This window comes from Papio anubis, chromosome 10 (genome assembly GCF_008728515.1).
Source record: "Papio anubis isolate 15944 chromosome 10, Panubis1.0, whole genome shotgun sequence".
Taxonomy (NCBI): Eukaryota; Metazoa; Chordata; class Mammalia; order Primates; family Cercopithecidae; genus Papio; species Papio anubis.
The window spans coordinates 68,190,388-68,767,103 of NC_044985.1; the positions used below are offsets into that span (position 1 = coordinate 68,190,388).

Here is a 576,716-nt window from a genome sequence, read left to right on the forward strand (position 1 = left end):
TAGTACATAGCTTCTCTGGATGATGTCCAGGAAATATATGTCAATCATGAGAAGAAAAAGTACTTCTAGGTTATTCAAACTTGAAATTAGAGACTTCAAAATAAATTACTAGATGTCCCAAGTTGTCATCTGAGGTGCAGATATCTAAGACTCCTGAGACTTTTATGGCATTAGGAACCAGTTTTGTTTCCGATGTCTTCTGTTTTTTAAAAAAGTGCTATTTTAAGATTAGTACTAGAATTTGCAATGCTATACTGTATCTACAATAAAATAAGTATAATAATATAAATCAATATAAAAATTCAAACTGATTTAAAAATGTTTGAGGACATTAGATTTTTATGGTATTTTCAAGGGTATCATAAATCAGTTAGAACTGGAAAATTATGAATCAATGCAGTCATATTTCAACTGGATTTTATATATGCTTCTTTTTTACTCTGGAGGTAGTGAATAAATGCTTCAAAATACATGTATTCAAATGTGATTAACCTATATACAGGAAATAAAAATAGTAAAAAAAGCATGTTCACATTTTGTGATTACACAGTTTCTAATAGATTTTTTCATTTTGAAGTAAGATTAACAAACTAAAGACTTTTCTAAATTCAAGGCAATCTACTGAGAAGCAGAATAAATCAGTAAAACAAAAGAACCTAGATATTAAAAAATGAAAGAAATTATAAATAAGTTCCTAAAGTGCATTCTCATCTAACATGATATTTAAATATGTCACATATTTCCAGAACATAGGTTGTGTTTGATAGTGTCAAAGCAGTCAAGGGGAATAGTTCAAAGAAATAAAAATCAGAATTCTGCTTAGTAATACAATCAGTTGACTGCATTTTACACAACTCCTCTCTTTGCCTTATTTCTTGTAAGTAAATGTACGATGTCTTTTTATCAAATTTGTAACCAACTGTAATTGATAAATGCACATAAAATGTATGGATACGTCATAGGATACTTTAGGTGTCACTTCACTAGCCAAAAACCTCTGCGGCCAGCAGCACCTTCTAGCTGAGTATTTTTCACACCTGCTGGGTTCATTCCACCTACTTGGCCTGGCAGGCTGCTCTCAGCTCGTGCTACCGACCTAGATCCCACACTTACCAAGGGCAGGTCAGGCACGGAGTGGCAAGGAGTGTGTGGGTGAACGAGTACAGGCTCTGGCCACTGCGCACAACCAGACCCACTGGCTGCTGCAGCAGAGTAGACAGCTCCAGACACTGGCACAGGTACCAGCTCTATGTAAGGTGGAGGTTGGACCAGACGTATGACATGAGGCTTCCACTGTGGGCACTTCCATCTGGACAAGGGGAACGTGTTGCCCCCCAACAAGCTTGGAGACACCAGGATCCACAGAACCCTAAAGAGGGTGTCAGAGCCCTGCCTCGGGGAGCCCCCAAGTCCGGGCTCCCCAGAGGGCTGCTCTTCTCTCCTTCTCGTCGCCTGTAATATGGCGAGTGGGGGAAGTGTGTTTCAGCTCTGTTTGTATTACAGATCTTTTAGTCCTACCATTCAATAGGTACTCAGTTCTTGTCCTGCATCCAGGAAGAATGAGGTATGTGGACAACTGGAGGGTGAGCAAAGCAGACAGGAGCTTCATTCAGTGGCAGGAGAGTTCTCTGGAGATCCCAGATGGGTAGCTCCTATGCACGGACAGGTTATCCTAATGTCTACAGCCCTCAGCAGAGAGGAGACCTGAAGTGGGTAGCTCCTATCCACAGGCAGAATGTCCCTATGAGTTTATTTAGCTCTCAGGTGATAGGAGACCAACAGTGGGTAGCTCCTCTCTGCAGGCAAGTCATACTGACATCTGCACAAGTCTGGCTGAGTCCATAGATTTTTATGGGCTTCAGAAGGGAGGAAATGTGTGCAGATTAGTCCATGGGCAGCCATGGGTGGGCCCAGAAAAGGCACCGTAAGTTCTCATTTGGATTCACGAAACTGACAGCCTGGCCCCCAGGCCTCAGGCTCTCCCTGGCCTAGAGATGGGGTTTCACCGGGGACCTACTCCTTTTTGCCTGCCTCCTGCCACCATCCACAGCTCCCAGGCTGTTTGTGCCAAGGGGCACCTGAAGGCCCTTGCTGAACCATTCTGAGTTCCCCGTAGGCCTCCCTTACGTGCACATTGGTGCCCAAAGTCCAGAGGGGGTCAACATGGCAGGGATCTGGCATGTCAACACTACCCAGAAAATGTACACACCCAGTTGGGTTGTGACAGCACCAGGCTTGGCCTCAAGTTTGCTCTGAAACTTGAGTAGGTGCCAGTGGGAGAGGCTAGTCAGTGGGAGCAAGCACTTTTGAGCCTGTGGGAAAAGGGGGACTTCCTGGACCCTTCTGAGTGCAGAGATGCCCAGGACCACAGCTACAGCTGGGTGGATGTAACTGTTCTTGGGAAGGTGAGGCTACCACCCCTCCAACTTAGGAGGCAGGGCTCCTAAGCATATGAAGTTAACCACACCCCTAATTATGCTGGAAAGAGTCAGACCTCATCTGCACGTTGGCATAATTAAAATAACTTTCCAGATTTTACACCAGAATTAAAAATTGGTAAGAGCTACCATTTTAACGTGTTGTCGAGACTACTAGAAATAGATTTACATGCAAGGTGTATGTAACTTAGGAGGTCCAACTTAGGAGGCAGGGCTCCCACCTGTTCCTAGCTCCAACCAGCTCTGTGGAGCACATAGCAGCAGCTTTACCTCCCCAAATGCAGTCAGCATCATAGCAGCAGCAACTCCAGATGGGCTGTTACTGCCCATCAATTCACACTCTGAAGAGGTACATCTAACTGCTGTTAGGATAGGGAGGATGACTGTTCTTTTTTTTTTTATTATTATTATACTTTAAGTTCTAGGGTACATGTGGATAACGTGCAGGTTTGTTACATATGTATACCTGTGCCATGTTGGCGTGCTGCACCCATCAACTCATCAGCACCCATCAATTCATCATTTACATCAGCTATAACTCCCAATGCAATCCCTCCCCCCTCCCCCCTCCCCGTGATAGGCCCCGGTGTGTGATGTTCCCCTTCCCGAGTCCAAGTGATCTCATTGTTCAGTTCCCACCTATGAGTGAGAACATGCGGTGTTTGGTTTTCTGTTCTTGCGATAGTTTGCTGAGAATGATGGTTTCCAGCTGCATCCATGTCCCTACAAAGGACACAAACTCAGGGAGGATGACTGTTCTTAACTGCTTCATGCTGACAGGGGACATTGTTTTGGGGAAAATGGCAGTCAGATCTTCTGTGAAAGGCCCATCTAAGGGTCCCCAGTAAAAGAGAGCCATTGTCCAAGGTTCCATTTGCATGACCATTTGGAGTTTGGTGACCTGAAGATGAAAAGAGACAAACCGTGATATTAGAAGACAGGAATCAAATCAAAATAAGGGGTAAGGACAGCTCAAAAATCTTGAGGCTGCTGACACACACAGAATTAGAGTATTGATTCAGATTTTTACATTACCTCTCCCTTTTGTCTCTTCTGAACTTCAGTCAGTGATCAGTGGTTAGTTCACAAGAATAAGCAAGGTTAGTCTAAAATGCAGACCAAATATTGACAAAAAAATTAGTTTTTTCTTTGCTTTATGGTAACTTAACATAGTAACCCTAATTATGATTGATAGCATGTACTCAGACATTTGACTTTTAGAACTCCCACACAATTTTTGAACATATATTAATATTATTCACTAAAATATAACCTGAAGAAGATTAAAACTCATTTTAATTTTGGCACTCTCATGTAACTAAACATGTGAAATATTCCTGTTTTTGGATGCTCCAGTGGCCCTCCATCACATCCTAAACTTAAGGGTTAGAGAAGCCAATTTCAAAGCTGAAATTTGATTTTGGGAAGCCTAGAAAATAAGTTATAGCTTTAAAATACTTGATTTTAGGAAATAGAATTCCAGGTTCCTGTAAGACATTTATTTAGTTAAAATGATCACTTAAAAAACAAGGCAAAAAACCTTACTAATTGAGAGGAAAGACTTAGCTTTCTGAACAATCTTTCTCCAGTCTTTCTTTTCTTTGTTCAGTAGTTTATTCATGAGGCAAATAAAAATCTTTCATTATCCTTTAACATTACATGAAGTTCTTGTTCAAGAGAAAGAAAGCCAAATTTCACCCTTGCATTGGTCTATTATTAATATCAACCCCAATTTTTCAATGAAATCCTATAGACAAATTTGTCAAATCTTAATCAGTTTGACCATGAGGTGATATTCTTAAAAGTCTTACACTTAACAGATTTTTGCTAAAGAGAATATTAGTGCCTTAAGAAACTTTTTGTGCTTTTATTGAAAAGGTTCAAATTACAGAAAAACCAAATAACATCCATTTAAATTTAGTCAATATGTTCACACACAGAATTGCTCTTATACAATTAATATTTGTGAACCTTCTGCAACTTGATTAAACCTTTTACTTTATCTTACATAATTTAAAACAATCCTTTAACCCTATACAATAGGAGAAAATTGACATTCCTATGCCTTCTTACAATCTTTTACAAAAGACACATTTTATTTTCCTTACACACCTTGCATGTAAATCTATTTCTAGTAGTCTCAACAACACGTTAAAATGGTAGCTCTTACCAATTTTTAATTCTGGTGTAAAATCTGGAAAGTTATTTTAATTATGCCAATGTGCAGATGAGGTCTGACTCTTTCCAGCATAATTAGGGGTGTGGTTAACTTCATATGCCCCCAGGTCTTACCAAACTGTAAAGCAGGCAACCCAAACAGTTTTCAAAAGCCAAAGAAGTAATTTATGACCTTAAAGCATTTAGCAAACCTAGTTTCTTACCTGCATCATTTAGACTACATGTCTATATTTCTAAGACATTTTTATTTTACCAATAATTTTTAAAGCTGTTTGAATTTTTCAAAAGTTAAACTCACATTAATTAAAAGGCATTGCAGCTTTATTTTCTTTAAACATATTTGATTTAAGCACGCATTTTTTCTTAAGCCAATTAATAAGAGGTCATTTTCATACAAACATCACACATATATAATTACACAGAGAGACAGAAAAATATCCAGTAGTTGTAAGATTTTTCATTTGCCGAACTCTTAATTGTATTACTGGCCTCAAGTTGAAGCCCTTCAAGAAACAGGGCTAGGAAAACCTGCAGCTTACAGGTGCCTAATAAGCAGGCATGGTGGAAAGACTAAAACAGGGTTTGAGAGGGATCCATCCACCTCTAATTCCTGCGGTCCAATGAGGAAAACAGAGGATTTTTTTTCCCCAAAACGGGGTCAGTGGCACCTCCTCTGTTTGTCCCAAGGAGTCCCAGGCCATCAGAATGTATCTTAGGGCCTCTCATGTGTGCATTAAGAGTGGCAAAACAAAATGGAGAGAAATAATTCAGTCAACTGAGAAGAAACAAACCTTTGTTCGGAAAAACAAGGTCCATGAAGAGAAACGGTATAAAGTCCTTTTGAATAGACATATAACATTGATATCCACATTAAGTTAAGCTGACTTTTATCCACATCACTTCGTTTTTAAGAATTCCTTTTAACTCGACCTTAGCCATGCCAAATGGCTGATACTTCTGGCTTTGAATTCATAGAGGAGCAGAGAATACAGTTATTTTTACCATTCCTACAACCAGTTTGCACAGAGAGAACCCAGACTCTAACTGCTAAGAACTTTTACCCTTTTGCTGGCATGTTAGGCTTCTGGCTTCCCTTTTCCCTAGCAATGGATGGCCTCTTCAACAGATTGCCAAGCAACTTAACGTTTGGGGAAATTAAATGTTTCCCAGTTTGGGAGATGCATCTGAGGAGTGTCCTGTGGTACAGATATGTGATCCCATACAGAGAGGACAGAAGAGGATAACAGAAAAAAGTTTCTTTTTTCTTTCTCCAGAGTCTGAGGGTCAAGAAAGTTCCAATGATTAAGGATGCACTCAAGAGGAGTGCATGTTGAAGATGATTGGTTACCCCTCTGGAAAGAGAGGAAAGAGGTGCCCCTTTGTTCCTTTCTGTTTCCAGCAAATACCAAAGATACATGAGGGAAAAAAATAAAGGTATCCCCTTCTTTCTTATAACTTTATATTCCCAAATCCTGGTGACCTTTGCAAGTGTCAACCATGGGTGCAAGTGTGACTTTCACTCGTGAAGTGGGGAGGCCTAGTGGGTAGGAATATTCACACTTACTTATGTACTGCCCTATCCTCCCACTGTTGGGAACCTCTGGATTCCCTAGACCTTATGTATGCCATGGAGTCTAGCATGACCTCAATCCACAAAGTGAGAGGGCTTAATTGGCAGGAGTTAGTCATGTTCACCTGTACTGTGCCCCTTGACTTCTGCCGTCATCTCTCTCTGGGTCCCTCAGGTCTAGCTTTGCATTTCAGGGCTTCAGCATGAAGCTTGCATTGCCTCAGGAAAGTGGATGGACTCATTAAATTAAGTTTCAGGTGGCCCTTACCAAATTACTGTCAGCAACTGGTGAGGCAGAGCCTCCATTGCTTCCCTGTCATAAGCAGATGAAGTGATGGGACCAGGTCCTCCTCAAACAAGAGAATGAAAGGGAGTCCTTGGAACTGGTGACCTGACCTAATAAGGTACTTTCCAAAAGTAAACAAACAAACAAACAAAAACTGACCCCTCACATAGACAAATTCCCTGTATTTGCAGGACTATGCTGACTCCTAACATGGTGTAGGGAAAAAAACAAACAAACAAACAACAAAACAAAACAAAATCTGAAGTTCAGCGGAGGGGCTGCAGAGTGGCTTGCTTTTCAGCAGTAGTCAAGGTTTGGTTCAAATGTAATATGACATAATTCCAGGAGAATTCAAATACTTGGGTTAAGTCCTGGAAAGCCTTTACATACCTGTGAAGTTCATCTGAAAACTTGCAAAGATTCCCCCTTACTTTGCCTTAAGTCCTGTTGAGAAAAGGGTACCTGGATCTTCACTGGGCTATATTCACCAGGCATCTGTTTCAGGGGCAGGAGTGAGATTGACCTGACTAAAATGAGGATTTCTAGGTTGGGGCAAGCTTTAGAGACAACCTGGATAAGAAAGAGCAGAGGGAGTTGACTCCCCCACTGGAGGTACTTCTTGGGTTTTCTTCCCTAGTGTCCTGGGATTGCCCCTTGCAGCATTTCCTATTATGGCCACTGGAAGGCTGAATCAATATTACAACATTGAAAAAGGTCCGTATTACACTGCAAGGCAAAGATGGTCTGCACACATGGGACCTTAGAACATTTGCCCTTGTGTTTATGGAAAAGGTCCATTTGCAGGATGATATTGAAATTAATGCTTCCTTCCTGAGGCCATGCTTCTTTCTTGCGCCTCAAGGTGCTTGGCACTAAGTTGGCAACCAAGGAAATGACAATAACATTTTTGCTACAAATTTATGTAACGATACCAAGGCACATTTTGCTTTGTTGGTGCTACTCTTAACGTCTGATTTTACACTCCTAATGACCAAGTCGACTGCCCATTCTACCCAGTAATTTCTTCTCTGTGATTTGCAAGAACACCCCTAACATTGTATGCAAAGAAAAGGATAACAACCATGGAAGTCTTGAAAGAAAGATAAAAAGAAAGAAATTACAATAAGAAAGACTGAAGGTCCTAGTGCTGACACCCTAATGAGCCCCTGTCAGGGACTGGAGCAGGTCTAGGGGCCTTCAGGCAACACTGAGGTGTGACCTCAGGCAGATGCCTTTATTTGCCCCAGGAGCTTATTCTGATCTCATATGATGGCTAGACCTCCATGAAAGGAAAGTGTATTGAAACAAAATCAACATGCCCAATCCCCGAGGGTAATGGGGAATTGACCACGCTCTCCTCCCCAGCAAGCCTGTCCTCTGTGTCTTAAGTCTGGCAGCTGTGCTAGTCACTTTTAACTGGCTGACAGAGGCCCAGTATTTTTCTTTCATTTTAGCTTTTGCGGAATTTAGAGACTTTGAAAAAAAATAGGATAGAAAGCAGCAAGTTTGCTTTTATCCACACTTTTGCAGATCCCAGATGTGCTCACAAAAATGTCAAGGGATCCTTGGGGTGTAATTTCTCTGGCCAGAAATCTTCGTGGCTGGCAGCACCTTCTGCCTGAGTATTGCTTTCCGTTGCTGGGTTCATTCTGCCCACTTGGCCCATCAGGCTGCGCTCAACTTGCGCTACCGACCTGGATCCCACACCTGCTAAAGGCAAGCCCCAGGTGTGGAATGATGAGGGGTGTGTGATCATCAAGCACAGGGTCCGTCCTGTGCACAGAGAAGCACTCTGGCTGCTGCGGTGGGGCCGGCAGCTCCAGGCGCTGGCTCTGTGCGAGACTGCTGCTGGACCACATATACTGCACATGGCTTCCACTGCAGGCACCTGCATCTGGACAAGGGGAACTTGGTGGTTCTGGAAGCTTGGAGATGCCAGGTACCACAGAACCCCAAAGAGGATGATGTCACAGCCTTGGCTCAGGGATCCCTGAGGTTTGGGCTCCCCAAAGGGCTGCAACTCTTCTCCTTCTTGTTGCCTGCAAGGTGCTGAGTGGAGGGGCTTGTTTCAGCCCTGCTCGTGTTACAGCTCTTTCAGTCCTGACATTTGGCAGGTCCAAATTCTTGTCTGGTGTCCAGGAAGAATAAGATACATGGACAACCGGAGGGTGAGCAAGGTAGAAAGGGACTTTATTGAGCAGCAGAACAGGTTTCAGGAGACCCAAATTGAGTACCTCCTCTCCACAGGCACGTCATCCCAACATCTGCCCGTGTCTGGCTGAGTCCGGGATTTTTATGGCTTCAGAAGGGAGGAAGTGGGTCCTGATTGGTCCATGGGCGGCCATGGGTGGGCCTGGAAAAAACACCATAAATTCTTATTTGGGACTGTGGAATTGGTAGCCCAGCTCCCAGACCTCACACTGTCCCTGACCTGAATGTATGGTTTCACTGGGGACTCACCCTATTTTGCCTGGGAGCCAGCATGCCTCCTGCTGCCATCCATGATACCCAGGCTATTCATGCCAAGGGTCACCTGCAGGCTCACACGGAGCCATCCTCAGTTTTCCCTCTGCCTCCCTCCCAGGCTCACTGGTGCCCAAAGTCTGGAGAGAGCCAAGGCATCAGGGGTGTGGCATTTCCATGCTACCCCAAGTGCGCACACATCCTGCTGAATTGTGACAGCGCCTGAATTTGGCCCCAACTATGCTCCAAAATCAAAGCCGTTGCTGAGAGCGAGAAAAGGCCAGGCAGCGGGAGCAGACAGTTCCAAGCCTGTTGGGAGCGGGCTTCCTGGACCCCCGAGAACGCAGAGATTCTCGAGTCCACGGCCACAGCTCTTTTAATTATTCAAACCGGCCACCACTGCCATCACCAATGCCATATACATATAAATTATTGGGTACTTATGAAAATCAAAGGAAGTACTGCACTTATGTGTGTCAAACCAGAATCAGAGAAACAAAATTCAAAATGAAAAAAAAAATCAAAATGTGCATGTAGTTTATGAAATCATATGTCTTTATTTTTAAATGAAATAAAAAGAGTTTTTTAAACGTTTGAAGTCATGGTGTAAGGTCTTACTATACCATTCATGAAGGTAAATCTTCACTGAAGTGCGACCTAACATGATGTTAATGTTTTCTATCTTTTGATAATTACTACTGATATTTTATAATGTATATTTAGGTCTAATCTTAGTTCTATTGTTAACTAGGTGTGTAACTTGAGTATATTACCTCATGGGACTTATGTGTGAAAGGAGGATAATTTTTACCCTATTCTTTTTTGCTAAAATTGTGAGATATTTGTAAACCACCTCAAACAGAATATGGTTTAATTACAATATATGTAATATAGAAAGACACTTTATTACTTGGATATGACTCACTCAAAATTGAATAAGATCAATTCCATAATTGACAAAGATTTTCTAGTTCAATAATGAAGATTGTTTTTATCTAGGTTAAGGATCTTAAAACAAAAACACTTTATATATGTTTTCATTTCAAGAAGAAGAAAGCTGAGTAGAACTGGAGTGAAATTTACCTATATGTATATATGAATATATATATATATATATATGTACACTAGCCATAAAAGTTTAAAGTTGATTTTTTGTATTCTTCTGGGTAAATACACAATGAACCACTGCTTTTGTTGATGTATAGATTTTTTTAGGGAAAAATAAAATACTTAGATTTTCCAACTCTAACAGCCATAACAAATATTTCAATAGAAAACAGTCTTCCTTTTAAAGTAAAATAAAATAATAATATGCTCTCTGTATTACTAGAGCAATAAACTTTACTCAGGTGCCCTTGGCCTAAACTCATTTTGAGAATTACTACATTGTTCAACACTAACATTTTGCTTTTTAGCTGTCATGGTTACAAAGGTTTTTGTTGGCCGGGCGCGGTGGCTCAAGCCTGTAATCCCAGCACTTTGGGAGGCCGAGACGGGCGGATCACGAGGTCAGGTGATCGAGACCATCCTGGCTAACACGGTGAAACCCCGTCTCTACTAAAAAATACAAAAAACTAGCCGGGCGAGATGGCGAGCGCCTGCAGTCCCAGCTACTCGGGAGGCTGAGGCCGGAGAATGGCGTAAACCCAGGAGGCGGAGCTTGCAGTGAGCTGAGATCCGGCCACTGCACTCCAGCCTGGGCGACAGAGCGAGACTCTGTCTCAAAAAAAAAAAAAAAAAACAAAGGTTTTTGTTATTCAGATATGAAATTCTTTTTTTTAAATATAAGAGCTTTGGCAGCTGATTCATAATTTCACATTGTTTCTTGCCAATTCATTTTATTATGTGAAAATTGTTACTGCTATCTGTAGTTCCCTTGGGATTTTAGAGTAAACTTGCTGTATCATATCACAGTCCATTTTTAGAATATATTACTCCTTTTCAGTTTATGGTTCATTTTAGTTCAGACAGAAATAAAATAATATTAGAGTTTCAGGCAACACAAAGTAAAAAGATTAGCTATAGTTTTTGTTTTCCTTATCGCCTACGTTATTCTGTCATGCATAAGTTTCAAATAACCAAGGTTTTATTAGCTAGTAGTGCCTAGGAATAGTTTGAGAGCAGTTTAATGAGTATTTACAGTACTGTAGATGTGTTCTTTTTATTTGTATTAATTCCATATATGCAGGTTGTCTATACATCCCGGAAAGAGGTAAACGTACCTAATCATTATGTAGGGGTATATGTGCATATATATTTATGTTTTTATGGTGCCCTTAATTTCATACATTAAGAATGGTATGATTTCTAAGAGGAAAAAGAATACATTTAAATCGTTGATGATGGCCGTATCAGTCTACTAGGGCTATCATAAAATACCACAGTCTCAGTGACTAAATAGTGAAAACGTATTTTCTCACAGTTCTGGAGGCTAGATGCTTAATATCAAGGTCAGTGTTGGTTTCTGGTGATGCTGCTCTTCCTGGCTACCTTCTCATTCTGTCCTCATGTGACCTCTTCTCTGTGTGCTCACTGATATAGTTAATATAAGCAATTGTTCAAAAGAAGTAGGTTCACTTGAATAAAATTTTGACTTAGCATAATTAAGTTACTTGCCAAAGATAAGTGATAGTGTAATGATTTAAATCTTGAATGATTAATTAAAATTTTAGTTGTATATTTGTTACATCATGCTGATTCTCTTAGTTTGATTTGTTTCAGGAAGCTGATGAAAAAATGTTAATTTTGATAATTTATAAGTATATTACTTGCATTTTCTTCTGTAAAATTATTGCACAATTTATCATTTTGATTGAATTTCATAGGGTAAACAAATATGTAAATACATAAATGTATAAAGAAGTTAATATGAACTTAACACTAAAACTAATTTCTTAACAGGGAAGTAATTTCATTATAGCCTATTTGTTATTTCAAGGACAACTGATTATATAATTCCATTCTCATTATATAATAAGACACTCAAAATGACTTATAGGCACAAGTAATTACTGCTTTGTTACTGAGGGAAACTTACAACTAGTAGAAAATTCAGTTAAACTATTTGAAAAAGCTATGATAAATGAAGTGTATGAACCTAAATTGATACATAACAGAATTACTTTCTATGTTCCTATCTTATATTTACACAATGTAATCCTATGCCAGCCATAAAAATAAACAAAAACATGTTCTTTGGAGCAACATGGATGCACCTGGAGGTCACAATTCTAAGGGAATTAACACAGGGACAGAAAGCCAAATACCACATGTTTTCATAAGTAGGAGCTAAATATGGAGCATACATGGACATAAACATGGGAAAAGTAGATACTGCAGACTAGTGGGTGGGGGAGGGAGGAAAGGGGGCGTGGTCTAAAAAACTGCCTATTAGGTACTATGTTCACTATCTGGATGATAGGATACATTCTCAAAACCTCTGCATCACGCAATATAACCATGTAACAAACCTGTGCGTATACCTGCTGTATCTAAAATAAAATTTAAGGTTTAAAAAAGAAAGTAAAGAAAAATTAAAGTTTACCTCAGGAAATAGGAAGTTAAGAATACAATCCATTTGCAAAGACCCAGGGATATGAGAAAGCAAAACTACTAAGAGATTAAACCGTAATAAGTGTTATATGACTTCACAATAAATGGTAAGGTAGGAATGGGCAGAGTTGGCACAAGGGAGATGACAGTCGCTAATATTTCTTGAGTACTAAGAAAGTACTAAGCCGCAGACCTTTCTTCTAAACCTTTTATATTAATTATATCAGTCATTTCTCAGAACAACCCTGGGAATTGTGTTGACATATTATAGTTAGGAAGATCACTGCATTGGGGCCAGATTGCCATACTTATTATCAAGGTAACCATGGTTACTCTCTGAATGCCTTCGTTTCCTTCTCTGTAAAATGGGAATAATGCTAGCACATCTCTTTACCATTTGATTGTGAGAATTACACGAATTAACAGATACGAAGCACTTAGAGTAGTGCCTGGAAAATAATATACATTTTATATGGTAATCACATGTTTTAGTTATTTATAATATTTTTTCTGCCCTTTATGTTTGCAGAAACAGCCAGTGGTATTTTAAAAAGACAAGTCAGAGCATGCCAATACTATACTCAAAAGCCCAGATGGCATTCTTAGCACATATAGAGGAAGAGTCAAATTCTGGGCCTTTAAAACATACCTCAGTGGTTACCTTCCTCCCCTTTCTCCATCCACAAGGGCCTCATTGGTCACCTAGCGGTTTGTTAAACATTCCACTTTACACACTTAACCCTCACTATTTCCTCTAACCAAAAACTTCCTACAAGTATAATCTCAACTTGCATCTTCATTACTTTCAGTTTTTTTATGAAAGAGTATTTTTCTGACCACTTTAAACAAAACAACAAAGCCTTTCCAGATGGGGGGTGGGGGTGGGGAATTTCAATTAGATATTAATACAACTTTATGATAGATCAGTGATTTTTTATTTAAAGCTTTAGGTCTTCTTTCACCCTTAGGAACTGGAAAAGAGCACAACATACATGAAATAACAGTTTTCAGACGTTGGAAAACAGGCAGCACATTATTGTGATTCCTAAAGAAGGAAAATAATTAACATGAGAAGTAAGATTAACATTGGTGACTGCCCAGAGTTAATTTCCAAACTGAGGGCCAGGGAAGGAGAACTCAGTCAGAATTTAGCAGACTTTTTAAGTTGAGAAGACAGAGGCCAGAGTCTGGGAAGGCCAAAGTGGTTGGAAATTGAGAGGAAGAGTAACAAAGAGGAGGGAACCATGTGGAGAAAAAAAATCCAGAGATTTGCACAGGGTTATCCTTAAGTTGTTTCCAATAAATGACTAGCGGGTGAAACGCTATTCATTTGTGTAAAAAAATCACTGAATTATAAGTTTAACAATTCCAGAAATTCATACAGGATAGAAGATGTTTGAGTCCCAACCAGCCAGTGATCTCAACCCTACAGACAGCCAATAGCATTACCAGTAAGGACATGCCTTATTAATAGGATGGAACTATTCACTAAATGTAGGATACTTTAAACCATCTTATTGCAGCTTTAGTAGGCCTATGAGACTAACCCACATGCAACTTAACTGCCTGCCATGAAAGAAAATATCACTAATTAAATGAAGACAAGATTCAAACCAAAAACAACATAATATAAAATCTGTACTTTTTATTGGACTGCCATAACAAAATGCCAAAGACTGGTTGGTTTAAACAACAATTATTTCCTCAAAAGTTGTTGAGGCTAGAAGTGAATGAGCAAGATAACAGCAAATTATGTTTCAGACAAGGGCTTTCTTCCTGGCTTGTAGTGTTGCCGGAAATTAAGGAACTGGCGAGATTGAACGGAGTGCAGGTAAGTGTTTTTTTAAAGGGTACATCGGCTTAGTGGACACATGTTTTTAAAGTTTGAGCTTAGAATAAAGAAAACGAGTGTTTTAAAAAGTATTTTGAGGCAGGCATTATGTGAAGTAGGAAGCAGGTTTGTAGAAGTGAGAGTAAAGGCTGCTGTGAAAATTTGGCAATATGTCTTATATTTCTGGGAAAATTTGGTTTGCTACTTGTGCTTATTTGTTTTGTGAGCTTGGAGCTGTGTAGGGAAGAAAGAAATAGGAGTGTACAATATGTGTGGAGGGTAGATATGGTTAATGTTTTTTGGGAGAGACGGTTAATTTTTTTTAACTTTAATTTTAAGGGGGCTATTTAAATTTTTTTAGCCTTGGTTAATATAGCAATTTATTTTATGAGCTATTGTTATTTCTTTTACTATAATTATAATTATTATTATGCTATTATCGATTTTTTTAAATTTTTTACTTCAGTAGATAGCTGTCTTCTTGCTGTATCCTCACATGGACTTTCTTTGACGCATCATGCAAGGGGAGCAAGGGAACTCTCTGGTGTCTTTTTGTCTTCCTGTGATGATACCAATCCTGTCAGATTAGGGACTCACCCTTGTGGCTTCATTTAATCTTAATAATCTTCCAAAAGGCTTTATCTGAAAATAATATAGTATCAAGGGTTAGGTATTCAACATATGAATTCTGGGGAGATAAAATTTAGTCCAGTCCATAGCAATACCCAATATCCAATAAACTGTGTCAAGACATGCCAAGATGGAGGAATATGTGACTTATTAAGAGGCAAATATTGGTAAATAACACAGACTCCAAAATGTCAGACACAATGTGTCTTTGTCAGACACAAGACAAAAATGTTTAAAGGGCTACTTACATGAATTTAAAGGAAAATATAAACAAAAATGAAGGATTAAAACTAAATGGAACTCCTAGAAATGAATATAACATATTAAATACTGTCTGAAATAACAATTTTATTTGGTGAGAGTAACAGAAGATTATACACTTCTGATAAAACATTGAATATAGCAATATAAATCATCCAAAGGGGAAGTATAGAGGGAAGACAATTGTCACAGAGAGAGAAAGAGGGAGAAAGGAAGGAAGGAAGGAAGGGAGGGAGGGAGTAGGGACAATAACATTTGGTCTAACATACATGTATTAATAATTAGAATCCTAATAAAAAACAAAAGGGAGCGCAGGCAGAAAAAAATATTTCAAGATAGAAATAACAATGTTTTCTAAAATGGATAAAAATTATGAATTAATACTTCCAAGAAGCTGAATCATCTCAAGGATGAAAAACAAAGAAATAAACTCCAAAAAAGCTAATGATTTTTAAATAGCTAAAAAATACTGCTAAAGAAACAATATTAAAAGCAGGAAAAACAAAAAGATAAATTATATACAATGGAATGAAGATAAGCATCACTGTATACATTTCTTCAAATCCTACACAAGCATGAAAAGAACAATATAAATAAAGTGCTCAAAAAAAGGGAAAAAAGTCAAGTAAGAATTTCAAATTCATTAAAACTCTTCAAAAATGAAGGCAAAATAAAAACTTATTTTTGGACAAATAAAAAGTATAGAATATGTTAATAGTAGGATTGTATTATAAATATTGCTAAAGAATATTTCTCAAGCATATAAGTAATAAGATAGATGGAAACATACACCTATGCAAGTAAAAATGATAACATAAAAGTGACAATAATGTTAAAATTATAAACTTTCTATTATATGTAAACTCCTTAAATTTAATGATATTCTTCCTTAAGAAGCTATACAAACAAGAGCAAATTAAACCCACGATTAGTATAAGAAATAAAACATAAATAAAAATAACTGTGAAAATCAATAAAAAAGAAAATGGACAAGCAATAGAGAAAAATTAATAAAAGCAAACACCCCTTTTCTGAAAAATCAATAAAACTGATAAATGTTAGCTGTGCCAATTAAAACAAAGTAAAAAGAATGAGGGAATTCACAAATATCAGAATTGGAACAGGAAGCATAACTACAAACTTCATAATGATAGTAAATGAATAATAAGTAACTGTCATGAAAAACTTTATGCCAACAAATTTGACAGCATAGATAAAGTAGAAACTAATCTTGAAAGACACATGTTACCATAATCAATTCTGGAAAACATAGAAAATCTTATTCACCTTCTATTTTAAGTGATTTTACTATGTAATTAAAAATCTTCTCACATAGAAAAGTCAGTTTAGTTCCATCAAAAAATTAAAGAGTAATTATAAAATAGTAAAATTTCACAAAATAAGAGGGAGATAACACATCTCAACATAATGTATGAGGCTATATTTACACTGATATTCAAATTAAACAGAAACATCATAGAAAAACTAGAATGTAGAAGCAAAATTCCTTAAAAAATATTAGTAAGTTATATCCAATAATGTTTAAAAGGGCTAATGTACCACATAGACGCTATCATAAGAAGGTAAAGTTGGTTTAACACTTTAACTTACTTGAAACATTTAAACAAAGTTTAAAGTTCAGTATTTATTAATTTAAAAACTTTTAGTAAATAAAACGGTATCAACCTCAGTCTGATAAAGGGCATTTCTAATCATATAACTTACATCATACTTTATGATGAAGAACTGAATATTTTCTGTGATTGATTGGTAAAAAAGGCAACCATATCAGCTCTTACCACTTCTGTTCAACACTGTATTGGAGGTCCTAATCAGAAATGAAAGTCACATATTAATATTTCAGCATTAAAAAATTAAAACTGTCTTTACTCTCAGATAACCTGATCACATACATAGGAAATCCTTAAAAAAATGCAAAGATGACTCTAAAACTAATAAATGAATTAGTTAAGGTCACAAAATATGGATTATTTAGTACATTTATATGTTAACAATTAATAGTTTTATACTGAAATGTAAAAATTGCTATTTTCAATAGCATCTGATAACATGACATATTTGGAATAAACGTTTAAAATATTTATGCAAAACCTAGACACATAAAACTATATAGCATGGATGACTACAATTACATACCAAGTATAGAAATTGGAAAACAACAGTACTAAGATGTCAATTCTCCAAATATTGATTTATTTATTCAAATCGAAGTCTCAGCAGTTGTTTTTATAGAAACTGACAGGGAAACACTAAATGTATGGGGAAATGCCCAAGAGAGAGATCAGAATTGGGTAACTTCTATTACCCAATTGCAAAGCTTAATATAACACAGTAATCCAGACATCATAGTATTCACATAAGAGCAAATATACAGATTAATGAAACAGAATGAGTGAATAGATAGATATTTACATAGCAAAATCTATAGGTATATAGTTTGTGTGTGTATTCAATTTGTTGTTGACAACGGTGCCGAGGCAGCCTCTAAAATGACCCACAATAATCCCTGACTCTTAGTATTCACAGCTTTATGTAATCTCTTGAGTTTGTGTAATTTCTTTCTAACCAACAGAAACTGGCAACATTAGCCAGGCATGGTGGCTCACACCTGTAATCTCAACAGTTTGGGATGCTGAGGTGGGAGGATTGATTGAGCCCAAGAGTTTAAGAGCAGCCTGGGTAACAAGGGAGGCCCCAGTCTCTACAAAAATAAAGATTAAAAAAAAAAAATAGCTGGGCATGGTAGTTCACACCTGTGGTCCCAGCCATTTGGAAGGTTGAAGTGGGAGGATTACTTGGGAAGTGGAGTTTGAGGCTACAGTGAGCTGTGATGGCATTACTGCACTCTTGCTGGAGTGACAGAGCAACACCTTGTCTCAGAAAGAAAGGGAAGGGAAGGGAAGCAGAGGGTAGGGACGGGGAAGGAGAAGGAGAGAAGGGAAAGAAGAAGGGAGGGGGGAGGGAAGGAGGAAGAGAGAGAAGGAGGAAGGAAAGAAGGAAGGAAGGAAGGAAGGAAGGAAGGGAAGGAAGGCAAAACGGAGGGAGGGATGGAAGGAGGCATAGTAAAAAAGAAAAAGAAAGAAAAAGAAAGAAGAAAGAAAGAAAGAAAGAGAAAGAAAGAAAAAGAAAGAAAGAAAGAAAGAAAGAAAGAAAGAAAGAAAGAGAAATTGGCAATGTTGAGGGAACATCACTTTCATGTTTTTGTTAGATTATGACTCTCATCTTGCTAGTACTCTCTCTCTTGCTGATTTTGATTCAGCATGCTGTTGTGTAGGAGAGGCTCCCATTGTACGAAACTCAGGTGAGCCTCTGACGAACAGCCAGCAAGGAATTTGAGTTCTCAGTTCAGTAGCATGCAAGGAACTGAATCCCGCCAACAACCACATGTGTGAGCTTAGAATTGAATCTTTTCACAGTTGAGCATTGAGGTGACAACATCCCTAGAAAACCCCCTTATTTCAGTCTTGTGAGAAACACTGAATCAGCACACCCAGCTAAGTTATTCCCAGTTTCCGACCTACAGAAATTGCAAGAAATTAAATGCGTGCTGCCTTAAGGAATTGCATTTTGGAAAACTATGAGAAAGAATGACAAGAAATTACAAGTAAAGCCCTCTTCCCTTGTGCTCCCTTGTAGTCACTCCCATGAAAGAATAACCACTCTCACAATTTCTAATTTCATAAACAAATTTCACATTTTTTTACTACTGTATTTCATATTAACAGATTATAAATTGTGTAAATTTATTTTTACCTGACTTATTGCATTCAAAATTATGTCTAGGAAATATGCTGTTAATAATTTATAATAAAAGTCATTCATTTTCATTGTATATAATGATCTATTGTGTACACAGGACATACATTGTTGATGAATTTGAATCATAATGGGACTTTAAATAGCTTACAGTTTTTTTAAATTTTTAACTTTGAAAACAGTGATTCTATGAATATGTTTAGTCCATATCATTTGATGAACAAGTATACTCATTTCTTTTTAGGTGTATTCTTTGGATGGCAATTGCTGGGATACAGAATATGCATTTACATTTAGTAAATATGGCCACTTACAGTTCACTGATATAGGAATTGTTTTGTACTTTAAGAAGATAATGTTATTGAAAAGAAAACATTTTTTGCCTGTAAATATTCAAATTTTATTTAGTAAATATTTCAACGAATAAGATGCCTAGGTTTTGTTTTGTTTAAATATACATGAGGTACCATGCTACTGAATAGTTGTACTTTTGGGCTCTTATACAACAAAAATGACCACACATGTTCACATAAATATGACCAAATATTTAGTCATTAAATATGAAAATATAACTCATTTTAGTCAGAGTACTATAATTTAATCCATTGGAATATATATATTCCAATATATATAATCACAAGTACAGCTAACCATAGTGTATTTACTCCTTAGCCCATAGGCTATATATAAATGCAATATTTTACAAAAAAAAATAACAGGGAACTGTAATTAAACACATAAAAATGTGTTTAGTTGAACTTCATTTTTGTTGTTAAGCATAACTTCTAAGCTCCATTTGCTTTTTTATTTCTTTTAACATGATAGTATTTCTGTGGAAAGCATTAGAAGCTTACTCATACTAAAAGATTCACTGCAGATAGCAGAGGATACCAGGAGTAAAAAAATTGAATTCAGAGATTATTCAGTAACATATTTTTAACCATTTGCAGGTTTCTAAGCATCAACTATATTTCTCCCGTTTATACTAATTTTGTCCCAGCCTTTCAAAGTACTAAACTAGGGATCCTAGATACATAGCAATGATAATTTTATAAGTATCATTATATTCTATCACCAATCCAGGTTTTCTCAAACTTGAAATGTGACAATAAATGGAATATAACATGGTTATTTTTAGCTTTAAATTCAACTGCACATTCTTAAAAAATAAAATTATTCAATTTATAAAGCTTAACTTAAAGTGCAAAATTCACAGATAAAGAAAACAACTATTTGAAACTATAGTAGTCTTCACTTATCTGTAGTTCTGTGTCTGGAATTGGTGGGTTCTTGGTCTCACTGATTTCAAGAATGAAGCTGCAGACCCTCACCGTGAGTGTTACAGTTGTTAAAGATGGTGTGTCTGGAGTTTGTTCCTTCAGATGTTCAGATGTGTCCCGAGTTTCTTTCTTCCGGTGGGTTCGTGGTCTCGCTGACTTCAGGAGTGAAGCTGCAGACCTTTGCAGTGAGTGCTACAGCTCTTACAGGTGGCACGTCTGGAGTTGTTGGTTCCTTCTGGTGGGTTCGTGGCCTCGCTGGCTTCAGGAGTGAAGCTTCAGACCTTCATAGTGAGTGTTACAGCTCATTAAGGCAGCGTGCACCCAAAGTGTGAGCAGCAGCAAGATTTATTGTGAAGAGCCAAAGAACAAAGCTACTACAGCGTAAAAGTGGACCTGAGCAGCTGGGTTGCCCCTGCTGACTGGGATGGCCTGCTTTTATTCCCTTATCGGCCCCACCCACATCCTGCTGATTGGTCCATTTTACAGACAGCTGATTGGTCCGTGCTGACAGAGTGCTGATTGGTGCGTTTACAACCCTTTAGCTAGACACAGAGAACTGATTGTTTCATTTACAATCCTTTAGCTAGACAGAAAAGTTATCTAAGTCCCCACCCAACCCAGAAGCCCAGCCGGCTTCACCTCTCACTAGCACTCACTGTGGGACTTTGCGGCACCTAGCCTGGGCACTCCAGCAGCCCAGAGTGAGCTTGTCCCCCCATTAAGCCCAGCAGGTGCCAGGGGCCATGCTGAGTGCAGGGCCCACTGAGCCCACACCCACCCGGAACACCTGCCTGCCTGTGAGTGCCGCATGCAGCCCTGTCTCCCACCCACACCTCCCACTCCACACCTCCCTGTGAGCAGAGGGAGCCAGCTCTGGCCTCAGCCAGCCCCAGAAAGGGGCACCCACAGCATAGCAGCAGGCTGAAGGGCTCCTCGAGTGTGACCAGAGTGGACACCGAGGCCGAGGAGGCACCCAGAGCAAGCAAGGGCTACTAGCACGTTGTCACCTGTCAATCCTCCCTCTTAACAGGACATCCCAAATGCTGTTGGGAATTTGGCCAATGACCGCTCTAGCTACTTCCTGCTGGATAGAGGTGAAGAAGGGGCCCTACAGTTGTAGTGTCCTCCAGAGGGAAACTCTTTAGGCTAGTGGAAGGGTCAGCAGGTTGGTCCAGGGGTTCTCAGTAGAAGTTGTTTGTTGAACTCATTTGGGGTTCCATTTGTAAGACCATCTGTAGCTTGATGACCTTGATTCTAGAGGAAACAAATTTGAGAAAGAGGTTAAAAATACAGGGCCCAAAGACTAGTAATAGCAAGATGGCTGCCATGGGACCTAAAAAGGGGAGAAGCCATGTTGCCCAACTCCAGAGGTTGGTATAAGAGTTGTGAAAGGCATTGTCTGATTTCAGAAGCCTTTTCCTGTAAATGCTGGGCGGCATCTTGTACTATCCCTGATTGGTTAGTGTAAAAACAACACTCTTCCCCTAAGAAGGTGCAGAGTCCTCCTTTCTCAGCAGTAAGGAAGTCTAGGCCTCAGTGGTTTTGGAGAGTCATTGCTGCCAAAGAGTCTATTTCGGATTGTAGAATAAGATAGATTTCATTGTTTCTTGCAAACTGTCTGAGAAAGAATTTGAGAGTGTGTGGTAATAGGATAATGCATGTTACACTGGTAACTTTAGCAAACTTTACTTTAGTAGAAAACCTAGTAAGTTTGGGATTTTAACTTTTCTTTGCTATTAATAAAACCTCGTTCAGTCCATGTCAGCTTAGAATTGGTATAGATGTCTCCTTTCTGATTCTGTAAGTACTTTAAGATTTGGCTGAGTGCAAATAACTCGCACTTTTGAGCAGAACAATTATTAGGCAGTTTTCTTAACTCTGCTTCTGTAAGAGTTTCCTTATCACTTACTGAATACCCATTGTGTCTTTTCCCTTAATTGCCCAGGAGGAACCATCTATCTCGTCCTGTTCTGCAGGGAGTTCCTCCTTGGTCTGGTCGGACCTTTATATGATAATTAAGATTTAGATCCCCTGTTAAAAAACCTGCTGGGTTAAGATTTTTGATAGGAAGGCTACAGGTTGTCAGTGGCCTCAGTGCTTTCAGTCTACGCCCTTGTTTACCCTCATAACAAGGTGGTATTGGAGTGTTATAAGGTTACAGAGACCTTCAGTTATCAATTATAGGTACCACTTCTATCTCTCTTTCTCTTTGGCTGCTTCTTTGTCTGTCTCTTCCTCTCTCTGACTTTCTGTGTCTATCTCTCTTTCTCTCTGACTCCATGTTTGTCTCTTCCTCTCTTTCCTTCTTTGACTGTCTCTCTGTCTCTTCCTCTCTCTCTCTTTCTCTGACTTTCTGTCTCTTTCTCTCTTTCCTTCTTTGACTTTGTCTCTCTCTTTCTCTCTGCTGGTCTTTCCATGCCTCTGCCAGCCACTTATGCTGCTGTTCTCCCCTCTCCTTCCCTTTTTCGATGGCTTTGACAGTGCAAGACTGCCACCTCCTTGGCTTTTTGCACTACATGCAATAACTCCATGATTTCCTTGTGGTATTCAATGGGGGTTCCCCCAGAAGTTAGGAAATCCCTTTCTTTCCATATTGCAGCATGGGCATGTAGGATTAGATAAGCATAATTGCTGTCTGTATACACATTTATTCTTTTTCCATTTCCCAGTTCTAAGGCTCAGGTAAGTGCCACTAGTTTTGCTAACTGGACACTGGTCCCTGGGGAAAGAGGTTTACTTTCAAGTACAGTTACATAACTAACTATGGCATAACCTGCCCTTTGTATCCTATTCTCCACAAGTGAACTTCCATCGGTATATAGATTAAGGTCAGGATTAGCTAAGGGGACTTCTAAGAGATCATCTCAGGTGGCATAAGTCTGGACTATAATTTGTTGGCAGTCATGCTCGATTGGTTCCCCATCCTCTGGGAGAAAAATGGTAGGGTTGAGGGCCGCACACGTGCGTATTTGAAGCACCAGTCCCTCAAGGAGTAGCACCTGGTATCTAAGTAGGAAATTGTCTGACAGCCATAAACTTCCTTTGGCACCTAATCTGCAATTTACATCATGAGTAGTTCAGACAGTGAGATCGTTTTCTTATATTATTTTGATAGCCTCTGACACTAAGACAGCCACAACTACCTGTAAACAGTGAGGCCAGCCATTTGCTACTACATCAATTTCCTTACTTAGGTATGCCACTGGTTGTGGGGTTGTCCCAGGAGTCTGAGTAAGGACTCCAAGAGCTATTTCTGCTCTCTCTGTTACATATAAAGAGAAGTTTTGTCCTGTGGGCAGGCTTAAAGCTGGAGCTTGTACTAGGGCCTGTTTTAAGGTTTTGAAGGCTGTTTCTGCCCCTGGTTCCCATTCTACTAGATGAGTATTTGCCCTCTGGGTCTTCTTGATTAGTGTATAGAGGGACCTGGCTATCTCACTGTATCCAGGCATCCATAGTCGGCAAAAGTCAGTGATTCCAAGGAACCCCTGGAACTGTTTTAATGTCTTAGGGGAAGGATAAGTCAGTATAGGCTGCATTCATTCCTTGCTAAGGGCCCTGGTCCTTCTTGCTAAGATTAGGCCTAGATATTTGGCCTGTTGTAGGCAAAGCTGGGCTTTCAACCTAGACACCTTGTACTCTTGATTAGCTAGAAAGTTCAAGAGATCTAGAGCAGCCTGCTGGCATGAGGCTTCCAAACTGGTAGCCAAAAGTAAATCGTCTGGATACTGAAGGACCAGAGTGCCTGGACTTGAGAAGTGACCTAGATCTTGGGCCAGTGACTGACCAAACAGATGAGGGCTATCCCTAAACCCTTGGGGCAAGACCTTCCATGTAAATTGGGATGTGTGGTCTGTGGGATCCTCGAAGGCAAAGAGAAACTGGGAGTCATGGTGCAGGAGAATACAGAAGAAGGCATCCTTGAGGTCCAGAACAGTGAGCCATTCCGCTTCCTCTGGTATTTGAGAGTAGGGTATAGGGGTTGGGTACAACTGGATATAGAGGAATTACTGACTCATTGATGAGTCTAAGATCTTGCACTAGTCTCCACTGACCGTTCTGTTTTTGTACTCCTAGAATTAGGGTGTTGCAGGTACTGCTGCATTTCCTTACTAAGCCTTGAGCTTTTAAATGTTTAACAATATCCTGTAAACATTTATGAGCTTCAGGTCTTAAGGGATATTGCCTTTGATAAGGAAAAGTGGTGGGATCTTTTAGCTTGATCTGCATTGGGTGGGCATTTTTTGCCCTTTCAAATTGTCCTTCTAATGCCCAGACTTCCGGGTTGATTCCCTCCTCAAGTAGGGGACAACAAATGGGTAACTTGTTCCCCATATTCATGTAGATAATAGCTCCAGCCTTGGCTAATATATCCCTCCCTAATAAAGGTGTGGGACTTTCAGGCATAACAAGAGAGGCATGTGAAAAGAGCAAAGTCTCCCAGTTACAACTGAGGAGATGGGAGAAATACCTGGTTACAGGATGTCCCAGGATTCCTCAGATGGTAACAGACCTTGAGGACAGTCATCCAGAAGATTAACACTGAGAAGGCCATGCCAGTGTCCAGGAGGAAGTCAATTTCCTGGCCATCAATGGTTAAATGTACCCGGGGCTCAGTGAGGGTGATGACATGAGCTGGCACTTGCCCTAGGCACCCTCAATCCTGTTGTTGGATCATCTGGTTGGGGGCTTCTGACCCAGAGAACCTTTGTCCTCATTGGACAATCTTTTTTAAAGTGTCCTTATAAGCCACACTGATAACAAGCCCTCCTGGGTGATTGGCGTGCTCCATTTTCTGTCCTCTCTGAACCACCAAAGAGGTGATTGTCTGAGGGCCATGACTAAGGCTGCAGCCTTTATTTGATCTCGCTTTTCCTTTTGGGCCTGTTCCTCTTGGTCCCTATTATAGAACACTGAGGTTTCTAGGTTTAATAATGCCTCCAAATTTTATTCAGGGCCCAGGGCTTGCTTTTGGAGTTTTCTCCTGATATCTGCGGCTGATTAGGTAATAAACTTATCTTTTAGAATCAATTGACCCTCGAGTGTTTCAGGTAACTGAAGTATATTTTCTTAAGGCCTCCCATAGCTGCTCAAGGAAGGCAGAAGGATTTTCTTACTTTTTCTGAGTTATGGTGGACATCATTGAATAATTTACGGGCTTTTTCCTAATTCTTCTTAGTCCTTCTAGAACACGGGTCAATAGATGTTTATGATTCCAGTACCCATGATCTGAGTCAAGGTCCCAGTAGGGATCCATACTGGAGACGGCTTGCTGACTGGTGGTGAATTTGTCCCTTTCTTCAGCTGTCATTCTATCATTTACTTGACTAAGATACCAGGTATCTCCAAACTCTCCGACTGCAGCTAAAGCCGTATTCTTTTCATTAAATGCCAGGGTTTGATCTAACAATAGCATGACATCTCTCTAAGCGAGATCGAAGGTTTGCCCTAGACCCTGTAGGACATCTATGTACCTATCAGGATCATCTGAAAACTTCCCCAGGTCTGCCTTGATCTGCTTTAAATCAGAGAGGGAGAAGGGGACATGCACCCGAGTTGGGCCAAATTCCCCTCTGCCTACAGTTTGAAGGGGACATAACCAATAGCCTGGGGTTTTTTGTGGTCCTTTGGAGATTTCTTTGCTTATTTCCTTCTGGGTGGGGGAGATTAGAAGAGGCTTATCATTAATAGGAAGGGGAGCTATAGGGAGGCTAGCATATGGGGGTAAGCTGAGAGGTCCTCCTGTGGGATGTAAATTGCAAGCTTTGCATAGTTGTGGATTCTCCTTCAATGAAAAGAAAGCTTGGACATAAGGTATTTCACTCCATTTGCCTTCCCTCTTATAGAAAAGGTCAAGCTGCAGAATAGTATTGTAATTTGTACTTCCCTCCAGTGGCCGTTTTTCCCCATCAGAAAGAGAATATTGGGGCCAGGCCATAGTGCAGAAAAAAATGAGCTGCCTCTTTTCCAGGGTTTGTGGGTAAAATTGGTCCTAATGGCTTAGGATGCATTTCAAGGGTAAGCTTGTTGATGCCTGAGTGTTTCCCATCTGAAAGACAAAACTGCCCGTGGTTTTGGTTTGTTTTGATTCTCCCCCTGCCCAAGAACCCACAACAGTTCCTGGACCCTGCTGATCAGCAGAGTTATGCTCACCAACACAGCAGTAGAAACACTAGTTTTCCTCCCAGACCACAAGAAGGACTGAGGAAGGTCATATTTAGTGGCCCTTACTGACACGTTCTTGAAAACCTGCACCCTTGCCTGTCCTCTTAGACCACAAAGAGTACCGAGAAAAATCGGGTTTATTGACCCTTACTGACACATTCTCGAAAACCTATTAGAGTCCATAGCATTCTCCTGTTAGTACTGGGACTTTACCATTCTCCTATAAAGATGTTATGCCCCCAAAATGAAGTGGAGGGCCATACCCTGAGGGAGGGAAGGGATCTCCAGAGTTGGAAGAGTGATACCTTGTGTCCACATTTATATGAATAGTAAGGATACAATTCCTGAGACTCCCCATATCCTAGCTTCAGGAATAGTTTTTGTTAGGTCTGCTAGTCTGAGGAGGGATCCTAAAATTTCAGATAGTCCCCACTATGATGGGGCTTTGGGCAAAAATTATGTGTTTCAGATTGGTGAGTCTGGGTGCCTAAAGAAGGGAATAGAGTCCTGGAGTTTATACTAGAAGTCATTCTTACAGGAGAAACTAGAAAAGCACCAGAGACAGGGAGTGGTTTTTAGAAGCGGGGCTAGCCTTGGAGAAGAGAGGCGAGATGAAGTTTGTCTGGCAGGCATTAGGACCCAGGAGGCAAGGGTGTGGGCAGGAGCCCCGGCTGCCCACTGTACTCGCGGGTCAGCACAGCTTCCAGGTGGGCGTGGGCTTGGCGGCCTGCACTTGGTGCCCACGGCCAGCACCTGCTGGGCTTGATCTGGGGACAAGCTCCCTCTGGGCTGCTCCAGTGCCTGGGCTAGGTGCCTCAAAGTCCTGTAGCAAGTGCTATCGAGAAGTGAAGCTGGCTGGGCTTCTGGGTCTGGTGGAGACTTGGAGAACTTTTCTGTCTAGCTAAAGGATTGTAAATGCACCAATCAGCACTCTGTGTATAGCTAAAGGTTTGTAAACGCACCAATCAGCACTCTGTCAAAACAGACCAATCAGCTCTCTGTAAAACAGGACAATAAGATCTCTGTAAAATGGACCAATCAGCAGGATGTGGGTGGGGTCAGATAAGGGAATAAAAGCAGACCACCCCAGCTAGCAGTGGCAACCAGGTCAGGTCCCCTTCCATGCTGTGGAAGCTTTGATCTTTGGCTCTTCACAATAAATCTTGCTGCTGCTCACTTTTTGTGTCCATACTGCCTTTATGAACTGTAATACTCACCACGAAGGTCTGCAGCCTCACTCCTGAAGCCAGGGAGACCGCAAACCCATCAGAGGGAATGAACGACTCCAGATGTACCACCTTTAAGAGCTGTAACACTCACTGCAAAGGTCTGCAGCTTCATTCCTGAAGTCAATGAGACCATGAACCCACCAGAAGGATGAAACTATGAACACATCTGAACATTTGAAGGAACAAACTCCAGAAACACCATCTTTAAGAACTGTAACACTCACCACAAGAGTCCACAGCTTCATTCTTGAAATCAGCAAGACCAAGAACCCACCAATTCCAGACACATTTTGGTGATCCAGTTGGGACTATCACCTATCGCTAAGCAGTGAGACCATCAGCTATCGCCAAGCGGTGAGACTATCACCTATTGTCAAGTGGTGAGACTATCACCAAGCAGTGAGTACCATCAGACCCCTTTCACTTGCTATCCTGTCCTATTTTTCCTTAGAATTATTGGGCTAAATACTGGGCACCTGTCGGCCAGTTAAAAGCGACTACCATGGCCTCCAGACTAAGGACACAGGTGTCAAACTTTCTGGGAAAGGGCTGTCTAACAATCTCCAAATTTCCTTCTGTTATTCATTTCAATTTCATTTCATTGAGATCCAAGAATATACTTTATATGACAAGAAACTTTTGAAATTTATTTTGGCTTGTTTTATGGTCTAGCATATGGACTATCCAGGAGAATGTTCCATGTGTACTTGTAAAGTGTATGTGTTTTGCCATTGTTAAATGGAGTGTTCAATAGATTTCTGTTAGGCCCTATATTACTTCCCAAGGGCTTCCATTAAAAACTACTACAAACTTGGTGGCATAAAGCAACAGAAATTTATTTTTTCATAGTTACAGAGGCTACGAGTCTGAAATAAAGCTGTCAGCAGGGCCATGCTTTCTTGAAGTTTCTAGGAAGATTCTGTTTTATGTTCTTCTCAGCTTCTGGTGTTGCTGGCAATTCTTAGTGTTTCTTGGCTTGCAGCTGTGTAACTCCAACCTCCTTCTCCATTGTCACATGGCATTCTCAGTGTACATACCTGTCTGTGTACAAATTTCTCTCTTCCTATATGACCATACATCATATTGGATTCAGGCCCACCCTAATGACCTCATGTCTACTTAATTACCTCTGCAAAGACCTTATTTCCAAAAATTTTTATATTCGTAATATTGGGAGTTAGGTCTTAAACATATAAATTTTGGGGATCCACCATTCAAGCAATAACACTTACTATTGTATTTTACTTATTTATTTTGCATATTTTCTTTTTCCTACTAGAAATAAGTGCTTTGAATGTAAGACATTGGTCTTGTTTCATTAATTACTTAAATCTCTGTTCTTAAATCAACAACTGGAAAAAATTGGTGTTCAGATAATATATTTAGTGGAAGAATGAATAAATGGCTGCCTTCTCTTTTATGCCAACCTCCATCTCAACCTAAATATTTGTGCTCAAAAGCTTATACAATGATGCTTTGCCCAGACTACAGCTGTGCCTTAATTAGTGCTAGTTTCTTCATTGATATTAAAATTATCTCATCTTTTTTCTATGTAAATGTTGATTATTTAGTAATAATATGAGTTCTATCGTTTTTTAGGATATTTTTCAAACTCAAAACCTGACAGTTTAAAATAGAACAACCAAATTTACCTTCTATTTTTATTAATTATACTGTTAGCTAATTTTTAAAATTTACTATGTTGACCGAAATTTAGTTTAGCCTAAGTTCTGCATATGCATAACTTTAATAACTGAGATTATTATAACAGTGGAATATATATCATATGGTGCCAAATGTATTGAAATAAATTTTGGCTGCATGCCTCACATTGTTATTTTCAAGTTAAAATTATAATTCTGGCAAATGTACCTAAGATTATATACAGTTTCCTACTTGAAACATGGATTAATATAAGCCAGAATTGTTACTATCTAATACAATTTTTGAAATTCAATTGTCATAAACAACCAATCCTGGCTACTCTAATATCCTCTAAAATATTTTATTTGTTTAGGTGTTTTGTAAATTCTCATTCTGATAGGCTAGACAAGTTGAATTTGAAACAGGTTTAATTGCTGCATTGAACTGATATTTATGAAGAAATTGACCCTCCTGGTCTTTAAACTTAAGAAATAGCTACATTTGTCTTATCTGAGTTCCTTTCTCAGGAAACTAACCATCAGGCCTCCCAGATAACATCACGAGTTGAAATTTGCCAGATCACCACATCTGGACAATGAGACACCACACCCGTCACCTGTCATTGTTGCCACACCAATCACCTGATTCCTGTTGTCCAACTCCTCTTCTTTATCCTCCCTTAATTCCTGTTTACCCATGTATAGTTACATTCCTTCCCGACTATAGAAACCCTCAGTTTTAGTCAGTCAGGGAGATGGATTTGAGACTGATCTCCCATCTCCTTGGTTGCAGCACTTGATTAAATCATTCTTCCCTGACAGTACCCATTGTCTCAGTGATTGGCTTTTTGTGTGGTGTGCAGTAGAACCTAGACCAAACACCTGGTGTTATGGTTACAAAGTTACTAATAAATTATTATTATTAAATGAAAATATTATTAGACTCCCCAATGTTCAAAAATATGCAAAAAGTGATTATTTCGGTTTTAAAACATAATATTAAATTATGTTATAATAGTAATGACACAAATTTCCTAAGGTAATAAATTTTTGGGGTGCAATGGTTCATGCATGTAATCCCATAAATTTGGGAGGCCAAGGTGGTTGGATCACTTGAGCCTAGGACTTCAAGATCAGCCTGGACAACATGGTGAAACGTCATCTCTATAAAAAAAAAATTCAAAAATTAGCCAGGTGTGGTGGCATGCACCAATAGTCCCAGCTTTTTGGGAGACTGAGGTTGGAGTATCCCTTGATCTCAGGAGGCCAAGCCTACAGTGAACCATGATCACACTGCTGCACTTCAGCCTGGGCAATAGAGCGAGATTTTGGTTTTTTTAAAAAAAAGAACAAATAGAGAGAGAAAGAATGAATTTTGGCTATATGTTTTTATATTATATAACTTAATACAGTGTCTTATATTTATAAAATATAGATATAAGTACATATATGTGATTTTAAATGTGGAGGAATGTAGTTTACTTTTGTAACATTTTGTATAATGTTTGGTGAATACTTAATGTAATTATTTTAGTAAATGATCAGGAGAAAATTAGCTGTAATGGCTTCAAAATGTTTAATATACTGCATTGCTGGCATACGTGTATTTGATTTCTTATTTCAATTTAGTACCAATCATTAAAATTTGGATATTATTTATAAGGTTGCTTCATCTATTTGTTTTGTCTGTTGGCTGTCTTGTTTTCTTTTACGAGGTGCATTATATATTGTATATGATAATTTACATTAAATTGGGCAGTGCATGCTATGTTGATGTATTTGAACCTTACTGTTGAACCTAATAAAGTAGATTAATGCTGTAGTGAAAATTCATTTTAAGCACAATGAGAAGAAGTGGCCTGTACAATGCATAAAACATTTTATCATGAATTACCTTTAAAGAAAAAAAGTTTTGTATCACTATACATGTGTATCTTCTTTAACATCTAACAGTTTCAAAACTCATTTGTTGTTTGATACACATAAGGGGATGATGGACAACAATAATTTAAGAATCAGCATGTCTTGACAAGGTATGTTTGAAATTGTTTACAGATTTATGCATCAGTGAAGACACCATTTAAAAGCACATTGTTTTCTAAGATATTTCTGAGTTTGCCAGTAAAAACAATACCACTCCCTTACAGAATCATATCATCTATATGATCCTATTCACTTATGCTCTTAAACCTTAGATTATGGGCTTCCTCCTACATACTGGAGTTGTTGGAGGAAAGTATCAGTGTCTATATTGTCTTTATTGCAAAAATATTAAATATTACTATTATAGTAAGCTTTAAATTATTAAATGCTAAATTTTGTTTATGAATACAAATTTTGACCAATTTTAAATGTAGAAAAGAATGTACATAAAGAGGGGCATTACATAATAACAAAAGACTAAATTACCTAAGGAAACGTGAAAAAAGAAAAAGAAAAACTTAACTATGTGTGTATCCGACAATACAGAGTCAAATACGTTAGGCACGACTGACAAAAAATGGATTTATAGACAACTCTACTATTATAGCTGAAAGCTTCAACATTTCTGTCAGTAAGGAAATGATCAAGAAGTCAGAAAATCAATAAAGATATAGTTGACCACAATAGCATTCAACTTGATCTAATTGACATTTATTGAATACTCCATGTAGCAACAGAATGCACATTTTTCGTAAGCTTACACGGAATATTCACTAACATAGACTACATTCTGCTCCAAAGCACACCTTAATAAATTTAAAAGAATAGAAATAATACAGTATGCATTCTCAGATTACAGGAATTAAACTGATATCAAAACTAGAAAGATAGCTAGAAAATCCCTAAATATTTGCATATTAAGAATGTCTTCTAAATAATCCATAGACCAAGTGAAAAAATTTAAAATAAGTTTTAGAATATTTTGAACTAAATATAAGTGAAAGTTTGGCTTATCAAAATTTATGAAATACAGTGAAAGGAATGGTAAGAAAGCAATTTATAACATCGAATGCATCCATTAGCGTAAAAGAATAGTGTTAGTGTTCTAAATGTCCTTCTCTAAATATTCTTCTCAGAAAACAAGAGAAAGGAGAGCAGAATAGGCATAAAGAAAGCAAAATAGAATAAATAATAAAAATTACAGCAAAAATAAATGCATCACAAATCAAAAAAGAAAAAATGGAGAATTTCAGTGAAACTAAAATCTGGGGTTTTGAAAAGATTAATAAAATGGACAGATATCTAGCCAGGCTAACAAAAAATAAAATAAAATAAAATAAAGAGAGAAGATAACGCATTCCCAATATCTGAAATGAAAGATGGGCATCACTATTGATCCCATGAAATTTAGAAATATAACAGAGGAATATTATTAAAACTACATGAGGCCACAAATTTGACCACTAAGGTAAAATGGTCCAATTCCTTAAAAGACATGAAATACCAAAACTCACTCAAGGATAATAGATAATATGAGTAGCTAATTTATATTATAGCATTTTTATTAACAATAACATCCAAAACAAAACATACAACTCAATGGCTGCACTAGTTTAGTCTGCCAAACCTTTAAGAAATTATACCAATTATTCACAATTTCTTCCAGAAAGTAGAGGAAGAGATACATATTTGGAAATAACATGTTATATACCATCAAAAAATTTCAAAAAAAGTACTACTACCAATAAAAGAGGAGCAGAAGAACATTTTCTAAATCCTTTAATAACACCAGAGTTATCTTAATATTAAAACTGGCAAAATACATTACAACAAAGGATGACTAGAGACCAATATCTTTTCTTACCACCAATGAAATATCCTTAACAAAATATTTGTCAATGAAATCCAACAACGTATAATTATACACCACAATAAAGGAGGATTAATTAATACTAGATGTGCAATGTTGATTTAACATTCAAAATTGTTCAATGTAAATTACATCAAAAGAATAAAAACCAAAATGAATTTTTAATTTAAATACATATATATTTTTAAAACATGATATACATTGTATTGTTGTACAACACAGGGCTTCAAAATATGTATTTCTGCTTCTATTTTCATGAGGGTCATAGATAATTGGTATCAGTTCTTTCTTGAATATTTGGTGGATCTCACCCGTGAAACTATTGGGTTGTGTGCTGATTTCTAGAAGGTTATTAATTATTGAAACAAATTTTCTAATAGATATTAGCTACTCAGATTATTTATTACTCCATGAGTGACTTTTGGTAATTTGTACATTGCACGAAATTGTTCCATTTCATCTAAGTGATCAAAATTACACACACACGCACACGCACACCCACTATATATATATATATGTACACACACACACATATATGTATATAAAATAAATTCAGTGAAAGCAAGGGTCTATACTATATATACACACACATATATAGTTGGAATAAATATATGTAAATATATATAAAATATAAAAACATATATAAATAAATGTATATACATATAATATGTATCACTAGCACCAAAATAGAACAACTTTATGTAATCTAGTAGAATGTGTACTGGATCTAAATGCATAAAACTACAACACTCTAATGAATAAAATCAAATACATTTTTAAATGAAGAGATTTCATATTCATGAACTGGCAGCCTCAATATTGTTAAGATGGTCTTGCTCATTTGAACTACAGATTCAACGCAATTCACAATCTCAATCAAAATCTTGGCAAATTATTTTGTAGATACTATAAAACTAATTATAAAAATTAGATAGGATGTCCAAAGACCCACTTTTCTACTTGCATTAGAGAAAGATCTATCAGCTGAAGGAGATGGGGAGAATGGAAATCAAGTGGTTGTTAAACAAATACTTGGGCCTAGGACTACATAGAATGCAGCGTGCATTCAAAATGGGATTGTGCACTGACAGAGCCCATTTCCCCATTCCTCAGGTTAAATGCAATCAATGTTGTGATATGATAAAAAGAAATTGACACATGAAGTGAATAGGCAGGTGAGGTACTTATAAAATCTTTTCTGTACTTGAACATGGAGGAGGAAACATAAAAGTCACAGTTTCCCAAGAGTAGGGGAAAAAAGAATTTTAAAAATTGTGCATAGAAATAACTATAAGTGAGAAGCAATTTACAGAACCCATCAACAAAATGATGAAAATCTCTGAAACTGTCTTCATGGTCATGTGAAATTGAAAAAACAGTGGTAATAAACCACTCCTATCATGTACTTCTTTTCACTAGAGAAGTCCCACAGATCTCAATTTAATGATGTTTATAGCATTCAAGCCATACTTCAAGTAAATCAAGTTATAAAATATAAAGACAATGGTATTTCTATGCTGTGCTTTGGACTCAGATACATGCCCTCCCAATGTATTAGTAAAAGCTAATGTTTCAACTTCAGCCCTGCCATTTACTAAGAGAAAATGAGTCTTTAGTAAGAATTTTAGTCGAAAAAACAGAAATACTAGCCTCCATCTTGCCTATTTTCCTGGGTCCTCGACAAGTAAATTGAGGTAATATATGTGTAACACAAAAACTCTACAAGTAAGAAAGTAGCATTAATGTTTTCTAAGTCTATAAATTGTACTCTCTTTTTTCAATTACTTGAAAAACTATTTATAGGATGATATAAAAATTAATTATGTGACTTCTGCCCTTAAGAAGCTTTCAATCCACAAAGAGACAAGACATACTCCTGATAACATTTATTTGACAGAGCAAGTTATTATAAGGCTGATTTGCAAGATACTTTTAACTTTAAGGGATGATAAATTAATTTCAGTGGATAAGGTAGGATAAAAGCTGGCTATGCAGCATAAGAAGAACTTGAATATTCAAATTATCTAAGGTGGAACAAGAAGGGAATTGAGATAATTGAAACTGCATAAGCAAAAACATCAAAGTTGGAGGTAAGCATGGTTTATTTCTAGAACAGTGGGGGAACCTGGTAGACTTAGCTGGAATACATGAAAAAAGTCATGTAAAAAAATTATATATTATTCACATATAAACCAAAAAGTAAGTCTAAGGAGTAAAGAAACAATCAGCCATACAAAGGCATGAAGTACTCATACATACTACAATGTGGATAAATCTAGAAAACATTATGCTAAGTGAAAAAAAAAAACCCACAAATAGTCACATATATTTTTCCATTCATTTGAAATAAAATATGCGGAGCAGATACATTCATAGAGCTATAAACAAAGGCTAAGAGAGGGAGGAATGGCAGGGGGTAATTGCTTGTTGGCTATGATGTTATATTTTGGGATGAAGAAAATATTTCAGAACAAGATAGAGTTGGTGATTGTACAACATTGGGAATATACTAAATGTAGCCAAATTGTTCACTTTAAATGATTTATTTTATGTTATGTGAATTTCACCTCAATGAAAAGAAAATTTAAGAGGTAAGGAAATGATTTCCGAAGTGAGATAGTGAGCACACTCATAGCAGGGTATACATAGGCACTAGATCTGCCCGCCACAAATCCCTTCTCATAAATGAGAAAATTTTCCAAAATTGATGTGTCATAGTCAGTGAGACCTAGCATTACAATTGTAAACATTAAATGGCTTCACTTGTCATCACATAATTTTTTCAATTTCAATATCTTCTCGAAAGTTCTTTACCCCCAAAAAATGTACATCCTCAAAAGCCCTATTATTGCAACCATTCCTCTAGAAAAGCAGTATAATAAATGTGCCCCCCTTTTTCCAAATTCAGTATATTATTTTGTATTGTTGATTATTTCTTCATGACGCTCATGCAGTTAGCACATCTTTCTCCTAGAACATCCTTATTTTACTACTTGGTCATTGAAAAATTCATTTACTCCTTCTTCATGCTTCTTCTGTCATAGAATATCTATTCACTGATTCTAGATTAATTTTAGTAATAGTAATATGAGTTTGCTTCTCAGGTAAAATAATTACAAAAGTAGATTGACAGATTCTCATAAAATGCCTCCAGAGTCATCAGAGACTCAGTTTCCTTGAATCTTTCTGATACCCATTTCTGGCTCATGGTTCCCGTCCTAAGGATTACTTCATAATCCAAGGTAGCTTGAGATATCATGTCCAAATTTTAAGTAACTCTTAATAAAAAGGATGTGGAAGATGATAGCAAAATAAGAACACTACCAAGTTGAGTCAGCTCTCTAAGAAACTTTCTAAGAAACCTCAGACAACACTTCTGCTCATATCTCGTTGGTCACAATCGACTGCAAGGGAGTCAAAAGAATAAAATATTTTAAGGAGATAATCACTAGTTTTAAGAAAATTAGGGATTTGGTCATGAAATTGCATCACAAAATATACATCAGATAGGAAATAAGCAATCTCTTCCTTTCCTATATTAAATATTACATACATACTAAAGAATCAAATGAAATTATTAAGGTTTTTGCATTATATATTTTGTGTTATGCATTATGTGTATAAACTGAACCAGTCACTATATTAGAAACTATAATTTTATTCATTAAACAAATATTTGTTGACTACCTACTGTGTTTTTGACATTAGACCTAACACTGAAGAGTAAAATTATACTTGGCTCCTATTCTCAAGGGGATTGTAGTCTGGTGAGAAAAGCATTCTTTAACTCCATAAACATGTAAATTGATATTTAAGTATAAATTAGGAAACAGCCTTTCATGAAAGTCTATAAAAAATCTGACTTCTTCTGGGAAATCTGCTGAATACATCCTTTGATGCAGCACAGGTAGAATCTTCTTCATAAAGTCTTCTTCATGACATCAGGCTCAACCACATACTTCAAGTCATGACTGGGAAAATACTTTATCATAAAGTGTACATACTTCTATTTTCATTCTTTCCTCATTTGTTTACATTTTGTTTTTATATCTGCCTCCTCCAATAGACTCTGCACCTCTTGAAGACAGGAATATTACTCACACTTGTTTATTTCCCCAGTCCCAAGCCACAGGCTTGGCACAGACACTGTTGCTTATTAACACTGACTCGAGAAATAGTTGCTGAGTCAATAAATGAATGAATGTTATTTACATTGATTTAATCTATAAATCTACTTCTAAGACTCACATTACATTATTATACAAATTTGTTCTGAACTACAGAATATTTAAGGAGAAAAATGATGTAAAATTACATCTCTGAACCTTTAAATGTAGTATTCTGACTTAAGCACACCATTGGGATAGTTTAATTAAACTGTTCTGACATTAATACTGCATCTCTTCAACACTATTAAAAGCAAATTGTTTTTATCATAGCAGCAGAATTGTTAGGAATTTCTGCTGAAGATGTTTTCAATTGTTTAATAACCGCTTTGTTTATTACTCTTTTTACTAAAAACTTTTGTATACTCAGACTATCTAAACTGGAGGAAATTTTCCTATCTGCACTCATGTCTCTCTGTGTGTGTGTGTGTGTGTGTGTTTGCATGTAAGCTGTAAAACCATATTTATTGAGGATTGAGATGATGGCAAACAAAGCATAACATTATTTACGGTTGTGGTCAGTATGCTCACTTGGAAGAAATTCAAATATATGCATTTTACTGTAATTTCTATCTGTTTAGCAATATTATTGAAGTCTCTCCCTGTAGAGGATTCACCTAAAGAGTGAAGAATGGGTGTATTTGAGGGGAGTGGCGTTGCTGTATATTTTTGCTCCTTTTGCTTTTGCAAGTTAGAGAAGCTCCGTATCTTTCCTCTTCTCCTGGAGTGTTCAAACTATTCTTTCCTTCAATTATTTCACTTCTTCTCATATTCCTAGCATGCTTTGCAAAAATTGCAAAACTGTGCTACTAAGATGCCTCAGTCCTGTGTTTCTCTCTGAAGAGTAACATTTCAGAGGTTAAGCGCATAAATGTACATGTCAACCAATTCATGAATATAACAAGTGTTTTAAAGCTGAGAAGAGGACCAGGAGGAGGAAAAAATAATAATAACTTTTGTTATGTTTTATATCTTGGTCCTGAAAAGACATTTTTATTTTCATAAACTTAATTTATTTTCTCTGCAATGCCAATGGATAGGAGAGGGAAGTATTATTATCTCCTGTTTACTTATCTAGAAAATGGGAATTTAAGAATGCTAATCTCAAATAGTTGTTGTGTCTATAAATGACACAATGCATGTAAATTGCTTAGAACATTGTCTAAAAGACATTAAATACCTAATAAAATTAAATATTATTATTGCCCCAATTTCAAGGAAATATCTTAAGGCTAAGAGGTGTTTACTTATTTGCCCAGAGTTATAGGGGTTAAATTCTGGATTTAAATTATATCCTTCTGGCTCCAAATATATTGTCATTCCCATTGTGTTTCTCAGGAAAGATTGCCTTTTCTCGAAAGGCTTTTGGAGGCACCTGTCTTTATATTCAAATTTACTAATGATTTTAAGGGCAGAATTGCCCAATATTTGGAGATAACAGCTAGCAACATTTAATTTGATCAGGACAATGTGGAAGAGATTGTATCTAAGAGGAATATATTTAACAATCATGGTTAATTGGAACAGAAATAACTTAGTTTGGACTGCATTTCAATGTTTAAACCTCAAAATCTGACTTTAATTAAAGCATCAATTCAACTATAAACTACGATATTATGTTTCCCAAAAAGAGACAGCCTATTTGAAAAAATATAGATCATGTGATTCATTAAATTCCAGTGATTAGAAGTTAGGATAAAATACGGTTATCTACCTTAGAGAAGCAGGAGTGAACTATGATTTAAAAGGATGTAATAAAAAGCAGATAAAAAAAATACAGGTCTGTTTTCATGAGAACTTATTTTGGCTCATAAACCATGACTTCATTGTTACAAAAAAATTTGTGTGCTTCTTAAAATTTTTTAAATGATTTCAATATACCCTTAATTTGTAAATATGCCTGGTGGGAAAGCACCCAGTTGGAAGCAAACGGGTAATTCTAGCATTTTGACAGCACACATATTAATGGGAGAAACTGAGTTTTGGCAATAGCTAAGTGGAAAATTGTTCAGTCAGCTGTTATTATGATGCCCTAAACATTAAATATCAGAAAAGATGCAGTTCTTAGACAGGAGATGACAGAGGATACATGATTGAATGCCTACAGTTCAGGTGAGGAATATATTAGACAGAGCTGCTACAGGGTATGAAGTATCTCTCAGTGCAACATTTAAAAATGTGCTGTAGACAAACAGACACATGAAAAAGTGCTCTTCATCACTGGCCATCAGAGAAATGCAAATCAAAACCACAATGAGATACCATCTCACACCAGTTAGAATGGCGATCATTAAAAAGTCAGGAAACAACAGGTGCTGGAGAGGATGTGGAGAAATAGGAACACTTTTACACTGTTGGTGGGATTGTAAACTAGTTCAACCATTATGGAAAACAGTATGGCGATTCCTCAAGGATCTAGAACTAGATGTACCATATGACCCAGCCATCCCATTACTGGGTATATACCCAATGGATTATAAATCATGCTGCTATAAAGACACATGCACACGTATGTTTATTGCGGCACTATTCACAATAGCAAAGACTTGGAATCAACCCAAATGTCCATCAGTGACAGACTGGATTAAGAAAATGTGGCACATATACACCATGGAATACTATGCAGCCATCAAAAAGGATGAGTTTGTGTCCTTTGTAGGGACATGGATGCAGCTGGAAACCATCATTCTTAGCAAACTATCACAAGAACAGAAAAGCAAACACCGCATGTTCTCACTCATAGGTGGGAACTGAACAATGAGATCACTTGGACTCGGGAAGGGGAACATCACACACTGGGGCCTATCATGGGGAGGGGGGAGCCGGGAGGGATTGCATTGGGAGTTATACCTGATGTAAATGACGAGTTGATGGGTGCTGACGAGTTGATGGGTGCAGCACAGCAACATGGCACAAGTATACATATGTAACAAACCTGCATGTTATGCACATGTACCCAAGAGCTTAAAGTATAATAATAATAAAAAAGAAAAAAAAATGTGCTGTAGAAAAAAATGTTGTACTACAATATTAGTATTATGATAATCAATTGATATGCAAATTAACTGTTAGTAATGGGAATGTCATATATATATAAAACTTACAAAGATGTTTAAGATAATGTTTTTGTTCATCTGTTTAATTAATAAACCTAAAAGAAGTTATACACTTTGAGAAAATCACTTATAAGTATATTTTTAATGCATTCTAATGTATAAATTATTAGCTATATATGTATAAATATAAAACATCAAATTTTAAAAGTTATTTTTTACCAAAATACACTTTGACTAAACACTTAAGTTCTTAAGCCATTTGTAATGCAATTCATTATTACATATGACTGATTTTTTTAAACATCTAATACCTTAAACAGAAGACAAAATAGGCTGAAATGCAACTTTTACATAGTATATTATTACACTTATACTTCGAGTTACTATAAAATATCAGCACTACCTATTTAAGTTACTTGCAATATATCTAAAACCTCATTTATTCCTACATAGGTTTATAAAGATATTTATTTTGATATCTTCCTTGGTTTGCTATAATATTCTAGGAACAATAAGAAAATGCTGGCTGCTCTGAAATGCAGATCCTCAGATGCTCTGAGTAGCCAACATTAGAGGACATGGATTATCAAACCATTGATTCTTTATCAGGGCCTGGGACCTCATTGCTTCTTTCAAGGGGATGTCCAGTTTTGTAAAAAGGCATTTATAATTAGTCTGAGGCTTTGCTTAATTTTTCAAAGCTACATTTTACTTGCTAAGGAAGAGAGATTTTTTAAACTTATCCATGACTTTCACATAAGTCTTATTACCTAGAAACATTTTGTTTCCTCCTGAAATTATGAATTATTTTAGACCAGTAATATTATACAACCCACAGTGCTATCATAATGATCCTTTCACCTTGTTTTGTTAACATTATTAAATATTGTTTATGTCTGATTTGTATTTTATTAAAATTAGAAGAGCCATATAGAGAACCATTTGCCAGATGATAAACATTTTATACCTTGTGGTCAGGCCTTCATTTTAGGGTATTTGCATAAGTTACCATTTAAAATGCACCCTTGAATACTCCTTCTAGCTGTAGTTTTACAACATTGTTAATTAGCTGTTTGACTCCCTACTAGGTTATAAAGTGTGACTACTGATGCTGGTTGGTTCTTTCTATTCTTGGTAGTGATTTCTACTTTTTTTGTTTTGTTTTGTGAGGCTATTAGGCTAATTCTCAATTCTCTGTGCTTGTTGTTTTTCCTGCCTTAAAATGTGGCTCATTTGAGTGAAGAACAATACATATTGTGACGGTTAATATTAAGTGTCAACTTGACTGGATTGAAGGATGCAAAGTTGACAGAGGAAGAGAAGACTAGGGCCTGGTTTACAGATGGTTCTCCATGATATGCTTGCACACCCCAAAAATGGACAGCTGCCACACTATAGCCCATTTCTAGGATATCCTGGAAGGACAGGGGCAAAGGAAATCTTCCCAGTGGGCAGTACTTCCAGCAGCGCGCCTGATCGTGTGTTTTGCTTGAAGGAGAAATGACCAGATGTGTGATTATATATTGATTCATGAGCTGTAGCCAATGGTTTGGCTGGGTGGTCAGGGACTTAAAAGAAGCATGATTGGAAAACTGGTGACAAAGAGATTTGGGGGAGAGATATGGGATGGACATCCCTGAGTCATCAAAAACTAAAAATATTTGTATCCCACATGAATGCTCACCAAAGGGTGACCTCAGAAGAGGAAGATTTTAATTATCAAGTGGATAGGATGACTCATTCTGTGGATACCACATGGCCTCTTTCCTCTGCCAGCCCTGTCAACACCCAACGGACCCATGAACAAACTGGCCATGGTTGCAGGAATGGAGGTTACACATGGACTCAATGATATGTACTTCTACTCACAAGGCTGACCTGGCTACGGTCACTGCTGAGTGCCCAATTTGCCAGCAGCAGAAACCAACACTGAGCTCTCCGTATGGCACTCTTCCTCAGGGTGATCAGCCAGCTACTTGGTGGCAGGTTGATGATATTGGACATCTTCCATCATGGAAAGGATAGTGGTTGGTCCTCACTGGAATAGACACTTACTCCAGATATGGGCTTGCCTATCCTGCATGCAATGCTTCTGCCAAGACTACTATCTGTGGACTCACGGAATGCCTTATCCACTGTCATGGTATTCAACACAGCAATGTCTCTGACCAAGGCACTCACTTTACAGCTACAGAAGTGCAATAGTGGGCTCATGCTTATGGAATTCACTGTTCTTACCACATTCCCCTGAACGTGTACATGCTGAAGCAGCTGGGTTGATAAAAAGGTGGAATGGCCTTTTGAAGGCACAATTACACCACCAACTAGATAACAACATTAAGGGATCTTTGGGGTGTCCCTTTTCTGGCAGGAAACTTCTGTGACCAGTGGTGCCTTTGCACAAGTTCTTGTCCTGTGTCCAGAAAGAATGAGGTATGCAGACAAGTGGAGGGTGAGCAAGACAAAGAGGAGCTTTATTGAGTGTTAGAACAGCTCTGAGGAGACCCACAGTGGATAGCTCCTTTGTAGACAGGTGGTCCCATGGAGTATTGGGCTCTCAACAGGGAGGAGGCCCTGGAGTGGATGACTTTTCTCTGCCAGTAGGTCTTCCCATCCTCTCTGCAGCTCTCAGCAGCAGGTAGCCCTCTCCTCTCTGCAGCTCATAGTCCTGATGTCTCTGTAGGTCTCTGAATCTCTCAGCGGAGAGGAATGCTCCTCTCTGCAGCTGGTCACCTTCTCCTGCTATCAGCAGAGAGGGTAGCTACCCTCTGCAGCTAGTCATCGCATCGTCTCTGCATCATTTGGCTGCTCTGGGTAAGCCCGGGGCTTTAATGGACCTCACAGGGGAGGAGGTGCATGCCAATTGGTACATGGGCGGCCATGGGTGGGCCAAGAAAAGGCACCACCAGTCCCCACTCCTGTCTATGGGACTGGCAGCCTGACTCCCAGTCTTCTAGCGCTCGCTGGCTTGAAGGTGGGGCCTTACCAGCTAGCTGCCTGCTTCTGCCCAGGAGCCTGTCTCCCGTTGCAGTCCATGGTGCTTAGGTTGCTGGTACCAAGGGGCACCTGCAGGCCAGTGCTGAGTTATCTGCAGCACCCCTTTGGCTTCCCCTCTTAGGTTCGTCACTGCCCAAATTCCGGAGGGGGCCGAAGTGGCAGAGATCTGGCGTGTCAGCCCCCATGAACACACGGAGGCTAGGATCTGTAGCCACAACTTTGGTGGCTGTAGCCCCGCCCAGAAGGGCGGGGTTCCCACTGGCTCCGTGGAGCATGCAGCCCTCTCTGCAGCAGCCAGCCTGATGGCAGTGGCAGGCCATCTGGAGCGGCAGCTGCCATCAACAATACTTTGCAGGACTGGGGCGAAGTTCTCCAGAAGACTGTGTATACCCTGATTCAGTGTCCAATATATGGTACCATTTCTCTCATAACCAAGATTCATGGGTCCAGGAATCAAGCGGTGGAAGTGGAAGCGGCACCACTCACCATCACCCCTTGTGACCTGCTAGCAACATTTTTCCTACCTGTTCCTGTGACATTATGTTCTGCTGCTCTAGAGGTCTTAGTTCCAGAGGGAAGAATCCTGCCACCAGGAGACACAACAAATGACTCCATTAAACTGAAAGTTAAGATTGCTACCTGGCCACTTTGGGCTCCTCCTACCTCTATGTTAACAGGCTAGGAAGGGAGTTACATTGCTGGATGGGGTGATTGACCTGGAATATCAAGATGAAATCAGTCTACTACTCCACATTGGAGGTAAGGAAGAGTATGTATGGAATACAGGAGATCCCATAGGGGATCTCTTAGCATTACCATACCCTGTAATTAATGTCAATAGGAAACTACAACAACCCAATCTAGGCAGATCTACAAATGGCCCAGACCCTTCAGGAATGAAGGTTTGTGTCACACCCGAGGTAAAAACTACAACCCGCTGAGGTGCTTGCAGAAGGCAAAGGGAATGGGTAGTAAAAGAAGGTAGTCATCAATACCAGCTACACCCGTGTTACCAGTTGCAGAAACGAGGAATATAATTGTCATGAGTCTTTCCTCTTTATTTTGTTTTTGTTTTTCATTTTTTTTATTTTTTGAGGCAGAGTCTCACTCTGTTGCCCAGGCTGGAGTGCAGTGGTGCGATCTCAGCTCACTGTAACCTCTGCCTCCTGGGTTCAAGCGATTCTGCCTCAGCCTCCCGAGTACCTGGGACTACAGGCGTGCACAACCACACCTGGCTAATTTTTGTATTTTTAGTAGAGACAGGGTTTCACCATATTGGCCAGGCTAGTCTCGAACTCCTGATCTCGTGACCTGCCCACCTCGGTCTCCCAAAGTGCTGGGATTATAGGCGTGATCCACCGTGCCCGGCCTATTTTGTTAAGAATATGTTTGTGCATGTATACACTTGTACTAAGAAAATATCTTCATTTTACTTCCTTTCTTTTTCATTTATCATGTGACATAAGATTTATTGACTTCATTTCATCATTTAAGTGTTGTTAACATTTTGTAATAACATTTAGGCTAAGGATTCATGCCCTCCTGGTTGTACTAGGGATCGTTTGCATTATGTTAAGTATAATTATGACTTTATTATTGTCTTTATTTGGAAATTATGTATGATTTCAGGAGAATGTGTATGAGTCTAAGTTGACAAGGGGTACACTTATGGTTAATATTAAGTGGCAACTTGATTGGATTGAAGTATGCAAAGTATTGTTCCTGGGTGTGTCCGTGAGGGTGTTGCCAAAGGAGATTAACATATGAGTCAGTGGACTGGGAGAGGCAGACCCACCCTCAATCTGGGTGAGCACCATCTAATCAGCTGCCAGCATGGCTAGAATAAAACAGGCAGAAGAAGGTGGGAGAAGCTGACTTACCGAGTCTTCCAGCCTTTATCTCCTCCCATACTGGATGCTTCCTGCCCTAAACATCATACTCCCAGTTCTTCAGCCTTTGGACACTTGAACTTACACCAGTGATTTGCCAGGGGTTCTTGGACCTTCAGCCACAGACTGAAGTCTGCACTGTCAGCTTCCCTACTTTTGAGGTTTTGGGACTCAGACTGGCTTCCTTACTCCTCAGCTTGCAAATGGCCTATTGTGCAACTTCAACTTGTGACTGTGTGAGTCAATTCTCCTTGATAAACTCCCCTTCATATATACATCTATCCTATTAGTTCTGTCCCTCTAGAGGACCCTGACTAACACACATGTATTTTCAGTGTATTTAAGATTTGTGATGGTTGTCGATGTAATGTTCATAGTTTTCAGGACATAGATTTTATGGTAGAAATTTAAGTTCAGGGGTTCACTGTGGATTGATCTCAATATCAACACATAAAAAGAGGTTACAAATAAAATTGGGCAAAGAGAGAAGTTTGAGTGGAAAGTATTCACAACAAAGCCTGCCACCAATTTCAGGAGAGTTTTGAAACTTTGATGGCCCTTCAGAGTTGTCCCAAACTTAAAACAATAGGACCATACATACAGTAGCCATTGAAAGCTAACTGCCCCTGAGAAGTGGACTTGAGCATAGGTAAAGTGGTTTTCTTCAGCAAAAGTCAATGAAAAGAAAAAAAACTTAGCTGAGTGCTGCTAGTAGACAGCACTCCAGGGGATGAAGGAAGATATGTTTTTAATTCTGAAATGTTGCTATATGTTTAATAATCTAACATGAGACATTCAGTAGTTGTGAAATAAATGGATTTAATTTGGCTGTGTTTTGTGTAGTGGCAATTTTAATTTATTTAAAAAATTATCAACATGGTTGGGGATTTCATTCAAGATGATGACTTGAATATATCTCACTGAGACCTCTCAACTTTGAGCTAAAACAATTTAGCTTCTACAGTGAAAATGATTGGTTGTCTTGGAAGAAGACTGGGGAGTTCAGAAATGTAAATGATACCTTTTTTCTTGTAGATGTGAATACAGATATCAGAGTTTTTTGATGGAGAAAGAAGAAGGTAATAGGGATCTGAGAATTTAAAGGAGTCTCACGTCTTCAGTGACATTTGGAGACAGACTCTAGTGGCACTGATGCCTAGATTCATCTTGGAGTGGAAGTGTGGTAACCTGGTTAGTAAGAGTTCTACATGCACAGGGAGGTGGATTGCTCTGTCCTGCATCTGTCTATATCTATGAGAGCCTGGGAGAATGCTTTGTTAAAAAACAGGATTGTTTTGATAGACAAAAAGTTAAAATCAATAATATATTAACAAATTCAATATGGTGATAAAGATAAAACAATTTAATGAAAAATTGTATTAAAATATAGAAAGGACATTCACAGAGGAGAGAATACAATTAAGCTTCTGAAAGCAAATCTCAAAAACAGTAGAAATTAAGAAACTCGTTTCCTTGTCTAAAATCTAGAAAAATTGGAAAATAAAGCTCTAATGATGTGTTATATATTTCCATAGCAGATTAGAGAGAAAAATAAAAACCCTCTACTGTGGATGGGGCATAGTCATTAGAAATATTTAGCTACCATTTCTGCTTATGATAGCATAAAATTTCTTCCCTAATAGTGTTTAAAATATTGGTTCATAAACCCTATGATTTTATGAATTCGCTAATATTAAGAAACCATGTACATAACCTAAGACAGTATCTGACACAATATGACATATATTGGTTGTCTTATAATACTAGTTACTGAGAGTTATTGAATTTATCCTGCAACATCATATATTACGTTATTGGTAAGCATATTGTGATGTCCTTGTTTGACAAAAGAGGCTTAATTTGCTATTATTTCAGATATTTAATGACTGAAAACTTAGGATAAAACCTTCTGTCAAGCGTTTTATTTACTCTGTTACTAAAATGTATATATGAAATCTATTGTGAAATTGACCTAACAATGGTCTCATATGAAAGTCAACCTTATGTTTTATAAAATATTTTAGTCAATACCTATCAGTAAATTATTTGATAAAAGTATAGATTATTTAGCAATATTTCTCACATTTATACACTGAACCAAGTAACACAAGAATTTTTTTCAGATATTTTGACAAAGTTCTATTTTTATTAATACTGATGTTGTCAAGGTTGTTCATTTTCCAAAAATGGGTAAATTTAAGCACTAGTTAGAATTGGAAATATAAGTCAAGAACACTAGGTTTTTAAAATCACATTTAGAATATTTAATTTCCCTTCCATCTGATAATAATTTTGCATGTAAAAAATAACACAAAACTATGTCAATTTGAAATAACCACCCACACACCTTATGGAATTAAAATATTGTGTGGGCTTGAAATCATGAGCATGTTCTGTAAGCATGATCTCCAAAAGCATATTTTTTTCTTAAAAAATTATAATAATGACAGTTGTTGAACCAAATGATTTGATATTTTAACGTCAGGAACTTGCTCAATAGTCTCTGGATCTTGGTTTCTAGTGTTAACTAGAACATTTGGATTTCAAGGACATAAAGTCTCATGATAGTAAAATATAGTAACACAAAATTTTAGAATGAAGAGGGAACAGAAAGTCCGTTAAAAGCTATCATCTTCTAGCATTGCCTGGAGTGTTTATTTTTAAGTGCATATTTTTGTTGTAGAGGGAAAGGTTATGATTTCTCCCAATTTAAACAGTACTTTCCTAGCATATGGACGTCATATAAGATAAAGGGTACACATTTTCAGGGAGTCTTTAAGAACTATGTTTAATTCTTGAGGAGACTTGGCACTGTACAAGTGGAATGTAAGACATGATTTACAATTTCACACAACGGATTGATACTTAAAACGTGATAAGATAAATATGGGGATTTCGTTTCCTTTTGGTATCCACTAAATGAGTAAAATTGTTTACTGCATATACATGGACCACTTGGAGCAATTTTCAGGATAATTTTTCTATTCAAATGCTCTTGAGTGTTTACTGTTCCTTTTATATCTGGTTTAAAATTAAAGGCTAGAGAGTAGTATTCTTATAAATATGTCCCATATTTTTCTCATTAGGATAATTATACTACGTAAAGCAATATTATAAAAAATAGAAAAATGAAAAGATTTCATTAACTGAATATGAAATGTGTAAAACTAAAAAAAAAACGGTGTAAGAATAGTCATGTAAACTTATTCAGCAGCATTTTCCTTCTGGCGTCTTACTGAAATTTAATTCACCAGGTTTACACTTAAAAACTAAGGAGAGATTTATAGGTTTTAAATATATTTATAACTATGTTTAGTCATTCTCAAAATATGTGATTTAAGTCATTATTTTGGGGAAACTGTATTCTCTTTTTGTTTTATAAACATTAAATTGATTAAAACTGAAATCGATTTTTTTATTTTAATATTCCCAAATTCCAGTTAGTAGACATACCTCAGTTTATTCCTCAGTCAACAACCACTGTTTCATCTATTTACAAATTTTGAACATTTAGATGTCTTCTGAAAACAAGTGTTGAACTAATACAGACATTATATGTAGTTGGTATTTTCTAGGTCCCTAATAACATCATTAGGTCCCCATTAGGGACCTAGAAAATACCAAATAAATATATATGGCATCACCCACATTCCGATATGCAGACATGTCACTGGATGGATAAATGACATAAACATGAGGAATACAAAACTAACCAAAAGAAAAAAAAATGATTTCATAGTAATTAAAATGAATGAATGTTAAAGGACACTAAAGAAGTAAATATCTGTATTCCAGTTATTAAGAATTACTTGAATATAATTTTAAAAAAAATCTTCACTATCTATATCCAGGGTTAGCAAACCTCAAGAACTCATGTTTAGACTCAATGTTGTAAATTATTGCTATCTTAAACAAACAAACAAACAAGTATTTTTGTTTATTTGTTTTAACTATGAAGCTGGTGTTCTACTTTATACTTGTACTATTTAAATGTCATTACATTGACTTGATTTCTTTGTATTATCAAGGCTTAATTCTTGAGTGGAAGAAAATTACTTAATTGTACCATCTGTAAAATACTATCACCAAATTGGCCTGTTAACATGGCAAAAATGTAACTGTATATTTATCCAATTGCTTGTCGCTGTTGTGAAGTCATTTTGTAATGTCAGAGGAAAAGAGCAGATATCTGATAAACGTCTCTGCCTTGTAAGAATAGGTATAGATGTTCAGATGCTGGATTGGGCCTGTTTTTGGGCCACAAATCAAATTCAATTCTGCTGACATTCATTAAGCGATTATTATATGATAGGCATTATGTACAAATTATATAAAATATATGAGAAATATGTAGATGTTGCTTTTTTATTGTTCACAAATCTTCTAGTCTCCAAAGATATGTAAACAATTAATTAAAATACTAAAGTATTTTTCTGTAAGTGCAGTCTATATGAGAGGCTCTACATAGTGTGGTTAAGAGCCCAGTAACCCAGAGCACAAATCGAAGCTCTACCACTTGCTGGTTGTGTGACACTGTGAAAGTAACTTAAACTCTTAGTTTCAGTCCTCTCATATGTAAAATGGTATAATAACAATTTTTCACAGATGCGTTATAAGAACTAAATTAAACACCTACATGTAAAGTCAGAAGTTCAATGACTGTCATATGGCAGATGTTGAATAGCCATTACCTGTTATTCTTTTGCTATTGTTAAAATCATTTTATTAAAAAGGTAATGTTATGGAAGAACAAATGTGTAATTCTAGCACATAATAATTGTTTATATTATTTTATATATTGTGCTAATTACTTTAGATATCATAGTAAATTAAATCCTACACAACTCTAAAAAATAAACATTACTATTTTCCCCATTTTATAGTTGAGGAAAATGAAGCTTAATGAGGTTAAACTGGCACTCGAAACCAGGTTCATTTGCAAAACTGCTGCCACTGAAATATTCAGTGCATAAGGGACAGGGAGGGGCATGCTAGGTGGAGAGAATACAATGTGTAGAGACACGGGCTTCATTGAGTCACTGAACATTTTGTCTCAGCCTGTTTTTTTCTGTGTAATACTTCCTATAATGGCCAACCCCCAGAGTTTCCTGTCTTCAGTCACTTCTCAAATAAGGTGTATTTACACTAATTCATGTATTTATCACCCATGATTTAACTGTAACTAACTCCTACTGGAATTCCATTTTCCAGTCAATTCTCAGAGTGATAGGTGATGCTTCTCAGTTCTTCAAAACCAAATGAAGCCCTGTAAGCTTGGATTTCAGTGCTGTTGCATCTGACTTGACCTTCATTGTGCAAATTTCTGCCTATTATTCTGTAAATGATTGTTTTGCTTTAGTGAAGCTAGACTTTTTTCTGTTTTTTGTGAATATAACTTTTCTTATTCCTTCTTCTGTGCCATTGATACAAGTCCTACTGCCTTCTAGAAAACTTTCCCCATTCTGTTCCAATCATTTAAATACTTCCAATTCTCCAATATCTAGATTGCATTTCTTCCACCCCAACTCTACGAGACTTTCATCAATCCTAATGACCTCATACCTGAGGCAAAATTTATCAGGAAACATTCTATCTTCAAAGCTTCAAGATATTCTGTAATGCCAAAGTATAAAGTGTAGGTAGAAGACAGCCTCCTGAGAGATGATTCTCTGTCCTTTGGCTTTTAAAATAGAATAAACCAAAAACCATGATAGTAGGCCTATTAATGGTGACTTTTTTTTTTTTTGAGACTGAGTCTCGTCATCACCTCTACGATCTCGCTCACTGCAAGTTCCCTCCCCGGTTCACTCTTTCCTGCCTCTAGCCTCCCGAGTAGCTGGGACTACGGGCTGCCACCACCACGCCCCAGCTAACTTTTTTTTTTTTTTCAGTAGAGACAGGGTTTCCCTCACCATGTTACATGATGGTCTCTATCTCCTGATCTCGTTATTCTGCTCCGCTCTCGGCCTCCCAAAGTGCTGGGACACAGGGAGGAACCACCTCGGCCCATTTTGTTTGTTTGTTTGTTTGTTTGTTTGTTTGTTTTTTATTACAATGGCAAGCACTTTCAGATTCAGAAGTTCTTGGTGGAATAAGTTGTGTTGCAAAATATATAAAATCATCTCAAAATAATTTAATCAAGGAAGTTTGTTGGCCCAAATAATACAAATAACAAAAATACTGTTGGTCCAGTATTACCAAGTACTTCAGTCAAGGCTTGACCCAGAGACTTAATGATTTCAACAAATATCTGACTTCATTTTTTTTTTTCTGCAATTCTTTCATTGCAGAATGTAGCTTTCATCCTAAAACTGCCCACTGCCTGCAGTCACAAACCAATGTAATCAAAATATGGCTGCCAGAAGATCATGGAAGGGACATTATTTTAATTTCTATCCAGCTAGAAAAGGTGTCACTTTTATCTGGTAATTTTTTGACATCCAGTATTCTGAGATTCACTCTGATTGGATTGACCAAGTCAGATAGCACCACTAAATCTATTGATGGAGCCAAGAAATGGAACAATTTTTTATTCAGTTTAGGTTATGTGCTTTACATATTCAATATGGAGTTAGATTCCACAGAACCAAGAGAAAATTAGGGGAGGATGAGAATCTTAACAATATTGAATCATCCAATGAATGGTCTTTAAATAGTTCTTCAGTTGTTTTGGTTGATACTATTTTTCTCTCAGAAATGATTTATTTTGTTTCCAATTTAGAAGTCTTGAACATCTTTTATTAAATTTATTCCTAGGTATTCTACATCTTTGACATTATTGTAAATGATATTGCTTTTTAATCTCAACTCTGTTTTTTGTTGTTAAAAGCTAAAATTGTATTCATTTTATATACTGACCTCTTATCCAGAAGCATTGTTAATTAAATTATAGCTTTGAATAATTTTATTTAATAACATATATTTCATTAATAATATTTATATAAATTCTTTTGGATTTTTTAATGTACACAATAAGTCATTTTCAAATAATGACAGTTTTACTGGTGTTTTTTATGCTTTATAACTTTTTTCCTTTCCTGCTATTTTCTCCTGGATAGGAAAGCCAATATAAGATTGAGTAAAAATTATAAGAATGAATATTTTGTGTCCTTTGAATTAAGATGAAAAGTGTTGAATACTGTACCTTTAAGTATGATGTTGACACTTTTTTGTTGTAAATGAATTTTAACAGATTATGTAAGTTCTCTTTACTGAGAGATTGTATTTTAAAGAAATATTGAATTTTAACAAGTGCCATCATATTTGTTGAAAAGAATGAAAAAAATTATTTAAAACACAACTATTAAAACATATTTCTTAGAATTTGTCAATTTTATATTAATTGGTATACAGACAAATGGTTTCTTAAACATCTTATTGTCTAGAAATGTCTTTAATACCTGCAGTAATATCCCTTATTTATTTTGAATAAAAAGGGACACACATTTTTTTTATTCACACAATCTCTTTTGTCTTGAATGAAAGAAAAAAAGGAAACAAAATGTTGATGTGGGTCTGTATTGTACATCTGCTTTCTATTTCATTACGTTCTACTCTGACTTTTATTATTGGGTTTCTTCCATATTCTTTAAGTTTTTCAAACTTTTATTTCTTCAGTTGGAAGATTACATTATTAATTTTTCAATCTTCTTGTAAATATATATGTATGTACCTATAATATGTGCAAATATATATGTATGCAAATATATATTCAGAGATAACTTTTCCTGTAAACACTGGGTCGGCCTCATAAGTCCTGATATGTTGCATTTCATTGTTTTTTTTGTTTAATATTTTTAAAATTTCCATTGTGATTTACTTGACGTATTATTATGAGTACTCCTTAATTTCCAAACATTTCAGAATCTCTATCCTTCTATAATTGATTTCTACTTTTCTCTTATTAATTACCAGTTTAAATTCACTGAAGTAATCAAGTCTATTTTATGTAAATTCTTTGAAATGAAAATGACATGTACACACACACCCGTACACACACACCCACACACACAAATACACATACCACTTGCACTCACAGGCATGCATATATATACATTTAATTAATTCAAGTGGGTGAACTGTGTTGTTCAAGGCAGACATGATGTTCACTGTTTTATTCTCAATGCTTGCCATGGTACAAGACATGGAATAAAATGTGTTTGTCTGACACTACGTAGCTTTTGGGAGAAATTTAACACTGTATCCAAAGGAAAATGAGTTTCAAGTTTTCATAAAAAGATTTCAAAATGGGCATTTAAATTACAAGAAATGAAAAAAGTTAGGAAAAAATTCATAATTAAAACCATAAGGGTTTTGATTAAAAGGAATTCAAATATTACCTGATGAACACTATTAGCTATCTAGAAAATGTATTTTTAATTGTCTATGCATATTCAAGAGTTATTTTAAAAATAGAAATTGAAACATGGCTTTTCAACTTATAATAATTTTCAGTTTCAAATTTATTATACACAGAAACTACAATCTACATAATTAATTTTCAAATCTTACATGAGCAATACTTTTAACGGCACTGAGATATATTAGTAGAGTAGGTCCACTAGGTCATTTGCATCTACCCTCCTTAACACATGATAATGTGTCTGGGAGCTTCTATTATTCCTGCCTTAAATTCTCTCCTTGAGTTCTACCTTGAAAATAATGTATCTGAAGCTACTGGCAAACAATTTTTGTCAGAGGGATATCGGAAATAAAATTCCAGAAGGATGAAAATCATCGGATGAGAATTAATTGCTCTTTCAAAATGTTTTCCTTTCTTTGGGTCCTATATAATTTGAAGGCCATACCAGAATTGCTTTAGACAATGCAATTTTCTATATAGATAAAATAGATAATTACCTCTATTCCCTCTAGCCAGACCTCTGTGCTTAATTTGTCTACTTCAAAATTTGGTGCAAAAAAATATTTTAAGGTTTCTACTAAGTTTTTCATTCCCTGGGAAGTCTAGAAAACAAATGATCTCCAAATAGTTGTATACATGCATCTGTAGATTAAGAAATCTGTGAACCAACACAGGATTCAGAGATTTAAATGTTGATCTCAGTTCGAAAAATTTTTAACAGCACCCTAAAACGAGATTTTCTAATGTTTCTAGAAATGTAATAGCATTTTTAAGGTTCTACAGAATTTAATACTTTTTTCTTATTGACAGGTGCTTTGAATTCACAGTTGTTATTACTCATAAAATACATTATAAAGTATTATAAAATTTAGAGCTATTTAAAGAACTATAGAATTTATCTAATCCAAAGTTCCTTGACAGATAAGAAAACTGAGATCCAGCAGGTTTTCAGGACTTGGCAAATGTTATTTGACGGGGCCAAGGATGAAACTATGGTTTCTTGATTTTAGAAATCTTGTTTGGATTTTTCAGAAACCAATTTAAAGCTCTCATTCCATGTGAGTGATTTCTAATTCCCATGTAACTTGTGGAATTAGATATCATTTCCTAATTCCACAAATTATGCTCAACTGTGTGAGCCTCATGTGCCTTAAGCATCCACTACTCCCAAAGTTATTGTTTAGCCATCTTTACCACAACTTGTAGAGTAATGACTACCTTACACATCATTACATCCCCAGTACTATTAACCTACTCACAAAACAGGAGTCCTGTGAATATTTTATAAATAAATGAATACATTCAAGAGACAATGAAAAAAAGCAAGTAGGCTTACTTACAGGGACCCAACTGTAATCATCAAAATATGAAAAAACACAAATTTCTTTTTAACTGAAGAATGTCTAAACACACTGTGGTACATTCATCCAAAGGAACACTACATTAAAATGGAAAGAACTAATGTGCACAACAATATGAATAAACCACAAATGCATTACTCTAAGTCAAATAATACAGATATAAAAGGTTATATATAGTATCACTTATATGATATTTCTGGAAAACAACCAACTATAGGAACAGAACATAGACAAATGTTTTTCAATTGCTGGTAGTGGGAGAGGGTGGTTAACTGAAAAAAAAGGCAAGGGGAAATTTCTTAATTTGACGAACAACTTTAATGATGATTATAGTGGTGATTACACTACTTTATGCATTTGCCAAAAGTTGGAGAGCCATATGGGAAAAAATGGGATGAATTTACTCTATGAAAATTGTTCTTCAATGTAATGTGTAAAATATATTTTATTTATAAAATAAAATTGGTTATTTTACAAAGCTGCTTTACGATTTTTTCTTAGATGTCAGTAAAAAGATTATTTAACAATAATCCTGATTATTAACTCAATTTTAAATTAAATGAATATTTACTTCCGTGTCAAAATTTATGTTTCTTTGTTTTGCTAGTATATCAGTAGGGCTCATCAAGAAAAAGAAAGTTGTAAGGAGATATGGTGAGAGATTTATTACATGAAATTGGCTTAAACAGTTACAAGGCTGGCTACACAAGTCCAAATCCACAGGCCCAGCCAAGCTGGAACTCTCAGGCATGGGCTGAAGTTGCTGTCCACAGGCAGAATTTATACTTCATCAGGGACACCTCAGCTCTGCTTTTGAGGTCTTTGAACTGACTGAATCAGGCCTACTCAGATTATCTGAGATACTTTATTTTGTTAAACCAAATTTGATAGTTATGCCCTTGATATTCACAGGCAAAATTTAACAGTTCAGTTTGTTATGAAACAATAACAATTCTTATGACTTTTAAACAAATGTGGTGAGCCTTAATCTTTTAGCTACAAGGATTTTTGCTAGAAAGTTTGCATCTTCTAAAACTCTTTTTTAGAGATTCTCTTCCAATTGTAGAACTGCCAGGCCAGTAACCTATGAAAAGTTGAAACCTCTCCTAAATACACATAAAATAATAAAGAAAACTAATCAGTCTTCAAGGGAAATTTATCTTGTACACAAGTAGTTCTATGAATTTTTAATATCATGCCTATAAGCAGTCTAGTATGTTTAAGAAGACGCCTTTCAAACTTAAAATGATTTTATTATATTTTTTAAAGTTTAACATGAAAGTTAAAACAGGAAAATATAGGTTTATAAAAGCCAATATAATTCTTAATTTATTTAAAGGCTTGGATATAAGGATACCGATAAAGAGTTCTCTGTCCTAAGAGTCTGTCAATAACAGGGAACCAGAAATAACTGAAATAAAAATGAATCTTATATCTCCTTTAATCAAATATAAAAGATTCAAGGACTGGATCTATTTCAAAAACATCCAAATAGCAGGAAAAAAGAGTTCTATTCTTGTTTCTGTCATTAAGTTTGCTTGCTTTCTCCAGTAGATATAGTTAAAGTTTTCACTACATTTTTTGTAGAAATAAAAGTTCTAAAGGACTCTACTAAAGATACTAAATAGTATAGAAAGATGTTTTATTGTAAAGGCAAGTAAGGAGTTGATTCCAGATTATCTCATTTGGAAAATGATTGGCTATAGCATGTTATACTTCTGTTGCAATGTGTTTTATTGGGGAAAGGAAATAAACTGAAAATTGAAAAGTCAAAAATATAAAATAAGTAAAATAAATTACTATTTACATACCTAAGATTCTGTAATGAATGGTTAAACAAAATATCTTATCAAAAAGATTTTTAAGAGGAATAACTGTCAAAAACCAAAGGATAATGTGAATGTGTATTTTTGCTTCTTAAAAATGTGGTTCTGATGAGAACACCTGGACACAGGGAGGGGAACATCACATATCGGGGCCTGTTGGAGGTGGGGTAGAAGGGGAGGGACAGCATTAAGACAAACACCTAATGCATGTGGAGCTTAAAACCTAGACGGAGTGATGGGTGCAGCAAATCACCATGGCACATGTATACCTATGTAACAAACCTGCACATTCTGCACATGTATCCCAGAATTAAAATATAGTAGTAATAATAAGTGGTTCTAAAATAATTTTATAAATTCCACTCTCTTTCAGAGAAAAATTAAAATATTGTAATGCAGATTGTCACAGAGAAAGGGAAGAGTGAGTTCAATATATTTAAGAGACTATCTAAGAAATAATCTCCTCTCAACAACTTTTCCATTTGTATTGTATGGACTGATTCCTCACTAAACTTCTATCAAAATTCCCTTAAAAACAAAATTGACTAATGTGTGCAAAATTGAGTAAAGGGTTCCCTAGAGGGTCAGAACTAATAGGATATATGTATATATGAAGGGGAGTTTAAAAGAGAATTGACTCACACTATCACAAGGTGATTTCCTACATTAGGCAGTCTGCAAGCTGAGGAGGAAGGAAACCAGTCAAAGTTCCAAAACCTCAAAATAGGAAAGCTGACAGTGCAGCCTTCGGTCTGTAGCTGAAGGCCCATGAACCCTGGCAAATCACTGGTGTAAGTCCAAGAATCCAGGCCTGAAGAACTTGGGATCTGATGTTCAAGGGCAGGAAGAATCCAGCAGGGGAGAAAGTTGAAGGCTGGAAGACTCAGCAAGTCTGTTCTTTCCACCTTCTTCTGCCTGCTTTATTCTAGCCACTCTGGGTCTGCTTCTTCCAGATCACTAACTCAAATGTTAATCTCCTTTGGCAATATCCTCACAAACACACCCGGGAACAATACTTTGCATCATTCAATTCAATCAAGTTGGCACTCACTTCTGTTATATACCTTACCACCATACCAACAGTGAGGGCTCCAGCATAATAACAATGGGTTATAGCTAAAAGAAGTGCAAGATACAGACTATCTCTGAGCAACAGTACTTAGGGAACCCTAAAATGCAGAGGGGAAATAAAACCAAGGAAACTGGAGAAATTTGTGTTCACTAGCACTCATAGCTACAGCAAACATTAAACACAGTTCAACTCCTAGCCATATTAACGTGAATACTAAAGGCCAATTTACCTCAGTTTTCATTACCTGACATTACTTATAACTGAACGTTACAACATGCCTTCATTTTAACAACAACGGAATTACAAGTCATGTCAAAAATCAAGAAAAAACACACTCTGAGGAAACCAAGCAATCATCAGAAACAGACTCGGGTACGGCACACTGCTGTAAAGAATTACCTGAGACCAGGTAATTTACGAAGGAAACAGGTTTAATTGACTCACAGTTTCACAGGCTTAATAGGAAGCATGACTGGAAGGCCTCAGGAAACTTACAATCACGGCAGAAGGCAAAGAGGAAGCAAACACCTTCTTTACAAGGCAGCAGGAGAGAAAGAGAGAAGGGGGAAGTGACACATACATTTATACCATCACAACTCACTATCATAAGAACATTAAGGGAAAAATCCACCCCCATGATCACAGCACTTCCCACGAGGCCCCTCCTCCAATTCGACATGAGATTTTAGTAGGGACACAAATCCAAACCATATCACACAAATATTGGAATGATCAGAAAGGGAAGTTAAAATAACAATGATAAATACGTGAAGGGCTCAAGTGGAAAATAGACAACATATGAAATAAGTGGTTTAAGAAGAGATGGAAATCCTAGGAAAGAATGGAAACACTATAAATGAAAAAGACTAAGAGAAATGAAGAATGCCTTTGATGTGGTCATCAGTAGACTAGACATAGCTTATAAAATAATCAATGAACTTGAAGGAAGGTCAATGAAAACTTCCCAAACTAAAATATATAAAGAAAAAATAATAAAACAATATATAACAAAACATTCAAGAACTGTAGCACAATATAACATTTATAACATAACTGTAATTGGAATACCAGAAAGAGTAATGAGAACATAGAGCATAATAAATATTTGAAGCAGTAATGGCTGAGAACATTCTAAAATTAATAACAGACACTGTATTAGTCCGTTCTCATGCTACTAATAAACACATACCCAAGACTGGGTAATTTATAAAGGAAAGAGGCTTAATTGACTCACAGTTCAGCATGGCTGGGGAGGCCTCAGGAAACTTACAGTCATGGGGGAAGGGTAGCAAACATGTCCTTCTTATATGTGGCAGGAAGGAGAATGAGAGTGAAGAGTGGGAGAAGTTCCTTACAAAACCATCAGATCTCATCAGAACTCACTATCACAAGAATAGCATGAATGTAACTGCCCCCATGACTCAATTACCTCCCACTGGGTCCCTCCCATAACACGTGGGGATTATGGGAGCTATAATTGAAGATGAGTGGATGGGGACACAGCCAAACCGTATTAGACACCAAACCAAAACCCAGGTCCATGAAGCTCAAATAACGTGACCAAACAGAATAAATAAAATAAACCAAACCAACAAGCCCACTTAGACGTATATTCAGACTGCAATAAAGCAATAACAAAAAAATCTGGCTGGGTGCGGAGGCTCACGCCTATAATCCCAGCACTTTGGGAGACCAAGGTGGGCGGATCGTGAGGTCAGGAGATCGAGACCATCTTGGACAACATGGTGAAACCCTGTCTCTACTAAAAATAAAAAAAAAAAAGTAGCTGGGCGTGGCAGCGCATGCCTGTAATCCCAGCTACGGAGGAGAATCACTTGAACCCGGGGGGCAGAGGTTGCAGTGAGCCAAGATCACGCCAGTGCACTTCAGCCTGGCGACAGAGCTAGACTCCATCTCAAAAAAAAAAAAAAAAAAAAAAAAACTTGAAATAAGGTGGGGAGGGTGCTTACTTAACAGTGGTATAAGACTTTTGGACTTACAGTGGACTTTTCATGAGAAATTGTACAAGCAATAAGAAAATGAAGTGGAAGACCAAGTGCAGTGGCTTATGCCTGTAATCCCAACACTTTGGGAGGCTAAGGGTAGCAGATAGTTTGAGCTCAGGAGTTCACAACCACCTTGGGCAACCTGGTAAAACTTTGTCTCTACAAAAACAAAAAACAAAACAAAACACAAAAATTAGCACACTTGCAGTCCCAGATACTCAGGAGGCTTAGATGGGAGGATTGTTTGAGTCCATTCCATTAGAATGTCAAAATACATAAGGCAAAATGATTGAATTGAAAAGAGAAAACAAATCCACTCTTACAGTTGTAGACTTCAAAATCCCTATTCCAGTAATTGATAGATCAAGCAGACAGAAAATCAGTAAAGATATAGTAGACTAGAACAGTACTATCCATCAACTTGAATTAATTGACATTTATAGAATAATACTAGGTATTTACCCAGTTGAGTTGAAATCTTATGTCCACACAAAGACCGGCATAAGAATTTTATAAACAACTTTATTCATAATTGCCAAAAATTGGAAACAATCAAGATGTCCTTGCATAGTTAAATGGATAATTTTGATATGTCCATACAATGAAATACTATTCAGTGATAACAAATAATGAACTATTAAGCAATGTAAAGACATAAATTAATCTTAAATACATATTGAAAGATGAAGTAAGTCAGTCTAAAAAGACTATGCACTCTATCATTCCATTTATCTGACATTCAGGACAAGACAAAACTACAGAGACTGTAAGCAAATCAGTGTTTTTCAGGGGCTTGGGTAGGATGAGATTGGAATAGATGAAGCACAGTGGATTCGTTAACATGATGAAACTGTGCTGTATGTTACTATTATGTTGGTTACATAGCAACACAAAATGTTAACCTAATGTACGGACTTCATAGCACAAAGTGTTAACCTAACGTATGAAATCTAAAAAATCATTTAGAAGTTTTGAGATCCAAGGAAGGAATGCAGAACGTAACAAAGGAATATATTTGTATTATAAATATATTAAAAATCCTTCCTAAATCATGTGGGTAAACAGATGCTTACCTTAGTAACTTTGGAAATAAATTGATTCCATAAGACTAAGGACAATATTAACTACAAGTGACTATAAGTGAACACTATTCTAGGTAATAAAGTTATTTTCTATTTGGGTAAATATTAACCTGAAAAAAATGATTGTCTTAATCTATTAGTGTAGAATAAGTGTTACTATAAATGAATATCTGAGACTGAGTAATTTATAAAGAAAAGAGGTTTATTTAGCTTGTAGCTTTTCATATTGTACAGAAGGAAAAGGGGAGCCAGTATGTGCAGAAATCACATGGTGAGAAAGGAAGCAAAACAGAGAGAAGAGGGACGTGGCAGGCTCTTTTTTAACAACCAGCTGTCAGGGAAACTAATAGAATGAGAAGTCACTCACCCACAAGAGAGGCCATTTATGAGGAATGTGCCCCTGTGACACAGACACCTCCCATTAGGCCCCACCTCCAACAATAGGATCAAATCTTAACATGAGGTTTGAGTAACAAACATCCAAACCATAGCATAATGGAATTAAAGAAGCATGTAAGTAAATAGGTTTCTCATTGTTGGAGTGAGAGATTACATATAAGCAAGGGGGTCCATATGGCAATGGATTAGAATTGGAGTCATCAGTATATACTCAAATTTAATTTAAATATAGACAGCTAAATATAGATACTGATGGTTTTATATAGAAATAATCATATACATGTATGTAAAGGTGAGTTAGTATGCAGACATATATTTCCTTGTTCTGTCAGCTGAGAGAACCTATAAGCCATGACATCCCAGTAACAATGAGAATGCCTAGTGTCCTGAACTTGCATTCTAATACCATCTTCCAATAAAAGCATCCAGAGTTCTTGGAGTAATGGCTTGATTCTTGGGTTGCTGATCCTAGAACATTTGAAGTGTCACAAAGAAAGGAAGTGTTCCAAAAAATCTCCTCAAAACTCAGAATGATGGACATTGTCAAAGAGACAGAGGAACCAACTAAAAGAGCTCTTAGGGGCATTTGCTCAAATAATATGCCTACTGCATATAATGTAGTATTGGGTTGTAGCCAAAGTATAAAATGAATATTCTTACTTATATCAATATATGATTGAATAACTAAGTAAATAGGAAAGAATGGATAAATATCCCATGCCAGAGAATTCCAAATAATTTGTGTAGATAATCCTTACTCAAGAAAATAGAGCACAATGCCCATTGCCTGAATGCTGGCTGCTCATAGTGACATCCTTCTGAAGAGTACAGTATGGAAAGGGGCAAGAAAAGAGTATCTTAGAGTGGAGAAGCTTGAAAAACACTACCTTAACCAGGTGACCAAGATCAACATTAATAGTAATAGTTCATGTTGATAGCATGTTCTCTGAATAAAATGTGATTAAAATGTCACCTATCATTGTGATCTGCCTCCCCAAAACCCATATTCCAAGTCTAATAATCACAAATGTGTCAAACAAATCTTGACTGAGAACATTCTACCAAAAGCTGATCAGAATGAGAAACTGGTAGAGCCCAAAGGAGGATAAGGAAATATAAAAACTACATGAGGCCGGGCGCGGTGGCTCAAGCCTGTAATCCCAGCACTTTGGGAGGCTGAGACGGGCGGATCTCGAGGTCAGGAGATCGAGACCATCCTGGCTAACCCGGTGAAACCCCGCCTCTACTAAAAAAAATATTAAAAAACTAGCTGGGCGAAGTGGCGGGCGCCTGTAGTCCCAGCTACTCGGGAGGCTGAGGCAGGAGAATGGCGTAAACCTGGGAGGCGGAGCTTGCAGTGAGCTGAGATCCGGCCACTGCACTCCAGCCTGGGCGACAGAGCGAGACTCCGTCTCAAAAAAAAAAAAAAAAAAAACTACATGTAATATGGTATCATGGGTAGAATCCTGGAAAAATAAAAAAGTTAAGTAAAAAACTAATGAAATCTGAATAAGTGTGAACTTTAATAATAATGTATTAATATTTGTTAATTAACTGAGAACTATGTAATCTAAAATGCTAACATAAAATAAGCTAGATATGCTGTATATGGGAACTCTGGAGTATCTTCAAGATTTTTCTGTAAATTAAAATCTGTTCTAAAATTTGAAAGTTTACTTAAAAGTATGAAGTTTCCTGTCTGCCTATGAAGGCATTTAGTTTTGTTCTCCTTAAATAACAGGTCACCACGTTTGAGGAGAATGGAAGTAATATAAACATACTCATTTTGAATTGACAGTAGACTCAAGAGAAAAGCATAGGAGAAAGAATAGTTATACTTATTATCAAATATACATTTTTCATGCGTCATCCAAATTGTTTGTATCTTATAATGCAGCTCTTAGTTAGGTCCTGAACAAACAGTTCTAAGTTATCATTGTAATAGAGCATAGTAATTGATTTTCATAATGACAATTTTACATTTATTAGCATACCAGATTTTATTAAAATACCCTGTTTATTAAGTCAGCGAAGTATGTAATATATTTAAAATTAATGAGTTTTTAAAATTTTAAGAGTATTGAAAATTCACTTAACTAGAACACTTAAATCCCTAATGATGGCAGGCAAGTTATTTTGTAACTATATGGTAAATTATATGTCCTGAATTCCATAACAGCAATTAGACTATATATAAATGATGTTTCCATTAGCAAATCTCCTAGGGATAAATTTACATTATATAAAAAGTAAATTCTCATTTGACCTTTTGATGCAATATATTATTTGATTTCTAATATTAAACTGTCTTGTATTTCTGGGTTAATAAATGGCCTATTTTGCCCTTGCATCAATAAAATTGTTTTCTTTTACCATTTTGTATGAATACTTTGTCTTGGTATGGAAATATTACATAAAAAGCCTTTCTCCTTTAAGAAAACAATAACTTCCGAGGGGTTTATGTAGCATTGCAAAATAATTTGAGGACCGCACTTCACCTTTTTTGTAGAGTGGTATTAATTGTAGGATACTTCAAGTTGTATCATTGTAGAGGATACTTGTAGATACTTTCTTTTTTTCATTCTGGAAATTTCAAAACGGTCATTCACCATTGTTAATCGTGGTTATTAATTTAGACTGTATCATAGGCAATGTAACTACAACTTTTTAACCCAAATCAAGGATGCAAAATTGATTTTATATACTTCAGTGCAGCCCTGTGTTTCAGTTTTTGGTAACAGTGTGATTCAATTTCTTCTTTATTCTTCTTGATTGTGTGTGTTTTAATGAGAAGTTGAGGGGGAATATTCAAGTACTTCTGCATGCTTATAAGCATTAATTTTGTGCCATCTTGAGTATTGAGGTTCATCTACTACTTGTTACTCTAGAATAGAATGTTGTAAGAAATTGGCTGACTCTTCAAAGCACTTCTGTGGAGGCTGTGTTCTAGACCCTTACAGGACCTAGAAGCCATAATACTGACATGGATCTTCATGCTAATGCATAATTTTTCTCCACAGCTGTTGCATCTATTATAGTCGCATGGCAAATGCAGTTTGGATTGCAGCTACCCGCTCTGTCCCAGCTTGAACCTTCCTCCTGTTCTTTATTCTGCCTACTCCTGTTCTTTTTATTTGTATGTGTATATATGTATGTGTGTGTTATCTGATAGTGCAGTATTATTTTACTTTAAAATTTTAATTTACATTCTCTTAGTTGACATCCTATAATACTTCTAGGTGTTTTTAAATCTTTTCAATGAATGGCTCTGCCAAGTTAGATATGTACTATTATAACATTCTTCCTCACTAGCAACAGCACTCCTGTACTCTTTAATGGCAAACTGAATGTCGCTAGTTTATCATTACAGGTGATTATTTTCATACTTATTTATAATGAAAAGTTGAATTTATCAAAGTATCTTAATATTTGGTACTAGAGCTGATCATTTAGGTTCTTTTCTCAGTCCTTTAGGAATATTTTTCTTCTAACTTTAAAAATGTTCCAAGGTAAAACATCTCTTTTTAAAAAATCTGGTTATGATTTCAGTATATTGCCGCCTCAGTTCAGAAAAAGTCTGGCTACCAATTCAAAAATTGAGTGGTACAGGCCACCTCCTGCTTGTTAGCTAACAGTCCAATATTTTGCAGATTTCACAATTCTACCAATTTCTAAGAATCCATAGATATCTTTACATATTTTTATAAATAACGATTCTAGTTCAATTGCTACTGCTTAATGTAGCATGAGTATCTCCAATTCACCCTTTCAGACTAAACTACAACTACTGATAAATAGACAGTACTTCCCTTTTGTCTCAATTGCCTTTCTGTTGCTTGTTTATCTCAATAGCCACCGATACCCCTGCTGTTGCCTGATAGAGCTGAAGGAGCTGGATGATGCACAAAATATCCTGCTAAGAATTGAGGAAAGAAGCAGTTTCAAAGAATCCTCTATTCTCCCTAGCCTGTTCCCTTGCAGGCCACCACTTTTTTTTTTTTTTTTTTTTTTTTTTACTTTAAGTTCTTGGGTACATGTCCACAATGTGCAGGTTTGTTACATAAGTATACATGTGTCATGTTGGTGTGCTGCACCCATTAACTCGTAATTTACACGAGGTATATCTCCTAATGCTATCCCTTCCCCCTTCCCCACCCCACGACAGGGCCTGGTGTGTGATGTTCCCTTTCCTGTGTCCAAGTGTTCTCATTGTTCAATTCCTACCTATGAGTGAGAACATGTGGTGTTTGGTTTTTTGTCCCTGGGATAGTTGCTGAGAATGATGGTTTCCAGCTTCAAAGAGCTTCTGCACAGCAAAATAAACTACCATCAGAGTGAATAGGCAACCTACAGGAATGTATATACTGGCAATCACTGTGAAAAGGCCACGTCCAAATCTGCAAAACAAACCTGCTCAAACTATAAAAACAAACAAACCACGCGTATGGATATGAACATTACTCTCTGCAAAGAAGACATTTATGCAGCCAATAGACACATGAAAAAAATGCTCATCATCACTGGCCATCAGAGGAAATGCAAATCAAAACCACAATGAGATACCATCTCACACCCAGTTAGAATGGTGATCATTAAAGTCAGGAAACAGGCCGGGCGCCGTGGCTCAAGCCTGTAATCCCAGCACTTTGGGAGGCCGAGACGGGCGGATCACGAGGTCAGGAGATCGAGACCATCCTGGCTAACACGTGAAACCCCGTCAGCTACTAAAAATTCATAAAACTAGCCGGGCGAGGTGGTGGTGCCCGTAGTCCCAGCTACTTGGGGGAGGCTGGCTGAGGCAGGAGAATGGCATGAACTCCGAGGCGGAGCTTGCAGTGAGCCGAGATCTGGCCACTGCACTCCAGCCCGGGTGATAGAGCAAGACTCACACAAAAAAAAAAAAAAAAAAAAAAAAAAAAAAATGTCAGGAAAACAACAGGTGCTGGAGGATGTGGAGAAATAGTGAACACTTACACCGTTGGTGGATTTGTAAATCTGTTCAACCCATTGTGGAAGAGCAGTATGGTGGGATTCACTGGGCGATCTAGGAACTCGGAAATACTATTTTGACCTTGGAAGCCATCCCATTACTGGGTATATACCCAAAGATTATAAATCATGCTGCTATAAAGACATGAACATATATTTATTGGCAGCATCTATTCATACTAGCAAAAACTTGGAACCAACCCAAATACTGATCAATGATAGACTGGATTAAGAAAATGTGGCACATATACACCATGGAATACTATGCAGCCATAAAAACGGATGAGTTCATGTCCTTTGTAAGGACATGGATGAAGCTGGAAATCATCATTCTCAGCAAACTATCACATCTGATCTTTGACAAACCTTACAAAAACAAGAAATGGGGAAATAATTCCCTATTTAATACATGGTGCTGGGAAAACTGGCTAGCCATATGTAGAAAGCTGAAACTGGATCCCTTCCTTAAACCTTATACAAAAATTAATTCAAGATGGATTAAAGACTTAAATGTTAGAGCTAAAATCATAAAAACCCTAGAAGAAAACCTAAGCAATACCATTCAGGACATAGTCATGGGCAAGGACTTCATGTCTAAAACACCAAAAGCAATGACAACAAAAGCCAAAATTGACAAATGGCCACCACTTTTATCTCTCGCAGCTGCCTGCCGGTATGGATGTATCTTCTTCTGGTTGGCCATGATTCCTCTCTGTGTCACAAACATGAAGAGTAAAGCACAGCAATATTGTGTAGGTCCATATTTATACAAATCCTTGCATTTATATTCATAATCTTATTTACTTAAAGTACATCTATGACTCCCAAGTTATTAAATTGGATCCTGGAACTAGTATCACTGTGCTTGATGTATATTAAATCTGACTTTCTGGTCGAAACTCTAAGATAGTGAGTTACACGGAGACTTAAGGTATTATTATTATTTCAATCTGACTATTCAAAAGGGTTATTAGTTAACTATATATGTTTCTTATATTTTAACTTTAATACAGGGTGGAGGAATAGTGACAGTTTTCCAGTACCCCTTTTACAAGATGCCTGGACAGCAACTATGCAAATATATAGGTATAAATGCATATGAAAGATGTTAGCCAAGTCCATTATGTGGCATCATATTCAATCAGGGAAGAATGTTGTTTTGTAACATCGCCAAATCTCTCTGCATCCAAATGACATTTACCCCCCAAAATTTTTATAATAAAATACAGACGATAAACAGTTCATAGAATTTCCATGATTTCAGTATAATCTAATCATGTTTATTGATGAAGCAAATATTAAAATGATAACTCTCTTCAATATCTTCAAGTATTACATAGGAATAAATTATTGACAGAAACTTGGAAGGTAAAATATCCACAGCTGGTTACCTGGTGTGTAAAACACAAAGTGTTCTACAGTGAATAAAATTCTTAATAATTAAAAAAAAATTTAAACTTGCCTCTCAACCATTTTTTTCAATTAAGTTTAATTGTATTAGCAAAATAAATGTCAGTAGTAGCCATATGTGCAACAGTTAAAATGATACAATTTAATTAAATATGTTTCAATTAAGGGATAACTGAATTAGCCATAGGATTGAGATAAATTATTTAATTTTTTATATATAATTATGTAATTATATACAGGACAATTTATATAAATATGTTTATCTCTACATGTAGTTTATGTACCTACAATACAAGTAAAAATATCCTTGTTAGATCCTGAGGGATGATTATACTATTGAAAATGTATCTCTTAACATACTTTATTTCAGATTTGGCAGGATATTTTCAGAAATTCAAGGAAAAAAGTTGATTGTTACACAGTAGTTTTGAAAGTGATGAATTATCTTTTCTTCAGCTTGGATTTTAGGAAGACAATTTTATAACTGTTTTTATTTGATATTTACTTATGCTGAAAAATCTCATGAAATAGATGCAAGAACAGACAGAATTTGAGAGCTTCTATTGAGATCAAGTAAAAAGAAAATGAAAACTTTAAGATCGGAAACTGAATTTTATGAGGTCTATCTACACTATTTGTATATTGAACTAGAAGCCCAAATAATTGTATCTTAACAGTTCCTCAAAGAAGATATGTAGTTGGTAAATAAACACATGAAAAGATGCTCAAAACAATATGTCATTAGGGAACTTCAAATTAGCATGGTGCGATACCATTATACACCAATTAGAACGTCTACTATCTGAAAAATTAACAGTAACAAATGATGACAAGGATGTGGAGCAGAAGGAATTCATTCACTGATGGTGGAAATGTAAAATGGTACAGCCACGTTGGAAGACAGTTTGGCAGTTTCTTACAACATAAGCATAGTCTTATCCTATAATCTAGCAATTGATTTCTTAGGTATTTACCCAAAAGAGTTGAAAAGTATGTCCACACAGAAACATGCCCATAAATGTTTATAGTGGTCTTATTGATAATTCCCTAAAGTTGGAAGCCAGTAGTAAGTCTTTCAATAGATAGATGAATAAAAACAGTGCAATACATTGGTGTAACAGAATATTACTTAATAAAAAGAAATACGCCATCAAGCATGAAAAGCTGAAATACATATTGTTAAGTGAAAGAACTATTGAGACAACAAAAAGATAGTGGTTGCCGGGGGTCTGGGGTAAGGAGAGAGGGATGAATAGATTGATCACAGTGAATATTAAGCACAGTGAAATCACCCTGCATGATACTATAATGGTGGACACATGCCATTATACATGTATCAAAACCTGTAGAACTCTACAACACATAGTGAATCCTAATATAAACCACATACTATAATTAATAATGATGTATAAATACTGGTCCAGTAATTGTAACAAATGTGTCATATTAATGCACGATAATAATAATAATAGGGAAAATTGTATGACAGAAAGGTAAGGGGGTTATGAGAACTCTGTACCTTTTGCTCATTATTTTTGTAAACCTAAATCTACTCTAAAAATAAAATAAATCAATTAAAAATAAAGCAATTAAAATAGTCACTCATTTAGATTCAGATTCTTACATAGTGAGTGACACACTATTGTCCTATTATTACTATGGAGGTTGCTACTCCCAACTTAAATTAAACACTGTTTTAGATTTACATATAAGATTTAAAATGAAACATAAAATACCTCAAAATAAAAGTAAGACATATAAAACAACTTTTAATCATTTGAAAACATAATCGCTTTCTTTCGTCGTGTAAGCTGTGTTTTCTCACAACTAGCCAGAGAAAATGAATGCTGCAAAATGTGGCTTAATGATATTTGTAACTATACCTCTTTCCACTAAAAATGGACACAATAAAGACACTGAAAAACAAAATGAATATCTAAAATATCTCATTTTCTTTCATGCTTTTCAATCTATTTTATTTATTTGTTACTGGAAGTCTTCACAAAAAAATTTATCTGTTTTGTTTGTACTTGTTCAGTTTACCACTCAAATGCTTCCTACAAATATTCTAAATTTGGCCTCAGTATTTATTTACAGTCTACCTGTCAAGTTGTTACTGTTATCCATATTATTATATTTTAGTAAAATAAATCTTTTGTATAATTGTACCTCTGTGTCAGATATTTTACTATTGAATTTTAAACAGCATTTATATTATAGTATTTTGATTTGATGCTATACTATTTAGCAATACGCTTCTCATTATAATTATCTACTTAAGAAGCTGTATTTTGTGAGCTAATTTCGAATAATTTAAAACAACATTTTAAAAAAAGTGTTTGAATTTTGTAATGATAATCATTATTTGACCAAAAGGTCAGACCATAAGCTTGAATGATGAAAGCATAACTACACCATATGTGCTTAACAGTGTAGTGGCATCAAGGAAAATCTTTTTCAGCTCTTGAAGAGAAGGCTGTGGTTATCATTCCAATTACAGAGATCTTAGACACTGTAGCTCTGTTCAGAGAAAGAACTTGCAGCAATCAAAACGCTGGCTGTGCACACAGAGGGTTCTCAAAATGTAGTCCACAGACTAGAGATTAGCAGCCTCAGCATTACCTGGGAACTTGTTAGAAATGCAAATTATGTATTCTTACCTGGTACAAACTGAATGAGAAACTCTGGGGTTGGAGTCCAAAACTTTCCGTGATTTTTTTTTTTTAATCTTTATTTTACATTCAGGAGCACATATACATATTTGTTATACATTTAAACTCGTGTCATGGGTTTTTTTGTACAAATTATTTAATCACCCAGGTATTAAGTCTAGTAGCCAATAATTATTTTTTCTGTTTCTCTACCTTTTCCCAACCTCAGTCCTGCAGTAGACCACAGTGTTTGCTGTTTCCTTCTTCATGTTCATGAGTTCTCATTATTTAGCTCCCACTTATAAGTGAGAACATGTAGTATTTGGTTTTCTGTTCCTTCATTAGTTTGCTAAGGATAATGATTTCCAGCTTAATCCATGTTCCAACAAAAGACATGATATTATTCTTTTTTATGGCTGAATAATATTCCATGGTGTATATGTACCACAGTTTCTTTATCCAATCTGTCACTGATGGGCATTTAGGTTGATTCAATGTCTTTGCTATCGCAAATAGTTTAGCAATGAACATTCGCATGCATGTGTCTTTATGATAGAATAACCTATATTCTTCTGGGTATATACCCAGTGATGGGATTTCTAGGTCAAATTGTAGTTCTGATTTTTAGTTCTTTGAGAAATTGCCATACCGTGTTCCACAATGGTTGAAATAATTTACTCCCCCATCAACAGTGTATATGTTCCCTTTTCTCCATAAGCTTGCCAGCATCTGTTACTTTTTTACTTTTTAATGATAGCCATCGTGACTGGTGTGGGATGATATCTCACTGTGGTTTTTATGTGCATTTCTCTAATGATCAGTAATGTTGAGCTTTTTTTATAAGTTTGCTGGCTGTATGCATGTTCCCTTTTGAAAAGTGTCTGTTCGTTTCCTTTGCCCACTTTTATTGGGGTTGTTGGTTTTTCTCTGGTAAATGTATTTAAGTTCATTATAGATGCCGGATATTAAACCTTGGTCAGATGCATAGTTTGCAAATATTTCCTCCCATTCTGTTAGGTTGTCTCAAAAGTGTGTGTTTTGAAAGTTATCTAGGTGATTTGGTGCAGACTGAAGTTTGAAAACCTGTACTTTACCGCTTTGAGTACAGCTTATAGTCTTAGCAATGAGGCTATGATTCAAAGATTAAAACAAATTAATGCGAAGACTACTGAGCCTTAGTTAATGCTAAACATTGATCATTAAAATCAAGGCAAAAGTTTCATACAGAATAGAATATTTCAGCTGTACATACTAGATTTGTGTGTCTTTTTTGTTGTTGTTTTTGACTTACAATTAAGGTTGGGCTATGAGAATGAGAACTCTTCATAATGGGGCTTGCAATCAAAGGTAAACAGAGTTAATACATATGTCTGTCACAAAATAAATCCCAGTCAAAATGGTATCTCTAAAATCAAATAAGTGATATTAGAATATGGGCTGGCTCCAGTGGCTCACTCCTGTAATTCAAACACTTTGGGTGGCCACGGATGCAGAATCACTTGAGCCCAGGAGTTCAAGGCCAGCCTGAAAAGCATAGCAAGATCAGTCTCTACAAATAATAATAATAATAATAATAATAATAATAATAAATAGCTGGGCATGATGGCATGTACCTCGGTTCTCAGCTACTCAGGAGGCTGAGGTAGGAGGGTCCCTTAAGCCCAGGTAGTCAGAACTGTCATGTTCACACCATTGCACTCCAGCCTGAGCAGCTGAGTGAGCCCCTGTCTCTCTCTCTCTGTCTCTCTCTCTCGATATATTTTTATATATATATATACACACACACATATACACACACACAGATGTATATATTTATATATGTACATATATTTAGAATAAAAGTTTTCAAGACTTGAAGTCCATTGCTGCATGTTAGTTACTATAATCAGAGGGAAGATGAATGAGGGCATTGTTTTCTATTAGTCAGTCATGATACCCACACATTAGTATGAATAGTCACAATGATGCTGCTGCTTTTCTTTCTTTTCTTTTCCAAATAAGACAAAGAATCTTCCTTGAGAAAAATGTTTTTTAAAGTGTACTTTTAATATCATCACCTTGAAGCAAGTTAGTTTGTTGGAAGGAGGTAAGCTAATTTTTGTATATGGTACTAGAAGTTTAAACTCAGAGTTGTAATGTATTAAATGCAGGCTAATTACAGAAATGCTAAGTTTATGTGGAATAATTAAGTTATGAGGGTAAAATATAGTTGAATATCAATGTGCGACAGTTTACATTGGGGTTTTCTGGCCTCATTTTCCTGACATTCAACAACATTTGAGGGTCAAACTTTATGGATTTATAAGATTTGTAAGAGTTATGTTGAAAGTAATTACTCATATGGGCCAGGCATGGTGGCTCACGCCTGTTATCCCAGCACTTTGGGAGGCCCAGGTGGGCGGATCACGAGGTCAGGAGATTGAGACCATCCTGGCTAACACGGTGAAACCTCGTCTCTATTAAAAATACAAAAAATTAGTCAGGCATGGGGGTGGGCGCCTGTAGTCGCAGCTACTCGGGAGGCTGAGGCAAGAGAATGGCATGAACCCAGGAGGCGGAGCTTGCAGTGAGCTAAGATCACACCACTGCACTCCAGCCTGGGTGACACAGCAAGACTCCATCTCAAAAAAAAAAAAAAAAAAATTAAATTAAAAAAAAGAAAAGAAAGTAATTACTCATATAAATGGAATATATTTCCCTGTCCTCTCCTAATTTCTTTTAAAATTTCTTTTAGTCAAATATTACATTCTGATTTTTGTGTTTCTAGTGTATGTAACATCACTGAAATGTTGTCAACAGCATGTAAGACATATGGACAAAAGAATGAAAAAAAAATTCAGTCCCTCACAGATATATATCCCTAAAATAAAATGTCCCATCAATTTAGAAACTTTATTAATGCTGCCCAAGAATATTAGTTCTCTTTTATTTCTTAAAAGGCATCTGTTGAATTTCAGGTGGATACATAGCCAAACACTACACACCGAATTCTCCTGTTGCAGCTTTGAGTGGCTATATGTCAAGGTTATAGCTAATTAAAATATGGTCAGAGAACTATCCCTTGTAATCTCATAGCTTTTCTTTACAAGAGACTTTCTCTTGAAGAGCAATGCCCTCTACTTTGTCTTATCACCATTGTATTAGCTACAACATGTATGCAATGATGGAGGCAAGAACAACCACCCTAGATTACAAGATGGAAGCCACATACTGAGCTTGGCAGAACGCCAAGATCCTGGGTCACTGACACCATTTGGACTCCATATCATGTACCTTGACTGGCATGCATAAGTAAAATAAGCTATTTTCCTTAAGCTTTTGTTTTCTGGAAGCATTTTTAGAGAATCTGATATTGATTTTCAGTGATGTACTAAGGGAGCCTAATTTCCTTCATATTCTATTGTTTATGAATACAGAGGCAGCATATTTGTTGAACTGGGATTAAAATAAAAAGGTAAATCATGGGGGAAAGTAATGTTATAATGTGTTTGCTTTTTCAAACATTTGCTCCAATTTCTTGAAACTCAGCCAGTCAACAATAATTACTGAGCACATTCTAAAGACTAAGTACACTTCAAGGCCTCGGGAATGCAATGATGGGCAAACCAGCCAAGGCAATTGCCTTTAAAATGCCTTCATTTTTTGGGGGGTGCCAAAATAAATAAACAGATAAAATTAAAAATGATTGTATTTATTAAATTCATTGAATGCGTTCTAAATAAGTCAATTTAAATAGGCATAAAGATTTCTGAATTTATTTGAAAATACTAGTATTATTATAGTCTCCACTTAAAATTATTAAGAAATATTCTCATTTGAGATTTTATGACACCCTTCACTCAATCTCCTTCATCCTCCCCTCAAAATTATCCAAGTTAATGTTGACAGTGTTAGCCACTGTTAAGTGTTTGTTGTATACCCAGTCTTTCTTTGTTCTATGATTTTCAATATCCATCTGCTTATCTGTTGAAAAATACATATCTTTATTTATTTATACCAAAAGAATGAGATGATACCATAGTAATTAGTCTTGATATCCTTAGATGAAAATCCTTATTATTTATTTATTATTTTTTGAGATGGGGGTATTGCTATGTTGCCCAGGATGGTCTTAAACTCCTGAGCTTCAGTAATCCTCCTATCTCAGCTTCTCAAAGTCCTGGGATTGTAGATGTGAGCCACAGGCAGCCAAAATCCTTCTTAATGGAGACATATGTATGCTTTAACAATTTATCTCTGGTATACCATTGCATAAATGTACAGTAATTTCTATTATTTTTCACAGTATACATTGGTATTTGTCAGATTTTAGATATTACAAACATTCTGCAGTGAGCATGTCTCTGCTAATATTTTTATCTTTTCATGATATTATTTCTGTGTTATGGTTTGTAAGAAGTAAAATTGCTGAGTCATGGGATATGTGCTTTTTAAAAATGTTTCATAAATAAAATCAAGTTACTTTTCAAACATTATTATCAATTTATGCCATCACTAATCTTAAAAATCCAACACATAATATTTTTGTTTGGAAGATGTAATAGAAAAAATAAGGGATCGATAGCAACTCATGTTTATTGTCTATTCATATTACTTTTTAAAATTTTTCTTTATAGATTTCTGTTTGTTTTCCCCAAACATTTTGCTTTATGCATTTTTTTCTTATGTTGTTTGTTGCGGAAATACTTTTGACTGTTATGTTTTCATCATTGATTGTACTCTTCAGTATTTTTAGTCTTAAATATTACTTGATATTGGTAGAAATGTAAATATTAGAGTTTTCTTTGTGTTTGTATTTAATTCTGCTATCTTTCCCATTTGTTTACTTTTAACTTTTCTGTCATCATAGTTTTAGTAATATCTTTTGTTAGATTTCCTAAACTGAATATCTCCTTTTATGAAATAATTAAATTATTTCCATTCATTTTGATAACACATATGCTTGTCATATACCTTTTTTTTCAATTTTTACTAGTTTATATATTTTTACTATTTCTCATATTTGCATCAATTTTTGCTAGATCAAATCAATTTATTATTTTTCTAGATTTTTATAATTAGTTTTTTTATATAAAGAAAAATGATCACATACAATATGAACATATGCCGAAAATATTTCAGAAAAATAATTAACCTTAATTTTACTCTTGAGAGGTTTATCTATAAATATTTTGTTACAATACTTTTTTATATAATTTTATTTTTATTGATTTATTTTAGATTCGGGGGTATGTGGGCAGGTTTGTTACATGGGTATATTACATAATACTGATGTCTAGGGTACAAATGATCCCATTACTCAGGTACTGAGCATGGAACCTCAAAGCCCGTTTTTCAACCATTCCTTTTTCCCTCCCTTAGCTCTTTAGTAGTCCTCAATGTCTATTATTGCCATCTTTATTTTCATGAGTACTAAATGCTTAGTATCTACTAAAAAGTGAGAATATACAGTATTTGGTTTTCTGTGTCTACATTAATTCGCTTAGGATAATGGCCTCCAGTTGCATCCATGTTGCTACCAAGGACATGGTTTTGTTCTTTTTTATGGTCGTGTAGTATGCCACGATGTATATGTATAACATTTCCTTATCCAATCCACTGTGGATGGGCACCTAGGTTGATTTCATGTCTTTGATATTATAAAAATAGTGCTGTGATGAACTACGAGTGCATGGGTATGTTTGGTGGAATGATTTGTTTTCTTTTGGTTATATACACACTAATGGTATTGCTGGCTTGAATGCTGGTTTTGTTTTAATTTCTCAGAGAAGTCTCCAACTTCTTTCCATAGTGGCTAAACTAATTTACATTTCCACCAACAGTGTATAAGTATTCTATTTTCTCTGCAGCCTTGCCAGAATTTGTTGTTAAAATATTTTAATGTCAATTTTTTATTTGTGTGTATTATTTGTGTACATACCTGTACGTGTGAGGGGGTGTTTTTGTGCATATACAATGCAATCTTATATCCTGTCACTTCTGTAACATTTTCTTCATGATGATTTTCTCATGCCACTAAAATAGCATAAATGTTATATGTCATATATTTTTATTTAATATGTTTATGATTTTATATCAGATATAATTTTTAATATATTACTTGCAATAATGTATCTTGTGTATTGTTTGAATTGTTTAAAATTTTTCATTGTTTAAATATTGTCACTCATGCTGTTCATCTATCATACATAATAAACAAATATCTTTTTTCTTCCTCAATATTTATAACTAGAATTTAGAATCCTCATGAAAAAGTTAAAGATTGTATATTATAGATGAAATTAGTTACATTAATCCAATTCATACTAAATTTATATGAGGAATTTTATTATAAAGATTCAAAGGTGTCATATATAAATAAAATATTAAACCGAGTAGATCTTAAGAATATATCTTCAGGGACATTCTCAATTTTTGACCTCTCTAGAGTAATACATTATAGAAATAATGCCTGTCAGTTCTTCCTTAGCTTCTTAGAGTTCAGGTACACAAAACATTATTGGTTGACCCTAAAACTTAGCATGAGCCTCTTGGGCTTGTTTAGTTTAGATGTATTCCATGGATAAATCAATTTTGGTAAGCAATTGGGTGATCTAACAGACAAAGTTACATCGATGGTGGAATGGAAGTGGAATTTATGACACATAGATACATATTTCCACATTTATTTTTAGGAATATTATGCAACTAAATATTGCCATCTGAATTTTGCAAGGTACCCATTTCATATTACCAAATAAACATATAAAAGTATTTATGAAAATTGCTATGAGGTTACAGCAAGATGGCATCCATCTGCAAACCAGGAAGAGGACTCTCATCAGTATCTGAATGAGCTGGCAGCTTGATCTTGGACTTTCCAGCCCTCAGAACCATAGGAATAAATTTCTATTGCTTAAGCCATTCAGTAATGGTATAGTTATTACAGTAGCTTAAAATGTCTAAGACAAATATAGTTTATGTTAATGAAATCTATATAGTTTTAATTTATATTTATCTTGTTCCTAGTGAACATGACCATACATAAATTTGAAACCTCAGTGGAAATTCCCACATCTTCTTATCAGAAAGGAGTATGGTAGACAAGAGGAGAGTTTGAGTATATATAAAAGTTGTGTTATGGGCCAGTATTGTGTCCTAACCTCCTATGCTTTTCTTAAATCTAGCCACATCTGTACTACATAGAGAACTATTTCTACAAAATTTCTCTCATATGAATAGCACAGATGCCTGAGTACTCAACTGTGCTGCAGAATTTAATTTTTGCAAATTCTATGCAGTCTTTGTGGCATATTCTAGAGACTACTTTGCTAAAGTCACCAATGACCTTCAAGATGGCCAAATTGAGATCATTTAGTCATCTCATTTTACTTAACAGCTACCAGTAGCATTCCTCACAGTTGATTACTATTTCCTTAAAACTAACGTTTTGCATTGGAAGGAAGGATTTATGAGGTATCTCATTTTCTTGGCTTTACAATTTTCTGCCAGGAGCTTGTTTGCTATCTCCTTTTTTAGCTGTTGCTTCTCAGGTCAACTCTGATCTGTCCTGGGACTCTTTATCTATCTGTATAAGCTCTCACATGATCTCTTGTAGCTCTTGCTTATAAATGGCATTGATATGCCAATGCCTCCCAAATGGGTTGTGATCCTGACTCCACATTTTATACCTGCACATCTCACTATCACTATTTGTATATGTAAAACTAATCCAAATTTTATAAACAATTTCCCCAATCTGTCCCTCCTCCCCAACTTTACTTAACATCTTAGACCAATTACTTTCATTTCAGTATCTTCTTAATATTTTCCCTAATTTTACATATCTCCTAGAATCAATTTTTTACATCCTAACTAGAGCGGTATTTGTGTCTTCCTCCCTCCCACCAACGCTTCCTTTTTTCCTTTGTTTTTAACCCAGAAACAATGTGTCTGTAGGTGCCTGCATGTCACCTTTATCTTCCCCCGCACTAGCTTTCTCCTCCTCTTCTAGTTCTTTCTTCTCCCACTTACCTGACACTAAGAAACTCATGATAGCAAAATACATGCACCCTTGACTTATTGATATCTGTTTATTCTTTCACAAAAATACACACTTGTTCTTGTTTTAATACAAAACCAAATCCTATATAATAGTTTTTATATAATAAAACAACTAGAAAATCCTACCTAATCAATGTGTATGAAATGTATTATTTTAATAGGTATATGAAAGTCTATGAAATATATCATGATATATCATAATTATGATATACACCATAATTTATGCAACTATTTTGTTATTGAAAATCACTTTCTTTGTTTCTAGCTTTTTTATAATTATAATGTTAAGCTAAGAATGTTACCTTAATGTTACATTAAGTGTTCTTGTAAATATCAGTTTATGCTGGTAATTTTACTCTACATAACAAGTCCCAGGAATGCAATGGCTAGATATAAGATTACATGTAATTTTAATTTTAATAGATATTACATAATTTCATTCAAAAAATGGAATAAAACACAGGAATGTAGTTATTGTTCATCTTTTTTTCTTTACTCATAATAATATATCTTAATTTTATTCCTTTTGGTAAATTAATTACATGTCATCCAATTGCATTAATTTATTTGGCAACATATTAGAAATGTAGCTTTGGCTCTCCTATTTGCATTGTTTTGGCATTTATCCCAAGGCTACTTATTAGAATTGAAAAATAAGGGGTAAAAATGCTTGAAAAATATCAATATCACCTAAATATTTTTTATAGCCTAACAAATGCTCTATCATTCTTTTAAGATGTAAAAAGTTGCATAATTAAATTATTTTATCTACTTATTAAGGTTGAACCCAGAAAAATTATGAAATTTCTCTCTAATCCTTTTTACATTTGTATCAGTTTCCACATTTCCACAATTTCTACAGTTATACCAGCTATTCAAGACACACATCTTCAAGTGGGGAGCTAAGTTGGTATTCTGTTCTGCCAGGCATAATCAACATCAGCTCTAGGCAAGTTGCCAGAGAATCAGATAATTAAGCTTGAAAAAACATAAGATAATATCTTGCTTATTCCCTTTCTTTCAAAGGTTAAATAAGTGAAGTTAAGGGAGTCTGAATAATTATTTGTCCAATATTCCAAAGTTCTTTTAGTTGAAGGTGCCTTACAGTGGTTTGGAATAAGGTGTTAATTGTGATAGAATCCACACAAATATAGGCTTCACACTTCATTGACTAGAAGACGCCCTTCTGTTTGTAACATCCTTACATATGTCTTATAATCAGTGATAATTTATTGATCCTTGTTTTTAACAGGACCATATTTCAACTCAGCTGAATTTGAATACAGAAACAGGGTTATGATCACGGAGCTACTTTTAGGAAATTATTACCTAATAATTACCTTAAAATTTTACCATCACACATAAAATAATATAATTACATTATCAGCTTCAGGTAATATCAGTTTTGATATTCAATATATATCCCATGACTAGTATAGATCAGCGTTTCTCATAGTAAATATCATATAGACCTTCTCTTAAATATTCTCTTGAATATACTAAGTTTACTTGAGGCATAATTTTACTTAAATATGTTAACATCAAACTAATTATACAACCCCATATGCTTATAGCTCTTATGTAAACACAAACCAAAAAAAAAAAGAAAGAAATCAAATGAAAATACAACAGGCAAAATATCCAAATTTCCCCATCTTGATTTAATACAACAGATGATGTTGCTTTGCTGAAATCAAATCCTATCTGAAACATGAATTTGTTTATGAGTGTTTGTGTGTCAACACTGATCTCCACATGCCTGAAGTTTACAATGACTATGAGTGCACTATGGTGATGCTGTTCTTCTACCACTTTTTCCAATTTAACTATGTAGCACCTTCATTCATCCAGCATGCCATTATATCACTTGGCATTAACTGAGAGTGAACAAGCGCGTGTTAAATTTTTATTATTCAAAAATAATAAAAGCAGTAGTGCTGGGCACCAATATGATAATAAACATGAATGTAAACCAAAGTGATAAATAGTGGCAACACTAAGTTACAAATTACCCAGTTATATGGTGATACAGATGATAAAAATATGCTTAAGATTATTACAGTAAAAAGGAAAATTTTGAATCCCAAAATATACTCAGTGATGACTATGAATACATCCCAGACACATATGAAAAGTAGTGGAATACGTATTTGGTTTGTTTGTTATTTCAGGATGACGTAAGACTAAAAACTTGATTCACAAAAGCTCAGGTGAGGCTGAGTTGCTGGAACCCAGAAGTCAATCTAATTTGTGGGCATTTTTCAATCGAGTGATTGGAAGTTATTCAGACATAGTAAAAGCATCCAAAGATTTTTATGACAGGAAGTAGGGAGTCCAGTGGAAAGACATGTGGAGGTAGTAACATACAGTAGGTAAACTCAGGAAAGATTTACCTACTCCTGGAAGAACTGGACTGAATGAATCAGGAAAGGGATTTAGAACCCAGAGGTCTAGCCGCTGGTCTAGGAGAGGAGCAAGACCTTGGTTTCACATGTCAAGGTGACAACACTGTCCTGAAATTTTGTGTGAGCCAGAAGCAGATGAGGAACAATGCTGAGCAGAAACCTATTATCCAAATTTGAGTTAAGCAAAGCAAGACAAGTGGGATAAATCAGTATAAGAGGAAAACTTAAAGAATCTTGATTTGAATTGCAGTTGTAAAGGGCGAATTGAAGGGGCAATTGAAGTTGTAGAAAGGGCAAAATTGAAATTGTAGCAAAATGAACTGCAATTTTTTAGACTAATGACACTTCTTTATTTACATTTTTAATTATAAATTGTTTGGCTAGAAAGTTGCCAACTGAACACAAATAATCTATAATTATTCCATAAAATATTTGAAATATTTTCTAAACAAGAAATGATTCTGCACATTTATAATAAGCAGGTATATATTTAACCTCATACATTAAACCTATTGTACAAATTATTGAGAGAAAAAAATATTTTTTAAATTAGGGTGACTTGGTTCCACAGAAACAATTCATTCCAAAATCGTTACCGGTAGTCTTGCAAAATAAAAATTGATTTAAATAATAGGAATAATAGCATGGATACAACAAGTGCTTGCAACACAATGGCAAAGTTAAAGATACACTGATACATACATATATTCAAACTTTGCCACTAGAAGCACAGTGTGACAGTCCACGTAGATGATATTCTGTTCCATGGGACAAGTCATATATCTGTGTTTCCTGTTTCCTGAACTGGATATTGAGCTTTATCCTGTAGACGAAAATTTAAGAATTTCATTAGAAGTATTTTGATAGAAAAATATTGCAAAAAACCTCCTAAATTACTTTATTATAAATTAAAAAAAACCCTACATCATCTGGTCTTTTCACATATGGTGCTTCCTCTACTTCCCTACAAGCTTTCTCAGTATAGATTATTAATACAAAAAACGTTATCTCCTTTGTAATAACTAACTGCAAGTTTACAAACCTTCAAAAGACGTACTAGAAATCATACAGGTTACTAGTTCTTTCCGAAGCTGACACATGCAGAGAATGCCTGCATTTTCAAAATATAAACACAAAACAATATTTTTACAGTAGTTGGAAATTGATTTAATTTCCATGCAATGTTTAGTGTAGATCAATTAAATGTTTTTCCTCTGATAGAATTGTGTCCATACTGAATTCTAACAAATTATTGGGTGATATGCTCCACAGAGTATAGTTTTGTAAATTCTCGCTTTCTCCCGAGACTTGCAGACTCCCCCAAGTGGATATCTGAGAAATTTAGCCAAGTGCCTCTAAATAACTCTGACACTTCATAATGAGCTTTGAGCAAACCATACCAACTTTTTTTTCCCCTTTGTTTGAACTGAAGCATAATACAGGAAGAATGACTATGTGAATGTGGTATTTCCCCTTTCTACCATCTATAAGTTATAATTTACTCACACTACTATTGACTCTCTTCTCTTTTTTCCCTCTTTCAAAAAGTGAAATAAAACTGTCAGATTTATTTAAGGAGCTTATTATGGATTGCAGGGCCACTGCTACATAAAATCCTACATATGAGACACACAAAATGGAATGTATTGCAATCTCGATTCCCAAATAAACAAGATAAACACAGTTTATATCAAAGTGCAGTTTGTTCTGACATAGGGGCATCAGAATGTCTGGAATCTGCTTTAACCAATTAAGCCTTTCAAGGCAAAGGAAAAATAAAGCCTTCAGTAAATCCATTGAAGGCACCATCTCCCAGCCTCCCACTGCCTGTTATCGATCTTTTTAAGTGCCGACTAATGAGTCGTATATATACCTGATGGGATGCTCTCACTCCACCACCTCAGAGGGGCTAAACTTACACAAAGAGAGAATCAACTGGGTGGGAGGCAGGGTGGGAGGGCACAGCCGGGCTGACGGCTGCCTTGGACCCTTGAAAACCAACCAGAAAGTCTGTCTCCAGGGAACGCAGCAGACCCGGTTCCCTACTTTCCGTGACAAACCCATTCGTTCGTGTGCAGGAGATTTTTCCATTCAGGTCGCTTCTAGGGCGAACGCTTTTGTTCGCTACCACTCTGTAGTGGGAGAGGAACTAGAGAGACATGCAAAGCAAGCTCGAGGCAGCAGAGTCTTTGCCGCAAAGCATCCCTTTCCCCTCAGCTTTAGCAATTTAGGAAGAACTGAGGTTCTCAGGGGAGGTGGGGTGAGGGGAATGCCAGGAGGAGGGACACATAAATCAGGAGTCCCTGCTTTTACCCTCTACCCACTTGCACTCGCATCGCCACAACTACCCTCCCCCGAAACTATCATCAACACAAGCACTTACGGTATCTACAAATGTGTGGGAGCAGGGGTGGGTGGGGGGCACATTTTCTTTCCTTGCCTTTCCCTAAGACTGAACAAGGTACCAGCCTCCATACCAAAAACACATTAAATAACAAAATCAAATAAACCAAACCCAGTGGATAGCAATTATCTCGAGAAAGAAGCCGCTGCTGGCACCGGCCTGGATTCGCTGCAGTCGGAAGCTGGTGGCTTTCGGTATTGAATTATTAATTTATTTATCCCCCTCGCCCCCACCCCCACGCCGACTGCCAGGCAAGAAATCGCGGCCTCTTCGCTTCCTCTCCGCCCCCACCTTCCAGGAGTCTCCCACTTGGCGGTGGCCGTCGCGTCCCCGGCCCTCTGCGGCAGTGGCGCCGCGCGGGGCGCTCCCACTCGCGCTCGGGCTGGCGCGGCCGCGGGTCCCGGCGGCGGGGTGGGCGGGGGAGGCAGCGGGTGACAGATGTACTCCTCTGACAGCTCTCAGTATCAGCCCAGTGGCTCCCTGCCATTGGCTCAGTGCAATGGACCGGCAACGCCGCTCACTATAATAACACTCATGCCTGCCAGCAGCAGCAACTCCGAGTGCAGGCGCCGAGCGCGGGGGATGCTGCCTCCGCCGCCGCTCCTGCTGCCGCGCAGGCGGCTCCCGCAGCCCCGCTCCGCCCGGCCGCCGCGCGGGCACTGACTCCCGCTCGGCTCCGTTTCGCCGGCCCGGCCCCCTCCTAGCCTGGAATCCTCCCGCGGGGCTCGTCGTCCCGACGCGAATTAGAAGAGAAACAGAGGAGCGAGAGACTGAGGGAGAGCGCGGCGAGCATGCGGAGGCGGGGGAGCCTCGGCGCGCACCACAGAGGGGTGCAGTGAGCCGGTCTCCAGAGGACGTGCCGGGGGCGGCTGCGTGCCCTCGTGGCGGGTCCCCAGCCCACCCTCGCCAGCCCCGGCGCGCTGCGGCTGTGGGCGCGGGGTGCGTGGAAGCGGCGGCTGCGGCGGAGGAGGCGGTGGCTGCCCCATGGAGTGTTACTACATTGTCATCAGCTCCACGCATCTCAGCAACGGACACTTTCGCAACATCAAGGGAGTTTTCCGGGGCCCTCTCAGCAAGAACGGGAACAAAACTCTGGTAATCGCTTCTGTTTTCCTCTCTCTCTCTCATTTTTAAGAGGGCATTTGGAAGATTGAGTTTTTGGAGGTGTTGAGATTCAATTTGGTTTATAATTTACTCGTTTATTTATCTGGTGGGCGTGGGGTGAGAATTGTGTGTAGAAAAAGGAAGGGGTCTTAGGGAAGCTGTGATCCATGGCTTTCGTTGACACTTCCACAATGCTCTGGACTCTCTCACCTCACTCCATTACGCTGAAGATTACCACAGTCTCTCCTTATTTGAAGCAAATATGTCAACAGGACCTGTTTTAAAAGAAAAGAAAAGAACTCTAACCCCAAGTTACCCCATAACCCCTTTTGTTTGGCTTAGGAGCCTGAAGGTGAATGAGGATGTGGCTGTCTCTGATGGAGGCAGGGAACCATGTGGCTGGTCACAAGGAGGAAGTGGCGGGATTGAGTGATGGTCTGAGAAAGAGTTTGTATTCCAGCTCTTTTCTGAAGGACTGATAGCAAACTTCTCTAGTGAGAAGTTGTCAGTGCTAAGCTTAAGAGTGACTCCAGAACCTTATGCAGTCCACTTTCAGCGATTCTCTGTAAAGTGGTGGTGGATATGTGTGAAGCACTATCACTATGTCACCATTAGAGCCACTAGGGAAAACGCGAGGCAAATAGAACCCATGCAGTTGCTGGAAGGTTCTCACTGGATCACAGAGCTTCGTTTTTCAGGATCCTAGTCGGAAGAGCACTCCTGATTGGTGGGAGAAGATGTGCTGAGCATTGAGATAGTACAGGATGATAGCTCCTACCTCTCATCCAAATCCCCCTTTAGCTATAAAACCTCCCTGCAAAACTGACTTTCCTGTATTGGTATGTTTGGAGAAGTATACACCTCCATAAAGTAAAAAAGGAAGTAGAATAAAGGCTCATTAGGCTTAGTACTTCAAAGAGTAAAGACAAAGTGAGGTGGCAGTATGCAAATGTATGATTCACTGAAGTCTGTGTTTATTAGGAAGCAGGCTCTCTTCTCCTTTCTTACACAGTGGTAACTTAGCCTGAATGAGGAGAGTAGAAGTTTAAGGACAGACTCAGATAGTCCAAAAGTAAATATAGCATTCTTGATCGAATTTTCTTGTTGTATTTTAAAATATGTTTCTTTATGAATACAGAAAATACGCTGTGATGTGTTTTCCAATAATGAAAAGTTCTCGTCTAAAGTTTTACGTAAATTCTTGATGCATTTAATTTTATTATTTTTACCTTGAATCTCTTGGCTACTTGCTTTCAGTCTACTTAAGACTCTCAAAAGCAGGACTAGTTTATTGCCTTTATTGTTGTTGTGGATGTGGTTGTTGGTTGTTGTTGACCAAAAGAAAGTGAAAATACTCTTCTGCAGTCTTCTTTAGTAGAGTACCACAAAGAGCAGTAGCCAAAGTCTAAAGGAATTGTTGAAATTGTTCTGGCCCCACTTAGAGAAGTCAATTATGTAGGAACGTAAAATTTTGGGGAAAAAACTTTCAGTTTGAAGGAAGTACACACTGTTTTTTCAATTAAATTTCACTTACGGTAAAAGGCAAACTTAATGCACAAGTTTTCATTTCCATACTTACAACCATGGTGTAGGTGATAAAGCTCACAGTGGGGTTTATAGAAAAAAAAAGTTATTTGCCATACCTCAACTTGTTAAAATTCTATAGGTCTTGATTCGCAAGTTAATCTTAGGTTCTAACAATGGTTGAATTTGCTTATGCTGATGTGTTTGTTGTGTGTTTGGAGTTGGTTCATTCTTTATGACTTATATTTACAAAAGGTAGGTTAAAGTCTAGATTTGCCATTGTAATCTTGTGAGTAAATTGGGTTCTAAAAAACAGCTATCTAAATGAGATGGATAAACCTAAATATAGGCAAACATCAGAAAGAACAAACAAAGATAAAAAGGCTTTGAAATAACTCCATAATTATCTTAGTTATCATGAAAGAGACTTCAGGCACTTCTGAGCTAGTCCTTCCAGATGATGTTAAAACTGCCCAAGTTTGTATTTCCTGTGTATGAGAGTTGCACTGACTGAAAAGAAGTAAATTTTCATATATGATGTGAATATATTTGAAACTACTTCTTTACAATATAATACATTAATGTATTATATGTGCTTTCTAGATGTCTTCTCATGAGTATAATTATGGAAAATGATGAGATTTATGCCTGTCTTTAAGTATAACAGAAAAGATTCTAGATCTGTTCATAAATTAATGATTTTAATTTTAAAAAGAACTGTCTATACTTAGCCCAAAATGATTCTTTATAGCACAGAGGATGCTGTGAGCACTTACATATATACTAAAACATACTGTCACTTAAAAATAGGAAACTGGATCTGAAACTTCTAAGAATTAGCAACTTCAATGAGAAATACAAACATCATCTTAAAAGGTATATATGGCACATTTATAAATTTTCAAGTAAGAATTTATGCTTATCATGGTTCTACAGCTTAATTTTTTATTTTTTAAATTGACAGATAAACTTATCTGTGTTTATCGTGTACAATGATTTTAATCCCAGTTTTATGGAGTAATAATTATGATATCTTTCCTACTTTATTTTATATTTTATTTTAATATATTTGAATTTTGCCATTAGAAATCATCACATTTTTGTATTTTGAATTGCGTACCAAGTTCTAAGGATTTTGATAGCATGGCAAATGTTTTTTTCTTACTTCGGGGAAGTGCAACCCTTAAACATAAAATTACTCAGCGAAAAGGTACTTTGATTTCTCCAAGACCTTTTAGTTACTTTCTATCAATAGAACTTAATGGCTATTTGAGAAATTTTTAAATTCAAATTTAAAAAATAATTTTATAATCTCTGAAAAATTACAGGATTAATTTAAGATAGCCTGTAACTGTTAATACAGTCTTCTTTTATGAATTAGATGTTACTTACAAAATAACCAGGGTACTTCATATTTTATTGCCAGTGATTAATTGCTTTAATCCTAAATCCAGAATGTAATCCTGCCATTCATATTGAGAAGATAGTCAAAATATATAGTCCCTTCTCTAGGTCATATCGTGTCACGCAAACATAGAGTTTTGGAAAATAACAACGTTCTTGAAGACTAAGCCTCTTGTTAATGTTGACCCTATTTATGAGCTTTTAAATATATTTCTTTTGCCAATTCTAATGAAAAATATGTAAATTTTCTTTTTGCAATGTCTTACAAGTAAAAAGAAAAGTCAATCTGTTTATCATGATTTCTGTTAAAAACTGTAACATATCTGTGATATAGCTTTAATTTCATGGAACAAGAAGTAAGTGAATATTTCATAGTTCTCCAGAATATTTCTGGATAAGTTATAGAGCTTAACAGAAATGAATAAAGTTTATCTTCCATCTAATCTCATTCTTTTTATTTAGATTTTCCCAATTAACCATTGTGTAAGCAATTGCTTACTGAATAAAGACATTTAGGTACATCTTTTTTTGCAATTGATTTACAAAGTTTATTTGTCTTAATTATATAGTTAAATAAATACAGAATATTTCTGTATATTACATATTTAACATGGAATTTAAATATTCCTTTAATCACTTTAATATGTAATTTGGGATTTGTCTTGGGAAACTTGGAAATCATTACTAATTTGTTCATTACATTTTGTTAGTTAGTCAGCATTTTAGTATCTTATAATAACATTATATCTATTTCACTGACTATGGAATTCAAAAGAATCAGTGATGGTTTTGAGGTCATACAGGGAGTCAATATTATCAAGCAGATTTCCTGACTCCAGACATATTTCCTTTATAATTTATATGCCAAATTATGGAATCTCTAGGGATCATTATGATAATATGACTAAGAGATGGTATTGTGCTATCTGTTTGGTTGAAGGCACTTTATTTTTCCAATTATCTCCAGATATGGATAAATAGTGCCAGAGACATAGAATAATTTGTATAAATTTGTTTTACTACTCATCCTCCATATGCAAATATCACTCATTTCTGTCGGGCCTAAAGGCCTTCTTTCTGTAGGCTGCCCTCCATTTCTAATATATGAAATACTACATTCGGCAAGAAAAGAAATGTTAATTTACTAATCGGTTCACAAAATATTTGTTATTTAGTTTTTTCAAATTTATTGAGGTGCCTCAATTGCAAAGCACAGTTCTAGGCACCATAGGCTCTGTGTTACGCACCAAATAATACATGCTAAGAAGCATTTTGGGCTGCTCTTCTTTACTTTGAATCTGTTGAAAAAATATTCACATCTTTTGACATGTTTGTAGGTTTCTTGTCACTCAGGACGTTGTGATGTGTGTTAATTTTGAAAAACCTGAAAAAATTCTGTTATTTCCCTTGTGTATGTAGGAACTCACTAAAATTAGGCAGGCTTTTGAAACACTATTTGGCCTTTTGTTTTAGTTTTCATTATTGAATATAACTTACTTTTCATATAATTCCCTTGAACATTTTCTAAATCTCTTGGGAAATGTAATTTAAAAGACTTCTCATCGAAACCCATTTAGGTGACGCTTTAAGAGTATGCATGTAAGACTGAAGAGATCAACTGGTGAATAGGTGCTGTTGGAAAAGTTATTATTTTTTAGGTTAATGTCCTCAAGAGAGCTCAGGGGTGAGGGTGGATTAGGGTGAGATACTAATATATCTTCAGACTTTCCCACTTTATAAACTTCTTCACACAAGCAGTCCAATTATATATTCTTCCAAATTTCATTTAAACTCTTATGTATTCAATATTGAAGACCATCTTGTGTCTCAATTTTCTGAACTTAAGGTGTCATATATTCTTGCTCTGTTGGTTTTGAATTCTAGTGAAACTTTTACTACATGTCCTTTTTCAGAACACATTATTCTAGTAAGGAAAATAACTGATATTTGAATTATTGTTATAACACAAACATGCAAGCACTATTTTAAGGCAAATGTCAAATAATATTCATGATTACCACACACTTTTGTTAATTCATTAAATATTGAGTTATTTTAGATAACTGAAATTTGAATAGCGACGTAATGTCTTGACTTCTCACTTCTGCACCAATAGTTTCAGGTTATCGATGACTGCAATTACATTTTTAATGAAAATACAGATCAGCGAGAATTTCAGGGATGGCCTAGTCCAGAGGTTTAATGGAGTTATATTCAGGGCCAAATTCAGGCTGCCAAATTAGTTTGTTCAGTATGCACAGTGTTTTAAAATACTTGGATTGAAATGCAGTTGGAAGAAGACGCTTCTCCGTTTTCCACTGTCTACACTACATTCTGTTGCTAGGTAGGCTATTCAGTTACTTATGTAACTTTCCTGACCATTGAAGGCACTTCAGTTTTCCATACCTTGCTTAGTTCAAGGACCGAAGTTTACCTATGTGAAGATAGAAGTATTTCTGTCGTTATATTTTCTTCTGTAGTAACTGTTTGGCATATATTGGTTGAAGTGAATTAACAGTATTCTCCAGGTCAAATATCTAGGATCTCTATCATAATAAGAAATATACAGGGATTTCAGAGTGATCAATTTTTGCATTTTAAAATTGCAAACTTTTACTTAGGCTACTGGTATTTTTGGTATTTTGCTGTTGTTTTTGACCTCAAAACATTAATTTAGAATTTAATTTTATGCTTTAATATATACTTAAATAAACATGTTACATTTATTTATTTATTTATTTATTATTATTTTTTTTTGAGACGGAGTCTCGCTCTGTCGCCCAGGCTGGAGTGCAGTGGCCGGATCTCAGCTCACTGCAAGCTCCGCCTCCCAGGTTTACGCCATTCTCCTGCCTCAGCCTCCCGAGTAGCTGGGACTACAGGCGCCCGCCACCTCGCCCGGCTAAGTTTTTTGTATTTTTTAGTAGAGACGGGGTTTCACCCTGTCAGCCAGGATGGTCTCGATCTCCTGACCTCGTGATCCGCCCGTCTCGGCCTCCCAAAGTGCTGGGATTATAGGCTTGAGCCACCGCGCCCAGCCACATGTTACATTTATATACCATATTTGGGAAATGGTTTGTTAAAAGTATTATACATAGTGTAAATCATATGTAAATAATTGTGCTAATGATGCAGCGTTGAAATAATTTCCTATCGTGCCCGTTTAACTGAGATAGTACTGTTGAAGGGACTTGCTGTTAGGAGTTTGAGTAATCCTTTTGAAAAAAGATAACAGTTATAATCTATGGTGTACTGCAACAAATATTTATGAAGAAATTACTTATATTTGTTTATCACATTTTTATATTGCTAACCACAATAATAAATATAATTGTGTTAGTTTCTCTTTCTGAAAATTTTAACCTAAGCCATTTGATCTGTTTTGTCTCATTCTAAATTATCCACTGTATCTGAGAAAATGTTACAATACATAGTAGGCCCTTCATATCCGTGGATTCTCATTCATGGATTCAACCACTGTGGATACTTTGAGTATCTCAAATACTCAAAAAAGAAAAAAAGCACATTGTATTTGTACTTAACATGTACAAACATTTTTTTTCTTGCCATTATTCCCTAAATAATACAATATAACAACAGTTTACATAGCATTTACATTTTACTGGGCATTAGAAATAATCTAATCTCCAGATAATTTAAAGAATAAGGGACGATGTGCATAGACTATATGTAAATACTATACCATTTATGTAAGGGACCTGAGAATCTGTGAATTTTGATATATATCCTAGGGGGATCTTAGACCCACTTCCCCATGGATATGCAGAGATAACTGTATACTGTATTATGATAGTGTCCTCAAGTAGCCATGATTCATTAATTTTATAAATGTATTACAGTACACGTTCTATTACAATATAAGATTAAGAGGAGTAATACATAATTAAAATTCAGTCGTGGTTGTCAAAGTAAACAAAGTCCATTACCTAAGGTGTTACTCTGAATTCTTTCATAATGGTTTGGCACCACTGGAAGAAAGTTACATACTTTTCTACCTGTAAGTACATTTAATATACTGATTGTTTATGATGTCAATGCTGTGTTCAAATTATAAGAAAACATTTTTTATTAAATAGTATTTGAAAAATTACGTGTATTAAACATGATGGCTAGTTTTATGTGTCACCTGGAATAGTAGCGTATTGGTCCATTCTCACACTGCTATAAAGATAGTACCCGAGACCAGGTAATTTATAAAGAAAAGAGGTTTCATTGACTCACATTTCCACATGGCTGGGGAGGCCTCAGAAAACTTACAATCGTGTTGGATGGTGAGGGAGAAGCAAGGACCTTCTTCCCTTGGTGGTAGGAGAGAGACGTGCAAACAGGGGAAATGCCAAACGCTTATAAAATTATCAGTTCTAGTGAGAGCTCACTTACTATCACAAGAACAGCACAGGGGAAACTGCCCCTATGATCCAATCACTTCCCTCCCTCAACACCTGAGGATTACAATTCAAGATGAGATTTGGGTGGGGACACAGAGCCAAGTTATATCATGTAGCCAGTTATTTAATCAAATTCTAATGTAGGTATTGCTGTGAAGGTATTTTGTAGATACACTTAATGTCTACAACCAGTTGATTTTAAGTAAAGGAGATTACTCTTGAGGATGTGGTTTAGCCTGATAACCAGTTGAAAAAGTCTAAGAGCAAAAACTGAGGTTTTCTGGAGAAGAAATTCTACCTGAAAACTTCTGTAGCAACTCCTACTTGAGTTTCCAGCCTGCAGGCACTGCCTTCACATTTAAGATTTACCAGCTCCTACAATCACTGAGTCAGTTTGTTAAAATAAATCATATGTGCATCTACACACACACACACACACACACACACACATCATATTGTTCTTATGTGTCTGGAGAACCTTAACCCTTAACTGATACAGTGAAAATCAGTTTATAATGTTTCTTTTATAATGAGTTAACTAAATGTTTGAAATGTAAATTCCATTTGGATTTAATAGGAAATAGATGCATTAATGTTGATAACTATATAGGTTTAAAATTGATAGACCTGATTGTGGAATTTTTCTGCTATTTTATATACAGGTTTACAGTAACTTTATCTGAAGTGTTTGCCTGGATTACAATTTCTCTCTCTCAATCAACACACCTCAAGCATCTAAAACAACCTCTATGTAAAATGGAGTTATTCTTATCTGTTCAACCCCAACAGCTTACCACAAATGTTTATTGTACTTGAAGAAAGTCAAGCTCTTTCTAAATTAGATAAAATATTGTATTAGTCTGTTCTCATGCTGCTATAAGGACGTAACTGAGACTAGGCAATTACAAAGGAAAAAGGTTTAATTGACTCACAATTCTGCATGTCTGCGGAGGCCTCAGGAAACTTACAATCACGGCAGGAGGGGAAGCAAACACACCCTTCTTCACATGGTGGTAGGAAGGAGAAGTGCCTAGCGAAGGGAGAGAAAAGCCACTTATAAAACCATCAGATCTCATGAGAACTCACTATTATGAGAACAGCATGAGAGTAACTGCCCCCATGATTCAGTTTCCTCCCACCAGGTCCCCTCCCGTTCCACCTCCATGACATGTGGTGATTATGGGAACTACAATTCAAGATGAGATTTGGATGGGGATACAGCCAAACAATATCAAATATATCTTTTAAAGTTAATTTCAAAAGTTTATACTTTGTTAGCCTGAATTTAAGCAAATGAGCTTTAAATTGAGGTTATGTAAAATGAAGGACGTTCATTTTACAAAACAAAAATTTCTTCATGAAATGTACAAAATATGTACAGAGTTATATCAATGTCCACCAGCCAGAGATACCAGGACATAACTCTAGTTGAATCACGTTAGGAACATTGGTATTTGTTGAAATGAGGTTAAATGCACACCATGGAGAACCTTGATGCATCTCTTGAAGAGAGTATAAGGGGTAGTTCTTTAGGATTTGGGATTGTGCAAGGTGTATTTTCTGGAGAGTTTACTAAAACATTTTTAAATTCTGGATTGGATACTGTGATAAATAAAAGACAATTCTATATTGGGTATCTTAGGACTTTCTATCTAGGAGCAAAGAGAAACAAAGTGGGGTAGGGCTGTAATTGGTGGAAAAGAAGCTTTCCTCATAATGACTGGCAGAGGGAGATGCTGGGTAACAAAAACAGTGTTTTTGGTAATGTATATGCTCAAATGTGATTGTGGAGGGGACTTGTTATTGTTAAGCTTCATCACAGTCATAGGGTGACCTTGTTTGATATTTGTGTATCATGAAACTCCTTATATTTGACAAGAGAATATCATGCCTCACTCTTAGATCCAGACAAGCTCCTACCCATCAGTTCTTGAGAGCTGCTTTTTCCTTTCTCAGATATGACCATGAGATAGATGGTTGCAAAAGGGAGGGAAGGAGGACAAGCTGATAAGAGAGAATATTTCAGGGACATGAGATCCAAAGCTGAGAACTTTTAGGAATGAGTTAGGTGTCAAGATGGAGCAAAGAGGGCTTGTGCCACTTATTACCACACTAGTATAAGGAGTTTAGAGATAAAACATCCACCTCTGGAGACAGATATAGGGTAAATAGTGTTTTCGGGAGAAACAGGCTTCACTTAAAACAAACAAACAAACAAAAAAATAGTTTAACTTCAGTGAAAAGTTTGAATCTACAGAATTTTTTTGATAACAGACACTTATGAATTCAAGTAAAACATAGTCCAAGAGTTTTAGGATACGTAGAAATATAGACATTTGTGTCAGAAAAGAGGATGTAACCTAGCCATATGGAGAATAAAGTTCAGGTAATGAGGAAGAGTTTGGGAGTTCTTGAACAATGTCACTGGAGACACAGAGTAGGATAAAATTGGTTCTGACAATCATACTATTGGTAGTAGCAGCAGTGGAGTGGTGGAGGGAAACAGAGGTAGGACTGAATGGGCAGCACTCAGAATTTTGAGACTCACCATTGACTACTGCTGTGACTCTGAATAATGCATGACCCTTTCTCTGAGCTTCAGAGTTCTCTCCTGACTCCTGCTGAAGTGTTCTGACAGAGGGGCGTGGTTACTCCTAGTGCACAGACTTTCTCCCAGATTTGACCACAACGAGTTAAAATTATTAACAACAATTCAAAAATTAACTCTTTGCCTTTGATTGGGCTTCCATAACAAATTAATATAGACTGGGTGGCTTAAACAACAAATACTTATTTCTCATAATTCTGGAGTCTGGGAAGTCCTAGATCAAGTTCCTAGCTGATTCCATGTCTGGCGAGGACCTTCCTCCTGGTTTGCATGTGGCTGTCTTCTCATAGCATTCTCACATGATGGAGGACAGAGCGGGAGATTAGTTATTGTGTCTCTTCTTATGAGGGAAGTAATCGCACACACGAAGGTTCCACCCTCATGACCCAATGATCTCCCAAAGGCTTCATCTTCTAATACCATCACATTGGAAGTTAGGATTTCAGCATATGCATTTTGGGGGATGCAGAAGTCCCATTCATAGCACCCATCTATATTGTCTTGTTTGTGCCCCTCAGACAGGAAACACCTAAAGAATGAAAAGCAGAGGGTTATTGTTTGAATATGTCCCCCAGAAGCTCATGTTTTGAAAAAACTTCGTCCCCACTGCAGCAGTGTTGATAGGTGGGACATTTGGGAAATGATTGGGTCATAAGAGCTCTGCCCTCATGAATGAAGTAATTCGTTCATAGGTTGATAGATTAATGGTCTGTCTGGGGGGGTGTTTATTATTTTAAAAAATGGATCTGTTATAAAAATCAATTTGGCTGTTACTCCTAAGTCCACTTGCAATGTGATGCCCTGTGCTGCCTCTGGACTCTGCAGAGAGTCCCCACCAGTAAGAAGCTTGTCACCAGATGCAGTCCAAACCCTTTACCTTTGATGTTCCAGCCTTGACAACTGTAAAAAACAACTTTTTAAATGTATTGTCCAGTCTCAAGTATTCTTTTATAGCAACAGAAAACAGACTAAGACATCAGAGTGAGTAAGTTTTGTTGCGAAGACTTTAGAAAAAGCCTGAAACTCTGGGAGTTGCCAAAGACTTTTAGATTGGTTATGGAAAGCAGGATATTTGTAGTCAGTAAGTTAATAGGAAGGAAGTGAGACTAGTTGCAGAAAAGGAATGGATTTAATGAGAAGTGTGTAGTGATTTTTTTTTACAACTGGTCAAGAACAAAAAGATGGAATTATATGTAGATTCTGTCTTTGTTTAGTAAAAATGTCTCAAGTGGCATAATCTAGTCACCCCCAAGAAAGCATCAATGGAAACACTGTAAAATTACATTTGTGTTACCTCCTTCAAAAGGTTATATTAGCAAAATACCACTCCTTGGTGAAGACACTCAATGTCTGTACATTTATAGTTGAGAAGAAAATGACTGCTTTTACTTCAGAATTGTGTTCTTGCACCCAGTTTAGCAAGAAAGTCTACTACAACCGGTCACTTGTGTTATGACCTGGGTAAAGTTCATGTCAGTTATGTTATCTTTAGATAAAGGATATGATAATAAAATTAACTATGTATGGATTTACATAATTTGGACACTATTACTATTGAACCATGTCCACATTTTCTTATTTTCTCAGTGTCTTAGTCTGTTTGAGCTGTTATAAGAAAGTACCACTGATTGACTGGCTTACATACAACAGAAATGCATTTCTCACAGTTCTAGAGGCTGGGAATTCCAAGATTAAGGTACCAATTTTGTGTCTGGTGAGAGCTTACTTCATCATAGTCAGACTTCTTCCTATATTGGGGAAATAGGCAAAGGAATTCTCTAGGCCTCTTTTATAAGGGCACTAATCTGTTGTGAGGGTGGGGTTCTCATGACCTAATTACCTTCCAAAGTCCTCATCTCTGATACCATCATAATGGGGCTTAGAATTTCAACATATACTTTTTTTGGGGGTGGTGACAAACATTTAGAACATTGCTCTTAGCTTACTTGTGGCATTTCTTACATATTTACGCATATCCCGAGAATGCATAAAATCTTAAATATATGCTGAGCCCTAAATATTTTAGATTATGAAGACATGAAAATCATAAGAAAACCCTCAGATATCAGTCATTGCCATGACTCATAAAGTTCATGGAACAATGGGAAACTTGTTTTTTTGGGGAAGCTTAGAAATTCTTTTAATTCTCTTCAATAATAATTTTAATAGCTATGATTCCCTTGCAGTGTCTTCTAAGATTATTGAAGTTCTGATGCTACAAAATTAATATTTACACTAGGGGGCGACATAACATTTCCTCTTCTTTTCGAAAAGACAGGCATAGTAATCAACCATAGATTAATAACATTGTCAAATATACTTATCACAATTTTATTAGGAAAGAGTCACTTTAAATGTTATTAGCCAGAAAGTCAATAAGAAGGCAACATGGGGGTGATGTGTTTGCTGTGTACTTTATTTGTATACTTCACCTAGTGATTATTTTTGGCCATTATCTATTTCAGTCACATGTGATACGTGGAGAAGATATTACTGACATAGGGTTGATGACCAATTGTATCTTTCTTAGATGTCACTCTTGACTGTAAAAGTATCAGTCTTCCTATTGAAGGGGATGTTTTTAGGGTTTCTTTTAGTTTCTTAAACCTTTTATGATTCTTAATACCTAATTTGCTTTAATGTCATAGCTAATTAATCATTAAATTTGATTGAAATGTTCATGGAGTACATTATTAACCAAAATAAAGGTCGACTGTGATGATAGTTACTTGTGGAAAGAATATCTAAAATATGAAATAATATGTGAACCTTTGAAAACTATTTCTTATTTTCATGATTGCCATAAGTGATATCATATAAATAGAAAAAAAAGTTGAAAAATACCTGAGATCCAAATTTTCAAACTTTATTAAAATTTAATGGAATTTTCTTCAGAAAAATTGGTATTATATTTCTAGGGAAAGAGTACAGATTGTATAAAATTATACAAACTTTTCTGTTTGTATTACCAATCACTGAGAAATTATTGGTTCAACATGAAAGATGTATTTTTTTTTTTTTTTTTTTTTGAGACGAAGTCTTGCTCTTGTCACCTAGGCTGGTGTGCAATGGTGTGATCTTGGCTCACTGCAACCTCTGCCTCCCGGGTTCGAGCAGTTCTCCTGCCTCAGCTGAGTAGCTGGGATTACAGACTCCCACCACCAAGCCCGACTAAGTTTTGTATTTTTAGTAGAAACAGGGTTTCTCCATGTTGGTTAGGCTGGTCTTGAACTCCTGACCTCAGGAGATCTGCCCACCTCAGCCTCCCAAAGGATGTAATTTTTATGGATGAAGACTGAAAGGAGTTGATGTTATGATACATACTGCTACTCAAAAACACACAAAGCTATTTCACAGGTAGACTGATAGTAATAGAATTTCAGATGGAGTTTATTACTTATTGCTGTGCTGAAGAGCCACATTGAAGACAATCTGTTTCCATATTATTCCACAGTAAAGGGTTAAGTAAATAATAATAAATCAAAACAAATGGATCTTCGTGCAGCCACTAGCATTATATAAGCTCAATTTGATTAAATAAGAAACATTTGGAGACTGAGGATATTGTTGTTTCCTTATAATGTTAAATTGCCTTAATTAAAATACTATACCACAATTTAACTCACATATGATATTGTATGAACAAGTATTTGCCTTTCAGGCATCAAACACTCCAACTATTTTGACTCATTAGCAAGGTGCTGATATAATTCTATGAAGTATAGAAACTGTGTAGAGAATGAGACATTCTCCTCTTTTCTCTTAGAACCCTTCATAAAATAAGTCTCTAAATGTTTCTTACTTAATCAATCACCATAGAATACTATGCAGCCCTAAAAAAGGATGAGTTCATGTCCTTTGCAGGGATATGGATGAAGCTGGAAACCATCTAACGTAGGTGATGGGTTGATGGGTGCAGCAAACCACCATGTCACATGCATACCTATGTAACACAACTGCACATTCTGCACATGTATCCCGGAACTTAAATTATAATAATAAAAAAAGAATAATTGGGTGATGGTACATCCAGGTTTGCCAAAGATAGTCCCAGTTTATGCTGTTGTCCTGGCATTATTAATAATGGCACTGCCTTTAACTCTCACAATTAACTTGAATGATAACTTATATGGTCACCCTGCTAAAAAAAAAAAAAAAATTACCACAGTAACAGAAATCTACTTGAAGTGATTCCTCTTTTTCTATTCTGGCTTGAATTCTGCATTCTTTGAGGATATGTAGACTCATGACAGAATCCTATCTACAGATGATGTATTTCATATTATTTTTGGCCTTTTTTTTTTTTTTAAACAATCTCAAGCCCAGTCATAGGCAGTGATATAAGGAATGTAGTTACTTTCTCCCCACTTTCTGGCAAGTTAAGTTTAGCCACCTGATACAAGAAGGGACATTCAGAGGTAGGATGGCACAAGACACAGGGTCCACTGGAGATCACTGGAAGCAGCTGCAGCAGAGTTAAGAGAAGAGAGTCCCAGCGAGTGTTCAGTCACCACACACTAACACCATCAGTGAAATGTTCCTGGGCCTGAAGAACCAGCTGTGTTGTTCCTAGCTGACTATTTAAGTGACAGAACTTGGCTCAAGCATTGACAGTTTTGGTTCCTCAATAAGCCTGATTCAACAGGGTCACCTTTGAATCTGTCCTCCACCTTTCCAATAAACCTATTTTATGCATCATTCAAAGAGTTAATTTTTTTTTTTTTCTGAGAAACATGACTAAATTTGGGGAAAATACAGAATTTTATTTTATTTTATTTCAATATTTTCTGGGTTTTCCAGAGTTTTCATGTGTTTCACACCTTCCTTTGCTTCCCACCATTCCCCTTTCTATGTGGAACTAGAGAGACCTGAGTTTGAATTCTAGCTGTGTAACCTGAGCCAGTTATTTAACCTCTTTTTTGTTTCTGTTTTTTTTGTCTGTAAATAGCAAAAACTACAGTTAATTTTAGTCCCTGCTGTACACCAAATGTTATCTTGAATATATTATACATATTATATGTAATTACTACTGAAATACTCTAAGATGCATATGTGTGAATGGCATTGTTGTAAAGATTAAACAATATAAGGGAAGTGTCATTTTCAGTGTCTGGCATATAATAAAAGCTATTATTTTTACAATTATTGCCATCTTATAGAAGAGTTATGGTTCTTCCCTTCCAAAGCTAGTAAATGGATGTGTGCTTTTCAGACAGAGCATAAGAGCTGCCAAATAAATAGGGAATAGGTGCTTTAGGGAGTCCAGGGAAATAAAGGTCAGGGAATTGTTCATAAAATTTAGTGTCTATATATAGCCTATAAGTAGATTCCGTAGTTTATTCTATGCAGGAAAATAAAGTTCTATGGGGCACAGATTCCAAAAATAATTGGTCATAAATATCACCTGAAAGTTTAGAAAATGGAACATTTTGGACCTCATTTCATAGGTACTAAATCTTAGTATCTGTGGGTATGGTGCAGGAATCTAGCTTTCCTAAGTGCCCCCAGATGACTCTTGGTGTTATAGGATAAAATACATGTGGTTTGACTTCAATAAACTTGTTCCTGAAGAATGTTTGGATGTCACACATTCATATTTGGTATGAGAGATGAGGCCCTCCCCTCATCATTTTCTTAGGTTCTCTTTTCTCCACTCCTTACCCTCTCACCACCTACAATAAATCTTTCAGAAAATTAGCTATACATTTGTTTCATTATAAAAAACAGAGAAGATAAATTTTAAAAACTTGAAAAAAATTGTAGTTATAATATAGTTAAAGGACATAACTTTAAAATTTAATAGAATCTAACATCTACAGAATGGGTGGAAATGTAAGACTGTACTTTGTAAGCAGAATAAATCTAGTTCCAGGTTAAGCTTCACGAGAAAATTTAGTTAACTTGGCCAATTTCCTTTTCAACAGTGCTTTAATGTCTTAGTTTATGCAGAAATTAGGGTATAATAATGCATTCATAGTATTCAGTAATTTTCAGTGTATGCTGTTTTTTAAAACCGTTATGTTGAATAACAAAGCAAATGATTGAGACAATAAATTTGTTTAAACATCATGTAATTTGAAAAATGAAAAGATATAAAAGTAAATAGCTTTATGAACAGCAGAATAAATCCATGGTGTTTTTACAGAAAGTATATCTAAGATTTAAAAATTGAGAGCCTGAATTTATAAATTAAATAAAATAGCTTATACCAATTATTTTATTTTAAAATGCGGTATAAGTACTCTTAAGTCATTTTTGGATATATGGAACTTTCATCATTGTTTAGAATTTTTACTTATATTGTGAATATGATCTCTTAGGAATCAATTCTACTTTAATAATTGTGTGGTTAAGTCAATTATTTAATATAGTTTTATAAATATTCTAAATGCCTTTTATTAATCTTCTCTAAATCATATTTTCAAATCATTAAAACAAATCCACAGACTTTAAATTAATTTCTCACATATTGAGCACTTATTCTTTGTTAGGTCCATTGATAAAAATTTACATAAAATATGTCAAACATTGCAGCAACTATTTAATTTGATATTATTATAATTGCCATTTTACAAATGAGAAAACTTAGTGTTTAGAGGTTACATCTTATCCAATGTCATCTATTGTGTCTTTAATTTATACATGTGTTGTGGACACTACAGAATGGACAAGAATACTAAGACTTTAACATATGTGTGTTTATATTTAGTCCATTGTGTTTAGTTTATCTTACAAGTAATGAATAATATGCATTCTCATATCCTAGAAAATATGGCTATGCCCAGTTATTGAGATTAGAATTCGGAAACACATTTATAAATCATTCAATATTGCCTCCAAATATCATGGTTTAATTTGCAAAAATAATTTGCTCTTTCATTTATTTTTCTATTTTTGGTATAAACATCTGGATACTTAATTTAAATTGGCATTATTGCCTATTTATTAACTTACCAAAAAAGTTTTTAAGAAGGACATTTTCTGGTTTGTTTTTCTCTTTATTACAGGTAATTCAGCAGAAGCCAATCAATTAGATTATATAAGCACGAAGTAGCGTGTTTCGTGTACATTATATATTGCACCAAGATAGGAAAAAAGATTATTTAGTAACAGATATGATTTCAGTAAAATTCAGGTGTTAAAATATTTTTCTAGTACAGTTAGGTCTCCATATCCACAAGTTTCACAGGGCCTACCATGGAACGTTAGCATCCTCGGATTTTGGTATCGCTGGGATTCCTGGAACCAAACCCCCTGTAAACCTAGGGACGACTGTATCAATTCATGTTGCAGTTTTCCCTCAGCTTTTAAAAATTCCTAGTTCTGAAACCTTCTATTTACTATTAAGATTAATAAAAGTTCTCACATTAAATAAAGAATTATTTGCAAGCTGTTTATACCTGGAAGTGCACCACCATTTTCTGGAATATATTATTGGTTCTTCCATTTAAAGGAATAAGATAAGCAAAGCTGCCCATTTCCTAATCACTGGGCTTTGCAGCACACATTTATAGAGATTGGCTTTCAGCTAAGACAGTTCATAATGTGTAGGTTATGCTTCCATCTTTTTCAGAAGCTATTTTGAGGGAGAGTATAAGAAGATAAAAAGATCGGGGGGCTTTTAATATATTTTTTGGTAAGATGCTGATGCATCTAAACTTATTTTCTACTAATTGCTGGCTTTGCTGTAGGCAATGGGAGCAGGGAGGAGAAAAACACCTTGTGAAGTGTGAATAAAAAGTAATCAGGAAGGAGCCTTTGAGCAGACATTTGGTGTGATTTGTAAAGAGGTTTCTTATTCTTTCTGTTTTCATTAATTTGTTCCAACACCAAATTTATGTATAAAAATATATAGTGATAAACATAGATTTATTCATGTATATATGCATATATAATCTGATCAAAATAACAACTTTAATGTAGTTAGAAGCTTTTATTTAAAAATAGAACACATACATATTGTTTGTGTGTTTTTTTAAGGTTATTGTATAGTCTAGAGTGCTTCAAGCTGTATGAATAGAATTGCATCATTTTAAGGGTCTTTATGTTGAGAAAATATTGTAGTAACTTTGGAAGTGGAGAAGAAAGGAAGTCAACATTATTAATGGCAATAAAGGAAGCTAGAAACAATTACTGTATGGCTAAGAATAAAATTAACGATAAATATCCTTCAAATAGAAGTTCGCAAGTTAATATCATGCCTCTATATCACATTTCTTCTAAGTTAGTATTTTTATGTAAATATGTTTATAATAAAAAACATGATTTTAAAGCAGGTAGGTACCGTTATCACCTCCGTTTTATGAATGAACAACTCTAAGTATCTAGCCAGAGGTTATACATACTTATGAGTGATTCAGACTAATTTTAACTTAGGTTGTGATCTCATCACAACCACAATAAATGATAATTATTTATAACAATTCTTATAATAATGATAGACTATAAACATATTTTACAAAGAATAAATATAGCAGAGAAGTCAGTTAATTATGTGATGCAAACTTAATAAATTATTTGCAAAAAATGTGTTTCACATTATACCCTTAAAAACAATTTATGATTAAATCTATAGGTAAAAAATACATCCAATTATAAATCAAATATACATTTCTCAAAATAAGTGTGTGAACATCCCTAGGGAAGTATATTTTCTAGCTTCTTAAGTCTTTATTTTATATCACAAAATTACATATGAATATCAGATTATGAATAATATGATAAACACTTATTTCACTGGTTTAAAATATAAACTATTAAAGAAAGTTTGTATGGAAACATTTGAAAAATGTAAAGTAATCACATTTAATGATAGGTTATTGAGCTCTAGCTTATAAATCTCTCTGATCTGTTTTGTGTACCAAATACTGCATTATAATTTTCTAACATTCCTTCATGCAAATCAAAAGAAACAGATAGTGTGACAAAGATTCCTGCAAATAAGACTTAAAATACATTGCTTAATTTTCTGCTAAAAAAATTGCTAGTTCTGCAAATTGGTTCATAAAAGGAAGAAGTGTCTAAGCAATAATTTTCACCAAGAGGCAGACTATCTGTGAAAATAAGGTTGTGTTTTTGACATTAGATTGGAATCTAAGTGATTTGATTTTTATTTTAGCAACTATGCCTCATTAAAAATTGGCAAAATGAACTCATCTATTTATTCATCAGAATGAATTAAACAGGGTAATAACAGAATATGATGAGTCTCCCTTTCTGAAACCTCTGGTAATTTCTTAGTCATCAGGGTATGGAATCACACATATTATTTTTGCTTGAGCCTGTAGAAAGTCATTTTCAAGGAGAGTATAATATTACAATAAGTGGAAAAACACAGGAAGAGAGAATTTCATATGGGAGACAAAAAATTGTAAATGAAATAGATGTAGTAAATATTTGGTAGAGAAGTGTCACAATTATTGGTAGATAAAATGTGTAGTAATTATTTGATTGATTTCATTAGTTGTAAATGTAAACATCCTATCGATATTTTTATAATTTTAGTATATAAGGACTGGGATCATCAATTGTAGTAAATGTTTAATAAGAAGATAGCTGCAATTTATTTCACAATTGTTTGGATTTTTAATAGCATTTATTTTTCTGTATCTTTAATTTCCTATAACAAGAATACTTAATAGATGATAGCTAGATAATGACAGAAGCAGACAGAAATAACAGAAAAACATAAACAGACATTTAAGTCTGTCAGTTTTGGAATTTCAGAAAGCTAGAAAAAAATGTATGTACATACATAAAATACTCAAAATTTTCACATATTATCTCATACATTTTTAGTTCTATTTTCAAAATATAGAATCATTTAGAAAAATAACTTTCCAGATGAAATATATTTCTTCTGACTTTTCACAACACTGGTAGATAATTTTTAAATCATGTTTAGATATTTGGGATAAAACTTAGAAACCATGACAAATATCAAGTAAAATACACTATACATTTGCTTGTTGATCCCAATAACAAATTACTTTCCATTATCAACACTTGTATTAATAATTATATATGTGCATGTATTTGTATATAGTTACATATCCATGTATCCATATTTCTAGATGGACAGTCCGACATAAATGCCTTTAGAATTTTTAGGTTTAATTTCTGTCATATTGTTCCTGGATAATTACACTATGCTACTAGAGAAAGTATATGTCTGCATTGGTGTGTACATATTCATTTATTTCTATATTTCTGTAACAAATGTCTATTGATGGCCTCTATGTAGCTGATACTCTACTAGGAGTACTAATACAATGTTCTTTTCTTATAGATTGTACTGTTTAGTGCAGTGGTCTCCAAAGTAAGATGCATGTACCCCAAACAAGTGTGTAGTATAATTTACTGGCAGCAAGTAGAAGTATTAAAAAAAATTATCCAGATATTTGTGATTATCTTACTTAAAAATATTTCTATAACATTTTATAATGTATAGAAATGCTTGTACCTATTCTTTTAATTTGAAAGCCTTCTTAATAGCATTATGCTGTCAAACAAATGAAGAGATTTGATTGGCATATGAGAAAAGAATTGACTGCAATCTGCAATGAAAACATTTTATGGCCAAAGACCATTTTGAAATATGGCCCGAATTTGGTTTTTCATGTGAAATTTTGAAACATCTCAATTAGTCATTAATTTGCCTGTTCTGTACACATTTCCAGGCATTTTATTTGTATTTTATCCTAACAGAACCTTATTTGGAAAGTACTCTGATTATATCTTACTGGTGTCATTCAAATTCAGGCAATCTGTCTTCAGAGCCAGAGCTTATATCCACTATGCTAGTCTATCTCTCACATGTCAAGTTCATTGAAAGGGTGCAGTGATAACTGTAGGTCAGGAAATAAGTATGATATTAATAGCTGTAATCCATTTTTCATTATTTGCATCTTTACATTCTGTCACGAAATAGGAAGTATTTCAATTCCTGTAAAGTATACCTTTCTCCACAGTGTGAATTTATGGTTTTTTGATTGCATTATTTTAAAATAATGTTTGAATTGTAATCAAAGATTGATTCAAATTTGAACTTACAATATTCTGATCACCCAAGACCTGGGAAAATGGAGCTTATTGAGATAAATTCCCTGCACCAAAAGGAAAGTTGATTTTGCATTAGATATTAATAAAATATTTTAAATTATATGTACTGCTGAGTGAAAAAAGTGCCTACCACCTTCAATAGACTTTCATTCTATTGAAATCAATTTATGCCATATAGACTTTGGGGTATATATATCAGCTTTTTTGTTGATTTCAATAATACTGACATCTTATTAGTTTTGTTTGTTTGTTTGTTTGTTTTTTTGTTTTTTTTTTTTGAGACGGAGTCTTGCTCTGTCACCCAGGCCAGAGTGCAGTGGCCGGATCTCAGCTCACTGCAAGCTCCTCCTCTCGGGTTCACGCCATTCTCCTGCCTCAGCCTCCCGAGTAGCTGGGACTACAGGCACCCGCCACTTCGCCCGGCTAGTTTTTTGTATTTTTTAGTAGAGACGGGGTTTCACCGTGTTAGCCAGGATGGTGTCGATCTCCTGACCTCGTGATCCGCCCGTCTCGGCCTCCCAAAGTGCTGGGATTACAGGCTTGAGCCACCGCGCCCGGCCTATCTTATTAGTTTTTAAGTTGCTTTCAGAAAACACTATGATGTTAAGTGTATAAGAACAATACAACAACATTGAAAAAGACTTCATTGATTTGTATCAGATGTGTGTATGCATGAGTAAATTATTCTCTAGGAGAATAATTTAAGTAAATTAGCCTGAAAACAAACTGAGGAAAGGAAAGAACCTAGAACTGGAATACATATTCTGCAGAAAATTTTCAGTGAAGGGAATGCCATTTGATTATTGCCTGTAAGTGAACTTGAAAATAGCATGTGAAGAAGAGGTGCCCACACAACAAAGACATGATATTGCTCTGAAAAATCAGAACCATCTATGCCTTGTATTAACATCAGTACTACACGGATGAGTAGCTATATGCTATTAGGTGGACAAGAAAGGCATTCCCTTTATTTGCTGGAAAAATGAGCAGTGGGTATTTGAGCAACAATTACTTTGTAGACTATTCTTTATTGTAGTCATAGAAGAGGTAACTAAAAATGTCTGAATATTATCAGCCATTCCTTAATTGAAATCTACAATAATAGTAAGTATGACGTGTTTTATCCTCAAAATTCATAAGAAAATAATAAAGTTAATATGAGTAAAATACTACGAAATAAAATATTGGGAAGTAATGGGATATTAGAAATAAATTTACTAAAAAATAAAATCCTGACATGAAATTTAAAAATTCATTTTAATGCTTGCATGAAGTAAAAAAGTAAACTCTTAAATATAAAAAAGCACAAGTATTCTCTATCTTTTTATATTTGGAATGATAATAAGACTTGTAAAATACCTAGAAATTATTGAAGACTTTTCAAGTATTTTTGTGCCACTCTACTAAATGTATGTAAATTAAGGATGGGTCACATTTTTCATGTTTTTTTACTGTGTTAATGGTTTCAAGAAACATTTGTTTTGTTGACTTTTGTGTACTGCTTAAGATCAAATTAGTGGTGTTCAAAACCATGCCTAGTTTTAATAAGTGACACATGTTGAACATTACAAAAGCACACATTTGCTGAAGATGACATCCAAACACAGCACTTGACCCAGATAATGTTACTATATTGAAGCATGATTGTCATTGCACTGTCCACAATCTTTAAAAAAGAGCCACGTTAACAAACACACACTCAGGTGTGCACACACATACACAACTTCCCCACATGCGTTATATGGCAAATGTCACAGCAAAATTATTAATGAAGTTGTTTGATTGCTAGATTAAGTGCAAATCATCCTTATTCAGATTATAGCATTCCACCAGGCCTCAAAACTTAAATAAATTATCTGATTTTAAGAGGAAAGCATAATTCAAGATACTTCTGGAATAATATCGAGAAATCAATATGCTTATTTAAACAATTAATCAAGGGACTGAAAATTCTTAGGTATATCTGACTTTTCCAAAAGTCTCACGAGCATGTCAGAATTCCTTATAATTGATAGACAAGGGTAGTTAAAATAATGCTGTCATTTTATAATAATTAAATATAATTAAATAATACCATTAATACATTCGCAGTTACCAGTAGATTAAAGGAGTGTTGGCTCCATTTTTATTCAGATATTCTTTCATGTAATGTTGATTAAAAATACTATGAGAATGGTGGTACAACTATGTGAATGTACTTAATGCCAATGAGTTGTACACTTAAAATGGTAAAAATGGTAAATTTTATGCTATATTTTACTACAATAAAAAAGTCTAAAAATACTATAAGAAATCTACAAGCTGGCTGTAAATATAATGCTTGGAGATTTCTATGAAAGTCTTTCATCTCACTTTGATACAAATATAATTTTAAGTATCTAAATTGCAATACTCCCATGTTTATGCACATGCATGTCTGCATGTAAGTGATGTGGTAAGTTCTATATTACATTTTTCAGAGCCCTAGCAATGATTCTATAAAAGACTGAGCATATGTGCCAAGTTGGATCACTTACAAATTGGAGAAGACACACATTTTTATAAATTTTTGAATTGTTCATAACATAGGTTCCAGGTTGTAACTAAAAATTGGGGCTCCATTTGTAGTATTCTAAATTCTACACTACTGTAGTAGATATCCCTCCTTCTATGAGAGTCAACTATACCTTTTTCTGATTAAACTGAACCCTTATTTCCAATTTGTTTTGATTATGCAACATTCTTGGTGAAAAGCTGGTTATCATTCAGAATTGATTTCTGTATAGTTTTGAATTTATAATCATGAAGAATAGCAGCTGATTAAATTAATAAGTAACACTGCATTACAAAGTAAATTTGAAAATATATCACTTTGTTGAATGGGAGTGGGTGAGTGGCATGCATACTGCTTCTGCGTATTGAGTTCCAGCATTACATTACTTACAGCAGTAAGTGGTTGTTCCGTTTGTGAGGGGAATGTTCTATTGCTTCTGATCATTAAAATAAGCAGGATATTTTGATTATACCTAAAAGGCACTCTTGGTATCATCAAAAACAATGTAATCTTTCAGAATTATGTCTGAATTTTTTAATTCAAGAGCACCCAAATGAAAATGTCAAGAATCGGGTTGGCAGAAATGGGAGGACAAAAATAATAATAATAAATGTGGGTTTTTCCCTCTAGTAGATAGATATCAATTTCAGTAATGCAGCATGCGAGGGATATTATTTTAAAAGTTATGTCAAAAATTATAAATATGACAAAAATTATAAAATAGCCATCAGTTTATACACTATCATTAAGCATTTTATTATTGCTTTCTTATTTTTTCTCACAAAGTCATAAATTAGATTCCTTGGAAAATTAGTTAACCTGAATGTTTAACATTATTATATGAAGTATTATTTTACATCCAGACAGATAAAAAGTAGGTAGGATCTGGATCTATGTTTACAGTGTAATCTAGGTAAGTGACTTAGTATGTTTCATTACATAAAGATGAATATGGTATAAATAAAATTGCTATTTATAATGAACAACAGAATATATGTGGACAGATGGAGAAATTGATAAATAACTAGATAAAAGGCACGATTTAAGATGAATATATTTTCATAAATCTTGTTTGAGGCTATTTTACCTTTTATAGTATAAAGCACAGTGGAATGAATTATTTTATATTAACAGTTTATAAATTAATACTACTCTTTCATTAACTTATTTTGATTAATATTATTAGTGTTTTACTATTTAAATTCTTCCTAGAGATTAATTTAAATAAATGTTGTGAACACAATTTACTTGAAATTTTATACAGCTAAACACCAACAGATAACCTCACTTTGAGGATTTCTTAATACATAATACTTCTAGGACAGGGCAATTTTCCAATTTTTCTTTATAATCTCTAGTCCCGGTTGTTTTGTTTAATTAGTATTTTGAGAGCAGCTTGAGTGGTACATTTTCAGCATTGTGGATGGAGTAAAAATGTTCCTTTAATATGTTTCTACATTCTTCTGTTTGAAGATCTGTTAAAGACTGCACAAAAATTATTAAAAGAATTTATGCTTTTGAAATTTTAAAGCTATTTTGTATACTTACTACTTGATATAAATTAAAATCCACATTTTTTAATAAACAATGAATTTGGAAAAGAATTTTTTCTTATCCATATAGATATGTCCATTATATTATAAATTATTATGACTACATCTGAATTACATAGACATATACCTCAGTGCTCAACAAGTAAATTATTATGTTTATCTATTCATGTTATCCTCTTGGTAATTTTTTTGTAATGTTCACAAATTTAGAAATGATATATCTTTATGACTGAAGAGAATAGCCCTACACTCTGTCTTATTACTGGAATGTTGTGTTTTAAATAAGTACACAATTGTAAAATTAAATGACTAGTGCATGTTGAAATATTTTGTTAGAATCAAATTATAATACCAAGTTAATTTTTTCTTCAAAATTTTCATTTATAGAAATGAATTGTTCAATATTATAACAATTAGGATGGGTATGAGCAGAGAAGACATTCAAACCATGTGGACTGTCATATATATAGACTTTCATGTAACAGCAGAAATGGAGAATTAATGCCCATTAAAATTAATTGCATACTTCTTTACTCATAGATAAAATTATAGCATCTCGGGTGGGTCTCTAAATGAAATTTCTTGCAGTGTCTAATTTAGGCCCAACTACAATGAATAAATACACAGTTCTACAGTGAAACAAAATACATGTATTAAGATACTGCTTAATGCTAGCAAACTAGTCTGGAATAATGCCAGTACCAGAGAAGGCTAAATAGGAAATTCATTAATTATGGTCTGTTTGCCATTTTGTCAACTCTGACCATTAGGATTATCTATCTTGACTTATTTTATTAGTACATAAAAGGAATCATAATACAATTGAATTTAACCTGTATATCACAATTTCATGTTTGTGTCTTTTCCAGAAAAAAAACGACTTATTGCTGTCTAGAAAGATGAATTTATATTTCATATTAATTATACAAATATCTAATTAATTTGTGCCTGTAAAGTTCTATAGTTATACAGAAACATTTTGTTACTTAAACATACGGCATTTTTAACTGAAAACTTTCTGACCTATCTTCCATTTTTCCCTGATCAAATTGTATTATTTATCAGAGATCTTGCCTTGAATTGTATCTACAATGTATCTACACTGAACAAGTCTCATAATTATTATTAGCTTGACATCTGTTGGATATTGAGTATATGTGCAAATGTATTGTATAAATCTTACATGTGTATGGTAAGCAGAAAAGATGCTATTTAAATAATTTATCTTGAGCATTGTGATTTCAAAATTTGCACTGATTATTAATCATCCTTTAGATTGCATAGGTAGCTAAGAGACATTAGAAATGGATTTATTCTAAGAAGCTCTTCAAGTTAATATCGCAGCTAGGTCAAGAATCCAAGTCTTGAGAACTGCCAATCTAGGAATTCTGAACTCATTAAGTCAATATGGGTGCGTTGAATTTCAACTTGCTAGGAAAATTTAGAAGGAATTAAAACAGAGGAAGAACTGGTTTACTCAATATTTTTCAACATGGAGTTTCTCATGTATAACTGTCACAGGCAAAGGGGCCAAAATAACAAAATTTAATAAGTTTATAAAAGTTGTAAAGAATACGACTGGGTTCAGTGGCTCATCACTGTAATCCCACCACTTTGGGAGGCCAAGGCGGGCTGATCACCTCAGGTTGGGAGTTCAAGACCAGCCTGACCAACATGGAGAAACCCTGTCTCTACTAAAAATAAAAAATTAACCGGGCATGGTGGCGCATGCCTGTAATCTCAGCTACTCGGGAGTCTGGAGGCAGGAGAATCGCTTGAACCGGGCAGGCGGAAGTTGCGGTTAGCCAATATCATGCCATGGCACTCCAGCCTGGGCAACAGGAGCGAAACTTCATCTCTGAAAAAAAAAAAAGAAAAAAAAAAGATGTAAAGAACAAAATTTTAACGCTGATCTGGTAAAATTGAGCAGAAATATTTATTCTTTAAAAGCAGATATGGAAAATTACAAATATTAATAATTATAAAAATTAACTGAAGAAATCTTAAAATTTTAAAATACATACCAAAAGTCATATTTTCAAATTTGGAAAACAGACATTTGTATCCAGATAAAAATAAATAAATTTTAACAGATTTGTTTTAAATTCTTACTCAAAATTAAATATTTTTCAGTGAGAACATTATTGTTATCATTTGTATTTTAATTCACAATATGTTCTTTGGTAATCCTTTTTTCTTTTTTCAAAAATACTTGTGGTAGAGTTCATCTCATCTAGAATGGATGACATGTGGTACACGCCCATGAATTTTTTTTTTGTTGGTATACACCTAGAAATAGAATTGCCGGGTTGTAGTGTATGTGCACATTCAGATTTATCAGCTAATAAATGTTTTTCAAAGAGACTGTATTGTTCATTCTCTGACAGCAGTGGGCTGGAGTTTTCTGTGGTATTCACATACCAAATAATACATTTATTTACACACTTCTATTTTTTGCTTAATTGGTGCATGAGAATTGGAGTCTTGTTAAGATTATAATTTTTCCTTATACCTTTTTTAATTCTCTCATTTTTTGACATTCACTTTTATTGAATATTTTAGTTTTCCTAATTTGTGAAAAGTGTTAGAAATGTCTTTTGCCTGTTGACATTGTTCACTTGTTTATTTCTATGCTGAATTACATGTCTTGTTCTTATTGATTCACAGGCATTCTTGATATATTCATAGTATATTCCTTTGTTGATTTTATGTGTTGAAAACCTCTTTTAAACCAATTTATCATTCACTTCATTGTGTCTCTTGTCAGAGAGTAGTTTTAAACATAATGTACTTTCTTTGGCCAATAGCTTTCTTGTATTCCTTAGGGGGTGCAGCAAAAGCACTCCTAAGAGGGAAACCTATAGCCATAAATGCCTACATCAAAAAAGAAGAAAGATCTCAAATAAACAGTGAGTTCAGGCTCATTGATAAAATCAAGTTTTCTAAATTGAAAAAGTAGGGAGAGTTTCTTACGTTTTCAAAGTTATGTGTTAAAACATTCTAATAAACTAGATAGATGACCAAAATGAATGAATTCAGGATGAGAGTTGTTAGATGAGCAAATAATAGAAAATAGTTAATACAAATATACAATAAACACTTCAAAGTAAAATACAACTTCAGTTGTATGTAACATTAAAATAGAAAGCCTTTTGAGGTTAATCATTATTACTATATTCTAAAATAATATTAGTCAAACTGCAATGTTAAAATTAATCAGTTTAGAACAGTTTTTTGTAATCTAGCTATTGAAAATAACTGTACTGAATATTCTGAAGTTACTTGTTGGACTAAATAGAAAATGCCTTTACTAAATGTGCATGTTCTAGTGGGCAGAGAAAGAAGACTGTGATAGGGTATGTAATGTAATTGTGATATCTCTGGCATTAGGCTGAATGCTGGGGATAAAAGTATGAATCAGCCCTTAGAGGCTTGCAAGTTGAAAACAGAATCATACAATCACCATAAACTATACATTTCATTTGAAACCAACATAATAAAAAATAGGTTTTCAAGCCATCTCTGGTTAAAATAATGACTTAAAAGCAGCATTGATCCTCCAGGGCTCTATTTAGTTTTTTTTCCATGAGTTCTTTACCGCTTCGTGATAATTTCAGTCTCTCACTTTTAGCTACCAGGTCTCTGGTACTGTCGCAGTTTTCAGTGAACTTCTGCTATAATCTAAGTGAATGGCTTGTTACATTCCTAAGTAATATTTTATTTTCTTTTATATTTACAGTCTTTTACACCTAGATAAGATCCAAAAGATAATTCATTCAACAACTATTCAGAAATTTGGATACGGAAGTCCAGAGAGAGACTATGACCTGTCCAAGGTCATTAGCTATTAAGTCATAGAGATAGGATGTCTCCTGGCTCTTCTCAGGTTCCTTTCAACAGTGGGTAGGAAATTTAAACTAAATGATTCCTCGGATTTTTTTTACAAGAACACCTCAATGCCAAACACTTTCTTCTAACCTCTTATTTTCTCAGAAGAAATATTGTATAGAAATATAAGAAGGTGTAATGCAATGCTGTATGTGTTTTGTGGTTCTTGATTCGAAAGCAAAAAGAGTGTTCCACTTCTAAATGTAATCCTGAACAAAAGTAATATTTGAAATAAAATTCTAAGGGTAAAAAATTCAAGGTTTAATCTACTGATCTATCACTTATAATGGAAGCTACGCACTAATGATCCATTCATCATTTTGAAATTCTACTTCCAGTGTATCAGGCTGCCAAATGCCTGGAGATTCAAAGGACTGGAGTGAGATACTTCTATTAAAATAAAGTTGGAAGTGATAAAAATAAACTCTTTACGCCAAGAGCTGTTGAGGCGCTTGGAAATTCATTTTTAAACAGATATAAATAAATTCTGTCATTTTAAACAAAAATACATTAAAAATATTTCATTGCTAAAATTGATTAAAACTTGAAAGAGAACTATTTTATAGTATTCTTCAGAGATTGGATTTAATAAATATGTAACACAAAGTAAAGAAAATATGTTTTTGGTCTGTGAAAATATTCTAGTAACTATGTTGCTGTTGAACTAAAGCGTATTGAAATTTGGTGTAACTTTGGATAATTCCTTAAATAGTTCTGGATTATATGTTGATATATTTCTTATTTATTTTGTGAAATATAAGCAGCCATTCAAGCATTCCAAATCAACTAGCAAACTTTATACATTTCTAGGTTTCTTTGAATTAAGTGTATCTCCAGAGAGTGAAAGCAAATTTTACCATATACCTAAGCAAAGCATGGATAGGAAATCTGCTGTCCCCCAGCAAAAATAAAAGCAATAGTAGAAAACAAATATCAGGAAGTCAGTTCTAAAGCTTAACACAGGTGCTTTGCAGTTACCATTATTGCACTAATTTTTATATTTTAAGAGTTCTAAAGTGCAAAATGTTATGCTGGCTTCATTAATGTATTATTCTAGGTAATAATGCTAAAAGTCACTGGCATATCATGTTTAGCTATGATTGATTCTGCATATTTAATTAGGTTTATTTAATACTAAATTTGGGAGATTTTTCAATATATTGAACAACCCGGACAACACTGGCACTGACCAAATAAAATCAATACAAGCAGCTAATAACTTACAGTTGGTATACAGTTAATATCAGGGTTTATAGTAGAAATATGTCCACTTTTTCAAAGATTAATGAAATGAAATTTGGAAAATAATCTCTTTGTTAAGTTGATGTCTAGTTTTAACATGTAGATTTCTCTTTTTCCTTCTAACTCAATTGATAACTTTGATTTATGAAACAAAAAGCACCCCAGAAAGCTTATTGTCTGCATTGAAATAAAGGAAGATAGTGTATTAAACTAGAAGTAACTTAACTTTTATGAACCTTTGATGTAGGACACTTGGATTTGGAGAATGTGAATAGAAAGTTAGAGATCAAACAGAAATATTCCTATAAAAGGGAGCAAAGTGTATGAAGAATAAACAGAGAAGCTGGCCTACAAAGTAAAGTAAAATGTAAACATACAAAAACTCACTATTTGACTTAGAAACAATATTAAATAATAATGGAATATCAGACTTGATAAAAAATACATTTTCATACTGGTGTTGGGAACTGGGTACCTTTGCAAGTGGTCAGTAGAAGTATATAATGATAACAGCTTTTTTTTTTTTTCTCCCAAGCAAATAAGAAGTGTCTTTCAAAAATTCTTAAATATTCATACACTTCAACTCAGTAATTTTATTTTTAAGAAAGTTTGAGTAGTCTTCTCCATCAAGATATAAATATTATATTGTTTTATGTTTTCAATCAGTGAGTTTAACTATTAATGCTAAATTATCTTTCACTCACCTTTAATGCCTACTTTGGCAAATTACACTGTATTTGGTAACTTTTAGTTATTTTACTAAGTACCATTTAGTGTTGATTGTTTGTTCGTTTGTTTGTTTTTTGAGATGGAGTCTCATTCTGTCACCCAGGCTGGAGGCAATCTCAGCTCACTGCAACCTCCATCTCCTGGGTTCAAGCGATTCTCCCACCTCAGCCTCCTGAGTATCTGGGGTAACAGGGGCGCACCACTGGCTAATTTTTGTGTATTTTAGTAGAGACAAAGTTTCGCCATGTTGGCAAAGCTGTTCTCAGACTCCTAACCTCAAGTGATCTGCCTGCCTCTGCCTCCCCAAATACTGAGATTACAGGCATGAGCCGCCTCGCCCGGCCCCATTTAGTTTTAAGTGTCAGGCTCATATTAAAATGAAATGGCTAAACTATCTTACATTCCCTTTCTAAACCTGTAGAATTTCTAATTTTGTTGGGGTGGAAGAAGAAAAATGGAAAAACAAAGAAATGTGTTCCTTCCCTGTCTGGCCAGAGTTTAGCAAACATTACTAGTCATATATAGAAGGTATCAGTCTAACATTGACTACTTATGAATGCCTCCGTGTAGCAAACATATTGGTCTGGAGACTGAATTCTTAGTAATGCTTAGTAGTTTTCATGTGTGATTCTCTCATTTCCAGAAGAAGGTTTACCTTTTCTACCCAGCTTCGGCTTTGCTTACCAAAACGTCTTGCTTCTAATAGCCCCCACCCTGCCCTTTCTTTTTTATAAACAGCTCTCTAGGGTGTCAGAAAGATGGCCTCAAATCTTAATTTATTCTATGGTGTTTGCCTGACCAACAGGAAGCTCACTCTGCATTGCCATTCCCAACAGTTAGCTTGCAAGCTATCAATTCTATCCTCTCTCTGCCCTGCTATAATCTCTTAATTCTACTTTCTGTAGTCAGAGCAGACACATGTATCTATTTCTTAAACAGAACTCTTACCTGGGAATAGAATGTCAGTTCTTCTATCTTGCAAACATTACTAGTCTCTGTAACAGATTCTTTTGGGATGTTTTTCAATAAAAAGTAGGTGGCCAAAGAACTGCTACTTAAAATTGCTCTATTTCCCACCAGGCACATTAAACCATAGCACTACACTTACCCAGTTTTCTACTTAAATAAACTGGACTTAGTTTTCTACTTAAATAAACTGGACAAGGGAAAGCTGTAGAGGTCAGTCTGGGTAATAAAAGTAGTTAATGACTTAGAGACTTGAATGGAGGTAAGTAGCTCCAAATGTTGATTAGTCTTCAAATTATAAGGTTTTTGTGTTACCTGTTTTAAGGACAAAAAGTTCCACTTAACATCCTGATACAATATTCAAAATCCAGCTTAAATATATAATCACAAATATCCATAAAGAAATGGAATCAAATCTATACATTTTAGCATTTTTGTAAACATAAAATATGTAATATAAAGCAAAGACAACCTGAATGTCTAATGTAAAAAAAGAGAATTATTCTAAAACTGAACTTAAGAATTCGCCCAACCTCCACTGATATAATACTTTTCTAAGGTCTAAGATCACCCCTGGCAGTATGTTCATATGACCATATGTTTTGTAAAAATCTGCAAAAGTGAGATATTTTAACAGCAGTTGGTTAAGACTTTTTTCTTTCCAACTTCCCCAAAAATATAGTGTCTTAGTATAAATGGCCCTGCTTGTGCTATATGAAGCCTGATGATTTCAAGCAAACCGAGATGGTGGGTGATAGTTAAATGGACTAAAGAAAAAAGTATTGAAGTTATAAGACTGATATTCCCAGGTTCACAAATTACTCAATATATCAGTTGCTAGATCCTAAGAATTAATTGCTTACAGAATCACATAGATCAATGTAATGTAACAATATGTAAAAACTTTTCTTCATTATTCTTTTACATACCTTAATTTCTGATTAATTTTGTATATTTTAAAGAAGTATCAAGCATACCCAAATTTGGTTGTTACAGAAAAGGTATATCCTAGTGAAAACAAACACTTGACCTGTGTAGTAGGCAATTGCCCCTCTCAGATGTCCACATATTAATCCCTGAAACCTGTGAATGTATTGCTTTCAAAAGCGACTTTGCAGGTGCGATTAAGGATTTTTAGATGGGGAGATTATTCTGGAATACCTGAGTGGGTCCAATGTAATCACAAGGATCCTTACAGGAAAAGAGGGAGGCAGTAGAGTCATGGGCAGAGAAGGAGATAGGATGACAGAAGCAGAGGGGTGAGGGAGGGAGGGAGGGAGTCAGGAAGAAAAGGAAAGGGAGAGAGAGAGATTTGACGATGCTGTACTGTTGGCTCTAACGATGAAGAAAAACATTGCAGTTGGCCTCTAGAAGCAGAAAAAGACAAAGAAATAGATTCCTACTTAGGGCCTTTAACAGGAGCATAGCCTTGCCATCACATTCATTTAAGTTAATAAAACCTGTTTCCAACCTTTGACCTCCAGAACTGTGATGTAATCCATTTGTGTTGTTTTGAGCCACTAAGTTTGTGGTCATTTGTTACAACAATAGGAAACTAATACAAACCAAAAGAAAACGTGTGTGGTATTTGTCAGGCTTAAATTATTAGTTGTTTATATTGGTCATTGAAAATCAATATCCATTTGTTTGAAATTTTGCATTGCCAATTTTGTATTCTTTTTTTAAAAAAATAAAAGCTGTATAAACACATGACTCACAGAGATTGTATCTTTCCTTGCATAAAAGAGTGGTTAAATCTTTCAGAATTTTTCCTTTTGAAATAATTATAGTAGTCTACTTATGAAATGGATATTATTCTTTTGGAAAGTACTTTCACAAAGACCTAAGCTGTTATGTAATTCATACTCTTATTTAATTGTGTACCTGTCGAGCAAATAATATATATACATTCAACAAGACAGCTATTCTTTCACAGTACAAGCATTTTTCCGTATGAACCAACTACATATTATTTTTCTAATATGGAAGTTTAGCAATAAGTCAAACTGGATGCTCCACTTCAAGAATAAAGAGTAGCTTGGCACTAGTATTATAAAGTTGTCTACTTGCTTTTATTTAGAAGTCATTAAGCACTACAGCAAAGTAGCTACTGCTGTTCAAGATACTATTATCACCTTGCATAGACAGTCAGTATGGGAGATAACACAATATTAATGAATCTTATATTTATATGGCAAAAGTATTATTAAAGAAAGTAAATATAATATGTTCTCCAGAATTTGACTGCTTATATTTTAGTATATATAAACTAGTTAATAAGTTAAGCTCAATGGGGATTGATCAACTTAATGATTCAGAATCATATTAGTTTTTGAAATATAACTCAATTTAATACTTTGTATATCCTATTCTTATTAAAACGTCTTTAGTAAAAGCATGCAAGAGCTTTTTTCTTGGGAACTATCTTACACATCTTGATTAGGGTGTCAGAAAGATTGAATGATTATTTGCTTGTTTTTTTAAAGATAGCAAGATCTATAGTAAGTTACTTAAGGTCATAGACTTACTATACACTCATTAACTAGTTGATAGATAATGATATGTTAAGGAAATACCAAGAAAGATTGTTAATTTGCATCTATTGTGCCTGATGGGAAATTAAAACAAATAACACTTTGATTCTTAAATTCCACTACTATTTGAAAACACTGGAACTCTTAGGTTTGTATTTTAAGCTATTTTATCTTTCTCATCCATTTTTATAATTCTAACATGGATTATGAAATAAAGTTGAAGTAAGTGAAAATTATTTTTATTATTTTCCAATATCTCTTAACTTTTTATATATGCATGTACACATATACCCACTGCATAAATTGTATATAGATGAAAAATTACTTTGCTGATTATAGAAAAGACTGAAAAATTTTAATCAAATGTTCTTCGACTCAATGACTTTTTTTTTTTAATGTTTCTCCCATTAAAACAGAACTAATACTATGCCAGTGAAATGCTGATTTTTATTTTCTTGTTTTCTTCTGTGTGTGTGTGAGAGAGAGAGAGAGAGAGAGAGAGAGAGAAGTATTTGTGTTTTTTCTATCTCTCAACTAGGTGCTTGGGCTAGGACAAAGCATTGTGAGATTGGCTCTAGGGCTGTGTGTGTGTGTGTGTTTGTGTGTTCTCCCAGTCATCATGAAAAATTGTTCCAAAGCTATGTGTGCACTTCATTGTTTTTTTCTTCATTATTTGTCCTAGATCCTTTTTTTTTTTTTGTCTTCAAATCATTTAATGCTTCTAATTATGAAGGCGATTGATGAACCTACATTGACAATCATTATCACCCAGAGATTACCGTTTACATTATGGTTCACTAGTGGTATTGTATGTTCTAAGGATTTGGATCAATGTATAATTAAATGTCTCCATCATTATATTATTGTAGTCTTTTTACCGCTTACAAATCCTCTCTTCTCTACCTACTCATTCCAGGTATTACTTTTTAAAATAAATTATGTTATTTCAGCTCAGAATAACTTTATCTCTGACATATACTCTTGCTATTTGAAATCAAAGTCATTTTTAAATGATGTGTAGAATATTTTTAAATTGCTTTCATAGTGATGATCTATGTGGTTTCAATCATTTCTGAAATAATATCAATTTTTTAATCCACACATTATTCAAATATGTCTTATTTTATTTTTAATTGCGGCGGATTGAGTTTAAAATTAAAAACCTCTTTTTAGAACTAGGGGCATTTTCATTTAAGAGACCAATTTTTATCTGCTGTAGGTGGTTCCTTTAGAACGCATGATAATTAAATAGTAAACGAGGAGCAGATGAGATGTGAATTATTTCATGAAGTCTTTTCCCCAACTTTGGCACATTTTTTTTTAGGCAGAAGGAAACTGAGCATTATTTTAAAAATGCACAGTGTTTACTTTGAAAACTTTTCCGTATTTGCTGCAAAAGATGTTTTCTGTTTAATGATAATTTAACATTTTATTGCTGTATTCCAAATATAAAAATATAATATTGTAGTGTTTTCATCTGAAATTAGTTATGGCCAGGTTCCTAATCTGTTAATAATTCTGTTCAAAACAGGAAAAGAGTGCAGTATCTTAAAGCAGATTTATCTTGTATGCATTTCTACTCAGAGTTAATATGTTATAAAATACTCTGCAGGCATAATAGATTCTTCTCTCTATTTTTAGAAAATAGCGTTTTAAGGTATTTTATAATTATTGCACTTCACAACAATTAAGCTATTTATTTTGAACTAGCTATTTAAATACAACATAATAAAAGTTGTAACTAATGTTTTTCTGGGCCACTGTAGCTTGAGGGTGTAACTAAATCATAAAAGCAGGAATCAAACAAATTTTCTAATCTAGTCCTCACACACACACAATTAAGAAACTCCTGCTCCTTCATGTAACTTCATACCATTGCATTCTGAACTCCGGGGAAACTGGAGAATGGTGTTTTCCTTCTTATGACCTCCAGTAGTGGTCAGGTATATTCTCAGTCAGTTAAGCTTGTCAGTGTTGTAAAGAACCTTCTCCTTGTCTGAACTTGGCTATATAGATGTCCTGCGTCACAGAGAACTTGCCATTGAACCCTGTTGTGTGCCAGTTAATATCCCCCTGCTGTAAAATGTTCTGTGATCCTCCTCCTTGTGCAGCAATATAGAGCTGTTAGGTTTGCTCAGGTTTCACAGAGATTTTTCAACCTATAACTCTTCCATTTAACTTATTATTTATTCCGTCCTCTCCAACCATAGATAACAATCCATTGAGGTATGATTAGGGAACAATCTGGATGACAGACTTGTCACTTGACATTTTTACCAAAGAAAACAAAGAAGTAGGAGGAGGAGCATGGGAAAAGAAGAATGAGGAAGAAGAAGCAGGAGGAGCAAGAGGAGGAGGAGAAAAAGAAGAAGAAAGAAGAAAGGAGGAGTAAGAGGAGGAGGAGGAGGAGAAAGAGAAATGGTAATCTTTACTTCATAGGACATTATTAAATGTTAATACTTTTACATGAAATACTTTGACTCAGAGTTTCCTTTTTTCAAATTTTAAAGTCATTAATTATATGACTTCATTGATGAATTCTATAAACATTTTACTAATAAATAGTACCAATCAATACCATATAATTTCTTTTAGAATATGAAGAAACAGAAAAACACTTCTTCACATATTTTATGAAGTCAATGCTTCCTTAGTAACAAACACCAGACAAAAATCATTACAGAAAACTACAGACCAATATTCATTATTAACATAGATGCTAACATTATTAACAAACTATGAATAATTGAATAATAAATGAAGATGATAAATAATATCAAGTGATGAGTTGTGAAGTTTATCTCGTGAATGCAAGATTTGTTTAATATTCCAAAACATTTTATTCGTTACATTAGAATAAAGGATAAAAGACAAGTGATTAACACAATATACTTAGAAATAAGTTTATACAAAGTTTATGATAATGGCTTTAAGCAAACGAAATAGATGGTGCATTTCCCGTCCTGAAAATGAACATCCGTGAAAAATCCACAATTTACATCGTAGTTTAAGATGAAAAGACTAACCTGTGTCTTTCTAAGTTTTAGAATAAGGCAACAATGCCCAGTCTTTCCAGTTTTCTTTTTTTAAATTTTTTATTTTTTTTACCCTGCTATGGAGTCTTGCTCTGTCACCCAGGCTGGAGTGCGGCGGCACAATCTTGGCTCACTGCAACCTCCGCCTCCTGTGTTCAAGCAATTCTCCTGCCTCAGCCTCCTGAGTAGCTGGGATTACAGCAGCCGGCCACGATGCCCGGCTAATACTTGTATTTTTGGTAGAGATGGGGTTTCACTATGTTGACCAGGCTGCTCAAACTCATGACCTCATGATCTGCCCACCTTGGCTTCCCAAAGTGCTGTGATTACGGGCGTGAGCAATCATGCCCAGCCAACACTTTTAATATTGTACAAATTGCTAATATAAAGCTAAACAACTGATATATGGAGCAGCAGGCATGGATCCCAAAACATTATGCTGAACCAAAGCATTTAGAAACAAAGTATAATCTATAATGACAGAAAGCAGATAAGCAGTTGCTTGGGGCCAGGGATGTAATTGACTAGGAAGAGAAACAAGGAGCTTTATGGAGTAATGGAAATGTTTTATCTGTTGATTGTGGTGGTGGTTGAGCAGGTGTACAAATTTGTCAACTCAAAAATGTATGCTTAAAATGATTACATTTTATCATATTTAAATCATACCTTGAAATACTCATTTAAACAAGAAATTACATTGTTTCATTATAGTCCAGAAATATGTACACATGCATATCACTGCAAGAAATAGCAAATTATGTATAAAAGAGCACATTCAATTGTTTCTTAAATATTAAAGTTTTGTAACTTTGCCAGGAAAGTTTCCAACATATGTCCAATCTTTTTATAGTACTTTGAGTAAGATTTTCTAGAATTTAATTGCAACATATGCAGTAAGTGAGAATGTTTTCTTCAACACAAAGATAAGCTATTTACAATAGGTTTCCTACCTTTGTTGACTATCTAGAATTAGAAATAAAGTATTTTTGTATTAATGTAAAATAGGTCTTTTGTCCTAACAGCTTTATTAGAATATTGACAGAAGAAATGAATGTCACTGATCTGATTGATTTTATAATCTGATATATTATCTCCTTTAACTTTTAATGTTTGTCTTCTCATCAAGCACACACACACACATGCACACATTCATGCACATGAACATGCACTCTTGATATGTTTCTCATTCACATGGCTAAGGATTTTCTTGCAGTGCAGAAAGGCCCCAAAGTATATTGAAATGTTTGTAGGGCACTATTTTTTTCCTGAGAGTAAATTTAATTGTATAATTTCATATGTGTTACTGATGTATTCAAGGTATTAAATTGTTTAATGAATTCCCTAACTTTATGACCTATTAAGAGTAACACTGTTTTCTTTTGTTAATATTTGTGCCCAAACTGTCCACAAGCAGCCATTACTCACCATTTCTACTCTCCATTCATATCCTTTCCCTTCCATTTTCTTTGCTTTCCTTTCCATGGATATTATCTTATTTATTGAATCAGACATACTAGCTGAGGACATATTATTATCCAAAACAGAAAGGATGGTTTAAAGTTCAGAGCTTACTTAAGGCTCTTTGTATCAACATCTTCATAACCTATAATTGTTTTAAAAATTTATTAGTCAAGATATAATAGGAAAAAGAACTATAGAAGTAAGATAGTATACTCCTTTCCCCTTTCATTTTGTTTTCTTTATTCTCTCTTTCAACATTATCTTTTGTGGGTGTATGGCAACCAGTTGCTGGCCAAGCCAAATTTCATTAGTGACTGGCAGCATCCCCAAGTCATTCCTCCTACTACCCACGTTTTATACCCACATTTTGAGGATAACAATTATAGAAGCTCTTGTGTGCCAAGGATGGAAGAAGTCTAAAGAGCACATTCTTAAGACCATATTCTCAACTATTACTCCTGTATTCTAATAAAGCTAGATTCTTTGCATGTTGAAAACAAAATCTTTCAGAATGACAACTGCCAAATTTTCTTGATATGGTAATGGATAATGGAGTCATATATATTGAAGAGAATAGACGTTAATTGATATGAAATTTTCATAAACATAAAAAAACTATAGTTCTCTTTTATTTATCTACAGCTTCTCTAATAAATACTCTATCTAGAATGGTAAAAATCTAGATGAAAAGTTGTAGACACAGAATCTCACATTAAAAAGCACATCTACTAGTGGCATGGCATAAAAGATGAGATCCTGATTGAAAATATTATGTAAGGCCCTACATTTTTTATTTTCCTTCACGCATTTAATAAATATTTATTATTTTTCTTTTTATTTATTTTCTTTGTGTGATGAAGGACAGCAAGTTAGAATGCAAAATGTAGTATAGTAAAAGGTTCTTATTTTTGTTTGTCATTTATTTGTCATATGGCCTTGGTCAAGTCACGTAAACATTTTGAACCTTGAATTTCTTTTCCCATAAATGGGAATAAAAATACTGTCTAGCTGCCAAGAATGTACAATATATCGATAAATTTACCTTGAAAAATTAAAGAGATATACTCTTTATAGTTACTATTAATTTCTCAAATTTGTGTTATTCTTACAGTATACTTATAACTCAGGTGTAATAAATCTATTTTAATATACAATTCAAATAAATTTTTTTTAATTTATTTTTTATTATTATTATACTTTAAGTTCTAGGGTACATGTGCATAACGTGCAGGTTTGTTATATATGTATACTTGTGCCATGTTGCTGTGCTGCACCCATCAACTCGTCAGCACCCATCAACTCGTCATTTACATCAGGTATAACTCCCAATGCAATCCCTCCCGGCTCCCCCCTCCCCATAATAGGTGTGTGATGTTCCCCTTCCCGAGTCCAAGTGATCTCATTGTTCAGTTCCCACCTATGAGTGAGAACATGCGGTGTTTGGTTTTCTGTTCTTGCGATAGTTTGCTAAGAATGATGGTTTCCAGCTGCATCCGTGTCCCTATAAAGGACACAAACTCATCCTTTTTTATGGCTGCATAGTATTCCATGGTGTATATGTGCCACATTTTCTTAATCCAGTCTGTCACTGATGGACATTTGGGTTGATTCCAAGTCTTTGCTATTGTGAATAGTGCCGCAATAAACATACGTGTGCATGTGTCTTTATAGCAGCATGATTTATAATCCTTTGGGTATATACCCAGTAATGGGATGGCTGGGTCATATGGTACATCTAGTTCTAGATCCTTGAGGAATCGCCATACTGTTTTCCATAATGGTTGAACTAGTTTACAATCCCACCAACAGTGTAAAAGCGTTCCTATTTCTCCACATCCTCTCCAGCACCTGTTGTTTCCTGACTTTTTAATGATCGCCATTCTAACTGGTGTGAGATGGTATCTCATTGTGGTTTTGATTTGCATTTCTCTGATGGCCAGTGATGATGAGCATTTTTTCATGTGTCTGTTGGCTGTATGAATGTCTTCTTTTGAGAAATGTCTGTTCATATCCTTTGCCCACTTTTTGATGGGGTTGTTTGTTTTTTTCTTGTAAATTTGTTTGAGTCCTTTGTAGGTTGTGGATATTAGCCCTTTGTCAGATGAGTAGATTGCAAAAATTTTCTCCCATTCTGTAGGTTGCCTGTTCACTCTGATGGTAGTTTCTTTTGCTGTGCAGAAGCTTTTTAGTTTAATGAGATCCCATTTGTCACATTTGGCTTTTGCTGCCGTTACTTTTGGTGTTTTAGACATGAAGTCTTTGCCCATGCCTATGTCCTGAATGGTACTACCTAGGTTTTCCTCTAGGGTTTTCATGGTATTAGGTCTAACATTTAAGTCTCTAATCCATCTTGAATTAATTTTCGTATAAGGAGTAAGGAAAGGATCCAGTTTCAGCTTTCTACTTATGGCTAGCCAATTTTCCCAGCACTATTTATTAAATAGGGAATCCTTTCCCCATTTCTTGTTTCTCTCAGGTTTGTCAAAGATCAGATGGCTGTAGATGTGTGGTATTATTTCTGAGGACTCGGTTCTGTTCCATTGATCTATATCTCTGTTTTGGTACCAGTACCATGCTGTTTTGGTTACTGTAGCCTTGTAGTATAGTTTGAAGTCAGGTAGCGTGATGCCTCCAGCTTTGTTCTTTTGACTTAGGATTGTCTTGGAGATGCGGGCTCTTTTTTGGTTCCATATGAACTTTAAAGCAGTTTTTTCCAATTCTGTGAAGAAACTCATTGGTAGCTTGATGGGGATAGCATTGAATCTATAAATAACCTTGGGTAGTATGGCCATTTTCACGATATTGATTCTTCCTATCCATGAGCATGGAATGTTGTTCCATTTGTTTGTGTCCTCTTTTATTTCACTGAGCAGTGGTTTGTAGTTCTCCTTGAAGAGGTCCTTTACATCCCTTGTCAGTTGGATTCCTAGGTATTTTATTCTCTTTGAAGCAATTGTGAATGGAAGTTCATTCATGATTTGGCTCTCTGTTTGTCTGTTACTGGTGTATAAGAATGCTTGTGATTTTTGCACATTAATTTTGTATCCTGAGACTTTACTGAAGTTGCTTATCAGCTTAAGGAGATTTTGGGCTGAGACAATGGGGTTTTCTAAATATACAATCATGTCATCTGCAAACAGTGACAATTTGACTTCTTTTCTTAACTGAATACCCTTGATTTCTTTCTCTTGCCTGATTGCCCTAGCCAGAACTTCCAACACTATGTTGAATAGGAGTGGTGAGAGAGGGCATCCCTGTCTTGTGCCAGTTTTCAAAGGGAATTTTTCCAGTTTTTGCCCATTCAGTATGATATTGGCTGTGGGTTTGTCATAAGTAGCTCTTATTATTTTGAGGTACGTTCCATCAATACCGAATTTATTGAGCATTTTTAGCATGAAGAGCTGTTGAATTTTGTCAAAAGCCTTTTCTGCATCTATTGAGATAATCATGTGGTTCTTGTCTTTGGTTCTGTTTATATGCTGGATTATGTTTATTGATTTGTGAATGTTGAACCAGCCTTGCATCCCAGGGATGAAGCCCACTTGATCATGGTGGATAAGCTTTTTGATGTGCTGCTGGATTCGGTTTGCCAGTATTTTATTGAGGATTTTTGCATCGATGTTCATCAGGGATATTGGTCTAAAATTCTCTTTTTTTGTTGTGTCTCTGCCAGGCTTTGGTATCAGGATGATGTTGGCCTCATAAAATGAGTTAGGGAGGATTCCCTCTTTTTCTATTGATTGGAATAGTTTCAGAAGGAATGGTACCAGCTCCTCCTTGTACCTCTGGTAGAATTCAGCTGTGAATCCGTCTGGTCCTGGACTTTTTTTGGTTGGTAGGCTATTAATTATTGCCTCAATTTCAGAGCCTGCTATTGGTCTATTCAGGGATTCAACTTCTTCCTGGTTTAGTCTTGGAAGAGTGTAAGTGTCCAGGAAATTATCCATTTCTTCTAGATTTTCTAGTTTATTTGCGTAGAGGTGTTTATAGTATTCTCTGATGGTAGTTTGTATTTCTGTGGGGTCGGTGGTGATATCCCCTTTATAATTTTTAATTGCGTCGATTTGATTCTTCTCTCTTTTCTTCTTTATTAGTCTTGCTAGCGGTCTGTCAATTTTGTTGATCTTTTCAAAAAACCAACTCCTGGATTCATTGATTTTTTGGAGGGTTTTTTATATCTCTATCTCCGTCAGTTCTGCTCTGATCTTAGTTATTTCTTGCCTTCTGCTAGCTTTTGAATGTGTTTGCTCTTGCTTCTCTAGTTCTTTTAATTGTGATGTTAGGGTGTCAATTTTAGATCTTTCCTGCTTTCTCTTGTGGGCATTTAGTGCTATAAATTTCCCTCTACACACTGCTTTAAATGTGTCCCAGAGATTCTGGTATGTTGTATCTTTGTTCTCATTGGTTTCAAAGAACATCTTTATTTCTGCCTTCATTTCGTTATGTACCCAATAGTCATTCAGGAGCAGGCTGTTCAGTTTCCATGTAGTTGAGCAGTTTTGATTGGGTTTCTTAGTCCTGAGTTCTAGTTTGATTGCACTGTGGTCTGAGAGACAGTTTGTTATAATTTCTGTTCTTGTACATTTGCTGAGGAGTGCTTTACTTCCAATTATGTGGTCAATTTTGGAGTAAGTGCGATGTGGTGCTGAGAAGAATGTATATTCTGTTGATTTGGGGTGGAGAGTTCTATAGATGTCTATTAGGTCTGCTTGCTACAGAGATGAGTTCAATTCCTGGATATCCTTGTTAACTTTCTGTCTCGTTGATCTGTCTAATGTTGACAGTGGAGTGTTGAAGTCTCCCATTATTATTGTATGGGAGTCTAAGTCTCTTTGTAAGCCTCTAAGGACTTGCTTTATGAATCTGGGTGCTCCTGTATTGGGTGCATATATATTTAGGATATTTAGCTCTTCCTGTTGAATTGATCCCTTTACCAATATGTAATGGCCTTCTTTGTCTCTTTTGATCTTTGATGGTTTAAAGTCTGTTTTATCAGAGACTAGGATTGCAACCCCTGCTTTTTTTTGTTCTCCATTTGCTTGGTAAATCTTCCTCCATCCCTTTATTTTGAGCCTATGTATGTCTCTGTGTGTGAGATGGGTCTCCTGAATACAGCAGACTGATGGGTCTTGACTCTTTATCCAGTTTGCCAGTCTGTGTCTTTTAATTGGAGCATTTAGTCCATTTACATTTAAGGTTAAGATTGTTATGTGTGAACTTGATCCTGCCATTATGATATTAACTGGTTATTTTGCTCATTAGTTGATGCAGTTTCTTCCTAGCCTCGATGATCTTTACATTTTGGCATGTTTTTGCAATGGCTGGTACAGGTTGTTCCTTTCCATGTTGAGTGCTTCCTTCAGGGTCTCTTGTAAGGCAGGCCTAGTGGTGACAAAATCTCTAAGCATTTGCTTATCTGTAAAGGACTTTATTTCTCTTTCACTTATGAAACTTAGTTTGGCTGGATATGAAATTCTGGGTTTAAAATTCTTTTCTTTAAGAATGTTGAATATTGGCCCCCACTCTCTTCTGGCTTGTAGAGTTTCTGCCGAGAGATCTGCTGTTAGTCTGATGGGCTTCCCTTTGTGGGTAACGCGATCTTTCTCTCTGGCTGCCCTTAAGATTTTTTCCTTCATTTCAACTTTGGTGAATCTGGCAATTATGTGTCTTGGAGTTGCTCTTCTCAAGGAGTATCTTTGTGGCGTTCTCTGTATTTCCTGGATTTGAATGTTGGCCTGCCCTACTAGGTTGGGGAAGTTCTCTTGGATGATATCCTGAAGAGTGTTTTCCAACTTGGTTCCATTTTCCCCCTCACTTTCCGGCACCCCAATCAGACGTAGATTTGGTCTTTTTACATAATCCCATATTTCTTGCAGGCTTTGTTCATTTCTTTTTCTTCTTTTATCTTTTGGTTTCTCTTCTCGCTTCATTTCGTTCATTTGATCCTCAATCGCTGATACTCTTTCTTCCAGTTGATCGAATCGGTTACTGAAGCTTGTGCATTTGTCACGTATTTCTCGTGTCATGGTTTTCATCTCTGTCAGTTCGTTTATGACCTTCCCTGCATTAATTACTCTAGGCATCAATGCTTCCACTTTTTTTTCAAGATTTTTAGTTTCTTTGCGCTGAGTACGTAATTCCTCCTTTAGCTCTGAGAAGTTTGATGGACTGAAGCCTTCTCTCATCTCGTCAAAGTCATTCTCTGTCAAGCTTTGATCCATTGCTGGCGATGAGCTGCGCTCCTTTGCCGGGGGAGATGCGCTCTTATTTTTTGAATTTCCAGCTTTTCTGCCCTGCTTTTTCCCCATCTTTGTGGTTTTATCTGTCTCTGGTCTTTGATGATGATGGTGACGTACTGATTGGGTTTTGGTGTAGGTGTCCTTCCTGTTTGATAGTTTTCCTTCTAACAGTCAGGACCCTCAGCTGTAGGTCTGTTGGAGATTGCTTGAGGTCCACTCCAGACCCTGTTTGCCTGGGTGTCAGCAGCAGAGGCTGCAGAAGATAGAATATTGCTGAACAGCGAGTGTACCTCTCTGATTCTTGCTTTGGAGGCTTCCTCTCAGGGGTGTACTCCACCCTGTGAGGTGTGGGGTGTCAGACTGCCCCTAGTGGGGGATGTCTCCCAGTTAGGCTACTCAGGGGTCAGGGACCCACTTGAGCAGGCAGTCTGTCCCTTCTCAGATCTCAACCTCCACGTTGGGAGATCCACTGCTCTCTTCAAAGCTGTCAGACAGAGTCGTTTGCGTCTGCAGAGGTTTCTGCTGCTTTTGTTGTTGTTTATCTGTGCCCTGTCCCCAGAGGTGGAGTCTACAGAGACAGGCAGGTTTCTTTGAGGGGCTGTGAGCTCCACCCAGTTCGAGCTTCCCAGCGGCTTTGTTTACCTACTTAAGCCTCAGCAATGGTGGGCGCCCCTCCCCCAGCCTCACTGCTACCTTGCGGTTAGATCACAGACTGCTGTGCTAGCAATGAGGGAGGCTCCGTGGGCGTGGGACCCTCCCAGCCAGGTGTGGGATATAATCTCCTGGTGTGCCTGTTTGCTTAAAGTGCAGTATTAGGGTAGGAGTTACCCAATTTTCCAGGTGTTGTGTGTCTCAGTTCCCCTGGCTAGGAAAAGGGATTCCCTTTCCCCTTGCGCTTCCCAGGTGAGACGATGCCTCGCCCTGCTTCAGCTCTTGCTGGTCTGGCTGCAGCAGCTGACCAGCACTGATTGTCTGGCACTCCCTAGTGAGATGAACCCAGTACCTCAGTTGAAAATGCAGAAATCACCGGTCTTCTGTGTCACTCGCCCTGGGAGTTGGAGACTGGAGCTGTTCCTATTCGGCCATCTTGCTCCGCCCCTCAAATAAAATTTTACAAAATGTTTTCTGGCTTTTCCCAGAGTTAAGAATGCAGAATCAAGAAACACTGTATTGTGGATTCTTCTAATCATAATATTACATATTGAGAAAATTACTTATCTTATAGAAAGTAAATGCTCTTGTAATTTTTGTACATGTAAATTATATATAAACATGCATGCATATAAATTTATATATACATGTATAAATATATATATATCAATATATAAAATGTGGATATGTGTATATGTTTTATATAAAGTATAAAATAAACAATAATTTAAAAAAAATTGGAAAACCAAGCAGAACCTAACTGACAATATGGGTTCCAGGTGTATATATGCATTCATATATCCCATAAATATATACACCTACTATGTACCAATAATAATGTTTTAAAAAGAATAACCCATGCAAATAACTTCAATTACTAGCATGATTCTAAAGATATTTCAGCATAAAATTCTCAACCTACCTTAAAATGCCTTTCAGGTCAATCATGTTAATTCAATTATTTGTTTTTATTGAAGAGTGTAGGATGTGGAATTAGGAATTCTGTCTACTGCCTTCTGAAAAAAAATACTGATGTAAATATGCAAAATTTTAACTGTCAGGTTAGCAGTACAAAAACAAGAACCTAGGAGGGATATGGAGATTGCAATACAACTATATATCATATGTGTGTGTGTGTGTGTGTGTATATATATATATGTAAAATATTTGATCTGTTACATGACATTGAAGTGCAATTGAAAGGAAGCAATTGAATAGATTTTGAAAATAGTATTTATAACCCGTACCAATGCAGAAGCAACAATATTCGTGTGCATATTATTTTATTTTTTAATATTTTTGTGTTTTAGCAATTTTTAAAACCAGTTTTCTAAGTATAAGGTAAGTTATTATAAAATAAAATGTTAAAAGGCATAAAAAGTCATCCTGGTGATTTATAAAATTAAAAAATCTATAATTATTTGCTTGACAATTAACTTCAAATTTTATGTTTCTCAATATAAAAAAAAAAAAAACACCTGTGTAGGCATTTTATGTTCTGTAATGATGTCGTCATTAAATCTTATTCTAATGTTTAGTATTTGCATCTGAGGTAGAACTTCTTCGTTCCCTTCTTTAGCCTACCATGTAAATGAAAATAAGACACTCCTTCAAGTTATATGAAAGCATTACAAGGTGTGAAGAGATAAACAAGATCCCAATTACTCAAAGAGGTTTAAAACTCTGTTTCATACCTTGCTTTTCATTTTAAGAATTATCAAAAGAGACCATGTTAGGGAAACATTTTAGATAAATATTTTTTTCTTTTTTTTTTTTAAGTTCCGATGTTTAATATTGTGCCACACTGGGGCAGCAGTCAGCAAGATTAGTTTTCTTAAATAAAAATCTGTCACAATTACCTGGTGTTTGGCTTTTATTTAAAAGGCTAATAGTAAGTTTACATTTCCTTTCTTCATGTATTTGGCTTCATAATTATCACCTGTTTGTAGTGTAATTGTGAAAGGCTAATTCCTAGACACTGCTGTTTCATCAGAGTTATTTGTGTACCAGATCAGCTTCTACAATACTGTAAATGACATAAGCCCATTAATGTAAGATATCTCTTACATATTTATTTTAAAATTAATGATGAGAAGCACCACAATTATTTCTATAGTTTCATTTGTATTATTTTCTGCATTTTTATCTTGGTAAAAAAAATTCGTATTTTTCTAAGATATATTAAGTTTCCTTTCCATTTTAAATAAGATGTTAATTATATTTTCCGTGTGTGTTCTGTCAACAATTTGAGAGTCAAAGAAGTCCTAAAGCCACAATTATTACATTAACCTTAAGGTTTTTTTTCAGTCTCTCATTTCAACATTTTGTCCTCACATGTTATTATGGTAATAATATCCACATAGAAAGGAAATTAGTTTCAAATATACTTTCCTCTTATACTAGTGTTACTTACTGCCATAGTTTTCTATTTTACATTGATGATATATTGAAAATGTCTACAGCACACATATTAAAAGGGCAAAAGGTTTTCTCTGGTGTATTGCTAAAGGTGTGATGACCAAAATAGGTCAATTTATGAGCAAAATAAAGTGACTTTCTGTTTTTCACAGTGAGAGGTGATGAACGTTTTTAAGTATTCATTTCTTAGATATGGCTGTTTATTATTTTTTAAAGTTCCAGAAGGAAAGTAGTTGATTAAAAAAAAGTATAACACTGAATTCAAAAAGAAAAGCTGATAACATTATTGGAATATAATAGGTAGAGAATATATAAGCTATGACAGCAAGATACATCAAGTAATAAAACATTTTAAGGTTTTTAAATTTTCCCCAAGATGGTGGATTAGAGGCTTTCAGCATGCCTTAGCCACTTGGAAATAGCAAGATAGTACATAAAGATCACCTCTGGGAGCTCTAATTCAAGAAGGAAAATGGGAACCCACAGAATTGTGAAGGACACCCCAGGACCCAGGGAGGAGAACACTGAAAAATAGTTCCCATAATGATGTGTGACTGATAAAAATAAGTGAAGCCCCAGTACATGAGAGAGGCAGAGAGCCTCCCTCTGGAATCACCTTTCCACTGGGCTTTTGCGTAAGTCAGGCTGAGGGAGAGTACTTTGTTTTTCTCAAGTCCTGGAGCGAACTTGTGAGAGGCTTGGAGATACTGTAAGGGAAACACACCTGGAAAAGCTTCAGATATTTTCCCAGACCCAAGGCAGAGGCCATTTTCAGCCAAGCACATACATACAAAGTCACCCATTTTTTGGTAACTCAGCAGCATGACCACACAGGCGTTTAAATCTTGGACCAGAGATTGGAGTGCCATATCTGGAGTGGGGTAAGGGCTTCCACAGCCAGAACTATGTAAAGTGCCTATCAGTCAGCAGTGGAACTGTGCTCTCCCCTGTTGCAAGCCTGGGGCAGGAAGACAGCTACTATAGCTGTAATTTCTCTTTGGCAGTGAGACTTGAAGCCAGGTCCAGCTTGGTGACCTGGAACTGGTCTGCATGTGCCATTGCTAGGTGCTCCAGCCTGCTCCCTTGAGATGTTGATGCATCAGGGCCCCCTGTGGTTTATGCCCAGGCAGAACTCCAAGCATTCAGAGCACCTGCTCAACTGGATCAGCAACTTGACCCGTCCCACCCTTCCTGTGCAGAGATCCTGGTGCAAGGGGGCCCTGTCTGCTACATACCCAGGCAGATCTCCAGGCATTCAGAGCACCTGCTCACTTAGATCAGCAGCCTGGGCTGCCCCACAACTCCTGTGCAGAGATTAGGTGCAGGGGGCTCTCTGTGTTCCATGCTCAGACAGATGTCCAAGTATCTGGAGAATGTACTCTCCTGGATTAGAAGTTTAGACTACCCCCCATCCCCATACAGATTACTTGAGGCCAAGGAGATTTCTCACCTCCATGTCTAGGGAAACATCTGAGCGCTTGGTGGCCAGACACTATATTCTCCCTTGGCACTGGTGTTTCCACCTGCCATCAGAGGACCTGTCAGCAGATTTGCCTGATCCAGCTCCACTCATCTTAGCCTCTGCCACCTGGGGAGTGAGCAGGGAGCTCAGACCACTGTGCATTCCAAACATCAGCCCCTTTCCTGAGGCAACATAGACAATTGCTGGTAAATAAGGATCAATTGTATACCCAGCCATGTTTGCCGCAGCTAGCTCTTACTTATAAAAACTGTCAACTGGCTTGTAGATCAAACTACACAGGCCAATATAAACCTGTCTAAAGAAATACATAGGTCTATGGAAGTTAAACCAAAATACCCTACCCAGTATTCACTATAGTTGCACCCCTAGGAAGGAGGAGATAGGAAAAGGGAAAGAAATAACAACAATGATAATATGGGTTCAGGGGGAGCAGAGAAAAACCCTACCGTCACTAAAATGATTACAAAACTTGTAGTTGCCAGAATCTCCAGATGAAAAGAACCAGTACAAGAACTCTGACATCATAAAAACTCTGAATGTAGTAACGCCAACAAAGGATCACATTAGGTCTCTTACAGTGAAAATAGAAATCATTACCAAGATGATCTCTCAAAACCATGAAATTACATAGGAATTTGACAACTGGATTGTAAATGATATTTGAATAAATAATAAATTAAGGCAGAAATTTTTAAAAAAATCTTTGAATATATGAAAATAATAACAAAACATACCAAACTCTGTGGGATGCAGCAAAAGCTATGTTAAGAGGAAGGTTTATAGCACTTAATGCCCACCTCAAAAAGTGAGAAAGACTGATAATTAATAATCTAACATTACACTCAGAGGAACTAGAAAAATAAGGAGAAACTAACCCCAAAGCTACCAGATGAAAAGAAATAACTAATATCAAAGCAGAACTGAATGAAATTCAGAATGCATACAAATAATTAACAAAACCCAAACTTGGTTATTTGAAAGAATAAACAAGATTGATAGACTGACAGCTAGATTAAGAAAGAAACAGAGAAGATTCAAATGAACACAATAAAAAACGACAAAGGTGACATTACAACTAATCCCCCAGAAATACAAAAGATCCTCAGAGACTATTATAAATACCCCTATACACACAAACTAGAAAACAGAGAAAATGGATAAATTCTTCTAGAATTTCCTCTGGAAGAACACAGTCTCCCAAGACAGGAGGTAATTAAAAGTCTCCTCAATCAGGAAGTAATTAAAGCTCTGAACAGACCAATACACAGTTGTGAAATTGAATCAATTATTAAAAAAATCTACAAATCAACCAAAAAAAAAAAAAGAAAAAAGAAAATAAAAGCCCAGGACCAGATGGATTCACAGCTATATTTCAGCAGAAGTACAAAGACAAATTAATATCAATTCTATTACAAAAAATTTGAGGAGGGACTCCTTTCTAACTAATTCCATAAATCCAGCATCACCCTAATACCCAAACCAGGCAAACACACAACATAAAAAAGAAAACTATAGACCAATATCCCTGATGAACATAAAGGAAAAATCTTCGAGGAAATACTAGCACCAAAATCCAACAGTACATCAAAAAGTTAATTCACTATGATCAAGTAGGCATCATTCCTGGGATGCAATGTTTGGTCAATATACACAAATCAATAAATGTGATTCATTATATAAACAGAATTAAAACCAAAAGGCATAGGATCATCTCAGTAGGTAAGGAAAAAGCTTTTGACAAAATCCGAAATCCCTTCATGATAAAAACTCTTCAGAATCTAAGAATTAAAGTAACATACCTCAAAAATAATAAGAGCCATCTATGACAAACCTGTAGTGAACATCCCTCTGAAAGGACAAAAACTGGAAGCAGTCTCCTGGAGATCTACAGGACAAGGATGCCCACTTTCACTGCTCATATTCAGCATGATAGTGCTAGCCAGAGCAATCAGGCAAGAGAATGAAGTGAAAGGCAACCAAATAAGATAAAAAGTAGCCAAGCTATCTCTCTTTACAGATGATACAATTTTATACCCAAAAAGCCCTAAAGACTCCACCAAAAAACTCCTGGAAGTGATAAATAACTTCAGTAAAGCTTCAAAATACAAAATCAGCAGCATTTCTTAACATCTGAGAGCCAAACCAAGAACACTATCCCATTTACAATAGCTAAAGCCAAAACAAAACAAAGAACCAAACAAAACCTAGGAATACATGTAACCAAAGAGTTGAAAGGTCTCTGCAGAGAAAATTATAAAATATTGTTGAAAGAAGTCATAGATGACACAAATGGAAAAACATTTTATGATCATGGATTGGAAGAATCAGTATTGTTAAAAACACTGCCCAATTAAACTACATATTCAATGCTTTTCTTATCAAACTACTAATGTCATTTTTCACAAAACTAGAAAAATGTATTCTAAAATGTATATGGTACCAAAAAGAGCCTGAGGAGCCAAAGCAATCCTAGGCAAAAAGAAAAAAGACAGATATATCATATTACCCAATTTCAAATTATACTATAAGACCATTATAGCTAAAACAGCATGGTACTGGTATGAATTCAGATACATAGACCAATGGAATACAATAGAGAACACAGAAAAAAAGCCACACACCTGCAGCCATGTGATCCTTGAAAAGGTAACAAAAACAAGCAATGGGGAATGGACTCCCTATTCAGTAAATGGTGTTGGGATAAATGGCTAGCCATATACAGAAGGTAGAAACTAGAGCCTTGCCTTTCACCACATACAAAATTAACTCAAAATGGATTAAAGATTTAAATGTAAGACCTCAAACTTTAAGAAGCCTGATTAAAATCTAGGAAACAGCATCCTGAACATTGGCCTTGGAAAAAAGTTTATGGTTAAGTCCTCAAAAACAATTGCAACAAAAACAAAAATTGGCAAATGAGAACTAGTTAAACTAAACAGCTTCTGAACAGAAAAAAAAAAAAAAGACAAAAAAAAAAACTATCAACAGAATAAATAGACAACCTACAGAATGGGAGAAAATATGCACAAACTACACATCTGACAAACATATATCTATCTGGAATCTATAAGGAAACTAAACATTTGAATAAGCAAGAAACAAAGAACTTTATTTAAAAGTAGGAAACAAACAGGAACAGAGAATACTCAAAAGAAGATATACAAGTGGCCAACAAACATGAAAAAAATGTTCCATATCACTAATCGTCAGAGAAATGCGAATCCAAACCACAATGAGATACCGTCTCACACTACTCAGAATAGGTATTATCAATAATTCAAAAAATAGTAGGTGCTGGCAATGCTATGGAGAAAAGGGAATGCTTATACACTGTTGGTGGGAATACAAATTATTTCAGCTTCTGTGGAAAGCAGTTTGAAGGTTTCTCACAAAAGTTATAACAGAGCTACAGTTCAACTCAGCAATCTCATTACTGGATATATATCCAAAAGAAAAGTTGTTCTGAAAAAAAGATGCATGCACTCATATTTTCACTGTAGAACATTCACAATAGCAAAGATATGCAATCAACATTGGTACCCATCCATGGTGGTCTGTATAAACAAAATTGTGGTAAATATGCGCTATCGACTATGATGCAGCAAGAAAAAAACAAAATCAAGTTTTTTTTTTTGTTTTTTGTTTTTTTTTTGCAGCAACATGGATGGAGCTGGAGACTATTATCCTAAGTGATTTAGTGAAGGAACAGAAAACCAAATACTGTATGTTCTCACTTATAAATAGGAGCTAAATATTGGTACTCATGAACATAAAGATGGCAACAATAGAAACCAGGAACCATTAGAGGGGAAGAGAGGAAGGGAATGAGGGTTGACAAACTACCTATTGGGTACTATGTTCAGTACCTGCATGGTGGTATCATTTGTACTCCAAACCTCAGCAATGTACCTAGGTAACACATCTTCTCATGTATCCCCTGAATCTGAAATAACAGGTGAAATAAATAAAAATAAGGTAAAATTATATTTAAATATTTTAAAATGAAAAATATGTTTAAAACTTTTAAATTAATTCATTGGATTTTGAGAATGGGAGTTTTTGATGAAATCCTGTTCTTGGCTAATTCCTAGGGCAGTTAAAATAAAAACCTATGAAAGAGGCTCTTCGTTTTTCTCTGTTAAATTGCTTGCCTCTCCAGTATCTTTCCAAGCACATTTCCTCCTGTCTTCATTTGATGTAAATCTACCTTTAGATCATCTTCTATATGGTTTCGCTGCGTCCCTACCCAAATTTCATCTTGAATTGTAGTTCCCATAATCCCTATATGTTGTGGGAGGGACCTCATGGGAGGTGATTAGATTATGGGAGCAGTTCACTCATGCTGTTCTCCTGATGGTAAGTTCTTATGAGATCTGACGGTTTTATAAGGGGCTTCCCTCTTCGCTAGGTTCTCATTATTCTCTCCCCTGCCACCCTATGAAAAGGTGCTTTCTACTATGATTGTAGGTTTCCTGAGGTCTACTCAGCCCTTCGGAACTGTGAGTCAATTAAATCTCTTTCCTTTATAAATTACCCGGTGTTGGGTGTTTCTTCATAGCAGCCTGAGAATGGACAAATACACCACCTCTGATTCTTTCTATTTTGCTCGTTCATGTTTCCTCATTATGGTATGAATCAATACTATTGCAATTGAAATCATGTTGCATGATTGGAAATTCAAACAACAACCAGGAGTTATTTAATGGGCTTTTTAAGAAATAAAAACTTAAATGTTTATATATATATATATGAATTTCCTCAACACTTAAATGTCTACATTTTACTTCCATAATATAAAACCATTTTGGATATCCACAAAGACTGTTAGGTGTGGTGAATGTCAGAGTTACCAACGGCGAATCTGTATGGGTCTGCAGCAACTTCAGTTCTCGCCTCCGCAGAAGGAAGTATTTTACTCACGGACATAAGGCAGAAAAAGAGACCAAGGCAAGTTTCAGAGCAGGTTGGAAGTTCATTAAAAAGCTTTAGAGCAGGAAAGAAAGGAAAGGAAACTTGGGAGACCCAAGTGGGCATTTGGAGATCGCGTGCAATTTGACCTGGATTTTATATACTGGCATACTTCTGGAGACATGCATCCTTTTCCCCCTGGTTCTTCCAATGGGGTGACCTGCCCATATGCATGGTGGCCTGTGAGTGCTTGAGAGGTGAGCATGCACAGTGCGTTTACAGGAGTTGTATGCATGTTCACCTGAGGCATTCTTCCCTTTTCTGGTGGAATGCCCCCAGAAAGTTATACTCCAGCCGTTTGGCTTTTAATGTCCACGTCCATTGGCCCCAATCCTGAGATATTATTGAAAGCTTCCGATTACCAATTTCAAGTGTTTTCTTTTATTGGAAAATTGCCTCTCCCTGGTGCTGGCTGCGACCAATTATCATTTTAGAGAGCCAGTGTGGTAATTCCCGTACCATCAAGAAATGGCCTTTCCCTGGCATCAACTGTGACCAGTTATCACTTTAGAGAGACAGTGTGATAACTGCCAGACCATCACCTGATGGTCATCTGACATTCCTGGTGGGTCGGGGAGCCCACTCCTGCCCTGCTTATGCCTGACTAGCTACCTACTCTAACAAGACTACAGAGATAAAAACATTCAGCCTATAACTTCAGCTTTTGCTATAGCCATTGGTTCTGATGCCATCATTTGTGTTTGACAGAGACACAAAGACAGGCAAATAAAGAAATGGGGAAGGCCTTAGGTATTTTCTGCTTGGAGGTTGTTGGCATGGGGTAGCTGGAGGCAGATTAACTAGAGACAGTACATCATATGTGATCTGTTTGAGGAATATGCTTCCTTTTTCTGGTTGATTCTGAGTTAGAAATAAGGGCAAAAAAAATTGGGAAGTTAGCTGTCATTGAATACATTCTGACCATATTGCTGATTGCTGCAGAGGTTATGGTTTGTTTTCCCAGGCTCCTTACTGCAGAGGTTATGGTTAGAATTCTATTGTCATACATTGTTTGGCTATTGTTTGTGTATTCAATGTCTCAATGCCCCCTTTTAGTAATTCTCTCACTTGTGATAGGTAGACCAATTTAATGAAATCTAGAGATGCAGATCTTTGCTGCTAAGTGTTCAGCTGTCTCCATAGTCAAATGTTTCACAAGACTTTATTGACCAGTTTATTGTATCCTCATGAAAAACATTTGACAAGATAGAAGCTGTGAAAAAGCATATAGGATTCTGGATGTAATGTATTGGAACAGCATCATGGTCATCATGTTAAGAAAAAGAATGCTTATCCCTGTAAGATGCTTTAGAATCAGGAACCCCAAACACCCAACCTAGGCCAAGAGAGATAATTCCATTGGCTGTAAGGATCTATCATAAAGTACCAAGTGAGTTTTTCCTTATGGTGATGTACCTTGCCTATTTCATTTATGTATATACAACAAGACTTAGCAATGGCACAAATGCCACCATTACTAGCTAACAGGAAATGTGGAGCAATGTGATTGTACATATCTACTCATTACAATGAGTTGAGAGTGAATTATATTCTATCTAGAGAAAAGATGGTTTGTTAATAATTACGCAAGAGTTAGTGATGCATTTCTTACAGGCTTTTCTATTTATATGATTCCCACCATTGGAAATACTGCCCAGATTGTTTGCATTCTTTTTCTGAGTAGAGCATAAACAAGTGTGGTCACGTTTTGGATATCATTCCCCTTTCATAAATTCCAGTCTTGCTGATTTGTAAAATTAGTGCCTCTGTGTGCAGTCAAGTCACAGAATGCTGTTGCTGAAGTGCAGAAGGTATTGGTCTGAGACAAACACAATCAAGTTGCAAAGGATGGAGGATAGAGTAGGGAAACACGAAGATCTACAAAGAAAGGGAGCTGTTTACAGCACAAGATTACAACCAAATTCTTGTATTAGCTGAGTTGTATATTCAAATCTCTAGTGTCCCACATGGATTGCATTTGGTCAACGACCTAGGAAGTTTGTTGGATTTAAATTTAGAATTAACTTGGGTCTGTTTAATAGATTATAAAATTGGTCCTTTTTGGACAAAAGTGTCCTAGCAAAGTCAGATTTTGATTTTATTCAATATAATATGTAGATATAGGTTCAAGGAAATATAATTCCATACAGTTTTATTTGATAGAATGGAATTCTCTAGAGGTTTTGTTTTTTTTTTTCATCGAGGTCAAGTGATAGATGGCATATAAGCAGTCAGCATTATTGAGGGACGACTCTACTATTTGTGACAGCCTGTAAAGGGTATTAGAATGAGTATTTTCTGCCTTAACAATTACCGTAAAAAAGAAAGAAAATAGAAAACAGGCCATTAGGGGTGAATGGCAACTATTGTTCTATAGAGTATTTGAAGAAAATATTTTTGGACGTGAAAAGTGATGAAACTCAAAGTAGGAGTTAAATAATTAGATATGTTAATTGATAACTAATAATTATTAATCAATTATTTAGATATCTGAATGTTAGTGTGTTCTGTCATTATTTTTCCTTTGTCAGTAGAATTTTTAACCCACAGAGTGACATTTATGGTGTCAAGATGTGTATCTGTGGTGTACATCAGATATAATAGAGAAAATAAAGATATAAGCAAATTACACAGAGTTACGCCTACATGTTTTCTCTGGAACATCAAGAAATAGTCTCGACAGTATGCATGCAGTATTGTTATTTCATTTACAAAGTAATACTTTCCCTACTACATTTATAGGAGTGTTATTTCAGTGCACGGAAGGTGTTTTATTAGTGGTCTATGAATTACAGTTAAGGTGGGAAATAAGGAAAATCTGAGGAGTATTTCAAATACCTACCATCTGTGTGGCATAGTTATTTCTATGAAGAAATTAAGCAAAGGTGGCTGGTTTTAGGGTAGAAAAAGTAGTGCTCACATATACAGTAATGGATTGAGGTTGATCGTCTACAATTTATAGTTAATTAACCTTAAGTGATTAAAGTTAAGGCAGAATGTTGCATATATTTCCCTTCCTCAGAACATACTGATCTGAATTAAGGCATTTTACTTTATCTTGTTTATATATATAGTTTATTATATATACATGTATATATATAAAATACAGGACAATCATTTTCCAGTGTCCCTTCTGTTTATATTGTGTACAGTTGTCCAGGTGGTCTGTTGGGAGCAGGACCATTAAGTTTATTTGAGGTCTTGTCCTGTTTTTGTTCTACAGCTCTTTCAAAATGTTCTGCCAGGTGATGTATCTGAGGTAAAGGGACACTTTTTCATTCTAATTTATGTTTTCCAATTAGGTCTCTGTTTTCAAGTTTGAGTTTATTAACTGCTAAATATAACAGAAAAACATTTTTGTCTATCCTGAAAATATCTAGCAGTTTCCTATTTTCTTTCTTTGTGCATTTGTGAGATAGAATTCTTTTTGGTTTGTTTGTCATGCTCTGTCTTCCACGGGCTCAATGGATTGATTCTCCCACTTCAGACTTCCTAGTAGCTGGAACCACAGGCATACACCCCAATGTCTGGCTAATTTGTGTATTTTTGGTAAAGATAGGGTTTTGCCATGTTGCCCAGGTTTGTCTCGAACTCCTGGACTCAAGTGATCCATTCTACTTGGCCACCAGTAGTGCCAGGATTACAGACTTGAGCCACAGTGCCTGATGTTGCCTGTGAGATAGAATTCTAATCACTTGCTTTTAATTGTCAATGTTTCAGGAATTGCTCTTAGCAGACTTTGCCCTACAATGGGGCAAAGCCCTACATTAGGCTTTTTGTTTTTTGATGCTCAGGCTTATTAAAAGGGATTCTGTACAGCCCTTTTCCAATAACTCTATTTAGCTTTTTACAGAACAGGATTTATCATCTGAGATTTCTTACAATGTGTACAATTTGGTGTATGTCAAGAAACCTGAGTATATGAACCCAAATTAATTATTATTTTTCTGTGAATAATCACTGGTCTTCTCTGGGTTTAGGAAAATTCTTAATTATGGTTCTTTGTCCAGCTTGGGCTGAAAGTTTAAATTCTACAGTTGTCTGAATACTCATCTAATGGGAGGGATGGATTTTCATAAGCAACTGGATTATTTGGAGTCATTGTGAAAAGGTAGTTGGTCAAGAAAGGAGAAGAGGAGAAAGGAATTAACACGCTGTGGAAGGAGAGAGATCAGATGGATAATTGGAATATGGAGAACTGTATATAGGAAAGCAATGGGACAACAAGGAGCGGGGAGTAGTCACTAGAAATATTACTTTGCTCCTGCTCAATACAATTGTCAAATTGTTCATTAGTGTTGGATAAAGAACCTTTTAATGAAATAATGTTTTCAAAATTAGAATTTCATGGAGGTCTTCACATACCACTAATGTTTCTAATTTGGTGTGATAATTTTTTACCTCTTTGGTGAATTTATGATATTTAGACAAATGGGGCACAGATTAGGACTATAATAAGAATAATGAAAATACACATAACCCTGAGAAGTTTTTTTCTTTTTTCCCAGGCCAGGTGCAGTGGCTCACGCCTGTCATCCCTGCACTTTGGGAGGCCGAGGCTGGTGGGTTACTTGAGGTCAAGAGTTCAAGGCCAGCCTATCAAACATTTTTAGCTTACTAAAAATACGAAAATTAGCCGGGCATGGTGGCAGGCACCTGTAGTCCCAGCTACCCAGGTTGAGCCAGGAGAATTGCTTTAAACTAGGAGGCGGAGGTTGCAGTGAGCCAAGATCATGCCACTGCACTCCAGCCTGAGCAGCAGAGCCAGACTCTGTCTCGAGGAAAAACAAAAAACAGAAAACAAAACAAAAAAGATACCGAGAAGTTTTTTTCTGGGAAAGAGTATTTAGATTATGGAGGAGAAGAGGATTTAGATTTAGACTATGAGAACTGGGATGGCTGGTTGAAATTTATGCTTGTATACTTGGTGTCTTGGCCAACTAACCTGACGTTTAGCTGCTTCCAAGTGCACACCCAACAATCAGTGCTCCCTAGCATTTGGAAAATGAGAGTTAATGCTCTTCAAGTATCATAACATAGGTTTCAGGACAAAGAAGAATGAGCCAAAGGAGAATCTTATCAGGTTGTGGGAAACACGAAACAAATTTACCAGAATGTACACTGGTCCAGTCAAGAATCTCTCACTTACTAGTCTGCAAACCCAGCACAGAGAGGAACTATATATGACCTTTTATTGTATTCTACCTCAGAATTTTCCTATGATAAACAGCAATTTTAGATAGCACAACAAAATACCCAGAAAGAATGCAAAAGGAAAAAAAGGAATGGCTTGATTTCACCAATGATGCCAAACAAATAAGAACCAATGAAAATCCCAATATCAAACTAAGAATAAATAGCCTAGGAACTGTGATTTGTTTAGGGAGAATATATGGCCTTTTCTGGTTGGTCTTGAGTTTGAAATGGGTAAAAATTAGGGAAATTGACAGTACTGACCAAGTCCTGACCATTCTGGGCTTATTACTACAGAGTTTAAGACATGGTTTGCTGGACTGGTTGCTGGAGCAATTGTGGTCAGAACTGTATTGTCATATATAGTCTGGCCACTTTTCATTTGTATATTTAATTTCCTAGTCCTCATCTCAGTAATAGTAACATTTGGCATTTATCAAGCATCTATTACATGTTAGGCGCTTAGTTAGATACTTTATATGCACATTTTTAATTAAAAAAAATTACCAAAACAGTTCTAGTGTTTTATATATACCTATACATAAAACAAATATATATACATATATAGAAAAAATATGTATATACACATAAATATTTGAAACCTTATAAAAACATTATGATATAGATATTATTCTCAGTTTATAAAAATTGTGAAAACCCACAAAGTCTCATATATACATAAATTGTTCAAAGTAAAACTATATTAATAAGTGATGGGACTAGGAGCAAAACTCAGGAATGGCTGACTCCAAAAGCCATGTTCTTAAGTACATCATCATATGAATGAATATTTCCTGTATATACATAACTACAATGTAAAGTATTAACTCCTTTTGGAGTTTATTATTATTTTCTGTGTAAATATGATTAGGCATAAAAAATGTATAAATAGAAAAGTGTAAGTAGGAAACACCTTGCAGTTGAAGTATATGGTAGTCAGATGATCTGCAGTTCTATATCCAGCCAAGAGGCAGACCTGAACAGGGGGAAATGCGTCAATTTCAGAATCTTAAAAATTAGGAGGTAAAATTATCCGGGTGTGGTTTTGTGTACCCGTAGTTCCACCTATTCCAAAGGCTGAAGCAGGAGGATCTCGAGCCCAGGAGTTCAAGGCTGCAGTGAGCTATGATCTTGCCACTGCACTACAGCCAAAGTGACACTGAGACCCTGTCTAGCAAACGAACACAAAAGATTAGTAAACACTTTTGCTCATTAGTAGTTTTAATGTAATTAAGAAGTTCTTGATTCAATCCACAAAACACATAACATTTTGAAAGTTGTATGAAAGCACAGTCTAAATTCTTCCATTTAAAAAAATCAGATTCAACTAGAATAGGATATGTTTTTATTTTGCTTAATCTGTTTTACATTATTCCTGCCAGCTATTTTTAAAGAGACTATGAAATACTTTATAAAAAAATCTCTCTACTTGTTCATCTGTCCTTAATCAACTGAAAGTTTCTCTTAGACTCTCTAAAATAAAACAGAAAGCTTGTCTATAAATTATTTCAGAAACTGATATTTAAAATATTTGAAGAAAACTTTGCATGCGCCCTACCACTGCCTGTCTCCTCTCCTCTTGTCTTCCCTTCTCTTGTCTTCCGTGTCCATACTCACTAAAGTTAATGAAAGGACTGAGTCCGAACACAATTCTTCAATTAAACGAATCATTTATTAATCTCTCATAGTGTGTCAAATGACTTACTAAGCACTGTGAAGATTCAAAGATAGAGCCATTTGTGCTTGCCTTCTAGAAACATAGTCTACTGTGAGAAAACACACACACACACAATCTGTAATATGAAGGAGGAATTGCTACACTTGGGATATCTAGAGAAAACTGTGTGAGACAATCTGAACACCTGCCAATAAGATAATTATTGAATAAAGTCGCAAAGCATGGTGCATTGCACCCAGTGAGTTCTCAGTAGAAATTAATTTATTTTAAAACCACTATCTTACTTGGTATGGTTTTCAGAACTATTGCTTTGATAACTCTATTCTCACTAATAATGAGTATGTTAACAGCCCTTCCAGAAGTAGTTTGAACAGTGGCTTGTGCAATGAACTAATATGTTTTTCTAAAAAACAGGTTTCATTCAAATTTGTAATAAATCAGTTGACAATAAAACAATAATTTTATTTTTAAATGAATGTTAACATAGAACATTGCTATTCTTTATATATGAAATTGACATATAGAAATGTATGGTATTTCTGGTTCAGCAGGTGCGAGGGAATGGCGTCCAGTGACTTTTTCTCTTCCATTTATCGAGTGAAAAGGAGAGTTACAGTCCTTTTTATCCTGCCACCCACAGGTCAGCATGCCAGCCAGGAGCATCACAGCTCTTTTGCTGCTATAGTTCAACGAGTAGGAGGGAGGGTTACAGCTCTTTCACTTGCACCAACCGCAGCTCAGCGAGTGTTACCACTCTTTTGCTCCTGCTACCGATAGCTGGGTGAGTTTCGGGTTCTTGTACCGTTACCAAAAGGAATAAGCTATGCAGATACTAGAGAGTGAGTAAGGCAGAGGCAAATTTTATTGAGCGACAGAAGAAAAACTCTCAGTTGTGAGACCCTAAAAGTGGGGTAGCCATCCATGAGGCTGAGTCAGAGGTTTGTATGGGGTTAGAATGCTGATTGGTCCAGCAGTAGGCTTGGAAAAAGTGTCATTCAATTGGTTAAAAAGCATAATCTAGAAGGAACCAATCGAGAAGAGAGAGAGTAAGATGGGGATAGTCATTGGCTCTACTGGAACCAGCAGCTTGGTTTTCAGGCTGAATTCAACTGTCTTTGGCATGATGATTGAGTTTCACCAGGGACCAGTACCTGTCTGTCTAGGAATTAGTCTGTCTTATCACTCTTAAGATGATATAAGTTATTATTAAATTTCAACATGTTATTTGAAACTGTTGTTCCACCAGCATCTTTAAACTCCAGTTTCTCCTTTCCAGAATATAATTTGGAATTAATTTTAACATTTTGCATGCTTGAAAAATAAGCCTGCTGGATTTTCATTTAAAACAAATATTAAAGTTTTTGAAGAGAATAAATTCAATAACTGATTCTTGGGGCACAACCCTGGAGAACCTGCAGTTTAATGACAACTTTTTAATAAACACTTTTTAGTCTCAAGTATTTTAATGACTACATTTGCTCTTTTATTAAGTACTCCTTTTAAATGACTTACCAAAAATCCAGGGAATGTATCTACTTGGGTTGAAGGTTTTGTTCTGCTGGTATTATACATACTGAAATAACAACATTACCTGTTGTGTCATTAATATGGAGCTTTTGACTACGTTCGTTTTGTATTTTCCCCACAGACTGAGGTTTTGAGGTGCTTTGATCAGAAATCAGGTTTATGAATGATGTAATAATAGACTATATACTTCATTCCTTGGAATTGTCAGGAAGTTTCAGATTTTTCTTACACTGAAGGACTCATAATAAAGTTCCCTCTTTGTGTGACTACCCAAATTATCTAAAGGAAATATAAGTGTCCATTGAGATAATTCATTAGTCTACTTGGCTATTTGAGAAATGTATCATCAATTGGATAATACTTTTAAATATTTGAATGGTGTCAAAGTGAGGATTTACTTATTACTAATCTTACTATCTTTTTAATTAAGGAAAATATTAGAAATTTCTACCAGTACTCTACTGGTGCTGAGGTTTACTTTCCTGTGCTTGAAATTCATACCAAAATAATTTTAATGGTTATGTGAAAATACATAGTAAAATAATAATTGCACCTTTAAAAATTATTCTAAAACTGTATCATAACTTAGGATCAGAATATATACATACCCAGGAAAAATTAAATAAGAGCTTTATGATATAAAGTGATGTTGAAGATATTATGCCATCTAAACTTGAGACTACCATTTATTTAATACACCGAGTATTTCTGAACAATGCATTATCTTTTTCCTTTCAATTCATTGTGAATCATATAGTATCTGGAAACTTCATAAGTATTTAGAATGCTTTTTGTAGAAAATTTACCTAATATGCATTTTATCAGGTTACCATACAAGATATTTATCATTTATATAGTATTAGTGATGGTAGCAGTGGCCCCTCTGGAGTAGCCTCTGTAAAGACACTGGATACAGAGTGGGAGGCATGGTCAAGGCTGCATGGTCAACAGACCTGGCAGGAGTCAGGAACAGGTAGGGGGCCCACTGTCCTGGCCACAGCTGCAGCCACCCAGCCATGGTTGTGGACCTGGAATCCCTGTGCTCTCTGGTGCCTGGGAAGCCCCCATACCCCGACAGACTTGGAACGACTTGCTCCCACTTTCTGGCCTCTCCCTGCTCACTGCAGCCACTTTGATTTCAGAGCAGAATTGTGTCTGAACCTGGGCACTGTCACTGCTTGGTTGGGTATGCATGTGCCAGGTGGTGCTGATATGCCAGTCCCCTGCCACCTCTACCTCCTCTAGACTTTGGGCACTGAGGATGGGAGGGAGTTGGGGGTGTTGAGAAGGGTGGTAGGGATGGGGGAGGGTGCCTCGTTGTGGGCCTGCAGGTGTCCCTTGGCACAAACAACCTGGGAGCCATGGATGATATGTAGATGACAGCAGGAGACAGACAGACTCTTGGGTGGAAAGAGGTGGGTTCCTGGTGAAGCCCCACCTTCAAGCCAGGGATGGCCTAAAGCACGGAGGCTGGACTGTCAGTTCTGGGTTTAGTTCATAGCCCAGGTTGGGAACTTAGGGTGCTAATTCTTGGGCCCACCGATGGCGACCTGTGTACCAATCAGCACATACTTCCTCCCTTCTGAAGCCCATAAAAAGCCAGGACTCAGCCAGACTGATAAAGATACCCTGCCTGTGGATAGGAGCTACAAACTCTGGCTCTCCTTTCCACTGAGGGCTGCACACTCCTTGTGATGACCCGCCTGCGGATAGGAGCTACCTATTCCGAGTCTGCTCTCCACTGAGAGCTGCACTCTCAATGGGACAACCTGCCTATGGATAGGAACTACCCACTCCAGGTCTCCACTCCACTGAGGGCTGCACACTCAATAGGACAACCTATCTGTGGACAGGAGCCATCCACTTCACGTATTCTGAGAGCTGTACTATCACTCAGTAAAGCACCTCTTCGCCTTGCTTACCCTCCAGTTTTCTGCATACCTCGTTCTTCTTGGACGTGGGACAAGAACTCAGGACACACCAAATGGTGGGACTGAAAGAACTGTAACACGGAATGGGCTGAAACATGCCCCCCTGCTCACCACATTATGGGCAAGAGATGGAGAGAAGAGCTGTGGCCCTTCCAAGAGCCCAGACCTAGGGGTTCCCTGAGCCAGGACTGTGACAGCCTCTTTGTGGCTCTGGTTTTTGGCATCTCCAAGCTCCCAGGTACCACTGCATTCCCCTCATCCAAATGGGGATGTCCATAGTGGAAACCACTTGCAGTGCATCAGATCCAGTCATGCACTGCATGACTTGCACAGAGCTGATGCCTGTGCCGGCACCTGGAGCTGCCTGTCCTGCCACAGTAGCTGATGTGCCTGGCTGTGTGCAGGGGCTGAACCCTGTGTGCTCTTTCTCATTCACCCCTCACTGCTCTGTACCTGGCTTGCCCTTGGCAAGGGTGGGATCTTGGCTTGTAGCATGAGCGGAGCTCAGTTTGCCAGGATGAGTGGGTGGAAAAAACCCAGCAGACCTGAGCAAAATCCCGGCAAAGGCACCACCAGTTACAGAGGCTTCTAGCTGAAAAAGTGACACCCCATGGATTCAGTGACGTTAGTTCTAATAAATACTGCATATACATATTTTTTTTCCCAAATAGTCCCAATGTGTTTTGAATGGGCATTTTTATTTTACTTTGTTGTGCTTCTCCCTTTGTTTTGAAGCAGATTCCAATCCCAGATTACACATTACTTTGAATTGTCATGTAGTAAACATTTAGAAAACATTTTTAGATCCTTAATAACGTGAATATTTTTAGATTTAGTGTATCTCCTTTTCTTCTTTTGATGTCAACACTTGATAATATGTACATCATGAGAGTCTCAAAATTCACCTGTGGGAGGCTTCTCTTAAACAAGATGAAGTGTTACTGTAATTGATTAAAATATTTAAATACTTTACTAGATATGTGTGTATTAACACAAACATTGAGGGATAGTGCCCTGATAAAATGAAATTTAAAACAAACATATTTGGAAGGAAAAAAGACTTTAAATCAAGCTCTTTTCATGAAGATGTACATGAACACTGAGTCTTTAGGGAGAGACCCTATCTTCATAAGGTTGCCTCTACTTAATTTTTACTTGTTTCTCCATATTCATCTATGTGCTCCCTCCACATCTCTGTAGCTCTGTACCTGCTATTTTCTCATGAAAATGTTGAATAAAATTTCATTTTTAACAAGCCACTTTCATCTTTCCAATTAAATATGAATTATTCTTATTACACTCTAGTTGCTGTCTATATACATTTTTCAGTTGTGGGGAGGAAGGAGAAATGAATCCCTGTTCAATTTCATGGTGCTTTGTGATGCTACAATCTAGTTGGGATCACTTGTAATATCAGGTAAAAATCTGGATTTGCTGTCTGCCTTATGTCCTTCCATATTCTGCTATGGTGACTTCTATAATGTGGTAGTTAGATACTGCACAGTAGTGGTGTCCGTATTCATTTTATATCATAATTAAACTAGTAGAATATAAAGTACTGGAATGGCATTTTTGAAAAAAAATTATGAATGAAACTCAGAGTCACTAAAGGAACATTGCTGTTTACCTTCCTGCTTGATTTTGTTTTCTGAACAATTCCCAATGCCCAAACTTTTCTGTGTATCCCTTTCAGATCTTAGTAGAATAAAAAGTTATCTATACAAACATACCCTTCTATATAAAATGGTATTATATGAAATACCACACATATATTTGTGTATATAAATCTTATTTGGACACCGGAAAAATAGTTAATTTGGATAAAGAGCAATAACTTATAAACAACTCTAAGGGTAATTTGATGTATGTATTGCTTGGGACAGGGATGGAAAATGCATTCCCTAGGCAGACATCACAAATAGATTATAGCCCTAGTGTGAAAGAATGCTTGTTATGGGAACCCAGTATTAATCTGTCTCCTTCATAGCACATAGCTTAATTCAACAGTTTTCAAAAAGCAGAGTAAATGATTATAGGAAAGAAGGTGACAGAAGATGCTGACAATTAAACTTCCCAGAAGAATTTAGAAGAATATGGAAGACAACAGGGAATAATTTTAGAAGTCATAAAGTTCCAGTTTCATGAAATTGACTTGAATATATACTTTGTTGCTTTTGTGTATACAAAAAACTATTTTTTATGTTTTATTATTGTTGCCTACCTCGTTTGTGAAGAAAATTAAGTTTTCAAGAATGGTAGTGAAACAAGCTGGAGCTAAATGACACAATTTGTATCAATATGAGTATTTTGTTTTTAGAAGTGTTCATATGTTATAAAGCTTAAGTAAATCAATGGAAATAAATAAGCACTGGAACAAAATTATGCATGTCAGAAATTTTTATGGAAATATGAAGGAATGAATTAGATATTCATCATGTATGTTGAAGAGTATAAATTATAAACTACACAATATTAAACAAGTGGCTTAATAATCTACACAAGTAAAATGGACATAATTCAATATAAATTAAGTGTTATTTATAATTCTAACTGTAACCTTAAATATGAAGAACACATATTTCCTCCATTCTGATCCTAAACTGTTTGGAAGATTGATAAACCTATTCCCAATTATTTACTCAAATTTTTCATCTTCTAATAATCTCATAACATTATTGATTATTTTAAGGGGAAATTTTTTTCTTTATTGTTTTGCAGCTACAACATCGATTTCTCAGTTCATCTTCATGTTCTTTAGCTGCATCAGGCAGAGAAGAATAACTTGATACAGTCACTTGTGTCAGTTTCAATGCTATCATGTTTACATTATTCTTGTTCAGAAAGTATTTGGGACAGAGGGAGGCTTGTTATGGCAGTGGCTGTTTTATAATACAACAATATTTTGTCTTTACCACAGCTCTTGTAGGCATCACTTTTATATTTTATAGATTGTAATTATGTGTTTTTATATTAATTAACTAATACAATAATTTATGTAAATATTTCTGAATGGAAATACTTTAGAACTAAAAACCAGCATAGTATACCAGAATCCTGGAATATCTCTAAAATCTAATTATAATGATAATTTTTTAAGAGGCACAGCCTGGTATTCAACGAGTTTAACTTTCTTTAAGTCACAAATATAGAGAATTTGATGCTGTATCATATATATTTCAGAGATCTACATTAATATTTACACAAAGACAAACACAAACTAATAGTATTAAAGCAATCATTTAAATTACTGCAGACAACACATTTCAGAGTTCTTAAAGATGATAATTCAAAGTTTTTAAAAGGGAGTTAGTACTAGATAAGCAATATCAGATGACGATATGGAACTAGCATTAAAGATTCAATATTGCTGGTTTTATGTGATATTTTATGACCATGAAGATGCCCATGGGGATGCTATAATATACAGGACACCTTCCCTTATGGAATTATGATACTTCTGTGCCTGTATCTCAGATTTTTCTGAGAAAAATATCAGTTCTTCACCTAAGAAGCTCATCTACAGAAAGAACTCATAAATGTGAGGATTCCAATTTGGAGATAGTAATTGAGTTATCATATTAGTTTTCTCTTGCTGTATAACAAAAATACTATACATTTAACAGGTTAAAACACCATACATTTATTATCTCACAGTTCTGTAGGTCAGAAATCTGGCACAGCATAAGTGGATTCTCTCTGTTCAGCGTCTCACAAAGCCAGAGGCAAGATATCAGAATGGGTCAGCTGTTATCTGGAAGATCTGTGGAATAAGCCTCTTTTAATCTCATTTAGTTTGTTGGCTGAATGCAGTTCCTTGAGGTTGTAGGACTGAGATCCCTATTTTCTTGTTGACAGGTCCCTGGGGGCTATTATCTGCTCCTGGAAGTTGCCTGCATTTTTTTTTTTTTCTCCTGAGGCCAGTCTCTATCATCAAACCAGAAAAGGGACATTGCATGAGTCCCTCTTGCACTTTGAATTTCATTGACGCCTCCTCTATCACATCCCTCTGGCTTCCTTTTCTGCCTCCTCCTTCCACATTTAAGGACTCAGGTAATTATACTGGACCCACTTTGATAATCCAGGATAATCTCTCTATTTTAATTTCAACTAATTAAATATAGTTTCATCTGCAAAATCCTTTTTACTGTGCTACTAACTGTGGCTATAACACCAAAAATTGAAAATCATGGGAGCCAAAATTCTGAGTACCACAGTTACTTTCCAAAGGATATTTGTACATTTGATACAACTGCTTTTTATTCAAACATTTCCTTTACCCAATAGCAAATACATATAGAGCAATTTCAGCATATAAGAAAATATAATTGAATGCAGTGTACATTTTATTGCAGATTTTAATATCATATATCATATTCGATTGTCTCAAAATAGTCTTATTAATTAGTATCATAATATATTCTTTATTCAGAAGCTAGAAAAACAGATTCATTCCAAAGCCTATGCAAAAATACAAAAGTATGTTACATCTACACATACAGTATGATAATCTATTATACTGGATTCAAAATACATGTACTCTAAATTTTTAGCTAATCAAATACAATAGGAATAACGTGTAAATAGAAAAATATACAATATCTATTATAAGAATTTATATCCATACACTTCATATTTTAATTATAAGCTGTAACAGTATTACATCTATGTTAAAATGATTTTGTGGTCACTTTGTCCTGCACAAGTTGTGTGAATGTTTTCTTATGATCAGCAGAAATTCTGAATTTCCAAATTGTGTGCTATCATCTCAGGCAAATTAGCATAAAATATAATTTCTGCTAATTAGCTAGAGGCAAGGGAGACAAATTAACTTGACACATTAATATTGCATTTATGGTATTTTTATCATAATGTGCATGTGCATGGGAAATTTATTAGTTATTCTCTTTGCATCAATATCAGAATTCACTACTTACAGTATCTTAACTGAGGGAAATATACGTGTGTAAAATACATTGCTACAAAAATTGAATTGCAGAAAACTGGTCATTTAGAAAATAGTCCCACAAGATAATTTCATGGAACATAGTTTTTGTTAATTACATCTAAATTTTGGTTTTGGTTATAATGAAGATGCATTTAACTTTCAAGTGTTTATAATGTTGAAGGTATAGAAAGGCAAATAATCCAAATTAGCCGATAATTGAAATTTATTTTGTGGAATGTATTGACCTTAAAATGCATTGTATTGAGGTAAGAAACTTAAAAGAGTTTGACTATAATTTGAATTTTAGTACTTTATACTATATTTTAAATAAATGTTGCCTTTAAGACAGTCATACTGTTTTTGCTAAAATTATTTATTGACTAAAATTGTATTTGTATTTAGTTGTTAAAATATACTCTAATGTTTTCTTGGTCTTTTAAGATTCAGATCTCATGTACAGACTTTCATTGACTTTCAGTAACTTTATTTCTTCTCATAAACATTTTGCATTTGTGAAACATCAGTAAGTAATTAATGGTTTTTAAAAGGCCTTATTATTCATTTGACCTAGTTAGCCGGAATGTTAGATACTATGTTAGGGAAAGATTGTCACACACATATTGACATATACTGATATATTTCATCTGAAATTGTGGGCCAAGGATCTACTATGTCAAATACATTATCCTACAAGCAATATGAATATAATTACGACATAGATAGAAAATTGCCCTCTAGGAAGATTACATGATAAAAAGGGCCTTTTACTTTTCATAAACATATTAGGAAATTTAGAAAATGTCATTAAAGAGTTAAAAATGTGTATGAATTGTTTCTTTTTTCCTAAGTTTTATTTGTAACTTGATCCAGTTCCAGATACATTTAAATCTCAGCTTATTATTGCTAGTGTGGAGAATATATATGTTAATTCACATATAAGAGAATTCTTGTGAGAATTAAATAAATCTTTTTGTGTGAAAATTATTTAAAATTTCTGAATAGCTATCATATAATGTATCTAACCAAAATAAAAATATCCATGTTTTCAAAATGTCTTCAAATTATTATTAAGTCTATTTCAAAATATTGAAAGATCAAGCATTCTTAATACTCATTGCTTTGAGGCAATGTGATCTCTTGGATTGAAAACTAATTTTCAGTATATTCTAGTTCAAGTTTTTTTTTTTTAAAAAAAGGCAACAGAATTAACTTTACAAAAAAAAGGGCTCTAGTTATCTTAGATGTAAATTTAAAAAGATTAATTAGGACAGCTATAACAACTCAAAGGACATATTGCTTTCTATGTGTTAATGTTTATTTTTAAAAATGTTTGATACATTATAATTGTATATATTTGTAGCATACAATGTGATGCTTTGATACATGTGTTCCATGTGGCATGATTAAATAAAACAAATTAACATATTCATCACCTCACTTACCTATCATTTCTATGGTGAGACATTTGAAATGTACTCCAGAGGATATGTTGCTAAGTGAAATAAGCCTGACACTGAAAGATATATACTGTTTGTGTTCACTTTTATAATAAATTACAAATAAAATGTAATAACCTGCTTATTTTTTGACAATTGCATTTAAACAGAACAGTACCATAGTTGATTATATAGTTGAAATAATGTTATTACTTCTCTCCACCAACAAATTATCAGAAGAAAATCTATGATTTTCTTTTTCTTCACAATAAAATTTGGTAGGAAATTTAGTTGCTAGAAACAACAGGAGCCACTCAGAAGGTTCAAAAACTCTTGAGATATGCTACAATGGGTCCTTGAAGAAAAGAAAAACATTTACTTCAAGAGATGTTTGGAATGTTACACTACTTGACTGCAATGATCAAGATTGTAGAAGATTAACCAAAGGACAAAGAACTTTCCTTAGTGAAGTGGCTTATTATAATATTATAAATAGCTAGAGAGAATAATGTATCTACAAAGTCAAAGAGGAAATATTATGTCAATGGAAATAATAAGTATAATTTATGAATTTAATGCATTAATGTTGTAAGCAGTATTGTCTGAGAATTGGTGGGCCTAGAGACTACATTATGAGATCTGCCATTTAAGTTTCTTTCTTGGTCAGCGGAACACCTAAGTGACACCATTTTTGTATTTAGTGCCAGTTCTTCTGAGGAAATACTGAGCCTCATACCTGCTATTTCACATATTTCATACCCTCTTCCCTCAGATTTGTGAGGGAGCATCCCCTTTGGTTGCTGAAAACGAATGTAACAACCCTGCTACCCTTCCTTTATTGTGTGAAAAATGGTATTATGAGACAGAAAATATATATAGTGCTGTTTATATAGTAAAAACATGGCAGCGTCTCCAAAGGATACAATAACAACTCCTATATTCTTGTGGATACACTGAGAATATATATTTTTTTCTGGAAGTACAGCCCATGAGATGTTGAGTCTTTAGTAATTAGGTGACATATAAAGTACTTCATACAAGTGAGATCCTTCATAGTGTATAATTATTTATTGTTTATGGTTCTAATTGTAGGTTCTAAAAGAACAGACACAGTTTCAAATCATATCTTATAAGCCATGTTTCCTTAGAAAAATTATTGAATTATTCTCTGAGGTTCATTTTTCTCTTCATTTAATGACACATAGTTCTTAATTTAAAACATGAAAGTCACGACTGGTAAAAAGTAATTTCTAAAAGTTATTAATCTTCTTTGCCACCCTGATTCTTTATACATCCACTATCCACATGAAACATTGAAAATGGCTCATGAGTAGTTGCAAAATAATTGAATAGATCCACAAATCACATAAATAAGGACACTCTTTTCAAATGTTTTATGGTCGAAGATTTTAAAATTACATCAAATATTGTTAAACCATGTGTCAGTGATCCTCCTGGTTGACTTGGTTGCCACATCTCTCTCTCACACACATACACACACACATATATACACACACTCAGAATATTTTTTTCTCTAGTTTCAGCTTTTTAAGGACAAATAATAATGTGTTATTTTTATACTTGAGTTAATTACATTCATCTGACAAATATGAAGACTTTGTGAGCCAGCAATATTTTTCTTCTATTTTCTTACTAAGTTGTATTCTTTGTTAATTATTTCAGTGATTGTTTGTGACTTTTAAACTATAGTAATGTTTATTCATATGAAAATTCATTTATTTTTCAGTAAGTTTTTAAAGATAGTTTAGCAGTGTTAAAATTCTAGCTTAACACTTATTTTCGTGAAGTGTTTTGAAGATTTTTCTGCATAATTTTCTGGAAGTGTTAGTATTGCATGAGAAGTCTTTTGTCAGCCTAATTGCTATTCCTTTCTGTATAAATATGCTTTCTCTGTCTGATAGCTCTATTTTTTTTCTGTTTATTCTGAATGCTATATACTATCAGCCCAATGTATTTAATTGTTGGTTTGATTTAATTAACCTTTCCAGTACATGGTATGCATCTTTAATCAGAGTACTCCAGTTATTATATTTCTAGAAAATTCTTTTTTTTCCCCTAAAAAATAGAGCTTCCCTATTACACCCTTTATTTTATTTTTTTCTGGAACTTTATTAAGACACAAGTTAGAGCATGTCAATTTCAGACACAAGTTAGAGCCTATTGATGGTTCTAACATGGTTTTATTCCTTTTTTTCTCTATATTCTGGGAGATGTACCATATTTTCGGTCTTGGATTCCGTATTTGACTGTGATGTTCTTAGATATTACAGTGTCTAGTAAGTTATTTAAATGACTACATATATTTTCATTTACAAATATTTAACATTTTCACTTACTAGTCTATGCCTTTTTAATATAACTCAATATTTTCTTATTTGTTTGGATGCTATATTTTTCTTTATTTCTTTGTAGCCTCTAAATTTATTTATTTTAAACCATTCAATATTGCACTCATATGTCCTTTAGAGTAAAGACATCTTCTATTGTTTGTTTATTGAGTGTCTTTCTTTAATTTTGATTATTCTTGTTGGATTTTAGTGTGTTGGTTATAGATTTGTCTTGAATGGATGGGTGTCTGTGTGTGCATTTTTCCTCTCTCTTCCCAGCTCTCTTCCTCTTTGCCTAGTGGACTTGCTTTCTTCTTACCCACTATGGTTCTCAATCTAACCAGGTTATACCATCTACCTGGGGCTTCTTTTCTGCAGTAATATTAGATATATTACAGATTTAATATCCAACCAATAATTAATTTGTTCAAGTAGTAATTACGGATGTAGAACTGGTTTGCCTGCGTCCCTAAAGTTATCACGTTCATACAATAAGTTAGGGCCCCAAGCAGTGATCAGTTCAGGCTTTTGAGCTTTTTTCTTGGACAGGGTGTGCCACCTAAAGTTTTGTTTTGAATCAATGAACCTGGATGCTTTTACTCACCATCTGTGCAGACATTATGTTTGCCTCTCTCTATCCACTTTCATCATGTCTGCTCTTATTCAAGGAAACTAATCTGTTTAGAACCTTTCAATAGTTTTATTTACCTTCTGACTACTGCTGGGCTGAATCATAGAGAACTCTAGCCAGGGACCAGTGGGAAGAAGTAGAGAGAGGCTGAATTATCTATTGCTGTGGATTCTTTCTGGAGTAGTTACAAAAGACTGGGGAGTCCCTGCAGATAGATTGGCTTTGTATCTCCACTGAAGTGACCTCCTTTGTATTATATGAACCTATCTTTTTAGGTTTTGGTATTTATGGTTCTCCTGCATACCCTAGAGTCTAGGGTGACTGGCAGCATTCCTCTGGGGTACAGCAGAAGCCCTAGTGCTTTCTCAATATTCAGGAACACTTTGGTAATCAGTCCCTTTATTAAACTTGATATTGATTGAATAAAGTTGAACTATTTTGATATCCATATTCTGGCACTGTTTTGTCAATTGATTGATAAACCATCTTTGCAGGGCCACATTGGTCTCCCTTGCTGAATTGTGAACCAGTGGACCCACTTGTCTGTATCTTCAGATTCACATATCTCTTTGCTGTTTTCTCCCATTTCTGCCCAATGAAATACTTAATTCAGATTATGAGATTTACCATAGTGTGTTATTGTTCTTTTTCTAAAATAATGCATCTTTCACTGCTAAGTGCTTTGAGCAGGGGTAGAGTAAATCAGTTGTTCATAAGATTAACTTAAAATGTTATATGGGCTGATGTCTTGGTTCTCTTCACTTACACGGTACTAAAGTTTTCAGAGCAGGGGAAACTTAAACACTGCACCTGTGAGCTGTGTGTCAAACCTTCACATTACCTAAGAAGCTGTTTGTAGGAGTGAAAATTAAACTAGTTCACCAAAGCTAGACTCAGTGATGGTACTAGAATTTCTGAAACAGCATGGGAAGAGCAGAAGTATGAAGATAAATAAAGTCGACTTTTGTACTATCTTTGCTTCTTGCATGTGTTTTATGCTCTATGGTCCTAACAGATGCAGAAGTTAAAAAATTAAAGATAAGCAAGAAACTGTAGATGAATTGGACCATGAGTCCAGAATCTCACAGAAGAAACTGGAGAGGTCCTCAGAGAGATGGCTGATCCACTGACAATTATTAGGCTATTTCTATAATATCCTGGCTTACTCTGAGTATCCCATGCTATCCATTCCATTCCCAAATACCTCCACTGTCTTTGTTCATTATTATATGTCCATATTCCATTCTCCATCCATTCCTTCCATTATTATTTCCAATTCCTTCGTTCCATTCTTTCATATTTCCGGCTGTGTGCCTCACCTGGGCTCATTTTCGTCACTATTTCTTTCTCTTTCCTTCCTTCCCTTCCCACTCCACTCCCTCCCTCCCTCCTCCACCCTCCCTCCCTCCCTCCCTCCACTCCCTCCCTTCCCTTCCTTCCTTCCTTCCTTCCTTCCTTCCTTCCTTCCTTCCTTCCTTCCCTCCTCTCTTCTCCTCTCCTCCTCATCTCCCTCTCCTCTCCTCTCCTTTCCTCTCCTTCTTTCTTTTTGACGGAGTCTCATTTTGTCGCCCAGACAGGAGTGCAGTGTCACAGTCTCGCCTGACTACAACCTCTGCCTCGCAGGTTCAAGTGATTCTCTTGCCTCAGCCTCCCAAGTAGCTGAGACTACAGACATCCGTCAACGTGCCCAGCTAATTTTTGTGTTTTTAATAGAGATGGGTTTCATGATATTGGTTCATGATATTGGTTACTGGTCTCGGACTCCTGACCTTGTGATCTGCCCGCCTCGGCCTCCCAAAGTGCTGGGATTGAGTTTATAAATCTTATCATAGGAAAAGCAAGAAAAGTACAGAAAAAAAAAAAAAAAAAGATCAACGAAAGAAAGGAGAAAAGAAAAAAAGTAAATAAAAGGAGGAGGAAGGGACGAGGGGATAAAAAGATGAGAAGGAAACAAAAAGGGAGGGATGAAGAAAAGAAGGAAAGGGGAAAAGCCAGAGGCAACTTAATTTTCATGTTCCTGCATTTCTCCAAAAAAAGAGATAGACATTGCTTGTATTTGATATTCTAATGTGTTTAATAACCCATCATTTTGTATGCTTTGCAATTATCCTACAGCTGCCCCTTCTCAATGTTTAGAACCTCCATAGTATCCATATAGCTTTTGTCTTTAACTCTTGTATCTATGTTGCAATTAAAGTTACAAATTTACCATATCTTGATAATCCTATTGCCGAGAAAGCTTTGCTGTGCTTTGCTGAAATCAGATTCAGCTTTGATGAAGCTTATTTAGAATAAATATTGCTTGCTAGAGCACCTAGTTGTCCAAGGCCTATGAGATTTGACAGTATCCTGTTTACTGATAAACTGCACTGTAGCAGGAAAGAGAGTACAATAAGTATTGATTTATTTTGTGCATAGAACTTGTTTTGCCACAGCTTGTGAATTGCCTCATGAGCTGACAATCTATTAGGTATTGCTTTGTGTGTCTCTTCTTTCATTATTGCTTCTTTTATTGCTTTATGTTTTACTACCATTAAAATAGATTGCCAAAGAAAAACGGATGAAGGGAAAACTCTAGTGGTAGCACCACAATTTGTAGGAAAATAAATGACTTCATTAGGTAAAACTGGATTTCTGCCACTACTTCCAAGGACAGACTTTAAAGAAAACTTAAAATGATTGTATTGAAATGTCTTATAGCAAAGTGGGTAATAGAATGAATAATTCCATTCTAAAAATCAATAGTTTGTCTAACTGAAAATGATTGTATTGAAATGTTGGTTCTGAATTTTTTATGTGCAAATGCAGAGATTTAAAATCTAACTCTCACCATTTTCAAATGGCAAGTTTTTTTGTTGTTAGAAACTTGAAGATTTAAAATAATTTGTTATGGCTTTGGTGTCTGTTCCCTATTTTTCTGTACTGTTTCATCTCAGTGCAACAGTTGAATGTCAAAAAAAGTAGTAAAATATTACATTGTAGAAATTTAAAATATTTATGTCATTATCCCCCTTTTCTTTTAATTGGTTGGCTTAAGACTCATCTTGACTTAAAGTTGTGGAAACATAATAATCTTAAAGTATAAGAGAATAAACATAATGTTCAAATTTGTTTACAAGGACTAGAAGAAAATGTATCACTATGACATATTATATGACATGAAGGCTTGTAAATGAAGAAACACAAGCAGAAAACCACAAATAAAAAAGGGAACGTGATTTTTTGCAAAACAACATAATGACATAGGGAAGCAAGAGACAAAATTTGAAAGAAAACTCTACATTATAAACAATAATGAAACTTGAGATTGTGTGAAATTAATTTCTTGATACCTAGGAATAATGAGAGGGTAGAAGTATAAAATGAAGAGGATATGGGAAAGGAGAAGGGAGACGAAGAGGAGAAGACAAATAGTAGGATGGGTATCACTGGAGAATATATCAGTGTGAAGGAAAAAGAATGTTGATTCAACTTAAAAATTACATGATTTTCTGAGTTAGAGACCAGAATATAGGAATATAGATAATGTGAAGAAAAATTATTTTAAAATTTTCAAGCCTAAAAAAAACTAGAACTATAAAATGTGAACAACTCACTGTTAAAAAAAAAAAAAAAATTCCATGTCAATAACTTTTTAATTAAAATCATAAAGGAAAAGAAATAGTCTTGGCCAGGCGCAGTGACTCAAGCCTGTAATCCCAGCACTTTGGGAGGCCGAGACGGGTGGATCACGAGGTCAGGAGATCGAGACCATCCTGGCTAACACGGTGAAACCCCATCTCTACTAAAAAACACAAAAAACTAGCCGGGCATGGTGGCGGGCGCCTGTAGTCCCGGTTACTCGGGAGGCTGAGGCAGGAGAATGGCGTAAACCCGGGAGGCGGAGCTTGCAGTGAGCTGAGATCCGGCCACTGTACTCCAGCCTGGGCGACAGAGCGAGACTCCGTCTCAAAAAAAAAAAAAAAAGAAATAGTCTTATAAATGTCTTCCTAAAGTTTACTTGTTAATTCATGAACATAAAATAATGTCAGTGGTCCATACCTACACACCAGATAAAGTCATACATTAATCTGTTAAATCTTATATATGCCTTCATTATGTATATATGTATATGTGTGAACATGGCTGTATATGCACATAAATACATGGATGTATGTAAGTATGTACTGTGTGTGTATGAGTGTTTTTGTCTATTTATGAATGTATACATAGATGTAGATGCATGTGTATACCTACCTATGTGTATTCACACAAAGAGACATATGTTCATGCACACATATATATTAGAAACATGCATGCATATTGAAAGCATTGAATTTTTTTATATTATTGTTATTACTAATCCTATTACGGCTATCTTAAAATACTATTTTTACAACTACTGGTGTTATTTTCATATCTCCACAATATAAAGCAATAAATTTGACTTACTTTTGTGCAGTTTTGTTTTTTACAAAATCATGTGAATCAAACCCTAGCATTATTACATATTACAATGATACATTTTCTTTAATCTTCTTGCATATGTTTGATAATTCTTTTTAAATAAATGGTAAGTTAAATCACAGCATGTAGAGCAAAACCTGAGATGCCTACATTGTTTTGTTATGTATAAAATCTAAAAATGTTTGAACCTTACTATGTGCCAGATACTACTGGGACTATTTTTTATTTCTTTAACTCACTGAATTCTCACAATAACCCTATTAGATAGATTCTTTTTAAATTTTCATTTTGTGGAAGAAGTAAGTGAGACACAGAAATATTTAATAATCTTCTGATGGTTTCACATAGTGAGTGAAAAAAATCAGATCTCCAACATAGTACCTTGTTTTCAGCATCTGTATTCTGCCCCTATTATTCCTGTCACTTCTTTTTTCATTGGATGAAATACTTTCCACAATAGTGAACACAGAAAAAATATATTATTATTGAACAAGATAAGCTTATATACATTTTAATGTATGTACTAAGCTCAATTGTTTATTTTCTGGTTTGGTTATCAAAAGATTAAGAACATTTATAAAAAAATTCAGTAACTCAGTAATTAAAATACCACAAAGAGTGATAATATGTATATTTATGACTTCTACTCACATTACTTACAGAATTATTTTCACATTTATGTGAAAGTAACCAAATGATGTTGGCCATAGCTATTATAATGATTTCTCATAAAGAATTTAGCTTATTAAGTAAACCTGATATAATTCTATCCCCTGAGATTGAGTGGGAATTCCATTTTAATGAAAATGTGCTGAGGAAAATATGACAAGTAAAGTTTATTGTTATATTAAATATTCTACAGTGAATATATGAATTGCTTAGTTAGGATATAGATATCTTGCTTCACTTTTTTTTCCAAATCTTAAAGGTCAAACATTAGAAATATGTTTGAAAATATTTAAAAAACATCAATCACACACACTCGCACACACATACACACACTCTATTCTTGATTTTGTGTGAATATTTGTAAAAAATAGTTTAACTTATTATCAAGGCTGCAAATATATTTTAATTTACAATATTACATTAGGTTGATAATTGAATCTAAGTTACAAAGAGTGTACAAATTGATGAAGAGATTATTAAAATAAAATAATTTTGTATTATATGTTAATAATTTACAATACAATATCATATACAATATGAGTATTTTTGTGAGATTCCATAGACAACAGTATAAATATGATGTTTTTCTGAAAGCTGTTTGTGGCATTATATTCTCTAATCTATCAATAAAAATGCCAGCTATATTTTAATATGACCATAGTTTACTGGTTAATCTGCACTCAGAATGCTCCAGAAGATCAATAGTATCTTGAACTTTACGGGACCACACTGTAGTGTTCTGTGACCTTTTAGACTTCTGAAGTGGAGAGGCAACCCTTCTGTGTTCAGTACATCTTACATTAAAAAAAAAAAAACTGTTAACTGTCTACTTCTACTAAAAATATAAATTTCAATAGGTTCAACAATAAATACATTTTATTAACAAATATTTATTTAACCTTACTCTTCATTTTGTTTGAAAGTATTATTCAGGATCAGGTAAATCTATAATATTTGGAGTAAAAGACATTAAACTTTTCAAGAACATTGTACTAAAACAGTAGAACAAAAAAGAAAAAAAATTTATTTTTTCCCTATTACTATCAGATATATTTGTTCTGATTATTTCATCTACAAATAATAGAAACACAGAATCAATGTGCTTAAACTTTTCAGGATTTATCATCACACGTAACAGAAATCTGAGGGTTTAGAAGGGTTTCAGGTAGTTGATTCAAGAGATAAAATCAACAACACAATTTTTTTCTAGGTTGTCATTCTTGATGTTGATTGTTGTAGTCAAATCCAGGCCATATAGTAATATCTAGAGGATAAAGAGATATATTTCCTCCTGTTTATGGCTGACTCACTGTCTCTATTTCCTTGGTCAGAATTGGGTCAATTGATCAATCCTTGGGAAGAGAAATGAGATTACCATGAGTGGTGTAGACAGTACATGGTCATCCGGGATAGAACACATCCTGAAAATCATCTGCAATGTCAATAATCCTGAGCATACTCAAAACTAGACAAATAGAAAAAATATAAATTCCAACTGGTTATATTGAGGGCATAAATTGATCTAATGACTCATATAATTTATAACATCGAGGTATTAAAAGTTCAGAATATAACCCCAAATCTTTGTCTATACATTTTAAGTAACAGTTATTATTCTTTAAGAACAAAATCACTGTTGTAAGTAATATCAGTTATATTACTAAAATAATGTTTAAAATGATTTAAAAGAAAGCACATTGCAGTGGGAGAAATGCCTTCCTCAACTTTGAGCTCTCTTTAAATTCTATATTTATTGCTATTATACTGATAAACTCAGCTTTAAAATTATATAATTTTTTATCCTGTTTCTATTGGAATTCATTCCCACCACAGGCTTGTGTGAGTTTACAATCTAGTGAGTTAGTCGAGGCTGTAATGTCAAATAATTTACACAATCGGAATATCATACCCACTGTTTTTAACCCAGCATATTTCTTTTTAACATCTTAGAAGGTCTGAAGATCTGGATATTTATTTTTTAAAAGATCATGAGCACAGTAATAATCAATTAGTTAGTGAATTAATTTAACCACAGATTTGACTAATTTTCACTGTTGTTTTAATATATATCCATATACTTTGTAGATGTATGGATTTATAACCTTCTAGAGCATTATTTCGTTAAAACAGAATAAGTGGTTATATAATACTTAAGAAGACTTTTATGTGGTTTAATATAAGTTTGAAGTAATCAGCTAATCATGTGAGTGATTTTTTTATTGCAGGCATTCTGAAAACCAGACAGTGTGCTACACTGGTATTTCCAGTATTGATATTCAAAACTGAATTAAGTTTAATATTGGAATGATTTTCTGTATTATCATGCTTCTTTTTATATCAAGTCCATTTCCTACTATCCACTTTTTCTGATTAACTTAGAAATGCTTCCTGCTCTAAAGTCACTGTAGCAACTTTGCAATATTTAAATGTACTCAAAAGATATAAGAGAACAAGGAACACATGCCTGACTTTTTCAAGCTAAATGTCCTGATATGGGGACAGATTGAAAGAAATGAATAGTCAACAGAGATACAAGATGATGCTGGAGAGAAGCATTTGCATTGCTTTTCTTGATTGAAGCCTACAATTACCAAATAATAATCTTCTACCTAAGTATAGCTCACCTCACAAGCCAAGGATAAATGTGTTATCAAGAAAAACAATGAACACAATATTAACATGAACTAATGGGTGCTGAATGCTATAGACATACCAAAATGCATATACTGAGGAGAAATAGGATGGAAATAGTTGAGGGAGATCTTGGTGACATTCAGGAGAACGCAGACAGAAAGAGTATCCTAATGTATTCTTACAGATTCAAATATCAACATACAGAGATATGATAAACACAAAATACATTTAAAATATGGAAACAAACCATACATATTATTACAAATATATAGTGAGACTTGGTTATAAAATATCTGACTTTAATATAATAATAAAAACATAATTAAAAGAAACATGTCTAGTGACAATATAAAGTAGTAGAATTCCATAGTAGAAATTTGTACTGTTAATTGGCAATTAATGAATCTCACAGAATAGAATGTGGATTAAGATATTGAATGTAGATTGAGACAAAAAATAAATTAGGTGAAATGTATTTACTTAGAGGAGGATGCTACAGATCACCGGGTTAGGTGGAAGATGCAGATGATGTTTTCATAATCCAAAGATAAAATAGCACAAAATACAAAAGTAACTAATAGTTAAGGTAGATGGGTCATTGAGATGACAGCAGGGACACATTTGTAGCAGCTGCTGCAAAGATGCCAGCTGTAGTGGGGACACATGGTCAGGGATGTATGCTCCATGGAGCTGGAGAGAGCTGGGGACAGGTGGAGCCTCATCCCTTCTGAGTTGGTGGGGCAAGAGCCCCACCCTCCCTGGTGCAGCTGCTACTACCCAGCCACTACTGTGGACCTGGACATCTCTGCACTCCTGGGGGCTCAGGAAACCTCTGCCTCCACAGGCTTGGAAGTGTCTACTCCCACTATCTGGCTTCTCCCCACTCCTTAGGCCTGCTCTGATTTCAGAGCAAAGTTGAGGCCAAGCCTGGGCACTGTTGCAGCCTGGCTTGGTGTGCACTCACTTGGGGCAGTGCTGACATGACAGCTCCCTATTTTCTCAGCACCCTCTAGAATTTGGGCCCTGATGAGCATGGGAGGAAGGTAGAGAAGGGGCTAAGGTTGGCTTGTCATGGGTTAGCAGGCAGCCCTTGGCAAAAACAGTCTGGGCTCCATGGGCACTGTGGATGGCAGGTTAATGGCGACAGGGAGCAGATGGGCTCCTAGGCAGAAAGGGATGGGTTCACAATGAAACCTCTAGGCCAGGAGCTGGGCTGCCGGTTCCCAGGCCCAGAGTAAGAACTTATGGTGCTTTTTTTGGGCCCACCCATGGCCACTCATGGACCAATCAGCATACACTTTTTCACCTCTGAAGCCCATAAAAGCTCCAGACTCAGCCAAGCTTGGGGAGATGACCTGAAGACCTGCCTTTGGAGAGGAGCTACCCACTCTGGGTCTCCTGTCTGCTGAGAGCTGAACAGACGTTGGGAGGACCTTCCTTTGGAGAGGAACTACCGACTGTGGGTCTTCTCTCTGCCAAGAGCTGAACAGATGGGATGACCTACTTGCAGAGAAGAGCTACCCACTGTGGGTCTCCTCTCTGCTGAGAGCTGAACAGATGTCGGGAGGACTTGCTTGTGGAGAGGAACTACCCACTGTGCATGTTCTCTCTGCTGATTGCTGAACAGATGGGATGACCTGCCTGCGGAGAAGAGCTACCCACTATGGGTCTCCTCACTGCTGAGATCTGAACAGACACTGGGACAACCTTCCCATGGAAAAGAGCCACCTGCCTGCAGAAAAGACTGTGCATCTCTCCTCTGCTGGGAGCTGGACAATCATCAGAATGATATTCCTGTGGAAAGGAGTTAACACCTGCAGGTCACCTCTGAGCTGTATTGTCACTCAATAAAACACCTCTTCGTCTTGCTCACCCTTTACTTGTCCACATACCTCATTCTTCCTGGATGTGGGACAATAACTTGGGACTCACTGAACGACAGGGCAGAAAGAACTGTAACATGAACAGGGCTGAAACATGTTCCTTGCTTGCCATGTTGCAGGAGCAGAGAAGGATAGAAGAGCTGTGGTTCTTCAGGGAGCTTAGACCTAGGAGCTCCCTAAGCCAGGGCTGTGATCACCACTTCGGGGCTCTGCAGTTGCTGGCATCTACAAGCAACCAAGCATCACTGTTTCAGCAGTGGAAGCTGCTTGCAGTGTGCCTGGTCCAGCTGCAGCCTCACAGGGAGCCTGCACCTGTGCTGGCACCTGGAGCTGACCACCCCATGACAGCCAGCATGCCTGGCTGGACCCCATGCTCGCTCACTCACTCACACACCCCTTGCTGCTATGTTCCTGGCTTGCCCTTGGAAGGTGCAAGATCCAGGCCAGTAGCACAAGCCCGAATGCAGCCTGCCTGGCTGAGTGGGTGGAATGAGCCCAGCAGGCCCAAGCAAAACTCAGGCAAAGGCACCACTGGCCACAGAGGTTGCCAGCTGGAAAAGTGACACCCTGAGGATCCCATGACAAGGAGAGACTTCAAGAGCCTACATGTGCCACACACACACACACACACGCACACACACACAAATCCCACTAAAAGCAGATTGTGAGAAAAATATTTAAAAATTCTTATGTTACCAAACAAAAAAGACAACCCCAATGATGCTAGGACTTTGAATTAATTTCTGCCTAACCAGAAAGAGCTGATATCAAAGTGACATTATTCTTGTGTAAAAGTAGCATACTATGGGTGGATCTATGGGAAGTGCATAGTCTACAGAGAATTTAAAAATAATAATATAGCAACTAAAAACAGGTCTGAGTTTTAATATAACCATATGACAGGAATTGTGAACAATGTCAATAACAAACTCCTCCAATTATCATTTATTGGTTTAAGTTCTAAGTAATTGCTACTCTTACTGATGGCATCTGCAGTCTGTCTGGAGCAGCCACTGCAGGGATGCCAGCTTCAGCAGGGGAGGTGCTGCCTGGACTGCGCACTCTGTGTAGCTGGCAGGGACCAGGAACAGGAAGAAGTCCCGCCTCCTAGTGAATTAAAGGAGCAGGAGCCCCATGCTCCCCAGCACAAGTACAGTTGCCCAGATGTGGCTCTGGACCCAGGCATCCCCGTGCTCTCAGGAAGCCCCTCGGTGCCCTCACAGGCTCCACAATGCCTGCTTTCGCTCCCTTGCCTCTACTCACTCCTGGCACCTGATCCAATTTCGGAGCAAATTTGAATCCAAGCCTGATTGCTGTTGTGACCCAGCCGGATGTGTGCATGCTTAGGGCAGCACTGACACAACAGCGCCCCCTGCCGTCTCAGCCCCCTCTGAAACTTTGGGCACCAACAAGCTCAGGGAGGGAGACCAGTGACGGCTGAGTCTTCGCATGCTCCTGCTGCAGCTTATGGCATGAACAGCCTGGGTGCTGCAGGTGGAGTGTTGATGGCAGGAGGCAGACACGTTCCTGTGTTGAAAGGGGTGGGCCCTACCAGATGAGGTGGGCTGAACAAGCCGAGAGGGTGTGAGCAGTGCCCAGACAGAAGGCACCAGCGGCCAAAGAGGTTTCCAGCTGGTGAAGTGACACCCCAAGGACTCCATGACATTATGCTTGAGTATTGATAATATGTATTTAAACTTTAAGTAGTATATTCTAATTATTTATATTTTAGTAATCGTTTTACGTGGATGTTAATTTGGAGTACTTCCAGTTACACCATCAGCCCTTGACATGGGTAGAATTAGCTACATTTGATTTTTTTGTGACTTGTTTTGCTTGAGACTTAATTCATATGGTGGAAGATGTCTTTTGAGATGCAGATGATGTCTCCAACCCTTGTGGCACTGCATACTCCTTCATTAAAATAACAGATTGTACATAGGCAATTGTAGTACAGTGATTTTACAGATGGGAAAAACAAAATGAACTATTTAACTCTATCATTCTATATGCAAATCAATCTGAATTTTGTGGCGTTTACTCTTATTGAAGCATTTTCTCATGAGTTTCCACCCCCGGCAAGTTAGATTAATGTAATTAAACTTTGGAATGCTGAGGTGGGTGGATTGCTTGAGCCCAGGAGTTCAAGACCAGCCTGGGATACATGATAAAACTAGGTCTCTACAAAAAAATACAAAAATTAACCCAGCATGGTGGTGCACCCCTGTAGTATCAGCTACTCTGGAGGCTGAGGTGGGAGAATCACCTGGGTTGACAAAGTCAAGGCTGCAGTGAGCTGTGGTTGTGCCTCTGCACTCCATGCTAGAGTAAGACCCTGTCTCAAAAAATAAAATAAAACAGAGTGAGACCCAGTCTCAAAAAATAGAATAAAATAAAAACATCAGTTTAGTTTTTGTTTTTCTTATTTGAACTGCAGCATGTATTTTATTTGAATTGCAGTATCTATTTTATCTAATTTCCTTTGGCATCATATTATGTCTCTGTGTTGCAGGTGTTGTGTGCTAGGTTTGTGGAACTCAATACAATGAACAATTCAATGTCTACTTTTTAAACCCACATTATTGTTTGTTTCATTTCATGATTATTAATTTAGTTGTGTGAGGGACAACTTTAAACTGAAGTTATTCGGCAACATTTTACATTTGAGATTATAGTGCTTTCATATTTCCTACTTATGCAACATATTCTTAATGTTGCAGATCAAATAAATGATAAGCCCAAATGCATGTAGTGGTGAGGGGTGTGGGGGTGAGTGAGCATGAGGTCTAGTCACTGTACAGCCAGGCATGCTGGCTGCTATGCAGGGTAGGCAGCTCCAGGCGCTAGCACAGGTGCTGGCTTCGTGTGAGGCTGTAGCTGGACCAGATGTACCACGTGTGGCTTTTGCTGCAGGCCCCCATGTCTAGATGAGGGGAGTGCAGTGGCACCCGGAAACTTGAAGATGCCAGGAACTGTAGAGCCCCAAAGAGAGTGTCACAGCAGTGGCTCAGCGATTCCTTAGGTCTAGGCTCCCCAAAGGGCCTCGGCTCTTCTCTCCTTATTATCTTCCATGTGGCAAGCAGAGGGTGGGGGCATGTCTCAGCCCTGTTTGTGTTACAGCTCTTTCAGTTCCCCCTTTTGTAGGGTCTGGAGTTCTTGGCCCACTTCTAGGAAAAATGAGGTATGCGGACAATTGGAGCATGAGCAAGGCGGAGAGGAGCTTTATTGAGTGACAGAACAGCTCTCTGGAGACTCAAAGTGGGTAGCCCCTTTCCACAGGCAGGAAGTCCCAACATCTGTGTGAGTCTGGGGTTTCTATAGGTTCAGAAGGGAGGAAGTACATGCTGATCAATCCATGGGTATCCATAGGTGGGTCAGGAGAAAGCACTACATGTTTTCACTCTGGGCCACAGACTCTACCTGAAATAGTCTACCCACTTCAGGCCCCCAGGCTTCAGGCATTCCATGGCTTAAAGGTAGTTTCACCAGGAGCTGTCCATTTCAGCCTAGGAACCTGTCTACCCTCCACCATCAACATCCTGTCCATAGCGCCCAGGCTGTTCATGCTGAGGGGTGCCTGCAGGCCTGTGTTAAGCTGCCCTCAGCCTCTGATGGCCTCCCTCCCATGCTCATCAGCCCCTAAAGTCTGGAGGTGGCTGAGGTGGCAGGGGCTGGCATGTCAGCACAGCTCCAAGTGCATGCACACCTGGCTGGTTTGCAATAATGCCTGGGCTTGGCCACAACTTTGCACCACACTGGAGTGGATGCTGGGTGTGAGGAGAGGCCAGACAACAGGAACGGGCACTTCTGAGCCTGTGGGGGCAGGGGCTTCCCAGATCCCCAAGAGTGCAGGGATGCCTGGGTCCACAGCCAAAGTTGGATGGCTGCAGCTACACCTGGGACCCTGGGGCTCCTGCCCCGCTAACTCTGTATGGCGCGGGGCTCCCACCGTTTCCAGCTCTTGCTCGCCCTGTGGAGCATGTAACCCCAGCTGTGCCTCCTATAGTGCAGCCAACATTTTCTCATGGCCGCTCCAGACAGACCACTGTTGCCATCATGTGTACCACTCTTTCTTTATCTACATCATATGTACCACACTTTCTTTATCTAATCTACCATTAATGGACACCTAGGTTGATTCCATGTCTGTGGCTATTGTGGCTAGCACAACAGTGAACATAAGAGCTCATGTGTCTTTTTGGTAGATGATTTATTTTCCTTTGGGTATATGCCCAGTAATGGGAGCGTTGAGTTGAATGACAGCTCTGTTTTAAGCTCTTTTGAAAATCTCTACACTGCTTTCCATGGTGTCTGAACTAATTTATGTTCCCACCAACAGTATATAAATATTTCTTTTTCCCCTCAACCTTGACAGCATCTGTTGTTTTTAACTTTTTAATAATGTTCATCCTGACATGTGTGAAAAGTTATCTCATTGTGGTTTTGATTTGCGTTTCTCTGATGATTAATGATGTGGAATGTTTTGTCATACATTTGTTGGCCACTTGTGTGTCTTCTTTTTAAAAGTGCCCATTCATGTTCTTTGCCCATTTCATAATTTTTTTCTTGCTTATTAATTTATGTCTCTTATACATTTTGGAAATTAGACCTTGGTTAGATGCATATTTTGTGAATATTTTCTTTGATTCTGTAGGTTGTCTGTTTACTCTGTTGATAGTTTCTTTTGGTGTGCAGAAACTCTTTAGGTATCACTTACAAATTTTTGCTTTTGTTGTGGTTGCTTTGGGGATTTAATAAAAAAAATTCTTTGCCAATGCCAGTGTTGAGAAGGATATTTTGTATGTTTGCTTCTGGGATTCTTATAGTTTGAGTTGCTACATTTAAATTTTTAATCCATCTTGAGTTAGTTTTTGTATATGGTGAAAGGTAAGGTTCCAGTTCCACTCTTCTGCATATGGCTAGCCAATTATCCCAGCACAATTTATTGAACCTGGAGTCCTTTAATTATTGCTTGTTACTGTCGGCCTTGTCATAGATCAGAAAAATGTTAACATATATATTGCTGGAAGATGTCAAAGATCAATACCAACTTTCTAAAAAATTTATTCAGCATTGTGATCAGTTTAAAAAATTTATTGGGTCAGGTCAGTACAACATGTAAGTCAATAGTGAATGCCTCAAGGTGTCAATATGTTGTGATCTTTGAAGAAGTAAATATATAAACTGTGATTTATACTTATTTAAAGACATAACAAGGACTAAAATTCACTAGCATGTTTAAAATTGAAATTATAAAACTCAGTAGATTAGAGGTTACTGATGGCTGAGAGAAGGGAGGAAAGGCATGTCATTGCTTAATGGTTATAGAATCTCTGTTCGGGGTTATGAAGAAGTTTTAGAGGTAAATTGTTCTTGTTGAATGTAATCAGTACAACTGAATTATATAATTAAAAATTGTAAAATTGGGAAATTTTATGTTCTGTATACTTTACCACAATAAAAAAAATTTAGACAGGCCAAATGTGAAAACAATTTTAGAGACCAAGTGTGGTGGCTCACACCTGTAATCCCAGCACTTTGGGAGGCCAAGGCGGGTGGATCAACTGAGGTCAGCAGTTCAAGACCAGCCTGACCAATATGGTGAAACTCCGTCTCTACTAAAAATACAAAAATTAGCTGGGTGTGGTGGCATGTGCCTGTAGTCCTAGCTACCCGGGAGGCTGAGACATGAAAATCGCTTGAACCCGGGAGGTGGAGGTTGCAGTGAGCCGAGATCGCACCACTGCACTGCAGCCTGGGTGACAGAGAGAGACACTGTCTCAAAACAAAAACAAAAACAAACAAAACAAAACAAAACAATTTTATAAACATATAACATATAAGCATTTCTAAGTCATAGCATAAATCATATATATTCAATATAGTGATAGAATGAATTATATACCTCCCACACACTCCCCAGTTCATTCTTCTCTGCTTAAGATGCTAGGCAGGATTTATAGGCAAAATTTATGTACCATTGGAGAACTCTCTCTCTCTCTCTCTCTCTCTCTCTCTCTTTGTGTGTGTGTGTGTGTGTGAGTGTGTGTGTGTCTCCAAAGTACAGCAATACATTTTAACATTTGGTGTACATAATCTATAATATTTCAAGGAATAAACCTAAAATTTTTCTTAAAATGCTTTAAGATGACCAAATTTCTTTTTTCAGACATCCCCCTAAAACATCAGCAAAACTTAAACTGAAAGTTAGGATTACTTTTGCCATTCTTACTTATTTTAATACTTTAACTATTTCCCACAATTTTATGATTTACATTTGTCTCAATATACAATACTTCAAACCATTTTTAATGTTTACTTGACAAGGGATGTAAACTATATTTGCTTTCTTGAAAAGCTTTTTTGAATGAGTAAAGTATTATGAACCATTAAAGGAAATAATAATGTTTCTTTGTGCTAAAAGGAACATTTTTAAAAACTTAAAAAGTAAAATGCACTTAATGATACTCTAAAACCTATTTTTAAAATTCCAATTTGAGATATGCTAAATATCTGACTATTTGAAGTAAAGTTAAGAGAAATGAATTATAGACTGCAGTGTGTACCTCATACCATCAAAATATTCCTGCTTTGTTTAGAGAGAAGTTCTGGATCTTTTGTACCTAATAACCAACACGTTTGTAGAAGCACACAGATATGTGTCTTAATCTGTGATATTTAGAGGATAATCAAATAATTTAACAACATTTAATAACACATATACACATTAGTAGAATATGAAATATTCTACACACAAGGAATATGACACCCATTAGGTTCTGTGTTATTCCATCAAGCTTTGAATTGATGGGTTAGTTTACATTGTTTGTTCCTCTAACAGTCTGAACATCTCTCCTTCATCTCTGCTCCAGCCATCAGAAATATTGATCTCACCTAAAAATATTCAAATTTTAAACAATACTCCAAATACGATATTTCTGATACAATCATCTTCTATATTATTTGCCTTCAAGTAACACTGATGAAAAATTGCTCACAATAAAAGAAAAATAAACCTGACAGTAACAGTCTGGTGTTCAAATTTTAGACTTATCCTTTACTAGTTGTGTAACCACTGGAAAAGCATTATCTCTCTGAACTGTAGTTATTTGATCTACTAAACATATATACTACTAGAATAACTATATTTGCCTAAAAATTAAGGAATTTAATAAAAAATATATTTGAAAGCTATTAGTGAAAATAATATATTTTAATAAGATAAGAATAATTTTAGGTCTGGTCATAACATTAGGGCCACGCTTTAGGACTACAAGATAATACTTACAGAAGTATGCAAGTTTAATCTTTACTATATTTAAATGTGTAATATATGCTTAATGAGTTTTTTATAGACACAACCGTTTTTAGCTCTTTATTTATTCTGTTTAGATTGAAAGTTCTGCTCTTCAACAGGGCTGCCATAACAGAGACTACATTTAGAAGAAGTTCCTTAGAATATTGTAAGATTCTGTTTATTCTCTCATATTCTATGTAGCCTTGGAATGTAACCTATGGTGCAAACTCCATAGCTGAAAGTAAAACAACACATAATGTAGTAATAAAAGAATCAGGCAGTTAGCCATTAGATGGCATAATTTTCCTATTCCTTGGAATTATATATGGAAGGAAAATACCTTAGAGTTTTATGGAACAATTTTAATAAAATAATTTGTATAAATCAATTTCAAAACATCTTCTAAAAACCATTAAAATTGAGAAATGTGTGACTATTCTAATTAATAACATGAATTCTAAGATGTATAAAGTTTCATAATCAATATCCTGTAGGGAGGCTTTGATTAAAAATTAGTTTGCCCCAGAGATGAAAATGCAGCATTGCATTAAGAAAGTCTTAGGGAAAAAAGTGGTATAATAAAAATATTAAAGCTATCATAAACATGATAGGAATAAATGGTGACAAGACTGTTGTATATTTGGTGTATTATTAGACCCTGAATTTGAGTATCATAGCACCATGCATTTTGCAAAAACATCAGGAAAAGATTATGTAGTGTGCTTACTATTTCATTCTAGTTGTCTATCAAATCCTACATGCCTTGTATTCTACTCATTCAATTATAAGCTCTATATGGGGTTATATGAATATTCTGCTAAACTATTATTTAATGAGTACAAGTAAATGACAGCAGTCTGTTGAATTGAGGTAGAATACTTATTGCTAAAATTCTGTAACCTGGAAGAGAAATTCTAAGCATGGAAATTTCTTATGACCTCACAGGTAACTTTACAAAATATTACTGAAATCATGAGAGGGGAATGGTTTTTAGCATGCCTTTGGTAAGCCATTCATTAAATCAAGAAATATTTACTGAATGTCGCCTTTATGAAACAACTGAAGTAGTCCCTTTGCACCTAATCTTCAGTGAAGACACATAGATCAGTAATGTTTTCACCAAAAATGTTTTCTAAAACAGAGAGAACATCTCTTTGGAAATGTGTGTGCTATGGGTGGTGTAGAAAAGTACCATTATTATATTCTGTTTTGTATTTACTTGTATGACCATACATGTTAAACCACAATATGTGAACAGGTAAAAAACCAGATTCTGCAATCTTTGTTTGAAAAAAATATCTGGAAAAAACATACTGCGTATTTTGTATGCAAAAAAATCCCACAATAATTTGTTACATTTGATATATTTAGTGAGCAAAACTTATAAAGAAGACATATTTAGTGAGGATACTTTTAAAAATAATATATATTTAACGGGATTCACTCCATCTGTATGGTACTTTTATGCACAACACTTTTGTGTTGGGGCTTTTGAAGGGATGATCATGCTTTTTCTTCATGTAATTTTCATGCGGTGATATTTAGGGCTTATGTTAGTGTCTACAGATTCATGTCAGAGAAGAAAATAGAATTTTGCTCTGATCTTTCAACTTGCTCAGCAAAAAACCTTCAAAAACGTTGCCTATCTCTTTTTTCTAGAAGTGCCCCTTTGTTTATAAGAAACTAGGAAAAACTACCAATACCAGAATAAGTTGATGCTCTACAGGATTTATGTTCCTTTTGTTCCAAGTCAATTGGTATGAGATACAATATCATCTATTTTATATAGAGAGAGTAAATGTTGATAATTATACAACTAGATCTTATTTACTTTTTTATTTTCATTTATGAAATGGCTTCTTTGTTGAGACAAACTAGTTTACAAAAGTGAATCTTTACATAAACCTCTATGTAAATAAACATCAACACAAACTGATATTTCTATCTAAAATATCCAAAGTTCATAAAAATATTATAATATTATTAGTTGGATATAATATTAATATAAACTTTCATTTTTAACCTGATGATGCTATTTAGAATTAGCATTTATTCATATCTTTTAATATAGGTAAGGGAAGGATAGAATAAGAAAAAGTCCAGGTATTTCTAGTATGAATTAGTTATTTTATTTTACATTGTATTTATTATTTATATTTTAGATAAATACTTTATACTATATATTTCTCCAAAATTGTAAGTGAGAGCACAGTGATCCCTACAATCTCAGAAATAGCAGTTAAAAGAACTGGAACAGATTAGAACACAAATAAATGATCCACGGTTTCTTATGAGAGAAGCAATGAGAGGTCTTTTACAATTGGTAAAATGATTTATAAGTGAAAGTTTCTAAAGGTCTGTATTAGATGTTACTTTCTCTTAAAAGAAAGTTTAACTATATAGCCTACTAAAAGCTTGATATATTTTAAGGCTTTAAGTATGTCTTTGTCTAGAAGAAATAGCACAGAATTTTATTTTAGGGGCAAAAGCAGACAACAGTTGTTCAACAATATGTGTCTTTATAAATATTAACTAGTGTGTGAGAGTATCTGTGTATATGCATGTGTGTGCTTGTTTAAATGCAGGGCAGAGCAGTTAATAGCCACAACACTTCACACACACTGATTCAGCACTTAGTTTTTATTAGAAAAACCTGTCTTCTGTCATGGTGTGAATGTGTCTGGCCCTAGGACTAGTACCATGTGTTGAATTCATTACAGTCTTTCATAAGATCCCAGGAGAGTTTATTCACAGATGTAGATTTCCTGCCAACCACCCATAACTGTCTATTTGGCCTTCACTGTGAGCACAAAGACAAGAAATTATCCAGTGGAAATAATTCATAGCAGTGCATTAAAAATAATAAGCATTACTCCTAGTCAGCGATTCTGGAGATTTATAGTTTCTGACACTTGACTCTGGTTTTGTGGCAGCCCCCAGGATTTATGTGTAATATCCTATGTCCTTTCAGTGTCTCACAGTAGACCCTGAGTTTTTACAGCTTCAAAGAAAGCTGTAGAATGCTGGCACCAGAAATCTGTCTATTTTATTGATTTTCCCATAAGCGTATTTAATTATTCATTGAAGGATCCATTTAACAATTACACCTATTTTTAACCAATTAAGGTCACATTAAAGATTTACCAATATCATTGTAATAATAAATACTATTTCATGGCATTTAGCCAGTACAAGTACCAAGTAGGATTCTCCTGACTATTATGTATATAAAAATTTAGAGTTACTATGCCTCAGACAAATAAAAAAAATATAGTTATCACCTTCTATAAAATGAAGAGTTTAATGATTGAGATGGTACTATTTATAAAACCACATAGTTTTGACAGCCATATAATATTAGTAAAATATTTTACCCAGTATTTTTCCTATAGGAGTAGAAACTTTCAATCGTGACACTACAAATATAAGAAATGTCATCATATAAAATTAAAGAAGGGAGTATAGAAACAATTAATTGTGGGGTTAGAACATGTATATTATTTCTGCACATCTGCCAAACCTGTGTACTAAAATGCAGGGTTTTTATTTTTTCATATTATTATATTCCTTTTATTGATAGAGAAAAATCTAGGATTAAAAAATAGTTATTTAGAATAAGGCATTCCCAATTATCTTTTGTAAGGGGTCATAGAATTTATAAGTTGGAAAGTGTTTAAAAACCATATATGGCTTACACCTCATTTTATAAGTAGATAAATTAAGGTCCATAATGGCTTGTCCAAGGTCATCAAATATTAATAATATGAGAGCTAATTCTCACAGCATTTGCTTGCAATCCAAGATACTTTCTACTTGCATTGTGTTTTATAATCTGCAACTCATAATTTATGTTTGTTATATTGCACTCACATTTCTCCGTAGCCCCATTTCAAAATAAGTATTCATACATGCAGGCTGTGCTACCAATGGCTCCTGTTACTCATCTGTTTTCCCAGGAGGAAAATTCAATATTAATTGCTTAATTTTGACTTCCAGTCAATTTATGCCTCAGATATGACATATATTTAAATTTAAATCCACTTAAAAAGATAATAGTTCCTATATATGCCCATGCATCATTTTTTTCTTTATATTTTAAACGTTTTTGTAGCTGGTGTTTCCCTCTTGATAAATTATTTTTTGTACTTTTTTATCTTCCTGGATTCTTTCTCACTTTGCTCCATATAATGTCAGCTTGGAGTCAGTGCACACAAATAGCCAAGTAAAATTTTAAAAAGCTAATCTCATGAATACTCAACTATTCTAAGAATTAAAAAAAAAATCAATGATACAACTAACTTAGTTGTTTTTTTTTTGTTTTTTTTTGTTTTTTTTTTGACGGAGTCTTACTCTACCACCCAGGCTGGAGTGCAGTGGCATGATCTGGACTCACTGCAAACTCCACCTCGTAGGTTCAAGTGATGCTCCTGTCTCAGCCTCTGAGTAGCTGGGATTACAGGTATGTGCCACCATGTCTGGCTATTTTTATTTTTATTTTTATTTTTAGTAGTGATGGGGTTTTAACATGTTGCTCAGGCTGGTCTCGAACTCCTGACCTCAAATGATCCACCTACCTTGGCCTCCAGAAGTGCTGGGATTACAGGCATGAGTCACTGTGCTAGGCTTAGTCTTTATTAGGGTTCCTAAAGTAACATCTTCTGTTATAAACTGCAAATGACATAAAAATTTCAGTGTCAAATGCAGACCATCAAAAATTGTTCTTTCACAAATCTTGTTCACTCGTCCTTGGATGATTAATTTTAGGAGCTTGGTTTTTACCATTACATAGCATATTTTTATATAATTATGTGTGCTTTCATATTCTTAATACTTTTGGTATATAACATATAGATACATATTTTTATATAAATTGATCAGGATATATGTGTGTGTTTATATGGTATATAGTTTTGAAACATTTTAAATAACCAAAGAGTATATAATTGGCATTATCTGAGTTTGAGTTTCCTAGAAGCAGAACCTGAGATAAAAATTCAAGAACATAAAATCGATTCAAGAACTGTTCTCAGAAATAGGATCACTGGCTTGAAATTTGAATTTCAGATAAACAGTAAACATTTATTTGAAATATTTTGAATATATTTATTCTAAAATAATATTCAATTATTTCCTGTAATTCAGATTAATCTCAGAGTTATTTATTTTATCTGACGATCTTACACAAGAGAGAGGAAGTGAAGAAAAGATAGGGCAGAAGGAGCTAGGCAAAGGTGTCATGTCAGTCGGAATCTAACACTGCCCTGATCTGTGGGGAAGTTCTGTTCCTATGGATGTATGAATTACACTATAAAGTTGGCCCCACCTTGGGGCTGGTCTTTGGTACAAATCTTACTCAATTATTGGCTGCAGGCTCTGAGGGGAAAGGTGAGGTTGGGTGGGGAAATAACCTGGATGGGCGAAACTCCTGTTCATGCATACAGAACTACAAACCCACCTTGTTTTTCTTGGAATGGAAATACCTTAGTTTATAACTTTAAAATATGTAGAGAGACAGAGATTATCAACGAAACATACAGAATGACTTTTTAAGGCCGGGCATGGTGGCTCACGCCTGTAATCCCAGCACTTTGGGAGGCCGAGGTGGGCAGATCATGAGCTCAGGAGATCGAGACCATCCTGGCTAACATGTGGAAACCCCGGCTCTACTAAAAATACAAAAAATTAGCCGGATGAGGTGGCGGGTGCCTGTAGTCCCAGCTACTCGGGAGGCTGAGGCAGGAAAATGGTGTGAATCTGGGAGGCGGAGCTTGAAGTGACCTGAGGTTGCAACACTGCACTCCAGCCTGGGCGACAGAGACTCTGTGTCAAAAAAAAAAAAAAAAAAAAAAAAAAGAATGACTTTTTAAACTTTTTTTAAATTTATTTTTTAGAGACCAGGTCTCACTCTGTTCCGTTCCCCAGGCTGGAGTGCATCGGCATGATCATGTTTAGCTAATTTTTTTACATTTTTGTAGAGATGGGGTCTTGCCATATTACCCAGGCTGGTCTTGAACTCTTGGCCAAAAGCAATCCTTCCTCCTTGGCCTTCCAAACTGTTGGGATATCAAGCATGAGCTACTGTGCCTGGTCTGGAATGACTTCTTATAGCAGGTATTTAGGGCATATTGTCACCAAAAGGTGGATTTAGACTTGTTCTTGTTTGTCATGGTATCATCTCTTTCTCTTTTAGGATTTATATATATAATTTTTACTAATCGTTGAGACAATTGTATCTTCTGCTTATTATTTTTACAAAAATTAGGCTGCACCATTTGCTGAACAGAGATGACTATTCTATTATTTTTTCCCAATGTTTATATGTTATCTATAAATCAGTTGTAATTTTTATAAACATGATGTGAGTTCTAACCAGCATAACCAATTACATTATAATATCCATTGCATTGTTATATTACTGCTGATGGAGAAGTTTCATTTCTACACTTCAATAATGTGATTTCAGAGACACTGCAGCTCTTAGCGGAATATGATACATACAGGAGCCTCCCAGGCCAGGTGACACCTTCTTAGTTAGAGGACAAAATACTTAGTTTTTAAGGGGCTAAGAATCAGGTCAGAGAATACTTTCAACAAAGGCGAGATTAGGTTTAAAAAAACAAAAGAGGAAGACCAATTGCATTTATGTGTTAAGGAAAGTTAGATTTCACAAGCTGGAAAAAAACAGGCAACAACATCAAATCCAAGTTAGGATTGAAATCTCATGTATGTAGAATCAAAGTCTGAAATCTAGTAAAAGGAGGGATGGGGTGAGAGCAAGTTAGAAATAAATGTAAAAGATTCTGACTTATTATTGGGAAGTTCTAATTGTCTGGGACTGCTTATATGGCTTTTTGGGGTCTATAAGGTTGTTCTAAAGGACAAGAGATTCTGGAAATGCCACCTTACACATATAAATTATTGTAAAATTCTTATTATTTCAGGAAATGCAATATCATACAGCACAGTTCTCACTGAAATATTTTATATGATTTAAACAAAGCAAGCAACCAATCTTTTAATAGTTTGACAATACAGTTTTATTATAATTTAACATTCGGTTTTTCACGTAAATCTGAAGTATGAAAAATATCACCCTTAGTTAATCACTCCAAGCCAACAATTGTTATAACCCCTTTTCATTCCTTATTCCTGTATTCTTGCTGTGCGTATAATTTTTACATAATTGTAATCAAATGGGTTATATAAATTAAATATCCTGATTAAGCTATCTGTTCTTCTTTATTTAGGTAAATATTTGCTTGTTGCAAGTAATTTAAAAATGTAGAAACAAAGGTAATGAAAAAATATCACCCATAACCCTACAACCTAGAAATGACAATTATTGATATTTTTATATTTTAGGTTATTATTAGTCACTATTTAAAAAATAATGACTTCAGTAATTTAGGATAAAAGACATTTATATAAAATATGACTGCTCTTTACAGTGAACAAATAAAGATAAACTCTGCATGTGCGAAGAAGGGACTATATTTTAAATTAATTATAGCATAATAAATTCCAACAGTTTAAACATTGTAGCTATTATTATTGCAAGACATATAATTAATAGCACTTAACAGTGATTTAAGAGGTTACTGACAAATCATAGAACTTGTGGGATTTGTAAAGGGAATAATGAAGCTAAAATAATATGCTTTCTGTTACATGAAGAGATAGGGAAGATGAGAAGCAGTGAAATCATGCATTACATGTCCAGCCTTTGTTTCTGGGTCATAGAATCTGTATGAGACACAGAATCCAAATGAATAGGTGAGTTTGATATCCCAGTTAATTAAGGAACAACTACTACTTACATTAAATGTCAGAAAATCTGAATAAATTGCTAATCCTATAATTTGACTTAATTTACTAATATATAAATTTAAGTACAAAATTAGAATCAGATAATAATATATTAAATCATCCACAGGAGATTACTTTCATGATTAGGCTAACGAGGGATGTTAGGAAGATTGAAAAAGCATTTATCAAGATATGATAATTCAAAGAGTAATACTTATCAAAACAGTTTAGTTGTCCTTCTAACATTAAATAACGAGAAATTATCACCATGAAAATGACTCAAACACACACACACACAAAATCAAGTACTTCATAATATTTTAAAAGTTAGTTTCTATTTGATTTTTAGGATCTTAAAATATAAAATCTAGAAGAGGGCATCAAGATCATCGAATTTGGTAGCTTTTAAACTATCCTCAGTGAAGGGCAAATCTTTCACTGGAGATGTTTCATTAGACTGTGATGTTGATATTCACTGGGTGGGTCTGAATCCCCTGCTCCCTCTTGAACCAAACGTGTTTATTGTATATCTCATATATTTTGGATTTTTTACATAGACTTTTATTTGGAAAATTGAAGTCTTAGCTCCCTTTAAAAGGAGGTAAAAAGTTCAGATTTAATTTGAGTCTATTCAGTTTCCTATGTGAGGAATTAGAGGTTTTTCCAGTAGAATTCACACACTAATTCATTCAAAATGGGGACTAGAATGTAAGTCTTCTAGAAGTGCTAGGACAGTAACCATCCTACTACATCATAATAATGTATATGATGTATACAGTCTAGTTTGGTGTACAGAGAACATAAAGAATTCAACCATTATAAAAGGTTGATAGTCTTAAAGTTTTTAAGTTAAATTTTAATCCTCTAAATTCATTTGTATATGGGGAAATTATAAAGCTTGATAACTTCTCTTAAACAGCTAAAAGCAGTATCAGTAATATTAGAGAGAAAGGAATGTGTCACTACTACCATTTAAATCATGTAATTTCTCAGCAGCCTGAACATAAAGGCTCTTGTTGGCTGAGTTAATTTATTCTATCTTAACCTTTGTAACTTCAATTGTTTTTTGAGGGAACACCTAGATGGTCTTTAATATCCTTTTTATCCTGTGTCATTTAGGATGCTTTGCACTGCAAATGGCAGGGGACTCTCACTGAAACTGGCTTAATCCTTGAGGGAATTTATTACCCCATAATAGAAATTGCAGAGATATGGTAGACTTTGAGATTTGTTGACTCAGCAGTTCAAGTATGTCAGGTAGGACCCAAATTCTCAGGATCTCTCTGTATGAAACTTTCAGAGTTGGCTATATACTTAGCTGGTAATAAGATGTCTGAAGAAGTTCTAAGTGTCACATCCAGATGCAATACTGTCCACGGGTAAAGAGAAACATGTATTTATTATTTTCTCCTGAAAGACAGGAACTTTTTAAAATAAGCAATTCAGCAGAATTGCTTTCATTTTGAATGGATTAGAATTGGCTCACATGCATATACTTGTACCAATCAATGGCAAGGAAGATTAATTTACTCGACCAACCATGCCCACTCATGAGACTTGGTATTGGTTCACTTTATCATGAAGTGCATAGTTATATGCATGGTGCATGGGGGTGGACACCTGAATAAAACTGGAATTCTATAACGAAAGAAAGCAGGAATTGATAATGATTAGGAAAACATCCATGTCCACTACACAATGCTAACAACATGTGGCTATATTTATAATTGGCAATAATGGCATAATCAGAATAGTAATAAGATCAGACAAAATAAAAGTAATTTGAACCTAGAGTTACCAAATATTCAAGGCATTTTTACCCAAGCCTTCTCTAGCCATTTAAACCTTTGTAAGGATTAGCTTAAAAATAATGGAAAAGATTTGCATAAGTAATACCAATCTGAAAGCTTTCAATGAGTTAATATTTAGGCACCGTTATGTATAATGATGCATTGATTAGAGAGAAAATTAAATGTTGAATCCAGATAACCAACTGACCTCAGGAAATTTGGCACAGAAGATGACCAAAGCTGCTGCCAAAATGCGTACCTTCATTGTCAATGTGGACTTAAGGCCTTGAGCCCCCTTTCATATTCATAGTATGTAAGTAGTTCTAGCAGGGAACTCTATGTTACACTGACTGGTGTGTCAGGATAACCAAAAATGTAGTCCTGAAAATCAAGCTAGTCTTGCCATGATTGTCATATAAAATATTTTCATTGCAGAGATCACTGAGAGCAACTAAATACAAAATAGAAAATTAAAAATAATGATAGACAACATTTATTGAAACCTCAATGTTTAATGCCAGGTAATGTTGTAAGTGAATTAAAGGTTTGCAACAAACCTATAGAATATAGATACTGTTATTGTTATCAACTTTGTATAGATGAAAACACTGGAGTTGGAGAGAAGGTAGGAAATGCCTAGAGCTATGCAGTTAGAAAGTAGTGGAGCTGGAAATCTCACTCAAACAATATGCCACTAGAGCCCTGTTAAAAACTGTGTTAGAAACTATGCTACCCTGCCCCTAAGAGCAGTGCAAGGGAGAAGAGACATGTGGATTATGTGCTTATTTATACCACTAATGTTTTTAAGCCATGTTGCCTCAATATATTTCCAGACTGCATAGTTCTTAGAGAATATGGCAAGGTGTTTGATGTAATATTATAAGAATAACATTAATATTCTAAAGTCATATTTATAAACTTGTAAATCTGGGCCATTTATTTCTTCTAAAAGTGTTTTCAAGCATTTTTGTTAGATCTCTAACAGACTTAATGAATACAAAAGTGTTTTTGGTGAATTCATGAATGACTGAATGAATAAATTTAACTAGATAGATTGGTGGGACATCCTTCTATCAGTCCTATAATTTCCCATACTATCTACTGAAAAATATTTTTGTGTAAAAACTGGCTTTCAGGACACATGCAGTTTACATAAGGCCTCTGTATTATAAGAATCTAGGCAGCCTATGGTCACAACCAAATACTAAGAATTATATGAAGTCCATTTCAAAGTGATGAAAGTTAAAAAGAAATGATTGAGAGTAGAATAATAAACACCATATATTTGATATAGGCTTAAATAATAAAAGAATGACTTACGAACTGACATTAGGGCAGCTGTAAGTTTCATCCTGTAAATTCATTGGAAGGCAACCTTGAATGACAAAGACAAACTAAAGACAGCAATTTCTGGAAAAGAAAATCAACAAAAATACCAAACTGATAGAAACTGCCATCATAAATATATTGTATATATGAGGAAGAGGGCAGTTCTCACTTGACAGAGGACGTTGTTATCTAAGTCAAAACTGCATTAGCAAAGAACCTGTAAAATTTGTAAACAGTAAGTGAATTATGTGTATATTATTTGGAAATGACCCTTTTTAATTGTTAAGATGAAAGGGTGAAGAAGAAAGAGGAGTTTTGTTATATGTATTCATTGTATAGTGATTAAATCAGAGTAATGAGGATATCCATCACCTCAGATATTTATTATTTCTTTGTAGGGAGAACATTCAGAATCCTCTTTTCTAACTATTGGGAAAAGTAAAATACATTGTTGTAAACTATATTTACCTTAACGTGGCAAAGGACACCACATCACATTGAACCCCATAAATATGTAAAATTATTGTATATCAACTTAAATTAAATAAATTGTACTTAGAAAAAGAAATGGTCTTTGTTTTAGTGTTTACCTTGTTTTAATTGCATGTATTTTAATGTAAAATTGTGATGAAACCCTTCTAAAATCACTAGTTTTATAGTAAGTAGACTACCAAGAGCCACAAAAACAATGTTACAGCAGAATACAGCCAAAGACTTGAAGTGTTTCTAGGTATAATTTTGGGAAATAACTAGAAAGATATTGTATATAACACAATAGAGAAAGGGAATTTTTGGCCATTCTGCTAAAATAAATTTTCTGTTTCTTTCAGTAATAAAACGTTTCCAAAATAATTTGAATATATGCCTTCTTTTCTTCAAAGTGTGTTTTAGTCATTTTATAATGTTGCTTGAAATCATGAGTAAGAGGGCAAATTAACATCTAGTTTGATTCAAATGAGGTTAGCTGTTTTGCCTGCCACTGCTTACAGTCATTTTATTATGCCTTAGGAACATTTTATCTAAAGGGAGAAAAGAAAGATTTAGTGCCACTAGATGTCTAGAATAATCAAATGGCCATTAACAGCTTGATTTTCTTAAAAATCAGGTTCATTTTTTTTCTCCAAGTTGATATCATAAAAATATGAAGGCAAATTAAATGCTATGAATTCATAGTACAGTCTCTCTGGGAAAATGCTATTACTGTAGAATTGCTAACCACTAACAAATTACTACAATTAGAGTTACCTGAGTGTTGCTTTAAGGCCACTCTACCTCACTAAAGTTACATGATTCCAGAATTTGTGTTTCTTGCATTAATGTTAAGACTCTCTGAGTGCAAAAGGGGAGCTACTTAATGATTATTCATTTGATAAAGCATTTTGGTGTCAAAAAGAGTTCTTTAGAGTTTAGATTCTTATAAATCTGAAGTAATTATAGGTCTTTGGGGGAAATTTGTCTGTATTTTTATTTTAAAATAAGAGCTACAAGGAAAATCACTCTTTGTAAGCCAGTTGTAGAATAAAAATAAAATATATATATATATATATACACACTTGTTTTCTTTTTAAAGAACCTTGTTTTCACTGCTATATCTAAGAATTAAAAGTCTATATGTACTAATATATGTTAATTGTATCAATAATTGCATAGTCACAATTCTTTATGATAATTTCCTTCAATAATCTGTCAAATTTTGATGTTATGAGACAGCTGGAATGCAAGTGTTTAAAAGCTGTTACATGCCATAGAGATATGAATTTACATGCAAGAAACTGATTATTTATGGTAGAAGTTATGTACATTTCATATTTTAACTCTTCAGGCAGTCATCCCTTGGCATATGACTCCTCAAACTTAATTCATCAGTTTCTGATTTTGAATTTGAATAATCCCTTTTGTTTTTCCAGTTCTGCCACTTTAAATTTCTAATCCTGACTCCTGATTTCTTCTCTATTCCTAACTCCCTTCTTTACTTCTGTATTTATGAAATCATCCTGATAAAGAGTTCACTAATCAAAATTTTAACTACCACCTTGAAACTTTGATTTCAGAACTGATCTGGTTCATAATAAAGATATTATCCTGATTAACAATAAATTTAATGTCACTTTGCTCAGTCATGTACATAGATAGCACACTGAATGGAGAAATTCAGGGAAGCAGGAATTTACAGTTAACATTTGAGTTACAATTATGTGGAATTTTTTATGGAGTCATGTTTACATATGTTAATTTGCCTCTGTATGTTATGTGTATACGTTGTGTATATCTATGTAGAGATATACTTAAAATAACTTTATTAAGTGATGGCAGTTTTGTTCCTTCTCGTTTTGTCAGCCAATTTTATAAGCATATTTATACCTAACAACTCAGTAAATATTGTTTGAATCTCTGGGCTTTTTTTTTGTCTATGCATATGTCATATTATGCATATCAGAATTTTCTGTCTGGCTTATTTTGTTTTTTGCAGTAACTCCTATTGTGATTATAAGCAATTTAATTGCAATATAAGCATTACAGCTTCTACAACACAAAGGCTTCTTTTTCTTACATTTCGTGAAGTGTTTACTACCCAAATAATTTTAATTGAAAAAACCGTAGTATTTACTATTAAAAGTCTGAGGGTTATATACATATTTTCTCAGAATCATAATCACTGTTGGCAAAAAGTAGTTTTATTACTGGCTTATTTGCTGTGTAGAACCAACCTAGTATAAATGGAATCTGTTAGAGTTTGATTTAAAATAAACATACCACAAACAAAATATTGCTAAACGCTGTTCCATAAAGCATGCATAGTGAACATATATACTCTAGTTACAGTTACCAATCATTGAAATGAAAATATCAATGCAGGAAACATTTGTTTGCAAAAGAAGAGCTGTATATTTTGAACAAATGGTGCAGTATAGAGATAAAGGCACATTTAACTTATTTAAAAAAGTGAAATTTAAAATAGTGTATATATAAAATCCAGAAAAATATGTTTTGAAGATAAATCTGTTGAGCCTAATTAAAACAAAAAGACCAATATGATAAATCTCAGAAGGACTATACTTTTTTCAAAATTACAAAACTTTTAGGAAAAACTACTTTGCTTTATTTCAAAGATGTGAAAAGTCCTGTAAGGACCTTAAAGAGAGTTGTAGGGGTACCATCAGCCACAATGTTAATATAGAGGAGTGAATCTATAGTAATGATTGGTATTTAGAGAAGAGAGAGAACACTTTCAGAGTGAGTTTCAGGAAATCTTTTTAGTTTTGATACCGAGTTTCACTCTTGTTGCCCAGGCTGGAGTGCAGTGGCACTATCTTGACTCACTGCAACCTCCGCCTCCCAGGTTCAAGCAATTCAACTGCCTCAGCCTTCCTGAGTAGCTGAGATTTTAGGCATGCGCCAACATGCCCGGCTAATTTTGTATTTTTAGTAGAGATGGGGTTTCTCCGTATTGGTCAGGCTGGTCTCGAACTCCCGACCTCAGATGATCCACCCGTCTGGGACTCCCAAAGTCCTGGAATTACTTCTTGAAAGAGGTTGAAAAGAATATGGGTAGAATTTCCAACAGAGAAACAGGAAGGACATTGAAAGGGTGGATCCCTATAGAGTATGTTGAAAAGATGCTCAAAGTTATAGTTTAGGTTAAGTTCTTGTGGAAGATTAGTGAAAAAATAAATTAGAGTCCTAAGTTTTTGAAATCCCTTGAATTAAAGAGTTAAGAGATTTGAACTTTGGTTAATGGAATTTTTTGAAGACAGAATGGAAAGCCCAAAGCTGGTATCCTAATCTGAGTTTCTAAGAACACAGAGCCTGAGGGTAAGCTTATATGCTTTTATTTTCTTAGGAAATGAATCTCAAAGCAGAAAGGTGAGGGACATTGCATTGAATCTGGGAAGGAGAAAAAGCATGAATGACGCTGGTCACTCCTAACATCAACTGACTGCTCAAACCTTGAGGGGATGCCCTGAGAATCCATGTAGACCCTATCTGGACTGTTTCTCATGGAAAGAAAGAAAAAAGTAACAATACTTCCCAAATTACAATTGGTTAAACAATTTGAGAACAATTCTCAAATCGCGTTGGTTAAACATTCACCCTATAAACTCCTGCTCTTTCAGGTTATAAATTGGGCAAGAAATGAGGCAGTGTTAGATTGCACCTGTTTGAGGTTAATCAGAGCCTAAGCAGAGATGAGACTGGAAGAAGTGATGCCTGGATGATAGGAAGTATGTAGGAGATTTCTGAAAGTTGTGATATTTTAGGAAAACTGATTTCATCGCATAATTGAGAAAAGGATATTGAAGACAGTAAGCCCAGTTAGAAAATTTTTAAAATAGTCCAGGTGAACATAATGAAGAACTTTATTGGCATAGTGGTATTTGGAATAGGAAGAAAAGAGTGACTATGAAAAGGTACAGGTAAAATAAATTTTCAGAGCATAGCAGGTGACTGGATATGGGAATATAAAAATAAATATGATATTACATATGTAAGCCTTGATTTCAATAGTAACAATTTTCTAATCATGTATATGAAGAGTGTAGCTAAAAAGATAACCCAGAATATATTCTCATTTTCATATTTAATAAATGTTTTCTGCTTTCTTCTTCAGAGTACAACTACAATTATAGCCTCAGTCATTTTTGTAGTAACCCAAGAGGTTAGGAGATGACTGTTCTCTGAAGGCATGGTACCTATTTTTTTCTTTCCCTGAAGTGTAGGTTTGTGCTACATGATTAATAATTGATTTCAGATAGTTTATATAGACTATTTTTTAAGAAAAACAACTTCCTTTCACACACACATACACACACATAACAACACACATATAAACACAATGAATATGCATCTTGGCAAATGACTATTTCATGTGCTAGAGTGGTAGAAAATGTGGCTTGGAGCTTAAAACACAAAAAAATCATGGCTTTCATTCATGAAAGTTATCGAGCAACAGACTGACACCTGACATCACCTCTACCTCTGCTATCATGGCACCTTTTTTTTATGAGCCATGGATCAATGAGAGGAGTAGTTGAGGAAAGAAGCTGACTGCTATTCACTTGATTATTAATGGGTGCAGCACACCAACATGGCACAAGTATACATATGTAACAAACCTGCATGTTATGCACATGTACCCTAGAACTTAAAGTATAATAATAATAAAAAATAAATTTAAAAAAAAAAAAACCCTTTGCTGTTGAAGTCACCTTTTGGTGACTATTCACATGGGGCACAAACACCTTCTTGTTCTCTCCCCCCCTACCCCCATTCAGAGAGCTGTATCAACATAACTCTTCACCAGACTTCTTTATCACCATTTTTTCAACCATGTTCCTTCCAAGTCCCTGACCATTCAGTCAAACAGTGGATACAGCCCATGAGTTGGTATATTATCACACATCTGGACACTTCTTCCAAGCAAAGTGAACAATCGCTGTTGTTCGGTGCTGCTGTCTTAGAAAGAGGCTGTAGTCCTGCAGCTGTACACTTTAAGGAGGTGCCTACATGGTACATGTTGTATAGGATCATTCGTAAATCAGATCCAAGTCCTCTTACTCTGTTAACTAGTTACTGGGAACTCCTCATGAGGTCATAGGCAGAGAAAGCAGTATAGCAAAAGTGCAGGCTAGGGGCATTGAGGCCATTTCTACATGTAACTTACTTGTTAGTTCAGGGCGCGATCACGTATATACCATTTTCATTTGATGATAGAGTGCTGCTTATAACTTTCAAATTTAGAGTTTGGTGGGTCAGATAACTGAAGCTCTGACTTTAATAACATGAAGGTAACTGCAAGTTGTCTAGCCTGACATTTCAGTGAGAGATATGGAGTCTTCAGATGATCATCCCCGTCTTTTGAAACACCTGACCATCAGGACAGCTGTGGTTTAGGACTATTTATTAGACCATACAGCTGTAATAGTTTTGATTGCACTCTATGTTTCATTATTCATTGGAGAGCTGGTATCCACAATATCCAACTTCGTGTGTGTCAATACATCATGTGTTTAAACATTTAAAATTTTTGTAGGAAATGTGTTCCATACTGATGAGCATTTACTACTTTCCTCTACACAATAGAACTAAAGCTACATGAATATCATAGGAGTTAAGCCAGGCAGAGTTTGTATGTGTATTTCAATAATTTTAGTAAAGCATATCAGCTTATCAGGAGTCCTTGATTGCTATATTTTTATGTGAAAATCCTTTACCTGAAATTCCAGGTTTGTTAACGTCATAGGAATAAAGAGATTCAAGGTTGCCAATTGTCTACTGCTTTATAACTTGTATTGACTCCTTAGGACTGACTTTGCAGATCCAAATATAGTATGGAAACATTACATTGAAGAATGTTAACATTATTTTTAGAATGGAGGCTTTCTTCCCTTATTTAAAACCACTCACCTAGCCACTCTTAATATGTGTACATGGGTAATTTTGGGGGTAGTGTGTGTTTAAAGAATTATAATTTTATTTCATTTTTACTTTATTCTATAATTGCAACTTTTATTTTAGATTCAGGGATAATGCCAGATTTGTTATATGAATATATTTTGTGATGCTGAAGTTTGAGATACAAATGATCCTGTCACCCAGAGAGTGAGCATAGTACCCAGTAGGTTGATTTTCAAAGCTTGCCCCCTTCTCCCTTTAGTAATCCTTAGTGTATGTTATTGCCATCTTTATGTCCATGTTTACCCAATGTTTAGCTCCCACTTATAAGTGAGAACATGTAGTATTTGGTTTTCTGTTCCTGTGTTAATTTGCTTAGGATAATGGCCTCCAGCTACATCCATGTTGCTGCAAAAAACATGATTTTATTCTTTTTTTATGGCTACATAGTATTCCATGGTGTATATGTATGATATTTTCTTTATCCAATCCTCTATGGATAAGCACCTAGGTTGATTTCATATCTTTGTTATTGTGAACAGTGTTGCATTGAATGTATGTGTGCATGGGTCTTTTTGGTAGAATGATTTATTTTCTTTTGGATATATACCCAGTAATGAGATTTCTGGGTGGAATGGTAGTTCAAAGTTCTTTGAGAAATCTCCAAACTGCTTTCCACAGTGGCTGAACTAATTTACATTCCTACCTACAGTGTATAAGCATTCCCTTTTCTCTATGGCCTCTTCAGCATCTGTTATTTTTGACTTTTTAATGATAGTCATTCTGACTGGTGTGTGATGGTATCTCATTGTGGCTTTGACTTGCATTTCTCTAATAATTAGTGATTTTGATCGTTTTTTCCTATGTTTACTGTCTGCTTATATGTCTTCTTTTGAGATGTGTCTGTTTATGTTTTGTACATACTTTTCAATGTTTTTTTCTTTTTTTTTTTTTTTTAATGCTTGTTGATTTGTTTAAGTTCCTTATAGGTCCTTTGTCAGATGCATAGTTTGCAAACATTTTTTCCCATTCTATAGGTTGTCTGTTTACTTTCATGATAGTTTCTTTGCTGTGCTCTTTAATTAGGTCCCACTTGTCAATTTTTGTTTATGTTTCCATTGCTTTTGAGGACAAAAAAAGAGCCTGAATAGCCAAAGCAATTCTATATAAAAAGAACAAAGCCAGAGATATTACATTACCTAACCTCAAACTATACTTTAAGGTTACCCTAACCGAAACAGCATGGTACTGATAGAAAAACAGACACCTAGATCTATGGAACAGAATAGAGACCCCAGAAATAAAGCTACACATCTACAACCTTCTGATCTTCAACAGAGTCAAAAAAAATAAGCAATGAGGAAAGGACTTCCTATTCAGTAAATGATACTGGGATAACTGGCTAACCATATACAGTAGATACATATACAAATACAAATATTACTAAAATATTGTATTGCCATATATAAATATTAACTCATGATGGGAAATTCTATATAATAACTTAATAATTATTTAGTCTTACAATGTATGACAAGGAAATATGTATCACTATAAATATACACTATGTAAAGTAATCTGTGTCCATTGAATAAAATGCCTTGTGAAACTTTAATATGTAACCACCTCAGGCTTTCTTCCTGCTTTGAACATCTCAAGGATCTCCCACTGAACTCAGAATGACATTCAAAATCTTTATTTTAAATCTTTACATGTTTACTATTTCAATCTTCTTACTACTGTAGTGCCATCTCCCACTTCACATACCCTCTAAACTCCAGTGAGCCTACACATGGCTGCTCTCTTCTTGTCATTCAGCTCTCTCCAGTCACATGTCATCTCCCCAGATGAAACCTTCCTGGCTACCAAATCCAATCCCCTCTGCAGTTTCTATTACTTCAGCAATTCTACTTCCTTGAAAATCTAATACATCACCATGTGAAATTACCTCATTAGTATTTTTACTGCCATGTGCAAGGACTTAAAGAGGGTTTGTACTGCCCTTTGGGGTATACAACAATCTTTCATTTGGTCTGGAATTTGAATTCAGAGTGTCGGTGCCTGCTTTTACTCTCTGAAACTAAAGAATTTTATCTCAAGAAACAAGTTGCCGGTCCCTCACTCGCCGCCGACGACTCGTCTCGCCGCGCGCACGCCCCGCCGCCGCCCCGCAGAAATGCTTCGGTTACCCACAGTCTTTCGCCAGATGAGACCGGTGTCCAGAGTACTGGCTCCTCATCTCACTCGGGCTTATGCCAAAGATGTAAAATTTGGTGCAGATGCCCGAGCCTTAATGCTTCAAGGTGTAGACCTTTTAGCCGATGCTGTGGCCGTTACAATGGGGCCAAAGGGAAGAACAGTGATTATTGAGCAGAGCTGGGGAAGTCCCAAAGTAACAAAAGATGGTGTGACTGTTGCAAAGTCAATCGACTTAAAGGATAAATATAAAAACATTGGAGCTAAACTTGTTCAAGATGTTGCCAATAACACAAATGAAGAGGCTGGGGATGGCACTACCACTGCTACTGTACTGGCACGCTCTATAGCCAAGGAAGGCTTCGAGAAGATTAGCAAAGGTGCTAATCCCGTGGAAATCAGGAGAGGTGTGATGTTAGCTGTTGATGCTGTAATTGCTGAACTTAGAAAGCAGTCTAAACCTGTGACCACCCCTGAAGAAATTGCACAGGTTGCTACAATTTCTGCAAATGGAGACAAAGAAATTGGCAATATCATCTCTGATGCAATGAAAAAGGTTGGAAGAAAGGGTGTCATCACAGTAAAGGATGGAAAAACACTGAATGATGAATTAGAAATTATCGAAGGCATGAAGTTTGATCGAGGCTATATTTCTCCATACTTTATTAATACATCAAAAGGTCAGAAATGTGAATTCCAGGATGCCTATGTTCTGCTGAGTGAAAAGAAAATTTCTAGTGTCCAGTCCATTGTACCTGCTCTTGAAATTGCCAATGCTCACCGTAAGCCTTTGGTCATAATTGCTGAAGACGTTGATGGAGAAGCTCTAAGTACACTCGTCTTGAATAGGCTAAAGGTTGGTCTTCAGGTTGTGGCAGTCAAGGCTCCAGGGTTTGGTGACAATAGAAAGAACCAGCTTAAAGATATGGCTATTGCTACTGGTGGTGCAGTGTTTGGAGAAGAGGGTTTGACCATAAATGTTGAAGACGTTCAGCCTCATGACTTAGGAAAAGTTGGAGAGGTCATTGTGACCAAAGACGATGCCATGCTCTTAAAAGGAAAAGGTGACAAGGTTAAAATTGAAAAACGTATTCAAGAAATCATTGAGCAGTTAGATGTCACAACTAGTGAATATGAAAAGGAAAAACTGAATGAACGGCTGGCAAAACTTTCAGATGGAGTAGCTGTGCTGAAGGTTGGTGGGACAAGTGATGTTGAAGTGAATGAAAAGAAAGACAGAGTTACAGATGCACTTAATGCTACAAGAGCTGCTGTTGAAGAAGGCATTGTTTTGGGAGGGGGTTGTGCCCTGCTTCGATGCATTCCAGCCTTGGACTCATTGACTCCAGCTAATGAAGATCAAAAAATTGGTATAGAAATTATTAAAAGAACACTCAAAATTCCAGCAATGACCATTGCTAAGAATGCAGGTGTTGAAGGATCTTTGATAGTTGAGAAAATTATGCAGAGTTCCTCAGAAGTTGGTTATGATGCTATGGCTGGAGATTTTGTGAATATGGTGGAAAAAGGAATTATTGACCCAACAAAGGTTGTGAGAACTGCTTTATTGGATGCTGCTGGTGTGGCCTCTCTGTTAACTACAGCAGAAGTTGTCGTCACAGAAATTCCTAAAGAAGAGAAGGACCCTGGAATGGGTGCAATGGGTGGAATGGGAGGTGGTATGGGAGGTGGCATGTTCTAACTCCTAGACTAGTAGTGCTTTACCTTTATTAATGAACTGTGACAGGAAGCCCAAGGCAGTGTTCCTCACCAATAACTTCAGAGAAGTCAGTTGGAGAAAATGAAGAAAAAGGCTGGCTGAAAATCACTATAACCATCAGTTACTGGTTTCAGTTGACAAAATATATAATGGTTTACTGCTGTCATTGTCCATGCCTACAGATAATTTATTTTGTATTTTTGAATAAAAAACATTTGTACATTCCTGATAATGGGTACAAGAGCCATGTACCAATGTACTGCTTTCAACTTAAATCACTGAGGCATTTTTACTACTATTCTGTTAAAATCAGGATTTTAGTGCTTGCCACCACCAGATGAGAAGTTAAGCAGCCTTTCTGTGGAGAGTGAGAATAATTGTGTACAAAGTAGAGAAATATCCAATTATGTGACAACCTTTGTGTAATAAAAATTTGTTTAAAATTAAAAAAAAAAAAAAAAAAAAAAAAAAAAAAAAAAGAAACAAGTTGCCTTAGGATCTTCTTTTACTCTCACAAATGAAACCAAGTCATGTAGATATGAGTTTGGATAGCACTTATTTATTTTACTTAGTATAGAAAATTAAATGAATATCTATCTATCTATCTATCTATCTATCTATCTATCTATCTATCTATTTATCTATCTATCTAATATGTGTGATTTCTCTGAAATTTTTTTCCTGTTTCCAATATTATTCTGAGGACAATCCCGTAAATTAAGGAAGCTTAAGAAGGCTAGTATTTCCTGAGTATAAACAATACTTTTGTATATTTGAAATATTTAAAAGTGGTACAGTTTGCACATAAGTGTAGAGTTTACTGTAACTAAAGTATCAAAAAAAACCTTGAGCCTTCTCTCAGAAACAATCTAAAAAGAATTATTTTAGTAGATGAGAAGTTACCAAAAAATCATCTCTAAAGGTGACTTCCAAAATAATGATTTTTGCATACACTTTTTAAAAAAAAATTCTTGGCTCCGAACATAAACTTTCTAGTGTACTACTTTTCTTTCTTTAGACTTTTCATATACACACACACACACACACACACACACACACACACACCATATTGTGTATTTTAATACCAGGAAAATATATTTTTGCTATAAGACACTGCATAAAACAACAAAAATCATATAAAAGCATAAAGTATAGGAATTCTTCTACATTTCTTTATATTAATATACCTAATTCAGTTATGTAAATATATAGTACTTATATTGCTTTGTGGGCTTCACACTAGGAGTTCAAATAGTTTTTATTACAGGAAATGGTATCTGCTTTTTTATTTGTTATTCTTTTTCTTAATAGAATGGAAGAATCTCCAAGTTATTACCTTCAAAGTGGTCTTGTACTTTTAATTTAATCTTTTATTCAGGTATAATTGACACACAGTAAACCGTACATGTGTACTTACAAAATTGTATATGTTTTGAAATACGTGTACATGGGTGAAACTGTAACTATAATAATGATAATAAACGTATCCATCACCCTCAAAGATATCTTGTGCCCCTTTACAATAATGTTTTCCCTACTGTTGTGAGCCTTGAATTCCCAAGGAACTATTCATTTACTTTCCTTCACTGTTGAATTGTTTGCCTCTTTTATAATTAGAAAGAATTTATACTTTATATATTTTTTATTTTTTGTGCCTTTAAACCACATTCTGAAAGCAAATACCTTATAATTTTAATCTTCATAAATTTTACCCTTTCTTTCTTGCTTTTATTGTAGTGAGAACACTTAACTTGATATGTAGCCTCTTAAAGTTTTAAGTGTATAATACAGCATTGTGAACTATAAGTACAGTGTTGCATAACAGATCTCTAGAACTTACTCATCTTGTTAAACTGAAACTTTATACCCTTTAAAAAAGAACTCATTATTTTTTCTCACCCCAGACCCTAGCAGCCATCATTCTATTTTGTTTTTATGAATTTGATTGTCTTAGATTCCTCATATAACTGAAATCATGCAGTATTCGTCCTTCTGTGATAAGCCAATTTTACTTAGCATAATCTCCTCCAAGTTTAACATGTTGCATACGGTATGATTTCCTTCTTTGTTAAGGCTGAATAATATTTCATTCTATGTCTATGCCATGTTTTGTTTATCTGTTTATCCACTGATGGACATTTAGGTTGCTTTCATATCTTAGCTTTTGTCAATAATGCTGCAATGAAAATGGGAGTCCAGATTTTTTTTGAGATCATGATTTTAATATTTTGGATATGTATCCAGCAGGATGATTGTTAGATCGTATATTAGATCCATGGTTAATGTTTTGAGAGATATCCCTATTGTTTTTTATAGCAGATACTTCATTTTACATTCCCACCAGCAGTGTACAAGTGTTCCAATTTCTCCACATTATCACCAGCATTTTAATCTTTTGTTTACTTTTTTATAGCAGCCATTTGAACAGGAGTGTAGTGATATTTTGTTGTGGTTTTGATTAGCTTTTATTTGAGGATTAGTGATGTTGAGCATCTTTCCATCTATCTGTTGACCATTTGTATGTTACTTTGGAGAATTGTTTTCTCAAGTTCTTTGTCCATATTTTAACTGGGATATTTGCTTTTTTGTTATCAAGTTGTAGGAGTTACCTGTGTATTTTAGATATCAATCCCTTTTCAGATATATGTTTTGCAAATATTTTCTCCCATTCTGTATGTTGCCTCTGCACTCTGTTGGTTGTTTCCTTTGCTGTGCAGAAGCTTTTAAGTTGGATGGAGTACTGCTTGTCTGTTTTTACTTTTGTTGCTTGCACTTTTATGCATATTCTAAAAAATTGCTTAGGCTAATGCCATGAATCTCTCCTTCTGTGTTTTCTTTTCTGAGTTTTAATTAACGTTTAATCCATTTTATTTTGTGTATGGTGTAACATAAGCATCCAATTTTATTGTTTTTCATGTGAATCATCAGTTTTCTCAACACCATTTATTGAAGAGACTGTCCTTTCTCCTTTTTGTATTATTGGCACCCTTGTTAAAGATCAGTTGACCATATATATATATATGGGTTTATTTCTGGACTTTCTATTCTGTTCCATTATTATGTCTGTGTATTTTAATTCCATTACTATCTATACTGTTTTGATTACTATAGCATTGTAGTGTATTTTGAAATTAGGAATTGTAATGCATCCAGTTTTGTTCTTCTTAAGATTGATTTGACTTTTGTGAATCCTTATGAATATAAGTATAATTATAGTATTTTTCTGTAAGAAATGCATTAGAATTTTAATAGGGACTTCAGTGAATCTGTAAGTCTTCTTGAGTAATGAGGACACTTTCCCAATATTAAGTCTTCCCGTCCACAAACATGGGATGTCTTTTTGTGTTTTTTTGTGATTTCTTTAACTTCTTTCATCAGAGGTATGTAGTTTTCAGTGTACAAGTCTTTCACCTACTTGATTAAGTTTATTTCTATGAAGTTAATTCTTTTTGATGATATCAAGTGATCTTCCTGCCTCAGCCTCACAAAACAGTCTACTTAATTTTTGATGGGGAGTTTTACCAGACATAGTATATTCTTGGGTTGCAATTTTTTATTTCATCCTTTTGAATACACAATCCCATTCTTTACTAGTCTGCAAGGTATTGCTAATAAACCCATTGATAGTCTTATAGAAGCTCCTTCATACATGATGAGTTTCTCTTGATGCTTTCAAAATTATCTCTTTATCTTTAATATTGACACGTTGGCTGTAATGAGTCTTGGTATAAATTATACTTTTGGTTGATTCTGTCTGCAAACCTCTGAGCTTCATAAATCTCAATGTCTATTTCCCTCTCTGTATTTGAGAAGTTTTTGGCCATTATTTCTTTAAATACACTTTTGATTCCTTTCTTTTATTCTTCCAGAACTTTCATAATGCATATATTAGTTGGTTTGATGGTGCCCATAATTGTCTTAAACTTTGTTCACTCCTATTCATTCTTTTATTCTTTTTGTTTCTCTTATAATTTCAAATGACCTTCAAGCTTTCTGGTCTTTCTTCTGATCAAGTCTGCTGTTGGACTACATTAGGAAATTTTTCAGTTTAGTTATACTCATAAGCTCCAGAGTTACTGTTTGCTTCTTTGCATAGCTTCTGCTCTTTGTTGATATCCTTGATTTGTTCCTGTATCATTTTTTTCTTATCTTATATAGTTGTCCGTCTTTGTGTTTTGTAACTCACTGAGCTTCTTTAAAACAATTATTTTGAGCGTTTGCAAGGCAATTTATAGATTTCTATTTCTAAGTTAGGTAACTGGAGATTTATTTATTTATTTTTTAATTGAGTCATGTTTCCCCAATTGTTTATATTCCTTGTGGCTTTCCATTAGTGTCAGTATATTTGAAGAAACAGCCACCTCTCCCAGTCTTTACAGACTGGCTTCAATCGTAAAAGACCTTAACCAATCAGCCCAGTTAGAGAGTCTAGATTACTCCTCAATGATTGTGACAAAGATGGTTATTTTTTTTCATGATCCAGTTCTGTATGTTGCTCTGGGAGTCATTTCTGGGCAAGCCAGTTCTCCATATTCTCCATTGACTTTATATATGCACCTAGTTCCCTCTGTTATGTTATATTTGCCTAATATAAGTTTGTTTTCTGCAACTAAAGCTTAAAAAAATTATCCAAACCATGGTTGAAGTTCCACCATTATGTGGGAACTTACATGAACCATCTAAAAAAAAGCCTGTCTTCCATGAGTGATAGTAGGTTGTATATGGCACTCCAATGATACTTGTCTACATAGTTGTACTTCTATTTCATATTTTCCTCTCTAGATCATAAAGTCTTGAAACAATAACTATGTGCCATATACAAACATGTACACAACTATATCTAATTTTTGGTTTTGGAGAATATTTTAAGGCGAAATAAAAGCATAGGCTATATCACAAGATTATCATTAAATATTCTGGACAGTGAAAATATTAACAATGCATTTGTGTCTAAGATATTTCATTAGTAACTGTATGATAGCTAAGAATCAACTATTAAATGCTGCCTTTTGAATTAAAATGCATATTGAGTACAAGGCAAAGAAAAATTGTCCTTAATGCAAAAGAGGAAATGATATGTCATGTCAGATGAAATTAAATTCGTATTTAGGTTATTGCAAATTCAAAATACTATACATGAGAAATTAAGTAAGGTCATTTTGAGAACTTTTTAAGCAACATGCAGATGTTTATTAAAAAATAGGCTATGCAATAAGATTTTGTTTAAAAACACTGGTACAGAGAATAAATGGATTAAATATTTAACAGTTATAATAAATTACTCCACTGTACTTTAATGTTTTAACTTTAAATGCCTCTTATTAACTAGAATAACTTGTATATTATAGGGTGATTAATTGTTAAATCATATTGGAAAGTGGTTTATCTGCTCCAAATAGTTGGCTAATTTGAATTAAAATATAAAAGTCATTGAGTAACATTCAGGTGCCTTCCTCTTACTTTGCTTTCTGTTCGTCTTACTCCCTCTGACAATCCCAAATCAGCAGAAACAAATTACATGCACATGCACACACTATTCCTGGCTGCCAACATTTAAATGTCTCCATTTTATTTTAATGTTGGTAAATTATTAACTATGCATTACTATTTATATGTCTAGAGCTACATTTCTAAATTTTAGAATTGTTATGTTGTTTCATTTTTATGTTAAAATATATTTATGTTTGTTCAGTAAAAAGCTGGCATTGCATATTTTCAAGGATGACTTCTGCAGCTTGTGAGTTATTCCAAGTGACTGATAGTATACAGTCAATAAATGAAATTATCTGAAAATGCTAACAAAGCATTCACAGAACAGTGAATGTGAAGAGTGGGTTGGTTGCTGTAGTGTTGTGAATGAGCACTAAAATAAATAATAAGGTCCACACAATTTTTCTAGTAAGGTAACCCAGGTAAATATTTCTTAATATGAAGGACAACCCAAGATTCAATAAATTTTATAAATGACAGAGAGAAAGGAAATCTGGCATTACTGCTTTCCTTTATATCTTCTTCATACTCAAAATAAGTAAATATTGAAGGATGAGTCTTCAAAAAGGTCATAGTTAGTAAATGTTTCTCTCTGGCTTTAGCATTCTTCCATATAAGGTTGGTAGCCAGACTAAGAACTTAAATACCCAGTGTCCCATGAGAGTAGACTAAGGAAAATCTTGGACACTTTTTCACAAAATTGCAAAAGGTTGCTGAGTATAAATTTTTTTGTCCTCAGGATTCAAGATTCAAAATAGCCTGAGGACTAACTGTTCTGGACTTACAGAATGGGTGTAACTTGGACAAGACTTATTATTGGGTAATGAGGACTAGAAGACACAGACACAAGTTGTTGAGTACTCATGATGTTTAGTTAAAGTTCAGTTAAAGTGTTCACTTCTGAAAATATGCCCACATTTGGGACTGAGTTGTATAATTCTTTACACTTACTCTAAAAAGAATAAAAGATAAAAGCGCAACTTTTTTTTTTTTTTTTTTTTTTTTTTTTTTTTTTAAAGAGACATGGTCTTACTCTGTCACCCAGGCTGGAGTACAGCAGCATGATCATAGCTCTCACTGTTACCTTGAATTCTGGACTCAAGTGATCCTCTCACCTCAGCCTCCCACATACAGCTAGCACTACAGGCATGTGCCACCATGCTCAGCTGAGTTTTTAATTTTTATTTTTTAATTCTTGTAGTGATGAGGTCCCGCTATGTTGCCTAGTCTTATCTTGAACTCCAGAGCTTAAGCCATCAACTTGCCCCAGCCTCCCAAAGTTCCAGTATTATAGGCATGAGCTACTGTACCCAGCCATATCCCAGTACTTTTTAAAAGACAATTATTATACTGTGTTCTTAAATATTTCTATAACTTTATCAATTTTTATGAGTATTTTGGTAAATTAATTTCTAAAAGAAACAGTATAAATTGTATGGGGACTGATAAATAGAATATTTTTACATAGTTTTTCACTAAATCTGCTTTGCTTCACACAGGTTTTGGCATATAATAGGCATTCAAATAATACAGTTTTAATGAATGAATAAGTTCAAGCAGATGCTCTAACATTGTTTCACGCCAACAGGTCTAGTGCATATAAGAGCAACATTTGGGAGAATGAGCCCAACCAAAATCCATTATTCCTATGAGTTTTGTAACTTGTAAATAGTAAGTTGTGTTTAATTTAAATTACTTAGAAGAAATATCAGAAGGCACTATATAGGTTTTAATTTTAGTGAACAGAAATAGAACAATCAGAAAACCAAAGAAGCGTTATGACTCCAGAATCATAAACTTTGAGGAATATAATTATAATTATATACTTTGCCATTTTCATGATTATTAATATCTGGTAGTACTTTCTTCCTGTATTTTCCTAAGCCAGTACTTTTACATTTTTGTAATGGTATTGCAAATATTATCTTATATTCTGTTTTATCTAATATTTTGATATAATTATTTTATATTTTCTTTTAGTAGTGTAATAATATCTGAATAATCAATACAATTTTTACACAATTCTTCATGATTTACAGATTATTATATCAGTAAAAATTACAATTGGCAAAAAGGCACATAACATAAAAATTCTGCAATATAGTAAGTGTTACAGTAATTTATCTTTAAGTAACTCCTGATGGCAGTAATGTGCTCATGCTTTCTAGGCTTGTGGGAACTAAAACAAAAGACAGAATGAATTAAATATCTCAATTGCATATAAGGATATCATATAATTTAAACACATAAATTATTGAATGCTTACATGGTGTGAATATTAGCATCATTAACTTTTAGTTATGTGAATTTTAATACTACCCTAGATAAATATTATATGAGCCAAATACTAGACAAGACAAATTCTAGCAGCAGGTTTAAGCAGAGTTGTAGTTGGTCTGTGTGTGTGTATATGTGTGTACACGCAGCTGAGTTCATGAACATGAATGTAGAAATATTCGAGATTATAACTAGAGTGAATGGAGAGAAGAAAATAATTTCTTGTTTGTATTAAATATTAGATTTTTTTTGTACTTCATGTTAATAAACTTTATACTCCTCCAACTGTCATCTTTTGACCACAGTATAGGACACCCTGGAAGAGCCTAGGTGGAAACCCTATCATAACTCCTCTGTAAAATCATAATATAATAAACACCAAGCACTACAGGCACCCCATCTTGGCAGGGCATCAGATGTAAAGACAAACCAATTAGACATAAATAAATAATTCGAAATATGATTTACTGAAATTTGTTGAAAAATGGCAGATGGAAATGATATTTATAAATTACTATACTTCTTAAAATGAGTTTTTGTATGTCTCTCTCTCAAGATCCTTCTCGTGCAGCAACTGCCCTGAAATCTTTTCATTTATTTTTAAGTTTTCCCGGTTTTTGCTAATTATTTTCCCAAATTTCTTTCAATTATGTGCTCTTACCTTTCTCCAGATTCTTTTTCTTTTTTTTTTTTTTTTTTAGATCTATTTGCTGTTGTTTTGTTGTTTTCATCAGTAACTCTGTCCTGCTGTTCCAAAATAATTTTTCAACATCCTTTTAAGGCATCTCAGTGCTTCCCCTTACTCAGTTTTCAGATTCTTCACAGTAAATGTCCAGGTTTCAAATTGGCAAAACTAGAATTCTTTGTGTTGAATACAAGACAGGGGAGAAAAGAGATACTGTGAATTCACATAGGTAAGATTCTCTTTTGCTGCCATCCATTACAAGAACTGTGGAAAAGAGTTATTGCATTACATGTAAGTTGGCAAACAAACCATGGTCACTTTTAGAGTATACTCATAATCAAATGTATTTTATTTTATTTTTATTGATATATCATATTTGTGCATATGGAGTATATGTGATATTTCGTTATATGCATATAATGTGTAATGATCAAGTCAGTTTATTTAGGGTGTCCATCACTTCAAGTATTTATCATTTCTATTTGTTTCTAACATTTCAAGTCCTCTCTTGACTCTATTTTGAAATATACATGTGATAAACCCACAATTAATATCATATCAAATGGGGAAAAGCTCAAAGCCTTTTCTCTAAGAACTGGAACAAGGCAAGCATGCCTATTTTCACCGTTATTCAACATAGCATTTGAAATTCTACCCAGGACAATCAGGCAAGAAAAGAAAAATAAAAGGCACATGTATTAGTCCATTTTCATGCTGCTGATAAAGACATACCTGAGACTGAACAATTTACAAAAGAAAGAGGTTTATTGGATTTACACATGGCTGGGGAGGCCTCACAATCGTGGTGAAAGGCAAAAGGCAAGTCTTATATGGCAGCAGACAAGAGAAGAGGGTTTGTGCTGGGAAACTTCCGTTTGTAAACCCATCAGATCTCGTGAGACTCATTCACTGTCACAAGAACAGCACAAGGAAAACCCACTCCCATAACTCAGTCACCTCCTGCCGAGTTCCTCTCACAACACATGGAAATTCAAGATGAGATTTGGGTGGGCACACAGCCAAAATATCATTCCACCCCAACTCCTTCCAAATCTCATGTCCTCACATTTCAGAACCAATCATGCCTTCCCAAAAGTCCCCCAAAGCCAACTTGTTTCAGCATCAACTCAAAGCCTCATCTGAGACAAGGCAAGTCCCTTGTGCTTATGAGCCTGTGAAATAAAAAGCAAGTTAGTTACTTCCTAGATACAATGTGGGTACAGGCACTGGGTAAATATAGCCAATCCAAATAGGAGAAATTGGCCAAAATAAAAGTGCTACAGGTCCTATGCAAGTCCAAAATCTAGCAGGGCAGTCAAATCTTAAAGCTCCAAAGTGATCTCCTTGACTCCATGTCTCACATCCAGGTCACGCTGATGCCAGAAGTGGGTTTCCATGGTCTTGGGCAGTTCTACCCCTGTGACTTTGCAAGGTGTGACTTTGCAAGCCATCCTGGCTGCTTTGATGGACAGGCATTGAGTGTCTGTGACTTTTCCAGGTGCACGGTGCAAGCTGTTGGTGGATCTACCATTCTGGGGTCTGGAGGACAGTGGCCCTCTTTTCACAGCTCGAGTAGGTGGTGCCCCAGTGGGGATTCTGCATGGGGGCTCTGACCCCACATTACCTTGCCCTTCCTCCACACTGCCTTAGTAGAGGTTCTCCATGAGGGCCCCATCCCTGCAGCAAACTTCTGCCTGGGCATTCAGGCATTTCCATACATCTTCTGAAAGCTAGATTGAGGTTCTCAAACCCCAATTCTTGACTTTTATGCCCTCACAGACTCAATACCACATGAAAGCTGCCAAGGCTTGGAGATTACACCCTGAAGCAACAGCCTGAGCTGTACCTTGGCCCCTTTTAGTCATGGCTGGGGCAGCTGGGATGCAGGGCACCACATCTCTAAACTGCACACAGCAGAGGGATCTTGGGCCCCATGCATGAAACCATTTTTTTTCTCTTACACTTTGAGGCCTGTAATGGGAGGGGCTGCCACAAAGGTCTCTGACATGCCCTGGAGACATTTTCCCATTGTCTTCGGGATTAACATTTGGTTCCTCATTCCTTATGCAAAATTCTGCAGCTGGCTGGAATTTCTTCCCAGAAAATGGAATTTTCTTTACTATCATGTTGTCAAGCTGCAAATTTTCCAAACTTTTATGTTCTCCTTCCCTTATAAAACTGAATGCCTTTAACAGCAAGCAAGTCACCTTTTGAATGCTTTGTTGCTTAGAAATGTCTTCCACCTGATACCCTAAATCATCTCTCTCAAGTTCAAAGTTCCACAGATCTCTAGGGCAGAGGCAAAATACTGCCAGTCTCTTTGGTAAAACATATCAAGAGTCACCTTTGCTCCATTTCCCAACAAGTTCCTCATCTTTGTCTGAGACCACCTCATCCTGGATTTCATTGTTCATATAATTATCAGCAATTTGGTAAAAGCCATTCAACAAGTTATCTAGGGAATTCCAAACTTTCCCATTTTCCTGTCTTCTTCTGAGCCTTCCAAAATGTTCCAATCTCTGCCTGTTACCCAGTTGCAAAATCACTTCCACATTTTTTGGTATCTTTTCAGCAGTGCCTGTCTCTTCTGATATCAATTTAAGGTATTAGTTTGTTTTTACACTACTGATAAAATCATGTCCAAGACTAGGCAGTTTAGAAAAGAAAGAGGTTTATTGGACTTACAGTTCCACATGACTGGGGAGGCCTCATAATCATGGCAGAAGATGAAATGCACACATCATACAGTGGCAGACAAGAGAAGAGGTTTTGCGCGGGGAGACTCCCGTTTTTAAAAGCATCAGATCTCATGAGACTCATTGACTATCATGAGAACAGTGCAAGAAAAACTCGCTCCCATAATTCAATCACCTCCCATCAAGTCCCTCCCGCAACACATGGGAATTCAAGATGAAATTTGGGAACAGACACAACCAAACCATATCAGCACCCAACTTGGAAAATAAGAAATTATATTGTTCCTTTTTACTTATGACACCTTATTGTAGAAATACCTAAAGACTTCATAAAAACACTTTTAGATCTGATAAATAAATTCAAGAAAATTGCAAGATAAAAAATCAACATACAAAACCCAGTAATTTTTCTACCCACCAATAATGAATTAGCAAGAAGAAAATCAAGAAGGCAATCTCAGTTATAATAACTCCAAAAATAAATTAAATACCTAGGAAAGAATTTAACTAAGGAGATGAAAGACCTCTAGGAGTAAACTATAGATTTCTGATGAAAAAAATTAAAGAATACACAAAACAATGGAAAGATATCTTATAATCACGGATCAGAAGAAATAAAACCATTCAAATGACCCTACTACCCAAAGCAATATACAGATTCAGTACAATCTCTATCAAAATACAGATGTCATTTTTCACAGAGATGGAAAAAAAAATTCTAAAATCTGTATGGCATAATAAAAAAGCTCAAATAGCCAAAGAAATCCAGACTAGAAAGACCATCACACTACCTGACTTTAAGATATATTACAAGGCTAGAGTAACCAAACAGTATAATACTGGTATAAAAACAGATACATAAAGCAATGCAATAGAATAGAGAACCCATAAATAAATCCACATATTTGCAGCCAACTGAATTTTGACAAAGGTGCCAAGAACATACACTGAGGATAGGACACTTTCTTCAATAAATGATATTGGGAAAATTTGATACCCATATACAGAATAATAAATCTGGACTCCTATTTTTGATCACATACAAACATCAACTCAAGATGGATAAAAGACTTAAACATAAGACTCAAAACTATTAAACTCATAGAAGACATAGGGGAAACACTTTTGGAAATTGGCCTAGGCAAAGCTTTTATGGATAAGACCTCAAAAACACGGTCAATAAAAACAAAAATTAGACAAATGAGACTATGTTAAATCAAAAAGTCTCTACACAGCAAAGAGAGCAATCAACAGAGTGAAAAGACAGCCTGTTAAATGGGAAAAATATTTGCAAGCTGTTCATCTAACAAGGGACTAATACCTAGAATATACAATGAGCTGAAACAACAGTAAAAAAAAAAGTGAGCGAAGGACATTAATAGATATTTGTCAAAATAAGACACTCAAACAGCCAACAGGTATATATACATACGTAACAAACCTGCACGTTATGCACATGTACCCTAGAACTTAAAGTATAATAATAATAAAAAATAAATAAATAAAAAGAAAAAAAAGCTCAACATCACTAGGCATCATGGAAATGCAAATTAAAACCGCAATGAATGATCATCTTACTCCTATTACTATGTCTGTTATTAAAGATACAAAAAAAAAAAAAAATAACAGGTGCTGGTAAGGATGTGGAGAAAATGGAACTCCTATACACTGTTGGTGGGAATGCAAATTAATATAGACATTATGGAGAATATTATGTAGTTTTCTCAAAAAAGCTAAAGCTACAGATGGAACCACTGTGCAACCCAGCAATCTCACTAGTGTGTATTTATTGAAAGGAAATAAAATCAGCATCAAAAACATGCCTGTATCTCCATGCTTATTCCAGCACTGTTCAAAATAGCAAAGCTACAGAATCAGCCTATTGTCTATTGATGAATAAATTTATAAAGGAAATGTGGTATATATACACAACGGAATTCTAGGTCATAAAAAAGAATGAAGTTATGTCATTGGCAGCAACATGAGTGGAACCGGAGGGCATTATGTTAGGTGAAATAAGCGAGGCATAGAAAGACAAAGTTTGCATGTTCTTATTTGTATGTGGGAGCTAAAAGAGTTGTTCTCATCGAGGTAGAGAGTGGAATGATAGACACTACAGTCTGGAAGAGTGTGTGGGTGTGTGTGTATGGGTTTGGGGGATGAAGAAACATCATTTTAACATAGAAAAAGTTATGTAGAAATAAATTCATGTTCTCTACTGCTTTCTTAATCATGTTATGCTTAAGTAGACAGTTGTGTGTCTACATCTGCAGCAAATAACTTAAACATTGCTTAGTAATTAATACTTAGAATAATGTAAGTAAATCATCTGATAATTTAAAATGTTCTTCTTTATGCTGTGTTTAAAATGGCTGGAAAATGAATGGTGTACATAGAAATTTTATGTCTGAGAAGTTTATATTTTTAGAATTCTGAGTTAAACATGGTTATCTAGAAATGTGAATACATTACAAAATCTACTGTGAGTATTTCTGAAGTCTGAAGTTTGATTCTGAAATTTCATATCTATAAATAAACACAACGAATCTAATTTACCAATTATATTTATAATTATTGCAGAAATATCCAGAGTTATGTTCAGAGGACTTAGAGAGTGAGGTTCCTATACTCAATAGTGACATATGCATTGATTAAATATGTATTCTGAAAGTCAGATAACACCACTGATACATGTTCAACAATGAAAGTTATCACTTTTTTTTGTATACCTATAACTTTGATGTTACAACGACTCTATACCCAGAATTAAGGTGAAATGTCTTTTATCATTTGTAGATGTGATCACTAATTTAACCTTGAAATGCATTACTCAGAATAATTCTCCCTAAGAAAATTTCATCAGAATGTGAAATTCTGACATTGATGGAGATCATAGACAAGTTTTAAAATTGCTTCATGTTGATAGTATTTACCCTACAGGAAAGTTTAGGCTTCATTTAAAGTGTGCAGCCATTCAAAACAGTATTACTTTGCCTAGGCTATTAAAGTAATCATCCAATTTAAGAATATATTACTGTGAAGACACCATCTGGCATAATACAGAATCTGGAGGCCAGGCTTAGTTTTACAATGGATTTTTAGAGAAATCATCAAGTAACATGGATAATCTGTTAAATAACCCTGTACGATGTTAAAAATTATCACAGAAGGTAGATACATACACACATTACAGTATATTCCTTTTTCATTTAATAGAAACGTATTCTAAAAAATATGCTTAAAGCAATGATATATTCAAGTAGAGAAACGTTTATATGACAGAAAATTTAAAATATCTAAATTACTGACAAATATTACATAATTAGCAACAGGCTCGTATGTATCACTGTGATTGACATATGAGAATTTTCTCTAGTTGACATAAATGGTCATTTATATGGCTCAATGTTAGAATAAGATGATTTTCAAAATGTTTAAAATTTTTTTAAATTGGGAGAAAAATTAAAACAAGTGTATTTGGATTAAAACGTCATTTCACTTTGCATACATCATAGAAGTTACTTTGGGCTGTATTTTAACTATAGATACTGAGGCTAATTTTCCTGCATGGATATCAGTTTTGTTATTTTATAGGAACATCATTCAACCATTACATATTAGTGTTTTGATCTGAAATTGTAAAACACAGGTTACTCTAATGAAAACATTTTTAAAGTAAGCTTTTTATTTCAGATAAGTATTGGCTTATTGCTTTCAGTATATACGTTGCTCTGTTAAATGTACATTTTGATCACTGTGAAAACAGCAACTATTTTCCATACAAGATCGTATAATCCCTAGCAAAACTGTAATTATTTTGGTCAATAGATTGGTCTGCAATGATGTAGATATTTGGGGATTTCTATATTGAAGACAGTATTTATTTTGCTTCTGTTCAAATACTGAATTATATATTAGAAGGACAGACACATAGATGGATGGATTTTAAAAATCTCTTTTATTCTTAAAAAGTTATTTGACATATTGACATGCAAATCAACCTACTTAGAAGTTAATGAAGATCCTTATATACTGTAGAATCTGTGAGGTTCAACATACTTTTGGCAGTTGTTTTATATCTCTTATAAAATTGTGTTTATTCTTTTACTGTACTTCTCTTCCTCATCAAAATATCCTAACCCTCATATGCGAATTAAATTTTTCTAAGCTATGCACCAGGAAAAGGCCATTGTAATCCTGCATCAAGCAGCTTGTAGTAAAAGAAACACATTAATAAGCTGTGCAGAAATTCTTAAAAGATGGAAGAAGAAATGACTTTGAATTACATTTATTACTTTACGTAAGTAAATGAAGTACTGCATGTAGAATATATGTATTTACTGCTCTATTTACATTTATTTGTGTCCAAAGTGAAGAAAAATGATAGCTGCTACAATTAAAAATGTACATGATTTTGAAATCATGATATTTCCCATAGGGAGCAGAAAGAGAAAATCATGGATGTGATATGATTACCTAAAAATGAAGACAGGCAAATAATCAGAAAGTTTCCCAATACAGAAATTCACGGAAGGATGAGAAAGCTTGGGAGGATGTGCATTTTATATGAATGAATAAATACTGAGATACCACTGATATTATTAGATCGAAGGAATATTGGTCACTGAATAATAGTCACTCTGTTATTCAGCAAACTCTTGATAAACCCAGATCTTGTGCTGATGTCTGATTCTATAAATATGAATAAGAAAATATTCTACCCTAAGTCCACCATCTAACTATAAAGAAGGGCATGTAAATAAGTGAATTACAAGGCAATTAAACCTGCATGGGAAATGTATGCCTATTGCAGGGATGACACAAAAAAAGATGTGAGAGTATGGCTAGAAATTTGTCAAATAGCAAAGTAGTCTTATGAGCAGCAATAGTAACATGTGGAAAGGCTTAGTTAGAGAGATGAAATAATATGGTAATTTTAAGGCAGTAGGCTGATGCCTAAATTTTAAGATAAGAGTAATGTGAAGCAGGTGCATTTCTCATTTATGCAGGGTATTTTAAAAATTAGTGAATACATACAGTTATTCCTAGGGACATTTATAGTTATTTTTTAAGAATTAAAACTTTCACTATCGAATATTAGAATAAGACACAGTGATTAGCTACTAGGACTAGTTCTGCATATTAATTTGCCTGTTAAATATAGAATGACCTTTGGAAATTTCTTAGCTTGTCTAAATCCATTTTTTACCCTCCTATAAGAAGAGAATAACAGTGCTTACAGGTAAGGTTGCTGTAAATATACATAGATAGTGCTACTGAAGTATGTAAGAGTTGATTTTTTTTTTAATATAACTCTTACCTTATGGTTTTGAAGAAAATATTGAAATCATATTTCTTTGTTAGCCAGCATCAGTATGATCTTCTCTGCTTAACAAAATTTAAATATGCAATGTTATCTTTATCTATGTAACATTTTATTTTATAAAGTAAATATAAAATAATACGACTCTAACATCAATTTGAATAAACTTCACCTACTCCAATAATAATTTTCCACTACCCAACTTGTTTGTAATTACCCTTTTTGAAACTTTTATTTAGGAATATTTATAGATGCACAGAAAGTTGCAAAAATAGTACTGAGAGGTCCTGTATACCTTTCATCCAGTTTCCCCCATTGGCTGCATCTTCCATAACTGTAGTATAATATAAAAACCAGAAAATAACCAAGATGTAAAGTGTGTGGGTAGTTCTATATCATTTTACCACATAGGTAAATTTGCGTAACTACCACTGCAATCAAACACAGTATTATTTCACCGCCAAGAAGCTCTCCCTGATGCTACCCCTTTATAGTCACACCCGCCTCTCCCCTACTACTCATCGTTGAGAATCCCTGGTAACCACTAATGCATTTTATATCTCTATAGCTTGTTATTCCAAGAAATCGTATAGTTTCCAAATCTTTTGATTTGGAATTTTTCATTCAGCATGATGTTCCTGAGATACATTTAAGGTGTTTGCATTCATTTATAGATGTTAGCTTTCTACTGCAAAGTAATATTTTATGGTATGGATGCACCACAGTTTGCTCAAACATTCACCCACTGTAGGGCATTTTGGTTGTTTCCGGTTTGGGGCTACTGCAAATGAAACTGCTATGAACAATAATATGCATGCTTTTGTAAAGAAATAAGTTGTCTTCATTTCTTTGGATAAATGCCCAGAAGTACAATTGCTAGATTGTATGCTATGCGTATTTCTAGACTTTTAAGAATCTTTCCATTTCCCAGAGTGTTTGTGCCATTTTACAATCCCACTGGCAATATATGAGTTTCTACACATAATTTTCAGCATTTGGTATTGTCCATTGTTTGTTTTATTTTAGCTCTTCAAATAAGTGTCTAGTGATACACCTCATTGTGGACTTAAGATACTCATATAAAATGAAAATACTCATTTTTGTAGGAACATATTTCTGAATAGGTAAAAATACCTTTATCTTTTCTAAATAAAGTATTGAATTGAAATTTGGAACTATTTAATTCTGCTACATTATCAGAGAACTGGAAATTCAGAGAGAAAAAAAATGTATTTCAGGTTGGATAGGGCTGAAACCAGAATTTTGGACTAGAGTTAAGAAGCATTTCACATTCTCATGAGAAAATAAATAATTACATAAATGCATTTCACGTATATCAATGACAATTAAAAAAACATTCAAACTAGCCAGTAATGTTCTTTGTATTAAAATCACATTTGTTATCTATCTTTCTGCCACACCACTCCAAGAATTTACATTTATTATTTAAATATATTTCTTAAAAATACTTTTGTAAAAATACATAGTTATCCCTTGAATGAATGCCTTAGGTCTCAGGAAAGTGTATACCTTGTAACAGTTTTGATCTAAGGATGCTAGCTCCATATTCCCTAAATTTAAAAAAGAAAGGTCTATGTGCAAAACATTAGAAGAACAATTGTTTTTAGTATAATGCATATTAATACAGCACAATAATAGTAAAATTTAGAAGTTGAATGCTCTAGCACTACAAACACTGAGGAGTTACATGGAACTGGAAAATAGTCTCGTTGGTAATTTAACCAAAGTAAACCTTATCTATAAGCAAAATAACACATAAAACATAACATTTTCTTTGCATTTTCTTAAAAGGAACTTTATATTTTTCAGAACATATGTTAGCATTTCATTTAGGGTCTTATTAAAAACGCCCTGGCATTTCTGTTTGTCTGAATAGAATTTCGCTCCCTCACACATCTTGAGCATTATAAAATACCACATTAACCTTTCTCACAGAGCTTGGCATAATACAGAAGATATACTTTTCCAGGATAATGTATTATTCATTAAGTAAATAGTGGAAGCAATATGAAAGAATTGTCTGAGTACTAAAATTTAATCAAAGCAATTAAAGTCAAAGGTGTTAATATATTACCAGACATATCAGAGTCATTAAATATTGTTGATCTCTTCCTACAGGAATGAAATGGACTCCTGCTTCAAGTACTCAGCTAAACTTTTATTATGCCTCATTATTTTTCTACTAACTCATGATGCCTAATTTAGTCCAAGTACTATGTATAAGATACATTTACTTTTACATTTTTCTGTTTGTGTATATTTGATAAATCATTTTTAACTATTTTAGTACCACTTCACAGATCTAAGATGATAATATCCTAGATAAAATATTTTAAACATAACTAGAAATAATTTTATATACCAGGAAGTTAATAATTTTCACAGCAAAAGTATTGCATGCAATGCTTAATGATTTAATAAGGGATACTCGAATGCCAAATGCTGTTTATTTAATTCTACTAAACACTTTTACTTATAGTCAAATACAGTGTAAGAAGTTATCAGTTTATGAGTATCTACAGTGTGGCAGACCCCACCCTAGATAGCTTGTTTTCAGAAATTCATTTGGTACTGTTATTATTGGCATTTTGCAAATTAAACTCAGAGAATAATCTGCCCAAGAACATTCAACTGGTAGATGGCAAACACAGTCTGTGAATTGAGAATATATTAAAAATAACATTGGGTGGTCATTAACTGTGGATAACCAAATGCAGTAACAGGAAGTAATCAACATATAGCAGTCAGATGACCCATACCTAAAATTATGCTAGTTGAGTAACGCTTATGAGTAGAGTTTTCAAATGAAATATCTATTAATTAAAAAATGAAGGAAGTATTTAAATATGCTGCTCTTTATAAAAAGGAAAGACATAATGCATTAAATTGCCAGAAATAGAAATAACCAACTCGAGAAACATTTCTGAATTCCTAATATGAACAGGCATCTGAGGATACAAATATTAATAACATTTTAGAGACTATTTTCCAGTTCCATGTAATTCCTCAATGTTATGGGGTGATACACAAAAATTAAAGCTGATTTCTCACTTTGAGCTATGTCATGTTTTGATGCTTTCAATAATGATGAGTAGGAAAATTCAGACCATTAAATGACAGAGATCCATTTGTATTATTGCTTCTATGCTTTATCAAACTATTTCCCAGCAATAGTCAGCAAATATCCATGTTGTTTCCAGCTTTAAGCCTGTGATTTCAGAATGGGTAATAAAGAAGATGATAGGACTTTGCACCTAGAGATTCCTTCTGGTCTGACAGACTGTCTGAAGATGGGTGGTATTCTAATTCCTCAGTACAGAAATCTGAGCCATGTGGATAACGGTTATAATTCTCTCATTTCACTTGTGACATTGGAAGAAAAGTTTCTTTCTATCCTGAAATAGAAACATGAAAAATAAACCAGCATAATTTTCAAAAAGAGATCTTGATTTAGCTTGCTTAAGAAAAAAAAATAATAACAGTGTGTTAGTCTCTTTTTCTTCCTTTAAAAGTAAAATGTTATATATACCACATTTTTTTAAACACAGTACAATACTATTTGGCTTTTTCAAAACAGGAAATGTGGTTATTCACAACACCATGATGAACCTGGAGGACATGATATTAAGTGAAATAAGCCAAGCTCATGAAAACAAATGCGGAATGATTTTACTTGTATGTAGGATCTAAAAATGTCCAATTCACAGAAGCGAAGACTAGACTAGTGGTTACCAGAAGCTAGAGGGTTAAAGGATTGGGGAGATGTTGAAATAATACAAAATTTCATTTAGACAGGAGGAATAAGTTTGAGAGATCTATTGAACATCATGGTGATAACAATATATTATTTGTATGTTAAAATTACCCAAAGAATAAATGTTAAGTGCTCTCAACACAAAATATAAGTATGTGAGGTAATTCATATTTTAATAGTTTGATTTAGCTCTTCTACAATGCATACATATATTAAAATCATGTTGTATGCTACAAATATATACAATTTTTACTTGTCAAATAAAGTAAAATTTTTTTAAGTAAAATGTTACTTCCTGAAATTAAAGGGTCTTAGCTCAGGAAGAAATACCTCATGATCTCTCATAAAACATGAGTATATGCCAACAGTGAAACCATCTTTAAAAATACTGCATTTGAAATGGAACCCATGATTTCAAATCACTCAGTTGGTTCAATTCAGTCAGATTCTTGTTTTCAAAATTAAGTATTCTAATTTCCTCAATGTTATCTCTTTTAAGCCAGTTTACCCATCCAATCTGAAAATCATATTGCTGTGCAAATCACTGAATGCAAAGTGAACAAAAAAATAGATTTATTCAGCTGATGGAAATGAGTTGCTTAATCAAATGTTGAATATAGACTGTAGAAATCATTTTGTTACTGACACATTTTTCCTCAACACTATGTATTTATGTAGCACTTATTACTATAGTGTCTAGATATCTTGACAAATGTGTCATGCCAACATAAAACACTATAGTCTCTGGCCAAGCCTATGGAAATCCATATGGCATACTGAACTATTCAAAAGCAAACACAAAAGTAAATCACCCTGTGTGATCAGGCATTGAATATTATTGTTAGCTTATCATGGTATGAATTTCTCTTTGCATGCCTGTCCTAAATACTCATGGATTAAATATGTGCCATGGAAATTACTAGCATTGGTCCTGACTAATAGTACATGACCAATAAATGGTAACCAGTACTGTTAATATAACTACAAATATGGTTGCCATTATCTGAACAAACTCCTTAAGAGCTTATTTTGATAAAATCAAAATTCAGCTAAATCTCAGGGATTTTCTTCTTATTCTTTAATTTTAATAAGCTTATAATATCCTCTAGGTAATTGATTATAAAGACAATTTTCTTTAACTTGGTTACTATTTTTTTAAGTTTTCTTTTTAGAATAGTTTTAGGTTCACCACAATATTGAGCAGAAAATATAGAACTTTCCTACACACTCCTTGTCCCTGTGTATCCATAGTTTATTTCATTATCAACAACCCCGGCCGGGCGCGGTGGCTCAAGCCTGTAATCCCAGCACTTTGGGAGGCCGAGACGGGCGGATCACGAGGTCAGGAGATCAAGACCATCCTGGCTAACACAGTGAAACCCCGTCTCTACTAAAAAAATACAAAAAACTAGCCGGGCGAGGTGGTGGGCGCCTGTAGTCCCAGCTACTCGGGAGGCTGAGACAGAAGAATGGCGTAAACCTGGGAGGCGGAGCTTGCAGTGAGCTGAGATCCGGCCACTGCACTCCAGCCTGGGCTATAGAGCGAGACTCCGTCTCAAAAAAAAAAAAAAAAAAAACAACCCCTACCAGAGTAGTATATTTGTTCCAACTGACGAATATACACAGACACATCATTATCACCTGGAATCCATAGTTTGTGTTAGGGTTCACTTGGTGTTATACATTCTGTGGGTTTTGACAAATGTATAATGACAGGCATCTGCCACTACAGTATCATACAGAGTAGTTTCACTTCCCTAAAAAATATTTGTGCTGTATCTATTCACCCTTCCCTTTCCCCCACACCTGGCAACTACTGATTTTTTTTTTACTGTCTCCCTAGTTTTGACTTTTCCAGAATGTCATATAGTTTGAGTCACAGTATGTAGCTTTTTCAGATTTGCTTCTTTCACTTGGCACTATGTATTTATGTTTCCTCCATGTCTTCTTGTGCCTTGATATCTCATTTCTTTTTAGCACTGAATAATATTCCATTGTCTGGATGTGCCACGGTTTATTTATCTACTCACCTACTAAAGGACATTTTCGTTGCTTCCAAGTTTTGGCAATTATGAATAAACCTGCTACATGCATCAATTTGCAGCTTTTGTTTGTGGACATAAGTTTTGAACTTCTTTGAGTAAATATCAAGGAGCATGGTTGCTGTATGGGATTATAGGATTATGTTTACATGGCTAAAAAACTGCTAAACTGGGCCAGGCATGGTATCTCACACCTGTAATCCAAGCACTTTGGGAGGCCGAGGTGGACGGATCACCTGAGATCAGGAGTTCGAGACCAGCCTGGCCAACACGGTGAAACCCTGAAACCCCGTCTCTACTAAAAGTACACAAAATAGCCACATGTGGTGGTGGGCGCCTGTAATCCCAGCTACTCAGGAGACTGAGGAAGCAGAATTACTTGAAACTGAGAGACTGAGGTTGCAGTGAGCTGACATCATACCACCGCACTCCAGTCTGGGCAACAAGAGCCAGACTCTGTCTCAAAAAAAAAAGAAACTGCTAAACTGTCTTCCAAAGTGGTTGTATCATTTTGCATTCCCACTAGCAATAAATGAGAGTTCCCATTGCTCCACATCCTTGTCAGCATTTGGTGTTGGCAGTGCTCTGTATTTTGGCCATTTGAATAGATATGTAGTGGTGTTATAGCGTTGTTTTAACTTGTATTTCCCTAGTAACGTATGATGTGGAGCATCTTTTTATGCTCATTTTTCATTTGCATGTCTTCCTCAGTGAGAAGTTTGTTAAGGTCTCTAACACCTTTTTTTTTTTTTTTTGAGACAAGGTCTTGCTCTGTTAAGGCTAGAGTGCAGTGGTACAATCATGTCACACTGCAGCCTCAACCTCCTAGGCTCAAGTGATCCTCCCACCTCAGCTTCCTGAGTAGCTGGGACTATAGGCATGTGTCACTCTACCTGGCTTTTTTTTTTTTTTTTTTTCTGTAGAGATGATGTCTCTCTGTGTGGTCCGGGCTGATCTTGAACTTTTGATCCCAAATGATCCTTCTGCCTCAGCCTTTCAAAAGTGCTGGGATTACAGATGTGAGTCCAAACACCTGACCTTTAATCCATTTCTTAATTGGGTTGTTTGTATCCTTATTAATAAACTATAAATGTTTCTTTGTATATTTTGATAACAGACCATTATCAGAGATGCAATTTGCAAATATTTTTCCTAGGCTTTGAACTGTATTTTTATCCTCTTCACAGTGTCTTTCATGGATCAGAAATGTTTAATTTGGGAGAGGTCTGGCTTATCATTTCTTTCTTTTGTGTATTGTTTATTTGGTGTTGTATCCAAAAATGTCTTGCCAAACTCATCATCTAAGTTTTCTTCTATGTTATCATCTAGAATTTTATAGTTTTGTGTTTCATATTTAGGTCTGGACTCTATTTGATTTAATTTTTGTGAAGGGTGTAAGGTTTGTGTTTAAACTCGTTTTTTTTTTTTGCATGTCAACATCTAGTTGTACTAGCATAATTTGTTGAAAATACTCTTCTTTGCCATTCTATTGTCTTTTCTCTTTTGCTAAAAATCAGTTGACTATTTATGTGGATTTACTTCTGGACCTTCTATCATGTTTCATTGATCTATTTGTCTATTTTTCACCAATATCACACTGTCTTGATTACTGTAGACTAAGAATAAGCCTTAAAGTTGGGTAACGTCAGCCCTTCAACTTTGTTCTTCTTTATTACTGTGTTGGCTATTCTGCTCCTTTTGCCTCTCCCTATAAAATTTGCTTTGTCAATATCTTCAAAATAACTTGCAGATATTTTTCCTGGAGTTACATTTAATCTATAAATCAAGTTGGGAAGCAGTGACATCTCAAATATATTGAGATTTCCCATCCATGAACGTGGAATATATTTCTATTTATTTAGCTATTTAATTTTTTTCATCAAAGTTTTGTACTTTTTGTCATACAGATAAACATTTTTTAAGTTTATACCTCAGTATTTTATTTGGGGGGATGCTAATGTCTAACGTAAATGGTATTGTGTTTTTCATTTTAATCCCCACTTGTTCATTTGGCATATAGGAAAGCAACTAGCTTTTCTACATTAACCCTGTTTTTGGCAACCTTGCTGTAATTGCCTATTAGTTCCAGATCTGTTGCCATTGTTGTTGATTCTTTTGTATTTTCTACATAGATGATCATGTCATCTGTGAGCAAAGACAGTGTTATATCTTCCTTCCAAATCAGTGTATCTTGTCTTGTCTTGTCTTATTAATTAGAACTTTCAATATGATGTAGAAAAGGGGCAGTTACGGGGACATCTTTGTTTTGTTCCTGATCCTAGTCAGAGGCTTTGAGTTCCTCACCATAAGGTATGATGCTAGCTATAGATTTATTGTGGATATTCTTTATCAAGATGAGGAAGCTCCTCTCTATTCCTAGTTTATGTTTGAGGTTCTGTTACTTATGGGTGTTGAATTTTCTCAAAACCCACTTCTGAATTTATTTCTATGCTCCCGTGATTTTTTCTTCTGTAACCTGTTGATGTAATAGATTACATTAATTGATTTTTGAGTTTTAATTGAGTTTTCTATATGTGGGATAAATCACACGTAGTTGTGATGTATAATTATTTTTATGAATTGTTGGATTTGATTTGGTATAATTTGGAGGGGACTCTTTTTTGTTTCTGTCCGTGATAATTCTTGGTCTGTGGTTTCCTTATCTTTGTCTGATTTTGGTATTAGAAAAATGCTGGTCTCATGGAATGACTTAAGGAACATTTCACAAGCTTTGACCTTGTGAATAAGATTTTAGAGAATTGTATGATTTCTTCCTTACATATCTGGTAGAATACTTTAGTAAACCCATCTGGGCTTTCTATATTCTGTTTTGGAAGATTATAAATTATTATTTCAATTTATTTAATAGATTGAGGCTTATTTAGATTGTCTATTCTTGTGTGAATTTTGGCAAGTTGTATGTTTTAAAGAAATGGTCCTTTTCTTCTAGGTTATCAAGCTTGTGAACATAAATTTATTCATAGTATCCCTTTATTATTCTTTTAGTGTTTATGTAATCTGTGGTTATGTCTCTTCTTTCATTTCTAATCTGTGTGCACTTTCTTTTCTTTTTTTTTTTTTATTCTCAGTTAGCTTGTATAGAGACATATCAATTTTGTTGATCTTTTAAATAACCAGCTTTTGGTGTCTGTATTTTAGGTTTCTTTACTGATTTCACTGATTGTAGCTGGTTTTTTTTTTTTTTTTTTTTGTAACATTGTTTCTTTCTTCTGCTTACTTTGTATTTAATTTGTTCTTCTTTTTCTATTTATTTATTTATTTGATACTATTTTGAGATAGGATCTTGCTGTGTCACCCCGGCTGGAGTGCAGTGGTGTGGTTGATCATAGCTCACTGCCTGCTCGAACCCCTAGGCTCAAGATCCTCCTGCCTCAATAACTAGGACCACGTGCATATTGCAGCATTTCCTATTTTTCTATTTTCCTAAGGTGGAAGCTTAGATTGTTGAGTTTTAGATCTTTTTGTTTTTCAAATATGTGTTTTATTCTGTAAATTCCTTCTAAACACTGTTTTTGATACAGCCTACAAATTTTTGTAAGTTATGTTATTTGAATTTAGTTCAAGATATTAAAAAAAACTCATGAAATTTCTTCTATGATTTATGTGTTATTTAGAAGTGTGTTATTTAATCTCTAAATATTGTGGGATTTTCCAGCTATCCATCTGTTACTGATTTCAAGTTTAATTCCATTGTGGTCTATGAGTAAACGTTATAAGATTTCTCTTATTTTATACTTGTTAAAGTGTGTTTTATTGCCCAGAATGTGGTCTATCTTGGTGAATGTTCCATGTGAACTAGAAAAGAATGAGTATTCTGCTATTGTTTGATAATGTTGTTTATAGACGTTCATTATATTTAGTTGATTGATGGTATTTTTGAGTTCAACACTGCCCTGACTAACTTTTTGCCTGCTCAGTCTGCCTATGTCTGGCAAAATGATGCTGAAGTTTCAAACTATTATGGTGATTCACCTGCTTTTCCTTGCAATTCTATCACATCGTATAACACGATGCTTTGTTGTTAGGTGCATTTAAATTAATGATCGTTATGTCTTCCTGGAGAATTGATCCCTTTATTATTATGCAATGTCTCCCTTATCTCAAATAACTTTTCTTGCCCTAAAGACTGCACTGTCTGTATTAACAAAACCACTCCTGCTGCTTGTTAATTAGTATTTGCATCATATGTCTTTCTCCATCCACTTACTTTAATCAATATGGGTCTTTATATTTAAAGTGTATTGCTTCTAGATAACATGTAGTGGATCTTGTTTTTTAACTCTCTCTAATAATGTTTGTCTCTTAATTGTTGCATTTAGTCCATTGGTGTTTAAAATGATTATCTGTATAGTTGGATTTCTATCTACCACTTGTTTTTTTTTTTCAGTTTATTTTGTTTTTAATAATTATTTCCTTTTCTTTCTTTTATAGGTCCAAGATCAGGCTGTAAAATGCAGTGAAAGGCCTGATTAATGAAATAAATGTTTACATTACCTATCATTCTCAGCAAACTAACACAGGAACAGAAAACCAAACACTGCATGTTCTCACTCATAAATGAGAGTTGAACAATGAGAACACATGGACACAGGGAGGGGAACATCACACACCGGGGCCTGTTTGGGGGTGGGGTGTTAGGGGAGGGATAGCATTAGGAGAGATACCTAATGTAGATGATAGGTTCATGGGTGCAGCAAACCACCATGCACATGTATACCTATGTAACAAACCTACATGTTCTGCACATGTATCCCAGAACTTAAAGAATAACTTTAAAAATAAATAAATCTTATGACAAATATTATTAAATTAGCATGACAGTTTGTGTAGTAAAACAGTGGTTTTCCAAGAGCAGTTTTCATATCAGTGCTGATTCATAGTTTTTATTCTGCAAACCAAAATGAGGAAAGTAAGAAAACTATGCATAGTTTACTAGGGGCAGAACTAAGCATGTAGAAGTTTGTGGGAAATGGTGAAGCAAAAATACTTAAAAATTACTGTAATACTTTTAACCACCACCACCACGCAGGTACAGAGATACAACATTGAGTAGATGATTTACTTTTATATTTCATTGTAGTCCATCACTATCTAATATGAAATATAAGTATCTTGAAAGATAGGCAGTGTACCGGATCCTGAATAAAGCTTGGCTTACTGATAACATAAGACATTTCATAGTCTTTCCCTTTTGATGTTCAGTCTCCCCTCAGTTTCATTCTAACACATGCACATGCCCCTTGATGTATAGGCTACACTTTAAGCTCTTTATTGATTGCTTACAGGATGAAAAACACAGTCTAGGGCAACATGATTTCCATGTGATCCTGACCTTACCAATTTCTTAGGCTAGCAGCAGGGAGACAATTTTGTCTACTGTCCTTTCTTGAAAATATTTTTGTTTGATATTATTTGCTGTCTTTGATATTTAAATGACCATTATTTTAAAATATGGAGGCAATATAAATTAAGTGTTCATATAGAAAATGTGGTACATATACACTATGGAATACTATGCAGCCATAAAAAGGAATGAGATTATGTCCTTTGCAGGAACATGGATGAAACTGGAAATCGTCATCCTCAGAAAGCTAACACAGAAACAGGAAGCCAAATACCACATGGGAGTTGAACAATGGGAACACACGGACATAGGCAGGGTAGCAGCACAACTGGGGCCTATTGGGTGGTGGGGGTGAGGGGAGGGAACCTCGCTGATGGCTCAACAGGTGCAGCAAACCACCATGGCACACATATACCTATGTAACAAACCTGCACGTTCTGCACATGTATCCCAGAACTTAAATTAATAAAACAAAAACAAAACAAAAAAAAAACCCAGAAAATATGTATTCTAGTTTATTTGTGTGTTTTTAACTTAACAATGATTAACTCATTTTCTAATTAGGTTATCTCATTTATAAATAGTAAGTTTTTTCTCTTCCCTTCCAATATTTAGAACTCATATTTCTTTTTTTTTTTTTTTTTTTTTTTTGCATAAAGCACTGGCCAGGACTTCCAGCACTATACTAAATAGTGGTGGTATTTATGAACATTCTTGTGTTTTTTCTGTTTTAAAGAGAATATATTAAACATTGGTTCATTAAGAATAAGTTTTGTTGTAGATGTTGTTACTTATATCAAATTTTTAAAATTCCTTTTACTACTTTTTTTTTTTTTTTTTTGAGACAGAGTCTTGCTTTGTCGCCCAGGCTGGAGTGCAGTGGCGCGATCTCGGCTAACTGCAAGCTCCACCTCCCAGGTTCACGCCTTTCTCCTGCCTCAGTCTCCTGAGTAGCTGGGACTACAGGCGACTGCCACCATGCCTGGCTAATTTTTTTGTATTTTTTTTTAGTACAGACGGAGTTTCACCGTGTTAGCCAGGATGGTCTTGATCTCCTGACCTCATGATCCACCCGCCTCGGCCTCCCAAAGTGCTGGGATTACAGGCATGAGCCACCGCGCCCAGCTTTACTACTCCTTTTTAAGCTATTTTTAAAATCATGAAACAGTGTTGAACTTTGTCATATGAATTTTCTGTAATAATTGATAAACTGTATGCATTTTTTTCTGTAATACAATTTAATGATTTATAATGATACTCATTTGTGTAAAACCTTATGGTTAGTGCTGTTGAGCATGTTTAAGTAATTATCATTAATATCTCTCTAAACTAAAAAATAAACATGATTTGATGACCTGTGTATTTACTTGATTTTAATTAATGAATATGTTTCTCATATTTATTTCAAATTATATTCGTCTATGCCATTCATAATAACTAAGATGTTATAAATATTCACATGGACTTTCATATTTTGCAATATACATTTCTATAGTCTATATGAATAAACTCTGACTTGAATAAGTATTAACTGGGTCCAGGACAAGAATTGCATTTGAAAAGATAGCCTATATTTCTCAAAAGAAAAATAAAGAAAATATCAGGTCTGGCTGGGCGCAGTGGCTCATGCTTGTAATCCCAGCACTTTGGGAGGCTGAGGCAGGTAGATCTCCTGAGGTCGGGAGTTTGAGACCAGCCTAACCAACATGGAGAAACCCTGTCTCTACTAAAAATACAGAAAAATTAGCCGGACATGGTGACGCATGCCTGTAATCCTAGCTACTTGGAGGCTGAGGCAGGAGAATCATTTGAACCTGGGAGGCGGAGGGTGCAGTGAGCCAAGATCGCACCATTGCACTCCAGTCTGGGCAACAAGAGTGAAACTTTGTCTAAAAAAAGATAAAGAAAAAAAGAAAATATCACATCTAAGGAGAAATTTGGAAGACAATGAAGTGGAAGTTAAAATGGGAAAATAAATAATACTGATTAGTGGCAAGGCAAGCTAAAAAATAGATAAAATCAGTTTTGAGAAATTGATGGATGAGCACTGCTCAAAAAAGGACAGTACATATGTAAGCATTTAAGTTCCTAGGGTTCCCAGATTCAGAAACAGTTGGGAAACTTAAAAAAAATGGACAATTAGAGTCTTAGAATGAATCTTTTCCTGAGCTCCAGTTGTTACTTTGATGATCCTTTTGGATACATAGCCTAATAGACTATGGTGACATCAAATTATAGATAAATTACCTTATCTAAGGATAATTAAATGGGCACTGTACAAAGGCATTATTGTAAATTAGAACATAGTTCATCTCAAACCTGCGATCAAGTTAGCATTACTGTATTCTTTTCAGTCCCATGATATTCCATTTGCTGCATTCACTTTATGCATCTAAAGGACTAGTTTCCAACAACCCCACCTTTGTCAAGTATCCCAAAGTATCATCAAAGTAACAGATGGAGTTCAGGAAAAGATTCATTCTAAGATACTAATGTAATTGAAAATAATTTGTTATGCAAAAGTTGGTAAACACAATGTGTACAACTGTGTGCTCAAAATAAGTGGAAGCAAGACTTCTACAAAGCATATGAAAGAGGAAGTTAAGCCTATTCTAATTTTATAAACGTTTTACAGATATAATATAAAACACTTCCACAGAGAGCAAAGAAAATAAGTATTAATTAAAATTCAATTGACACATGTTATCAAAACAGTTTGTTTATTTATTATCTTTGGTTTGTAGAAACATTTATGATAATTAGCAAATAAACACAAGGTTGAAATTTTATACGATTCTGAAATTGGATTGTAGGATAAACAATAATAACTTTGATTTCATAAACCTTTTATCGTGCTGACTAAATTTAAAGTTTGAGATTTTATTTTAGCTCCCATGATTATTTTGGAATACAGTTGTATGAACAGAAACGGAAAGTTTTATATTAATTATATTAGGTTATATTTGATCCCTAATTGCACCCACCATATACATGCTTAATTATAAACTCAAGGAGTAACAATAGTCATGTATTCTCCAAATAAGTGTCACAAATTAGTCTCATTGTAGTTACATGCTGATTTGAAAGGCTTAGGCAATAAAAATATTGGCTATTGTTAATAATTCCTGCCATATGTTCTGTGATTACCAAATAAAAAGATGATTTCATGACTTTTTGCAGTGTCGGGGGAACAGCGTCTCTCACTCCATCTCCCAGATTGGAGTGCAATGGCACGGTCTTGGCTCACTGCAACCTCTGCATCCTGGGTTCAAGTGATTGTTGTGCCTCAGCCTCCTTAGTAGCTGGGACTACAGGTGCTAACAACAACACCTGGCTCATTTTTGTATTTTTAGTAGAAACAGGATTTTGCCATGTTGGCCAGGCTGATCTCGAACTCCTGACAAGAAGTAATACTCCAGCCTTAGCCTCCCAAAGTGCTGGGATAACAGATGTGAGCCACCATGCTGGGCCTCATGGCTATTCTTTATAGAACTATTGCAAAATACAGATATACAATAGCTTACCTCCATACACAACCACTCATTGTCCGAATACTTTAATCTCCCCTGTCTTCAGATCTTACATGTTTTAGCCTTTTTGTCTCTGTCTGTATGCCTTAGCTCTAAGTCAAATATAATCAAATAATTGAAAACTGACTATGATTAGAATCAGTGCAGACATTCTCCAACATTCATTTCTATATTTAAACATAGATTTTCTTCAAAACATTAACTCAGTTGTTGAATTAATTGAAATAGAATGAAATACAATTTTCTTGTAAGATTTATCACTTGTTGTTTTTCTGTATTTTAGTCAACCATCTGTGACAATTTTGTTCATGACTTGGTAAATGAATCCTGAAACTCATTCAACACCTGTTTAACTTCAATATTTCAAGGGACTCATAGTCTCATACAGTGCCACATTAGTGCTTCAGTCAAGTCCATAAGTGGAATTTCATATTTTTAATATATTCTTAAGACTCCTCAAGTCACCATCTTCTCTATTAAGGCTCATATGCATTTGTTAGAAATATCAAATGTGACTAGCACCAGGTGAATATATTTTAGAAATGCCCAATTGATGTTTATGGTCACAATAATAAGCAAGGGAAATGAGCAAGTTTTCTAAGGGTGTTAAATAGCATCAGAGGGTTGCTTATGGTGCTTACATCATACGCTTAGTGAACACTATCCAAAGACTGCACTTTGATTGTCTGATGATGCTGAAGAACATGTCTCAAAACTCAGAATATTTCAGAAGACAAATCTTTTATTTCTCAAGCATAGATTTATTAGTTTTTCAAAATTATCTTTCCCTGTGATTAAGTAAAACCTCAGGAAACTTTTAGAAAGATGATAGCTGTGAGAAACAGAGCTGGGATAGATGTCAATTTGTTTGTTAGGGCAAGAGAAAGAAGTTCCCCATTAAAGTATTTGTAATTTAGTTTGTGAATTTAAAATTTTAGTAATATTCTGTCTTAGAGTCAATTTATTTCTTTTTGAATTTGTAATATGTTGAAAATCATGCAACTGATATGGGGGATTTCAACTACAAAGACAGAATATAAAAATTAATTAATATTAGGATAAATATTCATTTATCCTCACCACTGTGAGAGATAGCTTTAGGACCTAGTGGAAATTACTCAACTATTTCCTTTCCTTCATCTGTAAAGCAGATTTTATAATAATACTTAATTCAGGAGTGTAGTGCAAGGATTAAATGATCAATGACTACAGTTAATAGATGTCAGTTGTAAAATTATAAAGATTAGAATTAATGTAATTTTAATTGCAAAGTTAGGGAATAATCTGCAATACTCTCACTTCTGACACCAATTGTAAATTGGTGTCTCCAAGACCACCACTTCTGACACAAAATGCAACTTTAGATGTTCCAAGATTACCCTCAGTTTCAGTTCTTCACTAGAACTCATTGAACTCACTGAAAGCAAGTATACTGACAGCTACAGCTTCTTTTATTGAAATAATGAAGATTAAATCATCCAAAGGAAGAGTTGTATGGGGCAGAGTTTAAGAAAGTAATAAACACTGAAGCGTTCAGTTGTTCTCCTTCAGTAAAGTTGCAGACAGCACTAACTTTCCTGGCAATGATGTATGACTATATGCACAAAATATTGCCAATCAGCATAGCTGACTTGAGGCTTGGTGTCCATCCTTTTTACTGGGGCTTCATCCACATAAAAACATTTAATTGCCTATATGAGTATCCTCAGACTTTGGCTCCTCTAGATCTCCAGGAGGCAGAGCTGATACTATATGACTCAACGTCCCCACCATAAATCACAGAATATCTGCCATGATCCCTGGCTAAACAAAGATGCTTTTATCATGCGGGGCATTCAAAGGCTTAGAGATTACGTCTCAGGAGCCGAGAGCAAAGGCCACATCTCTCTTTGGGCAGGAATAATTACTTACTATAGCTACACTGCTGAAATTCTAAGTGCTAATATTAGTGCTTCAAAATAGAAACTCAAATATATAGACAAATATACAGGTAACATTTGATGCTGCCCATTCTGTTAAATAGTTAATAGTATGCAGTTTATCATAGGCTCTCCATTGTGATAAAGTGGTCATTCTTCTAGAAGCAAAATGTTAACTGTGTCTTAATAGTTTCTGTTTCATTGTACAAGTAATTAGAATTTTATTTGCCCTCTGGAGAGTAAGTAACATTTTTCAAATTATAGAGAAGCAATATAGTTGTCATTTTGCACTTATTTATAATAAATATTTTTGCATTTTAATTTATATATTCAGTCTAAGTTTTATTTTTTATTCTATGTTTAGTTTTAGAAATTGATTCTTATCAATAAGATATAAAATCTGCTCTTATAAAGTAGCCCTGTTGGTATAAACGTAAGATACCAATTTACATATCATTTTGAAAGAAGTAACCTTTCTTTTTAATCATTTAGTCTCAGATATGGTGTGTAACTATACAGACAAGTATTTTTGTGCATTCGTTTCAATCATTATGGTAATAAGCTTAAAGAGAGAAAAGCTGTTCTATTTCTTATTCCCCATTGTTAAACCTGTGTAAGTGTTTCAATTACCATAATTCTGAAAAAAAACATGGCTTAAAATTCTCGGGTAATATATTCCGTTTCATGTATTCAATTTCATTTTTTGTATTCAGACGAAAGTACCTGACAGCTGCCTTTGAATATATTTCATGGGTATTTGCAAAGAGTAAAGTATAGGGTAGGAATGGAAAGAGGATAGAACAAAGTTGATTCTGACAACCTATCACCTGATAGAAAGAATAAGATATTTTTACATATTGTATGGCACTTAGATAAAAATAAAATAAACTTGCAGTAACTACTTTATTTCCTAAGTTTTCTTTAGAATTTTCACATTGAATTTAACTGCCTTGGAACGTGCTTTGTAGCCACTTGGTCAATAAATATTTATAAATATTTGTTGGTCACCTATTAGGTTCTAGGATTCTGGTGAAAAAGTATAGAAAAATACATAAATAAATATATATACATACACACATATTTATATGTGTGTATGTATATAACTATATGTGTGTGTGTATATATATAAAACTATATATACATATATATGGCTTCCAACTTCTAAGATGTAGGAGTCTAATAGGAACAGATCTCAATCTGGTGAAAGTGAGCCACGTTGTAAATAAACATATAAAAAATATCTCATAGTTATCAGTTTCAGGCTCATGGAGTCGACTTTACTCTTAGCCAGTCTGTCTAATATTGAGTTTGTTTTTGAAGATTTTTCTCTTTCAGACAGTGAAAATTTCTGGTATGTATCTTTGCCATCTTGTTTGGAATTATAATCTATAGTTGGCAAAATTGATGTTTTTTGTCTCATTTGTTAATAATCACTTGATCTTAACATAGCCTAGGCAGTACTCTATATCTGTCTGTTTCCCCTTTTGAGATCACCAGACTGAAATCCTTTCCAATCTTTCCTAGTTCAATAAGCAGCACCATTATCCACCCAACTTGAACTCAAACCCCAAACCTCTAAATTATTATTGAATCTTCTGATTTAACATCCAATGAATCAGCAAGTTATATCAACTCTATTTCCAGAATTATTGGGAATGCATCTATTTATCTACAATAGCAATGGTATTCTTGACTCACTTTATATTGTTCATAATTGATGATTTTGAACTATGGTTGGATAAGCATTAATTTTGATTATTTCCATTTGGGGAGCTTTCCAAGTAAAATGTTTACTTGTGTATACTGCTATTATTTTAATTTGTCTTGAAGTGCAATAATATTTTAAACAGATGAAAGATGAAGAATGTTAAGATAAAATCACAGAAACAAACTTTAAAATTCCAAATGAAACTGCATACATGGAATGCATTGCACGACACCATATTTAGTAGGCTCAATAAATATGAAATTAGAAAATATAGGCTTCATTATTTTGAATTTCCACACATGATATTAAAATATTAAAATAGGAGAAGTAAGAGACTCCCAAGCCTTAAAATATTTAATGGTAGTATATTTTGTATGTATCTATACTTAGTTTATTCTTACTGAGATTTAATTTTTAACAGAATAAACTGGAAATGCTATAAATTTGATGAGTGTTTTTAGAAGCACTCTCTATATAGCATTCAAAATAGACATTAATTATAAAAGCCTAAGGTGAAGAAAATTTAGTAGTATAAGAAGTAATTAGCTGCCTCGAGAATCCTGTAAGTAATGTGTGATCATCTTTATATTGACATCTATGTATTAGTTTTGGATTCATATGGTAATATCTTATTATAAATAAGCATTAAAATGGATCCATTTTGTATTACTTAAAATAACCACTTGTTAATGGGCACAAATAACACAGGAAGTGGAGAACTGCTCTATTTCAGCTTTACCATCTCCTAGCCATGTGAGCCTATGTAAGTGCCTTTATTTTTCTGCTCTTCATTTTCTTTATCTACTAATTAGAGCTATACATAACTACCCTTGAGAACTCATTGATTATTGCAAGGATCAAACCAAAACATTGCAATTATTTTGTATTATATTCAGTACAAGTACATAATATTATCATAGAATGTACTACGGTCTGAATGTTTGTGTCTCCCCAAAATTCATATGTTGAAAGTCTAACCCCTAAGGTGATATTAAGAGGTAGCACATTTAAAAGGTGATTAGACCATGAGGGTACAACCCTCATGAACAGGATTAGTGCCCTTATAAAAGAGGCCCTAGAGAGACCCATGCCCCTTCCACCATGGGAGGACACAAGAAGAGGGAACATCTATGAACCATAAGGCAGGCCCTCACCAAAGTCTGAATCTGTTGGCACTTTGATCTTGATCTTCCAATACTCCAGAACTGAGAAGTGAATTTCTCTGTTTTTTAAGCTACCCATTTTATAGCACTTTGTTATAGCAACCCAAATTAGGTAAGGCATAATGTTTCCAAAAACAAAAATATGGTTTCCTATGAAAAGTATTAACAACTCAAGTGTTAGTTTACAAGTGTGTATACAAGTGAATTAAATAACTCCAAAACAAAACTGCCACTTTGTTCCCAACATTTTTTGTTCACCAAACAACTATAAAATATATATATATACACATACATATATATACTATATAAAATCATATAAATATGCAGTATACTTTTTACAATTAACTCCCAATTATTATTTTAAGTAGACTTTCCCTCTGCGACCTCAAGTCCTAATCATGTGGGATGAAAAAAAATTTCAGACAATATAGCCAGAAAGACCTCATTACAGTAATGTGCCTAGTTAATTATTTTTTGACCATAGGCAAGTTGTTCATATATCTATTCAGTGCCTTTTAAAAACATTGTTGCTCTAAGGATTGAGTTATTATACAACATTTTATATTACTTACCATTGTGCCTGCTGCATAAAAATATGCTTAGTGTATTATACTTATTTTTACATGTGTAGCACAAAATAGATAATATGTACAATGCCCAATATTTACTCAAGAATAACAGATATTGGCATTGTATTATTGTTGAATATAAAACCATTAAATCTGAAACTATACCCTACATTAGTGTTCCTGGTGTTACAAAGAAAAAGGTAACACTAATTCAAATAATAAGACTGGAACAATCATATGGATGGATTCTCCATAAATAGGAGTTTTGCTGAAACATTTGCCATGCATAATAGCTAATGTATTCAGTATTAAAGATCAATTAGGAGATAAATAATTTTTCAGAAACAACTATTTACTTATTTTAGTATTCCTATTTAAATCAATGTTTTACTGATGTGGTTTTTCAAGAATGTAATTATCACTATCCTTCAGGAAACATATATAAGTTATTTATGTGAAATATGAAGAACAAAAGCTGGAAGTCCTATTTATAGGGAAAAGAAAGTTCTTCAATCAAGTGTACAAACAGAACATAAACTCATGCATATTTAATTTTTCTTCTCTTCTCTAGGCATTAACAAATATCCCATTTTTAGAATATTTTATTTACTTAGCACAGATGTGGAACCAATGTCTGAAGTGAAAAGAATAAAAATTACTTGGACTATTACTACTTGTGGGCAAAAATCATGTTCTATGTGTTTTGCCTTTATGCCCTAGCAGAATGCTTAAGACAGAGTAAATAATGGAAAATATAAATTGAATGAGTACATTTTAACAAAGAATGTAATCAATGTATACTATATAAAATGCCAAATAGTGCTTGAATTATTTAAAGTATATGCTGGTATTTTATGTCACAAATATGATAAAATTTGACATTATTAAATAAAAGTTTGTTCCCATACTTTTTAAAACTTAAGCTTTGTTTTTCCCCCAGAAAGGATCATGAATCAAAAAGGATGCATTTTTTTTCACATTTTTCTAATCTTTAATGTTTACTAAAACAAAATATTTGATAAAATACATACACACATATTTGATAAAATCTGAATACATGGTATATCCATCACCTAAAACATTTATCATTATTTCGTGTTGAGAACATTTCAACTCTACTCTTCTAGCTACTTTGAAACACACAGTAAGTCATTGGTAACTATAGTTGCCCTATTGTGATACAAAGCACTAGACCTTATTCCCTCTAAGTGTATTTTTGGACCCATTAACTAACCTTTCTTTATCTTTCCTTTGCCAGCCTCTAACAGATTATATTCGCTACCACTATGAGATCGATGAAAAAAAAAAAAAAAAAAAAAAACAAAACTGTGGTTACATAGTAGGTGTATATATTTTGGGGTACATGAGCTATTTTGATGCAGTCTTCCAATCTATAATAATGATATTAGGGTAAATGGGCTATAAATCACTTCAAACATTTATCATTTATTTGTGTTGCAAACATTGCAATTATACTCTTTGTTATTTTAAAATGTGCAATAAATTATTGTTGACTGTAATCACTTTGTTGTGCTATTGAATACTAGATCTTATTCATTCTATCTAACTGTATTTTTATATGCATCAACCATCCCCACTTCACCCCTCCCCCATCACCCTTTCCAGACTCTGATAACTATCATTCTACTCTTTATCTCCATGAGTTCCATTGTTTTCATTATTAGCTCCCACAAATGAGTGAGAATATGCAACATTTTTCTTTCTGTTCTGGCTTGTTTCATTTAATATAATGGTCTTCTATTTCCAACCACATTATTGCAAATGACAGGACTTCATTCATTTTTATGGTGGAATAATAAAGGTTGTATTTTTGAGAAATCAACCTGAGAGAGTTTTCAGTTCATTTCAATTGACAAAGGATTACATGTTTTACTTGAAGCTCTGAAAAGATCCAAATCCCTCTTGCAGAGTCATATAGAAACATATTCTCCTACAGCCTTCAAAGATATTATCAACCCTGCTCCTTTATTAGTTAGCAGTATTTTAAGTCAGTTAAGCATTAATATTAGTAAAAAGTTTAGTTACACTTTTCAAGAAGTAGAAAAGTTCCATTCTCTAACTTTTTCTACTTTAGCCTCTGAAGACTTAAATACATGAAAAACAAAACAGAAATGAAATTAAGAAATGTTTGAAATAAATAATGTGTAAAAGAACAGATGTTCTTAAAATAGAATAAAAATACTTTGCTCAATTTTTAAACACATTTAAACAAGCATGATTTTAATATGTTTTAAAATGTTATGTTTAGAGTATGTTTTAGATACAAAATAAATTGATCACACCATTATATATTTCATAATTTAATATTCTTCTACTTAGTGTAAGCAGAAATAAAAAGTATATATATTTTAAATTGTTTTTAATTTAATGTCATAATTTCTTATTTATTTTGAGCACAAAATATTTTCATATCAGGCAATGTTTGCCACCAGGGATTCTGTTTTAAAATATTTTCAATTTTAATTTTTTTTTTAAATTTCAGCTTTTATTTTAGATACATAAAGTACATGTGTAGGATGGTTACGTGAGTATATTGGACTCAGGTAGTGAGCATAGTACCCAAAACGTAGTTTCTCTATGCACTCATCCCTCTCTCCCCCATTTAGTAGGCCACAGTATCTATTTTTCCCATGCTTGCTTCTATGTGTGCTCAATGTTTAATTTACACTAGTAAGTGAGAACATGTAGTATTTGGTTTTCTCTTCTGGCATTAATTTGCTTAGGATTATGACCTCCAACTCCATCTATGTTACTGCAAAGGATGTAATTTTTTTTTGGCTCCATATGTATATGTACCACATTTTCTTTAGCCAGTCCACTATTGATGGGCACTTTGGTTGATTTCATGACTTTGCTATTGTAAATAGCATCGTGATGCATGTATCTTTTTGGTATAATGATTTATACTCCTTTGGGTATATACCCAATAATACGATTGCTGAGTTAAATGGTGGCTTTGTTTTAGGGTATGTGAGAAATCTCCAAATTGCTTACCATGGTGGCTAAACAAATTTACATTCCCACCAACAGTGTATTAGCATTTCCTTTTCTCCATAGCCTCCCTAATATCTGTTGTTTTTTGACTTTTTATTTAACAGTAGCCATTCTGATTGGCGTGAGGTGGTATCTCACTGGGATCTTCATTTGCATTTCTCTGATGATTAGTGATGTTGAGAGTGTTTTCATACATTTGTTGGTCCCCTTGTATGTCTTCTTTTGAGAATTGTCTGTTCATATCTTCTACCCAATTTTAATGAGATTATTTGTTTCCAGTTTGTTGATTTGTTTAGGTTCCTTTTAGATTCTAGATGTTGGACTTTTGACAGTTGCATAGCTTGTGGATATTTTCTCCCACCCTATAGATTGTCTCTTTATTCCACTGATAGTTTTTTTGTTTTTTTGTTTTTTTGTTTTTTTTGGCTATGCAGAAGCTCTTATTTTAATTAGGCCCCACTTGTTAATTTTTGTTTTGTTGCAATTGCTTCTGAAGGTTATTTCCTAGATTTTCTTCTAGGATTTTTATTGTTTGAGGTCTTAAATTTAAATGTTTAATCAATTTGAGTTAATTTTTATATGGTGAAAGGTAAGTGTCTAGTTTCATTCTTCTGCATATGACTAGCCAGTTATTTCAGCACCATTGATTGAATAGGGAGTCCTTTCCCCATTGCTTCTTTTTGTTGAACTTGTTGAACATCAGAGTGTTGTAGGTGTACAGCTTTATTTCTGAGTTTTCTATTCTGTTCCATTGGTCTGTATGTCTGTTTTTGTACTAATAACATGCTGTTTTGGTTACTGTAGCTTTATGGCAGAGTTTGAAATCAGGTAGTGTGATGCTTCTGGCTTTGATCTTTTTGCTAACGATTGCCTTTGCTATTGGGGCTCTTTTTTGGTTCGATATGGATTTTAGAATAGTTTTTTTTTTCTAATTTTGTGAAGAATTGTATTGGTAGTTTGATAAGAATCTATAAATTGCCGTGAGAAGTATGGCCATTTTAATGATATTGATTATCCAATTCATGAAAATGGGATATTTTTCCATTTATTTGTGTCATCATTGATTACTTTCAGCAATGTTTTACAGTTGTTCTTGTACAGATCTTTCACCAATTTTGTTAGCTGTATTCCTAGGTATTTTATTTTATTTGTGGCTATTTTAAATGGGATTGTGTTCTTGATTTGGCCTTCAACTTGGATGTTATTGGTGTAGAGCAATGCTCCTGATATTTGCACTTTATTTTGTAGACTGAAATCTTGGTAAAATAGTTTATCACTTCTAGTAGCCTTTTGCCAGAGTCTTTAGGGTTTTCTAAGTATAGACCCATATCGTTAACAAAGAGGGAGAGTTTGACTTCTTCTTTTCATATTTGAATGCCTTTTATTTCTTTCTCTTGCCTGATTACTCTGGCGAGGGATTCTACATATAAAAATATTGTATCTTTATAATGTTTTAACAGTATAATAGAAGTAGCTCACAATTGTAATGATTCAACATTTATTTTTGGGATAGATCAGCCACTTTTTGGATGTGAGAAATGAATTCCCTAATTTATTACTTTATGGCATTTCTTGTGATTAATTGGCTTCATAGGTTCCATTGAAGTTAAATAACATTGTATTCAAGTAAAACTGCTAAAGATTTTTCATATATTCAGCTTTCACTTGAAGTTCTTACTCATTGATTACCTTAATACTATTACGAAAGATTTAAGATTCTGCAAAAGTATAAAGATAATACTTCTCATTGTTGTCAGAACATTTTATTGGGATTTGTACAAAGATAATGAATACTTATATGCTTATTTAATTCTGAAATAATTCATAATACAAAATGGTTTCTCAGAAAGTTCAAGCTTGGGTATTACTGAAGTTACTTATACCCAAGTATACAAGTATACTTGGATATACTTGTATATATGTGCTGTTCTTTCTTTGTACTAATTTTTTATGATGTATATTTACTTGTGTTGGTTAACTTTTGTATTTTAAATTTATTGAGGAGTGATAACTTAGCTTTATTAATTTTTTTAAGGATTCTGTAAACCAATATGGATACATGATAATCTCAATAAAAATGATCTTCACAATACAACATGGCATAACCAAGTTGCCAGACTCACCTTAGTGCTCATTGAATAAGGAATAAAAATTATTCACATCTTAATGTAACAAAAATACATATTTTCAATATTATATCCTGAGCTATGCCAATCAATACATTGTATCTCATTTTGAAAAAGTTGATTGGTTTTATTCACAATGAATTGCCATTGGACACATTGATCAGGAAAGTCAAATCCTGGGTACAGACATATATAGTTGCACTAATCTTTTTTAAAATCACTTTATTGAGATATGTTTGGGATACAAAAATTGCACATTTTTAATGTATACAATTTGGTGAGTTTGGAGCTAAGTATATACCTGTAAAAATGTCACCACAGTCTATGTCATAAACTTATCCAATAATCTCCAAAAGATTCCTCCCATCTTCTTTACTATTATTATTACTATTTGTATAAGAATACAACATAACATCTTAGCAAATGTTTAAGTATGCAATACACTATTGTTAACTATAGGCACTATGCTATATAGTAAGCCTCTAGGAATTATTCATCTTGTATAACCAAAACATTGTACCTTTGACTGATACCTCCATGTACCACCTCTCCTGCTCCCCAAGACCCTGGAAATCACCATTCCACACTTTAAGCTTCTATAAGTTTGACTACCTTAGATTTTACGTATGAGTGAAATCATGGAGTACTTGTGTTTCTATATCTGGCTTATTTCACTTAGCAAAATGGTCGACAGTTCACCCCGTTGTCACAAATGGAAAGATTTTCCCCTGTTTTTAAGACAATAATATTGTATTGTAAGAATATATCGTATTTCTTATCCATTCAGGTATCAATGGACATTTAGGTTGCTTGCATGTCTTAAATGTTGTGAATAATGCTACAATCAACATGGGAGTGCAGATATTTCTCCAAGATCCAGATTTCAATTTTTTTTGATATATACAGAGAGGTAGGGTTGTTGGTTCATATGGTTGTTCTATTTTTAAATTTTTGATAACTTTGACAAAAGAGTGTCATGAATGCACAATGGAGAAAGAATAGCTTCTTCAAAAAATGGTGTTGAGAAAACTGGATATCCACATGCAAAAAGTTAAACTGAGCTGTTATACAATACACAAATATCAACTCAAAATGTATTAGAGGGTGAAACATAGGCCCTAAAATAACGAAACACCTGGATGGACATAGGGCAAGAGTTCTGGGCATTGTCTTTAGCAGTAATTTCTTTGATATGGCACCAAAGACATAGCTATCAAAACTAAAAATAGGCACGTGACACTACATCAAACTAACAAGATTCTACATTGAAAGGAAACACTATTAAAAGGCAACATACAAGAATTTATGATGAATACCCCAAAACAAATGCAACGAAGCAAAGGTACACAAGTGAAACTAACTTAAACTAAAACGCCTCTGCATAATAAAAGAAATAATCAACAGAGTAAAAAGACAACCTTTGGAATGAGAGAAAACATTTGCAAATTATGCCTCTTACAAAGAACTAATATCCAGAATCAACAAGTAACTCAAGCAACTCAACAAGAAAAATGCAAACAACCACATTAAAAACTGGGCAAAGGACATAAAGTGATGTTTCTCAAAAGAAGACATACAAGCAGCCAACAAACACCATGAAGAAAATGCTCAATATCACTAACCATGAGAGAAATGCAAATTAAAGCCACAATGAGATATCATGTTACATCAGTCCAAATAGCTTTTTAAAAAAATCAAAAAACAAGAGATGTTGTCATGGATGCAGAGAAAAGGAAATGCTTATATACTGTTGGTAGGAATGTATGAGAACTATAAATAGAAATACCCTTCAACCCAGCAATTGGACTACTGGCTATCTACTCAAAGGAAAAAAAATAACTATGTAAAAAAGACACCTGTATTCATATGTTCATTACAGCACTATTCCCAATAGTGTAGTCATTGAACCAACCTAACAGTCCATCAACAGTTGACTGAATAAAGAGAATGTGGTATATATACACCATGGAATACTACACAGCCACAAAAATAATGAAATTATGTTCTTTGCAGGAACATGAATGGAGCTGAAGGTCATTATCCTAAGAGAACTGACTCAGAAATGGAAAATAAAATACTCTATGTTCTCACTTACAAGTGGGACTAAATAATGAGTACACATGGACATAAAGAAGCAAATAATAGATACTGGAGACTCCAAAATGTGGGGGATGGGAGGAGGGTGAGGGTTGAAAAATTGCTTATCAGGTATAATGTTCACTATTTGCATACTGAATAAACTAGAAGCCCAATTCCCACCAGTACACAATATACTCATGTAATAAACATGAACTTGTGCCCCTGAATGTAAAATAAAATGTACTTTACATAAAGGCAACAAACAGAATGGGAGAAAATATTTGCAAACCAGAGCTTATAATATTCCTAATATATAAAGTTTGATATTCAAAATATATAACATTTAATATTATAAAAATATAGTCTCATTAACTCAATAGCAAAACATGATCCAATTAAAAAATAGGAAAAGGATCTGAACAGACATTTTTCCAAAGCATACAAAGAAATGATCAACAGGCACATTAAAGGGCACTCCACACTGCTAATCATCATGGAAATGCAAAACAAAACCATAACGAGATGTGATCTCACATCTGTTAACATGGATATTATAATAAAAAAATAGGTTTTGGTGAAAATGGGGAAAAAGGGTACCCTTTTATATATAAGATAATGATTTTACTGGGTAAAAACAAAGTAGAGAGGAACATCATGAAAACATTTTATGTTATGTTAACTTGGTAGAAGTAATGAGTCCATGATCATAAACTCTCAGCCCAGGAGATTACCTGATGCTGACATAATGATTTGTTGGGGTTTTGTATTTGCCTTATAGTTTCACCTTTGTTTAATATCAAATATTCTTATTTCAAGAAAAATGTTTTTAAAACTTGATGGTAATTATGTATTTGGGAAATGAGGCTGGGGGGGGGTGTTGCTTCTCAAGGCAATAGGCAATAGGCTGGAGGGTTCCTCCTTCCATGTTGTCCTAGAATGACAAAGGAACTTCAACATAGCCATACATAAAATCTGAAAAACAATGCTGGACAACATATCACAAATACACATATCATACTACTCTTAGGTCTATGCAATACCAATTCCCTCATAAATTTACAAAACTGCCTCTCTGACCAATGTTTTAAAAATGGGGCAAAAACAGCTAAATATTAATGCTCTGGGCCTAGAACTGCCTATCTTGGATGGCCTGTGATGCTGTATCACTGCTGCTCTGTATTCTCCTGTTGGAATCTAATAGGTGTCCTAACATTCTAGTCTTACCTGTAGCAGTAAAAATGTGTTGTGGATTATTCACATGATAACTCAGCAATGTTAGCAACTTCTCTTTGAACACTCTTTCTAAATCCAATTTAGTAATCTCCAACCTTATGTTGACAGATACTCAAAAAATTCAGAAGATTTCTAGAGGTGAGATTATCACAGGAGCCTTCATGAAGGAAATAGGTTTATAAGCTAACATGTGGATTAAGAATAAAATTCTCCTGTTTTTCCTTGCTAAGTATTCAGAGACTAGGCTTGCCAGCTTACAAAATTAAAATAAAAGATATGCAATTAAATTTGAATTTTAGATAAATAATACTTATTTGAGTATAAACATGTTCCAAATATTGCATGGAGAAAACACATTTTATCTGTCTATATACCCATTCATCTTTCTCACTCTCTCTCTGTCTCCATATCTATATTTATGATCTGAAAATAAAATGAACTATAGCATCCTATATTTCATCTGGTAACCTTACTTATGACATAAGTTTGATCAGTTAAGAATGTCCCCAGGTTCATGTTGTGTTCTCAGGATATGTCCACAGCTTACCTCAATAAAGTTAGGTACTCCTTGTTTGCTAAACACTGGACAAAGACACTATTGACGGATATTGTGCAGTTTAGTTATAATGCTCTAATTTAGCACATTTAATGCTCAGAAATAAGTTGTATTCACTTATAGACCTATACTAATATGTGAAAACATTTGGGGTTGATAAATAACAATTGGTAAATAGATTGTGATTAGAATATTTATATAATTTCTGAACTTACTTATATAACCATTTCCCCATTTTTTCTCTGTTAAGTGTCTAGTGCCTATCTCATGCTCCTTGTCACTATTCACATATGTGTTATTCATAAGCATGTATTCATAGTTTCAAGTCACTCCCTATTTCAGCTATTGGTTTCTTTATAAATGTTTTTTAAATGAAAGGTAGAAATAAGTGTTTTGTTTATTCTACTTATGAAGGTAGATATCTCAAATTGAAACACATCAAATGAATATTTTCGGCTTTCACTTTTGTTTGAATTATATCTTTATCATTGCAGTACTTGGTATGCAGTGTTATCTGTATTTATTTATATTTTTCTTTCCTTTGATACAGTGTGAGCTACTTGGCTTGAAAAATTTACTCTTTTTTTAAAAAATATTTTTGTCTTATTTCCTTTAGTGTAATAATATAAAAATATTCTGGGAATAGTGTAAGGAAATGTACAACCATGGTGGAAGTTGAAGGAGAAGCAAGGCATGTCTTACTTTGCAGCAGGAGAGAGAGAGAAGAAAGCCACACATCTTTAAACCATCAGATCTTGTGAGAACTCACTCACCTTCACAAGAATAGCACAGGGGAAACTGCCCCCATGATCAATCACCTCCCATTAGGTCCACCCCTGATACATGAGGTTTATAATTCTGGATGAGATTTGAGTGATCTCAGTGTTAAAGAGGGCTCTGAATTTACATTAGAACAATTTTGGAAGGTATGTCAAAGTTAGTCTTTGAGGTTACCTACATACAATATAGTCCTCCATTTCTTGGAGAATATTAACTATATTATTCATGAGCATGTTTGATGGTGACCTTATAATGTCGACCTACTAGAAAAATATTAAGGCTTCTCCTTTGGACGTAGAGTCAGTTTTGGCCAACTTTCTATAATGTGATTCCTTCCTTTTCTATCTAGTCCTCTCAATAGTTCACATGGGGTGCATCCCAACAATGCACTTAACTTGGCCCCTAAGGCAATCATGTTCATATTTTATATTTCTCAGCATATTTGTTATTTTTGTATGTGTTATTCACATATTTATGAGGCTGTGGGATGAATCCTTCTGCTTCTTACATTGTCATTTTCTTTGTCCTCCTAGAATTTAATTGTTAGTTTTAGAACACAATAAAAATGGATTCTTTACTTTCATTGTGTTGAGATGCAGTGTTGAGGTATATGGCTTTATTGACAGAGAGTAACAGATTTGTGAAAAAAATGAATCATAACACACTTGATTTTTAGCAAAGAATATTTTTAAAGTCCATATTAATGTAAACTAGTCAATTCTTGATATATTTGTAAAAGATGTGTGCTGCCTCTGACTTTATTCTCTTCAAATGTATACTTAATTAGTTGGATTAGTTGCTTTGTTCTAGAATAGCCTAAAATGCTGTAGCAACTAGATATTTTTCTGAATTCTACTACCAGAAGAGGAGAGAATATATTTGAAATACATGCTATTTATTTTCATTTAAAGTCATTAGAAGTCTCAAAAAATACATATTTTCTTCATAACATAAAAATTATTTAATGTTTAACAAAATATAAGTTTGCTTGTTTCTAACCCCTACAAAAACAAACTGTATGAACACAAGTAAATATTGGCTCAGAAAATACCCTGAAACTATAGTTAAAATGTGCTTTTGTTTACAGTTTTTTTCTCAGTATTTATAAATATTCATTTCTTACTCAACCTTCTAATTCAACACAATTTTATATTGTATTTTTTTCTTTTTTGAAAGTGTGTTCTTATTATTTAAAAAGGACTTTATTGAATTTGCTTAAATTTTTTATTTTATTTCATGTTTTTAAGAGATGGGATCTTGCTATGTTGCCCAGGCTGGTCTCAAACTCCTAGGCTCAAATGATCTTTCTTCCTCAGTCTCCCAGATTGTTGAGATTGTCAGCTACTGCACCCATCTTAAATTTTCTTAAATTTTATAATGAGGATGTTTCTATAACTACAAAATTTTGACTTTTCACTTATATCAGATTCATATACTTATAGAATACTTTCCCTTAATATTTTCTTATATTTTATGTATAAATTTTATAGGTTTTAAAAGCAATGTCATTTTTATTCAGTTATTTTTAGGAAACTCAATGATTCAAAGACTTTTATATCTAATAATCATAAAAGAGTGCCTAATGTATACAGCAAGACTAGTATGTGCATGTATTATTTCATGTGTCCATTTTTAAGTAATATCCTAGAAAATGATTAAATGGTCTTAATATATATATGTATATACATGGACATTTAAATACATGTGTATATAGGTGTACGAGTGTGTATAGGTGTAACTATATAGATACATGAATCTTTTTTCATAAATACATTTCTATTTCTAACTTGCTATTTTTGGTAAACAAAATACTCTAAAATTTGTTTCCCTGATTTTGTAACTGATATGTTGTACATACCAGAGACAACTGGGAAAACGAGCAGTTTAGGGCCAAACAATTTATGACTTTAAAACTTAGCTCAGTCTTCCATCTTTCTAAACAGTTACTTTATGTAGGTTTAATCAGCAACTTCAGTTTTCCTCAACATCTAGTTTAAACATTCCGCAACCCTCAAGGTCTCCACTAAATTCTTGTTTTTTCATGCTGAGCTGTCATATTAATTCATCTTACATGATAAACTCTTTCAGTTTCCAGAGCTGTAGTACATCACCATCTGAACACGTGACCACATCTTTAATATTGTAAAAACAGCTTCCTACTCTCATAATTCGGTTGAGGATCAAGGAAGTGATCTTCAGAGGGTAATTGAAATTCATGTCAATGTCAACTTCAGATTTGTTCCATGAATCAAAAGTGAAACCCGATCCAAATCCTTGCACAAAGTCTGTATTTTCCTTTTCACACACTCTACAACATCTAAGCATTAATTCTTACCTCTTAAACATGTGCAGGTTACACTTCCTTCATCATCTCCTGCTTGAATTATTGCAACTATCTCCACAGTTATCTTCCTGGTTCCTTGGGATATCTGTTCCCCTTAAATCAATATTTTATTTTACCACTGATTTTTGACTGTGGCCTTTTGTTTAAAGACCAAGTCATGTTTACATTTATGTCTCTTATGCTTTTCTCTTTCAGTCTTTTTAAATGACAATAAGTATCTATGGAAAATTATAACACTATGCAATCAAATGATTTGAAAGTTGTTTTGTTTGTCATTATAGTTTGAAGAGTAGAACATTCACCTTAAAAAACATTGGCTAGTTCTGAAATTATGTTTAATTTGTATTTTTAAAAATGCTCTCTGGAGGATGCTGTACTTATTCTTTCATCCTTGCCATGAGATTCAAAGTGATTATGTGTAGGGGTGCGAAAACAAACAAAACAATCAAAAATATCTAATGTAAGCAGAAAGACTTAGCTGATCCCTTTAGAGCTTGAGTAAATAGACATTTCAGTCTCTTTCTGTTTGGAGTTTCACTGATTTTCTTGAAGGGAATTAGAAAAACTTGGGAAACCATTTGAAGATTTCCCTTACTGTCTAGCCTTCTTCTATTTTATTGATGGGCTCTTTCTGTTTCAAGCATTGCAAAGCCTGGGAGATATCGTTGCTTGGCATTGTGCAGGAAAAGCTATCATAACTGAGAATTTTAAAAGAAAACATTGTCAGGGGTCCTTGTAGACTCTACTATGCGGAAATTTGACATCTCTTTTGCATATTGCCACATTTTTCTGAGGATTCTTAAAGAATTGAATGGGGATAAATATTAAGCTTCCGGTGAATATGTTTATTTATTAGTTTTATGGCATGAGGATTGAAAAATAGTATCATTCAAGAAAATGTTCTGATGATACAAATAAATATCAATAATGGCACTTATATATAAAATTACTTTATGAAAACGATTACTAATACCATTGATTATTTACAAGTCACTATTTTAAGTGTTTTACATGAATTTACTAGTTTAATCCTTTCAACAATTCTATAAAGTAAATACTATTATTAACTGAATTTAACAGGCAAGGAGACTAAGGCATAGTTCCCAAGGTTACTCAATTTGTAATAATGCTAGGATTTCAAGCAGATTGTCTGCCTTTGTATTCATATGCTTAACAACAAAGTTACAAAGTTATAAGTAATTTATTTATCAAGTCTAATAATTTGTAGAAGACATTATCAAATTATGCTCTTATTCACTTAAACTGATTTTGAACCTTTAAACAGTGGATTTTATAATTATTAATATGCCTCTATATTATGACATAACTAATGATATGACACAATATTATTAGCATATTATACTTCCTCCCCATTACATTTATGAACCACAAATCATTGGGTATATTATTGGGTATATTTATAACTTAAAAATAGATTTTTAGTTAAATTGAGAATTTTAAATTTCACAAAGTTAAAAATACTAATTGTTCCACTTCTCATCACCTATATCTATGCTTGTTTACATTGCTTTTCTGCAAGAAAGTAGTATTCAGTTTTCTCAAATTTTTTGGCAGGAGATACATACCCAAACACATACACACATTATTATGTATATACAATATCATATATTTATGCTATATGTAGATAGAAGTGCTTATAGAATGTAGTATATATGTAATATGTAAGCTATAAATTGCTTGCCTTATGTATTATATATTATATCTAATCTGTATGTATAATATGTAATATCTATAATTTTTATATATGAAGGTATTGTTATTCTCATAACAATCATAGGGAACCAATTATTAAGAAAAATATTCATTATTGAAAATAAAAATATGGACACCTATCTTGTAAAAGAGTGGGTTGTTAAAAAGTATAGCATGCTAAATGCAATGTTTCCTGGATTGAAAAGGACATTAGCAAAAAAGCCTGTAGTTGAGGTACTAATACACTAATATTAATTCTTTAGTTTTTTCAACTACATCATTATGAACTGTATTGACATTAGGAAAAATCTGTGAAGGGTAAACAGATAAATTGCATACCACCTTTGCATCTTTTCCATAAATCTAAAATTATTCCAAAATTTTTATAATAGATATTTTTTTAAAGAAATAGAACATGAATACTAAATACTGAGTCTTTCTATATTCAGTGACAATAAAATACATAAATTACCTCATGCAATAGGGATAGTAAGTGATTTTTTAACTTTAGGAATGATGTTATTGTCAGGCCTCTGAGCCCAAGCTAAGCTATCATATCCCCTGTGACCAGTACGTACACATTCAGATGGTCATAAGTAACTGAAGAATCACAAAAGAAGTGAAAATGGCCAGTTCTTGCCTTAACTGATGACATTACCTTGTGAAATTCCTTCTCCTGGTTGGCCTGAAGAAGGTGACTACAGACACGCCATCAGGGGTTGGCTGTTTTTGGCTACATGCTTGGAATAAAGATGCCTGGGGAAAAACAAATCTTATAACCAGGTCTCTAAAATAGTTTGTTTGCTACTCTTCAGGTTATATAGTAGCTTTGCTTTTGCTTTTCTCCCACAATACGTTATTGGTTGCCTGACTTCAAACTCCAAGGCCTCATAAAATGTATGAGACTTTCTTTCCACTTTCCAAACCTCAATGTTCTAATATGTAAAGGGTTTAATTCACCAGCTGGCACACGGCACATCTAAGTGTTAGCTACAATTTAACTTGCATTCAATTTCCTTTTCTCGGTCATATAACTAAAACTACATTTTTATTTGTGTTAATGTCAGATAAGTTGTTAGGCTTTAGAAAGCCAACTAGTGTGTTGCTTTTTGAGTTCTTACTGGAATACTTTTCACAGAACTTAAATTAGTTTTACTACCTCAGCATATTTTACTTGAGGTATGTTTGAAAGTCAAGAGATAAAGCTGGTCTGTGATTTCTATAGAAATTTTGACAAACACAAAAGTGGTATAAAGCCATTATGCATACAGGCAAGCACAGTTGGGATATTTTCGGTCTGTCAAGTTTGCATTTTTAAAAATGTAGTAAGGTTTTATGAAAAGAAAAATTGCTTTTTCTTCAGTTTTCTTATCTCTTTCTTTGAATTTCAGGATAAATTTGTAAATCAAATTGTGTTCAGCCAGGTAAGGCTCAAACTTGAAGCTTACAGCTGTAAGAACTCTTTTGAGGCATATGCATAGGTTAGTTTGATGCATAAAAAGTGATTGAAATAGCATTGCAAGTTTTTAAGGCAATAGCGGGAATATAATTTAGTACTTACAACAGTCTATTCCAGTACAAAATTTTAAATATAATGAGAAAATCAATCCAGTACTTATTTATTGAATCCTCTGTGTGCCAGTCACTATGCAACGGACTTGGGGGCCAAGTAGGAAATAAGAAATACAACTGAACAAAACAAAAACAAGTTCTCAACTCTCTAGATATCACCATAGACGTGCAAATAAATTTGTGATAATATTAAGTGGCACAATGAAAGTATGTTTGTGCACAGAATGTAGATGATATAAGTGTCTGAAATTGTTTGAAGGTATTAACGTCATGTCTATTAATTAGAACTGACATGAACTTTTAAGATGTATGGATCTGACATTATTTCTGGCTGCTATTTACTTCGGGTCCCTGATGAAGTTTTGAGACTGGAAATTATGAAACTAAATTTTTGATACCATCTTCGGAAGAAGGCTATATTTTAAATTTTTCCAACCCAATGGAAGCATATTCTGTAGTTTATTACTTCCTTCAAACTGCTGATATATAGCTTAGATGCTGAAAGGAGGACAAAGGAATATATTTCTGTTGCATTCTATGATGTCATTTTATTTATTTATTTTTTCACATTATCTCCTTCATTTTCTCTGTCTGCCTTCTTATTATTTAAATTCTGATTTCTCTGCTTTGGATAGCCGTAATGAAATGCCTTGTTTTTTTTGTTTTGTTTTTTGTTTTTGTTTTGTTTTGTTTTTGTTTTTTGCCTATGGTTATATTCATTCATTCGACAAATTTTTATCAAGCACCCACTATTTGCTAAACATGATTTTCATTGCAGGGAATACAGTAATATGTGAAACAGACAAAATATTTGTTATAATCAGGTAATCTGGAGTCAAAATGAATATATCTCATAAGGTCATGCATGTTACAAAGAAAAATTTATCAAGCGTATACATGTCTTTCAAGAAGAATTACATAATGTTTAAGAATCTTGAAACTAAAATCTAAAGTTTATAAAAATAAAAATATTTTATCTTTCTAAATGGTAAATATTTGCCTACTCTCTGTTACTTATATTTGAAATAGTTGTTATACATTGATATAAGCCAAATAGCTCACACATTTATTACATATAATAATAAATAGTTATTAAGATTAATGAAGGTTGTATAAGGTGTCCATCCTAAATAGTGCGTAAAATTTGGATAATTTATCTGAGGGTTTTTTTTTTCCCCCCCGAGACAGAGTCTCGCTCTGTCACCCAGGCTGGAATGCAGTGACCTGATCTCAGCTCACTGCAAGCTCCGCCTCCTGAGTTAACGCCTTTCTCCTGCCTCAGCCTCCCAAATAGCTGGGACTACAGGCGCCAGCCACCACGCCTGGCTAGTTTTTTGTATTTTTAGTAGAGACAAGGTTTCACTGTGTTAGCCAGGACGGTCTCGATCTCCTGACCTCACAATCCACCCGCCTCGGCCTCTCAAAGTGCTGGGATTACAGGCTTGAGCCACCGTGCCCAGCCTCTGAGTTTTTAATTGTATCAAATGCTCAAAGGAGAAGTATGACACAATAAAATAGTTATTATTTGTCTATTTTTATTTGCTATTTATCAATGATGACCTTACAATCAATTCTGCCAAATTTCAATATTGCAGTTATTTCTGACAGTGAGGAAATGAATTTGCAAATAAACATTTACAAGGGAATGATATAATAAATAACTTAAGAGCTTATAGTTGTAAGGAGGACATTCCAAGCATACTTCTTAAATTACTGTGAAAGAAGTCTTAAAGCTTTTGGCCTCTTTTAAATAAAAAATGTTATTTCTAGCCATTTAGTCATTAGAATATGTTAAAATGTATCAAATAATTTTAAGTATTATCTTTTTTGGCATGTGCATAAAATCATTTCTTCTACCTAAATATTCCTCAAATCTTTCTCATTATCTCAAGTCTCATGACCACCATCTAGATCTAAGATGTTACAGGATGAGTTGTGTCCCCCAAAAGATATGTTGAAGTTTTAACCCTGAATACTTTAGAATGTGATCTTATTTGGAAACAGAGTCTTTACAGAGGAGTTAAGTAAAGGTGAGCTCTTTATGATGGGCCTTAATTCAATATGACCAGTGTCTTTATAACAAGGAAAATCTGGATACAGAGACAAACATAGGTGGAAGAAAAAGATTCGTAGACAGCCATATGATGAGAGAAGTAGAGGTGAACTGATACAGTGGAGTATTTTCCTAATATTGTTTGTTTCTCTGTTCTTATATGAAGTATATTTTCTTTAAATATTACTACTGGGACTTCCTCCCTTCATATTCTTTCCAAACCATCTCAAGTTAGGCTTTTCTAACAGTGCAATGAAACCCGCCAGTATGAAGGCCATTAATTTATTTCCCTGAATATCTAATATTAAGGTGCCCATCTACCACTCACTATTGCTTCACTTTTTTTCTTCAAAGTGCTTTTTCCTTTAATGGTCACTATCTCTAACTCACACTCTCCTCTCATGCCCACTCCCATGAAAACGAGGACTTATTATTCACTACTTTGAGTCTGTATTCCTAAAACACATATTCAGTTCTCTATTATTTTTTTTAAAGGATTGAATTCAATGAATCTCTGATATAAAACCCAACTAAATACGAAAGACTTTGGTTAAAATAAGAACAACTTTCAAATACATAAAAATCATGTCTTTTATTCATTTTTTTCTGGTCTCCATACTAAACGCATCCTTAGTAAAATAGTCGTGAAGCCATCTTTATGTGGGTTTATTTGAGAGAACATTTTGATTAGGTGGTCATTAATTATAGCCAAAAATATGTCTAAATTTGACATTTTAAGTTAAAGGACTCATAAAATAAACCAAAGACGTTTCAGTATTGTGTATTTCATTCCTCATTTTCCTCTTACAAACATACCACCCCAGTTTCCTTGAGGAATTAATCACAAAACACACTCTTAGGAAAATGTGTGATTTGACTTTCAGAATTCAAATTGGACATATGAAACTGTCCATCAACTGGGCAGTGCCCCTTCCATGACATCTAGGGTAGACTGTCATTAGCCATACACTGTGTAATCCAGGTACACGATTCCCTTTACTTTTTTTAAAAAAGATACAAAACAGTAATTTATAGAGGCACGTTTTCATTGCCAATCAGAAATGTAATGTCTATAAATAGACTATTTAAGAAATAAAAGCATGAGATAATAAAACTGTTTTCACAGTGCCAAATCATCCCCTTGACATTTGTCAGTCACAAATGACAGGCAAAATTAAACTCAACGTAATATTTCATGAAAAAAAGGATGTGCAAGTAATTTATACTGTTTTTAATTTCTGAATGTTTTAGTTCATACAATTAAAGGCAATCATTTAAAAAATCTAACTGCTCCAAGTAAATTTTAAAGTTACTAGAATAAATGACTAGAAATTTTATTTAGAAGACAAAAAAACTGTTAAAAACAAACTATTTCCTTGCCTGAATAAAATATCTGTGAATTCAGTTTTATGTGAAAAATTCTTACAGGTACTTAAGTAAGTAGTTTCAAGCCAGATCTTGAACCATCTTTTTAATCAGTATATTTGTCCCTTTAACTGGTAAGAATATAGTTTTGCTGGTGACACTGTTTCTGAATTGTTTTGTAGACAGCCATGTAACTACTGTGGGTAAGCCAATTTTATCTCTGACTTCAGTAGAATATTAGTGACTGATTGGGCAGAATAAGCATACAGGAGTAAATTGGAACGTGCTGCTGAGTCACACTACTATGGTAAGAGGCTGAAACTGAAAGTTAACTCTTCCAATTCTATTGCTTTCTCATGCCATTGAGGAGACTCTACAATATTTTTTCACAATAAATAGTATTTCATTTGATAATAGGTCTTTGTGAATTTCCCAATTTTAAGTAGAATTATATATCTGCAATATTTTCTACCGAAACATTACTTAGAAAAAATCAATATAACACTTGCCTTCATGTGGTTTGGCTAGAGCAGGAGAAATAAATTGTTATTGTAGAAATGAAATACCAGCATGTTTCTGGCATTTCTTTTAAAGGAAAAATGGCTATTAATTTTGCCCCACAACATGTATCAATGTACAATATATCACTTAAAAAGGATTTTTGCATGTAAACATGCCTATTACATTATTGTTAAGTTTCTGTTGCTACAATTTCTATGTTGGTAAACACACCAAATTAATTCATTGCTAAATTATTATTTTTATGAATAAATATAAAAATTATTGTTTGGTGATAAAATGTCTATTCAGATGTTTTTAATCTTAATAGATAAAAATATTAGTAGATAAGTTTTGTTCTGCAAGTTTTATATAGTATCATCACATCACATAAATAACAATTTTTTATTTGTAGAACTAAGCACAGATAAACAATCATAGATATACCCAAAAGATTTCTAAGATTTTAACAAATGATACAGTTTTTTCTTTTTATTAGGAAGTATAAATATTCAAGAGTCTAATTGAGGTTTCTATTTTAGAGTGAATACATAACCTTGTCTTTAAGTACTTGGAAACTAATGAGATTATCCAACAAAATATCTGTTCTGTCTGTATCTGTATTATGCGATATGACTGTCTTATAAAAATACCTTAATATGGTGGTTGCTCAAAAAAATAAAAGAGAATTACCTTACGATCCAACAGTTTTATTCCTGGGTGTATCCAAAATGATTGAAAGCATTGTCTCAAAGAGATATTTGTACATTCATATTGTCTCAAAGAGATATTTGTACATTCATGTTTATAGCAACATTATTCACAATAGCCAACAGGTAGAAGCAGCCTGCCTTGAGCTGAACTGTGTCCCGTGCAAAATTTGGAGGTTGGAATCTTGACCTCCAATGGTACTGCATTCAGAGATACGATTTTCAAGGAAGTAATTAAGGTTAAATGAGGTCTTAGGGATAGGCCATAATCCAGTAAGACTGGTGTCCTTATAAGAACAGCAAGACATACCAGAAGCATGCCACCACAGATAAAAGACCATGTGAGGACACAGGGAGAAAGCAGCTTTATCTACAAGCCAAGGAGAAAGGTCTTAGAATAATGTAACTTTAACAGCACCTTGATCTTGGATTTCCAGCCTCCAAGACTGAGTCGTTAAATCGACCCAGATGATAGATTTTATTACCACTTCTCTGACTAACACACAACCCAAATGTCCACTGGTGGGTGAGCACATAGACATAATGGAGTATATGCACACAATGAAATATTACTTAACCTTACAAAGCAAGGAAATTCTGAAACATTCTACAAAATGGATCAACTTTGAGGAAATTGGGGTTAGTGAAATAAGCTGGAAACAAAAAACAAATACTATATGATTCCACTTATGTGACTTATTTAAAGTAGCGAAACTTGTAGAAACAGAAAGTAGAATGAGTTACCACGGGTTTGTGGAAGGGGGAAATGAGTTGTTTAGTGGGTATAGAGTTTCAGTTTTGAAAGATGAAAATGTTCTGGAGGTCACACAACAATATGAATGTACTGAACGCTGCTGACTACATGCTTCAAAATGGCTAAGGTGGTAAATTTTATGTTACATATATTTACCAAAAAGTGTCACCACCACTCACTTCATTAAAATGATCAGGCTACTTAAAGATAAGTCTTTAAAATATTATTAACTTTTGCTTTTGAAATGCAAAAGTAAAATTATAATTTCAATGTTAGGAGTAAAAAATACTTTAGGTAAAATGTAAGGAATTATGGGGAGTCTACATTGTTAAGTTCAAAGGGGAAAAAAAACATGAATGGTAATTGTAAGTAATCCAGAATTGTTGCAAATAAATAAGGCAGTTGTCAGTGAGTCCAAATCTGTTTGCTACTAAAGCATTATTTTTAATTTCTTCTGTCGTGTTTTATAAGCAGCTATATATAAGAAGCAACATTTTAAAAAGTTATTTTCTAGTTATTATAGCACATAAATAGTAAACCAAATATATAACTAGGACAAAGTAATTAACATTACAGTTGGTGAGATTCCTCACCAGCAGATTCAACCAACCTGGATCAAAATATTCAATAAATAAATAAAAATGCAACAGTAAAAAATACAAGCTTAAAAAGCAGTACAAGAAAACCACTATTTGCATAGCATTACTTAGTATTAGGTATCATAAGCAATCTACAGATAATTCAAAGTGTATGGTAGGATGTGCACAGAGTATATGCAAATACCATGCCATTTTATATAAGGGACTTCAGCATCCTTGAATTTTGGTAACTGCAGGGGTCCTGGAACCCTTCTTCTGAAGATATCAAAAGACCACTATACCACAATGTTTTAATTACACGAATATAAAACTCCTAGTGGAGTTTATGAAACATTGAAAATACATCCTTGAAGATTTGTAGTTTGGAATTTTGGGTACATATAAAGGAAAGATGAGATTTAATTTCAAAGAATGTTGGTTCTTAAATGTTAGGGTGCATTGGAATTATCTGGAAAGCTTATAAAAGCACAGATTACTGGGTGAATCCTCTTAATTTCTGTTTCAGTAGGTTTGAGGTAGGGTCTGACAAACTGTATTTTTATAAATTTTTCAAGTGATATTGATGCTGCTTGTCTAGGGACCACATTTTTATAGCCACTGTTATAGAAAATAGAAAGGGTTATTAAGGGGTACATCTTTAGTTGTGGAAATTAGAGCATGTCTTATAAAACTAAAATACTATAATTCTTGGACCTTTGTTAAATTCACCAAAATAGTTAAGTTTATATTTACAAATGACTTTGTAACTTTACTGACATTTTGTACAAATTAAATGATTCCCAAATGATCATAAGAAAGCAGGTCTTTAAAATGTATTTAATAAATGTACTTTTTAGTCGATTTTGTCTCATCTTAACCACACTTTTTTAACTGTGCACATATAACTACAAAAGAATCAGATCATCACCATTATTTACACAGCGAATATCCTGCATCTAGGTTTGATGTATCAAATTTCAGCTATCATACTCTTATTCTGATTATGCTTTTATTCATATGTTTTATAGTACTTTCATGTCTTGTGTAGAGGGAAGGAATATTGTCTTCGATCACATTGCCTCTGCTTCACAGCCACTTACTGCTCCTTCTGATTGCTAAGTACCTCCGGAGAATGACCTATAGTAATTGCACACTTTCTCTTGGCAAAGTTCTGTCTGCTTCCTTTAAGGAAAGAACACACTGCTCTAAGTTATGAATCAGGCTTGCAAAATGTAAGTTCTGGCAACAGGCTCCCAAGAACCTACATCCTGTTTTATATCATCTGAGCTTTATTTCATGCCATTATTCTGAGGACATACGTATGTATCATTTTCTCAAAAGAAGGGCTTTGGTAGCCTAGTATTCAATCTTTTTTCAATTTTATGTTTCTGGAACTAAAATTAATTAACTGAAAATCTAGCAAGAGCACAACAGATATCTCAACATGTTGAAGTGTCGGATAATATAATTTAATAGAACCATAGAAATCCTATGAGTCTTTTTTTATTTATATAGGTGAAGAAATGGAAGGTCTGCAATATTTAGTGTCTACAAAGTTGCAAAGATGACATCTCTATATAGCAAAAGCAAAAAGGAGGCATTAGCATCCCAATCCAATGACATTTACCAGAAAGCAATGCATGGTGGTGTGGCAGAGGCGAGCAAGGAAAGCCATGATAGCCCAGAGATGTGGATATTCCTCAGAAATATGAAGGTAAATAGAAATAAGGGTACATAGCTCTGGGTCAGAGCTGTGTTCTTTGCATTCATATTAACAAGGCTTGGTAATCAGAGCTCAAATGTTTGCCAAGTGAGATATCGTTATTAATGACCTTCAAGAAAGCACTTTTTAGAAGTTGGGCTTGAAAGCACAAGTAGAACATTTGTTATTGCAAAACTAGGGAGATAATGTTTCCTTTGGATAAAGCAAAGATACCTAAATATTTTAAAGTTATAATTTTGAGTTTCCCAATATTATATCTAATGAGCGAAGTAAGATTATCATATTTTAACTAGATAAATAAGCTTCAGTATATACACAATTTATCATCAACCTACATTCTACCATCCACTCAATATGTAAAGTCATAGAGGAGAACAACTGAAAGACAAGTTAGAAATCATCTGATTTAAAGACTGTCTACCAAACTTTATTACTAAAAACTACATAGTCCAAATGATTAAGGGAAGTTATAATAACAAATTGTGTGTGAGTTTTGGTGTTCCCCTTTCCTTTTAAACTTAGAATTCGTCCACTTTTCCAACTCAAACTACCCTGAGTACTATAAAATACATATTATAGTTTGATAAATTGTTTCTCTTAAATTTTAAATTTTATGAGTAGAATGTGTTATAACATTTTCTTAAAATTGGCCAGAAAGAATGTCATTAAACTAAGCTGCTTCAGCATCAGTAGCCATATATTGCAGTTCCACTCCCTTTAGGAATGCTTTCTAAAAAGTGCATGGGGAGAAGGAACTGACTACCTATGTGAGTAGTTTACTCATTTAGCAAACATTTATGTTCTTTATGAAACATTTATGTTCTTTATGAAAGCTAGGTATATGGGTGTATAAAAAAAGCAGACAAAGTTTACATCTCAAAAAGAAAATATTGGTTTTAGTAGAGAAAAATAAATTATAAACAAGTAAATTGACATGAAAAATGTCAAAGGCTAATATAATGTGATAGTGAGTTATTTCATGGAAAATATATATTAGCACTACCAAATATCTAAAATCAAAACTATCTGAAATGTAAAAGATGTATAGAAACCCAAATTTTTGTACCCTCCTGTCGTGAGTGAAACTACTGTGGAAAAATGACAGTGTCAGTAATTCTGAATACATAAATATTCGAAATTATATGACCGTAAATTTTGTCTATAGGTATATTCAATTGAAATATGTGTGTGTTTGTATATATTTCACCCAAAGACAGATATCTGAATAAGAATATTCAGAGCAACATAACTCGAATGCTACAAACAACTCTCATGTCAATCAACAACACAATGAATAAATAAATTTTGATATATTCATTTACTCAGTGGTATGCCATACAGTATGAAGATGAGCAAACTAATACTACACACAAAAGAAATTACTCTCCTAACCATGCTGTTGGGCACTGGAAACCAGGAAAAATATGTTTACATTCTTTGATTCTAACTATGTGCATTTAAAATATTCAATACTATTTCAACATTTTTGAAATTAAAATAGTGTTCATTTTTGACAATAAGGCTGTGGCGCTTGAAAGGAGAAAATATCAGCGATGTATTGCTGCATAACGAGTCACCACAAGCTTAGTGGCTTAAAAAAAACACATGTATTTTATATATCACAGTTTCTGTGGGTCAGGTGTCCAGACAGGTTTTTCTGGGAACTCCACAACAGTGCCTCATCAGGCTGCGGTTAAGATGTCTATTGCAGTCAAGATGTCTCCTGGGGCTAGGTGGGGTGGCTCATACCTGTAATTCCAGCACTTTGGGAGGCCAAGGAAGGAGGATCACTTGAGCCTAGGAGTTCAAGACCATCCTGGGCAATATAGTGAGACCCCATCTCTATACAAAGTTTTAAAGTGAAAAAAAAATAAAAAAATAAAAAAAAAGAAGATGTCTACTGGCCTTTCTCATCTGTTGGATCAACTGGATAAACGTCTACTCCCAAGATCACTTCAGTTGGCAGAATTCACTACCTTATTGTTAGAGGACTGAGGTCCTCAGTTTGTAGAGACTACCTGCAGCTCCTGGCATGTGGACATTTCCATAGACAAGTTACAATGATGCCCACTTGCTTTATCAAGGCCACTAGAAGAGTGAGAAAAACTAAGACAGAGTCTTTTATAAAACAATGTAATCTCAAGAGTAACACCTGATTACTTCAGCCATATAACGTAATGTAATTATGAGAGTCATATCCTATCACCTTTGTCATATTCTACTGGGTATAAGCAAGGTAAATGTCTCACTTCCTCTCAAAGGGAGAGGAAATAGGGAATGGTGTTCACACCATTGTGTGTGAAACAACAAACAGATAATTTGGTATCCATTTAGATTCTGTCTGCTATAATGTTAATGTTCTATTTCTTGATATTTTGTTATTTTCCGTTATTATCTATAAACATAAATATAAGATATTGCAGTTATTTCAAAACAGATAAGAAGATTTTCTGTTTTGTTGATAATAGCTTTATTGAAATGAACTTTGCATATTTTTCAGAGTTGTACAACTATCATTGCAATTTTTGAGTATTTTCATCACTCCCCTCCACCAAAAAAAAAATAGTCCATACCCACTAGCAGTCACTCTGTTTCTTCTTCTACTCCATCGCTATGCAACCAATGATCTATTTTCCATCTCTGTAGGTTTGCCTATTCTGAAATTTTCTTATAAATGACATTGTGAAACATCTTGTCTTTCGTGATTTGCTTCTTTCATTTAGCATTTTGCGAAGACTTATCCATGCTGTAGGCTATATCATTATGTCACTCTTTTTACAGCTGAATAATATTTTATTAGCTATATATATGTGTATATAATATTTATTTATTCATCAGTTTGGGGTGTTTCTACTTTTTAGCTATTGTCAATATTGCCACTATGACCATTTGTGTACAGGTTTTTGTGTGGAGATATGTTTTGAATCTTTTGAGTATGTACCTAGAAAAGGAATTTCTGGGTCATATGATAACTATGTTTAAGCTTCCAAGGAATTATCAGACTGCTTTCAAAGAAACAGCATCATTTTGCATTGCCACCAGGAGTGTATGAGGGCTCCAACTTTCCCATATCCTTACCAATACTTGTTATTTTCTGTCTTGTAATAGACATCGTAGTGGATGTGACGTGGTATTTCACTATAGTTTTCACTTGCTTTACCCTGAGGGCTGACTACTTTAAAATACATACATACATACACACATATATATGTGCATATATATATACGTGTGTGTGTTTAGTGTGTGTGTATAGATATGTTTTTAAATATGCACACACACGTATATTTAGTCTGTTAAAATGTATTGAGTTATACTTTTGTGATTGAGTTATACTCTTATGATTTGACTAATTTTCTCTATAATGGATTAGCTTATTTAAAAAAAAACAGAGAAATAGAAAAATACTATTAGTGATATCTGTATCATGTGGACATCAAACAGTTCGTTTAGGATTTTTTTTTTTTTTAACCGGGTCATCAATTCTCTCTCCAACAAATACCTGTATCTCACCTCTGCTGTGAAAATACAGTAATGCAAGTGGAAATCCTGGAGAATCAATGCCTCTGGTCTCTGTTTCAATTGACAAACCATTAAACCATGAGAGAGAAGACAAATCTGCTAACAATAGTCAGGAAGGGAAACCAAGTAACCGATTACAATTAATAGGTCTAAGAAAATAATGGCATTCATAGCAACCTGGTTGGAATTTCAAACCATTATTCTAAGTGAGGTAACTCAGGAATGGAAAATCAAACATTGTATATTCTCACTCATAAATGGGAGCTAAGCTATGAGGATGCAAAGTCATAAGAATGATACAGTGGACTTTGGGGACTGAGGGAAAGGGTGGGAGGCAGGTGACGGATAAAGATTACACGTTGGGTACCATGTACACTGCTTGGGTGATAGATGCACCAAAATCTCAGAAATTGCCACTAAAGAAAATATTAATGTGATGCGAAACCACCTGTCCTCCCAAAACCTATTGAAATAAAAACTTTTTAAAAAATTATAAATGATTAATAGGTCTAGCAAACTAGTATCAAATTGCAAGAGGAGAGTCAACAGAAAACACCATATTGAAGTTTAGTATTAAGTGTTAATGTAAAGTCAGGAGACAAAATGGTAGAATTTAGGGCACTACTGATTGCTCATTTCTGCATATTGGGTCTGAATTGAGAGCTGTGTCAGTAAAAATTAGAAAAATAGTCTACTGTCCTTCACACATATTTATTCAACATTATCTGTCCTATCAATTTTTCTGAAATCTTGTCTTTTTTGGGTATTTTGTGTATTAAAAAAAAGTTAGGAAAGGAATCCTACTATTTTATATGTATACAGTATGGGGAATTTAAAACTTATTCTATGGCTTTGTTGGTGATAACTAACTACTTTTATTTGCTATTGAATTGTAAACAAAATAAATATATAGAGAACTTACATCTATTTGGTAAACTATATAATGAGGTGATGACTAATGTCCAGGTTGGCAAACAAAAATCCTGGTGTACAGCATATGTGTCTTGTCCCCAACAACATAAATAACATATAATGTAACAATATACTTCTTTATTACAGAAGAATATAGGGTTGTGTTTTGAAAATATTATTTCTTTGTAGTTGGTTCTCGGGGTAGGTTAATAAAAATCTTGTCTGGGGAAAAAGTGGAGAAAGTGGAGCTTCTTGTTATTGTTCATTTTATTGGTTTGGTCAGAAAATGTGAAACGGGAGTCTTCCACCCTTAACTGTGCTTTGACCTCAGTGCTTTTCTTCTTTTCTCCATCTGTGGCAGAACTGATTCTTCATATCTTTCTCAAGGTCCATTTCAGCAGTTGATGAAGATTTTTGAAGAAAAATCAGTTCTATTTTTAATCATTTTATCAAAAATATTTGCTCTGTGAAAGACACCTTATCTCTGTGATACATTTTACCTTATTTGAGTTAGTGTTAATGAGGGAGGAAAGAGTCAAGTGAATGTGAAGGTGTGTGAATGAAATCAAAGAGTGAGAAAGCTAACGCATGTGACATGTGACTTCTGGACGTCAATAATATTATTGGGGCCATAAACAAAGCAGCTACACTTTATGAGGGAAGAGATGGATCACTCTCATTTTTTTCTTAATGCTGTATACTTATTTGGACTTTATATCAAAATGAAATTTTCGAAAAGCAACATAAATATATATATTTGTTTAATGACAGGATTGCCTTAGTACCTATGTAAGAATAATTTTGAGATGGTTATCATGATCTGCAATTCTTAATATTTCTTTTTGTTCTATTGTAAATAATAAAGTAAATGTGTAATTATGGGCATGCTTAATATATATAATTTCCTCAGTAGTCTTTAAAATTGGTTTTAAGATCTTAGGAGTGTTATGTATTTAAGTACACTTTTTAAATTGTCACAAAAGTATATAAACAACTCACTGGGAACTCATAGGTTCTTTTGAAATTGACTTTATGACTATCTTAAAGAAGACAGGTTATTTACCTAGTTTGGGAAGCAAGGACATGAAACCACAATAACAACTAAGAAAGGAGAATCTCTTGCATGCCAGTGTAGTAATAGTCGTTGTTAAGGAAAGTTATAACTTAAAGAATGAGTAAATATTCCTTACATGGAAATTAACTGTCTGCTATGAAATTGTAGAGTGGCTGGTGCCATTCCTGGGTTCTACACTTCTGCTTTAGAGAAAACAGCGCTATCTTATATGAATGTCATGTTATCATGAACTTCTGAGCCAATTTTGGTAAATGCTTTTGCAAGACCCTTTTCTTTTTGGGAGTTAGGACTATTAGTAAACAACAAATTGTTCTTCTTTTCATATTCTCAGACAGCTTCCCCTAAGCAATTTCCCATAATTTAATTCTCCACAGAAGCTTGAATACCTAGTATCTGTAATGTCATGGTGAAGGATTTGTACTGCTCAAGCACTTCCTAGACATGAGCAAGATAAAAATCACACTAATTCTCATTACCGAAAATGAAGATGGCTAATGGTGTATAGCACTAGATGTTCGGATATGGGAGTAAATCTTTGTTCAGTTAGCTATTAGTATTTCAGGGCTGAGTCAACAACTCCAAAAGTTATAAAACTCTAACTACCCTCCAGAAGAATTTTGCTTAGAAGTATGATTACATTTCATCTCAGTTATTGATAGTGTTTATAAAACTGATAGAGCTGAATCATTTATTTTTCTACAAGTATTTACTAAGCACCTTCTCTGTACCAGGCACCATTTTAAATGACACTGTAAATACACAGGTAATAAAAGAGATAACGTTTATACTTAACATAGTTCAATTTTTCTTGGAAAAAAGAACAGTTAGATCATAAATAAAAATTGAGGAAATAGGCAATAACTTATGCAACAAATAAAAGAAAACAGAGTTTTTTGATAGAAAGTTCCTGATGGCTATATGAGTTGAGGGAAAGTTTCTTTGAGAGAGAAATTAGAAATCTCTCATTGAAAAAAATGCTGAAATGACAATAACAAATGTAGAAAGACATTATAATGGCTTAGATGAGGATGGCAACAGTATAGATAGAAAAAAATCTATTATAAGTTTTGTTTTATTAAAAAGCTCTTGGCATTATTGAGTGATTAGATGACACTTTGGAGGTTCAGGTTTTGTTGGCCGATTTGTTTAAACCTCATCGTTTTTGGTAAACCTCTGTGTAAAAGTTAGTACTTCAGAATGAGTAATTATTCCCTCTGTCAGAATAATCATTCATCCATTTTGAAGTAAGGCAAATTTGAGACACCTTCCATTGTCATAAAAAGAGTGAAAACCACCTAAGGATTGTCTTGGGAAATGTAATTAGTTCATTTTTCATGTTGTATTTATTCAATGTCCCAGTCTTAGTAAAGTTTCATGCTAACCTGTATATTTTTACCACATGGAACTAGTACCCCAGGAATTAGGGTTTTCAACCTATTGGATATTAGCTAGTTATCCTAACATTGCTTAGCCTTGTAAACACTCTTCAGACTGGTTTGAACATCTCACTGTTTCCCTCCTTAATTAATGAGAGGAAAAAATTCCTTGACACCTGTGTGTCAAGGTGGGAAGTGTGGGACTCATTACTTTATCTTTTTAAAAATTAAATGTTAGTATGAAGGCATTTATTTCAAGATTGGTGGCTATGGTTAGCAATGTTCACAGCTCTGTTTCTTGCAGATCTGGATGTAAAAGAGAGCAGAGAGCTTCTTGAATCTAATGATTATTCCAGCACACCGTTGGAAAATTTTGATGCTTGCCTCTGTCTTTGTTTTCATCCCAATTGCAGCTGATTTCATGAGTCATCCTCCTTACCCAAAAGACACCTTACAGATCTTTCAACCCTCAAACTATTAATAAACTCTTCCACTTTCTTCAGCTACCCACTCACATAGTAACCAACTGAACCCACAGATATACCATCTTGGAAATTTTAATGGCTTTTATCCTAATTCCTGATAATGTATACTTACCCTTCAGTGTCTTAGTTTACACTGCAAATCTACCTGTTTCTAAACCTCAGAAAGACTTAACCAGACTTTAAATATATTTTCCAGATTATTGACTCTTTTTTTTAGCCCTTTCTGCTGTTTTCCTTCCCTATTGGTTTACATGACATGAGGAAGTATCTGAACCGCTCTCTCAGCATCACTGTCATTCCCTTCACTTCTATCTTTACCTCATACCAATGCCCAGTATCCTAACTCTAAAAAAAATGCTGTCTTCTGTAGACTAAATTCAATTATGTTTATTGGAAGCATGGCAGAAAACCCAGAACCAGAGAACAAACTGATTCATAAAAGCATTTATAAAACTGGCCAAGGTGGGAGGATCGTTTGAGCCCAGGAAATTGAGACCAGCATGGGCAACATAGTGAGACCACTATCTAAAGAATAAAGAAACCAATTACCCAGGTGTGGTGTCTGCACCTGTAGTAGCAGGGACTGGGGAGGCTACATCAGGAGGATTGTTTGAGCCCAAAAGATGGAGGCTTCAGTGAGGTGTGGTCATGCCACTGCCCTCCAGCCTGAGTAACAGAACCACACACTATCTGGAAAATAAATAAATAAATAAGGATTTATAAATTAAAAAAAAAAAAATGCTGTCTACACTTTTTTTTTTTTTTTTACTGCTATCTAAAGGAAGAAAAGCCCTAGTTAAAAAAAAAAAAGAAAAAGAAAAAGAAAAAGAAACTCATACAACCATTCAAAATTTAAATAAGGTCCATATATCTGTTGATCAAGTTTTTAAAATATCCTTTAATTTATAGCTTCACCCTTCGTTTATCTTTTAATTGGTCTTTTTGTTGTTGTTGTTGAATGAGCTCATGAAATGCGTTTAGTGGGTTATTTGTCCTTTAGAGTTTCCCATAGCTTCTTTGTCTATTCTTTTTCCTTCCTTTACTTATTCCTATGCTGTGATGAACCACAGTGTTTACCAACATTATAGGAGTGATTTTGTTGAGTTGATAAAAATATTAGCTAAATTCGATGAGTATCAAAATATAATTGACTGAACAGCATACTGTAGTACAAGAAATTAATAATTCATTTACAAAATGCAGTTGAAATAATTTTTTAAAAGGATTATGTTAGTTTTTTTTTGAGACGGAGTCTCGCTCTGTCGCCCAGGCTGGAGTGCAGTGGCCGGATCTCAGCTCACTGCAAGCTCCGCCTCCCGGGTTCACGCCATTCTCCTGCCTCAGCCTCCCGAGTAGCTGGGACTACAGGCGTCCGCCACATCGCCCGGCTAGTTTTTTGTATTTTTTAGTAGAGATGGGGTTTCACCGTGTTAGCCAGGATGGTCTTGATCTCCTGACCTCGTGATCCGCCCGTCTCGGCCTCCCAAAGTGCTGGGATTACAGGCTTGAGCCACCGCGCCCGGGCTGTGTTAGCTTTTTTAATGTGACTTTTCCTCTGCGGTTTAGAATATTCTACATTGGAATAAAAATACATACCCTTTGCTTCAGCCTGATTCTAGCATTATGCTGCAAAGTAGCTGTGTTAAAGCTCCTGTTATGTCTGAGAATTTCCTTGCTTTGCTTTCCATTGAGAAGATTTTGACATGCACAAATTTGTTTTATAATGATTTCATTCTGTCACGTTATATAATTTTCTCATTTAATAAATATTCATTGGGCATATACCTCTCAGGAGGCATTGTTCTGGATCTTAGAAAAGTTAACCCCTTTTCTAAAGATGACGATTTTTTACCCCAAAGATATGGGAGGAAAGCTAACAGTATTTTACATTTTGTTGGGTGTACATTATAATGGTGAGAGAGTCCATTAACAAACCCGACACATATGTGTAAAGTGGTTATAAAAAAATAAAACAAGACAAGAGGACTGAGAGGGACAGGGAAATACAAGTTACAGATGGAATTTTCAGGGAATGACTGCTATTTGTAGCAATTTCATAATCCTGACACAATTTATTTTTAAAAATCTCAACATTAGCACAAGATGTGCAAATAGCCAGGGTCCCTACATAGTAATGAAAAATATCATAACCAGAAATTTTAAGGTATAACCTTTTAAGGTATAAACATTTTCCAAAGCAACACCAGGCATTCTTTAATAGTGTGCTATTATATACAGTTATTATACTAAAATTCACTGGGTACCTTTAATGTTTCAGGGACTGTCATTGATGTTGGGGGTACAGGGGAAAATTATGTAGACCTTGACTGTAAGAAGCTCAAGTACTAAAATGAACAGAGCTTCACAGACTTGGCATTATATACCTCAACATCCCAAGGCCTAATGAATCATCATCTTCAGGAAATGAGTTAAATTTTCTATATTTACAAAAATTTCTTTTGGAGTCAGTTCAGAATAAGTGAATAGGGGAGTAAATTTAATAAAAATTAGAAATTAGTAAATTTCTAATTCAACATCCACCAACAATTTCACCATTGTTTCTCATTTGTTTCTCTCTGGCTACCATAAGACGTTTTTTCCCCTTTTCTGCTCTTAAAAAATACGTTTGTGGTTCTGAGGTCATTAGGATGTCATATTCTGAAGCTTCCAATTGAGGTCTTCCAGGTGTGGGCATGACAACCAGTGTGGCTTTGAAGTTGGGTTGGCCTCTCATCTGTGATTTTTGAGCCATACACCACTTCTACTTTCATTCTTTGTTTGTTGTTATGTTTTGTTTTCTTTTTTCCTTAGGAAATTTTTACTATTATAGCTATTTTGTTTATTTCTGTTGCTTTAGAGCTGTTTCTACTTATAATTCTTCTACAAATATGAGGGAAAATGGCACCCTATGATGCACAAATCTTAATCCCCAGAACCTGTGAATATGTTAGGTTACATGGCAAAGGGAAATTCTATTTACAGGTTGTAGATAGAATTAAGTTTGCTGGTTAGCTGACATTAATATCGGGAGAGCATGCTGGAATATTGATTATTGTGATTACAATGGCCCCTAAGTGCAAAAGAGGTAGAAGAGTCCATATCAGAGTGATTTGAAATGTGAAATGCTTGAATGGCTATGGCTGGATTTGGAGATGGGAGGGAGCTGCAGCCATGGAACGGGGCTGGCCTCTAGAAGCTGGAAAAGGTGAAAAAGCAGATTCTCTACTAGAACCTTCAACATGGAATACAACTCTACGGACACCCTAATTTTATCATGGTGAGATACATTTTGAACTTCTGACCTCTAGAGATGTCAGATAATAAATTTGCTATATCTTAACCTACTAAACTTTGTGATGTGTAAAATTATTGCAGCAGCAAATAGGAAACCAGTATATTCCCCAAGGTTTCAAGGGTCTCAGTTCCGTGAGGCAGTCTTCATTATAAATATATTTTGCAATAATTTTTGTATTAGATACCATGGTCCCACAGGCTCCCAAGCTTTACAGGTTTATGACCATTCTAGACCTTTCTAAATGTGTATATACTGACTATATGTACAGTTCAGACTGCCAGACTGTATGATATCTCCATTATAAAGTCTACCTAATACTGATTAAGAACATAGCCAGTAAAATGTTTCCACACAGATGTCAGGTTTTACAACTGGCCATGTTATGTAGTACCAGAGCAAAAATTTCACGCCAAAAGGCATGTTGATGCCAAACAAACAAACAAACAAACAAACAAACAAAATGACCTATGTAAAGTTACTGAGGAGGGTGAGGCTAAACCACCACTGGAAAGATTTAATTCTTAGTGAAATTAGTAAATAATAGTTTATACACTGTGTTTTTAAACTTTTTTTAAAAATTATGGTAAAATAGGCTTAGAAATTCTTCCATCTTTTAAAGGTTTTAAAGGTAAGAAATCTCAGAACTGAAGAATTATTCTTAAAAGTGGTTCCTGTCTTTCAGTTTGTTTGTTTTTCCATTTGTGCTTATTCCGTTTCAGAACCTTAATCACAGGTGGAGGGAGGTAGATGAAATGAAACAGAAAATGAAAAATGACTCTAAACTCAGAGGTTAAACCTGATGGGAGTCAAGGCAAACTCCGGGGCAAGGTTTTTGACACCAGAGCTTCTTATACTGATGAAGTGAAATGAAAAAAAGCTTTTTTATCTTGGAGAAATTATCCCTTCCCTAGACGTCTTGAAGGCATAAACGCTAGGTCTTAAAAGTTCTGGCTACACTTTAAAAATTCTCTTCAACACTGGATTGAGTGCAATGAGAAGTAAACTGAAGACTAGAGACTTGCATTTCAATCATAGCTCTGTCCTTAACTTCAACAGGAGCTATCAATTAGTGATTTATTCCACTTGCATCTCAAATTTCTCTCTAGGGGTGGGTTAGTCTTCTGAAAAGGACACAAGGAGCCTGTGTCCTTTACAGAGAATAGCAACAGCTTAGAGATAAATTCCATAAAATCTGACTGGGGAGATGTTTTCCGAGTGCTTGTCCTTCTCTGCATGAGAATCTTGGAAATGTGTGATCTCTCATCCTTGGAGATTAGCAGAAGCCTTGCTCACTGATATTTAAATCTTGCCAATCAAAATACACATTGTACTTCTTCCAGAACTCTAGATTTGGGGAAACAGAGACATCATTGCAGGAAATGACACATGCATATGATTGTGCACAAATTTATCTTAGTAATTTGACGTTTTCTGTTATATTTTGACTTTGCAATGGGCCAAGAAAATGCTGCTACATTTTCTCCTAGGTACAATGCCTATGTCATATGATGGCTTATTTGGGCAATAAGGAAAAATAAGTTATACTTTTCCCCAGAAGAGAATAACTGTTAAATTACATTTAACATGCATTTCACTCATTTATACTTCCCCACAAAATCACAATCTTTAAAAATAAAACAAGATAAAGTCCCATTTTATTAACTTTCAAACATTAATCATTTCTTGATAATAACACAATGGTTTAAGTACTTATTCTACTTTATGAATAAACTTTGAAATACTCTTTTTTGGGAAATTTTCATTTTCTGAATTCCTGTGGGTACCACACTACACCTTGGCTGCTTGGAGTCAAAAGTGCTGTGTACACATGTTTTCTGTTATTGACTCCACTTGCCTTATCTAAGCTCATCTGTAACTAAATCTTGGTAATTATAAAATGGGCTTTAGCTCACTGTAACTTTCACTTTTTTGCATCATCTTTGTGCAAGAGAAAACAATCTTTCTGAAAATTTTTCTTTCTGTAATCATAGCAGAGAGAAAAATACGTGAAAGAGTGTGTGTTAGTTTTCTAGGGCTGTCATAATAAAATATCACTGACTGGCTTAAAGAACAGAACTCAATTTTATCCCCATTCTGGAGCCTAAAAGACTGAGATCAAAGTGTTTGCAAGATAAATTCTTTTAAGGCCTCTCCCTTTGGTATGCTGATGGCCATTTCTTCTTATATCTTCACATCATCTTCTCTCTGTTATGTATCTGTGTTCTAATCTTCTCTTTTATGAGGATACCAGTTAGTGAATTAGGGCCCACCCCACTGACCTTATTTAATCTTTATTATCTCTCTAAAGGCCTTATCTTCAAATACAGTCACATTTTTAAGTACTGGGGGTTATGACTTCAACATATGAATTTTGGTGGGGGACACCATTTAGCTTATAGCAGTGGTATTTTACAATAGGAATTTGACCTTTAGTTTTTATAGTGGTTCATACTGAGTGTCAACTTGATTGGATTGAAGGGTGCAAAGTGTTGATCCTGGGTGTGTGTATGAGGGTGTTGCCAAAGAAGATTAACATTTGAGTTAGTGAGCTGGGAAAGGAACATCCACCCTTAATCTGGGTGGGAACCATCTAATCAGCTGCCAGCATGGCTAGAATATAAAGCAAGCAGAAAACAAATAAAGAAACAAACAACAACAACAAAAACCTGAGAAGACTAGACTGGTCTAGCCTTTCAGCCTACCTCTTTCTCTCATGCTGGTTGCTTCCTGCCCTTGAACATTAGACTCCACGTTCTTCAGTTTTGGGACTTGAACTGGTTTTCCTTGCTCCTTAGCTTTCAGATGGCCTATTGTGGGACCTTGTGATAGTGTCAGTTAATACTTAATAAACATACATATATATCCTATTAGCTTTGTCCTTCTAGAGAGTGATAACTAATACAGTTTTCTAGTAAGGTTTTTTTGTTGTTGTTTGTTTGTTTGTTTATTTTTGCTGAACTCTTCTCACTCGCTAGATTATTAGTCTCTGATGTTTAGAATAAGCATAAAAATTTGATTTATACTGACTACCTTGTAGACAACCTAACATGCTCCCCAGTCTACCCTGCTCTATTTTTTGTTCATTTTTGTTTTTAATAAGAATATTTTTTACTCCAGAGTGTGATTTCAAATTTGTGCTCAAAAATATTTGGGAATAAATATATATGTAAATGAATTATTCAATTAAAAAAGAATTCTATAAAAGAGTGAGCTTTTTTTTTTTTTTTTTTTTTTTTTTTTTTTTTTTTTTTAGGTAATGCATTTTTAGAGTGGACAATCCTACAATTTAAGTGGATAGACTACCACTTGAATGATAGGGTACAGGGGGTAGGCAACAGTATCTGGCCCAAAATTTAGAGTGATCTACACATAAATGAATGTAGTTAGTGATTATTATAAGTTTCCAAGTTTTTATTATAAACTAGGCAGATATCTTTATTTGTTAAAGTACACTTTAAGATATAAGCATGAAAACTAATATATTTCTAGAAAATACTTTTGGAAGAGCAATAAAAATCTTATGATATACTGAGTAATCATTACAAAATAAATTGTATTTTTTAAAATTTTTTGTCTCTATTAGACCAGAAGGTAGTTCTACAGAGCTACAGAGTCAGGTTACATAATGGATGCACTTAAATTTGGAAACGAGTCTCTTTCTGCCTCAGTCACTTTTCTCTGTCATTTCTTCTGTTGTTTTGCCTTTATGGTTTTCTGTTTTATCTATGAATGGAAAACCTTAATACATCAGCTTCTCTGGTTTCTCCTGTAAGCCTAAAATTTTAACATCTCTTTAATCTCTGGCAGAGCCACGTCTTCCACAGTGCCCTTTCCATAGCACATCTAAGCCCTGGAAGTCATTGTGTCTCACTGATTGCTCCACTTGTAGCTCATTAATAGATGACAGATGACATCACTATTGTTCCTCCTTTGTTTAGGCATGAAGGTATCCTTGTTTGAATTATAGAAAGTGGTTTGTCAGTTTCTGATAAAACAGGGTCCTTCCTCAGCAATATTTCATTGCCATAAAATAATTTTAAGGAAATCACCACATTTAGATGGAATAAAATGTTAAATGCTTTATTTTTGCCAGAATAATGCCATTATGTTTTCTTTCTAAATATTGCTTACTGGCGAATTTATTATCATGAAAACATCCAGTCTGGTTATCAGAAAGCTTCTGCTAAATAGATGCACAGAGAAACACAAATGAAAAGGTGCTCATGAATCACTGTGCTTCATGTTTTACTTGGGGCTCAGTACAGATTTGGTAGGGTGACCTAAGTTATCTTTTAAGGATTGAAGACAGTCTTAAACTGATGGCTCTAAGATAATTATTCCAGGAGAGTATTAGGTTTCAAACTTCTTCAGCAGCAAGACATTTTTGCTGCATTAAATCTCATATAGCTTGATGTATATTTATCTATTAATACATGCCATCCCATATTTATAGGAATTTGTATTACATACTACATGTTACTATATTAATAATGTAAATTAGAGTTATTCTTTTTGGAGGTCTGATGGCATACACTTTATTCTTCATTTTCTTTGCAATCTCTCAAAAGGTTTTGTTGGTTTGTTTGTATATACCTACGGTAGTAGGAAATAGGCTTTACTTTAAGTAACTGAAACTGCTGGAACTACTTGTAAAAGTATCCAGCGTCCCAAGGTAGTAGCAGACAATTTGTTATTTTAAGTTTGCAATTGGATGAAACTGTAGAGTAGGACAAATTTTCCCAGTACTTCAGTTGTCTTTGTGTGTGTGTGAAACTATTGTGTTTTGCTATAAATTTTGTTCTCCTGAGGCAAGGGTTGCAGTTGATTTCTCTCTGAAATGTTGAACTTATTTCACTTCTTAACTACCACATGTAACAAATACATGCTTAAATATGGTTCATCCCAGGAATATAAGCATTGTACAAAACAGCAATGCCATAAGTCCTAAGAAAGTAAAATTTAAGATCTCCATCAATGGTGGATAAACTTGGACTTGGGAGTTAGGTGGAAGCTGACTCAGTGCCTCCAAAATTAGGTCGCTTGAGAGACAAGCTTCCCTACCTATTGATCCCCTTAACCTTGGCTGTCTCTCCACACTTGCTACCTTAGTTATATGCATGTTACATATGTAAAAGTTTGTTCTCACATAAACATTTCTATTTCTCATAAAAATCCATGTGTCATTGAGCTAGTATCCCTACAAGATTGTTATCTTAGGGTTTCCATCCCAGTGAATAAAAACTCCCAGGTATCTACAAATGGCCTATCTTCCTTATCCCCCTACTCATCCATTACTTATCTAAGTTCATCAGGAATATAATTTATTGCCAGTAATATGCCATAAAATAGTTTATACATAAATCTGCATAAATTAATAGTAATTTATTACAAAAATTAAGAGCATTTCAAGTCTAAATACTCTGATTAAGTGTGCTTAAGTGCAATTAATGTAATGAAGTACTAATGAAATCCAACCACATGTTTGGATAGTGTAATAATGTGCCATGAATAACTATAGTTTTTTATCTGTTAAAACCACTCTTATCACACCACTGGTTTTCTTGATATTGTGGAGGTGTAATAGTTACTAATATTTATAAGTTTTAAAATGAAGACAGTCTATTTTACTTTAAGTTCTATGTTAACTTTTGTATGGCCTTGCTACATAGAAGTCATGCTCCACAAACTATGAAAATCCAATTCAAGTCTGGCTAAGATTAGTAAGAACAAGAAGGTTGTAAAAGACATATATAAATAAATAGGTAGGCATATAAATATAAATGTACATGTGCGTATGCATATACAAGCACATTTGTATACCTTCTGATGTATTAAACATAGGTACCACACATAAAATACATATCTATGCATAATAAATGCATACATATATACCTGAACACATTGATTATACTAGAATTACAAAAACAGAAATCAGTAAAATCAGCTGGGGCAATTCAACTTTTCTTAATATCATATCCTTATATCACTGAAATGAGATACTTTATGTTAGATGCAGCCAGCAGAATCTGGGGCAGAAATGATCAATACTTGTTGTGTTAGGATGTAGCTGAGGTCACAGGTATATCTAGCTGAAGTCAGAGGTGTCTCAAATTCCCAGTGTATGAAAATCAGTAAAAATATGGAACTGGAAAGTCAAAAAATCCATGCAAAAGTACATCATGTATTTCCAAAGAAAATTCTAACTCTAAAAGTAATAAAAGACATAACTCTTTTAAAAGTTTACATTTACTTTATGTATTGCTTTTTTTTTTTTTTCTTACAAATCCTTTCTAGTCAGTAAATACTAGGAGAAGAATGGTGAGCTTGTTTTTCGTTGGAATTCTCAAGCTTATCAATAAGTTCTCTTTCTCAGGTTCTTGTGTTCTTCTGTTTTTTTCAGCTATTAAAAAAATTGAAACATTTTGTAAGCAATTCCCTAATAACTTTTTTTTTTTAAAATTTTGTAAGACAAAGGATATGAACTACAGTGAAAACTGGAAACCCACTTTGGACTAGGCATTTTGAATGTATGCTAAGCATTTTAAACATTTATGTGACTAAGTCTTTGCAATAGTACCATTAAGGAAATAAATTATTTCCTCCGTTGTATGAACTTTAAAAATCTGTTAAATTTAGTTCAGAGTCTGAAATTAGAAGGGCCAGGGTTTGGATTTCAGATTAATAGAAATCCAAAGTCATTGCCCTTTCTCCTAATTCCTTTTGATTCTGATATTTTTACTAACCCACTAGAACATAATAAATTAGCAGGAATGTCCTGAAGAACAATTATTTCCTCTTTCATTGTTGTTTAAAGTGAAATAATATTGATTACTTTACTATAAAATTCTTATTGATAAACTTTTAACATGAATATAATTTTAATTCCAAATCTGACCATAATTCCTAATGTATTTATTTAAAGTAATTTTATTTTTGGAAATCTGATTTACATAAAAATTGTAATGATAGAAGAGAGTTTGTAAATATCTCACAGCAAATTTCTGCTATTGTTTAACATTAATATAGTCTATCTAAGAACAATTAAAAAACTAATATTAATACATTTTTATTTTATTCATGAGGTACATGTGCTTATTTGTTCCACTATATGTGTGTAATGGTTGAGATTGGGCTTCTAGTATACCCTTCACCCAAATATTGATTGTTGTACCCGATAGGTAATTTTTCAACCCTTACCTCTCTTACTCTCTGCTCTTCTGGAATCCCCAGAGGTTATTCTCATCATCTTTAAGTTCATTCTTACACTTTGTTTAGCTCCCTCTAATAAATTAGAACATCCAATGTTTGATATTCTGCTTCTCTGTCACACTTTCTTTATCCAGTCAACTGATAAATGCTTAGGTTGGTTTCATGACTTTACTATTGTAAAGATTGCTGCAGTAATCATATAACTGCAGGTGTTTCTTTTATATAATGGATTCTTTTCCTTTGGGTAGCTATCTAGTAGTGGGACTGCTATGTTGAATAGTAGTACTATTTTTAGTTCTTTGAGATACCTCCATATTGTTTTCCATAAAGGTTGAACTACTTTGCATTGCTACCAACAGTGTCTGAGAATTCCTCTTTCTCTGCATACCCACCAACATCTGTTGTTTTTTGACTTTTTATTAAAAGCTATCTGGCTGGTGTAAGATATCTCATTTAGTTTTAATTTGCATTTCTCTGATGATTAGTGATGTTAAGCATTTCTTTATGTGCTTCGTTGGCCACTTGTATTTCTTCTTTTGAGAGATATCTGTTAATGTCCTTTGTCCAGTTTTCAAGTTTTTTGGTGCCTTTCTCGTTGACTTCTTTTAGTTCCTTGTAGTTTTTATATATTTGACCTTTATTGGAGACATAATTTGTAAATATTTTATCCCATTCTGTAGGTTGTCTGTTTATTATTTCTTTTGCTGTTTTTTTTTTTTTGTTGTTGTTGTTGTTGTTTTGTTTAATTAAGTCCCATTAGTCGATTTTTTTGGTTGTTGTTACATTTGTGCTTTTGAGGTCTTTGTCATGAATTATTTGCCTAGGCAAATGTCAAGGAGAGTTTTTTCTTAGGTTTTATTCTAACATTTTTATGGCTTCATGTCCTAGGTTTAGGCCTTTAATCCTTCTTGAGTTAATTTTTGTACATAATGAGAGACAGGATAGTTTCATTCTTCTGCATACGGCTAGCTAATTTTCCCAACACCATTTATTGAATATGGTGTCATTTTCCCATTTTTTATTTTTGTCAAACTTATCAAAGATCAGTTTGTTTTAGGTATGTGGTTTTATTTCTGCGTTATCTATTTTGTTCCAATGATCTGTGTCTATTTTTGTACCAGTACCATGCTGTTTTTGTTACTATAGCCTTATAGTATAATTGAAGTTAAGCAATGTGATACCTCCAGATTTGTTCTTTTTCCTTTGGAATGCTGTGGCTAGTCTGGTTTCTTTTCAGTTTTATATGAACTTTAGGATTTTTTTTTCAACTCTCTAAAAACATGAGGCACACAATTTGATAAAAATTGTGTTGAATCTAGATTACTTTGGGTAGAATGGTAATTTGAACAATACTGATTATTTAAATCCATGAACATGATATGATTTTCCATTTGTTGGTGTTGTCTACAGTTTCTTTCATCAGTGTTTTGTAGTTCTTGTAGATATTGTTCACCTCCTTGGTTAAATACATTCATTAGTATTTTATTCTTTGTGTAATTATTGTAAATGGGATTGAGTTCTTGATTTGGTTGTCAGCATGAATGTTATTGGTGTATACAAATGCTGTTAATATTTGTACACTGATTTTGTATCGTGTTACTTTACTGAAGCCAATAATCAGGTGTAGGGTCGGGCGTGGTGGCTCACGCCTATAATCCCAGCACCTTAGGAGGCCGAGGCGGGTGGATCATGATGTCAGGAGATGGAGACCATCCTGGCTAACACGATGAAACCCCGTCTCTACTAAAAAAATACAAAACATAATTAGCCAGGTGTGGTGACAGGCACCCGTAGTCCCAGATACTCGGGAGACTGAGGCAGGAGAATGGCGTGAACCCGGGAGGTGGAGCTTGCAATGAGCCGAGATCGCGCCACTGCACTCCAGCCTGGGCGACAGAGCAAGACTCTGTCTCAAATAATAATAATAATAATAAAATAAATAATAATAATCAGGTGTAGGAGTCTTTAGAATAGTCTAGTATAAGATTATGTAATCAGTGAACAGAGATAATTTCACTTCCTATTTTCCAATTTGGAAGCATTTAATGTTTTCTTCTATCTGATTGTTCTGGCTACGACTTCTCTTAGTATGTTGAGTACGAGTGGTGAGAGCCTTCTTGTTTTGTCTCAGTTCCTGGGAGAAATATTTTCATCTTTTCCTCATTCAGCATGATATTGTCTGTGGGTTTGTCATAGAGATGGTTCTTATTATTTTGAAATATATTCTATTTATGTCCTAGTTTGTTGAAGGTTTTTAGCATGAAGTGATGGTGGATGTTATCGAATGGTTTTTGTGTATCAACTGAGCTGACCACACGGTTTCTGTACTTAGTTCTGTTAATTTGGTGGATCGTGATTATTGTTTTGCGAATGATGAAACATCTTTGCATTCCTGGAATAAGCCCACTTGATCATGGTTAATTATTTCTTGACGTCCTTTTGGAATTGGTTTGCTAGCATTTTGTTGAGTTTTGCACCTATGATAGTTCATCAGTGATACTGGTTTGTAGTTTTCTCTCTTGGTTGTGTTTTTGCCTGATTTTTGTGTAAGGATGAAACTTAATTCGTAGAATAAGTTAAAGAAAGATGTTTTCTCCGTGATTTTTTGGAATAGTTTCAGTAAGATTGATACCAGCTCTTCTTTGTGTGTCTAGTAAACTTTGGATGTGAATCTTTCTGGTCCTAGGCTTTGTTGTTGTTGTTGTTGTTATGATTTTTATGACTCATTCAATTTCATTACTTGCTGTTGATCTGTTCAATGTTTCTATTTGTTTCTGATTCAACCTCAGGAGATTGTATGTTTCCATGAATTTATTCATTTCCTCTATGTTTTCTAGTTTGTGTGCCCAGAAGTGTTCATAGTCATTTCTGATGATCTTTTGTATTTCTCTGGTAACAGTTGTGATGTTACCTTTATTATTTCTGATTATAGTTATTTGAATCTTCTCTTATAATAGTATAGCTAGTAGTCTGTGATTTTTGTTTATCCTTTCAAGAAACCAGCTTTTAGTTTCATTGATTCTTTGTATCTTTAGTTAATCTCAGTTTCATTCATTTCTGCAGTGATCTTTTTTATTTCTTTTCTTCTGCTAGCTTTGGGGTTGGTTTTCTTTTGTTTTTCTAGTTCCTTGAGTTACAATGTTAGGTTGTTAATTTGAGATTTTTCTATCTTTTTGACATAGACATTTAATGCTATAAACTTTCCTTTCTCACTGCTTTTGCTGCATCCCAAAGGTTTTGATATGTTGTATCTCTATTTTCATTCTTTTAAATTTTTTTTTTTATTTCTGCCTTTATTTACTCCAAAGTTGTTAAGAAGCAACATGTTTATTTTCCATGTACTTGTGTAGATTTGAGAGTTCCCCTTGGTATTGATTTTTAACTTTATTCCACTGTGCTCTGAGAAAATACTTGGTACCATTTCTTTCTTTTTTTTTTTTTTTTTTTTTTTTTTTCTCTTTCCTTTCAGACAATTTTTTTTTCGTTTTTTTTTTTTTTTTTTTTTTTTTTTTTTTTTTGAGACTTGCCTTACGGCCAATCATATGGTCGATTTTGGAGAATGTTCTTTGCAAATATGAGAAGAATGTATATTCTGCAATTGTTTGAGTATTATGTTCTGTAGATGTCTATTAGGTCCATTTGGTCTATATCTAGTTTAAGTCCAGAGTTTTTTGGTGATTTTCTGCCTCAGGGTCTCTATTGATGTCAGCGGGGTGTTGAGGTTCCCCAGTATTGTTTTATTACTATCAGTCTGTTTTCTTAGATCCAACAGTATTTGTTTAATGGATCCAGGTTCTGCAGTGGTGGGTGCATATATATTTAAGACAGCTATATTTTCTTGTTATATTCAACCGTTCATTATTATTATTTATTTATTTATTTATTATTTTTATTTTTTTGAGACGGAGCCTCGCTGTGTCACCCAGGCTGGAGTGCAGTGGCACCATCTCAGCTCACTGCAAGCTCCGCTTCCCGGGTTCACGCCATTCTCCTGCCTCAGCCTCCGGAGCAGCTGGGACTACAGGCGCCCGCCACCTCTCCCGGCTAATTTTTTTGTATTTTTAGTAGAGACGAGGTTTCACCGTGTTAGCCAGGAAGGTCTCGATCTCCTGACCTCGTGATCCGCCCGCGTCGGTCTCCCAAAGTGCTGGAATTACAGGCATGAGCCGCTGTGCCTGGCCTCAAACCTTTATCGTTATATAATACCCTTCTTTGTCTCTTTCTCAGTGTTGTTGATATAAGTCTTTTTTATCTGATATAAGAATGGCTACTGCTACTCACTTTTGTTTTCTGTTTGCATGATATATCTTTCTCTACTGTTTTACTTTGAGTCTGAATGTATCTTTAGCCAATAGGTGGGTCTCTAGTGGACAGCAGATGGTTATCTTTTTTTTTGTATATATATACAATTTGCCACTCTGTGTCTTTTTAGTTGGGAATTTAGGCTCTTTGCATCAAGGTTAAAATTGCTATGTGAGATTTTGTTGCTGATGTAGTGTTGTTGGCTAGTTGTTCTGAAGTTTTGATTGTTGCTTTACAGGATCTGTGAGCTTTGTATTTCTATTTCCTTTGTTGTTGGTGAGTATCATTCTTTCATTTCTGTATTTGAAAATCCTTTGACTGTAGGATCAGTGTAGTGGTGACAACTCTTAGTGAAGGCTTGTTTGGGAAAGATTTTATTTCTCCTTCATTTATGAAGTTTAGTTTGGCAGGATATAAGTTTCTTGGCTAGTATTTTTTCTTAAAAGAGGCTAATAATAAGCTCCCAATCTCTTGTCCCGCTATTTTTGTTTGTTTGTTTGTTTTAACAGAGTTTATTTTTAGAGTAGTTTTAGGTTCACAGCAAAATTGAAAGTACAGAGTCTCCATATATCCCCTACTTCCCCCAGCCTCACCCCCAACACACATACACTATCAACATTCCAAACCAGAGTGTTACATTTATTACAATCAATGAACCTACGCTAACACATCATTATAAACCAAACTCCATAGTCTACATTAGATTTCACTCTTGGTGTTTCATATTCTATGAGTTTTGACAAATATATTAATGATGCATCCACTATAATAGTATCACATAGTTTAACTGCCCTAAAAAAAATCATCTCTTACCTCAAACCCTGCAGCCACTGATATTTTTACTTATCTTCATGATTTTGCTTTTTTCAGAATGCTATATAGTTGGAATCATACAATATGTACCCTTTTCAGATTGGCTTCTTTCATTAAATAATATGTATTTTAGGTTCCTACATGTCTTTTAATGGCTTGATAACTCATTTCCTCTTAGCGCTCATTAACATTCTATTAACTAAATGTACCACAGTTTATTTATTTATTCACCTACTGAAGGATATACTTCCAAGTTTTGGCAATTATGAATAAAGCCGCTATAAACTTTGGGTGCAAGCTTTTGTATGGGCTTAAGCTTTTGATTCATTTGAGTGGATACCCAGGAATGCAATTGCTGGATCATATGGTAAGAGTATGTTTAGTTTTCTAAGAAACGACTGAACTGTTTCTTCAATCATGGCGGTACCATTTTTCATTTCCATCAGCAATGAATGAGATTTCCTGATGCCCCACATCGTTGTAAGAATTTGGTGTTGTCAGTGTTTTGGACTTTTGCCATTGTAATAGATGTGTAGCAGTATATTTTTTTAGTTTATAATTCCCTAAAGACATATGATGTTTGCCATCTGTGTATCTTCTTTTGTCAGGTGCCTGTTCAGATCTTTTGCCCATTTCTTCATTAGTTTGATCATTTTTTCATTGAGTTCTAAAAGTTCTTTTTATATCTTGAATATATTCTCTTGAATGTCTTTATCTGGTATATCCTTTGCAAATGTTTTCTCCTAGTCTATGGTTTAACCTCTCATTCTGTTGATAATGTTTTTCACAGAACAGAAATTTAATTTCACTAAAGTTCAGTTTATCAATTATTTCTTTACTGGATCTAAAGCCATCAACTTGTCCATGATCATCTAGATTTTCTCCTATGTTATCTTCTAGGAGTTTTTGTTTTGTTTTGTTTATAATTTCAACTTTTACTTTAGATACAGGAGGTCCATGTTCAGGTTTATTACATGGGAATATTACATGATGCTGAGGTTTGTAGTATGGATCCCATCACCCAGGTAGTGAACATAGTACCCAATAGGTAGTTTTTAACCCAGCCCCCACTCCTTCCTGCCACCCCCTACCAGTCCACAGTGTCTATTGTTCCCTGATTTATGTACATGTGTGCTTGTTGTTGATCCCATGTATAAGTGAGAACATGTAGTATTTGGTTTTCTGTTTCTGCATTAATTTCTTAGGATTATGGCTTCCAGCTCCATCTATGGTGCTGTAAAGAACATGATTTCATTCTTTTTTTGTGGCTGCATAATATTCCATGGTGTATATGTACTATGTTTTCCTTATCCAACCTACCATTGTTGGGCACCTGAGTTGATTCCATGTCTTTGCTATTGTGAATAGTACAGCAATGAGCATATGAGTACATGTGTCTTTTTGGTAGAATGATGTATTTTCCTTTGGGTATCTACCCAGAAATGAGATTGCTGAGTCAAACAGAATCTCTGTTTTAAGTTCTTTGAGAAACCTCCAAAGTGCTTTCCACAGTGATTGGCTTAATTTACATTTCCACCCACAGTGTATATGTGTTCCCTTTCCTCTGCAACCTCTCCAGCATCTGTTGTTTTGACTACTTAATGATAGCCACTCTGACTGGTGTGAGATAGTTTCTCATTGTGGTTTTGATTTTCATTTATCTGAGGATTAGTGATGTTGAGCAATTTGTCATATGACTGTTGGCCACTTATATGTCTATATATTTTTTAAATTTCCATAGGTTATTGGGGAACAATGGCGTTTGGTTACATGAGTAAGTTCTTTATGTGGAAATTTATAAGATTTTGGTACACTCATAACCCGAGCATTATACACTACACCCAATTTGTAGTCTTTTCTTCCTCACCACCTTCCCACCCTTTCTCTCCGACTCTCCAAAATTCCTTCTGTCATTCTTCTGCCTTTTCATCCTCATAGCTGAGCTCCTACTTATGAGCGAGAACAGACAATGTTTGGTTTTCCATTCCTGTGTTACTTTACTTAGAATAATGGTTTCCATTCTCATCCAGTTGGCTGCAAATGCCGTTAATTCATTCCTTTCTATGGCTGAGTAGTATTCCATCATATACGTACACCACAGTTTCTTTATCCACTCATTGATTGATGGGCATTTGGGCTGGTTCCACATTTTTGCTATTGTGAATTGTGCTGCTATAAATGTGTGTGCAAGTATTTTTTTTTTTTTTTTTTTTTAATAATGACTACTTTTCCTCTGGGTAGATACCCAGTTAGTGGGATTCCTGTGTCAAATGGCAGTTCTATTTTTAGTTCTTTAAGGAATCTCCACACTGTTTTCTATAGCAGTTGTACTAGTTTCTATTCCCACCAGCAGTGTAGAAGTGTTCCCTTTTTACCACATCCACACCAACATCTAATTTTATTATTTTTTTTATTATGGCCATACTTACTAGAGTAAGGTGATATTGCATTGTGATTTTGATTTGCATTTCCGAGCATTTTTTCGTACATGTGCTGGCCATTTGTATATCTTGTTTTGAGAATTGTCTATTCATGTCCTTAACCCACTTTTTGATGAGATTGTTTCTCTTTCTTCTTGCTAATTTGTTTGAGTTCATTGTAGATTCTGGATACTAGTCCTTTGTCAGATGTGTAGATTTTGAAGATTTCTCCCACTCTGTGAGTTGTCTGTTTACTCTACTCACTGTTCCTTTTGCTTTAAATCTCACAGGACCTATAGAACAAAAATGCAATTTAAAGAAAGACAAAAAACAAGGTATACAGGCAACAAATATCATGAAGAATGGAATGGTACCTCACATTTCAATATTAATGTTGAATGTAAGTGGCCTAAATACTCTGCATAAAAGATACAAAATTGCAGAATAGACAAGAATTTACCAACCAACTATCTGCTGCCTTTGAGACTCATCTAACACTTAAGGATGCATATAAACTTAAGGTAAAGGGTGGAAAAAGAAATTCCATGCAAATAGACAACAAAAGCAAGCGGGCCTTGTCTAACAGGGAAATATCACAATCCTAAACATATATGCACCTAACACTGGAGTTCCCAAATTTATAAAACAATTGCTAATAGACCTGAGAAGTGAGATAGACAGCAACACAATAATAGTGGGGGACTTCAGTACTCCACTGACAGCCCTAGGCAGGTCATCAAGACAGAAAGTCAACCAAGAGACAATGGATTTAAACTATACCATGGAACAAATGGATTTACAGCTATTTACAGAACATCCTATCCAACAACTGCAGAATATACATTCTCTTCAACAGCGCATGGAACTTTCTCCAGGATAGACCATATTTTAGGCCACAAAATGAGCCTCAATAAATTAAAGAAATTTGAAATTGTATCAAGCACTTTCCCAGACCACAGTGGAATAAAACTGGAAATCAACTCCAAAACAAACATTCAAAACCATGCAAATATGTGGAAATTAAATAATCTGCTCCTCAATAAGAACTGGGTCAAAAACAAAATCAAGGTGGAAATTAAAAAATTATTTGAACCGAATGGCAGTAGTGACACAACCTAGCAAAACTTTTGCAGTACAACAAAGGTGGTGCTAAGAGGAAAGTTGATACCCCTAAATGCTTACATCAAAAAGTCTGAAAGAGTACAAACAGACATTCTAAGGTCACACCTCAACGAACTAGAGAAATAAGAACAAATCAAACCCAAACCCAGCAGGAGAAAGGAAATAACCAGGATCAGAGCAGAAATAAATGAAACTGAAACAAAAAAATGATACAAAAGATAAATGAAACAAAAAGCTGGTTCTTTGAAAAGATAAATGAAATTGATAGATCTTTAGCAAGTTTAACCAAGAAAAGAAGAGAGAAAATCCAAATAACCTCACTAAGAAATGAAACAGGATATATTATAACTGACACTGCTGAAATAAAAGACTATTCAAGGCTACTATGAATACCTTTATGTGCACAAACTAGAAGACCTGGAAGATATGGATAAATTTCTGGAAAGACACAATCCTCTTAGCTTAAATCAGGAATAATTAGATGTCCTGAGCAGACCAATAGCAATCAGAGAGATTCAAATGGTTATTCAAAAATTGCCATGTCAAATGCCTTTTATTGCATCTATTGAGATGATCATGTGATTTATTTTTAATTCTGTTTATATGGTATATCACATTTATTGACTCGCATATGTTATACCATCCCTGCATCTCTGGTATGAAATCCACTTGATCATGTTGGATTATCTTTTTGATATGTTGTTGGATTCAATTAGCTAGTATTGTGTTAATGATTTTAGCATCTGTGTTCATCAAGGCTATCGGTCTGTGGGTTTTCTTTTTTGGTTTGTCCTTTCCTGGTTTTGGAATTAGGATAATACTGGCTTCATAGAATGATTTAGGGAGGATTCCTTCTTTCTCTGTCTTGTGGAATGGTGTCAACAGGATTAGTACCACTTCTTCTTTGAATGGCTGGTAGGATTCTGCTGTGAATCTGTCTGGTCCTGGAATTTTGTTCTTGGTGGTGGTAATTTTTAAATTACCATTTCGATCTTGTTGCTTGTTGTTGGTCTGTTCAGGTTATCCAATTCTTCCTTATTTAAGCTAGGAAGACTGTATTTTTCCGGGAATTTATCTATCTCTTCTAGGTTTTCTAGTTTATGTGCATAAAAGTGTTCATAATGGCCTTGAATGATCTTTTTATTTCAGTAGTGTCAAAGAACCAAATTTTGTTTCATTTATCTTTTGTAATTTTTTTTGTTGTTGTTTCAATTTCATTTATTTCTGCTCTGATCTTGGTTATTTCCTTCCTTCTGCTAGGTTTGAGTTTGGTTTCTTCTTGTTTCTCTAGTTCCTTGAGGTGTGTCCTTAGAATGCCAGTTTGTGCTCTTTCAGTCTTTTTGATGTAGGCATTTAGGGCTACGAACTTTTCCCTTAGCATCATCTTTGCTGTATCCCAGAGGTTGGGGGAGGTTGTGTCATTACTGTCATTCAATTTGAAGAATTCTTTAATTTCTATCTTGATTTTGTTTTTGACCCCATGCTTATTCAGGAGCGGGTTATTTAATTTCTATGTATTTGCATGGCTTTGAATATTTTTTGAGGGGTTTATTTCCAGTTTTATTCCACTGTGGTATGAAGAATGCTTGATATAATTTCAACTTTCTTTAATTTATTGAGGCTTGTTTTATGGCCCATCATATGGTCTATCTTGAAGAAGTTTCATGCACTGTTGAATAGAATGTGTATTCTGCAGTTGTCAGATGAAATGTTCTGTATATATCTGATGAGTTCATTTATTCCAAGGTATAGTTTAAATCAATTCTTTCTTTGTTGACTTTTTGTCTTCATGACCTGCCTAGTGCCATCAGTGGAGTATTGAAGTCCCTCACTATTATTGTGTTTCTGTCTATCTCATTTCTTAAGTCTATTAGTAATTGTTTTATAAATTTGGGAGCTCCAGAGTTAGGTGCATATATGTTTAAGATTGTGTTATTTTCCTGTTGCAGAAGGCCTTTTACCATTATATATTGTTCCTCTTTGTCTTTTCTAACCACTGTTGCTTTAAAGTTTGTTTTGTCTGATATAAAGAATAGCTAACCCTGCTTGCTTTTGTTGTCCATTTGTGTGAAATGCCTTTTTTCTTCCCTTTACTTTAAGTTTATATGAGTCTTTGTGTGTTAGGTGAGTCTCCTGAAGGCAGCAGATAGTTGGTTTGTGAGTTCTTATCCATTCTGCAGTTCTGCATATTTTAAGTGGAGAATTTAGACCATTTATATTTAACATTAGTATTGAAATGTAAGGTACATTCCATTCATCATGCTATTTGTTGCCTGTTACATTCAATGTTAGTATTGAGATGTGAGGTACTGTTGCATTCATCATGCTATTTGTTTCCTGTGTGCCTTGGATTTTTTTGTTTATTGTTTTTGCTTTTTTACTTATATTTTTGTTTTATAAGTCCTCTGTGATTTATGCTTTAAAGAGTTTCTGTTTTGATGTGCTTCCAGGATTTGTTTCAAGATTTAGAACCTCTTTTAGCAGTTCTTACATTTGTGGCTTGGTAGTGGTGACTTATCTCAGTATTTGTTTGTCTAAAAAAGACTGTATCTTTCTTTCATATATAATGCTTAGTTTCAGTGTATACAGAATTCATGGCTGATATATATATATGTGTGTGTGTGAAGACAGGGCCCCAATCCCTTCTAGCTTGTAGAGTTTCTGCTGAGAAATCTGCTTTTAATCAGATAGTTTTTCCTTTATAGGTTACCTGGTTCTTTTGTCTGACAGCTCTTAAGATTCTTTCCTTCATCTTAACTTTAGATAACCTGATAACAATGTGCCTAGGTGATGATATTTTTTGCAGCAAATCTCCCAGTTGTTCTCTGTGCTTTTTTTTTTTTTTTTTTTTTTTGATATCTAGGTCTCTAACAAGGCCAGGGATATTTTCCTCGAAGATTCCCCCAAATGTGTTTTCCAAACTTTTAGATTTTTCTTCTTTTTCAGGAACACCAATTACTCGTAAGTTTGGTCATTTAACATAATCCCAAACTTCTTGGAGGCTTTGTTCATATTTTCTTATTTTTTTCTTTATCTTTGTTGGATTAGGTTGATTTGAATGCTTGCCTTTCAGCTCTGAATATCTTTCTTTACTTGTTCAATTCTACTGCTGAGACTTTCCAGAGCAGTTTGCATTTCTATAAGTGTGTCCAATGTTTCCCGAAATTTTGATTGTTTTTTCTTTATGCTATTTCCTTGAATGTTTCTCCCTTCACTTCTTGTATCATATTTTGGTTTTCCTTGCATTGGGCTTCACCTTTCTCTGGTTCCTTCCTGATTAGCTAAATAACTAACCCCCTGAATTTTTTTTCAGATAAATCAGGGATTTTTTCTTGGTTTGGATCCATTGCTGGTGAACTACTGTGATTTTTGGAGGGTGTTAAAAATCCTTGTTTTGTCATATTTCCAGAGTTGGCTTTTTGGTGCCTTCTCATTTGAGTAGGCTGTGTCAAATGGAAGGTCTAGGGTTGAAGGCTATAGTTCAGATCCTTTTGTCCCACAGGGTGTTCCCTTGATGTTGTAGTCTCCTCCTTTTCCTATGTATATGGCTTCTTGTGAACCAAGTTGCAGTGATTGTTGTCTCTGTTCTGGGTCTAGCCACTCATCAAGTCTATCTGGTACTGGGAACTGTCTGCACAGAGTCCTGTGATATGAACCGTCTATGGGTCTCTCAGCCACGGATACCAGCACAGTATTTGGTGTGTCTCCCAGGTCCTGGAGGAGCACTCTAGAGGGTCTGTGGGTCCTTTCGAGATTGCTGGTTTGTTCTTGCATCAATATGGAGCTAAAATTCATGATGCCAGCCTCCACTTGCTGCTGTCTGTCCCAGTCAGAGCTGTCATCTAGTTCTGCCTCTCATCTACCATGATGACCCCATTTAGATTGATTACTTAATGTCAAATTACAGCCTTTGCATGTCAAGATAAGCCCCTCACTGGCCATGGTGTATTGTGAATATTCTATATTGTATTCTATGTTTGAAGATTTTTTTGCATTATATACATGAAATATATTGAGCTACAGTTTTCCTTCCTTATCATATTGTAATCTGATCTCGGTGACAGAATTTATTAAGGAAAAGACAAGTTTCTTCTTCTTCTTCTTCTTCTTCTTCTTCTTCTTCTTCTTCTTCTTCTTCTTTTTTTGAAATAAAGTTTTACTCTTGTTGCCCAAGCTGCAGTGAAGTAGTGCAATCACAGCTCACTGTAACCTCCACCTCCCTGGGCTCAGATGATCCTTTCACTTCAACCTCCCAAGTAGCTGGAACCACAGGCACACATCATTATGCCTGGCTAAGATTCTTAATTTTTTTTTTCCTTTTTCGTGTGTATAGAGATAAGGTCTCAAACTCCTCAGCTCAAGCCATCTGCCTGCCTCAGCCTCCCAAAGTGCTGAGATTACAGGCGTGAGTCACTGCAGTTAGCCAGCGATTGTTTTCTATGTTTCCACTTTTTGGAAGAGATTATGATTACTGTCAATTGCCTTAAGTGTGGGGAGAATTTGCAAGTGAAATCCACATGGTCCTGATGTGTTTTTTTTTTGTGAAGGTTATTAATTATTATGTATATGATCTATTTTTTTCTTTTGTGTGAGTTTTGGTAGTTTGTGTTTTTCAAGGTATTATTGTATCTAAGTTATCAGATATGGGCATAGAAATATCCATAATATTCACTTATTATCTTGTTAAAAGTGATGTGATTAATAATGATGACCTTTCATCCACTTCTCATGTATGTAACTTGTGTCTTTTGTGGTTTTTTTTTTTTTTGGTTTAACTGAGTTATATTCATGAATTTTCTTGCTCTTCATAAAACTAGATTTTCATGTTATTATTTTTTCTATTGTTTCCTTCTTTCAGGAAGTCTTACTGAAATTCTCATTGAAGTATTTTTTAAGTATTATTATTGCTTTTCTTCTGCCTTATTTAGGGTTAAATTGTTCTTTTTAATTAATTGTTGAAGCTTAGATTATTGAATTTATTTATTTTTCTAATATATGCATTCAATTCTATATATTTACTCAAAGAACTGCTTTAGTCATATCTCCCATATTAAGTTGTATTTTCATTTTTATTTCAAAATATTTTAAAAATATCTCAAGACCTTTTCTTTGACCTCTATGTTACTTAGAAGTTTTTCTTTTTTAATCTCCAAATGCTTGTAGATTTTCTAGCTATCTCTTAATTTCTAGTTAACTTTTGTTTTAGGTTGAAAATATTGTATAATTTTTTATTTTTAGAGTTTGCATTCTAAATTTTTAACTAGTCTAAGACCCTCATCCAATAATACCATACTCTTCACATTTAGTGTTGATACTTCATAAAAAAGCATACCTAATTTTTCATTCCTATCACTTGTGATATTGCTAGAATTCATTTTATTTATTTATAAGCTATATAACCACCCAATATATAGTCAATTTATTACTTTAATCAGTCAGTTATCAATTAAGAATAAGAAAAAGAAAATATATTATTTATATTTATTCTTTATTAGGTGCATTTTTTAAATGAGGATCTGAGTTTCTGAACTGTGTCATTGTCATTTTTATTTTCCTTGAATAATTCTTTAATATTTCCTGCAGTACAAGTCTATTGGTGATGACTTTCATCAGTTTTTCTATTGTTGAGAATGTTTGTTTCTCCTTCTCTTTTGAAGGGTAAGTTTGCCTGACATAGTACTCTAGTATGCTGTTTGTTTGTTTCAACACTTTAAATATTTCACTTCACTCTTCTTTAATGCCTTATTTCTGTTGACAACTGTCTACAATTCTTATTCTTGTTCTTTAATCGGTATTGTGTTTCATCTTTTGGCTTTTTGTATTTTTATATTTCTTCAGCTTGAGTATAATAAATGCTTAAGTGTAGAAGTTTTGCTATTTATCCTGCTTGGTGTTCTCTGAATTTCTGTATCTGAGATTTGATATCTGTCAAAATTTTGGAAAATTCTTGGCCATAATTACTTGTAGTATTTCTTCTGTTCTTTTCTTTCTTTATTCTCTGTCTGAATTTCCAATTAAACATAAGTTAACACCGTTTAAAATAGTCTCACAATTTTTCAATGTTCTGTTCTATTTTTGTCATTCTTTTTCTTTTTGCAATTTCATTTGGTAAGTGTCTATTAACATATCTTCAAACACACTGATTCTTTCCTGGGATATTTCTGATCTATCGATGATCTCTCCAAAGACATTCTTCATTTCTGTAACAGTATTCTTGACTTCATGCATTTCCTTTTGATTCTTAGAGTTTCTACGTTACTGCTTACATAAACCATCTGCTTTGCATGGTTTTTTTCCTCTTTGATTACATTAACAACGTAATAACTATTTTAAATTCTTTATTTTGTAATTCCAAAATCTGTATAGCATAAATAATAGTATACTTCTTATGCTTGCTTTGTCTCTTCAGAGTGTAGATTTTCTTGCCTTTTTGTCTGCATTGTAATTTCTTACTGAAATCTGGGCATCATATTAGCAGTGATGGAAATGGGGAAATAGGCTTTTAGCGTGAGGTTTTATGTTAATCTTAGTAGGAGTTGGGCTGTGTTTAATATTTGCTGTAGCTGTAGGTGTCAGAGGCTTCAAATGTCTTCATTTTTCTAGCACCCTGTTGTCTGGGGGCTTGCTTGACAACCACTCATTAGGTAGAGGCTGAATATTGTAGCTCTTTAAGCTGTAATCCACTTTTATTATTCAAGAGACTTGTTGTCATGGTAGTAAGGTGCTGAAGAAAGGGTACCTTCCAAATCCTGTGATTAAATCTTAGTCTTGTATTGACTCTTGTCCCTAGTATGTGAATTTCACAAGTTTTGCTTCACCTTCTCCCGCCCTTCTCACTTAGGAGAGACATGAAAGTTACAGAGGGCTGGAATTGGGCAAAGGCTGTCTACCCAAGTAAAGTTAGGCTCTGCTCAAGTCTTTTCCGCTGGAAAGTAAACCTTTGTTATGTAGAATGCCCTTCAGAGTTTAAAAGCACTTCAGAGTTTTCTGGGCCCTTTCTGGAGAATATGTTTGTGTCCTTTAAGGTAAAATCCACAAATGTGTAGAAACTGTTAAGACTGTGGCCTTCAGAAGTTTCTCATTCATGTGCCAACTCACATTCAGACACAACAAATTTATCAAAATTACCATTTAAGTGTTCATAACAGTTTATGTGTCTAGTGGCAGTTGATCCAAGTAACCAGATTTTGACTGTGGCTCTCTGAGATCACTTCTTTCTCCAGATTTTGGGGTGACAGTTTGCCCTACAACTTCAATTCTCTGATGAGTGCAAGGAAAGTAGTTGAATTTAGTTTGTTCAGCTTTTTTTACTTCTGGAACAGTATCTTCCAAACTATATGAGAAAGCTAAAATAAGAATTCCCTGCTCATACAATTTTAATTATTTTTAAATACTTGCCATTAATCTTCCAAATAAATTACATTTCTTAATATCACCCAATTAGGAGTCATTACTGTGTCCTGATCAAAAGGATTAACTCTGTACTCCGACTTCAGATGTAAATCATGACTTCTGCATGAGCTAGATATCTAGCCTTAGGAAAGTGATTTTACTTCTTAAGGTTCAACCTTCCGATCTGTAAAATGAGTACAAGTCACTGACTAGTAAGGTTATAAAAAATGTATTAAAGTAACCCAAATGAGTTATCTGAAATATAGTAAAGTAAGCCCTAAATAAATATTAGCTATTAATATTTGCTGTTATAACTAGTTTCATTATTACTATCACCCTATTAGAGTCACATTGGCACGTTATTGTTTCTTGAGCATATCAGGTACTTCCCCTTCAGCCTTTGCAGTGTCTGTTTCCTCTACCTAAAGTGCTCTTCAGAAGTTAACTACATGAACAACTTCCTCATCTCTTTCAAGTCATATTCTAGTCTTCTTCAAATGTCATATTCTCATTGACGCCCACCCTGACTGCCATATTTATAATTGCAGCATCCATCATTCTTTGTTATACTTTTGATACCCGTTGCCTTGCTTTATATTCACATAGCATTTATTTTTTCTAACATTTTTTTTTAATCGTTTTATTGTGTTTCTTTTTCCTCTCTGTTTGAACTACATGAGCAAAGGGTTTTGTATTTATCTAAGCATCTCCAAATACTGTCCAGAACTATATTTGAATTATCATATGTGCTAGATACCTTCTTGTTGAAAATTTGAATTCTGCTGAACAACACCTACATAAGAAAGAAACATTTATTTACAGATTGTGGGCATGTGACATTGTATTAATTTCCCAGCACTACAATTTAAAAATACTAAAATCTTGAGTGTTTAAAACAATTGAAATTTAATTCCTCATACTTCAATAAAGGTCTAGGGAAGAATATTTTCTTACCTCTTCTAGCTTTTGATGGCCCCAGGTGTTCTTTGGTTTGGAGCTGAGTTACTCAGACTTCTGTATCTGTCTTCACTTGGCTTTCTCCTTTGTATTTATATCCTCTTCTCTTCTGTCTACCTTTTTTTTGGGAGGGGGATGGAGTCTCACTCTGTCACCCAGGCTGGAGTGTAGTGGTGTGATCTCAGCTCACTGCAACCTCCGCCACCTGGGTTCAAGCGATTCCCCTGCCTCAGCCTCCTGAGTATCTGGGAATAGAGGTGCACACCACCATGCCTGGCTAATTTGTTTTGTATTTTTAGTAGAGACGGAGTTTCACCATGTTGGTCAGGCTGGTCTCGAACTCCTGACCTCGTGATCTCCCCACCTCAGCCTCCCAAAGTGCTGGGATTACAGGCGTGAGCCACCACGCCCGGCCTCTTCTGTCTCTTATAAGGACATTTGATTATTGTATTTATAATTAACTCAGGTAATCCCAGATGACCTTGATTTGTGATCTTTAACTTCATTGCATGCACGAAGACTTTTTTGCCAAACAAAGTGACATTCAGAGGTCCTGGATAGACATGTCTTTTGGAAAGGCCACTATTAAACCAACCAGAGACAGTATATTTGGCATCATTGTTTAAGCATTTGGCAAATTGTGTCTGGATGTATCTGAAATAATCATGCTGCTACTCAAAGTCTGGTCTCTGCATAAGCAGCATGAACATCATCCAGAAACATTTTAGAAATGCAGAATCTCAGGTCCCACACTCATGTAATTGAATTAAATATGCATTTTAACAAGATCTTAAGTTGTTTCATATGCACGTTATAGTTTGAAAAGTCTTGATGTAGAAATAGAATGGAGCAGAAACTAGATAATGCAGAGAAATTAAAGAGCTATAAAATTAGAAACCAAAAGACAAGTGTTGCAGAATTTTATGAAAATGTGTGGTAGGAAATTTACAAAAATTGAAAAAGAAAAGAAAGGTGAGTAGTTTAATGTATCCGGGAAATACAACTCAGAAAATCTATGGGGAAATAAAAGCTTCATCAAGTGAGTTTTATCAAGTGCATTATATAGCAACAGGAAGAAGAAAATCACCCTATAAATATAACCGTACACTTTGCTAGGATTAGCTATAGCTATATCTATCTTCTTTAACTCCAGACCGATCTGGAATATATAAGACTCACTTGGAGGTCTTGTTAAAATCATATTTCTATGTATACCCTCAGATTGCCTGATTTAGTAGGTGTGGGACAGGCCACAGAGGTTTTATTTCTAACATGTTCCCACATAAGGTTGATGCTACTGATTCAGGGACCACAATTAGAGGACATTTTCCTTACAGTTATTCAGAGCATTTATCTAGATATACTAATAAACAAGAAGAATAAAAGCTGAAGTTCCTTGAATTACAATTTTCCTTAAGAATCTCCTTCTCAGATTTAACAGGATAGATCATATTTTTTTTTCTGCTTTTAAGAAAAACAGGTAACAGTAGAAATGAAAGCAAACTTTAGATATGAAAGATCTGTATCTATGTAGTCATAACATTCTTAAGATATCTTAATATTTCTGATAGTTGAACAGTGCTTTCTGTCTTTTATGTTACAAATGATATATCTTAGTACTGTATATGCTTAATTGGTAATGTCAGGTATTTATGTCTAGAGATGTAGTTTTGGAATATGCTTGATAAATGAATGTTACTGAACGCAATCTCAAACCACCTACTGTACTTTAGTTGGCAATAACAGACTATTCCAGCCCTCATAATCACTTTCTAAATGTTTCAGAGCCTCGCTCAAGAATATCACCGAAGGAAAAGTAAGGAGATCTCGGGGGAAAAAATACAGTCACTTTATTATTTTGGTCAAAATGCTTGAATAGTTTTTACATTTAAAAAGACAGAGTCTTTCAAAAAGATTTTAACCTCTTTTTCAGAATAGATAGTTCAAACTTAAAAAGTAGAAGCCATTAGCAATTGAACTAAAGAAACGTGCAAATATTTGAGGAGTTTGAGATTTTGACATTTATTAAAATGTGAGGCAAGGATTAAAGAAAAATATTGGGTTAGTAAGTTATTAAGCCAAGGACTTTGTCTTCTCTGAGACATCCAGGAAGTAAGTCTGTTATAAGAAATTATAAATCTAACCGAGAGAGAGAAGCTTATTATATCAATAGTGAGGATTCTTAGCATTTGCACATATCATCTACAATTCCGTAGAGGATCAAGAAGCTGAACTAGGACTTTGAAAATGTTTAATAATCTCTGAACCAAACAAACATGGAAGATAAATTTATATCAAAAGGAGTTAAGAAACATCCACTTTAGTTCCCCAGGATATTTATAGTCAGAAAAAAAATTATTTTTGTATCCATCACTACTGACTTTAGAAGCCAATTCATAAATGGCATTGAATAAGTAAGCAGGCAACCTCTGACCAACTTAGAATAGAACAGTGAGTTCTCTAGAGCACTGCAGGAAGGAAAACACTTGTAACTTCTGCTGGCAGAAATTTCATACTCTTATCCATTCATAGTCCTTTTCCCTCATGTATTTATTTTTCTTTATTGGGGATCAATAATAGAAATATTGAAATTTAATATTTTTTTTAGAATGCATACAATTTTAGTCAAATAAATATGTGTAGATTTATTTAATTTGGATATAAACATTTCATCAACATTTTAAAAAACAGATTTCTAATTTTTATTTCTCTTGGGAATACAATTATTTATGGTTTGATAGGTGCTACTAATTGATCATCACAATCAGGAATGATGAGCAAGAAATATTTTTTGAAGCCAGATAAAATAATAGGACAAATTGTCAAGACATAAATGTAATAACTATAGATATTGTTTAATATACAGTCACACTGTTTAATATACAGACATATTTCCCAGAAAGTGTCACCTTTATTAAGTAATGCATATTGTATATTAATATGTGACATATATCATCCCTACAATTTGTGTACTCTTAGGCTAAAGGGTTACTTTTATTTTTACAAAAGTAATAAAAACCATGCTACAGTCTAACATTTCACTGAAACTGAGTTCTACTAAAACAGATAAAGATCTTTTCTAAAAGAAAAAATTAATTTGTTTATAAAATTATTTGTGACTAAAAAGATAAATGTTAAGTACATTGAAGTCTTTATTTAAATAGAACAGAAGTTGCATTGTCATGTTTGTATGAAATTCTATTGAGTTATCAAAAGAAGGAAATTATATTTTTATGAATTTTATTTTCACCGATGAGGAAACATTAGTATGACTAGTCTTATATTGTCTCTGCTCTTTTCAGATAGCCCCTGCCCAACTTAGCATAGTCTTTAGCTTCAATACTTTGAAAAAAAATCTGTACTAAATATGTGTATCAGACCTAAATCAGAAGCAAATAAAACATTATAACATTCACTCTAATCATATTACTATTCCTGTCCTGTAAAAATAGAATGCTAGAAAATAAAATTCCAGGACGCAAACCTCAGTGTCAACTTGTCACCATGTTACATTTAAAGTAGTTATTAAAATAATTATGCTATCAACTTGTGAAGTTTGGATGCACCAAATTTAGCAACCTGGTTTAATTGTTCGCCATTTTCTTTTGAGTGAAAGAAAGAAATGAAAGGGAGTGAAGGGATAGATGAAGCTACATGTTTTAAAGATATTAATACATGTAAAGATTTTCTATCAAAATACAATGAAAAATCATTCTCAGCATGAACAGTGAATAAATGAAGGCTAGTTGTTGAACTTAGATTTTTTTTTTTTTTTTTTTTTGGTCTTCAAAATCAGGAATAAAGCACCTGTCTAATTATCGGCAGTGATGGAAGAAAAGCTGAGAAAATGCTGTTATAAAAAATGCAAGAAAGCAAATTTGACCTTCAATAATATATCTACTTTTTGACATTAAACAGAACAAGTTCCATAGAGTCCTTTTTTTTCCCCAATTGGTTTGAATTGTGGACTGATGAGTAAGACTGTCATTGTGGGATCTAATGTGTATTGTTTAAAATTAAGTTTCCAATGCAGCAGTATAGACTAGGCAAAACACATATTAAAGCATTCATTTTTCTAGCTGCTTCTTCTGGCCTTTAATATTTGTCCAAAAACTAATATTACTTAGAGAAAAGGCAAGAAATAGACTTGCATCCAATATTCTATTTAGAATACAGATGAAATTTGAATAATTATTTGGTTCTGAACTGTAATCATACTATAGGCATTTTTCATCATTTAATTTGTTTATATTTTAAAAATGTATTTTCTTTGAATTGCAGAATTAGCAACAAAAAGGTAATATTCCTTAACTTTATGGGATGAATCTAATTCAATATTAATATTTACTGATAATATAAGACTATTAGTTCAGTATAAAATTCTATACTTTTCATTTATTTAAATATTATAGAAAGATTAATAATATGACTACATAAATATAAGCATATATCATACACAATATTATAATTTTTAATTTTCTAATTTTCTCATTTTATCTTACAGGTTTAATTTTGATTTTATAGTATATTTTTACAATCGTATAAATATATGGTTTCCTATGTTCTTTGAAAGCCAAAACTTTTTAAAAAATACAACTTATTTTATGTCTAATTTTCAGTGGTTGGAAGATTGGATTGATTTGGTTTCAAATTCATGATTTTTGGCAGAAGTGATGTAAAATAATTAAATTTTGAAAAGTTAAATTACTGTCAAACAGAAATGTGAATCTCCTATATTAAAAGCCAGATACAGACTTTAATTCAACATTCAGATTTAGAATAATACATATATGAAATTTTGGATTATATTTTATTTTAAAGTACATATCATTTTGTTTTCAAATTATTTAAATAATAATAGATTATATATTTATACTTAATTTGTGCACTAATACACTTTTATGCCTAAAGACACACAAAAAAGCTTAACATTGAGTAATCAGATAAAAATGAGAACCTTATAAATTTAGTAAAAATTGACTTTAGAATCCAGAAGTAAAAACAAAATTTAATAAAATGCTTTACAAATTACAACAAAACAATGACTTTTAATGTTTAAAACATTAACTGTTTTTAGTATTTTATTTGAATTTTCCATGTTTAGTATGTATACCCACAAGCATATTTCTTAACCCAGTCCATTGTAGATGTATCTTTCTATAACAAACAAAACAAAACAAAATAATACTCTGATTTCCTAAACTTTTGTTTTTTAGGATATCATAAAATATTGACTTAGCTCCTTTTTGTAAATCCAATCTCAATGCACTCCAAGATCTAATGAAAGCATTTTTGTATCTATACCAAAATCAATACTTGAAGTAGTTAATTATTGAAAGAATACCTGTTAGGCAATGTTTGGGGAAAAACAGTTTTGAAAAGGGATATATCATGCTGTGTATGTTATAATGGATATAATTTTATAAAAACCCAATGTAGGGTATTAATTTGGTAACAAAGTATTCTAATAGTTCTTCCTCCCAAATAGGTAAATGGATAAAAGTATTACTTTTATTTTACTTTGAAAATAATTTTTTATAAAGTATACACGTAAGTGGAAGGGACTCAACAAAAGAATGAATGAGTAGGAGAAAATGAATGGAGGAAAGAAAACATGTAGTTAATATTTACTGATATAAATCAATATTAAGTAATACAGGATAAAAAATAAAGTATTCTGCATTGCCTACGAGGCACAAATATTTAAAATATATAAAATATTTGCATGTGCATCTAGAAAATTTGTTTATTCTGGTTATATTTATTTAGTCATTGAAAAGACACAATTGAAGTATTTTACAAGTCATTAGAAGGGAGTCATCTAGTTCTTTTTGATATGTCAATATTTTACTTATAAATATTATTCTAGAACCTATATAATATATGTATGCATTTAGTATATATACTATATATTTTATGGTAAAATAGTCACTGTTAGTGTTGGCCTTTTAATGTGGAGGTCAAAAATGCTACAAAAATTATCTCTGTGTGTCTATATATGTTTGTATGAATATGTATTTATATGTGTATATATATGCTTATATATATAGTAATCTATTCAAATACTATCAGTTCCTTGACTCTCCAGATATTCTCTTGTATATTTTGCTTTATAAATAACAGGGTATAATATAAACCTTTAATATCCCAAATACCATAGCAAAATATAAACATTTTGATTTATGATAACTCTCAAATTAAAGGCCTCAATGAATTCAAATAGCAAAATGAACTAGGCAATTAATTTTCAATAAATGTTTGACTTGAGCTGTTTGTTAAGTATAACACATATTAGGTTTTTGTCTGTAGATTATGAACAGACAAACTATCACCCAGGGCTAAATCCAGTCTGAAATCCTGACAAATAAGTTTTATCAAAGCACAGCCTTACCCTTTGTCTATGTACTGCCTATGACTGACTTTTTCTGACACTAGCAGAGTTGAGGAGTTGTTACAAATACCATATGGTCTCCAAAGACTAAAATATTTGCAATTTTTATAGAGAATTTGCCAATGCCTGCTATAGGTGATTATCATATCTGGTTGTAAGAATTCATCTGGATCTTAGATTATTAACAAATCAATTATATGTGTTCACAGCTGTTTCTGGCACCCAGTGCACACATTTGCATACATAATCATGTACTCATTTTTTTAGATTTACTCTCAATCTGAGAGTCATAGTTGATTTTTTCTTATAATTACCTTTCTGAAACATTTTTATTTTCATAAAATTGATCAAATATACTAAAAACTGTTCGACTATATGGAATTCCACCAGAATAAGAGTGTAGAAATAGTGTTTAAATGAAAAATATCTCTGAAAATGTGTCTTTATATGTATAAGAAATTTTCATTAGGTGTCAAATGCTATATAGTACTTTCTTTGCAATATAATCATTTCCATGCTCAACATTAATTTTTACAGACTCTTTCAAAGTGAAAGTAATAATAAGATATTGGATGTACAGATGCATTTCTAAATGACAGGCACTGAAGTGTTACAAATTTGCAGTAAAAATCTGCTTGCACATTTGTCAGATGTTCTACTTTGGGGATGGCACACTATGAAGGTGGCAAATTATGTATACAATTAAATGCTAGGATTCAGCCAAGCCCATCAGGTATATAGCATCAAAATCATTGACAAGGAAATGACACATAAGCACCAGCTGTAGTGCATACCAATGGCATGCTCTTCATTCCTTTATAGTGTCAGTGGCCTTGCATAGTAATTTACTTTCTAACTTGTTTCACAGATAAACCACCTTTTTAATTCATTAGTAAATTGAATCAAGAACAAATGATAACCTATTTTCAATTTTACCGTAAACTGGTCAAATATGTATTACTAAGATTATTAGTATCATGGTCTTCTAGATACCTAGGTTACAACTAACTTCCTTTTATTTCCTTTTTTTCGTTTATTAAAATATAGAGAGCATAAAAATACATGCATTATAGTACCAGCATTGGGATAGAATTTAAATATTGAAGCAAGGTGTGGTGTTGCGCACCTACAGTTCTAGCTACTGAGGAGGCTGAGGCAAGAAAACCCCTTAAAGCCAAGAGTTTGAGCCTGCAATGTGCAATAATGGCACCTGTGAATAGCAAATGAATTCCATCCTGGGCAACATAGTAAGACCCTATCTCTAAAAACGTAATAATAATAAAGAAAATAAGTCATCAAAATTTAGCGAAAATGAATCTCTACAGGATTTTAACCTCCATCTTAATTAATATTTTAACATTTCAAACTTTACAACATGGCAGTCAAAAATCATTTTAGGAATTTTCTTCCTAGCTTTGCAGATTAATTCAGCAGAGAACTAGCATTACAAAAAAGTTGTTGTTATTTTAGAAAATGTGAGAACACAGTTGCCTATCACTCAGGAAGCATTCAAACATGGACATAGTTACAGGTCACTTATTGTAGTCTGAGTTATATGACATATACAAATATCTACATAACATACTAATAAAAAACTCTGAATTCCAGCAGTGCTACTGGCAAACTATAATCAGTTTCTTTAACTGTATATTTAGGAAACCTTTCCTATATTAACTTTCTTGTAGATCTGAATATCAGTTACCTGGCCCTACAAGCCTCATAATTTCTCATAAATAGCAGTGTCATTTCTAGTCCATCTCTAGTTCGCCAACCACACATTGTCTGAATTGGGATATTCTGTGAAATCTGGTCAGAGTCCCAGAGGGAAAAATGCAGAGGGAAACCTTTAAGTAATGAGAAAGAACTCAAGGAGAGCAGAAAACAATTCTTTACAGTTTCTTTCCCTTTCCTTTTAATAGTTTCGGTAAAGATAAAGATTAAAAAAATACAATGGAATAAAGAACCTTTTTTTCCCCCTCTTCTCTGACAGCTCTCTATGTCAGATTTGGCCTTGGAAGATCACAGAGGAAAAGTGAGGAGGAGGAAGGATCCTTTTTTATGAAAGCACATAGGCAGTGGCCAACGAAGTCCTCAGATAAAAGGAAAAGCAGGACAAAATTCCAATAAGTATCGTTTAAAATAGCGATGCGTGGGCTCTACCTGCTGGGAGGTGGGTAACTGTTGGCATTGGAAAGTACTTTTCTTTTTAGGAAAAAGAGCTAAAACTTGATGAACAACAGTAAGAAGATGGTTGTTGATTGTGAGACTGTTGCCCTGACTTTATTTGGAGTTATTTTCCTGAGAAAATACAATTTCTCTCACTCTCTATAAAATGTAAGCAGCATGGGTTTATTATGTTTGTTAACATTGGTGAGAGTAAAGAATACATAAAAATAAATAGTGAAATAATAACTCATGAAAAACAAGGCACCAGTATTAAAGTCAAGCAACCCCACCTCATTGGTAGTGCATAACACTAAAAAAAAAAAAAAAAAAAAAAAAAAAAAAAGCCCAAGCAAATATTCAGTCATATAAGCCACTTGTTTGTGTTATAGTGAGGTGAATACCGTCTGTGAAACTACGTGGAAGATGTCTGAGAGTCGGCTTTGAGTGGAGTTATGTCAGAAGTCACAATATTGTTGAATTTTACTATATTTAATTGTTCATTTTAACCAGAAAATTATTTATTCATACAAAGTAGTTTAAAATTGTGTTTTATGGATTATAAGTTACTCTGGTAGGCACTATGGTAATAAAAAAAAGTGTAAAACTGCTCTCTAAACTCAAGGTCTTTATAATCTAATTGAGGAAGTAATATATGTTACTCATGTGAAGATAACTGATATGAGAAAACTGTTAAAATTGTCAGGTGCTCATTTCTGAATGCTGAGATAAGAAAATTGAGGGAGAATTAGGATTTAAGCTGGATATTGAAAATTTGGCAGGATTTAAAGTAATAGGAAATAGAACATTTCTAGAAAGAAAAACATGGTGACAAATATTAGTTGAGATTCTGGTCACCTTGAGAAGATTTTGCCTGAGTTAAGAGTTTTTTAAGCAACAGTATTGGGGGCAGAATATAAGGGCAGGGCAGAGATCCTTTCTATTCTAATTGAAGCAGAAATTTAAGAAGTGAATGAAAGTATGTAGTTTTACTTTGTCATTTATTCACATTTTTTTAAAACCATCTGCCCAGGGTTTTTAAAGCAAGAATTTAATGTTATACGACATGCGCCTGCCGTTACAGGTCTATACTATCTTGTGAAGTCCTCAACTCACCCCTGTGACAACCATTCAAAATATATTTTGGTTCCCCAAATATACCTTGTTCTTTCCTCATAAACCTTTCTTTAGACCTCTACTATTTTTTCCATCAAGATGAAGCTCTTCTTTGATCGTGTCCCTTCTGGATGCCTTCAGTACATGCTTCAAGTTTTTACCTCTATGTGCTTGAAACACTTACTATATACTTTATGGCATGTTTGTTAACTGCAACTATTGGTTAATCTCAATGAAAACAGTAGCATGTTTTTTTTTTTTTTTTTTTTTTTTTAATCTTTTCTACTACTCTGTTCCAAGCACCTAAAATAGTACCAAAACATAGATATTTCTCAAAAGAATGTGTATTGGCTGAAGACTGATTTCTCTCAGGGTAGGGAACTTTTGTTATTAATCTTTTGAAAGGTAGAAACTGCCATGCAGTTCCTGATAGTTCCATGTTTGAGATAGTTTCATTATATATCAATACATTGCTATTAGATGAATGGTTGATTCCAAAGACAAATGCCTAACCTGAATTATTTAAAAGTACAAAATAATATGTTGATTTAAAAAATCTCTAGCCTGAGAATTTCATTGTGATTTCCAGTAGTACTTTGATTCAAAATTGCTGTATTGCACTCAATAAGTTAGAGAAGTTATTTAGACGTCAGTTTTCTCATTTGTTAAATTAAGGTGCTGGACACTGTACAACTCTATTATTTGTTAGGAGCTATTTTTACACATTCACCCAATATATTCTTCAATAAAACCTCTGCTTCAGAGGTTGCTGCTTTGCTCCACAAACACGTAATTTAACACCTAATTGTCTCCACATTATAGGAAATGAGAAAGTTGTCATGGAAAGGTCATTGAGAAGAATTTATTCAGCACAGCATGGCAGTTTCTGGCTTTCAAGAGCTGCCTGGGATATAATCACTTTTAGCTGAGAGGCCTTTCTAAACCTGAGTAGATTTTCCTGACCTACTTAAAATCCACTGATATTTCTGGCGTCTTTTTAAAACATGGGAACTTAATTTGACATATGTAAATGAGATCTCCGTCACCTGGGTAGTTGCTCTTGCATATCTGTTGGGTTAATAGGTATAGTTTTAAGCATTTCCTTTGTGTAGGTAGAATTTTAAGTATAAGAGAAATTCTTGCTTATGAAGGGCCTGACATTTTTAAATATCTGTAGCCTTTGTCTACATCACATTGTTACCATCGAGAACAGACATTGCTAGCCTCAACTATGAGTTTTGCTTTGGAATTTACAAGAATATCTTCTTTATAGAAAATTAAAATTATTCTTGAGGAAGAAATTATTCAATCGAAACAATGTAAAATTTACAAATATTTTAGCGTGAATGTTAGGTCTCTGATGAGTGATTACCCATTACTAGAATTTGAAAGTCAGTGAGTGATATAGTGAAGTTAGTGTAAGAAGTTCAGAAATCCACATTATCCGCACATTAAGTAATCACCCACATGACTTATTTTCAGTTACCGATAGATGCTGTTGAAAAAAAAAAACAAAAAATAATTATCAAATCTGTATTAGGTTTTGCCATCTAATATTTTCTGAAATAATATGTACTAAAAATAAAGCCCTCACTTGGAGTTATTATTCTTAACCTGTTATTATTTTAAAATGTTGGACTTTATGAGAAAAAATAAATAAATTATATGGGGGCATTGTACTATGCTCATAATTCTGTGTGTTTTCTTATCTGTTAAACATAAATTAGCATTATAATAAAATAGTAGTAAAATAATATAAATCAGAATAATATATAGCTACTTAATTTTATTTTAATGATTCATAGTTTCAAAAATATTTCTAAAATAGAGATAGGTTGTAAAAGCAGTGTATAATGCTAGTGTTATTATTTAATAACTATAAAGCAGTTTTAATTTAATTATGTCTTTTAAGTTTACTAATGTACAGATTCATAGGATATAATAAATATCTTATTCCTGGATAGAATTCATAAGGGGTACTGTTATATAAAATGAATGTACTAACTTTAAAAATAATCACAACATGTAACATAGATAGTTAACATCTGACAATGAATGAAATGCTATCACATTGACTCTACCAAGATGAGGAAATGAGATCTGGAGTGCATGTTAAAGAAAGGCCACAATTTGATTTGGTTTTTGTATTTGTTTTGCTGTGGCATGTTAGTTTGTGGCCTCTTGTCAGTTTGTCCTGTTTTGATACATATAAAAGTGCCTTAAATCTCTAAAATGTCATTTAAAAATATACAAGTACAGTACATAAGCTGTCATTTGACAAATGCATTGTGAACATAGAGCCAGGAACATAACATCTTTCATCATCCCATTTTCCTCACTGCTGATTCTAGCTTCCCTCAGGCAATAAAAGACTCTAGAGATTCCTTAATGGAATACAACTTTAGGCTACAACTTTATTAGCTTAAACAAAGAACATGGCAATTGTTCCCAGATGGATTCAGCAAGCCACTAGGCAGCGATGGCACCTAATTCCCCCAGTGACTGTTTGATATCTCTTTTGACACCTACTTGCCTTTATAATGGAAATTGGGCTCTCCCTCTTACCTAATTCTTATGTTTGGAATACAGTTTTACCTTTGGAGGGGCATATTTGGAATATAGTTTTATCCTTCAATGGGCTGCGTCTATCATTTGGCACTTTCTCCATTAGAGAATTTCAATATTTTAAGGAAGTAGTTTCCGTTTCTAAGTAATTGTAAGATTGCAAAAGTTCTAACTCTTAAGCTCAGGGATTTCTCCCTTTCTGGGTATTTATTTTTACAATTATTCAATGTTCAATGTTCTTTTTTATCTTCTTCATGGCTTCTTTAGAATTTGATCTTTAGAACTAATTTATGCCATAAACATGGTCAAAACTGTTTCATTTATCAACCGATCAATCATTCAAGCCTTCTTTAGATTCTTAGTGTTACTGTTATCTCTCCTTTACTTGCTAAACTTTTGAAAGTGTTGTCTCATCATGCTCTTTCTTGCTTGGGGGTATTTTTTTGTCATTGTTGTTGTTGTTGTTGTTTTACGTCTCTCTCACTCCTCTACATAGATGAGGGACAGCATGGATGCTTGAAATTACTTCTATAGCTACCAGTAGTTTTTAATAATTAGATCATAAGTTTTTGGTGGTGAGAAGGGATGTTGAGATCAGGAAGTGTGAAATTTTAAATGAAGTTTATGCTTGATTAAGGGTATTGAAATATGTCTTCCATATTTCAGCCATTTAAAATTTTAGCAGATCAGTACGTTATTAACATTTGTAGTTAAAAGAGGGCAGTATCAACATTGTGAATATTGTATTTAAAGAAAAAGGAAAACAAGAAGACCAGTAAAACCATGAGCATTTGGAGAAGTGGCATGGTAGTGAAGATATAAAGTGGGAAGATGAATAGAGAGATAATCAGTACCTTTCTGGGACAGAGCTCCCAGTGGAAGGAGTAGGTTGTCGTCTTTGCTGTTTCACTATCTCCACTGGTGATGTCTCAAGGTAAAGGAAAAAAAAAAAAAGCAACTAGGGTCTGGAGTGATCCCCCAGCAAAATATAGCAGCCCTATAGAAAAATGGCCTGACTGTTAAAATATAAATAAGCAAACAGAAAGCAACAACAACAACATTAACAAAAAAGACCCCACACAAACTCCATTCAAAAGTCAGCAACCTCAAAAATCAAAGGTAGATAAGCCCACAAGGATAAGAAAGAATCAATGCAAAAAACACTCAAAACTAAAAAAGTCAGAGTCCCTCCTCCTCCAAATGACCGCAATACCTCTCCAGCAAGGACACAGAACTGGCCTGAGGCTAAGATGGCTGAATTGACAGAATGAGGCTTCAGAATGTGGGTAATAATGACCTTTGCTGAGCCAAGGAGCATGTTGTAACCCAATGCAAGGAAACTAAGAATTATGATAAAGCAATACAGGAGCTTATAACCAGAAGAGCCAGTTTAGAGAGGAGCATAACTGACCTCATGGAGCTGAAAAACACAACACAAGAAATTCACAATACAGTCACAAGTATCAATGACAGAATATATTGAGCCGAGGTAAGAATTACAGAGCTTGAAGACTGTCTTTCTGAAATAAGACAGGCAGACAAGAGTAGAGGAAAAAAGAATGAAAAGGAACAAAACCTCTGAGAAATAAGGGACTACGTAAAATGACTTAATCTACAACTGACTGGGGGACCTGAAAGAGACGGGAGAATGAAACCAAGTTGGAAAACATACTTCAGGATATCATCTAGGAGACCTTCCTCAAACTAACAAGACAGGCCATCATTCAAATTCAGGAAATCCAGAGAACCCCAGTAAGATACAATATAAGAAGATCAGCCCCAAGACACATAATCTTCAGATTCTCCAAGATTGAAATGAAAGACAAAATATTAAGGGCAGATAGAGAGAAAGAACAGGTAACCTACAAAGGGAGTCTCATCAGACTAACAGCAGAACTCTCAGCAGAAACCTTACAACCAAGAAGAGAATGGGGGCTAATATTCAACATTTTTAAAGAAAATAATTTCTAACCCAGAATTGGATATCTGTCCAAACTAAGCTTCAGAAATGAAAGAGAAAGAGGATCCTTTTCAGACAAACAAATGCTGAGGGAATTTATCACCACCAGGCCTGCCTTGCAAGAGCTCCTGAAGGAAGCACTAAATATGGAAAGGAAAAACCATTACCAGCCACTAAAAAGAATACTGAAATCCACAAACCAATGACACTATGAAGCAACCGCATAAACAAGTCTGCAAAATAACCAGCTAGCATCGTGATGACAGGATCAAATTCACACATAAAAATATTAACCTTAAATATAAATGGGCCAAATGCCCCGGTTAAAAGACACAGAATGGCAAGCTGGATAGAGTCATGGCCCATCGATATGCTGTCCTCAATAGATCCACCTCAAGTGTAAAGGCAGACATAGGCTCAAAATAAAAGGATAGAGGAAAATTTACCAAGCAAATAAAAAACAAAAAGTAGGAGTTGCAATTCTAGTTTCTGACAAGACAGACTTCAAACCGAGACACATCAAAAACAAACAAACAAACAAAAGACAAGGGAATTATATAATGGTAAGGGGTTCAATTCAACTAGAAGAGCTAACTATTCTAAATATATATGCATCTGATACAGGAGCACCTAGTTTCATAAAGGAAGTTCTTAGAGACCTCCAAAGAGACTAGGACTCCCACACAATACTAACAAGAGACTAACACCCCAATGACAATATTAGACAGATCATTGAGACACAAAATTAACAAAGATATTCAGGACCTCAACTTCAACTCAGCTCTAGATCAAGCAGACATGATAGATATCTACAGAACTCTCCACCCAAAAGCAGTAGAATACACATTCTTCTCATTGCCACATGACACTTACTCTAACATTGATCTCATAATCAGAAGTAAAACACTCCTCAGCAAATGCAAAAGAAAGGAAATTTAAAAAATAGTCTGCAGGCCACAGCACAATCAAATTACAACTCAAAACTAAGAAATTCACTAAAAATCACACAACTACATGGACATTGAACAACTGTTTCTGAATGACTCCCAGGTAAATAATGAAATCAAGGTAGAAATCAAGAAGTTCTTTAAACCTAATGAGAACAAAGAGGCAGTATGTCAGAATCTCTGCGACACAGCTAAAGTAGTGTTAAGAGGGAAATTTATAGCACTGAATGCCCGCATCAAAAAGCTAGAAAAATCTCAAATTAACAACCTAACATCACAACAAAAGCAACCAGAGAACCAAGAGAAAGCAAACCCCAAATCTAGCAGAAGACAAGAAATAACCAAGATCAGAGTGGAACTGAAGGAGATGGAGACACAAAAAACCCTTCAAAAAACCAATGAATGGAGGAGCTGTTTTTTTGAAAAAATAATTAGTAAACTAGACTACTAGCTTGACTAATAAAGAAGAAAAGAGAGAAGAATCAAATGACACAATCAGAAAGGATAAGGGGGATATCATCACTGACCCCACAGAAATAAAAACAACAATCAGAGAATACTGTAAACACCTCTATGCACATAAACTAGAAAATCTAGAAGAAATTGATAAATTCCTGGAAACATATACCCTTCCAAGAATGAATCCGGGAGAAATTGAATCCCTGACTAGACCAATAATGAGTTCTGAAATTAAGGTAGTAATAAAGAGCCTACCAACCAAAACAAGCCCATGACCAGATGGATTTACAGATAAATTTTCCCAGGGATATAAAGAAGAGTTGGTATCATTTCTACTGAAACTGTTCCGAAAACTAAAAATGAGGGACTCCTCTCTAACTCATTTTATGAGGCCAGCATCCTCCTGACACCAAAACCTGGCAGATATACAACAAACAAAGGAAACTAGGTCAATATCCCTGATGAGCATTGATATAAAAATCCCTGATGAAATACTGGCAGACTAAATCCAGCAGCACATATAAAAGGTTATCCACCACGATCAAGTTGGCTGCATCCCTTGGATACAAGGTTGGTTCAACATATGCAATCAATAAATGTAATACATCACATAAACAGAACTAAACACAAAAACCACATGATTATCTCAATAGATACAGGAAATGCCTTTGATAAAATTATCATCCTCTCACATTAAAAGTTTTCAATGAACTAGGCATTGAAGGAACATATCTCAAAATAATAAGCACCATATATGACAAACTTATAGTCAATATCATACTGAATGGACAAAAGCTGGAAGCAGTCCCCTTGAAAACCAGCACAAGAAAAGGATAACCTCTCTCACCACTCCTATTCAACATAGTATATCAACATACTATATATTCAACATAGTATATGTTGAATAGGCAATGCCATTCGGGATGTAGGCACAGGTAAATATTTCATGAGGAAAACACCAAAAGCAATTGCAACAAAAACAAAAATTGAGAAATGGGATCTAATTAAACTAAAGAGTTTCTGCACAGCAAAATAAAATGTCATCAGAGTGAACGGGCAACCTACATAATTAGAGACAAATTTTGCAATCTATCCATCTGATAAAAGTCTGGTATCCAGAGTCTACAAGGAACTTAAACAGATTTACAAGAAAAAGACAAACAGCCATATTAAAAAGTGGGCAAAAGGACATAAACAGACACTTCTCAAAAGAAGACATTTATGTGGCCAACAAACATGAAAAAAAAGCCCAACATCACTGATCAAATCAAAGAAATGCAAATCAAAACCACAATGATATACCATCTCATGCCAGTCAGAATGGTGAATATTAAAAAGTTCAGAAACAGCAGAGGCTGGCGAGGTTGTGGAGAAAAAAGAACGCTTTTACACTGTTGGTGGGAGTGTAAATTAGTTCGACCATTGTGGAAGACAGTGTGGCGATTCCTCAAAGATCTAGAGGCAGAAATACCATTTGACCCAGCAATTCCATTATTGGTTATATACCCAAAGGAATATAAATCATACTTTTGTAAAGACACATGCATGCATATGTTCATTGCAGCACTATTCACAATAGCAAAGATATGGAATCATCCCAAATGCCCATCAATTATAAACTGGATAAGGAAAATGTACATATACACCATGGAATACTATGCAGCTAGAAAAAGGAAGGAAATCATGTCTTTTGCAGGCACATGGATGGAGCTGGAAGCTGTAATCCTCAGCAAATTAATGCAGGAACAGAAAACCAAACACCACATATTCTCAGTTGTAAGCGGGAACTGATCTATGAGAACACCTGGACACATGGTGGGGAACAACACACACTGGGGCCTGGCAGGGGTGCTGAGGGATAGGAGAGCATCAGGAAGAATAGCTAATGGATACTGGGCTTAATACCTAGGTGATGGGTTGATCTGTGCAGCAAACCACCATGGCACACATTTACCCACGTACACTGGAATTTAAAACAAAAGTTGAAGAAAAGATAAATAGGAGACATACATGAGATTGGATTTAAGAGTTGAGTGAAAGAGTAGTGTCTAAGAGTACTTCTTGAATCCTGCTTAAACTTTTGAGCAGATTTTTTTGAGATTTATTTTTAAAACTAACTTAAAAGGTAGGATAGAACTTTGGGTGAGGAATGATGAATTCCATTTCATTGAATTTAAATTTGATAATCTTATAGAACACAAGACTAAATACTAGTAAATAGCAATATTAGTACATTTAATACAAATGTATACATTGTTGCTCAAATTAACCATTTTATTTCAGATATTCAAAGTCTACCATATTTATAAACTTTTTTTTGGGATTATTTGATTTGATCGAAAGAAAACATTATTTTTTTGTCCTTGTGTGTATGTATGTGTGTGTGTTTTTTAGTATGTATCTGAATTGTACCTGTGTGCCAGAAGAGCCAAATAAGGCAAATAGTCATTGTCTTAGTCCATTCTTGCTACTGAAACAAAATTCCACAGACTAAGGAATTTATAAATGATAGAAATGTATTTCCCACAGTATTGGAGGCTGGGAAGTCTAAGATCAAAGCCCTAGCAGCTTGGTGAGGGCCTGGTCTCTTTCCAAGATGGCACCTTGAACACTCTGTCTTCTGGAGGGGAGGATTACTGTGTCTTCACTTGGCAAAGGGAGGGAAAGGCAGAAAGGGCCCACCTAGATTGCTCCAGTGATTTTATAAGGTCAGTAATCACATTTATGAGAGCTCCACCCACATGATTTAATACCTCCTAAGAACCCCGGTTCTTAATACTGTTATATTAGGAATTAAGTTTTAACATAAGGGGACACATTCAAACCATAGCAATCATAGAAGTTCTATGATCACAGAGCAGTGACTCTTAAAGTTAAGGAGTGTGTGATTATTTGTTGCTGATAGTAGTATTCCCAGTTCCTCACCCAGAACTATTGACATACAGGATAAAACCAAAGAGATAACATTAGTCAATAGCATGTGGTTTATTACTAATGTTTATTAAATCCTTTTGTCAAAATTGTCTACAACAAATACACCATTTATGTGTGATATACGTATTTATTTTTTATTGGATATGCAGCTTTAGAATGGGAAAAAGGAAGGAAGCATGCTGTGTTTTCCTTCAGATACATGAATTTCATTGATCTTCTGAGTATATCTATTTCTGAATTCACCATTGATGATATATTTGAAACACCAAAAACCCTTTATATAAGAATTCCTCTTGTGAGATAAAATATGTTTAAAGTAGACTTAGAAACTTTTCTTATGGTTTGTTGTTATTTTTACTAATTTCTAAGATTTATAATTACAATGTTAAGCAGAGTGTTTAGTAAGATTTAGATTAACATATGTAATTTGAAATATGTAAGTAAAGACTGTGGAAGTTTGTGGCAAAATCATACTGAACAGTATAACATTAATGAGTAAACATTTATTTTCTTATCAAATAATTAATTGTACTTAATAAAATATATTAAGGAAAAAATAATTTAGAGTTTTTCTTTTAATCCAGATTTTTTACTATTTAATCAAATTCTATATAAAAAACCTAAATAAATGGAGAAGATATATGCATAAATCAATTAACAATGCCATTAAATTTTAAAAATGAAAGACTGGAGATATTTAAATGCGTATCACAAAGAAATGAACAGGTTAATTATGATCTACTCACCAGAATACTATATTGCCAATAAATATATTTTTAATATCATTATAATTAATGCTTTGATAACAATTGTTTTTGTAATAAAATGTTCTCTATTTTTAAAACCATTCTTCACAACAAAATTAAGTAAACAATGCAAAAATTATTAGTTTGTTGGGAAATTACACCCTGAAATGTATGATCTTCATGCTTCCAGCTGTTAAGAAAAAATTCATATAAATTGCCTTTAAATATTATATCAAAAATATTAAAGAGCATAACCAATTTCCTCCCTTTACAGGTATACTTTACAAGTAAATATTAAGATATCTTTACTTTTAATAGTAAAATGTTTCTTTGTTTCCTCCATTTTAAGATTTTATATTTATTGAACTCTTGAAAAAAGATCAATAGATATGCCTGGAATGTTCTCCCAGTGTGGAAACAGAATTTCCCTCACTTTGTGACTGTCCTCTTTAAAACTTCTAGCAGCCTGTAACTCAGGCAAAAGTGAGACACAGCTGGTTATGTTCAATGCCACATTGCAAATTAAATTAAATTAAAATCTTATCAAATAAAGATAAATGCACATTCTGTTTACATTTCTGAAAGCCTCCATGACAATATATATTTTTTAATTATTTCAATTAAATTCACATCTCATTTATGTCAAACTTTGACTCTAAATATTTAAAGCACTTATCTTTGGATGGCCACTAAAATGTAAAATGCGGCAGTCAAATGTAAAATGTGAAATGTGACCTTAAAGCTATAACTTGATAATGTTTGTTACATCTTTACATGTGAAGAAAACATGGTAGTATATATATGTCCTTGGTAAAAGGAAAAAAAAAAAACCAGAATGGAAATTTTAGTGTACTATAGTTACTTATGCTTATAATGCTCTTTCTTACGTTTTATATTTCCTCTCATCCTTCTATACATATCTCCAATATTGCTGTCCTTACTACTATTTCTGCCTAAGAACAAACTATTTCATGTTTGGTGGCTTGAAACAACCACTTTTTCATTGCAATTCTAGATTCTTTGGGCCTGTAAGTTAGAAAGGAAACAGTGTGAATGTTTTGTCTCTCCTCTATGGTATTATAGGGTTGAATCAAAGGCTGAAGGCTGGAATCCTCTAAGGGCTGGTCCTTTCACATGTCTAGGAGCTCATGCCAGGACTGGCAGCCAGGACTTAGCGGGGGACACCAGCTGGTACACCTGTAAGAGACTTTTTTTCATGTCGTAATGACTAGGTTTCCAAGGGAAGACCATAACGATTTGTGACCTACTCTTAGAAGTCCTATGAAGCCAGATTTAAGGGAAAAAACATAAGCCCCACTTCTCAATATTAGTGTCAAAGTCATATTTATGGTGAGCATATGAAAGTGAAATTTTATTATAGCTGTTTTTATGAAATATAATCTGTCTCCAATTCTATTTTATGAACGAATTTTATGAGCTTCTCTTTCCAATAATGCAAGGAAACGGGTTTCAGTTATTTTTCACTTCTAGCGATTAACACAATGTTGATGTACAAATAGGTAGTCATAGGATATCTGATGGATAAATTAATTACTTAATTAACTAATTAGAATGAATTAATTCAGTCATGAAGAAAAGGGACTAAACAGAATACACTATTTAAAATGTTTAAAATGTTAGTAGTACAGATAAGTTTATATATCAGAATTTGATCATGATTGTTTTTGCCCTTTTTTTGCAGGGCACAGAGGATACATTGATGAACAGTAACAACCAAAGTGTTACGTGTTTTGTTTTCTTATACACTGTAGTCTTTTCAGGGAGACAGATATAACTCAAATATAAAAATTAATATGTGTGCGCGTGTGTGTGTATATATGTTTATGTAAATAATAGATTGATACCAGAGCTCTAGCAGAAAGAAACAACATATTATTACATCTCAAAATGCTCATAGGTGTCATAAAAGGGCTCCTTTGAGAAAGGAACTCTTGACTAGGTAACTTGGGCAAACACGAAGCTCAGTGGTATTTCAAACCTAGGGAATGTTCAAACATACGAAGACCATGGTAGGGGCCAAAATGGAAAAGAAGTCATTACTGGGAGCTGATACAGATTTGCATCTTCAAAATAAATTAATTAACGGAATATATATTACATATATGGGCATGTATGTAAGTATATGCACATGTGTATGCATCCTTGCCTTTTTATTTTTTATTTTTATTTCATTTATTTATTTATTTATTTATTTATTTATTTATTTATTTGAGACAGAGTCTTGCTCTGTCGCCTAGGCTGGAGTACAGTGGAACGACCGTGGCTCACTGCAACCTCCGTCTCCTGGGGTCAAGCGATTCTCCTACCTCAGCCTCCTGAGTAGCTGATATTACAAGCACATGCCACCAGGCTAGGCTATTTTTTTTTTTTTTTTTTTGTATTTTTAGTAGAGAAGGGGTTTCACCATGCTGACCTTCCTGGTCTCGAACACCTGACCTTGTGGTCCACCCACCTCGGCCTCCCAAAGGGCTGAGATTACAAGCATGAACCACCTCGCCCGGCTAGCTTTTTATTTTTAGATAACGGAATGTGATAGTTTCTATATTTCAAAACTGTACATCTATTTGAATATATTTAACAGCTTTTTTGTTCTTTAAAATTTTGTCTGATTTAGAAATGAAATATTATGGAATGAAATAAGTATATTTAATGTGTCCTAGTATCTTACGAGAAAAGACTCTAAAATTAGACTTTCAGGTCTTCCTACAATTCTTATTTGTGAACAAGGAATTTATTCCCTTAGGAGGTGAATTATTTTCAGATTAAATTTTATGGAAATTAGTGAACCATAATTATTTTCTTTATATTTGCAAAATTGCTTAAAAATTATTGAAATTATTATATGTTCATGGTCTCCTAACCATTTATTCCTTAAAAACACAAACAAAAAGGGACATTTGTGACACTGCTTTTTATTAATTGACTTCACTCAATTTGAAAGTTTTATTTTTATAATTTCTTACTAGGTCATTGAAACTTTATTAATACATACTTGAAACCTCAGTTGATTACTTATTTGAAGTTTACTCTAACAATTTAAAAAATTCAGAGAAACCCGTAAAAACACATTATATTATCAAAGCCTACTGTTATTGTTCATTCTTCTATTTTTTACACTAGATGTATGTTTTTATATAGTAACATTGTTAAAAACAAATTTTGGAAAAATTAAGTCCCCATTGTCAGCACTTATGGAGACCATTTACTTTTATATACTTTTTACCTCATTTTATCATGTGTATTAAATCTTCTTGGTCATATATTTTTGCTCTTCCACTCAGAATTCAATCAATTCACTTAAGAAAATACAGTAACCAAGTTGTCTAAATATCTATAAGCTGTTAAATGTCATTTCTACAGCAAAGATCCTACATGAGTTATCATTATTCAACCTGAAAATGTTAAACATATTTAACTGTGAATAATTAATTTTATTAAACTGTGGACAATTAATTGATCTGTTTCTGTTATAGATGAGATATGTATGACTATAATGTGTCTCTTTGTTGAAATAGATAATATTATATAACATTAAATGTTGAAAATCCAGTTATGTTTTTATATAGAAAGTAGGTCCCCATACACTCACTTCAAACTTTTAAAAATCAACATTGGAGGTACAATTTATAAATAATAACACTCATCCATTTAATAGTTTAAATTGATAACTTTTGATATATATATATATATGTAACTTTCACCCCAATTATAATATGTAATAGTAACCTCTACCCAGGAAATACACTCACGCTCCTTTGCTGTCAGCTTTCAACCAACCATCTGCTTCAGGCAAACAATAAGTAGATTACTTTTGCATGTTCTAGATGTTCAGATAATGGAATCAATATAAACTAATTTGTTTCTAATATTTCCCACTTAGTATAATATATACAAGATTCATCCAGGTTATTGACTGAATTCGTAATTTATTCTTTTTTATGGTTGAGTGCTGTTTCATTTTATGAAAATCTTACAAGAAGTATATTCATCACCTGGTAATGGGTATATGATGCCCATTACTGTCAGCTGTAAGTTAGGCTGTTTACATGTTGTATTCCAAATATCTCAAAACATTTTTCTCTCTTTCCTTGAGAGTGCTTACTTGTAATAAAATGATTTGATGTTCAGATGATACAGCATCATTATAATCTCCTCCTATCATCTATTCTATTTAATGGTTTACCAAGAATAGTATAAAAATTACACAAAACATCATTAATAGTGACATGAATTTTCATCAAATATAGCCATGATAATGACAAAATAATAACAAATAATTTTATGGACAGTACATAAGGCATAAATATTTTATACAATATTTTATTTATTTCAAACTATGAAAAACAAGATAGGCTACATGTTCTGTTTTTAAAAAGGAAACTTACAGAGGTTAAGAATTTGCCTAAGATCACATGGCAAATAAACAACAGAATGATTTTCTATCCAATATACTCAGAGTCCACAAATAGTTTTATTTTGTTAATATAATTACAGTATGATAACAAAATAACAAAAATATGAAATAACCAAAGTAACAAAAGCTGATACTGTAAGTAAAAACTGAGTATTCTATTTTATATTGTCTACATATTTCCAAAAGGAACAATACTTTACCCTTTTAATTTACCTTTATTTGGATAGTCACAATTGTAAATGCAAGGAGGTCTTGGTTTGCCTATTTTCCTTCATTAAAATTCAAAATTTTCCTTCATTTAAAAAAAAAAAAAGATTATATACCTTCCCCTCAATTTTGTACTCTTTATTTTAGCATTTTCTCTTACTTATACTTTGCCTGTTGGTAAACTTTATAATCTTAGGTACTGTATTCCATGCTTATTTCCCAATATATCAATTTTACAGGTTCCCTTGACTTGATGTGTAAAATGAGAAAATTAGGCCCATTGTACATCTCCTCCCATCTACTTCTGAGCTTCTGTCAGCTCTACTTTTTACATATTTAGAGCTAAGTAGCTTGATGTTCTTTTCTGAGATCTCAGTTAAATCTTGTTCTCATTACTTATAATTTGAGTCTAAAATCTGATAAGTATGTAGCAGTACATAAGATAGTACTGTAGTACTGTAGTAGTACGTAAGATAAGTATGTAGTATTTATGAAACTGTTTTGAAAAGTTTCAATATAGAACCATATGGTGGACCTGTAAAGAAGGAAATGCAGTCTTAGGTCACTAAAACTACTCTTCTTCAAGGAAAATCATACAAAAATGAGACTCAAATGAATTTGCTTTTCTCGAATTTTATCAATTGTATACATCCTGATACTTAGCTTTCACAGTATACTTCATATACTTCCAGAAAATCAAAATTTGGTGGTAGTATGGTTTTTTACAAAGAGATAATTGAATATAAAATAGAATGAAACTTGATCTCTATAAATATAAATTCATTTGCTATGTATAGTAAATGTAAATGCACTTCATCACATGTATATTATTTAATGTCCGTAATCCAAATCTAAATCTAAATGTACTTTATCATATACATCCCATAGTATATAGAGTGCGTTTAGATTTATATCAAACGTGTATGTATTACTTATGATAGAGTTAAGTAGCTAGCCTAATGAATAATTTAATCCTTTACGTAGTATTTTATATAATGTGAGAAGTATGTTAGAATAAATAATTTGTAAAGACTTAATTATCATAACATCTCATACTAATAGACATAGAAGACATTAAATGGCCTTTAAAACTTTCTACTAACCTGGCCACTGTCATTTTAAATATAAGAGTATAAAAATTGCTATTTTTTGATTCTTCAAGCAAGGTATTCTGTATGTGTCAGAGGGCATTTTCAGGGCATTTTCAGGACAATATCTTAGAAAATGTTTATCCTCCTAAAGATGATACTTCTTTGTGGTTTGCTTCCAAAAAGATTTCAGTGAGCTACCATTCAACTTACAGGCCAAAGAAAATCTAGACTCATATTATTTGATGTAGACAATATGATGAATTATTTTACAGGAATTATTAATTTTATTAGGTGAATCACAGATTATTCTTTTAATCTTTAGAGATTAAGATTTTCTCTTAATCTTTTAACTGATTACATTTTTTTTCCTGTTTTAAAACATAAAATAAGAAAATAGACTGGGTGCAGTGGCTCATGCCTATAATCCTAGCACTTTGGAAGGCCAAGACTGGCAGATTGCTTGAACCCAGGAGTTCGAGATCAACCGGGGCAACATGGCAAAACCCTATCTCTGCCAAAACAAAAAACAAAAAAACAAAAAAACCCACAAAAATTAACTGGGTGTGATGGCACTCACCTGTGGTCCCAACTACTGGAGAGGCTTAGGTGGGAGGATCACCTGAGCCCAGAAGGTCAAGGCTGCATCCTGTCACTGCACTCTAGCCAGGGCAAGACCCTGTCTCAACAACACACACACACACACACACACACACAAATAATCTATTTGGCAACAATTTTATATTTTGTAAATACTACTTACGTATGTAAAGTGTAATTATAGTGTGGAAAAATACATATTTTCAGATTCTGTTTACTCAAAAAATGCTAATAAACTTGTGTCTATTAAATGGACACATTTTGAAATATACTTGATTTATTTTTTGTAGTAAGTCTAGCTTGAAACAAGTTTTAAAATATTATAAACTAATTGTTTACCTTGAGCTATAATATGTGATCTGCTTGGTTAACTCACAAGTCTCAGGTTTAATAAGAGAGAGATTTTCTTCAGTGGTGAAGTCTGGGGATTTTTTGACACAGTATCAGTTTAAAGTTTTAATGGTAATGAGGATTAAAGATATAAGTAATTACTTTTTTACCTGAATATTTTGTCATTTGAGACAGGCATTTTTCTTTGAGAGGTGATTTAAGTAAGGAATTTGTGTGCAGCAATAATGTGAAATGCTAACATAAGTATCTGTATTTTAGTAAGCAGCCGAGTAACTCTGATCCTTTTGTCAGTTCATGAGTGGTGAATTGGATTTAAAAAGAAAACCGTTAGTACACAAGTGGGAGTACTTTGCAGTATCTAGTCACCAAACTTTGATGTTGATATTTCGTAATGAATCACCTTCCTCCTTCTCCTAGAGAATAGAATTGGTTCTCTGAAGCACTGAAAAGAGTTCCATCACAATAAAGCATTTTACTATATGATGGAATCTGGCTTAGGTAGAAAAATGGCTATAATTTTTACCAACTACTTCTGAGAAACTAACATAACACAATAAACTATAAATTTTCTTTAACTGTACTCTGAATTTGAAGGAGTAAGCTAGAGGGTAAAGAAGCAAAAATAAAGTTATTGTGCTAGAATAAAGCTCTGCAACAAAGTATGTTTTAAAATCTCCAGAATATACTGACAGAAAACACTGGTATATTTCGTAAATTTTTGAAAGTTACATTAAGAATAAAATGGCATATTTTCTTCTAAAATTCGAGAGGAGAAAAACAAGATTTCCCTTAAAGGTACAGCACCACTTATTCATACACTGGCTTTCATATGTTAATAAGTAAATTCATATTCAAATTAATGGTTGGTGTTAGTGCTAATGATGCTTCATCTTTGGATTTTGAAAATTAATATTAAATCAGCTTTCTTTGCATTTTTCCCTTTTGTGTGTGTGTGTGTGTGTGTGTGTGTATCTTTTTTGAGTAAATATCACCTGCTCATGTGATTTAATCACTCTTTCTCTGAATGAAACTGTTGGTTATGTTATGCAGAAATTTCAACCAAAGGAGATATCGATGGTTTCTGTTATTTTCAAATGCTTTTGAAAAACATCTCTTAAATATTGGAAGCATTAGGTGTCTGAGTGACCAGTTTTTTTGTTCACATTGCATTTCAGTAGCATCAGTGTTGCTTGCAAACATCTTGGAAATTCAGAATCTCAGGCCCCAGCCCATGTTAATGAATCAGGAACTGCCTGTTGACAGATGATTGCCATGTATATTTAGATTTAGATTTGAAACACACTGATTTAAATAGTCTCTAGTTGAATTTATTACTCATATCCTCCTATGTGACCTTGGCCTCACTTAAAAAAAAAAAAAAAAAAAAAAAAAGCAACCACTACAACAGCAAAAAACCACTGAGTGGAATGGAAAGAGTACACTTTTGGAAAGAGTTTTACTTTCCATTGAAAATATTCCATCAGTTTTAGATTCCTGGATAATGCCATGAATATAAATGGAATCTTGAGTTTCTTGTTACAGAAGTCAAAAAGTCTTTCTAAATTTTTAATACTGACAATTACACGTGAGTGGAAACTTCAGTTTTTCCATCTTACCATATATAAAAAATAAGGAGTGTCAAGGATAAAAAATAAATCAAAAATTCATTATTCTCTGTAGGGCTTTTATTCAATCTCTCTCATTTCAATGGTCTATAAATTCATCAAAGTATACTTGGCTTTACCAATTAACTATGTAATTTGTCCATCTCTTCTATCCACATCATAATCAAGCATCCATTCCTCCAGTCCATAAGAAGCTATCGAGGGCCTATAACAACTTGGTACTTTGCCAGTGGGGGGTCCTAGATATCCAAATATCTCCTGTTTTGCAATTGTGGGCACAGCAGGAATTTGCTATGTGCTTAAAGAATGTTGACTTATATGACTCCTTTAGGAGTCCCTTACTTCAAGAACTTAGTTTGGAAAAGTGTCAAAGCTCTTTCCAGAAGTTATTATACTGTGTTACATTTTAAATGCCTCTTCTTAATGAATATTTCTGTTAGAAAACACCTGGTTGTTGTTGTTTTTTTTGTTGTTGTTGTTGTTATAAGGTGTCAAAAATTATTTGCAATGAAATCAATTAATTTGGACAAAAACGTAGATTGTTTAATCATTAAAACTGTTCTGGCCTAAATGTTGTGTCCAGTTACCTTCTTTCATATTGAGATTGAGATATCAAGAAATGAGTTAATGATACTCCCAGTTTATAGTATATTTTAATTACTAATTTATGAAATATCTTCTTATTTTGTTTTATGCTTTTCATTCTTAATCTCCACTATTATTTTCATCCCCCAAATAGACATCTATTGTAAATTGCTTAGTAAATGCTCTTACATATACATAAATGTTGTACAATCTATAAATCTGTTACAAGTTTTTAATGTTTTAAATGTACATAAATGGTATACCGAAAGTTCATTATGTTTTGTACTTTTTCCGTGATTCTCTATATTTAGTTATTGCTTCATCCTGTTGCACATTGCCAATATAATTCATAAATATTTTACTTATCTGTTCTCCCAGAAATGCAGATTTTAGATTTTCTCCTAACTTTTGCTGCCACAAGTAACTCCAAAATTTTATTGGACTTATGCAAGAATTCACCTTAAATATTATCCCAGCAGTGAGGTTCCTGAGTTGCAGGGCACATGCATCTTAATTTCACTAAATACTCTTGGAGAATTGCTTTCCACTATAACTGTCCTAGTTTATATTCACACCAGCAGTGCCCCAAAGTTTTCTGCTTTCACACTTGTTTCAGCACTGGGATTAAGTATTTTTTTTTTTTTTAATTTCCCATTCTATGTTGTATTGTTCCTGTCTTACCTTGTACTTCTGTGTTACATGTTAGTCATTTAGGCTTCCCATTTTTTGTGAATTACACATTATTATCCATCACCATTTATTTTCTATTAGGTTCCTTAGTGATTCCTTATTGCTGGAGTTCTTTGTAGAGTCTAGATCTCCAGATCAGTGCTGTCCAACAGAAATGTTTGCGTTACCCCAGATTCTATATCTGCACTATCCCATACTGTCACTATGAGCCACATGTGGCAGTTTAGCACCTGAAATGTAGCTAATGTGACCTCAGAACAGAATACGCAATTTAATATGTTCTCATTAATTTATATTAAAGTTTATATAGCTACATGTGGCTAGTTGTTACCATGCTTAACATGCAGCTCAAAATATTGATACCTTGTTGGTTTTAGGTAATATATTTCTAGTTTATTTGTTGTTAATTTCAAGTCATTTTCTTTTCAACATACAATCTTTATTTTGATTTGTTCTTGGATCTTTCACAAGAATATGATGAAAGAGATGGAATGTCATTCTCAAAGCATTATATCACGAGGCACAAGATGCCATTTTGTCCCATCACTTACGTTAAAAGTGATAGTTAGCCCTCCCCTAGGGTGCAGCAAACCACCATGGCACATGTATACCTATGTAACAAAACTGCACATTCTGCACATGTACCCCAGAACTTAAAGTATAAAAAAATTATTTTAAAAAAGTGATGGCTGCCAAGTTTAATACTGTGAAATGCATGTGGCTTCCTTTGTAGTAATGAATATGTTTGGGCAGATATTTTGAGACCGTGTAGATTTCAATTTTTTATTAAACTTCCACTCACTTCTTTTAGCATCTATTAATGATCCTTGCATGAATCAATTAATGGTTGTGAGTGATTATTTTTCCAAATCCAAAATCCTTTCCTCATTTAGTAATTTGCATTATATTATAAAATACTTTTTATCTTCATGATTTATTTACATGTTTATATCAATATATTCATAAATTCCTATTATATCTGACGGTTTATATCAAATAACTGTTTATTTGATGCTAAATGTGTCCAATATTTGGTCACTGAAAGATTCTTCAAGCTGGCTTCTATGAAGTTCTGATACATACCATCATTCTTCACATATTTTCTTACTTGCTGGCACACATGATACTGCAGATTCATCTTTCCTTCTATGCCCTTGGCCCTAGAATCAGCTGTTTCTCTGAGATGCCATGAGCCTTGACATAGGACTAAAGATCCAGGAGCTAGCTGTTTTGTTGTCTACCAGAATGCCATTTCTTTTAAATCCTGTTAGTGGACAGAGCTAGAAAATATGTACCTCTCATACACTTCTCTCTCTGTGTCTTGCTGCTACCTTTACCTTCCTTTCTCTCTCTCTCTCTCAGAAAGAGTTCATACAGATATATTCAATTCTAGTCCAACATGCAACAAAGGAGCGTTCAGTCTAGTATTTCTCATTTTCATGATTGGTTTTTGATCTGAACTGCTTTGAAAGTAATCTGTAGAATTTATCTGAAGCCTGAGGTGAAACTATCTATCGCCATAGAATATTTATGATTGCTTTTGTATATTTTACATTCCTGTTAGAAATATACATGCTTCAATTTCTCTGCATGTCAGTCTGGATATCTCAGCTTTGAAGCCTTGACAATTCACTTAAGTCCCTGAATTATGCAATTATGCAATTCAGGGATTTCATGTAAGTTGAATTATGCTTATTTTCATGGAAGTTATGAATGTTGAATTATGTAAGTCATACGTAAGTCATGTTGAACTGTATAAGTCAACCTACATGAAAAATCAGCTGACTACCTACTATTTGGCAGGCACAAAATTAGGTATTAGGAATTTAAAAGTTAAATTGTTCCTTCCCAGCAAATTAACAGGATAGAAGAAGGCCCAGGAAGATGTTTGTAATGCTGATGCTGGACAGGCAAGCCCCCATATTGGGGTTTATACTGGGAAGGTTCTGAACTTCCCCCAGGAGAGAATTCAAGGGTGAACCAGTATTGTTAGACAGCAGTTTTTATTGAAGCAGCAGTGTACAGCAGCATCAACAGAGGCACTGGTCCTTGCAGAGCAGGGCTAGCCCATTGGCAGTGTGCCCAGAGTAGCAGCTCAGGGGTAGTTATGCAGTCATATTTATATCTACCTTTGACTTGTGAATTAAAGGGCAGATTATGCAGAAATTCTAGAAAAAGAATGGTAACTTCTGGGTATCCAGTGGTTGGAAACGGGCACTAACTTCTGGGTGTTGCCATAGCAATGGTAAACTGGCAGGGAACTGGTGGGCATGTCTTATGAAGAGGTGCTTTTATTTACCTCTTCCCTGTTTCAGCTAATTTTTAACCTAGTCCAGAGTCCAAGCCCTGCCTCCAGAGTCAAGTCCCACCTCCTACCTCAGTACTGTACTGTAATAACTATCAGAGCACAAATGAGAGAGAAATAATTCATTTAGCTCAAGAAGGCATGAAAAAAAAAAAAAAAACAGAAAAAATGAAAAAGAGGTGACCTTAGGTGGAACCATAAAGGACTAACAGACTCAAACACAGGTGGAGAATATTTGGTGGAAGGAAGAGCAGGAATGCAGACACAGAGTTGAAGGTTCATGGAGTGTCTGGGGACAATTGGTTTGGTGTTGCTGGTAAGTTTGTGGAAAAGCACTCAAGAAATTAAATTGGAAAGAGACCCTGACTTCAGTCTGGGAGTGTTTGTATGTCACAATAATATATAAGATTTTTGTTCTATAGACAATGGGGAGCCATCAGAAGTTTTAAAGTGAAAAAGGAAATTGAATAGACTCATGCAGGCAGATTTAAATCTGAACTTTGCCACTCACTACCACTGAAACTTGGAATAACTACTTTGTCTCTCTGGGCTTCCTTTCCCTAATCTATAAATGAGAATTAATAATACTGGATTGTTGTAAAGGCTAAATCAGAAATGCCTAGCATGGTGCTTGGCAAATGGTAGTTGCTTTTTAAAATTAACTTATTTAATAACAAAGACGTCTTTCTTGGGGAAAGAGAAAAAGGATAGATAATGAGTGCCATTATGGCAGGGTCTGTTCTTTGTTTGCTGCCTGTTACTAAAAGCAACTAGCTTCCTAAAAAGGGGCATCCACCCAGGCCTGAAATCTGTTCATGTTCACAAACCTGGGGGAGTTGTTTGTGCACACACCCTGTTGCTGACACTGGGAATAACTCATTACAGAGAAGATACAGAATCAGTGCCTTAGAGGGAAGAGTAATAAGGGAAGTTGAATTACAGTGGGACAATATAATTACAATGGGTAAGTGTAACAGTAATTCTACAGAACTTTTGAGACAGCATCCTCAAAGATTAGATAAACTCATTCATTACTATTTAAATGTAAATGTATCAAAGAATTGTGTTCTTAAAATCAATATGAATGCTGATCTTGGAAATAAACACAGATATTAGAGGTAGGCACATAGATAGATACTATATATAGATATAAATGATTTGTGTGTGTGTGTGTGTATATATATATAAATATTTTATGATAGACTCCCTCATGTCTTGCTTGAGCATTTTTAATAGTCTTTTCATAAGCTTCCTTATTCTTAATCTCTCTTTATATTGATATGATTATCAACATAAATAACCTAAATAACTGCAATCTCCTTAGCGTGCCATGTGCTTTGTGATTGTGCCTTTACCCCTCTCTCTATTCTTATCTTTTACATACCCTGCATAATACTTTAAGCACTAATAATATTAAACTACTTTTGTTCCCTGACTGCATCAAGTTTTTTTCAAGTCTTTGTGACTATGTACATGGTGTGTCTTCTTGCTGGAAATCTGGTCACACATTGATTTTCTTGGATAATTACTACTGCTTCTTCGCAGATCAGTTCAGTAGTCATACTCTTCAGAAGCCTGCCTTGCCCCTCACATGCTGCAATGAATCCTATTAAGTCTTTACCATAGCACTTATATTACTTATATTACTAGATGCACAACATCTACTTATGTGAGTATCCCACTAGGTCTTATGTTTCTTGATACCAGGAAGAAACATGCATCCTTACTATTCCTCTTCATAGACTCAGAATCTAGTATAGTGATTGGTAAACAGTAGGTTAGACAAAGAATGGAGTGGCCACCTCTCTTCAGGCCAATTTAGCCTCCAAATTATGGCGTATTTTCTAGGATTAATTTTACTTATTTTAATGTTTGCTATACTAACATTAGATATGATGGCTTCTTTACTTTTAGCAAGAGTATGGATAAAATTCTCAAGTATATTTTCATACTTCTGTGATTTTTAAGTCTGTTTATCTGTTTATAATACCTCGATATTTTAAAGAAAAATTAAAATCACTTATGGCACGTACTGGTAGAGTAAGAGGCATAATTACATCAGTGATTTGTTCCTAAAGACAAAGAAATAGAGAGAATAACAGCAAGTTTCTACAGAAATATTTAATCATCTAAAAAGCTATAAATTCAAAAAACAAACATGATATGGAGAAAAATATGATCTATAATTTTATTTAGTATTTACTTATAGATGCTTAATTTTGTTTGAATGTGATTTCTTCACTGGAATAAGCCCATGTATGAAGGCTCACTGAGCATATTCTACAAGATATACAACCATTTCTCCACCTATGAGGATGCCTGGCATGAATAGCTCTGCCCTCATCCACTACCAGTGGAAGCCCCCTCCTTGACTTTGGTCATAACAAGAATTATTAGCCGTAGTATGATCACCAGAGCTTTTGGGAGCTTGCCCTGAGAGAAGCATCAGGAAAAAAGGCTGGTTACATGGCTCAGTGGGCAGAGGAGCCCCAGTAGTAGAAATTTCTGAAGGCAGGACCTAGTAGCCCAGAAAAAGAGAGAACATGCGGGAATGCACATGGGAGCCTCTCTCAGGGGATATTTGCAGGGTATTGGGACTACTGAAATAGCAGGTTGGAGTTTAAGACCGAATTTTTTTTATTGTTCATATGATTCTATATTAAATTCTAGAGTTCAATGGCTTGAGTAATCATGGATTGTGTTCATTTTTATTATTAGAATCCATTATTATCAGCTTCAATCAAGACAGCACAGCATTAAAACTAGACTGCTTATCTTCAAATCTAGATAGATTCCGCCGCCAAAGCTGTTTGACCTTGGGCAGGTGAAACGCTCTGTGCCTCAGTGCACTCATATCTACAATGACAACAATAATAGGAACCAGTGTTATGAAGTTGTTATGAGAAGTGAGGTCCTTAGAAATTGAGCCTGGCAAGTAGTAGGTGCTATATAAATATTCACTATCATTAATATTGTGATTATTTATTCTATAGAGATTTCTAGGAAATTTCTTTATTTTGCTAATTAAACTTTTCTTTGAGAAAATCAGATCAACATAGAGAATAACCCAGAATTAGTAAGATATTAAATGTTCATATTTTTATTGAATACAATCTGTACCATTTTAATGTTTTTCTGTGTATGGTTTTTTAAAATAGCTTGTGCTACTGTGCTACTGTGAATGAGAACCACACAGAAAATTGTATCAAAGTATAGCCATAACAGAAGCTATGTATAGCCACAACAGAAATGGGACAATTTTATATTAAAAACCAGAAGCATTATCTCTACTATAGAAAAAAAATTCAATATCAGCCAAGCAATGGTCTATTTGTTCTTACAATGCATGCATATTATATTGCCTATAAATTGATTATATAGAAAACATTGTTTTCATAAGTTTTTTTCTGTGTTAGAAAACTGAATGATAATACATTGTATTATCATTATCATGTAAACTGAATTCCATCCATTGGTACGATAGAATCTACCTAGGCTAAAAGTTGTGTGTTGGTTACATGGTCAGTACCTTTCCCAATGTCCAGAGAATTGATCATTGAAGTCTGATATAACCTTCATTATATCATTCAAACTAACATTCTCATATTTTTTATACATGTTCACGAAATACTTTAAGAAGTACTTTAAAAGACAAAGGAAAATGTAAACCTAACCTAAACTGCCACAACTCCAAAGCACAAATAAAGCACTATAAACAAATTGCCATAGACATCTATGTATATGTGTATGTAATTTAAATAAATGACATCATGCTGCATGTATACATGCCAATCAATAAATGTATATTATTATTTTAATAACTGCAAAGTATTTTATTACATTAGAGTGTCATATCATTACATTAAAGTGAAGTTTTGGGGGATTCATATGCAATTTGAAAATCTGGACTCCTGTGCAAAGTTACACATTCTCAGAATTTTTAAAATATTGTTATTAATTTAACGTGTATTTCCTAAAGTAAAATATTAACCCACAGCTGAAAAATTATATTTCTTTACCAATAGGATACTCATTGCTGACTTATAGCTGCTTCGTAGTTCAAAGAAACTATAAACAGGTTGCCCTCTCTTTCAAGAAAGACCATAGCATAAAATAATTTTGGCAGTACAAAAGAAAAATGTGTAGTGTCCAGAATTGAACTTACACTTTAAAAAGTGTTCAGTAGCCTCATTACCCTGAGTAATGAATTCATGATGTAAGAATATATTAAGATTTATCTTAACAGAATGTTTAATTCATATAAATAATTCCATAGAAAAAATATAATGAAATGAAAACTTTGTTCTGTAAAAGTTAAAGAATTTTGAGGTTTTTTTTTCATTTTTGATTAACATTCATCAGTTCTCAATAAATCTCTTTTAAAGGTGGCCTGACCTGAGTTATTTGTTTAAAAACCATAGAATAAGGGACCATAACCAACCCCTTCAACTTGGATTGAGGTGTCCATGAACTTAATATCTAAGTCTGCCTGCACAATTGCTAATTCATCCTAATAAGAATTTTTAAATTATTGGAATGAACTCTTTAGATAAACCCATTGAAAGTTACTTCTCTAAGATATGAATGGAGCTTTATTATCAGACCAATAAGAGTCAGTGAGACTAATGGCCATTGTGGTGGCTCACACCTGTAATCCCAGCACTTTGAGAGGTCAAGATGGGAGAATCATCTGAGGTCAGGGGTTCGAGTCCAGCATGACCAACATGGTGAAACCTCATCTGAACTAAAAAACACAAAAATTACCTGGACATGGTGGCACCCACCTGTAATTCCAGCTACTCAGGAGGCACAAGAATCGCTTGAATCTGGGAGGCAGATAATGCAGTGAGCTGAGATCATGCCACTGCACTCCAGCTTGGGCGACAAGTGAGACTCTGTCTCAAAAAAAAAAAAAAAAAAAAAAAAAGTCAATGAGACTCTGAGACTCAAATCTTAACTGTTTTCTTGTTATTCTCTGCATAAATCGGTTTAAAATCAAACTTTTTGTTTCCAGTGTTCAAGAAGTAACATGTTAAAAGCTGAATTGAAATTGATATTCTAAATTAGAAATGTCATTTTTTTTATTATACTTTAAGTTCTAGGGTACATGTGCACAACGTGCAGGTTTGTTACATATGTATACATGTGCCATGTTGGTGTGCTGTACCCATTAACTCGTCATTTACATCAGGTATATCTCCTAATGCTATCCTTCCCCCCTCCCCCCTCCCACAATAGGACCCAGTGTGTGATGTTCCCCTTCCTGTGTTCAAGTAATCTCATTGTTCAATTCCCACCTATGAGTAAGAACATGCGGTATTTGGTTTTCCGTTCTTGTGATAGTTTGCTGAGAATGATGGTTTCCATCTGCATCCATGTCCCTACAAAGGACATGAACTCATCCTTTTTTATGGCTGCATAGTATTCCATGGTGTATATGTGCCACATTTTCTTAATCCAGTCTGTCACTGATAGACATCTGGGTTGATTCCAAGTCTTTGCTATTGTGAATAGTGCCGCAATAAACATACGTGTGCATGTGTCTTTATAGCATCATGACTTATAATCCTTTGGGTATATCCCCAGAAATGGGATGGCAGGGTCAAATGGTATTTCTAGTTCTAGATCCTTGAGGAATTGCCACGCTGTTTTCCACAATGGTTGAACTAGTTTACAGTCCCACCAACAGCGTAAAAGTGTTCCTATTTCTCCACATCCTCTCCAGCACCTGTTGTTTTCTGACTTTTTAATGATTGCCATTCTAACTGGTGTGAGATGGTATCTCATTGTGGTTTTGATTTGCATTTCTCTGATGGCCAGTGATGATGAGCATTTTTTCATGTGTCTGTTGGCTGTATGAATGTCTTCTTTTGAGAAATGTCTGTTCATATCCTTTGCCCACTTTTTGATGGGGTTGTTTGTTTTTTTCTTGTAAATTTGATTGTGCTCTTTGTAGGTTCTGGATATTAGCCCTTTGTCAGATAAGTAGATTGCAAAAATTTTCTCCCATTCTGTAGGTTGCCTGTTCACTCTGATGGTAGTTTCTTTTGCTGTGCAGAAGCTCTTTAGTTTAATGAGATCCCATTTGTCAATTTTGGCTTTTGTTTCCGTTGCTTTTGGTATTTTAGACATGAAGTCCTTGCCCATGCCTATGTCCTGAATGGTATTACCTAGGTTTTCTTCTAGGGTTTTTATGGTATTAGGTCTAACATTTAAGTCTCTAATCCATTTTGAATTAGTTTTCATATAAGGAGTAAGGAAAGGATCCAGTTTCAGCTTTCTACTTATGGCTAGCCAATTTTCCCAGCACCATTTATTAAACAGGGAATCCTTTCCCCACTTCTTGTTTTTGTCAGGTTTGTCAAAGATCAGATGGCTGTAGATGTGTGGTATTATTTCTGAGGACTCTGTTCTGTTCCATTGGTCTATATCTCTGTTTTGGTACCAGTACCATGCTGTTTTGGTTACTGTAGCCTTGTAGTATAGTTTGAAGTCAGGTAGCGTGATGCCTCCAGCTTTGTTCTTTTGGTTTAGGATTGTCTTGGCAATGTGGGCTCTTTTTTGGTTCCATATGAACTTTAAAGTAGTTTTTTCCAATTCTGTGAAGAAAGTCATTGGTAGCTTAATGGGGATGGCATTGAATCTATAAATTACCTTGGGTAGTATGGCCATTTTCACAATATTGATTCTTCCTATCCATGAGCATGGTAGAAATGTCATTTTTAATTAATTCAAACATCATATGCTGTGTGCTCTCTAGTTCTTTCAGTATCATGGAAAGATTCTTTCTTTTAGCAAAAGCAAAACAAAACAGAAATATTTACTGACCTCCTTATTTACATATGGCAAGAAACCCAGCAACCAATTTCTCCCTTCCAAAACATACACACCTGCTAACAAAACTAAAGGAAAATTTCTTTCTCTCAGTCATCTCTTATTCAGCTTAAGAATTAAATTTAATTGTTTAATAAGAATTAAGTGGTTATTCTTTTTTTTTTTTTTTTTTTTTTTTGAGACGGAGTCTCGCTCTGTCGCCCAGGCTGGAGTGCAGTGGCCAGATCTCAGCTCACTGCAAGCTCCGCCTCCCGGGTTCACGCCATTCTCCGGCCTCAGCCTCCCGAGTAGCTGGGACTACAGGCGCCCGCCACCTCGCCCGGCTAGTTTTTTGTATTTCTTAATAGAGACGGGGTTTCACCGTGTTAGCCAGGATGGTCTCGATCTCCTGACCTCGTGATCCGCCCGTCTCGGCCTCCCAAAGTGCTGGGATTACAGGCTTGAGCCACCGCGCCCGGCCTAAGTGGTTATTCTTAACTTCCTTCTCTAACCACTCTATTCTTCTCTGACTTGTATCTACTCAAACATAGACCCTAGGTATCTACTTTTTGCTTTACCCCTGAAACACCACCATTTCTTGACCATGTTCAGTTGAATTTTACTTAACATTAGGAGAAATTGAGATGTTTCGCCATAATGCTGTAAGCGAGCAATGGAAATTCAATTAGTTTTTCGGATTCATGAAGGTTTTCAGTTATCTTTGCCTCATGATTTTCTCTCTGTACATGTTTTCCCTTTGAACTTTGTTATCCAATTATCTGGGTGTAATTCCTGCACTGTCTTTCACGTTTTTGCCATATATCCCTGTATGTCTTCTTTACACAAGCCCTAGAAATGTGAAATCTCTCCATTTCTTCCGGAAAAGCAGTTCATTCCTGACTTTTTCTCATCCTAACTCACTGCGGCAATTACAGGAAAAGAAATAGTGGTGGAAGATACTTCTACTTTCACCACAGGTAGGCTATCAAAATATCTTCTAACTAAATATTTTTGTCACTAAACAGAATTTCAAAACCATCTTTTAAAATGATATTTGCATGCCGCATTTTGATTAGAGTTTAATTACAGCTACATCTTATAAATATTTTAAAACCCCATAGTGTTTCCATTATCTAATTAATGCCACTGTGATTGTGGCATGATGCATTATATTCATAAATGAGTTTTTAACAATTTATAATGACTAGAAAAACAGCATTACTAATGTACTCCTTAAGTTTGGTTTAGTTTTATTGTAATATGTGTACAGCCTTATATAAATGCTACTATTTAATATATCACCTTCTTAAATACACTGACCAGTAACAATACATTTAAATTAAAGATGGGATTAAGTGTTTTATATTATCATATGATTAAATTTTAATTTAATTTACACTTTAAAAATACTTCATTCTTAAATGTTTAATTTATATTAAAATCTGTGTTTCAGATACATCTTTTTGCTGTGTCAATTTTTTTAGGGCACTATTTACTCTTCTTGAGAGCAATGTCAGGCAGAGACAGAGGGTTAGCAGATAGCTCAGCAAGGGTCAACTAAGTGTCAAACTTCACCATTGCATGGTATAAGACCCCAGGCAAAGTATGCTTCCCCTTCGTGTCTTGTTTTTATCATATGTAAAATGGGACTAATGATATTTGTCTGAGGGTTAATGTTGTCAAAGCTGAGATAATTTGAATGTAGTGCTTTTTTGTAACATCAATAAATAGTAATGTCCTTTGCTTCCCCATTGTATCTTCTCCATCCAATTTTTACTTGTAAAATTTTCAAGTTAAAATGCTTCTCTTTTCAAAATAACCCTTTTCTTTTGGATACCTGAAACATGTGATTATTTCCAAATGGGGTTTCCCTGCTGTGCTAACAATGTATCAAGTGCACAGACTATCACTCCCATTTGGAGTTCAAGACAAAGCACAATTAACCACAGGGGCAGAGCCTGCTGGCACTAATGAGAGGGACAGCATGTCTCTCTATATTGTTCCTCTTTTTATGGAAGCTATGGTTGCATGATGATCTTTCAAAGCATCTGGGGAACCCCTGTGATGTGACACCTACAGTGTCGTGCTTGCTTTTTGAGAAAATATTTTTCTAAAAATTGAGAACTATTATTTTACCTTATTTTGTCCTCAGCAAGATGATTTCCTTTTGTAGCTGGGAAATCTTTTTTTAAAAAAAGGAAATTTATGATTTTAGGAAATGGTGGAACTGGTATTAAAATACTTTGGAATTCATCTTCTTTTTAAAATCTATATTTATCTTGTATAGAAATTCTTAGGGTACATTTATTTCCTCTTTTTATGTAACTATTTTTGAGTACATATCCTTTAAGAAATAGTCAAAACTTCCTATATTCCCCTTTTCCCAAACATAATATTATAAAATTACAAATTTCTCATCCAATCCCAAAAAAACCATAAAACCATCTTGGCCAACAAGTGGTCCTTGTTGAACTGAATCATTCCAGTCAGTTACTAGAGGAGGTTTGACAAACCCCTTCATGAGGGAGAAAATATCTTTACTGAATGCGTATAATAAGCTTCAAGGTATTTTGGTTTTAACATTTTTATTATGTTCTTTCTATTCTATTTTTATATAATAATACAATAATAATACAATAATGGTTCTAAACTTCTTGATCTGTCTTATTCTGTTTAAAATACATAACAAATAAAAAAGAATAAGAAATGACCCATAGAAAAGCATTATAATTGCATGAATTACCCGCCTCGGCCTCCCAAAGTGCTGGCATTACAGGCATGAGCCACCGTGCTGGACCCTGCCATCAACCTTTAAAGGGATTTGTTGGATAAGTTACATAACTCCCTTGCTCGTGGATCCTAAAACACTTAAATTTATGTTCTCCATGAAGTTCCAGAGTTTTCAGCATAGACAAGCTTTTTCTGCAATCTCTAGTAATGGTAACACAGTCTTGAATGGCTCTCATCTTTTTAGTTTTAACCTATCTGATTATATATATTTAAAGTGGTTTGCTGTAGACAAAATAATCTGGCTTTTTTAACTCACTCTGACAATTGTTATCTTTTAATTGGTGTAATTAGACCCTTCACTTTTAAAGTGATTATTGGTATAGTTGGAGTAATATCTACCATGTTTGTAATGTTTTGTATTTTTTGTATTTTTTCCTTGTTTCTCTCCTCCCCTTTTTTTCTGCCTTGTCTGGTTTTAATTGAGCAACTAAATGATTCAATTTTGTCTTCTCTCTCAGGGCATCAATTATACTTCTTAATACTCTTTAGTGGTTGATTTAGAGTTTACAATGTACATTTTTACTAATCTAAGCCACCATCATACAACACTATAATAGTTCACATGTAGTGTGGATACCTTGCAAGAGAGTATTCCTAATTATACCCCTCGTTTCTTCTTAAATTGCTGTCATTCATTTCACTTATACCTATGATATAATCAGCCACTTCATTTTCAGTTTAAAACAAAGTTAATTTTTGGATCAGTTAAGATTCTAAAAAAATAAAATATACTACTTAACCTTCATTTATTCCTTCTACAACACTTCTTACATCATTTTCTTCCTGAAGAGCTTCTTTTAATATTTTTTGCAGGACACATTTGTTGGTGATGAATTTGGCAGTTTTTGCTTGTCTGAGAAAGTCTATTTCTGTTTCACTTTTGAGAAAAAAATTTCACTAGTTATGGACTTCTAGGTTGTCGTTTTTTCTTTCAATATTTCATTTTATTCTCTTCTTTCTTGCATGATTTCTGATGAGAAGACTATTGTAATTCTTATCCTTACTTCTCCAGAGGTAACACTTTTTTTTCTTTTAAAACATATACATTCAAGGTATTTCTCTTTGGATTTCTGCTGTTTGATTCTGATATGTTTATGTGTTTGTTGTTGCTGTGCTCTTATTTATTTTGTTTGGTTTTCTCTAAACTTCTCGGATCTATGGTTTGGTAACTGTTACTAATTTGGGGAAGTCAGCAGCCATTGTTACTTCATGTATTTCTTCTGCTTCACTTCTCTCTCTCCAACTTTTGATATTCTAAATATACATACGTTACACCCTTTGATGTTATTTCAAGTTATTAGATGTTTTGTTCTGCTTATTTGCTTCCTTCCTTCATTTCTTCCTTCCTTCCTTCCTTTCTCCTTTTTCTTTGCATTTCAGTTTGTTCAGATTCTATTAGCACATGGTTAACAGATAAATCTACTGAAGGCATTTTTCATTTCATTTAAAGTATATTTAATTTCTAATATTTTATTTTTATTTGTTCTTAGAGTCCCTGTCTCTTTGTTTATATAAATTGTCTATTCTTGTGTTTTTTACTTTTTTGTTTTTTTCTTTTCTTGAGACAGAGTCTTGCTCTGTTGCCCAAGCTGCAGTGCAGTGGCGCGATCTCAGCTCACTGCAAGCTCCACCTCCTGGGTTCATGCCATTCTCCTGCCTCAGCCTCCCGAACAGCTGGGACTACAGGCGTCCCCCACCACGTCCAGTTAATTTTTTTTTTTTTTGTATTTTTAGTAGAGACAGGGTTTCACCATGTTAGCCATAATAGTCTCGATCTCCTGACCTTGTGATCCACCCACCTCGACCTCCCAAAGTGCTGGGATTACAGGCGTGAGCCACTGTGCCCGGCCTATATTGTCTATTCTTGTATTGTGTCTACTTTTTGCTTTAGAAAACTTAACATATTAATCATAGTTATATTAAATTTCCTCTTTGATAATTCCAACGTATTTGTAATGTCTGAGCCTTGCTATGATGCTTAATTTTTCTCTTCAGACTGTTTTTTCCTTAACTGTTAGTGTGTTTTTTGTTAAAAGCTGGAAATGTATCAGGTAGTAGGAGCTGAGATAAATAGACCTTCAGTCTTTGATAAAGATTAAACATTAGCCTCTTGATGTCTCTATATCTCAGTGCTATGACTGTAATAATTGTTTCTTCTATGATATAGAATTTTTTTCTTTCTCCCCAAGCCTTTATTCCGTTTTTTGGCTACAGAGTTTCCTATCAGTTTTCTTGAAGCCCTGAGCTCTGTTGACAATGTTGCTCTCATTTCCCCAGCTTGGGTGAGACAGAAAGGTTATGGGGTCTGGACTGGGAATAAATTCCTTCCCCTGGCTGGAACAAAGTAATTAAATTGAGCTATGGAAAACCTTTATCTCTTGGAACCAGGCCTTTATTAATAGAGAAGGCTATTGGCTTATTTCACAATAGTTACTACTCCCATTCACTTGCCTAGTACACAAGAGACTCTTTCTCAGATCATCATGAGAATGTGGTAGGGCTTATGAAAGGGACGCCCACAAAATTGTTAGGGGGTCCCTCTAAGATTGCAGCCATCAAGAGTTTCTGTATATTACACATTGGACCACAGTCAGCCTACAGCAGTTCACCAAAGTTAACATTTAAGAGTTCCTACCAGTTCATGGCTCCAGCAGCTTCTGCTCCAGATAAACAGATCTTAGTTTCTGTATCTCTCTGAATGTGATTGTTTCTCTGGATTTTAAGATGGTATTTTACCCCATGACCTCTGTTCTCCAATAATACTAAGACAAATAATTGATTTTCAGGTTTCACAGATTTTCTCTTATTAGGACAGATGTGAGGACTCTCAAGCTTTGTACGTGTCAGAGCTGAAACCAGAGGTCTTTATAAGCTTCCTACTCTCTCTCACTTTGCACTCTTCTACCAGTGTTTCCTGAAATCTCAAAGCACTCATAGGTTTAAAATAAGCCACTTAAGGTCCTTGCCTCAGTGTGTATTTCTGATAAGACCACCAGTGAGACAATTTACCTTGTAAACCATCCTGTCTTACCCAAGACTACTGTGAAAACTGAGACAGTAATACATATACAGCAGATCATTATATGCCTTTTTTCTACCTTTCAGAGAAAATGGCCAATGCCTATAAATGTAAGATATTTCTAAGTTGAAATAAGTACCCTCAATTACTGTCACTTATAGTCTATGGTGAGACTCTTTGCAGAATCTACTTATATAAAATTTATATATTAAAAATTATATTTATAGATTGTATATATATATGCACTAGAATACAACACATCTTAGCTAGTATTTAGTTTTGGAAAACCTGATATACATGTTCTTGTTTGTCTTAAAACATTAAATTCCCCCCACATCCCTGATTATGCACAGAGAGACTGCAGGGTGATGTTAAATTTCAGTCAACTATGAAAATATACTACCCTTCAGATTTTTCCAAACATGAAGGTAACTAATCTAACTCAGTGTTTTGATGCCTTGTCCAATTGTACTAATTACTAGTTTAAATTACCCAGAGAGTCGAATAAGTACTGGTCACAGGCTATGTCTTCCATTAGAGTCGAGCGATGAAAAATAAAACAGATGCCTCATGAGGCATTGTCTTGATGGTAAGTATAGATAAGTAGAATGGCCAAACCTTTATTGTGACAGCTGAGACTTAGGGGAACTATCCTTCTTGTACATGAACAGATTCTAAGGTTAGAAACCATGCTGTTGGTCCAATAGTTTTTATCAGCTAAATAATCACAGAAGAGAAATAGTTAAAACATATGACTGTACCTCTTGCCTTGAAACTAACTCTTAAAGAAGATATCACTTTTCAGGAAAAAAAACTTTACTTGCTCCAGTTCTCAGAAATGTGAACATTAAGGTATCTTTCTTTTTTACTGTTGAGTTGTACTTAATTTAGCTCGCCAGAGGAGTCTATAGAGATATAATATTCAATACACAGCCTTTTTAGTATTCAGTCTCTGCCTTTACCTTTGATGATGGTGTAGATGAGTTTGCATTTCTGTGGAATCTTTTTAAAAGACCTTACATCTAAATGCATGTTTTTAGTAAAATTCTGTTCAGTATATCTGTGACTTTTGATAAAATTGTGACTTTCTAACTCAATTGTTATTTGTCCCTTTTATATTCTTCAAAATCATCTTATGATCCATTCTTCAGCCTTTGAGATAATAGAACCTGACCTTTCAGAGCAGAATGACATTTATAATGAGACAATAGCAAAGCTTTTTATCACCCAGAAACAGTCGCCCTCTTGCCAAATAGGGAAAAGATTTCAACAAGATAAAGACTAGCATTAGTACTGCCAGGATGTATTTCTACAACAATACTTCAGACACCATATACGTGGGTGTTTTTCCTCACACTAATTAATCCTCCAAACCTGTGGACACCAACTGGGTTAATGTCAGACTCCACAGGTTAAGGTCTGAGTCCCATAAGCCTGTTCCCATATTCAATGTCAGTCTCAAGTCCAGACCACCTGTACTTCTGACCATTGGCTCTAAATTGGGACTTTCTAAGACCCGCTCCTCAGGTTTGGTAATTTTCAAAAATGACTCAGAGAGCTCAGGCAAACATCTTATTCACTATTACTAGTTCATTGCAAAGGATAAAACTCAGGAACAGCCAGATTGGAGAGATGCATAGGGCAAAGTATGGGGAAGGGTTGTGGAGCTTCCTTGCCCTCTGTAGGTGCACCACCTTTCCAGCAACTCTGTTTTCCATAGTTTAGGGACTTTTCATGGAGGTTTCAATGTGTGGATATTGACTATAACGTCATTAGCCATGGATGATTGGCTCAATCTTCAGCCTTTCTCTCCCCGTTAGAGGTTGGGGAGTGAGATTAAAAGTTTCAACCTTCTAATCATGTCTTGGACTTTCTAGTGATCAACGCCCATGTTGAAGCTATTCAGGGGCACCCAGCCACCAATCATCTCATTAGCATAAAAAAGGCACAATCACTTGGGAGAATCCAAACATTTTTAGCAGCTCTGTGCCAGGAACAAGGGATAAAGACCAATTATGTACTTCTTATATCACAATATGATAACCACTTTCTCCACATGCATATGTTGTACTCTGTCTCTCCCTCATTGTTAATATAGCTATGAGACTCCAATGCCCAAAGGTATTCTATCACTGTTTCTTCCTGAATAAACTTTCTCTTTACATTAAAAGGAAAGATATAACAGGGAAATAAAACAAAGATTAAAAAGTATTTCTCTACTAGAAAAATGATAACAGAAGTAGAGAAAATAGCATTTTAACAGTGATCTGCAAGAAGTGAACAAGTGTGTTATGCAAACATCTGTTATAAGAACATTCTAGGAAGAACAAATAACAAGTCCAAGTGTCAAAGTGAGCATATAGTTATGAAGGCTTCAGAAACTTTAAGGCAATAGGAGTGGTTATGTGAGGTAGAGAACATGATAGAAGATGACGACACAGCTGTAGCTAGATACCAGGTAGCATAGAACCCGTAAAGGCCTTGTAAGGCTATTTATGCTAATAATTGTGAGGAATTATTGGAACATTTTTAACTGAGGAATGATAACATCTTAAATTCTAGAAAACATAGCTTCACAGCAAGATATTCATAGAAAATAACAAAAACCTTATAATCTTAACCCAGTGCTTCTTGAAAGTAAAGCCTAGGCCAAAGGCTTGTGTGTAGATAATTTTTTGAGAATAATCTCAGAAAGCAGCAATGGAGTTCTAGAAAAATAGAAAAGGTAGAAAAGGACAACAAATATACTGCTATATTTTTTGCCACTATTACAACTAACTGGTGCTCCATCTCACTGTGACCCTCTTTAAAATCTTAGAAATGTATCTTCAAAATGCCTGCCTGGGAAATAAAAGAGAAAATAATTTACACTTGATTCCTCAACATCCACAGTGGTCAAGGGTGGACCCATGTACTATTAATTTATCAGAATTTCGGTTGTTAATTTATCAGTATGGAGTGGGATTTTGCAAACTCCCATACCATGAGTTATAGAAGCCCCTGGACGGGAAGTAAAAGATGCTTCAACATAGGCTGAGGCATAATGCAGTCACAAAGGTGCCAAAAGCAAACTTTGGGAGAATGACAGTCTCTTAAGTAAGTGCTGCTGGGAAAAATGGATATCTATATGGAAGAATGGAACTAGACTGCTAATACTGCAGAAGAATGGAACTAGGCCGCTAATATGTATATGGAAAAAATACTCAATGCCATTAGTCATCGGAGAAATATAAATCAAAACTACAATGAGATATCATCTTTCCCCAGTTAAAATGGATTCCATCCAAAAGATAGGCAATAATGAATATTGACAAGGATGTAGAGAAAGGGAAATCTTCATACACCATCGGTAGGAATGTAAATTAGTACAGTCACTATGCAGAATAGTATGGAAGTGCCTCATAAAGCTAAAAATAGAACTACCATAAGATTCAGCAATCCCAGTACTAGGAAATCAGTATATTGAGGAGTTATCTGCACTCCTTTGTCTACTGCATCACTATTCACAATAGCAAAGATTCGGAATCAACTCAAGTGTCCATCAACAGATGAATGGATAAAGAAAATGGGGTTCATATGCACAATGGAATATTTTTCAGCCATAAAAAGAAATGAAATCCTGTCATTTGAGACATGATGGATGGAACTGGTGATCATTATGTTAAGTAAAATAAGGGAGGCACGGAAAGAGAAATTGTGTATGTTCTCACTCATATGTAGAACCTAAAAATTAAAACAATTGAACTCACGGAGATAAAGAGTAGAATGATGTTTACCAGCAGCTGGGAGGGGTAGTGGGGAGTGGGGGTAAAAAGTGAGAATGGTAAATGGGTGCAAAAATATAACTAGAATGAATAAGATCTAATATTTGATAGCACAACAGGATGACTACAGCCGGCAATAATGTACTGTATGTTTTAAAATAGCTAAATAGTGGAATTAGAAGATTCTTAACACAAGGAAATGATGAATGCTTGAGGTGATGGATACCCCAATGAGCCTGATGTGATCGTTACACATTATATGCCTGCATCAAAACATTATGTGTACCTATAATAATTAAAAATTAACTTAAAAATGCAGTCAAGTAGTACTGCGTGAAGCTGCTGGAAACTGGCTGAGTCAATCAGTTAAGCAATGAGTAGAATAAAAGATATGTACTATTGCATAGGAAGTATAGATTATGGATTTCCAAATGAATTTATTCTGTCTGGAAATTCTTCCAGAAGAGGACAATTTTCTCCTCTCTCCCTTGATGAATCTTTTTCTTATAATGAGAATTTAGCAAAGATTGTTTTTTCTTTTCTTTTTTTTTTTTTAGCTTTCTCTCTTAAGAACTTATAATGAAATTTACACTACATAGAATAACAAAGATGCTTTTTATACTTGAAGGAGCAGTAGGGAAGAGCGAGAGATCGATTTTTCGAAGCATTTTAAATATTAATTAGATACAAATGTTATTTTTCAACATTTAAAATAATTATATATTAACAGTTCCCAATCTATTTATATCTTTGAAATTTTAACTGATTTAAATGGGATATTTCTAGTAGAAATGCAAGGATGTATGTGATGACAACTACTATCCATTAATGGTAATTTGTACATTAGCTTGGTGTGAGCTACAAAGGTGTCCCTGAAATGGTTCGGTACCACGCTCCCAACCATGAGCAGTTATTTTAATTATATGAATCTAGTACTTCTGATTTCTGTTCTGTTTGCTTTTTTTACACATTTTCTTTTATAAAATTTATTTTTAATTGGCAGCTTTTATGTATTTACCATGAACAATATGTTGTTTTGAAATATGTATGTATTGTAGAATGTCTCAATCAAGCTAATTAACATGTGCATTACCTCATATGCTTTTAATTTTTTTGTGGAGAGAGCACTTCAAATCTACCCTCTTAGCAGGTTTTGGGAATGCAATACATTGTTTAAGTATACTCACCATATTGTGAAACTAGATCTCTTGAACTTATTCTTCCTAACTGAAATTTTGTATTATTTGACTAACATCTCTACAAACCCTCAACCCCCACCCCTATCCCCTGGGAACCACCATTTTCTTTCTGCCTCTGAGTTCAATGTTTCTAGGTTCCACATATAAGTGAGATAATATGGTATTTGTGTTTTTGTACCTGACTTATTTCACTTAACGTAATGTCCTCCAGGTTTATCTATGTTGTCACAAATGACAGGATTTTCTTCTTTTTAAAGAGTGAATAGAATTCCATTGTGCATATATACACACCTCATTGTCTTTATCTCTTCATGCATCTATGGATGTTTAGGCTGATTCCATACCTTGGCTATTATGAATAATGCCACAATAAATATTGAAGTGCAGCTATTTCTTCAACATACCAATTTCATTTCTTTTGGTTATATTCCTAGCAGTGGGATTGCTGGATCATATGGTAGCTCTATTTTTTAATGTTTGAGGAATCTCCATAGTTTTGCATAATGGCTGTGCTAATTTACATACCCACCAGTGTAACAAGGGTTACATTTCTCTACATACTTGTCAACACTTGCTACCTTTTGTGTTTTGCTAGTAGACATCCTAACAGGTGTGAGGGAGTGTCTCATGGTAGTTTTACTTTGCATTTCTCTGATGATTAGTGATATTGAGCATTTTGTTTCATCTTTGGGGCATTCGTATGTCTTCTTCTGAAAAATGTCTATTCAGGTCTTTTGCCCATTTTTAACCAGGTTATTTGTTTTCTTAGTCTTTAGTCATTTGAATTCCTCATCAATTTTGGATATTAACCCCTTATCAAATTTATGATTGCAAATACAGTAGTCACCTGCTTATCTTTGGAGGATATGTTCCAAGACCTACAGCGGATGCTTGAAATCACAGATAGTACTGATAATATACTGAATATAAAAGTTATGTGAATGTGGTGTCTCTCTCTCTGCCCCTCTCTCTCTCTCTCTCATAATGTCCTATTGTACTGCATTCACCTATTTTTTGGGTGGTTGACCATCAGTAACTGAAACTACTGAAAGCAAAACTATGGATAAAAAGGGACTACTGTATTTTTCCTGTCCTATTTGTTGTCTCTTCATCCTATTAATTGTTTCCTTGACTGCAGAGCTTTATACTTTGAGGCAATCTGATTTGACTGTGCTTTTTTTTTTTTTTTTTGGACTGTGCTTTTGGAGTCACTACCAAAAATATATTGCCAGACTAATGTCATGGGGATCTCTCCCCCACCTTTTCTTTAGCAGTTTTACAGTGTTGGGGCTTATATTTAAGTCTTTTATCAATTTTGAGTTGGTTTTTGTATATGATGTGAAATAAAAGTCAAATTTTATTCTGCATGTAGATATTTAGCTGTCCCAGTATCATTTATTGAACAGACTATCCTTTCCCTGTTGTGTGTACTTGGCAGCTTTGCCAAAAATGCATTGACTGTAAATGTGTAGATTTATTTCTGAACTCTCTATTCTGATCCATTGGTCTATGTGTCTTTTTTAATGTTAGCAACATGTTGGTTGCTGTTTCTTTGTGGCATATTTCTAAATTAATTAGTGTGATGCATCCAGTTTTGTTCTCTCTATTCAAGATTGCTTTGACTATTTGGATGCTTTTTTGGTTTCATATAAACTTTAGGATTTTTTTCTATTTCTGTGAAAAATGTCATTGGAATTGTATAATAGAAGTGCCATTTAATCTGTAGATCACTTTGCCTAGGATGAACATTTTAAAGTATTAATCATTCCAATCCATGAACACAGAATATCTTTCCATTCATTTATGTCATTCAATTTCTTTCATCAGTGCTTTACAGAGTGTATAGGTTATTCACATCCTTAGTTAAATTTATGCCCATTATTTTTGTACTTATTTTAAATGAGATTGTTTTCTTACTTTCTGTGTTGGATTGTTCATTATTATTTTATAAAAACATTAGTGATTTTTTATATGTTGATTGCATATACTGCAAGTTTAGTGATTTATGTATTAGTTCTAACAGAACTTTGGTGGAATCTTTAGGGTTATCTCTATATAAGATTATTTTATTTGAAAAGAGGGACCTTTGAATTCATCTCTTGCCTAATTGCATAAGACTCCAATACTATGTTGAACAGATGTGGTAGGAATCAACATTCTTGTCTTTTTTCTGATATCAGAGGAAAAACTTCGAACTTTTTACCATTGAGTATGATGTTAGCTGTGAGTTTGTCATACATGGCCTTCATTGTGTTAATGTATATTCCTTCTATATCTAATTTTTGAGAGAATTTATCATGAAAGGATGTGGAGTTTAAATTTTTTTCTGCATCTATTGAAATGATCATACAGGTTTTGATCTTCTTCCTATTAATACGGTGTATCATATTTATAGATTTTTGTATCCTGAACCATCTTTGCATCCCCGGTATAAATCTCAATTTATCATGGTAAATATAAATTTACCATGATATTTTAATGTGGTGTTGAATTTTGTTTGCTAGCACTTTTTGTTGAGGATTTTTTCCACCAAAAAAATTGATATTACAGGGATAGTGAACCTTAATTTTGTTTCTTTTTTGGAGGGGCAGTATCCTTGTCTGGTTTTCATATCAGGGTAAAGCTGGCCTCATAAAATGAGTTTGAAGTGCTTCCTTCTTCAACTTTTTGGGAGAGTTTGAGAAGGATTGGAATTAGTTCTTCCTTAAATGTTTCGTAGAATTCAGCAGTAAAGCCATGAGGTCCTGGGCTTTTCTTTGATGGGAGACTTCTTATTTAATCCTTATTAGTAACAATTTGATCTTCCTACTCACTACTGGCCTGTTCAGAGTTTCTGTTACAGGTGGAGTGTCCCTAACCCAAAAATCTGAAATGTGAAATGCTCCAAAATCTGAAACTTTTTAGAGCTGATACGATGCCACAAGGCGAAAGTTCTACACCTGACCTCATGTGATGGATCACAGTCTAAATACAGGCACACTACACAATTTATTCAACATCCCCAAGGAAAAAATATCCAGCTTGCTTTCAGCTGTGATATAACTTTTCCACACTTGCTCAGATTCCCCCATGCAAGTATTCCCACATAGGGTAATAAAATGATATGCATGCAGGCCAGATATGCCAACAAGTTCCCTGTGATGCCCCATGTAGGGTAACATTTGATGTGCATTACCCATTTTTGCTTATTCTCTACTCTATGGTGTAAAGATATTGTTGAAAATGTCAAAAAGACCTACAGATTTTTCTATAGTTAACAGTGATAAGAAAAAAAGAAGCATTCATGTTCATCTGTAGCACAAAAAGTCAAATTGAACAATAATGTAAGTGTGTAATGTCTTACAGAAGAGTAGGATGTTGGAATGACCTCTTTATAAAACCTGAAGAAAGAGAAGGATAAACTATTGAAGTGCTATAATGAAAGTGATCAACAGAAGTTAAGGATAAATAGTAAAACACTTTATAAAGCTAAAATGAAGATCTTGATTGTGTTTTGAAAGCGTGGATCTGTCAGCATTGAAGTAAACATATGCTACTTAATGGTATGCTGATCATGAAACAAGCAAAGATCCATCACAATGAACTATACGTTGAATAGAAATGTGAATATTCAACAGAATGGTTGCAGAAATTTAAGAAAAGGCACAACATTAATTTTTAAAAATTGTGTTGATAACACATTTACTTGTCACAAAGTAGTAGAAAATTCATCAATGTATTTCTCAAAGTTATCGCTGATGAAGATCTGATGCCAAGTCTACAGACTGTAATAGACCAAATCTATAATGCTGATAAAACATCACTGTCTTAATGTTATTGCCCTGGAAAGACACTGACTACAACCCATAAGACAGCCCCTATAGAAATTAAGGATGCCATGGGTAGAATGAATGTGCTGGGATATGCTAATGCAATAGGCATGCATAAGTGTAAACTTGCTGTCATAGTCAAAAGTTGTGTCCTCAGTGTTTTCGAGGAGTGAATATCCTACCAGTACATTATTATGTTAACAAAAAAGGCACAAATCACCAAAGCCATCTTTTCCCATTGGTTTCACAAACCTTTGTTTTCAGTGCCTTGCACTTACTGCTGGGAAAATGGACTGGATGAAAACAGCCAGATTTTGTTTTTTCTTGAAAATTTTTCTTCTCCTCCTCCAGCTATAATTCTCATCAAACATAACGTTTATAGCATGTACTGTCCCCCAAATATGACTTCATTAATTCAGCCCTCTAACCAGGGTATTCTTAGATCAATGAAGAGTATATATAGAGTGTATATATACTGTAATGTACATATATATATATACAGACCCACACAAAGCACTTTCTTGAACAACACACTAACAGCAGTGAACGAATATGTGGGTGGGTGTGGAAGGTTTTCAGGGGGAGTATATCATGAAGGACGCCATATATTCTGTTTTCAATGCCTTGGAACACAGTAGCTAAAGACATAGTTGTGCATGTCAGGCACAATCCCTGTCATGTGAATATGTCCATTAACTAAAACAACCCAGGTGTTCACTTTGAAGGATTCTATGGAGATATAAAGTAATGTATGGCTTTCTTAAATCCTCAGAAACAGACCTCCAGAGTCCATCAGTAAGGAGAAACAAATGGCTATCAAATAACTTTTTAATGTCAGTAATGAGACTCCAGTTATTCATTTACTGATAAATGGAGAAACAGCCAAAACGATTCTGAAGCAAGATGATTATAATAATAGTAACAATCAAAATGATGTTGTTAATACTGCAGAACAAGCGCCTATAGACAACATAGTAAATATGTGTGATGGGCTTCTTCAAGGACTACAGCAGCATGTATTATAAGCCATGATATATAGAACAATAAAGCATGTCAGTTTATAAAATCAAAAAGAGATTTCTAAAACAAAAATTGTTAATGAAAGAAAATACTCTAGAGGAAATATTTTAAAAAGCCATCTCTCCGAATTTCTTCTCATTTCTAGAGGACCCACTTTCTGGTCTCTCAACTGTTTCCAATGTTTCTTTTCATCTAAAAAATAAAATGATGTACAGTAACCTCTTAATGAAAACAAAGCATCATAGGTAGAGTGAAAGTCTGTTGTTTTTTAGTGTTGTTATTTAGCAGTTTACACAAGTATTCTGGGGTTGCTACTGTGTTGCTTAGTTACCCTGAACACATTTTTTTTTTTTACTTTATAATAGCATGTCATGTTTTACTGTTAATTACATATGTGTAAGTATAAGAAAATTATTGCTTATCAGTTGCATATAAATTCAGAATAAGGAAACAATCACAGATTGTACAGAAGTGGCTGAGATAGTGACACCTTTGCTTTCTGTTGGTTCAATATATTCAAACTTTGTTGCATGCATATAATTGAAAATATTGTATAAAATCACATTCAGGCTCTGTATAGAAGGAATACGTGAAACACCCGTGAATTTTGTGCTTAGATTTGGTTCCCATCCCCGAGATATCTCATTATGTACATGCACATATTTCAAAATCTGAAAAAAAATTTAAGTCCAAACCACTCTGGTCTCAAGCATATCAGATAAGGGATACTCAACCAGTACTTCATGATTCAGTCTAGGTAGGTTATGTGTGTTTATTGTTTTTCTAGTCTCTCTTTCATTTGATTTTGTTCTGGTCTTTATTATTTCCTTCCTTCTGCTAACTTTGAGCTTAATTTGTTCTTCTTTATCTAGTTCTGGGAAGTGTAATATTATGTTATTTATTTGACATCTTTCTTTTTTGATCTAGGCATTTATTGCTACAAACTTTCCTGTTACGATTGCTTTTGTTGCATTCCTGAAGTTTTGGTTTTATCTTCCATTGTCTTCCATTTTCATTTGTTTGAAGATAATTTAAATTTTTCCTTTTAATTTCTTCAATGACTGGTTGTTCAGAAGCATGTTGTTTAATTTCCATGTATTTCATAATTTTCCGAAATAACTCTTTTTATTGATTCCTTCTTTGGTTTTATACCATTGTGATCAATAAAATTTGATCACAATAAAAAGTGATCAATAAAAATTGATATCATTTTAATTTTCTTAAATCTACTAAACTTTGTTTTGTTGCCTCACATATAGGCTATCCAGGAGAATGTCCTGTGTACACTTGAGAAGAAAGTGTTTCCTGTTACTGTTGAATATAATGTTCCATACATGTCGGTTAGGTCCATTTGGTCTAAGATGTAGTTTAAGTCACACGTTTTCTTATTTTCTGTCTGAATTAACTGTCCATTGCTGGAAGTGAAGCAATGGATTTCTCTAGTATTATTATATTACAGTCTATCTCTCCCCTCAGATATTTAACATTAGTTTTGTGTATTTACATACTGTAACATTTTTATTTTTATATTGTTATAACCTCTACTAAGTTGACCCATTTAACACCATATAATTACCTTTTTATCTTTTTATTCAGTTTTTGACTTAAACCCTGTCTTATCTAAATATAGCTACTTACTTTGGTTTTCATTTGCATGTACATCTTTTTTCATTTATTTACTTTCAGCCTCTATGTGTCCTTACAAGTGAAATGTATCTCTTACAAGAAGCATATATTTGGGTCTTGTTTATTTAATGTATTCAGCCACTCTTTTTTTTTGATTGGATAAATTAATTAATTTACATTCAAGGTAATTATTGATAGGTGAGGACTTACTGCTGTCTTCCTATTCATTGTTTTCTGGTTATTTTGTAGATCTTTTGTTTCTTTCTTCCACTCTCGATGCCTTCCATTGTGATGAAGTACTTTTTTCTCTAGTGATATGCTTTTATTCCTACCTTTTTATCTTTGGTATATCTATTATATATTTTTGCTTTGTGGTTATTGTAAAACTTAAACGTATATTTTATAGTTATAAGAGGCCACATTAAGATAATAACAATTTAGGCCAGGTGCAGTGGCTCACACCTGTAATCCCAGCAATTTGGGAGTCCGAGGTGGGTGGATCACCTGAGGTCAGGAGTTCAAGACCAACCTGGACAACATGGCAAAACCTCATCTCTGTTAAAAATACAAAAATTAGCAGGGCATGTTGGCACACACCTGTAATTCCAGCCACTCAGAAGGGTAAGGTAGGAGAATCACTTGAACCTGGCAGGTGAAGGTTGCAGTGAGCCGAGATTGTGCCACTGCACTGTAGCCTATGCAACAGAGTGAGACTCTTTCTCAAAAAAAAAAAAAAAGGATAATAACAACTTAACTTTGAGAGCATTAAGAAACTCTGCATTTTCATTCCACTCCATCTTGACATATATTTTGATGTTTTAATTTGCATATTTTAATAGTGTATATTTCTTAACTAATTATTGTAATGATAATTATTTTTAATATTTTTTCTTTTAACTTTCATACTAAATACATAAGTGGTGTATATACCAGCATTACATTATTAGATTATTCTGAATTTGTACATACTTTTGCAGTACACACTTTTATCAGTTGGTTTTACACTTTCATGTTTCATGTTACTGGTTGGAAGAACGCCGTTTATCCATTTTTGTGAGACAAGTCTAGTGATGAGGTAATCCCTTAGCTTTTGTTTGTCTGGGAAAGTCTAACTTTCCTTCATTTCTAAAACACAGATTTGCTGGGCACAATATTCTTAGTTGATAGTTTTTTCCTTCAATAGCTAAGTAATTCATCCCACTCTCTCCTGGCCTATAAGTGCTCTGCTGAGAAATATGTTGCTAGTTTTATTGTCCCTCCTTTATATGTTATTTGATGCTTTTTTATTGCTGCTTTCAGGATTTTTTCTTTGTCTTTAATTTTTGACAGTTGGAGATCCTTAACCTTCCTGTACCTGGATATTTATATCTTTCCTCAAATTTTGAAAGTGTCTGGTATTACGTTTAAAACCAAGCTTTCTACCCCCTTTTTTCTCTTCTTCTATACTTTTATGATTTAAATATGTGCTGCCTTGATGCTGTTCAATAAATTCCATAAAGATGTTTTCTTCTTGTTTTATTATTTCTCCCCTGACTGTATATTTTTAAATATCCTTTCTTTGAGTTCACAGATTTTCTTTGTCATGACAAATTCTGCTGTTGATGTTCTCTAATGCATTGTTAATTTCATTCATCATATTTTTCAGCTCTAGAATTTGATTTATACTATATATTATTGATTATTTGTTAAATTTATCGTTTTGGATCATTTATTGTCTTCCTGATTTTATTTACTCATTTTCTATGTTTTCTTAAAGTTCACTGAGCTTCCTTAAAACAGTTATTTGGAATTCTTTCTCAAGGAGTTTTTATATCTCCATTTTCTTAGGTCATCTAGTGGGAGATTTTGTTCTTTTGGTGATGTTCTATATCCTTGGTTTTTCATGGTTCTTGTTGCCTTACATTGATGTGGATGCATTAGAAGTAGTTTTTTCTTCCAGGTTCTTTGTCTGGGAAACCCTCCTCAGTCAGTCTGTCCAGAGATTCTGAACAGACCACCTGGCATGATTCAAGAGTTGGCTTATTGCTGGAATCTAAAGTCGAGTTGTCCTGATGCCTAGGTCAGGAGGTAGGTAGGCCTAGAACCTATGGCTTTCCTTAACCCGGGGTCCACAAGGGCTGCCCTGGCACTGGGGCGGGCCATGAGCCTGAGTCTTCAAGGGCTGGCCACCCACTAGGATGAGTTTGGCATTTGGTTCCATTGGGATGAAAATGGAGCCTTAACTCCACAGGAACAGGTCTGAGTCCATGAGGACTGGCTTGGAACTTGGGTCTACAGGGGTGTTCTTGGGGTCTCAGTGTCCTCAATGTCCACAGTGTGTGCCTTGGCACTGGAGTATACTATGGTGGGGCTTGGCTCTGGGTCCTCTGGAGTCCGGGGCATGGGGACTTGCCTGTAACTTTTATCTGCTGGTGCTGGTGTATAGGTACTACCCTAGAGGCTTGGTCTGTGAGAACTTGACTGGGTCCTAGGTCCTTGGTGAATAGCTTGGAACCTGGTAAAACAATGGAAGTCTTGGGGCCTGTGTCCATGGTTACCTGTTTGATGTTTGAGGCCAGAAGTGCCAACTTGGCATTAGGGCAGACTTGAAGTCTAGGACCATAAGAACTGCCTTATCTGTGAGTGGACCTAGATTATATCCATAGGAACTTGCCTGGAGGCTGGGTTTTCAGGTGCTGACCTAATGACTAGGGCTGCAGGGGTCAGCGTGGCATTGGGTTTGGTCCAGCACATGGGTCCACTAGGGTCTGCCTGGCATTGAGGCTGATCCAGAGCCTGAGACTACAGGGTTCAGCCTGGTGCTAAGAAAGGCCCAGAAAAAGTTTGCGAGGATAGCCTGGATGCTGCAACTATGGGAACTTCCTTAGTGCCAGGGTGGACTTGGAGGCTCTGTTGGGCCAGCCTAGAATCTGATGCCACAGGCAGTGGCATGGCAATGGTTGGGCCTGGATCCTGTATCTGCAGAGACTTGCCTGAGAGTTGGGTTTGTAGGTGCTGACCTGATAACTGGGGCTGCAGGTATAGACTTTTAGCTGGTGAAGGCCTAAAGCCTGGGGCAATGCCCAAGCTCAGTACTGGTGCATTCAGGAGTCTTGGGCCTCTGGAGTTGGCCTAGGGTATGGGCAAACCAGAGCCTGAGGCTGCTGTGGGCCAGCCTTGTGTTGGATGAGGTCTGGGGTCTGGGGCTACTGAGGTCAGCCCAGTAGTGGAGTCCCAGTGGTGGACTGAAGATCAAGTCTGTTGCTCAGGCTTGGAGCCGGGGGCTACAGAATCTAACCTGGTGCTAGAGCAGATCTAGAGACTTAGTCCACAGGTACTGTCCTGGAATCTGGGGCTCTGGGGCGCTGCCCAGCATTAGTTTTTTGGGGGCACAGGGCTGGTGTTGGGATCTGAAGCAAAGTCCTATGTTCACATTCCTCTCCTCCCTCATGTGGAAAATATATCTCTCCATGTTTTCTTTCTTGGAGTTGGTGGAAGAGTGGCATGGCTAATGTAATACTATCTTTCCTACATTCTTCAATGGGTATTTTCTTATTTCAGCGCTATATGTGGGTGCTGTAATCTCTTATCTGATTTCCTTAGCTCCTATGAAGGTATTTTTATGTGTGAATAGTTGTTTAAATTGATGTTTCTGCAGGAAATAAACACTAGGGAGTCCTGTTTTCCATCATGTTGCTGACATTGACCCTCTTTCCTAATGTACTCATTTTCAAGACAAAAAGGGCAGTCCTAATGTTATTTATTTGTTATTTGTTGAATGTCTGCTAATGCTGGGCTCTGCTAAAACTCTGGAAATAAAAAAGTAAGGAAAACAGGTACAAATTCTTTCCCTCAGAGAGCTCACACTTATCAGGGAAGGTTACTTGTATATACTCAATTAAGAATACTTTCGGAAAGAGGCCATATGCTATGATGAGGCCACTATGAAGTGCATCATGTTGGAAAATAATGTTTCTCCCTTCAAGGTTCTACTTTGGTGCTATTCATATTTTAGTATTGGGGGATATATTGTCCTTGGGGTGTGGGTAAACCATTAACTTCTCTATTTCACTTTGCTGTCTCCAAAATTTATTGTACTGCTGAGTTGCTGTGGTCACCAATTAAGATTTGTGACTTTATAACTTGGAGGTATATGCATACTGCTTCCCTAAAAGAAAGGATTCAACCTTTACTGTTTTTACATATATATAAAAAGTGCTGAGTTAGAATGACCTGACTAGTTGCAGGAAGATTGTCCTTCTTTTTCACTTTGTGCCTTCACTGTCAGTGACACAGTACAAAACTGTGCTCATAGTTCAATCTAGAATGGCTTTACCAGATAGAGGGTGAACATTCTGGATTGCATGTATAAGAACAGCTGTGCTCCTTTTTCATCTCACTCAAATGTATCTCTTACTTTCTGCTGTGGGATGGAGGTATTTAATATGTGCTTTACAATCTCAGTCAGTGCCTGTTTCAATATTAGCCACAATCAAAGAGAGGGGTCATGGAATGTGTCAGCCTGACTAGGAATGATTTTGTCTACATACATGTTTTTAAATGTATGATCAGTAACAATACATATGACTCCTTTCCCTTAAGATGCACATACAATAATGAAGTCTTTTTTTTACTCTGCTAATATTTTCTAGAACACAGCCTTGATTCCTTAACTGCACTTAACATCAACTTGAAAGTCTGGCTCAAATGTTTGTAATTGTGCTATCACTTTCAAACTTAAATTCGGCCATGCTATGTTTCTTTTAATAACTTAGAGGAGGATAGAGTTAGAGAGAAAGCAACAGAACACACAAATATATCAAAATGTTAACAATAATTTTATTCAAGTGAAAATCGTATGTCTTTTATTATAGTTTTGTAACTTTTCTATAGCTATTAACATTTTTAAAATTGAAGCATAATTTTAATTTTTTTCTGAAAAATAAATTGTAATGAGAAATTAAGCAAAGAGATGGGGAAATACAGAATAAAAGAGACTAAGAAGCATAGAAGATGGTAATGTATGGGCCTTAATGGAATTTTGGTTTGAACAACCTATTTTTAAATATTAGAGATTAGAGCTATTTGCCCACACTGACTGGGATATTTGATGACAATACAAAATGATCGTGGTTTCTCTACTGTTTTTGTTTCTTTGTTTCGATCTGATATTGCTTTTGTGATTATGTTTTTTAAAAGTCATTCTAATTTAGAGATATATACTGAAATATTTACAGAAAAAGTGATATAAAGCTGGGAATGCATTTAAAAATTATTTGGGCAAGATGAAAGGGTATGAGATGGGATAGGATACAATAAATCAAGATTGACCTTGAGTTCATGGTTACTGAAGCTGATTAGTGGATACATAGGGATGATTATACTCCTCTCTCTTTTTTACGTGCTTAAAAGTTTAGAAATAATTAAATACTATGAACAAGACTATTTGGGTTTAAATATGGAGTGAACATTTGCTCATTATGTCTTGGAGCTACTTAACTTTCCTGTGCTTCATTATTTCCATCTGTAAAGTGAGGAAATGAAAAGAATCAGGATTAAATGAGTTAATACATCCAAATTATTCATCAGTGACTGACCCTAAATAAGCACTAACTAAATGTTAGCTATAGTTACTTTTAAATTACTGTTTTTATTTTTAAATCTAGGCTGAAGCTAATATTTTTGAAGAATGCAATTTGACCAAGAAATCTGTTCTGCTGAAAACCTTCCCACCTTTGTAGATGGAGTAAACAGAAACCAATGATTGCTTCTCTGGAGGAATATCAGTCTTATTAAAAAAAAAAAAAAAAAAAAAAAAACTTACAACATAATAAGAACTAATCAAATATTTATAGAGAGGAAGTAGCTTTATTGTAGTTATAATGAATGGGGAAAATAAACTATTTACCATGAAATTTCTGTTAGTTTAAGATTGTCCAGAGAGCTAATTCAGCTTTAATCCCAAAATTATTTCCATTTCCTATATTGATTAGAATGTTATCTCTGCCTCAAATGCTTTAGCCATGAAATCATATTACTTAATTTTTGTTTCCTTTAAATTGACTAATCCATAAAGTATTATTTTGAAGATTTTATTGAAAATTCAGTAAGCAATCTGGATCTACATTACTTACTTTTACCCTTTTAAAGTAAGTGTTTTTAACATATTAGAAGAATCAATTAGTGTAATTAGGAATAATTGACAAATTTGCTGAGAAATGGTTCATTATTTACTGAAATTGATGGAATTATGCATAAACCATTGAGTTATTTTGTGATTTATCACTGTCTTAGTTCATTTGTGTTGTTCTAAAAGAATACCTGAGGCTGGGTAATTTATACAGAAAATAGATTTATTTGACTCATGGTTCTGCAGGCTGTACATGAAGTATGGTGCTGTCATCTGCATCTGATGTGGGCCTCAGGCTGCTTCCACTCATGATGGAAGGGGAAGGGGAGCTGGTGGGTGCAGAGATCACATGATACAAGAGGAAGCAAGAGAGAGCTACAGGAAGATGCCAGGATCTTTTTAACAACCAGCTCTCAAGAAAATTAATATAGTAAGAACTTACTCACCTCAATCCTCCATGGAGGGTGTTAATCTATTGATGAAGGATCTGCCCTTATCACCCAAACACCTCCCATTAGGCCCCACCTCCAGCATTGAAAATCACATTTTAACATGAGGTTTGGAAGGGGAAATTATCCAAACTATAAGAATCACCTTTGTTGTGCAGTTGATACAACTAATAAAACGTAACAATATTTAAAATGAGAAAGTAACCTATGCAATACGACAAATGTATGCATTCATTACTACAAAGTATGTATCCCACATGAACTTTATTATATGTGATGTATGCACGAATATACAGTGCAATAATATAAGTAAAGTATTAGTCATGTATTAAATTATTGGTGAACCACTTTTCAGTATTGTAGAAACAATTTAAACAAATTGCTTTAATTTCATACTATGAGTCCTTTCTAGTGTGTATGTGTAAGGAGGATAAGTGCCATTGCCATATAGAGGACTACATTTTATTTATAAATATCAGTGCTAAAAGTGTGTTTTATAGTAGCACATAAGAGACTTGACTATATAGTTATGATTTTTTTTTTTTTTTTTTTTGAGGCAGAGTCTTGCTCTGTTGCCCAGGCTAGAGTTCAGTGGCATGATCTCAGCTCACTGCAACCTCCGCCTCCCAGGTTCAAGCAATTCTCCTGCCTCAGCCTCCGAGTAGCTGGGATTACAGGTGCCTACCACCACGCTTGGCTAATTTTTGTATTTTTAGTAGAGACAGGGTTTTACCATGTTGGTCAGGCTGGTCTTGAACTCTTGACCTCAAGTGGTCCACCTGCCTAGGCTTCCCAAAGTGCTGGAACTGCAGGCATGAGCCACGGCACCAGGTCCAGTTATTTTGAATTTTAAAGGAGTTGTATATAAGATAATCTGGAAGTTAGAAATATATTTTACAGTGAGGTCTAAAGTTTAGGTATTCTTCACATCATGAATAATGTTTACACACGGAAACATTGTCCAATTTTCACTTCTTCAGTGAAAGAATTGGACAGTGTTTCCACGTGTAAGCTTTATTCATGCCTGGCAACATTGAATTGAACACTGCATCTGTTGAGGGGCTCAGGTTGCTTCTACTTATGGCAGAAGGGGAAGGGGAACCAGCAGGTTCAGGGATCACATGTGGCAAGAGGGAGCAAGAAAGAGCTTAAAGGAGGTGCTAGGCTCTTTTGCCATTATTTGTGAAATTTATTTCATTGACATTTAAGTAAGCATGAAATAGCAAGTAATTTATCTTAAATGTAACTTAAAACACACGGTCAAACATTTGGCCATTTTATGCATTGTAAACAAAAGCTAATGATGACGGGCTATATGTTCATCTTCTCAGAGGTTTGGTTTTATCACTGTCTTTATTTACTGTGAGTATGATGAAAACAATCGCTTTTGCAGTTTAATCCCTTCAGTTTAGGTAAATAACTGAAATAACCTGCAGAAAAGTGTTTTATTTTCCAATAAATAGAAATTATTTTAATGTTCATTCTAAATTGATACGGGTCAGGATAAAAAAAATTAGCCAAGTTAAATGCCTAGTTGAAATGAATAATAAGTTACTAGATAGATAATTAAGGAAACAAACAAAATACAAAACTTGTATATTTGTGCACAAATACAGACCTTTTCAAACAGAACACATTTTACATGTTCAGAATAGAAAAATTTTCTGTTAGCTGAGTCATTGCCAGGAATCTGCAGTTGAATCAAGACAGTTATGTGATTTTCAGTTTGTTTTTTTTTTTTTTTTTTTTTTTTGAGACGGAGTCTCGCTCTGTCGCCCAGACTGGAGTGCAGTGGCCAGATCTCAGCTCACTGCAAGCTCCACCTCCCGGATTTATGCCATTCTCTTTTTCAGTTTTTATGCTAACCTAGCATAGGAACTTGTTCAATCAAGGACTTCTATTTATTTCTATCATTTGCATTTCTCCTCCACATTTGTGCTATTTTTCTGTTACTTATCTTGGCTTCTTCTGTTAGCCTTTTAATTTTTAAGTCATAATTTATTCTAACTTGGTTTTCTAGTATTTGCTTTATTTTCCTCTTTGCTGTATTCTGTTTCTAACTCTCATTATTATACTATAGTTGACAACTGTTAGAACAAAGTAAACACAGGGGAGAGCTAATTGTATCCTTCCTTGAAATTTTATTTTTCAGGACTATGCTGAGAAGGAAAATACCATAGCAAAAGCTCTGGAAGATCTGAAGGCAAATTTTTACTGTGAACTCTGTGACAAGCAGTACTATAAGCACCAGGAGTTTGACAATCACATTAACTCATATGACCATGCTCACAAGCAGGTAAGAAAGAGATGGGCAAAAATTCTGCCATTTCTGGACTTGTGTAATATTTTTAATTGTGTAAACTCTATGAATATGATATGATATTCCCATTTAATTCAATTCACTGTACAGTTTTGAAATATATCATTCTAGGATGATAATTTGATGACTTACAGCAAAGTCCTTCTTTTTTTTTCTTTAAGAAAAAAGGCACCAGTAGCAAAGTATGAAATTAAATAACATAAAGAAATACTATTCAATTGCCTTTTTATGAGTAAAAGTGTTTTGAAAACAATATTCTACAAGTGATGATCATCTTATTGTCCTCAAATGTATTGTTTTAAACATTTAAATCAATAATTTATGTATTATTTTATATATTATTGCATGTTATTTATAAATATAATATATAAATATGTTTATCAAAGTTAAATAAAATTTGACATAGTTTAGAAAGCGTTTTGGATTTAAACTACCATGAAAACGTGTGAAAAAAAGAGTCAGTGTGCTACAAATGGTCCTAGGTTATTGATTGAGCACTTAATATATCTATGGTTTTGTTCATTTTAATGTTTTCATTTTATTGTCAATTGTAAATCCCAGATTAATTATTACTATCAATTATAAATCCAAGATTTTGCAACACTCTATGTAAATGAGTTTAAAATAGTGGTAATGTTATAAATGTAATTAATACAAATTCTACTTTCTAATATGCCTTACATTTACCAATAAAACTTCATTCATTGTTTAGCTAACTTGATACAATACAAAGTATTAGCATTAATTTATAAACATTTTCTATTTTAGCTATCACCCTTAAATACCATGCCGAGTATTCATTTTGGTATGAATTTAAAGATACATTTTTAAGCAGTTGAACCTGCCCTAACTTTCTGTTATATCAGAGTTATTTATTATAAGAAAGAAAAATTAGGGAAAGTAATCATGTTAAATGATAATGGACCAATTGTGTGTACTTTCTTTTGCTGTCAATCCTGCAATCGTTCATATCAACTACACTGTGCTTGGAGAGGATGGTGTAGGGAAGAATTTACCCTTCAATTACATACCTCACCAATTAATGCATACTTAGCTTAGTGATCTGTCCCTGCCTTTCTTTCCCCTGGTAGTAGATCTATTTTATGCAGATAAATGTTAAATGCAAATCATTATCTTAAGCTACATATGCACTAACAGTTACATTATTATTATAAAAACGTAGGAAATAGCTTTATATAACAGGAAATACAGTATTTTAAGGATAACTATACATCTCGATATTCTGGGATGGTCTCACTTTCTACCACTGTCCTGTTTTAATTATGAAAAGTCCTTATTTGGATAATAAATAATATGGTCATAATATGTATGTTTGTGGAAAAGCAGCAATGTTTTTAGATACTTTTTAAAAGATGGACGTCTAAAGGCAAGGGCCTAGTTAATGTAATTCTTCATGCTAGTATAATGTAAATTTAAGAGCTATGTGTCACACAGAGTTTGGATATTTTTGCCCTTGGAATCTCATGTGGAAATTTGATCCCTGATACTGGAGGTAAGACCTAAAGGGAGGCGCTTGGATCTCTGGGCTGATCCTTTATGAATGGCTTAGTGCCATTCTCATGGCAATGAGTGAGTTGTCACTTTTACTTCCCAGGAGAACTGTTTGTTAAAAAGAGCCTGGTACCTGCTCCTTCTCTTTCTTGTGCCCTCTCTGGCCATGATCTTCCCATGCTGGCTCCCCTTCCCTTTCTACCATAAGTGGAAGCAGGCTGAAGTCCTCCCCAGAAGCAGATGCTACCCTCACGTTTCTTGTGTAGCCTGCGGAACTGTGAGCCAAATCAGCCTCTTTTCTTTATAAATCACTGAGCTTCGGATATTTCTTTATAGCAACACAAATGTACAGAGACAGTGTCCATCATAAATCAGCAATAGGTACTTAATTCTCAATTTCAAACTTTCTAAGTGATTCTTTCATATAACAAGATAATTAAAATAGTTCTCAGTACAAGTATGACACTCTGAATTGAGTGACATACTGTTAATCATTGAGATTAAAAAAAAAGAAAAGAAAAAAAAGGAAAGTTGAGAATCAGGAAAAGGGAAAAAAGAAATTCCTCTAGACTTCTTCATCTGCCCTTAAAGTAAAGTCGTAGTTGTGTCTGTCCTCTGACCTGGCAGCCTATGGGCAATTCAGAGTTATTTTCCCTGTAAGAGATTTGTCACACTGATGCTATGAAGAGATAGAAAAGGGAATGATTGCCTTATTGCTGCTGCCCCTCAAACATCTTGATTTTTGCTTTAGTGGTTTCAATGTAACTGAAATACCTCCCAACAGGCACTGAAGTGACCTTCACTTCAGCAAAGTCAAGATTCAGTGCTTTGCAGCATGCTGTTTTGTTCTGTCCCAGAGGAAGTCAAGGTCAGGCCAGGTTGTTGGAATGTTTTGTTTCTGCAAGGACTTCTATTGCTATAGAAATGAAACAGATTTAGTCCCACATTTGAGCATTTCATAATAATTTAAACTGCTGTTTAGTGATCCGACACTTGAAGGAGTTACTTCTTGATATTTGGTAATAGAAATATTCATTTGTGGGGAAAAATGTACTAAAACTTAATTTAAAAGTAGGAGATACCAGTAAGGTAATGCACAATACAATCACTTCAGCTATCTTCCCTGGGATTTTTTGGTGTGCGTGTGGTGTGTACTTCAATCTAATTGAATGTCTGATGGTTTTTACTTTACCATTTAGAGCATTGTTCTCTTAGGATAAATTAAAGACATATAGTTTGCTCCTAAAGAGCCCTCAAACCCAAAAATATTTTTGCCCCAAGAAATGTACACAGGCACACCCATTTACATATATGTAGCTAATTATAAAAGTGTCCTGTTTTGACATTTTTCATTTAAAGCCATAATTGGGATTGAAATAAATTGTATATTTTGTCTTGAGTATGCACCAGACTCTGGATAATCAGTTCTAGCATCTGAAATAATGCCATTTTCGTGCACCTTCCCCATGTCAACTTTATGGTTCTTCCTTCCCTTCCTTCTGCCATCTCCTTTCAGGTGGATGGCTGTCTATTGACTCAGCCCTTGTTGAGGGTAGGGAGCAAAAACTAAAACTGTAAGCAAAGATTTCTGTGCTGTTACCTAAATATAATTATTCCTCACCTACCCCAAAAAAAGAATACAAGAGATAAATGCATCTAATTTTACATATTTGATTTTATAAATTCAACTAAGAACTGTAATCCAATAAAAGTCCTGCCACGTTTAGTTTTTACCACTGAAACTTTTATATGTATTTTTTAAAAAATATAAGAAAGCCAATTAGAGTCAAAGTGATGCATATTTATTATTATTTTAATAATCATTTATTAACCCTTGGGAGTATATTCTTCTTATAGTTTACATGATGACTTGGTTGGTGGTATCAGTGAAACTGTACAGCTTTATTTTACTATTTTATTTTTAATGCACTTTATTAATGACCATCCTTTAACAAACACATTTTCTCAGAATAAATCTGTTTGGTGAAATAGTTTGTGAATTTATCGTACCCTTTATCCTGTATAGATTTACTTATACTTTATTTTATTTTAAAGAAATTGAGATACCTTCTGGAATTATTCTTAGTAAGTTCAAAATTTTAAGAAGAAAATTCATCCAGGAAAAAATATGCAAAATCTAATATTACCATCATGTGGAGATTTGAGAACAGTACATCCCGAGAATCAAAATTTTTATTTCCTACTAATCCTATCAAGAACCAAACCATAAATTATCTGCTGAAAGGATTATCTCATAATATATTTAAAATTATCCTGGCACTTATAGAAACTAAGATGTTATGATTTTTGCTCTCTATGGTAGGAGATAGATATGGTAAATAGCAAGAAAACTTAAATTCTAGTTGAATATGAGAATAACCAGAGAAGTTTTTAAAAATAGCATTCCCAGAGTCTGGTATAGGTCCATGCTACCTTCTTTCTTTGAAACTTTCCAGAAAATTATAGTACGAGGCCAAAGTTAGAAAAGAAAGTCAAAACGCCGAGGATCATAAGGTTACTGTTACTTGCCCTTTGATGATGTTTCATCCTTCTATGATGTAGAAGAATAGTGAAGTACCTCTCTTCTTGTTCCAGAATACTTGTTGAAAAAATAATTTGAAGAAAATAAAGAGAGAAACAAAGAGAATGGAGAGAAGCAGTTAAGCAAGTGTATTGTGTTCTCCTCTCTCAGGCATTGACCCATAGAGGGGGAGATGCATTACAAACACACAAAGAAAGTAGGGACTCTGGACAGAAAGTGTCTTTTGGGCAACTTGTTCCACACCAATTTGTACCTCAGCCAATATCAATCTCAATTTGGCAGCAGAATGTGTTATGCAACAGACTTTGTTGGTTGGCCTTCCCAGATTGCTGCATTTAAATTTTCCATTAATGTTGCCAAGAGTTTCTTTTTCACTCTCTTGAGAGGTCTCATAAGATAACCGATTTGAGACCTGGTGATCCTGCTATAGATAACAAAGAAATGCACATAGTTTATGTGAGCCAAAGAGTGGGATTGAGGGCACAACTAGACTCAGAGATGTCTATTTTGCCAGTAAGAACTACCACAAAGCTGGGTTTGAGTCACCTGAAGAAGGTTACTGAGTCTTCAGTCAAAGCTTTAAAAACATACAATGAGCTATACCAGATTCTGACTTCAATAATGGAGGTAGCAATATGATATGTGATTAGAGGAATCAGGTATTTTATATAAAAAGTGTAAGGATTTTGGTTGTCAAAAGGACTTATAAGCCATCTCCTGGCCCTCGGCATGCCCCCAAACTAAGAATACTTGGAAGAAGAAGGCTTCACAAATAAGAAATGGAAGATACTTGGCAGTTATCTCAAAAAACTTGTCAGTAAATTATGTATCTAAAATATGTTGGAATACTATTCATTTTCTACAACTCAGTGGACGATAGCTCAGGTAAACATGAAGGTAATTTATTTAAAAAATAAGAAAGCAAAAATGTATTTTCATGTTTATGATGTATAGAAATTTTTCACCCAATTTTACACATATTTTACCAATGAGCATTATTATTACTGTTGATAATAAAAATATTTATGATTTTATTCTTTAAGCTATGGCATCACCAAGGCCTACCCAGATTTTCAGAACTTTTCAAATTATATGAGATTTGATAATGAATAAACAGTCTATGGAATGGTTCACTTATTATGCTTACCTATTATAATATTTACCTATATTTAAGAATAAGATGAACTACACTTAGAATTCATCAACTAGTATCTTAAACATAACTCACACACAATAACCTGGATAATTTATGATAACAAATTATGTCTATACTACTACAAATAAAATAATGCCTCATGGAGTAACAGAAAAAAAGAAAACAGGAAGATGGTTTGATATATTTGTGTGTGTTGTGTGTGTGTGAGAGAGAGAAAGAAAGAGAAAAATAATCTACATTCTTTATTCATGAATACATACATTTGCAATCTTAGTAATCTGAGGTTGAAAATACTACAAATAATTAGTATTTCCATGAGCACCTTTGACAAATGAGAGTTCTGACAGTCTTTAACTCACTTAAATTATATAAAATTGACTTCTTTATTATGGTCACACTGTAGGAAAGCAGAACATAGGGAATTTTTCAACCTCATTTCCAATAAACGTTTCTTTCTTTTTTTATTTTTAAGCTTTTATTTTATCACTCTTATCAATTCAGAAAGCATACCAACCATGCACCTATGGTAAGTCAATTTACAACAAAACTGAACAAGGCAATTGTGTTTACAGAAAAAGTCTTCAGCAAAAAGGTATGCAATAGAGTCAACTGAAACACATTGTTCATACTTTTTGGGAATATAGGAAAGTGGAAAATAAAAGTCCTTTGCTGTTCAGCAGGAAAAAGAGTCTAAAAGACTTGAATGGAAATCCGAAATTTAGGGATTTAAGAAAATAATTTTTGGTACTGACATACATCTACATATATAGCCCCACTTTGTTTTTGTTTTGTTTTTGTTTTAAACAAAACCTCACAAACAATGAGACATCACAAAGAATACAGAACCATAGTACCAAGAAATGCCAAGACTAATATGCTACTGAAACATCTGGTGGAAATGTTACAGACAACTATTCACTAGGTATTGTAACATTCTGGTGGTTCTGAGGTGAAAGTAAACCAACAAGAGAGATTACTCCTTGTAACTGGCTTTGGTTTAAGCAATCTTTCACATTTTTTTCTAACCAAACCTTCTTATAAAAAATGTAGCAATTACATGTTACTGAGGGAAAATAGTACTAGGTTTTAATATTTGCAACCAACTACTTCAACTGACACAGATCCCATCAACTGTTAAAATTTATTGATCATAATTAGATTTTCTAAGAGTGATCAACAGATAGCAAAGATGGAGCTCTTTTGGGAAAAAATAAAATCCCTTATACCCCAGATTTGTCACTGTTAAGAGGTTATAAAGGAACGCTAAATTATTTAAGATATTTCAAAAAAATTAAAAATGGAAGAGTAAGTTATGCTGGAAAAGATATGACAGCTTTACCCTCTGCAAAGTAAATGATCTACAGAGATGCAGCTTAACTTTTTTTATTACAATAAACATACCTCCATAACGTGCTGTAACTGTGCAGCTAGTTCTTTTCTTTGTACAAAATTCTTTTTACTGAATATTTCACTCATCTATGCTTTTTCAAGCTGCTATTGTTAAGATACTTTTTTAAATTTAGACTTGGGAGAAGTTATAATATAGTGTAACCTAGTATCATCAATTCTTCATCTGTTGAAATTCTTTTGTGTCTTAATAATCAATTATTCTATGGACAGACAACTTTTTTTTTGAGATCTCATGTTTCTTAGTTTGTTGTGTGCTGCTGTAACATATTACGTTGAGACTGAGTATTTGTTTGGATAGAAATTTATTGGCTGATATGTCTGGAAGCTGGGAAGTTCAAGATTAAGGAGACAACATCTCCTGTGGGCTTTCTTGCTGTGTCATCCCATGGTGGAAGGCAGAAGGGCAAGACAGGGCAAGAGGGTGCCCAATTCACTCTTATATAACAACATCAATGCCACCCATGAAGGCAGAAGCCCTCATGACCTCATCATCTCTTAAAAGTGTCATCTTTAAATATTGTTACATGACAATTAAATTTCATTATAAGAATATGATGAATTCAGAATATGGAAAAGAATGAAGATCATCGACATTGAGAAGACAGTTGAAACCCAATCCAAGAATTCTAAGCAATAAAATGAAATGATACAGGAGATTATAGGTGAAATGTCTGTTTTAAGAAAGAATCAAAATGAGCTGATAGAGCTGAAAAACTCACTTCAAGAATTTCAGAATACAATCCCAAGTATTAACAGCAGAATTGACCCAGCTGAGGAATCTCTGAGCTTGACGGCCTACTCCCTGAATTAACTCAGTCAGACAAAAACAAAGAGAAAAGAATAAATGGGAATGAATGAAACTTCAGAGAAATATGTGATTATGTGAAGAAACTAAATCTATCACTCACTGGCATCCCTGAAAGACTGGTAGAGAAAACAAGCAACTTGGAAAACATACTTCAGAATATCATTCATGAGAATTTTCTCAATCTTACTTAGATTTGAATCAACATTCAAATTACAGAAATGCAGAGAACAAGATATTACATAAGAAAACAATCTGCAAGACACATAGTCATCAGATTCTCCAAGGTTAAAATGAAAGAAAAACTATAATACTAAAGGCAGTTAGAGAAACATGGCAGTTCACTTATAATGGAAACCCCATTAGGCTAACAGCAAACTTTTCAGCAGAAACGCCAGAAGCTAGAAGAGAATAGGGGTCTATATTCAGCATTCTGAAAGAAAATAATTACTAAGAGTTTTTTTCTTTGTTAGTCTAGCTAGCCAAGACAAGCTTCATAAACAAAGGAGGAATAAAGTATTTTTCAGACAAGCAAATGCTAAGGAATTTCATAATGACCAAATAACCACCAGACCTGCCTTACAGGAGGTCCTGAAGGAAATGCTAAACATACAGGAAACACTATTGTTAGCCACTACAAAAACACACTTAAGTACATAGAACAGTAACCCTGCAAAGCATCCATATAAACAAGTCTGTATGTAACATCTGACAATATCATGGCAGGAACAAATCTTCACATAGCAATACCACACTTGAACGTAAATAGGCTAAATGCCCCAATTAAAAGGCACAACATTGTAAGTTGGATAAAAAGCAAGAGCCAATGGTATGCTGATTTCAAGAGACCCATCTCACATGCAGTGACACCCATACACTCAAAGGAAAAGGAATGGAGAAAAATGTACCAAGCAAAGGGAAAAGAGAAAAAAGTAGGGATTCCTATTCTAATTTCAGACAAAACAGACATTAAAACAACAAATATCAAAAAAGACAAAGAAGGATATTATATAATGGTATAGGACTAATGTCAACAAGATGATTACAGGAAGATCTAGCTATGCTAAATATGTACACATGCAACACAGGAGCACCCAGATTCATAAAGCAAGTTCCTAAAGACTTATAAAGAAAGAGACTTCAATAACTATAACATAATACTGGAAGAATTCAATACCCCACTGACAATTTAGACAGATCATCGAGGTACAAAACTAACAAAGATATTCAGGACTTGAACTGAACATTTCACCAAATTGAACCAATAGATATCTATAGAGCATGCTACCCCAAACAACGTTATATACATTCTTCTCATTTTCACATGGCACATACTCATGATCATATAAAACAATGCTCAGCAAATTAAAAAATAATAATAATATGAACCACACTCTTACAAAATAGTGAAATAAAAGTAGACATCAATTCTAAGAAACTTGCTCAAAACCATATACTTACATGGAAATTAAACAACCTGCTCCTGATTGACTTTGGGTAAATAATGAAATTAAGGCAGAAATCAAGAAATTCTTTGAAACTAATGAGAAGTCGTAGTATACCAGAATCTCTGGGACAGAGATAAGGCAGTGTTAAGAAGGAAGTTTATAACACTAAATGCCCACATTAAAAAACTAGAGAGATCTCAAATTAACAACCTAATGTCACAGCTAAAGGAACTAGAGGAACAAGAGCAAACCAACCAGGAAGCTAGCAGAAGAAAAGAAATAGCTGAAATCAGAGCTGAATTGAAAGAAACTGAGACATAAAAAGCCACATAAAAGATCAACAAATCCACGATTTTGTTTTTGGAAAGAATAAATAAGATAGATCACTAGCCAGACCAACAAAGAAAAACAGAGATAAGATCTGAAATAACACAACCAGGAATAGAAAAAAGGATGTTACTACTGATCCCACAGAAATACAAAAAGATCTTCGGAGGCTATTATAAACATCTGTGTCCACATGAGCCAAAAGAAATGGATAAATGCCTAAACACATACAACCATCCAAGATTGAACCAGGACAAAATTGAATCCCTGACCTGATTGATAATGAATTCTGAAATTAAATCAATAACAAAAAGGGTACCAACCAGAAAAAAACCAGATCAGACATATTCAAAGCCACATTCTATGAGGCATATGAAGAAGAACTGGTACCACTCCTACTGAAATTATTACAAAAGAATTATGAGGAGAGATTCCTCCATAACTCTTCTATGAGGCCAGCATCATCCTGATATTAAAACCTGGCAGAGACACAACAAAAAAAAGAAAATGTCAAGCCAATATCCTTGATGAAATAGATAGAAAAACCCTCATCTATGCAAAATCCTTTTGAATAGATGCAAAAATACTAGCACCAAATCCAACAGCACATCAAAAAGCTAATCCACCACAATCAATTAGGCTTTTTCTCTGGGATGCAAGGCTGGTTCAAAATAATGTAAGTCAATAAATGTGATTCACCACATAAATAGAACCAAAACTATAAAACTCATAATCATCTCAACAGATGAAGAAAAGACATTTGATAAAATTCAACACCCCTTCATGTTAAAAACCCTCAACAAACCAGGGATTGAAGGAACATATTTCAAAATAATGAGGGCTCTATCACAAATCCACAGTGAACATCATACCAAACGGGCAAAGGCTGGAAACATCCCCATTGACATCAGGAAGAAGACAAGGATGCACTCATTCACCACTCCTATTTAACATAGTACTGCAAGTATTTTAGTAACCAGAGCATTCAGGCCAGAGAAAGAAGCAAAAGGCGGCCAGATAGCAAAAAAGAAAGTCAAGCTATCCTTGTATGCACCAATATGATGTCATACCTAGAAAACTCCATAGTCTCTGCCCCAGAGCTCCTAGATCTGATAAACAACTTCAGCAAAGTTTCAGGATACAAACTCAATGTACAAAAATCAATAGCATTTCTATACATCAACATATAAGCTGAGAGCCAAATCATGAATACAACCTAGTTCACAATAACTACAAAAGGAATAAAATACCTAGGAATATAGGTAACCAGGGAGGTGAAAGATCTTACAATGAGAATTACACAACACTGCTCAAAGAAGTCAAAGATGACACAAACAAATGGGAAAATATTTCATTCTCATGGGTAGGAAGAATCAATGTTGTTAAAATTGCCATACTTTCCAAAGCAACTTACAGATTTAGTGCAATTCCTACCAAACTACCAAAGATAGTCTTCACAGAATTAGAAAAAAAAAAAAAAAAAAAAAAAACTACTTTAAAATTCATATGGAGCCAAACAAGAGCCCAAATAGCCAAGGCAATCCTAATTAAAAAAATCAAAGCTGGAGGCATCACATTATCCCTTTTTAAACGGTACTGTAAAACTATGGCAACCAGAACACCATGGTACTGATATAAAAACAGAATCATGGACCAGAATAGTGAACCCAGAAATAATACTGCACACATACAATCAACCTTCTTTATGCCATATATAAAAATTAACTAAATATGTATTAAAGACTTAAATGTATAGCCTAAAGCTATGAAAACCCTGGAAGATAACCAAGGAAATAAAGACCATTCTGTACGTAGGCCCTGGCAACGTTTTTATGATAAAGACCCCCAAACAAGTGTAACTAAACCAAAAATTGACAAATAGGATCTAATTAAACTAAAGAGATTTGCATGGCAAAATAAACTGTCAACAAAGAAGCAGACAACCTGCAGAATAGAAGAAAAGTACTTGCCAACTATATATCTGAAAACAGTCTAATATCCAGCATCTGTAAGGAAGTTAAGCAAATTTACAAGAACAAAAACAACGCCATTAAAAAGTAGGCAAAAGACATGAACAGACACTTTTCAAAAGAAGATCTACACATGACCACCAAGCATATAAAAAATGAACATCACTAATCATTAGAGAAATGCAAATCAAAACCATTTCATACTAGTCAGATACCATTTCACACTAGTCAGAAAGGCTAAAAATCAAAAAATGACAGGCTCTAGCAAGGTTGCTGAAAAAAGGGAACACTTATACACTGCTGGTGTGAATGTAAATTAGTTCAACCATCGTGGAAAACAATTTGGTGATTTCTCAAAGAACTCAAAGCAGAATTAACCTTTGACCCAGCACTTTCACTATTGGGTATATACTCAAAGGAATATAAATCTTCTACTATAAAGGACACACATGCATATGTTCATGGCAGCACTATTTGCAATAGCCAAGACAGGAAATCAAGCTAAATGCTCATCAAAAGTAGACTGGATTAAAAAAATATGGTACATATACACCATGGAATACTACACAACCACATAAAAGGATGAGATCATAGCCTTTGCAACAACATAGACAGAGCTGGAGGCCATGTATTAGTCTGTTTTCACTCTGCTGATAAAGACATACCTGAGACTGGGAAGAAAAAGAGGTTTCTTTGGACTTACAGTTCTGTATGACTGGGTAGGTCTCAGAATCATGGCTGGAGGTGAAAGGCACTACTTACATGGCAGTGGCAAGAGAAAATGAGGAGCAAACAAAAGCAGAAAATCCCAGTAAAGCCATCAGATCACATGAGACTTACACAGTTTCACAAGAACAGCACAGGAAAGACTGGCCCCCACGGTTTAATTACCGCCCCGAGGATCCCTCCCATAACATGCCTGAATTCTGAGAGATACAATTTAAGTTGAGATTTGGGTGGGACACAGTCAAATCATATCATTCCAACCCTGGCCTCTCCAAATCTCATGTCCTCACATTTCAAAACTAATTATGCCTTTTCAACAGTCTCCCAAAGTCTCAATTCATTTTATCATTATCCCCCAGAAGTCCACAGTCCAAAGTCTCATCTGAGACAAGGCAAGTGCCCTCCGCCTATGAGCCTGTAAAACCAAAAGCAAGCTAATTTCTTCCTAGAGACAATGGGGGTACAGATATTGGGTAAATACAGCCATTCCAAATGGGAGAAATTGACCAAAACAAAGAAGTTACAAGGCCCGTGCAAGTCTGAAATCCAGGTGGGCAGTAAAATCTTAAAGCTCCAAAATGATCTCCTTTGACTCCAGGTCTCATATCTAGGTCACGCTGATGAAAAAGGTTGATTCCCTTAGTCTTGTGGAGCTCAGCTCCTGTGACTTTGTAGGGTACAGCCTCCCTCCCAGCTGCTTTCACAGGCTGGCATTGAGTGTCTGTGGCTTTTCCAGTCACACAGTGCAAGTTGTCAGTGGATCTGCCATTCTGGGATCTGGAGGATGGTGGCCCACCTCTCACAGCTCCATTAGGCGGTGCCCCAATAGGAACTCTGTGTGGGGGCTCCAATCCCACATTTCCCTTCTGCACTGCCCTAGCAGAGGTTCTCCATGAGGGCCCTGCCCCTGCACCAAACTTTTGCCTGGGCATCCAGGCATTTCCATACATCTTCTGAAATCTAGGCGGAGGTGCCCAAACCTCAATTCTTGACTTCTGTGTACCTGCAGACTCAACACCATGTGAAAGCTGCCAAGGCTTGGGCTTGCACCCTCTAAAGCCACAGCCCAAGCTGTATGTTGGCCCCTTTCAGCTGTGGCGTTGGAGCAGCTGGGACACAGGTCCCCAAGACCCTAGGCTTCACACAGCTTGGGAACCCAGGACCTGGCCCACAAAACAACTTTTTCCTCCTAGGCCTCCAGGTCTGTGATGAGAAGGGCTGCCATGAGAGTCTTTTTGGGGATTAACATCAGGCTTTTTGCTACTTATGCAAATTTCCACAGAAAGCTCGAATTTCCCCCCAGAAAATGAGATTTTCCTTTCTATCACATACTCAGGCTACAAATTTTCCAAACTTATATTCTCTGCTTCCCTTATAAGATTGAATGCCTTTAACAGCATCCAAATCACCTCTTAAATGCTTTGCTGCTTACAAATTTCTTTTGCCAGATACTCTAAATCATCTCTCTCAAGTTGAAAGTCCCATAAATCTCTAGGGCAGGGGCAAAATGCCACCAGTCTCTTTGCTAAAACATAACAAGAGTCACCTTTGCTCCAGTTCACAATGGGCTCCTCATCTCCATCTGAGATTACCTCAGGTTAGACCTTATTGTACATACCGGTATCAGCATTTTGGGCCAAGTCATTCAACAAGGTTCTGGGAAGTTCCAAACTTTCCCACATGTTCCTGTCTTCTTCTGAGCACTCCAAACTTTTCCAACTGCCTGTTACCCAATTCCAAAGTTGCTTCAACATTTTCGGGTATCTTTTCAACAAAACCACTGTTGGTACCAATTTACTGTATTAGTCCGTTTTCACACTTCTGATAAAGACATAATTGATATTGAGGAAAGAAAAGAGGTTTACTTGGACTTACGGTTCCAAATGGCTGGTGAGGTCTCAGAATCATGGTTGGAGGTGAAAGACACTTCTTACATGGTGGTAGCAAGAGAAAATGAGGAGGAAGCAAAAGTGGAAACCCCTGATAAACCCATCAGATCTTGTGAGACTTATTCACTATCACAAGAACAGCACAGGAAAGACCAGCCCCCATGATTCAATTACCTCCTCCTTGGTCCCTCCCACAATACATGGGAATTCTGGGAGATACAATTCAATTTGAGATTTGGGTGGGAACACAGCCAAACCATATCAGGCCACTATCTTAAGTGAATTAACACAGGAACAGAAAACCAAATACCACATGAAGTCACTTATAAGTGGGAGCTAAACACTGATTATATATGGACACAAAGAAGGAAAAAACAGACACCAGGGACTACTTGAGAGTGGAGAGTGGGAGTAGGGTAAGGGTTGAAGAACTACCTATTGGGTACTATGCTTATTACCTGGGTTACAAGACAATCTCCATAAGAAACCTCCTCTACATACAATTTACCTATTTTACAAACCTGCACATGTACCCTTGAATCTAAAATAAAAATTAAAAAAAAATTTTAAGGAAAATTTAGAAAATTTTACTATGTAAAAATAATTGTCATAGAATTTACTTTGGGATATATTTAAATATGATTTAATTATGATAATAAGCACATGAAAGTAATTATAAAATTTTATATGAGAAATAAAACAGAATTTCAAGTGAAGTTATCCATGAATTTTTCCTAATTCTCAAATTCCACCACTCATTTCCATTCTCTTCCTAGGTTTTGAAAATCAAATGTGTAAGAGATGTAATATATGTGTGACTATTGAAAAGCACATGCAGAAACCATTTTCAGGATATGGTATGCTGTGCCCTAGGCTCCACTAAAGCATCCATCTTGTTATTTAGATCCCTTGCTCAATTTGGTTCTCTGATCTCTCTGTTGGTATGTATTCTAAGCATAGACATCTCAGCCCAAAGTGATGAATACAAACTTTGAAGAATTTTACCTGAATCTATACTGCAATGCTATAAAGTTTAAACCTCAGTATGTCAGAATCATGGAGTCCAGAACTACTCCTAAGCTCTAAATGCTGCCCAGAAAAAGAGAACAGAGTTTCAGGCACTGGAAACTCAGGAATTTTGTTGTTTTTGTTGTTGTTGTTTCTTTGTTTTACTTATTGGAGGTATATGAAAAGAAGAAAAAATGGTAGAAAAGTTAGAACATGAGAGGGGAAGAGAATACCTATCCTCCGCTTTTCGTAGTAAATCAAATTGCCCTTACACACTGATTTTGTTCAAAGACTATATTTTAAAGCTATTTACATTTCATGAATTGCTATTTCTTTTCACTTTTTATAAAAAGTGTTTCTGTGTATGTGTGCATAAGTTTGAGATCTGAAAAAAGAAACTTGTTTATTTTACCCTAAAAACAAACCCATTTTTCTGTTCTCTGTGTGTGTGCATATTTTAGATAGACATTATTTTGCATGCCACATTATTCACTCCAACATTGTCAAAAGCTGTATTTTAGTTTTTGCAAATTTGTTTAATAATCATGTTAATGGATTCACAATTTATCTTCATGTATTTTTTTTTCTTTTTTTGTAAACATTTCCTATTGTTTGATTTGAGTTTCTTTCGGCATTTAAATTTTGGGGTACTGATACTTTCTTCAGACTTAATTTTTTAACCTTGTTTTAAGACCCTAAAAATGAATATGAAATAGAGAAAATATGTTAATTTTTCTTTGTTTTATAAAATGTACGATGATCTAATTGAGACTTGATGTACTAATTTTCTAGAAAGCAATTTTCAAAATGGTCACACATGTCAGACCTTCTATAAGCAATTTTATTTTTACTATTGTCAAAATAAATATTTTTAAGTGCCATGAATCATTTGATGGAAAATTTAATTACTAGTATAAAAAAAACTTGCCTGCACGTTCTGCACATGTATCCCAGAACTTATAAGTAAAATAAAAAATAATAATAACATTTGAAATAATTTTTATATTAAAGCTATAGTATATTAAAAATATGTATGTTAACATATTTTGTTATGTTATGTTATGTTATGTTGTTAACATATGTATGTATGTTAACATACATATTTTTAAAGTACAGATATAGATATATATTACTGAGTATTAAAGCTGCCTACACACATACACACACACATTTGTGTGTATGCGTTTTGATAGGAAAATCATTGTCACTGCTACTTAATGTTGCTTCTTATTCAATGGCATGCCTCACTAAATACATAGTACCCAAACATACACCAGAAAGGCACATAAAATACAGTAAATTCAAAAATCTATTGAAACATACATCTTAATACAAAAATCATTTTCTTCATATGGTTTTTACTAAGTAGGAAACTTAAACATGAAATGATACAATTATTCCCCCATTTTCACACCTGCTCAAATTTTTTCTAAGTGTTTTTGTAACGATTTGGAAAACGTTGCCCATTTACTTAGTCCAGGATAACTGCTTGTATTTTTGTAAAACAAGCAGATATTAATGTGGAGAGGTTGATACCACTTCAGTGATATTCTTTGGGGTAACCAAAGATAATGGTCAGATCATTAGCATGATCAGTTCCAATCAAGAAAGTATGATTCATGTCACAAAAATCTGCTAATAAAATGCTCCACACAATGTTAAAAAAACTTATTTTCATAGCTGACTGGTAATTTTTAAAAATATAAATGTGTTGCTTTATTCAACAAAAATATTTGCTAAAAGCTTTTATGATTTCGTTGACAAGAAGAAATGCTAGATGTTAACCCCCAACTTTATTTTCACCACAGACATTGCTGTGGGCTGCAGAAGCTCATTTGCCCTGGAGTCCTTAAGGAAAGCTGTCAACAATGTTGTAGTCCAAATGTAATTCACATAGTAGGTTCAAGTAAGACTACAAAAGTGAAGTGAGTTCAGTTTCTGCTTCTTAGAAGTAAATGCTTCTTGGAACTGAATGGCACTAAAGAATATAAGAGAAGCAAAGAGAAAGTGAAAGCACATAGAGGCTTTAGATCTCATTAACCTTGGATATATAGCAACAAGCCATTTTTGCTCATATATATTCTAAATATTTATTTTCTATTTTGTAACTGTAATTCTCCAAGATATTTCACTCTATTTTCTAAATAATGTTTAATAGTAACCCTATTTAAATATAACAGTCCTTGAGAATAAATTGTTTCCTTCCAAAATTAATTATTCCTTAAAATTCACTTCAGTTTAAAAAATTGATGTTTTATATATAATCCTTTAAATATTTTATTATATCTGACTTATATTCTATAATATCTGGTTCATTATATATTACATATAACATATAGATTATTTACACTGTAGTATATGTGCCCAATATATATTACATATTATACATCTATGTTATTAATATATTATACATATTATATGTTGCACACAAACGCAGATACCTACATTTAATCAAGGAGGTTTTACACCATGGATACCACCATTGTGAGAACAAAAGATAAAATAGTAAACAATATAAGCACAATCTTGGTTTAGTTCCTCCATTTCCCACAATTAGATCTTGTGTTAAAAATTCAAATTAATATAAGCCAGAAACCTTGTTTCTGCAGGCTTTGGAAATTTACCTTTCTTTAATGCCAAGCTGACGTTCTCCATAGGTCCCACTATTCTTGTCAGCAGGAAGTTTATTTTTCCTGTTCCCTGAACAAAGTATTGCAATGATTTCTAAAATATGGTTAAATATTTACAAAGCTGCCTGAATTGTTCTTTGTCACTTTAGTCTTGCTCTATACTCTGGTTTTACTCCAGGCATCTGAACTCAGAGTATCTTCTTCAGACAGTTACGTCTTCCACTCCATTACGTTATACCAATGTTGGCAGGGGGCTCTACAGACGTCTCCTAAACTTAGTTAAAATCATAATGGAATGCTTAATAAAATTTTACTGCATTCTGCTCTTTGGAAATAATAGAAAGAAATTACAGAGTAAAAAAGAAAAACTCAACATGTCTATTTGACATATTTTTTCTGATGTTTACAGGTCTGTAGGGAACCACTTACTGTCATTCTTTTTTCTCAGCCTCCACTCTACTTGACAAAGGGTCCACTTTTTTCTCTAATTTCAAAGCACAGTACTATGTTCTTTCTACCTAGACTCTAGGGTACTGAAGCTAAATTAATGGAAAACATATTTTTTGTTTGTTAGGCTTGTCCAGATTCTTTATATACCTAACAATCGACAAAGAATTAACTTTATCCAGGATTAACAATATTTACATTTTAAAGAGGAATAGTGTCTTTCTTAGTTATCTAAAAGCTCATTAATTTAAAATTATAAAGTGGCATGACCTTGACCAAACCATTAGTGACACTGCAGTGTTTATCCTAAAACAAAAAATGACCTGATATCCATATTTCTAGAAAAACTAAAACTGCTTATATTAGAAAAATGTGCTCAAGTTATGGAAATAACAGAAAGAAATTACAAGGAGAAAAACAAAAAAACCTGTTTTACAGTTTACTACTGAATTTTTTATACGTGGGTAGCGTAGGTTTTCTGCAGGAACTTCTCTTTCTTCTCTTCATCAATGTTTATTTTATAATTATTAGTTTTGAAAATCAAAGCAACATTTCCACACTAATTTTGCTCTTTTCAATGAGATTCTAGTACAAAGAATATTAATATGTCACACAGAAAGCAATTTTCTTTCAAATTTTTTTCACCTAGTAAATATTTGGTGAGAAAAGTATTCCTAAAATACCAGTCTTTGTTCAGTAATTTTAGTGGAGCCCAGCCCCATGGTGTGTCAGCACTTAGAGTTAGAGAAAAACAAGGGTAATGTGCATTTTTTGGGTTGTTGAAACACTATGTGGGCTCAGTGCGAGAGGGTAAGAACTGACAGAAGAGGAAGATATCATAAGCATTCGCCTCCACCTTCTAATCCATTCCTCACATTGTTTTTTTGCTTGTTTGTTTTTGTTTTTGTTTTTGTTTTTTTGGAGGGTGTCTTGCTCTGTTGCCTAGGCTGGAGTGCAGTGGCATGATCTCGGCTTACTTCAACCTCTGCCTCCAAGGTTCAAGCGAACCTCCTGCCTCATCCCCTCTAGTAGCTGGGATTACAGGCACACACCACCATGCCCAGCTACTTTTTGTATCTTTGGTAGAGACAGAGTTTCGCCATGTTGGCCAGGCTGGTCTGGAACTTCTGATCTCAGGTGATTCACCTGGCTGGCCTCCCAAAGTGCTGGGATTACAGGCGTGAGCCACCGCACCCAGCCGTGTTCTTTATTTGAAAGCAAATATACACACAAACCTGAAGTTCTTACCTCATGTCTCTTTATCATAAGGGTGTTTTAATTCTGCCTCGTTGTATTTATGATTATATTTTGTTCATTATTGCCTGTGTTATAATCAATATTGATAGTTTCACTGTTTTTTCATAAAGCAAAAATTATATAAAGGAAGGCTAAAGGCTAAACTTTTGAGTTAAAAATAATGTATCATATTTTTCCACTGTAACTGGATAAACATTTATCACACCTAAAGTTTAGAAACACTCTGTAAAATATGCTGCAATAGTCACTTGAAGATATTTAATCTTTTATTTTAAATTTAATATATAAAAGACATTGCCTACAATTATATATTAAAATATTCTCATTCTAAAAATTAGAAAACATTATCATGTAAAAATAACATATGTATCTGTTGATAATACTTTTTAAATGTGTTTGCTCCCTGATATATGAAAAATTTGGTGAGATAACTTGCTTTAATATGAGTCGTAACCTACTTAGGACTCAAAGTAAATTGCTAATCGTTTATATACTCAGTTGTTGTTTTAATGCTTAGATCATTATAGAAGTATTTATTAATTTACACCCTAAATTTTCAAGCACTGAGTTTATATGCTTGTAAGATTAATTTATTTTGTTGTAGAAGTGTATCATATAATCATTTTTATTATGTCTGCAAATTGCTAGGATCATTATACACATCAAATGTTAACTTTTCAAATGTAAGTGTTTAAACTTTTATTTTATAAATTAAATTTATACTTTCCCAAACCTTTGCTCAGACATGGCCTGTAATAGCCCTAAGGGACTAAATTTCACCAATGAAGGGTAAGAAAATAAAGATATTCTAAAATATTTCATAATCTTATTACATGTTTATTTTAAAACTACTAATTAATAATGGATAACATGTTTTAGAATTCTATGTGAAGTACACAATATTTGAAGGGGTTGAATTATTGATCATATTTTGTATGAGTCTTCACAGACTTTGTGAAGACCAGGTTTGAGATATCATTGATGAGAGTGTGCATCAATTCCTTGATATATACTGAATGTTTTTCCTTATATTGGAGTCTTAGATATAGTTTCATTGTCTTCCCTGGACCAGTGGCTAATTGACACATGGTAACTGAGTCTGTAACTTCATGCTTTCAAGAGACTGGATGATCTTTAAATATAAGAAAGTAGTAGATTCAGAATGTCTAGCAAGTGCCCATAATGCTGAGCACATAATATTCTTCTATAAATAAAAAGATCTAGTCATAAAATCTTCCAATTTCTTATCATTTTTATGACACTCTATTTGAGGACAACAATACATTATTAATTACAAGAAGATCATGTTTTGATATAAGCTTATCCCATTTCAGTTACTGATGCTATAAATAGTAAAACCAAAGGTGACAAAACACTCCTTTATGCTGCATTAAGCTTTACTCAGTGAAGGGGTATGCCAACCCACATGCCATTAAGAAAAATCAATACTGTTGGTTTAATATGTGTTCATATTACTATATATACACCAAATTTATTAAATTTAAATGCTACATGAAATGTTTCATATGAATATTTTGTCTCTTAAATGACTTGAATACATATATTTTAATCATTACTGATATATTTGTAGTCATTTTTACTTTTAAAACATTTTTATTAACTATTTTTATTAGCATACTTTTGCCCTTTTAATTCTGTTGGCTTGTTTTTATTTATCTCTCTACTACCCTTCCTTTTATTTTTCCGCTAGTTTCAAAAATCTAGATTATACTTTTATTATTTACTAATTACCCTTGATCTTTAATACACATTTATATATTACTATATTGATAAAAGTATTATATATTACATGTTAAGCTAATATACTTATCTTTATGTATTTACTTAAGATATACTTAAGGGGTTTTTTTGTTTTGTTTTTTGTGGGTTTTTTTTTGAGACGGAGTTTTGCTCTGTCACTCAGGCTGGAGTGCAGTGGTGAGATCTGGACCTACTGCAAGTTCTGCCTCCAGGGTTCACGCCATTGTCCTGCCTCAGCCTCCTGAGTAGCTGGGACTACAGGCGCCTGCCATGGCGCCCAGCTAATTTTTTGTATTTTTAGTAGAGACGGGGTTTCACCGTGTTAGCCAGGATGGTCTCAATCTCCTGACCTCCTGATCTGCCCACCTCGGCCTCCAATATTTTTAAGATATACGTAAAGATAGAAGGCTACAATGAAGTTCAAGATTATTTACTGTATCTATTTCTTTTGACTTCAAATGAAGTACTTTACAACAGGTGCTTCTATGGCACATTGTGCAAATTCATACCAACCTTCTTTCTGTGTAAGCTAGAATTTGAGTTCCATCTATTTATAATACATGAAACTACACAACTGGTGTTCTAGTCCAACAAGCTGAAGCATCAGTCTTTTTATGCTCGTGTGTGTGTGTGTGTGTATGAGAGAGAGAGAGAGAGAGAGAGAGAGAGAGAGAGAGAGAATTATGTATTTTTAACTTGCTGTATTTTTTATTTCTATGTATTTTGAACAGATGAAAGGGACCTCAAAGCATGATTAAACAATAACTCAATAACTTAAATATGAATCTTTAAGAAGCATTTTAAGATGGAATTATTGGTATGAACAAAGTCAGCTCACGCTCTCTGATATTCAAATGTTCAAATGAATACTGAATCGTTAATAAAAGCAGAGAGAACACACACACACAAATCAGGCAACTAGGTACTCATTAAAACAGAAACAGAAATATATAGCAAGCTATGGTCATTCAAAGGGAATTGTGCTACTTTGTCACTCCGTACTAGTCTGAAAACTCAGTTATAATTCTGTGCCTAATCTTTCCCAGAAGGCTCTCAAGTCACTTAATTAAAATGATTCTGAACTGAGAGAAGGAAAGGTACTTGCAATTCTCAACTCTAGCAAAGAAATACCATGGGATTTTACTTCAACCTTGATTTTCTTCTGTTTTCAAATTTAAAATGTTTACTAATTTCACTGTAAAAAAGTAAATTTGAAGTAAATCTAAAATGTAGTCTTTAGTTCAGCACTTGAACAAACTTTCTCTTTACAAAATGTATTGTTTTTGCTATGCATTTTGGTCTATGTGGGCGTTGACTTTCATTTAAAAAATATATATAGTTCTCTATTCCTTCAGCATGTAATAAAGTTAAATTAGAAATATGTATGTGCTAACATAAAAACACATTGTGTTATTCATACTATAAACATATATGAATAAAATACTGAACTCTGTAGTTTATTAAAAACATGGGGACATTGTGTAATGTTATTTGCTGCATGTTTTTTTTCTGCAAATTTTTGAATGTTTGAAATAATAAAAATGCCTGGATTCTCAAGCCATACTCAAACAAAACACGTCTTACCTAGTATCAATCACCCCTAATAATTTCAGGAATACAAGTAATTATGGACAATAAGTGAAGCAAGGTGCTCTCATTCCTTATCAGGATGCATTCATATCCCAAACTTATATATGAATTCTAAATAATATGTGTGATCAGTATCATTTACACATAAGGAACCACTCATGTCATGAAACGTCTTCATGTTATACTCAGATAGGGATACAGTTTACCTGAAATTTTCCAGAGTCATGGTACCATCAAGCAATAGGTTCCTGCTTCATTTGCCATAGCCAATAGTGAATAATCAGGTTCATCCTGCCAAAAATTTTCTGTAAATGAAAGCTCTACTATCTTGTTAGCAAATACCATGAGCCTGACTGCCAGGAGGTCTGTCATTAGCATGTTTATAATGAAATTTGACGGGATCAGCCTGCATTTTCTTATTTTGAAAATCTGCCCCTTAGCTACTTTTCTCATATAGACAAAACACCATTGGTCAATAATGGCAGTTTTAATTCTTTCTTTACAAGCTGTATATTTTTGTTTACTTGCTTGCTAGATTAGTTTGTCAATACAGTTAAATGTAGAATAAAAGTAATCCTTACATATAAAAATAATAGATACATCCAAATTCACCATTACAAGTGGTATTTGCTGTGCATTTGAGTTTCATATTCTTTATCAGGCAAGAGACTTATCTTCTTTTCCTTTTGTGAATAGTTTTATTAGTAATATTTCATACATTTTATCTTAAGTATATGTGTGGATATGATTAATCTCACTTAACTTCTAAATGTGGTGAGTTTTATTGATTGCTTAATGTTAATTCTGACTTGAATTCCTAGAATAGGTAAAATTTCTCATGCTGTACTATCTTTTTAATATATGTTAGTAATTTTTAAGGATATTTGTAGTTATGTTTACACAAATGGGTAGTATTAGGTATTTTGTACAATGTCCCTCAACTGGGATTTGCCTAATGAGTTTCTCATGATTAAAATGGGCTATGTTTTGGGGAGAAGAAATACCACAGAGGAAAATACCAATTTTGTCACATAATATCAAGGGCACATACTATTATTACAAATTGCCATGATTCATTTCGACTTGATTACCTGGACAAAGTAGTGTGTCAGGATTCCCCAGTGTACACTTACTGTTTTTTTCCCTTTTCATACAGCAATTTTTGGATGGAGTCACTCACTATGTGTAGCTCATACTTAATGAGTAAACTATTATAATCTACCTCCTCAAAGGAAAGTATCTACACAAACAATTTGGAAATTGCCTTCCTAGGGAATTTGATCTTTCTCCAACACTTATTTATTTCAATCATTAATTTATATGAGCATGGACATACATCTTTTACTTTGGTTTGTAATCTAACACTAACATTTTCTTGCTCAAATTATTCCAGCTTTGGCCATTAGGAACTCTTTTCATTGTTTTTTGTATTTCTTTAACACACCCCCATACTTCCATCATTATCGTTTGTTTGTTTCTTTATTTGTTTTTAGAAGTCCCTTTCTTTAGGACGCTAGAATATGGTCCAGGTTCTTTATTTCCTGTCTCAAACCAAGAATCAGCCATTTCTCCCAGGGGCCCTGATGACTTTTATTGGAGAATGTTAGTACAAATCAAGATCTGGGCTCTAGATCTGCTCCTTAACATTCCAGGGTTATTGCTAAGCTTTTCAGCTAAGACAGCCATTTTTTAAATTTTTTATTTTCTTACTGTAGAGGTTAAAGAGCTCATTGTATATTTGGGGTATAAATCATAAACCATTTAAATGTTTTGTTATTTTAATTTAACATCTAAACATGTCAGGTTTTATTCTTGAAAACACACTACACTTAACCCTGTGTATTAATGTACATACAGATAATAAAGAATGGTCAGCCATTAGAAATTTCTTGTATGTGCTTTTGTGATTCTATCTGCATATATTCTCATACTTTGTATAAACTGCAAAAACAATGTGAAGCTACCCTAATAGTGAATATAACAGTGATGAACAGTGAAGAAAATTATGTTTTTACTCTCTTTTCCAGTTCAATAGCTCTTTACTTGGAAGTCGGTGTTAAAAATTACTACATCACCTGTTCGTGGAATATATAACACCAACTCCAAAGTAGCAATTTTTGTTATCTATATTTACTGCTTTTCCAGTTCATACCTATACTAAGTCTGGGGAGGTGATAAACGATTCCTGAATTCAACTGCAAATTGTTTACAAAGTATAAGAAATTGTTATAGATAGTAATAAATAGAATAAAGGGTCTGAAGAAGAATTTGGAAAAACTCACTTTGTTTATATTTTACCCTTCTCTAGATTGAATATAAATGGCTTATAAAGATAGAACTTGAAAATAATTAATAATTTAATTTTGTATAGGACACAAGCTTCTTAAGGACAGGAGAATATATTAATTGTATTGTTTTCTCATCATCTAACTCTCCTTATTTCTTCCAAGGAAGAAATATCTATGAAAAATATTTCCATGTTCAGTCATTTCTAGTTTTATAAATGTGAAAAGTTTTTGGTTGTTTACAACATAAATTCTTAACACGCACAGAAAGTGGTAAAAGTTGTAATTGTGTAACTATTTTATGATAATATTTATGATTAGTGGTCATTATAGTGTAATTAATAAGCCTTGTGTTTGTAAGTGTGGTTAAACGTATTTTTGTACTAAATATATGTTTAATTTTATATTCATTAAAATAATCATTGACTGATGGTAAGATTATTGAATTTTTTATATAATGACAATCACCATGTTCAAGGATTTGAATTAATATAAGGTACATGGTTCGTATTAATCATCTTAAATGGGCTTCTACTTTCTATCCTAATTAGTCTACTAGAATTTCTAACTTCTCAAAAGCCCATTTTATATGTATTTATATATAAGATGTATATGTGTGACCATTTGCTGGCATCAAATCTTGGCTTTAGCAGTTTTAACAATAAACAGATCACTCATTGAAGTGTGGATGAGTCCCACAGACTTGAGAGGCATAGAAGTGCAATTATTGCTCCAAAATGTAATTTTCATAGGATAAATTTTTAAATGTATAGAATCTCTTCTTGTTTTACTTGCTAAATGATGAATGAAATTTGTGAATGAATTAGTCACACTCATTTTTCAAAAGTGTGGTCTTTCTCATGGGTGCTCAAATGCAGATGGCATAGATTGCAGGGGATTGAAAAATAAGTTTTGTTTTTCTGAGTAGAAAATGTTAGTTGAAACACTTTAGAAGTTATGTTCTACAATAAGAAAGTAGAAAGAAAAATATACTTGCATGTTTAATCCTCTTATAATAGTCTAGTTCATTCTAAAATAAATTGAAAAAAGTAACGATTTCAAAGATATGAGTAACATTTAAAATACTTCTTTGTACTTATTATTTTTTCTTTTAAAATTTGAATCATTTGTTTCTGTTTAAGGTGAATATAAAGAAATCAAATAATACATTGTTAATGAAAGTCAAGTGCAAATAATGCCTCATGTTCTCACAAAATGATATAACTAAGCATTTAGATTGTGATTTTTCTAATGTTGCAAAAGTAAAGTTTTTCTTTAAATAAAAGAAAATGAGATACATTTTTAAGATAAATACAATTATTTTTATTTGTGTTTGCTAGTTCAACCCCTGTCTTTAAATAAAAATGCTTGAGTAATTTAAGAAACTTTCAGAAATAATTAATAAAAATTATAATTCCGTTTTAAAACAAATAGAATCTAAGAAAAATTTTTACATAAGAGAAAATGGCAAATGTGGTGGGTGAATGTCAAGCCCAGTTTAATCAGGGCATCAGCTCTGATTCTCTGCAAATATCTCAAACTTTTCATCTCTGCCAATTTATCCTGCTCCCTTTGCTCATGTCTGTTTTCTTATTAATCTCTGGTGGAAGATATTAGTTCCCCTCTCTTTGAAAACAAAATGTTTCACATTATTGGATATATTTAGGTACAGTGTCCCCCTTGAGTGTTATACCGCAGAAATGCTGTGTATCAATGGTGCTACATATAAATCCCTGAATTTATAACTACTTGAAGAAGAGTGTGGAGGCTAATTGGCTTAAATCAATCTAGTCATATTCCAAGTGTATAGGCTGGGGTAAATCCCCACAGTACTGCATACCTGCCATACAATTTGGCAGGGGAATAAATATTTCAGAAACATTAGCCATATTATCAGTATTTTTTCTTCTTTTTAAATAGTTCAAACAATTGCTTGCTATTTTCTCACATCCTGAGTATATTAACGTAGGTCCTAAAAAACAGAAGCCAAATAAGATTAAATATTCAAGAGATTTATTGGGGAAAATGTCATAAAGGATCTATATATAGGGCAGTTAGCCAGAGAAGACTGTGAATGCTTTGGGAACTGTGATACAGGATACAGATCTGACACTTGTAAAAGACAGAGAAATGAAATTGAAAAAGAGTGGATTAGAAAAGTCCATCAGATCCTCCGCTGTTCAGTACTGCCAGTGCTCCCACTGGGGGTAATACATATCTGTCTATATACAAACAAAAATGCATGTCTTTCACACTTAGCTTTTAACTCTTCATTAATGACTCCCACTTTTTCCTTGTCCCTTTGTAGGACTTCAATACAACCTAGTTGTAACTGGCCAAAGGATGCTGTTCTTGTAGGGATTATTTATTCTTTCTCTCCATATGCTTGAACCATTTTGTTTGCAAGGGCATTCTCCTCTACCAGTATAGAATCCTTTAACAATTAAGCCTCCACTTTGAACCAGGAAGTATCCATACATCCTACACTGCTTAAATGGCATGTTCTTTATCCATCAAGTAGCAATAGAATATCTTATAAAACTCCATCTTAATACCTGTTTCTTAGACCACTCTTGGCATAACTTGTATGTGTTTGGCTACGTCTAAGACTGGATATGAATGGAAAAAAATATGCATTGGAATAAACGATTACAAAGGATAAAGAAGAGGGAAACAGGGAAGGCAGAGGAAAACTTCAGATCATAATGCAGGTCTGAAACCTGTTTAGAAGAGAGTGAAAGGAAGGAAAGAGAATTGAAAGTAAGTTTTGGCCAGGCCTGTGTAGTACCTTCACATCAAAATCATCCACTGCAAAAGTACTGGCAGTACTTGTAGGAATGCTTCTACATTAGTAATGATGTGAGAGAAGTTGGTGGAAAGCATGACCTCAGCGTGAAAGTGGAAATAATACTTCAAGGCAAGCATCTGGGGTCATAGGTAAATTACGCTTTCCTCAGCTGGAGATCCAAATGGTGAATTTTCATTGTCATGATTCTTGGTAATAATCCCTAAATGCATCAATAGTTTTTCATAATATGAAAGGCTTTTGTGAGTTAATCAACTATCATTGAATATTTTTGCTCTAAATATTATTGTAAATTCCAGAAAGCCATCCGTGTGTATTAATAATCTAGGAGGTAATGCATTTTCTTCTTTATTTCTCCTTTTATATGTTTTGCTCATTGTAAACCTTGGTCTTCGAAATTGTTAGATAATAATATTTTTCAAAATGTAAATGAGATTTGAAGCAACTTATCCATATGTATGTATATGTATGAGTATGTATATAATATCACATGATACTTTCTTATTTTCCATTTGTATACATATTTTAACTTTTTTAAAATCTCCAAATTATATACAAATTTAGCTACCTTTTTCTTCCAATTATATTTAAAGACAGTGCCAGGATGCAGCTGATACAAGTTTTGTCATCAGGTGTTGGAAAATATGTTTTTATGGTAAATATGTGTGTGTGTGTGTGTGTGTGTGTGTGTGTATTTAGTTAACTAGACTCAGTTTAGCTTATCCTAATTTTATTGGCAACATCCAAACAATCACTGTCAGGAGCCAGTTGAACATATGTATTCTCTTTATCAGGCCTGATCAGGGTGTGGACCTTGGCCACATCAATCTTATAGAGCTTCTTCACAGTCTGTTTGATCTTGTGCTTGTTGGCCTTGACATCCTCAATGAGCACAACTGTGTTGTTAGCTTTGCTCTTCATGGCAGAGTCAGTGGTCGGGGGAAGCTGATGATGGCATGGTGGTCATACTGGTTTCTCCTGGTGCTCTTCTGAGGATATTTGGGCTGCTTAGGAGCCTCAGTGTCCTGGGCCACCAGAAGGTGGGTGATGTGTGGACCATCTTTATGTGCACCTGTGAATACCTTCTAGCACTGCCTTCTTGGCCTTCAAATTCTTTGTTTTCCTTCGTCTTTGGCTTTGGGAGGGCCAGGAGCTTCTTTCATGACCTTCCCCTTTTACTGAAAAGGGTGCTATCAAATCTAATATGTTGTGTCTAAGATGTTTTTCATTATGTTACTTAGAGTGCTCTTAATGACAATAAAAACTTTTTTTAAAGTATTTCTGATCTCAAGTTCTGGTTGAGTTGTACTTCCGAGTGTTTTCTTTTTTTTACCTTATAAAAACCTTAAATCTTGTAACTGATATTGTTTCTATTGTCATTGTTTTTGTAATAAGCTTAAGGCCAAATGTTATGAGTTCCATGAAATTCACTTGACATAATTTTGCTACTGTTTTTGAACTGTTTGTGCTAATACTTTGCCTAAGACACTACCTACTGGGCTCAGCCAAGGAATGCATAGTTACAAGGTTTAAAATAATTATATCAAATGGATCAAATAAAAAAGACTATACCTTAGGTGTCCCTCACTTAGTAAGCAATTTCCCTAGAAAAACTTCTGAGACAATACAGCAGGAACCATGTTCTTAATAGAGTCTGTAGGTTGTCAAGAGCTGAAGCTTGGTCTCAGTAACATAGTAGAAGGTTGATTTATCCCTAATACAGATCTATACTCTTCTAGTTTTTTCAGCACTTTCTATTTTGCTTATTCTCCACTATCCCCCAACAATTCCTGTGTGTGATTCAATGCTCATCAAATCTGACTCAGTAGAAATCTCCACATATAGAATAAAGAATACCTCAAAAATACAGTCTAGCACCACATCATGACAGTGGACAACATATATAGCAATGACCCCATAAGGTTATACTAACTGTATTTTTACTGTACCCTTTCTATGTTTAAGTATCTTTAAATACACATATACTTACCATTGTGTTACAATTGCCTACAGTATTTAGTGCAGTAACATACTATATAGGCTTGTAGCCTAGGAGCAATAGGCTATACCATAGAGCCTAGGTGTGTAGCAGGCTACACCGTCTAGGTTTGTGTAAGTACACTCTATGGTGGTTGTACAGTGACAAAATCACCTAACGATGCATCCCTTGCCCAGTTGTTAAGGGGCACATGACTGTAGTATAAGAGTTTATAACATTTCTGTCCTCCTACTCTAAACCAGAAACTGTGCTAAGTGTTTATAATACTTTAGTTTATTTCATTTTTATAACCTTTTTTGGATTTTCTTTTCTAATCACTTCACTGAGGTATGATTGACATATGAAAAGCAGTACATAGTTAATGTACACAACTTGATGAGTTTGGACATATGTGTACTTCATGTAGCCACCACAATTTATGCTATAAACATATCCATCACTGCCAGAAATCATTCGTACTTTCTTTCTTTATTACTTTTGTCCATGTGAACACTTTTAAAATATAAAATACATTATTATTAATGTAGGCATTATTTTGTCCAGCAGACCTCTAGGACTCCTTCATCTTGCATAACTGAAACTCCTGCACCCTTTGACTGGTGCCTCTACATTTCCCCCTTCAACCCACAGCCCTTGGCAACAACCATTTTAGTCTCTGCTTCTGTGGGTTTGACTATTTTAGATTCCTTATAAATGCGGCATAATGTAGTATTTGTCCTTCTGAATCCGGCTTATTTCATTTTAAACAAGGTCCTCCAGATCTGTCCATCTTGTTACAAATGGCAGGATTTTTTCTTCCTCTTTTATGTGATTAAAAAAATGAATTGACACTTAACAACTGTGCATATGGGGTACAGTCTGATATTTCAATACTTGTAAACATTGTTTAAAGACCAAGTAAGGATATTTAACTTGTCCATCATCTCATACATTTATAATTTCTTTGTGGTCAGAACATTCAAAATTACCTCTTCTAGCTATTTACAATTCAGTATTTTAAACCATAGTCATCTTACTGTGCAGTAGAATACCAGAACACACTCCACCCATGTAACCATAATTTTGTACTGATTGACCAATCTTTCCCTATCCCCTACCACACTCTTCAGCATCATATAACAACATTCAATTTTCTACTTATGAGATCATTTTTTTGATTCCACATATAAGTGAGATAATGTAGAACTTTTCCTTTTGTACCTGACTTATTTTACTTAACACAATGTCTTCCACAAATTATAGGATTTCATTTCTTCTTATGGCTGAATAATGTTCTGTTGTGTACACGTAAATCACATTTTCTTTACTCATTTATTAATTGTTGAACATGTAGTTTGATTCCATGTCTTGGCTACCACCAATAGTGCTACAATAAACATGGGGGTGCAGATATCTCTTTGACATACTGATTTCCTTTCTTTTCAGTATACCCTATGGTAGAATTGCTGGATTGTGTGTTAATTCTATTTTAAGTTTGTTGAGGAACCTCCGAACTGTTTTCCGTGATGGCTGTACTAATTTGCATTCCCACCAACAATGTGTAAGGGTCCTCGTTCTTCACATTCTGGTCAGCATTTGTTATCTTGATCTTTTCAGTAGTCAGGTAGGCATTCTAATTTTGGTAAAGTTATATTTTATATATGGTTTGGATTTGCATTTCCCTAATTTTCTTCATATACCTATAGGCCATTTGTATGTCTTCTTTTAAGAAATGTCTATTCAGGTCTTTTGCTCACTTTTTACTCAAATTACTTGTTTTTGCTACTAATTTGTTTGAATTCCTTATGTATTCTGAATATTAACCCATTTTCAGATCCATAGTTTGCAAACATTCTCTCCGATTCTGTTAGTTGTCTTTTCACTCTTTCAATTGTTTCTTCTGCTACGCAGTCATGTTTTTAGTACGATATAATTCCATTTGTTTATTTTTGCTTTCATTGTCTGTACTTTTAGGGTCTTATCCAAAAATTTCTTGCCCAGACTAATGTCAGGAAGCATTTCCCTTACATCCCTTATATTTTCTTCCAGTAATTTTATCAGTTGGGGTCTTACATTTAAGTCCTTACTCCATATTGAATTGATTTTCATATATGGTGAGAGATACTAGTTACTTTTTATTCTTCTGCATGTGTATATCCAGTTTTCTCAGCACCATTTATTGAGGAGACTGTCATATTTCCATTAAGTGTTCTTGTCACTTTTATCAAGACTCAGTTGGCTGTAAGTGCATAAATTTATTTCTGTGTCCTTTATTCTGTCCCATTGATCAATGTTTCTATTTTTATACCAGTAACGTGTTTTTTTAATTATGGGTTTGTAGTGTATTTTGAAGTCAGGTAGTGTGATAGTGTGATGACTCCAGCTTTATTCTTTTTGCACAAGATTGCCTTAACTATTCGGGATCTTTTGTGATTACATATTAATTTTAAGAATTTTATTCTATATCTGTGAAGAATGTCAATAGTATTTTGATAGGAATGACATTGAATGTGTGGATCACTTTGGACAGTATAGGTATTTTAACAATATTAATTCTTTCAACATAAGTATGGACTATTTTTCCATTTATTTGTTCTTCTTCAATGTTTTAATTAATCATTTATATTTCTATGTAAAGGATTTCCACCTCCATGGTTAAATTTTTTTCCTAAGTATTTTTTTTGTTGCTATTATGAATGATACTGTTTTTAGTTCTGTTTCAGTTGGCTTGCTATTAATATGTAGAAATACTTCTCATTTTCACAGTATTTCAACAAAATCAATTTTGAGTCGTGTAACTTTACTGAACTTATTAATTATAACAATTTTTAGTAAACTCTTTAGAGTTTTGTAGATCATGTCATCTGCAAACAGGGCAAATTTAACTTCTTCCTTTCCAATTTGGATCCCTTTCATTTCTGTCTCTTGCCAAGTTGCTCTGGCTAGGACTTCCATTACTATATTCAATAGAACTGGTGAAAGTGGGCATCTTTGTCTTATTCCTCTTAGATGAAAAGCTTTCAACTTTCCTGTTCCAGTATAATATTAGGTGTAGGTTTGTCACACATGGCCTCTATTGTGTTAAAATTCAGTCTTTTCATACCTGATTTATTGAGAGTTTTAATCAAGAAGGCATGTTAAACTTTATCAAATGCTTTTTGTGAATCTACTGAAATGATCATGTATTTTTTCTGCATTATGTTAATGTGATGTATCATGTTTACTGACTTGTTTATGTTTATTTATTTATTTATTTTATTTTTGAGATAGAGTCTTGCTCTGTGACCCAGGCTGGAGTACAGTGGTGCAATCTTAGCTCACTGCAACCTCCACCTCCTGGGTTCAAGCGATTCTTCTGCCTCAGCCTCCCGAGTTACTACTACAACAACTACAGGCACGTGCCACCACACCTGGCTATTTTTTGTACTTTTAGTAGAGACAGAGTTTCACCATGTTGGCTAGGCTGGCCTCTAACTCCTGACCTCAAGTGATCTGCCTGCTTTGGCCTCCCAAAGTGCTGGGATTACAGGTATGAGCCACTGCCTCCAGCCAAGAAGACCATAAAGTACTATTGTTCAAAGTTATATGGCAATAAATTGAAACAACAGAAATAATTTATAAATTCCAAGCATCATACAGCCTACCAGAACTTATCTAGAGGAAATAGAAAGCCTAAGCAAACCAATAACAAATATGAAGACTGAATGAGTAATCCAAAACTTCCCAGAATAGGAAAGCTCTGGACCAGTTAACTTCACATGTAAATTCTATCAAACGTTAAAGAGAAATAATCCCAATTCTTCTTGAATTCTTTCAAAATATTGAAGAAGGGGGAAAACTTCCAAATAAATTTTACAAGACCACCATCATCCTGATACAAAAGCTTGTCACAGACACCACAGGAAAAAAATAACTAGAGGCTGATATACCTGATGAACAAAGATGCAAAAATTATCAACAAAATATTTACAAATTGAATTCAACAGCACATTAACAGGATTATATAGCATAACCAAGTGATGTTTATTCATGGGGTGAAAGAATGTTTCAATATATTTAAATAAATAAATGTGATGAATCTACTACATTAAGAGAATGGAGAATAAAAAACCACTTAATTTCAATAGGTATAGAAAAGGTATTTGACAAAATTTAACATCATTTAATGATAAAAACCCTCAATAAATAAGATATAGAAGAAATTTACCTCAAAACAATAAAAGTCATATATTGAAAGCCCACAGGTAACATCATGCTCTATGGTAAAAAATAGAAAGGTTTTCTTCTAAGATCTGAAACAAGGCAAAGATGCCCGCTTTCTACTTCTATTCAACATTATGCTAGAACTCCTAGCTACAGCAATTAGGCAAGAAATAGAAATAAGACACATTCAAATATGACACAAATAATTAAAATTCCCTCTGTTTGCAGATGATGATCTTAAATATAGAAAACTCTAAAGATTCCAGAAAAAAAACTGTTAGAGCTAATAAATTTATTCAGTAAACTTGCAGGATATAAAGTCAACATATAAAAATTAGTTTTGTTTCTACATGCTAACAACAAACTACTCTAAAAAGAAGATTTTTAAAATTCAATTTTCAACACCATCAAAAAGAATGAAATACTTAGGAATAACCTTAACCGAGGAGGTGAATTACATGTATACTGAAAACTATAAAATACTGGTAAAATAAATCAAACAAAAATAAGTGAAACAGCAAAGGAAATAACATTAATAGTTTATTTAACTTCTATTACAACTGTATTTTGCATGTTACAGATAAGGAAACTAGCTAAACAGTAAAAGTGTTGTAGAACAAGGGGTTTGAACAAAACTTTGTTAGAACCTAGTCCCATAATGTCAACCATTGTCAGGTGGCATAATTTAGAGGTACAGACATAAGCTAAATAGTTGACTAAGTTGCTCAACCATGGTATGACATTAGACCTTAATTATACATTTAGTTTCACAGGCACAATTACCATGTTATACTTGCCATGACAAAGTATTCTGGGTGTAAAAATCTACTTCTTTGGGTAAATGAAGAAATAATTTATCAACTTAGGAGGAGCTCAAATCTTCTAATCCTGTATAACTACCTATAAAAGAAGGGTAAAATTAAGTCCTTAGTTTATTACTAATCAATCATTAATTAATTTTGAATCATGACTTAGTCTTGGTGCTACTCCTGTTACATGATTGACAGAGAGGGCTTGCTTGTAGTCTGAGTTTATCAGTTCTCTTTGAAACTGAGAAATGAAACTCCATATTTACCAGATTTTAAAATAGAGCCAGTATATATTTAAAGGCAAGAAAGACAATTGGTATTCTATAGGGATAATTAAGTTTTACCATGTAATAGTTTCTCATTTATTTTTATTGCATTCTAAAGTGTGCTCCTGACAATCTTTGAATTCTTTGAATTTATGATAATTTTTAAGTTGTTAATTGGAAAATCTACAAATACTGATACATACAGAATGATCCAGAATGATAGATGAAATTCTTGCCCATACCTCTCAACCCTATTCTCATATCTGAGAGGAAATCAAATTTAATCATTTTTAAACATTATTCTTATCATTAAAATGATATACTTAAGTATTTACAAATACATACCTTTTATTGATTTATTAATGTTAGACTATTTTCTGATGTCTCATCTTGAAAGATGAGGATTTAGTTTATCTCACATTTTCCCCATCCACCTATGATTTTTATAAAATATACTATTATCCATTCATATGATATCTAGTCATTGTCTTTATAACTTGAGATAATGCTTTCTTCTGTCTCTATGGATTCATGAACATTAAGTATTATCTATTGACCCATTTATATAAAAGATAGAAATCTTAGTATGATCTGCAATTTAAATTTTTCACTGCTTTATAATTTTTACATTAATTTGAACATTTTAAAAGGATATAGTTGAATTTATTCTGTTCTGCAACTATAATTATCAAGGCACTATTTCTATATTGAATCATTTTACACCCAACACTAGAGTGTGTGTGTGTGTGTGTGTGTGTGTGTGTGTGTGTGAGTGATTATGATTAAGTCAGTGTTTTTTACAGAATTGAGTCGGTAACTGAACACATAAAAAAAGTGTAATCCTTTGTCATTAAATCTGCTGCTTAAAAGACACTATCCCTGCTTTCAAGATTCAAAGCACTTCTTTTTAACTTCTTGCAAGCTTTCTTTGATTCTTTTCGATAATACTTAACTGCCACTGATTCTTATATTTAATGTTTTCCTTTCTTATCTATTTATTTTTATTTTACAGTGGTCCTTCCCGACAAGAAATGTCACATTTAGGATAATCATATAACAACATTTTTTTAGTTCTGGCATATTTAAAAATATTGTATTTGCTTTTAACATTTGCCTGAGTTTAGAATTCTGGATTCAAATCATTTTCCCTCAGAGATTTGCATGTGTCACTTTTCTATCATTCCATGTTACCGATTATCTCAGTTTCATTCTCATTTCTTTTAGGTTATGTGCTATTTTTTTCTGTAGTAGAACTAGTATGATTAATACAGGCAGCTATAATATGTGTTTGTTTCCAATGTTACTTTTCCTTGAACTGAATCTTCAAGAAAATGGCATAGAGACTCTGGGCTTTGTGTTTATGAGTACAATGTGTCTACGGGCATGTTTCCACCTAGGGGGTGATTTTATGGTGAATCTAGAGAAAATGGTCACCTCTACTATTGCTAAATTAGAAGACCTTTGTTTTTCTGGAAGAGAACCACTGTTCTAGCTGTTCCAATTTAAAATTGAATCATCTAATAATTACATCAAGGCTCATTCATCATTTGTGTACTTGGTGATGTAGCGTGCAGATTCTCTGAATTTTCCTTTGGAATCACCACTCTTACCTCAGTGTTCTGGACTGCTGTGTTCCTTAGCTGTATTTCTTGTCTATCCAATCTCATCGACCTTCAATGATCCATAGTTCTTCAAATATCAGGTTACCTTCTGGCCAATTCTCTTGGTTGGAAGAACAGTTATGGTATTAACTTTTAAAAGTGTATTTTGTTGTCATATTTGATCATTGGAAATAAATGGAAATGAGATATTTGATGTTATCAGACATTTACAAGTCGTTTGAAATTGCTGGTTTTCTCTACAGGATTCATAAAATAATATGCAAGAGGCTAAGTTGCCCCAGTTTTGTCTAACTATAGAATACAATCCAAGCATTTGAACATAATATTAAAGCCTTTCTATCCTTATAAGACATGCATTTCCTTTTCTTTTTTCTTTGTGTGTTTGTTTGTTTGAGACAGGGTCTTGCTCTGTCACCCTGGCTGGAGTGCAGTGATGCAATCATGGCTCACGGTAACCGCAACCTCCCAGGCTCAAGCAATTCTTCCACCTCAGGTTCCCTGAGTGGCTGGGACTATAGGTGCACACAAACAGGCCTATGTTTTTGTAGACATGGGGTTTCGCCGTGTTGCCCACGCTGGTCCCAAACTACTGGACTGAAGAGATCCATCTGCCTCAGCCTCCCAAAGTGCTGGGATTATAGGCATGAGCCACCATGCCTGGAACATTTCCTTTTAAATGTCATCTTTACTTTATTCTCTGTGGTAGGTGGGACTCTAAGATGGGCATCGAGATTACCAGTACCCCTAATGTACACACATCATCAATCAGTCATTAATTTATTTTCTACTGTGAAGTAATTTTGCGATACAATTAAGATCTCAAATCAGCTAAGTTTAACATTGTCCCATTAGGGCTAACCTAATTCCCTGAGCTCTTTAAAAATACAGAGTTTTCTGTGGCTGGTCTAAAAAGAGGAAGTCAGAGATTTGATGCATGAGAAGAATTTGACACATGAGAAATTCCCCAGTGCTGGCTTTGAAGATGGAAGGAGCAACATGACAAGGAATGAGGCAGCATCCCGTAGATAAGGGAGGTCTCTGATTGACAGCCAACAAGAAAACAGGTATCTCAGACCTCCAGCCATGAAGAACTGAATCCCGCCAGCAACATGAGTAAGCTCAGAAGCAGATATTTCTCCAGAGCCTCCAGATGAGAACCCAGTCTTTGATCCCAGTCTTACATACCCCGAGGAGAGAACAAAGCCACTGTCCTCACTTTTCATCTATGAAACCGTGACTAATAAACATGGATTATTTTAGTCCATTTTGTTTCTGTTAATTTTTTACACAGCAGTAGAAAACTAGCACATTTTCTCACTAGCCTATATTTGTTATGCTAAACTCTAAAAATTACTTCTACATTCTCATGTCATTTTTTCTGACTTGAAAACTACCCGTGATGGCTCATCTTTCATCTATTAAAGATTGTTTTCTCTTGTTTTTGACAATTACACAAAGTTTATTAACAATAATTCATAAATCATTTATTGGGAATATGCCTCCCTCTTCTGAAAGAAGTATTACATATCCCATGTACGACATATTTTATTCTGCTAAATTTTTATTGCTAAGAGCATTCCTTTCTCCATCGCTTTGCTTCTGTAGCACTTTTAATGGTGTTGTATACGTTGGAAATTGACAAATCATATGGTTGAATGAGGTTGTGACTCAGCAGAAACAAGAATTGCAACAAGTTTAGCATACTCCTTCAATGGAGAACAAATTTGAATAGAAACTATTACACTATTGACTCTAAAATAAGAGAACATGATAGAGATTTAGGCTTGCAGATACAAATGGTTAAAGGTTACATCATTTAAGCAATAAGAATAGCAATAATTGTGCCATATAATTGCACATTTTGTAGTTTGAGAAACATTATCTTGTTTGTTTTTTATTTTGATTTTTCAAAAAATATAAAATATAGGAAGTTCACATTGCATAGGATACAGATTTCTTTGTAATGTCATTTATAAAATCATAAAGATATTTGTTAATGAATCCTAGACTGTAGATGAATATTGACACTTAAACCTATTCTCCTTCCAAAGCATCCGATATCACCCTGTTGTGATATGTTTTTGCTAGAAAATAATTATATCTTGGGTACTATGTTAGTTTCCTATTGCTTCTGTAATAATTCATTACAAATTTAGTGGCTTAAACAACACATTTACCTTACAATTCTGGATGTTAGCAGTCCTAAAGGCAAGGTGTCAGCAGGGTTATGTTCTTTTCTAAAGGTGCTAGAAGACAAAATGTTCCCTTGCCTTTGCCAGCTTTATGGGGCAACCTTTATTCCTTGGATCATGGCCTCTTTCTCCATTTTAAAATCCAGAAGCAGCCTAGCATCATTGAATCTCTATCTCTTTTTTCTCCCCCACCTCAACCTCTGCTTCTGTCACCACATCTCATTCTCTGACTCAGACTCACTCTTCGATTAAAAGGACCCTTTGATTACATACAGCCCAGCATATAATCTAAGACAATATTCTTCTTTTAAATTAATCACATCTGCAAAGTCACTTTTCCATGTAAGGTAAAATGTTTGCATGATCTGGGGATTAGGAAATGAACATTGAAGGGGAACATTATTCTGTCTACCACAGGCATCCATGGATTAGAATGATAAGATAGCTAATTATCAATAGGTTTATTCAGTATTAAGATTAGCAGACTTCTAAAGATCCAACTCTTCATCAAAGCCACTAAATTTTAAATAGTTCCACATATTGTACTTAAAAGATGAAACAGTACATAAAATGTGCTTTAATGAATTCACTGTAATAATACATGTTACTAATAAGCAAACAACTCTACAATTTCTTCATGGTTTTACAAAGCTGAATGACACTCCGAATGCAAATTGCTACTCTGTTATTTCAGTTTAATGTGAGTTATTCTTAAGCAAATATTCAGTAAAAGATTAAAGAACATATTATTACTGGAGTCCTAAAAATAAAGTAAAAAGCATCACTCTCCCTTGCTCTGTGACTTTAAGCAAGTTAACAGCTAACTTCAGTTTTTGGAGGTGTAATGCCACCACTATATTTTTTTCTTATAGTTTCATAATTTGAAATTTTTGTACAATAGGTCTTTTGGAAACTGTTTAAACTCATAAGCTGATTAAGTTATGAACTGCTATTTTTTCACTAGGCCTTTTTAGAATTCATCTCTGGACTATTGTAGTGTTCTATTAGGAACAAGTCTGTTTTCAACAGACAGCAACAATGAAATGTGATTGGCTTTATCCCAACTGGTTTTATCGAGAAAAATATAGCAAAATTAACAGATGAGTTCACAAGAGAAGTTAATTACTTTATTAGCTGCTGAGAGAATTTACTTATAATTATTTATATAAATAGGCAAAATTACATGCATTTTTAAATAATTTTAAACTTATTACAACATAGATGTATGATCCATTGCTGCACAACACATAACCAAATTGATAAATTAACACACACAAAATATAAAGCTGTTTTTCTAAAGCATAAAGTGCATTCTAAAGATATCTACCTTCAGAAATTCACTTGATATCTATATTATGCAAGTGAAATGTCATCATATTTTTTGATAAATATTCTAACATTAAACTGGTTTAATTTAAAATGTTCATGATATTTATTCCTTTAAACAATAATGCCACTTTCTTAAATTATAATTTTGAAAAATAGTTTTTTTCTTTAATTTACAAGATAAATTCACCTTTGGGTTAATTTTCTCAATCTCAGATGAGATTTGTATTCAATACATAGAATTCTGCCTTTTGTCTGTAGGGTCTGAATAAGGAAAAAAAAAGAAACTAATATTTAATAAGAAGACTACTGATATTGAGTAATAGGCAGTATATGTGTTTTACATATGTGCTATGCCAAGAATTTATGTGATCCCTGCAATTGTTCAGATGAAAAGCAATCCTCTGGATTGTTCATGGTTTATTTATTAAAATGAAAGAGGAATAAACCATGTAGTAGTTTTAGTCTCAATAATTTCATTTTCTACTTTTTTATTTTTAGAGTTTTTAATTTTTTATAATTTTGAATTTTATTTTAGATTCAGGGGATACATGTATTTAGATTTATTGCATGTATATATTGTATGATGCTGAGATTTGGTCCCATTACCCAGGTAGTGAGCATAGTACCCAACAACTACTTTCTCAATCCTTCCTTCCCCCTCTAGTAGTTCCCAGTGTCTACTATGGCCATATTTTGGTGTATGAGTACCAAATATCTAGCTCCCATTTGTAGGTGAGAACATGTGGTATTTCCTTTTCTGTTGCTGCATTAATTTGCTCAGGATAATGGCCTCCAGCTGCATTCATGTTGCTGCAAAGGACATGATTTTGTTCTTTTTTATGGCTGTGTAGTATTCCATGGTATAAATATGCCACATTTTCTCCATCCAGTTCACTGCTGATGGGCAAATAGGTTGATTCCATGTCTTTGCTATTGTGAATAGTGCTGCAAAGACCATAACACATGCTTGTGTCTTTATCATAGAAGGATTTATATTCCTTTGGGAATATACCCAATAATGAAATTGCTGAGTCAAATGGTAATTGTGCTTTGAGTTATTTGAGAAATTGCCAAACTGTTTTCCATAGTAGCTGAGCCAATTTACATTTCCACCAACAGTGTAGAAGCATTCTCTTTTCTCCACAGCCTTGCTAGAGGCTATTATTTTTTTGACTTTTAAGTAATAGCCATTCTGACTGGTATGTGGTTTTGATTTGCATTTCCCTAATGATTAGTAATGTTGGGCATTTTTCATGTGTTTGTTGGCCACTTGTATATCTTCTTTTGAGAAGTGTCTGGATGTGTCTTTTGCACACTTTTCAATAAGATTATTTGCTTTTTGCTTGTTCAGGTGTTCAAGTTCCTTATAGATTTATGATATTACGCCTTTGTCAGATGTATAGTTTGTAAATATTTTCTCCCATTCTGCAGTTTCTCTGCTTACTTTGTTGATAGTTTCTTTTGATGTGCAGAAGCTCTTTATTTTAATTAGGTCCACTTGTCAATTTTTGTTTTTATTGCAATTACTTTTGAGGATTCAGTCATAAATTCTTTCCCAATACCAATGTCCAGAATGGTGTTTACCAGGTTTTCTTCTAGGATTCTTATAGTTTGAAGTCTTACATCTTTAATACATATTGAGTTAATTTTTGTATGTGGTGAAAGGTGGGTGTCCAGATTCATTCTTCTGCATATAGCTAGCGAGCTATCTCAGCACTATTTATTGAATAGGGAGTCCTTTCCCCATTGTTTATTTTTGTCAACTTTGTCAAAGGTCAGATGACTGCAGGTGTGCAGCTTTATTCCTGGGTTTGCTCTTCCATTCCATTTGTCTGCATGTTTGTTTTTGTACTGGTACCATGTTGTTTTGGTTACTGAAGCCTTACAGTATAGTTTGCAGTCAGTAACATGATACCTCTGACTTCATACTTTTTGCTTAAGATCGTTTTAACTATTTGGGCTCTTTTTTGGTTCCTTATCTATTTTAGAATAGTATTTCTAATTTTGCAAAGAATGACATTAGTAGGTAGTTTGATAGAAATAGCATTTAATCTATAGATTACTTTGGCAATATGGTCATTTTAGCCATATTGATTTTCTAATTCATGAGCATGGAATTTTTTTCTTATTTGTTTGTGTAATCTATGATTTCCTTCAGTAGTGCTTTGTAGTTTTCCTTGCGGAGACCTTTCATCTCCTTGGTTAGATGTATTCTTAGATACTTTTGTGACTATTGTAAATGGAATTATATCCTTGTTTGGCTCTCAGCTTGAATGTTTATTAGTGTATATGAATGTTACAGTGAATAAATTATAAAACAAATTGCTTTTGTTCTGCATTTCATTTATTTCTCTCTTTCTTTTTTCCTTTTTTTCTGACAATTTCCCCTCTGAAAATTTTGTTTTATGGTCTGAAAAAAAATGCTTACTCCTTTTGTTTTTGCTGATTAAAAATATTTGGATAAAGTAGAGATTATATTTAGAAAAGGTGAGAAAATCAAAGCATTTGTAATTTTTAGGTGAAATTCACCAAAAAAATTCAACATAATAAAGTGAACAAATCAGTGACATTTAGCACATTTACATTGTGTGAACACCATCCTTTTCTAGTTCCAAACTTTCATCTCCCCAAAAAGCAACTCTCTAAACTTTATACAGTCACTCCCATTTTCCTATAGCCCTAGGCCCAGGTGACCACTAATCTTTCTGTCTCTATTGACTTAGCTATTCTGAATATTGCATGTAAATTGAATTGTACACTATATGACCTTTTGTGTCTGGCTTATTTCTCATAGAATGCGATTTTTTGTGGTGTATCCAAGTTCTATATTCCTTGGATATATCACAGTTTTGTCTATTTATTATTGATCGGAACTTAAGTTGTTTCCACACATTGGCTGTTGCAGATAATGTTGTTATGGTCATTTGTGTAAAAGTTTTTGTTTGAATATCCATTTTTCAAACAATTTGGGCATATACCTAGAAATGGAACTGCTGGGTCCTACAGTAATTATATGTTTAATTTTCAAGAATCTGCCAAAGTATTTCAACAGTGGCTGCACCAATTTACATTGCCAACAGCAATTAACTAGCGTTTCAATTTCTCTACATCCTTGCCAACATTTATTATGCTCTATTCTTTTTAAAATTTTAACAATCCTAGTGAGTGTTAAATGGTTTCTAATTGTGGCTTTGATTCACATTTCCCTAATTACTAATGACGTTGCACATCGTTTCACATGCTTACTTACTGGTTGTAAATTTTCTGTGGAGAAATGTCTATTCAAGTCTTTTGCCCACTTTTAAACATGTGGTTGCCTTTTTGTTTACATGTTCTGTATATTTGGCCTTTATAAGATACATTATTTGCAAACAATCCACCTATTCTCTACATTGTATTCTCGAAGAACTTGATTTTGTCTTTCGATGCACAAAATTGTTTAATTTTAATGAAGTCCCATTAATATATTTTTGTTTTGTTGTTCATGCTTTTGGTGCTGTATGAAAGAAGCCATTGCTAAATCTGAGGCCATGAAGATGTAGCCCTATGATCACCTTTAAGACTTATAGATTTAGTTTTAGATTTAGATTTTTAATCAATTTTGAGCTAAGTTTTTTTTTAAATTTTTTTTTATTATACTTTAAGTTCTAGGGTACATGTGCACAACGTGCAGGTTTGTTACATATGTATACCTGTGTCACGTTGGTATGCTGCACCCATTATGGTGTGAGGTAGGTGTTCAATATCATTCTTTTGCAAACTTAGCTTAACTTGTATTCCAAAACCTGCTTTGATATAGCTTTAGACCTCCTTCTTTATGTAGTTATTGGTATAAATTACATTATGTTTGCATTGTGTATACATTGTCATAGATTTATAATTATTGGATAATGGGACATAAGAATGAAAGAAGAGTTAAAATACAATTATACTGACTTTTATATTTACCTATGTAGTTGCCTTTACCAGTGTACTTTATTTCTTTATATGACTTCAAATTCTTCTCTAGAGTCCATTATTTCAGCCTGAATGGCTCCTCTTGGCATTTCTTATAAAGCAAGTCCACTAGCAACAACTCCTTCAGCTTTTATTTATCTGTGAATGTCATAATTTTTGCTTTATTTCTGAGTATAGTTCTGTTAGATACAGTATTCTTGGTTGACAGTTCCTTTTTCTTTTTCCAGGTAGGGGATTGGGATGAGGAGAAAGTAAAGTCTCACAAAGCTCTCCAACCATGCTTGTTATCTTTTCCTCGATTCAGTGATCATTCAGTTTCTGTAAACCTTTGATTACTTTCCAGTTATCCAAAAAGTTGATTCTGATAGTTTTTTATTTTTTCTCAGTGTTTCTGTGAAGAGACAAGGCTTCGAAATTTCCTACTCTTCCATTTCCACCAAGGTCACTCAATACTAGTTTCTAAACATTCAAAAAGATGCTTAACCTCACTACTCATGTGGCTGCATGACTCTAAATTCTCAGGTCACATTCTTAAACAGCTTCCTCTAATCAACTTTAATTATCACCAAGGCTCATTTCTTGGATTATAGATTTTTTCCTTTCAGATTCCTCAGGCTTATTTGACTTCAGATGCTCAAGTACTACCTTTGGATTTCTTCTTCTGTATCTGTGGCTGCCCGTGTCAGAGTATCTGTGCCCTCCCAAGACGTAAACAGAATTTCATATGCCCTCTGGAATGCAGGTCAGAGGCTGTGGTCTCATTGCCTAGAAAACACAGCTTATTGGCCTGGCCCATCCTGCCACACATGCATTTTTGAATGATTATTCAACATTAGATTCACTTAGAAGGATACAGGCCAGCATCTCACATCCTTTTCAGTAGGAGTCCTTGCATTCCCACAGTAATTCTAGGGCTCTTTTATCTGGTGTTCCAAGTTACAATTTAATTGCAGAGCGATGAGATAATATGGGTGGATGGCTTAGAAGTTCATCAAGAACTAATGTATGTTGTAAGAGGCTCTCTAGGTATTACTTCCACTGTTCTGGCAAGGGATAAACTTAGTTTGTATTTAGGAAAATCTCAGTTATGGATTCTCACCAAATGATAAATCCTTCGCATCCTTCTCAGTCCAAAAGCAATTTGAAGTTATTTGTAAATATAACTTACAAGTCATAAGCCAAATTTCCTAATAACAGGAATTGACATTCCACCTTTATTACGTGTCTAAGAATTGGAAATCTAAAGTTACACCAGGTTTAAATTCCTCCATAAAGAAAGAGAAAACTTTCTAAACTGTTACAATTAATTTATTATATATTAAGCAGTAAATCACTTGTAACTATATACACATAACCTTTTTGAAAAAGATAAAAAGAATAAATGATATATTTACACTTACATAGCATAATATTATATTTCTCACAGACCACTACAACAACTGTGTCTATATATTATTTTCCCATTACACCAAATAAATGATTAAAATGTTAACTAACCCACATAGATTTCATGGTTTTAAAAATCATATAAACAATAATTCGCCAGATTGATTTTAACCATTTTATTTGATATGTTGATTTACTTGTGAATGTTCAAAGAATTGGGAATATTTGGAATAATCTAGTTATTTATTAAGCCATATATATGAAAATACAATTGGAGTAATTGTGCAGTAGTAATTTTTATTTTGGTTTTACAATAAATTTTATTTTTATATTTCAAATTTAAATTTAAGAAACTCTTATCTGTGTAAAACATACTAGTCAGAAGAAAATGGGAAATAACATATTTCCCATTGTTAGGAAAATAAAAGTAAGGTGGAAAATAAAAGTAAAATAATTCCATATTTACTGTACAAAGAGAAATATAATTAGCATCTTGTATATTTTCTGGCATTTTTACTCTATTTCTATAGATGCAGATACTTGTGATTACATTGTAAAAAAATTTGCATTTAAAAGATAACATTTTAGTCCAAGAATATCTCAAATATTTTACAGCTATTAACATTATTGGTAATAACTGCAAGGTATATCTGTATAAAGTTGAGCCATATCTCTTAACCATTCTTCAATCATTGGGCATTCAGTTGTTTGTATATATATTAAAAAATAATAGCATCAACGCCTGTTACACATGAGTTTCTATTACTCTCACTGTACTATCCAATATTTTTGTTAGCAAATTTTCAAAGCCTCCTATTCTCTGAAGAAGTTAATCACTGCCATCCTATGTGAATTCAATTTGAAAAGTATTCATGAGCACTTGCAATGCATGAGACACTTCTGATCCAGCACTTAAGAAAATGAACTGAATGGTCAGAAAATCAGTTTTAGACATAACATGCACAGATTGCAAAGACTTTTATATTAGAACTAGAATGAGATTTTGTACACAAAGAGAAACTTGAGTTAATGGAATCTAAAGAACGAGAGGCCTTGGGGAAAGATATTGTTCAGATCTGATATGTCATTAAGAGATTAGATGCTTTTAAAGCTGCCATGAGAAAAATCCAAACGATACACATTCATGGTAGTAATGGGAAAGGAAATTTTAAAGTCTTCCACAGGTTCATTCAGCAGAATGCCATTGATTAAATAATGACTAGAACAAAATTACACATTAATGTGTGATACCATCCACTAGAATATCTTAACCTTCTCCAAAGAAGGATATTTGCTAACATTCTAATAGAACCTTTTGCATAGTGTCATTGAAGAGAGCTAAATTGATTCAGGAAATAGAGTTGGTGATTGAGTTGTAATTATTTGATGGTATTACTTCTCTACAAGGTAAAAATCACACTTAGGTTTTTCAAAAGCTTGTAAAAAATAGTTCTTAACAGAAACAACTCTCCGGGATTCAAAGGAAGCTTTAAGCTTATGGAAACAGTAATAGTGGATAATATATTAACTCACTAAGAAATATGAAACTATAACCAAAAATATTGGAACAAGAGAGCAATGTATTTACTTGTAGTAGGGAAAACACTTAACAAGGTAATTCTTGTTATTAATCTAAATATATATTTAATTTCATACTAACTCACTCCAACTTGAAAGATGGTATTGGAAATATAGAGCTTAGAATATAAAAACTTGAAGGAATTTTACACATCATATGAGGAGACAGAAGTCTAAAAATATAAAGAGAATTATCCAGGAACAATGTCTGGTAAGTGAATATCTAAGATAAGATTACATTCAACTATAAATAAGAGACATTTTAAAGTTGACTCTAAAAAGATTGGCTGAGCACGGTGGCTGACGCCTGTAACTCCAGCACTTTCAAGGCCAAGGCGGGTGGATCACGAAGTCAAGAGATGGAGACCATCCTGGCCAATATGGTGAAACCCCGTCTCTACTAAAAATACAAAAATTAGCTGGGCATGGTTGCATGTGCCTGTAGTCCCAGCTACTTGGGAGGCTGAGGCAGGAGAAATGCTTGAACCTGAGAGGCAGAGTTTGCAGTGAGCTGAGATTGTACCACTGGACTCCAGCTTAGGAGCCAGAGTAAGATGAAAAAAAAAATTGCATAGGTAATCTGTCAAAGGCTGATGCTGTAATTCAATGATGCTATTAAAGACTAGGAATCTATTGATTTTTCTGCTGTGCTTCAATTGATTAAATGAGGCTCACCATATTATGGAGGGTAATCTACTTCACTCAAAGTCTACTGATTTAAATATTGATCTTATCTAAAAAACATATTCACAGTAAAATCTAGACTAGTGTTTGACCAATATATAGATACCATGGCCTAGTCAAGTTTACACATGCAATTAACCATCACAAGTTCACCTCTTTCTAAGTTAACTTGACACCCATACACATCTTAACCCTAACTTAAACTCCAAATAAATGTAATAACAAGGTCACACTCTGTCTAACATGATACAACTATTCTGCATACAACCCAAAACATACTAATCCTTTCCCCAGAAGATAATTTAAAGTCATTGGATAATGTTCACTTTTCTCCTTAATATCCTTAACTTAAACACTATGATGTAAAATTAATAATACTTAAATATTATGATGTAATTCAATACATATTATGTCATATCATAAAAGGATAAAAAAGAAAAACAAGTGTGTGTGTGTGTGTGTATACAGTGGTATCCCCTTATCTGCAGTTTTAGTTACTCACTGTCAACTGTGTTCTGAAAATAGATGAGTATAGTACAATCAAATATGCTGAAAAAAAGAAAAAGACTATATTCCCATAACTTATATTACAGTATATTGTTATAATTGTTCTATTTTATTATTAATTATTGTTAATCTCTTACTGTGCCTAGTTTATAAATTAAACTGTATCATAGGTGTGCATGTGTATACATATAGGAAAAAACAGTAAATGTAGGATTTGGTATTATATGTGGTTTTAGACATCCACTGGGGCTTTTGGAATGTATTCCATGCAGATAAGGCACAACTAGTACACACACACACACACATATTTATATAAAATAAGGAAAATATTGTCAAGTCAATTGAAGTCCTCATTTCTGTAACTGGCCACATGGTTATCGCCAGTATTTACAAATGCTTTCTTTTATTACCCACTCCCTTCAACCTCAACAAGCACCTCAATTGATAGTCATTCCTTGACTAGTAGGATGCCTCAAGACTTCATTTTTGAGGGTCTTGTCCATTATTAGTCTTGCCTGAATTGTTCTATTTTTCCATTGATGTCAGTCACAGGAAATGGTAATACTAAGGTATGCCCTATGGGATGTCATGTATTCCAGATATAATCTTCCTTACCTCCATTGTGCAATAGTAGTCCAATTTCCCCTTGGTAATCAAAATCAGTAACCCCACCCAGCACAGTAACTCCCCCCTTTACCTGTTGATACAGACACATAAGGAGCCCAAAGTGGGTAGCTGTAGCTTAACCCATTCTGTCTTAACTTCCAGTTCAGTGGAATAATTAATGTGTCTCCTGATGGAAGCATTCCTTCCTTTGGAACTAAGACTTCTAGGCCAGCAGAACATAAGGTACCATAAATAGGAAGCCAAAACTTTGCTAGTAAGTAGATCAATAGTGGTAAGAGGGAGTGTGCCTGTCCCATGTTTGCCTCTTGATTCTTGGAACCATGAATCCTGGTTGTAAGGAAAACAACATCATATATTGGATGAACATATACAGCCTTCTGGAGAATGTTACTCAAACTCTGCCTGGTATTGCCACCTGGCTGGAGTTGTACCTGAATTTTCTTTCTTGGGGTGGAGGAGGGTAATCAAACAGTATTTATTTTAAAATTTAAATTTAAAGTCCATAAAGTCCATATATATGCTTTGTTCTAACAACTTTTCCTTTTAAGTTATTTATCCTTCAGAGATACTTGCACATGTACAGAGTTTTATGTAAAAAGACTTCACTATATACCTGTTTGTAATAATGGGAATCAGAAACAACCCAGACATCAACCAGTAGGGGAGAGGTATATATATGATGATATTCCACACTAGAAACCACCATACCACATTAAACTAAGTGTTTAGTGTAAAGTGCCTGTTTCAACAAATAAGGAGAGAAAAATATCTTTTTTCACCCATTCTTTGGTCTTTTGAAAAATTTCCTATGAAAGGCCATTCTACCATTCTAACAAACCAGTTTCTTCAGGGTGATAGAAAACATGGTAAGAGAAGATAATTTCTTGAGCCTGGGCCCATTGCTATACTTCATTTGCTGTGAAGTGAGTACCTTGATTAGAGAAACGCTGCGTGTGGAATATCATAAATGTGGATAAGCTAGTCCACAGATGATAGTTTTGTGAGAATCATTGAGTGCAGGGAGGGCAAGTCCATACCCAGAGTAAGTTTCTACTCCAGGAAGATGGTAACACTGCCCCTTTCGTGATGAAAGCCATCCAATATACTCAACCTGCCACCAGGCAGCTGGCCGATCATTTCCGGGAATAGTGCTGTATCGGGGGTTAGTGGTGGTCTCTGTTGCTGCTGGCATTGGGCTCTCAGTGATGGCCATAGCCGGGTCTACCTTGGTGAGTGGAAGTCCACATTGCTGAGCCCATGTATGACCCGTGTTCCTGCCACAATGGCCTCTTTGTTCATGAGTTCACGGGGCAATGACACAGGCAGCTGGGGAAAGAGGCTATCTACCTGATTATTAAAACCTTCTCTGCTGAGGTGACCTTTTGATGAGCATTTATGTGGGACACAAATGTCTTCCTATTTTTCTCCCACCTGCAGAAGTCTATTCACATACCCAGTCCTTCTTGTTACCAATTTTTAAATCATGTTTCTTGCAAGTTTCTAACCATCCAGCCAACTCATTGGCCACAGCTCATGAATTGGTATATAATTTTACATCTCGCTATTTCTCCTTCCAAAAACAATGAACAACAAAATTCACTACTTGATGTTCTTCCCATTGAGAGGAATTCCTGTCATCACTGCTCTTCATTGTAGTCCCAGAAAAGAACTGTAGGCTGGTCATAGTGGCTCATGCCTGTAATCCCAGCACTTTGGGAGGCAGAGGTGGGTGGATCACCTGAGGTCAGGAGTTCAAGATTAGCCTGGCTAACATGGTGAAAACCCATCTCTACTAATAATACAAAAATTAGTTGCTCATGATGGCATGTGCATATTGTCCCATCTACTCAGGAGGCTGAGGCAGGAGAATCGGTTGAACCTGGGAGAAGGAGGTTGCGGTGAGCCGAGATTGCGCCACTGTACTCTAGCCTGGGCGTCAGAGTGAGACTCCATCTCAAACAAACAAACAAACAAGCAAACAAAAAAGCCTGTAGTGCTGCAGCTGTCTATTTCAAAAGGTGCCTGCATGTCACACAGGACCATCTATAAACCAGGTCTGAGTTTTCTTTTCCTCTGTCAAATGTCACTTGCCCAGTGTCGTGGTTCAGAGAACTCTTCTTTTCCCACTCTTAAAACTTGCAGCTAAAGAGCATCTGTGCTACCATGCAACTACGAGCAATGGTCAAAACAAAAATGACCTGCAAATTCATTATTTCACTCTGAATGTTCTCTCTGTCTGGAGAGTTTTCCCTGAGATATCTGTTTCGGTTATTTCACATTTCTTAAAAGTCTATGCTCAAATGTCACCTTGTCAATGCGAACTTCTATGGTGAACACACTCTAAAGTGCTTCCCAGTGAGTCATGCCTTATATAATTCCCTTCCCTTGCATGTGGATGGAACCTGTGACTTGTTTCTAACTGACAAAATATGAAAAATTGGTGAGATAACACTCCATTGACTAGGTTGCTTTATATACTTTGCAGAATGGAGAGAGAGAGAGACACTTCCTTGATAACTTTGAATACGCTGTCATGATTTCAGTGAGTCTTATGAAAAACCTCAGGGACAAGAAACTGCTGTCAGCCTCTAGTTGCTTGGAATGGCCTTGACTGACAGCCAATAAGAAGCCCAGGCTCTCAGTCCTACTACCACAAGGAAATGAATTCCACTAATAGTATTAGAAAGCTTGGAAGTGGACATTTTCCACAGACAATCCTCCAGATGAAAATATACCCTAGCCAACTTCTTGATGGATGAAAGGACAGGTATGCAGATCATGGAATAAATGTGGGCTGATTAAGCTGCTAAATTTGTGGTAATTTGTTACACCAAAATAGAAAATTCATACACCTTCCCTAATCACTCTATTTGAAATTGCTATCCCTCCCCTCACTACATGCCCTTTGGCCCTCTCTGCTTTGTTTCATCCACAGCACTTTTCACTGTCCAATATTCTATAGAATTAACTTGTTTATATGTTTTAATATCTGTTCCTCTCAACTATAGTGAAAATGTTATTTTAAAAGAGAGTATTTTCTACTTTGTCACAGATATATCAACTGCGCTTAGAAGAGCACCTGACAAATAAAGAGCACTCAGTGAAAGAGACATGAATATATGCATGACAACCAAATCAGCCAGACCTGAAGAGTTAGGCAGCTTAGGTAACATATAGCAGAATAAATATAGGAGATAGATCAGAGGATATGATCCCGGAAATCTTGATTCGAGTCCTGGACCTACTATGTGCATTTAACTCTGGACAAGTCTTTCAAATTTACTTAGTTTCAGTTTAATATATCTAAATATGCATACTAATGCAATCCTTTTCTACATTTTTATTTTCATTATCAAACAAGGTAATATATATAATATTGCTTAATCAATTTTAAGGAGTAATATTCTGAATGAACAATACAGATGGCTAATATGCATGTAAAAATATTTCAACCTTCCTAGTAAACAAATGAATTATGGGCTAAACATTAATGATATGTCACTTATTGACTATAAATTAAAATATTGAGTAATGCTACCCAACATTGAATATGGTGTATATTCTCATATATGTTGAGAGTAGTGTAAAAATGGTGTAAAGTAATGAATAGCTGTTTGGAAAACATCAAAAGCCTCAAGAAGAGCACACTTTTATTCCAAAGGTCCTGTTTGTAGGAATCTGTCTTTGTTATGCAATCAGACAGGTATACAAAGTATAGGTATAAGGATGTTTATGAAAATTTGCTTGGCAACTGTAAAACAATGTAGTTGACCTAAATGTTAAAGCACAAACTTATGAATAACTAACATAGAGTTAATTTTTATATTTTCTCTTATTATTGGTCTGAATCTATATTCTCTCTCAGTCTCTCTTTCCTTCTTCTTACATTGATTAAACCTTTGCCAATCTCTCAATTTTATCCATTAACCTGAGGCTAGGATCGTTGTAACATTGCTAGCATCATGGATTTTCCTGAGAATACATCTGATAATTAATGTTAGTTTGACCTACGTTGCCCTTATAACACTTTTGTTCTCTATAGAACTAACAGAATACATTAAAAAGTAGAGTTGGCCCTCTGAGAAGGTATCATAACCAAAGAATATTGAGTTCTCTACACTTTGCTATTTGTGACTTGCATATTTCCGAAACATATATTGAATTGTATGCAGTGTACATTATAATTTGTTTTAGATAAAATTGCTATATCACTTTATCTCACAAATTACTTTTAATAATTTTCTAACTTTCTAATCCATGCTAACTGCCATTCCTGTCTTGACATTTATCACTAAGAATTTCTTACAATGACTCTCAATAAATTGTTGAGGAAGCTTTAGAAATATCATTGATGTTTCCATAAGTTTCATAGATAATGCCTTGTGTATTTATTAGTGTGAAAGTTGTGTTGTTATTTCCACTTGGTATTCTAAAAATATTACGGTCATACATCACTTAACAACTGAAATCCATTCTGATAAATATGTCATTAGGCAATTTCATCATTGTGCAAAAATAATGGAGTGTACCTATATAAACTTAGGTGGTGCACCTTACTACACACCTATGCTATGTGCCTGTTGCTCCTGGGCTACAAACCTGTATAGCATGTTACTACAGCAGATACTGTGGGCAATTGTAACACAATGATATTTGTGTATTTAAATGTATCTCAACATAGAAAAGGTAATGCATTTCCCTATGATGATATGATATCTACAATATCAGTAGGCAACATAATATTTTCATCTCCATTATAATTTTCTGGGACTACATTTCTCTTTTTTTTTTTTGGACAGAGTCTTGCTCTGTCATCCAGCCTGGAGTGCAGTGGTGTGATCTCAGCTCACAGCAACCTCTGCCTCCTGGGTTCAAGCAATTCTCCTGCCTCAGCTTCCCGAGTAGCTGGGACTACAGGCACGTGCCACCACGCCCCATTAGTTTTTGTATTTTTAGTAGAGATGGGGTTTTACCATATTGGCTTGGCTGGTGGGACCACATTTCTATATGCAGTCCATCATTGACCAAAGTGTTATTATTTGGAGTGTAACTATACTTGATTTCTATTATTTGCCTTTCAAAATTACTTTTCTAGATGTAAATATGAGGTGGAACATTTTTCTTGTTGCAGAAAAATATAAGAAAAAATATTAAAACTGGTAAATTCCAGTTTTAAAACTCTACAAAGTATTTGGCCAGGTCTCAGACCAGTTGAATATTATCAAAATATTAGGTGAGTTTGTTCACCTTGGTATCAGGAAGTCTGTCACAAAAATAAGAGAAATATTTGTGCATAAATGATCAAGATTAGTACAATCACCTGGATGTAGCTTAGTGCTTCTGGACAGCCTCTACAATATTGACACCTTTACATTTTGTTTATTTTTTAACTGTAATTTTTATTTTTTGTGGATACATAGTGGGTATATATATTTATGGCTTACATAAGATATTTTGACACAGGCATGCCATGTATAAGAATTACATCAGAGTAAATAGGGTATCCCTCGCCTCAAGTGTTTGTCCTCGTGTTTCAAGCAATCCAATTACTTTTAATTCTTTTTAAATGTACAATTAAATTATTTTTCTGCTATAGTCACTTTCTTATGCTCAAAAATACTGGGACTTACTTATTATTCTAACTGTATTTTTGTGCCCATTAAATATCCCCCACTTACCCACCCTCAGCTACCCTTTCCAGCCTCTGGTAACCATCCTTCTGCTCTCCATCTCCATGAGTTTGCTTTAATTTTTATCTCCCACAGATAAGTGAGAACATGTGGTGCTTGTCTTTCAGTGCCTGGCTTATTTCACTTAAGATAGTGATCTCCAGTTCCATCCATGTGGTTGCAAATGACAGGATCTCTTTATTTTCTATGGCTGAATGACAATTACGTGTTTATGTACCACATTTTCTTTTTCCATTTATCTGTTGATGGAGACTTAGGCTGCTTCCAAATCTTTACTATTGTGAACAGTGTTGCAATAAACATGAGAGTGCAGATATTTCTTCAATACACTGATTTCCTTTCTTTTGTGTATAGTGGGATTGCTGGATTGTACAGTAGCTCTGTTTTTAGTTTTCTAAGGAACCTCCAAACTGTTCTCCAGAGTGGTTGTACAAATTTGCATTATTCCCAACAGTGTACAAGGATTCCTTTTCCTCCACGTCTTCACTAGTATTTTTTATTGCTTGCCTTTTGGATAAAAGCCATTTTAACTGGAGCGAGATGATGTCTCATTGCAGTTTTGATATGCATTTCTCTAATAGTCAATGGTGCTGAGTACCTTTTCACTTACCTGTTTGTCATTTTTATGTCTTTTGTGAAATGTATATTGAGATATTTTGCCCATTTTTAAATCTGATTGTTTGATTTTTTTCTTATAGAGTTGTTTGAGCTCCTTATATATTTTGGTTATTAATGTCTTGTCAGATGGGTAGTTTGCAAATATTTTCTGCCATTCTGTGAGTTGTCTCTTCAGTTTGTTAATTTTTTTTTTTTTTTTCTGTGCAGAAGCTTTTTAATTTGATGTGATCCCATTTGTCCATGTTTCCTTTGATTGTCTGGGTCTGTGAGTTATCGCTCAAGAAATCTTTGCCTTCTCCAATGTCCTGAAGAGTTTTCCCAGTGTTTTCTTTTAGTAGTTTTATTTGGTGGGATTTTTGTTTATGGAAAAAAATAGGAGTCTAATTTCTTTCTTCTGCATATGGATATCTAGTTTTCTCAGTGCAATTTATTGAAGAGACTGTCCTTTACCCAATGTATGTTCTTTGAACCTTTGTTGAAAATGAGTTCACTGTAGATGTATGGATTTATTTCTGGGTTCCCTATTTTATTCCATTGGTCTGTCTTTTTTATGCCAATACCATGCCATTTTGGTTACTTTAGCTCTGTATTATAATTTAAGCCAAGTAATGTGATTCCTCCAGGTTTGTTCCTTTTGCTTAAGATAACTTTGGTTATTCTGGGTCTTTTGTGGTTCCATATACATTTTATGATATTTTTTATTTATATGAAGGATATATTTGCTATTTTAATATGAATTGCATTAAATCTGTAGATTAATCTTTGGGTAGTATGTACATTTTAACAATATTGATTCTTCCAATCCATGAACATGGAATATATTTCTACTTTTTGGTGTCCTCTTCAATTCCTTACATCAATGTTTTATAGCTTTTTTATTGCATAAATCTTTTACTTCTTTGGTTAAGTCGAGGTATTTTATTTTATTTGGAGTTATTGCAAACACAATTAATTTCTTAATTTCTTTTTCAGAATTTTAATTGTTGGTATATAAAATTGCTACTGATTTTTGTATGTTAATTTCGTATCCTGAAACTTTACTGAATTTGTTCATCAGTTCTAAAAGCTTTTTGGTGGCATCTTTAGGTTTTTCCAAGTATAAGATTATATCATCTGGAACAAAGATAACATGACTTCTTCCTTTCCAATTTGGATATCTTTTATTTCTTTCTCTTGTCTGATTGCTCTAGCTAGGATTTCAGTACTCTGTTGAATAACAGCGGTGAGAGTGGTCATTCTTGTCATGGTCCAGACCACAAAGAAAAGGCTTTCAGTTTTTCCCCCGTTCAGTATGATACTAGCTGTGGGTCTGCTGTATGTGGCTTTTATTATGTTGAGGTATGCTCCTTCTAAACCCAGCTTTTTGAGGGCTTTTATCAGAAAGGGATGTTCAATTTTATCAAACACTATTTCAGCATCAATTGAAACGATTGTATGGTTTTTGTTCTTCATCCTATTGATATTTTGTATCACACTGATTGACTTGCCTGTGTCAAATCATCCTTGTCTCCCTGGGATACATTCCCCTTCCTCATGATGAATAACCATTTTAATATGTTAATTCGGTTTGCTAGTATTTGTTGAGGATTTTTGTATCAGTAGTCATCAGTGATGTTGACCTGTTGTGTGTATGTGTGTGTGTGTGTGTTTTCAGTGTGTCTTTTCCTGGTTTTGGTATCAGGGCAATATGGTCTTATAGAATGAGTTTGGAAGTATTCCCTCCTTCTTTATTTTTTCAGATAGTTTGAGTATGATTGCTACTAGTTGTTCTTAAATGCTTGGTTCAATTCAGCAGTAAAGTCATCAGGTTCTCGTATTTTTCTTACTAGGAGGCTTTTTATTATGGCTTCCATCTCGTTACTTGTTATTGGTCTGTTTGAGTTTTGGAGTTCTTCATGGTTCAGTACGTTGTATATGTCTGGGAATTTGTGTATTTCTTCTAGAGTTTTCAATCTATTGGCATGTAGTTGCTCATAGTCGCCACTAATGGTCTTTTGAGTTTCTATGGTATCTGTTGCAATCTCTCCTCTTACATCTCTGATTTTATTTGGATCTTGTCTCTTTTTTTTTTTCCCCTTAGTCTTGCTAAAGGTTTGCCAATTTTGTTTAACTTTTTTAAAAAAAAAAAAAAAACTTATTTTTGTTTCTTTGATGTTTTATATTGTTTCTTTTACTTCATTTTCATTTATTTCCACTCTAATCTTTTTTATTTATTTTTTTCTTCTACTAACTTGGGGTTTGGTTAGCTTGTGTTTTCTAGTTATTTAAGATGAATTCTTAGGTTATTTGAAGTTGTCTTCTTTTTTAGTTTGCTATAAACTTTCCTCTTAGTAATGCTTTGATTGTATCCCATAGATTTTGGTATGTTGCATTTCCATTATCACTTAAGAAGTGTTTTGATTTCCTTATTTATCTCTTTATTGACCCACTGATCATTAAGGAGCATATTGTTTCATTTTCCTTTATTTGTATAGTTTACAAAATTCCTCCTTTTATTGATTTCTAGTTTTATTCCACTGTGGTCAGAGCAGATGCCTAATATTATTTCAAATTTTTTGAACGTTTTAAGATTTGTTTTGTTATGTAACATATGGTCTACTCTTGAGAATGATCTCTATACTGAGGAAAAGAATGTGTATCATGTAGCTGTTGGATGAAATGTGTCATAAATATCTATTAAGTTCATTTAGTCTATAGTACAGGTTAAGTCCAATGTTTCTTTGCTGATTTTCTCTCTGGAATATTTGTGCAATGCTGAAAGTGGATGTTAAAGTCTCTCCAGCTATTATTGTACTGAGGTCTAGCTCTCTATTTAGCTCTAATGTTTGCTTTATAAACTTGGTGCTTCAGTGTTGGGTGCATATATATTTACAATTGTTATATCTTCTTGTTGATTTGATCTTTTTGTAATTATATAGTGACCTCCCTTGTGTTTTCTTACAATTGTTGCCATGGAATCTGTTTATCTCATATAACTATAGCTACTCCTATCCTTTTCTGGTTTCCATTGTCATGGGGTATCTTTTTCCTTCCCTTTATTTTCACTCTATGTGTGTTTTCTTAGGTGATGTGTGTTTCTGGTAAGTAACAGATTATTGGATCTTGGGTTGGTTTTTTTTTTAATTAATTTAACCATTCTATGTCTTTTGATTGGAGAGTTTAGTCCATGTATGCTTAATGTTATTATTGATAAGTGAGAACTTACTACTGCCATTTTGTTATTTGTTTTCTGGTTTTGTTGTGGTCTTCCATTTCTTCTTTCTTTCCTTCTTGTCCTTCTTTCACTAAAGGAAATTTTCTTGGGTGATGTGAATTAATTTCTTTATTTTTATTTGTTGTGTTTCAATTGTATATTTTTTTGATTTGAGATTACTATAAGGCTTGCAAATAGCCTCTTACAACCCACTATTTTAAGCTAACAACTTGACACTTTTTGCATAAACAAACATGAGCAAACAAGCAAAAATAAAACTAATAAGAACTCTATGCTATAACTTTGTTCCCCTCCTATTTTATTTTTTGTTGTTTCTGTTTATATCTTATCTATATCTAATTTTTTCTCTTTTTTTTTTTGAGACGGAGTCTTGCTCTGTCTTATCTATGTCTTTAAAAGTTGTTGTAGTTGTTGTTTTTGATTGTTTCGTCATTTAACCTTTCTATTTAAGAGTAGTTTACACACCACTGTTACAGTGTTACAGTGTTACATGTTTTTCTGTGTGCTTACTATTACCAGTGAATATTGTATCTTCAGATGATTTCTTATTGCTCATTAAAAACCTTTTCTTTCTAACAGAAGTACTCCCTTTAATATTTCTTGTAGGACAATCTGGTATTAATGAAATTCCTCAGCTTTTTTTTGGGAAAGTTGTTATTTCTCCTTCCTGCTTGAAGGATATTTTAAGCAGGTTTACTATTCTAGGGTAAAAGCTTTTTGTTTTTGTTTTTGTTTTTGCTTTTTTCCTTAAGCACTTTAAACACATCATACCACTCTCTCCTAGCCTGTATAGTTTCCATTAAAATGGCTGCTACTGGACATGTTGGACCTCTGTATTATATTGTTTCTTTTCTCTTGCTGCTTTTAGGATCTTTTTTTTTTCCCCCTTGATCTTTGGGAATTTGATTATTAAATGCCTTGAGGTAGTCTTCTTTAGGTTAAATCTTCATGGTGTTCCATAACCTTCTTTTACTTGTATATTGATATCTTCTTTTTTAGGTTTGGGGAGTTCACTTTTATTATCCCTTTGAATAAACCTTGTATCCCCATGTCTTACTTAACATCCTATTTGAGGCCAAAAACTCTTAGATTGTCCCCTTTGAGGGTATTTTCCGGATCCTGTAGGTGTGATTTATTGTTTTTTATCCTTTTTCTTTTGTCTCCTCTGACTTTGTATTTTTAAATAGCCTATCTTCAAGCTAACTAATTTTTTCTTCTGATAGATCAGTTGTTTTTAAGAAACTGTGAAGCATTCTTTAGTTTGCCAATTGCATTTTTCAGCTCAAGAATTTCTGCTTGCTTTATTTTAGTTATGTCAATCTCTTTGTTAAGTTTATCTGATAGAATTCTGAATTCTTTCTTTCTTATCTTCAATATTTTTGAGTTTCCTCACAAGTGCTATTTTGAATTATCTGTATGAAGGGTCACATATCCCTGTTTCTTCAGGGTTGGTCCATCATGTCTTATTAGGTTCCTTTGATGAGATCATGTTTTCCTGGATGGTCTTCGTACTTAGGAATATCTGTCTCTGTCTGGTCATTGAAGAGTTGGGTATTTATTGTAGTCTTCAGAGTTTGGGCTTGTTTGTACCTACACTTTTAGAAGGGTTTTCCAGGTCCAAAAGGACTGTATGTCGTGAACTATGCTGTATCTGCATTAGCAGGCACCCCAAGCCCAGTAATTCTGTGGCTCTTGCAGATTCAGAGATACCATCTCCAAGGTCTTGGACAAGATCCAAAATAATTATCTGGATTACCAGACAGAAACTCCTGTTCTTTTCCCTTACTTTCTCCCAAATAAATGGAGTCTCTCTATCAGTTCTGAGCTGGCTGGAGCTAGGGGTGGAGTGACGTAAACACCCTTGTGGCCACCACCACTTGGATTGCACTGGTTCAGACCTGAAGCCAGCACAGCATTGGGTCTCACCCAAAGTCTGCTATAGCCACTACCTGGCTACCATCTATGTTCACTCAAAACCCTGGGGCTTTACTAATGGCTGGTGGCCTACGTCCTTCCCTTTGGGGAATCAATTTCCTTCAAGCCCCAGCTGGGTCCAGAGGTTATGTCTTAAAGCAAGGGTCCAGAATCAAAAACCTTGGAAGTCTACCTGGTGTTCTGTTGTACTGTGGCTGAGCTGGCACTCAAACCACAAGATTTGTGGAAGTGGTCCTTCCCACTTATCCCTCACATTTCCTGAGGCAGAGGAGCCCCACCCCATGGCCACCACCACCGTAGGCCCGTAGAGAGAACTATCAGGCACTGCTGATATTTCCTTAAGGGTCAGAAGTTCTTCAGTCAGCTTGTGGTGAATATTTCCTGGCCTCGGGCTCAAGCTTCAGGGCAGTGGGCTCCCCTCTGGCCCAAGGCAGATCCAGAAATGCCATGCAAAATCCAAATCCTGGATTCAAGGACCCCAAGGGATCATTTTGTACTCTATCTTCCTGTGGCGGAGCTTGTACCTAAGGTGCAAGACAAAGTCCCCTTTCCTTCTCTCTACTTTTCTCAAGCAGAGGAAGTCTCTCCCCATATCCACCACAACTGGGAATGTGCTGAGAGTTTAACTGGAAGCCAGGAAGTCACAGAGTCTTACGCGAGGCCCACAAAGTACTACCTGGGTGTTGCTGCTGGTTATTCAGGACCCAAGGGCTCTTCAGTTAGCAAGTGATCAATTCTGCCAAAACTAGGTCCTTCCCTTCAAGAAAGTAAGTTTCCTTCTAGCCCAGCATGTGTTTAGAAATGTTTTCCTGGAGCTGGGACCTGGAAAGAGGGTTTCACAACTCTGACTAGTACTCTTTCCTGCAGTGAGTGAGACGGTATCTAAGATGCAAGACAAAGTTCTCCCTGTTCTTCTGTCTCCTCCCCACCCCTCCCCTCCCCTTCCCACCCCTCCCCTCCCCTCCCCTTCCCACCCCTCTTTCTCTTCAAGTAGAATGAAGGGGTCTTTTTGGAGCCACAAGCTCTGCAGCTTGGGGTTAGGGGTGGGGAAGGAGTGGCATCAGCCCTCCCTTAGCCATCCCAGCTGTTATTCAGTTTGTTATGTGCCCCTCCAGTCCACTGGCTCTGAGCCCAGTTCAACAATAGGACTTGCCTAAGAGTTGCAGCCTAGACTGCCACGAGTTGAATAAATAAGGATTAAATAAATAAAGCTGAACTTTATTGAGAGCCCCAGAGCACTCTGGCCCAAGGTGGCAAGGCTTGCAGTAACTCAAGTTCCAACTGCTGTAATAGTCCATTCCCCTCTGGCTAGGGCTGGTTTAAATACTACCTCCATAGGTGAGCATTAGCTGAGTTCAGTTAGGTTTTGCTTTCTGTTGTGACAGGAAAGCACTGAGTTCAACATAATGTCTCACAATTGTTTCTTTCTCACTCTCTCAAGTGCGCAGATTTTTCTCTCCATGCAGAATGGCCACTTCTTGGGGGTTGGGAGAAGGGAGGCATTGGCTATTCAAGACTGTTTATCTTACTTTTTCAGTGCCTCTTTAAGTGAAATGAAGTTAAACCCAGGTACTGTGAGTGCTCACTTCATTTTTGGTTCTTATGAATGTGCCTTTTTTTGTGTGGAAAAATTGTTATACTTGTGGGGTGGGGGAAGATGATTGGTGGAGACTTCTAGTCTATCATCTAGCCTCTCCTCTTTAAATTTACATTTTAAATAGGCACAGTTATCTAAATCTGGAGCTGCTTCCAGCCATGTCTATCGGTCACTTATATTACAAATAACAATAGTATTGGCATTTAATAATTGACTGACTCCTCAATATTCAATGATTATGTCAATGAAACCAGATTATTTGTAAACCTCAATGGTTGCTTTGAAACAGCAAATAGTGAAAGTCCTGGCATTTTTGCATGCTTTCTTTGGAAAATACAGTTTGTTTTTCATTAGAAGCATTGCACTTTTATCTTACCAATGAAATTTAAACCCACTATTTTTAACCATTGATTATTACATTTATTTTATGTATTATATATGTGTATTATATGTGTGTGTGTGTGTGTGTGTGAGTATGTAATAACAATTAACTTTTATACTAAAGATTTTATCAAAAACAGTAAAGTCTGTCTTTTTGGTTTGTTGACTGGAGCTTTTCTAAAGAACCAGTAGGAAATAAATTATCTGTACTTCTTAGAATAAAACTATTTATAACTAATAATCAAAGATCATTTGCTGAATAGCTCTGGTATTAAAACTCTTTCTTGCTTTATTTCACCTGGTACTTTACTTCTTTTACATCTTAATTTAGAAAACTTAGATTCCTGTGTTTGTACAAAGCTGTTCATGGTTCCTGATATACACTCTCATCCTCAACATCCAACCCTTTTTTCTAGTTAATATTTGTATTCCTAAAAACCCAGCACAGATATCACTTTTACCAAGTAGCTGTCTTTAGGATTTTCTTGAGCACTTCTCTCTCTTCATACATGGCACTGTAAGAATATTCCAACCAGTGATTGCTGTTATCTCTTAATGTGTATGTTCACTCCTTATTTCTGTAAAATATACAACACTTGCCCACATATACACTCATAGAAACACACAATGAAAGTAAAAATATTTTCTTTAATTAAAAAAAAAAATCTCGGTCATTTATCAGAGTGACTGCTGCTAGTGCTCAATAATTATCTATTGAATGAGTTTTCATATTACTTTAAGGTTTTAAGAAATGAAAGTGACCAAGACCCTGTATACCTAAAATTTATGAGTAAAATATTCTTGACCTATTATACTGTAATTCTACAACTGTTTTATGAAAATCAATTAATCATTTAATGCATATTATAAAATTATAGCCATTTTAATAGTCATATTAAGGAAATGATTTTAAAGTTTTCCTTTCTGGGAAATATCTATACAACTGAGACATTTATGACATGATTTATCTTTCATCTAAATTCTTCTCTGAAAAGTCTTATCCTATACAAATATGTCCGTGCAAATGAGCATTCTTGAAATATCTTTGTGTAATTCAAAAATATATAGATATATACACATACAAAGACTCTTTCTATAAATCATGTCAATTTAAATATTAGAGATCATTTGAAGCTTAAACTATGTCAGTGTTATATGTCACTTGAGCTACCTCATGCTACATTGGGGAAATTCAGATTTACAATCCAGAATCATCAGTAGCCTACTATTATTTATTCATAGTGATGAACTTTTTAAAATAGATGGAACATTTATAATTTGGAGATTCTAAATGAACTACACAATAATTTTAAAATATTAATAGAACAGAAATTTTATAGACTAGGTATTGTTTTAAGCTCCTGGTACACATAAGTGCATATGTATAAGGTATTTATTAAAACTTTATCCAATTAGTTTGTTAAAATGTAATTAGTGGTATTAGTTCATTCTCATACTGCTAATAAATACATACCAGAAACTGGGAAATTTATAAAGTAAAGAGGTTTGACTCACAGTTCCACATGGCTGGGGAGTCCTCACAATCATGGCAGAAAGTGAAGGAGGACCAAAGTCATGTCTTACATGGTGGCAGGCAAGAGAGCATGTGCAGGGGATCCTCCCATTATAAAACAATTGAATCTCATGAGACTTATTCACTATCACTAGAACAGCACAGGAAAGACCTCCTCTCGGCTGCTTTCACGAGCTGGTGTTCAGTGTCTGTGGCTTTTCCAGGCATATGGTGTAAGCTGTCAGCGGATCTACCATTCTGCTGTCTGGAGAACAGTGGCCATCTTCTCACAGCTCCACTAAGCAGTGCCCAAGTGGGGACTCTATGTGGGGGCTCCCACCCACATTTCCCTTCTGCACTGCCCTAGCAGAGGTTCTCCATGAGGGCTCTGCCCCTGCAGCACACCTCTGCCTGGACATCCAGGCATTTCCATACATCCTGTGAAATCTAGGCAGAGGTTCCCAAACCCTGATTCTTGACTTCTGTGCACCCACAGACTCAACACCATGTGGAAGCCACCAAGACTTCAGACTTGCACCCTCTGAAGCAATGAACTGAGCTGTACATTGGCCCCTTTTACCCATGGCTAGGATGCAGGGCACTAAGGCCTGAGACTGCACAAAGCAACAAGGCTCTGGGTCTGACCCACAAAACTACTTTTTCCTCTCAATGCTCTGGGCCTGTGATGGGGCGGGCTGCTGTGAAGAACCCTGACATGCCCTAGAGATGTTTTTCCCCAATATCTTGGCCATTAACATTTGGCTCCTTGTTACTTATGCAAATTTCTGCAGCCAGCTTGAATTTCTCCTCAGAAAATGGGTTTTTCTTTTCTATCGCATCATCAGGCTGCAAATTTTCCACTTGTATGTTCTGCCTCCCTTTTAAACATAAGTTGTAATTCCAAACCCTAACTTTGTGAATACATAAAACTGAATGCTTTTAACAGCCCCTAAATCACCTCTTGAATGCTTTGCTGCTTAGAAGTTTCTTCCAAAAAATTTCACAAATCTCTAGGGCAGGGGCAAAATGTTATCAGTCTTTTTGCTAAAGCATAACAAGAGTAACCTTTATTTCAGTACCCAACAAGTTCCTCATCTCCATCTGAGACCACCTCAGCCTGGACTTTATTATCCATATCACTATCAGAATTTTGGTCTAAGCCATTTGACAAGTCTCTAGGAGGTTTCAAACTTTCCCATATCTTCCTGTCTTCTGAACCCTCCACACTGTTCCAACTTCTGCCTGTTACCCAGTTCCCAAGTCACCTCAACATTTTCAGGTATCTTTAGAGCAGCACCCCACTACCCGGCACCAATTTACCGTATTAGTTAGTTCTCATGCTGCCAACAAAGACACATCGGAGATTGGGTAATATATAAAGGAAAGAGGTTTAATTGACTCACAGTTGCACATGGCTGGGGAGACCTTACAATCATGGTGGGAGGCAAAGGAGGAGCAAAGTCATGTCTTACGTGGAGGCAGGCAAGAGAGCATGAGCAAGGAAACTCCTCTTCATAAAACCGTCAGATCTCATGAGACTCATTCACTATCTCAATGACAGTATGGACCCACCCCCATGATTCAATTACCTCCCACTGGGTACTTCACACCACACATGGGAATTATGGATGCTACAATTCAAGATGAGATTTGGGTGGGGACACAGCCACATTATATCACTAGTGTAAGTGAGTCCTACTCAAGATTCTGACATATTACAATCGCATAACAACATGAACCATTAGGGAAAATAGTACTTTTATTATTTTTAATAACTGTACACATCATGAAAGTACATAGTGAAAATATTTGGCGCACAAGACAATTTTGATGTCTCTAAAATTATGCCACACACATGGCTATTTAGCAATTATGTTCGAGTTGGCATACTGTTTTTCTTGCCATCAACCCAGAAAATGAACTTCTTTAACACAGATGAAAGATAATACCCAATGTAGTAAGAATTTCTAGAAAAATAGTACTAATTTTCTTCCAATATCTTGAAATGTGCCTGCTGCTTGAGAGAAGGGGTTGTTTTAAATCACATCAGGAGAGATCATTTGTCTTAACGGATTAACATAAATAATGCACTCTCAGAACACACAAAAAGGGCTGCTCTGCCTATGGAGTAGCCATTCTTTATTCATTTACTTTCCTAATATACTTTTCACTTAAACACACACAAACACACACACATACACACACATACACGAACATAAACACAAAGGACCAGATAACTTTCTAATACGCTGTACATCAAAATATAAGAAAACGTATTGTATGTAACTCAAATATATAAGCAAGTTGAATTTTTTTGGAAATTTGGGATTTATAAGACACAAATGCTTCATCTGAATTACACGGAGAAACAGCAGGAAACAATCAATATGAAGACATTAAAGTTTTCAATTCCAATTTGCCTAAAGCATAGATATAAATTTTACTATGGTGTAATAATATGCTTTGGCTTTTTCACGAGCCAAAGTACAAGAAAATATTTTTGTTAGAAGTGGATTGTCATGAATGTTGTGTTTACCTTTCAATGAGGTCAAAGATGATGCATTGGAAAATTTCAACAATAACATGAAACTTTACTTACTGCTATAGACCAAAATATAATTAACCATTTCCAACATTTTTTAACAGAGGCTCAAGGAACTGAAACAAAGGGAATTTGCTCGAAATGTAGCATCTAAATCCAGGAAAGATGAAAGAAAACAGGAAAAGGCACTCCAACGCCTGCACAAGCTGGCTGAGCTAAGAAAGGAAACTGTATGGTGAGTATCCAATGAAATCGTATGTTTTCTTAAAACATGACCAAAAAAGGGGTATAGGGGGAGTCAGAAATAAAGGGCACAAATCTATTTATTTCGGTACCCAGAATAAGGCAGACATGTTTTCATGGCCTTCTGTAGGCTGTAAACAGTAATTTGAATTAGAATTTTATGCAAACACCTGTTTAATGCACATTTCAATAAAAAGCCAAAATTACTGTAATTTTGGATTAAAAAATAAATTTTATGTTGTTATTTAAGCTATCTTAGTTGAAAGCTTATCCCATTTCTTGATTTGGGGTAAAATATTTGATTGAGGAAGAGAGCAAGGCAGTATCTTATGAACATTTTGACAAAAAGAGTTTTTAGAGATACTTTTTAAAATGAAAATTTGGAGAACTTCTATTTAAAATTATGTTTAAGATTCCTTTTCTAAAAAAGGATAAGAATTTTGCTTGAGAAGCAGACCAACATTAAGTGTGCTGTGAATAAACTGTAACTGGGCTGTTAGAGGCTCACAACTCTTAAACTTTGACCTGCTTCTAACTGTGAGCAGCTATTAGGTGTGAACAGTATTGTATTTCAGACTTTACAATTCAAGCCAGGGCAAAGCTATTAAAAAGAAGACTTTTTAAAAGTAGTCTTTGTTTCTCCAATAAATAAGTTCTCTTTTATTATTGTCTATACAAAAATTACTTCATTCCAAATCTACTTTTTGCTGAATAATATTATGTGATACATTGACACATCGAAACATTGTTAGAGATGCCAAATTTGTAAAAGACAAAATAAAATGTATACGTATTTGGAATCCTACTTGGAACTGTTAAAAACAGACGTTACTGCTGTTCAGTTTCACAAATCAGGTATGTTTACATTTTATGGTAATGCGTAAAAAATTATACAAATTTTAACTATAGAGAATCATGAAACCTATGTAACTTAACGCTCTATAAATAGCATTTGCAAATATAAATTATGATGTATTAAGTGAACTAGAGCTAATAATGATAAACACAAAAAAGCAACACTGCTTATCTAAAGTATTATCTTCTGTATAAAGCACATGTTTTACATTATACACACAGCCATACATACATGGTTTTTCAATTAATTTTGTGCTTCAAAAGATGGGAAAAGAAAGTCGTTCTGTTACTTAGCAGATAGAACAATGAAGCAATACATTGTGTTAGTGGTTAGATAAAGGAAATGTCCAACTAAAATTTTCTTGTCCACTTATAGTATCTAAAACACTGACATTTTAGAATAGCAGGAATTTTCTTCATACTCTGTTCTGTTATGTTAAGGATAAGGTTTAGGGTTTTCTTATATTTATGTGTTTGTCAGTATAGTTCTTTTCATCAGAACTCACTACAGTGTAATGTAATTCCAAATAAATTATATTTTAAGAGAATTGTCTTTTATCCTGCATTTACTGCATGTTATGATATAATGTGTAACTTCAGGATAATTTTAAATATTGAGACTAACAATTTCAAAAGAGTCAAAGCTCTCATCAAGCTAGTACTATCTCTTAGTTACCTTTGCCCATACGAATTGGGCTATAGTAGACTCTTGGTGAATGCTGGGTGAATTGAATTGTTCAACTGAATTCCCAGCTTTTCTGAAGTCATGATTAAGGGTTTTGTTTAGAACTTTCATCATATTTGCCATATAGCATCAATGATATTAAGTATTTGTGAATCAAAAGTAATTTTACCTTAGACAATACAACACTCTAAAATATCACTGAAGAGACCATGAAGGTAGAAAATTTTGGTCAGATAACACTGGTTAAGAATATATCCTCAGCATTGGTCTTAACAGCTATAAAAGCAACTTCAGGACAGTATTTCCAAGTTATTCCAAACAGTAACAAACAAATAAATGGTATTGTGGCACCATGGAAAGTACTTACACCATATGAAGGCAATTCTGTTACAATGATTTAAAAATTTGAAAAAAATATTTTAATGAATTTTTAAAGATGTAAGTGCTTGACTATTTTTTTTCTCAAAAGTGTGCTATTTAACACACACTTCTGTTTCTTTCTCTAGTGCTCCTGGAAGTGGCCCCATGTTCAAATCAACAACTGTTACTGTGAGAGAAAACTGTAAAAATGAAATTTCCCAACGAGTTGTTGTGGATTCAGTTAATAACCAGCATGATTTCAAATATACTTTGATTCATAGTGAAGAGAATACTAAAGATGCTACCACTGTTGCTGAGGATCCAGAAAGTGCAAATAATTATACAGCCAAAAATAACCAAGTTGGGGATCAAGCCCAGGGGATTCACAGACACAAAATCGGCTTTTCTTTTGCATTTCCAAAGAAAGCGTCCGTGAAGCTAGAGTCCTCCGCTGCAGCGTTCTCTGAATACAGTGATGATGCCTCAGTGGGAAAAGGATTTAGCAGAAAAAGTAGATTTGTCCCCAGTGCTTGTCATCTTCAACTGTCTTCACCAACAGATGTACTTTTGAGTTCTGAAGAGAAAACTAACTCTTTTCACCCACCAGAGGCAATGTGCACAGACAAAGAAACTGTTCAAACTCAAGAGATAAAAGAAGTCTCTAGTGAAAAAGATACATTATTATTACCTTCATTTTGCAAACTTCAACTTCAGTTATCTTCTGATGCAGATAATTGTCAAAATTCAGTCCCATTAGCAGATCAAATACCACTGGAGGGTGTTGTTATTAATGAAGACATACCTGTGAGTGGTAACAGTTCTGAGTTGTTAGGAAATAAATCCACAGTTCTTGACATGTCTAATGATTGCATATCTGTGCAAGCTACCGCAGAGGAAAATGTTAAGCATAACGAGGCATCTGCAACTGAGGCTGAAAATAAAAATGATCCCAAGACAGTGGCCCCTTCAAATACTGAAGAGGTTAGTATAACTATAAATAAGAAAACAAATTTCTGCAAAAGACAATGTGAGCCATTTGTACCTGTCCTTAACAAACACAGATCTACAGTTCTTCAGTGGCCATCAGAAATGCTGGTTTATACAACTACTAAACCATCAATTTCCTATAGCTGTAATCCTCTATGTTTTGACTTCAAGTCTACTAAAGTAAATAATAATCTAGATAAAAATAAGCCAGCTTTAAATGATCTTTGTTCTCAGCAGAAGCAAGAAGATATTTGCATGGGACCAGTTTCAGATTGCAAGAATGTATCTACAAAAGGACTCACTGATTATGAAATTGGAAGTAGCAAAAATAAACACACCCAAGTCACTCCTCTTTCGGCTGATGATATTCTCTCCAGTAGTTGTAATTTTGGAAAAAATGAGAATATGGTTCAGAGGTATAAAAATATTTCCTGTAAGATCAGAGAAACAGAAAAGTATAATTTTACTAAAAGTCAAATAAAACAGGGCACTCTAGATGAAAAATACAACAAAATAAGGTTGAAAGAGACTCATGAATACTGGTTCCATAAAAGTAGAAGAAAGAAAAAAAGAAAAAAGTTATGTCAGCATCATAATATGGAGAAAACCAAAGAATCAGAAACTCGCTGCAAAATGGAAGCAGAGAGTAGTTACACTGAGAATGCTGGGAAATATCTACTGGAACCAATTTCAGAAAAGCAGTATTTAGCTGCAGAGCAATTATTAGACTCACATCAGCTACTTGATAAAAGGCCCAAATCAGAATCCATATCCTTAAGTGACAATGAAGAAATGTGTAAAACATGGAATACCGAATACAACACTTATGATACTATCGGTTCTAAAAACCAGTGTAAAAAGAACACAATACTTTTCAATGGACAATCAAATCCAAGAATGATACATTCTGGGAAACATAATTTAACATATTCTAGAACTTACTGTTGTTGGAAAACCAAAATGTCAAGTTGTAGTCAGGATCACAGAAGCTTAGTTCTTCAACATGATATGAAATGCATGAGTCAGAATCAGGCTGTTAAAAGAGGTTACAATTCTGTCATGAATGAATCAGAAAGATTCTATCGAAAACGTAGACAACATTCACATTCTTATTCTTCAGATGAAAGTTTGAATCGACAGAATCATTTACCAGAAGAATTTTTGAGGCCACCAAGTACTTCAGTTGCTCCCTGTAAACCTAAAAAGAAACGGAGGCGAAAAAGAGGCAGATTCCATCCCGGATTTGAAACTTTAGAACTCAAAGAAAATACAGATTATCCCATGAAAGACAATTCTTCCTTAAGTCCTCTGGATAGGTTAATAAGTGAAGACAAAAAAGAGAAAATGAAACCACAGGAAGTTGCAAAAATCGAAATGAACTCAGAACAAACAAACCAATTAAGAAACAAACTGTCTTTCCACCCTAGCAATCTCCTTCCTTCTGAAACCAATGGTGAAACTGAGCATTTAGAAATGGAGACCACTTCTGGTGAATTGTCAGATGTTTCTAATGATCCCACCACATCTGTCTATATAGCTAGTGCTCCAACAAAAGAAGCACTTGACAATACCTTGCTTGAACACAAAGAAAGAAGTGAGAATATAAATATTAATGAAAAGCAAATTCCTCTTAAGGTGCCTAATATTGAACGGAACTTTAGACAGTCACCGCCTAAATCCTATCTTTGCCATTATGAACTGGCTGAGGCCCTTCCACAAGGAAGGATGAATGAGACGCCAACTGAGTGGCTGCGTTGTAATTCAGGAATCCTTAACACACAACCACCATTACCATTCAAGGAAGCACATGTGAGTGGTCATACCTTTGTAACAACTGAGCAAATCCTGGCTCCATTAGCTTTACCAGAGCAAGCATTATTGATCCCACTAGAAAACCATGACAAATTCAGAAACGTACCATGTGAGGTCTACCAGCACATTCTACAGCCAAACATGCTGGCCAACAAGGTTAAATTTACCTTTCCTTCAGCTGCCCTCCCACCTCCTAGCACACCTCTGCAGCCTTTGCCTTTGCAGCAGTCCTTATGTTCTACCTCTGTAACCACTATCCATCACACTGTCTTGCAGCAGCACGCTGCAGCTGCCGCAGCTGCCGCTGCAGCCGCAGCTGCAGGAACCTTTAAAGTGCTTCAGCCACACCAACAGTTTCTTTCCCAAATCCCAGCTCTCACCAGAACCTCATTACCTCAGCTCTCAGTAGGACCAGTAGGACCGAGGCTTTGTCCTGGGAACCAGCCAACTTTTGTTGCTCCTCCTCAGATGCCAATCATTCCAGCTTCTGTTCTTCATCCTAGCCATCTCGCTTTCCCATCTTTACCCCATGCGCTCTTTCCTTCACTGCTTTCCCCACACCCTACTGTCATCTCTTTGCAACCTCTCTTCTAGTCATCACCATAATGGGAAAAACAATACTCTTGTGAAAACTATTGCTATATGCGTAAGTGTTCATCTATGTGGGTACATGGCTATTTAACTGGTGGAAATAAACTGGTCGATATATGGCCTCACTGGTTTGAAATCATTTACTGTAAGTGTAATGATGCAAATAAATCCCTAAGTTTCTGATATATAATATTATTAAAGCACTGAATAGTTTGAAAATCAATACAATATATGCTGTATATTAAAATGATGTCTTAAGAGTATGTATAATGTACATAAAATATATTTATAGTACTCTAATTTATGTTGTAAAGTATGCTCCCTCAGTTTTTCTTAATCTTTGTGTATTTGCACCTATTTAATGTTTAGACAAAGCTGATGGCACTATGTTTTGTACCATGTTCCTTGAAACTGTAAATTCAGTGAAAAATATCTCTTGCAATAAATTTTTGTTAACTAAGTAAATCAAACTTTTGTTTTCAGTTGGTTTTCACTGTTTTAGGAACATATAGTAACAATAGGTGTTGAATTTATATTATTTTACTCATACACAGGAATCTCTGAATCTCCAAGGCCCATCAAAATATCCTTGCAGCTCTATCAATACTTCAACTATGATACAATCTTTTAAAATAGTATAACAGAGAGTTGATTTGTTTTTCAGTTTTTTCCAATGTTACTCATATTCAAAGTTTACTATATTTTCTAAACAATTGGCCCCCTCTTTAGACAGTAATCCATGGAAATTCATGTTAAAGTAATTTTAGTATTTGGGTGGGTAATAACTCAAAAATATGCAAAGTATGTAGTATGCTTTCTGGAACTCTAGAACAGGACTAATAGACAAGCCATGGTAAATAACCAATGTAAGTGCTTATAATGTTTAAATTCCGAAATTTATTGTGTTTATTTTTAATTATTGTGGGAAATACATGGAAATGTTGGCATGAATGAAGGAATAGGTTTAACTTTGATAAATCACTGCCTGTTATGTAACATCTTGGGATGAATGGCACAAACACAGTCTGTAGAAAGATGTTACTCTTAATTGAGAATCTGCAAGTGGAATGGAGAGTAAATAAATAGCCCTTCTATCTGCAAATCTTTCTAGTAGTTATGCTTGTATTATATTGTCAAATCACTCAGGAACAATTAGAAAGTCCACGTCATTCTTCCAGATTCTGCTTTATTTTATTTATTTATTTTTTTTGAGACAGAGTCTTGTTCTGTTGCCCAGACTGGAGTGCAGTGGCACGATCTTGGCTCATTGCAACCTCTGCCTCCTGGATTCAAGCAATTCTCCTGCTTCACCCTCATGAGTAGCTGGGATTACAGGTGCCCGCCACCACGCATGGCGAATTGTTGCATTTTCAGTAGAGATGGGATTTCTCCATGTTGGTCAGGCTGGTTTCGAACTCCTGACCTCAAGTGATTCACCCGCCTCAGCTTCCCAAAGTTCTGGGATTACAGGCTCTGCTTTATTTTTAATGACCTCTGCATTACAGCTCACTCAAGTGCTTTTACATATACTTAAGAATATAATGAGTCAATAGAGAACCAGGAAATAGCACGCTTTCCCCAAGAACATTTCTTACACCCGTACCAGTCCATACCATTGGCAAGACAAAGTATACATCACTGTTAAGGTGGGTTGTCCTCACCATGTGCAAAGGAGAGCAGATTATAGTAGCCTGGCAATAAATCCAGGGTTTTAGAGTCCAGTTGAGTCACTTTAAATGGACAGCAAGTTTTAAACGATGCTATACTGAGGAAATATTTCATATGGCTAGCATAGGAACTGGATTACCCTAGATAATTTGGGACCTAAAAGTATTTTCCCATATACAAATAATCAATATTTCATTATATCTTATAAAAGAGAAATAAGAAAGAAAATCTAGGCCATTTACTTTCATGATATTTGGCATAATAATCACTGGTTTATTTGAATGTTCACCTGAAAAATGCTTGTGAAAGACTGAGTATACCATTTAATGATTGACTAATAAGTACATAAAAATAGTAAGGAAGCAATTCCATCTCAAATGATGAAAGATAATATGTTCAAAAAACAGGAACTAAAATTGGAATGGATTTTTTTTCCCCAGGCAAAATATTTGAAACTATCTTTGAAGATAAAATAGATACAGATATCTACTGGGTAATGCTGACCCAGTTTGTTTTTAATCGGTCAAAGCAGAATTGTTGTTTTTGATGTTAAAAAAATCAAACCAAGTGTTTGACTTTAAAACATGCATATTTTTCTCTTCCTTCTATCTTCTATCATCTTGGTTGTTCACCTCTTACCTCTTGTTTTAATCCTACAATTGCTTTGTTTCCTGATCTTTTTTTAACGTTATTGCAGGCATCATTTGTGTATATGTGCCTCCTTTTCTTGCTCTGTGTTGTCATTCATGTTTTTCAAATTCTGCTTCTCTGTTATTTATTTGTTAAATGATATGGTTAGGTATGGTTAACTTTTGAGTTGTAGGAGAATATACCTGACTGCTAGATATATGACAAGAATTTCTAGAAACTTTGAGGGGAAAACTTCTCAATTAAGATTAATTAAAACTCAGCTTGACAGATAAAATAATTGGTTCTCATGGATACCAGGTCTGGACAAGAAACTTGAATCTAGTTAACCACTGTCAAAGTCAGCCTGATTATAAAAAATTCTTCTAGTTTTCTGATACTTTGCTAAGATATTGCTTACATGGTCTGGGCATCTGTTATGTGTCAAGGACTCAAAATGAATGGATGGTGAGACACACGTATTTATCTATTCCGACAACATCAACTCCAGAATCAAGGGAATCAAGCCAATGGGCTGAAGATTAACAGTGAGCAAAGAAACCAGACAGGTAAGTCAGAGAGCTGTCATTAGGCAGTGACGCTGTCAGAGGACCACCAAGCAAGCCCATATTAATGGCAGCAAGAGTCAAGCCATTAGGGCAGTCATACTCTGGAAGTAGTTTTGGATGCTGGCTTACAGTGTGACCATAAGTTGCATCATGAAGAAAAAATTTCAGTCCTTTCCCAGTATAAATTGTTGTACATCCTATATACTCTGGAAATTTAAATGATTCTAACACTATCTCTTACCCACCATCTCTAGTCTGCTAGTTACAGGCATTGTCATATCATTTGTTATTGTAAAGATGAATGATTTGGAAAATAGAATGAAACCCAAATGTAGAAAGTAACTGTAGCCAATTAACAAAGGTTTTTACATTGGGTAATAGGAAGGAAAGTCATCCACAACTTCAACTACTATGCATGTGTCAATTATACGTTTTCTCCAAGTTTTTTATAAGTGAAAGACCTACATCAAACTGTCCACAGGACATCTTAACCTGGATATCTTCCAAGTATTTTGAACTCAGAACTCAAACTCATCATCTTACTTTATACATACTACCAAAATCTGTTCTTTTTCCTGTGTTTCTAAACTTTGTGGATGTCAATATAATAAAATCTGTTATTCAAGTTATAAGATTATGTCCACATCAAAGCAATCAAGAAACCATTTGGCTCTATTTCCTTAAATTGTTTTTCAATTCCATTTCTCCTGCTTGTAGTTGTCCATATGCTGAACTGCTGTTTTAAATCAATGTCTCCAGGCTCCCAGTCTCCTTTTTCTACAATTCATCCTCTAGCACTGCTCCCACCAGGGCTACATTTTTAAAATGTATTCTTATTATGACATGTCCGTACTTTAAAACTTATTCAGAGTTTTCAATTATTTTCAAGATACACAACAAAGTCCTTAGTATGTCTTGGAAAATCTGTGCTGAAGTAGGTTCCAGCCTCTCAGGATCATTCGTTCCAGCTCTCCTCTGGGCCAAGCATTCTAATGTACTGATCTAAATCTCCTTTGAGCTTGTGTGAGCATGTTTTGCTGTCCTACAATGTCTTACTCTCTATATTTTTCTTCACTTGGATAACCACTAAAGAGCCAAAATTCAAGGTGTCGATTTCTTTTAGGAATTCTCTCCCAGGTTCCCTCTCTCCCCTGATAAGATGGCTTCTTGTCTTCTCTCTTCCTGTAACATACCAAGCACAAATTTTGTCATAGAGTATTCTCTGTGTCAAATATATTGCCTCGTTTGTCAAAGTCACTAGACTGAGAGCTCCTTGAGTCTCTGTAGAATGTAACACATAGTAAACATTTAACAAAATTTTGTTAAGTGAAGAATAAAATGAATTGGAAAAAATACAATTAAAAGCTTTGAAGAGTGTACTAGGGTTCCAGAATTGTTACCCATTTTTACTCCAAACAAGTCCTAAATCCTTCTAAATAAAAGATAATTTTTCAAAACAAAATAGGGTTTCAAAAAGTTAAATACATAAAACTTATTTTTTAATGGAATTGTAGATCACTTAAAATAGAACTCCACTACAAAAATCGAAGCACAACTTTAACCCTTTCTTCTGGCCCAAGAGGAAGGCTCAAACTTTACTGAATTAATCGTGATCTCAATGTATGTATTTACCTACCTACCCATCTATCTGTTTATTATTTATCTAATCTATCCTGCATCTATCATCTTTCCATCATTTTATTAATACTTGCTACCAAACATAACATATTATTATGTATCAGACACTAAACTAGTTTTCAGGACCAAAGATATTAATAGAACAAATTTGCTATTCAGATATTTGAGTCTAGTATGGAAAGCAGACATGCAAAATCTTGTATTTAGCCATCCAAAGTTTGAGATTTCATTATTAATCCATTAAAATAGATTGAATTTATACTCAGCATTGCATTTCACCACTGTCCTGTGCTCTTAATTCCTCATTTTTTATCTACTTTTTTTTTTTTCTCTAGTTATTTGTCCGCTAAGCCACTGTCACTTATGTGTCCTTGGGAGAGAATGTTGCCCCTGGGAAGTTTTCCAATAAGCTGTTTACCTTCTCTCACAAATAAAATTGGATAAAGGATTGAGACTTACTTATATCATGAGTTGATGCCCAAAGTCCTGCTTTAGAAGCGACAGTAGAAGGCTGTGCAGTTAGTTCCAAAGTGCTGATTTTGACTGAAATATAGGCCACCATCTACCAGCCTTGTGGATTACATCCTTATCCCCCCATCTAAGATGGCAGGCATTGGTTCAAACGAAGAGACCACTTTTTGTTTTTTACACAAAGACATCATTGCCCACTAAGCCAAATGCCTAGAGCAAGATACTTTTTATTTTTGATATAAGCATTTTGTAGACTAGCACCTGCCCTGAGCTTTAGACCTTTAAGAATGTGAGCTCTGGCATCTACTTGAGCCTGGAAGTTCCTGGTAGTAAACAAAAAGTGTAACAAGCTTTCTTCTTATTTAATATCCTAAACTGTTATTTTTAAATAATCTCTTTTATTTTTTCTTTTAATCTCCTAAACTGTTACTTTTATCAGCTTAACAACAACCCACAACATTTGGACCAACTTGTTATTTTCAAATGACCTCATTATTTTAATTGATTGTATCTTTTTGTGCTAATTATTATTTTGAATATATGTGTTTACCTATTTGGCTAATATTAATATGTTTAGTTTAAAAAATTCTGGTTTCAGGAGAGGTGTGGGGCTTACACCTGTAATCCCAGAACTTTGGGAAGCTAAGGCGGGCAGATCACTTGAGGTCAGGAGTTTGAGATTAGCCTGGCTAACACGGTGAAACCACCTCTCTGCTAAAAATACAAAAATCATCTGGGCATGGTGGCAGATGCCTGTAATGCCAGCTACTTGGCAGGCTGAGGCAGAAAAATTGCCTGAACCCAGGAGGCAGAGGTTGCAGTGAGTCAAAAAGAGCCAATGCACTCCAGGAACAGAGCAAGACTCTGTCTTAAAAAAAAAAAAAAAAGAAAAGAAAAAAGAAAAAAAAATCTGGTTTCAACTGCTACATTTTAATTTTTAACAAATTACTTCCTAACATTTTTCATGTGGTGATTTTCTATACCTTTATTATCTTCACAGTATTTAGAATATTTTATTATCCACTTTAGATTTTTAAAAAATAGATCCCATTACATTTCAATCAAACTAATCATACTTTGTTTAGTGCTGTTATCTTCCATATCTAGATTGTATTGATTAAGACTATTTTAATTACTTCATTTAATATTAATTCTATTTCTTTTTTCAATATGTTTATTGATGGTATAGGCATAAAACATACATTATTTGGAAAGGGCCCAAGACCTAAGATTCAATTAACTAGAAGCAAGACTTGAGTAACTGTGTAAAACAATCATTTTCCTTTTGCTCCAGTAGCTTTGTGCAATTACTTAACCTCTAACTGGAAACCCTCTCATAAGCTAAGCTCCCTGGTTACTCCACTTAGTTCACATTCCCCCCGAGAACAAGACTAGACCCTATGCTCCTTCCTAGCTCCTGTTGGCACTGTATTGCGTTCTGCAGAATGTAACTGCTGCCTGGGGTTTGCTCCTGTTGTGTTTTCTAATTGATCCAACGTCTTGCTAGTGCCTAAGCTTGCAACCTAGACACTTCGTCTTGATTATTCTAGTTGAACTTGTTGAAATCAGCTTCTGTATCTGAGTAAATTATGTTTGTTCTGGATGCTTATTGACTTATATTGCACATTATCCTCCTTTTGAAAACTTCTCCTTATATTTATTTACTGAGCCTACCTAAGTTATAACATTTTAAACTCAAGGAGACTTTAGTTCTTAAAAATCCAACATCTAAGGTGCCTTAATGTTGAAGCCCGTGTTTTCTATGCATCTCTAAAAATAGCTATGTTTCAAATTAATGCTTTGAGTTTTGACAAATCTGCTTACCGCATTCAACTTGTTTTTTAATCTAATGATTTTGCAAGTGACTGTTACTTCAACTTATATCATTTGGCAGAGAATCAATCTTCACATTAAAATGATAAGCTTCAAACAGATTATAGTTTTTATTAAATGGCTTTCCATTCCCAGAATGGTTATACTGAAAGAAAACAATGATAGAAATATTAATATGTTTTGAGATGTGAAATCTTTTATTTTCTATCCTGCAATGCAACTTTTAAGACCATGACCTTTGTGAGCCCATACAACTTCTTAGGTAGTATGAAGCATAATGTAATATTTTAAATATATTTTATACGTTAGCAATTATAATTGCATTTTATAGTACCTAAGGATTAATTATGTGCTTTCCAATCCTCTGTGCTAATATATAACACTGTTTTGACACTATCTTTTTAAATTGCTAAACAAACATAATATAACATTATTATTCCATATAGATTATCTTGGCCTAAACATGTTAGCATAGAAAAGACTCTACAGCAATGCATTTGTGTATAAATAAATGTAGGTACTGTTGGAGGTAGCTATTAAAGCTCATTGTGGTTATACTGTCAATTTGTTGGAGGTTCCGTCTATGTTAAGAACTGGTTTAACCCTTTTGACTAGAATGAGACTTTATCAACAATGAAGTTTAAAAATTGGCTATAGACATAGAATTTTAGATAGAGTACCAAAAAGAAACTTTCTATATGAAAAATAATTCATTATAGCATTTCAGCAAACATCTAAAATTAAATTATATGTGAGACCTGAACTTAGTGACAGAAAGTGGATTTTTTAAAAATCTGCAAATCTGTTACATGGAAGCTGCTTTGCAGTAATGAATGCTTTCTCTCTTCCTTCCCAGGAACCAGTGCTCACTGTACTATGTGATAGTAACTTCCTGTAACTTCTGAACATTCTCCCCTTGGCAAGGCTACTCTTTCTTTACGGTCACAGTCAAGAGGTGGAGTAAAGCAGGCCACAGTGTTCCTATATTAAGTTGTCCCACAGTGCCTTTGGAAAGGAACAAGTATGTGGCTTTCTTAATTAATGGGTTGGGACATTTTGAGGAAGGTGAAGGAATTATAAAGTGGGAGTATAAATATTAAATCAGGCACTGAGTATGACTTTCCCTGGTTAAACAAAAACAAAAACAAAAAAACCCTCATTCACAAGGAGGTAATGTTTTCATTCGTAACCCGGCTCACTTGCCCTCAGGTATACTGCACCCTTTCAACATGTCTTCAAGTCTCCATCTCTACTCCTGCTTCACCAAATAACAAATTTTCTGAAGTCCAAATCATTCAGTTAGGACTAGCACACAGGGAAGGACCTGGCAGTCTACCCTTTACTGGTCATTATCACTTCTATTTTCACAAAAGTCCAGAGCTAGAGGCATTGAATTCCATGTCTGCAGAAAGTCCGGGATGAGTTTCGTCTCTCTAACCATACTTTATGGAACACACATACAAAGAGCACACAGATGCACACCTCCCAAGGGCTGCCTGATCATTGCTGCATGGAATTCCTGGACATTTTCTCCTTAATGAGATGCTACCCTCTGTCTCTCTGCAGTCACAGTCAAGAAATGGAGTGGAGTATACTCTCAGGTACATTATAGTATAAGATGGGAAAAAAATTCCCAACTACTGGAAAACTGTAAGACACCTTCACTTTTTAGGTCATCAATAAATCTCATTTTTCCCTAGGTCTTCCAGAATAAGGGAGACAAACATAGTTATACCAGGAAAATGACATGATAACTATTCTAGTAAATTATTGAATAAATAATTCTTTAGCCAAGGTCACTTGTCCTCAGTTTTGATCAGTGCTCAGGAGAAGGAGATAAACTATGCCTAATAATATAACCATGCTATACCCCTGCTGGCTATAGCCATGCTATTGTCATATTTGAGGTACCTCTTCAATTAAATGTCTTTATAGGCAAACCTGTCTCTTATGATCATTTATGTCTAATATGTTCCAGGCACTCTCCTAGGCTCTAGAGAGTAAACAGTGAATAGAAATAAAGTCTATCAACAAGGAATTTAGAGTCTAAAGCGGGAACTTGAAAAACAAATAGCCAATTTCATAAGATGGCTGAGTAATACAATAAATTTAATAAACATAATATGTTGAGACAGCATATAACATATTAAGAATAAAAAGAGAAATTTTGATAAATGGGGGAAGAGAAAAGCAACGCAAAAGCCAGAGAATTCATTAAGGAATTTATGTGTAAGATGATAGTCACTAATAGTTTTTAAATAGCAAGGTAAATGGCCCTCATTGAGAGTATCAGATTAGAATTATCAGTAGGATTCTATAAGAAAGAGTGGATTAGTGTGTGTGTGTTCATTGGTGGGTGTTGAGGAGACCAGAAAAATAAAGGAAGTTTCAAATTCTAGCTAGCAAATAGAAATCATATTATTTGGATAATTAAAAAGTTAGATCATCTGTAAGTCTTTTAGGGATTTATGCTATAGGAGAAGTTTTGGAAGAGGGCAAAAGAGGATTTACAAATGAAATTTAAGTTTCTGGCCTGCATAATTAGGTTGATGTGGTTATTCATAAATAATAAAAGGAGAAAAGATAGAAGTGAAAGACAGTGAACAAAAGTTGGAGAATGGAAGATAACATCTTCAAATACTGTAATTTTGTAAGGTGTGACCTTTGGGAGAAACTAGGCCAAAGGTACATGGGATATCTTCATATTATTTCATGCAACTGCATGCGAATCTACTATAATCTCAAAAAAAAAGACAATTAAAAGAGAAATTTGAGGTACCTAGAATATATCTAAGTAGGGCAATCTTATAAATAGTTCAACATGTAGTAGAAACTCTCTTAACTGAAACAATAAAAACGTGCTTGTTGTCTATCACTTGCTTAAAGTGGTGAAATACACATTGAGGCACATATGCACACAGGCACAGTATAAGCATCGTGTACTAACTCACATTATCTTGTTGTATTTTAAATTTACCAACATTGTGCTATAGGTTCAAGGTCTTTGCTTTGAATTTATTCAAAGTTAATAGTCACCTTTTCTTACAGAATCCTTTGAAGTTATTGGTCATCTTTTTCAACATAATCCATACTCAAAATAAATCATCTATGGACTTCTAAGTTTTCTTATTTAAAATGTACTGAGGACTTAAATACATTTCTGAACAAATTAAAATTATGTTCTTAAATTATTTATTTTTCTCGTATCTTATATACCTATACTCACACCACAGTTAAAATAATTTAGTTAGCAACCACCTTAGTTTAGAATTTCTAAAGCATGCTAAGGAATAAACCGTATCTGCTTATATTCACATTTCATCATTTCACTTAACACTGAATTAAATTATATAATTACAGTAACAAATGCAACATGAACAAAGTGATCTGAGAACAAACAAATCTGAATTTGGGTGAGCAAATTATCAACAGTAGTGATGGTAAGTGTAATGACATCCTACAGCATTATCCTAACAGGTACTCATTATGCCTTGAGAATCACTTTTAAAAGGAATTTAGAATTCAATTACTCTGAAAGGATACAAATGCAGATCATTTTAAAATAATCTATTATACAGGTATAAAGTTAAAAGGCACATATATACACATACACATATACTAAGGAAATGTATTTTGGAATCATCACCTTATTCATTTTAATTAAAATCTTATGAGATTTGAGATTACCCTTTGAAAAAATGTATAGACTACAGAGAGAAGTGGATCCTGGAAATAGCAACCAGCATTTAAGCCTGGGAAGAGGAGGAAACAACTAGAGAGGGTGCAGAAAGTATCCATAGAGCTTGAATATAAATTAGAAAATTATAGCACCAAGAAAATGGTGGCAAAAGATAGTTTTAAGTAAAAGGGCATGTTAAGAGCTGTCAATAGCTTTAAGTGTCTAAGTAAATGAGAATCATGCATTCTTCATTTCATGACCTAAGCCATTGCTAAGTCTGATATGGTAGTTTTAATAGAATGGTAAGCCTAGAAGCCATATTGCGTTGACTTTAAAAGAGAATTGTGGGCAAGAAAATATATGCAAAGCTTTTTAGAATACCTACAAAGGGATAGAAAGAAATAGAATTATGGTTTTAAATACTACAAAAATAGATTTAAATTTTGTAATGATGTCCAAGTCTACTGCATGTATATGAAGATTTGACTAGGTATAAGATCATGTTTATCAATTAATTTATATGTAACTTAAATTCTTTTATATACTAATATAGAGCTTTGAATGTATGTTTAGAATATCCTCTGGACTTAAATTCTGTAAAGCAGTTCCAAGTTGTTCACCGATGTTATTCATGTAAATTTTTTTGAAATTTCCTAGTAAAACAAATATAACTTATTGATTATTTTTCCTTAGTATCATTATTCATGTTTCTTTTTTGGATACAGTTGAATGTGAGGAAAGCAAATTATGTAAGGAAACCTGGATAAGACTAATACTATATGATATGAAAAATGACTGTAGGTACTCAAATGCTCAAAAGTTGAATAATAGCAGAAATAGGCCTAATGAAATCTGAGACATTTTTAAAGGCCTAATATTTTAACTTTATATGGGACTTCTGTTTTATGCAATTAACATGTATGTAAATATTAATGTGTTGAATATATTTTGCTGAATATCATACTATGAGAATCAAATGGTCCATATTCCTTATTATTTAACATGCTTTCAATGGAGATAACTTATTTGATTAAAATCAGTCACAATTTTATCAATGATTCATAAAGTCAACACTTTTTTCATTTTCAAATTTATATTATGTACTCAATTTCATTTAATAATATAATTTTACCCTTTACCATTTTATTGATGAGTCAAAATATTAAGGCAAATTCTATGACAAGATTAATTTTATGTATTATTTCTTAGAAAACATAAAAGTTTTGTTCTCCTATGCTCTTGTTGCTGTTTTGATTTTTTAAATTAGTGAACTGTACCTTAAGACATTTTTATAATTTGTAATCATTTGTAATGGCTTTTGGCCATTAAAAGAATATTAATTTTAAATAAGTTGGATTGTATGTGGCATGCACCCAAGCAGTTTGAACTTGTTAATTCTTTGTGGAATGATTTCATCAGTACTAGACTGGAAGTTTTCTATTCTTTTCTTATTCACAAAGGTACTATAAGAAAATAAAGGCAAACTCCTCTTCAGACTAGGATGGAAGCTGTAAGACTCTTTTATTTAATAATTAATAAAGTTATTTTAGTTAGTTGCTGCTAATACAAAGATATTTCATTAAGAATTCTGCTTCTGTGTCAATCAGCCCAGTGAGTCAAAATTTAGCAAAATATCTACCTAGATAAGTTAATTCTCAAGATCCACAGGTGGATTCAGTCTCTAAGCATTGCCTCTGAAAATGTACTCTTTTTCTTGCAAAGACTTCAGAGCGGCTCATCTCAGTGATCTCTACTTACCTGAGGTACGCCTACTGCAGCAAATGCAGGAAAGCTAGGAAACTCATAAGAGGTTTCCAAATACGGGTTAGATAATCTAGCATTTTAGGATCTGCCATGTATGTCCAACTAAAATACATCTATATGAGGAATAACATGAAAATAATCTTCAGAGCTGCTCTTTTAGTACAAAAGTACAGTTTAGAAGCCTAGAAGTTGAACTAGATTTCCTCAACTCTGCAGGAGGGAAAAAAGACATACATTTCTCCTACAACTTACGTTAAATATTTAGGAGCACAGTTTTTGGAAGGAGGCAGCTCCAGAACTGAGCTTCACCACTGCAGTGGACTGAAAGTTTGTGTCCCTCTAGAATTGTATGCTGAAACCCTGAACCCCAGTGTGATGGTATTTGGAGATGGGACTTTTGGGAGGTAATTACTGTTAGATTAGGTCGTGAAAGTGGAGTCCTCATAATGGGATTAGTGTCCTTATAAGAAAAGGAAGAGTGAGAGATCTCTTTCCTTTTCCATGCCATCTGAGGACACAGTGAGAAAGTAACTATCCGCAAGCCAGAAAGAGAGCCCTCACCAGAACCTGACCATGCTGGCTCCCTGATTTTCACTTCCAGCCTTCACACTGTGAGAAAATACATTCCGGCTTTTAAGCCTCTCCGTCTATGGAATTTTGTTATGGTAGCCTGAGCAGACTAAGACAATTACTAGTTCAGGACTTAGACAAGTTAGTTAAACCTCTCTGAACCTCAGCTTCTCATAAGTAAAATGGAATGATAATACTTATCTCATAGTGTTGTTGTAAGAATGAAATAAAATTCTGACATGCTGCTGGTATATGGTAAGCACTAATGAAAAGGATTTAGCTATCCTTTTCATTTATCTTTCCTGTCTTCAGATTGTTAACCAGAAGAGAATCTGAGACATGAATGTATGTGTAAATGATTTATTAAAAACGAGCTTCCAGAAGGAAACTAAGAAAATAAGGAAAACCAGGAAAGGAGAGGGAAGAAGTCAAGAAGAATATCATTTCCAGAAAATTCTGAGGGTAAATTCAGTCTGATTCCTAGGAAAACATGGAAGTGTAAGCTCCATTTGAGTGTTGTCTTGATTAGAAGCATAGTGACCTTTCAATTTGAGCATTAATTCATGATTGGCTCAAAGCAGCCATCAGGAAACAAATTCCCCACTTCTTTCAAGTCTGCAAGTATAGGCTAAGTGTCACCAGTATCCCAAGGGAAGTTCTGTGAAAAGACTTGCCAGTTCACGCCCTTGGAAATAAAATTACAGGCCTTTAAGAAGAAAATAAAATAAAATAGAAGCTGGAGGAAGGGCACACACACAGAGTAAAATTCCAGTGTCTGCTACAACTGCTTTATTTTCTACTATTCTTTTATAGTTTACCTTTCCTACCTCATGAGAATCACGTAGTACTCTTTTGTTCTCAAATGATGTCGATTCGATGTTCTCTCCATGTTCAAAAGTTTCCAGTAATTACAAGCAGATCCTAAGAAACCATCTTTGTAAATTAGAAGGTATTCAGAGGCAGTTCTCCATGTGGCTTTTACATTGCTGCATCCCTTTAAACAATTTAAAACTGAATTCTTTTTGTTTTAAATTGTTTTTCTCAAGAATGTTAGAATAGTGAACACAGTTGGAGGAGAGTGATAGTTTATTCTTCTGAAGCAAAAGCTAGGCATGATTTATTATGCAAAAAAAAAAAAAAAAAGAGAGAGAGAAAATATCAGATACCCTTAAATCAGCATTCCTCTGCTCCAATGCAACTGACTGTGTGTAGGTGTCACCTAGGTCTGTTTGACATTACTCTGTCAGAACTGAGGATCAAAGAACCTGCACAAAAATGCTGATACTGCTATAAGTAATAAGTATTTCCCTTCATTGCTAATTTGTCTCATACTTCTATCAAATACAGAAAATTTTGCAGGCTAACTTGTTAACTTTCAAGAAAGGTAAAATCTCAGACTCTTCACAGCTTTTGATTTAAAATAATTTCATGTAAAATTGTTTATATCATTCACTTATTGTTGGCTCATGTTATTCTTGTTTTTAAATTTTAGCTATGTTCTCTAACAATATTTGGTATCTTTTCCACAAATAAAGCACAAGGAAAATATTAACCTTAAATATTTGAACGAAAAGTGTTTATATGTCTTAGAATACATAGTTTAATCACAATAGAAAAAAATGCAAAAGTAATTATATCTGTTTAACACATCTTTTTATTTAATTGCATGCAAAGTTTATAGATACAGACATAATAACCACAAGGGTGTCAAGAAATGATGAGACCACAACAAAGGCATTCACCAATATGGATAAATAAGACTGAGTGTCTATTACTACATAGAACAGTACACAAATGTATAAGAATCGGTTGTGATCCTCTTTCCTAATCTGTTGAAATGTATTGGAGATCCCTCATTTATAAAATGCCAACAAAGACAATTAGAACAGAGAGAGATGGACAGACACACAGAGAAAACAGTTCGTGAAAAATAGTGAAAAAAAGAACTAAAGCCTTGTAAATTACAATTCTCTCAATTGATGAACAAAGTTTAGATCTTTAAAAAGTTTTTTTATAGTCCACTTATCACAAACTAACATGTTTTTGTTATTCATTTAGTAGGACAGTTGATTATTCTTTTGTAGATACAGAGAAATAAACTAACCTGGGAGTGAAACAGGAGCACAATTTTTATACTCTCAATATCATACTAACTAGGAATAGAATCTTTAACAAATCAATCTCCCTGTAATTTAGAGATTTCTCCCATTACTAGCAGGAAGTTGAATTAAATGATTCCTAATTGAATAAATGACCATATTTTATGAAGAATTACATTATTTTTTCTAAATTAGATCTCTATCCATCACTATGTGTCCTGGTTCTGGAACAATTAATAAAAAATTACAATAATTTCTGAAATACTGGGCATCAAATGAACATATCTCAAATACACAAACTCCCAGCCCAAATAGTACTAAATGAGAAATGTTAGAAGCATTCCCATTAAGAACTGGAACAGGACAAGGGTGCCAACTTTCATTATTCATATTCAACATAGTACTGGAAGTCCTAGCTAGAGCAATGAGGACAGAGAAACAAATAAACGGCGTCCAAATAGCAAAATAAGTCAAATTATCTCTCTTCATTGATGAGATTATTCTATGCCTAGAAAACCCTAGACTCCACCAAAAGGTTCCTGGAGCTAATAAACAACTTCAGTAAAGATTCAGGACACAAAACCAATGTACAAAAATCAGTAGCATTCCTATACACCATAACATTCAAGCTGGGAGCCAAATCAAGAATACAATGCCATTTACAATACACACACACACACACACACACACACCTAGGGATACATATAACCAGGGAGGTGAAAGGTCTCTATGAAGAGAACTACAAAACATTGCTGAAAGAAATCGTAAATGAAACAAACAAATAGAGAAGTATCCCATTATCACGGATTGGAAGAATCAATATCATTAACATGGCCATACTACCCAAAGCAATCAATCTACAGATTGAATGCTATTCCTATCAAACTACCAATGTCATTTTTCACAGAATTATATAAAAAAATTGTAAAATTCACATAGAAATGAAAAAGAGCCTGAAGAGCCAAAGCAAATCTAAGCAAAAAGAACAAAGCCAGAGGAATCACATTACCCTGCTTCAAACTGTACTATATGACTGCAGTAACCAGAACATAATGATACTAATACAAAAACAGACTCATAAAGCTATGAAAGAGAAAAGAGAAACCAGAAATAAAACCACACATCTACAACCATCTGACTTACAACAAAGTTGACAAAAATAAACAATGGAGAAAAGACTACCTATTCAATAAATGGTGTTGGAATAGCTGGCTAGCTATATGAATCAATGCCCATCAATGGTAGACTGGATAAGAAAACTATAATATGTATACACCATGCAGCCATAAAGAGGCAGAAAATTATGCCCCTTACAGCAACATAGATGCAACCGGAAGCTGTTATCTTAAGCTAATAATGCAGAAACAGAAAACCAAACACCACATGTTCTCACTTATAAGTGGAGTCTGAGCATTGAGTATACATGGACATAAAGATGAGCACAATAGACACTGGAGACTACTAGAGGAGCGAGTGAGAGAGGAGAGTAAGGGCTGTAAAGATACCTATTGGGTACTGTGCTCACTACTTGGCTGACAAGATCATTTGTAACCCAAACCTCAGTGTCACACGATACACTCATGCAATAAACCTGCACATGAACTTTCTACATCTAAAATAAAAGTTAAAATGATATTTAATAAAAATAAATGATAATAATTTTTAAACTCTTACTTGACTTAAAATAATTGGCTCAAGTCTTTTAAAAGAGAACATATGTCCAGAATAGTAATCGGTGTACAATACATGTTGCATTCTGGTACTCTCTTGACCCTAATGACGAGGGAACTTCAATGCTTTATACACTGATTGCCTTAGTAGGTATTAGGTGATTCTCTGTTGAAAATAACTTTATAATTAACAAGCTAGAAATATAGAATTAAAGGTGATTCTGTTCATCTGAAATATATGTTTTCAAAATCCAAATTTATTAACTTTTACTTGAAGTAATTTCTTACCCTTAACAGTTTGGGGATAAAAATGTATTCTGACTGAATGCAGAATAACAGCATTGGTCATAAACATTTAGGAAAAGAAATGTTTATAAGAAAAGCCATATAGCTTTTACTCTTTTTAGCTTCAGTCTCCTGATGCTCTTAGAAATCTATAATGGATTTAATAATAGTGTTCTGACTTTGCTATAAATCTCTGGCAACCCCAACTGTGATACTGCAAGAAATAATATGACTGAAAATCAGGTACAACTGTGTGTCAACAAAAACACCATTGTTTCTCTGGAGGCAAAAATAGATGAAGAGATGAAAATAAAAAGCATTATGGACACATAATTCCATAATTCTCTGTGATTCCACAAAGCTGTCTAGGAAGGGGCAAACATTTATTTATTATTAAGCAAGTTTTGAAACAAATTATAGCAATAAGAATGTATTTCACATACTGCCAAAATGTTGGATAAGATAGAAATTATGGACACTTCCTGGATATCTACCCAGTAGTCGTTTTTTTCCAAGGCACCACTCTTACCCACATAATCCTGCTATATAAGATAATAGTCTTCCTCATTGTTCATATCTTCTGAAATTGACTTTTTCTCCACATCCTCTCCAGCACCTGTTGTTTCCTGACTTTTTAATGATCACCATTCTAACTGGTGTGAAATGGTATCTCATTGTGGTTTTGATTTGCATTTCTCTGATGGCTAGTGATGATGAGCATTTTTTTTCATGTGTCTGTTGGCTGCACAAATGTCTTCTTTTGAGAAGTGTCTGTTCATATCCTTTGCTCACTTTATGATGGGGTTGTTTGTTTTCTTCTTGTAAATTTGTTTGAGTTCTTCATAGGTTCTGGATATTAGCCTTTCATCAGATGAGTAGATTGCAAAAATTTTCTCCCATTCTGTAGGTTGCCTGTTCACTCTGATGGTAGTTTCTTGAGTTTTTCATTTTGGTCAATTTTTAGTTTAAAGAAACCCTCTTTGATAGGTCTGTATAATAAGGATAAGGACATGTGGTGCATAGTACACTGACATTAACTAAGGGTCAGTAATTTTATAAACTATGAATGATTTTATAATTCATAATCTTAAATTTATAATTATAAATTAGTATTATGACATTTATACTATGAGATCCAAGTGAGCAAATTGGCATCTTAACAACATTTGGGTTTTCCTATCCATGAACATTTCTCCATTTATTCATATCATCTTTGGTTCTTCCAACAGGGCTTTGTAAATTCCTCCCATAGATCTTTTATATAGCTTGTTGGATTTATACATAAATTTTTCATTTTTACTGGGCTAATGTAAGTCATTGTTATGGACTGATTTATCTCCTCTCAAATTCACTGGTTGAAGACTTATTTGGCTGTATTTGAATATATAACTTTTATGTAGGTAATTAAGGTTACCTGAGATTATAAGGATGAAGCCCTAATCCAGTAGGATCTGTGTCCTTATAAAAAGTGGAAGAGGCCAGGCACCATGTCTCATTCCTGTAATCCCAGCACTTTGGTAGGCTGAGGCAGGCAGATTGCTTGAGCTCAGAAGTTCGGAACCAGCCTGGACAACACGATGAAATCCTGTCTCTACTAATAAAAAGTAAATAAATAGTTTTTTTTTTTAAAAAAAAAAAAAAAAAAAAAAAGAGGAAGAGATATCAAAAGTGTGTTCACACAGAAAAAAAAAATATATATATATGTGAAAACACAATAATAAGACGGCCGTCTACAAGCAAAAAGAGACATTCCTCAGGAGAAATCAAACCTGCCAGGACCTTGATTTTAAACTTTCAGTCTCTAGAACTGTGAGAAAATAAATTTATGTTGTTTAATCCACCTAATCTATGGTATTTTGTTACGGCAGTTCAAGAAGACTAACACAGTAATATTATGTTTTTAACTTCACATTCCAATTATTCATCATTAGTATATAGAAAAGCAACTGAATTTTATATAGTAATCTTGTACCCTGCTAGTTTTACCAGTTTGCTAAATTTTTCGCTGGTTCTTTGGGATTTTCTACATAGACAATCGTATTATGTGTGAACCAAGTTTATTTCTTCTTTCCCAATATTTATACCTTTATTTTCTCTTCTTGCCTTATTGCTGCAGCTAGAACTTCCAGTATAATGTTGGCTAAGAGTGTTAAGGGGGGCATCCTTGCATTGTTCCTGATCTTAAGGAAAAGCATGTATTTTTTCACCTTAAATATTGTGTTAGCTGAAATATGATGTTAGAATTTCTCTAAATTTTTTAAGCTAATTTTTCTTCATTAGCCTGTTATCAACAAGTTTGCATTAATTAATTGTTGAATGCTGAGACTTTATTTTGAAAATAGACATTATTATTTTAAATATTTATTCTGCTTCTTTTGCTTTTATTTATGCCTTTCCACTACATGAATGTTATGCCTTTTGTAATTGTCCCATAGTTCTTGGCTATTCTTGTCCTTTTAAAGAATATATCTCTTACCTATTTGCTTTTCAGGTTGGATAATTTTTATTAACATGTCCTCAGGTTCACTGATACTTTCCTTAGTGATATTCAGCTTGCTAATATACTCATCAAAATCATCCTTAATTTTGATTAAATTTTTTTTATTTCTAGCACTTCTTTCTGATTCTTGCTTACAATTTCAGTCTCTCACATTACATCATCTATTTGGTCGTGCATATTGTCTACCTTTTTCATTAGCACATAACACGTTAATCATAGTTATTGTAAATTGCCTATATGATCACTCTAAAATAAACTTTATATTTGAGTCTTGTTCTGATGTTTGCATTGTGTCTTTGGATCATGTTTTTTCTTGTCTTTTAGCTTGCCTTATATCATATTATAGTTAATGAAAGCTGGATATCATGCATCAGGTAATAGAAATTCAGGAATTAGGCTTTTAAAGTCAGGTTTTTTTGTTTATCTGGCTAGTGCTGTGTTTAATATTTGCTATGGATTTAGGTTCAGTTTCCTCATTTTTCCCTCCCCGGTTGTCTTTGTTTATCCCTAAGAACTACCTAAATTACCTGTTTTGGCAATAATTCACCAATATCATTCTGGAGCACTGTAGGTGTGGTGTTAAGGTGTTGGGGAGGGGAAATGTTCTATATAATTCAATACTTCAAACATCAATTTTAGTGAGCCTGAGTCACTGGACTGTGACTCAGAAGCATTTCAATATTTTTTCCCCTATTATATGACACAGAATCTATAGAGGGGTCTAGAGTTGTTTAATTATTTTTTCCCCCAAGTCAGACAACACTCTCATAAAAAAGTTTCTCCTGGAGGGCAAATCTTTGCTATGGAGACAGCTCTGAACGTATTTCGAAATGGCTACTTTTTCTCTGGGTGTATTTCAAAACCGTTACTTTCCCTTTCCTCCTGACTAAAACATAAAGAGATGTTTTTTCCAGTTTTCACGGTGAGCTGATAGAGTTGCTGGAACCCAAGCAAATGTGATGATTGAAAAATCTGGGCTCTGTGTCCCCACGCAAATCTGATCTTGAATTGTAATCCCCACATGTTGAGGGAGGGACCCGGTGGGAGGTAATTAGATCATGAAGGTGGTTTCCCCATGCTGTTCTTGTGACAGTGAGTGAGTGTTCAGGAGATCTGATGGTTTTAAAGTGTGGGGCTAGCAGGGTACAGTGACTCACACCTGTAATCCCAACACTTTAGGAGGCCGAGGTGGGCGGAACAATTGAGGTCAGAGGTTCTAGACCAGCCTGGCCAACATGGTGAAACCCCTTCTCTACTAAAAATATACAAAGTAGCCAGCTGTCAGAGTGAGACTCCGTGAAAGAAAGAAAGAAAGAAAGAAAGAAAGAAAGAAAGAAAGAAAGAATGAATTAGCCAGGTGTGGTAGTGCACTCCTGTAATCCCAGTGACTCAGGAGGCTGAGGCAGGAGAATCACTTGAACCCAGGAGGTGGAGGTTGCAGTGAGCCAAGATTACACCACTGTACTCCAGCCTAGGTGATAGAGTGAGACTCCGTCTCAGAAAAAGAAAAAAAAAAAAAAGGAATGAAGTATGGGACTTCTCCTTTGCTCTCTCTCTCTCGCCTGCCACCATGTATACATATTTTGCCTCCCCTTCGCCTTCAGCCATAATTATAAGCCTCCTGAGGCCTCTCCAGCCATGTGGAACTGTGAGTCAATTAAATCTTTTTTGTTTATAAATTAGCCAGTCCCTAGTAGTATCTTCATAGCAGTGTGAAAAGGACTTATAACAGCAATCCTTGTAAGACTGAGCACCTAGAATTTTTTCTCTGTCAAGCTAGTCCACACTCAGGCTATAGTAATTCCTCAAAATTACCTTTAAGTGTTTCTGCAAGTTACTGGCTCCAGCTCCTTTTGCATCAGGTCTACTGATCATGGTTGTGATTGTCTTTGTCTAGCTTTCCAGATTACAGGGAGGTAGTTTGTCCTGTGACCTCAATTCTCTAGAGAATCTTATAAGAGTCAGTGATTTTTTATTTTCTCAGTTTTCATCTTGGTGTGTGGATAAGAGCAAAGATTTCCCACTCTTTATATAACTCAACTGAAACCAGAAGTCTGTAAAATAATGCATTAATCTCAGTTCCGTTTGATTGTGAATCATGACACTATGCCAAATAGCTCATAAAGAAATTCCCTATAACGAGAAAGAAAGTCTCTAAATAATTACAATATAGAAAATATTAGACTTAAGATTTACTTATGAACTGTAATATAATCTTTATTTCTGCCTTGCAGATTTGTTTTTAAATAATATTTTGTACCAATCAGTACTTTTTCAGATACACATTTCAGAAGGGCAACTCAATTTAGCTAGAGTCAAAAGTCCCAGGAACAAGCTAATATCAGACTTGGCTATAGCTAGGGGATCAAAATTTGTGATCAGGAATGCATTTCTGCTATGTCATTGAGGTGGGAGATGAGGCATGATGTTTGGTAATTCTATAGTATCATGTACATGACCACTATCAATTTATAATATTGTCTCTAAGCTTGAAATCTAGTTTGTTTACCCTGATCTGAAATAATAGAGCTAGACTGTAAGCATTTCTCTTTTGTAGACAGTGTGATGTTAAACTTTGTCAGTATTGTGTCATATAGGTACATGGCTGGAGGAAAGAGCATCTCTTCCTGAATCCCATGTACTTCTATTTTGATTGTTTCTATTTCTCTCTCACTGCTGACAGTGTTATATTTGGAAGATATCTGTTTACTTCTGCCCAGTGATAAGTCTAGAGAAAGCAGTCCCTCAGTGATCTAATAGTTTGGCTTTGGAGCAGTGACCACTTCAATGACGAGGGACTCTACAGAAACACCACAAACTAGAAGTATGTGCTATTCAGCCCCAAGAGCTGTTGGAAAAAAAATCCTGTCCTCTGTTTTCATAAATTTACTAAGTTAATAAGTTATTTAATAAACAAAATTGAAATGGGAATTTGTAGACTTAAACAGTGTTTAACATAAACCCAACATTTTTAGTGGACCTTAGAAAACTGACAATTTAAGAACCAAACAAATGTGTGGGTTTTCAGAAAATCAAGTGAACTCTGAAATAGGAACTATGCCAATGGGTCGTCTAAGAATTGAAGAGCTACTATTAAAAATATTTGCAGAAACAGCTTTGGAATAGCCAATAATTCATATTTCAAAAATAAAAATGTATAGTGGCACAAAACCTACCCAATGGGCTGTATCTATTTATTTATTTATTAAATGGACACAAAATAATTATACATATTTATATAGTAAACTGATATGTTTCAATACATATATGCATTGTATAATAATCAAATCAGGGTATTTAGCATTTTTATTATCTCAAAGATTCATCGTTTGTGGTGAGAACATTCAAAATCATCTCTTCCAGTTATTTTGAAATATACTACCAATATTGTTAATTTTAATTACCTTTATTCACAATAGTACATCAGAACTTAATCCTTCTATCTAACTGTGACCCTATAACCATTAGCCAACCTCTCCCTCATCCCCCTCCCCACTCAATTCCCCAGACTCTGGTAATCACTATTCTACTCTCTCCTTCTATAAGATCGAGTGTTTTAGATTCTGCATATGAGTGATATCATGCAGCATTTGTCTTTCTGTGCCTAGCTCACTTTGGTTAATGTCTTCCAGGTTCAACTACATTGGTGCAAATGACAAAAATTCATTTTTTTTTATGGCTGAATAGCATTCAATATATACAGATTTTCTTTCTCCATTCATCTGTTGGTGAACACTCGAGTTGATTCCATATCTTAGCTATAGCACTTCAATAAACATGGTAGTGCATATATCTATTTGACATACTAATTTCATTTTTGTGGGGTATGTACCCAGTAGCAGAATTGCCTGGATCATATGGTAGTTCTATTTTTAGTTGTTTGGAGGAATCCACATATTGTTTTCCATAGCGGCTGAACTAATCTACATTTCCAACAATGTGTAAGAGTTCCCCTTTCTACACATCCTCACCAGCATCTGTAATCTTTTGTCTTTTTGATAATTGTCATTCTAACTGAGGTAAGGTGACCCCTCACTGTAGTTTTGATTTGAATCTCCCTAATGATTAGTGATGTTGACTATTTTTACATATGTACCTGTTGGCCATTCATATTTCTTCCTTTGACAGATTGACAGATGCCTATTTAGGTCTTTGCCTATCTTTTAATTTGAATTTTTTTTTTTTTTTTTTTGCTGCTGAGTTGGTTGAGTTCTTCCTATATTATTGAATGTTAACCCCTTGTCCCAAAGGTACTGTTTTAATGAAGAATCTATCATCCAAGTGCTCACTGTCTTTTCACTAAATTTCCAAGAAGAACTAATTGTAAGTGTATATGGATGACGATTAATTTTCCTCATGGAAATATTCCACTATTTATTTTACAAACCTTATTACTAGAGAATAACAGACTTCCTACAGCACTAAATTTCCTTAGGTAGTATAAATTTTTAACAGTCCCGGATTTCTTCCTGTAACTATTTCCTTGGGACCACTATCAATAGACCACTTCTTTCTTCTCTATGAAACTACTTCAGCAAATATTAAATTTATACATTGAATGGCAAAGATTTGCTTTGTAAACAAACAGTCAAAATAATTTGCAGCATTTGTTTGTAGAGGATTCACAAAATTCTCCTGTCATTAACAAAATTACATATGATTTAGATATTTGTATGCTTGTTATAAATATGATTTAAGAAGAAACTAATAGTGAGATGCTGTTCTGGAATCTTTATGGATTAAAAAAAATCTACTGAAGTAGGTAGAAAACAAGAAACTGAGTTTATAGAAACTTAGGTTTGACTCTTCCAAATAATTTTCAAACATAACTGTGTTTTCTAAATACTGAAGCTGGAGATCTCGTATCTTTGGGACTGACCCTTAGAGAGAAAGTACTAATTATTCTTTTCACTATTTCTTGAAATACTCCTCTGTTGTCTGTAGAATAGACAAACTAGTAAAAACAATAAATATATTCAAAATTTGCAGCAGTTTAAGATCTCACTTCATGTTAGAGTCTAGCTCAGACACAACACCTGCTTTGTCTTTCCAGAAGTTAATTCTCAGTGATAGTTTTGTGTAAACCTTTTAGGTTTTTCTGTTTTTGTTTGTGTTTTTTTGGCACGCATTCCAACAGAACAATATAACAGATGAAAAGAAAAGATATTTGTTTGACTTTACCTGGGAAAACATAATATACTAAAAAGTACTGACTCAGGATTTAGAGTCTCTGTCTTAGTTCTCTCAATGTAAGGTTTGTTTTTTTTTTTTTCTTAATCTTTGTTAATCCAATATGTAGATTACTGATAGTCTATGATCTGTTTATCTGGATATCTACAAATCAAACTCTGTCTATCCATCTATCTGGAAAGAAATGATCACTCTTTCTTTCTCTGTTTCTGTTTCTCTGTCTCTATAGCTGTGCATCTGCATAGCTACAGAGAGAAGCTAAATTGGTTGGGAAGGAGTATAAAGTTTCTGAAAGTACAAAGCTGAAGTTTGTCATCCTGGAATGATTTGTCTGTCAAAGATAGTATATTAGCTAAGGAAAGATTATTGGCTATTCAAAATCACCCAAAATTGATAACAAAATGACAACAAAGAATTTCTAGAATTGTGTATTGTAAACAAGAGATTCTCAATTTTTCTAAAATAGTAAATCCTTGTATGACTTTACAAATTATTTTTTCACACTATCCTCACTTAGTTCTAATATGTAATAAGGATTGAGATCCCTTAGATTAGTGTAAAATCAAAAGAGGATAAGTAACTGAGATAGTGATACTGAAGTTCACAAAGACAGAATTTTTCCTCTTTATTTTATTAAAACACAAAAACTGTTATAAGATCATTATACAGCAACCAGTATCTGAATATTTTTCTATTTTTTTCTGTAAGATATGATCTTTTATGTCTGGCTCTTGGCCTCAAGTCCAGTAGGTGGTTTTCTTACATTTGAAAGAGTTTTAATTAGGACTATTACATGAAATTTACCTTAATGAACTTCAGATTTTAATAAATAGCAAACATCATCATGATGTTGGTCAGACCTATTGCTGAGTTAATGTCTGTTGATTCTTCAGAACTGGAATTTTTTCAGGTTACTTAAGAAATAGTATGATGCCCCAAATTTTACTGCACACTTTTCCCCTACTTTATATTGTGTAATTTTGTTGAGACTTGGAAAAGAATACTCCAAAATGAAGGCATCTGAGGCAAAAGATTTTCTTTCACCTTCTTCCACCCTCCTGTTAGAATCTCTTCTTTCCTAAAGCGGGTCCTGGAAACCAGAACCCCTTCTCCCTAAAGCTAGCCATAAAACCTGAAAAACTTTAATCGTCCTCACCTTTCTGTGTAAAAACTGGTCATAGATAAATTATCTAACTTACCTTGTTTGACTGTAGGTCAAAAAAGCCCCCTACCCCACACCCAAAAGGAAGGAATGCATACTTAGAGAGACCATGAAAAACCCAGAGAGACAGGCCTTGCTGGGTTTTCCATCTATTAACATTAGATCATACCTTTTTTTTCCCAATCATATTTCTACCTGGCTGCTGATCATTTGTTGAACCTAAGGATAAAATGGACAGTTTCTCCTGTATCTTTGGGTTTTCACTCTTAAGGCTCCCATGTAGACATTACATAAATTTGAATTCCTTTTCTCCGACTAATCTTCCTCTTGTCAGTCATTTTTCAGGAAACCTTCAGAAGGTGAAGAGAAAATTTTCCCATGGCCCTGGCAATTGCAAAGATTTTTAGTTTGTTTTAAAAGTTTTTGCTAGTGATTATATTACCTATATAATAATAATAACCATAAGTAGAAGACCTCCAGACGTATAAAAGGTAGGTATTTTAGCTACAGCTTTTCAGATGTATATTTTGTTAATATGATTTTAATGAATGAAAAATAACAAAATTAAGATACGTTTTAACCTAAAATATAAAATAAAATGTGAAAGTCACTTCTCCTTATCAAAGCCTACCACATTGTCTGGTGTTTGAAATTATTTAGGTTGTTTTCTTGTCTATGAAAACATGTATCTAGATCTGTATCTGTATACACATACACAAACCCGTATAGATATGTAGACTTTCCAAACACAAAAATATCCTTATTCAATTAAAAGCACATTGGGCTATACATGTTTATTCATCTTTGATTTTATAATTATATTTATCTTATACCTTATAGATCAACTTTTTAATAACTCATTTATATTTTTAAATTAATTGACCAAATATGCCCATCTTATTCCTTTGTAAACATTTTATGTTTTATCTATATGTAGTTTTATCTCATTCTCTATCCTGATGTATATTTTGCTTCCTTTCTGTCTTTTCTTTCATAGGTAATGCTTTTTAAGAAATAATGTGTTTTTCAATGTATTCTTTGTACCTTTTTATAACCACCTTTGAGGGACTCTATCTCTGTATTTTTGTCAGTTTTTCTATATTTTATAATTTGTTAATTTTCTTTTATATTTGTCAGTTTCTGAAACCTTATTTTTCTTCTTGTTTCTTACATTTAAAATTTACTTAATTTATGTAAATGCTATTGTTTAATAACAAAACTTATCTTTAGTAATAAAAATGCAACTTTTCGTATATTGGGGGCACATTTTCCTACACATTTGTGTATATTTTCCTACACATTTGAGGCACTTTTATTTCAAACTTTTATTTTGTATTTTGATTTGATTTACTCATATGGTAATTATTTTAGTACATTGGAATGGTGTTCAATTTTTTTCATAGATTCTTAAATTGAACTTTACCTCTAGTTTTATTACAATTTGATGAGAATGTGCTCTGCAGCTTATCTATTTGGAATTAATCAAATGTGTCTTTGTGACAGTGTATCATCTTTATATTATAAATTAAATACTAAATTCAAGACTTGCACACAGATGATCAATTCCTAAAGCTATGAAACACTCACTCCTAGACCAAGTCAGGCACAACATTGTTGTGATGGCACTGTATACTAAATGTGGAACTCACATCTTGCCTTCTATGGCTCTCTCCATTGGCTGACTAGAAATTTTCATGTAAAAATGGGAGTGAAGAGGTGATGTTTTGTAAACATTTGATCATTTTTGTGAGTATAATACATTCCCAAATCAGGTTCCATATCTAAATAAATAACTTTGCTCTAATTATGGCTAACATGTTAACGTTTTTTCTCTCCTACTTCTATTTTTGAAATATGTTTCATCAGAGAGGGACTCACTACTAATACTATAGCTCTCACTTGATTTTTTTCTTTTCTTTTTTTTGAAAGATAAAAGCAGTGATAATTAAGTTTAAGTTGTTCATCACCTCCCTTTATGTGTGCAACTTCTCAAGTACCCCATTACTGGTTAAACACTTAATGCTGGAGGATGGGGATTCCTGACACCAGGTTACATTTCATTAGCATGAACAGCTGGAGCCTGAAATGGAAGGCACCATAGGGACTAATTACCTGAAAAGATTTAAACAGCAAATACCTACCAGAATCTTTTTCACAGAAAGCAAAGCTGTGTTAACAACCCATGTATAAAGCTGCTGCATGCCTAAGACTAATATTTATTTGAATTTTAAATGTTTTAAAGTCTCTCCACTGTAATACCGCTCTGTGACGAAATTTATCTAAGCCTCATTCACTGTGTCTTATCCTGTAGTATTATGAGCTTAACCTCGCTGGTATATTTGATGTGGCAGATCTTAGGGATATGTGTCAGTGGAGACCTTAGAGAAGCACACACATTTTTTGATAACTGCTGTTGTGAGACTCAAGGAAGCCATTTGAATGTATTTGACTAGAAGATAATTAAACATTTGTCAGCTATGTTTGAACAGGAGTTCTGATCCCAGGGTCCCTGGGCTCCAGAGAATATGAGAAGCACCTGAAATTATAAACAATGGCATATACATATATATACACACACACACACACACACACACGCACACACGTACAGATGAGCAGTTTTTTAGAAGGAGTAAAGTCTCTCGTATTGTCATATGTATCCTACAGTATTAAGATGCCCTAATGTATTACAGCTGCATACCCTCCCCTACCCCAAATATTATTCACCTAGATGCTTTTTATTCTCTAAAATTATAGTAAAAAATTTACTTGGATTGTCAAAAATAAATAAATAAATAAATGTGCGACATATTCCTGAGGAGAAGAGGCTGGCTCGTCTTATGGAAAAGAGAGATAGAGAATATTAATCACATAAAGCAGAATTTACCAATACAGGTCAATATGCCACTGGGGGAATTTTTTAGCCACCCACGGTAAAAAAGAAAATACAGGGTTCATAATTTTAGTGCTTTTTGCTTAATCCAACATCATATTTTGCTATATTTAAATCTTAAATGCAGATTTCTTCTATTAACTGATAGTGATGATAGCCGTGTGGGTATTTTTTTTTTGTATTCTTACATAGTAAAATGCTAAAGTAGGGCTGTGCCAAATTGTTTCTTATTTGAAAAGATATAAAACCTAAAGTGTGGGTACTACGGATGCATTTTCTCTCCACTTTTTTTTCATAAACTCTGCCCCCAATCCCCTGCCAACATTGAGAGTCACTATTTAATCAGTTACTGGTTCTAGCGTTATGAAATAATTGGATTGTCTGGGACTGAATGGTTTTCTGGAACACAGAACTTACAGTGCTGAGTGAAGTAAGTTTGATAAAAACTGAAATCCACTGTAAAAAAATAAAACTTAATGATTGAAAAAAATCATCTGGGAGGTTGGCATAAATGTTGACATATAAGAAATACATCTTGAAAGAGCAGTATTAAGAATGATTTTTTAAAAAACTTCTACATCATAGTTTTATCCCAGACCATTCCTATCAATTATCTTTGTGATTTCTCAAATCACACTGGTCATTGCAATTTCACCTATGCTGAAATATTTCAGTAGTCACTAAAAATATATTAAGTAGCAACAGTCTATAAAATGCCATCACAATGTAGATTCTAATAGTGTACATTTTCTACTGCAGTAACTTTCAAACAGTAGATGTTTATATCTGGGGCACATTCATTAAAAGAGAAAGGAAAGGGAATTCTCTGTAATTTCTCTCTGTGACATTGCCTACTACCTGCAAACCCAGTATAGCTTCCAATCTAGCACATATAAATGATGTTGGCAAAACTACTTCATACTCTCTGCAAAGTGGGTCTATGGACAAAGGGCCTTTGCCATTTTAAAGTAGTAAAAATGAAGTAATTGGTTGTGTCTTATATTTCCCACTATTTGAATAAGAAAAGATGCATGGGTACATATGACTGTAACATTTACAAAGTCTATATACTTCATATTTAAAATATAAAGGGTTTCAAGAGAGCATGAGTGTGATGGTTAATTATACCTGTCAACTTGGCTGGGCCATGGTGCCTAGATAGTTAGCCAAACACTATTCTGAAAGTTACTCTAAAGGTGTTTTTTTTGGTTGGCATTTCCATTTAGACAGGCAGACTTTGACTAAGGCAGATGACCCTCCATAATGTGGTTGGGCCTACTGCAGTCAGTTGAAGGCTTGATTAGAACAAAGAGGCACCTCCTCTGTGCAAGAGGAAACTGTGCCAGCAGACTGCCTTTACACTTGTACTACAGCTCTTCCCTAGATTTTCAGCCTGTTGGCCTATCCTGCATATTTTGGACCTGTGTGTGTATATACACACACACACACACACACACATCCTGCTGATTTTCTTTCTCTGGAAAACCATAATACAATGAGTATATAAATCATCCTGGTCCAGGAAGAATTTGTCTTATGGATACTGGTGGGCTAGGGGAGATCCCCAAACTCCAGTGGGATCTCACCCGCTGTTGGTGTCACAGGAAGAAATTTAAGGTCTAGTTAGGAAATAGTGAAAGTACAGAGATTTACTGCAAAGTGCAAAGTAAAATTAAACACTCAAGAAAGGGAGTACAGCTGTACTCAAGAGAGTGTCATGCCCAGCAAGGTTTTGATTTTCTGTTTTGTGGGTTTCTTTAACCAAGTGGTGGAATATTTATGAAGATTCCTGGAAAAAGGTGAAGATTTCTCAGAACTGTGGTGTTTCCCATTTTTACACCAAACATGCATATTCTCAGAACTGCCACGGCACTGTTGGTGTGTGATTTCATATATTAATGAGTATTGAGGTCCTACATGAAACCTAGGTCAAATCCGGTACCATTTTGGGCCCAGTCTTAGCCAGCTTGACTCACATTATGTTTTTCAGGGTCTTATCAGCCTTTAGTTTATGCAGCTATGTCAACAGTTTCCTTTTCACTAGTTATGTGAAGCTGATGCCTGGAATTTTCTATCCTCCTGTGACCACCATCTATTATTCCTATCTCATTATCAGCATTTTTATTTTCCCAATTTACAGTATGTTGAAGGGTTTTGGATTCTGTATATTATATCAAAGTGTTCACAATTATAATTAAGAAATATTTTAAATTTGCTGTTCAGGGTTAATTAATGGAAAAGCTTGATTGTGTCTTAAAAAGAGCACCTGAATAGAACTCATTAAATTTGAGAAAATGATAATTAAAATCAAATATAAAAAGCCAGGAATCTTGGGATAAACAAGCAGCTGTTTGTTGGCATGTTAATGGCAGACAGGATTTATGTGGACTTAACAGAGGTGAGATTACTGAGCTGCAGCAAAGATTAAAGTTGGTGTTAATCCATACAAGGCCTTAGTAGTATGAAAAAAGCAGGGAATGAGAAAAAAAAATCCTTGAAAAAAAATTTTAGTTTTAACAAAGTTTACAAAAATGATCTAGTCATTAATTATAATAATGACGAATGGGCATATTTGAAGAATTAAAATTCTTAATAATTATTCTTGAATGAAAAAACTGAAAACTAGCAAGATAGAAATTGCTACTAAAATATAATTTTAAAATAAGAAATAGTAATAAAGAATTCCAGGTAATTTGAATGAGAATTTGAATAATCTGCTCAATTATAATGATATAGTTTCATAGTAAATATAATATATTCTTGATGAATATTGTATTAGTCTGTTCTCATGATGCTATAAAAACTGTCCAAGACTGGATAATTTATAAAGGAAAGACATTTAATTGACTCACAGTTCCACATGGCTGGGGATGCCTCAGGAAACTTACAATCATGGTACAAGGGAAAGCAAACACCTCCTTTTTCTTTACTTTTTCTTTCTTTCTTTTTTTTTTTTTTGGTGGGGGGAGGGGGACGGAGTCTCACTCTGTGGCTCAGGTAGAGTGCAATGGCGCGATCTCAGCTCACTACAAACTCTGCCTCCAGGGCTCATGCCATTCTCCTACCTCAGCCTCCCAAGTAGCTGGGACTACAGGCGCCTGCCACCACGCCCGGCTAATTTGTTGTATTTTTAGTAGAGACAGGGTTTCACCATGTTAGCCAGGGTGGTCTCCATCTCCTGACCTCATGATCCACCTGCCTTGGCCTGGCAAATTGCTGGGATTAGGGGCGTGAACCACCACGCCCGGCCAACACCTCCTTTTTCACATGGCAGCAGGAGAGAGAAGTGCTGAGATTGAAGGAGGAAAAAGCACTTTATGAAACCCTCAGATCTTGTGAGAACTCACTCACTATCATGAGGACAACATGTGGAAACCATGCCCATGATCTAATCACCTCCCACTAGGTCCCTCCCCCAACACATGGGGATTACAATTCAGATTACAATTCAAGATGAGATTTGGGTGGGAACACAGAGCAACACCATATCATTCTGTCCCTGACTCCTCTCAAATGTCATGTTTTCACATTTCAGAACTCATTCATGTCCTTCCAACAGTCCCCGCAAAGTAATTACTTATTCCAGCATTAACCCAAATGTCCAAGTCCAAGGTCATATCTCAGACAAGGCAAGTCCCCTCCACCTATGAGCCTCTAAAGTCAAAAGCAAGTTAGTTGCTTCCTAGATATAAAGGGGGTACTAGCATTGAGTAAATACAGCCGTTGAAAATGGGAGAAATTGACCAAAACAGAAAGAACACAGGTCCTATGCAAATCCAAAATCCAATAGGGAAGTCATTAAGTGTTAAAATTCCAAAATGATCTCCTTCAATTTCGTATCTCACATTCAGGTAATGCTGATACAAAAGACGGGCTCTGATAGCCTTGGTCAGCTCCACCCTTGCAGCTATGCAGGGTACAACCCTCTTCCTGGCTGCTTTCACAGGCTGGTATTGAGTTTCTATAGCTTTTCCAGGTGCATGGTGCAAGCTGTTGGTGGATCTATCATTCTGGGGTCTGGAGGATGGTGGCCCCCTTTTCACAGCTGCAGTAGCCAATGTCCCAGTGGGGACTCAGTGTGGGGGCTCTAATACCACATTTTCCTTCCATACTGCCCTAGGAGAAGTTCTCCATCAGGGGTCTACCCCTGCAGCAAACATCTGGCTGGACACCAAGTGTTTCCATACATCATGTGAAATATAGGCAGAGGTCACCAAACTTCAATTCTTGACTTCTGTGCACCTGCAGGCTCAACACCACATGGAAGCTGCCAAGGCTTGGGGCTTGCCCACTCTGCATTCACGGCCCATACTGTACTTTGGCCCTTGTTAACCATGGTTGAAGCACATGGGATGCAGGGCACAAAGTTCCTCAGTTTCACAGAACAGGGGGTCCCTGGGTCTGGCCCATGAAACCATTTTTTTCTCCTAGGCCTCTGGGAGTTTGATGCATGGGACTATCATGAAGGTCTCTGACATATCCTGGTGACATTTTTCCAATTTTCTTGTTGACTAACATTAAGCTCCTCGTTATACAAATTTCTGTAGCAGGCTTTAATTTCTCCCCAGAAAATGTGTTTTTCTTTTCTATTGCATTATCAGGCTTCAAATTTTTCAAACTTTTATTCTCTGCTTTCTCTTGAACACTTTGCTACTTAGAAATTTCTTCCACTAGTTTCCCTAAATTATCTCTCTCAAGTTCAAAGTTCCACAGATCTCCAGGAGAGGGGGACAATGCTGCCAGTCTCTTTGCTAAAGCTTAGTATAAATCACCTTTATTACAGTTCCCAATAAATTTCTCAACTCCATCTGGGACCACCTCAGCCTGGACTTAACTGTCTCCATATCACTAACAGCATTTTGTTCTAAGCCATCCAACAAGCCTCCAGGAAGTTCATAACTTTCCCATATCTTCCTGTCTTATGAGCTCTCCAAACTATTCCAACCTCTGTCTGCTACCTAGTTCCTAAGTTGCTTCCATATTTTCAGGTATCTTTATAGCAGCACCCCACTCTCTGTGGTACCAATTTACTGTATTAGTCTATTCTCCCGCTGCTATGAAGAACCACCTGAGACTGGGTAATTTATAAAGGAAAGACGACTAGTTAACTCACAGTTCTGTGTGGCTGGGTGGGCCTCAGGAAACTAAGAATCATGGCAGAAGGGTAAGCAAACACATCCTTCTTCACATGGTGACAGGAGAGGAAAGTTCTGAGTGAAGGAAGGAAAAGCCCCTTAAAATCATCAACTCTTGGGAGGGTGTATGTGTCCAGGAATGTGTCCATTTCTTTTAGATTTTCTAGTTTGTTTGCATAGAGGTGTTTATAGTATTCCCTGATAGTAGTTTGTATTTCTGTGGGATCAATGGTGATATCCCCTTTATCATTTTTGTTGTGTCTATTTGATTCTTCTCTCTATTCTTGTTTATTAGTCTGGCTAGTGTTCTATCTATTTTGTTAATCTTTTCAAAAAACCGGCTTCTGGATTCATGGATTTTTTTGAAGGGTTTTTTGTGTCTCTATAGCCTTCAGTTCTGCTCTAATCTTAGTTATTTTGTGTCTTCTAGCTTTTGAATTTGTTTGCTCTTGCTTCTCTAGTTATTTTAATTGTGATGTTAGGGTGTTGATTTTAGATCTTTCCTGCTTTCTCCTCTGGGTATTTAGTACTATAAATTTCCCTCTAAACACTGTGTTAGCTGTATCCCAGAGATTCTGGTACATTGTATTTTTGTTCTCATTGGTTTCAAATAACTTATTTATTTCTGCCTTAATTTCATTATTTACATAGTAGTTATTCAGGGCAGGTTGTTCAGTTTTCATGTAGTTGTATGGTTTTGAGTCATGAGACCTCACTCACTATTATGCAAACAGCATGGGGGAACTATCCTCATGATCTTATCAAAACCCATGAGGTTTCCGAAAAAATTCAGATTACAATTCAAGATAAGATTTGAGTGGGGACACAGTGTCGAATCATATCAAATATTATGTTTTTATAAACTTCAACATTGTGTTTTTCACTCACCTTCACCATGAATTTTATTCCCCTTCACCCTATTATTTGGAATGAGTCATGGGGCTTCACGCCACCAGAAATAAATGACTATAACCTAGTTGGTTATTTAACTAAAGAGTAGTAATGTTATCCCTGGATAGAAAGGAGAAGTAGATCTTTTGAAGCAGAAGAGGAAAAAGAATTAAAAATCGATTTCCTCTTTTTTCTTATACCCCTTTTATCCTGGCATTGAACCTGGAGGATGTGAATCTTATGGAGGAAAAAAAAAGGGGGAGACAGAGAAAGAAAAGCAAAACCTGGGAGGGATTTGTTCCAGGTTAAATTTGGGGATTGAATATGTGTCATTTTTAGACTTCTAAAAGATCGAAGAGACGTCAAGAATTGCAAAATGTTTAATTAACTTGGGCAAATGACTAAGATCTCTGAAAACAAGGAAAGACTATGGCCTTAAATTGTACCAGGCATAAAATTGAGCAATATAGTTTGTTAAGGACTCAGAGAACTAAAGAAAATGTACATCCACACACATACAAATTTGAGACATCCCTATCTTATTTATTATGAATAAATTTAAAATTTTTGCTCTACCTAGACACTGGTGGTATAGGGACAGCGGTGAAGGAAAAATATAATTCAAGATATTGTATAACATTATAAAAGATTATGATAGATTGTTGGCAAGATTAAAGTTCTTCTCTGTCTACTCCTACTCTCTTGCCTACCCTCTCCAGCCACTAGGCTTTCAGTTGAACTTCAAAAACTGAGAAAATTTACAGTTTTACAGAAAATATCAGTTACAGATAACAAAAATAATGGTATACACTACTTTGTACAATTTGATTTCTAGCGTATGAAAGGCACTTTTAAGCTCTTGGAAAACTAGTCCATACTCTGAGAAACACTATTTTTTCATTCTTTTTCTAACAATAATAACTGTTATGAATTAGACTTATGACTATGAGAGACCATAGATTCATCTAGGTAAATTTGACTCGTTTATAGCTTAATAGTCAATAGATCTTAAAGTCACTGTGACTGGAAACTTATTGGAAATATTCCAAATAATATTTTCAGGTAATGTTTTAACTATGTGATAATCAAGAAATGATAGGTACAAGCAGTTTGAGAGAAGAGTGCAAGTTTAAATATAGGAGTTGGAGAATACCTCCTTTTATTAGGGACATGCTGAAAACAGCAAAGGAGTTAAGCATATAGCAACTACTCAACAGGTTTTTCCTGCCCACTGCACAAAGATCACAGCATTGCAGTAGAGAAAGTTTGATGTGAGGCTGGTGACACATGCAGGAGACAGAATTATTACTCAAATTAATACTGAAGGCTCATAGGTTAGGGGTTTTTCAAAGGTAGTTTGCAGGAAGCAGTGGGGGTAGCAAGGCTGTGGCTACTTGGTGTTGATTAGTTGGGTTGGGGATGAAATCATAGGAAATTGAAGCTATGCTTTTTCACTGAGTGGCTTCAGAGTGGGGCCAGAGGAGGAGTTGGTGGGTCCAGGTAGAGTCATGGGTGTCAGACATGCAAAAAACCTGAAAAGATATTTCAAAAGGCCAATCTTGGGTTGTACAATAATGATGTTATTTGCAGGAGTAAATGGGAAAGCTGCATATCTTTTGACCTCCAGAACAAAGACTGGCAATCATTTGTCTCTACCTTTTGTCAGAATTCAGGCTCCCTTCCCTTCCTAGCCTGGTTGTCTCTCATTAGCTTTATGAAGGAGGTTAAGTTTTGGGGAAGGGCTATTATCACTTAAGCCAGTGATGTGATCCCTAGCCTTTTTGGCACCAGGAACAGGTTTCATGGAAGACAATTTTTCTATGGACAAGATGGGGGATGGTTTTGAAATGTTTCAAGCATGTTACATTTATTGTACACTTTATTTCTATTATTGTAAGGTATAATGAAATAATTATGCAACTCACCACAATGTAAAATCGGTGAGAGCCCTGAACTTGTATTCCTGCAACCAGATGGTCCCATATGGCAGTGATGGGAGACAGTGACAAACCTTCAGTCATTAGATTCTCATAAGGAACATGCAACTTAGGTCCCTTGCATGTGCCGTTCACAATAGGGTTCATATTCCCATGAGAATCTAATGCCACTGCTGATCTAACAGGAGGCGGAGCTCAAGCAGTAATGCCAGAGATGGGGAATAGCTGTAAACACAGATGAAGCTTTGCTACCTCGACAAGTTCCAGTCTGTGGCCCAGGGGTTGGGGAACCCTGATTTAAACTAAAACTTAAATTTTTCCCAAAGCTAGCTTGGCCCAGGAATAATTAAGGCAGCTTGAAGACTGAAGGCAAGAGAGGGATAGGCTAAATGAAATCTCCACCACTGCCATAATTTTCTCACTGATATTTTTGCAAAGGCAGTTTCTTCTCCGAGTTTCATATGACTACTGAGATTTTGGGGAGGTTCGGGATTTCATTTATCAATGCTTTTTTTTTTTTAATTTTTCTTTCTAAGATTATTTTTATTTTTTTAACTTATGCATTGTACTGTTGATGAGCATTTAGATTAAGAAAATTTTTTAAAAAGTAGAAAGAGAAACTTATGATTTTTTATTTCTGGAAATTTCCATTTAATATTTACATAGCATGAGTAACTAAAACCATAAATTAAATGGGACTCCTGTATTCTAATTTCTGCTGGGTGGACATTCTTTTCCTTTGTGCCCTAGATGATGGAAATTCACCAAGATAAAATAAGACTAAAATGCTCTTGAAAGACACAGAAGAAAAAAGACTTTGGTGAGTTGCTTAAAATAAAGCAGCTTCAATTATAACTCAATAAAGATTTTTAAAAACAGCTTAGGTAATAGTCAGTAGTTGATGCTTGGGGCTCATAGCTTCTGAACTGGTAGCCATTGAAACCCCCACCGTCCTGGAGTCCTAAGGCAGTAGGATTGACGTTGAACCTCAGTGCACGATTGAGAAGCATAAGCATACTAAGAATTCCCAAAGCTTTTTAAAAATATATGATTCTCCAACTAATGTCTCCACTGATACTGGGCCCAGCCTACGCTTAGAAACCACTTCCCTGGTACCAATCACACTGTGCTGTAATGTGCAGTTTTGAAACACAGTATTTTGAAGGCTTGGGTAGGAGCCATTCTTTTCCTCCACTATCCCACTAAAGGTAAAAACATCTCTCTGAGGATGGAGGAGGCATCTTAGTTATCTTATATGACATTACTTGAAAGTTTTGAAGAGTCTAAGCCAATTATTATTTTTTTAAAAGTTACTTTAGAGCACTTTTAGGTTCAAAGAAAAATTAAGTGGAAGGTCTAGGTATTTCCCACACCTCTTGCCCTCACACATGAAAAGCCTCTTCTGTTGTCAACGTATAAACTTTATTTTATGTTTTTGCAAAATTCAATATCCATTTTAATTAGAGTCCACTAAATTTCAATTTAATTCAAGATCTACTATCATAATCCACTTTCAATAATATTTATTTATTTTAGTTCATATTTCCTATTATATATGTATCTTTATTTCTTTCTAAGATATTCAAGATACATAAAATATGAGACAATTAAGGTTACATTGTTTAGACAGCTTCCTCAAAGACTAATGAAAAATAATTTTTATCTTCACTAAAAGCCACAGATAACTTGATATGTCCTGTATAGAACCTAATAAAAATATATCAAAATGGAAAGAGAACACAGTGTTTAATAAATGGAATATGTGGTTGGCCTATAGTAAGGAGTACACGTGTAGATTTTAATTGCTTAAGTAACTGGATAAATTGGGAAACTCTTTTTGTGAAGTAAGTAATGGAAAAACCTACTGAAAACAAGATACAAATGACATCATAAATCTTTGACCACGTAATAAGTAAACAGTCAACATTGCTTACTTACAAAATCATTTGAGAAAATCATTTTATGTGCACTTATTGTCCGGCAGTATTATCACCCTTACATGTTTTACAGTTAAATGAGTGAAACACAAAAACAGTTAACAAAAATATAAATATGAAAAGGAGATCACTTAGAGAGAAGAGTGACTTCAATTCTTGCCTACTCAGAAGAAAGAATTTGACTGAGGAGCATATGGCAGCATGAGAGACTGAGACAAGTTTTACAGCAGGAGTGAAAGTGTATTAAAAAGCTTTAGAACTGGAATGAAAGGAAGTTAAAGTACACTTGGAAGAGGGTCAGGTGGGCAATTTGAGAGCTCCAGTGCATGGTTTGACCTTTGAATTGGGGTTTTATACATTGACATTCTGCATGCACATGTGCTTGGGAGGAGCCTCATGTGTAGGGTTGTTACTAAAGTTGTATGCATGCCCACGTGAGGCATTCTTCTCTTACCAGTCGAATGCTCATATTCCAGTTAGACTGTCCTTTTGCCTGTTAGTGCACATGCTTGAGCCCTCTCACCTAACTCCTGAGATCTTATCTGGAAACTGCTGATCACCAGTCTCAGGTGTTTCTATCTGTTGGGAGACTGCCTTTCTCTGACACTGACAGTGACCAATTATTATTCTAGAAAGACATGTTAATGACTGCCTGACCAGAACCTAATGGTTGCTCAACATTCCTGATGGTAGGGAGTTCCTCTCCTGCCCTGCTCATGTCCAACAAGCTACTATAACATTTCCCCCCTCAAGAGTCCAAGACCCCAATTCTTTTGGAAAAATGGACAAACATTAGTCTTCTGTAACTGCTTCCTGCTAACAGAGGGGCAGTGGTGTTTGTTCTATAGGTCTTGCCCCCTTGCTAGCTGTCAGGGCAAAGTGGCTCTCTGGGTTCGTGAAAGTAGTGTCCAGAGAGGCCCAAGGAAGACAGGAAAGGATATCATCTCTGTTGTGTCTCACTGGTGGACAGTCTAGGAGTCCTCTGTAAAAGGGTGACACTTGAAACACTTGAATATTGAGAGGATGGTATCCCTCACTGAGGATCATCTGGAGCTTGATGAACTGAGGGTGAGACAACTTAGGTTATCAGATGTCAAATAATATCAAAAAAGGAAATGAGGGGATGAGGACAGTTTCAAAAAATTCTGAGACTTCCAACATGCCCAGGTTTCTGGTGGCTATAGTCATGCCTGCTAAGAGTCAGGTGCATAGAGTTGCTAGCTGAATCCAACATGTGACCATTTTAAAAATATTTATTTAGATTTTTATATTACTTATCATTCTTGTTTCTTCTGAGCTGCAGCCAGAGTTCACTGGTTGATTCACAGGAATAAGTTGTGTTAGTTGGTAGTGTGCACTTGTAATCCCAGTTATTTGGGAGGCTGAGGCTTGAGAATTGCTTGATCCCAGGAGATAAAAGTTGCAGTGAGCTGGGATCATGCCAATGCACTCCAGCCTGGGTGACAGTGTGAGACTCAGTTTCCAAACAAACAAACAAACGAAAAATCATAATAAGACTGGTTTGTTTGCAAAATAAACTTTAATCTTATTATACTTTACTTGAGTATTTGCATAAATCACAGTAAGAATAATTATGTGCCATATAGGCCTTTAAAAAAAATTGTCCTCAATAGAACTTCGTTCCATAAGGAATCTCAGTTAAGACTTTTTAAAGTCTTAAGCCCAGCCATGGGTTTATGCCATTAAATACTTGTATGAGTTAAGTAAATTCATCTCCTCTTGAAGTCCCATGATAACTTGGGGCTCCTGGGCCTATCAGAAAGTGACATTCTTTACTTATCACAGGTCAGCAACCCTGTGCAGAGACTGTGTAGACAAGGTATGAGGCCAGTTTTCCCAAGGAGCTTTTACTGGTTCTACAAATTAATTTTGATTCCCTAATGAAAAACATACTATTTCAATCAAAGCCTTGGCAAAAAAGCCAGTCTCTTGAATTGTGTCCTGTTGCAAAAGGAAAAAGATTCTTATTGCACTTATGTACATTGTTATATTGCCATAAATTAAGAATACTCACAAATAGTTTCCACATTCTGGAGAAATCAGATAGAGAGAAAGCAATATGGTCCAAATTTTGTCTACAGGTGTATTCAATTGTTAAAAGTTGTAAATAGTTTAGAAATATTCTTGACCCTGAGAAACAAAAGACCAGCAATGTATTAAGCAAAGAGTCATAAAATGATTATTTTAGTCTTTTATTAATTTAGTACATGTAGTTAACTCCTGTTCTACTTGATATTCATGAACATTTCAGCTCTCCATGAGAGTCCTGCATGTAATTCCTCCGTTTTAATGTCACAATCATCAGTGTTATCAGAAACTTCCATTCAAGAGCACCTGTCAGATTCCTATAGCTGATTGTAAAACCACCTTCTAAAGAGGATAAAAAAAACAACAACAATTGTCTATGGATGGCAAAGTCTTAGGACAGCTGCTATTAAAGCCACAATAGACTAGGAATGTGGAGTACTTCTGTGACATACGACAATTTTACTTAACAATTATAATTTTTTACTGATAACATACACTGAGTCATATTAAAATTATGAGTTTCTCATAATTTTGAAACACACACCAATAACATATTTATACAAGTACAGTCTAAAGAAAGCCAAATTTTACCTTTGCATTAGTGTACTATTTATATCTCACCCAATTCTTAATAAAATCTTACAGACAAATCTATTCAATCTTAGTCAGTTTGACTATAAGTAACATTCTCATAAACATTTTATAACCATTTACAATTTTCTGTTGAAGAGGAGAATAATGCTCTAAGCAAATGGTGCTAAGCTTTCATTCCAATATTCAATTTACAGATAAACTAAGTAAATTCAAATACAGGTTTTTTACAATATTAATTTTTCACAAACTTTCCACAAGTTGCTCAAACCTTCAGCTCTATCTAATTAATCCTTTAACCCTGTAAACTAGATGAAAAAAATCCATATTCTTATGATCTTTTACCAAAAACACATTCTACTTCCCTAATTCATTCTGCATGTAAAACTGTTTTCAAATAGTCCTAAGTACATGTTACACTGTTAACACTTAGCAACTTTTACTTTTTGTGAAAAACCTGATAAGTAAGTGATTTTAATTGCATACTATTTGCAGAGCCCAGGACACCAGAAAAAAGTGCAGATAAGGTCTGATTCTTTCCTGCACAGCTATGGGGCATGGGTAACCTTGTATGTCACCAGGCCTTACCTAGAAATCAATGGCTTTAAAACAGGCATGTTGTACAGTTATTAGCAGTCATGGTAGCAGTTTATGGCCTTAAAGCATTTAGTAGACCCAATACCCTTTAAAAGTGTATATTTTTAATAAATTTCCTTTCACAAATATTTTCACAACTTATACAAACTGTCTACAACATGCTTTAACTTTCTGACTTGTCCTAAACAGTCCTCTTTTTAAGTAACCAGTCATTTTACTTTAGGACAAGAATTTACGATACAAGATCCTTTCACATATAAAATATATTTTCTTTATAACTTCTTTACCAAAAATGCTTCTTTACTTTTAAAACCTTTGAACTAGACAAAAGCAACTTTTCTTCTGTTAGAAAGTTTAGGTTTATACTGCATGTTGCTATGTAAGTCCTATGAAGGGGAAGTAAAGAAGTTATCTATACACGGTAGAAGTTATCCTTCTTCAAGAGATTGCTTGGTTGGAGTTTTACCTGGGCTTATTCAAATAAATGTGGGCTATTTTTAAACCTTTGAGGTAGAGTAGACTGTCCAGGTTGAAGTTCTTGGTTCAAGATTTAGGTAGCTTTCCCAGGAGATACAGGGCTATTAGAGGGAGAGATTAATTCAGAGATTGGGTAAATATTAAGTGAACACCCATTTTGGAAAGGATAATTCCAAGTGTGAATCTTTTCTTTTCGAGGGAGGGGGTGACATTTGCCCCAATTACCCAACAGGATTTGGCGTGCAGTTGCTCAGACAAGATTAGCATAGAGTATGCAGCTCTTGAACCAAAAAAGGAAGTTTATTATTTTACTTGCCACTTCCAGAGTTGCCTTTGGCTTTGTCTTGTGGATGACAATGTGTGATTTGGAAGCCAGATGGAGCAAAGAGCCCCTTCAGCTCAAGGACATTAGGGGTTGGGATTCTGTCCAAGGAACCCTTCCACCTTCAGGGCAGTCCCGTTTCCAGTGGTGGAGCATATGGCATAAGGAGCAAGCCATGCAGGGCTTTTTCTCACATATCACGATGGAGTGGTTGACCTTCCAGTGCCCTGGCTTTTCACACTGATGGAAATTACCTGGGAAAATATTCTGAGGGTAACCTGGAGGGCATAAATATAAAAGATATTTTATGCAGCCAATATTTGAAACTGCTACTTTTCCTTTTGCCTCTCCTTTTCCTTCGCGTTTTCTTCTTCTTCCTGATCCTGGTTGTAAAAGACCAAAAAAACTATTTTGAGATTGTCAGGCATAGGTGTCCTGGGACCCAGTGCTAGGTTTTGAAGTTTCCTCCAAATATCTGGGGCTACCTGAATTAGGAAACAGTTTTTTTAGGACCAATTGCCATTCTAGTGTCCCTAGGTCCCGATTAGTATGTTTCACTAGGACCTCTTCTAGCCTCTCTAAAAAAGCAGTGGGGTTTTCAAGAGGGCCTTGATCTTTTAAGGCCAATTTATTAACGTTCACAGGCTTTGTTCTGGTAGCTTTCATTCCTTCTGTGAGACAGAGGAAATGTGGTTCCTTGCTTATATACCCAGCTGGGTATTATAATCAAAACTTGGGTCAATGTGGTGGCTTCTACAGGGTAGCCACCAGAATCTGGTATATACATTGAATTTGCAAATTGTTTGGCTGCCTCCATAATGGTGTCACATTCTCCCTTAGAAAGATTTGCCCTAATATGACTGATAAATCTCTCCACATGAGTTCAAACTTTAAGCCCAGTTTATGAAACCTTTTGATATATTTGTCATGGTCCTTTATAAACTTCCCTAGTTCCAATTTAATGTGGCTCATGTCTTGCATAGTGAATGGAGTCTAGACTCTAGTGGGTTCACTGGGGCTGCTAACCTCTTGAACGGGACATAACTTAAGAGGGTGGTGTCCAGAGGGTGGCCCTGGCTGGGGAAAAGAGGGCTCCAGGGCTGGGACACTTGGATATAATAAATAGAAAGGGCAGTGAGGCTTGAGCGAAGCTCCACCCTTGGTTCCTCCAAGGCTTGAGCCATGGGTAAACCCAATAAGGGGGGGTCTCCCCAATCAACTAATGGGGAATGCCTGACTATGGCTGCTATCATTGCTGGTTTAATTTCACAAGCCTGCCAAAGTCAGGGTTGTTTCTTAGGCCCATGGAGAGCTGTACATAGGGAATTTCTGCTGACATTCCCTGCTGGTGGTAAAACAAATCTAGTTGATAGATCATAATAAAATTTAGGTTTCCAATTTTGAGCCAAGATTCCTGGTCCCAGAGCTTGTATTCAACCCAGGCTATGTTACAGAAAAATTATTGTCTTTTTCTTTCTTGGGTTTGGGGGTCAAACTTTTTCCCACTCTGGAGCATGCATTCAAGGGGCATGTCCTGTGGTGTGGAGATGTGATTATCCATCTGCAAAGAGAGAACAGAGGAGAAAAAAAAAAGCAAAAAGGAAAAAGAAGGTATCCCTTCTTACTTTCCTATTATCCTGAACAGGACATCCTCCATTTGTCCTTAGGGTTCTAGAATGAACTGATCTTACCGTGCTCCCTTAACCTTGGTCCCATCCTGTCACAGTTACTCACCTGAGAACAGAGGAGATATTGGAGTGAACAGGGGGCCCCCTATTCATCCTTAGGGTTCCAGAATAAGTGGATTTTGCCATATATCCCTACCCTTGCCTTTATCTCTGTTCTTATGGCAATCTTTTAGCCTGGGACCATACTTAACTTTTGTCCTATGGGTCTCTCATGCCTGTGGCCTTGGGTTAGCCTATATTTTTTTCTTCATGACCTTATAGTAACTCTCGCTAGGAGCATTTTAGTAACAAAATGATTATCTCTTTCCTCGGAGTCCAATTTTCCATGTTCTTTATGTAGACCAGAATCCCATTTTTCAGCTAACTGCCACAAGGGGCCTGGACTTCTCTCCCTTTGAATATGACCTTGAAGGTCTTGATGCATATTGAGAAGAGTGTGAAAGTGATTAGAGAAATGCAGACTATAGGAGGAAGTGTGAGGAGGATAGAGGAATACTCATAGGAAGTCTTCATATGCTTGCACAAACAGCAGCTCTTAGATTTCTTTATTTCTCCTTGACATAAGGAAGAAACTTCTAGAATACTTGGGGCCTGGGATAAGGGCTTGCAAATGGCAAAGAATGAATTTCCCCTCTCCCCAAAGGGGTGCTAACTCCAGGAAAGCAAGTAGGTGGGGCCTTTCAAGAGCCACTAAATGAGACCCTATTCAAGTGAAAAAGCTGCTTCAAAAGCTGCTGGAAAAGTTCCCCCTGGTGAATTATCAGAATGAAAAGTGCATGGCAAGTCATAAAAAGCTGGCAAAGCCAGGGTTCTTGTTAGTGTTCATCCTAGCAATGAGCCAGCAGCAGAGAAGGAAGTCATGTGGCATGTGAAGTGAAACCAGAGAAAAGGCAGACTTGCCCCAAGGCTGATAGTCCAGTAGGTGCACAAGGCCATTTCAGAATAAACAACAGAGAAAACAGAAGAATAGGCAATGTGGGGTTTTGAGAAAGAGCCAATTTTAGTAGAAAAAGCAGAAGAAACCCCAGACATTGAATGGTCTTAGACTTTAGCCTTAACACTGCTGCAAGCCTCCTGTTCAGGAGGGCCATTACTCTCTCAGTCTACCTAGCACAGACTCCAGAGGGTTTCCCAGCCCTGTGGACCACCCATCAGTCTGAACTGAGAGTTCAGCCAAGGGAAGCAGAGCTACTATGGCTAAGAGGAATAGTTCTGAGGGTTGGTTAGTAAGCAGAAAAACAAAAGGGGAGAAGACAAACACATATGGGGGTTGAATGCCTCTAGCAGAGGAAGGTGAGGCATACCAGGAAATATATTCAAGTGACACAGCACCAGAATATGTTAGCTGTAGCAAATCTGTGCCAGTCTGCACCAACCTCAGTTCCTGCCTCCTCAGAAGAAAGAATTCAACTGAGCGGCATAAGGTTGCGTGAGAGACTGAGGCAAGTTTGATAGCAGGAGTGAAAGTTTATTTTAAAAACTTTAGAGCAGGAACAAAAGGAGTAAAGACACTCAGAAGACCATCAAGTGCATGGTTTGACCTCTGACTTAGGGTTTTATATATTAGCATTTCACATGTGTAGTGTCCTGCCAGGACTTGGGAGGGGCCGTGTGTGCAGTGTATCTGCTGAAGTTGTACACATGCTTACCTGAGGCATTATTCCCTTACCAGTCAAGTGTTCATATACCAGTTAAAGACTCTGCGATTTTGCCTCTTACGGTGTATGCTTGAGCCCATTTGCCTAATTCCAGAGATCTTATTGGGAAGTTGCTGATCACCAGTTTCAAGTATTTCTAACTATTGTGAGACTGCCTTTCTCTGGCATCAGCTGTGAGCAGTTATTTTAGAGAAACTGATTAATAACCATCTGATCATCACCTGATGGTTGCCTGACATTCCTGTTGGGGCGGGGGAGGGTCCTCTCCTGTTGTGCTCATGTCTGATTAGCTTCCTACTGTAGCAGTCTCATAAAGTGTTTTATCTCATTACTGTCGGGGGCTCACATACTATGAAGGCTCTCTGGATTCTGTGTACCTTACATAGGGTTGTAAGCACTATGTACCATGCCTTGAATTTTAAAAAATACAGGAGATGAGATCTTTCGTCCCTGTTGTAGCTGCCTTGAAAGAAGGAAAGAAAAGAATGTGAAGTCTTTGTTTCAAATGAAAATTTCGAACAAGTATTTCATTTTGTTAAGTACATTGCTGGTCTTATTTTAAGTAATATAATGTTAAGAATTATAATGGAACACACTTATTTTCAAATTAAAAACTTACATATCTGTAAATGAAAAATAGGAAATTAGTCATTTAAAATAATTCCTTGCTCAATTAATGTATTTATTGAAAAGTTCAGCTAAAACTTCAATTACTGTATTAAAAGAAATTCTATTTTCCCTTTATGCTATTTTCCTTGGTTAGAGCCTCATTGGTGCTTCTTCAATACTTTTAGTCTTGTTTCATTTCTTATATTCCCTTTATTTCTTCATTAACACTGTTACAGCGAAACTCTTTAACATAATATTAAAATTGTGCTAAATTGTATATGGTTTTTCTATGATTCAGAAAGATCTTTGAGGTCCTTCAGGGTCTTCAGTCTTCATTATGTAAAGAAAGTACTAATAACCGATCAATACATTTATCACACTGTATTTTACTTATTGCTTACTCTCTCACCTATATAATTGTGATGTATAAGAGCATTACTTGTCTTAGTGTAATATTTATGATATAGGAAATGATCAATTAATATTTGAATGTTATGGCAAACGGAGAAGCAAAGTGATAATATCAGATACTTGTTTTAAAAACTCATAAACATCACATTTTCCAAAGAATATTATTTATTGCGTTCTAGAAAAATATTTATAAAGTTGTTTCTAAATATTTGAGATAGTTCAAGATGTGTTCCAAATATGACTTCAGTGTTCCACCCCTTCTTTCTACAATGCCTTCAAGGAATATATGTGTATAGGAGACAATGTCAAAATAAGCTATATAGTGCTTTATTATTGGCCTGTCCATGTCCTCACAATGAAATTTCAGAAGTCTATAAACTTCTCTGGGCTGTTTAAATAAAAGATCACTTAAAGTATCTAGCTGAATCATTTTAAATGTCCTAAAAGTACAAATGCCCAATTTGTAGATTTTTTGAAGTCCAAATATAAGACTTGAAACTTGTCACTAAATAAAATGAAAAACCCACTGCTGTAGTCTCTTAAGGCAACTATTACCAAATGCCATCAACTGAGTAGCTTATAAACAACAGAAACTTATTTCTTATGGTTCTTCAGCCTGCAAAGCCCAAGATCAAAGCACTAGAAGACTCTTCATTTCTGTCTGAAACTTCATCAGAATCACCTTTACAGTCCAAATTTCCACCAATATTCTGTTCAAGACCACTTAGGTATTCTCTAAGATGGAGACTCTCTACAGTTCTCCTCTCTCCTGAGGCCTCACCAGAATCACCTTTTCAGTTCACTATAAGCTTTTCTAGCATGCCCTATGAAACTCTTCCAGCCTCTATTCATTCCACAGTTTCGAAGTCACTTCTGTATTTTTAGGTATTCGTTTCAACAACACAACCATTTTTCAGTACCAATTTTCTGCTTAGTCCATTTGGAGGGCTGTAACAAAATACTCTAAACTGGGTAACTAATAAACAACATACTCTTTTTTTTTTTTTCTCTCACAATTCTGGATGCTGGGAAGTTCAAGATCAAGGTTCTGGCAGATTTGGTGTCTGGCAATGACCTATTTTCAGGATCATAATTGGGCCTTCTAGATGTGTCCTTACCTAATGTAAAAGACAAGGTAATATCTCTGGGACATTTTTATAAGGGCACAAACCCTCATAAGAGACTGGCCCTCATACCTGACCACCTCCCCATGTCCTCACCTCCTAATACTGTGACACTGGTGATTGTATTTCCACACAAAAACTTTAGGAGACTAACATTCAGATCATAGCACACAATAAATAGTAAAATGGCAGTGGAATAAGAGAGAACTAGAGGAAGACTGAGCAAGGCAATTTTAATGCTTTCAAATGGATAACTTTTATGTCAGCCCCAATCTTCAACCAAATATGGGCAGCAGATATACTCTAGTAGCCCCATGGTTGATAGAGAAGCCAAAGAAGGGAAAATAGATATCTAGGCTTGAGCCAAAGTCTCATTATCTTGTATATACAGAGGAAAAAGAGCTAAAAGGAGATACTTTATTAATATATGATAATTTGAGCAAATTCAACATATCTACCTTTTTAAAGTTTGGCCCAATTCTCATGCTTAAATCATATAAATAGAGGTTAGAATTTTTCCACTTCAACTTTAGAGAAATCATGTCTTCAATCTTTACTAAAGATGAGTTACAGTAGGAGCAATTAATGAGAAGTGAAAGTAGAAGAATACAAACAAGACTTGAGTGTCCCTTAAAAGCTATTCATCTGTTTATTTGATCCCATGTTCCTTAGATGCTATTATAACTTGTTATTTAATCTACAAGATTTACTAGGTTTAGATTTTTAAAATTGTCATCAAAACATCAATAAAATTTAATTTTAAACTTTTGTTATTGCATTTAAAAAATTATATATGTAAATACTACCAAGGTTTCATTAATAATTATTATAATATTTAGATAATTTGTTTCTTTAATGCATAATAGATACACATACTTTCAGGATATATGTGATAATTTACTACATTCATGTAACATCTAAAGATGAAATCAGTGTACTTAGTAATATCCATCACTTTGTCTTTTCTTTGTGCTAGAACCACGCTAATTCTTCTTTTCTAGCAATTTTGAAATATACAATAGATTATTGTAAACTATGTCATCCTACTGATCTATCTAACCCTAGGTCTTATTTCCTCTACCAAATGCTATATTTCTACCTATTAATTAACTTCCCTGAATATGCTAAATCTCACCTGAGAATTAATACTTCTAGCATACTCTTTCCATGTACCCACAAAAATGAAAAAATAATTTTAAAAAATCATGTATGTGTCTTCAAAGTTTCATTTTAAATAGAAAGAAAAAACTTTTTTTTCTTTTTACAACATGATATATTATTTGCAGATATTAAGGGAATTATTATTACTTTTAGTGAGAACATTAACATTGTTATATTTGTTTCCAAATACAGTGAGTCACACCAGTTCAGAATTCTTTCATGGTAAGTAATTTACACTATTATTATACAGTTATATTGGCAAGACATTGCCCGGTCATGATTCAATCACTTAAGTTTCAATTTATTTAAATTTCCTTTAGATAGCTTTGTATATTTTCTGGTCATGCATTAGATATCTCATTACAACCAGCTATGTTAGAATATAAAACTTATCATTCATATAAAACTGTACACTTAATATTATTTCTACAATTTCATTATTTTATAATAACCTAGGTTTTACTCTTTCAGAACACTTTAAACTTTTTTCTATGAGTACTTTGCTAGAAACTTGATATTTTGACTCTAGATGATTTTTTTAAAAATCTCTTTATATTATCTGCATAATGTAAAATTCATAATCAAAAATAATTTTATAATCAATATGATATATGATACTCATTTTATGCATATTTTAACTAACCTGCTCATTTTTTAGATTATTACCTAATGATACTTACTTTAAAATAGAGACAGTAATATTACATTTTCTTTTAGTTAGACTTAATTTTTTAATCCACAATTATGCATACTTGCTGTTTGGAAGAGATATGATTAAATTATAGTTGGGTAAATTGTTCTGCACTATTTTTATGCAATTTAGAACTATCATTGTAATGGATTTATGCAGCTGTTTCTCAGTTATACTGCTTCAGAAGATTTAGCTTTTTGACAATCGTTTTCATATAGCTGTATTAAGTAATAGCATAGAATTGGATAATTGAAATCATTCTATTTTATGCTATACTAATTTTAAAGAAACTCATCATGCCTTAAGCATCTCAGTTATTTGACTTCTTGAGAGTATTAAGAACTATGCTGACTTATTCAAATTCTTTCATGAATTAGCTCAAATAAGAGATGACTTGTGAGAGAAAACTTTTTTTAAAATTCCACAAATTCAACACAACAAAAATTATTTTATATAAATAAAATATTTATAGAAGGTAGTTCAAAGTGATCATATCAAATCTACTAATAAATTTCTAAGAACTACGTTTGTAGAAATTTACTGAATATTTTTATTTCTTTATTTCTTCCAGACACTGATCTTTACCTATGCTAAACAGGACAGTCGCCTCAGGTAGAATAAACTCAATCTGCCATTGGCCTTGTTCATCTTTAACTTGAAAAGGCTTCAGTTATGGTTAGAAATTTGTAAAAGTTACAGAAAAATCAGTCTTACTTATCAGGTCAGAAATGGTTTCTCCAGAGTTTTCTTATTTTAATGGAATTACTACAAACATAAACCACTGGCCACTAATTCTCTAAGAACTAGATTATAATAAGATACATTAAATAATATATTGCAATATAATTTTATTATCAAATATTCATACTTCCTTAAAATTATTACTACGAAATAAGACATTGTTGATGTTCGCACCATAAGCAACTGTCATCAGCATACTTGTGTTTCATAAGTTGAATGTAATGAAAGTATAATTAATTTGTATCACAGATGCATAGAATCTCATCTTCTGATATTAGAATAGCGGCAACATCAAACACACAGATATTACCATGAAGACTTTAGACCAGTGCCTCATATTTTATAGATTATTAATTTCGATTTTCAACCTAGTGCCTACATATAACTTGTTATACATGTAAGAACCCTTTTGATATATGGTTTGTACACCAAATGATTTCTACAATTTAAAAAATATGATAATTGAGAAATCCAATCATTTAAAAATAATTTGGTCTTGCATATTCGAAATAGCACCGCTGAAGTTGAGACAATGCTAATCACAATTTTTGTCCTTTTAAGAAATATAAAAGTCTACATTTAATCTGATAGCATATATAAAGATGTAATATTCAACATATAAACACCTTGACTAATAAGAAATTATTCAATATAACTTTGCACTCATAGCTGTCAACTCGGAAAAACAAACAAATAGTGTTAACTATAAATAAGAGAAGTTGTATTTAAACTAGCTAAATCTTCAGCAGTGATCCAATAATTGAAAAAGAAATAAAATTACTTTAGAATTTTTATTTAATTAAAATTAGCAAGAACATCAAAATTACAAAGAAAATAACATGAACTCTATGCTATTAAATGTATTAGTTTATATAGTATAAAATCTCTTAAAAATTATAAAGAATTAAAATTTGCAGAACCACTAAAAAAAACATTATTATAAATCTTGCCATAAAAAATCCCTATTGAAAAAGTTGACTGTTTTATTGTTAGCTTTAACAAATGTTCAGAGGCAGATAACTATAATATTTCATCATATTTTTTTTCAAAGAATACAAAAATAGAAAGCAGTCTAAATTATTTTAAGACTAATGTAATAATACTATTGGATAAATTATAGACAATCACAATCATAAACATAGAATCCGCAGAATAAGCTTAAAAATTCATAGAAATAAATAAATTATGACCATGTTGGATATTCTTCAAAGATTTTAAAATTCATTCAATGTAAAATAAAAAATTCATATAATTAACACATCAAAGTTTTCATGAAGTATTTTATTTATAAGAAAGTTTAGTCGATATGCCAGATATATAATCAAAATATAAAAGCCAATTTTATTATTTTATACCTAAGTTATAAAATACTTTTAAAAAAGATTCCTGTAAGGGACATTTTGATCTCCTGCCCATAAGCAACTTCTGTAATAAAGTACTTATTACTTATTACTCCCAAGAAATCAGAGTTTTGTTCCTAAATAGTCCCTGCTGTTGTCTCCCTTTAGAGATTGCTTCAGTCAAATAAAGGCACCTCCACCAATAACAGTATACAAGCCTCACTATTTGGGCCCTAGTTTCCCCCTGAGGAACATTCTGTACTCCCTTTTTATACCCCTGGATATGAAGCCTGTTGGATATCTTAGGAGCTTGGAGATTGGTATGCCTAAGAGTTATTCTTGTGCTCCATAGATATGTGTCAGATCCAATAGGGTGGCCTGGTGAGTGGGATGCTTCCACTGAGAGTATTTATTTTGTGGAATTTTGTGCTACTGAGTAACCAGGAAGGTGCTGACTTATTGGTTTTGCATTACTCTCAATGTTATACACAAGATTCATTCAGGACTCTGGGCTACTAATTGCCTACTGTTTTATTTTGGGTTAGAACTATGAGTATGAGGTGTTTGGTTGGCGTCTACTCACACGTGTTTTCACTGCAGCTTCACCTCTGGTTTAAAATATCTGAGGTTTAAGGGGTCATTAACCCTCTCTGTATAGTTTAACTGGTGATATCCACAGCCTATACATTCAGCAGGCTTCATGCCACGTGTCAGGTAGTTTTCAAGCATTGTGTCATTTATCCTGTGAGCTTTCAACACTCTTGCTCCACAAAACCAACAGACCCTTTAATTTGATATCCTTTCTTGACTTTGTTATGTATGGGGGATATTACAGCCTCCCTAGTCGGTCTTAAGCCACGGCAGAGAAGGGGTAAACATTACTTCCTGAATGAGACCTCTCTTTTTGCACTGCCCAGAGCTACCCACCTGCCCTCCCTGATGAAGTGTGGAAGACTAGGGTGTGTTCATCACTGAAAAAGATTGCATTCTAAAAATGAAGTGATTATGTCCTAAAGAATTTAAGAGATAACATGGTTGGAAGATGTTTTGTTTTACATCATTATGAAATCTCAGTGGTAAATTTAACACGGCAAGAATAGGAATTCTCATTCACACGTTCCTTAATATTCTTGGTAAGACATCCATCTGTGACTGTTACTAAGATTATGCAATAACAACTTTTGAGAGAGTCATTGAAATCCAGCGTTTATGGAGGATGATGAAGCGCCATGAGTATTGATGTAATCAGCATTGGCAGTGAGTCCTGGAAGGAACGGAAAAGGCAAGAAGATCTGTATTATAGGTTTAATACAAACAGGTTCACAAGAGCCATGGCATGAATTAATGAGTAATAACTACAGTAATATTATTTGGCCATGGTGGGAGATACACACATTCAGTGAGAAAGAACATGAATACATGGTTCCTGTATTTGGATGGTAAACAGTAATTCCTGTACTTTACAGAAAATCTTCACATGCATTAATTGGACAATAAACAAATTCTTAAATACCTCTATTCTACCCATCCAAATCTATATCATTAAACTACTCTACATCACATGAATGCATGCATTTTATACTTCAGTTTTAAAATAATTGTTTATACAGACAGGACCCCTGTAAACTCTATTTGCCCAGGGTCCTCATAAACTAGGATTGATCCTGTATGGTTGTAGGAAAGATATCTATATTAAAAGTAAGGAAAACACCTTTCTACTTCACATCCTGTAGGAAAAAAAAATGTATTCCAAATAGATTATACATTTTACATTTTTGGAAACACACAAGACTATCTTTATATATCTGAGACATGAAAAAAACTTTTTAAAAATATAACGTGGTGTTTGTACCACTTCCACGAGAATCTCCTATATGCTTACACTATTGTGTATATTATTTAAAAATATTTCCTTATCCATATGAACAATGATATTTGTGTTGAAACTATAATATAGACCTTCTTACCTCTTCAGTTCCCTTTACCATTTATGTAATGCTATGCTGATTACACATTTATTCCAAAGGCTGTGTCATCCACCATGAATATCAGTTCCCAATGACTTTCTCAAAAGTTGTTACTGTGCTTTCTTAATAATTATTTCATATGCATATCATTACTCATCCAAGTGAATCAAAGGTTGACAGATATTATCTTGAGTATACAGTATTTTTAAGGTAAATGTGATTGATATGAATGTCCCATCCATATCTTCTAGTTAATTACTACATATTGTTTTTAATTTGTATTGATTTTTGCAGGCCTTCCTGACTACCAACAGCCAGCACCTGTGACTCTTTGTAAAGAGTTTACTCTTGTAGAAGAAAAATGCACCAACAATGTGAATGAAAAACCAAAAATTCTAGGAAATAGATCTCTTTCTCCATCAACACAACTAATGAGTGACATAAACTGGTGTACAATTCATTACTTTTCCAGGAGAATGAATCTGAGATGTATGATCTACTTTACCTCCCAAATATAACTTCCTTGATAATATGCTTTTTGCTGAATTTTTCCCTTCTTACCTTAATTCCTCACTTTCCTATCATTATTTTCCTGAATAAACTACTAGCACTTAGATTCTTGTCTCAGGTTCTGGTTTTTGTGAAACCATAGTAAGACAGTACCATATGTGACCCTGGGAAGCAAAGCCTCAGGATTAGGTTCTAGAATTTGATCACTTTGGGGTCAGGTATTTTATTTTAAAAAGGACCATGTTATTAAAGGCAAGGAGGTGGTAATAAACTCTGGCATGATGATTTGAGACAGTGTAGATAAAAGAGGACACATTGCTTTACTCAGAATCTCTAACATTGGTGGTCTGCAGGGAGAAATAAAGTTGTAAAGAGGATAGAGCTTTTTGTTGTTAACTGTCATTGAGTTTTTGAAAAGAAAAAAAAAAAAAAAACAGCAACTACTGACCAAATATGAACTCAGAGCTCAGAGGCTCTGTAAGTTCTCAAAGTCATAGGCTCTGTAGCAAGAAGACCCTCATCTCCTGCAGCTGGAGGGAAATCTGCACAGAAAAATGACTAAAATCTGATTATGGGAAAAAAATAGAAAAAATGCATTTCTGGACCAATACATCTTCTACAGAAAAGCAATGGTCTTGATAGGGAAGGAGTGGTATATGAAATAGAGACATCTCAGCGACTGCAATTGAGAATCTTGAACACCTCGGTTTCCATGACCTCTCTGGGCTGTCATAAGTGGCTTTCTTTCTCATGCTAGAGGATATCAAATTACCTTTGATTGAAGACTTCAAAAAAGCAATATCTGAAGCAATTACTTGTCTTCCTCTAGATCTGACTTCAACCCTCATCACTGTTACTTCTGGAGCAATGATTAGTGCCAAATCAACCACAGAATGACATGGACACGTTAACAAGGCTTCAGATTCATTAGGAATGAAGATCTAGGTTACACTATATGACAAGAAACAGACGTTAACACCCGACTTTAAGAGGAGGAATATCTAGAATATGCGACGGCAAAGGCGGAAGATAGTAAATATCAGTTGCATCCCCAGGACCAAAACAGCAACATTTTCTATAGCTTATTCTACTAAATCTCCTAATGTACATCTATTTTTTCACAGAATTTCAATAACCATCACCTTGAAAAAAATCAATCAGATAGAAAGAACTTAATATGGGCTATGAATGCATCTGTGTAGTTTGAGGATTCTATATGTTCACTTTAAACCTCATTTCCATGTACATCAGCTCAATTTCCAATTGCCAGCAACCGCATCTTTGTCAGAAGGAGTATCAGTCAGAGTTCAGCTATAGAAGCATATATATATACACATTTATGTGTGTGTGTATGTGTATGTGTATATAATTAGCATTGACTTAGCTCACACAATTCCAGGAGTTGGCCAAGCAAGTCTGAAATGTACAGGGAAGGCAAATTCAGCAAGGGAGAACATGGCAGGCTGGAACACATGAGTGGGGTTAAAGCTCTTGCATAAAGGCAGCATTTCTTCTCTTTCAGGGAAGTTTTAGGCTCACAGGTAAAGCCTTTCAACAGATTTAGTCAGGATCAGCCTGATTATCCAGGATAATCTTTACTTAAAGTCAACTAAGAGTCTGTTAAATTATATCTGGAGAATCCCTTAACAGCAGTACTTATATTCATATTTGACTAAATAACTGGGAACTGTAGTCTAGTAAAGTCAACACATTAAAAAAAAAAATGACATAGGAGTTTTTCTGGTAGAAAGAGATCAGTCTCTCTATGCATGGGGCCAGGCTGGCAAAGCCAGATGGATAACTAGTCTCTCTCAAAGAGCACTCAAACAATAATCAATCAGCCTTCTAGCCCAATAGGTGGAATAACTCTAAAGTCAATATTCTGTATTGGCTCTCAGAGATCCTGAGTGGGATAAAGTTCCAGCTGCCTAGTGTGGTATTTGCTCGATAATTTACTGTCCCTGTCCTCTTTATATTTCCTATTATTCTACTGACTTTTCCTATGGTCATCTTCTAAATAAACAACTTTCCCTGGAAACCTTGCCTCCAGGTGTCCTCTAAGGGAAGATAAACTAAGACAAAAGTAATACATTACAATATTGCTTAAGCACCATCAAGAAAATATTAACATGTTTATTTTAAAATTTTATATAATTATATTTAATTATTGGTATCATTCTTAAATGAGAAGGTAGTTCAGCTATATAGAAATATCAAATAGATATTCTTAAAAAATTTTTAAATCTGAGTGATGTAAATTTTGAAGGCAAAAAAATTTCTTCTTTTTCTTTTCATGATTAAATTAGTGATATGGGTGTACATATGTTGAACATCATTGATTTTTCAAGGTGCTATGCCCTGCATACATATGAGGAAAAGAGAAGGTTTTGAAAGTTAAGCAGGATTTTTTACTGCAAATGCCACGTTTACATATTTACATGGGCAATTCAATTATAAATTGTTGCCATTTATTTACATATTTTTTTAACTATCTGAAATATTGAGTTAGAAAGAGTAGAATGAGAAGATGAGCAAAGGGATCGGTAATTTGATTTTGCTAGCTTGTAGAAATTGGTTTAATTTTCTATTAATAAGCAAAGATATCCTCTAAAATACTTGCAAATAACTGATATTATTTTTCCTCTTTCAATAAGCAATTGTAGTCTTTAATGCAGATTTCATTTCAACAGCTTAAGTGTTCTTTTACTAAAAGCATTTTTAAGTTGCTGAAGATTTTATTGCATTATGAATACACATTTTTATTCCCTTCAACTTGAAATCTAGGCTACCTTCTCCAAAAATTGCCCTCATCCTTAATCTACTGCTTTTGGTAAAATGTAATTTACTGCTCTGTATAAACTGAGGATTATAGAAAAATTCAAGACATCTTCTTAACTGTACTCTCATTATTTTGTCTGCTAAAGTAAAACTAAACCAGTATGACTAAAGGTGAGGATATTAAAATAGTCATGTTCAAGATTATTAAAGTATTTGGAGTAAAATGTAGCAATTTTCCTGCATTACCTTAGTAAATTATGGGTTGTTTAATGGGCTGTTTCAAAGTAGAAAATGAAACTTACTTCTTGGAGCAATTTAATTTGTTCAATAGATTAGTATGCTTCATGATATTGTCTTTAGGGGAAAAAAAAGTATATTACAAAGAGAAAAGTTACCATAAACCATTATTACAGATTTTTAAAGACTTTTAAAAAGCAACTCTACAGCCTTTGAACCCTATGCAAATGTTCACGTAGCTATGTATTTTTTATTAGAACATCTGCTTTCTGAAAATGATAACTTACGTTTGAAAATAATTCAATAGAATACTGGGTCTGAGAATCTTAAGGACAAGTGTGAAATTGTTTTATCTTCATATTCTGAGAGCTCTGGACAGCTGATCGAGACAATGTAGAGAGCATCTGCTCTACGGGTAACTCATGGGATACTTGTCAAATTGATTGTGCTCAGAAACAATTGAGACACAAAAGAAAGAGAGCTTCTAATCACTTTGCATTTACAATGTTGCTCAAACCTAGAAACTGCAATTTAGAATTAAATAGATTGAGCATTGAAGAATTTTTAATTAACAGATTATTCCAGTAATTCATATATTTCTCACCAGGTGACTGAAATGAATTTCCACCCAGGTTTTGTTTCCATATGTCACAAAATTTCTGACAAAATAAGCAACACATTGATGTACTAATTTTGTGATTAATTTTATAAGCACACTGCCATACCAAGGACAGGAAAATAAAAGTCATTCTACTAGATGATATTCTCCTTTTAAAAGTTCATTGTCAATGATACTATTTTTTTTCTGTATGATAGCACTATTTTCAGTTGTTAAAAATCATGGATGCTTTAAAAGGTAATTGATGGTTTCAGTGAAAAATACAAGTCATTTACGTAGTATAAAGTTATTGATAAAGGAAAGAATATTGCTTTTCTCCAAGTACATGTATATTTTGTCAGGATATACCATTGCCCGTACTTTCTTCCATTGATTCGAACTCTTTCTTGACATACGTGTTTGAAAATAAAAGTCCATAGCTATTAGAAGGAACCTAAAGAGTGCTAGAATGTTACAGATTCTTGTTTTTATTATTATTAGTTATGATTAATATATTTCTCCCTTCGATTTCTATTCACACAGTTTAAGTTGTTACCATCAGCAATAAGAAAAAATGACAAAGAGACCCAGAATATGCCATTGTGGCCTAAAAACTATTTTGAGCTGAAGACATTTGAGAATGAGCAGATGCGGAAAGAGATTTTGTCTGACCCTTGCCCCCACCCCTAGAACATCTGCCTAAAAACAGAAACTATCAGAAAAAAATTTCAACTGCCACAACAGGGTGATTATGGTTGACAAAAATATGTTTAAAAATAACTAGAAGAAAGAAATTGAAATGCTCCTACCAGAACGAAATGGTAAATGCTTGAGGTGACGGACAACCCAATTACCGTACTTTGATCATTACACATTGCATGCTTGTAACAGAACATCACATGTATCCCATAAATATATACAACAATTATGTACCCATAATAATCTAAAATAAGAATATTACATTCAACTCTCTTAAATTTTCCTTCAATGGAGGCTTCCTGTACTCGGCCTGAGGAAGTTCACTCCCATCACTGATGAGAGCTGGCACTCTGATGAGAAGTAGCGTAAATAAACATGATCACAAGAGTCATACTTTCCATCTACTCTCCCAAAGACCCTAATTTTTTTCCTAAAATTGTTTGTTGTTTTGTAACTTCTCCTTTCCTCTTTCTCCTTCCCCTTTTAAGATATTATGCAAATTAAATTCTAGTTACTTCTTTCAGTTATCATCTTTGCAAGCTCCTACAAACATATATGAGTAAACTTTGTTCCTTCTCCTGTTAATCTGTCTTCTGTCAGTTTAATTCTCAGACTTCAAAGACAAAACCTAAGGGAGTAGAAGAATGTTTTCCCTCCCCAGTGATGACATTGACAACAAAATAATTAATTCTATATAAAATTCCAGCTTCTTTTTTTTCATTTTTCTCTCCACTTCATGTTCCTTCTATTCTCTCAATTAAATATGCTTACAGACTAAACTCTTTTATCTTTTTTCTGTACACTTTGCTTGCTCCCTCATCATCCTAAAATCTGTCATAGTAATAATATCAAGTATTATAAATTATGAATTTAGTGACATCTCGTAAGAGCTTTCATTTCATACACATCAACTGCAGTTAAATGAAGTACTTTGCAGGAGTGTGTTTCCATGGATTGCTGAAGCAAAAACATCCAGGGGCCAAACATGAAAATGATGAGGATGGAGGAAAATGTCAATGAAGTTTACTTGCATTCTCCTTTGGCTTTATTCTCATCTTTCCACAAACTTGAATGACTTAAAAGTATTTTACAGACACTTGGATTTGCATTTATAGTTTTTGTGTATGCACCCAAGGTGATATGCTCAATTTTAGGGCCAGAGCTGCAGCAAATGATTTCTAAAACATCATCAGACATTTCCGAATAAACACAATATTTTCAACAGTATTCTATGCTTCGTTGCTTTAGTACTGAGTTTTTATTCTCTCATAATATACCTCATCATTAATATATGTAACAAGAGGATTGTCATCATATTTCACTTAATCAATCCTTTAGATTTATGAAAATAATTTTTCCCCTATCACTATCTAATCTATACTTGTAATGCCTGTGCAGTATTCATTGTCACATCATTGATGCTACAACCCAGGATATCATAGGATACAATTATCTCAGAATTTCTTTGCAAATTTATACCCCACTTCTTCTGAATAAAGAAAATAGCATGCATTGACAGTATGGTTAAAGTTGTTGTACTTATTACTTAAAGGTACCCTCTTTATTCTTTCTTCATTTTTTGTGTGTCCAGGTATGATATTAACTAGTCAGGATAATTCTGTGGTGGGGGGGGCACTTTTTTTGCCATCATTACACACCACACATTATTTTGCTAGCCTTTGTTTTTCAAAGTGAGACATATAAATATTGGAAACAACAGTTAAATTGGTTTTTCATAAAAGTTGATTAGCAGTGAATGAGTAAGACAAGCCTCAAAAGAACTTAGTAGGGAAATAACAGCACCATTGAAACATTTTCAATAGGAGGAGTCAAAATATCATATAACTTGAATCTTAAAGTGATCATTTAGAATGATGTTTTAAAATTTTTTAAATTGACACATAATTATACATATTTTGGGGATACAGGATGGTGTTGGGATACATGCATACATTGTGGAAGGATCAAATCAGGTTAATTAGCATATCCCTCACCTAGAACACTTGTCATTTCTTTGTGGTAAAAACATAAAATTCTCTCTTCTAGCTACTTTGAAATATATAACACATTATTCTTAACTATAGTGCACTTGTTCTATAGAACACCAAAATTCATTGCTCCTAGCCAACTGTAACTTTGTATCCATTGACCAACCTCTTTGCATCACCCATCCTACAGTTCCCAGCCTCTGGTAACCACTATTATACCTTCTACTTCTATAAGATTAACTTTTTAAGATCTAGAATGAGTGAGATCATGTGATCTTCATCCTTTTTTTCTTGAACATAATGTTCTGTAGGTTCATCCATGTTGTTGCAAATAACAGAATTTAATTTGTTTTTTATAAGTGGATAGTATTCCATTGTGTGTATATACAACTTCTTTATATCCATTTAATAATTGATGGATAATTAGGTTGATTCCATATCTTGGCTACTGTTAATTGTGTTGCAATAATCACAGAACTGCAGATATCTCTTCAACATACTGGTTTCAGTTCCTTTGGATATATACTCACTACTGGGATTATTGGATCATATGGTAGTTCTATTTTTAATTTTTTGAGGTATCTCCCTACTGTTGTTCACAATGACTATACTACTTTACACTCCCAATAACAACATATGCATACCATTTTTTCTGCACATTCCTCCCAGTATTTCACATTTTTTGTCTTTTATTATAATAGTTACAGATTTTGTTAGGCCACAAAACTAGTCTCAAACATTTTAAAAATAATCAAAATCCTATAAGTATCTTTTCTGACCACAACAGAAACAAAGTAGAAATCAAAAACAAGAGGAACTTTGGAAGCTATACAAATACATAAAAATTAAATGATATGTTGCTGAACAACCAATGGGTAAATAAAACTAAAATGTAAATAAAAATTTTATTGAGACAGTTGAAAATGGAAGCACAATATGGCAAAACTGTGGAATACAGCAAAAGTAGCTGAAAGAGGGAAGATTACGGCAATAAACACAAACATCAAAAAAGTAGAAAGTTCTCAGATAAACAATTTAACTTTGTACCTCAAGAGAGTAGAAAAACAGAAACAAATTAACCCAAAATGTAATAGAAGGAAAGAAATAATAAAGGGCAGAGGAAGGTCAGGTGTGATTACTCATGCTTGCAATTCCAGTACTTTCGGAGGGTGATGAGGGAGTACTGCTTGAAGCCAGGGTTTGCAACCAGCCCAGGCAACAGACTAATATTCTGCAGGGACTACAGGCACAGAGCTATGATTGCACCACTGTAATCCAAACTAGATGACAGAGAAAGACCCTGTTTCTGAAAATGAAAAAAAAAAAAAAGATAAAAACAGAAAAAAAAGAAAAGTAAAATCGCAGTGCAAAAAAATTTTTTTAAAGATGAGTTTTTTTCGTAAAGGTAACAAAAAAAGATAGACAAAATCAACAAACCTTTGGCTAGACTAAGAAAAATGAAAAATGACTCCAATAAATAAAAGTGGAGATGAAAAAGAAGACTTTACATCTACTAACAAGAAATACGAAAGATCATTAGAAACTATTATCAACGACTACATTCCAATGAACGGGAAAGCCTAGAAAAATAGTGAATAAATTCCTAGACACACACAATTAAGTAAGATTAAATTATAAAGAAATAAGAAAATGTAAACAGATTAATAACAAGTAAAAAAATCAAATCAGTAATAAGCAAAGTCCCCCAACAACAACAACAAAAATATGCCTAGGATCTGATGGCATCACTGCTGAATTCAGGGAATTTATCCAAACACATTCTATGGAACCAGCATTATGCTGACACCAAAATCAGCAACGGAAACCAAAAAAAAAAAAAAAAAAAAAAAAAAACTACAGATCAAAAACTTTGATTAAAATACATGTGAAATTTTTTAACAAATACTAGCAAAACAATCCTACAGCACATCAAAAGATCATTCCCATGATCTAGTGGGATTCATCACCAGGATTCAAGGATGTTTCAACATAAGCAAATTAATAAACATGATATAACACTGACATGATTTGGCTGTGTCCCCACCCAAATCTCATCTTGAATTGTAGTCCCCATAATTCCCACATGTCATGGGAAAGATCCAGTGGAAGGTAATTGAATAATGGGGGCAGTAACCCTCTTGCTATTGTCATGATAGTGAGTGAGTTTTCAGGAGATCTGAAGGTTTTATAAGGGGCTTTTCCTTTTCGCTTGACACTTCTCTCTCCCACCGCCTTGTAAAGAAAGACATGTTTGCTTCCCCTTCTGCCATGAGTGTAAGTTTACTGAGGCCTCCCCAAGCATGTGGAACTGTGAGTCAATTAAACCTCTTTTCTTTATAAATTAGCCAGTCTCAGGTATTTCTTCATAGCAGCATGAGACAGACTAATATAGTAAATTGATAATGCAGAGAGTGGGGTGCTTCCATATAGATATCTGAAAATGTGGGAATGAGTTTGAAACTGGGTAACAGACAGAGATTGAAACAATTTTGAGGGCTTAGCAGGAGGATGTAGGAAAGTTTGGAACTTCCTAGAGACTTGGTGAATGGTTTTGATCAAAATGCTGATAGTGATATGAAAAATGAAGTCTAGACTGAAGTGGACTGGCAGCTTTTTGCCCCTGTCCTAGAGATCTATGGAACTTTGAACTTGAGAGGGATGATTTGGTGTATCTGGTGGAAGAAATTTCTAAGTTCAAAGGGCTTAAGAGGAAGCAGGGCATAAATCCTTGGAAAATTTGCAACCTGATAATGCAATAGAAATGAAAAATCCATTTCCTGGGGAGAAATTCAAGCCCACTGCAGGAATTTGCATAAGTATTGAGGAGCTGAATGTTAATCACTAAGACAAGGGGGAAAATGTCTCTAAAGCATGTCAGAGACCTTCATGGCAGCCCCTCTCATCGCAGACCTGAACACTTAGAAGCAATAAATTGTTTCATGGGCTGGGCCCAGGGCCTCCCTGCTCTGTGCAGCCTTGGAACATAGTGCCCCGAGTCCCAGTTGCTTCAGCTCCAGCTGTGTCTAAAAGGGGCAAAGGTGCAGCTTGGACGATTGCTTCAGAGGGTGCAAGCTCCAAGCCTTGGCAGCTTCCACATGGTGTTTGTCCTGCACAGAAGACAGGAATTAAAGTTTGGGAACCTCCGCTTGGATATAGAGGATGTATGGAAACACCTGAATGTTCAGGAAGAGGTGTACTACGGAGCTGGAACCCTCTTGGAGACCCTCTACTAGGGCAGCACAGAAGGAAAATATGGAGTTTGAATATCCACAGAGTCCCACTGGGGCACTAACTATTATAGTTATGGGAAGACGGCCACCATCCTCCAGACCCCAGAATGGTAGATCCACTGACATTTGCACTGTGCACCTGGAAGAGCTATAGACACTCAATGCCAGCCTGTGAAAACATCCAGGATGGGGTCTGTACCCTGCAAAGCCACAGGGACGATGGAGCTGTGAAAGGCCATGGAAGCCCACCTCTTGCATCAGTGTGTCCTGGATGGGAGACATGGAGTCAAAGAAATTTATTTCAAAGCTTTAAGATTTAATTACTTCCCTGTTAGATTTTGGACTTGCATGGGACTTGTAGCCCCTTTGTTTTGGCCAATTTCTCCCATTTGAAACAGACATTTTTACAAATGCCAGTATCTCAATTGTATCTAGGAAGTAACTAACTTGATTTTGACTTTACAGGCTTATTGGTGGAAGAAACATGGCTTGTCTCAGATGAGACTACAGACTTAGACATTTGGGTTAATGATAAAACAATTAAGAATTTGACAAACTGTTGGGAAGGCATTATTGTGTTTTGAAATGTAAGAACATGAGATTTTGGAGGAGCCAGGGGCAAAATTATATGGTTTGGCTGTGTCCCTACCCAAATATCATTTTGAATTCTATTTCCCATAACATTTGTCCTGGGAGGAATCTAGTGGAAGGTAATTGAATCTTGGGGTATTTATCCTTATGCTGTTCTTGTGATAGTGAGTAAGTTCTCAGGAGATCTGATGGTTTTGTAAGGGGCTTTTCCCTCCTTTTCTCAGCATTTCTCTATCCTGCTGGTTAGGAGCTTTACTGACATTCCCAACACAGGGAAGAGGGGAGGCCTATATTAGAAAGGAGAAAGGAAAACCTGTCTCCAGTGTCCAGAAGATGGCCCACCCTCTTTCCTTCAATTTCCAGATTCACCCAGGGCTCCTGTGCATTAGTGGTAGTTTGAGCCACTGGAGCCAGGGCTTTGAGCCCCAGGACCTATTTGTCTTGTTGGACTGTCTGTGAGACTGGTTCTGAACCCAGTGACCTCCATCTCTGGAGCCAGTCTTATCTCCAGTGGTCCCCACCACAGGCTGGACAGGGTTGCGGTAGCTGTCTCTTGCTGCCTCAGCACTCCTTCTTAAAATGTCCTAACTTATCACACCAGTAGCAACTAGTGGATGCACCTTGAGGACCCTGGAGTTTGCAAGCCTGCAAAGCAGTTACTAGAGCCTCTGTCCTTCTCTTGTGTTTGCTCTCTTTGTCTTTGGCCTCCTCCTTGTTCCTACTATAAAAGACTGAGGTTTTTATAGTACGAACTACTATAGTAGTTCCTACTATAAACCTCCTCTTTCAGGAAGTTTTCCTAGGTTCTATCTGGTCCTATACCCTGCTTCTGCAGTTTTGTTCTAATATTGGGAGCTGCCTGCATAATAAACTTGTCCTTTAGGATTAGCTGTCCTTCAGCTGAATCAGGAAATAAGGAGGTGTGTTTTATTAGTGACCCTCTCAGTCTTTTCGTAAAGGCTGAGGGTTTCTCTTCTGGCTGTTGGTCTACCGTGGACAGCTTAGAGTAATTAGAGGTTTAACCCTAGTTCATAAGCCCTTCAATATGCACATTAAAAAGTGTTTCTTATCCATTCATCTGTGGAGTAATTGGGGTTCAAATCAGTGTTTTTAAGAGGTACTGCCTGTTTTCCTATAGGTAATGATGGTTGCCCTATCTCTTCACCTTCCCTATATTTTCTTTTCCTTTTTTGCCCACTATAGGATAAATATTGCTTATCTGCAAATCTCTCTGCTACTTGCAGAGCTGTGTATTTTCAGCTTTGATTAGGGTTTGACTTAGGAGTAGCATAAAATCATTCCATGAGAGGTCAAACACCTGAGTTAAATTTTGTAAAGTGTCTATATACCTATTAGAGTCATCAGAACATTGGCCTAAGTTTCCCTTTATTTGCCTAAGGTCCTGCAATGAGAAGAGAATTTAAACCCTAGTGGCATTACCTCCACTGAACATTTCCTGTAGGAGTAAGATTGAAGCTGGAGGAGTGGGGAGTGTTGGAGATGGCAGAACTCCAAGATGGTGTGGTTAGAGGGGGACCTGAATAAAGGGGACCAGATGGGCCTGGACACTCAATAGTTGCCTCCGATGATTCCTTCAGAAGTTGCTTGTCGAGTTTTGGGGAATTGCTCCCTAAGGGTCTGACCGATACGGCTGCTAAAAGAGCAGAGTTGATTGCGCAACACTTGCATATGTTTAGTAAGAAGGCTATCTATCTCTCATGCAAAGAAAATAAGCTGCTTTTTTATATAAAGTCTGAGGGTCAAAAGAGTCCCAGTGCTTCAGAATGCACTTGAGAGGAGTACAGACTGAATATGGCTAGAAAGATAGAGGAGAAAAGGCATCCCACATTTCCCTGCTTCTTTTGGAATGGCCCACGTTGGAAAGGAAGACAGTTGGGAGTGTCACCCCAACTGTTTTTCCTCCTTTGTTCCCTGAACTCGGCATCTGTTGAAAGTGCCACCCATGGATGCAGACATGACCCTCAGCCATGGAACCAGAGGAACTAAGTGATGAGTTTAGTCATGCTTACCCATGCATCTCCAGTCTTCCACTTGTGTTTTCCCTTCAACTTTCTAGACTCGTGTGATCTGCGTGGCTCCCCAATAGATGGATCTCCCCATAGATGGATCTCAACAGCTGCATTGGGCAAGGTCCCTTAATGAAGAGAGCATACTGGTTTGAGCATTATATTCTACTATTATGGCCTGGATTAAAGTGTAGGCAGTGGCTATAGGATTCTTAGGCAGTGGCTCTGTTTAACTTTCAGACAAATATTGTCCCTTACTATTTAAGTACCATTTTAACTGTAGGCAGAATAGGTGCCTTAAAAGAATGTAGGGATTGAATGGCAGGTTTCCTGCTGATGGGACAGGGTTCCTATTCCACTAGGTGGAACTGTTGACCTTGAAATACCATGTGCTCTCCAGGCCAAAGGTAAAGAGAGAGATGCTCACTGTGGAGGTGGGCCAGGGGGAGAAGACTCTCTCTTCCTAGAAAATCACAAAAATGGCATTTTCTTGAGCTATAGCTCTATATACGATGGAATTCCCTGATCTTGCCTTACTGGATTATTTCCCTAAACTGTAAAAATTCCCACAGCATTGCATACAGAGAGTAGATAGGAGACATGGAGAAAGAAAGAAAAGGAGAAAAATTGTAATAGGAAAAGCTTGAAGATCTTGTTGCTGACACCCATCAGGCTGTCGGAGGCTGGTGTTAGTCCAGAAGCCTTTGGGTAACACCAGGGTGTGGCCCTAGCTGGGAGCCATGAGTTGCCTCTGGACTTCTTCAAGCCCCATGCAATGGCTAGGCTCTCAGTGAAAGGTAACCAGTTCAAAATAAAGCCAACATTCCCAGCACCCTGAGGAAACTGAGGGATTTGCTGCATTCTCCCCAGCAAGCATCTTGTCTGAGTTTTGAGAAAGGCAACACGCCCCAAAGGTATCCAGGTGGCCCTCAGATGCCTGGTATTTGGTTTGATTTTTTAAATGGAGTACAAGAGGCCTTGAAATGAAAGAAGAGGGTTGGGATCCACTCCTATACTCACCCTTCCAAAGAATCTACCTTGGATCCCAGATGGGCATTATTGTCTGGGGTAAATGCCCAAGAGTTGTTGTCTCATGGCCACAGAAAACAAGGACACAGACACGTAAATAGTGAGCTTAAGAGCAGAAGTTTAATAGAAGAAAGAGAATAGCTCTCTCAGCTACAGGAAGAGGGGTCCAGAATGGGTTTCCACTTCTGCAGTGAAATGCAGAATGTTTTATAGAGTAGGTGGTGTCTGATTTACATAGGGTACAAAAGATTTTTTGGACCAGATGTGCCATTTTCATAGGGTGTGAAAAGCTGGTCAGCCCTACTCTAATCTTTAATTATGCAGATGGATTCTCTGCCTGGCCTGTGCCATGTTGCCTGTTTCTTTACTGTACATGTGGTGACAAAGAAAAATGAAGATGAAGCCACCATGTTAAATATGTCTGGCCCTCAGGTAGCCTTTTCCTATTGGCACAGCTGCCAGTATTCCCCTATGCAAGATTCCAACTTGCTTATCTACGTTTGCTGCTTGATTTTTCAGGCTGCTCTTTATTAGAAAAGAAATGATTTGCGGGATGCCTTTTGTTAACAGGGAAAGTCCACCAAGGACTCTTTTATCCTCACTATCTGCCTAAATAATTATTTAACAGCTTCTGCATCATGTCTTTCCTTTATAAATTACCCAGTCTTGGATATTTCTTCATAGCAGAATGAGAATCGACTAACACAATCACATTAAGAGAATCAAATACAAAAACCATATGACCATCTGAGTGATGAAAAAAAAAAAAAAAAAAAATGATAAAATTCAGTGTCTCTTCATGATAAAAATTCTAAACAAATTAGGAATAGAGGAAACAAACCTGGACCCTCTAAAGGCTATAGGTGACAAACCCACAGCTAACATCACACCAACTAGGGGAAAGTTGAAAGTTTTTCCACTAAAATCTGAAACAAACAAGGATGCCCAGTGCTATGATTTGAATATGTGTCCTCTTCAAAACTCATGTTGAAATTTAATTGTCAAAGTGGTGGCATTAAGAGGTGAGACCTTTAGGAGATGATTGCATCATGAGGGTTCTGCCTTCATGAATGCAAAAATATGTTCATGAGTTGGTGGGTTAATGGGTTATCATCATAGTGGGACTCTTGGCTTTACAAAGTGAAAGGAAGACCTGAGCAAGCAAGTTAGCATACTCAGCCCACCACCTTGGAACTCTGTAGAGAGTCCTCACCAACAAGAAGGCTCTCATTAGATGTAGCCCTTAAGCCTTGGACTTCTTAGGCTCCAGAACTGTAAGAAATACATTTCCTTTCTATTAAGAACCCAGTTTCAGGTATTCTTTTATATATAAAAGAAAAGAGACAAATTAAGAAAATTTTGGTACAGAGAAGTGGTGTGCTATGGATGTGAAAGTATGATTCAGCTTACAGACAAAATTGACTCGCTATGGCTAACTTAGGTGCTTTAAATGAAAACAGAATCAGGCAGTCATACTGGATGAGGGAATGACCATGTACCACATGTCCTCAAGAAGATGTTGTTGTAAATGTTGTAAAAGTGTGACAGGACTTCCCTCTCTATAATCAAGCCAAACCAGTTATAATTTGTGGTGGTTGGATAAACTGTGGCTAGAAACCCCCAATGCCACCAGCTATTAAAAATAAATATCTGACAGAGACTTTTGATTTTGGACTTGTAAACCACAAAATCACAGCTCAACTATTTAGACCAATCAGAATTGAACAACTTTAACTCCTTCATTTACATAAATTGACCTGATTAAAATCTGGTTGAGAAGTTTCCTTATTTAAGCCAGACTCTCCCTTTGTTCTGTAGTGGGTGTGCTTTCACTTGTAATGAAGCCTGTGCCTCCTCAATCTGCAGATTGTATTTTTTCTTTACAGACCTCAAGGTATTTTGTTAACACAGATAGTAAGCACCTGAAGATATGGAAGAAGCTTTGGAACTGAGTAATGGATAGGGGCTGGAAGAATTTGGAGGAGTGGGTTAGAAAAAGCTTAGATTCTGGTGAGGGCTTAGAAAACAAGAAGATTAATATAAACTAAAGATAAAATTCTAAGCTTCACCCTCAAAGGACTGAAATAACCCTCTCTTGGCCAAAAGAACCCCAGAACAACCTTAAAAATGGAATTTCTAGCCATGACAGGAAGGGACTCCAAACATGCCTCATTATACCCCATCCCTTTTGAAGTCTAGGTGCAACCGAGCAGCATTTAGTTTAAAATAGAGATAAAAAACTGACAAACTCTTTGTGGCAATACTATAACAAATTGAAAATAAGACATAAGGCCATTCAAGGAAAGGTTAAATCACATGCAACAAACAAGATCTCTTTACATGGCTTTTGTAAAAAATTAACTGGGTATAATGTGACCTACTTTTCAACCTGAATTTGGTATAGCACCACATGGCAGATAGTAGACCCCCATCTTAACTCAAGTATTTCTTTTTACTGACTTCAACTCTTCAGACAAAACTTAACTCTTTCAACTAATTGCCAACTGAAAATTTCTAAAACCCAACCACGACTGGTAAGTCTCCACTATGAGATGTTCTGCCTTTTTAGGTCAAACCAATAAATACTTTCCATGTACTGATTTATTATTTTACGCACAATTTCCATCTCCCTTACAAGCATGAAATCACATTATAACCTGACCATTGCAGGTGCACTTTCTCAGGACCTCTTGACATGGAGTTCTCTGAGCCATGGTTTCTCATATTGGCTCTGAATAAACCTCTTTGAAATATTTAGTTTGTTTTTGCTGTTAACACTAGGGAAATAAATATGGACAGTAAAGACCATTCTTACAGGGTTTCAGATGGAACTGAAGAACAAGGTATTGGAAATTGGAGTAAAGGCTACCCTTGTTATAAATTGGCAAAGAGCATAGCTGAACTGTGTCTGTGCACAAGGGCTTTGTGGAATGCTGAGCTTGAGAGAGAGGAATGAGTGTATTTGGAAGAAATTACTAAGAAGCAAAGTGCTCAGGCTGCTGTGTGGTTACTTCTAATTGCGTATTAGAAGTACGCAATTAGAACTGCTAGAGAAAAGGGGAAAAGAGCAAAAAAAATTTAGAAAATTAGTGGCCTGGCCATGTTCTAGAAATGAAAGAGCATTTTGAAGAGAGTAATCCAAAGGTGCAGCTGAGTCACCACTTGTCAAAAAGCTTAGCATGGCTAAAAGGGGGTCAGGTGTTAATAGTCATGACAATAGGAAAATGGACCCAAAGGCATTTCAGAAATCTTCTAGGCTGCCTTCCTATCACAGGCCTAGATACCAAAGAGTATTCTGAAGACAGGCACAGGACACTGTTGCCCTACACCACATTGGGACAGCTTGCTTCTGCCACAGCTTCCAAAGGTACAAGTCACAAACATTGCCACCTCCATGTAATGCTAATTCTGCAGGCTTGCAGGAAGCAAGACCGTGAAGGCTTTGGCAGCCTCCATAGATTTCAAACAATACTGTCAAAAGTCTTGGGGCCTAGGAAGAGACTTCTTGGGGAGGTGGGGGGCGGGTAGAGTATCTTCATAGAATGCCAGTCAAAGCAATGCCGAGTGGAAAATTGGGTTGGAGTTGCTGCAGAGGAGTCACCACCAAAGCAATGCTTATTGAAGTTGTGGGAGCAGGAACACCACTGAGACCTCAGAGGTGTAGAACTACCAGTGTGCAATTTCAACCTGAGAGAGCTGCGTAGATTGAGTCCAGCGAAGTCTAGGGGCATGGCTTCCCCAAACCTTGGGGGTCCAACCCTCACACCAGTGAGTAGAGGATGCCGGGTGTTGAGCCAAAGGAGATTATTATGGAGTCTGCCTCTGTTGGGTTTCAGACTTTCTTGGGCTGTGTTGTCCCCTACCTTCTAGCCTATTTATTTATTTATTTATTTATTTATTTATTTATTTATTTATTTTGAGACGGAGTCTCGCTCTGTCACCCAGGATGGAGTGCAGTGGCGGGATCTCCACTCACTGCAAGCTCCGCCTCCCGGGTTCACGACATTCTCCTGCCTCAGCCTCTGGTGTAGCTGGGACTACAGGAGCCCGCCACCGCGCCCAGCTAATTTTTGTATTTTTAGTAGAGATGGGGTTTCACTGTGTTAGCCAGGATGGTCTCGATCTCCTGACCTCGTGATCCGCCCGTCTTGGCCCCCCAAAGTGCTGGGATTCAGGCGTGAGCCACCGCACCCGGCCCTTTTAGCCTATATCTTTTTGAATGGGAATATGTACCCTATTGTTGTGTATCACTGTTGCATCTTCAGAGAAGGTAAGTTGTTTTGATTTCACAGGCCCACAGGTGAGACTCTTGGAAACTGGACTTTGAACTTAGATTTGAAATTGGTGCTGGAATAAGCTAAGATTTTGAGGCTATGAAAATAGAATAAACATATATGTATGTGAAAATAAAATGTTGTGGGGAGTAGGTTTAAAATGTTAAGATTTGAATATTTGTTCCCTTCAAAACACATGTTGAAATTTACTCCCCAGTGAGGCAGTATTGAGAGGTGAGTCCTTTAAGAGATGATTGGCTCATGAGGGCTCCGCCTTCATGAATGGATTCGTTCATTCATAACCTACTAGATTAATGGATTATAAGAGGACTGATGGCTTTATAAGAAAAGAAAGAGAGACCTGAGCAAGCAAGTTAGCATGCTTAACTCCCTCACCATGTGACACCCTGCATCACTTGGGATTCTGTAGAAAGTCCCCAGCAGCAAAAATGCTCTCACCAGATGTGGCTCCTCCACCTTGGACTTCTCAGTCACCAGAACTATAAGAAATAAATTCATTTTCTTTATAAACTTCTCAGGTTCAGGTATTCTGTTATAGGCAACAGAAAACAAACTAAATGACTTTCACCATTTCTATTCAACAAGGTACTGGAAGTTTTAGTTACTGTACTTAGGCAACGGAAGTAAACAAAGGGCAACCAAATTGGAAAGGCAGAAGTCAAATTTTCACTGTTTGCATATAACATAATCTTGTATATAAAAAAATCCTACAGAATCTACCATAAAACTGTTAGAACACACTCATTGCCCAAAGCAATCTACAGATTTAATGCAACCCTTATCAAAATATCAATGACTTTTCTCATAGAAATAGAAAAACAAAATCCTGAAGTTCATATGCAACCATAAAAGATCCTGAATATCCAAAGCAATCTGGAGCAAAAAGAACAAAGCTGGAGGAATTATATTTCCTGATTTTGAAATACACTACAAAGCAATAATAACCAAAACAGCATGGTACTCTCATAAAGCAGACACATGTGAATAGAACTGAATTAGAACTTAGAAACAAATCCATGCATTTGCAGCCAACTGATTTTTGATAAAAGTGCCAAGAACACACATTGGATACAGGACAGTCTGTTCAATAAATGCTGCTAGGAAAACTGGATACCCACAGGCAGAAGAATAAAACTAGATCTTCATTTCTCACCACTTACAAAAATCAATGCAAAATGGATTGAAGACTTAAGCATTTGACTTGAAACTGTGAAACTACTAGAGTAAAACATAGGAAAAATACTTCATGATATTGGTCTGTGGAAGAATTTTTTGACTAACAGAAGCATGGGTAACCAAAGCAAAAATAGACAAATGAGATTTCATCAAACTTAAAAAAGGACATAATCCACAGAGTGAAGAGACAACCTACAGAGTAGGAGAAAACACTTAAAAACTCTGCATCTAACAAGAGGTTAATATTCAGAATATAAAAGAAACACAAACAACTCAATGACAACTCCTCCCCACACACCAAATAATCCAGTTGAAAAAGTGCGAATATTTGAATAGTTTTCAAATGAAGACATATAAATGGCAAATGGGTATACAAAACATACTGAAAATCATCGGAAATAAGTTTTGTTTTTGCTTTTTGGAGCAGACAGAATGAGAACAAAGGACAGTGCAAGGATATGGAGTGTTCCATTTGCAGCATGTGTCTAACATAAATTATTTCAGACAAATCTGTTCAGACTTCTCATTAAAATTGTCCTATGCTGAGAGTTTTCGGAAAGCACCTGAATGATGATAGTTATCTTCCACTTTCCGTGGATCTTTGCTAGTTATGATGTGGTTATGTTATTACCTAATAGGACTTGTATTCAGAAAGAACTATAATTTGAAAATAAACAGTGAAACAAACACAAAGTTCTAATTTTAATGCATATGTCCTTTAAAGTGCTAATAAATATAAAATAAAGAAAATTTTTCTTTGTAGAAAAATGAGAATAAAAATAATATATATAAATAATCTTTCTATTTTGTAGATCAGTGTACCAAAATTACTTGAGAAGTCCCCTTAAAAAAGTTGTCAACTCTAGGGTGGGGGAATGGCAGAGGGCAAAGATTCTCAAGCTTTAATGTGCATAATAAGCATATGTAGAATATGTTAAAATATAAATTACTAATTCCATAGCCAGACTTTCTAATTTTGCAGATCTGAGTTGAGGATCTATGAACATGCATTTCTAATTAGTTCCCATGAAATGCTGAGGTTGCTGGACTGGAGACAACAATTTGAGAACTACTGGTATAGAGTGAGATGAGTTTTACACATTTCTGATTCTATCAAAAATTCCACAGGCAGGGTTAACTTAGATTTACAGAAAACAATGAGGAATGAGCCAAAATTATATCCATCTATTTATCTGTCTACCTACCTATACATATATGTATATATGTGAGTATATATGTATTTTTTTCTACATCCAGTTTGAAATAATACAACCAAGAAAACTTTTACCATTCTTAATATCCTAAAGCATTTAAAGACATCTGAGTATAATTAGCTTTTTGATGAAATGTGTCCTACATACATACACATATGCTAAAACTTCACAATGGTTTTTAAAATATTCCTGAATGGCTTCACAATGGTGAGGTTGACATTAACATTAAATATATGAAGTGACATATTTTAGTAGAGTCTATAAGTAAGTATATCTGAAAAAGAAAGGTGGTAGGATCTACTGGATTATGACTCCACCATTGCAATGATTATATTGATATATATTTATTAAAGCTGATTATATATTCCAAAATGGTTATGTAGGAAAAGCACATTAACATTTAATTGGTTTTGACTATATGGCACTAAAAACAAAACCAAACTAATTTACAGTTGGTTAAAGTTTTCCAAATATTTGAGTCACATGAAACACTGTATTTTCTATAACTTGTCAGTAATCAGTTAAATATATTAACTATGCTATTTTGTAGCTGAATATTTGTAAATAAAACTAAAAACCGACCAACAAAAGTTCTGATATCATAAGCATGTGGTAATTATAATATAAGCTCCTTTTCAAGTTTTCTTATTATAATTCTAGAATCTTAAATGTGACTTCTGACTAGTTACCAAATACGGCTAAAAATATGTTATCAATATTCTGATAGATATATTGGATAACCCTATTTTCTCCCTAGAGCAATAGCATTTCCTGCTTACTTCAAAAAGCAGCAATTCAATGTGGAGCCTCTTACGATAATGATTTACCTGTTGATTCCAACTAATCAGATAAAAGTAAGTGGGTGGTACAAAGAAATTAATGTAAATATATCATTAAAGTGCAGTGTTTTAATAAAGTTAAAAATGTGGTTCTTGTTTTTTTATTTTTTCTACTTCATTTTACTTTATTTGTCATTTCAACTTGATTTGCTTTTGTTATTTGGGTAGATGTCCCGTTTTTAGCTTCATTTGCTTTTGTTATTTGGGTAGATGTCCCATTTTTAGGGAACCATCCAGTTGCACTCTTTTGTTTGATTTATTATGCTCTTGCCGTTTGAAATTTTATGTAATTTTAATACTTTTATGCATATTTATAACTTGTTTTGGCTACCAAATCATGTCGTAAATCACATCTTTCTTTTTACCCCACTCTAAGGCATCATTTTTTCTAGAATGTGAAAATGAATCCTAGTTAAAAAGAATAGCTTCAGCCATTTAAACAGGCTTAAAGCCTGTTTCAAAAATGTTATTCTTGGTTCTGTGTAAACTGCCAAAATGTAAATCCATTTTGTTTAACATGTTATCAACTTAACAGATGGCATTCATGTGTGGGCATCCAAAAGACCATATATGAGCATCAAGTATGTACGTCTGAGAGTGAAACTTTAGGCGAAAATACTGAGGTTGTTATCTTTCTTGGATTTCTGCACTTCATTGCCAATGAATTTGTCAAATCAGGAGCAGTAAAGAGGTGAACAAAGTTCCTCACAGTAAGCAGCCCCTAATATGGAAAATCTGTAACTGATCTCACATTCTTCACCAATGTGCATATTTTTTAAAATCTTTTTTATAAAAACATATTGGTATAAAGACCTGTTTAGAAGTGGAATTTGTTCATAAAAGTCAAACAATTTTATTGAGAAGAAAATTGAATGTCTCCTATGTGGTATATAAGAGTTGTAAGACTGTTTTCAAACAATATATTAAAATGTTGGTTTTTGTTGCCTGTATATGACGTTTTTAAAATATGAGTTTTATTTATAAAAACACAGCAGAAAGATCATAACTTAAGTATATATTTTAATGAAAATATATTTGACTTTAATGGATATTTTTAAGATGGCTTAAAAGCAGAACTTTTTCACTTCTATGTTTCATAAATGCGGAAATTTGAGACTCAAAATGCTAAGAAAATTTTTCAAACCCTTTTGTGAAATAGGGAAATTTTTAGGCTAATACACCTGGTTTAGGATTCCTAAAGTAATATATTTTCCGCTATTATTTGAATGACTAAAACTTACTGGACCTCTACTTTGGAGGTTGCTGAGTACAGGCAGGCTGTAAACAATTCATTTTTATACAGAGGACTAATACATGACACAAGTTAAGAGGCATACTGTATCAATAGATAAAGACTGATGGCTATAGATTCAGAATGTCTTGGGTCATATCTCAGCTCTGCCATATAGTAGCTTTGTAACTTTCCACAATTTAATTTGTTTCTATGTGCTTCCATTTCCTTATCTGTTCAAAAGAATTTTAGAAGCAATTGTTTCATAAAGTTATGAAAACATTAAATAATCATATGTATTAGAATTATATACTGTACTGCCTGGAAAAAATAAACATTCAATATATATTATCCATCATTATCATTTACCACTGGCCTAAACATAAAACCATTATTTCCAGTTCATAGAAAAGAAAACTGAGGTTTGGAAGTTAAATGATTTCTCCAATGGCATGGAACTATTAACTGCTGGAGCATAATTTTAACTATAAAATATCTGACTGCAGAGATTATTCTCTATCTGCCCCTTAAACTACAAGATTGGACTTCCCTGCAATCCACCTCAGTCTATTTGCATGGAGCCAGAGAAGCCAGTAAGTACCAACTCACAAGTGATTCAAGGTGAATTTTGGGTCTTGTCCCAGACTGTGGTAGATGCAGAGGATCAAGGTCAGAAGCCGCAAAAATGGGGGTAAATATTTCTCAAATCATGCTGCTTTTGTTGCCTGTCACATTAAATCCATTCAGTTGTCTGCTCAAGGCCTAGGTTAAGTAGTACACAATGAAGTTGACAATTTAGTATGCCTAAAATAGAAGATTCCATGCAAAAGACATGTGAAGCATGTAAAGATTAATAAACTTCTATCATTTTATAACCGCAAAACCAAGATAATAAGGATTATCAAAGATTAATTTTTTCTAAATAGAAATTTTTATAATTGTATACAAAATTATAACAAAGTATTAAATTATAATGATTTCTGGCCAAAAAAAATATAACTATATCTTACATAATACATACTAAATCATGTAAAAACTGAAATAAATTCTCTAGTAAAGAGATTTCTGTAGAGATAAATGTATTGACTAATATAATTGCATAATCTAGAAAATTTTTATTGCAACCTTATCTGTAGTGGGAATAATTTGGAGGTACCTATCTACCAAGAAGAAAATGAATAAAGAATTTCATTATAATTTTCTGTAATAGTAAAATTAAATATATCAATGTGCATGCCATACAAACAGAATATTAAACCAAGACAAGTAATAATTTGATACTGCTCAATTAAAGTTATAAAATAAAAAATGTATTTTTATGAATATATAAATACAAATATAATGATATTATTGAATATAATGATATTATTTGAATAATACATAACAAACTTCAAAGCAGTGGTTATGTTTGGGGGAAGTTAGTGAAATATAATGAGGACAAAATACACTGTGAAGTAAACCTTATTCTTGACATTGTGTTCTGTAATATAAACGGATATAAAACAAATATGGCAAAATGTTAATATTAACACATCTAAATGTTTCATACATGTATATTTTTTGTCTTATTTTCTGTCATTTTGCTATAGGTTTGTGGTGCTACTAATAAAATATCTAAAATATTGCTTATAACCCAAGTGATACATACCTACACTTGGATATTTCAATAAATATGCTGGATATTATTTGGTTTCAGTGATTTCTTCTAAACTTGCTCTGATAAACTTTCCTTGTAAACTTTCCCTGATTTTCTGTCTCTGAAAAAGGTAAAATGAATTTTGCGTGAATCCTCTGAAGAACTGTATTTTCTTTAGTAGCCAGAATTCCTTTTAGCTTGAATTCCCCAGATGATTTCCCCTGCACTTGATTTTGTGTTTCCTGTGTACTAGTCATTTTTATAGCACCAGTATTCATTACGTTGATCCCTGACCATGTTATAGCACAGTTTTTTTAAAGCAGTTTGTGTTGGCATTCAGGCAAACAGAAAAGAATTCCCAAGGGTTCTTCCTGCTATTCCCTTACAGCACAAGAAAATAAAAATTTTCCACTTTTTAATAAATACTTTTATTAGAACCATGTGGAAGAGAAATTAGATTGTTTTTTTAACTCCAAAGGGCAGAATTAGGGCCAATGGTTATAACTTCCAGCAAAACAATTTTTTTGTTCATTATGAGAAAGAACTTTTTGCAATTATATGACTGAAGATTGTAATTGGTTTTATTTGAAGCATTGAAGTTTCTGTTATTAAGAAAGAGATGGAATGACAGCTCCTTCCTTCATTCCACTTCCTGCTCCCATACACACACACCACTCGCAAAGACACACTTCTGGGATGCTGAAGAAGTCGCTCCTGTGTTACAGACTAGGAACAATGATTTTTACTGCTTCTAAATATATAATCTATTTTACAACTATAGCTATTAGATACCAATGCAATAGTTCATTTTCAAAAACATAAGAAAAAACACTAATTAATGGGAGTTTTTGCTATATACTATTTTGATTTAATTATAGAAACATTTATAAATCACTTTATATTACTGGACATGACATGTTTTCACTTCTTTAGCTTTCACAATATATATCTTTATCACCTCTGTAAAAAAAATTGATGATCTCTTTTACAACCACTGTTACTCTATGATATAAGTTAACATTCTGAGCACAGTCATACTTCAGAGATATTAGAGTCAGTTCAAGACAACCACCATACACCAAATATCACAATAAAGAGAGTCACAGAAATTTTTTGGTTTCCTGATGAATAGAAAAGGTTTATACAATATTGCAGTCTACTGTAGTTATGTTGACAGTGTTAATGTTGACAAATGTACATATATTAATATAAAAATATTTTATTGCTGAAAAATGCCAAAAATTATCTCAGCCTTTAGCAAATTGTACATATTTTACTCATGGAGGGTCTTGTCTCAATGTTGATGGCTACTGCCTGATCTCGCTGGTGGTTGCAGAAGGTTGGGTGCCTGTGGCAATATCTTAACATAAGACAACTAGAAAATTGTTTACAACAATTGACTCTGCCCATCATGAAAGATTTATCTGTAGCATGTAATGCTGGTTGATAGCATTTTACTCACAGTAAAACTTCTTTCAAAATTAGAGTCAATTCTTCCAATTTTTGCTGCTGCTTTAGCAGCTAAGTTTATATAACAGTCTAAAGCTTTTGTTGTCATTTCAACAATGTTCAGTTTCTTTACCATCTTAAGAAACTACTTTTCTTTTGCACATCCATAGGAAGCAATCCCTCTTCTGTTCAAGGTTGATTATGAGATTGCAACAATTCAGTCACATATTTAGGCTATACTTCTAAAGTGATATTTTGAAAGGATTTTTTTTTTTTTCTCTGAGCAGTAGATTTCCACAGGGGTCTTAAAATATTCAGTAAATTATGCTGTAAACAGATGTGCTGTATTCCAAGCTTTGCTATTCCATTTATATATCACATACAGAGTAAATTTAGCATAATTATTTAGAGCTTTAGAATTTGGGGTACTATTAGTGAGCATTGTATTCAACTTAAAGTTACCAGCTAATTACGCCCTAACAGAAAGTCAATGTGTCCTTTGAAGCTTTGAAGCCAGGCATTGGCTTCTCCTCTCTAGCTATAAAAATCCTGGAAGACATCTTTTTCCAATATAAGGCTGTTTCATCTACATTGAAAATCAGTTGTTTTTTGTAGCCACCTTCATCAATAATCTTAGCTAGTTCTTCTAGATAATTTGCTGCAGCTTCTACATCAGCACTTGTTGTTTTGTCTTACATTTTATGTTACAGAGATGGCTTTTTTCCTTAAATCTCATAAACCAACCCCTGCTAACTTCAAACTTTCCTTCCTCAGCTTTCTTACCTCTCTCAGCCTTCACAGAATTGAAGAGTTAGAGCCTTTCTGTGGATGAGGCTTTGGCTTAAGGAAATGTTGTGGCTGGTTTGATCTTCTATCCAGAGGATGAAAGTTTTCTTCACATCACCAATAAGGTTGTTTTATTTTCTTATTCTTATGTTCCCTGGAGTAGCATTTTAAATTTCCTTCAATAACTTTTCTTTTGCATGTACAAGTTAGCTAACTGGTGTAAGAGCCCTAGTTTCAGACTCCCTTGGCTTTCTACATGCCTTCTTCACTAAGCTTAATCATTTCTGGGTTTTCATCTAAAGTGAGAAATGGGACTCTTCTTTTCACTTGAACACTTGGAATCCATTGTAGGAGCCAAGTGTGGTGGCTCACAACTGTAATCCCAGCACTTTGGGAGGCCAAGGCAGGAGAATCACTTGAGGCAAGGCACTCCAGATCAGCTTGGGCAACATAGTGAGACCTTGTCTCTACAAAAGATACAAAATCAGCCAGGCATGGTGGTGTGTGCCTGTCATCCCAGCTACTTGGGAGACTGAGGTAAGAGGATCACTTGATCCCAGAATGTTGAGGCTACAGTCAGCCATGATCACGTCACTGCACTCAGCCTAGAGAACTGAGTTAGACTCGTTCTGAGAAAAAAAAAAAAAAAAAAACCATTGTAGGGTTATTAATTGGCCTAATTTCAATATTGTTGTGTCTCAGGAAATAGCAAGGCCCAAAATAATGGAGAGGAGATAAGGGAATGGCTGATTGATGGAGCAGGCAGAAAACATAAAATATTTATGGATTAAGTTCTCCATCTTATTGAGTGTGGTTTATGGCATCCCAAAACAATTCCAATAGTAACATTAAAGATTATTCATCACAGGTCACCATAATATTATAATAATAATGATAATAATCAAGTTTAAAATATTGAAAGAATTACCAAAATGTGACACATAGACACAAAGTGGTCACAGGCTGTTGGAAAAATGGAGATCATAGACTTGCCATAAATCTTCAACTTTCTTCAACTTCACTATTTGTGAAGCACAATACATTGAGGTATGCCTGTATTAATCCCCATAAACCAATTCTAAATAATTTTGTTGTTAACCACATGGAAGAAAGACTGCTATAATGTTTCTTTTTTTTCCTTCCATGTCATTGAACACTCCACATTTATCCTCAGTGAGCATTAATGTATTCTTTAGTATGTGTTTATTTCTGTGTTTATTTCTAGTCTTGAACAATTTCTCACGTAATATTTTTATTTGTAAGGCTTTCAGACGAATTAGTAAGTGAATGAATGAATTAATAAATGGGCAACGTGTCAAATGTTAAGAGCATAGAGTCACAAGGCTGACTTCAAATCCCAGATCTGCTATTATTGATGGCTGTGGTGAAAGCTTAGTTCTTGTCTTCTTAGTTTAAAAATTCCAAAGAATTTACACAAGAGACTCACAGCAAAGGAGATGCAGCATAAAGCAATTTATTTCAAAGGAGAAAGAATACTCTGAATGTTAGTTGCAGAATAGACAGTATACTCTGGGAGATAATTCAGAGCGGGCCACTCATGAAGATGAGACAGTATTGACTGTTACTGGGGAAACTTCCCTGATGGGAGTCTTACGTGATTGTTCATCAGGGGATGGGAAGAGGTGTTACCAGTAGTCCTGCTCTGGGTGGTCATCTGCATGTACATGTATGACAACTTTGCATGCTATTTCATTAATGGTATGTCTCATTAGTATCTTAAATCTCCACTCAAGAGTATGTTTTTCATTATTATAATGAGTGAAGTGTCAATCTGAGGACAGGTAAAATTAAAATGTGCATGCTGTCTACAGGGGAAGTTCTCTATGGCGATAGCTATGCCTGAATGACCTTGACTACAATGCGAATCCTGGAGCTCATTGTGCCACGGTTGCCACATCCCAAGAACATGATTACTTCCTTGACTACCTATTCTGTTCCACTATTAGCAAGAACATATGCAAATTATTTAAGTTCTCTAATCCTCAGTGTCCTTAACGAAACAGAACTAGTCCTTGTGCTTATCTTATAGAACTGTGGAGTGCCTTAAATAAATATTATTAATGCATGGATGATAACTGAGTGGGGTAGGCATGAAGGTTGGAAAATAAAGTTTATTTAACTCTTTCCTGGTCATCCATATAGGCTCATTAAGTCAAGTGCCTACAAAATGCAGGCTTTTACAACAGAGGTTAATATATCGAGAGTGCATAGCATAGAAGACAAAGTAGAGGTAGCAACCATACACTACTTAATCTACATCCCACATCTACAAGTTGGAATATCTTTTTGCCCAGATGTCCTGTTTCTGAATACAGATAGTGCTGTATACATTACAGTAGTGCTTCTCTAGAATATGGAATACGTAGGGAACCATAGTCAAGTAGTCAAGTTGGGAAGGAAAGCATCACCTGAACAAACAGGATGCTCACCAGATAATGCAGTCATGGATTCATCCAGCTATAATGTCTGCTCTCTCTGATATCATCAGAAGTTGAGACCTGTTCCATACTGCTCTTCATTTCTTCCTACTTGTCTCATATATCTTCAAGGTTGCTTATTAGAAGCAGGGACATGGGCAAGAAGAGTATTGCTTGTTTGTTTGTTTTTATTGCTTTTGTCTTGCATAAAATACAAACTAATTAAATTTAAAATGAAAACCCCTCCTTTTCACACACCAAGTTTTCAAAATTTCCTTCTTTGAAAACACTGAATTTCAGGTCTCCCTAAAGAGTTTCAAATTCGTTATGATTTATTCTCCTTTCTATTATATATTAATTAGTAATAATGCCTGTAAAATGACCTAACATATAAATAGTCAAAAATAGTAGCCTTCCATAATTACAACAAAAATTTCTGCTGTAGAACTTATTACATCCTATGTTAAATTTATGAATTTCACTATGTACAACAGTACTGAAATCTGTTTGTGGGATTCAACCATGGTGATCCAGAGTCCCTACACAATGAGATCCCATAAGCAAATCATGTAGTCAGACACAAAGTATAGCATGATGCTCTTTAATTCCTTTGAATTAACCAAGGCATCCTAATCCATCCCATCCCATATGCTCCTCATTTAACATGGAGCTTAACAATGGCCCCAGCTCTTTGACATTTAGTAGCCTTCAGGCTCAAATTTGCTATTTCTACAATTATGTAAATACTCTTGCTAGGACTTCCTTTAAAAAATAACCTATCTAAGAGCCTTTACTAATGTAACTCTCCCCAAGCATTGCAAGAGACTGATTTTCCCATATATCTTTACAAACTGCAAATCCTTATATATCTCAACCCCTTACTTCCCTAGCTAAACTTTGACACTTTGGGTCCTAGTTTTTGCTATATCCTGTAGAATTTTTATAATATAAAGTTCAAGCTCAAACTCTCCGGTGTTTGAGCCTTCAGTTCCATCAGCATAGATCTGTGAACTAAGGACTTTAATGGGCTTTGGATCTCTTCCTCCCATTAATATCAGGTTACCTCTCTTTCTATGCCTTTGTCACATATTCTTAACTTTACCTTATGTGGTGTGAAATACATGCTCGTGTCATGAAATGACTATGTAGAGAGTCATGGTATAACATTATCAATTTCTGCCTGTCCAATATTGTTTCGCTTGGACGGTTGCAGATAAATCATATAGTTCAAGTAATGCATGCCATCAGCTAAAATAATCTCTTATTATACGTTCTTGATATATGAATGTGTACTAAATGCAAACATTATTACCTGCTAATTTACCACCTACTGGTTGAAAGATGGCAAAAGTCTTACTGTTTATTTTGTAAGACTTCATTAAGCCATTAACCTTTCACTCCTTTAGGCAACTAGGAAAAATTTCCTTACTTTAATCACTCTTTTACTAATGCTCTAAAAGCAAATACAGTGATTTGTAATATGCCTCATGAAGAGTTTACAGTAAATTATTTCCTAATGCCTATGCTTTGCAAATATTTGCATAAATACGTCCATAAAATATATAAACACTGAATTTTTGCCAAAGGGTTTCTGCCTTTTGAATTGAAAATATATAAGTAAACCTTATACACAGATTGATTTTTGAAATATTTCACTCCTTATTTTATCTTTGTTTTGCATAAATGCAGAAAGACAAGGAATAAATGAAACAAAAAAGTACTGACATCTCCAATATTTACCTCAATTAAAAAGAAAAAAAAAAAGAAAACCGAATATCTTGATTATTGTGGTCATTTTAAAAATAATATCATTTGCAAGATATTGTGATGTTTCAAAGGTAGTTGCCATGGTGAGCAATTTGCTAATATTATGGTGATATGAACTACATATGTACTATTTTGGGAAGATGGTCCTATTTTTTAAACTGTCATGATTTTAGAAAATAAAATATAGAAGCTTATAATGATGGTACTGATGATAATCTGAGGAATAATAATCAAAGTCATGAATAATTTCCCTCAGATATTGGAATATTCATGCACTGCTTCATAGCATGAGAATTAAAGTAATATACAGAGTAAAAATTATAAAACCTTAAATTAAGTATTATAAGTTATACAAATGGAGAAAGATTGATTAGAAAGTTCAATGACTGTGGTTTTAAAAACAGCTTAATGGGCCGGGCGCAGTGGCTCAAGCCTGTAATCCCAGCACTTTGGGAGGCCGAAACGGGTAGATCACGAGGTCAGGAGATCGAGACCATCCTGGCTAACATGGTGAAACCCCGTCTCTACTAAAAAATACAAACAAACAAACAAACAAACAAAAAAAACAAAAAACTAGCCCGGCGAGGTGGCGGGCGCCTCTAGTCCCAGCTACTCGGGAGGCTGAGGCAGGAGAATGGCGTGAACCCGGGAGGTGGAGCTTGCAGTGAGCTGAGATCCGGCCACTGCACTCCAGCCTGGGCCACAGAGCGAGACTCCGTCTCAAAAAAAAAACAACTCAACTACAGCCAGGCATAAAGGCACGTGCCTGTAGTCCTAGCTATTCAGAGGGCTGAGATAGTAGGATCACTTGAGGCCAGAAGTTCCAGGCTGCTCTGTGATTATGCCTATGAATAGCAACTGAACTCTAGTCTGGGTAACACAGTAAAACCTTGAATCAAAAAAGAAAAAAAAAAAAAAAAAAACAAAAAACAGCCAGTCATGGTGACTTACAATTGTAAACCCATCACTTTGGGAGGCCGAAGCAGAAGGATGACTTGAGTCCAGGAGATTGAGACCAGACTGGGCAACATAGAGAGACCTCAACCCTACTAAAAATAAGAGAAATTAGCCGTGCAGGGTGGTACACACCTATAGGCCCAGCTACTTGGGAGGCTGAGACAGGAGAATTGCTTGAGCCCAGGAGTTCAAGGTTGCAATAGGTTTTGATCACATCCTGTGCTTCAGCCTGGGCAACAGAGCATGATCTTATCTCTAAAAATAAAAATAAAAATAAATAAAAAAACAAAAACCCAAACTTAACTAAAATTTTATTTGCCACTTATTTAAAAATTTTCAACTCATTGTAAATAAAGAATATATACTTAACGTACCTTCTTCCTATTCTTGTACCAATTGTATATTTTACGACATATTTAAGAAAATAGACATCTCCATTGAGAACTCTACATTGTTATTACAGAAGCATAATTTTGCAAACAAGAATGATAAATATGTGGCCTCAATTAATTCTAATTTGATCTGCCTGAATTTCACACTACAATTTTTAATTACTTCATTTTGCTAATTGCAAAACAAATCAGGTTTAATACTGAACAAACCAGTGGAATAGAAAAGTATAAAAGATGAAAAATCATAATCAGTAGCAATTCCACTTCTGGGTATCTACGTATCTACAAAGCAAATAAAAATTTATTCTATCAAGGAGATACCTGCATTCATATGTATATAACAGCACTATTTGTAATAACAAAGATATGGAATCAACCTAAGTGCCCATCAATAGATGGTTGGATAAGGAAAATATGCTATACATATTTTATGTATACAAAATATGTTATATACATAAAACAGAGATATACATAAAACATATGTTATATATACAAAAATATATACTGTGTGTTTGTATTTATACCTGTGTATCATGTAGCTATACAATGGAATACTATTCAACCATAAAAAAGGATGAGATCATGTCTTTTGAAGTAACATGAATGGAACTGGAGGCCATTATCTTAAGTGGAAAATTACAGAAACAGAAAGTCAAATACTGCATGTTCTCATTTTTAAGTGGGAGATAGTGTATAGACATGGATGTGGAGAGTGGAATAATAGACAATGGAGACTCAGAAGGGTGGGAGGGTGGGAAGATATGGAGGGTGAGGAATGGGAAATTACTTCATGTGTACGATGTATACTATTCTGGTGGTGGCTACACTAAAACCCAGTCTTCCCCATTATGGATATGTCTATGTAAAGCTGCTCTTGTTCTCCCTAAATCTATTTAAAAATAAAGAAAAAAAGTCTTTCCTGTCTTTTTTTTCTGACCACTCATATATTTTTCAGGCAAATTATATGGTAGCAAACATAAATGCTCTTTAAAAACATTGACGATATATCATAAACCTTATCACACAAAATTAATGCTAACAGATATATAATATACTTGTATTTAACACGTGCTTCACATCCTTCTCTTGGTCTTTAATTTAATTTTATTTTTTTCATATTTCTATTTTAAATAATACCTGGAAATTCTTTACGTACACCTTTGGGCAGTTTTGTATAATTCTTCACTGATGTTCTAAAGATAAATTCCCGGATTTGGAAATGCTGGGTGAAAAGAGATTGTACAGACTTCTGGATTCATCCCCAGAAGGGGATTGTACCCCAAAGAGGGTAGAAGTCATCACTCCCATTCTTAGAAGAACAACAAAAAATTTGAATGAACTGTAAAACATTTTTTCCTTGGCTCTCTCTTAGAAATGAGCTTTCAGAGCAAAGCACTGCCGTGAAATCAGGAGATACAGTTAAATTCACGGAATCACAGATGATTTACCTATAGTCTAAGCCACTAGAACCATAAATTGGCACAAACATTAAGTGCTAGTTGTCAGGATTTTCTGGGGGTTCATTGTGAACTAGCATAAGTGGGAAACCCCTGGGGCTGCAATTCTCAGTGGGGGAGGATATGGGACAAACTTTCATGGTTTTCATGTACAGAGATCACATCTGGTCTCTTGGTGAAAATCTATAAAGGTCGCCTCATGTCTTGACAGAGTAAGAGAGAAAGTAATTGAAATAGGCCTAGAATATTCTCCATAAAAAAGGCTTATCCTCCCTGGGTTGGCGGAGGGGTTGGTGGGCCGGGGAGGGGGGCGGGGCGGCGGGGCGGTAATTACCAGCTTTATTTCACCTAAGGGAAAAACATTTTCCTGACTTCATCATTTTCCAGTTTTACTAAAGGGAGAGAGAAAGCTACAAAATACTTCTAAGGTCACTGCCCAGGGACACGGTCCCATTTAAAAAATATGCTTTAATCGTGCGATAATATTAAGATTCTCCTCCCCCGCACCTTACCCCCTCCCAAAAGTAGTATCCAATATAACAATGAAGTATAAAGTACTTCAAGACTCAGACTCTACCTAAGTAAGAGATCTTCAAGAAGGCCAAAAACAATAGGAGAGACAAAACCAAGGACAAAAGAGAAATTTTAAGTCTCCTGCACCTACAGCTCAAAAAAAAAAAAAAAAAAAAATTGAACAACTCCTAGCCATATGAATATAAAATCTCATACTCATTCACCTCAAGTACTATTATCCATTCAACATGTTTTGACTTTCAAACAAAACAAAACAAAACAAAATGAAAGACATGTTAAAAAGCAAGAAAAAACAGTCTGAAAAGATAAAACATATATCAAAACCAGACATAGACGTGAAACAGATTGTGTAATTTTCAGAGAGGAAACTGAAAATAATTATAATTAATATGTTAAAAGTTTAAATTGAAACAGTAGAAAGCATACAATAACACATGTGTAATATAAACAGAGAGACTGAAACTCTAAAAATACATCGAAATAAAATGACAAACATTAAAAACATTGGCCGGGCGCGGTGGCTCAAGCCTGTAATCCCAGCACTTTGGGAGGCCGAGGCGGGCGGATCACAAGGTCAGGAGTTCGAGACCAGCCTGGCCAATATGGTGGAACCTCGTCTCTACTAAAAATAAAAAAATTAGCCGGGAGTGGTGGCGGACGTCTGTAGTCTCAGCTACTTGGGAGGCTGAGGCAGGAGAATCATTGAACTGGAGGCGGAAGTTGTAGTGATTGATTGGGCCACTGCACTCCAGGGTTATAGACAGAGCAAGCCTCTGTCTCAAAAAAAAAAAAAAAAAAAAAAAAAAAAAAAAAGAGAAAAGAAAAACATTGTAACTGAAATAAGAAATGTCTTTGATGGCTTATTGGTAGAGTGGACATAAATGAGAGTAGAATTAGTGAAGACAAAGAAATGTCAGTGGGAATTTCTGAAAATGAAATGCAAAGAACAAAACAGAACAACATAAATGTATGAGGCAATTTCAAAAAGCATAATGTGTATTTGGAATAAAAAAAAAAAAAGGAAAAACTAAACAGAACAGAATGGAAAATATATTTGACATAACAAAATGCCAAGAATCTTCCAAAATTAGTGACAGACACCAAACCTCAGATCCAGGAAGTTCCATGAATCTGAACAACAAGTAGTATAAGCACCTAAAAATCTACTCCTGGACATATCATATGCAAACTATAGCAACTCAGAGACAAAAAATAAAATTTTGGAGGGAGGTAGGAAAAATAAAACCTTTACCTACTATGGAGGAGCAAGGATAAATACTTTGTATTTTACTGAATAATATTTTCTGAAAACTTTTTCAGTAAGTAATCATTTAAAGTATTTATTCAGCTCAGGTTCTTTGATATTTTTGATAGTGGTAACACTTTAGAATTATTCTTTGTTATTTCTTAGTTATCTTTATAAGAGTCTAAAATATTAGAATACTTTTTGATTTCTCACTTTCTCCAACACATTGCATTCAATCGACTAGCAACTCCCAGTGGCTTAAACTTCAGATGATATTCAGAATTTGACTTATTTGGACTATTTATAAATTATATATATTTATATATATTTTATGTTATATATTACAATATAATTATATTTAATTATAAATGGACCAAGTTCCATTGCTATCAGTCTGGTCAATGCTACCAAACTCACTCTAGCTCTCAGAGTACTTATCACCCTATAATCACATCATAATGGAGCACAAAGTTCAGACACCAATAGTGGCTGTCAAATTAGAGTTTGCTAGTCAAATACATATTTATTATGATAACATCCTGACACAATATAAGTGTTTTTATTTAAAGCTAATTTAATATATGCAAATACACCCTAAAACTATATAGTTGTATGACACACACACACACACACACACACACAGAAACCCATTGGTGAGAACATGTAATTGATACACCCAGACACAGACACATGCATACAGAAGCCTATTGGTGAACATGCCATCATCCTTGTGTATGTGGTATGTGTGAATTGGTCTTCTCTTTCTGTTTTTCATCCTGTGTCACTTTTACCTTTTCCAGAATCTATCATAAACTTATTCCATTAATTATACAAACAAATAAGTGAATATGGAATGTTTTAGTAAGTTCATCTGCTCCATTCAAAAAGTAATTACGTTCTCCATCAAGAACAGGTCAGTTGCATAAAACTTAACAATAAATGGAAAACTATCATATTAAGATGAATCATCTTTAGCAAATGTATTGTCCAAATTCTCACTGCACTAAACAGAATATTTTTGCCTCAAATTTATAAAATTAGGAAGATTTCAAATAAAGTTACCCTGTTCTTATTAAATCTCATCTTCTTCTGAAGCTGTTCTTCTGACTTCATCCCTCTATTGTTTCTATGCACATTTTTCTGATATTTCAGTTATTTTATGAGTAAAAATGTTCCAATACATGTCATTTTTTTCTCTGATGTTAAAATTAATATAATCATCAATCTTCCTAAGAAATTATTCTTCCTGTCACTCTACTCAATAATTTCCTGTGACTTTAATGTTTGACTGACAGTAACTACATGGAGACATTATTTGTGTGTCATATGAAACTTTGTCAGAAATTATTAAAATTCTAATAGGAGTAAATTTACCTTATTGGTGAATTTTTAAAACATTTTAATATTTGATGCTCAGAAAATGTATATGATTTTTTATTACTTCATGTCATTTATTAAAATTCATATCAGTGAGGCTTACTTTTTTGTTACCAAGTAGAAATTTTTAACTACATTCTTGTTGCCAGTCACTGGTAAGCAAGAATACATATAATATGGTTATCTTCATAGGTGGCAACGTAGGAAAGTGAAAAAACAGAAATACAATATTTTCTGGCTGGACGTGGTGGCTCACTAATGTAATCCCAGTATTCTGGGAGGCTGAGGTGGGCAGATCACCTGAGGTCAGGAGTTTGAGACCAGCCCAGCCAACATGGTGAAACCCCATCTCTAGTAGAAATACAAAAAATTAGCCCGGCATGGTGATGGGCTCCTGTAGTTCCAGATACTCAGGAGGCTGAGGCGGGAGAATTGCTTGAACCTGGGAGGTGGAGATTGCAGTGAGTGGAGATTGCACCATTGCACTCCAGCCTGGGCAATAAGAGCAAAACTCCATCTCAAAAAAAAAAAAAAAAAAAAAAAAAAAAAAAAAAGACTATTTTCTAAAGAATCCTTAATTCCTGTAATAATCTGTCATTGAAAAGTCTTGGAACTCATATAGGACCTCAAAACTTGCACAATTAAGCCTGTTACCTAATGCAAAAGCTATCTATTATATATTTCTCACAGGCACTTATATATTATCTATTTAAATACCTTCATTAATGAAGTCACTTTATCACAGGACAGCTCAGTCCATGTGCAGACACATTCTAATTTTAAGAAAATATTTCTTTTTTATGAGTTAGCCATGGTTTAATTCTATTAGTTTTTGTCACTCTCAACATTTTTCTCTCTCTCCTTCCTTCCTCTTTCCATTCCTCCCTTTTCTTTCCTTTCCTTTCCCTTTCTCTTTCCTTCCTTCCTTCCTTCCTTCCTGCCTGCCTTCCTTCCCTCTTTCTCTTTCTTTTCTTTCCTTCTTTCTTTTCTTTTCTTTCTTTCTTTCTTTCTTTTTCTTTCTTTCTTTCTTCTCTCTTTCTCTATTTTCTTTTTTTCCCTTCCTTCCTTCCTTCCCACCTTTATTTCTTTTTCTTTGTCTTTTTTCTTTTCCTTCTTCCTTGTTGTCCTCCTTTTTTCTTCTTTCTCTCTCTCCTTACTTCCTTAAGTTTATCTTCTTTTGACTTTCTTTTGCAAATATATACTAAATGCTCCCTAAGTTCTAGGCATCCCGATAGAAGCTCCGGATACTGTAGTTAAAATAGAACATCTCTGTCCAAGAATATTAGCCAAATTAAGGAGATAGATAAGTGATCAGTGAAATATAATGCATTTTACAATTGCTATGTAAACACGTTGGAAAGACAGGTAACTCAGTTATGGAAAGGAGAATAGGAAAAATAGCAGTTGTGTCTATGCTAAGGGTTGATACTTACTCTGGAGATATGTAGAAAAGCAAGAAAATGTATTCTAGGAACAGAGCACATCTTGTGGAAAGTCATTAAGGAAAGGGACAAATATAGTTCCTAGATTTGCTTTCAGCAATGGATTTATATGGTTCCATATTTCAGTCTTCAATAATCCTATATGGCTAATGGTAAATGTATCAAGCAGAACAGATAAGAGAGCATTTCCATCATCATAGAAAGTTCTCTTGGATTGCTTTTCCCTAAAATTTATACTTGCAATCTTTATAATCCCAATTACCAATCAACTTTCTCAATGTGCTTATACTATAATAGCCAACTTTCTTTCCATTTCATTGTGATCTATAATACATTGATCTCCTTATATTTATGCAACCTCCAACTTCCCTCATGCCACCTCTTTTTTTTTTTTACCCCAGTATAAACATTATAGTTAATTATACTCCCAACTCAAGTATTCCCTCAACTTCCTTGTGTCCATGTATGTCTGTTTCTTCCCATGTGTGCTTTACAAAATGACAACTGTGATTATACAACTCTGCTTGTATGTGCATTTGACCTATATAGTTGATCAAATTGGAGAAAACTATGAATCAAACTAACTGCTTACACATTAATTCTGTGATTACTAATTTCAGGTGGATCTTTTATGATGGCTCATAATCATACTCCATTATTCTAGTTTGTTCACTTTCTCATTCTTTTAGATAACTACTTCATTTATTCTCAAATTTTCGTCACATCTCTAGTACCTCTGATCATATCTTGACTTCTTTCATTTTGAAAACTAAAAAAGAAAATTTGAAAGCTTCGTCTACTGTCTACCAATCTACCAGCCTGTAAGTTCTGCTTTCTCTTCTATTACTAAGGATTGACTCTTTGTGTTCAAACCTATTGCCAAATATTCCCCTTTGTTACTAGATCCCACTCTTTATCACTCACTCAAAGATTTGGACAAAAACTATTCTCACCTCTCTCTCTCTTGAATTGACAATCTTTTCCTCCACTTTAGGGCATTCACATCACTATATAGTGAAATCTTGTGCTTAAAAAAAAATCCACTTAGTTCCACCTTCCTCTAACACTATTACTCTATTTCTCAATTCTCTGTCTAATAAAACTCCTCAAAAAGATTTTCTACATTGACAGTTTTAACTTACTCTTTAATTTATCCCTAAATCCACTCCACACCACATTTACAAGGCTGCTGAAACTGTCTTGTTAATGTCTTCAAAAATCTGTTTTTAAATCCAATAATCAATTATTAGTACTCCAGTTAGTAGACTCATGAGGGTATTTGATACAGTTGAACAGTTTCTCTTTCTCTCTCTCTGATATTTTGTTTCTTTTCTTTGCCTCCAGAACAAAGTCATTAATTTTTTTTTTCTTTCTAATGATTTCTTCATCTTCTTTGAGGGTTCTTCTTTACCTCTCAGACCTTTAAGCTCTGCACTGTAGAGATCGAAAAAAAGGGATAAGATTAAAAATAGAAGTGAGGAGAAAATAGTAAGAAACTCAAATACATAATTTATCAAGAATCTAAGAAAAACTATTGCTTAAAAGTGGAGGGATATGAACACTGTCTTCAAAAAATAATTGGTAAATAAAAAAGACAAGAAGTGAGAACCTGTAGATTAATAAAGACTTAAAAGACAGATCAACAAATTGAAAAGTATGCCCTTTTTGGATTTGACCCTAAAAAATCTTAAACGTTTAAGAGATAATCAGAGGATTCTGAAGTTATGTTTATAAAGGGAGAGATATAGCCAGGCGTGGTGGCTCACAACTGTAATTCCAGCACTTTGGGAGGCTGATGCAGGCAGATCATGAGATAAGGAGTTTGAGACCAGCCTGGTCAACATAGTGAAACCCCATCTCTACTAAAAATACAAAAAATTAGCCAGGTGTGGTGTCAGGCACCTGTAATCCCAGTTACTGGGGAGCTAAGGCAGGAGAATCACTTGAACTTGGGAGGCATAGGATGCAGTGAGCTAGCAGGGATCACGCCACTGCATTCCACCCCAAGTGACAGTGTGAGACCCGTCTCAAAAAAAAGGAGAAAAAAGAAAAAAATAGATGCATGTGAAAATATTTTCTGGTAAAATTATATGATGCCTGCAATTTACTTTAAAATAACTCTGTGGAAGAAGATAGTATGTGAGGATATAAATGAAATAAGATTGATCATGAATTGGTAATTGTTGAAGGTTGGCAGTAGGGACATAAATATTTATTATGAGATAGCCAAATGGGAGGGGTTCCCTGGAGAAACTCCAAATATACCCCCCAATGAAGTGGAGCCTTGGGAAGTTCACGATGTTTGAAGCAAGAAGGAGTCTGGCCCCTCCTCTTCCTGTGTGGAACCTGAGATTCAAGCTCCAGGTGGGAAGTGCTCTAGCAGGGGACTCTGGCCTTGCAAGAGTACCTGTTTCTCCATTTTCTTCCTTTTCACCCAGTAAAACACTGCTTAACTTACCCTTTAAACCATCAGTGAGCCTAAATTTTGTGGCCATGGTGAGAGGTGACAATGTGCTAGCAGCCCTCACTCTCAGGGCCTCCTCAGCCTCAGCATCCACTCTGGCAGCGTTTGAAGAGCCCTTCAGCCTGCCACCGCACTGTGGGAGCCCCTCTCTGGGCTCTCAGGGCTCACTGAGGCCGGAGCCGCCTCCCTCTGCTTACAGGGAGGTGTGGAGTGAGAGGCACGAGCAGGAACCAGAGCTGCGTGCCTCGCTCACAGTCCAACGCGAGTTTCGGCCAGCGCGGGCTCTGTGGGCACAGCACTTGGAGCGGCCGGCTGGCGCTGCTGGCCCAGGGCAGGAAGGGGCTTAGCACCAGGGCCAGCAGCTGCAGAGGGTGTGCTGGGTACCCCAGCAGTGCCGGCCAGGCCCGCCAGCACTGTGCTCAGGTTCTCACTGTGTCAGCTACCTCCCCGTGGGGCAGGGCTCGGGACCTGCAGCCTGCCATGTCCAAGCCCCCAACCCGGCCAGGGTGGGCTCCCCTGCAGCCCGAGCCTCTGGACGGGCTCTGCCCCCTGCTCCATGGCGCCTGGTCCCATCCACCACCCAAGAGCTGAGAAGTGCAGGCGTGGCTTGGGACTAGCGGGCAGCTCCACCTGGAGCCTGGGTGCAGAATCCACTGGGTGAGGCCAGCTGGGCTCTGAGTCTGGTGGGGACTTGGGGAACTTTTATGTCTGGCTGAAGGATTGTAGATACACAAATCAGCACTCTGTGTCTAGCTCAGGGTTTGTAAATACACCAATCAGTACTCTGTGTCTAGCTCAAGGTTTGTAAATACACCAATTGGTACTCTGTATCTAGCTAACTGTGTCTAGCTGACCTAGTGGGGACTTGGAGAACTTTTCTGTTTAGCACTTTGTGTCTAGCTCAAGGATTGTAAAGGCACCGGTTAGCCCTCTGTCAAAACGGACCAACCAGCTCTCTGTGAAATAGACCAATCAGCTCTCTGTAAAATGGACCAATCAGCAGGATGTGGGTGGGGTCAGACAAGGGAATAAAAGCAGGCTGCCAGCGCCCACAGTGGCCACTGGGTCCTCTTCCACCCTGCGGAAGCGTTATTCTTTCACTCTTTGCAATAAATCCTGCTGCTGCTCACTTTTTGGGTCCACCTTGCCTTTATGAGCTGTAACACTCACAGTGAAGCTCTGCAGCTTCATTCCTGAAGCCAGCAAGACCACGAACCCACCGGGAAGAACGAACACCTCCAGACGCGCCATCTTTAAGAGCTGTAACACTCACTGTGAAGGTCTGCAACTTTATTCCTGTCAGGGCGACCTCGAACCCACCAGAAGGAAGAAGCTCCAGACACAACTGAAGGTCTGACGGAACAAACTCCAGACACACCATCTTTAAGAACTGTAACACCGCGGGGGTCCAAGGCTTCGTTCTTGAAGTCGCGAGACCGAGAACCAACCAATTCCGGACACAATGGGACGGACAAAAAACCCCATCTTTAGCTGAACTAAGGAAAGCCTTGCAACATTTTTGGGGCCCAACGTGGAGCTCCAGAAGCGGTGAGTAAAATGGGTACTCAAAACCTATCACTGCTGTTCCTAAGCATTTTTATTCTCAGACTTCTCAGTGTGAGGGAAACATGCCCCTAAACCCGCGGAGGTTCTGGGGGTCTGGGAAAAAGCCCTTTCCTTCCTTTTTCAGGAAGGACAGGTGAGAGGGTCTCCTTGTTCCCCCTACCCTCTGTGTGGGGGCTAGGATGCATGGCCCAAGGGTCCTGGTTTCCAGCTACACACTGCTACAACAGCCTTCCCCTTCCCCACCCAAGGGATTCAGCCTCTTCAGACAGTAACCTTTTCTCCGTGGTGGAGGAATCACTTGCATAAGAATAATAAGAGGTTCTTCCCCAGGCATGTTTAAGCCTTTTTTCTTTCCTCTTCTCCACCCCATCAGCAGTTAAGTTTCAGCAAGTTTATTTCTTTCTAGAATATGTTTAATTTGGCTAGGAAAGATAAGAATTCCTGTTTATATTCTCTAAAGCTTTAATTGTGAAAAAGGATTTGTGGGGCTAGTCTTTGGCTGTGGCCAATCTGATGTGCTTTGCAAGTCTGTGTGGCTTGTGCGGCAAGCCTCTATCTTGTTTTACTTCCTGAGGGTATGGCCAGCCACTGCTTGACAATGCTTTGTTTGGCAATCCTGCCTTAGGGGATGAGCTCTCTCTCCTTCAATATCTGCATGTTTTCCTAGCCCTGTCTCTTAAAAGAGTCCCACCCAGCAACTGGATTTTTTTTCTGCTTGTATGTGTGTGTGTGTACTGTGTTTGATGTCTTTAAAAAGAGCTCTAATTAATTTGGCCTAAAAAAAAACACAAGCACTTGGATCAAATATTTTTAAAGGGAATATAAAATCTGTAGTACCTTTCAGTTCATGTGAATTTAATCTTCAAGAAATTGAAACAGCCTTAAAGATTATTGGTAAAATGCAGATTAGATGCAAGGTTTACTAAGTGTTTTAAGGTTACAAACTGCTTTTTGGGTTTTGAGAACTGTTTGACTTGCCAGCTTCACAACTGGTAAGGATTGGGAACATATAAAACTAACCAGGCCCTTACCTAAGAAGGCAAACCTTGATGGCAGTTAACACACAATTAAAGCAACTTACCAAGTTTTACCTTAAAGTTAAAAATTTAGGAGGAGTTTCTAGTATAACATGTAATTGAAACTACTGAAAATAGATTTACATGCAAGGGGTATAAGAACAATAAAATGTGTTTTCATGTAAAAGATTATAAGAATGCATAGAAATGTAAACTTTTGCTTAGGGTTAAAGGATTATTTTGAGTTAAATAGGGAAAGCTGAATGTTCAAACAAGTGGAGGAAAAGTTGTGGAAATTAATACTGCAGAAGAGGTTCTCTGTATGAGCATATTAACTACATTCAAAAGGATTACAAAGGGTTTTTGCTTCTTTAAAATTTCTGAGTCATCATTTTGGGAAAATAAATAGTTTATGGCAATCTGGGACTCTGTTTCATAATATCAAGCCCTTTAAGCATATTTAAAAGGCTTCCCAAAATCAAACTTAAGTTTCAAAATTGTCTTTCGTGACACCTGGCTTTTCAGATGTTTCAGAAGGCCCCTGAAACATCCAGAAAATAAGAGGTAAAGAGGATTATTTAGGTACATGGGATTGCCAAAATAATGCTCTATCTTCCTTAGGTTTCTCTTGTTAAATAATGCTAATATATGTTCCAAAATTGTATGGGATTTCTAAAATTCTAATGTCTGATTATATGCTATCAATTTTAATTGAAGTCTTTATGTTATTATTGCAAACCGCAGAGATAACCAAATTTCTTTGTCAATCATGTTTCTAAGTGTATCTACCCTGGACATTTTGTTATTCACAGATAATTGTTGGCTCATTTTAATCCTTTTCAAAAGATGGTTTATAATAAGTTATAGAACTGTAACAAGTGCTTTCAAATACAGGCTTCTGATGACTTTAGAGGTTGTAACATTGAAATAAAAAAATGTATAGGACTCATGAAGAGCTGAAATGTTTATGAATACCAAGCAAAATGAGTTAACTAAATGACTGAACTCAGGAAACTGAAGAAAACCTTTTTAACCTTTGCTTGAAATGAAATATTGCTGATCCATGTTTTGGTTTTCAGAGTCAGTGAAACGTATTTGAACTATTTATGGCCTTTAATAATGAAGCAAGATATACTCCTGTAATCAAAATTTGGAGCATGTTTATTTCTGCCAGGTTCCTATAGAATTTGGAAAGTATCTTTGAGTATTCTTATGACAATATAGTTATTTTTGTACATGTTAGAAATTTTCCATGATGTCAGAAATAAAAAGGAATGTTGATGAACATTTAACTGAAATATATTCAGTGACATTGAAAAGTACTGTGTTTTATGTCATTTTATAGCAGATAAGGGAACAGAGACATGGCTGCATTAAAGTTTATAAGGTGTGAGTGGTAAATTAAATAAAAAAGAAAGCAGAGCACAAGACATACGTTCACCATGTGAATGAGGTAGTGTGTACAGTCACCAAAGACTGGGAAAAAAAGAGATCTTAACATGTTGACTTTTGAAATGTAGAGTGAATTGTTAATGAATTAAGTGACAAGCAATAGAAATTGGATCTTATGTGAACCAGAAAAATGCTATTCCCTGCACAATTAAGAAAAAAAAAAAGGTAACCAGAGCAGCAGTTCGATTTTTTTTTTTTTTACTCATCTACTTTCCAAAGTTTAGGGATTCTGGAATAAGAGGAATCTCCCTGACCACCCACCGACCATTTTTAGATTGCAGTTAAGAATGGTAACTATTATATGCATGTCACATTAATAGGTATAGGGACAGCAAGAAAGATGCTGGCATGGTAGACTCAGATTTAGAAGGCTTTGGTGCCAAGAGAGTAATTATATACTCATCTACTCTTTGATTCCTGAATATAGAGCCTGGAACCTGAGGAAGAGAACAAAAATGGAAAGTTTTAACTAGACTGTGCCTAATTTATACGTCTCAAATTGATTCATTAATCACTGGATTGGACCAAATTTAACTTACAGCAATTAAATTATCTGTTATTAAGCAGACTGGGTGAGTCAGAAATTAGAAGTCAGTTCTAAAAATAAATAATAGCCCATTTTTAAAATCTGAATTAGTGACTGACAAGTTTACCTCCTTGAAACAACTGTAAGAACAGCTTTTGAATAGAAAGTAAGAAACAGGATGATATCTATAAAGTAGGTTTGAGCTAGGGGTTGTATCAAGACGAATGGTTTGCGTCAATCAGGAAAGAATTTATCCTGTTTAAGAATAGCTGGAGGCCAGGTGTGGTGGCTCCTGCTTGTAATCGCAGCACTTTGGGAGGCTGAGGTAGGTGGATCACTTGAGGTACGGAGTTTGAGACCAGCCTGAACAATATGGTGAAACCCCTTCTCTATTAAAAATACAAAAATTAGCCAGGCATCTTGGTGCATGCCTATAATCCCAACTACTCAGGAGATTGAGACAGGAGAATCACTTGAAACCTGGAGGTGGAAGTTGCAGTGAGAAAAGATTGTGCCATTGTACTCCAGCCTGGGCAACAGAGTGAGACTTCATCTCAAAAAAAAAGAAAAAAAGAAAAATGTAGCTGGAAAAGATTCAGTTGACAAGAGATCTTAAATATTCTGGAGAAATAAGGGATATTAGTTAAGGTAAGGTCTGAGAAACTATGAAAAAAATTACAGGAAACAGACATGAAGTTATTGCCCTTACAGGAGATGGAAGGGTAGGTTAAATCTAAGTCGTTTTGTAGAGTTGCTGGCCACGTGTGAGAGATTTCACATCTAGGGAAAATATTTGATTTGTGGTGTCCAGGAAATACAGAGGTCACCAAAGTCTATCTTAGGATACTTTAAAATATCTTAGATATTTTACTAATCTATCCTCTGTGACAATTTGCTGTTAATTCTCATTAGAATAACTTGCAGCCTAAAACAAGGGTTAAGGTATTATGTGTTACCAAAACATTTAAAAAAATGCATGCTGACATCACAGTTTAGAGCAGTCACAATTAATATTTGTGTTTTTTCTACGTGTTTTTAATAGTACAAATAATTACCTTTATCAAAGGATAGCAAACTAGGTGGAGTGGGGCTAAATAAGGCCACTGATTGTTTCTGTTAATAAAGTTTCATTGAAATACAGCCACATTCATTTGTTTATGTATTAGTTTTGGCTGTTTTTTACCGTATGATGGAAGATTGAGTAATTCCAAAGATACTGCATGGCCAGCAAAGCATAAAATATTTTCTATCTGGCATGTAAAATGTTTGCCAATCACTGCTCTACATTCAATTTTTCTTTTTAATGTAGATTTGTATCACTTATATTTTCATAAATATACTTTAATTTGACTGTATTATATTTTATTATATATAGCTTATTTTATGAATTTTTGGGATATATGCTGTTTTAAATGTCTTATAGTTTATTTATTCATGATATTTGGTCTAACTTTTATATTTTCTCAGGAATAGATTCTGAGAATAATAATCACTAAAACAGCATAATCACATAAAAGTTTCTCAGTACATATTAATAAATTGATTCCTCATATATTGTACAAGCATGTGTAGATCCATCAGCAATCATATAAATATTCAAAAGCCATATATATTGTTTTCAGCAATTAGTAATATTATAAATTTTTATAATATTTTAAGTTATCTGAACCATATCATGTTCAATAAAATTAAATCTTAAAATTAAAATTTTTTTTATTAAACATTATATAGTTTAAATAACTTAAAAACAATCTAAAACAGAACATCATAAAAACAAAATATTTACGGAACTTTAATGTCTTTTTTATAATGGATAACCATGTAGTATTCACTAATATTTTATTTTGGTTCATGAACTTTCATGGTTTATAATTATTTTATTTGGTTTATATTCTACAAAAATATCCAAAATATATTATCTGTAATTTTCAGTTTTTATTTCTTTCCTATGGAGTCAAAACTTGAATATAAATTTGAAACAATCTTAATTTTACAACAATTTAAATTTTTATTATTTCACTGTACATCTTCTACAATTTTGTTAACTAAACCTTATTTGAAATCTTTAAAATAATGAATCAGAATGTTTTCTTGAGACTTTCTAAAGTATTCAACTCAGTTTTCATAGAAACAAAGCTTTTTAAACCTCATTCATATAAAATGGCTTAAATATGATTTAATTACCATGTATAATTGCATGTATATTTAAAATCAAATCTAACTCCTGAAAAACATACCACTTAATGAAACATTCTATTGCTTAACCTATTTACCATGGTTATTCTGCAGCACTGGGCATCAATAACTATGTTTTACAATTGAAATAGTATGCTGTACATTGATTACTTATTTATGTAAGGAAACAAAAAGTGTATTATACTAAGCTTCAATCTACTTGTATTACTTTTATTGCCAAAAATTGTACATTTTGACTATTAGTTATTATTTAGTTACTTGTATGTATCTATGTATTCACTGTACCCACTTTTATTAGGGCCTTAATATCAATTGTATAATTTCCTCTATTTAAGCTCTTAGAATTACTAAAATGTGATATCCATATTTTGATCTTTGAAAGTTTTCTGTCTTGATTTCTATTCTGTCTGATTCTAGAATTACTGCTGTTCTATCAGATATTGAAAATAGTGAAATTAATAGAGTTTTAAAATACTCTATTTGATATTATAATTACTGCATTTTCTAGGTTATCTTTATTGCTTTAGTCTTCTGTTCACTGTGGAATTTCTTTTGAAAGTACTATATTAATTTTTAAATTTTATATAGGCTAAAATCCTGTACCTTTAATAGAAAATTTAACTCATCTGCATTTATTATGTTTACTGATACAATACATTGATTTATATCACTTTCATATTTTTATTTTGCTTGAGTCCTTTTTTGAGATATGTTTTACTAGATTTATCTTGCTTTGTTTGTCTACATATTGTTGTTTTCCTCAAGTGGTTGTAGTAATGCATATTATTTCTCCTCTTTAGTTAGTTGTTTTTGGCAATTTAGGACACACATTTTAACTTGTTTCTTTAGCAGTCTATAGAATTAATGTGTATGTGTTCTCCCTATATATAATACTAATAAAGAACATTAGCAATATTTTTAGAAAAATATTGTCCTCTTTGTCCTACTCATTCCCATTTTGAGGTCATCTGGTATTCTATCACAAAATTATTGCTTTTATAAAATAATTAACAGTTAGGTAGGATTAACAGTTTATTTTCTCAACATTATTTCTTGTACCTCAGGTTTTTTTTTAACACTTTCTAAAATATCTTATTTAATTATAATATGATATGGTGAAAAATATTATACAAATATGTTTTTAAAATATGAAAATTGATGTATTATCACTTTTCATCAAATGAAACTCAGAATCCATTGGGGTTGAGTATACAGTTTTGGTGTTTTTTTTTTTGATAAACGTAGAAGTTGACCTTTTGGTCTTAAAGTCATCAAAAAATGGGCTGAAGACATGAATAGAAAATTCTCAAAGGAAGATACACAAATGGCCAACAAACATACGAAAAAATGCTGAACATCACTAATGAACAGGGAAATACAATATATACAAATCAAAACCACATTGAAAACAAACACAAAAACAAGTAGTATACTAAACTGCATATATTTGTATGTTTGCACACATTTATCTATATTTTTAAATAATACATGTACACTAGTGTGTACTTAAAAATAAGCAAAATAACAATAGTTGTCAAATATGTTACACTAAAATCCTTGACTAAAAGATCTAGAGAAATGAAATAAATCCATGTTTCAGTATTGTTCAAAACTCCCGTAACTGTACTAGATAAATTTGATAGACTTTCCTTTAACTTAATGCATTTGGGTATTATCATATGTATTTTAAATTTATTTGTAAAATATGAATCTATTCATGTCTATCTAAAAGGTTATGTAATTTTTTGGGAATTCTGAAAACATAATCAATATTGACAGTTATCTAAATATGTATCCATATTCACTATTACATGTAACATAAAGTCACATTAGCTCAAGCACGTACTGTTGAAATTATACAAGAAACATGATGAAATGCCTCTCTCTGGGAAATATTGGTAATACGTTATTTTAATTTCAATTTTTCATAGGAAAGATAAAATCACATTAAAAGGCAATTTAAATAGTTTATTTTAAATTCTGTATAATTTTATTGCAAGTTAAGATATGAACCTTTCAATGTCAAAAGCCCTATCTCTTTACATGATTGTAAAACTTGATAGTTCAGATAAGATACCTTTTTCTAAACATTTTTATCTTTCTGAAAAAGAAAATGAGTAAGAGAATTTCAATCAAGGGAATTGCCTAAATAAGAGATAAATGACATAGACAAGAGAATATCTGGTTTAAAAGTAGGATCATTGGAAATCTTCAATATTCACATACACATTAAATCATATAATAATAATATTATTAAATAATTAAAATGACTATGCTAAAATATTAAAAATGTTGTACATAATAGGATAGGAGCAGAAGACATTTATGAGACATAACTTTTGCTAAAGGGTGTTTTAGAATGAAGAAATCTCGATCATTATCAATTCTGCACTGCTGAAAATTTTATTGAGGTCTACTTCCTTTGTATGTTGATATCAATAGATGCAGAGAAAATGGGCTTACAAGCACTAGAAGTTGGTAAAAATTTCAACCAACACATAGTCTGGTGTCATAAACTACTTGATAAGCACCCTGAAGTACATATAAATAGCCTAGGATTTCTTTTTATTCAGAAAGAGGAGCTTCTGTTCTATTCTTTAGAATATATCTATGTTCAGATATACAAGAACTTTGGTTAATCGACCTCTTTACTATCCAATGACATTGCCAAGGGAGATTTCAAAGTCATTAGAACAATGATGAAAATAGACAGAATTACTTTTAATGATAGTGGCACTTTGTTGGTGTGCACATGATAAAAGAGCTTATGACACCAAATTTAGCGCCTAAATCACACGTGCAGTCTTTTGATATTTAACAGCTATTGAAAGTTTAATTATGCAAACAATGTGAAATTGGTCTAGAGATTTCAGATAAATTTTAAATCATGTTCTCAAAATTCAGTTGCAAACAGGAAGCCACTGATTATCCACCGGTGGTAATCAAGCTTTTTGTGTTTTTGACACAATTTTGAATACAATAATTTTAATGACATAATTGAAGAAATTAAAAGATTCAAAGGCAACTCAAAAAGAGTTAGCATTAATTACAGTAAAATTAACTACTAAAGTATAAAAATATATTGTAATGTCTACCAATACATCTAAGTTAATGCACTATTATGTACTTGGTTGTCCTTCAACATTTTTATGTCACTGCTTGAATTAAATCATTAACTTGCCTTATTTCCTTAATGTGAAACTGGAATTCAGATTGAGAAAGATTGTTTTCTTGAGTAAGCAGAATTTCTAAATGATCATGAACAAAGATAAAAATAACCAAAGTCAGTTGCCTTATTTATTCCTCACATTTTCTTGAGCATTCTTTTGGGAGTTAATATAAATGTTAGTGCAAGGAGCAGTACCCATCTAAATAGAGTGATTTAAAGTGAAATGATACATCTGCCCAAAAACATGTCCCAACTTTTGTTTTCTGATAGTTTAATTGCTTTTTAATACTTTGAAATGTGAGAAAACTACTATAAACTAGTTTCAAAGGTTAGATAGATCAGAAAAAAACATGGGGCAAGGAGGCAAGTCTTAACTATTTTAACTGATATGTTGTAAGAAGAAAAAGTTACCTAATACCTGTTTTGCAAAACCCTGTATTTTGTAACATTAGATACTGATAGTATGGACTTATGGAAAAAAATAGCATTAAATGCACACTGTTCCAAAATAATCAAAATTTTAACTAGAGTGCTAATATAAGAAGTAAGAAGTCAAGTAAACTATTGGTAAAATTTTAAGACTTCTTAAATTCTAATTAATTAATAGTAAATTAAGAACTTTACCTATTAAAGTTTAGGGAAAATGAGAAATAAAGAAGGGGAAATGATAAAGAATTGAAGTTGCTCAATTACCTGGACATGGATAAATAGGCAAAATCAGCAAGAATCACAAAGTAAACATTTACAAAACAAAATAAACCAAGATGAAGGATCTAGGGTGATTGGGCATTGTGTTTGATACTGTGTTTCTCTGGAGCGTGATGTGTTTAGCTACACTAGAATGTTTTGTCTTCAGCTGCTGGTTCCTGATGGCAGAAAATGTTAACATGGTAGCATGAGAAACACCAGGACTTTTGTATTATTCTAATGTTTTCTTAATATAAATAGAGTATGAGCAATTTAATGTTGTCCTACGTTATAATAGATGATAGGATTTATTTTTAAAAATTAGTCAAAGTCAAGAGGCATAGGTACTGGTAATTCTGATAATACCATATTCCTTACTATTATTTTTGTATCAAGATTTCCTCCAGCAATATACAATAATGCCATTTTTAACCTTGACAAGAATGTACTATAAGCTTTCAATAGCTTTATTTTATTTTATTTATTCTATTTTTATTTTTTTTGAGACAGAATCTTGCTCTGTCACCCAGGCTGGAGTGCAGTGTCTCAGTCTTGGCTCACTGCAACCTCTGCCTCTCGGGTTGAAGCGATTTTTCTGCCTCGGCCTCCCAAGTAGCTGGGATTATAGGTGCCCACCCCCACACCTAGCTATTTTTTTTTTTTTTTTTTGTATTTTTAGTAGAGATGGGGTTTCATCATGTTGGCCAGGCTGGTCTCGAACTCCTGACCTCAAGTGATCCGCCTGCCTCAGACTCCCAACGTGCTGGGATTATAGGTGTGAGCCACTGCGCCTGGGCTCAAGCTTTCAGTACCTTTATACTTCAAGAATGCTTTTGCTGAATATAAAATACAAAATCCTCAAGTTATGCTTTCTTTCTTTGATGATCCAGCAGATATTGCTACACTAATTTCTGAAGATAAATGATTCATAGGAGAAAGCTGAAACCAGACTGCTTCCTTTTGTATGTGATTTTTTATTCATATTTATATAGCTATTCAAAATTTATTTGTTTACATTTGCTTGTGTGTCTATAAATGCTATCTGTGAATAGAGACTGCTACTGAATCAATGGTGCTGGAAAATATGGATAGGAACACTTTGAAAAATCCTTAAGTATTTACAAAGAACATACTAGAACTTACAAGTGAGTTAATCAAAGTGGCAAGATGTAAGATTAATATATAAAATTTAGTCATTCTGTTTACTGGCAATATACAATTGAAACTTGAAATAAAAATAGGACATATAATAGAACCAAAAACATGCGATTTTATTGATGGACTTGTTTAACATCCTTAAAAAGGAAAAAAGAAACACTGGGCTTCGTATTGAGCAAATTTGTCTAATGTCCTTAATGCATTACTGTACTTCACATTGAGTCAATTTTACCCTCCTAATTGGAAAAAAAATTCTAGAGCATTGTAAAGAAGGGGAAATATAACCAAAAATCAATTGTCATATTTTATTCTTACTTTTTTTTTTTTTTAGTATAAAAACAAACATCACTGCAAGGCGCAGTAGCAAACAGAGTGATTGACATGATGTGAATTGACAATGCCTGAAAGATAAATCTGCCTAGGCACATGTCTTAAACTTGATTTTCTGGTAGTCTTATTGCTGCTTAGTTTGTTGGTTAAGTTGTTGAAGGCCTGTGTTAAATGAGAATGTGCAATTTAGAAAGTATATTGTGAGAAATTTTTTTTTGCAAACTAAGCTTAGAGTAAAATAGAACAAAAACATAAAAAGAGGAGATAGGACTTGATTTTTAGCAGTGTGAGATTTAAAACAAACACACAAAAAAAAGTTTGTATTTTTAAGTAACATGAAATGTCATAGTGTACTTGTCATATAGGAGAAGAGAGTAAAGATGATAATGATGCATTCATAATTGTTTCTCAGTGGAACTTTTTTCCCTCTGAAGTCTAAGAATACTTCCTTATGTCTTTTTCTCTGTTAAACTTTAACCCTTATAAATAAGCATATTATCTTGGGAGAGGGAGAGGGAGGCTGTGGAAAGATCCAGCACACTTTAATGTGATTACTTTCTGTTAATAAATTTGGCTTCTCAGTTCTTTCCTTGGTTGTTCACTAATGCCTTCAATAGGCAGGGCTTTTGTTCAAATAGTGCTTTGTTTTTGTTGTTTTATTATTTATTTGTTGCTGCTGTTACGGTAATTTATCAAGTGTCCTATAGTTCTTTTTGCAGGTAAGTGAGTCTAGTATGTTGCCAACATAGATATCATAGAAGCATCATTCCATTAGCTATATTAAATTTATAGAAAAACATTTGATCATAACACTAATCTGTTAGATGGGTGAATTTCTTCTGATAAATGTTCTTCATCTATTAATAGTCTTTGATACTTTTCAATTGACACTTCCGTGGTGAATCCTTGTATGATATGATGCATACCAGTTCCTTTTGTTATTATTTTAATTGAATTACTTCTAAATCAATGATTTGCTAGAATATGCCAGTTTGGGAGGCAGTGAAATATAAAAATATAAATTTATATAATTGTATATACAATTATATAAAAATATAAATTTATGTAATTGTATATACAATTATATAAATTATGTAAATTTTATATACACATTGTATATACAATTATATAAACATAAGTTTACATAAATTTATATAAGTTTATACAAATTTATATAAAAAATATATAAAATCATATAAATTTATACAATTGTATATAAAATTAATATAAACATAAATTTATATAAGTTTGTATAAATTTATATAATTTTATATATTGTTATATAAATTTGTATAATTTTGCATAATAAATATATTTATATATGTTTATGTTTATATATTATATGTATAAATATAAATATATATCATATATAACATATGTATAAAATATATATATACATGTAGAAGTTGACCCTTTTAGTCTTAAAGCCATCAAAAAGTGGGCTGAAGATATGAATAGAATTCATTATGTTTAGTGGCTCAATAATCACGTTTTCTTTACCAATTCATCTGTAGATGGGTATTTAGGTTGATTCCATATCTTTGCTGTTGTGAATAGTACTGCATCAATCTCTTCAATAAATGGTGCTAGAAAACCTAGATATCCACATGCCCAAGAATGAAACTTAAATACAAAATGAACTCTAAATGCACTAAAGACTTAATTGTAAGACATAAAGCTACCAGAAGAAAACATAGGAGAAACACTTTATGAAATTGTACTGGGCGACAATTTTTAAATAAGATCTCAAAAGTATAGGCAACGAACCAAAAATAGACAAATGGGATTACATCAGACGAAAAAGCTTCTGCACAACTAAATAAACAATAATGTGAAGAGACAACATGTGGATGGGGAGAAAGTATTTTCAAGCTATGCATCTGACAGCGGTTTAATGTCTGAATGATATAAAGAGCTCAAATAACTCCATAGGAAAGAGTCTAATAATCCAATCAAAATGGACAAAAGACTTGAATAGATCTTTTTAAAAATAGGGCATTCAAATAACCAACAGATATATGAGAAATGTTCAACATCACTAATCATCAAGAGAACAAAAATAAAAATCACAATGGATTATTATCTCATCCAAGCTAGACTGGCAATTATCAAAAGGACAAGGAAAAAAAATTACTGACAAGGATGCAGATGAAAGGGATCTCTCATACATTGTTTGTGTGAGTGCAAATTAGTGCAGCCACTATGAAGAACAGTATGGAGCTTCCTCAGAACACTAAAAACAAAAGTACTGTGTGATCCAGAAATCCCATTCCTGGGTATATATACAAAGGAAACAATTAATATTTCCAAGAGCTATTTCTGTTTTTTAAACATGAGATATGTATTAGTCCGTTTTCATCCTGCTGATAAAGACATACCTAAGACTGGGCAATTTACAAAACAAAGAGGTTTAATGGACTCACAGTTCCATGTGGCTGGGGAGCCCTCACAATCATGGTGGAAAGTGAAAGGCATGTGTCACATGGTGGCAGACAAGAGTGAGAGCCAAGCAAAAAGGTTTTTCCCTTACAAAACCATCAGATCTCATGAGACTTATTCATTACCATGAGAACAGTACAGGGGATCTGCTCCCATGATTCAGTTATATCCCACTCGGTCCCTCCCACAACATAAAGGAATTATGGGAGCTACAATTCAACATGAGATTTGAGTGAGGACACAGACAAACCATATCAAGATGCTTATTGAGGCGTTTTCCTTTTTTCACAATTGTAATTTTCCCAAACTGCAATAAATATTTTGCACATATTCTCTTTTATAATAAAACATATTAAAATAATGCTTACAGAAGTAGAAATATTAAACTAAAATTTTAGACTTAAAGAACAAAATGCCTACCTGGAAACATTATGATGGTAATTAATTTCAGTTACTGTTTGAAACATCTTTAACGTAAATACCTGATATTTTTGCATATGATTTGACTCCAATTCTTGAAATAAGTTTCTCAACTGCCCTTCAAACACCTGCTCATTCTGTTCCCAAAATTGCAGAAATAGGCATGTATGAAAAAAATGATAATTTGATTTTTAGTCTTCTCTACTCAGAAACACTGACTAAATTTGATGCTTAATATAACTCTATATTAACTACTTATTTTCTACTTGTCAATCAGCCTGTTTTCTGTTTTTAAACCATCTTCTTAATCTGTGGTCATGCTTAGTGCCAATATCCTAAGGCAGTGAATATGTCTCAAATCCAAAACCAAGCAGCCACTTGTTTTTGCAAACTTCTTACATGCACAAGTCATGTATACTCAGGAACCCCAGGGTTCATTGCCACTTGACAGATTTTCCTGCAGGACCATTTCAGTTCTGATCTGATACTCAATAAAGGTATTCTGACAACAAGTAAAAAACACTTGAAGCATTCTTTTTTAAAAATGTGCTATATACTAATCTCATATTAAATGGAAAGTTGAGAAATACTTTCTTGGCACATGCTTATACATTTAAAATTTTTATTACACATTTACAAATTATAATTGTGTATATTCCTGTAGTACAAAATTATAGGATTTTTGAATAAAATGTGGAATAATTTAGTTAATTAACCATCTGTTACCTCAAATATTTAACATTTGGTGATTAGAACATTTGAAATTTAGTTTCTTGGTGATTTTGAAGGTATAGTATATTCACTTATCAGCTGTTTTCACCACATTTTGCAATTGATCTAACAAAAACCACAAACTTGTTTCTCCTATTTAACTGACACCCTGTGCATTTTGAATATCATCTCCCCACTTCACCCATCCCTTATCCTCTGAAAACCATTAAGGTACTCTCTGCTTTTGTGAGTTTAATAGGATTACTGAATCATATGGAAATTCTACTTTTAGGTTTTTGATAAATCTTCATACTGCCTTCCATAATGAGTGTACTAATTTACATTCCCACCAACAATGTACAAGGGCTCTCTGTTCTGCAACCTTACCAACACTTGTCCTCTTTTTGATACTAGTCATTCTGACAGGTGTGGGGTGATATTTCATTGTGATTTTACTTTGCATCTCACTAACCATTAGTAATTTTGAGAATTTTTCCCTGTGTCTGTCTTCTGATAAGAAGATTCTTTTGAGAATTTTTTTTTTGGAGAAATGTCTGTTCAGGTCTTTTGCCATTTCTTAATCAATTAGGATATTTGTTTTCTTTCTGTAGAGTTCTTTGAATTTCTTGTATATCTTATGTTAATACTTTATCTTACACATACACTTTAGTTTGCAAATATTTTCTCCTCATCTATAAATTGTCTCTTTACCCTGTTACTTGTTTCATTTGGTGTGCAGAATTCTTTTTATTTTGACATAATTTCATTTGTCTATTTTGCTTTTGTTGCCTGCAATTTTGGGATCAAATCTAAAAATTTTTTGCCTAAACCAATGCCATGTGGTTTTCCTCTGATAGGTTTTATGCTTCAGATCTTATGTTTAAGTCCCTAATCCATTTTGATTTGATTTTTAAATGGTATGAGATAGGGTTTTAGTTTCATTCTTTTGTAGTGAAATATCCTGTTTTTCCAAGTCTATTTATTGAAGAAGCTGTCCTTTTCCCATTGCATATTCTTGGCACATTTGTTTAAAATTAATTGACCATAGTTAGAAGCTCACTTGTGGACTCTTTATTCTATTTTATTTGTCAATGTGTCTGTTTTTATGCCAGTACCATGCTGTTTTAACTACTATTATTTTGTAATATAGTTTGAAACAATATAGTGTGACACCTCCAGCTTCTTTTTGAATGAGAGCCTTGGCTATTTGTTTTTATTTTGTGTGTGTGTGTGTGTGGATCCATATGAAATGGATCTATATCTATACCTATGAAAAATGATATATCTATATCTTTATATATTTTTGCATATGATTTATAAATGATATTTATATATGACATTTTCTATATCTATGAAAAATGACATTGGAGTTTGAAAGATTGCATTAAATTTGTAGTTAGCTTTGGGTAGTATAGACATTTTAACAATATTAGTTGTTTTAATCCATGAACATATGATATTGTTTCATCTATGTATTTATTCTTCAATTTGTTTCATTAATGTTTTATATATTTTAGCATTGGGTCTTTAACCTTTTTGGTTAAATTTATTTCTAAGTATTTTATTTTTTGTAGCTATTGTAAATGGGATTATTCTCTTGATTGATTTTTAAGAAAGCTTGTTGTTAGTGTATAAAAAACACTGCCGATTTTTATGTTGCTTTTGAATCCTGCAGCTTTACTAAATTTTTCTTTGTCAGTTCTAGCATTCTTTGGATGGATTATTTTCAGTTTTCTTTATATAAAATTGTGTTGTCAACAAATAGTGACAGTTTCACTTTTTCTTTTCCTATTTGGATGCATTTTATTTCTTTCTCTTGTTTTATTGCTCTGTCAAGGACTTCCGATACCATACTGAATAGAAGTGGCAAAAATGGGCATCTTTGTTTTGTTCCAGATCTTAGAGAAAAGGATTCCGGTTTTTCACTGTTCAGTGTATAATATTAGTTGTGAGATTACTTTATGTGGTCTTTATGGTGTGGAAGTACACTCCCTTTATACCTTGTTGAGTGTTTTTATCATGGAAGCATGTTGAATTTTGTCACACACTTTTTCTGCATGTAGTGAAATGATCACATGATATTTTTCCTTTCATTCTGTTGCTGTGCTGCATTACATTTATTAATTTACAAATTTTGAACCGTCCTTGTTTTCTAGTAATAAATCCCACATGATAATGGTGAATGATCCCTTTAATCTGTTTTTGAATTTGGTTTGCTAATATTTTGTTGATAATTTTTTGCATCTATATGCATCAAGTATATTGGCCTGTAGTTTTCTTTTGTTATGATGTCCCTGTGTGGTATTGGTATCAAGTTAAGTTAATGATAGCATTGCAAAAAATTTGAAAGTATTCCCTCTTTTTTGATTTCTGAAAAAGTTTATGGAGAAATGGTATTGGTTCTTCCTTAAATGTTTGGCACAATTCAGCAGTAAAAGGATCAGATCCTGGGGTGTCCTTTGATGGGAGACTTTATTACTGCTTCAATCTTCTTCTTCATTGCTGATCTATTGAGGTTTTCTGTTTCCTTTTTTTTGTTTGTTTCTTCATGATTCAGTCTTTGTCAGTTGTATGTGTCTAGATATTTATCCATTTCTATGAGATTATCCAATTTCTAGCATCAAGGTTATCCAATTTTTCACATATAATTGTCCAGAGTAGTCTTTTAGGATTATTTGTATTTATGTGGTATCAGTTGTAATGTCTCCTTTTTTATTTCTGATTTTATTTGAGTCTTTCCTTCTGTTTTATTGGTAAGAGTAGCTAGTTTATTTGCAAACTCAAGACCACTGTAGCTAGTTCATCAGTATTTTATGCTGGAGCAGATGTCAAGGTGATAGTCTTTTTAAAGTTTAATATAAAGAACATTTGTCTTTGCTGTAATAGCCTTTCCTAGTATGATGATTTTGCTTATACTGTTATTAAGATTGCCAAGAGTGTATTCCCACTTTTAATTTTATTTTTTGTCTTATATTTTGAAAAAAATCATTAAAATTTTTTTTCTAATTTTTGTTCAATGAACAATAATTTGACAAGATTCTTCAAGAATAAGGGGTCTAATGGTAAAATATGTAGAAAATGTAGATTTTGGACTCGCCTTAAATATCTGCAATGTCGTGTGAATGAAGCCTTTTTCAATTAGTTAAAATGATGATTTTTTTCTAAATTCAAAATTAAAATATTTGTTTTCTGTTGCATTTGTAATACGGAAAATAATACGTTGAATATATTTGAAATTGATTTAAATGTTTAATAGAACGACAGTAAATTCCGCACTATAGCATCTTAATGTCATAACTCTTAAGTGATCACAAACTTGATACTTGTTTTAAGCAAATTTAGGTAATTAATATGTCTAAATTAGATAATTACATTGGTCTGTATGATTGAAACTGTTTTTCAAAATTAAAAAAAGAATGGTAACACAATATTTTCTGTAATGAAGAGAAAGGGCCAAAGATATTTTCAGAAATTTTGTTTTTGTGAATAAGAATTTGTTGGTTTCACTCACATTAAATAACTATTTGGATACTCCTGTTTGTAAAAAATAATTTTTATATCCTCTTTTTTTTTTTTTTTTTACTAGGTATTTGAATTTCATGATTTTTTATTAAGTACTAATTTATACTATACATTGTTTTGCTATGTCCCTTATGAAACTCTTATAATGTCTCTTTCAATTATTTCTTTGCGTATCTTCACTTTGATGTGTGTTGTGTCTCACTAATGTGTATTGAACTTCTAAAGAATAAGATCTATGTTGTATCGTTTTGCTCTCACAGAGGAATCTGTGCAGAGAATAATGTAGAAATATATGTAAATCATTAACCGACTAGCTATATATTTTTATATTAGTAGTTCTTGCTAGAGAGCTCCAAGCTTACTCATATTAGCAGTTTGGCTTCATGGAGGAAAATTAAAAACTGTGACTACTTAAATGAAGACTGCATTTACTAAGTAGTCTCTATTTACTCACTGCTGCCTGTTGGTATGATTGTTCTAATGCTGAATGCGTATAAATGGTGATAACCCTGCAGGTTATTTCAAAATTCCCTATTTTCAGCACTCATTATTTTGTTTAGCTTGCAGTGAAATTGCAAATAATTATTTTAATGTATGTAAGTTAAATTTATTCTGTTTTTACCCATTTTCGTCTTCAAGCAATCTTTTAAAAAGTTGTCTTTTTGAAGTAATCCCAAATAACTTTGAAAGTGAGTTTGTGATTTAGACAGAGTGATATCTAGATGGAGTAGAATATTCTTTGCATTATAAAACAACTTTTCTCCTAAATTCATTGGAACATCACGTGACTTTTTTTTTTTTTTTTTAAGAAAGACCTCATGATAATAGTGGTTTTGCACCCAGTGCCATTAACCATGCCAATCATCAAAACAGTATTTTTAGCAGAATGGTCCCCTTTGATATTAAAACAACATTATAAATAAAACCGGTGTCTATATGTACCAGTAACATAGACATTTAAAACAAATGTATGGTAGATTTTATTTAGTTTTAATTGAAAATTGGTATCAGAAGATAGGGCTACTAATTATATTGCTGTTTACTTGCTTTTCAGATATTATTCTATGTTTCAGATAGTTAAGAAAAAATAAACTAATTTCACAGCAAATTATAATTAAGGTTTCCTATATATCAAACTACTGTTATTAAAAATAAATCTAATATAGTGCTTTATATTCATAAATTATAGATCATATCAAAAGTAATAATTTTGAAGCTATTGATTATTTTTTTTTCTCTAAGGCAAGAAGTCTAATCATTTTGGTGGCATGATCAGCTTCTGGCCTAGTAGTATAAAATTTGAGGGTTAGAATTGTACTCTATTTTTGAATTTATTACCTTTTGTAGATAAAATTTTGCCTTATTGTTTGAAACAGGAAGTCCAACTCTTTATTTTTCATAAAAATACTTCTTTTTATAAAGCGGTCCTTATGGGAATGAAAAAAATTGTATTAGAACATAGTCTAATAAGTATTGGGTTAGTGATGACACATTTTAAGATGAGACTGACAGTCATTTGATTTTTTATGTCTGAAAATCCTGTCAACACCAGCATTTTTGGACTATACATGGTCTCTGGACTGCAGTCAGAGCCATCTGTCTGAAGGGCAAACTGCTTATTCATAAATTAGTTGGACCATTTTATGAGGGCAGAAACGCCAAAGAATAATAACTACAAAAGAGCAGATTATACATTTTATTAACTGCTGCCTCATCTATAGGAAACTCTTTCACTGTTATATTTGTTGTCGTAAACGAGGATGACACCTAATCTACCTAAAGAGACCCTAAAGAAAGGCAAGTTGAAGATATTTTAAATTACCTATGATATTGAAACAAATCATTTATCAATCTTGAGCTGAAAGTAATAAGCAGGGATGATTTGTGAAGTGTATATTCAGATGAACAAGTATAGGACATACTCAAAATAAATTTGTGCATATAAAATAACTGTAAAGTGATGGTTCTAATCTTAGTACAACAGCAATTTCTTTCCACATGGGACAACACTAAGAATTATAGGACATATTTTAAAGGTGAGAAAGAGGCTGGGTGTAGGGGCTCACACCTGTAATCCCACCACTCTGGGAGGCCGAGGTGGGCAGATCACCTGAGGTAAGGAGTTCGAGACCAGCCTGGCCAACATGGGGAAACCCCATCTCTACTAAAAATACAAAAATTAGTCGGGCATGGTGGTGCATGCCTGTAATCCCTGCTACTCTGGAGGCTGAGGCAGGAGAATTGTTTGAACCCGGGCGGCAGAGGTTGCAGTGAGCCGAGATCATGCCATTGTACTCCAGCCTGGGTGACAGAGCGAGAATTCATCTCAAAAACTAACTAACTAACTAACTAACTAACTAAATAAAAATAAAAGTGAGAAAGGGAAAAGGAAACTCTGTGTGTGTGCATGTATATGTGTATATGTGTGCATTTCTTTAGGACAAGAGTGTGTTTGGATTTTGATATCAATAACTTATTTGAAATAAATCATTCCATGTAGCATCAGTTAGATAATAAATTCTATACATTAATATAATTCATGTATAATTTAGAGTTTTTTTATTTTCTAATGATTGCTTTTATGAATTCACTTAAAACATTATTTTTCTTTCATGTGTCTTCATAGTAAACAAAATTTGTTCATCTTTTATTACAAATAGTATGTATCCCACTTTCCTAATAGGTGAATTTATTTTACTTCCTAGTAATATATTTAATTTTTCCAGGAAGTAAACAAAAATATATTGTAAAGTGTTCTATAAATTAACTGACTCCTTTAAATATTTTCCTTCTTATATTATTTTGTAATGGATTTCCTATTTTCATGCTGAAAATATTCTAACCATGAAATTTTTCTGTGAATTTACACATAGCGATAACATATTTAATACATTTCAAACTGTCACAGTCTCTAAAAGCATAGAGAAACCTACCCAGTATAATAATGTAGGCTTTTAAAGATGATTTTGATGAAAGTATAAGTAGTTTTTATACATTACAAAAATTCCTTCACTGATAATTAAAAAGTAAATTTTCTATATCATGAACAATGAAATAGCATATAAATGCTAATGGAAAGGTAGAAAGAGAATAGACATCATTTTGTAATATATTATGTACAATTCTGGCATTAGTCCATAATGAAATTGCTCAACTGTTACTATTATGGGAGTTCTAGTACCCCTTCAATATCAATCAAATATTTGTACTATATCATTTTTCCTCATCATTGAAAAGTGCATCCTGTAAAGAAATAAAATGTAGTAGCATTGCAGATTCAGCAATATGTTGTGAGGCTATCCCTTTTAAAAAATTAAATACCCCACCTAGAGTGACCCAGAAATTTTAATTTAATAAAATAATTAACTTAACACATGAAGCTGATAACTTATGAAGGAAAGTTATGATTCAATCTTCAGATCCCTTTTTATATAATTATTTTTATTATTCATTAAAATGTTCATTTTATAATGACTAGTATAAGCTACAAACTACTAATTGCTCTATCACAAATTTCTCAAATATGTATCACACATTAGATTATGTCAAAAGTATTCTCATTCTGTAGGTATCTGTTGATAATTGACTGTATTCACATACCTTAGGAATTGTAAGATATGTAGGAAAACAATGTAAGCACTTAAAGTCCCAATACCTTAAAGATTAGATAAAATTTATGCATGATTATTACAAAATAAAATGTGGAACTCACCAAGGGAAGTATAAATTAAGTTCTATGAGATTCAAAAGAGGAAAAACAGACATCCAGTAGAAGAAAAGGAAAAGGAGATCTTCATGGAGGAGAATTTTATATTTGATTTTGATCTTGAATATATTATTTGGACAGAGAAACAAGGCCTACCTAAAAAGGAAAATGAAAAATAACAGAAAACTTCAGCTACATCCCACCATTAGATTATCAAGAACACAATCACAAGTGATTACATTTTACCCCTGGAGAAGATCACAACCATAGACAAATACAGACTCTGGGAAATAGGTACATATGGTACATATCAACACTGAGGGTAGAGAAGAAACAGTAATTTAAAAAAATTAACATCCCTAGCTATATAAGGTAACTCTAGAAGAATTTTATGCAGGTGATCAATTATAAGAAATCATAGCAACAAAATCCCCAAATCCAGCCGAAATCTTGTCTAAATTGACTAAATCCCCACAATATCCATCAGGCAGACAAAACAGTATGCCATTTTTCAGCATGATTGGTACTTACCTCAGATCAGTCTCTGCCGTTATATGTCTAGAATTCAGTGTTCAGCATTCAATATAAAATTACAAGAAACACAGAAGTGCAAAAAAATTCCAACTCACTTTCAATATTTAAACAAAACAATCAGACTCTTAGAGGGATATAGATGTTGGAAATATAATGCAGGGAATTTTAAATAATTTATTAATACATTAAATGCCCTAATGAAAAGGTTAGTAAATAGTAATAATTGTATGAGAAATTTTAGAAAACTGGATATAATGAAAATCAAATTGAAACTCTAGAAATCAAATCTTGTAACGAGGATGAAGAATTATGTTGAAAGTTTCATAAGGGTACTCATCATATTTAGGGAAAGAATCAGGCAGCTTGAAGATAGGTCATTGATAAGGTTTGCCTCTGTGTCCCTACCCAAATCTCACCTTGAATTGTATTCCCCATAGTCCCCACATTATCAAGGGCAGGACCAGGTAATTGCACCAGGTAATTGTATCATGGGGGAGGTTTTCCCCATTCTGTTCTCATGATAATGAGTGAGTCTCACAAGATATGATGGTTTTATATGTGTCTGTCATTTCCTTTGCTTGTACTCACTCCGTCCTGCCACCCTGCGAAGAAGGTGCCTGCTTCTCCCTTGCCTTCTGCCATGATGGTTAGTTTCCTGAGGCCTCCCCAGTCATGTGGATCGATGAGTCAATTAAACATCTTTCCTTTATAAATTACCCATCTAGACTATTTCACAGAAGTGTAAGAATGGACTAATGTAGTCATTAAACATTATCTCTACTGAAATACACAGAGAAAAAGAAGTAAAGAAAACCAATAAAAGAGACATTCAAAAGCTGTGGGACAATTAAGAAAAACAACTGTTTTAAAATGTATGTGATCAAAATTGCAAAGGTGAACGAAAATGGGGAGGAGAAATATTTTAAAATACAATGACTGAGACTTTTCCAAAGATAATTTAAAAACCCATCAAACTTTAGGTCTTAGAATCACAGTGAACCCCAAACAATATAAACAACACACACATGCATGCATATGCACACGCGCGCGCACACACACACACACACACAACCCACAACACACCATCCAGACATTTCATTTTTAAACTGATGAAAATCAAAGATATAAAGAATTTTGAAGGCAGCCAGACAAATATGACAGGTTACATACAGAAAAACATAGGTTAAAAACACAGAAGGCTTTCATTGTAAAACCATACAAGTCCAAAGACAATAGAGTGACGTTTTTCAAATACTTAAAGAAAAAATAATTTCTCAATTCAAAATTATGCTATGCAAAACTGCCTTGCAAAAGGAAGGAAGGAAAGACTTTTCAGCCAAAGGAAAGTTGAGAGAATTTACTGCCAGTTTATATGTGTTATAAGGAAGATTTAAAAAATGTATGATACTAAGTAGAAAGAGATTTGCACCAAAGTGATCTCAAAGGGTGCTAAAATATAAAAAAAAAATCAAAAAACTTGTTGTTTATGTAAGCCTAATGAAAATAGCCACAATATTTTAAAAGGAAACAAAGGGAAGAATGATGTGACATTGTTTCTATGCAGAGAAAAAGTGGCCTCTATCATTACACAAGCGTGGTTCGTTGGTAGATTTAGCATGTATGTTGGTTAAAAGATGAATCTCCATGTTCTTACTAAGACTTAAATTGAATGAGAAATGAAGAAAAGGTAAGAAGGACTAGAACATGGAGAAATAAAGCATTGCAAAGGAAAAATATGGACAAAGCATAAAAAAAAAAAAACTACACAAGGCACGTAGAGAAAACAGTTAGTAGGATATCTTCATTAGCATGAGTGGAAAGACATAGAAAATAAGAAGATAAAAAAAAAGAAAACAGGTTTTATCAACACCATGAAAAGCTGAAAAAACAGACTTAAGTTTACACTTCATTAGGAGGCACTTTGAAAGCCAGTGAGGAAGAGGGCCACTTAAGTGATTGATTTGTAATCTTTAATATTTTCAAATGTGTTTATCGCTGTAACATACAGCAGTAGGAAAGAAATTCTTTCGCCTTAAAAGCCAATGGACAAAACAAAGAAGTGACTCTTACATGGGGATACATAGATATGAACATAAGAACATAAGAAACATGATAATGCATGAAAACTTAACAACTCCTAAGAAACACAATAATTCTCCAAGTAACAGATTCCAATGAGAAGGACACCTGTAAAATTTCAGAACAGAATTCAAATTGATGATACTAAAGAAGCTCAGTAGGATGCAAGAAGCCATAGATAAATAATATAAAGAAATTGGAAAAATAATTCAAGATGCAAATAAGAAATTCAACAAAGAGATAGTTATAATAATAACTAAACTGAAATCATGAAACTGAAAAATTTAATAAAATAAAAAATGTAATTGAGAACTTCAATAATAGATTAAGTCAAGCAGAAAAAAAGTTCTGAATTTCGATATGGGTCTTTTAAAATAACCCAGTCATAGTAAAAAATAAAAAAGAATGAAAAAAACCAACATGATATACGAGACATAGTAAAGTGACTAAATATTTTAATTTTGGGTGTCCTAGAAGGCAAAGAAGAGATCAAAGGCATAGAAAATATATTTAACCAAATAACTGAAAACCTTGTAAGTCTTATGAGAGGTGTAGACTTTAGATGCGGGAAGCTCACATATCCCTGAATAGAAATGTATTCTTCAAGATACATTACAAACTGTCAAAAGTGAAAAACAAGGAGAGAATTCTAAAATCAGCAAGAGAAAAGTGTCAAGGCATATATAAGGGAAACCTCATCAGAATAACAGCAGATTTATCAGTAGTTATGTTACAGGCTAAAAGAGAATGGAATGATATATTCAAAGTGCTGAAAAAAAAAAATTGCCAGCCAAGAATACTATACTCAGAAAAGCTATTCTTTGGGAATGAAGGAGGAATAAAATTTTTCCAAGACAAGGAAAAACTGATGAAATTCATCACCACTCTACCAGCCATACAAGAAATACTTAAGCGTATCCTACACCTGGAAGTGAAAGGATGCTATCTACTATCGGAAAAACAGAAGTATAAAACTCACTGATAGAACAGACACAAAAATGAGAAAGACAAATTACTCAGATATTACCACTACAGAAAAACACCAAACTGTAATAATAAACAATAAGAGAATGAGAAAGAAACAAAATATATACAAAACAAGAAAACAATTTTTTAAATGACAGAAATAAGGCCTCACCTATCAATAATAATCTTGAATATAAATGAATTATATTTCCCAATTCAAAGATAGAGACTGACTTAAAAAATGCATTGCCCAACTGTATGCTGTCTACAAGAATCTCACTTCATCTGTAAAGATATATGGAGACTGAAATTAAAGATACAGAAAGATATATTTCATGCAAACAAAACCAAAAATGAGCAGGAGTAGTTCTGCCTGAATCAGATAAAACAGTCTTTAAGTCAAAAACAGTAAAAAGAGAAAAAGAAGATTATTATATAATGATAAATGGATATATACTGCAAGAGGATAAAAAATTCTAAATATATATGCACCCAACACCAGAGCACTCAGGCATATTAGACCTAAAGAGAGAGAGAGACTCCAATACAATAATAATTGGAAGCTTCCACATCCCATGCTCATCATTAAACAGATCATCTAGACAGAAATTCAATAAACATTTATCTTAAACTGAACTTTAGACCAAATGGACCTAACAGACACCTAAAGAACATTCTATCTAGCAACTGTAGAATACAAATTCTTCTCATCAGCACATGGAACATTCTCTGGGATAGACCATATGTTAGGACAGAAAACAAGTCTCAACAAATTGAAAAAGTTGAAATTCTATCAAGTGTCTTTTCAGACCACAATAAAATAAAACTGGAAACCAATAATAAGAGGAACTTTGAAAACTGTACAATTACATAGAAAGTGAACAACATGCTCCTGAACAATCATTGGGTCAATGAAGAAACGAAGAAAATAGGAAAAAAAAAATTTTAACAAATGAAAATGTAAACACAACATACCAGAAGTAATGGGACACAGGAGAAACAGTGCTAAGAGAAAAGTTTATAGCAATGCACACATACATCAAAAAAGTAGAAAAATTTTAAATAACCACATGATGCACCTCAGGAAACTAGAAAAAACCACATACAAATTGAGTAGAAGGAAAGGAATAATAAATATCAGAGCAGAACTAAATGAAATAGAGAACCAACAAATAAATGTATGTATTTGCAGCCAACTGATTTTCAACAAAGACACTGAGAATATACAGTGAGAAAAGGAATTCCTCTTAAATAAATGGTGCTGAGAAAACTGAATATCCATATGCAGAAGAATGAAAGCAAGCCTCTATTTCTCACCATATGCAAAAATCAACTAAAAATGGTTTTAGGATTTAAATGTAAGACTCAAAATGATTAAACTAGCAGAAGAAGATATGGGGGAAAAGCCTATGGACATTGGTGTAGGCAAATATTTTATGGCTAAGGACTGAAAAGTATAGGTAACAAAAATGAAAATAGGGAAATCAGACTATGTTAAACTAAAAAGCTACTGTTCAACAAAGGAAACAAGAGAGTGAAGAGATATTGAATGGAAGACAGTAGGTGACTGTAAATAATTTTGTGCCTTCTAAAGAAACTAAGCAAAGGGAGTATTTACTTACAGACTTTGTTGCAGTAACTTTCTTAATTAACATTTCTGATTTTACTAATTATTCTTGTGGATTTGATTTCCCAACTGGTGAAACTTACTTTCACTCATGAAGCTTCCCCACTCATCTCCTTTGTGATTTTATCTTCCCACACATTACAGTTTTACATATTTAGTCTCAATACTACAACTATATACATATTGGGTTTACTTTTTTGTTTCTTTTGGAGTTTTTGTTTGTTTGTTTTTCCCAAGATGGAGTCTTGCTCTGTCACCCAGGCTGGAGTGCAGTGGTGTGATCTAAGCCCACTGCAACTTCTGCCTCAGCCTCCAGAGTTGTGGAAATTACAGGCATGCACTACCATGCCCAGCTGATTTTTGTATTTTTAGTAGAGACAGGATTTCACCATCTTGGCCAGGCTCATCTTGAACTCCTGACCTCAGGTGATCCTCCCACCTTGGCCTCCCAAAGTGCTGGGATTACAGGCGTGAGCCACCGCACCCAGCCTACATAATGTTTTTTTTTTAATTGCTTTTAAATCAATAAATATGAAAAAGAAAAAATGCAATTACATAATTTTTTATATTTGTTGGCTGTTTGTCTTTTTAATTTTTTTTTTCTAAAAAAAATCGGATATATGTACAGAATGTGCAAGTTTGTTACATAGATATGCATGTGCCATGGTGGTTTGCTGCACCTGTTGATCCATCCTCTAAGTTCCCTCCTCTCATCCCTCAACCCCCAACAGACCCTGACGTGTGTTGTTCCTCTCTCTGTGTCCATGTGTTCTCATTGTTCAACTCCCAATTATGAGTGAAAACATGAGGTGTTAGGTTTTCTGTTTCTGTGTAGGTTTGCTGAGGATGATCTTCCAGCTTCATATATGTTCCTGTAAAGGACATGATCTCATTATTTTTACGGCAGCATAGTGTTTCATGGTGTATATGCACCACCTTTGCTTTATTCAGTCTATCACTGATGGGCATTTGGGTTGATTCCATGTCTTTGCTATTGTAAATAGTGCTGCAATAAACATATGTGTGTATGTGTCTTTATAGTGGAATGACTTATATAGTGGAATGATTTATATTCTATGTACCCAGTAATGGGATTGCTGGGTCAAATGGTATTTCTGGTTCTAGATCCTTGAATTGCCATACTGTCTTCTACAACAGTTGAACTAATTTACATTCCCATCAACAGTGTAAAAGTGTTCCTGTTTATCCACAGCCTCACCAGCATCTCTTGTTTATTGATTTGCATATGTTTAACAAACCTTGCATCCCAGGGAAGAAGCCGACTTGATTGTGATGGATAAACTTTTTAATGTGCTGCTGGATTTGGTTTGTCAGTATTTTATTGAGGATTTTCGCATCAATGTTAATCAGGGATATTGGCCTAAAGTTTTCTTTTTTTGTGTATTTCTCTGCCACATTTTGGTATCAGGATGATGCCAGCTTCATAAAATAAGTTAGGATTAAGTCCCTTCTTTTCACTTGTTTGGAATAGTTTCAGAAGGAATGGTATGACCTCCTCTTTATGTTTCTGGTAGAATTCAGCTCTGAATCCATCTGGTCCTGGGCCTTTTTTTTTTTTTTGTTGATTGGAAGGCTTTTAATTATTGCCTCAGTTTCAGAACTTGTTATTGGCCTATTCAATTCAGAGATTCAGCTTCTTCCTGGTTTAGTCTTGGGATGGTGTATGTGTCCAGGAATTTATCAATTTCTTCTAGATTTTCTAGTTTGTTTGTGTAGAGGTGTGTATAGTATTCTGTGATGGTAATTTGTACTTCTTTGGGGTCAGTGGTGGTATTCCTTTTACCATTTTTTATTGTGTCTATTTGATTCTTCTCTTTTTTCTTCTTTATTAGTCTAGCTGGTGCTCTATCTAATTTTGTTAATTTTTTCAACAAAATCTGGGTTCATTGACTTTTTGGAGGGTTTTTTTTTTTATCTCTATCTCCTTCAATTCTTCTCTGATCTTAGTTATTTCTTGTCTTCTGCTAGCTTTTGGATTCATTTTCTCTTGCCTCTCTAGCTCTTTTAATTGTGATATTAGGTTGTCAATTTGAAATCTATCAAGCTTTCTGATGTGGGCATTTAGTGCTATAAATTTCCCTCCTAAAACTGCTTTAGCTGTGTCCCAGAGATTCTGGTATGTTGTTTGTTTGTTCTCATTGGTTTCGAATTACTTACTGATTTCTGCCTTAATTTCATTATTTACCCAGAAGTCATTCAGGAGCAGGTTGTTCAATTTCCATAAAATTATGTGATTTTAAGTGAGTTTCTTAATCCTGAGTTCTAATTTAATTGCACCGTTGTCTGAGAGACTGTTTGTTATGATTTCAGTTCTTTTGCATTTGCTGAGGAGTGTTTTACTTCCAATTATGTGGTCGATTTTAGAATAACTGCCATGTTGCACTGAGAAGAATGTATATTCTGTTAATTTGGGGTAAAGAGTTCTGTAGACGTCTATGAGGTCCACTTGATTCAGAATTTAGATCAAGACCTGAATACCCTTTGTAATTTTCTGTCTCATTGATCTGCCTAATAAAATACTGTCAGTAAGGTATTAAAATCTCCCACTATTATTGTGTGTGAGTCTAAGTCTCTTTATAGGTCTCTAAGAACTTGTTTTATGAATCTGGGTGCTTCTGTATTGGGTGCATATATATTTAAAATAGCTCTTTTTATTGACTTGTTCCCTTTACCATTATGTAATGCCCTCCTTTGTCTTTTTTGATCTTTGTCTTTACTGACAATCTGTTTTGTCAGTAACTAGGATTGCGATCCTTGCTTTTTTTTTTTTTTTGCTTTCTATTTGTTTAGTAAATTTTCCTCCAACCCTTTATTTTAAGCCTATGTGTGTCTTTGGATGTGAGATGAGTCTCCTAAATACAGCACACCTATGGGTCTTGACTCCTTATCCAATTTGCCAGTCTGTGTCCTTTAATTGGGGCATTTAGCCCATTTACCTTTAAGGTTAGTAATACTACGTGTGAATTTGATCCTGTCATCATGCTGTTATTTGGTTATTTTGCACACTAGTTAATGCAGTTTTTTCATAGTGTCATTGGTCTTTCTTTATATTTTGGTGTGTTTTTGAAGTGGCTGGTATCAGCTTTCTCTTTCCACTTTTAGTGCTTCCTCCAGGAGCTCTTGCAGAGCAGGCCTGGTGATAATGAAATTCCTTGGCATTTGCTTGTCTGGAAAGTACATTCTTTCTCCTTTGCTATGAAGCTGAGTTTGGCTGCACGTGAAATTCCGGGTTGAAATGATTTTCTCTAAGAATATTGAATATTGGCCCCCAGTCTCTTCTGGCTTGTAGAGTTTTTGCTGAGAGGTCTGCTCTTAGTCTGTTGGGCTTCCTTTTGTTAGTGACCTGGCCTTTCTCTCTGACTGCGCTTAATGGTTTTTTCTTCATTTTAACCTTGGATAATCTGATGATTATGTGTCTTGGGGTTTATCTTCTTGTGGAGTATCTTAATGGTGTTCTGCATAATTCCCGAATTTGCATGTTGGCCTGTCTTGCTAGGTTGGGGAAGTTCTCCTGGGTAATATCCTGAAGTGTGTTTTCCAGCTTGTTTCCATTCTCCCCTTCTCCTTCAGATACTCCAATCAATAGTAGGTTTGGTCTTTTTATGAAGACCCATATTTCCTGGAGGCTTTGTTCATCCCTTTCATTCCTTTTACTCTAGTCTTGTCTGCATGCCTTATTTCAGCAAGGTGATCCTTGAACACTGATAACCTTTATTCTGCTTGATCAATTTGGCTGTTGATATTTCTGTATGCTTCATGAAGTTCTCGTGCTGTGTTTTTCAGCTCCATCAGGTCGTTTATGTTCCTCGCTAAAATGGTTATGCTAGATAGCAATTCCTCTAATCTTTTATCAAGGTTCTTAGCCTCTTTGCATTGGGTTAGAACATGCTCCTTTTGCTTAGCGCAGTTTTTTATTACCCATCTTCTAAGCCTACTTCTTTAAATTCATCCATCTGATCTTCTGTTCAGTTCTGTGCCCTGGATGGAGAGACATTGCGATCATTTGGAAAAGAAGAGGCAATCTTGCCTTTTGGGTTTTCAGCATTTTTTCATTGACTCTCATCTTTGTGAGTTTGTCTAGTTTTGGTCTCTGAGGTTGCTGACCCTTGGATAGGGTTTTTGTGGGGCTTTGTTATTTTTGTTCATGCTGTCATTTTTGTTTTCTGCTTGTTTTTCTTTCATTGGTCAGATCCTTCTTCTGTAGGGCTGCTGAAGTTTGTTGGGGGTTCACTTCAGGCCCTATTCACCTGATTCACTCCTGCACCTGGAGATGTCACTCAAGGAGACTGGAGAACAGCAAATATGGGTGCCTGCTCGTTCTTCTGGGACCTCTGACCTCGAGGGGCACCGACCTTATATTAGCAGAATTGTTCCTGAATAGGGTGTCTGACAACCCCTGTCGGAGAGTCACATTCAGTTCGGTGGCACAGGGAACAGGACCCATTTAACGAAGCCTTTGTCCCTTGGTAGAGGGGGTTTGCCTTGGTGGGGGGAAACCCACTCATCTGGGCTGCTCATATTCCTCAGAAAAGGCTAAGCCTACTGGTCCGCAGAGACTGTAGCCACCCCTCCCCTTAAGAGGTCAGGCCCAGAGACATCTGGGTTCTGACCCTGAGCCTCTGGCTGGATTTATTGCAGTTCTTTCAGGGAAACCCTGTCCAATGAGGAAAGATGTGTCAGGGTCAGGCCTGAAGAGGGACTCTGACCACAGACTACCACAGCAAGTCTTGGGACCAAGTGCTCCAGCCTCCCTGGCTCCAGCAGGGGAAAAGCACAGCCTGGAGCTATAGAGATGGATGCTGCCCTTCCCCAACCGAAGGTGCTTAGCATGTTAGGCGGTTGTGAGTCCTAGTGCTGGCTGCTGTCCCTCCCCCAAGGAGCTCAAATGGCTTAGATAGCAGGTGGCTACAGCCCAGGTGCTGGTTGCTCCTCCCACTGGGAGTTACATAAGCCTAAGCAGATCCAAGCTGAAAGGCTGTTAGGACTCTGCACCTTCTGGGGTTGGGATACAAGGCCCAGGTGGTGTGGGTTCATGAATGGAATCTTTAGATCCTTGGGTTGGTTGCATAGTTCCATGGAAAAAGCATGGTTTCCTCAGTTGGGTAGCACTCTCACTAACAGCCTCCTTTGGTTGTTAGGTGTGGTCCTCAGGTGGGCCGCTGCACCATACTGTTCCTTCTTCTCTCTGTGGGCCAGGCCAGCCTCCTAGTCAGTTCTGATGAGAGAACCTGGATACCTTGATTGCTGGTGAAGGATTCACATGCTTATTATGATTTTTTTCAATGGGAGCCTCCAAACGCAGCTGTTTCTACTCCATGTTTATATAACTTTTAATAATTACCTACATAGTCACTTCTACAAGCACTGCATTTAGCAGTACTAACATTTGCTTGGGCTGATGTAGGAAGGTAGCACAGACCGAGTAGCTTAAACATAAAAATTTATTTTCCGTTGTAGAGTTTTAAAATAAATTTTCTAGTCTGGAAATTAGAAGTCTAAGATGAAGGTTGTTGCAAAGTTGATTTCTTCTAAGGGCCATTAAAAAAAAGAGAAAAGAGAACTAGGCCAGGCACGGTGGCTTACGCCTGTAATCCCAGCACTTTGGGAGGCAAAGGAGGGCAGATCACGAGGTCAAGAGATTGAGGCCATCCTGGCCAACATGGTGAAACCTGGTCTCTACTTAAAATATAAAAATTAGCTGGGCATGGTATCATGCGCCTGTAGTCTCAGCTACTTGGGAGGCTGAGGCAGAAGAATCACTTGAACCCAGAAGGGGGAGGTTGCAGTGAGCTGAGATCACCATGGCACTCCAGCCTGGAGACCCCATCTTAGGAAAAAAAATAAAAATAAAAAGGAGAACTCTTTTGGGTCCCTCTCCTTAGCTTTTCTCTGTATCTTTATAGTGTCTTCCTTCTGTATATGTCTGTGTCCAAATTTTCTCTTTTAGTAAGGATAACAATTATATTTGATAGGATGGACCTTAATGATCAAATTTTAATTTTATTACCAGTTCAAAGACCCTATCTCTAATCATTACATTCTGAGGTGAAGACTTCAACATATAAATTTTTAGGAGCCATGACCTTTCGGACCATAACAAGTGCTCTGTATTTTCATATGTAATCACATTATTGTCTGGTGCTTCTTCCTTTCTTCTTCAAAAACATTCTTTCTCTTTTGCATTTTTTTTTTATTTTTGTAAATTGGATCTGCTTTGCAATAAATTTGCGTTTTTACTCTATATGGAAAAGATTATTTTCTTGTACATAAGGCTCTTGGTGGACAGTCCACTGGCCCTAAACTCTTTAAACAGGTTATCCCACTGCCTTCTGGTGTCCATTCGTTGTTTTGAGAAGTCATTCATTAATTTTATAGATGATAATCTTATACATCATCCCTTACATGTGATTACTCATTTTTCTCTTGTTCCTTTCAAGATTTAATCATTGTCTTTCAACATGTTGATGATGATATGACTAGGCATGGATCTTTTTATATACACCAACCTGAAGTTGGTCAGTTTCCTGCATGTCTAGAATAATGATTTTCATAAAATTTGAGAAAGTTTAAGGCATTATTTACTGCAATATATTTTCTTCTCATTTGCTCTTCTCCTTCTTACACTCTAATCATTTATATGTTGGTTTACTTAACTACGTTGTACATTTCTTATATGCTCTGTTCTTTTTTTTTTTAAGTTTTTTTTTTTTTCGGATTTGTCACTATTAATATATATTTATGTTTGCTGATTCTTTCACCTGACAGCTTAAATCTGTTGTTGAGCTCCTCTCATAAATTTTCATTTTTGTTGGTATAGAACCTTCAACTCTAGAATGTCAATTTAGTTCTTCTTAGAATTTCTATCTCTTTATAAGTATTCTCTATTTGATGAGTCAATGCTATCATACCTTTCTTAAATTCTTTTTTTGTTTTTTGTGTTTTGCTTTGTGACGGGGTTTCACTCCTGTTGGCCAGGCTATGGTACAGTGGCATGATCATGGCTCACTGCAGCCTCAGCTTCCCAGGCTCAGATGATCCTCCCACCTCAGCCTCTTTAGTAGCCGCAATTACAGGTGCATGCCACCATGTCTGGTTAATTTCTTGTACTTTAGTACATACTAGGTTTCATCATGGTGCCCAGGCTGATCTCTAACTTCTGGATCAAGTGATTCTCCAACTTTGCCCTCCCAAATGCTGGGATTACAGTCATGAGCTACCATGCCTAGCCCCCTTCTTAAGTTCTGTAAGCATGGTGATATTTCTTTCTTTGAACATTGTTATACTAGCTACTTTAACAATTTTGTCTGTTAAGTTGAATATCTGGGCCTCCCTGAAGACAGATTCTGTTCAGTGTTTTTTATTCTGAAAACAAATTACTCTTTCTTTTTTATCTTCTAAGTATCTCATTACTTTTCATTGATAACTGGACATTTTAGATAATATATTAAATCAACTCTAAATACTGATTCAACTTACATTTATACACGTGTTGTTATTTAGTGACTTTGCTCGACTTCATTTGTGAAATTTATTTCCTCCCACAGTGTGCCTCCTTTGATGTTCCCTAGAGAGTTCAATCTTGGCCTTGCACACAATTTCTCTGACCACTAGAGTGGGATTGATTTTAGTCTGGATCTCTTTAAGTGTTTTTCCCCCGGTCTGCCTGTTAAGCTTCTTGCTGGTCAGCCTCTATTGTTTCACATTCAGCTGGTAATCTCCACTAATAGCTAGCAGATGCTGTATTGTGTTTGGCTACATTGTGGAACATAAATTTCTCCATAGTCCGATCCAGTAAAATATGGGCAACTTTGCAGAGGCAGGGTGTTGCTACACTTTGAGGTAAACCCCACAAGTTTCTTTTTAACTTTCTCTTTCCCTAATATTTTCTGTTTAAAATTTCTACATGGTCTATCATTTTCTTGGTATTTGCATCATAGAGGTACCAGTCACCTCTTTATTGCCCTTACCAATGAACTTCCCCATACTCTGTCCCAAATAAAGGCAATCTTAGTGTATTACTGTACTGTAGCTGAGGTTGAGGACAGCAGCCTACTTCTTCTCAGTGACATTATTGCTCTCTAAGCAGGGCACTGTCCGAAGATAGTAGTTCTTGATCTTCTTGGCTTGCTGCTCCCAATGTGGAACTTCTACACGAGCAACCTGTAGTAGACACAAGTGGGGCTCAGCATTTCCAGCCTACTGTACTTGGGGTAGAACTTCTGCCCTGTGAGTGAAGTAAGACAACCAAAGTCTTTTTTGGCTACATCTATTTGAAATGGAGTTTCTACAACTTCAGAATTGAAGCTAGGAGATGTCAGCAACCTGCGTCTCCCAGTGAGAAACTGAAGCCCTCAACTGAACATATAGCCATAAACTAGTAGTTGGTGGGGAAAAACAGCCTGGTCTTTTAGTCACACCTGACTAATGAAGAACTGTAGTAACAATGAGCTGGGAAAGGGAAGAGAAAATTGAAGTGGATTGTGGCTCAAATGCCACAGACTCTCACTCTCTTTTTTTCTGAGTTTAAATATATATTCTTGAATACATATTTTGCCATTGGCTGTTTGTTCTTAGAAAAATATCAGCAGACTACAGCTGTTTTTATAGTTTTCACCAGTCAAAAGATTGTTTTCACTGAGACAGTGTCCACTGAGCTCTTCTCCCAGCCATTTGAGCAGCACCCTACACTAACTATTGAGGTTTCCAAAATATGGTGTCCATTCTCAATTGTAACATTGTTATGTAAGGGAAAATGATTGTGAAGACCTTTGTAGTAGAAAAATGTCCATCAGTTATAAATTTGAAATGTGAACTGAGCATATAAAGGATGAATGCGTGTAAGTAATCAGAAAGGGCTAATGCATAATCACACATTAGTAGTGCTGAATTTCAAAGTCAGTTTCAAAGGAGATGTTCTATATGTAACAGTGAAAAGTAGCAGTGTTGTGTGTAGAATTGAGATGATAATCTATCTCTGTAAAGGTGTATATCTATACCTGTAGCATATCTGAGCAAAGGCAGGACAAAATGATTGATAACAGCAAAGTCATTAGCAAGGAAGTTGTAGAAAGGGGTATATAAGAGTGAAACATAGGAAATGCAGAAGGAACATATGTCTCTGTGTGTGTGTGTACATATATATATACACATACATGTGTGTGTAGTTCTTTTATGTGTATGTGTGACATATCTGTAAAATCTATAGAAATAGAATTTCTCTATTAAATAGATGAACATTTGAATTTTGTGAGCTATTGACAAGTAGCTTAAAAAGAAGTTAACTGTTTATTCTTAGGAATGTGAAAAGAAGAAGATACTAGATTTAAGGATGTCAGTCATTTTGATTAAAGCATATGACTTAATATGTTAGCTTTCTCACAGTTCATGTTTTGATGTACTTATTTTGGCTATTTACACTATAATCACAAAAGCACCTGTGATGTTTCTTTTCAGTATACATTCAGAACTAAGTACCAATCTGTTGTTTTCTATGTGGTATGTGTGTTATTAAAATTTAGGGATTTTATTGATTTTGAATGCACTAAGTATATACATCGACTTACCCTTTTAAGAATAGTTCTGGCTACAGTAATGTTTTGGAGTGATACAGTTTTCAGAGTGAGTCAATATCAGACTTGAAATGACTGAAGAATAAGTAAATGTATGGTGAATTAGATAAATTAGCATCAAATGAACACTATTTTCTCTGCTTCACTTTCCTGCACAACATTTTAAGGTTGATATTTTAGGAAATAATCTCAATCCATTAATTTTATGGAGTATCTTCTGCCACTGCTAAGAGAGCAGATGAATCGTTTCTATGCCAGAATTAAATTATATGAATAAGTTATAGATGAACACGTAAAAAGTCATTGAGTGGGAGAAAACTGATATCTGTACCACTGTGTGATACCTTGTACTCTCCTACAGACTCCCAAAGTTGAAAGTGAAATTATAATTGAGAAATATTTAAGTACTTAGGATTCCTTTAATATAGTAAAATTTTATAATTTTTATGCCATTTTTAGAAACCAAGGAAGAATAAAGGAAGTAGAGAATTTACCTGCAAAGTAGTATGTTCTAATAAAGGTTAGTACAAAATCTGTAGAAAAATACTGAAAATATAAAGTAAGTCATTTTGAAAAGATCAATTTGTGGGAGTATGTACATAAATGAATAAAACATACCATTTACAAGTTTTATAAAGAAACTTAGTTCATGCTGTTCCATTCTCTGTTAGTGATTTGTATGAGTAATTTTATTCTAGTAGATAATTTGACTTAATGGTTTAAAAATGACTTATTTTCTTACAGTTCTGGGTCTATACGGAGGCAAATTATTTGGCTGTGTACATACACAATGGTTTTCATGATGGAAAACGTGCCCTCTTCTGCCAATGTACTCCCCTCCTCACCATCTGCCAGAGAACTTTGATTACAGCATAATGTTGAAACGGTCCATGAAAAGATTCCCAAGAATTATTTGATCATGTCATGTGTTACTAGCCCACACAAATGTATGATTAAATTAATGTATGGATTATGTAAGACCTTCTTATGTAATCGTTTTCAGTCATTATGACTGAATTTTCTTCCTCTTGAGCTTTATTAAAATATCTCTAAGTTTTGTAAAAGGTTTCTGTTACCTCGATCTAACCTCTTTTTAAGTAGGTATTTTCTATGCAGCTGACCACTACCTCAGTTTTTAAAATCTCTAACCCAGGAAATGTTTCTGAAACTGGATTATCTTTTCTAATCCTCTTCTTAATATTTCTTCCTTGATATTTCACTGTCATAAACAGCTGAAGTCCTAGTTAGTTTTATGCAGGTGGTTTTCCTAGGGATAAAGGAGTACATTTCCTGCAGACTAGAATTAGTCAGGGGCAAGAGGGCACACAAGTGGCTCTCTTTTATAGCATTGATTCAATTTTATTTGTATTAGATTTATATATTTTTGAAACATTTACTTCCTTTCTCAGAATGCAAAACTCTAGAAAATAAACTTGTCTCCTGCTGATGCTTTGCACTATGTCTTACACAAAATAAGTAACCAAAAATTTCATGTTCACTCATTCTGTATGTATTCTGTTGTCAACCTGCCTTGTTTCATTTGCTTAGTTTTATAAGATTTTTTTAATGTTTTCCTTCCAGAGGATCACAGTATAAGAAAGGAACAAAGACGTTAACTCACAATCATGAATAGAGGGTGGTCTATGCCCTTGTGCCATGTGCTCTTCACATTCTAAACTCTATGGAAAACTGTGGTTTCTCCACTCACGCCGGCTAGAATTTAACATCTTGTGTGGTTCAAGGATGTGGGAACTCCATTGTACCATCAAATTTAGAAAGCAAAATATTTATTCAAGAGATCAAGATAAATCGTTTGAACAACTTTGTTTTTCTTTTTGCTGGTTTTCATCTTTGGATCCATTCTTTGTTCTGTAACTTGTTCAACATATCTGATACAGTTAGAAAAATTGGGATCTCTTTCACTTCAAAAGAATGTATTAATAATCTCAGGCTACCATAACAAGATGCAGCAGACAAGTTGGCTTCATTAAACACCAGGAATTTATTTTCTCACAGTTATAGAAATTGAAAGTCCAAGATCAAAATGCTTTAGGGTTGGTTTTTCATGAGGCGTTTTCCTGGCTTCTTGCTGTGACCTCAGATGGCCTTTCTTTCTGTCCTTCCACAACTGAGAGTGCTCTGGTGTCTCTTTTTCTCCTTATTAGCAGCGCCAGTTTTAGCAGATTAGGGACCTACTCTTGTGAAACCATTTAACCTTAATTAATTCTATGAGGGTCCTATCTCCAAGTATACTGGCATTGGTGGTTAGGGTTTCAATGCATAGAATTTAGGGGAACACAAGTTAATCCATAACAAAAAGTATGTATAAAACTCCCATCAGTGATGCTTGAGTGATCCAATTTCTCCCCATCCTCATCAGCATTTGGTGCCATCACTTTTTTTTTTTTTTAATTTTTGAAAATAGTGTTTTTATGATGAACAGAATATTAAAATTTTACTTTTCTAGTTATAATTTTTATTTTGCTTTTAAAAGAAAATATAATTGTATGTATTTGTGGGGCATGATGTGATGTTTTGATAAGTATGTATGTTGTGGAGTGGTCAGATAAGGGTAATTAGCCATCACCTCAAATATGTGTCATTTCTTTATGGTGAGAACGTTAAAAATCCTCCCTTTTAGCTATTTTAAAATACACAATACATTATTATTAAGTATAATCACCTTACTGTGAAATAAAATTTATTCCTCCTACCTATTTTTTCCATTGACCAAAGTCTTCCCTTTCTGCCACCAGCCTCTGGTAACAACCATTCTACTCTAAACTTCTATGAGTTTGACTTTTTTAGTTTCCATGTATAAGTTACGTTACATAGTATTTGTCTCTCTGCTTGGCTTATTTTACTCAGCATGCTGTCCCCTAGGTTCATCCATGTTGTCACAAAAGGCAGAATTGCCTGTTTTTTTTTTTTTTTCTTTTTAAAAATGGATCGTGTTCTATTGTGTATGTACTGTATATCACATTGTTTATTCCACTCATCTGTTGATTGACACTCAAGTTGTTTTCATATCCTGGCCATTGTAAATAATGCTGCAATGAACAGGGGCATGCAGACACCTTTTCAGCGTACTAATTTCAATTCCTTTGGGCATATACCCAATGGTGGGATTGGTGGATTATATGGTAATTCTGTTTTAGGTTTTTGAGGAAATTCCATAGTATTTTTCAAAATAGTTGTATAAATTTACAATACTACCAGTGATGTATAAGGATTCCCTTTTCTCCATATTCTTCCCAACACTTGATGTCTTTTATCTTTTTGATAACAGCCAATCTAACAGGTGTAAAATAATATCTAATTCTGTTTTTAATTTACATTTCTCTGATGATTATAGGTGTTCAGCCATTTTTATGTGTGTGTATATATATATGTTGTCCAGATATATATAGTTGGAAACTGTAAGACACTGATGAAAGAAATTGAACATAACAAAAATAAATGTAAAGATATCTCATGTTTATAGATTAGAAAAATTGAATTTTTGATGTTTATACTACCCGAAGCAATCTACAGATTGAATGCAATCTTTATCAAAAATCCAATGTCATTTTTTTATAGAAATAGAAGTTACAAAAAAACCCGATAGCTAAAGCAAACTTGAGAAAAAGAAATCTGAAGGCATCACACTATTAGATTACATTACAAAGATTTCAGTTTGTAATTACATTACAAAGCTATGTTTATCGTAAAGCATAATATTCGCATAAAAACAGATAAATTGACCAATAGAACAGGACAAAGAGCCCAAAACTAAACCCACATGCCTATGATAAGTTGATTTTCAACAAGAGTCTGAGGAACACATGAGGAGAAAAGGACACTCCCTCAATAAATGATGTTGGGAAAACTGAATATCTAATACAAAAAAAAAAAAAAAAAAATGGGCCTTTGTCTCAGTTCCTACACAAGAATCACCTTAAAATGGATTAAAAATTGAATGCAATAGGAGCAAAATTCTATGACATTGGTCTGGAAAGAGTTTTAGGGAAAAAAAGTGAAACTAGACAAATGCAATTTTATGAAACTATAATAAAAAGGTTCTACATAGCAAAGAAAACAATTGAGAGATAACCCATAGATTTGGATGAAATATTTGCAAATCACATAACTGATAAGGAACAAATATCTAAATATACAAGGAACTCAAACTACTCAATATCAAGAAAAAATCTATGAAAAGTGAACAAAAGACTTGAACATAAATTTCTACAAAAAAGACATTTAAAAAATTTTAGACATCATTATAATTATAGGTATATGGAATGTCATTTAATTTGAAATTGCATTGAGTTTTGATTTGCATTTCTTTAATGACTGATGATGTGAAACAGTCTTTTATGTTCTTACTTGCCTTCTGTATATCCTTTTCAGTAAAATATGTGTTTCTGTGTGTTACCCATTTTCACTTGGCTTTTTAAAATTGTGAGTTTTGACAATTCTTTATATAGGAGTTCTTTGTGAGATATATGATTTTCAAAGATTTTCTCCTAGTCTATAGCTTATATTTTCATCTTCTTATCAGGGTCTGTCACAAAGCATAGGTTTTTAATTGTGATAAGGACCAGCTTATCTGTTTTTCTTTTATTTTTGATCATTCTTTTACTGTCAAGTCATTCTTTTACTGTTGTCGAGTTTTAAGTTCCCAAAATTTTCTTCATTTATTTTAGTACACTTATATGAATATAGACATTCTGGAAAATAGTTTGCAATATATTTTTCAAGTAAAAATAGACACACCATATGACCCAGCAATTCCACTCTTGCATGTATCTCAGAAAAATGAATATCTATTTCCATGCAAAAATAAAAAGTTAAAAGAAAATGTCCTAATTACTGAATGTTAAGTTTAAAAATAAGTGACGATAGACTCCAAAAGACCTACTGTGAACTTTCCCTTTGTAACTTTTATGTCATTAGTCAGCCGTAAATACAAAAAACAGGGCTTTTGTCATAGTTGTTATGGTAGTGCACACGCTGAACAATAAATGTGGTTTGAATGCCGCAGCTTTCAGCTTGTGGCAAGGTGTCTTCTAATACATTTCTTCACTTTTGCTGCTTTTCTTTTATCTCAACCCCCAAGTACTCTAGCCAATCAAAACAATTAAGCTTTTCTTTATTCTTTCTTTTCCAAGTCTACTATATAAGAATTTATTATAAATATGCTTATTTTATTTATTAAAATAATTCACTCAGTAAAATGAGAAAATTATTATTGAATAACTGTTTTACCTTGATTAAAGAGGCAAACTGAAACTAGTGTTACCAACATACTGTGCATTTGATTACTCAAATCTTATACAACAGTATACAGAAATTGTTCACATCAAAATAAAACCTCATATTCTAAGAAAAGACAATCATCCCCCCAAATTTAGTAAAATTTCTATCTAGAGTTACACACAGGTACACAGTTGGTCAACAACAAATCACATATACAGTGGTGGTCTCATAAAAGTATAATGGAGCTAAAAAATTTCATCACCTAGGTATGTTGTATCCATCAAAATGTTGTAGTGTAGTGCATTACTCACATACTTGTGGTAATCTTGGCATAAGTAAACCTATTGTACTACCAGTTATATAAAAGTATAGCATATAAAACTATGTACAGTATCTAACACTTCATAATAAAGAATTATGTTACTGGTTTATGTATTTACTATATATATTTTTTGTAGAGTATACTCTACTTTTTTTGTAGAGTCTCCTTCTACTTAATAAAAAATGTTAACTGTAGAACAGCCTGAGGTAGGTCCTCCAGAGCGTATTCCACAAGAATGCATTGTGATGACAAGAGATGACAGTTCCATGTGTGTTATTGCCCTTCAAGTGGACAATACAATCCTTCAAGTGGGACAAGACATTGAGGTGGAAGACAGTGATATTGGTGATCCTGACCTTGTGTAGGCCTGGGGTAATGTGAATGTTTGTGTCTTAGTTTTCAAGAAAAGTTTGAAAAGTTAAAAAAAATTATTTGAATAATGTTTATAGGATAATAATATAAAAATTGACATGGTTGTACAATGCATTTGTGCTTTAAGTGAAATGTTTTTACAAAATAGCCAAAAAGTTAAAGAAATTAAGGTTAATTGATTAGTGAAGAAAGAAGATTATTATTATAAATTTAGTACAACCTAAGTGTACAATGTTTATAAAGTCTATAGTAATATACATTAATGTCCTCAGCCTTCACATTTAGTCACCTCTCACTGACTCACCCAAACCAACTTCCACTCCTGCAAGCTTTGTTCATGGGAAGTGCCCTATATAGGTGTACCTTTTTTCAATCTTTTAAAATTGAGAATGGACTGAAATTTTTCAGGATAAAGATTAGAATGCAATTATTTTAAAAAATTAGTTTGACATTAATATCACTTACCTAAATGGACATGTTTGGTATTCAGTTGTTTGTTAGAGCCTAGGGTTTGAAAAGGAAATATAAACTTGGGCATCATCAACATATAGTTAGCTCTCCATATCTGCAGGTTCTCCATATGCAGATTCTACCAACTGCCTATCAAGAACATTGGAAGGACAAAATAAAAATACAACAATAAAAATAATATAAATACAGTATAATAACTATTCACTTATCATTTACATTGTATGAGGTGCTATCAGTAATCTAGAGACGACTTGAGGTATGCAGGAAGATTTACCTAGGTTATTTGCATAGATTACACCATTTTATATAAGGGACTTCAACATTCACAAATCTTGGTACTCACACGAGTCCTGGAGCTAATCTGCAGATTCCAAGTGATGACTGTAATGACTGATTTAAAACCGTGTGACTGGATGATGTTGACAAAGAAGTGAGACTATATAGAAAAGTGAAGAGATTGAGAACTATACTTGAGTTCTCCAAAATTAAGTGTTTTCACAAAAGAAAATGGATTAGAAATGGATAAAGAGGAGATATAAATAATATAGAAAACATGCCAAAAATATTTGTAGTCCCAGAGGTCAAGATTAAACTGACAATAACTACGACCATATATTTAAGAGAAACAAATTTAGCCATTCTATCCATAATTTAACAGATTAAGGTCAATTGTATGTGGTGGAATTATCCATGTTATCTGGTCTGGGTGGTTTTATCCATGTGGCTTTATCTGAGTTCTAGTAATCACTTGGCTTCCTCAAGGCATTTTAATACTTATTAATAACTAATTTTGGTAATATCTCCCATACCTATTCAGTTTATAGTATTTCTCAATATATCCCTGATGCAGGGTTTGTATTTGTCAACCTGAAATAATTGAAAGGATTAGAATCCAGTTGAAATGTTTATTTAAGCACTAAGCTAAGAATGGCCATTGAGATAACAGAAACTCCAAAGGAATGGTGTCGTGCCTTGAAGTTAAAAGTCAAGGTCTTTCTTACATAAGCAGAAAACAAAGAATTGTAACATTTTTATATAAGGCTGGTTTGGTTTCTGAGTGTCAGTAATTTAATTAGTTACAGTTTGTTCTCTTTCCTATAGCTTATTTTATTTTCCTTTTGAATTTAAAAGAGTATATTTCATGGACAGAAAGATGGGAACGATATACACTGGGGACTACTAGAAGAGGAGAGTGGAAGGGAAAGCACTGAATAACTACCTACTGGGTACTATGCTTACTAACTGGGTGATGGGGTCCTTTGTGCCACAAACCTTAGCATAACACAATATACCCTTATAACAAACCTGTACATGTACCGCCTTAATCTAAAATAAATGTCAAAATTATAAAAATAAAATAAAAGAGTGTATTTAAGATTTCACCTTAGACACTGTGATAGTCATGCAGTCCTTGCCTGAGAAAGGAATGAGGAAAGTTCATCTATAATACAAATTAAAAGTCAAGATGGAAGGGGTCTTCCCTGGTGCCCTTTAGTCATTTATAATGCTGTACAGAACAATGTAGATAAGGAAAAAGGCTAGTCTATAATTAGAGAAACAAAGTTCACAGCTTCCAGGTTATGACTGCCTTTTTATGTGGCCCAGGTCCCATAATCACATTCCCTTAAAGCTCAAAATATTTTAAGGTTCCAACAGCTTAGATTCTGAATTATTTATTTTCACATACCACACATCTGCAACTCTTACATTGACAAACATTTTAAACCCAACTCAATAACCAGGAATAGGGACTCACTGTGATGGGTCCTTTCCAGAAACCACTAACAATCACAGAGTTCAAAGTTCAGTGATTTTGTTTTCTTCTGTTTGTTTATAAAAAACCTGGCTAAGGGTTCGTATTAAAATTTTTAACAACAAAACAATATAGAGACAAATTAGTTCAATACACAAAAACAGGCTCTGTGCACTTTCCTCTAAAAAGAAGCCCCACAAAATGTTTGTTGTTGTTGTTGTTTTTAAACATAGGAATCTGGAAGAAGTAAGAAAATGTATAATTAAAATCTTCAAAAAATCAATCCCCTATGTATATTTTGGAATCAATCTTGAGGCTGATGACTGAACTTAAGGACAAATAGTTTGTATATCTTGATCTGGCCACAGGTAAGAAGACTTCTAATATTAGGCATTTCATCTTAAGCTGGTGGGAAATTTAGTATAGTACATATTTTTCCGACTTTATTTTAATTGATTGTTAAAATTTTAACTCAATAGTTTTATTTTATACTTTGTTATTACAAAATAATTTGATAATAAAATAGGAACACAAGACCAGGCATGTTTATCTTAGTAAAAGGAGAAAAAGATAAATTACTGCCAGATTGTTTTTTCACTCAAATTAGTTATTGACTATTAAATTTAAAAAACCCACTCTAATGATAGGGTAAATAATTAATACCCCTTAAAACAAATAAATGTAAACCACAGTCTCTTAAGGGGTCCTTTTAATCATTAATAAATAACATAAACAACTACCATAACCTAAAGAAAATCTAAATATTAACACATTTCATAATGCCCCTCAAAGAGCAAAGAAAGAAGAGATAGATGGGGCATAATTTAAAAAAAAAAACTCTTCAAGCTTACTGTAGTCTTAGATATGGTCATAGAGGACCACTGAGGGTTTGGATAATCAATTTTAGTATCATCCACTGCCAAAAATACACAATCCAAACCCTTAGTTCAGGAAGAATACGTATTAGTTTAGCAGAGAAAAGTTGTGTTGCTTGGGATCCTTAATTTTGAGTTATGCCAACTAAAAGGTTGTTATGACAGTTTCTCGGATTGAATGATCATAAAATCCTAGGAGTGAGTGTATATAATTTAAATGTGTGACCTTCTTTGACATCTCAAGCTCCTGAGTATCTTTACAATAATTCTCCATTTCTGAAGATACATTGGAACTGAACAAAAATGTGACCTACATGACAGACTAGAAAAAACATACTGTAAAACACAAGTATTTATGTAAAATGGAATAATAATTGGAATGAAGGAAGTTAATTGGTAGCCGTTGGCTCAAAGTTTGGATTATGAAGTTTTAAGGTAACTAAGTAATAAATCTCTTACTAGTAGTGCTACTGCCATTGCTACTATGGACAGTATTAGAATCCTTTCTCCAAATTAAAACCATAGAAACAATAAAGAAATGAAATTGATAAAAGCAACTCTGTTCTGTTTAAATTAGGGAATCAGGACATTGTAGGTTTGCTTCAAAGGCCCTGCTCTGCATTTTATCATAGAAAAATCCTTAGTCTTAAGGCCTTAAAGAATACCATTTGGAAGCTCTATATGATGACATTTAATGCCAAATAATTGAGTTATAAAACAAAAATAAAAATATTTTAGGAAATTAAAATGAGTGCTTTTGTAAGGCTGTATTATCCGAGAGAAAAAGAATGAACAAAATAGATTACCTGATGATTGAAATAAAGTAGCTGTTGGTTTAGTGGACATAGTAAAAAAGAAATTAAGAGGAAAACAAATTGCTAAAACAAAAACAAGAATGAGGGTTGACGGCTGACTAGATAGTCATGACAAAAATAAGTCATCACTTAAGAAAGATTGTATGTGCACGTGCTAATGCAATGTTTAAGAGCAAGTGCTTTTGAATGAGTCTCATCTATGTTTCATGGAGATGTAAGTGGGTCTTAGATTTCCAGCTCTGCTACTTATTAGATATTTGAAAGTGGGCAAAGAACTTAAACTTATTTAACCTCAGATTCTGCATTTGTAATAGAAACAATATCTTCCTCTTCCAAACATTAATTTATTTGTTCAACAAATGTTTATTGTCTAAATGCTATTAGACAGTCATATTATTGTGGGTTTTCCCATGAATGTTAGATACATGTTGAGAGGTTCTTTAACATGGAGCTTAAAATTAAATTGAAAAAATAGAAATTGAATATATGCTTTCAAGAGTAGTGAATATGAGAAAAGAGCAATGGAAGATACCATGCTGGCATACAATATGATTACAGGATTGTTGTGAGGATTAATATGAGAGATAACATAGATAAAGATTATGGTACAAGGCTGTACTATTGTACATGCATGTATGTAACAATACTATTGTTTTTGTTTGTGCTTTGGGGATATGAAAATGTTTGAGTGATTCCAAATTGGATGGAAACACAGGTTACCAACTCAACAGATGCACAAGGATAAATATTTCAAAGAATAAAATGAGTTATGATTATCCATATTGCCTTTGAGAATATTATAAAACAAATCTTATTTTTAAAAGTAAAACACCTAAAACTTGGGAGATAGAAAATGGTGATTTTTCAAGAGGAATATTGATTGTAGTCATATACTCATGGTGAAAAACATTTAAAAATAGCCCTAGAAATATCAATGGCAGCAAACTGGTATAACAGGAAAACATAAGTCCAGAGTGGTATACAAGGTCACATATTCTAGGATTTATTAAAGTGGTTGAACATTTACATTTCAGAATGCTATTGTACTTTCTTCTTTCACCAAAAGAATTTAAAAGAACACGGATTTGAGGAAGTTGATCTTGTAAAGAAGGGTAAAATTCCTTTCTATAGCTCACTTAGTCAAACTGTCTGAATAGGTCATTTTTAAAGCAAGTCTTTTCTAAATGAGAGGGAGTGTCAGAATTTGGGAATCAGATCATCCTTTTTAGTAATTTTTTAAAATTAGTATTTTTTTTCTCTTCTAGTCATATGATGAAGGCACAACTACTTTTTGCTTTAATGGGTGATTTTGGCTGGTCGTAAAATTATTCCAGTTTTTCTTTTCTTATAAAGGCATCTAGTGAGGACATAAATAAACCTATTAAAACAAAAAGTATGAAAATAGCTTTTGCTGTATTATATATTTTTTTGGTTATATCTATCACTTACTTGTCCTATACACAGTTATTTTTATCAAAGTATATCAAGGAAATAGAAACCATTTTTAGATATTTGTAATTAGATAATAGAGGAAACATGGTAGTTAAGCCAATGTAGATATTAGTTAAATTTTAACTTAAAATGAGATAGAATCCTCAAAGTCATGTACATTCATGCTTCGATTGCTTTATATTTCCAGTTCTCCATACCCTTAGGGCACTAAGAACCAAAAATCAGGCACAAAACAAATGAATAACAAAAATTAGGTTTCACTGTGGAGAATCAGTGAAATAGAAAGTTTGGATGTATTGTATGCTATAAAACTAAGATAACTGTAAATCATTTTAACTGGATGTTTATTTTCTGATTGCTTGCTCTCATGCATGGAAAAATTATTTATGTAGGATCTAGATTCCCCACAGGCAAGAAGGCATCACAGAGTGAAGAGTCAATATGCAAAGTGTCTCAGAATTGTTTGGCACATCTCTCAAGCCTTCTGCATTTTGTCCTCACACAGTTTCTTTTTAAACCTCTGATCTGTTCCTTTATAGAGTAGGGGAATCTTCTGATTAATATGCACTGGGGCACCACATGGTTGCCCATCTGTGTGGGTCAGTTTCGAATCACTGATCAGGGCTGAAATTGAGTTGAAATTTAGCCAAATAGCCAGCACAATGACCTTGTTCAAGCCTGTGGTGGCTGGCTGACGGGCAGCTCTAGAGAATTTAATTTGCTTTAGAGCTTGTATCTCAAATTCATTTCTGATATTTAAAATGAATTTATTTGTCGTGCTTATTGATCTTTGCTTTTCAGATATTTAAGTTTTGGAAAGTCTTCTTTCAGATTTCCAATAGCAAATTCAAGCAAATACTATTTCCTAAAAATATTAACTTCAAGATATCAATCAATAAATTAAATAATGTATACATTTATACAATTTTCAGTAAGAGAATACTGTTCTCTTATCTCTTTTTCAGGTAAAGGGAATTAATCCATGTCTTCCTCTAATACTAGATAGCATATTCCAATTAATAAGTGGATATTTTTTATTATTCAGAGAGATAAAAACAAATAAAGAAAATTAATCCACTTAGGTACTGGGATAGATGACCTTTCGAAAATGAATTAAATATAGCAAAGTATATACATTTTGAAAGTAATCTATGAGTAAACTTTTCATATGTGTTTGTTTTCTAATCGTCTATATTTGAGAAATATAAATATAAAACATCCTAAAGCATAACAAAACTAATTGTCTTTTCATATTACTATGAAGAACATTTTAATTTTTGTAATTGAGAAATAAATTTCTCATGTACAACCAGGGTAAGTTTTATGTAATTAAGTTAAGCATCAGATTATCTGCATAAGAGGGGAGACAATTCTAATACTTTCCTATATAGAAAGGTCATCAGAACCATCAATAACCTCTGCATTCCTTACCTCACTTTCTTTGCCTCAACTGAGTAATATCTAGGATATGTTACCAACTCTTTGCCAAGAAGTTCAAGAACGATAGCAAAAACATGGTTTCCTCACCATGTATTCTCATTCCACAACACACAATGAAGAAATAACTTCCTTTCTAGAACATGTTATTTTTATGGTCTAGATGTTAAAGGAAAAAAAAAAAAAAAAAGCATTCAATGATACTTGTTAAGGCATGGTGAGAAAGATTTTATTCAGGACCAGTGTGACAGGTATAGGAACCTCTGCAATGGGGTCTTGCAGTGCGTGAGATTGCACTCAACTCCAAATACATTGTGAGCAAGTGGAAATTTTTAGCCATGAAGGAGGGTGGGGATCAGTAGGTAGAAAATTCTGAGAGAAAACTTCAGTGGTAAGTGGGGCTCTGGTTAAACTAACTTAACGGGATTCTTGCTGAAGGCAGGCCAGCGTGATCACGCATCACCTGCGAAATGAGGAACCTCATCACATATTGAGGAAAGAGATATGGATGATAGTGGGTTCTGGCTAAACTGACTTTGCAGGATTCTCTGCTAAAAATGGAGTTTGCAAGGAAGTATACAGATAGGCTTAGGAGAAGGTCCAGAAGCCTGACCTAAGCTTGACCAAGCAAAGAATTTTTGTCATAGGTCAAATAGAGAACAAAGAGAAACCAATTATGTTATCACTTATAAAACTTGTACTGTGATGTAGCATATATAATTTCCACTCACATTCCATTAGTTAAATAATCAAGCTTATAATTTAGTAGGATGGGACAGGATAATCCCCATACAAGTGTCATGGCAATGGATTGGGAAGCAAATAGTTGGGATGAAATATGATACAGCATACACATATGTCTTGGTTACATGTGTTTACTTCACTCTAATAAGCTAAGCAAAATCCAAATGAAAACTCTTAAATTCTATGAATTAAATTGTGTTTTTAAAAATTTCTAGAGGTGAAACTTGCTAATATTTTTGCACATCTACTTTTGGATCCTTATCTAAGAATTTACAACCTTTCTCTGTACATACATGGATACCTACATTTAATTTGTTTTAATTTTTTTATTTCTAAAAGAACCTTACCAAAGTATAATCATGCCAAATCCTGATATAAGCCCCCTTCTCTTGCCTGGAAGACTGCCCCAGACTCCTAGCTGATCTCCTCATTTCTACTTTTTATCTCAGGGTCTATTGTCAACACAGTCGCCAAGGTGATCCTGTCAAAATTAATCAGATCATGCCATTCTTCTAATCAAAACTCTCCCATTGCTGCTGCCCATTTAACAACATTACATTTTAATGCAAAGTACATGTAATTTACAGGTGTGTATTTTTGAAAGAAATAACTTTTTAAATTTTTAGTAAACTTTTATGATCAAACTAATTTGTTAGTATATAATTTCACACATTATCTTATTTTCATTAATTTGTGTGATCTTTCACTTTTACAATTGTGCTGTCTTTCAACTCTTTTTAGCCTATGAAGCTCTAGACATTCTGATGCCCATTTCTATACTGACTTCATGTCTTGTTATTTCTGTATTTTCCCTCACTCTACTGCAGCCACATTCCTTTCTCATCTTTCACATAGCTAGGCATGGGTATGCTTCAGGGCTTTGATGCTGCCTGTTGCCTCTAGCAGCAAAACACTCTTTTACTACATATCTATAGGATTTATTTCATCGTCTTCTTCAAATATTTTCTCAAATATCAAATTCTCAATAAAATCTACCCTGGTCACCACATTTAAATTGCAACCAATTCTACCTCTACCTTCAGGTTAGAGGTGATATACATTGCAGGTTATATACATTGGAGGTTTTATTGTATTTTTTTTGTAACACTGCCTTCTTACATGTATACTGTTTATCCCCACTAAAATGTAAACTACACAAATGCAAAGGCATTTGTCCATGATATTTGCCATTTGGCACCTTGTAAGCACTCAATAAATACTTGTGGGATGATTGCTTTTTTGGGAAATTTGTTCTTAATATAGCAAAATGCCTTGAGTTTTTAAGATGTCAGTAAATAAAGAAAAACTATTTTTATATGTATAATATTGCATGAAATTAATGTAAAATAATTTACTATCCATCCATTATGTTAATAAGATATGTTTGTTTTTCTATTTTAATTACAGAAACTGGACTACAATTAAAATCTTTGTACACGAATCCCTGTATATATCTGTATTTGTATTATATATATCTAGGAGGTGAATTTCTGAGTTTACATATATATATATGTTGATAGACAACTTTCAAAAATTTCATATTTATAATTGAACATTGCAAAGAGGGTAATATTTCTTTTTATCCATATCAAATTTGCTATTTTAATTCTTTTAAATTATTCTGTTAGACATATATAATATATTCCTCCTGTATACTTAGTAACTCTTAACTACTCTGAATACAAGTACAATGGAATCCTTTTTATATGTAGATCGAACATTTTTGTATTTTTTTCTTTGAAGTGCCTGTTTATATCCTTTGCCTTCACCAGGGCCACTGTGAAACGCTCACTGGACACCTTTGTGCAACAAAAAAATGTGCCTCCAGGTGGATACACCTGCCGGCCAGGAAGGCTTGATGAGCACAATGTAGGCTAGATTTCAGTTCCCTTCTGCCAGTTAACAAACCCCCTTGTGCAAAGTACAACCTATGCATATTTATATGGTAATCTTTATTCAACATTTTTTATAACTTATTTATATATTAATTATAAATATTCCTTTATGATATGATATATATAATACACATATGTATATCTGCATTTATACAGCCTTATTTTTTCACTTTGTTGCTTTTCTTTTCCTGTTGCAGTCTTATGCATTAAAATTATAATATCTAAGGTGAAATGTTCTAATTTTCTCCTCTCTAATATATTATTAGCTAGAAAGATGTAGACATACAACATTTTCATTTTATAAGTGTTTTTTCCTCATATTGCCATTAAAGTTTACTTTCTATCCACTGCTTTAAAATAACTTCATTATATATTGTTATTTTATATATATAGGTATTTTTGTGATATTATATTATTATTTTGTGACATTATAGTTTTCTGGCGACTTATACCTCCATTATCAGATTTAGAGGGAACAGAAATCTTTAAAACGTTGAGTCTTTCTGTTCATTACCATGGCATTTCTATGAATATTTTTAGAGCTTATTTTTATTCTTCAATAAACTATTACCACTTTCTCCATAGATATTTTGCACATATCTTGGTGACTTTATTCCTAAGTTTTACTATCTGTGAACAAAACATTCATCCATGAGATATTCTATCTCATTATTTTGATTAATTGGAGAACTTTTGATTTTTATGTTGATTGTGAATTATATTGATTGCAATAGTGTTTTAGTTGAGTTTTCTCTTTCACATGTTCTCTCAGCCTGAACATCTGTTTATTAAAATAACATGTCAAGTGCTGACTCAACACTTTGGTTTCACTTTTTTGAAGAAGTGAATAGAGAGCTGCCTAGTAATGATCAGTTGATGATCTAAGTGAACCCACTAGTATACTACCCTCAGAAAGAATATCTATCATTATGTTACATACCCAGACCATGAGAATGAGCAGCCCTGAGGCAACACGTGAGAGTGAAGGGAAAATGGCAATGTAGTATTACTATTTATTTTTGCCTTTATGTACTCCAACAATAAAGTAAGCCTTAAGAAAAAAGTGTCTAGAATCTTATCTTTAGAATCATTAATTTGATCACCTAATAATAGCTAAAGAATATAATACAGAGAAAAACCTTTTCAACTTACATTGAATTCTTTCTACCTCTAGTGCCAGGTAGCATTCACGTTCTTGAAAATGCCCACAGCATTTTGTGCACTCAAATATAAAATACTGTAACTCTATTTAATTGAATAAACATACTGTGAAGTAAATACATCCAATTGAAATTAAGTTGTGTCTGGAATTGAAAAATGCCTAATACATCACTAAGTTTACTATTATTTCACTCATTTTTCCTCCCATTTACTGACACTGGTTACTGAAAATTCTGTGTCAGAATTTCTCTTTGTTATCCCAGATGTCTAGATTTTCACTGGGTAAGCTGTTTGTCCCTGAAATGTATAAATGTAATGGATTCTATCTGGCATGCTTTTCCTATTCATTTTCCTAGATCTTCCTTTATGAACATAATGTTCTAAGTTATTTAAGTAAATAAGAAAAAATTAGTAGTATTCATTGGAGTGGAAATATCTTTCTCTGAAGTCTCTATCCCTTCTTTTCATTCTTTGTCTTCTCCACCCAACACAACAAACGAGAAAATGAAATCTTTTTGTTCTTTGGTGTTTCAATTTACATTCTGTGTTTCAGTACCATGTCTCCAAAGAGAATGTCTGATTCTGAGTCACCCTGGGCCACCTGTGTTTAAAGGATGAGTATATATATAATATGTTATGCCAAAAAGAAAATTGTCATAACAAATTGACAAGTTAACATTTTATTAAAATCATTTGGGGCATTCAAAATATATATTCAGTAAAATGAGAAAAAAGAAATTAGCCATTCTAATAATTACCTATTATTCAAAAATCAATTAAGTACATTATCATATACTCTGGAATATAAGGTGAGCATAACATAATCAGAGAGTATTAACAAATATAACCATCTAAAAAACATGTAACCATAAATATTGCGAAAGAGTCTTTGTAAGCATAAAAAATACTCAGTTTCTTTTTCAATAGCACATAGCACTATATTTTCATGT

At 34.6% G+C, this 576,716-nt stretch overlaps 2 protein-coding genes across 4 annotated transcripts; both read left to right on the forward strand.

The window, feature by feature from the left end:
• The first annotated feature begins 83,600 nt into the window (after nucleotides 1-83,600).
• On the forward strand, nucleotides 83,601-427,670 carry ZNF804A (zinc finger protein 804A). Of its 3 annotated transcripts, none has more exons than XM_031651391.1 (4): nucleotides 83,601-84,306; nucleotides 355,309-355,452; nucleotides 421,778-421,908; nucleotides 423,963-427,670. In XM_031651391.1, exons 1-4 carry the CDS (start codon nucleotides 84,196-84,198, stop codon nucleotides 427,207-427,209), a joined length of 3,633 nt encoding a protein of 1,210 aa, XP_031507251.1. In that variant the 5' UTR covers nucleotides 83,601-84,195; the 3' UTR covers nucleotides 427,210-427,670. The 3 variants fall into 3 exon arrangements, with proteins under 3 accessions (XP_031507251.1, XP_009180838.2, XP_031507252.1); XM_009182574.3 differs by lacking the exon at nucleotides 83,601-84,306 and adding an exon at nucleotides 349,151-349,216; XM_031651392.1 differs by lacking the exons at nucleotides 83,601-84,306; nucleotides 355,309-355,452 and adding exons at nucleotides 406,115-406,950; nucleotides 407,236-407,349.
• Nucleotides 195,074-197,321, forward strand: LOC101014932 (60 kDa heat shock protein, mitochondrial). The gene has a single exon (XM_003907698.4). The coding sequence runs from the start codon at nucleotides 195,134-195,136 to the stop codon at nucleotides 196,853-196,855; it is 1,722 nt and encodes a 573-aa protein (XP_003907747.1). The 5' UTR covers nucleotides 195,074-195,133; the 3' UTR covers nucleotides 196,856-197,321.
• Nucleotides 427,671-576,716: the final 149,046 nt, after the last annotated feature.

Bases quoted from the DNA above. Each gene is read 5' to 3' on its own strand.
- ZNF804A (XM_031651391.1), top strand. From the start codon at position 84,196: ATGGAGTGTTACTACATTGTCATCAGCTCCACGCATCTCAGCAACGGA. The intron at 84,307-355,308 runs GTAATCGCTTCT...TTTATTTTTCAG, and splicing joins AGAACGGGAACAAAACTCTG to GACTATGCTGAGAAGGAAAA. The intron at 421,909-423,962 runs GTGAGTATCCAA...TTCTTTCTCTAG, and splicing joins CTAAGAAAGGAAACTGTATG to TGCTCCTGGAAGTGGCCCCA.
- LOC101014932 (XM_003907698.4), top strand. From the start codon at position 195,134: ATGCTTCGGTTACCCACAGTCTTTCGCCAGATGAGACCGGTGTCCAGA.